Raw genomic sequence first — 567,505 nt, forward strand, 5'->3', positions numbered from 1 at the left:
AAGATAGTCAAAGTAGCCGAGGAGTTCTATACACATCTCTACAGTCGCCAAAGTAGTCAGGACCGTAATGAGATTGCCGGTAGGGAAAAACAGTCAGACGTTCCATCAGTGACGAAGGACGAGGTCAAGAAAGCACTAGAAACTATGAAAAGGGGGAAATCAGCTGGAGAGGATCAGATAACTACAGATTTGCTGAAGGACGGGGGGGATATCGTGCTAGAAAAACTATACGCAGTGCCTGGTGTCATCGACGGTATCGGAACCATGGAAGAATGCAAAAAATATCCTCATTCATAAGAAAGGGGATGCTAAGAACCTTAAAAATTACAGACCAATCAGCTTACTGTCTGTAACGTATAAGGTGTTTACTAAGGTAATCGCTAATAGAATCAGGGCAACCTTAGACTGCAATCAAGCAAAGGATCAAGCAGGGTTTCGGAAACTGTACTCTACTATCGATCATATCCATACCATTAATCAGGTGATAGAAAAATGCTCGGAATATAACCAGCCCTTATACATAGCATTCATTGATTACGAAAAAGTATTTGACTCAGTTGAAACCTCGGCGGTGATGCAGGCATTGCGAAATCAGGGGGTAGAGGAGCCGTACGCGAAAGTGATGGAAGATATATATAGTGGCTGCACAGCAACCATAGTTCTGCATAAAGAAAGTAACAAAATTCCGATAAAGAAAGGTGTTAGGCAAGGAGACACAATCTCCCCAGTACTATTCACAGCTTGCTTAGAGGAAGTATTCAGAGACTTGAATGGGAGCAGTTATGGATAAGGGTAGATGGAGAATACCTCAGTAATCTGCGATTTGCTGATGATATTGCCTTGCTAAGCAACTCGGGGATGAACTGCAAATAATGATTGATGACATAGACAGGAAAAGTAGAAAGGTAAGCTTGAAAATCAATATGCACCCAGATAACCATGAATATTCAGAGGATGTCCACAAATGGTCCTAAAGTCCAATGTCACTTGTCGATATTGTGTGGATATTGAGAGGATTATTCGATGAAAATAATCATTCAGTGGATATTCTGAAGATATTATTTCGTGGATGTTCTTTCAGTGTATAGAAATCTGGGTAAAGTGCCTAAATGTTTTGAGCGGATGTATATTTAACTTGAAGTTATAGCACAAACATATTGCGCATGTGTCGTCTCATACAGGGGAGAGATGTTTACTTAATGTTTGGTCCTCTTTTTTTTTTCTGAAGGAATTATTTAGGCTATCGACTGGCACATTTTTTTTTTCATGCATGCCAACACGTGCGGAAGACCAAACTTTACAGCGACTCCTCACGTTGTGTTCACAGTCCCAAACGCCAGAGTTCCGAAACGAGCGCAGTCACAAACGCCAGAGTTCCGAAACGAGAACCAACAACAGAACTCTATCAGCTGGCAGCCTAGTAGCCACGGTCATCGCCACCGGCCGCGCCGCTAGCGCCACCGCCAGCATTGCTGTTACGTTGCTGCGGCAGCCGCCTCAGTTTGCTGCGTTGTTTTAGTGGTTCGTTCGCTTGTTTCTTTTTTTTTCTTTCGCGTGTTTGTGTTGTTCTCGCAACGGCGGCCTTTTTGTTGTGTGCTTCACGTAGTCCTGCGCCCAAATTCGGCCAAGCACCAGGCGACTGTGCGGGAGAACAGCTAAAATGGTGAGTGTTGATGTTACTGTTTGGCAAACAAAGTGTTAGGGTTCGTTTCTGGTATTGTGCAATTTTAGTGGCGGTGATTTTACCAGTCGGTTATCATTTCGGTTGGGGGTATACATCGCTAAAAATACACGACGTTTAGTTCGAGCTGGGATGATTGAACCGTCCATCTGGGCAAAATACTCAGTGCTGCTTCTTTGCCTCTAGAAAGTAACATGCATGTGGGACTTGTTAAATAGGGATGGCAGCCAAGCTAGAGGCAATCAGATGCGATTTTGAGTGTCTAGAACAGCGTGAACTTGAATAAAACACTTTGCAGGGCAGTCCCGCCTCCTACCATATATATTACCTCTTATTAGTAAAATGGACAGCTTCCTAGCGCAGCTCTAGAAGGCAGTTCCGGCCTTGTCTTGCGATGGTGAAAGACTGCCAAGAGCCGCTCATTCATTGCTACTCTAGAATATATAGCAGGCATTCAAGGGCTTGGGATTTGTTAGCTATTATTCTTATCTTTAAATTTACTATGTTTTTGCTCTTGTTTGGGAGTCAGCTGCAGTTTTCTGAATTTAATCATTTCTTAACATCGTCTAAATTTTTATCGTGTTCATTCCTTGAAATTTACTTTCATTTAAGTTGTCATGCTGAGATCCTGGTGGTCTTGTATGTTTTTTCTTACACATGTTGCTTTTTAATTTAAGCTGAATGTTGCCCCGGGAACGCTGGAAGATTGCATCAAAATTCTTACCACTGTTTGCGAGGCCCAGCATATGTTTACGTTATATGTATGTGCATATTGTTGGTGTAATTACACCAATGAACAATTTCCTTTCAGGATACCCACCATTTCACTTTTTTTTTCCTGTTTATATTAAAAGGGCTGTCTTTATCATTTCTTGTAGTGTGTTTACAATGAGTTTTTGCCATGGCTTTTCAAAATATTTTGTGAAGAATAGAGTGCTGTCTCCACAAGTGTGCTTGTTTAGGATACACTGCCAGTGCATTCCGACTGCTGCTGAGTTCATTTTTCCAGGCTCAGATTGCATCAATGAACATGCTTCATTTGCATCATACCCACCATTCAACTTTTTTCATGTTTGTGATAAATGTGCTGCCGTTACTATTGTCATGTATTTATATATGTGCATTTGTATATTTGCAGGTCATCAATGCGCACCCGGGACCTGATATCACAGAGGCAAAATAAAACATAAATGACCAAATAAACATGACTGTACAACAATACTTTTTCTTGGTGATTTTCAGTAGTCACTGCAAAGTATGAAATCAATTACTTAGTGCACTCTAAATGTATTTAGGGCATTTTTCCCGAAGAGAAGTATATTTGCAGGATGGTAGTAGCTGCACAGTAACGTCCACTCACCCTACTTTATAATAAGCGAGTAATTGCTCAATAATATTCACCCAGGTGGAGCCATATGGTGCTTGGGTGGACATTATTGAGCAATTACTCGCTTATTATAAAGTAGGGTACTCCTAATGCACAACTCACAGCACCAAAAAAAAAAAGAGTAATATCCACACAATATCATTTAATGTCTCATCAATATTGTGTGTGGACATGCTGTGGGCATTATATGGGGGTCCACAAGTGTCAAAATGAACATTCCATGGATGTTATGTCAACATAATATCAACTTCTGTAAACATCATATGGACATCAAATATCTATTGGTGGATGTTCTTTGAATGTCCATTGAATATGATATGGTTTTCTGGGCAGAAGACTCCCAAGTGCAGCTGCCGACTATAGCTGTTAACAATGCTGCGTCATACGCTTAAACGCAGAGCTTGTGTGCATCCCTGACATATATCGCACCAAGTATTGACACAAAAGCGATCACTATCTGAAGAATGGTGGCAGCCACCGACTTCCGCGAGAGGACGCGACGTGCAACAGGGATATACGTACGAAACGGGGCGTACGACAACGTAAGCAGGGAATTCCTGTGGAACATATTAAAAGAAGAAGGTATCGGTTATGAGATAATAAAGTTCCTACAGCAAATATACCGGGATAACAAAGTAGAAATTACGTGGGAAGGGATAAGAAGTACGGAGGATGTCAAAGTATGCAAAGGATTAAGACAAGGCTGCCCTCTATCACCGGTGCGGTTCATGCTTTATATGATAAACCTGGAACGGAGGATACAAGACAGTAACCTAGGTTTTAACCTGTCATATAGATAAGGTGGAAAGGCTGTAGAGCAGCGCCTCCCCAGTTTGATGTATGCAGACGATATTGTGCTGCTAGCTGAGAGTCTGGAAGAATTGCAAACTCTAGTTAAAGGTCCCCAGAAAGGGGTCACCAAGAAGGGTAAACAACGCCATAACACAGATAGTTATTGAACCACCCATCATTCTCCCGCAAAAAATTTCGATCTAGCTTCTGCAACACCAGAGATATCGGCGATTAAAAATGACCCTTCCTATTTTCCCTCTCAACTCGTACGCCGAAGGGAGCCATAAAAAAACAAAGAATACAAGCAAGTCCAAAGCTCCGCCCAGACATACGCCACTTCGACGAACTTCCGGTTGCCGCGCGCTCGCTCGCTGGCGTACTGGGCATGCTCCGCCAACCCGTCCTCGCTCGCACACGCCTGAGGAGTTCGCCAGTTCGCGCAGCGACGGTTAGTGTAACCGCGAACCCGTGGTTATCCTATGTTACACGGCGGACCAAACCATGGTTGCACCACTAACCGCGGTTACCGCAAACCGAGCTTGACGACCTCGGTTGGCGTCGTTAACCGAGGTTATGACGGCGTCTGTTGACGGAAGCTACTCGTCGGCGCCCGAGTGCGCGAAACGTACCAGCGGGTCTGCTTCACAAAGTTATTCATTTGCCCACTGTATCACGTTTGAAGATCGATGTATAGATTATGGTGCCGCCCGACGTCTTCGATTACGGCCGACAGCGCAGCGACTGCGTACTGAAGCCTTGTCGTGCCTACAGTATCGCTTGAACGGCTTGTTGCTGAGCAGAACGCCAAAAAATACGCGGCCTTAGCTATGAAAGTACACGAGTTTGCAACGCTTGCAGCACGGGATGCCGCGAGCAGGCTGAGGTACGTTACACAATTACCGCGGGGGTGGAACGTGCGAGCGCGGCGAACGCCGGCGCCGTGCGTGACCGTCTCTAGTCGTCGCTAAGCCTATTGTTTCGCTTCGAAGCCGCGGCGGTCGACGCTTTGGAACATGATCAACGCTGTCGTAAATCGTCTACTTATGAAACTGCCTTATAGTGATTCTTATCCTGCCATAGTAAAATAATTATAGGATTAACTCTGCCGACGCATTAATCGCAGATCTAGTACGAGCAGATGGGATCAGCCGAAATGCACCAGCGGCAGCTGGCTTGAGCATAAACTAGCTTGTATCACGGCTATCGCTCTTACCAGCAATTTGCTGCTGGTCAGCGATCCTCACGAGGGCTTCATACTTGATATTCGGCTCAATATTCCAGACGCCAACAAATTTTAGCACGCTTTATTTCGGACATCGGTGCTGACGATCCGCCGTGTGGTTCGCGAACGGTATGCGGGAGGAGGGGCCACAGCGGCGATGTTTACGGCGGTCAAGGAGGTGCTGCCATCGTGCGGTGCTTGACCGTGCTGTTGACGCTAGTGTTCCTGTATATGCTCCCGCAGGGAGCATATACAGGAACACTAGTTGACGCCTCGTCGGACGACACTCCGATACTCCTGAAACCACGTTATATTCTCCTGACACCCGGAATGCATTGGGTGCACAGATTTTTCTTTAACTTTCAGAATAAGTCAGTATGGTTATGAAGGTGAAAAGTGTTAAACGTTTTTTGAATAGCCCTGATAGTATCGGCTCAGTGCGATGTCCAATATATTGGACACTGGGATTCTACCCGTTCTTTTTTCACCAAACGCGTATGTATTTACATGCCGCAAATAATGCTCTCAAACCCGTGTGCAATTTTTTTTTATTAACTTCTAAGGTAAAATGGTGAAAAAGAACGTAAAAGCGAGCCTTCGTCTGCTCAAAAAAAAAAAAACTTTCGCTTGCTTCTTCACTTTCTGTGGGCAATTTCAAAACATCTTCTGTCCTTTGTAATGCAGAAGAAGAGCGGGCATTTGGTGCAAAAGAACATTGTTTTATATTACAAAATTATAAAATTTTGAAATTTATAATTTATGATGCTATAATTTATAAATTTTAATTTTTAATTAAAATTATAAATTATAAAATTATAAACTTGCGTCAGCTGTCTCATCAGACATGCGAGGCCGGTCTGCTACACAACAAATAGAGGCGATTTTGTCCGCAAGCCGCTAAATAGCAACAATACTCGTCTGCTATTCATAACAAGGCCGTGGCAAAAGCGCGGTCAAAATGACCGGGTTGAGTCCCAGCGTCCAACACAGTGGACACGCGAAATCAAAGGACGCATGAATAAAAGTAAGCGCTTGAACAGTTTAAATTTCTTATTCTGCACATTCGTTGTTGTATTACCTTTAATATAAAATCAAAGATATGCTTTGAAAGCAGGTAGAAATACGAGAAAAAGGACTTACTTCGCCGACAGGGGCCATCAAACGCCGCGCCGCTGATTGTCGCCCTTTTGAAAAGTTTTGGCGGGAATTTGAACAATGCGTTTTCATCTATGTTGCATAGATGGCGCTAGCAGGTGTCCAATATACTGGACTGCAGGGTTTTATGAGGATGAATGCCTTGGCATAGGAGTACTGTCTGATTACTTAATGTCCAATATATTGGACAAATCCCCATAGCCGGGTCTCAGGAGGATATAAATAAGATATTTGTAAATGCAGCTTCGTTCTGCCGATCCCTGCGTCGCTTCGGTTGTTGCACTTAATGGGCAATGGCCACTTAACCGATAAGGGCGGCGAGCTGTAACAGCCTGCACAGAGTTCGAGCAGCGCACGAGCAGACGACTTTCGCAGCTACCGGAAGTGTGTTCGTGACGTCATGGTTGCAGTGACCGCAGCGAATGGCAGCTTCTAGCAAGCCTTGCCAGTCAACCGACCCGTGACGTCACGGGATTAAGAAATAGTTCCATGCGACACCGCCAAGCGACATTCCCTCTGCCCGCGAATTTCAAGAAACGCTGTTTTTAAAAATTAATAATAAATCGCTGGCTTTGTTCCAAGGAGTTATACTTTGCGTTAATGCTCAAAAGGTTGTGTTCTACACACTGAACACGTTTATCAGTGGTTTCTTGGGGGCCGTTTCCGTGGACCTTTAAGTATTGCGGAGACGAAGGGGACGCTCTAGGCTTCAGTTTCAGCGCAGTTAAGTCGGGTCTGATGATTTTCAACGGCTCAACTGATCAGGGTCCTAAAATACAAGGCCTTGAAATACCTAGAGTAGCAGAATATAAATATCTGGGGGTATGGGTAAACGAAGGATTGGCATACATTGGAAAGCATGAGCAATCACTTAAGACCAAAGGGCGAAGGAATTCCAGGATAATGAAGCATAAGGCATTGAGGGGATACAATAGGTATGAGGTTTTGAGCGGTATTTGGAAAGGAATTATGGTGCCCGGACTTACTTTCGGAAATGCGGTATTGTGCCTAAAATCAGAGGTACTGTCGACATTAGAAGCAAATCAGAGATCCGTTGGAAGATTAGCACTAGGTGCCCATGGCAAAACTAAAAATGAGGCGGTACAGGGAGATATGGGCTGGGCATCTTTCGAAGTACGGGAAGCTCAGAGTAAAATATTATACGAGGAACACCTGAGGAAATTGGACAGTAACAGGTGGGCAGCTAAAGTATTTAAATACCTGTACCTAAAGAGCGTTGACTCACAATGGAGGAAAAGAACTATGAAACTAACCAGTAAGTATGCTAGTAACAAGGACGGAGAAATAAAGAGCATTAAGCAACAGGTGAAAAGCGCAGAAGGTAAAAACTGGATAAACTCGATGGAAAAGAAACAGAGTGTGGAATTATACCGAAAGTGGAAAATGCAGATCAGGAAGGAAGATTTCTTCGATAACTCAAGAGGCAGTGCCCTACTTTTTGAAGCTAGATCAGGGTGCCTTAGAACACGCAGCTACAAAAAGAAATTTAACAATGATGCATGTGCTGTATGTGGAAACTCCAGTGAAACAATTCAACATATTATTCTCGAATGTAATGGTATCCATCCGGAAGTTGGTGCAGGCGCAAGCACTGTTCCTGAAGCTCTGGGGTTTAGAGATAACAGTGGCCGGGTGAATAAACCGGCGGTGGAAACTAGCAAAAAATGACTGGAAGATTGGTGGCCTTAAAGCAGAGAAGTGAGATAATGTTAGTAATGTAGAAACAAAATTTACTAAATAGAATAATGGTTTAGTTAACCATTCTAAATCAATAATTAAGATATAGGGAGAAAATGAGCATGATGGCTACTGCTACCACCCCGTTTCAAAGGGGACGCTCCTATATTCCATCCATTCCATCCATCCATCCATGTACAGGTTAGCCATGCAGGCGGTGAAATTAAAGGTGCAAGCATGGGTAGAAAGTAACAAGATGCTCGGAGAACTTCAGAACGGCTTTAGAAATGGTAGGCGCTTACCTGTTCGTGCTTACCCAATGCATCGAAATATCTAGAGTGGAAAATAGATGCTTTGTATTTGGCCTTCCTGGACACAAACGGGGCGTAAGACAACGTAAGCAGGGAACTCCTGTGGAACATATTAAAAGAAAAAGGTATCGGTTATGAGATAATAGAGTTCCTACAGGAACTATACCGGGATAACAAAGTATAAATTACGTGGGAAGGGATAAGAAGTACGGATGATGTCAAAGTATGCAAAGGATTAAGACAAGGCTGTCCTCTATCACCGTTGCTGTTCATGCATTATATGATAAACCTGGAACGGAGGATAAAAGACAATAACCTAGGTTTTAACCTATCATATAGATTAGGTGGAAAGGCGGTCTATACCGCCTCCCCGGTTTGATGTATGCAGACGATATTGTGCTATTAGCTGAGAGTCTGGAAGAATTGCAAGAATTGTTAACTATTGCGGAGACGAAGGGGACGCTCTCGCTTCAGTTTCAGCGCAGTTAAGTCGGGTCTGATGATTTTCAACGGCTCAACTGATCAGGGTTTTAAAATACAAGGCCATGAAATACCTAGAGTAGCAGAATATAAATATCTGGGGGTATGGGTAAACGAAGGATTGGCATACATTGGAAAGCATGAGCAATCACTTAAAGGGGTCGTGAAACGTTTTCCGGAAATTTTGCACGGCTTGATTAAATGGAATCCTTGTCCTGCATCATATAATATACCTCGATTCGTTTCATCGCCCGCGTTGATTTAATAGCGACAAAAACAGAATTTCGGGTTCCTAGCGCGCGTCCTCCTCAACTCAACAGATACGTCATAGCGCTAAGCCAATGAGAAGCTCCCGTTGCCGGAGCCTGCTGAGCCAAAGTTGACCGAGCTCGGTGTATTTTAGAGGTTGTAATTGTGCCCTACTCTACGCTCACACAGGGTTTTTTAATATGGCCGACGCCTAGGCCGTCGGTCATAGAGTTAATACAAAGACTCTAGAGGGAAAGCTGCCCGTTCACCCAATGCATTCGAGTGGTGACCGCGTGATTGCCGCCATTATCACACTGTTTAGTGGTTGCCAGATGAATTTTACTTGCTAAATCTGGCACATGAAGATGGTTTGAAGCTGGCAACGTAGATCGTGGGAAGATGGTGGGGTGCAGTTAACCGACGGGTACTGTTGAGTAGGTGCTGTAAACAACGGCAGAATCGTCGCGTCTGGAGCATTTCTTGTGGTATGCTGCGTCGCGTACCTACTGTAACATCACATAGATGTCCTGCTTCTTCTGAGTTGTTATCGCAAGGCCGGCTATCCCTGAGATTGTTTCGCGCTTCGCATGCATTTCGTCCGTCGAGCGCACATGCATCTCCTCTGTGCCCGATCACCTGAAAACACATCAGAAATTTGCTTTGGTGCAAGACGACGACCACAGTATATTAAAAAAACAAAAAACAGTGACGAATTCCACAGCAACGGCCCTTGATCTATCCGGGATGGCTAGTGCTGCATACAGTAAATGTCAAAGGGTGCTCTTGTGTGTTTACTGTTGATCTGCTACGTCTGCTCGCAAACATGGTTTCCAATCGTTCTACGTCATTCCTTTACGACCAAGAAGGTGCCTGAAAGATCATATAATATGCTTGAAACTTGAAAACAATGTATAGAAATTTCCTACAGTTGTGTTATCGGCAGCGGTTTTTAAAATTTTGTTAAAACCTTTGTACATTTTTGACGCAGTGAGCAGAAACTGGGCTGGCCACGATGATAAATTTGATGATGGCGGCGATATAGTGCTCTACTATAGCGGCGAACCAGTGGGAAGCGCGTTGCCCTGCTCAGCTTTCCCTCTAGAGTTTGTGTATTAACTCTATGCCGTCGGTTCCAGCGTCGCTGTGCTGTTATAGTGAACTAGAATATAGTCGCTACTGTTAAAACATGGTTACATCGTTGGCTTTGAGCCTTACGCCGACGCAACTTTTCAGGTGCCAGGTCGGCGAAGATGGAGCCTGCGAGCGACCGGTACAGTAACACTTGTGTCGAGAGGCCGCGGTAACCGCGGCACAACTCCGGCTTGCAGAAGCCCCGACCGTCAGCCTCCCGATCCCAGCCGTTTCGGAACTACGCATTGGTATGTATATGTCCGAGTCTTGCAGCCTAGCCTACGTTTGACCGTTGCGAGAGTGCGCAATAGCTAACCGAAGCTTTCGAACAGGTGCAGCTGCGGGCGGTGCGTGCCGATGCCGACTGCTCTTGAGAGCATCTGGCGAGATCCCGGCGGCGACTACGTAGTTGAAGCAGCCGTCTGGGTGTTACAGATCATCCGCATTTACTCCAAATGCTTCTTGATCATGGACTGCTAGTCGAGAACACCTTGAGCGAAAGGCGACATAACTTGAGCAAGCGGCCACCTGTTTTTCATTTTCTCGAGCAAGAAATGCTGTAACGAAATCTATTGCAGAAGGCACTGCTAATAAAAGAAAGCTTCCCCTTTAACGTCACTTACTTGCGATCATCTACACTGTCTACAGTGTCGATATTGCGCCACGTTAGCGCGAACACAACATCGCTGGTTTTCATATTTTTCTTGTTTTCGTAGAAGGTGCGCATTACTGGTTTGCTTAATTTGGGAAAACACGCATCATCTGATAAGCGGGAAACGCATGTGAGCGAAAAAGTGAGCGAAGTGACAAGGCGGCGCGGCGTAAGCGATCATGGTTCGCTCCGTCGCCTACTGGGGAAGACGCATGCACGCGACAGCGCGAACCGAGCGAAACGGCGACAACCCTCTGTGTAGGTTGTGTGGCTGGCATTTGGCTGGCATAGTGGCTTAGTACACCGCAAAACTATTGCCAAATCCAACAACAGTCATAATGATTGCAAGAATTAACGTTATTTTGCGACAACATGGCAAAGTAAAATGTATTTACAGCAAACCGTATCGAATGTGTGTGAACTTGCACTGTAAACGGCACGAATAGTCACGTGACACCTTGTTTCTATTGTTGTTTCGGTTGCGATTAGACGTTCTTTGAATCCTTGGCTATCCATCACTGTTCGTACAAAGCGAAATGTTTACGCGGTAATGCACAATCACAATGCAACACATCAAAATAAAGAAAGCGTGCAAAATGAGCGGCAGTGACGTACGCTCACTTCCGGGCAACCGAGCGAAATTTTCTATTTCGGCAGATCCGAGCGACGAGCCAAGCGACACATGCATTTCTGTTCGCGCGAAGGCTTCGCGCGACGCGTGCCGCCGTCGCGTTCGCGTGAGTTTTCGCGTGCATGCGATTCAGCCTATAGTGTGAACTTGCTAAATGGAGAGGGTGTGCACAGTGGTGTGAAGTAACGGCAAAAAAAAAAGAAAAAAAAACGCTGTCCGGACACATTTGTTTGTTTTATTAGCCAGGTATGACCTTCAGCAAGTGCAGCACTTCAAAACATGAATACAAAAGGAATGCCACAAGAAATGCAGTAAATAAGTACAAAAGCAATCTCATTTCGGAGGACTCTGTGCTGTTGTGACGCTGGGACTAAGTCGACCCGGCCTTCACTTAGTAGCATGCAGAGACTCGGGGTTGATGAAGGATTGAATCTTCGAAGTTGGTAAAATATATACAAGCAGGTTTAATGGCACTCTGAGAAAACTTATTTACATGATTATTTACATGAAAAAGAAGGGTATATTAACAAAATGGCAAGCGTAAAGAGTTCATAGCGAGAAGCGTCTGGATGAGCCGTTTACCCAGGGCTCAGAGCGTCATTTCGTGCTCTGCAATGTCCTTAAAACCCCCTATATCCAGCCCCTCTCTGAAGATGCTGACCAACCAGTTCCAGGGCACGCCCCTCAGATATCGGCATCCAATCGAACACATCACTGCACTGATGGTGATCTGCGCTGATCATCGGAAGAAGCTTTTCGTCAGCAGGTGAGTTAGTAGCGGGGTTCCCAGGTGAAAATATTCTGCTGGTTTCCTGCTGGAATCCTGCTGGTTCCAGCAGTGGTGGTTTATTAGCATATTCCCAGCAGCTGCTGGGGCCAGTAGCTGCTGGGACCAGTAGCTGCTGGGACCAGTAGCTGCTGGGACCAGTAGCTGCTGGGACCAGCAGCTACTGGGACCAGCGGGTATTGGAACCATTGGCTGCTAGGTTTCAACCGAGGGCTGCATATAGTCAGAATTTGGTGGATTGGTTCTCCGGGGGCTTGTCAGCCTACGAGAATTTGGTGCAGTGACTGCCTTGGACTGCACAAAGAAAATAAAGGCAACAGCAAAGGTTTCAGTAATGACTCATAGTTTAATTTTATTTTCCATGCCCATATACATTCTGCAATCTGCATGGACACATTTTCCCTTCGAGACTGTGGTACTGCAGCAGGTGTGCTCCAGCTCCAACTCAGATGGTGCCATGAAGGTAGCTGCATGAAAAAAAAAAGCCCAGAAAAATATGCTACCAAAACCATGCACATAAAAGATGAATAATGGAAACTGAAAGCATCTACCCAAGAGCCACATATTTGGTGCAAATCCACAAGAGAACTGGTCAAGTGTGATGCAAACCACGTTTAGAGAAAATTTTCAATGAACATGCAGCGCTTCTACTAATGTGTGGGTGGCTAGCTTTTGCATGTGCCTGTGCAGACTGCACCAATGGCCGCACGCACCCATGGTGCTTCATTCATTCAACCATGAGAATGCCACTCCTAGGAAAGTGTCTGCATTGCTTTAGGCAGATGCCACGTAACAACTGGTGTGGTATTACCAGAAAGGTTAGATGAAATGAGGTGCTCGTTATGATACAATTTAAAGGAGCGAACAGTCTAGAAGTCCAAGGTAAATATTGGGGATAATTTTTCTTTTCAGGTTTGTTGTCGATGTTGACAAGAATGAGTGTTAAGATGATTTAGGGAGAAAGAATATTAAATGAAAAGTGGAAGGAAAAACAATGCCGGTTTTCATTTAATATTATTTCTCCCTAAATCATCATAAGACTCATTCTTGTCAATAGCAACAACAAACCTAAAAAAAATTATCCCCAAAGTTTACATTGGACTCGTAGACTGTTCGCTCCTGTAAATTAAATCAGAGAGGTTAGAAGTATACCCATTGCTAGCCAGACATGACTGTTTAGCGGTATATTCTTTTAATCTTGTTTGGTATGCCACTCAAGTCATACACCCATACCCTGCAAATGGATTGACATGGAAAGATAGTCTAGTTAGTCTATTTGCAACGAACCGTATCGAATATGTGTTAACTTGCACAGTGTGTTAACTTGCGATGAGACGTTCTTTGAATCCTTGGCTGTTCACCATTGTTCGTACAAAGCGAAAAACAATCGGGCGACAAAGATATTTTACTTGCCGAAAATAGCACCAATGATATTTCGGCAAAATCATATGGCCTATTTTAAACTAGGGACGACAAAATTACCAGCTCACTTTGATAGTCACTCGACTAGTAAGCGGCTCTCATCACTGCCGAACTGCGCTGGCAGTGGTGCGAGCATGAGTCACTGTTTTTTTCCTCCGTGCCTATAATAAGCTCTCGCAAATACACTAGACGTTACACAACGTGAGGACTACAAAAAAAAAAGAAAAACAAAAGAAATGAGATGCACTTTTTTACTTACCAAACACACGCAGGTCCTAGGCCTTGCAGATGTCGCATCACATTTCTCAGTCTTGACAGAAGTGTTCACACCACCTTGACCGGTTCAAACTTACGTATATGTTTCAGATAAAATGTCTTAAATATTCATACTGACGACGACGTTTAAATATTGTAAAAAGCACAAAATACTCCTGCATTCGCAAACACGAGCCAGCACAAAACAGCTCACTACGTAAATGTCTAAACTTCGGAACGGCTTCTTTTGGCTTGTTGAGCGTCAACCGGAGACTGGTTACGATAGTGTCGTATGCGCTGAAAATGCGCGTTTGTTAAACGTTACGAACAAATACGCCTGAAATATTTCAAATTGTGCTAATATTACTATTTGTATACCCTTACACGTAATTGCATTTGCTCTGCTCTGATCGTTGCACCAGATCGTTCGAAGGCGCGTCGTCTGCTACGCTAGCAGATGAAGGTGACAGCAGTAACAGCCTCGTGCATTACGCCGTGATAAACAAAATTGTAAAGATCAGATAACATTTTTTGCATCTTTGATGTTTGCAATAGCTCATAGCGGCATACCACTGCGGCTAACGGCCGAAAAAAAAAAGCTTAGCTTCTTTAAAAAGGTGTCTTTCGCAGCTACGGTGATATTTTGATATCACGGAGCAGAAACATGGTGTAAAAACGGGTATATACTTTCCGTGCTGCGTTTTTATAGAATGAATGAGCTCGCGATAGGGGAATGCAACAAGTTCTCACGTGCGTAAATGAACTTCATTACATGCGTTTGTAAACCTGGGTGGGTTACTTGCTGGTTCCAGTAGCATTCTAGGAGGGAACCAGCAAAGAAAACCAGCAAGCACCCTGCTGGAACCAGCAAAGCCAGCAGGTTGCCTGCTGAGACCAGCAGGCGCACACTGCTGGAACCAGCACAGCCAGCAGGTCGCCTGCTGGGACCAGTGGAAAACCAGCAGGTCGCCTGCTGGGACCAGTGGAAAACCAGCAAGCACCCTGCTGGAACCAGTACAACCAGCAAAAATCCAGCAGGCTACCTGCTGGTTCCAGCACAAACCAGCAGCTTCCAGCAAGAAACCAGCAGAAAATTTTCACCTGGGTTGTCTAGGGAAGGAGTAACGACAGCTACACAATTCGGGAGAGTTGCGCTACATGAAGCTAGTTTGAAGCCGGCTGGAAAAATAACTGGTTCCGCTGAACAATTTGTAGTCCACAGTCCGGTACGTCCCTCTTTCACGCGAACCAAGCAATGCGGCACTAGTACATTTTCTTTACGCGCTGTAACTTATTAGGCGCCACCGTAGCCTCAAATAAGTCGTTAATAGCACGGGAGCAGGACACCTGGACACACACTGCAGAATGTGGCGGTATGACGGCTCATCACACACACACAAAACGTCCTCATAATTTGACGTCTCCCAAAAGTTCAAGAGGAAGAGAACCACTAACATTTAGCTCTCCCGTTCGACAATCAACTGTGGCGCCGCACATGCGCCGGAAGTCAATCCCCAATATTACGTCGTGTGTAGATCGGGGCAGTACTGCAAACTCCGCCAGAAATACTGTGCCCCAAAGGAACTTTAACGCTGCATACCCAACCGGACACAATAACTCTCCACTTACTCCATAACAATTAGCCGTTTTGTCCCAAACAAACATAACTTTGTTCTTCAATATGTTCTTAAAATCTAAAGTCATTACTAAAACTGTATAGCGCTAGTGTCTACCAACGCCATCGTTGGCAAACCATCAGCAATCACATTGACCTTGTTCTTTAACATGTACACAGACGCAGGAATAATAGGTAGCAGCGCACATTGTTCAGCGACCTCACCTCCACTGGCCGCGCTGGCTAGTTTTCCGTCATTGGTAGCGGAGATCGGCGCCGTGGTGACGGGGAGCGGCGTACACGAAATGATGGAGGCGGTGTCACACTACGGTCAGACGCTGCTGGAGAATGGCTGCGGAGCCCTTCGTTTTGAAAACGGCCCCTCCGGGAGGGATGTTCTGGTCGATAGCTGTCGATGTAGGGCTGGATAGTGGGTCGGTTCGATGCCGTCGGGGGATTCCTGAACGATGCGCGCCGATTGCAGTAGCGGGAAATGTGACCCGCGACACCACACCGGTAGCACACCGGAAGAGGTCGGTCAAAAAGTGGCGGGTCAGCTGGTTCCTGGATGGTAGGCCGCGGCGAATACCTAAATGGTGGTTCTGGGACGATGTAGCTGTCTAGCGATCGGCGCTATGTACGACTGGAATAAGGGCGAGGATCTCTACGCTGATGGCAATATTGTTGGCAACTCTCTTCCGGTCTTGGTCGCGGAGTGTATACGTCTTCGCGGCAGGCGAAGTCGGTGGCATTCACGGACATCGGCGGGCACGCACCCCCATAGGTTGGAAGAGCATATACGTCACCTCCGAAGCCGTTGGGCCGGGCAAGCTGCTCACATCGTGACATCTCGTCTCGAACGATTTCACGGATGGCGCACAGGAGGCTTTGAGATGGCGATTCTTTAATACTAGCCACTGTAGTGACATTGCGAGCCGTCCAAATTTCGGTGTAATGCGGCGATTCTTTAGGGTCTCGAATGTTCGGCAGTGTCGGATAACGTCAGAGACCGAACTCAAGTTGTCCTTTGCAATGAGGCCTTGAGCAGATGGCCTACTTTATTGTCTTCAGTCATCCTGCTGTCGACGGTCTTGTACAATTTGAGTATGGCCTCGATGTAGGTGGTGCGAGTTTCTCCGGCTGCCTGGGCCCTCTGAGCAAGCGTCTGCTCGGCCTGTTTCTTCTTTGCAGTTAGATCACCAAAACATTCCTTGATCGCTTCGGCAAAACTTTCCCATGTTCTCAGGGTGTCCTCGTGCTTCTCATACAACATCAAGGAGGTTTGCGTCAGAAAAACGACAACATTGGCTAGTTTAGCCACCGAATCCCGACGGTTATAGCGGCTCACACGTTCATAATGAGTGAGCCAGTCATCGACATATTCCCTTGCTTGGCCGGCAACGGAACAAGGCTCGCGAAACGGTAGCGTCGTATTCGTGGTGGTCGGCGGCACATCGCGAGACGAAAGTAGAGGGTCCCGTGTTGATGTTCGGGGCTGCTCGGTAGTCTGCTGCATTCTTGTTGAAAAGGGTGGGAGACCAGCGAGGCGACGGCTCCGACGAAGCTCCAGCGGTTGAGGATGCGCCTTGAGGGTAGTCGTACCCAGCACTTGACCCCCAATTTGTTACGACGGGGTAAGACGTCGGAGCGCTGAACAACAAGACGTTAGTGCAGGGGGCTCAGCTTGTGAACGGCCGCGTCCAGCACGAGAGTCTTTTCCCAACGTCTGTTTCCTTCACTTGTGTTAAACTTCATCTTCTTCTTTACTGTTACAATATGGGCAATTGTTTCACTGGAGTTACCACATACAGCACATGCGTCATCTTCATTGTTAAATTTTATTTTCTGGCTGCGTGTTCTAAGGCACCCTGATCTAGCCTCAAAAAGTAGGCCACTGCCTCTTGAGGTATCAAAGAAAGCTTCCTTCCTGATCTGCATTTTCCACACAGTATAATTCCACACTCTGTTTCTTTTCCATCGAATTTATCCAATTTTTACCTTCTGTGTTTTTCAACTGTCGCTTAATGCTCTTTATTTCTCTGTCCTTGTGACTAGCGTACTTTTTAGTTCGTTTCCTAGTTATTTTCCTCTATTCTGAGTCGACGCTTTTTAAGTACAGGTATTTAAATACTTAAGCTGCCCATCTGTTAGTGTCCGATTTCCTCAGGCGTTCCCCATAATATTGCCGCGAAACCTTCAAAACTGTAATTGTTGTTTTTTAACAGCCGCCGGCATACAGGCTTATCACTCTGATTCTGGACCGCGTATCAGTTCCGTAATCTTTGTTTGTTAATGCTCGATGTCGCGATTCACACCTTTATCAGTTTTGTTGTAGCGCAAGATGCACCGAGATCTGTCTCGAAGGTTCCGGCCACTCGGGTGTCTTTCCACAATGTTCTAGCCCGTGCTGGTAGCTGTTTGCGACGTTATCTAGATTGTTCTGTGCAGCCTTTAAATTGAGCGTTGCCGAGTGTGACGGGCATTCTTTGTCCGACGACCGACGAGCACGTTTGTTGCTATCGCCGCCGCCGAGTTGCTCAGTTCTTTTGCGGGTGCAAGTCAGCCCAATAAAGAGTTTCTTCAGCGCAATCATCGACCCTTCATTTGTGTTGTCGACCTTGTCACCCCTACGTGACATCTGGTGGAGGTGCTGCCTTTGATCCTTCAAGCGAAGACCCAAGCCGTGTTCCTGTCGCCCTGGAAGATCAGCCTACAGGTCACCGAGCCAGCCGCCGACTTCAAGGCCTACAACCCGAACACGGTCTGCTGCCTGACCCCATTCGATCTCGGAAGGCATCAACTGACAATGGCCCAGCCTACTACAGCACCGGTTATTTTCGTCCAACCCCGTGAGCCCCCCTGCTTCCACGGACGGCCGGATGAAGATGCTGTAGACTGGATGGACATTTTCGACCGTGTGGCAGAATTCAACGGCTGGAATGACTCCGCGAAACTCGGGCAGGTCTACTTTGCTCTTCAAGGACATGCCCGAGTTTGGTTCGAAAATCATGAGGCAGCTATGAAGGATTGGGAGATTTTCAAGGAAGCGTTTTTGACTGCCTTTTCGAGCATCGTCCGAAAGGAAAGAGCCCAGGCCCTCCTTCAGTCAAGACTTCAACTTACTGACGAGCCTGTCCTGGCATACGTTGAGGAGATGAAGCGCCTCTTTCGCCGCGCCGACCCTAACATGGCCGAAGGTGAGAGAGTCAAATTTTTAATGCGAGGCATCAAAGGATCGCTTTTTGCAAGTCTTGTCCGAAATCCGCCAAAAACCGTGGCGGAATTTGAAACGGAGGCGTCTACTATCGAGAAGACGTTGGTCACCCGGATGCGCCTCTACGAGCGACCACTTCAGCCGGACTGCTCAACCCACTACCCCAACGCTTCTGCAAGCGGAGAGAACCTTCGCGACCTCATCCGGGAGATCGTGCGAGGAGCTCCGCCGAATGCTACCATCATCGCAACAACCCCAGGTGGCGACACTCGCGGACGTCGTCCGTGAAGAAGTTCAGCAGGCGCTGGGCTTTCCTAAAGCGACGACTCCGACGGCTCCAGAGCATGAATCAGCAGCGATGAACTATGCAGCTGCATTATGTCGTCCTGCACCCCGACGCGACCTCCCAAGCCGACGCGACCTCTTAAGCCCTCGTAGCTACCATCCTTCTTCCGAAAGCCGCCCCTTGGCTCCCGCCCGCCAAGCCTACCAACGACCCCCAAGCCCCAGAATATGCGACGCCTGGAGGACAGCAAACAACCGACCGCTCTGCTTCCATTGTGGTGAGGCAGGAAACATCCTCCGTCACTGCCCGTACAGGCGGATCGGCCTCCGTGGTTTCGCTGTCGACGCTCCACGACCCCGTCCTGGCGAGCGACCACAGGAAATCAACGACTTCCTGCTCAGCGGAGAGCACTCGTCGCCAAGGCGTCTATCACGCTCACCATCGCCGTACAATGCCCGATTTGCGTCGCCGGGCCGCGGTTACGTGCAAAGACGGTCTCCGAGCCCCCGTAGGGGAAACTAAAGGAGGTGAGGTTGCTCAACGGCGAAAAGACGAAGATCCTCCGCCGCCGACGACCACTAACGACGACACAGCCATTTCACCGCCGCCCCACGACGACGCTCGACGCAATACTGCCGCACGTAACCAGCGAGGACAACCTTGACGTCGCCGCCAACCTGCAGCGTGCAGAGGAAGCCCGACGACTCGCACGGCTGCGTATTAAAGACCAACAGAGCAACGACAGCCGACGATACAATTTACGACGACGCCACGCAGAGTACAATCCAGGAGACCAAGTGTGGGTTTGGACACCAATTCGCCGTCGCGGATTAAGTGAAAAGTTGTTGCGTCGATACTTTGGGCCATACAAAATCCTTCGCCGCGTCGGACCACTGGACTATGAAGTCATTCCCGACGGAACGTCAGCATCACAACGGCGACGCGCACGCCCAGAAATTGTACATGTTGTACGACTGAAGCCATATTACGCGCGTTAAAGAATCTGTGGTGTTTAAACTCTGCAGTGTTTATGTTTAAGTTTCTTTGTTTTGGAACATCGAGGCAATGTTTTTTAAGGAGGGAGTAATGCCGCGAAACCTTCAAAACTGTATTTGTTGTTTTTTAACAGCCGCCGGCATACAGGCTTATCACTCTGATTCTGGACCGCGTATCAGTTCCGTAATCTTTGTTTGTTAATGCTCGATGTCGCGAATCACACCTTTATCAGTTTTGTGGCAGCGCAAGATGCACCGAGATCTGTCTCGAAGGTTCCCGCCACTCGGGTGTCTTTCCACAATGTTCCAGCCCGTGCTGGTAGCTGTTTGCGACGTTATCTAGATTGTTCTGTGCAGCCTTTAAATTGAGCGTTGCCGAGTGTGACGGGCATTCTTTGTCCGACGACCGACGAGCACGTTTGTTGCTATCGCCGCCGCCGAGTTGCTTAGTTCTTTTGCGGGCGCAAGTCAGCCCAATAAAAAGTTTCTTCAGTGCAATCATCGACCCTTCATTGGTGTGGTCGACCTTGTCACCCCTAGGTGACAATATTTTACTCTAAGCTTCCCGTACTTCGAAAGATGCCCAGCCCATATCTCCCTGTACCGCCTTTGAGGTTTTGCCGTGGGCACCTAGTGCTAATCGTCCAACGGCTCTCTGATTTATTTATAATTTCGTCTGTACCTCTGATTTTAGGCACGAAACCGCATTTCCGAAAGTAAGTCCAGGCACCATAATTCTTTTCTAAATACCTCTCAATACCTCATACCTGTTGTACCCCACAATGCCCTATGCTTCATTATCCCGGCATTCCTTCGTCATTTGGCCTTAAGTGATTCCTCATGCTTTCCAATGTATGCCAATGCTTCGTTTACCCATACCCCCAGATATTTATATTCTGCTACTGTGGGTATTTTATGGCCTTGCATTTTAAGACCCTGATCAGTTGGGCCGTTGAAAATCATCAGACCCGTCTTAACCGCGCTAAAACTGAAGCCTAGAGCGTCCCCCTCGTCTCCGCAATAGCTAACTAGAGTTTGCAATTCTTCCAGACTCTCAGCAAGCAGCACAATATCGTTTGCATACATCAAACCAGGGAGGCGCTGTTCTACCGCCTTTCCACCTAATCTATATGACAGGTTAAAACCTAGGTTACTGTCTTGTATCCTCCGTTCCAGGTTTATCATATAAAGCATGAACAGCAGCGGTGATAGAGGACAGCCTTGTCTTAATCCTTTGCATACTTTGACATCCTCCGTACTTCTTATCCCTTCCCACGTAATTTCTACTTTGTTATCCCGGTATATTTCCTGTAGGAACTCTATTATCTCATAACCGGTACCTTCTTCTTTTAATATGTTCCACAGTAGTTCCCTGCTTACGTTTTCGTACACCCCGTTTATGTCCAGGAAGGCCAAATACAAAGGTCTATTTTCCACTCTAGATATTTCGATGCATTGGGTAAGCACGAACAGGCTATCATCTAAGCGCCTACCATTTCTAAAGCCGTTCTGAAGTTCTCCGAGTATCTTGTTTCTTTCTACCCATGCTTGCGCCTTTAATTTCACCGCCTGCATGGCCAACCTCTACATAGCAGATGTTATGGTTATCGGCCTGTAGCATTTTATGTGCATCCTTTCTCCTTTCCCTTTATAAATCAAATTCATTTTAATCTGCCGCCAGCTGTCCGGAATTTGCTTATTCGTTATGACTGTTTGCAGAGCTTTTAACGACATTTCCTTACTTTTTGGACCAAGTTCATGAACCAGCTCGATCGGAACTCCATCCATTCCTGTAGATGTGTTTTTAGGAATACTTTTTTCTGCGTTTTTCCAGTTTAGATTGGTCAGTTCTAAGCTGCTTTGTACTCTGCTACCTTGTGTTGCTTCCTAATTTGCGGAGATTACCCTATCGTCGCTCTTAAATGACTCGGCTATAACTGATGTAATGTAGTTCACTGCGTTGTCTCCCTTTAAACAATTTCCCTCGTTATCTTGAATCCGATCCTTCTTTCTTTGATTCTTTTTCCCTAGCCAGCTTATATGGTTCCAGAATTGTCTTGCTCCGCCTCTAGAGGCATCGTGTATGTCAGCCATCTAGCGATCGGTGGACTGCTTTCTTTTACTTTGGACAAGGGCCTGTACCTCAGGTTTCTTTTGTCGATATGAATCCCAATTTTGGTCGATTTCCTCCTGAGAAACCTGTGCTTTCTTTGCCATTCGGTGTTCCCTTGAAGCAGCCCGTCGTTGTTCAATAGCTTCCCTGATTTCCTTATTCCACCAGCTCCGTGGCTTCCTCTTTCCATTCCAGCGGTTTGCTACTTTAACCTCCTTGATTTTCCTCCTTATGAGTAGTTCTACCTGTTCCTAATCCCAGTCTTCCATGGGGGGTTCTCTATTGGTTCCTCTATGTCTGCTGCTATGTGCGCTATTTGATCTTCGTTTAATTTTGAGTTTACTTTTTGTCTATATTCCGTTTCTTTTTTCATCAAGGGCCCCATCTGCAGACTAATACGTTTATGATCACTTCCCAGACTACACTACCCTTCCTCTTCTATTTCCATTTTTAGGACCTTGCTATAAATTTCCTGCGACATTAGACAATAGTCAATGGTCGTCTGCCTGTTGCGGAATTCCCACGTGATTTGGCCTTCACATTTTGTTTCTTTATTTACTATAACTAGATCGTGTCGCTCACAGAAATCTAGCGTTAGCTTGCCGTTACAATCCGTGTATCCATCCAGATCGTCGATGTGGCCGTTCATGTCCCACAGCAGAATAATATTGAGCCCGTTTCCAAACTGGCTTATATCGTCACTGAGACATTCAACAAGATCCTTGTTTTCTTGCCTGCATTGATGTCCTGTTCCTAAATACTCTACCCCTAGCCATGTCCTTATGCCGGCAATTGTTCCTCATACCCAGATATATTCTTTACAAGATGATTTAATTCTTTGCCAATTTGTTCCCTGGTGTATCAACATACCTACCCCTCCACCCTTTTTTCCCGTTTTCGTTCTGTTGCACCCTTCCCAGACGTAGCCTTCTATAAACGGCGGATCTTCTAGATCCCCGAGATGAGTCTCGCAAAGAGCGTACACACCTATTTTGTCATTCTTCAACTGCTGTTCTATCTCTAGCCATTTCGCTCTTTTTCTACCTCCTGGCATGTTTATGTAGCTGATCCTGGTGTTAAATTTCGTTTTGTACTTTTCTTTCTCGACCTCCTCCGTGCCATTTTTTGGGGCTCAGCCTCCGTTATTGCACTTTCTTCTGCTTCACTTCTAACTACCTCTGTGCACGGAGTCCTCGCGGACCCCCTAAAAAAGGAACAGCCCTGCCTGCCAGGCGCCAGCCGATCTCTGCTCCTACTCTTCTGTTAAAATGAATGCCATCTCGCTGAAAAGCCCTACCAAAACCTGCTTTATGCACCTCCCTGTTTACCTCAACCACTTCGAAACGCTTCTCCAGGCTTAAATTTCTTATGTCCTGATTAACTGTCACCACGTCCTTTTCCAGCTTTCCGTTCAATCCTAGCACCTCCGGTACTGTGCATACATTTATCTGCGCTTGCTGTGCTATCTCCCTGATATCGTCAACTCCCTTAGCTAAACTTTCCACCACTCCTGCAGCGTCACCACTTAGGACATCGTTTAGCCCCGCGGCTTCTATCCCCACACTGCGCTCTGCGGAATTTTTCAACAGCCTCTTTCAGCACTGCCCTCATTGTTCTCCCTGGGAAGGCTGCAACTAACACTCGCTTATCACCTTTTACACGTTCCAAGATATCTCGCTTGCACCTGCTCTGTTGGAATCTCTGGCGATAAGCACCTGGGCCTTCTCCTTCCCTCTCCTTAGTCGAGTAGTCGAGCGCAGTGGTTACGGCGCTCGACGACTGTTCCCAAGGACGCGGGATCGAATCCCAGCCTCGGCGGCCGCTCTTCGATGGAGGCGGAAAGCAAGGCGCCCGTGTGCTGTGCGATGTCAGCGCACGTTAAAGAACCCCAGGTGGTCGAAATTTCCGGAGTCCTCCACTACGGCGTCTCTCATAGTCTGAGTTGCTTTGGGACGTTAAACCAACCAACCAATCCTTCCCTCTCCCAACTGTGGGCTCCTGCTTTCGGTTATCTGTGTCCTTCTCTCTGGGATTTCCATTCTTCCTTACTTCTTACTTTTTTCCGGCTTCTTAATAGCTGCTTCTAAGTAACTCTGTCGGTTCGGATCCGCATGACCTACATTGCTTTTGCCTTCCATGCCAGTGCTGGTGCCAGCCACGTGCCCCCGCACTGGAGTGTTCGTCCTCGTTGGCTCCAAGGATAAAGTCGGCCATTTGTTTTTTCATTTGAGGAAGCTGTCCAAGCAGTTTCTGATTTTCTGCCTTTAACAAACGTACTTCATCTCCTAAATCATCCAGACAAGACACTAAACTGCCTCTTTCTTGATCAAATCTATCTAGGCGCGCACTCAGCACACAACACCGACACAAAAAGTTGCTGCCTTCCGCTTCAACTACAGAGTCAAAACGTGTTTCCTTGAGATTAACCTGCGCATCACACTGAGTACACTTTACCTACTTTTGATTGCACATCTTAAGCATGTATCGACTGAAGTAAACCTATTACAAATTCTCAGAATATACAAACTGCCAAAAGAAGACACAAGAAACGACTAGCAAACGCGCGTTAAAATCAATTCTGCGAATGCCAATAGCTAGAAAAAAGTATTTAACTAAACAAAATAGTTAAAGAATGAACGCCGAGAATACCTAGCTGCCGGCAGGAAAAGCCATGCCGCTAAGACAAAGAGCTAAAATCTATTCTTTAGGCTGCACCTAACCTAACTAGCTGAAAATGAAATAAAGTTAATAAACGAAAGAACTCATCTATTTGACGCTTCGGAAGCTCCCGCTGTCGCCAGTACGTCCGTTTCCGGTAGCCACGTGCAATCAGAGGAGCGATGGAACACGCGTCCGCACCACACGGTTGTCAACACGTTCCATTTGACTCTAGCGCACCAAGCGCCTGATGCTTGACGCACATCCGCTTTCGTTAAAGGCGAATAGTTTGAATGCTGAAACGCGCTGCTTCACGGCGCGCAGCTTGAATGCTATCAAGCGCTTGCCGTACTGCCGCGCTCTGTTGGCACCTTAAAAGATGCCAGGAGCTCTGTGAAATGAAGATTTATTTTGCTTCATACAATAACAAAACAGATACGCTTCTGTCAGTTTGGTGCACGAAAGCAACCAGGAAGACAGACAAAACGTAGGATACATCAGCCCACGTGTACATTACAAAAATAAAAAAAAAGGTAGACAAATGTAGCATTACATGCAGATATACGTAGTAGGGAAAATGATAAACAAGAAAATAGACATACACAATGCTCAAAATATATTCGCGGCTCCCTCACAATACTGTGTGTACTATTTTAAACACCGATTTCAAACAAATATACCTGAAGTAGTCTTGGGAATTATGCCACAGACACATTGCTTTTAGCTTAAATCCGTACCCTTCTCCATACAATCATGTGTTTTTGGATACGATTTGGCAGTAAATTCCAGCAGATGGTTACGTCTTTCATCCCCAGCATCACCTTTTTCAGAAAGTTTGAAGGGTTCCTGATCACAAATATTCTGTAAGCCCGAATTAAGTTGGAAAACATTGACTAATGTTACAAAGTGCCTTGTATTCATTTTACAATGACAGTGCAACTAGCACTCGTTCAAATACATAGTCAGAATGCTCAACAGTGTAAATGTAAGAATGGTTCCTCTATTATAGCCTGGGTCGCTCTGGGGCGGTAAATAGAAAACCAATCAAGCCTAGCTTGCAATATTCAGTTTGTAGGAATAGTGAAAACATTGTTACGTGGTGGCATGACAAGCGATGGAACACGGCGACACGACAGAAACAGAACGACCTGATGACATGACGATGAAATATGCTTTAATGGCCAGCGGGCCTGGCGCGAGCGCTCCGCCCGTGCCACTGCCCGCTTCATCTTCGTAGCAATATGTACTGATATCAATATTTGAGGAAACAATTGGGACATTTATTTCATGCCTATTAACCCATTTTTCATGTTAAATAACAATTATATCGTTTTAAAAATATCTGATGTCCACATTACATCACGTGAAATGGCTAGCCGAAAGTGAAAGCTCAAACCTATCGACTCCTGGAATGCGGTATGTTGGACCGGACCTCTTGCAAGTATGCTGCAATTGTCTCACCAGAACACACAGCAGAGACTGCCGAATTCTGGCAGCAGCTGGAAAATTTACTGTAGAAATATACGTCATCGTGATACACCTTTTACTGATACTGTGTAAACAGATTAAACACGAGAAATCTGTAAAGGAATAAAGTTACGAATATTGGTCAATGATTTATCGAACCTCGCGTACATACCCACTTAAAATACACAAATCATGCTACACGACGACGATTCCTACCAGCAACTTTTAAGCATTGCTCCATTTCCCGATGTTAGTCTGGATTTAAAAGCTGCATTGACAGCCGACTACGCATTTCATTCCATAAAAATATTTGGTACCTGGCGGCAACAACACAGGAGTTACCATAGTGCGTGTTAGGTGCACTGTAAATAAATGCGCGGGTGGAATGCATGTTTTCAGAAACGGAGAGGACGGAATTATCGGCATGCCGCTTCTTTCGTATCACGCAGTTTAGAAGCACCTCTGCGTTTCCTTTTCTACTTCCTTTTCTTTAAGCACATTCCCCGCGGGTTTTTCGGTACAGATGATGATCCTCTGGTTCTCCAGATTTTGTGCGGTACCCTTTTTTTTTCTACCGTTAGCAATAACGGTCCCGTATGTAGTACATACAACGCGAAAGCGCTCGTCTTTAACACATTAGCCTACTCTCGATGTTCAGATTTCCCCCAGCCAACAGATCACCTAAAAAAGATTGTGCACTAGTGATAAAAAACAGCCCAACACGTAAACTCAACGAGAAACCAGGCAGAAGTAACCACTGGGCAAAGAACGTGGTTTCGCTCTTATCTAAGTGCGCAGTAACCGGCGAGCCCTTGTTGCGCCATTACATATAGGCCTTCTCTTCACAACCGCCAGTGCTCAGCTAAACTGCTTGAAATGCAGCGTTGTTTGCATCTCACCTTACCTTTGCTGCCAGGGTGTCACGAACTGGCCGACCCATGACGTGCGCAATTCAAGAAACCGGCCGGCGCAGTCAGCATAAACTGCTCGAAATGCAACGTTTTAAACTAAAATAACGTTCCTCACCTTGCCGTCCTGACAAACTGCAGTAGTTCCGCTTCGAAGGCAAGGAAGCCGCAGTCAGACCTCACGAACACGCAGCCCGCGTAGACGGCCCTGCCCTTCCGCAGTCTGCTTCGGTCTGCGCCGGCAGCACCCCCCATGGCAGCACCAAGGTATATATACTACGTTGTCGTGCGTGAAGTTGTTACTAGCGTTATCATTCATGCGTCATTTCCTGGGGCCAGATTTCGCCGAGTGTCCGCTTCTTACCCAATCCCTTTCTATATGCTGTGACGCTTACTGGCCGCCCTTCGCTGGCCGACCGCCCGGCGAAAAGGCTTGCTTCCGACGACCCTCGGTTTCGTGCCAATAACATGCCGCTCAAGGCAGCTTGCTCATACGTACTCGTGCTGCCCGGGCAAACACAAACCGGAAAAAGCGCGCGCGGGTTGCAACACTAAAAGGGGACTCCACAAACTATAGTTAAGCAGTTCACCAGCCGTACAACCAGCACAGGAGGTTATTGCTACAAAATGAAAAATGTAGACAATGAGTGGCTGAAAACATGGTTTACCAAGATACTTTGTTGGGCGAGTTGGTACTTATTCATTATTAATATAAACAGCACGAACACATGCGAACTAAGCGCATGTACTGTGGCTTTCGTGTTTCTTGTCCCTTGTTTTCCTGTTCGCGCTGTTTATATTAATAATGAAAACATGGTGTTGGGAGGTTACACATTAGACAAGCTGCGCTTCTTTGCAAAATGGAAAGCCCTCAAATACATCTCCTCGGCAGTAACTTGGCCTCCTGGCCTTGAAGGTAAGCTTTCTTGGACTTGTTACACAGAAAATGGACATTTCGTTGCATAACAGGCCAGTCAGGTGGCCCAGGACGTGCCTGGCTTGCACTTAAAGATACATGCAAACTTTCGCATGCCGGCCATAACACAAGAGGATCAGGTCGATCTGGAAGCTTAAAGGTGGGACGAAGAGATTGATCACTCACTTTAGTGCCACAATACACCAGCAAAGAAAAATAGTCAGGTTTCAGACAAAGGCTGCAGAGCTAGTCTTAAAAGAAAATATTGTTACGTTGGGCGATGCATGCGCTGATATGCGCATAAGAAGGAAAGAAGAAGAATCTCGATAGTTTTTGGCGAAGACGGCGACGACGTTCGAGCAGTGTCGGCTGGTGCCTGCAGGAAAGGCCTGTTGTGTGAAAGCCTTGTCTCCCGCCTCCGCTCTCTGCAACCTCAAGCTGAACTACCCCCGTAACATCTTGGTGGAGGTGCTTTCGATCCCCTTGCCACAGCTCCTCGTATTTCCGCGCCAGAAACCTGGATTTGCACAGTGGACGCCGTTTCCCCGGGATCACCCCACCCACTGCCACAGTAAACATGGCATCCCAGGACGCATCACCCGCTACGCAAACTCCACCGGCCCCCATGGTCTTAACCAAAATCCGCCATCCGCCTATTTTTAATGGCGAAGACAAGACGGATGTTGAAGATTGGCTCGATGAATATACGAAAGGTGCAGCAAGAACAACCGGTGGGATGCTAGCATAATGCTTGCCAACATCATCTTCTACCTAGCGAGAACGGCGAAGACCTGGGTTACGAACCACAAACAGGAGATGCCTACTTGGGACAGCTCTAGCAGCCAAAAAAGACCTGGCTACTCGTGCTCAATCGTCAACCGAACCATACCTCGCCTATATACAGGACGTCCTCGCCCTGTGTCGAAAGGTGAACACCTCCATGACCGAAAATGATAAAAGTGGGCCATATACTAAAGGGTATCGCTGATGACGCATTCAACATACTGCTCTGCAAAGACTGCTTACTCTACGGTGGACTCAGTCCTGCAAGTCTGTCGCCGTTTCGAACAGGCGAAGCAGCGCCGCATCGTCCATCGGTTTGAGCGCCTTCCCAACACGGCGACTACATCCTCATTTGACGATCTGCCTACTTTGCAGCAGCCTTCAAGTCAGAACAACCTCACTAGCATCGCCCGCAGGGACATCGAGGTCTTGGTTCCTGTTACACTTACATCACCTCCTCCAGAGCCAACAATAGCTATGATACAGGCTGTCGTCCGCCAAGAATTTGCGAATGTGGACCTCGACTTCAATCCTACCACGCCATCCCCTGCATCACAGCCAATACCAGTGGTTGCTGCTGCTGCCACAAGACAGCCCTACACACCGCGCTACTCTACCCGCAATCCTGCAGACGAAGCAATCCTGCTGTCGGGCTGGCCATACGTCCCGCTACTGCCGCAGCCGCCCGGTTTCCCCCTCTCGCCCCTATTACAGTCCTGTCCGCCATGACTACTATGCCCCACGGCGCGCTTCTGTCACTCCAGCACAGCTTCGTACCGAGAACATTAAGCAAGCCCGTCGTCCTAGCCATTCGCCATCGCCTCAAGCCCACCGTTCCCGATCACCTACTCCTCGCCGCAGCTTGTCCCCAACGTACCAAGGCCCCTACTCGGGAAACTAGGCAACGCAGCGCCCGAACGTGACGCTGCGTTACAAACCCTGACAGCCAACTGTGGTTCGACCATAGCACCACGCCGCAACGTGATCAATGTCCTCGTAGATAGAGTCCCTGTTCCCGCTCTCATTGACACTGGAGCCCATATTTCAGTCCTTAGTTCTTCGTTCCGCCAACGCCCCAAGAAAGTTCTTACGCCCGCTAACACCTCTACAGTTCGTGTTGCTGATGGCAATACTGCTATCATCCTCGGAATGTGCACTGCGTGCGTTAGCATCGCCGACCACCACGTCCCTGTGCTCTTCGCCGTCCTTACTACTTGTCCTCAAGACGTCATTTTAGGCCCAGACTTTATAACAGCCCATTCCGCTCTTATTGCCTGTTTCTCCGGACTTCTGTGCCTAGCCCTGCCCCCTTGTGTTCACGACCCTAGTGCTGACCATTCCCAGCCTCGCCTCCGCTCCAGTACATTTACTCGCTTACCTCCCGAGGCGGCAGTATACGTGCCCATGTCACCTATGCCTTCCCTTCCTGACGGCGACTACGTTGTCAACCCCCATCACGGACGTCACTCTACAGCGCAACATCGTCCTACCTCATAACATTGTACACGTCGCAAATAACCTCACCTACATTCTCGTACTCAACTTCAGCATGTTTTCGCAAGTTCTCCAGCAAGGAAGTTTTCTTACCGAGCTGTCACCTTTGTCCAGCTAATGCTGTCCGACCATCACACCGAGGTACCTGCCCAACCAGTCCCGTCACATAGTCCGGAGGACCACATCTCAGCCATGGTTGCCTCTGACCTGCGTCCCGAATATGCCAGTGCCTTTGCCGGCCTTTTGCGGTCATACAGTGACATTTTTTATTTTGGTCACGGATCCCTGGGCCAAACGTCCGTCGTCACACATCGCATCGATGCTGGAGATGCCCGCCCTATTCACCTACGGCCTTACAGAGTTGCTCTTTCCGAATGCCGGATCATTCAGGAGGAAGTGGAGAAAATGTTGGGCAGCACCATTATTGAGCCGTCGAGCAGCCCCTGGGCGTCTGCGGTAGTACTCGTCAAAAAGAAAGACAACAGATGGAGGTTTTGCGTATATTATCGACACCTAAACAAGATAACAAAGAAAGACGTGTACCCTCTTCCAAGGATCGATGATGCCCTCGACTGCCTGCATGGTGCCAAATACTTCTCCATTGACCTCCGTTCTGGATATTGGCAGATCTCTTTTGACGAAAGAGATCATGAAAAGACGGCTTTTGTCATAACGGATGGCCTCTATCAATTCAAGGTGATGCCTTTCGGCTTATGTAATGCCCCTGCGCCCTTCGAGCGCATGATGGACTCCTTACTACGCGGGTTCAAATGGACCACATTTCTGTGCTACCTCGATGATGTCATCGTATTTTCATCAACCTTTGAGGGCCACTTCCATCGTGTTTCGGCTATTCTTGGCGTCTTCCGAAGAGCTGGCCTTCAGTTGAACTCCAAGAAGTGTAGCTTTGGTCGCCGGAACTCAAGGTCCTAGGACATTTGGCCAACACCCATGGCATCCAGCCGAACCCCGACAAAATTCGCGCTGTAAGTGGTTTTCCTATACCGAAATCTCGCAGCGACGTGCGTAGCTTCTTCGGACTTTGCTCATATTTCTGGCGATTTGTACCAAAATTTGCGGAAATCGCCCGTCCACTTACGCAGCTTCTGAAAAAAAGAGGTCTCCTTTTCCTTGGGCCACGAGCAATCGGCCGCCTTCGCCGCTTTTATTGGCCACCTCACCGGTCCGCCTGTGTTGGCTCACTTCAATCCGTTAGCGCCCACAGCAGTACGCACCGATGCAAGTGGCTATGGAATTGGTGCCGTTCTCGCACAACGTCAGCTCGGTTCCCCTCGCGTTATCGCCTATGCGAGCCGACTCCTCTCTGCGGCCGAAAAGAATTATTCCATAACTGAACGTGAGTGCTTAGCCCTAGTTTGGGCCATTACGAAGTTCCGCCCTTACTTGTCTGGGCGGCCATTCACAGTAGTCGCTGACCACCACGCATTGTCCTGGCTTTCTACACCCAAAGACCCTACTGGCTGCCTTGGACGTTGGGCCTTGCGCCTTCAGGAGTACAATTTTTCAGTGGTCTATAGGTCTGGCCAGTTGCATCGAGATGCGGATTGCCTGTCCCGTCATCCTGTCGACCCACCAAGCCAACCTGAATGTGACAATGACGCTTGCGTGCGCTCTCTATTTCTGACTTTTCCAACATTCGCCGTGAGCAACGCCAGGACCCTCAACTTCGTGAAATTATAAATCGCCTCAGCGCCAATCGCCATGACCCTTCCCTTCGTTTGTTTGTGCTCCACGACGGCACCTTATACCGGCACAATATGCGACCTGATGGCCCCGACCTTCTACTAGTAGTCCCTCAGCACCTACGCACAGCCGTCCTTGAACAGCTTCACGAAGTTTTCACTGCGGGTCATCTAGGCGTCTCTCGCACATACGACAGTGTGCGCCGTCGGTTCTTTTGGCCAGGCCTATATCGCGCAGTCCGCCGCTACGTGGCTGCTTGTGACCGCTGTCAACGCCGGAAAAAGCCATCAGTTTTACCGGCTGACCTTCTGCAACCGATCGATATCCCCATAGACCCATTTTCTCGAGTGGGTCTGGATCTTTTAGGGCCATTTCCACTATCCGCATCGGGCAACAAATGGATTGCTGTTGCCACTGATTACACCTCACGTTACGCGGTCACACGAGCAATACCAACCAGTTGTGAAACTGATGTCGCTGCTTTCCTCCTCAATGACATTTTACTCGTCCGTGGAGCTCCCTGCCAACTGCTCACCGACTGTGGCCGTTCCTTTCTTGCGCGTATAGCCGACAAGATCCTACGGTTGTGCAACGTTCGTCATTCTTTCACAACTGCGTACCATCCACAGGTGAACGGGCTTACCGAACGCCTTAACCGCACATCGACTGACATGCTGTCAATGTACGTTTCTAATTATCACCGCGACTGGGACATAACGCGTCCATTTGTGACATTTGAGTACAATTCGTCGCGTCACGACACTACCGGATACTGCCCCTTCTATCTTCTATACGGCCGTGAACCTCTGCTTCCTTTTGACAGCCTGCTTCCTTCTGTCGCCACTGCCAGCTCATATGCTCGTGACGCCATAGCCCGAGCTGATGCTGCCCGCGTTGTTGCTCGCAACCACCTCGCAACCTCCCAGCACTCTCAGAAACATCGCTATGATTTCTGTCATCGCACCACCCATTATTCTTGCGGGTCTCTAGTGCTGCTTTGGACCCCAGCTCGCCGCGTTGGTCTCTCGGAAAAACTTTTGCCCCGTTATACAGGACCCTACCGTATTTTACGACAAGTAACTCCATTTACGTACGAAATTGCGCCCTTGCATCCCGCACGCCATACCTCTACACCGTGCACCGAAACGGTCCATGTTGCACGCCTAAAGCCGTACTACACGGACCCTAGTTTGGACGCTAGTACGCACCGGGACGGTGCTTTTCAGCCGGCGGGGTAGTGTTACGTTGTGCGATGCATGCGCTGATATGCGCATAACAAGGAAAAAGAAGAATCTCGGTAGTTTTTGGCGAAGACGACGACGACGTTCTAGCAGTGCCGGCTGGTGCCTGCAGGAAAGGCCTGTTGCGTGAAAGCCTTGTCTCCCGCCTCCGCTCTCTGCAACCTCAAGCTGAACTACCCCCCGTAACAATAATTTGAGTTTAAAGAAACTCGTTATTCCAGCTCTAATATATCACTGGATATATCACCACCATTGATGAATGAAGCTGCGCCTGGATATACGCTACCGACACCACCATTCACAACGGTCAGCAAAACACATCCCCACTGCTAGCATGACACATGTCCAACTAGCTAGGTCTCCTGCACATCATATGAAACCAGGCAAAACATGGAAAAGCAATCTCTAAAATACATGAGGCATTCTCCAAAACTGTGATGAACGCTTCATTTGGTGGCGAAACTGTAGGACTTCTGAAGGAAACTGCGCATCAATAATATGCAACCAATGGCACAAGCCCTAGCATGGATACTGCCACACCTACGAAACAAAGGGGAAGCGGAAACTGATGTCACAGAACCAGTTCGAAGACCAAAATCTTGAGTGTAGGCCATTATAGCCATTCCCCAGCAGAATTAACGGCATCCGGCTCAGCATGAACTTGAGGCAAGCCAACAAAGCCAACCCAAGAATGACATCCAACGCCAATGGTTCAAGCAACAACAGGACCCAGGTCAGTGGTATCATCAGCAGGAACTTTAAAGCTTCCTGAGGCATAACCTTTAGCAGATAACGAAGACAACAAATGCTGAAATGTTTGTGAGAGTACTTCAAGCAACACAAAAGCAGGCAAGCGCTCAAGTACTGAGGAGAAACAAGCAAAGTATCAGAAAATGTCACGGCATATAGCAAGGATATCGAACAGGTCAAAACTGCAGGAAAGGTATTACATATGCTAAACCATGACAAACTAAGAATGAACTAAAAGTAGTGTGCATTTGCTGCCAACAAATTACACATGCAGATGAAAATGTCAGAACCAATAGGGATGAGAAAGCCCCAAAAAAGGTCAATGAGCTGCAAGGATTTATGGCATTTGCCAACTTTGAAAAAAACTTGAGATACAGCTTGCATCCTAGTAAGTCCACTGCAAAATCTGCACCAACCCCCCCCCCCTTTATGCAAATTCTCAAGCACACTCACTTCTGTTTAGGTGCAGTAATGTGAAAGCCCTGCGAATTATGTCATGTTGTATTGGGCCGACATTTACCAAGGTTAAATGAAGGAGTGGCGCTGATGGAACTTCGTGAGGATGATGTTCGTCGCACAGCTAAACACTGTGTTGCAGTTGGAACTTGATGAAGAGAATGACGTTTACTGCACAGCACGAGAGTGTGTTGAGTGTGTTGCTCGTACCGTAGATGGGGAATGCATCAGCCCACGGAACCGAAACAGAAGCCAGTGGGCACCACGCCTTGGCATGTGGGCCGCTGGAACAGTCGAAGCCGACAGCCTACACACCCACACAGCTGTTCGAAACGCTCTGCCCCGGAGCACGTGACCTCTTTCCCTTCTATAAATGCTCCCTTCTTTCTCCTCTCCTAGCAAAATTCATCATGGGCATCTCGTAATGCTGTAAATTCACATTTCTTTTCCATTCTTTTTCCTGGTGCTCTGTTCTATACTGCCTCTTTTTTCCCGTGACAATCCCGCAGGAAGAAGCAACCATGAAAAGAAGTAAAAAAGGAGTACACATGCGGACAAAAAAGTGACTGAAAAAACTACAAATATATTCGTCATTATTAGCTTGACTATACCCACTGCAGGGCGAAGGTCTATCCCATATTTCTCCACTTAACCCGGTTCTGTGCTAGCTGCATCCACTTGACCCCTGCGAACTTCTTAATCTCATCCGCCCACCTAACTTTCTGCCGCCTCCTGCTACGCTTTCCTTCCCTTGGAATCCAGTTTATTACCCTAAGCGACCATCGGTTATCCTCTCTTCGAACTACATGTCCTGCCCATGTCCATTTCTTCTTAATTTCCACTAGAATGTCGGTAACTTAAGTTATCTTTCTGACCCACTCTGCATGCTTCCTATCTCTTAATGTTACCCTACCATTTCTCGTTCCATAGTCCTCTGGGTTGTCCTCAACTTAAGTAGAACTCTCTTGGTTAGCCTCCACGTTTCAGCGCCATAGGTGAGTACAGGTAAGATGCAACTGTTATATACTTTCCTCTTTAGCGATACCGGTAAGTTGCTAGTCATAATCTGCGAGTGCTTGCCAAATGCACTCCATCCCAATCTTATTCTTGTTATTTCCTTTTCATGGTCCGGATCTGCGGTTACTACCTGTCCTAAGTAGACATATTCGCCTACTACTTCCAGTACTTTGCTACCTAAAGTAAACTGCTGTTCCTTCCCGAGGCTGTTGAACATTACCTTAGTATTCTGCATATTGATTTTCAAGCCTACCTTTCTACTTTTCCTGCCTAGGTCATCAATCGGTATTTGCAGTTCATCTCCAGAGTTGCTTAGCCAGGCAATGTCATCAGCAAATCGCAGATTACCTTATCTCTAACTGCTCCCATTCCAAGTCTCTGAATACTTCCTCTAAGCAAGCTGTGAATAGTACTGGAGAGATTGTGTCTCCTTGCCTAACACCTTTCTTTATGGAAATTTTGTTACTTTCTTTATGCAGAACTATGGTTGCTGTGCAGCTACTATATATATCTTCCAGCACTTTCACGTACGGCTCGTCTACCCCCTGATTTCGCAATGCCTGCATCACCGCCGAGGTTTCAACTGAGTTTCAACTGAGGTTTCACTCAATATATATTGACTAATCTCAAATATATTGAGTGATCTCAAAGAACCAGCAAAACAAGCGAAGCTATCGACAATGTCCAGGCCTCTAGAAAGTATAAAGAACAAGTCAAAAGGATCGTCATCTACAGTACCAAATGAATGAGTTATGAAGGAAGCTCCTTGTTCTATAAAACGCGAGAGGGATAAATACTAGACGAGGCAATGACAAGGTCCCCTGTCCGACCAAGTGATTCCTTTGGGACAGGCACTAAAGAGAGAAGCAATGACTGCCGTAGCAGGCAGAATTCGCGTATATTCACTGCTGAAAGGAACGCAGGAAAGTGCACAGTAGATATAGCTGATAACCAAAGAATAGGGGATTATATATAGGCATAACAGCCGAGACAGCTAAAGTAAGGCTAGCAGTAGCGCTACTCCACAAAGCTCAAAGTGAAGGTTGACTGAACTTTCATTCTGTGCAGCAAACATTGCCGTAGCTCAAGAACGAGAGCACTATGCTATTGACACAGCCTATTAAACTTTGTTGTAAAACTGCAACAAACTCTTGCACTGTACAGTAAGCATCATTGTATCCATCAATTTCTAACTGCGAGATATTTTCGTGCTCTACAATGAACATCATCATCTTCAAGTTTCATCTGCGGCGCTCCTTCATTAAAGTTAGGGAAATAAGCCATGCACATACGCCCACGTGTTAAATACAGCTGCAACCGTACCAGACAGGCCGTCAACACCATCGAACAATGAGAAGCCAAACTAGCCCGTTGCCAAAAAGCGCTTAGCAAAAGCGCTAGAGAGCCAAGATCGAAGCGGCAGCAGAGGCTGCGGCCGATGGCTAACGCTCATGAAATTTGGTTCAAGGATGGTTGAACATCCACAACTTTCTAAACATTGCAGTATTGCCCCTACTCTATAGAAAACACAGCCAAAAGGGACCAGTTTAAAAGAACTTTTAGACGGGCTAGATGGTTTTCAGCTTCAGACGACATCCTTAGCGCAAAAAAACACACGCACACGAGAGAAAAGGCGGGACAAGGGACAAGCGCTACGACATCTGGTTTATTGCACTGAAAAGACCTGCAATATATAGGAAAGACCACACATGCGTAGAACAACCAACACACCCCCCTTCACCGAAACCGCTCAAGGAATCGCATTTCTGCCCCCAACAGAGCGACAGACGTGTCACTAACACACCCTTCCCCCCTCTTTCTTATATGAAAAGCTTCAAGGAGTTCACGCGCCTTCTTATCTACGCTTCTGCCCAGAATCCGTATCTCGTTCAGCCGCGGTTCACACCCACTGCATCGAGCACAGTGCTCAGGGAGCCTAGCGCCCTTGTCAGAGCTCAAGGAGCGAATATGTTGCGCCGCGCGGTCATTAACACATTTACCTGTCTGGCCTATGTAAACCTTCCCGCAAGCCAACGGGATCTCATACACGACCCCCTTGCGGCACTCCACAAAACGTTTCTCATGCCTAACAGCGCAGGCGGGCCTTCTGTCTTCACGCGTGACACGTGAGCATAGTTTTGAAAGCTTCTGGGGAGCGGAGAACACGACAGGTACACCATGTCTATTCGCCACCTTTTTGATGTTGTGGGATAACTTATGGACATACGGCACCACTTCAGGTTTAACCGCAGCCTTCTGCGCTCTTCCAGCTTTCCTGACATGGCTTTTTTTTGTCTTTTTGACCAGACCTTCTATTACCGACGTGACCACCGCGCAGGGGTAGCTTGCTGTATGCAACCGCTCGACCTGTCTCCTTAAACTCGATGCCATGGCATGCGGGCACGACTTCACGAGTGCGGACTCTAGGCAAAGGCTAGCAATGGCCCTCTTAACTGTTTTCGAATGGGCTGACTCATACGGAAGCAGAGCCTTTTGGGCCCGCGGTGCGTACTCCCAACATACATGATTACCGCCGAAGTTAATCTTAATATCTAAAAACTGCAACGAATCTTGTAAAGGAAGTTCGTGCGTAAAAACCAACCCCTTACCATTATCATGAAAACAAGATAAAACACTGCGCACAGCACTTGTGTAGGCGATGCGAGGCTGTTGCCTTAAAATCACTAAAAAATCATCTACATATCTGAAAGCTTTTAAAACCCCTTGCCCATTAAAATCCCGTTCCAGATCGCGATCAATAAAAGCCAAAAATATATTACATAACACAGGGGCAACGCACGACCCTATACATATGCCTTGACGTTGACGATAAAATCGGTTGTCAAATGAAATGAAAGTGACCCCAAGATAAAACTCAAGCAGGCTTAAAAAACTGTCTACAGATAAACCCGAGGAATTCTGAAAACGCACAGCACAGCTTTCCTCAATTGCATTTCTCACACAGCTGAACAGTTCTGCATGTGGCACCGAATAAAACAAATCTTCCACATCCACTGAAAACAAGTAACCAACATCTGCCTCATTATTAAGAAAACTAACCACATCGATCGAACTCTTTGTCAAGAAGGGGTCATGTACACTAAGGGTGTGTAGGTGCTTTTTAAGAAACAAACTCAGGACATGCTGCCAGGTACCATTCTCACTGACCACAGACCGAAAAGGTACGCCCGGTTTGTGTGTTTTGGCTGTGATAAGGTGTAACTCCTTATCGGTTTTTTTCACAGCCAAAACACACAAACCGGGCGTACCTTTTCGGTCTGTGGTCAGTGAGAATGGTACCTGGCAGCATGTCCTGAGTTTGTTTCTTAAAAAGCACCTACACACCCTTAGTGTACATGACCCCTTCTTGACAAAGAGTTCGATCGATGTGGTTAGTTTTCTTAAGAATGAGGCAGATGTTGGTTACTTGTTTTCAGTGGATGTGGAAGATTTGTTTTATTCGGTGCCACATGCAGAACTGTTCAGCTGTGTGAGAAATGCAATTGAGGAAAGCTGTGCTGTGCGTTTTCAGAATTCCTCGGGTTTATCTGTAGACAGTTTTTTAAGCCTGCTTGAGTTTTATCTTGGGGTCACTTTCATTTCATTTGACAACCGATTTTATCGTCAACGTCAAGGCATATGTATAGGGTCGTGCGTTGCCCCTGTGTTATGTAATATATTTTTGGCTTTTATTGATCGCGATCTGGAACGGGATTTTAATGGGCAAGGGGTTTTAAAAGCTTTCAGATATGTAGATGATTTTTTAGTGATTTTAAGGCAACAGCCTCGCATCGCCTACACAAGTGCTGTGCGCAGTGTTTTATCTTGTTTTCATGATAATGGTAAGGGGTTGGTTTTTACGCACGAACTTCCTTTACAAGATTCGTTGCAGTTTTTAGATATTAAGATTAACTTCGGCGGTAATCATGTATGTTGGGAGTACGCACCGCGGGCCCAAAAGGCTCTGCTTCCGTATGAGTCAGCCCATTCGAAAACAGTTAAGAGGGCCATTGCTAGCCTTTGCCTAGAGTCCGCACTCGTGAAGTCGTGCCCGCATGCCATGGCATCGAGTTTAAGGAGACAGGTCGAGCGGTTGCATACAGCAAGCTACCCCTGCGCGGTGGTCACGTCGGTAATAGAAGGTCTGGTCAAAAAGACAAAAAAAGCCATGTCAGGAAAGCTGGAAGAGCGGAGTAAGGCTGCGGTTAAACCTGAAGTGGTGCCGTATGTCCATAAGTTATCCCACAACATCAAAAAGGTGGCGAATAGACATGGTGTACCTGTCGTGTTCTCCGCTCCCCAGAAGCTTTCAAAACTATGCTCACGTGTCACGCGTGAAGACAGAAGGCCCGCCTGCGCTGTTAGGCATGAGAAACGTTTTGTGGAGTGCCGCAAGGGGGTCGTGTATGAGATCCCGTTGGCTTGCGGGAAGGTTTACATAGGCCAGACAGGTAAATGTGTTAATGACCGCGCGGCGCAACATATTCGCTCCTTGAGCTCTGACAAGGGCGCTAGGCTCCCTGAGCACTGTGCTCGATGCAGTGGGTGTGAACCGCGGCTGAACGAGATACGGATTCTGGGCAGAAGCGTAGATAAGAAGGCGCGTGAACTCCTTGAAGCTTTTCATATAAGAAAGAGGGGGGAAGGGTGTGTTAGTGACACGTCTGTCGCTCTGTTGGGGGCAGAAATGCGATTCCTTGAGCGGTTTCGGTGAAGGGGGGTGTGTTGGTTGTTCTACGCATGTGTGGTCTTTCCTATATATTGCAGGTCTTTTCAGTGCAATAAACCAGATGTAGTAGCGCTTGTCCCTTGTCCCGCCTTTTCTCTCGTGTGCGTGTGTTTTTTTGCGCTAAGGATGTCGTCTGAAGCAAAAAAGGGACCAGCTACTACTGTGGCTTGGAGATAAGAAATGTGACATTCTGCAAGTGTATTTGGCTGTAAATAAATTCAAACTAATATTTCAGCTCAGCAAATACAGGAACAGCAGTTGTGGCTTTATCTGTGCTTCACGTACTGCCCTGCTGGAATGGATGCATTCTGCGATTTGTTGCCATGCATTCACGGCTAGGGGTATCAAAAAAAAAACCTTTAAGCACTCATTTCCGTGTGTCAATACTGCGCACTCACATGGTAACAATAGTAACATTACATATAGGTTATGTCTGCTTAGTCCAGGCTGCCTCGGCACAAGCCTGTGTTTAAATATTTTTCTGCAAAACCAGGGGCTGAGGAGTGCGGACGCGTTTTGCGTCGGCTCCACACTTTTTGTCTCGATGTGCCAGAAATTTTCACCGGAATTTGGTTTCAGTGGTGCCATTGTGCGTCGGAAGGCGTCGTGAGCTTGTGGACACCGAATTTGTGACTGTGAGTGCAGCAGTTTGGTTTTTATTGTCGGTCTTGTGCGGACCACCTGCGAAACGCTAGCGCCCGTTTGGCCTAGCGCGGCTTCGGCCGAGGAGACCGGCCCGGAGGCCCCTTCACCGCTGGTCTACCGCCGCGTTTGTGGACCAAAAATGACGATGCACGTGACCGTAGAAGGTACTGACCTCGATCCAGAAGACTACGACAGCACCTGGGTACAAACGCTCAAGAAAAAGGTTGAATCGAAAACCAAGCGGACGCTTCTGAATGATTCCAAGGAGGACAAGGTGGTGCAACACCGCGTTCCAAACGGGGAAGCCGCTCATGGCGCTGCTAAAGCAACTGGAAGAAAATTGGCTGAACGGTCAATAGCTATGAATCTTCCGAGGTTCCCGGAAGAAGGTATCAAGGTGATTATTAGGCCTCGTGAAGGTCTAGCCGTCATTAAACGCACGTTGGGCCCGCTGCTTAGTCAGGCCCTCGCCATGGCTGCCGGAATCAGCTGGTCGGAGCTGGACTCATGGTGTGTCAACGGAAAGCAAGGTACGGTGCTCTTTCATTCCTTGGACTTTAGTCGAGGCGCGAAGGTAGCCGCAATCCGTTGCTTTAAACTCGATGACAAGGAGCATGAAGTGGTGGCCAATCTGATCGCACCGGAGGATTGCGGCCGAGGAGTCGTCCATGGGATTTGTGATACATTCACGAAGAACAGTTGTTCAGAGCATTGAGGAAGGATCCGCAGAACCCAACGGTCGCAGGTGTGCGGCGGATGGGGAAGACTTCCACTATTATTATCACCTTTTTGGAACCTGAAGTCCCAAGATTTGTCAGGATTGAAGGCATGCTTATGCCATGTCGATTGTTCAAAAAAAGATATGAAGTTTGCTTCAGATGTGGGGAACTTGGTCATCGCTCAGATGTGTGCGATAGTGAAAAACCTAAGTGCCGTGGCTGTGGGGTGGTATCGCCGCCCGAAGATCACCAGCGCACTCCCCAATGTCGCCTATGTGGAAAGGGCCACCTAACGGGAGACAGACGCTGCAAAGAACTCTTCCGTACACCCTACGTTATCAAGAAGAGAAAGTGGGAAGCAAAATTAGCCGCCGAGGAGGCAGCCAAACAGAAGCTAGCCGCCGAGGAGGAGGCCAAGAAGCTGCAACAGGTCCGCTTTAGTCGTCGCGATGGGCGTAGTGAGTCCCACAACCGGTCCCAGAGCCGTACAAGAACCCGTTCCTCTTCGTTCCCGCGACTGCAGCCGCCGTCGTCCAAGACGATAATGGAGGGCTCTCGACCAAAGCAACAGCCGCAGCAGCAGCAGAAACCGCCGCAGACACCATCAAAAGGAGTGAGTAGTGACTCTCAGGACTCAGCTCAGGTTCAGGCTCTAAAAAAAAACAGAATCAGTTGTTACAGGCGCAAGTTAAGGCACTGCAGGAACAAATCATTGCGATAGGCAAAATTTCACAACCAATGGAGACCGAAATGCCGGTAGCGGAGGCACCGCAGAAGGAACAGGAAAAGACCCCTAGGGACAGTCCTCCTGCAGCAAAAAAGAAAAGAGGTCCCGAGCCGGATCTCGAAACCCGCGTCCAAGGATTGGAAAAACGATTCGCTAAAAAAGAAGACGACGACAAAATTTTCCAACAACAAGTTATGACCGCGTTAGAACGCCTGAACAGTGCTATGGCAGAGATGCGGGTCGAAATGGTTAGGAGAGACGAGATAATTCAGTTGGTTTACCAAGAGATTCATAGCATTAAAAATGGCTCTGCATCACCGTAGAAATACCATTTGGCAGTGGAACTGTAGGGGCTTCAGTCGCAAACGCGCGGTACTGGAAACTTTTTTGACGAACATTGACAAACCCGAAGTAATCGCATTGCAGGAGTGCAGTAAGCACGCTAAGCTAGCGAGTTACAAATCATACGCGGGACGAGATGACAACACGCGAGTGGTCACCCTTGTCAAAAGGAGTATAACGGTGCTGCAGCATAATACCGGGACAACAAATGTTGACCATATACTAATCGAGATAATCCCACAAAAAAGAAAATTCAAAAGTCTATTCATCCTCAATGTATATAGCCCGCCTCGACAAAAACGTCAATGCAACTTCAATGAGCTATTCGCCAAAGCGCGAGTGATCGCGAAAGGAGGACCCCTGTTGATAGTAGGGGACTTTAACGCGCATCACACGGCATGGGGGTATAGATACACGCAGGTAAAAGGACGCGAACTATGGAACAGCATTCAGCAGAATGGCTTATTGCTTCTGACGGATCCCCTGAAACCAACCCGCCAGGGTAACAGCGTTTCGATAGACACATCTCCGGACTTAACTCTAACCGGAGGCTGCATTTACGCCACGTGGTGCAACACAGGTGAAAACTTAGGCAGCGACCATAAAATTATAGAAATCGTAGTAGATAACGGCCCACCGGTCGTCCGCACCAAAAAGGCAACGTTGGTGAACTGGGAGGCTTTCCGAAATGGCCGCACAGGTGACGAGGAAGGCATAAGTAACATTGACGATTGGAATAAAAAGGTCATTCAGTCGGTCAACGAAGCAACGGAGGAGGTGGAGGTTGACGAGGACATTGAAGGAGTAGACCGTCACATGGTCAGGCTCTGGCGTAAGAAGAAGGATCTAGAAACGAGACTCACACAGAAAAGAGGGAATAGGAACTTGCGCAGAGAATTGGCAGTGCTTAACAAAGAAATTGAAGAATATGCGCTTGTTTTAACGAGGCAAAACTGGGGCAGCATTTGTGAAAAACTGGACAGGAATATCGGGAACGCAAGTACGTGGCACTTACTTCGGCATCTTCTAGATCCCGACAAATCTAAACTGGAGGCCAGGCAGCAAATTCACAGGCTAATACATACCTTTGATGGGACCGCGGCTTCTCTCATAGCCCAAGTCCGAGACCGGTATTTGAACTGTGCAGAGGGTATAGGCCAACAAATGCCTGATTATAAGGGCCAGGAAAACCCGGAGCTAGATAGCCCGATAACGGTTGCCGAAGTCCGGGCAGAAATAAATAGACTGAGAACAAAGACTGCTGCAGGTCCGGACAGAGTCAACAATCGAATGCTAAGAAACTTGGACGACGCGTCGATCCGACACCTCGCAGCATTCATGCAGGAGTGTTGGGAGGCCGGTCGGCTACCGGCGACATGGAAGGCCGCAAACCTCGTATTCCTCCCGAAGCCGGGGAAGCGGCCGGGTTTCGAACACTTGCGTCCGATCTCGCTCATGTCATGCGTGGGGAAACTAATGGAACATGTTGTTCAGGCCCGGCTGAACCGGTTTTTGGAGGACAACGATATCTATCCGAACACCATGATAGGATTTAGACCGCATTTGGCCGCATGCGATGTCATGCTGCAGCTAAAAGAACAGATCATACACAATTCAACAGTAGACACCAGGGTGATCGTTGGTCTAGACGTGTCAAAAGCTTTTGACAACGTGAAGCACTCGGCTATTCTGCAGAATCTCAGTGCATTAGATTTTGGAGTTCGCACGTACAACTACATACGCGTCTTCCTCAGCGACAGAACGGCAACTATCAGTATGGGGGGACACACAGTAGAAGGTATTCGACTGGGAAATAAAGCCACACCACAGGGATCGGTGTTGTCCCCGACGCTGTTTAATATCGCCATGATTGGTCTCCCCCCAAAACTAGACGAAATCCAAGGGCTACACCATACATTATATGCAGATGACCTGACTCTGTGGATGTGCAGGGGCAGTGACGGTGAAATTGAACACACTCTCCAGCGGGCAATCGAAGTTATAGAAAGATACTTAGAACCGATCGGGCTCAGATGTTCGGCCGAGAAATCGGAAGCGCTCGTTCTCACGTCAATGCGATCGCCCCATCGTCGGCGTATGAAGCAGGATAACCCGAAAATAACACTCAGGGTCAACGGTAACGTTATACCAACGGTGGAAACCATTAGAGTTCTGGGATTACGAATTCAGGCCAACGGCAGGAACTCGGAAACGATACAGAGGCTAGACGCTAGCACCAGTCAAACCTGTAGACTCCTCAAGCGGATCGCAAACAAACATGCGGGAATGAAAGAAGCTAACCTCCTTAGGCTAGTCCAGTCTTTTATAATCAGTAGGATAGTCTACGTGGCGCCGTATTTACGGCTTCACAAGGCAGAAAAGGAGAAACTTGACGTTCTCATTCGTAAAGGGATAAAAACGGCACTAGGTTTACCACCCAATACATCGACAAACAAGATTATGAGACTAGGGGTCTCCAATACCCTCGAAGAGCTCATTGAAGCTGCAAGGACTTCACAATACCAGAGACTGCTGCGCAGTCGTACTGGTCGGAGCATTTTGGAAAAACTGGGGTATGAGCCGCAAGCATGCTCCAGACGTACAGAAAAGGTACCTAGACAGGTTAGAGACAAATTAAAAATACCTCCGCTCCCCAAAAACATGCACCCCGTTTACCATGAGAGCCGGAGGAGTGATAGAGCAACAGCGGTGCAAGCCCGTTTTGAGGGAAGACAGGACGTCTTATATACAGATGCCGCACAATGCGCGAACGGTAGGGGACGTGTTTCAGTAGCAACTAGAGAAGACGGGGGCTCGGTAGTATGCTGCAGCACCAGAAATTCGACCACAACGGAGGCGGAAGAGGTGGCCATCGCGCTAGCTCTAACACAACAACAGGTCAAAATTATAGTTACAGACTCGAAATCAGCGATTAGAAACTTTGACGCGGGCCGCATTTCGGCCATAGCAGCAAGAGTGTTGGCCAGTGGTTCACCACCGGCAGAGCAGGTCGCGCTCATTTGGACACCGGCGCACCAGGGGTTGAGGGGGAACGAGAAAGCGCACGTACTGGCCCGAGGATTAGCTACATTCCGGGATCCCAGTGACGACTTATGCGCAACCCCGTACCCCTTGCGCGATGAGGAGCCCCTGCAGTTCGATGATGACCTTAACACCTACCAAGATATCCTAAGTCATTACAAATTAGGCAGATCAGTACTACCAAAAGCGTGTAAGCAACTCTCCAAAAGCGAGGAGGTTATGTGGCGTAAGCTACAGACTGGAGTATTCCCGAACCCCCAGCTTTACAGCAAGTGGCACCCGGAAATTTTTAGCCCCAGGTGCAAACGTTGCGATGGCATAGCGAACATGATCCATATGATATGGACGTGTCCTAGATTTGGAGAACCTGACCGAACAGATGAGTCCTGGGAGGCACTACTTCTCAAGCAGGACGAAAAAGGGCAACGAGAAGTCATCCGTCTTGCCCTGGCCGCTGCTAAGATCCAAGGGATCCAGGTCGACGGCTGAGGGGGAGGACATGGTTGGGACAGAGCTTCGCCTCGGATCCTCACCAACCTTTTGACGGGTGCAATAAACGTTATTTTTCTCTCTCTCTCTCTTCTGCAAAATTCTAATCCAAATGAATTAATGTTTATAAGTAGATGCTTGGAAGCATGATTGATTGAATGTCCTTTATTGAATGGGAAGGCTCATGGCCACGGATGGGGATAAAGGGGAGTAGACAGACTCTTCATTGTTTAGGTCGTCACTCGAATCAGATTGCGCTAACCAGGCCACTAATCTAGTCATACTTAGCAAATATCATCTGTGTGTTAGCATCAGTTTCTAGAAGGGAACGGTAGTTCAGGCGGTAGGGTTTGATCTCGGAGCGTCCAGTAGAAAAAGCATGGCAATTCCAGAGTAGATGAGATATGCCGCCGCGAGTTAGTCATACAGTGGGGGCACGTAATCATTTTCTGCGTATACTGACGTCAGCGGGCCATAATACGTGGCGTGTAAGCCGCATGGGCGATGAGCGTATTCAAAATGACTTCTTGACTTCGGGTGAGGTGGGTTTTTCTCGTAAAAGGTGGGTCTGGTGTGGCCACCTGCATGCGATGCTGACTGAGGCTACGAAGACTGGTCCGAGTATAGTGCATAAGGGCAAGAGAAGGGATGAGTTGCCCGCCCAAGGTCGAGTAAGGATGAAGCAAGGGGGATGGGGAAGTAAATGTGGACATCCCACCTGCCAAGGCAGCCGCGGCGTGTGCTGCCGCATTGCCCCCTGATTCGTCCGAGTGACCTGTGAATAGCTGTGAATAGCGACAGTTCTGGTCGCAAGTTGGTGGCGTTTAAGGAGGCGCTGCATGGTCGTAGCTGTTGCATCTTGTGAACCCGGAGTAGCGATTTCCTTGCAAGCTTCATAGGAATCAGTGAGAATACGTATTGAACCAGTTCCGGTGCAAAGCACTTCTGACAAGGCTCCCCAAATCGCGAGGAGTTCAGCATGAAGAGGGGTACCTTTAGGTAGGTGGCAGGCATAAGCGCCTGAAATGGAAGGGTTGTCATCGCATACCCAGCCCATAGATGCAAATTCGCTTGTAATCAATGCGCCAGTGTATATGTCAGTCGTATCAAGGATTCGCTCTTGTCGGTGATGGGCAGCGAGGAGCTCCCGGGGAATGACAAAATCGCGGTTTATAGGTCGGCGATGGAGGCGTGTGCATCTCCCAAGGGGGAAGAGATGCATATAGGGCTGATGTTTTGTTGTTACGCTGCTCATCCCAGGCCAGCAGGCGACGCCCTTGGACAGTGTTCTCTAGACGTATTCGATGACGCATCTGTGACTCGGTAACGATGGTAGTGAGCGGTAGACGAGCGACCAAACGCTGAAGTTTGGCTATAGGAGTGGGCTTAGGTAGACCGGTAATAGTGCGTAGTGTTGAGCGATGAAGGCGTTCGACCTTAGCGAAGTCAGTCTTCGACAGTTTGAGGACAGGTGTGCCATAGAGGATTTTTCCGACCGCCGCTACTTGGGCTATCGCACGGCAGGCATGTTGCCGCGCACCGCCGTGCCGGTTGGACAGGCGACGAATAGTGAGTAGCAGTGCTGGCCAAAGGCGTTGCAGCTGATGAACCCATTTCTGGGGACTGTTGCAGCTTGAGATGGGCAGGCCAAGAATGCGGATTTGCCCATTTGAGGAGGTGATGGTGTTGCCTCCGATGTGAAGATGGATCTGCATACTAGGGTTGGTTTTATGTTTTCCGTCGATACCAATCAATTCTGTTTTATCTGGTGCGAGTTCGAGGCCAGTTTTGGCTAGTGTATCTTCAAGACAAAGAAGGGCCGCCTGAATTTCAGTCTGCATAGAATATTTGTCTACGTAATCCGCTGCCTCAGTCCAGACGGTAATATCATCGGCATATATAGCGAATCTTGCGCTTGTGCTGATTTCCAGATTCTCAGCGACGCGTGCCATGGCCAAGTTGAACAGTATGGGTCCGAGAATGGTGCCCTGAGGTACACCCCTATCCAAGTAATAGGTTTTGGGCACCCATCCCGGAGCTTTGCCATATAGCTGAATGGGTCTAGATGTCAAAAAATCGCACATCCTGATTTGGGCACGAGTACTAGGAAAGCTTGGCGAGTTCCTCCAGGATAACCTCACTGCGAACATTGTCAAAGGCTTTGTGTATATCGACAGCCAGGAGATAGTCAGGTAGCGCTTTACTATCAGCTCTATTCGGAACTCTTCGCAAAAGCCAAAGGCAGTCATGCGTTCCGAGGTTAGGGTGGAAGCCAGCTTGAGCTGGATGAAATCCAGGACTGACTTATTCAATGTAGTGACTAATTCGGGTATGTAGCAGGCGCTCGATGAGTTTACAGAGATGTGATGTCAGGGCGATTGGACGTATATTACTAGGAAGTCGAGGGGTTTTGCCAGGTTTAGGGATAGGAAGAATAAGAGGAAGCTTGAGATTATCCGGTACCGTTCCGGTCTCCCAGTAAGAATTAATGGTGTTGAGAAGGGCATCCTGGGCTGCTGTGCAGAGATTGCGAAGCTCCTGTCAACTCACTCGGTCATGCTCGGGTGTGGCGCGAGCTCGGCCTCTTCCGAGGGCTGCTTGCAGTTCTCCCTTTGAGAATGGGCGATCCAGGTCTGGATCAGGGTTTCGACCGCGAAAATGGAAACTGCTGGTGGATGAGTTAGGCTGGCATGCGGAAACAATTTGGCTGAAGGCTTAGCTTGGTTAAGCCTGGTGATTGCGAAAGCAATATCGTAGCTACGCTTAATTCAGCTGGTAGTGTTGCTGGTGGTGGTGCTTGGCATTGGACTTGTGGTTATACAGTGATATAACCTGGTTATTCTGTGTACAATTAGTAGCGATGCGAGAATTGCTGTGGCTGCAATGATATACTTGGTTGTAGGCGAGGGTAATGCAGAGTGCATAACTGCTGCTCAGGCACCGGCTGCAATGGCTTTCTTTACACCAGTAGAGAGTACATTATAAATACCCTTAGTAGCTGTACTGCCCCTGGTGGGTTCACCTCCTATAGACTGCAAGGCTACACCGCCTACAGAAGTAGCAACCGAAGTGCCGACAATCTTGTTGAACCCACCTCTACTACGTGCATGAGGATGTGTCAAACCTCCAGTTCCAAGTGCACTCGGTTGAACACTAAGCGAGGCCGGCCTTACTCTAGGTGTGTAAGGCTGAACTCGAACCGGTGCTTTAAATGTATTTTTAAGGGGCAATTTGAAAATTCGGCCATTTTGTTTTGCAAATTAAAGACACATTGTATTTACTTTGACTCAACTTTATTCAATCCGATAAAGACACTCTGGTAATCGGCAAAGAAATGGCTCCTTGTTTGCACATCAGTTATCACATATTGGTCCGTGTTTCTATACATGACCATGTCCAAACTGTTCCCCCATTGAGTTGTTGACGCTGGTTGTCGTTGGAATAGTGTCACGGCACATTTTTATTGATCCGGCGCGGCGCGAGGCCCACGCGGCGCCGCATGGAAAGTTGAGAAAAACCTCCTTCTCCGCGCGAGAGAGCGCGTAGCTTTGTACGCGTCGCCGTCGCCCTCTTTCTCATCACCCGGCGATGAAGGTGACTCATCAGTCTGGAATACGCCACTAGCCAATGACGACGCGCGGCTCGACTGGAGGAACAGGGAGTGCTCTAACCGGCGAAGCTAAGTGTGCGTGCGCGCTAGCCTTAGCGCGCCTTAACAGACAGACGTGGTGGCGCGCCCTATTTATTGAGGCCGCGCCGCTTGTGGAGTCAGTCAGTCAGTCAGTCAGCGATTGCGGCGTGTTCGCAAGTGCCTCGGCTGGACTCCCGGGGATCACCTACTGCTGGCAAGCATACGGACCTGCGAGGGAGCGGCACTCGTCTTTTATGGCGGCCACATCGTGACTCTCGAGGCGTCAGACTGCGACAGTGCCCGGTGAACAATTTGGTGTTTGTTTGTGTGACTCTCTCGTGTTTGATCTGTGTTGTAAAGCCTTTGTGTTATTGAATACCTCTGTTGTTGCATGCTTAGCGTTTGTTATTCTGTGAACCTCTCGTTTGTGCAATTTTAGCGTTTGCGCGTTTTTCTGTATCGTCTCTTGCTGTGCATAAAGTTTGTTTTGTTTGTTACTTCTGACTCCGAACCTTACTCTGGCTTGAACCGGCGACCGCTGGGCACCAAACGGCCACCCCCTTCTGTCACTACAAGGTAGTTGAAGTTCGGCTGAGCTTGCCACGCAGGTCGAGGACATCTCCTTTGCGACCGGAACAGCTACCCCCACTCACTCTAAGGGTGTCTGGGAGTGTGCGCACCGTTAAGGGCGCATCGTTAATAATAATCCTTATAATTATTAACGGGTGAGAAATAGTTGAAGGCAATACGTAGTGTCAAGGGCCTCTATAAACTGATGGTCTCTCCTGTGGTCTTTGCTGAAGTCTCCCGTACAGACAAGCATTCTTTTGTCGGTTCGCTTGGGCAAGCCGTTGGCGAGGATATTGGTAGCAGCGTCGTCTCCTGTTTGAAGTGAAATGTAAACACCAGCCACAGTTAGGTCCAGTGCGGTAAGTTCAACAGACACTGCTTCTCCATTTTCCGTAGGTACCGGCGGAGTTAGTACGGTAGCTTGCAGGGGTTGTTTAACGTATATGGAAACCCCTGCATTTCTGGTCTGGTTAACCCATCTAGCTCCACCGACAAAGTTTAACCCGGGTATACATATAGGTGTGTCTTGAGAGCAACCCGTTTCGGTAAAGACTAGAACATGGGCTGACATCAGAAGTGTACCCATGGCGATGACATGTTGATGGGCAACGAGTGATCTGACATTTAATGTGACCACCGTAACTTCACTGTTCGACAGCAGTTGTTCACATCGATTGAACGCAGTAGTTTAGCAGTTTGTTCTGCAGGTCGTTTTCTTCGGCTTTCATTTTCCCTGTCCCGAAACGCACGTTCCTGATCGAGTCGCTCCTGTCGCTGTTCCGGAGTTTCTTGGGCACGTCTCTGCCGTTTAGTCGCGTTCCGGCGTTCGGTCCTCGAGAGAGATACGCTACTCACTGCAGTATCGCTATCCCTGGCGTTTAGCATAATCATAAAGTCAGGACGCTCGTCCATAGATTCTTCCGTAGATACTGCTGTCGAGGCTGCACGTTGAACGCTGCTCCCTTCTGTATCGTCATCCATGGTGTTGAGCATACTCATAAGAGTGCCTTCCGTATAGAGATACGCTGCTCGCTTCTGTATCGTCATCCATGGCGTTAACGTAACTCTCGTAGAGGCTGCACGTTGTCGCCGAGCTGCATATTGGGCAGGCCTCTTAGAAAGTCTCTGTTCACGCTCTTCGGTCTCCGTAACTCGCCGTTCTTTTCTCTTCGCATTCTGCCGAGCGGCTTTCGTGGTAGGCGGCATCGCACCGTCTGGTCGGCGGCGTTGTTGTTGTGGCTGTAGGAAGAAGGAAAGGCGGCATCGCACCATCTGGTCGCGGCGTTGTTGTTGTGGCTGTAGGAAGAAGGAAAAGAAAATGCACGGGCCTGCTACTGGCTCTGTAGCTGAGCCCTCTCCGCTGCCTCGTCCAGACAGAAGACTGACTACTGAGGCTGATAAAACTTTATTCACAATAAATGGGAGGAATAGAGGAAATCAGCTAGCTGGAAGAAAAGGGAGACGGAAAGAAGACGCGCGCCGCAACATTAGCCGTCGTCCACCACCGAAGCGGTGGCGAGTGCAATGACGGCCTACAACAAATAAAAATTCGGCGGCAGGCAGGCCCCCGCCGCAAGCGGCGGCGGCTTGCCTGCCGCCGAATGCGCCCGGTTTTACAGCAGATGGCATGACGTCACACCTCTAGGCGCGCCGCGTGCGGCGGGCGCAGGTGCACCACGCGCGGCCTCCCGCCTTTTGCGCGAGGATGTGGCGCCATCATGCGGGAGCGGGCGGGAAACACATTGAGCGGCAGTGTAGCAGACGACGCGAAAGCACACCATACGAAATGGCCACGCCAACGCTGGTAGAAAGCGAAAGCTTCCCCCCTTTTTTGGCCTCGGAGCGGAAAGTAGTGACAGTGATTGCAGCATATCATGTTCACGCAGTATGGGGGAAGGTAGAGCGTTTTCACAATCCACTCATAACGCACGTACGCATATACTATCTTCGTATTGTAAGAGCGTGTAGCGCGGGCCGTGTTCGACGTGACAGAATGAGACGCTCTTAGCATGCAGGTTTTCGGCAGACAGGAGAGCGTGGGGGCAGAGAGAGAGAGAGAGAGGGGGATCTCAAAGGGCAAAGCAGCCAGGGGTTTTTTGATGCTGCAGAGCTAGGTGGAATCGTCTCCTGTGACTTTGAGCGGCGCATATGCGCGGGGTGTCTTGAGTTACCGAGCACAATGCGGTCACCGCGGCGCCGGCATGGTGCAATGGGCGTCGCTGACTTTGAGCGGCGCATATGCGCGGGGTGTCTTGAGTTACCGAGCACAATGCGGTCACCGCGGCGCCGTCATGGTGCAATGGGCGTCGCTGACTTTGAGCGGCGCATATGCGCGGGGTGTCTTGAGTTACCGAGCACAATGCGGTCACCGCGGCGCCGGCATGGTGCAATGGGCGTCGCTTCCTCCTCGCGTCATCTACGACCGTGCAGCTATAGGATTTCATCCACGAAGATCGGCAGAGAATCACATATACACACCCCGTGAAAAGGGCATTGTCCCGGCCGGAATGCACACCTGCAGGAAACGCACTGCATTTTTCTGGCAATGGATGATCCAGAGCTGTAGCCGGTTTCTGGCCTCAGGAGTCAGAACGGATGTAGTCGCAGTGGTGAAAAGGTTCTCGGTGCGCAGAGAATGGTCATTCTGTTGTGAAAGGATCCCCAACGTTCATTTCTGCGGAATCAACAACTTGGTGACACATGTGAATCTCCTACATATCGGATGCGCATCTCGGTCAGGAACCAACCCTGTTCTACGTCCAGAGCGATCCACTCTGCAAGTGAACGAGCATGAACCCTCCAGGAGACTCATTTATTGTGCCGGGCGGTTTCCTTGCCGTTGCAAACGGTTGGACGAAGACGACGATTATCAAGCTCCCTAACGAAGTGCATCTGATTGCGTACGTTAAAGGAACAAAGTCCGGTTGCTTTGGCGTGCACGAAGGCGAGCCTTTAATTAAAAAAAATACTGTGCGTCGTGGAAGTGTCAAGTGCGTCATATGCTCCGAGCGGCAAAAACGCAGATACTACAGGTATGTATGCATCTAAGCGAAATAGGCATGATGAAAAGTACCGACTGGAGTTTTCACCCAGGCTGTAGCGCACCAGTGATAGCTGCGATGAGGATTTCTTCGGTGCGTGATTGCTGCAGTTGCACCGGGGCCTGAAGGCGATGTATTTTGTCCCTTCTTATCTTTATGTGCGAAAGGGCTAGGTAGCTTAGATATCACAGGCGGCTGTGTGCGCTAGGCCGTAATATTTAGCATGTTTTATAGTGACTGCCTAAGAAGAAAAAAATACGGCGTTTTAATGCACTGCCGTTCGCGAGCCTCATGACCAGCTCAACCACTCGGCTCTCTAACGGCGGTGCATCACAACAAACACCCTTTTTTTTCTTTTTAGTCAGGCGGCAGTCGAGATAAAACATGCTAAATACTACGGTCTAGCGCATACAGCCACCTGTGATATCTGCGCTACCCGGCCCCTTCGCACATAAATAAAACAAACGACAAAATACATCGCCATCAGACGCCCCCGAACAAATGCTCATTGCGGCTATCACTGGTGGGTTACAGGCTTGGTGCAAACTCCGGTAGATACTTTTCATCATGCAAATTTCCTTTAGATGCATACATACCTGTAACGAAGTGTTTTTCGCAGAGTCGAGAGCACGCAGTCGGCCGCCAAGGTCGCCCATTCACGTCTTGACGCTTGGTTGCCCTAATCCAAGCTTCACGCCGTTGCAGGTCGCGGCTCGCCGAAGGAAACCTAACAAAACGCGTCTTGCATCCCGGCACGCCTCGAGAGTGGCAGCCGTAAGCGGCACAGGTGGTTGGCATCGTTTTACCGAGTCTGTAACGTGACCGCGCCTCCAGCCCCCGTGTGTTGGCTATGAGTGCGGCGACGAGAAGCGCCGTCGACGCCGCTCAGTGTGTTTTCATCAGTCGCCGCTGGGGCTTCGCGCATGCGCAGAAAACTCGCGCAAAAGGCGGATTTGGAGCCCTGGGGCCGAATCCACGAAAGAGTTCGCTTTGGAACGCGTTCGCTTTGCCGTGACGTCAATTTGACGTAGGCTTCGGGAGGAGAAGGGTGGGATGAACGCTGGGGGCAGAGAACAGCCAATCGGCTTTGCTGGGCGGTCCCATCTCGGTTGCTCTGCCTTGGCGCGGGTCTTCTCGGGAGTCGGAGGAAACGACACCCAGTTTTTCTCCGTGCCGACACGCACGATTGCCTCAGCGACGGCCAAATTTGTCCGGCTCACCGACGACTGCGGGAGCCGTATAGTTGCCTCGCTGCCGACTGCCGCCTGGAAGCCTCCGGTAGCGAAGAACCGCAGCGCGCCGAGTACTTTCCGCTCTGTTGTGAGCGCGCTTTTCCTCGTTGGACCAAGGTGGGGTTTTATCTCTTCGCATAGCCGGCGTACAAGCCCCTTCGACAGTCTGAAGTGCCTTCGGAAGGCATCGTCAGGCATGCCGAAAGGATCGTCATGTGCGCGCGACCGCCGAAGCCACCGATCACAATCGCTGAGCAATGCGAACAACAGCGCGGCGACGGGGGCTTGTACGGCATGATTCTCGCGCTGAAGCGAACGCCACTTACCGCGTTCCACACACACAGCGACCGAATGCGTTCGCTTTCATTTGATTGACATGCCTCGTGACGTCAACGAAATCCGTGGTCCCGCCTTCGTGAAATGGCGTCACCGCCAGCGGTGGCGGCAAGCGACCAATGGAGCGAGGAGGCGAGAGAGAAAGCGAACGCGTTCCAAAGCGAACTCTTTCGTGGATTCGGCCCCTGCTCTGGCAGCTGTGACGTCACACCGCCAGGCGCACGGCGGGCGCAGGAGTTCCGCAGCAGCCACCACGCGCGGCCTCGCCTCGCGACGGCACAAGTTGGAGCCCTACTCTGGCAGCTGTGACGTCAAACCGCTAGCCGCGCCGCGCGGCGGGCGCTGGAGTTGGCCAGTAGCCACCACGCGCGGCCTCGTCTCGCGACGGCACAAGTTGTGCCCCTGGTATTTGCGGCAGATGGTATTACGTCATAGCAGAGGTCAAGCTAAATGTCAATGGTAGCTACCGCGGCCTCGCCACGCGAGGAGCTGAAAATATTATTGCTTTCGCAATAAAAGGTGCGTATAACTTCATCTTCCCTGATTTCTTTATAGGAAGGGAAAGGCGCGGTAACTGTCTCACCTCTTTGCTGTGGACACCGCAACCGCGCTGTAAGGGAAGGGAGGAAGGTGGGAGTGAAAGAGAGAAAGAGGAGCCATAGTGGAGGGCTACGGAGTAATTTCGACCACCTGGGGATCGTTAACGTGCGCTGACCGCACAGCACACGGACGCCTCTTCGTTTCGCCTCCATCGAAACGCAGCCGCCGAGGTCGGGTTCGAACCCGGGTACTCCGGCACAGTAGTCGGGCGTCTTACCACTGCATCACCCCGGCGGGGCTAACTTCATCTTCAACATCAGCCGGGTTGCCATTGAGAAGGAGATCGGCGAGAGGTGGGGCCCCGCGTGCCTTGCCATTTAGGCCACGAAAGATGCGCCAAAGTTGTGATAGGCCCGGTACTTGTCCAAGACGGTCGCGTGTAGAGTGCCAAGCCTCACTTTGCAGGTGAAGCTGGTATGTCCGGATAAGCTTGAATTGCCGTCGAAGAAGCACGAGATCTTTGTGACGTTTTCCACGTGTCCGAAAACGTTGCGTGAGGTGATCTGCGCGACGCCAAAGGTGAGCATCCATGCCAACTGTGCAATCGTCACAGGGGATATATTCGAGAGCTTGAGTGCGGGCATCTCGGAGTACAGAAAGGAAGGAGTCAATATTCGATAAGGGGGTCGTAGTATTAGCACGAAACTGGTCCCAGTTGAAGAACGAACGAGTTGTCCGAACGCGAAGACATTTACGATTGAGAGTGAGCAAGATGGGCAAATGATCACTACCCGAAGAATTAGAAAGGACTTCCCAGCGCCGAAGAAGACGCGGTGATGAGACTGTAATGTACAGTGTAGTGTCCTTTTGAGAGGAATGGAGACCGATACGGGTCGGCACGTTAGGTTCGTTGCACAGGGTAAGAAGAGTTTGATCAAGGGTGTGATATAGGTCTTTACCACGTTGATTAGGCTGAGATGAGCTCCAGGCTGCGTGATGTGCGTTGAAATCTCCGCCCATAAGAATATGATAAGGGTGTGCTGCGTTTTCAAGGTCAGGGAGCCAAGTACAGGGTTCTGCCATGACGTTACCTGGCCGGAAATAGGCCGAGGCCACGACGAAAGGTTTTTGGCCAGGGGGGAAGATTTTTACTGCAACAATCACACGAGTGGGAAAGCAAAGGGACTGAAGCGAGAGCTGAGTGGAAGGACAACCGCATGTGCCAAGACAGAATTGGTGATATGTTCAGCGTTGTCCTCTATTTATAGTGAACTAGAATAATCAGTATTCTAGTTCACTATACCTCCATTCTAGCACCTTGTTGTTTGGATTTGTATTTTTTACCGGGATTTGAACTTCCTTCCGGGCTTCGTTCATTGTTCGCTAGCTACACCTTTCTCGCCTGTACACCTACAAGTTCTGCGATAGACATTCATTTGTTTTTGTAATTTAGAGGAATTAGATGTCTGTTCTTAAACAGTGTAACAAAGCAGACAAGTGACAAAGTGCATAACTTGGCATTCATAAAATAGCATCGTCTATTTTTCCTCCAGAAAAATAAACTGCTCTACCATGCACCCCTAAAAGCAGTGCGCCTGGCACGCGTGGTAAAGTTTAGAAGTCAGCATGCAGTGAAACGACAATCATCTGAAATTAAAAAGGAGGGTGCCTGAATCCTACGTAGGTCGCCGACAGAAATCCGCGCCGAACGCGGCTAACGACGCATTCTGGCAGCACCCCTCTTTTGCCTTCGCGCAGTCTGGTTGGTTGGTTGGTTCACAGGAAGGGAAAGGCGCAGTATCTGTCACACTTGCTCTGTGGACACCTGAACCGCGCCGTAAGAGAAGGGAGAAAGGTGGGAGTGAAAGTGGAAAGAAAGAAAGAAAGAAAGGGGAGTCGTAGTGGAGGGCTACGGAGTAATTTCGACCACCTGGGGATCTTTAACGTGCGATGACATCGCACAGCACACGGACGCCTCTTCGTTTCGCCTCCATCGAAACGCAGCCGCCGAGGTCGGGTTCGAACCCGGGTACTCTGGCACAGTAGTCGGGCGTCTTACCAGTGCACTGCAGACAGAAGAGAAAATAGAGAAAAAAGAAAAGGAAGAGGGAGAGAAAGACGCGCGCCGCAACAACAGCCATCGTCCACCACCCAAGCGGTGGCGGGGGCAAAGACGGCCTACAACAGATAAAAATTCGGTAACAGGCTAGCCCCCGCCGCAAGCGGCGGTGAACTACCTGTCCCAGCCCCATCATACTTCTGTCCGCACAAGGCAGTGGAGGCGGCTCAGCTACAGAGCCAGTAGCAGACCCGTACATTTTCTTTTCCTTCTTCCTACAGCCACAACAACTTCGGGCGTCAGACACGCTTCGGAACGCTGGGGGGCCAGTAATGCAGCCGCTGTCCTGTTTGCACACCACCACTTCCGGAGCGCTGCGTTAGCACACATCTCCAGGTGTGGTCATGCTTTCGGCATCTGCGGATACGTAAACTGTGAGAAGGCGCCGAAGCAAACATGAAACCGCCTTTCGCGAAATAATAAGGTTGCGACCGCTAGCGCCACGAACCGTTTCACCGTTTGCGAGCTGCTGGATATCCTCCGCATATCATTTCGAGCGTTTGCGAGAAACAGCTACAGAAAATGAAGTCTGGCAGCAAAAGTAATGAAGAAGAGCAGTCAGTGAAGATCCACGTAATCCCGTATTTTCATAAATTTTCGCACAATGTCAAGAGAATTGCGAAGAAAGGCGGCGTCAACATCGTTTTCTCCGCACCTTACAAACTCTCGAAGGTGTGTGCGATGATGAAAGAGAATCGGAAGCCTCCCTGCATTATCAAACATCAAAGGAAATTCACAGAATGTGCTTCTGGAGTAGTTTACCGCATTCCTCTAAGTTGTGGAAAAGTTTACATAGGCCAAACCGGCAGATGCTTTAAGGAAAGAGCAAAAGAGCACAAGTTGAATGTGGAGAAAAATGAAAGAGGGGTTTTGGCCGAGCACTGTGCTGACTGCAAGAAAGAAAACAAACGGGAATGCGTGCCTTACTTTGAGAGGACGAAGTTTCTGGCCAGGTCGAAAGACAGATGGAAGCGCCTATAATTGAGACCTTCTTCATCAGCACCACAGGCGTTTGCGTCAGCAAGCCCTCTATTTCTTTGTCGGATAAAGAAGTTAAGTTTTTAGACGGTCATGTATAGGCTCTGCTTTGGCCTTTTCATGTGTCTGCGTTGTGGGCTGCGTGTTGGTAGGATGTCATAGCTTTGCGATATTTGTTTTGTTGTTAGTGTTGTTGTTGTTGTGGTTGGTATTAATGTTAGACAATTGGTTTTAGCCTGACTTGGTGCCTTTTTTCACTGCATTTCTTGTGTCTGACGAGGCTTGTTTAAGCTGCTTGTGTGACCTGGTTTTATACCATGTTTCGTTGTCCAGCCTGAAGATGGTGGTATGATGTACTATGGGTTTTGACTTGCACCACTGTGCATTACCATTTGATGGTTGTACTGATAATCCATTAGACTGGAAGATTTTTGGTTTACTTAGTGGGCCGGGCCTAGTTAAGTTTATCATCTCTGCAGCAGAATTTGATATGTTGTGTTTTAGTGCACGTCACTTCTTCGCTTGCTGTTTTTTGTGATTAGATAGTAGCGGAGATCGCGTATATATACCTTGGTTTTCTTCACGAAATAAAGTTGTCAGTCTGCGTTTGTGTGCGTCCTACCTTTCCTTCGTCCGTGTCTTATTAGCGCAGCTTTTTATTGCATTGATCAAGTTACTAACATTCTAGTGGAAATTAAGAAGAAATTGGCATGGGCAGGACATGTAGTGCGAAGAGAGGATAACCGATGGTCGCTTAGGGCAACAAACTGGATTCCAAGGGAAGGAAAGCGTAGCAGGGGGTGGCAGAAAGTTACTTGGGCGGATGAGGTTAAGAAGTTTGGAGGGGCCAAGTGGATGCAGCTAGCACAGGACCGGGTTGAATGGATAAATATGGGAGACGCCTTCGCCAATTAATTGAAGCACAGCGGGTAGGACAAGTAACTAGACTACGAAACACACGCACCGGACGTGCCCTACTCGCGAGACTCGGATATCCAGCCCCCAGCTCCGCCTTACCACCAGATCCGGAGCCCATGGACCCCTTAATGAGTGCAAAGATCTAAGTGGCCCCAATCCCGAAAAACATGCATCCAGACCTTAACGCGGGCCGACGGCAGGCCCGAGTACGGGCACTTCAACGTACATTAAGAAATAATAAATTCGTATTACACACCGACGCAACAAGCTATCCCGGCAAACCTGCCACGAGCCTGGCCGTAACGAACGATGACGTTCAGGTACAAGTAACAGGCTCCATCCTCACGACCTCGATCAGAACGGCGGAAGAGAGCCATAGCCCTCGCCATCCGATACATCTCATCCAAAACCCTGGACAAACACTTGAAAACCTACACTATTGTCACAGACTCACAGGCAGCATGCCGAGCCTTCTCAAGCGGTCTGCTGTCTCCCAAAACCCACCAAATCCTTCGTCAGCGCAAAGAAAAGACGCACACACCGCTTATTCGAATACTTTGGGCACCAGGGGCCCGATCCTCGATATTCGCCTTCCCCTGGCGGCGCCATATTGTCTTTCTGATTGGCTCTGAAAAGAGTCACCTGCTTCAAACTTGTGGCGCGAAACCATCAGTTGAGGCAAGCACTTTTAGCGTTTACGTCAAAATGACGTAGCCGTGAAAATTGATTTCAACCGGAGCTATCCTTGTTGCCTAGATGACAAATACGAATGATTTTGGAGTGGAAACAAAGTTACTGATGGTGGCTTGCAGAACACTTACGCTCGATTAACCAATGTGATGAAAATAATGGCATACTGGGAAGGAGCGGATGTTCAAATTTGATTGGCTGGAGCTATGTCACGTGAAACACGTGATATGCAAGCATATTTAAATTACGTCAAATTGACGCGTCATGACGTAACTGATGTGCCGCCATTATCGAAAATGCTGACGTTTGGCCGCCATAATTTCGCCGAGTGGCGAGGTACCCGAATTATGCTAATGAGACTATGGCGACAGGCAAGCTGATTTATGCAACCGTTAGCCTACCGTAGTTTCTTAGCTTGTTAATAAAAGTAAAAGGATAACTTTATATACACCTTGTGTGGCTTTTTAGACGCAATAGAAAGGCAAATTATGAGCGCGTATGAAATAAAGGACGCTTGAGACAATCTCTAATGGGGGCAGAAGCGTGCGGCCGCGTGACGGCGCTAACTGCTTTCTTATTTCAAACCCTTTCTTCCCATGGTAAGAAATCATTGGTCTGCGCGGTTATGATAACCCAGCTACTAGAACACTGTAACCAAGCAATGGCGGCGGCCATGGAGGGAGGCATGGAGGGAGGTACGCTTACATGGAGGAAGGAAAGAACTTGTACGCTTGCGAGTGGTCTTCGTGCCGTTCGTCGTCTGCAAGTAGTGACCGAGGATTTGCTGCAGCACAGCAATGCTGTCAAATTGTCTTGAAAGATAGCTCGTCAGTACAGTCGGATCCGAGGAGTGTAGTGTGGCGGCTTTGCAAGCTCCGAGGCGAGAATTTCTCTGCGCTTTTAGTGTTGAACTGTTGAGCTACTGGTGTTTCGGGTGTGATCGGCAGTGGTGAACGCCTCTGATGTTGGATGGCACGAAATGTATTCGTTCGGCCGAGCGACGAGCTCCCGGAATGTGTCGGGCTTCTCGATGGGTGTCGACCACCAAGGCAACGCAGTCAATCTGCTGGAAATGGTGCAGCACGTCGAGCATCAGAGAGGTAAGTGCAATAGGAAAACCTGTAAAGGTGACTGTTCATACAGCATCATTCGCATTCAAGTTGTACGCAGGCGGAAAATGACTGAAGAATAAAGGAATACTTACAGGACGCATGCGGCGAATCCGATATTTTTAATCAGCATTTTGCGTTGCTTTTAGCTGCCTATTTCTACGACGCATTATAATTTTCTTCAACTTCTCTACACTGCACGAACTTAGAAAAAAACAAAAACTTAGTGTGCTCGTAGTTGTCAAGATTTCTTGGTTAATGGTTTCGACAACCGAGAAAGCAAAAACATGTGAAATCGCCTGATATAAGTCGTTCCTTTAGTTGCAAAAAAAAGAAAAAGTTAACCGTCGCACTACAATTTCCGCCACCAAGCCGTCTTTACCTGTTACGGAAATGGTTCACTTAGGTATAGGTTTTGCACTGACCATTTCTTGCATTCATAGATTACACTTTACCGCAGCTTAGCTTGCAGCATTGATGATTTTGAATGTTCCTGTGCCATGCGTGTTTGATATTTTATTTGCATATTATTTAGGCACTAAACATTTGCAGGTGATCGTGTGGACCTTGTGCAGCCGTTGCAGCACTTCCGATCTTAGTCATCATGTGGTGAGAAGTCCTAGGGCCATATTCAACATCATTAACCTCTCTGCTAGGCTTGTATAACCTGGGAGGCCACGCCTTGTCCCTGGACGGCCACAGCAGATGTGAAGTGCTATGCAGATGAACAGCTCTTTTTGAAGATCGTTACAGCTTGTAGTGTGTGCAGATCACATGACATTGACGCCACCTGCAAATGATAATCGCAGCAGGAACATCAACAAGTACAAGGAAGAGGACATGCAACATTTATATTAACTCGGACAGGAACAACTTGATCACCTGCACTTGAGATTTTCACTCGCTGTCATGATTTTGACATATGCCACAAGTGACCAATGTGCACATTCTTACTGCTTCATGTTCGATAGCATACTGCTGAAAAGCCGTCCAAGTCTTAATTTTTTCTGTGGTTTTGGGAGATAACCATCTCTTTGGTGTACATTTTGTTGATAGGATGTGCAAGAACCAAGTTCAGCTTTGGGTTGGCGCAGTGGTTACCGCCTCGACTACTATTCCCAAAAACGCGGGATCGAATCCCGGCCTCGGCGGCTGCTTTTCGATGGAGGCGAGAAGCAAGGCACCCGTGTGCTGTGCGATGTCAGTGCACGTTAAAGAACCCCAGGTGGTCGAAATTTCCGGAGCCCTCCACTACGGCGTCTCTCATAGCCTGAATCGCTTTGGGACGTTAAACCCCACAAACCAAACCAAACCTTTCTTTGGTGCTATAATTTTTTGTCTACCATCTGTAGACATACTGAGTGTATTCTTCTACAAGTGCTGTGGCCCTTGCTGAGAGCTGTCATTCTTTGTTGTATACTTTGCTTTTTTGTGTTCTGCTTGAACTCAGTGCTCATTTTATTAAGTGCTTCATGTCAATGAAACGCAGGAAGGTACAAAAACGTTCTCCTTCTACCTCCAGAAGTGCCATTCTGAGTAGGACGTGCGTGCATCAATAGTTCACAACTCACTTTGGTGTTTGTGGCAAGCAGGCAGTCTGCGACGTACTACTTCAGTGAGAATATTTGACATACGTGTACCCTGGTGAATGTGTCTGCAGTCGTTTACCATAGCACAGTCCATTTCGTTACACCTATCTTGTGTGCTACTAGGGTGAAACGTGAGGTGCTCACTGTGTTTTTCCACAAACTGCAGAGTGAAGCAAGCTGTGGTTCTTTGTATTTGGTTGCCTTTATGCTTGTTTTCTATTGCTTCCTTCATACGCTGAATGTAGATGAACAGCAATCAACTAGTTTTCCCAAGGATAATTTGTGCATCTATTTGGTGGTCATTGTCTTTCATTGTTGTATGCACGAAAAATGAGGCCCCCGCCAACTTGTCAACCCATTTTGGCAATTTTAGATTCCACTTTTGCAAAATTTGCCATTTTCACTTTGCACTGCAATTACTGATGCGTTTTAGTCATGTTAATCAAGATCCCAGATAACCTGTTTAACCTCTGCATCATTTGTTTGGCTCGGCTATCAATGAACATTTTTGTATTCATTTTTTTTACAAAGGCAACTATTGACTTCTCTGTTTTGTAACTAGGTGATATTGATGTGCATGTGCACCCACTGGCAAAAGTTCTTGAGGGTGGCTTCGCAGGGGAAAGAATGCACTCATTTGTGTACGAGATTAATTGCTTGACATTTCATGTTACACTCACATGAAATGATGCAGGAATAATAATGATGCACAAGTGCAGGAATGAAATAAAAACTTTTTGATAAGATTGTCCTTCATAAATTTTTGACTGCAGCTCTACAAAATGCTTTGCTCCTTTTGTGCATTGCTACATATCTTGCTCCATAAAATATCTCCCTCCACGATAGCATTGTGTGTAGACCTTCCATACCCCTATTATGAGGCTGCTATCTGGGCCAGTTGCTTCTTGACACATTCTTGCTGCTGCCACATGCCCTCCGGCGCTCACATATGTTAAAAGAGGGTTGGTAAAGCTCACATATTCATGCTCTAAGTCACTGGAGCATGGCTTCATCACTCGAGATGTTTATCGAATGATTGCAGCTGTGTATAACTGCTTCATTATTTTTTTTCTTTTAGTTGCTTTTGTAGCCTTATCTTCATTGTTCTTTGTGAGCTTTAAATTGAGAATTTTAAGGAAGGGGCATACATTTTGTGCCAATCACTTTCATTTCATTTATGTAGAAGCACTTTCAAGGACACTTTTGTTTCATCATCACTTTTCAACATTTTGTACCATTGTGCTAGTACTGAGTTGCATAACTTTTTGCTCTCGTAAGTGACAGCGCACTAGCTTCACTTACACCTGTCCTATTGTCACAATTGTTTTCTACGTTATCTAGTATCCCTATGCTTTCCTATTATATCAGCTTCAGCAATCCTCTCTGCATTTAACCCTCAGAATGTGTTCCATATTTTGCACGTATGCTATCCCACGAAACACAAAAAGAGCTAATTGACATCTAGAATATGTCTAGGCCAAGAAATGGGCAATTCTAAAAGAAGACTCATTTGAGACGTTCTGTAGACCCAAGAGCTACAAGCCCTCCTGTAGCTCCGATTTAGCTCTGCTAACGCTACGCCAGTAGAAGTCTTGAAAACTTCTCGCCTAGAAAATTTTTATACTTGTTCTAGACATTGCTTCTTCTAGCTGTAGCTCTGCTATAGCTGTGCTAGTAGAAATCTTTAAACCCTCTTGGCTAGAACGTTTCTATTCTTGTTTTAGATGTGTAACGATTTGCAGTTTGTGCTCATTGTCCTCAATTCTGCATGTGAGGTCACAGTGCTCTGCTTTGAGAGCATTTTTTTTCTAAATTTAATGAAATGACACAGTTAACTGGGGAGAAGGCGAATTGATGAAGGCTTGCACTTTGTACAACACAATAAACACACCTAGATATGGCGCAAAATCAGTTGGACTGAAGAGAATGAAAATTTTATTTTTTTTTTATAGAATTTTCAATTTTACTCCTTTACCACCCCACCGATTATGTGCCATCTCTAGCTGTTTCTTATAGTGCTGTAGAAAATGCAAGCCTTCAACAATTCACCCTCTCCCCAGTTAACTGTAATTTAAAATTTAGAAAAAAAAATGCTCTCAAAGCAGACTATTGTGTGATCTCACATGCAGAATTGAGAACAATGAGCACAAAGTACAAGTCGCTACACTCAATAGTAAATGCACATGCTGAATGTATGAAGAACACATGCTTCTCCAGTCCGAATTTTTATTGCACTCCATCTACAAAAGTAAAAGCAATCAGCAAATAAACTTGTTGACAATATGGATTTAAGAAGCCTTTTGTGAAGGTTCTTCTGCAAAAGTAAATTCCTAACAACCTGCACTGGAAAAAAATAGTTAAGTTACAGGCATGTATGCAAATGCACTGGTGTAAACTCACTGGAACCATCCGTCCAGAAGGTTCTGCATAAAAATATTTTTTTATAACTTGCATAGATATATAAAATCATAATGCACACTGAAGGCATTGGCTGATGAGCTAAATTCAATGACATATCGTAAGCTCCAGGTTCTGCCTTTTCCAGGGGTCTTTAAGACAAACAAGATTCCAGCAACCTGCAAAGACACAAAAAAAGCTCGAAATAATCAAACGAGCCAAAGGCAGTGGCAGTTGAGCTACGTGCCTGAGTTTTGTGAGCTTTTTAAGAAAAGAAAAATATGCACGGAGAAAGGAAACACCAAAATACGGTGATACCACTAGCATCTATTCAAAATACCTTGACCTACCATGAACGCCATTGAAATCATTCACCTAGTAGGCCATGCATGAAAAAAAAAAATCCCTTATAGCTCGCACCACAAAACGAGGTCGAGGCAGTGGCCTTATGCTTCGGGCATTGACCTACCGTGAACTTAAAGAATAATCTTTTCTGGTGTGTTTTAGGGAAGAAAGTTTTATTCACCCTGTAAGTACATACACAGAAAAACTTAGTGAGCTGAGGTTACTGATTTGAAAACGCTACGGTGCAAAGATGACAACAAAAACGAATAAGACACCATATGCGCACAACTTCCAACTATTTATTGGAAGAAAACACGAATATTCTACACCTGATGCCAGTGAAGTGCCGGAATGTTTTCAAAAATACTCGTATAATTCCACATCTTCAACACGGCCATTAGCAACAAAATAACTCCTCAAGATATATTACTTCAGTTCTACATTTGCTACCGCACATACTTAGCACGCATCAGTGAAGTTAACAAAGCCAATACAATACAGCTAAGTTGCTTGTTGGGCGAGTTGGTTGGACAGTACGTTAAAACAGCGCTAGAAACATGGACAGATAGAAAGACAAACGCGCATTGCTATCTACCCGTGTTTCTAGCGCGCTAGTCAGACGCATCTGCGGTTCAACTTCGGCGCGCTGCATTCACCATACAAGAGAGGTGGAAAGTTACTTACTGTTGAGAAATATGAGCTCCATATCACAGCGCATCAGTGGTTGTAAAATACAGTGCGGGAAAGCTGCAAAATCAGCGTAAATGTCCAAGTGCGGGAAACAAAGACAGCACACCGAACACACACCATCGAGAGCACGTTAAGCAACCGTTGAACATGTCGAAAGACGAGGAAAGATGAGTTGAACGATTGGTGCGCGCGGGTAGCAAAGCAGTCGCTAGCGACTGCAATGCCAAGATGCTAATAAAGCAATGTCTGCCTACAAAACCCAACTATTGCAAAAACAATTATGAGTTTATTTTATTTTGTTTTTCAATTTAACCTTATGCTTTGCAAATAAACAAGGAAAAAAAACCTGAAATAATAAAGCAATGTTGACAAATCGTAAATTGCATCGGCATCGAGCAGAGCGCCACCACGCAGCAGGCTTCAGCGCGCGGAACGATGTTTGAGCGTACGATCGGCTCTCCTGCTGACTGTTCTCTTGCCCAAGCAACAAACATTCTTTGCTATGCATTTTCCGGCAGCGCGGTGATTTTCTCGTGCTCCCAAGCAAGCCGGAGTAGAAGCATGTCATTCGCGTGCCTCCCGTCTTCTTTCAGGACCCGTATGCGGCCGTACGAGCGGCAATACGGTGGTTTTCTGGTGTTGGCCAGGCAAGCTGGAATGAAGAGGCATTCGCAGCATAAAAAAGTGTTGTCATTCGCGTGCCTCCCCTCGTCTTTCAGGACCGGTGTGCAACCCAGTGCAGCCTTACGAGCGGTAGGTTAGCTGGACCGTAAATGACGGGGCTTTGATTCCCGCTAGAACGAACCGCAGTTTCAAAGTTCGAGGTTATTTTAAAGCGGTCTCTTACCTTCTGTTTCCGAATATCAAATAATCAAGTTGAGACATTGGAGTAATGCAAAGCTGTCTAACAATTTATGTGGCGTAATTATTGCTTAATTCCGTGGCTGCAATAAACCAAGCGTAGAAAATGTTCGCCGTGATTCGTGAACATTCTTTGAATAGGGATTCAACATTCTGAACAGGAGAAACATGGAGTATTTTTTTGTGGACCTTTAGAAGTTAGTAAACCCTTTCTACAATAGTATTTGTGAAACGTTTCTGAATAAGCATCGCTGAGATCTCGGACAACATGAGTCACCTGACTGTCCAAGCGCGGTCTTTGGCGAGCGAGCGACGTCTCTTTTTGTGTTTTAAACAAATCCGATGGATAGGAAGCTGAACCTCCTCCTGTTGAAAAAGAAGCTACTGCTTCTTATTATACTAAAAAGAAAGCAACGGCAGTGCAGACGCTGGTGGGTGCGACCGGTGTTTTAGCACCGCAAGCGCGAAGGACTGTACCATACGGCGGTGAGTGTCTGATTTCATCGCTTTTACTTCTTGTGTTCTTGGTGTTGTTGTTTTACACGTAAAACGGGGTAGAAATGCCGTGTTGTTCCGTATTGACGACTGGCTTTATAACTTAGCCAGTCGTGATGCAAAGTATACTTTGTAGCTTAGCTGTTTTGTGGACCCACAGGAGTGGCGTAGCTGACGTTCGGCGACCGATGCGATATCGAATCCACGCTTTGTTTGCTGCGTTTCCAAGGAGGCGAAATTAAAAACGCTCAGGAATGAGACAATTAGAGAACTTTTTGTTTCTCAGTTTGTAAATATGTCAACTAGCAGTTACTTTCTACATTTCACATTTGCTGCTACGTTGTTATTGCAGATGCTACGAATGAGAGAAGGGAACCATGACTTTTTCTATAAGTATTATAGAATGTCGCCTGGAGTGTTTGATCACCTCCTATCATTCGTTGCTGAGGACCTCACTCGACAGTATGTCGTGAGGGAGCCCCTTAAGCCAGGTGAACGGCTTGCTATAGCCTTGAGGTTAGTAAGGTTCAAGACATTCCTGTTTACATTTTTACAACTTGCATACACTGTAAGATGAATTTAATAACTATATTTAATCTCAGTTCGGTTCAAATGGTGTCAATAGAGATTTCGCTTTGTTGTATGTAAATATGAGGCTAAAACAAGCAACGCAGATATTTATGCAGGCTTCTTTCAGATATGCCTTACTGTGAGGATCAAAACCTGTCATGTAACCTGCAAATGTTGCGTTTTCAATGTGCAACATGCATACGGTGATTTATCTTTATCGACTAGCTACTTCATGAATATGCCAAGCCAGACTACCTGCAAGAACATGTTTATACAGAGGCACTATTCCCTAAGTATTTATAGCAAAACAAGTTGGCTGCAGCCTTTGCAAAGAAACTATATGGCACATACAGAGCACCATAAAAATAAATTGAACAAGAGGGCAGCATTCTGACATATCTTAATAGACTGCTGTAGTAACATCACAAACTTTATATAAATGTGCCGGAGGAAAGCTCATTGTGGCTTTTAACTAGCACTTCACAAGGGCACTGCAAAGAGAGCATGAGAATTTATATTCTGAAACATGTCCTTTGTCCATGTCCATATTGCCCTGGCTTACAGGGTGGGGACTGAGACGGCACGTGTCCCCATCCACCTCTGTTGCAGAGTGATCTGGGCAAGGCTGAAGGATCACTTCATGAAGGTGACAGTAATTTTAGCATCATCAAGCCTCTTTATTAAATTAAAGATGCTGTTATAAAGTCTTATTAGTGACAGCTGTCCAGCAGCATCAAACCTGTTTAGTAGACCTGTTATTATCACAGGTTATTAGCAAGATATCATAATATCATTATACATACTAGCAGTACAAGCACTCTTGTGCTCATGGTTAGCTCAAGTACAAGCTTAGTGTCTTATTAGCATTGCAATTGTAATACTGCAAGGTATATCTGTGATGCCCTGCCAAGAAAACGGTCATGTAAACTAATTATTTCTACTGTGATTTACAACTGTCGCTAACAAGGACTACATTGTTGTTTGCAATTTCACAGGTGCCATCAGAGGCTGAGTGGATGGTGATTGCCGAAGATTACCAGAAAAGGTGGCAATTTCCAAACTGCTTAGGTGCCGTCGATGCCAAGCATGTTGCCATCACGGCCCCCTCAAACTCTGGGAGCTTCTACTTCAACTATAAGGTAAAAATTTTTAAAGGATGGTTTAGGTTCTTGCACTTCCTTATCATATTTCCCATACTTAATTTTATCAAATATTCATTTGCTATTGCTTGTTAGATGCCACATCGTTTATATAGGTAGTATAGGTCATTCCCTAACTTGCAAAAGTAATTAAAATAGATGTGTGGTGTCAGCAGGCCAAATAGTTTCTTTTGGTATGAACATTATTATTGCATTACCATATTTAGAGCATTTTATAAGGCAATAGATGTCAAGGCTATAACTTGTAAGAAAGCTGCACTACAGTAAATATTCTTGCCTTGCTGGAAACACCACATGTAGCTTGCCGGTTTGAACTGTTGATCACAAGACTACTTTTCAAGACCGTCATGCTCAGTGCCATAGAGCTCTCGCTACTCAGCCACCACTTTGTGGCAGCCCTTGTTACAGTCATGTGTCCCAAGTGTTTTCACATTTTGGATTTTTCTAATTGTGCTTACAGTATTTACAATATTATTGTTACAAATTTTGTTTGCAAATTATTGTGCACTTGTCATGTGCATGCATGATCTAGTATGACTTCATTAAAGCCTAAGTTTGTGTATTAATGCAGTGCAACTAATTAAAGAATTAGATCACCAATGTGCAGCTCATGAGTTTGTGCTAACTCTATTTTTCTGAATTTCAGCACACATTCTCTATTGTACTGATGGCCATTGTAGCCAGTGACTACAAGTACATATTGATTGATGTCGGTGCTGAGGGCCGGAAGAGCGATGGAGGTGTCCTGAAGCAAGCAGATTTTGGAAAAGCCCTTGTCGCTGGGCAACTTGGCATTCCACTGGCTGCCCAGCTATCCGGAACACGGACGACTGCTCCATATGCCTTTGTTGGAGACGAGGCCTTTCAACTACGGAAAGACTTTATGCGGCCATTTCCCTCTAAACACCTTCAAGACGAGAGGAGGGTGTTCAACTATAGATTGAGTAGAGCACGGTATGCTATGGCTCCTTTATTTTGAATTGTGTCAGTTGAATATGCTCTACATAGATTTAATTGCACATGTCGAGAAAAAGCATAAATAGTTTGTTTCTTTCTGAACCAGTCTGAAAGGCAGCGTTGTGAGAGTATGAGTCTGTTGCTGTAATATATATATATATATATATATATATATATATATGCAGCTGAGCAAATTGCTTGCAAGAATGGAAAACAAAAAAGAGGCTTTATGTATAGTCCCACAATTTTATACTTTGGGTCCTTAATCATCTACAATGTGTGTACAAAACTTTTGCTTACTTATGGGTGTGCAACTGGAAGCTTGCATGATGTAGGGTATGCAATTACAGGGAAACAAAGCATACAAGGACAAGGCAAAATACATGTAAAAACAGTGAGTGCATACAGATAAGGTGTGCAAACCAATGCTTTCACCAAACAAACACTTGCTGTGTGCATGCACTTGTGTGATATAAGCCTCATTTGGTGATGCGTCTCATTCTCTGCATGCACTGCTAGCATTAAGTGATCTGACATTGTATACATGTGTGTTAGTACATCCGGTATATACATCAAACTCTCCAGTCTCACTGAGCATAAGTCTATGATAATGTCAAATATACATTCTTACATGCTGCTGTGCTCTTTTTGGCGTTTTGCAGGAGGTGTGTAGAAAATGCCTTTGGCATAACAGCAGCTAGGTGGAGAATTCTGCTTAGGACTATTAATCTTCATCCAAAAAATGTGGATTATGTTGTCAAGGCTGCATGTGTGCTGCACAACTACTTGCTGACCCTGAACTCCCAACATGGGTATGTTGACAGAGAGGACAGTTTTGGAAATGTGTTGCAAGGCCAATGGCGCCAAAGTATTGAAGCTGCTACAGTGGATGGGCCAGAGCCCAGATACTTCCCACTAGAACCAACGCATGCCCGGAACTATCCGTGCGAAGCTGCTGATGCCAGGAATGTGTTCCTAGCCTACTTCTGCAGCAATGCTGGTGAGCTGCCCTGGCAGTGGAGCCAGCCTGGTGTCTCCAAGGCAGCTTGCCTGAAGCGCCTTAAAGACCAGCAGCTTCTACCCCTACAGTGATAGTAAGTGATAGGAATATAACATATGCACTAGTGTTTAGTAGTGTCTTAAGAGTCCACATTAATAGCTATATTCATTTTAATCGAGACCCATACAATTTGGTGCTGTGGGGTGTACAACTAGCATTAACGGGGCGTTAAAAAAAAATTGGTTTGTACGGACATGTAATGTCCAAAAGCAGCTCAGGCTATGCAAGATATTGCAGAGGAAGAATCTGGAAAGGCGTATAAAGTGGTCTCTCTTAAATATTCCCAGAGGTTCCCGATAAACTGAAGAGCTAATGAGGCCACCTGCTTGTCTATAGCGTCCATCCACAATAGTCATTCAAGGTATCAAGTGAATTTTTTTTAATGGATAACTTATTCTACACAATTTGAGTACACTTGAGTCATGCATACCTAAAAAAATGCATAATCATAAATACCTTTAGATACACTATATGCATCACTGATGCAGTTCAGCATTTACTGATGGCAAAAATAAGTTTTCCAACTTGCAGAGGGTAGATCTATCTTTTCCATTAGAGGATGATGTAGTTGGCAGTAATTGAAATGTAATCTCCGCATGACCCTGCCTGGCATTACAAATAGGCATATTGTGCTGTAATGTGCAATTTGTGAAAGATGGAATTAGAAATGATTTCATGGGATTTCGAAACATGACAATTTATTCAGCAAATTCCTTCATGACTTGAAGAACTTTCAATTGCATGTCTATTTTTCTTTCCGGTTTCACTGACCTCATGTAGTTTATCAAAGACAGGGCAAAATGTTCGTCCGTGTGTAGCGGTTTCTGGTTGTTAATTTGCTGAGAAACATGTCCCAGCTGTTGAATAAAAGGATCATGGTTTCTTTCTTTTTTTTTTGTTGTGGCCTTGCTTCAGGTGTCGGTGCTAGTGGCAGCGGCTCGTCATCCAGGAAGTTGACATCATGAGGGAGGACGATCGTCTCAGAGTGCCCATGAGTGTCCTGGCTACTGTCGCTTGGTGTCACTGATACAGGCTCCACATCAGAGTAACCATTGGCAATGTTTTGGAGTAGAAGCTGTGCTGTCATGTTGCCAGACGTTCTGCACATATGCATGAATACAATAAAACTGTTGAAAATATATATTCCATATTATTCCAATGTGATATACTCTGCCTGCTATATTTGTTATTTAACAGTATATAAAGTCACCCAACTATTTAGGCTGCTTTTACAAACAAGGATGAACTTTTAGATACGCTTAGTTGTCAAGAATGTTCTGCACATTTGTCTTGCATATAATCCTGCCATGATGTGCACAATTTTAAAGAAATTCTGGTACTAGCAAACACTATATCTTGCATTGGCACAACAACACTAGCTTATGTAATGGCATGAAAAGAACTGCAAAAGAGGTATTTCAGCAGGCGAACACTAAAAATGTGACAATGTGACTTTTTTTTTAACATATACTGGCATTTCCAAATTCTACAATGCCATTGGCTCTACATCTGATAATAAAAGTTTCTCGTCATTTCAAAAGGTTGTAAGAAGGATCGACTGAATCTTTTATTTTTTGGAAGTTCTCCAGTGGCAATGGTACAGAGGTTTGAGAGAAAACTGCGGAAACACAACCCTTGCTTTTCTGACTATGACGCGATTAATTTGCGGCTTTATAAAAGGATCTGGCTACTCTCACACTTGTGCCGCATGCACACACATTAACTCGCACTCGTAAGCTACTCTGTCATGTGAAAGACCAGCCGACGTAGATATAAAACCCGGCTACGACAGGCTGTTCAAATGTGCCTGCGATCTTTCCACTTCAATCGGAGCCGCTCTGCCGCGAAGTTCTCTCGACACGGAGTCTCAAACCGAGCAACAAGAAGGTACCATCCCGGTGAGATTTTTTTTTTTTTACGCGCAGGCAGTTTATAATATAGATCCAATACTTACGGCCTTCCTTCTACGCTATCCTTCAAGAACAGCATCTGTTCATAGTAGGGCCATGAAACATCGTCAAGCACATCTTCTACTTCCTCGGTCCCTGCGCCGCTCTTCTGTGCATCCTTCCTCGACATTAAGATTCGGCGAAACTTATCCCGCAAGGACTTCCACCTCTTCTGCAGCAGTACTTCTGAAAGAAACCCATTTCTGAGCCTCATCAAGGCCTCACAGCACTCGGTCCACTGAAGGCGATGCAGCACGATAGGCTTACCTGCATTAGATACATTCGGCAACACGGCAGCCGCAATCTCTGCCCACAGCGCGGTCTTCTTTGGCCGGTTTTTGTGCTCCTTGTGTTTGACATCCCAAAGAAGGGGCCTACACTCAAGATTCCTAATCAAACATTCATTATCTATGCGTGAAAACGACATGTTGAGCTAGAAGCGATATCCACAGCACGTGGGAGCGGATTACAAACAAACACTGCACGCGGGCATATTTCCGGATGTCGTCGTACAGACCAAGACCGACTGAAATACAGACCTGCACAGATAGCACTGCTCCAGCGCGCAACTTCTAGTTCATAGCCTTCGCCGCTAGGGAACGAACACTACGGTTAACCTGGCGCTACTGTAAACCTGTTAATAAGAAGGGTCTATTAGGTCTGTCATTTTTCTTCGTCGTTATAGTTTATTTATCTGTCCACGCTGTAATGCACAAGCACCTGTTCTGCGCATGTGCAGTGAGTAACTGCAGTGCCGTCGCACAAAGCGGAATCGCGGTATGTCTTCTAGCGAGAGAAAAACATAGTAAAAATAAACACTGTCCGCTAAAATACAAAAAGGCAAAATTTTAGAAGTATAACCTGGGCAAAGATCTTTTTTTTTTAATTTGGGTACAGTTTGTTTATATTCATTTGTGATTTGATGATGATGAAAATGACAGACGAACAGGTCAACCGAGCGCCCTCAACGACGAGAAAGGTAACGAAAGTTGGCGCACGAGGTCCCATAGGACCCTGTTTTTTGTGCAGGTCTGTATTTCAGTCGGTCTTGGTACAGACAGCCGGCAGTTGCGTGTGCAAGGAGTTCCGGAATTATCTCCGCGTCAACGGATACACGGATCCTCATTGGTTCCCACCCGCGAGATGCTTCCGGCGCTGACGCCGAGATCTGGGGCCGTATTACGCACCGCTCTCAAACGGATCGCTCTCAAAATCGCTCTCAAAGGCCTATGTCCTATTGGTCAGTTCTGACCGGTCAGTTCTGCGTCACCGGTGGACGTCATCAGACGTCATGAACACGAAAGAAATGATGACGTTGAGCACCTAAATATGGCCGCCAATTGAGAGCGTTTTTTTGAGAGCGACAGAAGCAGTCTCAAACGTTTGAGAGTGAAAATGGCGGCCGCGTAAATTGCGATGCGCTGCTTTGATGCATTGTATCGGCGATCCACAGCGAAGAATGAAGCACGAGCACGCGTTTGACTTGACGGACAAGTTGCTCCGGCTCTGTTCAACTCGGGAACAAGCAGAAAGTGTAGTGACTGCGCGACGATTGCCGACGAACATCGATGAACGGCGGCTTGCGGGCGAGTGCGTCGTCACCGCGGCGGCAAGCGCACCGCATTTTTTTGCTACCGGAGGCTTCCAACCACGATTATACCGTGCTTCCAACGTACGTAGGGAATGTAAGATCGTTTGCATCACGCAGTGCGTCGGTAGCGGAAGCCATCGGGCGGAACGATGATTGCCGTCAAGGATACGGAAACAAGTCGCTAGGCAAGGGGTACTACGCACGTTGTGAACATCACAATAGTGAGTAGATTTTGTTATTGACTGCGTGTGTTTGCCGAAGAGTTCTGAAGATCATAGTAAACTTGTATTGTGCCTGCTTTATCTCAGATCTGCGAAGCGAACACGCGCATTTCGTGACCCTGGCTGCCCCGCCGGACCAAAGCCTCCTCCACGGCGCGTTCGTCTAGCGTTTGTGAATGCGCCGTAAAAACGCCTGCTTCTTTTCATTTCACCCTTCTGTCAATTATATATGCGCGAATCAAAAGCGTCCAAAATAAAGTTGTAAGTTCAGTGCAGTTGTGTGTGTCCCTAGTCTTATCCTTGTCTGCCAGCGCTGCGACACCATAATGTTTGATAGCGGTACTCCTGTGCACCGAAAGGTGATCGAAGGTCTGCTGAACACCTGCGTCTTTTTCCTGATTAAGATCTAAAAACTCGTGTTGGTCATCGAACGATCTTGATTATATGCATTGATGTGTGCAATACCACTTGTAAGTCGGCTTCTCTGCAAGGCTTTTTTTCCAACCAAAAGGTCTCGTTCCCACTCGTGCATTGTTTTTTAACAGTTGTCTTCAAAATGACCTAGCGAGAGCTGTCGAAATAAATGTAAAGCACAGAATGAAGGGACTATTGATTGTCCAGCGCGCCTTGCTCCTCGATGACTGGTTTCGGGCCATTTGTCACGCTCCCTGCCTGCGACACATTCGCGGCTTGAAAGTGAATGCGCCGTAAAAACGCCTGCTTCTTTTCATTTCTGCAAAGACCGGGAGTCATTTCTGAGGACAAGACCTTTTTTTTTTTTTTTTTTTTTTTTTTTAAAAACAAGCCTTGCAGGGAGAGACTGACTTAGATTTCGGCTTCGGCAAGAGATACATTTCCTGAATATGCTGAGACGGGCTATATGCCAAAGAATGCATGTTGCAGTGAAATTTTGTTCATGGCAAAAGCAATAGGAAACAAATATTTATAGTGTTTAAATTTATTTGCTGCCTAAGAAATCGGGGTGCTTCTGTTATGCAGGTAATCATCACTACCAAGTTACAAGGCTGTCCTTACAATATGCTTGCCTAAACAGCATTGGCACACGTTGTAAGCATTCCTGCGAATGTTTACGATTCTGGCTGTGGGCTACTTAGTATGGATCTTCAATTGAGTGCTAAAGCATGCTCAAAAGCTGTTGAGATTAGCAAAAGGTGGGCCTAAGTGGATGTCATATTTTGGTCACCCATGAGACGGCAACTATCCACTGAAGTCATGGCTGATTACACCAGCGCCAAGCCATCCCAGTTCCAGCTCGCTGTCTCTTCTTTGCTACCGTCTTGCAGCGTGGTACAGTTGGCTGTGGTCACTGTGGTGTAAACATGCTTAAACTGAAAAGTGCAATATTACAGCAAGGCAGTAAATGTTCATGATGTTGACTGTAATCAGAAAATACTACCAACAAAGATCTTTTTTTTTTTACTGCCACTTATATTCAGCAGTAGAAACACTTATTTCTTGGCAGCAGCATTTCATTCGAGTGTTTTTACTGCAAAAGAGGCAGCATATAGAGAAGCACCTTGATATACATTGACCATACAACATTGACATGTACATTCGAGAATAAATTACTAGGCCCAAAAAAGCCATTCCATTGCATATTGAAGCTACCTATACAAATAGGTACTGTATGCATGGTGCAGTATACAAAATGCTTATATATCAGATATAACAAAGCTGTAGCTGCTGCTCTGCTGTAGCAGCTGCTAGGAGAATAGTGCATTTTACTTGGCTTCAGTGCCCAGAATGACTGCTGAATGACGAAAATCTTAGTGACAATAAAATAACTGCAATCATAACAAATGCATTGCTGGGGCTATGTGTGAATAAAGGTTTACACTAATAAAACGTGCAACACTGTCAAGAAGAATGCTAAACAGCTTGAAGACAGTAGAGGAAGCTAAACTGTAAGCATCCAATAAATGACTACGCCATAAATGTGTGATATACACATTTTGCACAGCTACTTTTGTCATTGGCATTTATTTTCTAAGTCTTTTCAACAAATAACCAAAAAAATTCTTCTGTTCAAACTGATATTTTAATAGAAAAGGCTTGTACATAATTCACACAATATTGAAAGAGATTGCATAATGTGTGTAAAATGAACATATTTTGAAACACTAAAGACTCTTTGATGGATATAAAGGCACTTGAAAGCTAATTGTCATAGTGCGATCGCAGAAATTGAGCCGATTTCGAGCTCGCTCGCGGCATCACATGCATGATACGCTTGCTTTTCCTGCCGACAGAGTGGACACCGTCTAGCACGAACAGAAACTATGACACCGTCAGAGAGGCCTTGCAACAATGTGCGACCAACACCATCACTCTTACCGCTGCGCGAAATGCAACATACTAGACATCCCTGCTCAGGCCTACCTTTATCGCCTCTAAACTGAGGTCTGGTAGAACAAACTCGTTCTCGCCTCGGTGACAATTTAAAAAAAAAAGTGCTTTTTTTCTATTGAACAAACCAAAACGGAGCGTAAACGTCGGTTTCTGTACCTCACACAGAACATCAGCTACTGAACATGAACGAAATGGAGCAGCAGTAGCATCAATCGCAATATGAAGAACCGGGCCCAATGTGTCTGAAGTCAACTGGTTGCGAAGCACAGCAGCGAGTCACTGTGGCTTGCACGACAAGTCAGTGGTGAAGGGTCGTGCGTCGGATCTCGTTTCCCGCACTGCAGTCGCGAACTCTTGCATAACGGCTGACACCTACTTTACTGATACTGTCGGCTTCCATCTATCGGCAGAAGTAATAGTGTAGCCTTCATTTTCCTCTTGTATTTTCCAAAGAAACAACACTAGATCACATGGCTACCGCTCGTCGCTCTTTTCATCGCTGGTAAGCACTGATGAAAAACACTCTTCAGCAAGCTATTTTCGTGACAAACACTTTCACCAAGCTGTTCACTGCAGGTTCGTAGCCTGCTTTCGGTCAGATTTTTCCGGCAACTAACAACATCCGCAGAGGCCCTCGATTTTAAACTATGCGTAAAAAGCAGCAACTAGACGGGAAAATCAGCTGTTTCTTTGCAGGCCGCCATGTTCACGCCTCGCTGTCGTCAGCTGACCCTCGCGGCGAAAATCGTTACCTAGGCGCACATTTAATTGTAATACTGAAAATGCTTCTATTTTTAGTTGCCGTATTATAGCTTCGAACAATGTTTCTTGGGTAAATAGAACATTTATACTTTTATTCACTGCGTTTTCACGAAAAATGTTTGCACACGGCCCCTTTATCGTGCAAATAAAAGTTTCCGGGGTGGGGCTTTGCTATTAAGCACCCTAGCCTGCTTGTAATTGGCTAAAGCCGTGATGTCGTCACACTTCACATGTCTGTGCCTCGTCATTTTGACGTCACGCTCTCAAACTTGAGGGCGATTTTGAGAGCGGTGCGTAATACGGCCCCTGGCTTCGCCAGATATCTGCGTCGCCCGGCGTCGTCTCGCTCCGAGCGCTGAAATTCCGCTCCGGCCGACGCCGACAGACGCGACGCCGACGCGGCGCCGGAAAAACGCTGCCGTGTGGTTGGGCCTTTACGGCCTCTCCAATGGGGTCTGTTTCAACCGCCCGCCGCGCCTCGGTGGGGTCGCCACCGCCCCACTGCTGCTCCTCCGCTGCAGCCGTTCACGCGCAAGGGAAACGCGCGCTCGCTTTTAGCTTCGCCCGCGTCAGTTGCAACCGGCAGGTCCTGACATTTCGCCCCTTATGGTTTATACAAAGTCCGTAATCAGCATCGAACATTTATCGCGTACGAGGATAAAATACAGTCAACAATCCGCTCACGCGAGCTCCTTCGTCAGTGCGGCCGTGCACGGTCGAATGAAGCTTCGGGTACACTTCAACAGTTTTTACCTCTAAGTTTTGTACAAAAATAAATTTACCAGGCTATGCAATCTGCCTTTGAATGTTTTAAGCAGGTGTAGCGCAACCTGACGTGAGTGCATGGTGAACTGTTGGGTGAGATTCTGTCAACCGCTACCGTTTTCGTTTAGATCAGAAGGCACCGGCAAAAATTCATGGCGCGTCTCAGATTCAGAGTAAATAACAAAAATTTACCCATATAGTAAAAATTTCACTTGTCTAGTGGACTGGGCTGTTCTAGCTTCGTTCAAAACGTATCAGTCGGTTGAAAGACCGAAGATGTATATGTAGTCTCGCGACTACTTTAATCAATGAAATGGGCATAAACACTTATAAGCAGAATCGAAAAGAGCAGCAAACAATAAAAAAATTTTCCTTCAAAGTTACACATTGCACTATATATTCATCAATTCATTAAAATGCGACCTGTGTCTAGAAAATTCAGGCTCAAAATCTTCTTGCACGGCTTGTGCACATAAGGAGTTGGCCTTTCGGTCTTCTCTATCACTTTCCTGGTATAATTAATTGAGAAGAATTCTGAGAAAATTTTCAAATATATCAAAGAAACGGACCTAATAACATAGCTGTTGTCAATTCCTTTCTGGCAACTCAGTGTTGAATACAGATCTTAACTACTTCGAGAACATTTGTGTGTAGTAGGTGCACGCAGCTTTTTCGAAAAAAAAAAGGTTTGTCCAATAGGGCAACAAGCTCTGGTTTCGGATAATGCAGTCTACTAGAACATTGTCCTCGTAGAAGAGCGTACTACATGGGGCTGCTTCTTTCGCTAGTTTCAAGAATAGCGCAAGCGTCAGACCCGAAGTTGATTAACTAAACGATATATCCAGCGACGTAAGGTGAACTGGAATATATGTGACAGTGGAAAATGGGATGGTAGGAGATGCCATCACTTCCTTCCGTGCCTTGATTTTGCTCTCAGATGAAACGTCCGTCTTGACAATGTAGTCATGTATAGTCATATGTGCCACTAGCTGTTACGGCCCTCGCTTCTGGCATATGCAATTCCCTTCCGCACATTAACCTTACTTTCCCGAAGAGAGCCTCAATGGGTCGCTATATAAGGCTTGATATGAGTCTTCAGTGAGAGTGCCCTTCTTTAACGCTTTAGAAGTTTCTTGCATACTTTCGATATAGCAGGGGAACTCATTTGTAAGTCACTGCATCGAGTATCACCTTCATCATTTATTGGCCTTTTTTTACCACTTCGAGCACAAGTGGTGTCATGAATATCAACCATTTTTTGTTTTCATATTAGGCATAATATCATGCAAAAAGTTCATTAAAACAATGTTTATTTGCAAAATTAAAATAATGTTTATAATACCACACATTGCCAAGTATATGAATTGTAATAACACTTAAAACTCAACCCTACAGCGTTACTTTGACTGTTATACTAATACTTTATATCATGCAAGCATTTTGCAATTTACATTACATTTTTATGAAATTATTTTCATCTTCGGTGCTACCTAAATGGTTTCGCATCTAGCGCTGAAAGACGGTTTTGCTGTTGCAGACGAGTTGCTGCCATGTTAGCCTTGAAGAAGCTTCGATGTGATCGCTGCTCATTCAGTTTTCTTTTTGTTCCCATTCGTGTACAGGCTTGGGAAAAATTCGGATTAAAATGAACAAAAGTAGCTACCATGCCGCAATGTATGCCATGCTTGTCGAACGTTTGCTGAACGACAATGTTTTTTATATCCGTTCACGTGTGGTACGTTGACGACATGCCGCTGCAGCACTACCTTCTGTGTTCTTTCATTTCGGGGCTGCACTCACCACGAAACTCGCGAGCGACAACGACGGCAGGCAAAAACCACCCGCCGCCGCTGAAGCAGACGCGGAGCGATGGATGGATGGATGGAATATAGGAGCCTCCCCTTTGAAACGGGGTGTTAGCAGTCGCTATCATGCTCATTTTTCTCCCTATATCTTAATTATTGATTTAGAATGGCTAACTAAACCATCATTCTATTTATTAAATTTTGTTCCTACATTACTAACATTATGTCACTTCTCTGCTTTTAAGCCACCAATCTTCCAGTCGTTTTTTGCTAGTTTCCACCGCAGGAACAGTGATTGCGCCTGCACAAACTTCCGGATGGATACCATTACATTCGAGTTTCACTGGAGTTTCCACAAACAGCACATGCGTCATCTCCATTGTTAAATTTCTTTTTGTAGCTGCGTGTTCTAAGGCACCCTGATCTAGCTTCAAAAAGTAGGGCACTGCCTCTTGAGTTATCAAAGAAATCTTCCTTACTGATCTGCATTTTCCACTTTCGGTATAATTCCACACTCTGTTTCTTTTCCATCGAATTTATCCAATTTTTACCTTCTGTGTTTTTCACCTGTTGCTTAATGCTCTTTATTTCTCCGTCCTTGTTACTAGCATACTTACTAGTTAGTTTCCTCGTTCTTTTCCTCCATTGTGAGTCAACGCTTTTTAGGTACAGGTATATAAATACTTTAGCTGCCCATCTGCTACTGTCCAATTTCCTCAGGCGTTCCTCATATAATATTTTACTCTGAGCTTCCCGCACATCGAAAGATTCCCAGCCCATATCTCCCTGTACCGCCTCATTTGTAGTTTTGCCGTGGGCACCTAGTGCTAATCGTCCGACGGATCTCTGATTTGTTTCTAATGTCGACTGTACCTCTGATTTTAGGCACAAAACCGCATTTCCGAAAGTAAGTCCGGGCACCATAATTCCTTTCCAAATACCCCTCAAAACCTCATACCTATTGTATCCCCACAAATTATGCTTCCCGGCATTCCTTCGCCCTTTGGCCTTAAGTGATTGCTCATGCTTTCCAATGTATGCCAATCCTTCGTTTACTCATACCCCCAGATATTTATATTCTGCTACGCTAGGTATTTCAAGGCCTTGTATTTTAAGACCCTGATCAGTTGAGCTGTTGAAAATCGTCAGACCCCACTTAACTGCGCTGAAACTGAAGCCTAGAGCGTCCCCTTCGTCTCCGCAATACTTAACTGCAGTTTGCAATTCTTCCAGACTCTCAGCTAGCAGCACAATATCGTCTGCATACATCAAACCGGGGAGGCGCTGCTCTACCGTCTTTCCACCTAATCTATATGACAGGTTAAAACCTAGGTTACTGTCTTGTATCCTCCGTTCCAGGTTTATCATATAAAGCATGAGCAGCACCGGTGATAGAGGACAGCCTTGTCTTAATCCTTTGCATACTTTGACATCCTCCGTACTTCTTATCCCTTCCCACGTAATTTCTACTTTGTTATCCCGGTGTATTTCCTGTACGAACTCTATTATCTCATAACCGATATCTTCTTTTAATATGTTCCACAGGAGTTCCCTGCTTACGTTGTCGTACGCCCCGTTTATGTCCAGGAAGGCCAAATACAAAGGTCTTTTTTCCACTCTAGATATTTCGATGCATTGGGTAAGCACGAACAGGCTATCATCTAAGCGTCTACCATTTCTAAAGCCGTTATGAAGTTCTCCGAGTATCTTGTTACTTTTAACCCATGCTTGCACCTTTAATTTCACCGCCTACATGGCTAACACATAACAGATGTTATGGTAATCGGCCTGTTGGATTTTATTTGCATCCTGTCTCATTTCCCTTTATAAATCAAATTCATTTTACTCTTCTGCCAGCTGTCCGGAATTTGCTTATTCGTTATGACTGTTTCCAGAGCTTTTAACAACGTTTCCTTACTTTTTGGACCGAGTTCATTAATCAGCTTGATCGGAATTCCATCTATTCCTGAATGTGTTTTTAGGAATATTTTTTTCTGCCTTTTTCCAGTTTAGATTGGTCAGTTCTAAGCTGCTTTGTATTCTGCTACCTTGTGTTGCTTCCTGATTTGCGGAGATTGCCCTATCGTCGCTCTTAAATGACACTGTTATAACTGATGTAATGTAGTTCCCTGCGTTATCTCCCTTTAAACAATTTCCCTCGTTATCTTGAATCCGATCCTGCTTTCTTTGATTCTTCTTCCCTAGTCAGCTTATATGGTTCCAGAATTTTCTTGCTCCGCTTCTAGAGGCATCGTGTATATCAGCCATCCAGCGATCGGTGGACTGTCTTATTTTACTTTGGACGAGGGCTTGCACCTGAAGTTTCTTTTGTCGATATGATTCCCATTTTTAGTCGATTCCTCCTGAGATTTCCTATGCTAATTCTTTGCCATTCGGTGTTCCCTTGAAGCAGCCCGTCGTTGTTCAATAGCTTCCCTGATTTCCTTATTCCACCAGCTCCGTGGCTTCATCTTTCCATTCCAGCGGTTTGCTACTTTATCCTCCTGAATTTTACTCCTTATGAGTAGTTCTACCTGTTCATAATCCCAGTCTTCCATGGGGCTTTTCTCTATTGCTTCCTCTATGTCTGCTGAGCGAACAGTAAGCAGGTCGCGCCCCTTGCGGTGGCGGAGAGCGTAGCTCAAGGAGAAAAGTTCCCGTTGTTTCCACAGCGATTGAGGAGGCCGTAAGAAAGAGCGCGAGCCCTCTCCCTTGAGACCGGCCGTGGTCACGCATTCCTTTCTGGCAACGAGCGCGCCCACGCGCTCGCCCGCAAACTAACTTGCCGGGCAGCGTATTGCCATACCATATCCCGTAGGCGCACTGGAGCAGACGACGCTTTCAGCGAGTTAAACGGCGATTGTTGCTGAAAAATCTCTCTGAACGCAACCTAAAGGTAACATACACTCACTGTAAAGGGCGATTATTACTGAAAGATGTCTGTGAACGCAACCTAAAGGTAACATACACTCACTGAGGCAGGAAATGATTGTGGGAAAGGTAATTGGTTAGTGTAAGTGTTGTTATACCGATCGTTACTTAAAAGTGTCTGTAAACGCAACCTAAAGGTAACATACACGCACTGAAGGCAGGATATAATTACAGTGAAGACAATTGAAAAAAAAAATTCAGAAAAAAAATAGGACACAGGAGTCGAACGCATGTTTAAGCGGCATCAGTGAAGACATGCGTGGTGTTAATCCATTCCGCCACCAAAACTGAGGGCGCCACCCAGGACTGCCGTCATATCTACTCCCCCTTTTGAATAAATAAATGTTGAACGAACGAACGAACGAACGAACGACGGGAACGGTGGGCTTTAAATGTGTTCTTATTCGTTTAGACAATATATCCACTATTTGTCGCCTGGTGGCGCTGCTCAGAGGAATCACGCGCCAGAGAGTCGTGTGCTCGAGTGCTCCTACGGGATATGGTTTGCTAATAAGCCCCCTCAGGGGGCTTATTATGCGTCAAGATCTGCCTCTGGAAGCGTTCCAACTATCTGGCGTTCCAAACATTCCTGTCGAGCTGGTGCCCAAGGAAAGCGGATTTATCAAAATGAATAACCCTGAGACTGTTAGAGCTGCTCTCCAGGCAGCCTCTTCCCTGTATGACTCGATCACAGAAGTGAGGTAGTTTGGGCATGGCGGGATACTGTGACGATCTCCAGACCTCAATTGCGATAAGGACCTGGTTAAAGGCAATTCATTTGGATCGTGTCAGGTGCGCAGCTTTATCCCTACTCATCTTGCATGCACAAAAGGATTGGTCCGAGGAGTAGATTCTTCTTTAACTCCAGCTGAGACTCTCGACCTTCTTTCGGCGGCTGGTGTGGTAGCGGTGTATCGTTGCAGCCGGGAGGTTAATAATACGCGGGTACCAAGAGCGTCTGTGATTGCCACATTTGCAGGAACTTCATGCCCGTCAGAGATAAAAGCATGGTCATTGATCTTTCGTGTGGATCCTCTTGAATATAAGCCACTGCAGTGATATTGTCACAGTGCTCGTGGTTGTAAGTACTCCGTGCGGTGTTGCAAATGTGGCGATGATCATCATTCGTCATCATGTTTACAACAAAACGACAAATGCTGCCTTTGCGGCGGAGCCCACGCTGCAAACTTCTTGGAGTGTCCATCTCGAAAACAGAAGCTTCAAATTCTAGAAGTAATAGATAGAAAACGCTGTTCGCGTCGTGACGCTGTAACAGAAGTTAAAGGGCGATTGCACGGTTATGCAGGTGTGTAAGCCCGATCAGGTGTGCCTCTGGATGCATCAGACTCAAAGGCGATAATGACTGCAGTGGAAGCCTCAATGACTAAAATGGTCGACCGAATAGTTGCTACTGTCACAGAGTGTTTTTCTAACGTTATGGCAGTTCAGCTAACACAAGCCCTGCAATCAGGAACAGCATCTTTCATAGCAAAGATGCCCTCTTAAAGGTCTCAACTGCTTGAAAACACTACTGTTGCTTCGCCTCACAGGACTACTCCTCCAGATGAGGATGGAGACATTAATGACGCAGAGATGGTGGAATCAGATGTAAGAATTCTAAAACGGTGTGGGTCTCCCATGTCCAACCATTCTTCTCCGCGGTACCAACCAGCATGTATCAAAGCCGAAGGATAATATTGTTAAGGGGGTAGTTCAGTTTGACGGTTCAGAGAGCGGAGATGGGAGACAAGGCTTTCACAGAACAGGCCTTTCCTGCAGGCACCAGCCGACACTGCTCGAACGTCGTCGTCTTCGCCCAACCTACTCAGATTCGTCTTTTTCCTTCTTATGCGCATATCAGTGCATGCATTGCCTAACATAACACTACCCGTCGGCTGAAAAGCCCCGTCCCGGTGCGTGCTAGCGTCCAAACCAGGGTCCGTGTAGTACGGCTTTAGGCGTGCAACATGCACCGTCTCGGTGCGTAGTGTAGAGGTATGGCGTGCTGGATCATCATCATTCATCATTATCAGCCTGACTATTACCATTGCAAGGCGAAGGCCTCTCCCATATTTCTCCTCTTAACCGGGTTCTGTGCTAGCTGCATCCACTTGACCCCCGCGAACTTCTTAACCTCATCCGCCCACCTAACTTTCTGCCGCCCCTGCTACGCTTTCCTTCCCTTGGAGTCCAGTTTGTTATCCTGTCTTCGCACTACATGTCCTGCCCATGTCCATTTCCTCTTCTTAATTTCCGCTAGAATGTCGGTAACTTGAGTTATTTCTCTGACCTGCTCTGCACGCTTCCTATCTCTTAATGTTACCTCTGCCATTTTTTGTTCCATAGCCTTCTGGGTTGTCCTCAACTTAAGTAGAACAATCTTGGTTAACCTCCACGTTTCAGCCCCGTTGGTGAGTACAGGTAAGATGCAACTGTTGTATACTTTCCTCTTGAGCGATACCGGTAAGCTGCTAGTCATAATCTCCGAGTGCTTTCCAAATGGGCGTGCTGGATGCAAGGGCGCAATTTGGTATGTCACTGGTGTCACTTGTCGTAAAATACGGTAGGGTCCTGCATAACGGGGCAAAAGTTTTTCCGTGGCCGACGCGGCGAGCTGGGGTCAAAAGCAGCACGAGAGACCCGGAAGAATACTGGGTGTTGCGATGACGTAAATCATAGCGACGTTTCTGGGAGCGCTGGGAGGCTGCGGGTCGGTTGCGAGCAACAACGCGGGCAGCATGAGTTCGTGCTATAGCGTCACGAGCATATGAGCTGGCAGTGGCAACAGAAGGAAGCAGGCTGTCAAAAGAAAGCAGAGGTTCACGGCCGTATAGAAGACAGAAGGGGGAGTAGCCGATAGTGTCGTGACGCGACGAATTGTATGCCAATGTGACAAACGGGAGTGTTATATTATATTTGCGGTGGTCATCAGAAACGTACATTGACAGCATGTCAGTTAGTGTCCGGTTAAGGCGTTCGGTAAGCCCGTTCGTCTGTGCACGGTAGGCAGTCGTGAAAGAATGGCCAACGTTGCACAACCGTAGGATCTCGTCGACTATACGGGCAAGAAAGCAGCGGCCACGGTCGGTGAGCAGTTGGCGAGTAGTTCCATGGACAAGTATAACGTCGTTGAGGAGGAAAGCAGCGACATCAGTTGCACAACTAGTTGGTATTGCTCGTGTGACCGCCGTGTGGTGTAATCAGTGGCCACCGCAATCCATTTGTTCCCCGATGCGGCCAGTGAAAAAGGCCCTAAAAGATCCAGACCCACTCGAGAAAATGGGTCTATAGGGATGTCGATCGGCTGCAGAAGTCCAGCTGGTAAAACTGATGGATTTTTTTGGCGTTGAAAGCCATCACAAGCAACCACGTAGCGGCGGACTGCGCGGTATAGCCCTGGCCAAAAGAACCGACGGCGCACACTGTCTTCTAACAAGACTGCGATGCCGTATCCTACCTTTAAATTTCTATCTTTACAGGTCTGGTTTGGCACTTTCTCCAATCTGCGCATTTTGCGGTGAACAGGAATCATTAGATCACTTTTTATTGTTTTGCCGCCGCTTCACTACGTTGAGAAGACAGTTGATGGAAAGGCCATTTCAACAGCTTGGCTTCAGTTTAAGTAGTCCGATATTGTCATCATTTGGCGCCACCATCCTTGGGCACAGTCACAGGTCTGTTTCCACCGCCATGCAAAATTTTTTACTGGAATCAAATCGTTTGCCTTGTTAAATATTTAAACATCATTTGTTCTACAATTGCAGTGTCAATGTCAATCTCCCGTGTGTGTTACTACTTTTCATTTTATATTTCACTTATTTCCCGTTTTGTTTCCTTTCCTCTACCCCTCAAATCACTTTTTTTTATGCAAGTATATTTCAAAAATTTTCTTTGCTACCCAATTCTTGGCCGATCCCCCTCTGTGGGTATGTGCCATAAGTTATTTGGTCAACAACAACGTTCCGTTGGACCTTGTCTTGTGGTGCGTGAGCTGCTGCCCGCTGGCTGTGTGAACCTGCCTTGTCAAATATGCTTTTGTGTCTCGTCCTGTTACAGGCATGACAGGCACTTTCGAGACATTGAAGACTCGTAGCATAACGCCAAAATTTGGATGGCTATCCAACGTTATAACTGTGGCTAGCATTGGAAATTGCTTCACGGACTTGTCATTCACGGTCCAGCAAGCAGTTTTCAAGGAACTACTGCGGTTCGAGCTGTCTGCATGGTGTCCACCATATGTGCCTGCTGACGTTACGTTTCCTCGAGAGGCTCCCGCCGCCATGCCCCCTTTGATGTCCAGGAAGAACTCCGTCAATGCAGCACCCACTGACGCCTACATACAGCCTAATCGCTCGTTTCTGCTGCAGTCGTCCACTGACCCACTATGATCGTCCCATCAATCGAGCTAAGCCACGTAACGTTTTCTACGGTTCTTAACAATGGCCCCTATCTTCATTCGATTTTCCGCAGAAAGATGGACCATACAGTCACTCTACCGTTTCTGAGACTGCAACTTCTCTCCACCGCCTGCCTCTTCTGCACGCTGCCTTTTGTCGCCACGGCGGCGGTCTGCATCGCCTGTGAACAGTAAACTCACTGCGGCATAGGTGGCAGCAGGTACGACATGTGCCCACCAGCTCCCGCAAGCACCTCTCGAAAACAGTGAACTTCCATTCTCTTTCGAGGGAAATTTCTGCATGGTCACTGAAATTAAATAGTATTCTACTCCACTCCAACTCTTACGCACTCATCTGAAATTATTGTCTTGCAAAATGTAAACGTGGCTCTGTTACTACATTGCTCTGTTTTGAGTTCACAGTTAATGCACTCTAATAATCTTCGAAATACAAACACTCATGGTTACTTGCATATTTTTGCAAATCTAGCAAAACATTGAAAAGTGAAGGATGCAGCAGAGGTCATAAATAACCTCAAATCATAAGATATACTCAGGTAGTGGTAGTAGTTTCTTAAAGCTGCATGCAGTATACAACTGCGATCATTAAAAAATTGACACACTTAGTTACGAGGAAGGGAAAGGCATACTAGTCTCATAGTAGTAGTCGATGGCTCAATTGTGGGAGTGAAGGGAGCGGCAAAAGAACAAAGAAAGAAAGGTGCCATAGTGCAAGGCTCAAGATTACTTTGGGTGACCTGGGGTTCCTTAACTTGCACCGACATCATATAGCACACAAATGTCTTCAGCGCTATGCCTTCACTGAAATGCAGCCACTGAGGATTCAGTTCAATGTCCTCGGGTGCAGTGCCAAACCATGTAACCACACAGTTACCTTAAAGACCACATTCAGATACATGCACTAATGGTACATTTCACAAACCTGCCAAGAGGCAATTGTGTCAAATGATGGCATGTACGTGGTGTCACATTCTGCAGCTGGCTCCTCTTCAGTTGCCTCCCAATCAGAGCTGTTCTCTGCTGTGTCCAGCGTAGGAGACAATGGCTGTGGTGTTAAGGAACCCTGTGCCCTAAAGCTGGGTGGTATTGGAGACAGTGGTGCAGGCAGGGGTGCAGGTAGGTCGGTCTGGGTCCTCACCTCAACCAAAATCTTGATGTTTAAATTCACCTACGTGGCTGCCAAAATTTTCAGCACTCGTTACCACATCCAGATAGCAATTCTAAATTTTATTAACTCCTCGCGTCTTTTGCATCGCCCATACTTACCAGAAAACTGATACTGATGTGTGCAGTTGGGTGCTTCAGGACGTTTTAACGAAGTTCTGGAAACTGTTCTGGAGGTTGCGTTGACACAGTGCATCTTGCAGCAGAGCATGTGCATCGTCGAACTGGCTCCCAGAGAAAAGCAGATGCACTCATCCAAAAGCTGTGAGCTTATGGCCTGCTGAATTGTTTTGCGTTACTGTGGAAGAGCAACCTATGTTAATCCTGCTACCCTTACATTTTATGTGCATGCTCATGAATTCCTCTTAAAGAAAGGGCAAAGAAAAGCTATTATAGAGAGAACTTATACCTGACATAAATAGCTAAGAACAAGTAATGCCATAATTTCCTGCAAATGCTATAGCAAACTGTGGAATATGTTCTGATCATTGCATCCCATGTGTGGGAAAGCAGGGGAATATCAGTACATATTGCCGCGTGCTTAGTGCCGCGCGGCCGCTGTGCTTGGTGCCGACGACGACGAAGCGGTTGCCAAGTGTTGGGCCTTGCATTATTTTCCTCGTGCCATGAAGCAACTATCAGTGTACAGAAACAATAAAAAGGTGAATGTGAAGCAACTATCAGCAGTACAGAACGAACAAAAAGATGATTGTTTTGTGTGAAGCATAATATTTTGTTATAATGCTCACAAAAACTGTGATACCTGAATTATTGATTAAAATATTTCTGTACTAATTACCTAAGACATAACATGCATGGCAGGGCAACCATAGTGTGCTGCAACTTATTGCTGTTGAGGCCTCACTACTTCTACTGCAGCCCGCGTGGTTGGGAGTGGGGCTGTAAGAAGATACTTTCCACATGTATAGCGTATTTAACAAGCTATAGGCTGCCTAATTTCTATAACGTAGAAATTAAAATTGCCAGATAACCAAACTGAAAACATGGGAGACCAAACGCGCTTGAGAAGGCAAGGTGGTCAAAACACACGCGACGATAAAAATGGTTAGTTTCTTCATACAATATTGGTATTACAAAACAATTTATTTATTCCTCAAGCAGCGATGCAGGAAGTGACTAAAAACCAACCTTGTACAGATACAACCGGCAGTGTTCATCTGTACACCACAGGCATGTGCCGAGGTAGAAAAAAAATCTTAATTTTCCAGTGCGCGGTTTTGTCGCCAGAGGCGTACTGCATTACCATGCAGGCATCATCATGTAGTCACGTTATCTGACCGAGAAACCTGCACCGTTCGCGGCCACGAAGCACATATTGCGTTTTGCGTACAGCAACACTTACTTCAGTAGTTGGCAGAAACAATTAACATAGGCAGGGCTGTCGGCTTCAACCTCAGCTTCATCAATCCCACATCTGACCTCCGCACGAACTCGGGGTTGTAGTTGTAGTGAGGCGAGAAATGGCGGCTACAGACGCGGAGGTTCCGGCGCTTGTCTGACTGGGGCAGTCCGATGCGCTGGAGCCAGGCAACAGCGAGTGGCGAAGGACCTTACCGGTCCCTGGCATTGCAGCCGACGACACAACATGGTCTATCTATTCCGATCGTGTATACGATGGACGTCGCGACAGAAATCACTGTAAAAGTAGCTCCGCTACTTCCGAATTTCACCGCGGGAAGTTCCGGATTCAACGGCGGCGCCCACGTGAGGTACAAGCAGTACAAGCAGACGAAAAAACAAAAAAACCGGAAGTGCTGCACTCATTTTGCCAGAGGAAGATGTTTGAATCCAGACTGGAAGATATTTTAATGAGCGTTCCAGAGAGCACGAGCAATCACTTGAGAAAGGCGCTGGATCCAATCTGCCGATTCATTGCAAGAAGTGCAAATGCATGCCTATCCTAAAAGGAACTTCCATACTGGATAAAATTCGATACTATGTAGCTCGTGAGCTAAAAGGAGCCTTCTTCATAAAAAGAAAATATCTAGATTGTGTTAGCAAACCATCCAAAGTGCTCTATCAGAGTGAGTTCTCTTTTTTGGAAGGGCGCAGTTGAAGTTTTGCGCATGAATTTAGAATCGCAATAAGATGCGCATGCCTGATGAGTTGTTCAGACATCTTATAGTAGCGCGAAAAAACACACACAATGTGTGTGTTTTTTCGCGCTACTATAAGATGTCTGAAGTTCTGCACCAACTAGGCCGACAACACATCTTACTGATGAGTTGAATAACTGATATCTTTATTACTAGGACGCTTGAAGTATTTTCCTTTTAGTCGTTTGTCTGAAAAGTGTTTTTGTGATTGTCAGTTTTTTTTTTTCGATCAATTTTTGTGATTGGCTTGTTCCATCTGGCCCTATACCCCACGTGTCACAGATCAGTTTGTTGATTCCGAACCATCGTTTTTTTAGCCTATCCATCTGATCATAACGGTTTTTTATCAGTTTTATGATCATTTCACCTTTTGAAGTTTGCTGCCTCTGATTACCGCGCCACGGTGTGCCTATATAATTTGTGTTTCCCTTCAATAAAAGGTCGGTTGTCAGTGAGCGCTTGTGCGTGTCTTCTTTCATGTGAATGGGTTGTTAGCGCTTCGTCCATTTTTGAAAATATTTTGATACTGCACGCCGCACGCACAATAAACCTACACGAAAAGGACTTAACGTCTTTCTGAAATGAGGAATTATTCTGCAAAAGTAAAAATGTATAGTATCTAGCGCTTTTATTTTTGTAAATGCAGAGTGTGACATTGGCATGGAGAACCAATGATAGCCCTCGAGCTGGTGACGCAATAAGCCAGATGTGACGCAATAGGCCAGATTTCATGCGAAAGACCGGCGCTGCTGGTCGCCACGAAGCGCAGAGGTAGAATGTTTTAAAAATGTATTTTCAATTATCGGCTCGCTTTTGAGGTTTTGTACGCGGCATGAATGCCCTGTGGCCTGTACTCTACATAACGCAAGCATTATCTAACCAACCTCAGAGCCCCCTTTCTGGGACTCAGTTTCTTGGAGCTGTTATCCTTTTACCTTAGTCCCACTTTCGTTTGTTGGCAAGGCAGCATGTACATCCAGACGTCAGGGGTATGAATTGGGTCGCAGGTCGCTCCTGTGCTCAGCGAAATTTTTCTGCCTAAATTTGACACCACATTGAAGCCAGGTTTGGATGCTTCGGTATAGTAGCGTTTCGCTACGTTGATGACTACCTAATTTTCTTCGATAAGGATGGTTTTGATAGGTTGGCGCAAAATGTGTTACGAATGTTCAAAGAGCAAGGTCAGGGCCTGTCGTTTACGCATGAGTTTCCTAAAGATCAACATATTGTTACGCTGCGTAGCGGCGCACTGAGAAGCAGCAGAAGAAGCGGAGGAAGCGAGGCGCGCACAGACTGTTCCGGGTTTTTCTGAGCAGTGTGCGTCCGTTCACCTGTATTAAAACCATTTCATCCGTTACATTTGGTGCTAGGCACTGGGTAAAAACGTTCTGGATCCGCCAGTATCTCGTCGCAGCCGTCGTGTAGCAGGTTTGCCACCTTTATCTTCTCAACTCTACATTTCAATGGCTACCACCCGCACGACGCAGACTCATGAACGGCGACCTGAAGAGACGACGGCCTTTCCCCACCAGCGAGAGCCGCGTACGTTCCACGGTGAGCCCGAAGATGACGTTGAGGAATGGCTCCGACATTACGAAAGATGCAGCAAGTAGAACCGCTGGAACTTGATCGCACGTCTGTACAATGTTGTCTTCTTCCTCGCTGGCACGGCCCTGACGTGGTTTGATAACCACGAAGAAATCCTGACGACCTGGGACCGATTTGTTGAAGAAATTATGAAGTCCTTTGGGGATACCGCTGCGAAGAAGGAACGCGCTGAGCATCAGCTTTCCCAGAAAGCCCATCAGCTGCCCGGTGAGACATGCACACGTTATATCGAAGAAATATTGAAACTTTGTCACATTGTAAACCGGCAGATGTCAGAAAAAAAAACAAGGTAGGGCACCTTCTCAAGGGGATTGCTGAGGATGTGTACAACTTCCTTATTGCGCGGGACACCCTTGCCACAGTTGCAGATGTCATCAAGCAGTGCCGGGCATTTCAAGCGGTAAAGGCACGTCGCATAGCGCCCAAATTTGGCCGTCTTTCAAATGTGACAACTGTTGCCGGTATCGACATTCCGGAGGCTGAAGACATCGCTTCTATGGTCAGGAGGATTATACGCGAGGAGCTGGATATTCAGCGGCAACGTACAAAATTCGATGTACCTTACCACCCGACATCGAGGTCCGTATGGGAACAACGAACGCCATGAGCTTCACAAAATAACAGCCAACCCTCTTACAACAACGGCGTGGAGCGGACTCTGCAACCAACATCGCACCCTTATTTCCAGCAGCGTCCAGCCCATCCGGATGAAGTGCCTCGTGGTGCTCCTCGTCGCGCTTCAGTCGCCCCATCTCGGCCTCCAAGGGATCCTGAGGTGAACTACCAGAGCCGCCAGCCACCCGTATGTTACGACTGGGGGGGAAGCGGACATATCTTCCGCTTTTGCCCGCGTCGTCAGTTTACCCGACCCCCTGTCCAACGAGCACCGCGCTTCACGAATGGTGCCCAGTGGGAGCAGCAGCCACCCGCTACCTTCTATCGGCCCTCTTCCCCTCAACGCCACGCACGGAATGACTCCCCTGTGTCCGATCGCAGCATCACTCCCCCACCGCAGCGACCACCCCGTTCGCCATCCCCACGTCGCCGCTTTGTTTCTCCACCGCTGAGAAACTAGGTGGTGCGACCGACGGAGGTAAGGTCGCCGGACGGTCAATCCGCCTTTGGATGGATGGATGGATGGATAAGGCTGAACCCTTTGAATCGGGCGGCGGCGCCACAGGCCGCCTAGCCGTGGCGTCACATCCTTTTGCGCGAGAATGTGGCGCCATCATGCGGGAGCGGGCGGGAACACATTGAGCGGCAGTGTAGCAGACGACGCGAAAGCGCACCATACGAAATGGCCACGCCAACGCTGGTAGAAAGCGAAAGCTTCCCCCCTTTTTTTTTGGCCTCGGAACGGAAAGTAGTGACAGTGATTGCAGCATATCATGTTCACGCAGTATGGGGGAAGGTAGAGCGTTTTCACAATCCACTCATAACGCACGTACGCATATACTATCTTCGTATTGTAATAGCGTTTAGCGCAGACTGTGTTCGACGTGACAGAATGAGACGCTCTCGGCGTGCAGGTTTTCGGCAGACAGGAGAGCGTGGGGGCAGAGAGAGAGAGGGATCTCAAAGGGCAAAGCAGTCAGGGGTTTGTTGATGCTGCAGAGCTAGGTGGAATCGTCTCCTGTGACTTTGAGCGGCGCATATGCGCGGGGTGTCTTGAGTTACCGAGCACAATGCGGTCACCGCGGCGCCGGCATGGTGCAATGGGCATCGCTTCCTCCTCGCGTCATCTACAACCGTGCAGCTATAGGATTTCATCCACGAAGATCGGCAGAGAGGCACATATACACACCCCGTGAAAAGGGCATTGTCCCGGCCGGAATGCACACCTGCAGGAAACGCGCTGCATTTTTGTGGCAATGGATGATTCAGAGCTGTAGCCGGTTTCTGGCCTCAGGAGTCAGAACGGATGTGGTCGCAGTGGTGAAAAGGTTCTCGGTGCGCAGAGAATGGTCATTCTGTTGTGAAAGGATCTCCAACGTTCATTTCTGCGGAATCAACAACTTGGTGACACATGTGAATCTCCTACATATCGGATGCGCATCTCGGTCAGGAACCAACCCTGTTCTACGTCCAGAGCGATCCACTCTGCAAGTGAACGAGCATGAACCCTCCAGGAGACTCATTTATTGTACCGGGCGGTTTCCTTGCCGTTGCAAATGGTTGGACGTAGACGACGATTATCAAGCTCCCTAACGAAGTGCATCTGATTGCGTGCACCAAAGGAACAAAATCCGGATGCTTTGGCGTGCACGAAGGCGAGCCTTTAATTAAAAAAAAATACTGTGCGTTGTGCAAGAGTGTCAAGTGCGTCAGATGCTCCGAGCGGCAAAAACACAGACGCTACAGGTATGTATGCATCTAAACGAAATATGCGTGATGAAAAGTACCTACTGGAGTTTTCCCCCAGGCTGTAGCGCACCAGGGATAGCTGCAATGAGGATTTTTTCGGTGCGTGATTGCTTTAGTAGCGCCGGGGCCTGAAGGCGATGTATTTTGTCCTTTCTTTTCTTTATGTGCGAAAGGGCTAGGTAGCCTAGTTATCACAGGCGGCTCTGTGCGCTAGGCCGTAATATTTAGCATGTTTTATCGTGACTGCCTAACAAGAAAAAAATACGGCGTTTTAATGCACTGCCGTTCGCGAGCCTCATGACCAGCTCAACCACTCGGCTCGCGAACGGCGGTGCATCACAACAAACGCTCAATTTTTCTTTTCTTTTTAGACAGGCGGCAGTCGCGATAAAACATGCTAAATATTACGGTCTAGCGCACACAGCCACCTGTGATATCTGCGCTACCCGGCCCCTTCGCACATAAAGAAAACAAACGACAAAATACATCGCCATCAGACGCACCGAACAAATGCTCATTGCGGCTAACACTGGTGGGTTACAGGCTTGGTGCAAACTCCGGTAGATACTTTTCATTATGCACATTTCCTTTAGATGCATACATACCTGTAACGAAGTGTTTTTCGCACAGTCGAGAGTACGCAGTAGGTAGCTAAGGTCGGCCATTCACATCTTGACGCTTGGTGGCCCTAATTGTAGCTTCACGTCGTTGTTGGCCGGGGCTCGGCGAAGGAAAGCTGAAAAACCGCGTCTTGCATCTTGGCGCGCTTAGAGAGTGGCAACCGTACGCGGAAGATGTGGTTGGCATCGCTTTGCCAAGCCTGTGACGGCCACCGTGCCGCCCGGTGCCACCAGCCCCCGTGCACTGCCGGCGCCTAGAAACGCCGTCGACGCCGCTCAATGTGTTTCCATCGGTCGCCGCTACGACTTCGCGCATGCGCAGAAAACTCGCGCAAAAGGCGGATTTCACGCATACCTCTACCTATCGTCATGCCAAAGAACAAAGTGTCAGTGTGTGTAGACAATGTTAAAACTGATGCTTTGGTTGACACTGGTGCCGCTGTGTCAGTTATGAACCTTTCATTTAAGAACCGCCTTCGACAGAAAGTTATGTTTGTGGGGGATAAAAACACTACGTTTTGTGGAGTTGGGGATGAAACTTTAGTTCCGGTTGACCTGTGCTCAGTTTCAGTTGTAATTGGTGACGAGTGCTATAGGACAGAATTCGTTATATTGAGATGTGCCACGCATGACGTTATCTTGGGTGTTGACTTTTGCGCGAGTGTGGTTCGACTTTAGACTTTAGTGCCGGTGAAATTTGTTTGCAGCCGAACATTATCCCCGCATTAGTAGATAACATGTCTCAGTGTCATCAAGGAGTTCTTGCCTTGGAGGAAGATGTGCTGCTGCCTGCGATGACGGCGACGTTTCTCCCAGTGAAGTCATCTGAATCCTTCATGGGTAAACATTCAATAGTCGTCGAACCAGATGTCTCGAATGGAGCGAAAAAAAAATATTTTTCTGCCACGCTCCGGGGGGTCGTGGAGGCGGAGGATGGTCGCGCATAGCTCTGGGCTATGAACGTGTCAAAAGAGCCTGTTCGTCTTCCTTCTGGTTTGACACTCGCGAGATTTGAGGATTATGTGACTCATACCGTCGGAATTATTTCTGATTGCAGAGGAGCCGCGAAAGACAAGTCTGAATATTGTGCTGAGTTTGAGGGCATGGTCAACAAATCGCTCCCATCTAGTGAACGTCGTATTCTGCAAGACATTTTGACAACTCATGCTCAAGTGTTCGACTTTGCCTCAAATGGATCGCGTAGCCATTTCCCAGATTCTCGGCTACAGCACAAAATTAACACAGGAAGCGCACCTTCTATTCGCCAAAACGCTTAAGCCGGAACCGCATGGAGCGTTTTTCGCGAGCGAAAAACGTGACGCGCGGCATACGGCCGCGTTGCCGCCGACGCGCGAGCACCCGCACGAGGAAAATTGAGCGCCGGTGTCGCCATGGTGTCGCGCCGCGTTTTCCGGGTTGCCAGACCACATAACTCCTAACGAGATGAGTTATCTCTGTTACCGCATATATAATATGCCCTTTAAATTACAGGACACTACAATGAAAACAATCATCATGTAATTATACAATGACATTTCCTTCAAAATGTATTTATCAAACTTAATTTCGAACAGCAACATTGCGTGCGAAACACTACACGCGAACGAACACGATACGTGAAGCACGTGACTCCTTGGACGCGCGCACCAGCTTTCCCGAGGAAACAAAGTTCCGCCGAAAAGGTTACGCCGAGATGCGTAAAGCCCCTCTATCTGGGGCTTTACGCCAAGATAGAGGGGCTTTAGAGATGTGCGGAGAGCAGAGCCATCTGTTGGCAAACCAAAAAACCAAAATGACACGTGACTGCACGCTGATCGGTGGACGCCGGCCGTGACGTCAGTGGACGCGCCCCGCGAGGCGTTTTTTTCTACGAAGCGTAGAACCACGCGGCGGCGCGATTTCGTAGTGGGAACTAGTGGGAACGCGTCAGAATGACGCGCGCGTCCCACCATCCGCACGGCAATCGCGCCCTAAATCGCGCCGTGCGGTTCCGGCATCTCTCCGGCAGAGCGCAAGAGGAGGTGGACGAAATGCTGCACAAAGGAATTATCCGAGAAGCTTCCAGTCCGTGGGCCGCACTTGTAATCCTGGTGCGAAAAAAAGACAATTCTTGGCGATTTTGTGTAGACTACCGTCGTTTGAATGCGGTAACAAAGAAAGACGTATACCCGTTACCTCGCATTGATGACGCTGTCGACTGTCTGCATTCGGCGTCATTATTCTCCTCTGTTGATTTGCGATCTGGCCATTGGCAAATTCCTCTACATCCATCCGACCGCGAGAAGACTGCATTTGTAACACCATATGGTTTATACGAATTTAATGTAATGCCCTTTCGATTATGCAACGCTCCCGCGACGTTCGAGCAATTTTTGGACACTATCCTTCGTGGACTCAAATGGGAAATATGCATGTGTTACCTTCCCAAGCATCCTTGGCCGACCATTTACGTGTGGCCGACGTTCGGAAAATGGTCGGCAGCCTACTTAGTCGGCTAGTAAACCACGGCAAGCGGTCGGCCCGGAGGTAGCCGCCAGCCATTTCGGCAAGTAGTTCGCAGCGGGCTTTGGCCCGGCTTTTTGGGTGGTCTAAATGCCGGGCACGGCGCCAGGTTAATGGCAAGAGTGCGGCAATGCGTCGGCCTGACTGTTGAGGCGGTACATTGAAAAAAAGTTATGAAGAGCACGACTGCTACTTTTTTTTTTTTAAATTTGCCTGTTACTTGGCTTTGGTTTTTCGCGATGTTATGTAATTTGCGCTTAGCATGGAACAAAATGATACATAATATTTAGTGTAAATGTTTTGTTACATTATTTAATGCTATTGTTTGTTTAACTTGTCGCTCACATTTTTAGTGAACCTTATAGCTGTTAGTAAAATTATTTACCGAGTTCTGATAAACAGCAAGCCACAAGGTGACCGCGATTTCATGTGTAGATCATGTCATTATACTGTTTGCTTATTACGAAGCGCAGCTGTAGGTGATGTAACATCAGTTATATTTTGGCGCACAAGCATCCCGTACACCCCATTTAGCCCGTATCACTCACTGAATTTCGTCCGCTATATGGCAGGGCACTTAAGTAGACGCAACTTCGCATTGTAAGGGAGGAGAAGGCTATTGTGTAAAATAAAAGAAGCGGACAGAAGAGAAAAAGCACACGAGGGCAGAAATTATGCGTAGGGCACTGGCAAGCCTTGGCCGCGGCGAACGCTCCGGCAGGCAATCAAAGAGAAAAATTCTAAAAACACTACTTCGCAGCTGGAGAAGAGAAATGCGTACACGGAGGGAGACCCGGACGCGTATTTACTTCTCAACGTACATAGCCGCACTGGCCGCTAGTCGCGCTGGTTGTCTTGAACGTCACATCCGGCGTTGTCATGACAACATTGGAACTAATTGGGAAGCCCGTTCGCTCGTTCCTTGCATATGGCCGCCCTCATCGGCCGCCTCCATGAGGTATACGCCCGTGCAATATTCTGCGGTTAAGTACGCGAAGCGACTAATTTCAAAGCTGTTGTTCGGCAAGTAAGTGACAGTGGTTTGTTGCGAAAGGTTTGTTGTCTCTTCATATTTTGTCCCATGCTGTGCATCGGGAAAATCTTGATCCGATGCCAGGAGGAGAGCAGTGATGTGTGTGAAAGATCTTCCACCGTGATCGCAATGAGACTGCATGGGGTATACGCCCGTGTAATATTCTGCGGTTAAGTACGCGAAGCGACTAATTTCAAAGCTGTTGTTCGGCAAGTGAGTGACAGTGGTTTGTTGCGAAAGGTTTGTTGTCTCTTCATATTTTGTGCCATGCTGTGCATCGGGAAAGTCTTGATCCGATGCCAGGAGGAGAGCAGTGATGTGTGTGAAAGATCTTCCACCGTGATCGCGATGAGACTAATTTCAAAGCTGTTATTCGGCAAGTGAGTGACTGTGATTTGTTGCGAAAGGTTTGTTGCCTCTTCATATTTTGTACCATGCTGTGCATCGAGAAAGTCTTTATCCGATGCCAGGAGGAGAGCAGTGAAGTGTGTGAAAGATCGTTTGCCAAAAATAAAACTGGCCCTGGGTAACGACGCTAACGTATCGTTTTTCCTAGAAGCAAGATGTTTCAGTTTAGTGAGCTATGCTTATGGTGAGAGATGCTTATCACAGGAGGTTGCAAGATCGTAGCTATCTTTTTCAGCTGGCTCGGGAACTGAAATGTTAATTTTGTACATTACTTACGAATAAGTACACGCCAGTGGAGATTTGTTGCACGACATGCTAACTGCAACAATTTATTTTGCAATTCATCATCATCATCATCAGCCTGATTATACCCACTGCAGGGCGAAGGCCTCTCCCATATTTCTCCACTTAACCCGGTTCTGTGCTAGCTGCATCCACTTGACCCCTGCGAACTTCTTAATCTCATCCGCCCACCTAACTTTCTGCAGCCCCCTGTTACGCTTTCCTTCCCTTGGAATCCAGTTTGTTACCCTCAGCGACCATCGGTTATCCTCTCTTCGCACTACATGTCCTGCCCATGTCCATTTCTTCTTCTTAATTTCTACTAGAATGTCGGTAACTTGAGTTATTTCTCTGACCCACTCTGCACGCTTTCTATCTCTTAATGTTACCCCTACCATTTTTCGTTCCATAGCCCTCTGGGTTGTCCTCAACTTAAGTAGAACTCTCTTGGTTAGCCTCCACGTTTCAGCCCCATAGGTGAGTACAGGCAAGATGCAACTGTTGTATACTTTCCTTTTGAGCGATACCGGTTAGCTGCTAGTCATAATCTGCGAGTGCTTGCCAAATGCACTCCATCCCAATCGTATTCTTCTTGTTATTTCCTTTTCGTGGTCCCGGTCTGCGGTTACTACCTGTCCTAAGTAGACATATTCGCCTACTACTTCCAGTATTTCACTACCTAATGTAAACTGCTGTTCCTTCCCGAGGCTGTTGAACATTACCTTAGTCTTCTGCATATTGATTTTCAAGCCTACCTTTCTACTTTTCCTGTCTAGGTCATCAATCATTATTTGCAGTTCATCCCCCGAGTTGCTTAGCAAGGCAATGCCATCAGCAAATCGCAGATTACTGAGGTATTCTCCATCTACCCTTATCCCTAACTGCTCCCATTCCAAGTCTCTGAATACTTCCTCTAAACAAGCTGTGAATAGTACTGGGGAGATTGTGTCTCCTTACCTCTCTTTATGGGAATTTTGTTACTTTCTTTATGCAGAACTATGGTTGCTGTGCAGCCGCTATATATATCTTCCAGGACTTTCACGTATGGCTCGTCTACCCCCTGATTTCGCAATGCCTGCATCACCGCCGAGGTTTCAACTGAGTCAAATGCTTTTTCGTAATCAATGAATGCTATGTATAAGGGCTGGTTATATTCCGAGCATTTTTCTATCACCTGATTGATGGTATGGATATGATCGATAGTAGAGTACCGTTTCCGAAACCCTGCTTGATCCTTTGCTTGATTGCAGTCTAAGGTTGTCCTGATTCTATTAGCGATTACCTTAGTAAATACCTTATACGTAACAGACAGTAAGCTGATTGGTCTGTAATTTTTAAGGTCCTTAGAGTCCCCTTTCTTGTGAATGAGGATAATGTTTGCATTCTTCCATGGTTCCGGTACCGTCGATGACACCAGGCACTGCGTATACAGGGTGGCCAGGTTTTCTAGCACGATATCCCCCCCGTCCTTCAGCAAATCTGTAGTTATCTGATCCTCTCCAGCTGATTTCCCCCTTTTCATAGTTTCTAGTGCTTTCTTGACCTCGTCCTTCGTCACTGGTGGAACGTCTGACTGTTTTTCCCTACCGCCAATCTCATTACGGTCCTGACTACTTTGGCTACTGTAGAGATCTGTATAGAACTCCTCGGCTACTTTGACTGTCTTTTCCATATTAGTGATGACGTTGCCCGCCTTGTCCCTTATCGCATACATCTGGTTTTTGCTTATGCCCAATTTCTTCTTTACCGCTTTAAGGCTTCCCCCGTTCTTTACAGCATGCTCAATTTTCTCCATATTATACTTCCTAATATCGGCCACCTTGCGCTTATTGATTAGCTTTGATATCTCGGCCAATTCGATCTGGTCTGTTGGATTGGAAGCTTTCATACTCTGGCGTTTCTTAATCAAATATTTCGTCTCCTTAGACAGCTTACCGGTATCCTCTCTAACTATCCTACCGCCTACTTCTACCGCGCACTCAGTAATGATATCTCTGAAATTATTGTTCCTTGCCTCTAGGGTAATGTCGCCATCCTCAGTTAGAGCTGAAAACCTATTCTGTAGCGAGATCCTGAACTCTTCTGCCCTCCCCCTCACCGCTAATTCGTTGATGGGTTTCTTACATACTAATCTGTTGCGTTCCTTCTTCAGATTTAGGCTAATTCGGGACCTCACCATCCTGTGGTCACTCCATAGCACTTTCCCGATTACCTCTACATCTTGCATAATGGCGGGGGTTGAACACATTATGAAGTCGATTTCATTTTTAGTCTCTCCGTTAGGACTTTTCCATGTCCATTTCCGGTTCTTCCGTTTGCTGAAGAAGGTATTCATGATTCGTAAGTTATTGCGCTCTGCAAACTCAACTGGTAACTCCCCCCTGCTATTCCTAGAACCAATGCCATAGTCACCTACTACCTTGTCTCCTGCCTGTTTTTTCCCTACCTTGGCATTGAAATCGCCCATTAGTACAGTATACTGCGTTTTTACTTTTCGCATTGCCGATTCAACATCTTCGTAGAAGCTTTCAACTGCCTGGTCATCATAACTACATGTAGGTGCATAGGCCTGTACAACCTTCAGTTTATACCGCTTATTAAGCCGAATTACGATGCCTGCAACCCTCTCATTAATACTATAGAATTCATCTATATTACCGGCTATATACTTATTGACAAGGAAACCTACTCCTAGTTGTCGCCTCTCCGGTAAGCCTCGATAACACAGTACATGCCCATCTTTCAGTACAGTATATGCCTCATTCGGCCTCCTAGCCTCACTAAGCCCTATGACATCCCATTTCTTGCCCTCTAGTTCCTCTAACAGCACTGCTAAGCTAGCTTCACTAGCTAGGGTTCTAGCATTAAACGTTGCCAGGGTCAGTTTCCAATGGCGGCCTGTCCAGCGGAGCCAGACTTTCTTAGCACCCCCTGCTGCGTCACAGGTCTGACCGCCGCCGTGGTCAGTTGTTCCGCAGCCGCTGGTGACTGAGGCCCGGGTTTTATGGAGCTTATCATAGGAGGTTGCGGCCAATTACTGCACCAGGGTGGCCAACTCCTGTTCTGGTGAGGGAGTGCGTTGCCGGAGGTGTTCACCGGCATCAGGTCGCACCCCAAACCTGTTTATGCAATTCCATCAACACGCGGATTTATTTATTTTTTTTATTTTTCTTTCATCCGGTGGAGAATTGCGCGGCACCGGGATTTGAACCCCGATCCTCTTGCATGCGAGGCGGATGTTCTACCGCTACGCCACCGCTGCGGCCTACGCCACCGCTGCGGACATTGACATTGCGCATATATAAATAATGTCTATAAGTTCAATCAAGCTATAGAGTGAAGCCCGAGGCCATCCAAATGCATATCAGCGCTGCCGTCACATGATTGCTTCCAAATACTTCACCTCACAATCTGAACAAAACCGAAGGATCGGTTTTGTTCACTGTATATATGTCACCTTTCAGCCATTAAAATTAAGTTTTGAGTCTGCGCACGTCCTGTCCACCACTTCATTTGTCCGTGTGTTTTTAGCGCAGTATCCCCCTTCGTGGAAAAGATAAAACTTGGTAAATATGTTTGTCATCATCTGGATGATCAGGAGTCTTAGGTGTAGTCTTTCTGAAACATCCTTTTTGGTTGTTGTTACATGGTTCTTGCTAACCTCACTGAAAGGCCACATTATTTCTGGTATTGCTGAAGGCCAGCTGTTGCACAGAATTGTGTAAACAAGACTGGGAAATTTGATGTGTCAAATCTTTCACTTTGACCAATTTGGTCAAGCCTTCCTTTTCATATTTATAAGTGTCGTATGAGGTGTTCATACAAGTGTGTCATGCTGTCCAGAAAGTCAGAACAATATTGCCAACTTTTGTCAATTAGAAAAATGGAACATATTTCTGTGTTTTGTCTTTGGTTTCCTTCGTGCTTGCATCATTCACTTTGTTGTGTCATCATGCTGAAAACAGTTCTTGGTAGCCACTTCATTCAAGATCTCTCTTCACCACTTTCAATTAATTACCAAAGCTTCCCAGATTGCAGTAGCTATTTCTTGCAAAGTGGCCAAATTACATGTGCCACGGGTTCACTGTGAACTACTGAGAGAACAGATAAAGATTCTCTTCCAGTGTGCATTTGTTTCAGAAGACAAAAAAATAAGCAGTGAGAACCACATTCTAAGAGAACGCCTAATTGCCATCCACCTTCTCTATTCCTTGTCTGCACAGGATGCAGAAAGGCCCTATATACTTGCAGTTGTTCTTCAGGAGAAATCAGATGTTTCAAAACCTTGCTATGCTTTTGTGTAGAATGCAGAAGCAATTGTCGGCATATCTCAAGAGCGCTATTAGTTGTGGCATAAACAAGCCCAAAGGTTTGATTTTAGTAGTCTCCATTATCAAGGTGACAGCTCTGACTAAATTTGATAGTCGCATTGCAATTCCAATAATTTTCTTGTGTACAGCACTTTATGCAGTATATTTTGGCCCTGCAGAAGCAAAGGAGCTCATTCGTCATACTGATAGGTATCATACTGATCTTTGCAGGTGTCCACAGCAAGGTGTTTGAAAAGAATCACGAACAAATATATTGCCTTGATAGCTCAGTGGTTATGGCGCTCGACTGCTGTACCCAAGAATTGAATCTGGCTGAGGAGGCTGCTTTTCAACGAAGGCAAAAGGCAAGGCACCCGTGTGCTGTGCTATGTCGGTGCGCATTAAAGAACCCCAGGTGGTCAAAATTTCCGGAGTCCTCCACTACGGCGTCCCTCATAGCCTGAGTTGCTCTGGGACGTTAAACCCCACTAACCAAATCATCATCTAGATCGCAGAGAAGCTCGGGCCGCGTCACTCCAACAGCGATATGATGGCCGACTTGGCATACTTTACACAGACGCAGCAGACCATCCTACTCGGACTGCTGCAACAGTGGTTGCCACAGATGAGAACATGGGCCTTCATGCCTCCTGTTCCGTACGCACTTCACATATCTCTACAGCGCAGGAAGTAGCTATTGCTTTCCACTCCTAAAGCTAAAGTAGTCATAAGTGACTCACAGTGCGCCATTCTTATTTTTACTCATGGCTGTATTTCAGCCGTATCATTTTGCGTACTCATATCAAATCCTCCTAAACACCTGACCCTCCTGCTGTGGGCTCCAGCCCACATGGGTCTCAAGCGTGAGCACATGAGCGAGCTCGAGGGCTCACTTTCCGAGCAGCTTATCATCCTGCCCACAACATGCCCGCCTGTCAGGAAGGACACCATAATCACTTCACGCGACCTGCTCCAACACTGTTGTCTTTCTCGGCAACTCTATCCAGGTCCACACCAAGAACTTACAAAGACAAAGGCCGTCATATAGCGCCAACTCCAGACGGACACTTTCCCCAATCCTAAAAGGTTCATTATATTGCTACAAAGATGACGAAGCGGGCAGTGGCGCGGGGCGGAGCGCTCGCGCCAGGCCCGCTGGCCATAAAAGCATATTTCATAGTCACGTCATCACGTCGTTCTGTGTCGCCGTGTTCCATCGCTTGTCATGCCACCACGTAACAATATATTTCCTGAACGGTATATGCCAATGTGTAAACACTGCAGTATCCCAGCAGACCTTCATATGGTCTGGACTTGTCCATGACAACACACGCTAACACCTGTGGCGATCGTGGAGAACCACGCATCCCTCCGAAACGCCGCGCGCCGCGGAGGATGAAGGGGACAAAAGTATTCCTTCTCTTCCGGGGTGGTTGAGTAACCCAAACGGGTTTCTCGATAGCGCCGCGTTTCCCTCTTCCCTCGCCGGGCGCAGGAGCGCACCGCTAGGCGTCGCAGACGCGACGCTCATTGGCCGAAAAAGGACAAAGGGCAAAATGTGCCGAGATCGGCGGGAACCGGCTACGGCCGAGGAGAGACGACAGCGAGCCGCGACAACGGAAGGACGCAAGGTAAATACCTCCCCGCTATACTTCTTTGTTGTCGTCATCTTGCCCTTCGAAGTGTCAGGCCCCATCCAAAAGGATAGGGTCGCCAGCAAGACCTTCACCAGCGTTCCTTTTGGGAAAACCCAATAAACATCTGGTTCCGGGCAAAGTCCTGTTTCTGTGTTGTGTCGTACTTCGCATTACCACATTGCGGCCGTGAGAACGGCTGCCCGTGGTGTGTGATCGCGGGAGCTCTGTGTTTGCGGCCTAGACCTCAGAAGAGGCTCGACGGCTTAATAAGAACCCCCACAACTGGCGCCCCAACGTGGTTCTCTCGTGCAGAAGCACTTGAGCTACTCGCTCCCGCCGGTCACAATGCCAGACCAGCAGAGTAATCTGCCTGATCTGATGTGGCTCGCAGAGCTCAGCCCCGGGTACAGGGAAAGCCCGGCCCACGGCTCGCTCGCCGCCAGTGCGACTCTACAGACGGGACAATTCGCCGCTGCAGGAGCAGCCAGCGAAACACGACGCCCGCAGGCAGATTCCGCCAGACGCCGCGAAATGCCACCCTCAAAAGTTGGCGCGCCCCTGCACTACGCGCGAACGGATTGGGGAGAAGCGCCAGGCACGCCATGTCCGCCCTCGCAGCTACCAAACGGCAGCACAGGGGCCGCGCCAACCCCGCCGACGATCTCGCCACTCGTCGCGGCACCCGAGAGCGAGGCAGCGGCATACGCCGAGAACCTCGCAGGAGTCCTCGCCAGCGCATTCCAGCAAGCGCTGCAGTCCTTGCAACCCAGCCCGCGGATCGGAACACCGATCCCAACGTACAGCGGCTACGGCGATCAAATGAGCGCCAACAGCTTTCTCCTGGCGCTAGACCAGTACGGCCAAATCAACGGCTGCAGCGAGACCCACACGCTACGAAGAGTGACACCAGTGGCACTGGTTGACCAAGCCGCTCGGTGATACCGTTTGGTAGGTCACACAGCGAGCACTATGGCTGAATTCCGCAGTATGTTTAGGGAGGAATTCCTTCCTCACGACTACCAGCAGCGAATGCGGCGAGAATTGGAACTCCGAACCCAAGCTCCCGACGAGTCGCTCGTCGAATACGTCAGGGCGATGCAGGAGCTTTACGATTACGCCGATTCCAACGCTTCGAACACGGAGCAAGTGGAACGAGTAATCCGACAGAGCTACCCCACCTTTGCTCTTTACCTGCGGGGAAGTCGCTGCAGGAACCTGAATGAGCTTGCCGTGGAAGCGCGTCGGGTGCAAGCCGAAATTTCAGCTGCCCGTGCGTACCGGCCCCCGCCAACCCCATCGGATTGTCTGGAGCCCAGCTGCGCCTGGAATGGCAGTGCGCGTTCAAGGAGGGAAAACGCTCGAACGTCACGTGTTTCAGGTGAGGGCGCTTTCCCGGAAATCTCGGATCGCGCTCTTGATCCCTACTCAAACGGGCCGAGGATCATCGAAGCTGTGCGAGAGGTAAAGTGGTCAACCTGACGCCGACCGCCCGACAGAGATTACCAAACATGGTCAAACGATCGAGCGCTGGTGACGCGTGCGGACGGGCAGCGTAGCATGGTGGTGGCACCGGCTCAACAAGCTCTCACGGACGGCCGTAAGCGAGAGCACCCTCGTCTGCCTAGAGCCCGGAATCCCGGGCCATGCTTCTCTTGTGGCCAAGTTGGTCACTTGGCTCGTGCCTGCCCTGCGAGTCAGGGAAACGAGGTAGGCCGCCGGTAGCAGCGCCGGCGGCCGAAGCTGATCCGAGCGACGGAGCTGCAATGGTGGCACCCTCACTTCTCAGGATCGGAACACCTACCACTACCAGGGCTCCGTTCATAGACCTTGCGATAGCAGGGACTTCGTTCCGAGCACTGCTTGACACTGGTGCTAGCACTTCTCTAATCGGAGACGAAGTCGTTTCCCGCCTTCGACAAAGAGGCATTCGGGTGCGAAAACGCAGCCTGCCCCTCCAGTTGGCGAGCGGAGAAGTATGCTCCGGCGGTGATGTGCGCCTCGTCGCGCGTTGGAATCAGCGCACCCGGCGACAGCGTTTCATTCATCTGCCTGGACTCACGGTACCAGTTATTCTCGGCCGAGATTTCTTGTCCTGTACGGGAATCGTGGTTGATATCGGCAATGGTGGCTATCGGGAAAGCCCGTTCGCGCCACTCAAGCCGTTCGTCACAGCACCGACCACGACGGCCGAAAGGACAGCTTCCGAGGTGGAAAGGAGGAAAACCTCCCGAGGAAGCGGCGCTCCCCCTCAGCCGCTGAATACAGCAGCTGCGGCCCGTCCCCATGCCTTGCGCGTGGGCGCGGAAGAGCGTTTACGGGGTCTGTTGGCAAACGCCGACAACCTGACAGACCATGAGCGCGGCCGCGTCTTTTCGTTGTTAGGAAACTTCGAAGAGATGTTCACGGACCGCCCCGGCTGTACCAAGCTTGTACAGCACCGCATCGAGACAGGAGACGCGCAGCCTTGGAAATCAAACCCGAGACCGGTCAGCCCCGCCAAAAGGCAGGCGATTGACGCGGCGCTGCAAGAACTGATCGATGCGGGCATTGTTCGCCGCTCATCAAGCACCTGGGGATTCCCAGTGGTGCTGGTCCCCAAAAAGGACGGTAGCTCACGGCTGTGCGTGGACTACAGGCGACTGAATGCGGTCACACAAAAGGATGCATACCCCTTCCCGAGCGTGGACGACATTGTTTCGAACCTCGGCGGAGCGCGGTATTTTTCTACTCTGGACGCTAGCAAAGGCTATCTCCAAGTAGAGATGCGACCAGGCGACGAGTGTAAAACGGCGTTCACCTGCCACAGGGGTCTCTACGAATTTGTTAGGATGCCCTTCGGTCTGTCCGGAAGTCCGAGCACCTTTCAGCGGCTGATCGACCGTGTACTGGGAGACGCCAAATGGCATCACGCTCTCGCCTACCTGGACGACATCGTCATCTACTCCCGCACATTCGAGGAACACCTCGAACACCTCCGAGACGTTCTGGGAAAACTCAGAACAGCAGGTCTCACGCTGAACCCCGCTAAAGCACAGCTGTGCAGGGCTGAAGTCAGTTTGCTCGGCTACCGCGTTCAGCGAGGAAAAGTAGCCCCGGACCCTGACAAACTTCGCGCTATCCTGGAATTCCCGGTGCCGAATGATGTAAAGGCCGTGCGCCGTTTTCTCGGCATGGTGGGCTACTATCGCCAATTCATTCCCAACTGCATCCGCCTGCAAACCCCTCTAACAAAATTGTTAAGGAAGGCAGCCCCGTGGGAATGGGGAGAGGAACAGCAGGCGAGTTTTCGTCAGCTCTCGCAAGCCATCGCCGATACTGCGTCACTGAAACTCCCCGACCTAAATAGGCCCTTTTTGATCCAGACAGATGCCTGCGATTTCGGAGTGGGCGCAGTGCTTCTCCAAAAGGAGGACGAGAAACTGCGCCCCGTGGCGTTCGCCAGCCGCGCGCTGACGCCGGCGGAGCGCAACTACTCAGTGACGGAGAAGGAATGCCTCGCTATCATCTTCGCGCTCCGAAAATTCGAGATGGACGTGGAAGGTACAAGGTTCACGGTCGAAACCGATCACATGGCCTTGACATGGCTGACCCGCTTACGCGAGCCGAGCGGGAGGCTCGCGCGCTGGGCACTGACGCTACAGCGCTTCGATTTCGAGGTGCGCTACCGGAAAGGTGCCACAAACGTGGTTGCGGACGCGCTGTCGCGCGCGCCGGTGAATGACCCGTCCCCAGCCGCGGGAGAGGAGGCGCGGCAACTTCCCCGCTCGTCGGGAAAGGAGGGCCGAAAGGAGAAATTCCTGCCTCCGGAGCACGCGCATCTCGTGACAGCGAAAACGCCGATCGAGATTGCATTCAGCAGGGAAGAGCTTATTAAAGCCCAACAGGAAGACTCGTATTGTCGTGAGATGGTCGCCAGTCTGCGTGACGAGACGGACCAATCGACACCGCTGGTCGAAGAGCGCCCAGAATCCGCGGAGAACGTGGTAGGCGCGAGCTCTAGTGCAGCTGGTATTGCTGCGAGTGAGCTGGAGAGCTTCCTGTTGGACGCTGATGGAGTTTTGCTGAAATACGTGCCTGGCAAAGAAGACTCAAACGAGTGCTTCAAAGCAGTCATCCCCGGCCAACTGAGGCATGCTGCTTTGCAGCACTATCACGACGCAGACGGTCACGGAAGCGCACCAAAGACATGAAAGAAACTATGTCGGCTCGCTACCTGGCCAGGAATGAAGGCTGATGTATGTAAATACGTACGGACCTGCCACGTCTGCCAAGAAAGGAAGCCGCGAGGTGGAAAACCGCCTGGCCTGCTCCAACCGATTGTGAGCACAAAGCCATGGGAAACTGTGGCGTGCGATCTGATCGGACCGCTGCCGCGCAGCAAAAGAGGGCACAAATTTGTGTTAGTGGTGACATGTCACTTCAGCGGAATCGCTGAACTCTATCCGCTGCGAAACGCCACAACGAAGGAGATCCTGACGAAGCTCTCGGGATTGTTCTGTCGCTACGGGTTTCCGGAGAGGCTGATCACTGACAACGCCTCGTATTTCACGGCGAAAGTTTTTCGTGATACGTGTGCCGCCATGGGCGTACGGCAGCAGCGAACGACGTGTTATCATCCGCACTCAAATGTGACCGAACGCCGCAATCGCGATGTGAAGCCACTACTCGGGGCATACGCCCGGACGCACAACGACTGGGATGAGCACCTCGACGCGATCACCTTTGCACTGCGAACAAGCGAGAATCGCTCCACAGGTTTCACGCCTGCCTTCCTGATGTTCGGGAGGGAATTAAATACGCCAACTGACACCATTTTGACCAAAAGGCAGGATGCTTCGTCCGGCGAAACGGCAATAGCCGACTGCGCGCGGCGCATGCGTGATCGCTTGCAAAAAGCAATGAGCGAGGCCAGCCAAAATCGCGCTAAAGCAAGGGCTAGCCAGAAGGCTGCGTATGATCGCGCGCATCGGAACGTGGAATTTCAAGTGGGAGACTTCGTTCTAAAGCGTAGCCATGTGCAGAGCGATGCGAGCACGGGGTTCGCAGCTGGCCTTGCGCCTAAATGGATTGGGCCGTTCATAGTTGCGGAGAAGCTCTCGCAGTTGAACTACAGGCTGAAAGATCCGAACACGGGTCGACTCGGCAAGCCGATCCACGTCGGGGAGCTAAAACAGTACTTCCAACGGGAAGTGGCTGGCAGGGCGGCAGCGCCGATTTCGCGAAGACGCGGGAAAAGGTCAGTGCCCCCACCTACCCCCAAAGCTCGCCCATACAATACCCGCTCTAGGCGAAAACGACCTTGACGGGTTGAGTGGCCTAACAACAACACCTCGACCGCTCAGACGAGTGGTCAAGGAAGCAACCGGTTGTGAGGAAGCGAGCTGGCTACGGGAGGGTCGTATCTAGCAGTATTGTCGGTATGTCCCCTCGTGCCAAACAAAGGGGGGGAAGGAAAGGAAAAGCGGGCGGTGGCGAAGACGCTACCAAGCTGTCCTCCCTCTCCACTCGCTGCCGTAGGGACCTGGCCAAATGGCAGGCAACTATTGGCTAGGAGCGCCAAAGGAAAACTAGTCGGAAATCCGAAAGGGGTCTCCCAGAAGGCGCTGCGAAGACAGGCGTCGTCTCCCAGCGACCTCGCTGACGCAGTCGACATCACAAGCATCGGATAGTCAGCAGCAACAACGCCTTGGGTGCCAGCGACGATCGCAGCTCTAGCCGCCACAACAGAAGCGCGCACTCCCTCGAGACCGGCCGTGCCACAACCCAAGTCGCCGCCGCCCAGCCGTCAGGAAGCAGCGCCCGGCGACGGTTATGGACGGCTGTAGGAGCGGCAGCTGCCGGCTGCAGTGCTGCCTCTCGAGCGCCGGATCGCCATGGAGGGACACTTCTCGAGATAAGCGCTTCGGATATCGCCGCCGTGTTTCCGGCAAGTGGCGTGTGTGCGTGCGTGTGGGTGTGACTGCGGTCGTCGCAGCTGTGTGACAGCATCTCCGTGCGGTCGGCGTACCGACGAGCGGTGCCATGTGATCATCGCGAACTTCGAGACAAGGGACTTAATTCGTGCTTCACGGCAGACAGAGTAGCTGTGGAGCAGCGAACGGAAAGATTACGGCGCAACCAACCCTCCAGCACTGGACGTCGCGAAACCGCCGTGGCGGCGCTTACACCTGCGCAGTGAAGAAGTGTACGGAAGCCCGGACTACCCGACCATACCAACTAGCCACCCGGACAGCGGCGTTGGAGCGTTGGATGCAAGACAAGGCGGCAAGGAAGTCGTTGCCGGCCTACCGTCGCCTGAATTCAGGTGACGTTCGGTCTTTAGGGAGGAGGAGTGTGGCGATCGTGGAGAACCACGCATCCCTCCGAAACGCCGCGCGCCGCGGAGAATGAAGGGGACAAAAGTATTCCTTCTCTTCCGGGGTTGAGTAACCCAAACGGGTTGCTCGATAGCGCCGCGTTTCCCTCTTCCCTCGCCGGGCGCAGGAGCGCACCGCTAGGCGTCGCAGACGCGACGCTCATTGGCCGAAAAAGGACAAAGGGCAAGATGCGCCGAGATCGGCGGGAACCGGCTACGGCCGAGGAGAGACGATAGCGAGCCGCGACAACGGAAGGACGCAAGGTAAATACCTCCCCGCTATACTTCTTTGTTGTCGCCATCTTGCCCTTCGAAGTGTCAGGCCCCATCCAAAAGGATAGGGTCGCCAGCAAGACCTTCACCAGCGTTCCTTTTGGGAAAACCCAATAAACATCTGGTTCCGGGCAAAGTCCTGTTTCTGTGTTGTGTCGTACTTCGCATTACCACTTTGCGGCCGTGAGAACGGCTGCCCGTGGTGTGTGATCGCGGGAGCTCTGTGTTGGCGGCCTAGACCTCAGAAGAGGCTCGACGGCTTAATAAGAACCCCCACACACCCACACAGCATACCTGGGAGGCTCGTCTACTCAGCTCTACCCTGGACGAACAACAAGCGCTCATCGGTCTTGCTCTAGTGGCTGCCAGATTCCAAGGAGTCTTGGCCGACCCCTAGATCTTGGCCTTTGGCCCCTTGACTATTTTAATAAATGTTTACCAACCAACCAACCCAGCTGTTGGCAATTGACGTGCATGTAGTTTTGCACACACAAAGCTGAAGGCCGAAGCCTAATGAGAGAAAGTATCCAAGATTGATAGGAGGACACCCTCTTGAGTGAGCAGATCTTGGTGAGGGCTCCACACCGTGATGTCAATAGCATATAGCAAAACAATTGCAGCGATGTTTTGTACACACTATGCTGGGGGGTTGAAAGCAGTATTAAATAAAGTCGGTGACAATACTGACACCTGGGGCACTACTGAATGTCACTATGTATTTCAGTGTGTGTAATGAGTAAGTGAGATATTTCAGAGGCCTTACCAGTATTTGCAAAAAGGCATACCTCTTACCTAAGTTTCACATGCAGCCTTTTAAACAAGAGGGCAATATATATGAATAGAGGAGAAGCAGTTAATGAATTGTGTTAGTCACCATTGAGAAAATTCTTGTCGAACTCGCTGCAGTTTTGAAGCTGTCACATTATCACCTTCGAGCGAACTAGAGGTTAATCTGGCCTAGCCAGAACATGTTACCTTAAATAAGTCCTCGCGTGCAATCAAAAGTGAGTATTGACACTTTCAGACTTGCTGAGCGACTTAGGGAAATAGCAGCTCTACTATTATGTTAACAGTTCAAAAGACATGCCACAAAGCCTGTTTTGACACATTATGCTTGCTTATACAATGCATAATTGCTGTAGGGATGCCAAAAAAACTTATTTACAAATCTAGAAATATACACTTAACAAGATCACACATTGCTCAGACATCTGAACATTCTCGCACCGCACGCACACTTCCATCGCTCGTCGACTGCTTGTCCACACACTCTGTCCTCAGTCTCTCCCAGCACTCTGCATGGCTGCGCATCAAATGAAGGCACCAGAAATGAATTAAACGCACGCAAGAAAATCGCAACCACGGACACAGAGTTGCACATATGTGTCGTAGACTGTGTGCAGGTGTGTGCGCCCAGCATAAGAAAACGATCAGCATGTTAGGGGATATGGGATACTCCCCAGAAGACCAGTTGCCAAAGCGTCTCTCTGACAGAACCCGACACAAAAGAAAAGGCACACAACAGCTGGAAGGAGTCGGTTGACATAGAAAGAAAGGTGCAAACAAAAAAGGTGCTCGCTTGCAATAGGTATCACATTGTTGTGCTGATACACTGTCTTGTACATGCATTTGGCAAGCAGCACGTGGGAGAATTTTCTTCTTTCCAAAGGCCACGCAGTGCTGGAATCTGTTGAGCTAAAAATTTTAGCACATGGTTAGAAGTTGAAATGAACTAGCCGATGCTTTCAGTAGTTGCTTTGTATCCCAGTTAGGAGTATTTATTTTTCTGATTTTCTTTGTAGTCTCGCATTACAAAATTGGTGCAAAGCTTTCTTGTCTCTACTGAGCCATACTGAAATTAAAAGTGTTTCTTTTAGCATGAGTCTATAATTACATCACATTACTTAGTGTCCCTAATTTCTGGTAAAAAAGAACATTCAAAGTAGAAGTACTTTAAGATAGCTGAAACCAGGAAACAAACCGAAAGTAGGTTTCAACCAACCTGTGACATTCTGGATACGGCCACAAGACCAGTTGTGTGTGTGCATCCTGATTAAGTTGGCAACTGGAAGTTACAGCTGAAGTCGCTCTATGTCTAAAATTAAAATTTTGTCCTGCAGCAAACACAGAATGAATATAATGGCCTTGCATTCTGTAATGTCAAGCAGTTATCCGTAGAAACGTCACCAATTTAGGGCATGGAATGGGAATAAAAATAAATTTGTCCTCCTGCAACAAGACATCGGACCATGAAATTTGGTACAAATGAGCAGCAAGCTGAGAACATACAGTTACAGGAAGTCTAAAAAATACCACAGTTACACTTGAAAAGAGCACCACATGGGACATTGTTTTCAAAATTCAGCCTATCACATTTTTGTACATCTCATTTGCCCCATTTTGGAACACATTTTTTTCTTTCTGAACGGATGTACTTTTCTGAAAGACTATGCAAACTGCTGGAGCATTAGCAGGTTTTAAAAGCGATAAAAAAATCAATGCGCTAGCTGCCAGTCTATATCAATTTCATATTATTTTTTCAAAACTCCTGCATAAACTGCTGCAAAAACATTCTTACCTTTTGTATTAAAAACATATTGTTACGTACTCAGTACGTAACGGGGGTGTTTATTAGCAGTCTAAAACGCTGCGAGTCACGCAAGGAACACCAGCACACACTACTGTGTCTTCCGTTTCTTCGTCTTCTCTCTAGCTTCTTCTTCCTTTCCTGGCGCCCCGAAGCACGTGACACTCCCCCCTCGCAGACGAGGCCCCAGGACAAGCAGTTTAAGAAAGGTGCCGGGGATGGAACCTTTTTAGTCGAGCGACATGCACCACCTGGGTCCGGCGTGAGCATCGGCCACTTTCGGTGCGGCGTGAAATTACATAATTCACGTCACTCAGGCGCTCCAAAACGACAAAAGGGCCGCTATAACGAAACAGCAGCTTCTGGGCTAAACCACGCTTGCGCAGCGGCGTCCACAGCAACCCTAAATCACCGGGCACATAAGAGACATGTGGGCGTCGGTTGTCATAACGCTCCTTCGAACGTTCCTGTGAGTCCAGGATGCGGAGGCGGGCAACGCGGCGAGCTTCTTCGGCTCGACATAAAGTAGTGGCGATAGAAGGCTCGTTGTGGAGGGAGAAAGGAAGGATGGTATCAAGACAACTGCGGGGAACTCGAGCATACAGGAGGTAAAACGGACTGTAGCCAGTCGTCTCATGCTGTGCAGTGTTATAAGCGAATGTAATAAAAAGGAGGATTTCATCCCAGTTCTTGTGATGAGAGTCCACGTACATCGCCAACATAGTGGTCAGAGTGCGGTTGGTCCGTTGAACAAGTCCATTCGATTGCGGGTGATATGGCGTTGTATGACGGTAATCGCAGGTGCATAGACGAAGGAGTTCTTCAATAACTTCAGCAGTAAATTGGCGCCCACGGTCACTGATCAGAACTCGAGGAGGGCCATGGCGCAGGACGAGAAATCGCAGAAGAAATAGGGATACTTCGTAAGCAGTGGCTGAGGGTATTGCGGCTGTTTCTGAATATCGAGTGAGATGGTCAACACATACCACTATCCACCGGTTACCGTTAGAAGATCGCGGAAAAGGACCCAAGAGGTCGATGCCCACCTGCTCAAAGGGTGTGGTCGGAGGCGCAATAGGGTGCAGCGGTCCAGGTGGACGGGAAGTAGGGAGCTTGTACTGCTGGCACTTGACACAACTGGCTACATAGCGCTGAATGACTTGACGCATTTTCGGCCAGTAAAAGCGTTCCTGTGTGCGATGAAGGGTCCGGGCGACACCCAAGTGGCCCGACGTGGTATCGTCGTGCATCATTTCAAGAACCGAAATGCGGAGCTTTTCCGGCACGACGAAGAGAAAACGTGCACCTCCGGGGTTGAAATTCTTCTTGTAAAGTAGGCCGGCACGAACGCAGAAACGCGTATCTCTTGAATCATGAGCGGCAGAGAAGAGCGGTGCCAAAGTCTGATCGTTGCGTTGTTCTGTCTGGAACAGTTGAGGGTCAGGAAACGTTGCCGAGATAGGCGCCAGGTAGTCATCAAAGTTGTCATCATCACTACCAGTTGATGAAAGCGGCAAGCGTGACAGACAGTCCGCGTCAGCATGTTGGCGGCCGCTTTTGTATGCCACAGTGAAGTTAAACTCTTGCAACCGCAATGCCCATCGAGCGAGCCGGCCGCAAGGGTCACGAAGATTTACGAGCCAACATAGCGAATGGTGGTCAGTGACGATGGTAAAAACATTGCCATATAGGTAGGAACGGAATCGTTGCACCGCAAAAACCACTGCGAGGCAGTCTTGTTCAGTAACGGTGTAGTTGCGCTCCGCCTTGCTCAACGAACGACTAGCATAAGCTATCACGTGCTGATCGGTGCCATGACGCTGGATGAGCACAGCACCAACGCCTACGCCACTAGCGTCGGTGTGAACCTCGATGGGGGCAGAAGGACAGAAGTGACGTAGGATAGGTCCTGATGTCAGAAGGAATTTGAGGTGGCGGAAGGCAGAGTCGCAGTCAGTAGTCCAATTGAACGGTGCATCTTTGTGCAAAAGGCACGTGAGCGGGTATGCGATGTCAGCGAATCTGGGCACAAAACGACGAAAATAGGAGCACAGTCTTAAAAAGCTCCGAAGCTGCTTCACTGATTTCGGTGCTGTAAAGCTGGTTACAGCCGCAATCTTCTGAGGATCCGGCCGAACACCATCCTTATCGACCAAGTAACCAAGAACAATTGTTTGGCGTTCGCCAAAGTGGCACTTCTTAGAGTTGAGGACGAGGCCTGCTCTCTCAATGCAATCGAGAACGATGGCGAGGCGGCTATTGTGTTCCTGAAAGGTCTTGCCGAAAATCACAACGTCGTCCAAATAGCACAAACAAATTTTCCACTTGAGTCCGCGCAGAATGGTGTCCATGAATCGTTCGAACGTGGCAGGCGCATTGCACAATCGAAAGGGCATTACGTTGAACTCATACAGACCATTGGGGGTCACAAATGCCGTCTTTTCTTTGTCACTTGGGTTCATCGGTATCTGCCAGTACCCCGATCTCAAGTCTACCGAGGAGAAGTATGACGCCGAATGAAGACAGTCGATTGCATCGTCAATACGTGGAAGTGGATATACATCTTTTTTGGTGACGGCGTTAAGGCGACGATAGTCCACACAGAAACGCCATGTGTTGTCTTTCTTTTTAACGAGAATAACTGGAGACGCCCAAGGACTTGAAGATTCCTGGATAACGCCACGATGGAGCATGTCATGAACTTGATCGTCAATAAGCTGACGTTCGGCCGGAGACACACGATAGGGCTTCTGTCTGATCGGGCGAGAAATTCCAGTATCAATCGAATGATGGATGCGAGAATTTGGAATCGGTGGCTGATGATCTCTGGCGAAGTCGAAAACCGAAACATGCTTCGAGAGCAGGTCTGTCAAAATTCGGCGCTCCTGTGCTCCCAACGCTGTGTTTATCATTGCCTGGATTCGAGACTCTGAAAAATGAGATGTTTTCTCTTCAGGAGCATGGTTACTTAGTGCCGCCACGTAATTCGACACACCTTCCTCGTAATGAGCGAGCCTCATGCCACGAGGCAAGACGGCTGGCTCGTCTGAATAGTTTACAGTCCACAGCAAGGTGTGGCCTCTGGTGACTGAAACTATGCAACGAGGCACCAAGACACTCTTCTTTGCGCAGGCCAGCGTTGTAGGTTCCACTACGGCGTCGAAATTCTCGCTCAAATTCGTAGATGAAATAACTTGAATGAATTCTCCGGACATCGCAGGTACAACTGTATCTTCAGACACAGAAAACGCTCCTAAATCGAGCGACGAGGTTTCTACAAGGGCCGACATCAACGCAGCATTAAGCGAGATCTGTCCACTACGGCAGTCTAACGTTGCACCACACTTTTGCAAAAAGTCTATATCTAGAATTACTTCATGCGTGGAACGAGGCAACACTGTGAATTCGGTTCGAAACGCTTGGCCACCAATCACAACTTTCGCATAGCACACACCCAAAGGCACCAATGATTCACCACCAACACCACGGAATACCACAGCTTGATTCACGCTAAACATCACTTTATGTCCTAATCGATTCTTGAATGCTAAACTCATAACAGAGACTGTTGCGCCAGTGTCAATTAGTGCCATGGTGGGAATGCCGTCAATGGATACTTCGAGTTTGTTCTTTAACATAAACACAGGCAGAGGTATCGGGAACGTTGATTTTCCGGCGACCTCACCCCCATCGGCCGCGTCTTCTAGTTTCCCGAAGGGGAAGAACGGCGCCGAGGAGACGGAGATTGTCGCTGTCTTTGGGTTGGCGGCGTCAAGCTGCGGTTCGAAGCAGGCGATCCGTTTCGCATCTGTGCCGTGCGGTTTGTATCCAGAGTCTGTGTCGGATGAAATTCAGTGTCGAAATGATTAGAAACGTTGGGCAGCGGTCGATGATCTTGTGGTAGTAGGCCCCGCCGACGGCAATACCGGGAGATGTGTCCGGTCATGCCACAGCTATAACACACGGGTTGCTGGCGCCACCGGTCCGAGTAAATGCGGGCGGAAACTGGTTCTGGTTGGCGGTAGTAATCGGGACGGTATTGCTGACGAACCACCTGGCGTGTGTAGGTGGTTCTTCGGCCCATCCGTGGCTGAGAAGTGCTTAAATCGTTCTGTTGTCTGCCCCCGCCAAAGCGTGATGCATTTAAAGCCGGAATCCAGGAAGTTGATGGGGTCGCGGGTTCTGCTTGCAGCGCGCAACCGTCATACTGGTGTTCGTCCCGGCACGCAGAGTCTTTGTCACGCAACAATTCTTCCCGCACAATCCGGCGTATCAGATCAGCCATGGACTCCGGAGCACTGACATCAACGCTCGCAACAGATGTGACGTTGGCCAGTCGCCCAAATTTAGGAGTGATACGGCGCAACTTCAAGGTTTCGAAAGTGCGGCAGTGCCTGATGAAGTCAGCTGTAGAGTTCATATTGTCTTTGCTGATAAGAAAATTATAGACATCTACAGCGATACCTTTAAGCAAGTGCCCCACTTTATCTTCCTCGGACATCCGAGGGTTTACCACCTTGCATAATTTCGCAATATCCTCGATATATGCGGTGCATGTGTCGCCAGGTACCTGGGCCCGCTGCATCAACGTTTGTTCTGCGCGTTTCTTCTTCGCGGATCCGTCGCCAAAGCAGTCCTTTATCTCTTCTGTGAAACAATCCCAGCTGGTAAGCGAGTCTTCATGATTATCAAACCAAACTAGGGCAGTGCCTTCCAAGAAGAACACTACGTTCGCTAGTTTAACGGTCGCGTCCCAACGATTGTACCGGCTCACCCGCTCGTAGTTGGTTAGCCACTCGTCGACGTCCTCGTCAGGTTTTCCACCAAATGTGCGCGGCTCGCGGTAGTGCTGCCAGTTGCTCACCGCAGGTGTTGTTCGGTCAGCGTCGCCGTCTTGAGCCATGTTAGATGGTAGGGGTGGCAAACCAGCGAGCCGGCGGCTTCGTCGAAGACAACGGGGATCCGTGTTGATCTACACCGCAAACTCCACCACAACTGTTGCGTACTCAGTACGTAACGGGGGTGTTTATTAGTAGTCTAAAACGCTGCGAGTCACGCAAGGAACACCAGCACACACTACTGTGTCTTCCGTTTCTTCGTCTTCTCTCTAGCTTCTTCCTTTCCTGACGCTCCGAAGCACGTGACAATATTATTGTCTCGCCTTCAGCATGGTATTAGAAAAAAAAACGGATATTAACGCTCCACTAGAAACACCGTAAATGCTCTCAATAGGTTAAATACCAGTCATGGGCAGTATTGAAGATACATGTATCTTTGATACTATCTTTAGATGCATTTTGTGTATCGGTATCGGGTGTCGAGTGCTGAAAATGAAAGTATCGGTGTCACGGCTCCGGAAGGGGTGCGAGACGCCTTCTCGAACCGAGGCAAAGGTAGTTGGAACTTTGACGCCCAGCGTTAGCCGGTTACGTTCAGCATTGTGAATGAGAACAGAGCCACGAAGTCAATGATGGAAAAACAACTATATATTCTTAGTATTATACACAGGATGATACGACGCAAGCATTTACAGGCATTTAAAACAACACAGTTAAGGTAGCGTACATGAGAAAACTAGCAATTAGAAATACATCAGTCAAAATTCTCACTATCAGGATGCATGCAAATTGAACACAGATGTTTAAAACAAGATAAGACGAGCGTAGAGAAAGTTCAGAAGAAACTAGGAAACGGGCATATTGTCCGACGAGCGCGGCGGCATTCCGCTCACAAAGACGACGCAGATGGGGAGCTCTCGAAGGCGATGGTCCTTCCGGAGCCCTGGGGCGAAGTCTTCGTGGTGCGATGCGGCGGCGGTTCGGGGAGCCCGGAGTGCTTGGAGGCGAGAGGCGCACTGCCGTTGGGTCCGAGTCGGCTTCTTTTCTAGCCTTCGGTTGACAATGCGTAAGACACGCCCACGCAATAGTTCCCTCCCCAAGTCAGGGTCCGTAGAAACAAACACGCACAAGTGCACACGCAGGAAGGGGCACGTAGGCCCCGCAACTTCCACACTGCATGGCCGCCATGTTGCGGATGAAAAAACGTAAGGAACAACCAAAACAACCAAAAGCGGATGCACGTACGCCAACAACTTCGGCACTGCTGGAGGACGCCCCCGCTCGCGCACTGCGAGGGGGTTTCTCGGAAACTACCCCGCGAGGAGAACGCGCACGTACGCGTGCTCTTGACATTACCGACAAGGCAGAGACACACAGAATACACTAAAATATATCAATAAACTCTTTTAGAACACCGCACATGGTGGATTGTCATATTATGAAGATAGAAATGCTGCCACTTTTGTGACAATCGGAGTATTGGTATTGAAAATACATTTTTGGTGTATCGTGTATATTAATGATACTCGATACTCCACAAAATAGTGAAACCACTGTGTGCCAGACATTTGGTTGACGGCGCTCACTCAGGTGCTAGTACAAGCCGGGAGGCATCTTTGCTTGCAGAAGTTTATTTCAAACGACCAGTCTCCTTAGCCTCCATCTATCCATATTTCCTTTCTTTAAAACTGAAGGAGCCAATTGCAAGTAGGCGCTCATGAGGTTGTTTACTTGTGAGCACCGAGTGCGTACCACGAAGCCCCTAAGCCGTTAACAGATGCGCAGAAACAAAGAACAAAATAAACAGCTAAGAAGACAAACAGGGAGTAGGGACCATGCGCACTTCATCCCTAGCTGCTCTCCCACCCTTTAAAATCTGCCTCCTTGTCCGTCTCTGAGGCATGTGATTCTTGTCAAGCAGCATTCTCAGTGCGCTGATGAACGCAGTAACTTATGCACTATCATAGCTCTTCAGACCCTTGAGGTTCCCATGTCGGCTTTGTTTGGCGGCAAGAACATGAGCGTCTAAGGCCTCAGTTGGGCACGATGCAGTTGCCAATCTTGTCGTTTACAGCGTTTGATTTGAAACAAACATCTTTCTTCCACTAGGCTTTTTCTGTAAAAAACTATTACGTCTAAAATATTAAGAAATACACAACGTAAAAGCTATGTAACTGCACTTTTCCAGCACATAAATTTGAATAACAAATAAATGGTGAAATAATTTTTTTTGCCAAAAACATTTCAGCGAAATGTGAATAAATCTTGTGAAAATGCCCTTGTTTCATAAAGCAATAAACTGTTAAAATGTTTTTGAAATATGCGAATTGATTGACGTCATATTATCCACTCTCTCTTAAAAACAACAACTTTTTCTTTTATATAACCAAGACGCTCACTTAGTGAATCTTGACTTTGTTAACTACCTTCAAGATACTTGAGTCGACGCGGCTATACTTCACTATTATCTTCTGGTAAAGGGCCCCTTCATCAAATGTAACAGTGCGGCGTGCTCGATTAATTATATAGAGATGCTTATCTCGTTCACCTCGTTTACAGAACGCCCACATGGCGCAGCTATTTCGGAAAACGTTCAGCCATTTTATTTTTGTTATCCTCTAGCTTTTAGCACAGAATGCGAGCTTCAAAAGTCTGCTATTGCACTAATATCAAAATGCCTGCTCAGTTCCCCAAACGCACGCAGCATTGAGCGTTATAGTAAAGAGGAAACGGAGGGGGCCATCGGGTAATTAACGTGTAGTATATGAAATGAAAAGCCACTAAAGAAGTTCCAGATCATTACTCATAAATATTTAGTTATGACTAATTGCTAATTAGAACTAGTTAGTGACTAGTGCTCACAGGGTGGTTCGTATGAAGTGCACTACCTTAAAGAAATTGTTCGCTAGGCTGCTTGTGGAAGTTTTGTAGCCATGGCTTCAATTCAATATGTGACGTTCTGAAAAGGCCAGCTGCCCGGACAGCGGAGCTTTATGAATTTGAGCTATCAAATTTGTTTAAGCCTTTCAGAGAAACAAAAACTGCGATATATGTACCACTGAAAGTTCTTGAAAGCATGGTAAAATTTTCCAGCTTCGCTAATAATATTACCGCCTTTATCACATTGGAATTTCAGAGATGTATCGAAGTATCAAAGTCACAGTATCGAGTATATGTATCGGAAATCGATTTCGGTTTGTTATCTTGTATCGGTATCGGAAATACAATTTTTCAAGGTCTTGAGTATCAGTATCGAAGATACTTTTTTGAAGTATCTTGCCCAGCCCTGTTAAATACAAAATCTAGAAAACGCACGCGAGTAATAGTATGCTATCAATCCTCTCCTCAATGCAAAAATTTTTAACCTAGCGTCACTAACACCGAAAATATTGGCAATAAAAAACGACGCTCCTCCTTTCTCCCCTTAACCCGACACACGCCAGCGCGGGAGAAAAAAATGAAGAAAACAAGCCGTGAATTTACCCCACCACTCTCCATTCTGCCCGTGTCACTTCGGAGCCAGCAATGAATGGGCGCACCCAGCTAGCCTCGATGATTTCACATGGAAGGTTTGCGCAGAGGGAACGTGTTGCAATAATCGGTTGTGAGCGGTCACCAGGAGCACTTTTTGAAAATTATTTGTACATTATTGGCTTCATACAAAGCTTCCGAATTTGGCTTTAATAAAAACCCACGTCTATGAAGTTCATCCACTAGAATATTAGGGGAAAGTACCGTTTCAGGGGCCCTTTAACTGGTAGTTAGGGTAATGAAAATATTTTTAAGCAAAATACAGTCGAGTCCGCTTAGAACTAATTACAGGGAATTCAGCGCAACAGTCACACAAGAAAGAGGACACCATGGGTGCCTAAGTTAACCTGCTTAGAACAGCTGCAGCTATAACAAAACACCTGCTTATCACAAAAAGGGCAGGACTACCAAAACAATTTGTCTGTATTAGGGCTATGGCATTGCATTTTGAAGAAAAAAAGGGAACTGTGGCTGCACCACTATGTTAACGAATGAGGAGGCCCCATAAATTCGCCCCCAAAATCAAAGAGCACACTTCTATTCCAGAGAGTGCGGAGATCATAAATAGTCTCCAAGCCCCAATGATGCCACCCCCCCCCCCTGCAATAATAAAAACAGTAAAAATGTGTTTTGAATTGGCAGTTTACCATTGGCTGTTTGCTACTGGTCAAAGTGTGCCCCGACAAGCTAGAAGGGCTGCTAGTGCATGCACATATGCTAGTTGGGAAAAGTGTCTATGGTGGAACGAGAAATGTAAGTGCCCAATAGGGGCTGTGTTGAAAACTAAATTACTGCACACTGCCAGTCATCCACTAATGAGAGCAATCTGATAAGTTTGAAACTGGTTGCATGGTACGACTTGATGGCCTACCCAGTCATGTTAGAGTTGCATTGTCTGCAATCATCTCTGCCTGCTGCACTGCTGCCAATGTAGACAGTATGCAGACCACAGATAGATGCATCACTCCGGTGTCTAGCGGGCAGTGCACACGAATTAACGAAGACTGAAATCTGACATGATCTGACGGTTTTCAGATAAAGTGCAAGTTTCCACCTTGTTTTTAGGTCTAAGTGGCTCTACTTCCACGCAGATGTTACATCGAAGTCCATGTATTTACAGGAAGGTGTATCCTAATTTGGAGGCAAATTTGTCACTGGAGCAGTTAAAACAAAAGTAACTCGCACTGAGCATTCTGCATAGACATGGCTTGTAATAGCTTTGTCACTGGATCCGTATAACTTAGTTGAGGTTTGAAGCCAACCTTCTACACCATCTGCCACTGATGCTCCAATTGCTTCTCACATCCCTGAAGCGGATAATCCTTACAGCTTGAGAGCTTAGAAAGCAGCTTGATAGTATGAAATTTGAAAGGATAAACGTGTGCAATACACTTTTCAAAGAATTAATGCCACTTTTTTCTGATCTTTGCTTTTTGACTGTAAAAAAGCAAGTCCACTTACTACAAACTTCGGATACAAGCAAAATCCACGTGACCGTCAGGTTTATTATAAGTGAGCTTAACTGCATTCAAAGCCTCATTTGGCTGCTAGCTCTTATGATAATGTACAAGTTATCAGATTGTGCAAGGAATTTGCCTCAAGAGCCACCAGTTAGCTGTGGTAGCTGAGACCAGCTGAGCCCAGTTTAATCTTCGTCACATGAAGCATAGAAAAATTTGCTGCCTATTCATTTGTTGCCCTACCAACTTTTGGGATAGGCAGGCCTACAAGTTGGAGCAAAAGACGCCAAAAAGTAGCACTTGATTACAAGTTTCCAACATTATCTTGACTCCTGCAGCTGTTGAAACAGTGCAGGATGAGATTACCAGTTTAACTATAATTCTTGTATTTAAACATATGAACAGATGGGACACAATTTTCTGTTCCTACTCATTTAAATATGCCATCTTGCTGCTAGTCTGCTTCAAGCTTAAAGAAAAGCAGTTGGTTCAGACTGCATGTAAATAAATGTTAACATTTTGCACTGACAGGATTTCTGTAGGCAGTTGCAAGCCTGCCGAGTACTATATATCTTGCATGAAAGAGTGCTAAGACTTGAGAAATGTTTTAATAGAACTATAGCTCAAACACTTCCTTGTTGGTTGATATGGTACTGTACTTGGCACAAAAGAAGTGATTGTGTTGTACCGGTAAGGGGCACTGCCATTGTTGTTGTAATAAAAGGGGCCGAATGGCACCTTTTAAGGATGCAAATGTATTGATGCCTAGACAGTGCAGATAATCACTTTGTGTAGGCATGTGTTTTTGCTCCACAGTGGATGTGCGTTATCACCGAAATATTGTCCTTAGACAAACATGATTAATGCTTTCATGGTGAAGGCTTGTTGACTGTGGCTCACAGTGCTGTTTATTTTCTTTTATAGCCAAAGTTGTATTTCAAGCAGCCTTTCAGGGACAATTTCATCACCACTAGATGTGTCTGCAGTAGTAAATCTGTCCAGATACAGTGCTGCTGGGTGATCTTTTATTGTTTTGTTTGTGCATAACTCATGCTGTCAGTGCGTGTCTTACAATGCTCAGTCCTTGTCCCTTGGAGAACCACAAAAGCTTTCTTGAAGTGCCGAGAAATGCCACGCACCTTAGTTTCTATCCCTTCATGCAGGACACGTGTAGGCAGAAAATAGTGAGGCACGACAGCCTCTGAAAAGAAAATTGTCATTTATGATTAGCCATATGGTCAACACCTCTATCACAATTATTGCGAGTAGTCCGAAAGTAAGGTGAGTAAAGGAAAGCTCCAGGTTCATGCATTCTTGGGTATAACCACTTATGGGATCCTAGTAAGAACTTGGTGGTTCTGTAGAACAAGAATAGAATATACTGAGAATCCTTGAAAGAATGAATGCACATACCAGCAGTAACTGGCTTACTGTGCATATGTAAAAATTAGCAGTCTTTCTGATGTCCCACCCCACAGCAAGTGCTGTGGGCCAAGGCAATTATATATTTATAAACCTCAAAATAGTGCCTCTTCCAAACATTCCTAGCTTTTCTAATTATTTTTGGCCACCCCTACCGGCATGAAGTATGCTTAAAGCAGCATACGTGAGCAAAGGCAAATGCTGCTGACGAATCACTCATGCGAGAGGACAGAAAAAGCTAATTTAGAAGTATTTCGTTCAAGCAGAAAAGCAGTTGAACCAAAGGAATGTGAAATTTGACAATGCCATAACAAATGTAAAGTTCTGTGCACAATGTTCATCTAACAAGAGCACTCAATGAGTGCCTTACGTGAACTCCAAGGTATTAGCAAGGTTAAGGAAAGTTTGGTTTGGTTAATAAGATTTAACATCCCAAAGCAACTCAGGCTATGAGGGATGCCATAGTAGAGGGTTATGGAAATTTCGACCACCTGGGGTTCTTTAACGTGCACTGACATCGAACAGCACACAGGCGCCTTGCTTTTTGCCTCCATCAAAAAGCGGCTGTCGTGGCCGAGATTCGATCGCGCATCCTTGAGCACAGTAGTCGAGTGCCTTAGCGTGCACTATTGCAGAACTGTTCTCCACTTTTGCGTTTGTTAGTGTCAAACATATTTTCTTTTATGATGTCATGTAGACTTCACAGTGTTTGTATGGATCACTCTTATTGCTCCCCCAATCTCTGCAGCACTCTCTCCTTTGGTTGCATGAAGCATGCAAACTGCAAACCCCCCATAATTATCACCAAGGCAGCTCTTCATCAACCTCGGCTTGTTACTAACGTTGTACGCGAAATGTGTCTTTGGCAATCGTGCACTCCTCATCGCCTGAGCGGGTTTCTAATGTACTTGCCCACATATAAGGGGTACATTCGATGGTCAGTCCCTGCACAGGACACCAGAAAAAAAAGACAAAAAAACTGAAAGATGAATACAGAAGCGATCCATAAATATCCCTACTGACGGAAAAAGATAGCTGTCCTAAAATATAGCAGCATAATGTTAAGTTGCGCGATATGTGGTGATGTGCTTCGTGATAGCATACTGGATCATGTTCACATTGAGTACAAAATTAATGCAAACTATGTGCCATTGGCATGTACTTATTCGCAACTAATGTACAAAATCAATACTTTAGCTTGCAAACATGTTAATGCCAGGGTGCTTACATCCTTTCCTCCGTAATTGAGCCAGCTGGAAAAGATAGCTATTATCCTGCACCCTCCTATAATAAGCATCTCTCCACATAAGGCATAGCTCAGCACGGTACAAAATATCAAGAGGCAACAAACCTTTCACAGCAAACCATTGTCACTCATTTGCTGAATAATAGCTTGAAATCCCAGAAATAATGTGGCCTTTCAATGAGGTTAGTAAGAACTATGTAACAACTACCAAAAAGGATGCTTCAGCAAGACTACACCTAAGACTCCTGATCATCCAGATGATGCCAAACATATTTACCAAGTTTCATCTTTTCCATGAAGGGGGGTACTGCGCCAAAAGACACACGGACAAATGAAGTGGTGGACAGGACGTGCGCAGACTCAAAACTTAATTTTAATGGCTGAAAGGTGACATATATATATATATATATATATATATATATATATATATATATATATATATATATACAATGAACAAAAGTGATCCTTCTGTTGCACTTGCAGATTGCGAGATGAAGTATTTGGAAGCAAGCATGTGACGGCAGCGCTGATGTGCATTTGGATGGCCTCGGGCTTCACTGTATAGCTTGATTGAACTTAAAGACATTATTTAAATATGCACAATGTCAAAATAAATAGTTGCAATTAGCATGTCATGCAACAAATCTCCATTGGCGTGTACTTACTCGTAAGTAATGTACAAAATCAATATTTCAGTTCCCGAGCCAACTGAAAAAGATAGCTACGATCCTGCAACCTCCTGTGATAAGCATCTCTCCACATAAGCATAACTCACCAAACAAACATCTTGCTTCTAGGAAAAACGATACTCCAGCGTCGTTACCCAGAGCCAGTTTTATTTTTGGCAAGCGATCTTTTACACACATCACTGCTCTCCTCCTGGCATCGGATCAAGACTTTCTCGATGCACAGCATGGTACAAAATATGAAGAGGCAACAAACCTTTCGCAACAAATCACAGTCACTCACTTGCCGAATAACAGCTTTGAAATTAGTCTCATCGCGATCACGGTGGAAGATCTTTCACACACATCACTGCTCTCCTCCTGGCATCGGATCAAGACTTTCACGATGCACAGCGTGGTACAAAATATGAAGAGGCAACAAACCTTTCGCAACAAATCACAGCCACTCACTTGCCGAATAACAGCTCTGAAATTAGTCTCATCGCGATCACGGTGGAATATCTTTCACACACATCACTGCTCTCCTCCTGGCATCAGATCAAGACTTTCACGATGCACAGCGTGGTACAAAATATGAAGAGGCAACAAACCTTTCGCAACAAATCACAGCCACTCACTTGCCGAATAACAGCTTTGAAATTAGTCTCATCGCGATCACGGTGGAATATCTTTTACACACATCACTGCTCTCCTCCTGGCATCGGATCAAGACTTTCACGATGCACAGCGTGGTACAAAATATGAAGAGGCAACAAACCTTTCGCAACAAATCACAGCCACTCACTTGCCGAATAACAGCTTTGAAATTAGTCTCATCGCGATCACGGTGGAATATCTTTCACACACATCACTGCTCTCCTCCTGGCATCGGATCAAGACTTTCACGATCCACAGCGTGGTGCAAAATATGAAGAGGCAACAAACCTTTCGCAACAAATCACAGCCACTCACTTGCCGAATAACAGCTTTGAAATTAGTCTCATCGCGATCACGGTGGAATATCTTTTACACACATCACTGCTCTCCTCCTGGCATCGGATCAAGACTTTCACGATGCACAGCGTGGTACAAAATATGAAGAGGCAACAAACCTTTCGCAACAAATCACAGCCACTCACTTGCCGAATAACAGCTTTGAAATTAGTCTCATCGCGATCACGGTGGAATATCTTTCACACACATCACTGCTCTCCTCCTGGCATCGGATCAAGACTTTCACGATGCACAGCGTGGTACAAAATATGAAGAGGCAACAAACCTTTCGCAACAAATCACAGCCACTCACTTGCCGAATAACAGCTTTGAAATTAGTCTCATCGCGATCACGGTGGAAGATCTTTCACACACATCACTGCTCTCCTCCTGGCATCGGATCAAGACTTTCACGATGCACAGCGTGGTACAAAATATGAAGAATCAACAAACCTTTCGCAACAAATCACAGCCACTCACTTGCCGAATAACAGCTTTGAAATTAGTCTCATCGCGATCACGGTGGAATATCTTTCACACACATCACTGCTCTCCTCCTGGCATCGGATCAAGACTTTCACGATGCACAGCGTGGTACAAAATATGAAGAGGCATCAAACCTTTCGCAACAAATCACAGCCACTCACTTGCCGAATAACAGCTTTGAAATTAGTCTCATCGCGATCACGGTGGAATATCTTTTACACACATCACTGCTCTCCTCCTGGCATCGGATCAAGACTTTCACGATGCACAGCGTGGTACAAAATATGAAGAGGCAACAAACCTTTCGCAACAAATCACAGCCACTCACTTGCCGAATAACAGCTTTGAAATTAGTCTCATCGCGATCACGGTGGAATATCTTTCACACACATCACTGCTCTCCTCCTGGCATCGGATCAAGACTTTCACGATGCACAGCGTGGTACAAAATATGAAGAGGCAACAAACCTTTCGCAACAAATCACAGCCACTCACTTGCCGAATAACAGCTTTGAAATTAGTCTCATCGCGATCACGGTGGAATATCTTTTACACACATCACTGCTCTCCTCCTGGCATCGGATCGACTTTCCCGATGCACAGCATGGCACAAAATAGGAAGAGACAACAAACCTTTCGCAACAAACCACTGTCACTTACTTGCCGAAAAACAGCTTTGAAATTAGTCGCTTCGCGTACTTAACCGCATAATATTACACGGGCGTATACCCCATGGAGGCGGCCGATGAGGGCGGCCATATGCAAGCAACGAGCGAACTGGCGTTCCAATCAGTTCCAATGTTGTCATGACAACGCCGGATGTCACGTTCAAGACAACCAGCGCGACTAGCGGCCAGTGCGGCTATGTACGCTGAGAAGTAAATACGCGACCCGGACGAGTGATAGGGAGAAAGAAAAGAGTAGGTAAAAATAAAAGAAATATATACACTATGGTACAGTATACAGTAGTTTGCTTGAGGCCCACCCGCAAATGTCTTAGGTCACTGAGCACTCGGCACATCGGGCGGGCCTCCGCAATAGCTCCACGTCCAGACTGTTCACTACGCACGCACTTGCACACTGTACAAAACACTGACGGCTGTCGTGGGCGATCGGCCGTTATTGTGGAAAATAGCGCGCGTGGAGCGTTCAGTCCCAGCGCGCACTATCTGGCGAGGTGAAATAGGCGGGTCATCAAGCCCGCCTGTTCGATGTACTCACACAAGCTCACGTGAGCTCGCTCGCGGGCGCGCGCACAGCCCGGCGGCCACAGGAGCACAGCTACGCTGTCCGGGATTACCCCCTGCGCTCTGTAAGCCGCCAGCAACTCACGTCGTGGTTCGGCTAGCGCGGTGCAGCGCAGTAGAAGATGTTCGAGTGTTTCTACCTCTCCACAGCCGTCACACACGTCACTATTGGCAAGTCCGCGGCGCATCCGTCGTTCCCCAGGCCACACACATCCAATGCGTGCACGGAGGATCATTGCGCGTTGCAGCCGAGTCAGCGAGCGGCCGCTGACACTGTGAATGCGCTCACCTCTTGCGATGCGGGGGTTAACCTCTTTGATTTCCTCTACCTTCTCCTCGCTATCCCTTTATTTCCGCCGCCCCAGTTCAGGTGCTTCAGATATAAGATAGCAGATACCGGGGCTGGCAAACATCTTTTCTTTCCTTTTGTACATACAATAAATAACCACTACAACAACAACAACAACGACCCGGACGAAACAAACCGACCTCGCGCACGGACGTTTCGAAGGAAGGGCGGAAAAGAGGGGGGAAATGGTGGGAAGGGCGGGGCAACTGTCTCACCCCCGCAGCTCGAAAGTTGGTGGCGAGTGTTCCTGATTGGGCGAGAGAAGAGATGTGTACACGCCGACTTTGAAGAGGGCATGCAGTTTTGTGGTATTTATATACTATTTTTGAAGGAGCTCTTTTCGAACAAAGTTGTCTTACGATCAAATACATGAAGAAAAAAAAACGAAGGAAAATGATTATTGTCCAGGTTATTAATCGCATACTTTTTTTCTCAAAACAGTCTGGTAAAGCTAAGAGCCGCGAGAAAACGGGTCAGCGTCCTTGTCATTTGGTTTTGTTTCTTTGCGTGTGGCCCATTCATCCTCTTTTACGACCTGCCGGAGTGGGACGGGCGGCTCTTTTCATTTTTTTTTTTTTTCGGAAGTCGGAGGGCGCATTTTCGCAGCGAGCGGTCCGATTCTACAATAGACCGGAAACTACCCCCCCTCTCCTCCCCCGCTTCTTGTCAACAGTTCTTGGAAGACTCGGCAGCTTGTGCTCGTGGGTGCGTGCGTGCTTTCAAGTTCATTGCAGAAGTGTAGAGCGCGACCAAGAGACGATCTCGAGCGCGCGTAGACGCTGTACATGCGAACGAAATGTTGGAAATGTAAGCGCGTTTTCCAAAGTTGCGCGTTATTAGTTAAAATTACAAGACAGTCAACTTTGTTACCTTCAATCAGACCTCTTTTTCATTCGCATTTATATATTGTCAGGACAAGTAACTGTAGTAGTTTTCAACCGCTGTATCCTTTCAGTAACTCCGCCAAGCCATCCTGAAGTAACGCGCTCCTCCGGCGCGTTTGGACGACACAAAAAATCGAAGATGCTCCGCTTTTTCTGTTTTTTTTCTTTTTTCTTTTTGCTCAAATAATGGGAGTGTGGTTTCATAGGAACGAAACAGTTGATTTTTATTTATTTTATTAGTATTTCGCTTTTGTTTTACAGATTGTTTTGAATTATGGCTTCTATATTTTCTTGCTTGTTACTGTCCACTCCTGGTCCGCGAGAGACATATTTTCTCAACGCATCCTGCATATCAATATGAGTTTGAAACCCCTATGTTAGACAGAGTGATTGAAAATTAAGAATATTTATTGAGAGCTAGACGAGGTACGCGCAATAAAAGAAGCTAATTGAAAAGAATTCTTTCCTGAAGCAGCTGCCGCAATTTCGGGTTTTTGTTGTGGCTTGCAGACTAATAATATGGAGAACTTTTAGTTTTAAGGCGTGAACATGTATCGGAAGTGATTAAAGCGAATTATCTGTCGTACGTACTAAGCCGAGAGATCGCTTGTAGAATAGCCCTGCATGTGGAAGGAATGCTGCATAGGTCCAGAAACTTGACTTCTGCTTGAAAAGTACCGGGATAAGAGAGTAGAAACGATCATGACGTCATAGGCGTGAACTTCAACCATTTACATAGCAGGGAACCAAAGAAATCTTATTGATAAACATGGAAATAGCAAAGCACACTGGGACAATAAATAATGTTTCAGTAAAACAGCAAACAGTAACGAACATATAAGGTAGCGGCAAGAAATATATAATGCAGTGAGTTTCTGGTCACACGTTGTATATCAATAATGCGCAGCTGCAACAGGACTCCCTCGGGAGCTCTGACCACCTAACAAATTTCCAGACAGTCGATTGCTCGATCCTTTGTGCTCACACATATACGCGTGAGCCGCAGGCTTGAGTCTTTCAAGACAAGAACCGAGTTCAAATCACTTCGATGTGATTTGACCTCGGTTCTTCCTGACCTTCCTGAGGTGGATGTGCCGCGTCAACAACCTCCGGATAAAGCTTTGCTCTCCAAGAACTAACAGCTGGCTATATCTAGGTGAGACGCACTAGCATGGGGAACAGTAGACAACGGGGTCACCGAAAGAATACGATCGACCGCGTTCCTATTCTGCCAAATGATCAATCCCACGGACTTCACTACACGTTGTTCGAACGCTTCGCGCGGCCTTCCACTGTGCGACGAAAAAGCTCACGGCGCTAGGCAGCGGAATGTCCAAGCTGCGACGCAGTCCTTAAGGACACGTGTGTGAGACTCGACCTGACCAAAGTTGATACTGTGCGGATCAATATGCCAGCTGTCTTAATTTGGTGGGGATCGAATACGCCACACTCAGTGCGCCACCGAAAGTCTCTTACAGCATGCGGGAGATTGGGTGCAACAGGCGTCTCCCACTTCGCATACCTTTGGCACATATGTATAGGGGCGCAGAATAGCAGAGCGCTTCGCAGAGATTAGATAGTGCTATGGCTATCCATGCTCCGTCTACGAACATCTCCTCTAACTATGCGAACACGTGCGCCTGTTTCCCCTAACCATGCACAAACATCTGCCTTCTACTTCCAAGCCAGTATAAAAGTTAAGGCCGCCCAACGTAACCTATGTGATCCGCTAACTCGGATACCCAATAGCGCACAACAAAGGGCATAATGAAGACAAGGCGGAACCCAAATAGGCGCCACCACCTAGCTATAGTGAAAATATAATCAAAGCAGACTTTGCAAGAGCAATCCACAAGAAAACACGTGCTAAGCCATGCAGGGTCGTATCATTGGGAGGCTGGATCAATAAACAATCAAGGAACACAGATGTGGGAAAGTTGGCACCTGTGTGCACTAGGCTTTATCAGAAGTCTCGCGCATACGTTAATTAGCTATAACTTTAGGATGAACAAGATGTCCGAGATTATTGAGTTAATAGTCGATCCCGACATCGGCACGAAGCCGTGTGTGACGCATGCACGTACGCACGCACGCACTTACGCACGTCTGCAGTCGCACAGAGTAAATTGTTCCACGACCTTACACAGTGGTACGATGGAATAGTTAATAATAATTGAAAGAAGGAAATAAAAATTAGGGGGACGCTCAAGCTTCCCCTTAAAATTCGACGGGATACAACGCCTTCTCATTCTTCTCTCTATCACTCTATTTCGGTGGACAACCGCAGTTAATTGTAAATTGGTTATAGGAAATATTTACTACCACATTTCGAACATTTCAGACAAAACTCGACGATACTCAAGCGAAAACCGGGTTAGCGAGGTGGCTTTTGGACCAAATGAGCTGTAACGCTTCGCATATTACATATATGCTGCACTCTCGATAGACGAAACTCGGGTATATTGCCGACATGAGGGTAAATGGAACAGCTTGGGACAAATATTTGCCCGCCTCAGTTAAAACACGGGGATTAGGAAAGCTTTATTCCTGATATATCAATATGCCGAGGCCGACTGTCTTTATCCAGAACACAAATGTGGTCCTTATAGTTTTCAAATAAAAATGAAAGGCACGCAAAGAGCCGATCGCCCGGACGATTCGCCTGTCGAACGTAACTTACTGCGAACACAAGCATTGTGCAAGAAGTAACCTTTGGTTCTTTTGAGAAAATTCAAAGGGATTGCGTTTTCAGAATCCCGCGCAACATGAAGAGGATCGATCGGCTCCTGCACCAGTAGCGGTCTACAATGTGTTAAATTCTTCAACGTCAGCCTCCCACGCAGAAATATGGTATGAAATGCCAGAATATATATAAAGTTCCTCGAATCCCCTTTTCCCCAGCCGCGTATTCACTGCTGCTATAATATATCACTAAATAACATTGTGCATATCAAAGTAAAGTCTCCTGCAATACAGCAGGTTTCCCCTCTACGTTCCATGAGGCAGTCGGCTTAGCAGGAGAAAAGTGGAAAATTCGTATCATTGAAACAGCTATTTTTATGCAACATTGAGTTATACCGCGTGCATGATATATATTGACACTATATCATTTGAGCCTGCTGATAGAATTATATATTGCGCAACAGAAGGTGAAATTAACTGTTATTTATACATATTTTGAAATAAAGCTTTAACCGCGCGCTAATTGAGCCGCGGCGGGTATGGTACACTCTGTAGTTGATCGCGAGTTATGAACTTATGCTTGAATTTGTGAACTGGTAGGCGCTGATTGTTTGAAGCATACTTAGTATTAAGTGCCTCAGATTTGCGCGGTAACTGCTATGAACCTACAAATGTAATTGTCGATTTTTTTTTTATGGTTAAATGGTAACCTCTGAATTTAAACAACCTCATCATAAAGTTAACCTATAACATAACCCTAAGCAAACCCACGGTAAACCGAAGAGATCACGTGCCTTTAAGGTTTATATGTTAACCGTCAATTACTTTTGCCAGTGCCCTCGAAACCTGTCAATCCTAAACGCCCTTAAATTCGTTTCGCAGCCTCTGTGAGTTTACATTTCGTACGGGGCGTCAAGAAAAGAGGCGGTGAGCTTTTATGAGATTTCATCCGGATCCGGTGCACTTTGCCCTGCGACCTTCTACTGATTTTCATGCATCCCTAGAACAAATGGACAAAATATATTTTTGTCAGAAACTTGCAGCAGTTACTATGTGGTTCAATCGGTATTTACTAGCTTGAGCTCGAGGTCACGGGCTTTAGTCGAGCTGCAGAAGCCGCATTATGATGGAAACCAAACGCGAAAACGGAAATGTGGTTTGCGATTAATATGACAGCCCGAGGGGCTCTAAATAACCCACGTACTGCTTTGGGAAGTATAAATCCGCATGGAGGAGGAGGAGGAAGAACATTTATTTCCGCCGAATATGGTGCAGCAGCCACCTACGGGTCCACACGCAGGCGTCCGGGGAGGCAGTCTGTCGCACCGCGGCCAGAGAACACCCGGCCTCGTCTAGGAGAAGAGGCCTTCAGCCTCGGCCGCCAGGCGGACGGCGAATCGCTGCGTTTTTTCGTCGGAGCTTCTTAGCGTGGTCTCCCATTCATCGCTAGTTTTAAACGTGTTGCGCCCTGGGGCACGAACGCATCTCCATATTATATGATCTAATGTTGCCATATGGCCGCAAAATTTACAAATTTCGGTTTCTGCACCGTGCCTCTTCCGCCCTCTGGCACCCAGGGATCTAACAGGTGGCGGATATATCCTCCGGTCTTTCTTCAGGTTGTCGGTTACATCCCTAAAGGTACCAATACATTCTTTGGTTTTAGATGTTGTGGAGGCGTCCGCAGCACCCCGAGGTAGCGAGGAGCGGGCGAGCATGTGGGCAGCCTCGTTACCGGCGAGACCGGCGTGTGCTGGGGTCCAGATTACGGTCACGCTTTCGGCGAGAGACGACTCGTTCAGAAGTTTTGCAGCACGATTGCTGACTCTACCCTTGCTAAAATTCCTAACCGCCGCTTCGCTATCGCTGATGACGTGTTTCACGCCTGGTCGTGCAATGGCAATGGCTATTGCAATCTCCTCCGCCTCTACCGGCGGTAGATCTCGGTTTCTTTCTATTCCTATGGCGATCCCAGTGTCTAATAGGGCGACCGAGGTTACGTCGCCTTCTTTCCCGATCGCTGCATCGGTGTAGGCGACCGATCCCGGCGGGAGTTTGTCCAGTTTGTTAGCGAGGTGCTTAGCTCTGCTTTTCCTCCTCCCCTCGTCGTGTACGGGGTGCATGTTCTTCGGTATGGGCGAGACGTATAGATGCTTTCTGATTTCTCGATCTATGCTTTCTCTGACACTTTCGCCTTCCCCGGGCGCTAGTAGGTTTACCCAGTCGAGGATTTGCCTACCCGCCGCCGTTCCTGCGAGTCGCTCTCTCTGGGACAGCCAGACCGCCGCAGCCAGCTCTTTCCACTCATTATGCAACCCCATTTTCTCTAGAATGTCGTTAGAAGTAGTTATGGGGAGTCCTAGATCTTTTAATTTCTTAATCAGGCTTTTGTTACTACCCCTGCGGTTGATAATCATACCTAATATTCTAATGTCATCTACTTTCGGGACTTCGTTTCCGTTGACTTTAATTTTGATATCTGGAGTTATCTTCCCACTACTGCTGGTCATTACCAGGAGCTCCGATTTTTCTGGCGAACAGCATAGACCTACGTCCTCTGCGTGATTGCTGATTATATCTGCTGCCTCTTGGAGCCTGGATGTAATGTACGAGTCGTTCCCTTCGCACATCCAGACGGTCACATCGTCCGCGTAGATGCTTAGTTTTAAGTCATCGAGATGGCCAAGCTTACTGGGGAGCTTCAAAGGAAAGGTGAGAGCACAGCCCCCTGCGGAGTGCCTCTGTTACCCAGCGGGAACTCCTCCGAACATGAGCCCTGAAAGCTGATGATCGCCGTCCTGTCTCGCAGGAATGATCTAATGTAGTTGTAGGTTCTTTCGCCTACTCTAAACTCAGCGAGCCCGTCGAGAATGGCGTCGTGGCTGACGTTGCCAAAAGCTTTTTTAAGGTCTAAGCCTAGAATAGCTTTCGTATTTTTTTTTCCTGAAGTCTCTGACAACATCGTTATGTAGTCTGAGCATGGTATCTTGCGTACAAAGGCCGGGCCTGAATCCGACCAATTCAGCCGGCCACACATCATTCTCTTCGGTGTATTTGGTTAGCCTCCTCTGAATAACTTTCTGAAGTAGTTTGCCTACGCGGGATGTTAGTGATATTGGGCGGAGATTCTCCAAGCCCGGTGGTTTTCCCTGCTTGTGGATTAGGGTGATCTTAGCCCTCTTCCACTCTTGGGGTACTTGACCACTCTCCCACACCTGATTTAAATATTTGGTTAGGGCATTGATCGATTCGTCGTCCAGATTTGCGAGCATCTTGTTATTAACGAGGTCCGGCCCGGGGGCTGCGTGTCTTTTTAGGCCGTGCAGCTCCGCTCTGACCTCTGCCACTGTTATGGACGCGTCAAGCTCGCTGTTCGCCGGTCCGTTGTAATCTCTGTAATGCGCTGTGGCGGGGGGAGCTACGTACGTGGACTCGAGCTTGTCAATAAGCTGTTTGTCCGTACCCTTAAAGTTATACCTCGCCTTGACCTGTTCTATGTTGGCGGCCGTTTTGGACTTACTGGGTTCTATCAGGAACCTGAGCAGTTGCCAGGTCTTGGCCCCATTTATGGTGCCCTCCATCTCGTCGCATTTGTTGTCCCAACGTTGCGACTCGAGTTTCCGGGCGTATTTTTCTATTTCGACGTTGTGTCTGGCTATCTCTCTCCTGAGATTGCGATTCCACTTGCTTTTTGAGCTGTTAGCTCTTCTTTCTTTTTGAACATGCCGAATAGCCTGCTATCCATCGCCTCAGGCAGAGCTTCGCCTTTAATTTCTTCGGTGGCCTCGTTGACATGGGTAATTAATTGGGCGGCCCAATTTTGAATGCACTCTATATCTCCAATTTCTTCCCGTTCTCTGATCTGTCTGAATTTATCCCAATCCACTTGGGTTTCCGTCCGATACACAGCGGGCTTAATGCTCACTTTCCTACTTAGTTCTACCTCTAGCACGTAGTGGTCGCTACCTAGATCCTGATGCTTGTTCGTCCACTCGACTATGCCAGTTCTATGGCAGAGAGTCAAGTCCGGCTTTGTGTCCGCTGACACACTGTTGCCCACCCTCGTCGGGCATCTAATGTCGTTAGCGATGTAGAGGTTTGACTCAGTGATATCTTCCAACAGCGTTTGACCCTTCGGGCGGCTGGTCGTGTAACCCCATTCTCGATGTCTGGCATTAAAATCGCCGGCTATTATTAGTGGGTTCTTACCTGCCAGGCTAATCGCTCTCTTAAATATCGGGCCAAACCTCGCCTTCGTGCACTTCGGGGAGCTGTACACATTGAGCAGAAATATGCTGCCTCTGTTCTTTTTACCGGTCAGGATTTCCACAAAGACCGTTTCGGTCTCCCTGTCCCTCGCCTCGAGTTTCTTATTCAGGTTCAATTCGAAGTCTATGATTTCATCCTTGACTAATTTTCTAAATGCCACGTGCTTTCTGGCTTGTCCAATTACACTAGTGTCGTCTGATTTACGTTTCGCGGGTCTAGCCTGATCGATATTCATTTCATCTGAGTCGTCACTGTCCCTGCCACAATTGCTCTCGCTTGCCCCACCGGGGCCCCGTATGACGGGCGGCCTGAGCATCGGAGGTGCCGGTGCAGGTATAGCTTTTACCTCTTTTAACTCTTTAATTACCTCGACTAGGGATTTGAGGGTTTCTTTAATCTCTTTGATGTCTTCTTTAATGATTCTGATTTCTTTGCTATGCTCGGCTTGAGTCTGTTGTAATTCCGAAAGTTCCAAGTTTTTTTCTTTGGAGACCCCGCTAGCGAAGCTGACAGACTTACCGCCTGCGTTAACTTCTTCATTCGTCTTTGCTTGTCCGGCCGGCGTCTCCCCGGGCTTCGGCCAGTGGTTCTTGTCATCCTTGGGTGGCGGTGGTTGTGGCGGCCCCCTGTTCTTGCTCTTGCATCTGGGCTCATCTCTGGTGACGGATGCGCTGGAGTCTCTCGCACGGCCCGTTGTGCTCGCGGCGTCGCCTCTTCCTCTCGATCTGCCCCGGGTTTGCGTTGGCTCTTGCTGCTTGTTTTGAGCCTGGATAGCTTCTTTCTCTGCTTGTCGGACTTTGAGAATGTGCGGGGTCCGGTACATGCTTCTGCAGCGGTTGTGCCCCAGGGGGTGGCAGCCGCCGCACAGTAGGCATTGCGGCTCGCAATCTTGTTCGTGCCCCTCCGGTGGATTAAGCATTCTGCACCCTCGGCATCGAGGGCTAGTGGGTTCCGGGCAGACGTCCGACCGATGTCCTAGGTTGCCGCATGCGTAGCACACATCGAATTTCTTTTTGTAGAGGTTGCACCGGTATAGAAATCCGTTGAACCACACCTCTCGCGGGACTTCTTGGTCTTCGAAAATGATGAGCACGGTTTTGGACTTTTTCCCGAGCCTCATCGCTCCAACGTAGCCAGGGTTATCTCTGAGTCCCTGCTGAATTTCCTCCTCCGTGACGTCCAGCGGAACGTCGTATATGACGCCCTTGCCGCCCTCCGGCATGGCCGCGTGAGCAGTTGCGTCTATCTCAACTGGCCCGATTTTTATGGTCATAATTTGCTCGTACCGGTTCGCCCTGCCGAGCTCCGGGGTCATAATTAGTAGGGACTGATTCTTCGGGTTGGCGATGAATCTGTCTTCCCCGTTCAGGTTGAGGCCTGCAGCCATAACCAGGACCTGGCGTAGCTTTGGTCCCGCTTTCCTTGTCAGCTGATCGGCGCCGCCGTGCGGTCGCAGCACTACGCGGAACATCTCCTTCGGTATTTTCGATCTGACCGCGCCTACGGATCTCTCGGCGAGTGACCTTCCTATCGCTTTTTGCCGCGATTTGGCGGCCTCGGTCCCTTCGCTCCCCTTCACGGGTGCCTCCTTCTTCGCTTGGGACGCTGCGTCGCATTCCTTCACATATCTGCCTCCTTGCCGGCAGAACCATGAATTTTCTTCTAAGGCCTCAACCGCCTCCATATTTCCGTCTTTACGAGTGTCAGGGTTCGGCTGGTAGCTCTGATTTTCCTCGCCCTGCCAGTCCATGCCGTCCACGCTCCGAGGGTGCATGGACTATGTAATCTCTGCAAAAGCACTCATAATATACAGTGTTCTGCAACTTAACGTTCTTGGAAAATTTTCCAAGACGGTTCCGATAAAGTTGCTGAACACTATATACGTATAGCTAGGCCTTGCTATTTTGGCTAAATGAAGCTGCAGGTGTTCTACTGCCCCACACTTGGTTTATGTGGAAGATATTCGGTTAAAAGAACATTACATACATTCACTCCAAGCCATATTTTTTCATGCAAAGAACTACAGCCGCTGGTATCAAGACGAGGGCTCTACAGAAGCCGTAAAAAAAAAGAAAAGAAAAGAAAAGAAACTACCTCGACTCTTCTTGAACGACGAGGGAGGGGGGGGGAGGCGTGAAGAAGAAAGAAAACTGCGAGAGAGGGGGGGGGGGCGTGAAGAAGAAAGAAAACTGCTTCTCGCTGCGCGGGACCCGCTGCCCCCCATCGGTCCATCTCTTCTTCCTGCGGCAAAGCGGAAAGAACCGCGGGGAGGCGAAAGGCATCGAGGCACAAGGGTTTAGGGGTAGCTCGGCTGGAAACGCTGATTGGCCCAAAATTTGTGACGTAATATATGACGTCACAAACAACGTCAAGGGTCACGTGATATTTTATGATGTCATGTCCGGATGTAGGGCGCACGTGTTTTCCCTAGGCTGTCCCTGGATTCCCCATGCTTTTCAGAGCGCCCGTGCGCGACCCGGCGGCATGGCCGGCGGTGTCGGCGGCGCGCCGCAAGCAAACGGCAGCTGCCCAGCCGATGGCCGTCGGCGGAGAGGCACGAGGCCTAGCTTGCATGCAGTGCGGACACCGTGGAAACGGCGGCGATGTCAAATAACATATGCACGCTTCGAGCCGCGAAGAGGTTTCCGAACCAGCTTGTCACACCACACGAATTGCCGGAGAAATCACAGTTTAATTGCTTTTCCTTTATCTAGATCTGTGCGAGACCTTTCGGCGACAAAAACAATCGAGGTTCGCCAACGCAGTGTGACCTGTTCGTAGGCCGGCCGGGCGAATTTTCCAGTGACAACTGCACACCATGTCTGCGGTGATTCCGCTCTTCTGCACATTTCGTATATTAGCAAAACGTTTCCTTGCAAAATAGCTTTCTCGGTGCGACGTCTTTCAGGCGCGCAGGCTGTCGGCAACGGTCGTCCGTCCCGTTGCCACGCGTCCCGATATAATTCGGTCTTTTTCTAAGCGAAATAGTTCATTATGAATTGTTTTAACCAGAAATGCGCTCGGTGACCGCTCTTATTGGCTAAAAAGGGCCTAATTTCCTCACTCCAAACTAATGCGCCGGCGAATGCATATGATGCCGGCCGGCAACACCGCGGCGCCGGCGCTATTATAAGCACATCCTAGCTGCAATAGCTAGCTAGTCGATGACTGTAGAGGGCAAAAAAAAAGGTTTGAGGACAAAGGGAATAGAGATACGTACTAGGTCATTCGACTCTACAAATTTTTTAGGTCAGAATTGTGATTCTGGGAGTGATATGTTGATTAGGAAAAAACAACTAAATAAGCTGTAGTATTAAAGGATGACCTCTCACTGTTTTGGTTACCCTGTTGTTAAAAACAATTAGGTGCCTAATGAATATCCTATTCTTATTTGGGCTATGATTATTATAAAACTATGTAAGTCATTTCACATTGATCAGGGCTTGCTTTAGATTAAGTTTAATAAAGCAAATCCCCATCTTGCACTTAGAGCATAATGCCTTCATACCTCAAATAAAGTTGATGGAGCAATCAAAAAGTCGCAATTAATACAACCGGATTTCAGAACATTCAGCCTCAGGATTTCAGGCTAACAAGAAGAAATGTACATTGTTACTAAGGAGGTCATGCTATATATGGGTAACTATAGGAGCATTATAGGATGTGTACTGTTTAAGTAGTACAGAACTGTGCGTAGCCTTTAGAAAACATGAAAATATTGCTGCGTATATCACATGAAGAGTAATGGCATTGTATGTTTTGTAAGTGTCAGCATATGTTTGCTGTCAAATTGAGATCTATGTGATGCATGCATCTTTTAATGAATAGTGCTTGTTCTAATGCAACACATGGACCATTTCAGCTTGTCATGCCTTCGCATGTCTAATATGTAATAAACAGCGTCTTACGTCTTCTGCATTTCTTTCACGGCAACAAGTTTTGCATCCGTCATATGTGTCAATTGTGATTTTTAACTGGACCTGTAGCCTGAAACAGACTGCTGACTGCCATCACAAATTTGTTTGTTATATATTCAAACACTGCATTTATTTTTGTTCATAAAAACATTGAAATGCTTTAATAACTTTCATTGCCTTGAGTAAATGTTTGTCATTCGTTACATTGATTGCTTGCAGTCCAGAAATTCTTTACATTCTTATTTGGCTATACCTTACACTTACAAACACATATAAAGTTATATATGTGCTACACTCTTTTTCCTTCCATTTAGTATCTCTTTCACACAACCTCAGAGTTTAAAGACAATTATTTATCAAACAGCACTTGTGAATACATCTAAGTGGACACTTTTTTAATTGCATAATGATGGCATAATGCAATGAAGAATAAGCTAATGTGGTCCACCATTTCAGTTTGCAAAAGACTTATGAAAGAGAAAGGTAGCATGTACAATAGCCAATTTTTAACAAAATTTTCTGGGCATATGCCACCTTTTATGCAACTAATATGTCAACAGCAAAAAAAAAAAAAAAAAAAAAACCTTTCTTATACATTACTAAGGTGTAAAGATAAGTAAAACGAGTATTTGCTGAATTTCGGGCTGTCCAGACATTGTGGGATTGCTTTTCAGGATATAAAAAGGCATTTTTTTAGCATAAAGGAGGGGTTAGAAACCTTGCTGTCCCCATAGGGGTGTGAGGACTGCACTGGGTGCAGTGCTCAGTGCTCAGGAAAGTGTGGCTGGGAATGGGGGGGGGGGGGGGGGGAGAGTGTGGTAATGCAAAGAGTGCAGTTAGAGAAATATATGCAAGGCAATTCACATGCTGCAATACTGTGGGCCTTAAGTTCTTTTCCTCAGGAGAATGCTTTCTCTCTTTGTTGCTGTAAGAGAAGGTTATTGTTAAAATGAGAGATACAAGTCAGTCCATCATGAAATCAAACCTGACGACCCCCACTATCACTCCGCTGCTGAAGACCACTTTGAGACTAAATGTATTCTGTTAGCAAGGCATCACTGCTCATTGGTACCTTTTTTATTTGCAAGGAGGCTACAGTAGTCTGTGCCATTGCTTTTCTATGTTGCTTGCACCTATAGCATGCAGTACCTGAAGTAGTAAATGCTGCACAATTTCATTTGCAGACAAAGCACCTATGCCTTGACAAAGTGGTGGCAAAGATGGATGATTTAAAGCTTTTTCTCAAAGATGATGTGTGGCCACAGTGTGCAATGCTATTGAGCAGAAATTCATAAAATCAAATGAGCTCAGAATATCAGTAGACAGGCGCCAGAAGTTCAAAAAGAGTATGGTAGGGGAATGTGTCTGAGGTTCAGGGTTTTCATTGCAGGAAGAAAATAAAAGGGGCGATGCTTGAGTGCACTGGTAGATTTTATGCCGAGCTCTGCATTAAATCAAAAGCGATTTTAGAAGCCGTAGAACATATCTGGTCCTCTTGAAGTGAAGAGATTTCTTTATTCTACTGAGGGACCTCTCAAGCCTTAAATTATGTATTCCGAAGCTTACGTCCTTCTACGACAAGCTGTCTGATAGAACACATTTCATCGAAATGCCTTGGCTGAGGAGACACCTCGAATTAAAGTGGCAAGCATTGGACTAGAAGAGGCCAACAGTTGGGCAGCATTGGAGTTCCCCAGATTGAGATTTTCTAGAGCTTCTCCCCAGCCTGCAACTATATTCCTAATATATGAGTGTCTGTTGTATCCTGTGAGAGGAGGAGGTTGTGTCCTGTGAGGAAGAGGACCTATGATGGGTCAGTGCACGCTTTCAGATCTTGCATTATCATCTCTCGTAGGTGAGCTGGCAAAAAACATTGATTTTGACAAACCGAGTAGCAGCTTTGAAGCCTTAAAGACCGGAAAATGAAAATGTTTTTTTTTTTTTTGCTTTATGCTCTTTAGATCAATACCAGCTTTCAAAACAAGATTTATAATATCTGAAATTAGTTGTTCAAAGCAAGATGACTTCAGTGTTTCCCACTTTTTGTACACAAGCGATTTCTATAATTGATCGAGGGGTATGCTTACTTCATTTGTGCGGCAGGATTATTTACGCACTTGTCCCTCTGCAAAATTTGTCTTTTACAGCGTAGTTGTTGAAGGCATCAATTATGCACTGCTTGTTTGTTTTTGTAACTTCAGTTCTCTTTTGTGTGTTCGAGTTGTCCTTTCACTATTAGCATGCTTATTTCTCAAATGGCATTTCTACGCCCATATTTGCATGTGAACGCTCAGTCTAACATGCTAGCTGGTTCGTATTTACTTTATTCTTTGTCACTGTGGCCGATGTAATTGCAGTTGTCTTACGCATGTTCAAAGCTCTCAACAGTCCTCATAAAGAGTTTGTGGAAGCATAAGAAATATGAACTACAATACAGCACATTGGCCAGTTCTCAAGGCTTTTGCTGGCACTGCGCTATGCCTGATGTAAACGAAATTGTTCACAATGGCACCGTGTTATAATCCTGGTCGCATCTGCCAGTTTGTCACTTTTTAGTTACTGTGCGTGTTACCAAGTATTTCTACATGCTCAAAGTTTGCAATTCTTGTGGTTTTTATATGCCCTTTTATTTGAGTGGTCCCAATCTAGAAATTCATCTGTCAAAAACCTCTACTTAGTTCTTCACAAATGCACCTTTCTTAAGAAAAGAAAAAATATGACATATGCCCCTCGTAATATAGTTTATTATCAGTTGTGGGGTATGCTTGTTACGTTGAAGTCTTAAGAAATGAAGGGAAAATAATGCCTCGGCTTGCACCATGTTGTGCGATACGAAAAACGAACTTCCCCAATCGAAGAAAGCCTCGACAACAAAGTAGTTTAACTTATTGCGTTCAGGTGTGTTCATGAAGAAGGGGGGGGGGGGGGGGGGGGGGGGTTGCCCCACGTTATTGCACCGGATGTCGCAGACCTACGCCATTGGGGGTTAGAAATGGAGTGCTCTCATGGGATACAGAGAAACGAATACAACTGGTCATGGAGACTGCAAACATGCGCCTTATCTGCACTTGTGCCCTCGTTTTTGTGTTCTTTCTGAGTTGTAAACCATCAACAGGTAGCAAGGCTCGCATGCAACGGGTACCTTATACGCATGAACGTTGATCCCAGTTGAATTCCAGTTGGGGATCCATTGTTATCCAACTGGTATGAACTGGAAGTTTGTTCCTTAAACCATTTACATCAGTTAGGATTTTTGCCTGGGTTGTTTCAAAGTAATGTAGAAATGTCAGTGTTGTTCAAGTTACTGCCTATGAAGCAACACAATTTTACAAAAAAACAATGGTCGTGAGAGCCTCATGCATTTATTTTTTCGTTTTGAAAATGTTTCAAGCTACAATAATTGCCATGTCACTTTGCGTAAAACAAGCTCTAGCTTTTTACAGGAATGGTTTTAGAGTGTGCTAAAGAAAGAAAGTGTAAAGAAAGATGGAATAGTGACATGTGAACTCTTTTATGCATGATGTTTGTGTGCCGCACATGAAGTGAAAAGATATCTCTGTTGGTTAATGGCTTTGCACTCAGTGGATTAGTCATGCAGTGTTGCAAGACAGACCACCGAAGGCACAATACATCCTTAGTTCAGTTCAGTTCAGTCGTTCAGTCGTGTCCGACTCTTCGTGACCCTATGGACCATGTCACGCCACGCTTTCCGGTCTCTCACTATCTTCCTAACATCACATAACTTCATCTGCAGTGCCTCGAGGATGCCATCTAACCATCGCGTTCGCTGCCTACCCCTTCTCCGGTGACACTCAACCTTTCCCAGCATCAAATCTTTCTCCAGCGACTCCTCTCTTCTCATCAGATGACCAAAGTAGCTGAGCTTTAACTTTAGAATTTGACCCTCCAATGAGCAGTCAGGGTTTATGGTCGACAATATCGACTGATTTGATCTTCTGGCAGTCCAAGGAAGTCTCAAGAGTTTTCGCCAGCACCACAATTCAAACGCGTCAATTCTTCGGCGGTCAGCCTTTTTCACAGTCCAACTCTCGCATCCATACATCACAACTGGAAAGACCATAGCACGAGTTATACGGATCTTGGTTGGCAGACTAATGTCTCTACTCTTTACTAGGCGGTCAAGGCTAACCATTGCTCTCTTTCCCAGAAGCAGGCGTCTCCTAATTTCATGGCTGCAGTCTCCTTCCGAGGTAATCTTGGAGCCCAAGAAGAGAAAATCTGTCACAGCTTCCACTTCTTGTCCCTTGATGCTCCAGGACTTGATAGGGCAAGACGCCATGATCTTTGTCTTTTTAATGTTTAGTTTAAGCCCAAACTTCTCACTCTCTTCTTGTACGCGCATCAAAAGTCCCTTTAGTTCCACTTCACTTTCTGCCATTAAAGTGGTATCATCCGCATATCAAATACGTTTTCCAGCAATCTTCACTCCAGCTGAAGACTCGTCCAGACCGGCCTTCCTCATGATGCACTCTGCATATAGGTTAAATAGGCAGGGTGACAGTATGCAGCCTTGCCTCACTCCTTTCTCAATCGGAAACCAATCAGTAAGACCAAGTCCAGTTCTGACTGTGGCCTCTTGCCCTTCATACAGGTTCCTGAGGAGACAGATGAGGTGAATTGGAACTCCCATCTCTTGGAGAGCTTGCCACAGTCTGCTGTGATCTACGCAGTCAAACGTGTCAAACGCTTTCGCATAATCAATAAAGCAGAAGTAGATAGGTTTCTGGAACTCTCTTGCTTTTTCCACGATCCAGTGAAGGTTGGCAATTTGGTCTCTAGTTCCTCTGCCCTTGCGAAACCCAGCTTGCAAGCCCGGAAGCTCCCGATCCACATACTGCTGCAGCCTACCTTGGAGGATTTTCAACATTGCCTTGCTAGCATGCGAAATAAGCGCAATCGTGCGGTAGTTGGAACAATCTTTGGCACTGCCTTTCTTTGGAATGGGGATGTAAACTGACCTCCTCCAATCCTGTGGCCACTGCAGGGTTGTCCAAATCTTCTGACATAATGTATGCAGAATGTTAACAGCGTCATGGTTGAGGTTTCGAAGCAACTCAGCTGGAATGCCATCAATTCCGCTAGCTTTGTTCTTAGCAAGGCTGGCTAAGGCCCATTCAACTTCACTCTTCAGGATGCCCGGCTCGAGATCAGTGATCACAACCGTCTTATGTTGGGTTTGCACATTCGGGTCCTTCTTGTACAGTTCTTCTGTGTATTCCTGCCACCTCTTCTTTATCTCTGAGGCTTCAGTGAGGTCCTTGCCTCGTTTGTCCTTTATCACGCCCAGCTTAGCACAGAAGCTTCCCTTGATATCTTTGATTGTCTTATACAGAGCTCTTGTGTTTCTTAACTGGCTGTTGTCTTCAACTGCTTGGCACTGCATGTTCAGAAAGGCATTCTTATCTCTCCTTGCTATTTTCTGAAAATGAGAAAACATGACAATGAAGTTGAAGGCCCATGATCTGCCAGGAAACAATGGGGTGGCTATGAGAAGGACTTTTATATTGGCAGTAGTAAGGATGGCAGTCTTCTGCTTTGTGGCTCTTCACTTCGCAGTGACAACACTGGTGTATACTGCACTAACACCTACTGTAGTTTTGACTATGCTGTCAGTTATTCTGAGAGCTGCGGCGGTGAGCATCAGCCAGTGCTCTAAGTTTCAAGTGTTCATTTGTAAAAGATGTGTTCTAGATCCTGCTAAAGAGTCTTGTATTATCCAATTGAGTTTCCAGAATTTACACTTTCTCTAGAAGCCCTCATTCCATTTAGGCATCTTTTCATTCTTTCCAATTAGAATTTTCAGTCCTAATTGAATTTCCATAATCAAATGTCTTCCAGTTTCCAGATGACCTCCCAGCTGGAATAAGTACTTAGTCCCAACTGCATAGTTTTAACTCTCTGTAAAGAAGCAATTTATTTTTATTATGGGCTGCTAAGTTATGGTCATCTTACGGATTAGAATTGATATTCTTAATGAACATCCAAACTGAATGGACAATTGTTATGCATGGTGAAACTGGAATTCAAACTACATTTCAATGATGCATTGTGTGTGTGCTGGCTAAGATGTTAAAGGAAGCTGGTGCATTTCGCTCCCTAGTAAAAATACACCCAAACATATTAGATTTCAATAGGCTTTGCAGTTAAAAATTTTGCAACTAATTTCAAAGTCCAATCTGGAGTCAATGATTTCAATTCGAGCATATTAGATAGTCTCGAGAGCTAAATTAAATGTTTCAGAGAGCAACTCATGCACTTAAGCCCTGGACCCATTTACAAAGGAGCAGCAGACGTTAGCTGCAGAGTAGGATAAAAAAATTTACACATTATTTAAAAAAAAAGTGCAAGAATTAGAGACCGTATGTCTAGAAGATCTATTAATGCGAAAGTATTACTTCGCTATGTTTATTTATTTATTTATTTATTTATTGTAGGTACCTACAGCGCCAATGAGGCATAATTGTAATGGGGATACAACTACATACAATAACACATGCAAAGAAGATATAAGTGTAGTCGACACAGTCGTCAAAAACAAAACAACGGAACAGATTTATTGTCCCTTCGTATATAACACTCGCTCGCATGGCGTACAGAACACACACTGCCCGAAAAGGGTCCGTTTCGGTGGCGGCACGGTCCACTCGGTCCCTCTCCGCACACCCTCTCCCACCAGATGTCCGGGGTCGGAAAGGCCGAGTAACCTGAGAGTCACTTCGCAGCGCAGCAGAGCACCCCCCGTCGAGTCCGAGGCGGGACCACGGAGAGGGTCTGCGCGCATTCCGTCCGTTGGCCGAACATGCGTGGCGTCTCTGTCGACCACATTCGGCCATCCTTTTCTTTTCAACCGCCCTCGGTTGGAATGGGGTCTTGCGTTTTCTCTTTTTTTCTTTCTTACTCGTAGGCCGCTTGTCTCTCGTCGTTTTCGGTGTCTTCTGAAGAGGAATCGCCGCTAGCCGCGGTTCCCAATGTGAAGCGCTTCATCCGGTCCGCCGCCACGACGCCTTCGTAGAATCGCCGGGTACGCTGTACTTCGGGGAAGTCTTGCACTTTGTATCGGTCGTTGGGAAGCGTTTCCACGACCATGTACGGTCCCCTGTACTTTGGGCACAGCTTGCGCGACTCTCCCGTTGAAACTGGCTCCCTCTCGATCAACACCATGTCGCCTGGTTGGTAGCTGGGCGCTGTCTTTCGTCGCTTGTTGAAACTCTCTCTCTGTTTCTTCTGGTCCTGACGAATATTGTCAATTGCCGTCTCCCGTAGCTTAAGTAGGCTGGCGTCAAGCTCCAGTGCGATGGCGTCATCAACTGGGTCTGCTGTCACGTTTCGTGGGTGAAAGTTGAAAAGCAGACTGAATGGCGTCGCTTTCGTAGCTCGATTTACAGTGTTGTTGATTCCCCATTGCACCTGCGTTAGGGTTTCGTCCCAGTCCTTTCCGTCGCCTCGTTTTGATAGACTGGCAATGGCGGGCGTTATCATTCGGTTGTACCTCTCGACCTGCCCGTTGGCTCTAGGCGTGCACATTGCGTTCTTCAGGTGAATTATGTCGAGCGACTTGCAGTACTTCTCGAACTGTCGGCTGGTGTAAGCGGTTCCCTGGTCGGTGATCAGTCTTCGTGGAGCCCCGAAAGTGGCAACAAGGTCTCGGAGAAAACCCTTTGCATAGCTTGACGCGGTGCTTCTCACAGCGCGAATGGTCACAAACTTCGTGAAGCCATCCACTGCCACAATGGCGTGCGTATTGCCGCTAGTGCTGCGGATAAATGGGCCCAAGTGGTCCATATGGATCGTATCGAATGGCACGGCCACTTTTTCGATGCTGTGCAGCCTTCCCGGCTTTTTTCCGGAAGGAGCTTTTCGATACAAACATTCCAAGCAGCATGAGATGTGCCGTTTTACGTAACGTCGCATCCTTGGGAACCAATATTTGCTTTCTAGCAAGGCCATAGTTTTGTCAACTGCGAAGTGTCCCACATCGTCGTGACACCGTCTCACAATTTGCCAACGTGCCGTTCGTGGCACCACCCATAACAAGCGCTCCTCACCGTTGTTGGATGATCTCCTGAAAAGCACGCCTTCTACCAGGGCATACTCCTTTCTTATGCGGTGCGCTTCTTTCGTCTTCGAGGATCCCTTCAGGGTGTCTGCGATAGACTGTAACGTTAAGTCCGTTTTCTGTGCTAGTGTCAACCAGTCGTCGTCGGTGAGCTCCGTTACAAAGACATTAATGCCTCTTGCAACATCAGTCTCTTCAGCTTCTGAGGCAGGCGCTCTGCTGAGGGCATCAACATGGCTCATTGAAGCTCCCGGTCGGTGTTCTACATCAAACGTGTATTCTTGCAGCTTCAGGTACCACCTGCCCACACGTGGCACGAGATCCCGCTTTGACAAGGCAGTCCTGAGAGAGTTGCAGTCGGTAACAACGAGGAACTCGGTTCCGTACAGGTATGGCCTAAGCTTCTCAATAGTCCATACAACCGCTAACGCCTCAAGTTCGTACGAGTGGTACCGTTCCTCGTCTCTCGTAGTGCTACGGCTTACATACATAACGGGATGCATTTTACCGTCCGCTTGCTGCTGCAACAGCACTCCCCCTAGACCAACCGTGCACGCATCGGTGTGCACTTCCGTCTTCGCTCCATGTGCGTAAAGTGCCAGCGTTGGCTTACTCATTAGGTGTCTTTGTAGTTCCCTAAATGCAGCCTCTTGATCATCATTCCAGCACCAGCACTGTCCCTTGCAAGGCAGAGTCGTAAGTGGTTTTGCTATCTTAGCAAATCCGGCCACAAACCGTCTGAAATAGCTGCAAAGGCCCAGGAAACGTCGGAGATCTTGGACGTTTGCCGGTGTAGGAAAATTAGCGATGCCTTTCAGCTTGAGGCTGTCGGGGTTGATGCCCGAAGCCGAAATCTCGTAACCCAAGTAGCTGATTTTCTCTTGGAAGAACGAGCACTTTTTCAAGCGCAACGTCAGGCCGGCAGCTCGCAGGACTTCAAGTACCTGTGTCAAGTTGTCTAATCCCTCTTCAAATGAAGCCGACGGAATCAATAAGTCATCCATGTACGCCATGACTTTTGTGTGTCTGAGCGGTCCGAGCACCGTATTTATCATGCGCTGGAACACGCTCGGTGCGTTGACAAGTCCGAATGGCATGCGGGTAAATTCGTAATGACCGTCTGGAGTGACGAACGCCGTCTTCTCTCGGCTCTCTTCATTGATAGGCACCTGATAATAACCGCACGCAAGGTCTAGGCTCGTGAAAAGTCGTTTGTCGTGGAGCCTGTCAATTTGGTCGTCAATTAATATGAGCGGATACCTATCCTTCTTGGTTATTTTGTTGAGGGCTCGGAAGTCTACGCAAAGCCGTTTCTCACCGGTCTTTTTTGTTACAAGTAGGATAGGGCTCGCGCAGGCAGAGTTAGAGTCCGTAACCACTCCAGCCTCTTTCAGTTCGTCGATCATAGTTCGCACAGCCTGCCTTTCCGAGTGCGCTAGGCGGTAGGGGTGGTACGTTACTGGAGTGTCCGTGGTCACCCCAATTTTCATTTCAGTTGCGCGTGTGCAGCCGATTTCCGATAGGCACGTTGCGAAGCAGTCGCGGTACTCGTTAATCACCGTGACGAGTGACTCCTTTTGCGTGTTAGAAATTGATGAGCCGGCCGTTACATCATCTCCCGAGATTGCTTTTGTCGGCTTTCTTTCATTGCAGCTTACAAGAATGTAGGATTCAGAATATTCTTCCATGCACAAGATTCCCCTTGCGATTGTCTGGTTTTGCGCGATGATCAGCGGAGACTGAGACATTCGCTACAGGTAGGCATAGCTCGCACCCTTCGTTTTCCCTCAGTACACAGCTTCGTACGTATTGGCCGCGTGGCTCGTGCAGCTTTCCGTGGACGAAGATGTCACTGTGAGTAACGTTGTCACTGCCCAGTGCAACGAAGCCGACGTAATTCGGAGGTATGACAACAGCCTCCTTTGCCCACAAGTTCACTCGGCGCGGTGGTAGGGCTGGTACAGCTAAGTTGGCCAGAGTCCCGTCCTCATCCTCCAACTCGTCATGCTCCTCGAAAATGCGCACTGTATTTTTGCGGCGCACCACTGTTATGTGCGGCTGTTCGGTAAAGGGTTGCCCGACAAGCAGTGGGACAGCCTGTACATCGTCTCGGACAATGTGGATCTGGACGTCGGCTGTAGCCTGGTCCACCGTCAATTTCGCTTCAAAACTGCCCATTGGCGTCGTTTTTCCCGATCCGTACCCGCTGATCGTAAAGGGACGGCTTAGAGATTCGTATGAGAGTTTCAACTTTTCTGCTTCGCTCTCCCGCATCGTTATGCACTGGCTTCCCATGTCGACGTATGCCTTAATCGGCTTCCCGTTCACGTTGGCACTCATGAAATACTTCTGATTTGGCACCATGCTGCCCACTACATCGTTGCTCTCTTGCGCAAGGACAGCTGGATTCGCCCCGTTGCTAGTTGTCGAGCCTTTCTTCGAATAGCAATCTTTGGTCTCGTGGCCCGATTTTCCACAATTTGTGCATCGCGGTTTACGTTGAGGTTTTGGGCATGCTACCGAAAAATGTCCGTATGAAGAGCAATTAGAACAAAGTGGCTCGCCTTTTTCGTTATATTTCCGTCCGGATGCCTTTGCCGATTCGCCTCCGGTGCGAGGTGGACGTTGAGCAGTTGCCGCTACGCGCTCGTTGCCGTCTTGGACGCGGTGTGAACGTCGAGCATCCAACGGCTGATAGAGCGTCTTAGGTCTCGTCTGCTTCATGGTGTCGGTTCTGTCACAGAGCCGTTTCATGCACTGGAGCAACTCATCTGGGCTTGCGTAGTCTCGAACGCTGAGGGTCCGCACCAGATCTTCGTCGTTGAGTCCAGTGATGACGTACTCGATACAAGCCGCTTCACCGATGTTGCAGCGCCTTGCTTTGGCCAGCTTGTCGCAAAAGTACGCTTCAACACTTTCGTGGCGCTCCTTCTTTCTCGATTCCATGTCTCGGAATGTGCGTTGAAAACTGGATGCCGAAGGAAACGCCCTCTTCATTTCAGCTTTCCAGTCGGCCCAAGTTCGTTGAACATCTGTGAGCCCATCATACCACGCTTTTGCGACGCCCTGAAGCTTCTGAGGGCGAAGCAAGTGGTCTGCTGGTCGCTCCAACTGTAGGCTGCAGCCAGATTGTCAACTTTGTTGAGCCACGTCTCGACCGTTGGCTGATCGTGCAAAGATGGGTCGAATATTGGCACCAGTTTTGCGCGCTCGCTATCGCCAATCGTCCATCCGCGACGCCCGATGCACCTGCTGACGGGTTGTGTGGCGGCGATTGAGCCGATTGCATTAGCTGGGCTGCTCCCTGCAATGCCTCTCGTACCGCCGCCTGCATCAGCGCCTGGAAGTCGAAGGCACTGGGAACGGGCACTGCTTCGTTGGGGCTGTCCATGTCGTGGCTGCTTGCCGTTGCAGCGTTCATGGATCCCCCGTCGACGTTGGACTGCGTCTCGTCTTCGTTCTGTACGCTCTCGTTCGTCGAGTGAGCCGGTCGTGATACCTCGCCCTCGGGTCCTCCATTCGTTGTCTTCGAACGTAGCATCATCGTGGCTTTTCGTGGTCGAATAACTTTAGAGGCACTCGTTGAGGAAGGTAGTTGGTTGATATCCCACTTCTGAGAAAAAGTTCTGTAGTCGACACAGTCGTCAAAAACAAAACAACGGAACAGATTTATTGTCCCTTCGTATATAACACTCGCTCGCACGGCGTACAGAACACACACTGCCCGAAAAGGGTCCGTTTCGGTGGCGGCACGGTCCACTCGGTCCCGCTCCGCACACCCTCTCCCACCAGATGTCCGGGGTCGAAAAGGCCGAGTAACCTAAGAGTCACTTCGCAGCGCAGCAGAGCACCCCCCGTCGAGTCCGAGGCGGGACCCCGGAGAGGGTCTGCGCGCATTCCGTCCGTTGGCCGAACATGCGTGGCGTCTCTGTCGACAACATAAGGAAACTTGTTAGCAAGGTAACACAACACACTGATAGAACACTAAATGAATTCTCAAGTAGTATAAGTCATAACATAAAATACATTAACACAGCGCTGGCAAATGCACAGATTTCTGTCCGCAAACCGCATCCGCAGAACGTGTCTGCAAAATCATGTCCGCAGCAGTAGTGAGTAATTGAGAAGTGGTGGAGGTTAATGAGTGGTGTCAATCGATGGAGGGTGATGTAATGTTGCAGCAGCATCCGTTCTTTTGCATTGCTCCAATGCAGATTCTGCAGTGCTCTTTAACTTTGCAACATTTTTGATTTTACAACCCTAAAAAGTGTATTCATAGCTGTTTTCACAATTTCAGGAATGCCTGTTTAAGTTCATTCAGTGAGACCATTAGACTGTGTTTTATTGATTGCAGGTTGCACCAAGTGTGAAAGTGCGGGAGAAACCAGAGGTTGGAGTTTTGAGTTAAAAATGGAGTGGCTCTAAATTGCAGCAGTTGTGGGATTCGGGCTTGCTGCGGCTGCCATTTGCGCGGCCGCCGCCTGCTTCCCAGTAGTTCTACTTGTTCCCTTTCTCCCGCCTGAAGCGGCGGAGAGAGGCTCGGACGACTTGTCACTGTCGTTCGGGCCACAGCTCCGCCCTGGCGTCCCAGTGGCTGTTCCCATTGGCGCCTTTTGGCGGGAACACGGCACCGCTTCGACGGCCGCGCTCGCGCGACCCTCTGAGCGGGACCCGAGAGAGAGACCCCTCCGAGACATCGCAAGGTGCGTACGCAACTGTTCTTGTCTGCCGGCCTTTGTCCGCGCAGACCAGTGTGTACTCGAGTTCGTCTGCTCCGGGTCGTACCTGAGAGCGAAGCTCGAGCCTGTCGATCGTGATCCAACGATCCGCGACAGGCGCACATTGCGATGGTTGCCCCCCTCTCTCTCAAAGGAACCCTTTGGTTACTGCGAGAGAGAGATCACAGCACGCCCTTGCGTGCTCGCGGCGCGCACTCCGTGTCACTTCGTGCGCGCAGGGGAGCCTTGCTCCTCGAGCCTTGCTCCTTGACACGGTGACTGAGTATGTGTGTGTATGTGCGTTTTGTATATATGTGTATGTGTGTAAGTGTGTGTGTGTGTGTGTGTGTGTGCCGCTGGAGGATGGCGTTTCAATAAACGTCTCCTTTGTGAACTTGGAGGTTTGTGTCCTTGCAGCGCAGTGCTCTCCTCCCAGTGGAGGTTGAGTGCGCGCTGCGGTGTTTCAGTGTACGCGTGGTGACGGCTGATCGGGGCTACGGCTCGCGCGACGCTCGAACCCGCGGTGGTTGGTGGCCTATGTCCACGTAAAAACCACACAGTGCAATCGAGCAAAGAAAGCTTTTATTGTCCTGCCAAGAAAAATAGGAAACATGCAACAAGTGGCATTCATAGTTAAAGATAATTATACTGTATATTCTGCACGGAGGTGTCATGTTGTAAACCGGCAGTCAATATCGGTTGTGTAAGAAACACACATTTAATTTACTGAGAATTATCATTTTATTGATATTTGCTCTTGTGGTGCTTGCCCACATAAAACTGCAATACCTTATCTGTGGGGACTTGCATAATTAAAGGCAAGGACAGTACCACATCAAGGTAAAGCTCACTCATTGAAGAAATCTTTTTTTTTTATTTGCAGTGTTGTTTATATGAATTTCCTATCTCAAATGAAAAAAATTCACACTAAGACTTATGCGAGTTTCTACAAGGTCAATATTTTTATTATAGATCGGTAGCCATCTCTTACATCAGTTTCTTATTTCAGACTCAAAACAAAATAGTTTTTCTGTGTTTATTTCTTCATGAAATTGGACCAGGCAAACGATTTTTCAAGTAAATAATTTCAATGTAAAACAGTCTCATTGAGATCAAAGCCAGTAATAAACACACTATTATCAGTATACATGACGAGCTGAACACTGTTGTCAATATGAATTATGTCATTTATGTACAAATTCAGCAAAAGTGTGCCTAATACTCTTCATTGAGGTACTAAACAAAATATATAAAGGATGATTTGTTACGGTTCATCTGATTCCTTGAATGGGACTTGATTCAATTATTTCCAATACCTTTGCGAGTGCTGGTAATTTAAAAAAATATCTCTACGAACGTGTGCTCCATGCTCTAGCAGATTTCATAGACTTCCCCGATAGAATATTGAGCTTTTATATTAGCATTGCATGGCATGTTAATTGGATGTGAAGCATGTTTGATGTTCACAAATGCATGCCATTTCCATAATTTCGACTCCCTTAATTGTGCGAAATGTTGGCACAGAGCTGAAGTGTTGCCATTGAATTGGACTCCAAGTTGTTGACTGGGGGCCAATATCCAAGTTGAAAATGGTCATTTCCGATTTTGATTTGGCCTCAACTGTTTTGTTAAACTTGGAACAAAGCCATACTGCCGCAGTGCAATCCATCGCTACGTACGTGGTTCGGCTAGAGCAGCTCTTTAGACACAGAGACCAATGACAATTTTTATTTAAGAAACAGCCAACAAAAGTGAACTGAAAACATGGCAACCGCTCACCTCATACAAAGGCACACTGCACTTGAACCTTGTCTAGGACGCCTAGCGCGTAGGTTGCTTTCGTTAAAAAAAAAAAATGGCGTTGTACATGGCATCGAATCCAGGTGCGTACACTTCTGCCTTTTCCCGTGCTCTCGAGTTAAGTGATCCTTGGATGGCGATTATAACCTTCGAAATGTGATGTATTTATAAAAAAAAATACACAGCGGCACAAAGCCGCGGTGTATATTGTAGCCTATCGCAAGGCCTATAGTTTGTCGTCACTGCAGCACTGGAGAGAACGACGCTGGCCACGTGCTAGCTGCAGCAGCTGTGGAATGCACAAGGTAAGTGAGAATTAAGCAGTACAGTACTTTATGAAGCAATATTCAAGACGATTATGCAGTTGTTATATAAAATGTCGATACTTCCATTAACATCGCTGAACAAAGCCGCACCACACTGAGAATACTCTAGCTGTTAACCCTGTTGTATGGGCTTAGCGTTCGTCGCGGCAGCAGAGTGACGCTTGCCACGTGTTCTGCAGCTGCTGCACGAAGACTCGGAAGAATGCGTGAGGGAAGCAGGTAATAAGCACTGTAGCACTTTATTGAATCAAATTTGACACGATTATGCATGCGTGTATGTACGTATAGCCTGGTAAAGAGGCCTAGCGCGCAAGTTATTTTGGTGGCCGCGGCGATTGATACGAAGCCACGTGCAACGTAGAGAGGGAAGAGGAGTACGGGAGGTGCAGGTCTGCGGTCTGCCAGGAAACATTGGGGCGGCCCTGAAAAGGGCCGTTTGGATGCGCAGCGACGTGACGGCGTGGCGAACACAACGCCCTGCATGCACTCGTCGGCCCTTTGCCGTGCACCGTCAACAGTGGTGCACTACGTCGTACACAGTGTCTAGTTATATGCTGCCCTGGATGCTGTAGCGATGCTTCTACTGTAGACATTTACGAGGGTTGCGGCGATGATCTTGGAGAGCTGATCGATGCCGCGATCCCTGACATGGGGTGCTGCGTACAAAGAAAATCATTGGCCTCTTCGCAGCATACAGGAAACGGTGCTGTAAAAGAGTAGAAAAAAGTTGCATTATGAACATAGCGATTTGATGAATGCGCAACATATTACAAAACCTTCGACAAAGAAATCTGCGTTCTTGTACCTCAATCAGGGTTGAGAATGCGCACGGCAGACGTTTTCGTGGAGGTTTTCATAGCCGTGGCCGATCTTTTTTTCTTTTTTGAACTCGAGGAGCGTCCATATGCCACGAGCTGCTGCTGCACGAGGTCCTGGAAGCACGTGGGGAGAGACAAGCGACACAGCACTTATAAATAAGCAAAATGCGAGACAATTTTGCGCAATTTATACTTACCTTGACGGTGCTTGCGATCTCCCGCAGGTCGTCGCCATTATCAACGTCATTCCGCCCAACGTACAGCACGGATCGGCGTGCCGAAAGCGCATTCACGTAAACGCGCAGGCCCGCCATCGTCGAGCACCTCGGTGACCGAACGCGCCGGTGCCATGCAGCAGCGAGATCCACGAACCGAATGAATGCTGGAATCGCGCGCGTTGCCAGAGCGGGGGGCACCTAGCGATTCCCTAGAGCGTCTAGAGACGAAACAAACAAGCAAACCCAATTTTTGACTACGTCACGTCCGGTTAAGCATCGAGCCCGACGCAAAAAACGTCACGCCAGGCCGCGGCGTGTCCACCAATCAGCGTTTCCAGCCGAGCTACCCCTAAACGCTTCTATCGAGGCACCCTACCGCAGGGGGCGACAGGAATGCCGAAGCAGCGAGAAATAGCGGCGAAAAGAAAGAAAAAAAAAGAATTGCATGCACCGCACACAGGGAGATTCTCGCTGCATTTGCAGCTTCTCTCCCCCCCCCCCCCCTTCCTCCCTTCTTGAGGTCACGTGGCCAAATGGCGGGAAAACACATCCCGCGCGAGCTAAGTTGCGCGGCGCCACTCAGTCGACGGCCAGCTTCCGTGTGGGCGCGATGCCTACTGCCTAATTTTATCGTCCGCTTTTATTTCGCGCAAATTCAATCTGTCTCAACCCCCTGCAGCAGTCAGCGTTTGAAAAGAACAGCCCATATATGCAGCTGATGATTGCAGCCGCTCTGTACAGATTCTTCGTGCCGAAGTTCACCAAAACATGCGTAAGTACATGATCTTTCAATCTTGATCAGAGGAGCTTTTTGCTAGATTCGATATTATACTGAACATAATAATGTATTGTTTTGGAGCATATGTTCGTCTTGTTATATACTCCTTGCATATTTCTTCATATATATATATATATATATATATATATATATATATATATATATATATATATATATATATATATATATATATATATAATTGGTGTGGGCGCTGATCGCGCAGGAAGACTTGCTGAGCCGTTTGGAAACAAGGGTGCGGCTGGCTGCGGTGGCAGAATTGGCTCATTTTGCTGCAGTCTGGGTCCTTGGGTATCTCCTGCCCCAAAATGCTCGCCTTTTAATATAGAGGGACACTCACTATACCGATCAGATAAGTCCAATTAGCCCAGATTTTGTTCGATACGACAATATACTGCAACTGTTTCTGGAGCGCGTATATATATGCGCATCTTGTTACTACGTACATTTATATATATATATATATATATATATATATATATATATATATATATATATATATATATATATATATATAATCGATGTGCGCGTATTTCGCTCTGATTGCGCAGGAAGACGTGCTGAGCCGACTTGGAAACGATGCTGCGGCGGTGGAATTAGCTCTTTTCGCTGCAGTCCGAGGTCCGATCTCCTCTGCCCCAAAACGCCCGTCTTTCACTTCTTCATACTGCAACTGTACTTCATACTGTACTGCAACTAATTATGTATTGTTTTGAGACTTATGCGCATCTTGTTACTGTAAATGCATATTTTGTAATTGGTGTGCGCGCCTTGCGCTGATCGTGCAGGGAGGCGATATCAGCTGATCTGGAAACTGGCTTCGACAGTGGAAGCTCGTTTCGCCGAAGCCCGAAGTCCTTGCTCTCCTCTACACTAAAACGCTGGTCTTTCGCTTCTTCATGGCGGTGCACTTGCCGGACAGGTATTAGCGCTGATTTTGTTCGGAAAATTCGATTCTCCGACTCACATCGATGGGACGCATGCAACCCAGTTAAATGTCAAATGCTATCACTGATATAAATATTGCAGCACCCCTCGCCATAGGAGCGATCAGAAGCTGTACAAGCATCATCGCTGTTGCCAAGCAAGCTCGTGCCAGGACTGAGTACAAGATTTATGCCGTGTTTATTATTATTATTTTTTTTTGCTGCTGTAATGATGTCTATACGTGAAAATTGATGATTGAGTGATGCGGTATGCTGGCAAGGTAAGTGAGCCAGTGCGTTCATTTTGTGGATTTTGGAATTATATATGTGATGCACACATATCTGAGCCGTTTCACATTGATTTTGCTCTGTGCGCTTGCTTTCTGGGCAAGCAGTTGTATTTTCATCGTGCGGATTATTTCCTGGTGCTTAAATGCTCATGAGGTGTTCAGCTAACTTGTTTCAAGCTTTAAAAATTTACAACGGGTTCTATAAGCTTCTAAGAGTTGGGCTGTCTAAATAGCCGTCTTGGCTGATGAAACAATTTTTAAAATAATGCTCGGTTGTTAAATAACGAAAATAAATCAGATGACTTATCGTTAAATATCCGGTCGCTTTTGCTGTAAAAGTTCCATCTAGTTTGAGAAAATTAAGCTGTATTCTACGGAATTAACTTATTGTAGGTTTCATGTAAATATTGCGGAAACTGTTTGTTCTGCCGCGTTGGAATCCCTCATACGCGCTCTATGACAAGCGCGGACACTTGGTTTTGCTAGAATTATTAAATTGCAGCATTAGCATGCAAGAACGCGCTTCGGGAGGATAAGGTTTGAGTGCGCTACGGTTGCAAATTGCAACATCATGACTCCAGCAAAACGAAGTGATCGCGCCTTTTTCGCGGATTCACGGATCCTGATTACCTATTGCGGCTTTGCGCTAATACGTTTTCAGTATGGTCGCATGAAGTCAAGCGCATAAAATATATTGATGTGATAGTGCAGTTGGTGGCAGTGAGCAGACATTATTTTTTCTACCTTTCCACTCTATATTTGCCTGCAATATAAAAGTCTAGGTGAAAAGGAAATATTTAATTAAAACACTTGTCTTCGTACAGCTGACCAAGATGGAACCTGCCGCAGATCCGACCAGTCGCAGACATCAAGTGGTCGACAGGCTGGCAAAAGAAGGAGACCAAGCCTCAAGCCAATCTTCCATATGTGGCACACGCGCAGTCATATATCCACGCTTATTAAAAAGCAAATCGCGAGCTTTTTCTGAACGCTGTTGACAAATAAATTTTTCACCAAATACTGCAGCTTTTGTTTCTTCATGGCATCAGAAAAGCTACTGCTTTTTTTATGCATTTGTATTGCTACCCCGTTATATATGCATGGGCCACGATATATTAAATGCATGGCATGATACCTGCACGAGGGGCGATGCCGGCCACTAACCGGCATTGGGAAGCAACCGGCCGACGTACGGTCTTTCGTCAGCAAAATGCTAGGGCAGACGAGCGGCCGACCTCAGTAACGCTGGCAGACGGCAGGCCCACGTGCGACAGGTGGTCGGTCACGTCGGGCCAAAAGGTCGGGCCGTAGTCGATTGCTGAAAATCGGCCGACGTTAGGTCAGTGTCAATCCCCGACGCCGGCCCTCATTCGTGTGCCGAAGGTCGGCCGGCCACTTTTTGGTCGGCGAGAAAGGTCGGCCCTACCTTTTGCCACACACTTTTTTTTGCTTGGGTTGATGATGTTATCATTTTTGGAAAGACCTTCCAAGAGCACAATGAGAGGCTCCTTAAAGTTCTTGAATGCATTGGCAAAGCGGGCCTTATTTTGAATTCGAAGAAGTGCCATTTTGGAGAGCGACAAACTTTAGTTCTTGGGTTCCTCGTCAACGAGGATGGTATCAGGCCGGATCCGCAGAAGATTGCTGCAGTACGCGACTTCGAAACTCCACGCACCCTGAAAAGTCTTCGGAGCTTTCTTGGCCTCTCTTCTTATTTTCGTCGCTTCATTGCTGGTTTTGCGCAACTTGCCCACCCCCTTACTTCTCTACTTTCCTCTTTCAATCTGCTCAAGTGTTCTCTAATTTCAGCACCACTGCTGCGCCACTTCGACCCTTCTGCTGTGACTGAGGCCCACACTGACGCCAGTGGCGTCGGTCTTGGGGCGGTGCTTGTGCAGCTGCATAGTGGTGCTGAACAGGTTGTTGCATATGCCAGCCGCACGTTGACAAAATGTGAACGGAACTACACAGTTACCGAATTGGAGTGCCTCGCAGTTGTGTTCGCTGTGCACAAGTTCCGACCATACCTATATGGACGCTACTTCACCATAGTTACTACCACCATTCGCTATGCTGGCTCATCGGACTTCGCGATCCATCTGGTCGTCTGGCGCGCTGGGCATTACGCCTGCAAGAATACAACTTTGGTGTCGCGTACATGAGTGGACGACATCACAGTGATGCAGACTGCTTGTCACGGCACCCATTGCCGACTTCCGTTAACGATGAAGACGGCTTCGACGGGTGTTTAGCCTCAATCGCGTCGACCTTTCCTAGTATGGCGACCTTTAGGCGTGAACAACACAACGACCGGACACTACAGCCTCTTATACAAGAGGCAGAAGAAACAGCAGAGTCAACGCAGTTTACTATCGAAGATGGTGTTTTGTCAAGAACTACTCAGCTGACTGTGCTGCCATCTTTTTGGTCGTCCCAAAAAGTCTCCGTGTACAAGTTTTGCATGCCATGCACGATGATATTACCTCTGGACATCTAGGCTTCTGTTGTACCCTGCACCGAATTCGTCAGCGTTTTTATTGGCCACAAATTTATAAGACCACCAAGTGAAAAATAAGACCACATGTGAAAAATGCCAACGACTTAAGGCACGCACCACCACGCTGGCCGGACCTTTACAACCCATCAAGCCACCTACCTCACCTTTCGAAAAGATTGGAATTGACCTGCTCGGTTCTTTTCCAAGGACTGTGGAGGGCTGCCGCTGGGTTATCGTCTTCGTTGACTATTTTACCAGATACGCGGAGACCGCTGCTCTCGCTACCGCAAAAGCAGCTGATGTTTCATCATTTTTTTTTTCGAAGTGTCTAAAGTTACGTCCAACGTATCCATTCGATTCTCGTAAAGATACGGCGGACGTCAATATACAGGCTCATGGCTATATGCACGCCGAACGCGGCCACATTCCGCTTGCTACGCGTGAATGAATCTTATCCTCTATGATATCAGCTAGCCGCGACTCTCGATGAGGTGCTACGAAGAGTGCATCCGTTCTAACATAGACCACGGTCTTCACTTAGGGTTGTGTACGGCAAGCATCACTGTCACGCGTCTGCAGGCGATGCTACGTACTGCACCAGCTCCACCAGCTGGCATCGAGATACGCACATTCACGAGCAGCTTTCGCTTCGCACTAAAATATCACCTCGATCTGCCCGTAATGCGAGCGAGCTATTCCTAGCATTTACGCTGTCTTAGGTCCTGCATCGACCTCCGAAGATCTAACGCCGGCACAGCACACACACACACCCCGTCGTGCAGAACATTCGGCAGTACAAAGTATGTATGTGAAATGGCATTATGCTCGTTCCTCACTTGCAGACCGAGGAAACAGGATGTGTCTAGCTAAATTCTTCGTTTAAATTCTACCTCAGAGCCGTGCAAAAGACATGCCGAATCTACTAGACACCTGCGCTGCTACTGCGGCGAGCTGCCAATCGACACGTCGAGGCGAATACCTACTGCACCGCACCGCTAAGTGCACAACCGGAAAGCCGGAAGCGCGAATGATCCGAATTCCCTGTGAACAGCAATGTTCCTTGGTATTTAGGGGAAGACTAGACTAAAGTGCTTAGCCTGCATCTTTTTCTTGTCATTGAATTTTGCGTACATGTAGTTTAAACCCCCGCATACTCGAGGTTAGCGTGACCCGCCTGAACGGCCGCGCAGCTTTGAAACGATCGGGATCGATATGCATGCATCGCCGGACTTAGGTACGCGGTAGAAAATGTGCGCTGCACATTTCGTTGCAGAAGCTGACTCTTGCAATTTTGCAGAATGCGCCATGCAAGTGATCGTTGCTACAACCATGCATCCATGTTCCAACGGCTGGCCCACCCCGAGGCGCATAAATGTTCAACCGAGGACGTATCAATAATCGAAGATAGGACAGATTTTCACAATATTTGGCGCGAAATCAATAGCTACCAGTGCTCAGTGTTAGAGAAATTCGGCCTTGATCATGCGCAATTCAGTGTTTCAGGTGTGGTCAGTAGCTATAAGTTTGAACAGTTCGCCTGGCAAGTCAGCGGCGCCAGCGATGGACCGGCGGAGCGATTTTCCACGCTACACCGCTGTCTTGCTAGAAAGCCTACCTAGGCGGCGTTTGACATTCAGCTGCTTTTTGTGGGCCCCGTAATTTAAAGCAACGCCTTCAGAAATGCGTTAAATGTTCAAAAATGTATTCTCTTCAACAGTTTCACTCCAGGCTGTCAAAGCAGGCGGACGTTGATAAAACAGTTGAGCACTCCAGTCTTTAGAAATCTGTAGAATCGCCTTCAGTTTGGAAAATTATTGGAATAGGTGACTTTCCGATCGCTGGGACATAGACCCTCATGACAGCGCTTTCACGTGAATAAGGACTACACCAGACCGAAAGCTTGTCTCATATAACATAGCTAACCAAGGTATACCTTACAGCATTGTGTTGATTTTTATGGTGCATAAGCGACTAATGCTGCCATGCACCAAGAACAAGGTTTAATGTATTTATTTTGTGTGCAACGACTAAAATGTTCTTTAGGATGCAGCTTGTTTAGGAACATTTTAGGAAACCAAAAATGCAGGAAATTTGCACGCCTCTCCTAGGATCATGCTGGATGGAAAGGGATCCGGTGCAAAATTGTACAAAATGTTTTCTCTTATTTTCTCGACTCTGGCGCACGTGTAAGATATGGTTTATTGTTAGTTCATTCCTTGCATATTGGTTTGTCCTCTTTCATAAGTATGAAGCTGTGTGTGAGGTGTGGGTATGTGTTTTGTGAACATGACCTAAAATGGCCTCCATGTTGTGTTTTTGATTACTGCATGATTTCCATTCCTTAATGACAATTGTGACAAGTATAGTTTGTAGTTTATTTCAATGTTTCAAAAATCCTGCCATTTCACTCTCACTTTTCTTTGTACAAGCTTCTTGGTATCTTCATGCAGCATATTCACCCTCTGTAATTTAGCATTGCGTCAAGGTAACCTGGTTATTTCTTTTCATCACATTTCAAGACAACTGTCCCGATTTCATAAAGTGTAGGATTTCTGGCAGCAGGAACTCCTTGGAAGTCATAGAAATAAATGAGATCCACTACCATGAGCTATCTAGGGTATGCATATACATGTCCATCGCTCAGTGGAATGGTGTCAGTACACTGTTAGAACAGGACTTGTGGTAACAACAACCATTGTCTGAGGTGGTCCTTTAATGGGCATTGAAATGCTATGTACTTACAGGTACTGATAGAACTCTTGATCATGTTATGTGATGATGCGATCCTTGCATGCATATAGGTATAAATTTCAGAATCTGCAGTGCACCATTTGCCACCAGTTTGTGCGAAAATGTATTTTTCATGCATGTTAACCAGTATTTAACAGATGACCCCTGTGCACAAGCCAAAAGTGCCACGAGCCAAATGTCACGAGGCCACACGACATGGCAGGAGCTGTTAAGTCAAGCTTACAAAGTTATATTTTAAATATGTTCTGGGACGTTTCAGCTCCAATTAAGAAAGGTTGAGGCTTACAGAGGTCTATGCCAGGTTGTCTATCACCTAACAGGGCAGCCTACGACCATATGCTAATGAGTATATCTGAGATAACAGAGACAAATTAAGGAATTAGTAATTATGTTTGTAGCAAAGGGCATGTAAATTAACGGGAATCCACAGTGGGATCTGCTGACAAGAGCCATTAACGCTGGCACATCATACCCGTACAGGTGGAGATCAGGAGTACCCCAATTTTTTTGTCTGTTCAAGGCTTGTCATTTTCATTCTTCCAGGTGAGGAAGATGTGAAAATGATAGCATCGAGAATGCTAGAGACCATCGTTAACAAGGATGCTGATCCCAACAGCGTAAATAGGATTTTCAGAAAAGATGGGTGACTAGTAATGCTGGCAGCAGTTGAAGCTAAGTGGAAAGGCATGAAATTGAAATGCAACATATGCAGAGATATGTTGCGAGACGACCAGTCTGTGGTGTGCGACATCTGTCTCCGTTAGTTTCATCAAGTGATTGGCCAAAGCAGATGGGGCTTGTGGTTTTGTGATAAGTGCAGTGTAGTAGCATAGACGCAAACTAGCCCATTAATAATTGGAGTGGAGTAAGTGCATTGTTTTGTTTTTGTAAGATGTTCATGGTTTCCATGCAAACATTATGGGAATTTTTTTCCTAGAGAATGTTTGCTGAAATGTGAATATAATGTGCAATAAAACTAGTGTTTTCTTGCTATTTACTTTTCCTTGTATACATTAGTTCCGTGAAGAAAACCACAGGCTAGAAGGAAATGTAATGGCATGCATTTTGATAGTTGGCACCGTTGTGCTGGCTCAGTAGTTAGAGTGCTTGGCTGCTGAACCCAGAGATGCAGATTTGGTTCCAGCTAGAGCAGGAGCATTTCAATAGAGGCGAAACAATAGGCCGTCATGCACCATGCGGTGTCAGTGCATGTAAAAGAACCCCAGGTGGTCGAAATTATACCGGAGCCCTCAACTATCGTGTTCCTCATAGCCGTAGTTATTTTGGGATGCTAAACCAGATATATATCACATCATACTCTGAGTAAGATGCTATTCATGGTCAGTTAATCATACACTAAATGATCAATTTTTTTTCTGCATGGTACAGCAGCTGTTGTGCAATTTTACTTTAGCCTTCATGAAGAATATCACACTGGCTCCACATGGCCTTCTGTTGACCCTTAATATGCGTCACAATCACACACCTGAGTATATATTTGTCTAAGGGCACCTATGCATGCAAGGAGGGGACCGTTACTTTCCATTTGTCAGAACTGAAATGCACGATCCACATCATTTCTGTAATTCAACTGCCTGCTATTTGAACTGTCCAGCATTGATGCAAGTTTCAAAGAACTGCAATTAGCAAATTAATCCAAGCAGGAAACCATGCCAAGAACTTCTTTGGTTTCATTTTTAATAACTGTTCGAGAACTAAAATTAGCCAATTGTTGCAAAACATAGATGAGAGGTTACAAAATCTAAAGAACAATACAGCCTACCTGTGGCATGCAGGGTTTCACATCCTAAAGTGACATATGTAGCTATGAAAAATACTGTAGTGGAGAGCTCCAGACTAATTTGACTGCCCGGTCTTTGTACTTTGCATTGACACCTTGCCGGAAACAGAAGCATTTGCATTTCACCTGCACCAAAGTGCAACTGCCATCACTGGCATTAAACATCACGACCTTGGGGCAAGTAGCCGAACGTGCCACTAAGATGTCGCAGCGTCTATACATGCTATACACGTCAACCTTTCTAGCATTAAAGCAGTCACATGCATGGCAGACATTCATGTTCAGCTTTGGACTGACAAGTTTAAAAGTGTACTATTTGTATTTGTCTAGCATGAAAAACAAAGGAAACTAAGGAAAAACGAAAAAAAAAGAACATATGTTGAAAAAGCACTAGTCTTTAACACATAAAGCATAGTTGTTCCTTTATTAATGATAAAGTGGCCTTCAACAATAGTACAAAGCCTGAACATTTAGGAAGGTGCTGTGCCAGGCAGCTATTTTACAGAAACCTGAACCATTTCACCTGTAGTAATGCGCATCCCGGCGGTGTGGGCTGGGCACTTATTTTTCGGTCCACTCCAACATGCGAAAACTGCATCATGTGCATTCCCATTTTCCGAGTTTTGAGCTCTGTAGTGCAGGCTAACAAATTGTCGATTACTTATTTTCATCTGATTGTTGCACAGCGCGTGTAAATAAATTACCACTGCACCTAATAAACACAAACATGCACGTGCAACATCGCCGATCATAAACGTACACACTGATGTCCGTCCGGACATCGGCACACTCATCACAGCACTCTTCGTAGTCTCACACAGCACTTAGTAGGACGTAATCCGTACATCACAGCATTTCACGGTAAGCACAAACCACACCTCCAACAAACACGAATGACTCGATGCTAGGGTTAGAGACACGCCGGCGGCACCCAGCTTTTTCAGCGCCGCTACGTAGAACTTGCAGCACCAAACCTCAATGCGAGCAGAAAGCGATGCGTTACGTGACGCATCTCATCACAGATGGAAGTGAGGAAACTTTAAAGAATCAAAACTACATAACTACATAACGACCGTCGTAGACGTTAATCCGCATGATAACGAGGACCAAATGAGCGGGCGTGCGGGCCGCGGGCTGGCCGTCAACACCCCGATTACATGCGCTTGCGCTCTGGTCGTGCTTGCCACCCTGCCGCGGTCCAACTCACGTAAACCTATCATCATGCCATCACGTAGTATATCACGCATTCTAGGCACTATTCTTGCCACTGTACTATTCTTTGTAATTTCACATTTCACGCATGCAGTATGTAGTACATACTTCTAGCACCTCGCACGTACTCATACCAACTTCGATTTGGCTACATATGGCTACCATGTTGTTGCTACAACCACATCTGGGGATCTCGGATCCGTCCGGATTTCCCGACGGATCCCAAAGCCCATATCGGAGAAAAATGCGTTGGGTCCGTCGGAAGAACCCTACCGATCGGGTCCGTCCGACGTACCTTTAGCCACTGTTTGGCTGTGGCTAATTTCTAAAGGTACGTCGGACGGACCCGATCGATGGTCTTAAAGATACGTCCGACGGACCCGATCGATGGTCTTAAAGATAAGTCCGACGGACCCGGTGCGTTTTTCTTCGGGATACGACGGACGGATCCGGGAAATATTTTTCAGAGGTACGGCGGACGGACCCGATCGGTAGGGTTCTTCCGACGGATCCAACGCATTTTTCTCCGATATGGGCTTTGGGATCCGTCGGGAAATCCGGACGGATCCGAGATCCCCAGATGAGGTTGTAGCAACTAGTAACGTTGGTAGCAACAACATGGTAGCCATATGTAGCCAAATCGAAGTTGGTATGAGGTGTACGTGCGAGGTGCAAGAAGTATGTACTACATGCGTGCGTGAGATGTGAAATTACAACGAATAGTACAGTGGCAAGAATAGTGCCTAGAATGGGTGATATACTACGTGATGGCATGCTGATAGGTTTACGTGAGTTGGACCGCGGCAGGGTGGCAAGCACAACCAGAGCGCAAGCGCATGTAATCGCGGTGTTGATGGCCAGCCCGCGACCCGCATGCCCGCTCATTTAGTCCTCGTTATCATGTGGATTAACGTCTACGACGGTCGTTATGTAGTTATGTAGTTTTGATTCTTCAACGTTTCGTCACTTTCATCTGTGATGAGATGCGTCACGTAACGCATCGCTTTCTGCTCGCATTGAGGTTTGGTGCTGCAAGTTCTACGTAGTAGTACATGTATACAAGCGGCGCTGCTAAAGCTGGGTGCCGCCGGCGTGTCTCTAGCCCAAGCATCGCGTCATTCGTGTTTGTTGGAGGTATGGTTTGTGCTTACCGTGAGATGCTGTGATGTACGCATTACTGCCTACTAGAGTGCTGTGTGGGACTACGAAGAGTGCTAGTGATGAGTGCGCCGATGTCCGCGGACGGACATCAGTGTGTCCGTTTATGATCGGCGATGTTGCACATGCATGTCAGTGTTTATTAGGTGCAGTGGTAATATATTTACACGCGCTGTGCAACAATCAGACGAAAATAAGTCATCGACAATTGTTAGCCTGCACTACAGAGCTCAAAACTCGGAAAATGGGAATACACATGGTGCAGTTTTCGCAGGAGCTGTTGGCGGGCTAGTTGGTGAATGTCTACTGTAGTCATGGTGAAATGCGCAACAAACACGACACAAAAGTAAGAGGAACACGTATCACGGGACGAGCGCTCGTCCCGTGATACGTGTTCCTCTTACTTTTGTGTCGTGTTTGTTGCGCATTTCACCATGACTACAGTAGTGCAGTTTTCGCATGTTGGAGTGGACCGAAAAATAAGTGCCCAGCCCACACCGCCGGGATGCGCATTACTACAGGTAAAATGGTTCAGGTTTCTGTAAAACAGCTGCCTGGCACAGCGCTTTCCTAAATGTTCAGGCTTTGTACTATTGTTGAAGGCCACTTCATCATTAATAAAGGAACGAATATGCTTTATGTGTTAAAGACAAGTGCTTTTTCAACATATGTTCATTTTTGTTTTTCGTTTTTCCTTAGTTTCCTTTGTTTTTCATGCTAGACAAACACAAATAGTACACTTTTAAACTTGTCATCCAAAGCTGAACATGGATATCTGCCATGCATGTGACAGCTTTAATGCTAGAAAGGTTGACGTGTATAGCATGTATTGACGCTGCGACATCTTAGTAGCACGTTCGGCTACTTGCCCCAAGGTCGTGATGTTTAATGCCAGTGATGGCAGTTGCACTTTGGTGCAGGTGAAATGCAAATGCTTCTGTTTCCTGCAAGGTGTCAACGTAAAGTACAAAGCCCGGGCAGTCAAATTAGTCTGGAGCTCTCCACTATGGTATTTTTCATAGCTACATATATCACTTTAGGATGTGAAACCCTACATGTCACAGGTAGGCTGCATTGTTTTTTAGATTTTGTAACCTCTCATCTATGTTTTGCAACCTTTGGCTAATTTTAGTTCTCAAATAGTTGTTAAAGATGAAACCGAAGCAGTTCTTGGCATGGTTTCCTGCTTGGATTAATTTGCTAATTGCAGTTCTTTGAAACTTGCATCAATGCGGGACAGTTCAAATAGCAGGCAGTTGAATTACAGAAATGATGTGGATCGTGCATTTCAGTTCTGACAAGTGTAAAGTAACGGTCCCCTCCTTGCATGCATAGGTGCCCTTAGACAAATACATACTCGGGTGTGTGATTGTGACACATATCAAGGGTCAACAGAAGGCCATGTGGAGCCAGTGTGATATTCTTCATGAAGGCTAAAGTAAAATTGTACAACAGCTGCTGTACCATGCAGAAAAAAAATGGATCATTTTGTGTATGATTAACTGATCATGAATAGCATCTTACTCAGAGTATGATGTGATATATATCTGGTTTAGCATCCCAAAATAACTACGGCTATGAGGAACACAAAAGTTGAGGGCTCCAGTATAATTTCAACCACCTGGGGTTCTTTTACATGCACTGACACCGCACGATGCATGACGGCCTATTGTTTCGCCTCTATTGAAATGCCCCTGCTGTGGCTGGAACCAAATCTGCATCTTTCGGTTCAGCACCCAGCACTCTTAACTACTGAGCCAGCACAACGGGGCCAAGTATCAAAATGCATGCCATTACATTTCCTTCTAGATTTTCTGTTCTTGGGCGCCAAGATTACCTCGGAAGGAGACTGCAGCCATGAAATTACGAGACGCCTGCTTCTGGGAAAGAGAGCACTGGTTAGCCTTGACCGCCTAGTAAAGAGCAGAGACATTAGTCTGCCAACCAAGATCCGTATAACCCGTGCTATGGTCTTTCCAGTTGTGATGTATGGATGCGAGAGTTGGACTGTGAAAAAGGCTGACCGCCGAAGAATTGACGCGTTTGAATTGTGGTGCTGGCGAAGACTCTTAAGAGTTCCTTGGACTGCCAGAAGATCAAATCAGTCGATATTGTCGACCATAAACCCTGACAGCTCATTGGAGGGTCAAATTCTAAAGTTAAAGCTCAGCTACTTTGGTCATCTGATGAGAAGAGAGGAGTCGCTGGAGAAAGATTTGATGTTGGGAAAGGTTGAGGGTCGCCGGAGAAGGGGTAGGCAGCGAACGCGATGGTTAGATGGCATTCTCGAGGCATTGCAGATGAAGCTATGTGATGTTAAGAAGATAGTGAGAGACCGGAAAGCGTGGCGTGACATGGTCCATAGGGTCACGAAGAGTCGGACACGACTGAACGCCTGAACTGAACTGAACATTTCCTTCTAGCCAGTGGTTTTCTTCACAAAGGTAATGTTTACAAGGAAAAGTAAATAACAAGAAAACACTAGTTTTATTGCACATTATATTCACATTCAGCAAACATTCTTTAGCAAAACATTTCTCATAATGTTTGCATGGAAACCATGAACATCTTACAAAAACAAAACAATGTGTAAAGAGGAAGTTGCAATCAGGCGGACAGATCGCCGAGAAAGAGGAAGTGCCTTTTGCGGAGAAGCTGTCTACAAGCTGAGCCACCCCCGCTCCGGACTTACTCGCTACCAGTGCCCACTACCAGTGCCTGGATCCCCGCTTAACACTTGGTGGAGGTCGCGGGATTTCTCTTTTACTTTCTCGCCCTGGAGCTCCGCAGCCGCCGAATTCCAACCGCAATGACTGACTCCAGCACCAACACCACCGGCCCCGCTACCTCGGCCTCTTCGGCCTCTTCAATTCCATGCTCCGGGGTGCTTCGACAGCGGGACCCGCCGTTCTTCACCGGTACCGACGATCAGGACGTGGAGGACTGGCTTTCGTCGTATGAGCGTGTAAGCACCCACAATAAGTGGGACGACGTCTTGAAACTTAACAACGTTATCTTCTACCTTACGCAAGTCGCAAAGCTGTGGTTCACAAATCACGAGGCTGACATTCCAACTTGGGCCTCGTTCAAATCTCGCTTTGTGGATGTCTTCGGTCGCCCTGCGGTCCGCAAGCTTCGCGCTGAACACCGTTTGCGCGAGCGGGTGCAGCAGACAGGCGAAACCTTCACAAGTTATATCGAAGACGTTTTAGATTTGTGCCATCGTGTAAATGCATCGATGACTGAAGCTCAGAAGATTCGCCACATCATGATGGGCATCAATGAAGGCGTATTAAACATCCTCATGGCCAAAGAGCCCCGCACTGTAAGTGATGTTGTCACGATCTGTCAAAGCTACGACGAACTTCGTCGCCAACGCATCGTCCCTCGACAACCTGAAGGCACGATCGCGGCTATGTCTGATGGCACTGTCACCTCTGCACTTCTCCAGGAAATCAAAGACTTCGTACGGGAAGAAGTTGCCCGGCAATTATCATTAATTTCAAACGTTCCGCAATCCAGCTCACACCTCGCTTCGAACATACGCCAGGTTATTCAGGAACAAGTTGCCGAAGCACTTCCGCCCACTCTACAACCACCACTTCATGCCGCTCCACTGACAGCTCCGCTCATTCATGCCGACGCTGTCCCGACGCCCGGACCCAGACCACTGTCTTATGCTGAGGTTACCGCAAGACCACCCCCTCCTGCGCCTTTTCCATCGTACGGTTCGCCTCAGCGGGCATTTTTCACTCAGCGTCGTGCGCCACCTATTCTACGCCCTTGGCGCACAGCTGACAATCGGCCGATTTGCTTTGCATGTGGCCTCCCTGGCCATGTTGCACGCCTGTGCCGCCATCGCTCGGCACCGTCCGCTTTCGATCAGAGCCCGGTCAACTACGCGCAGCCGCCGTCCCCTCTCCGTGCGCCCCCTCAGCCCTCCTCTCACTTTGACCACTTCTCACATGACAACCGCTCAACCTATGGCAACCGCTCAACCTCTCCGCGCCGTCGCTCTCCGTCGCCGATGCGCCGCCGTTCTACCTCGCCAATGCCGGAAAACCACTAGACGCAGTTCCGCAGGCAAGAACTGCGCTTTCGTCGAACAGTGAAAGTCCTGCTTCGCCACCGAACAATTTAATAGAAGTTAGCATTGAAAATGTTTGTACTCTTGCGCTTGTAGATACTGGTGCTGCTGTGTCGGTTATTGACGTTAGACTGTGCCGCTTGTTACGAAAAGTTGTTCTGCCATATTCTGGGGTTTCATTGCACACCGCCACTGCTCAGCACATCGAACCGATCGGTACCTGCACGGCTCGAGTCACCATTCAGAACGTTCTCTACGTCATCAGTTTTATCGTTCTCCGTGACTGCTCTCATGACATTATTTTAGGATGGGACTTCTTGTGTCGCAATCGCGCCGTAATTCATTGCGCTCGTGCCGAAGTAGAGTTTTTTCCGCTGTGCACCGCACCGACTGCCGCTAACGTTCTTGGGGAAGCCAAATGCCACGTTGCGGATGCTACTGATATCCCGCCTTCATCTGCTGCGATTGTGCCTATAAACTGTCCCTCTCTTCAAGACTGTACAGTGCTCTTCACCCCATCTTCCCTCTTCGTCTCGCGACGCTGTCTTCCCCTGCCCTGCGCCGTCCTTAGTGTACGAAGTGGACGCACCGAACTAGCCGTTACTAACGATTCGTTCTATCCACTCACGTTGCAACGTGGCGAGTGCGTTGGGTATGCTGAGCCTGTTCGGTCAGAAAATTTTGTGACCGTCCCACCGGTTTTCTCCACCTGTGCCGACACGATATCCCACAACGTCAGTGCCCTTAGCCCACCTCCTTCCTCGTCTCCTTCACCGCCTCTGGCTACCTTCGACAAAGCCATCGACAGTGCTCTCGCTCCAGATCAACGCGCCAAGCTCCTCGACTTACTGAACCGATTCCAAGCTTCCTTTGACATCCAGCAGCTATCCTTGGGTCGTACGTCAACTGTTTCTCACCACATCTATACTGGTACGCACGCCCCATTACGCCAACGCCCTTATCGTGTATCAGCCTCAGAGCGCCGCATTATTGATGAGCAAGTCGACGAGATGCTCAGTAGGGGTGTAATTCAGCCTTCCAGTAGCCCTTGGGCGTCCCCGGTCGTTTTAGTCAAGAAGAAAGACGGGTCTATTCGGTTCTGTGTGGACTACCGACGCCTTAATGCGATCACACGAAAAGACGTCTATCCGCTACCACGCATAGACGACGCGCTGGACACTTTGCATGGAGCGGAATTTTTCTCTTCAATCGATTTACGTTCTGGCTACTGGCAAGTTCCGATGGCTGAGGACGATCGCCCTAAGACAGCTTTTGTCACCCCCGACGGGCTCTATGAGTTCAACGTCATGCCATTTGGCCTGTGTAATGCGCCCGCCACATTTGAACGCATGATGGACAATATTCTCCGCGGTTTGAAGTGGCACACATGTCTCTGCTACTTGGATGATATTGTTGTATTTTCATCCGACTTCGCGACCCACCTAACTCGCCTTGAAACTGTCTTGCAATGCCTTAGCAACGCCGGTCTACAGCTCAATCTGAAAAAGTGCCATTTCGCCGCTCGCCAACTCACTATTTTAGGGCATTTAGTGTCGAAAGATGGCATCCTTCCAGATCCATCTAAACTTCGCGCTGTCGCTGAGTTCCCGAAGCCAACATCTATCAAGCAATTACGCAGCTTTATAGGCTTATGCTCCTATTTTAGGCGTTTCGTTCGGAACTTTGCGACCATCATTGCCCCTCTGACGCGACTTCTCAGCGCTCACAAAGATCTTTCTGCCTGGTCGCCGGCTTGCGATGCTGCTTTTACGAAATTGCGCACGATACTTACCTCACCCCTCCTTATTGCGCCATTTTGACCCGGCTGCTCCTACTGAAGTGCACACCGATGCCAGCGACGTCGGCCTCGGCGCTGTTCTTGCCCAACGAAAACCCGGTGTTGATGAATACGTTGTGGCGTACGCAAGTCGAACTTTGACCAAAGCCGAGACCAACTACTCGGTGACAGAAAAGGAATGCTTGGCTATTGTTTGGGCACTTCAGAAATTTCGGTCATACTTGTATGGGCGCCCATTCGATGTTGTTACAGACCACCACGCTTTGTGTTGGTTGTCTTCACTAAAAGACCCCACCGGCCGTCTCGCCCGCTGGTCGCTTAGACTACAAGAGTATGATATCAGAGTCATCTATCGTACAGGGCGTAAGCACTCCGACGCAGACGCTTTATCGCGCTCGCCAGTGTCGCCTGACGCTCCGTTGTCCCTTGCCTCCAGCTCCGCCTTGTCTTCCTTGTCCATCGACGACATGCCATCAGAACAGCGCAAGGATCCGTGGCTTACATCACTAATCGATCTGCTTACAAACTCGTCACTTTCACCGGCTCCTCGCGCCCTTCGTCGTCAAGCGCAGCATTTCGCCCTTCGTGACCGTCTTCTCTATCGACGCAGTTATATGCCAGATGGCCGTAAGTGGCTGCTCGTCGTACCTCGCCACCTCCGTAGTGATATATGCGCATCTTGCCATAATGATCCGCAGTGTGGTCATTTGGGTGTATTTAAGACTTATGAACGGTTGCGACAGCGGTTTTACTGGCGCGGTATGTACACCTTCGTCAACAAGTATGTGCGTTCATGCATCGACTGCCAGCGTCGCAAGCCTTCTCCTCTCAATCAGCCGGCTCCGCTACAGCATCTTCCGTGCCCGCACCGACCATTCGATCGTGTTGGCATCGACCTGTATGGACCCCTGCCATATACACCTGCAGGGAATCGTTGGATCATCGTGGCCGTCGATCACCTTACTCGCTATGCGGAGACAGCAGCACTTCAGGATGCCACCGGACCCAACATCGCGTCCTTTCTTCTTCATCATTTTATTCTGCGACACGGGGCCCCTCGTGAACTTCTAAGTGATCGAGGAAAGTCTTTCCTATCCGAGGTTGTCGAAGCGCTCCTACGCGAATGTCAGACCGTCCACCGGACAGCCAGCGCGTACCACCCTCAAACCAATGGCCTTACAGAGCGCTTCAACCGCACGCTGGGTGACATGATGTCCAAGTACATCGCCTCCGACCACTCCGATTGGGACAAGATTCTCCCATTTGTAACCTATGCCTATAACACCGCCGTTCAAGCAACTACCGGATTCTCACCATTTTTTCTGCTGTACGGGCGTGAACCTTCGTCTCCACTCGACACCATCCTCCCCTACCGTCCTGATATGTCAGAGTACACATCACTTTCAGCAGCTGCCAGGCACGCTGAAGAATGTCGCAAGCTGGCTCGCTCGCTTACTTCGGACGAGCAAGCCCAGAAGAAAGCGCACAGCGACAGCAGCCATCCTGTGCATCAATTCTCTCCCGGTGCTCACGTATGGCTCTGGGTCCCATCGACACCACCAGGTCTTACCAGCAAATTTACTGCCAAATACCACGGACCATATCTAGTGCTCCAACAGACGTCTCCCGTCAATTACCTTGTTGAACCGCTAGCCGCTTCCACCGACCTTCGTCGCCGTGGGCGTGAGATTGTTCACGTGGACCGTTTGAAACCCTATTACGATCCCGCTATCCTTTCGTCTCCTTGAGTCGCCAGGATGGCTCCTCTTTTCTGCGGGGGCAAGATTGTAAAGAGGAAGTTGCAATCAGGCGGACAGATCGCCGAGAAAGAGGAAGTGCCTTTTGCGGAGAAGCTGTCTACAAGCTGAGCCACCCCCGCTCCGGACTTACTCGCTACCAGTGCCCACTACCAGTGCCTGGATCCCCGCTTAACAAATGCACTTATTCCGCTCCAATTATTAATGGGCAAGGTTGCATCTATGCTACTACACTGCACTTATCACAAAACCACAAGCCCCATCTGCTTTGTCCAATCACTTGATGAAACTAACAGAGACAGATGTCGCACACCACAGACTATCTCTGTATATGTTGCATTTCAATTTCATGCCTTTCCACTTAGCTTCAACTGTTGCCAGCATTACTAGTCACCCATCTTTTCTGAAGTTCCTTTCTACGCTGTTGGGATCAGCATCCTTGTTAACTATGGTCTCTGGAATTTTCGATGCTATCATTTTCACATCTTTCTCATCTGGAAGAACGAAGGAAATGACAAGCTTTGAGCAGAAAAAAAATTAGGGAGACTCCTAATCTCCACCTGTAAGGGTATGGTGTGCCAGCGTTAATGATTCTTGTCTGCAGATCCCACTGTGGATCCCCGTTAATTTACATGCCCTTTGCTACAAACATAATTACTAATTCCTTAATTCAGGTCTCTGTTATCTCAGATATACTCATTAGCATACGGTCGTAGACTGCCCTGTTAGGTGATAGACAACCTGGCATAGACCTCTGTAAGCCTCAACCTTTCTTAATTGGAACTGAAACGTCCCAGAACATATTTCAAATATAACTTTGTAAGCTTGACTTAACAGCTCCTGTCATGTTGTGTGGCCTCGTGACATTTGGCTCGTGGCACTTGTGGCTTGTGCACAGGGGTCATCTGTTAAATACTGGTTAACATGCATGAAAAATACATTTTCACACAAACTGGTGGCAAATGGTCAAATGGTGGACTGCAGATTCTGAAATGTATACCTATATGCATGCAAGGATCGCATCATCACATAACATGATCAAGAGTTCTATCAGTACCTGTAGTTACATAGCATTTCAATGCCTATTAAAGGGCCACCTCAGACAATGGTTGTTGTTACCACAAGACCTGTTCTAACAGCGTACTGACACCATTCCGCTGAGCGATGGACATGTATATGCATACCCTAGATAGCTCATGATTGTGGATCTCATTTATTTCTATGACTTCCAAGGAGTTCCTGTCGTCAGAAACACTACACTTTATGAAATCGGGACAGTTGTCTTGAAAGGTGATGAAAAGAAATAACCAGGTTACCTTGACACAATGCTAAATTACAGAGGGTGAATATTCTGCATGAAGATACCAAGAAGCTTGTACAAAGAAAAGTGAGAGTGAAATGGCAGGATTTTTGAAACATTGAAATAAACTACAAACTATACTTGTCAAACCTGCCATTAAGGAATGGAAATCATGCAGTAATCAAAAACACAACATGGAGGCAATTTTAGGTCATGTTCACAAAACACATACCCACACCTCACACACAGCTTCATACTTATGAAAGAGGACAAACCAATATGCAAGGAATGTGGAGATGAACTAACAATAAACCATATCTTACACGTGCGCCAGAGTCGAGAAAATAAGAGAAAACATTTTGTACAATTTTGCACCGGATCCCTTTCCATCCCAGCATGATCCTAGGAGAGGCGTGCAAATTTCCTGCATTTTTGGTTTCCTAAAATGTTCCTAAACAAGCTACATCCTAAAGAAAATTTTAGTCATTACACACAAAATAAATACATTAAACCTTGTTCTTGGTACATGGCAGCATTAGTCGCTTATGCACCATTAAAATCAACACAATGCTGTAAGGTATACCTTGGTTAGCTATGTTATATGATACAAGCTTTCGGTCTGGTGTGATCCTTATTCACGTGACAGCGCTGTCATAAGGGATCTATGTCCCAGCGACCGAAGCGGTGGCCTTGTGGTAGAGCATCCGCCTCGCATTCGGGAGGTACGGGGTTCGATCTCCAGTACCGCCGGGTACCCACCGGTTTCCAATGGGTACAAGATTTCCCCCGGCCTGGTGCTCGGCTCTTCTGGGGTGAAATGCTTGGGAAAAGGGGCCATGAACCAAACATGTTGGTTCAAGAAAAAAAAAGGGCCACATAATGGGCTGTTGCCGCGCAAGGCGGACTTATTGTTGTCCGATGGCGGAACGAATCACTGCCACATCGGCGCAACTATTTGGGAGAAGACTGGAGTGCTCAAATGCTTTATCAACGTCCGCCTGCTTTGACAGCCTGGAGTGAAACTGTTGAAGAGAATACATTTTTGTACATTTAACACGTTTCTGAAGGCGTTGCTTTCAATTACGGGGCCCACAAAAAGCAGCTGAATGTCAAACGCCGCCTTGGTAGGCTTTCTAGCAAGACAGCGGTGTAGCGTGGAAAATCGCTCCGCCGGTCCATCGCTGGCGCCGCTGACTTGACAGGCGAGCTGTTCAAACTTATGGCTACTGACCACACCTGAAACACTGAATTGCGCATGATTAGTGCAGAATTTCTCTAACACTGAGCACTGGTAGCTATCGATTTCGGGCCCAATATTGTGAAAATCTATCCTCTCTTCGATCATTGATACGTCCCATGGTTGAACATTTATGCGCCTCGGGGTAGGCCAGTCGTTGGAACATGGATGCGTGGTTGTAGCAACGATCACTTGCATGGCACACTCTGCAAAATTCCAAGTCAGCTTCTGCAACGAAATGTGCAGCGCACATTTTCTACCGCGTACCTAAGTCCGGCGATGCATGCATTTCGATCCCGATTGTTTCAAGGCTGTGGCTAAAGGTACGTCCGACGGACCCGATCAGTGGTCTTAAAGGTACGTCCGACGGACCCGGTGCGTTTTTCTTCGGGATCCGTCGGACGGATCCGGGAAATATTTTTCAGAGGTACGGCGGACGGACCCGATCGGTAGGGTTCTTCCGACGGACCCAACGCATTTTTCTCCGATATGGGCCTTGGGATCCGTCGGGAAAGCCGGACGGATCCGAGTCCGAGATCCCCAGATGTGGTTGTAGCAACAACATGGTAGCCATATGTAGCCAAATCGAAGTTGGTATGAGGTGTACGCATGGTGTACATACGTACGAGGTGCAAGAAGTATGTATACATACTGCATGCGTGAAATGTGAAATTACAAAGAATAGTACAGTGGCAAGAATAGTGCCTAGAATGGGTGATATACTACGTGATGGCATGATGATAGGTTTACGTGAGTTGGACCGCGGCAGGGTGGCAAGCACGACCAGAGCGCAAGCGCATGTAATCGCGGTGTTGACGGCCAGCCCGCGGCCCGCACGCCCGCTCATTTGGTCCTCGTTATCATGTGGATTAACGTCTACGACGGTCGTTATGTAATTATGTAGTTTTGATTCTTCAAAGTTTCCTCACTTCCATATGTGATGAGATGCGTCACGTAACGCATCGCTTTCTGCTCGCATTCAGGTTTGGTGCTGCAAGTTCTACGTAGTACAAGCGGCGCTGAAAAAGCTGGGCACCGCCGGCGTGTTTCTAGCCCAAGCATCGCGTCATTCGTGTTTGTTGTACAACTGGAGGTGTGGTTTGTGCTTACCGTGAGATGCTGTGATTACGGATTACGTCCTACTAGAGTGCTGTGTGAGACTACGAAGAGTGCTGTGATGAGTGCGCCGATGCCCGGACGGACATCAGTGTGTCCGTTTATGATCGGCGATGTTGCACGTGCATGTCAGTGTTTATTAGGTGCAGTAGTAATTTATTTACACGCGCTGTGCAACAATCAGACGAAAATAAGTCATCGACAATTTGTTAGCCTGTACTACAGAGCTCAAAACTCGGAAAATGGGAATGCACATGATGCAGTTTTCGCATGTTGGAGTGGACCGAAAAATAAGTGCCCAGCCCACACCGCCGGGATGCGCATTCCTACAGGTGAAATGGTTCAGGTTTCTGTAAAATAGCTGCCTGGCACAGCACCTTTCGAAATTTTCAGGCTTTGTACTATTGTTGAAGGCCACTTTATCATTAATAAAGGAACGAATATGCTTTATGTGTTAATGACTAGTGTTTTTTCAACATATTATGTTCATTTTTTTTCGCTTTTCCTTAATTTTCTTTGTTTTTCATGCTAGAAAAACACAAATAGCACACTTTTCAACTTGTCAGTCCAAAGCTGAACATGAATATCTGCCATGCATGTGACAGCTTTAATGCTAGAAAGGTTGACATGTATAGCATGTATGTACACGCTGCGACATCTTAGTGACACGTTCGGCTACTTGCCCCAAGGTCGTGATGTTTAATACCAGTGATGGCAGTTGCACTTTGGTGCAGGTGAAATGCAAATGCTTCTGTTTTCTGCAAGATGTCAATGCAAAGTACAAAGCCTGGGCAGTCAAATTAGTCTGGAGCTCTCCACTACGGTATTCTTCATAGCTACATATGTCACTTTAGGATGTGAAACCCTACATGCCACAGGTAGGCTGCATTGTTTTTTAAATTTTGTAACCTCTCATCTATGTTTTGCAACATTTGGCTAATTTTAGTTCCCAAACAGTTGCTAAAGATGAAACCGAAGCAGTTCATGGCATGGTTTGCTGCTTAGATTAATTTTCTAATTGCAGTTCTTTGAAACTTGCATCAATGCTGGACAGTTCAAATAGCAAGCAGTTGAATTACAGAAATGATGTGGATCATGCATTTCAGTTCTGACAAGTGGAAAGTAATGGTCCCCTCCTTGCATGCATAGGTGCCTTTAGACAAATACATACTCGGGTGTGTGATTGTGACGCATATCAAGGGTCAACAGAAAGCCATGTGGAGCCAGTGTGATATTCTTCATGAAGGCTAAAGTAAAATTGTACAACAGCTGCTGTACCATGCAGAAAAAAATTGATCATTTAGTGTATGATTAACTGACCATGAATAGCATCTTACTCAGAGTATGATGTGATATATATCTGGTTTAGCATCCCAAAATAACTACGGCTATGAGGAACACAATAGTTGAGGGCTCCGGTATAATTTCGACCACCTGGGGTTCTTTTACATGCACTGACACCGCATGGTGCATGACAGCCTATTGTTTCGCCTCTATTGAAATGCCTCTGCTGTGGCTGGAACCAAATCTGCATCTTTGGGTTCAGCAGCCAAGCACTCTAACTACTGAGCCAGCACAACGGGGCCAAGTATCAAAATGCATGCCATTACATTTCCTTCTAGCCTGTGGTTTTCTTCACAGAACTAATGTATACAAGGAAAAGTAAATAGCAAGAAAACACTAGTTTTATTGCACATTATATTCACATTTCAGCAAACATTCTCTAGGAAAAAAATCCTCATAATGTTTGCATGGAAACCATGAACATCTTACAAAAAAACAATGCACTTACTCCACTCCAATTATTAATGGGCAAGGTTGCATCTATGCTACTACACTGCACTTATCACAAAACCACAAGCCCCATCTTCTTTGGCCAATCACTTGATGAAACTAACGGAGACAGATGTCGCACACCACAGACTGGTCGTCTCGCAACATATCTCTGCATATGTTACATTTCAATTTCATGCCTTTCCACTTAGCTTCAACTGTTGCCAGCATTACTAGTTACCCATCTTTTCTGAAATTCCTTTTTTATGCTGTTGGGATCAGCATCCTTGTTAACGATGGTCTCTGGAATTTTCGATGCTATCATTTTCACATCTTCCTCATCTGGAAGAACGAAGGAAATGACAAGCGTTGAGCAGAAAAAAAATTAGGGAGACTCCTAATCTCCACCTTTAAGGGTATGGTGTGCCAGCATTAATGGTTCTTGTCTGCAGATCCCACTGTGGATTCCCGTTAATTTACATGCCCTTTGCTACAAACATAATTACTAATTCCTTAATTCATGTCTCTGTTATCTCAGATATACTCATTAGCATACGGTCGTAGGCTGCCCTGTTAGGTGATAGACAACCTGGCATAGACCTCTGTAAGCCTCAACCTTTCTTAATTGGAGCTGAAACGTCGCAGAACATATTTCAAATATAACTTTGTAAGCTTGACTTAACAGCTCCTGCCATGTCGTGTGGCCTCGTGACATTTGGTTCATGGCACTTTTGGCTTGTGCACAGGGGTCATCTGTTAAATACTGGTTAACATGCATGACAAATACATTTTCACACAAACTGGTGGCAAATGGTCAAGTGGTGCACTGCAGATTCTAAAATGTATACCTAATATGCATGCAAGGATCGCACCATCACATAACATGATCAAGAGTTCTATCAGTACCTGTAGTTACATAGCATTTCAATGCCCATTAAAGGACCACCTCAGACAATGGTTGTTGTTACCACAAGACCTGTTCTAACAGCGTACTGACACCATTCCACTGAGCGATGGACATGTATATGCACACCCTAGATAGCTCATGATTGTGGATCTCATTTATTTCTACGACTTCCAAGGAGTTCCTGTCGTCAGAAACCCTACACTTTATGAAATCGGGACAGTTGTCTTGAAAGGTGATGAAAAGAAATAACTAGGTTACCTTGACGCAATGCTAAATTACAGAGGGTGAATATGCTGCATGAAGATACCAAGAAGCTTGTACAAAGAAAAGTGAGAGTGAAATGGCAGGATTTTTGAAACAATGAAATAAACTACAAACTATACTTGTCAAACCTGTCATTAAGGAATGGAAATCATGCAGTAATCAAAAACACAACATGGAGGCCATTTTAGGTCATCTTCACAAAACACATATCCACACCTCACACACAGCTTCATACTTATGAAAGAGGACAAACCAATATGCAAGGAGTGTGGAGATGAACTAACAATAAACCATATCTTCGAGAAAATAAGAGGAAACATTTTGTACAATTTTGCAACAGATCCTTTTCCATACCAGCATGATTCTAGGAGAGACGTGCAAATTTCCTGCATTTTTGGTTTCCTAAAATGTTCCTAAACAAGCTACATCCTAAACAACATTTTAGTCATTAGACACAAAATAAATACATTACACCTTGTTCTTGGTGCATGGCAGAATTAGTTGCTTATGCACAATAAAAATCAATGCAAAAATCAAAATCAATACAATGCTGTAAGGTATACCTTGGTTAGCTATGTAATATGAGACAAGCTTTCGGTCTGGTGTTGTCCTTATTCACGTGACAGCGCTGTCATGCGGGTCTATGTCCCAGCGATCGGAAAGTGACCTATTCCAATAATTCTACAAACTGAAGGCGATTCTACAGATTTCTAAAGACTGGAGTGCTCAACTGTCTTATCAACGTCCGCCTGCTTTGACAGCCTGGAGTGAAACTGTTGAAGAGAATACATTTTTTAACATTTAACGCGTTTCTGAAGGCGTTGCTTTAAATTACGGGGCCCACAAAAAGCAGCTGAATGTCAAACGCCGCCTAGGTAGGCTTTCTAGCTAGACAGCGGTGTAACGTGGAAAATCGCTCCGCCGGTCCATCGCTGGCGCCGCTGACTTGACAGGCGAACTGTTCAAACTTATAGCTACAGACCACACCTGAAACACTGAACTGCGCATGATCAAGGCAGAATTTCTCTAACACTGAGCACTGGTAGCTATCGATTTCGCGCCCAATATTGTGAAAATCTGTCCTCTCTTCGATCATTGATACGTCCACGGTTGAACATTTATGCGCCTCGGGGTAGGCCAGCCGTTGGAACATGGATGCGTGGTTGTAGCAACGATCACTTGCATGGCACACTCTGCAAAATTCCAAGAGTCAGCTTCTGCAACGAAATGTGCAGCTCACATTTTCTACCGCATACCTAAGTCCGGCGATGCATGCATATCGATCCCGATCGTTTCAAAGCTGCGCGGCCGTTCAGTCGGGTCACGCTAACCTCGAGCATGCGGAGGTTTAAACTACATGTACGCAAAATTCAACGACAAGAAAAAGATGCAGGCTAAGCACAAAGAACATTGCTGTTCACATGGAAATCGGATCATTCGTGCTTCCGTCTTTCCGGTTGTGCACTCTTGCGGTGCGGTGCAGTAGGTCTTCGCCTCGACGAGTCGATGTGCTGCTCGCCGCAGTAGCAGCGCAGGCCTCTAGTAGATTCGGCATGTCTTCTGCCACGACTCTGAGGTAGAATTTAAACGAAGAATTTAGCTAGAAACATCCTGTTTCCTCGGTCTGCATGTGAGGAACAAGCATAATGCCATTTCACATACATACTTTGGACTGCTGAATGTTCTGCACGGCGAGGTGCGTGTGTTGTGCCAGCGCTAGATCTTCGGAGGTCGATGCACGACCTAAGACAGCGTAAATGCTAGGAATAGCTCGCTCGCATTACGGGCAGATCGAGGTGATAGTTTAGAGCGAAGCGAAAGCTGCTCGTGAATGTGCGTATCTCGATGCCAGCTGGTGGAGCTGGTGCAGTACGTAGCATCGCCTGCAGCTATGTGCGTGACAGCGATGCTTGCCGTACACAACCCTAAGTGAAGACCGTATTCTATGTTAGAACGGATGCACTCTTCGTAGCACCTCATCGAGAGTCCGGCTAGCTGATATCATAGAGGATAAGATCATTCACGCGTAGCAAGCGGAATGTGGCCGCGTTCGACGTGCATATAGCCATGAGCCTGTATATCGACGTCCGCCGTATCTTTACGAGAATCGAATGGATACGTCGGACGTACCTTTAGACACTTCGTTGTTTCAAAGCTGCGCGGCCGTTCAGTCGGGTCGCGCTAACCTCGAGCATGCGGGAGTTTGAAACTACATGTACGCAAAATTGCAGTCATCAGCAAACTGCGGTTTGCTGATGACATTGCCTTGCTAAGCAACTCGGGGGATGAACGCAAATAATGATTGATGACCTAGACAGTAAAAGTAGAAAGGTAGGCTTGAAAATCAATATGCAGAAGACTAAGGTAATGTTCAACAGCCTCGCGAAGGAACAGCAGTTTACATTAGGTAGCGAAATACTGGAAGTAGTAGGCGAATATGTCTACTTAGGACAGGTAGTAACCGCAGATCCGGACCATGAAAAGGAAATAACAAGAAGAATAAGATTGGGATGGAGCGCATTTGGCAAGCACTCGCAGATTATGACTAGCAGCTTACCGGTATCGCTCAAAAGGAAAGTATACAACAGTTGTACTCACCTATGGGGCTGAAACGTGGAGGCTAACCAAGAGAGTTCTACTTAAGTTGAGGACAACCCAGAGGGCTATGGAACGAAAAATGGTAGGGGTAACATTAAGAGATAGAAAGCGTGCAGAGTGGGTCAGAGAAATAACTCAAGTTACCGACATTCTAGTGGAAATTAAGAAGAAATGGACATGGGCAGGACATGTAGTGCGAAGAGAGGATAACCGATGGTCGCTGAGGGTAACAAACTGCATTTTAAGAGAAGGAAAGCGTAGCAGGGGGCGGCAGAAAGTTAGGTGGGCGGATGAGATTAAGAAGTTCGCAGGGGTCAAGTGGATGCAGCTAGCACAGAACCGGGTTAAGTGGAGAAATATGGGAGAGGCCTTCGCCCTGCAGTGGGTATAATCAGGCTGATGATGATAATGATGATGATGTACGCAAAATTCAACGACAAGAAAAAGATGCAGGCTAAGCACTTTAGTCTAGTCTTCCCCTAAATACCAAAGAACATTGCTGTTCACAGAGAATTCGGATCATTCGCGCTTCCGGCTTTCCGGTTGTGCACTCTTGAGGTGCGGTGCAGTAGGTCTTCGCCTCGACGAGTCGATGTGCAGCTCGCCGCAGTAGCAGCGCAGGCCTCTAGTAGATTCGGCATGTCTTCTGCCACGGCTCTGAGGTAGAATTTAAACGAATAAACTAGTTAGAAACATCCTGTTTCCTCGGTCTGCATGTGAGGAACGAGCATAATGCCATTTCACATACATACTTCGAAGTGTCTAAAGGTACGTCCGACGTATCCATTCGATTCTCGTAAAGATACGGCGGACGTCGATATACAGGCTCATGGCTATACGCACGTCGAACGCGGCCACATTCCGCTTGCTACGCGTGAATGAATCTTATCCTCTATGATATCAGCTAGCCGCGACTCTCGATGAGGTGCTACGAAGAGTGCATCCGTTCTAACATAGATCACGGTCTTCACTTAGGGTTGTGTACGGCAAGCATCGCTGTCACGCACATAGCTGCAGGCGATGCTACGTACTGCACCCGCTCCACCAGCTGGCATCGAGATACGCACATTCATGAGCAGCTTCGCTTCGCACTAAACTATTACCTCGATCTGCCCGTAATGTAAGCGAGCTACTCCTAGCATTTACGCTGTCTTAGGTCCTGCATCGACCTCCGAAGATTTAGCGCCGGCACAACACACACACACCTCGCCGTGCAGAACATTCGGCAGTCCAAAGTATGTATGTGAAATGGCATATGCTCGTTCCTCACATGCAGACCGAGGAAACAGGATGTTTCTAGCTAAATTCTTCGTTTAAATTCTACCCAGAGCCGTGGCAGAAGACATGCCGAATTTAATAGAGGCCTGCGCTGCTACTGCGGCGAGCTGCACATCGACTCGTCGAGGCGAAGACCTACTGCACCGCACCGCAAGAGTGCACAACCGGAAAGCCGGAAGCGCGAATGATCCGAATTCCCTGTGAACAGCAATGTTCTTTGGTATTTAGGGGAAGACTAGACTAAAGTGCTTAGCCTGCATCTTTTTCTTGTCGTTGAATTTTGCGTACATGTAGTTTAAACCCCCGCATGCTCGAGGTTAGCATGACCCGACTGAACGGCCGCGCAGCTTTGAAACGATCGGGATCGATATGCATGCATCGCCGGACTTGGGTACGCGGTAGAAAATGTGCGCTGCACATTTCGTTACAGAAGCTGACTCTTGGAATTTTGCAGAGTGCGCCATGCAAGTGATCGTTGCTACAACCACGCATCCATGTTCCAACGGCTGGCCTACCCCGAGGCGCATAAATGTTCAACCGTGGACGTATCAATGATCGAAGAGAGGACAGATTTTCACAATATTGGGCACGAAATCGATAGCTATCAGTGCTCAGTGTTAGAGAAATTCTGCCTTGATCATGCGCAATTCAGTGTTTCAGGTGTGGTCAGTAGCTGTAAGTTTGAACAGTTCGCCTGTCAAGTCAGCGGCGCCAGCGATGGACCGGCGGAGCGATTTTCCACGCTACACCGCTGTCTTGCTAGAAAACCTACCTAGGCGGCGTTTGACATTCAGCTGCTTTTTGTGGGCCCCGTAATTGAAAGCAACGCCTTCAGAAACGCGTTAAATGTTCAAAAAATGTATTCTCTTCAACAGTTTCACTCCAGGCTGTCAAAGCAGGCGGACGTTGATAAAACAGTTGAGCACTCCAGTCTTTAGAAATCTGTAGAATCGCCTTCAGTGTGTAAAATTATTGGAATAGGTCACTTTCCGATCGCTGGGACATATACCCTCATGACAGCGCTTTCACGTGAATAAGGACCACACCAGACCGAAAGCTTGTCTCATATAACACAGCTAACCAAGGTATACCTTACAGCATTGTGTTGATTTTTATGGTGCATAAGCGACTAATGCTGCCATGCACCAAGAACAAGGTTTAACGTATTTATTTGTGTGTAAAGACTAAAATGTTCTTTAGGATGTAGCTTGTTTAGGAACATTTTAAGAAACCAAAAGTGCAGGAAATTTGCACGTCTCTCCTAGGATTACAGTTGAGAAGAGTGTGTTGTCGGGCTAGTTGGTTCTGCATAGTATATAAGAGAAATGCGCAACAACTTAAACAGGACACTTATTCTCTTATTTATTTCCTAGGATCATGCTGGGATGGAAAGGGATCTGTTGCAAAATTGTACAAAATGTTTCCTCTTATTTTCTCGACTCTGGCGCACGTGTAAAATATGGTTTATTGTTAGTTCATCTCCACACTCCTTGCATATTGGTTTTTCCTCTTTCATAAGAATGAAGCTGTGTGTGAGGTGTGGGTATGTGTTATGTCAAGATGACCTAAAATGGCCTCCATGTTGTGTTTTTGATTACTGCATGATTTCCATTCCTTAATGACAGGTTTGACAAGTATAGTTTGTAGTTCATTTCAATGTTTCAAAAATCCTGCCATTTCACTCTCACCTTTCTTTGTACAAGCTTCTTGGTATCTTCATGCAGCATATTCACCCTCTGTAATTTAGCATTGCGTCAAGGTAACCTGGTTATTTCTTTTCATCACCTTTCAAGACAACTGTCCCGATTTCATAAAGTGTAGGGTTTCTGACGACAGGAATTCCTTGGAAGTCATAGAAATAAATGAGATCCACAATCATGAGCTGTCTAGGGTATGCATATACATGTCCATCGCTCAGTGGAATGGTGTCAGTACGCTGTTAGAACAGGTCTTGTGGTAACAACAACCGTTGTCTGAGGTGGTCCTTTAATGGGCATTGAAATGCTATGTAACTACAGGTACTGATAGAACTCTTGATCATGTTATGTGATGATGCGATCCTTGCATGCATATAGGTATACATTTCAGAATCTGCAGTGCACCACTTGACCATTTGCCACCAGTTTGTGTGAAAATGTATTTTTCATGCATGTTAACCAGTATTTAACAGATGACCCCTGTGCACAAGCCAAAAGTGCCACGAGCCAAATGTCACGAGGCCACACGACATGGCAGGAGGTGTTAAGTCAAGCTTACAAAGTTATATTTGAAATATGTTCTGGGACGTTTCAGCTCCAATTAAGAAAGGTTGAGGCTTACAGAGGTCTATGCCAGGTTGTCTATCACCTAACAGGGCAGCCTACGACCGTATGCTAATGAGTATACCTCAGATAACAGAGACATGAATTAAGGAATTAGTAATTATGTTTGTAGCAAAGGGCATGTAAATTAACGGGAATCCACAGTGGGATCTGCAGACAAGAACCATTAACGCTGGCACACCATACCCTTACAGGTGGAGATTAGGAGTCTCCCTAACTTTTTTTTCCGCTCAAAGCTTGTCATTTCCTTCATTCTTCCAGATGAGGAAGATGTGAAAATGATAGCATCGAAAATTCCAGAGACCATCGTTAACAAGCATGCTGATCCCAACAGCGTAAAAAGGAATTTCAGAAAAGATGGGTGACTAGTAATGCTGGCAACAGTTGAAGCTAAGTGGAAAGGCATGAAATTGAAATGCAACATATGCAGAGATATGTTGCGAGACGACCAGTCTGTGGTGTGCGACATCTGTCTCCGTTAGTTTCATCAAGTGATTGGCCAAAGCAGATGGGGCTTGTGGTTTTGTGATAAGTGCAGTGTAGTAGCATAGATGCAACCTTGCCCATTAATAATTGGAGTGGAGTAAGTGCATTGTTTTTTTGTAAGATGTTCATGGTTTCCATGCAAACATTATGAGAATTTTTTTCCTTGAGAATGTTTGCTGAAATGTGAATATAATGTGCAATAAAACTAGTGTTTTCTTGCTATTTACTTTTCCTTGTATACATTAGTTCTGTGAAGAAAACCACAGGCTAGAAGGAAATGTAATGGCATGCATTTTGATACTTGGCCCCATTGTGCTGGCTCAGTAGTTAGTGCTTGGCTGCTGAACCCAAAGATGCAGATTTGGTTCCAGCCAGAGCAGGAGCATTTCAATAGAGGTGAAACAATAGGCCGTCATGCACCGTGCGGTGTCAGTGCATGTAAAAGAACCCCAGGTGGTCGAAATTATACCGGAGCCCTCAACTATCGTGTTCCTCATAGCCGTAGTTATTTTGGGATGCTAAACCAGATATATATCACATCATACTCTGAGTAAGATGCTATTCATGGTCAGTTAATCATACACTAAACGATCAATTTTTTTCTGCATGGTACAGCAGCTGTTGTACAATTCTACTTTAGCCTTCATGAAGAATATCACACTGACTCCACATGGCCTTCTGTTGACCCTTGATATGCGTCACAATCACACACCCAAGTATGTATTTGTCTAAGGGCACCTATGCATGCAAGGAGGGGACCGTTACTTTCCATTTGTCCGAACTGATATGCACGATCCACATCATTTCTGTAATTCAACTGCCTGCTATTTGAACTGTCCAGCATTGATGCAAGTTTCAAAGAACTGCAATTAGCAAATTAATCCAAGCAGGAAACCATGCCAAGAACTGCTTTGGTTTCATCTTTAACAACTGTTTGAGAACTAAAATTAGCCAAATGTTGCAAAACAAAGATGAGAGGTTACAAAATCTAAAAAAACAATGCAGCCTACCTGTGGCATGTAAGGTTTCACATCCTAAAGTGACATATGTAGCTATGAAAAATACCGTAGTGGAGAGCCCCAGACTAATTTGACTGCCCGGGCTTTGTACTTTGCGTTGACATCTTGCAGGAAACAGAAGCATTTGCATTTCACCTGCACCAAAGTGCGACTGCCATCACTGGCATTAAACATCACGACCTTGGGGCAAGTAGCCGAACGTGCCACTAAGATGTCGCAGAGTCTACGTACATGCTATACACGTCAACCTTTCTAGCATTAAAGCTGTCACATGCATGGCAGATATTCATGTTCAGCTTTGGACTGACAAGTTTAAAAGTGTACTATTTGTGTTTTTCTAGCATGAAAAACAAAGAAAACTAAGGAAAAAAAAAAAAAAAAAATGAACATATGTTGAAAAAGCACTAGTCATTAACACATAAAGCATATTCGTTCCTTTATTAATGATAAAGTGGCCTTCAACAATAGTACAAAGCCTTAACATTTAGGAAGGTGCTGTGCCAGGCAGCTATTTTACAGAAACCTGAACCATTTCACCTGTAGTAATGCGCATCCCGGCGGTGTGGGCTGGGCACTTATCTTTCGGTCCACTAGCTCCAACATGCGAAAACTGCATCATGTGCATTCCCATTTTCCGAGTTTTGAGCTCTGTAGTGCAGGCTAACAAATTGTCGATGACTTATTTTCGTCTGATTGTTGCACAGCGCGTGTAAATAAATTACCACTGCACCTAATAAACACTGACATGCACGTGCAACATCGCCGATCATAAACGGACACACTGATGTCCGTCCGGACATCGGCGCACTCATCACAGCACTCTTCGTAGTCTCACACAGCACTCTAGTAGAACGTAATCCGTACATCACAGCATCTCAAGGTAAGCACAAACCACACCTCCAACAAACACGAATGACGCGATGCTTGGGCTAGAGACACGCCGGCGGCACCCAGCTTTTTCAACGACTACGTAGAACTTGCAGCACCAAACCTCAATGCGAGCAGAAAGCGATGCGTTACGTGACGCATCTCATCACAGATAGAAGTGAGGAAACTTTGAAGAATCAAAACTACATAACTACATAACGACCGTCGTAGACGTTAATGCACATGATAACGAGGACCAAATGAGCGGGCGTGCGGGCCGCGGGCTGGCCGTCAACACCGCGATTACATGCGCTTGCGATCCTGCCGCGGTCCAACTCACGTAAACCTATCATCATGCCATCACGTAGTATATCACCCATTCTAGGCACTATTCTTGCCACTGTACTATTCTTTGTAATTTCACATTTCACGCATGCAGTAGTACATACTTCCTGCACCTCGCACGTACACCTCATACCAACTTCGATTTGGCTACATATGGCTACCATGTTGTTGCTACAACCACATCTGGGGATCTCGGATCCGTCCGGCTTTCCCGACGGATCCCAAGGCCCATATAGGAGAAAAATGCGTTGGGTCCGTCGGAGAACCCTACCGATCGGGTCCGTCCGCCGTACCTCTGAAAAATATTTCCCGCTCGCATTACGGGCAGATCGAGGTGATATTTTAGTGCGAAGCGAAAGCTGCTCGTGAATGTGCGTATCTCGATGCCAGCTGGTGGAGCGGGTGCAGTACGTAGCATCGCCTGCAGCTATGTGCGTGACAGCGATGCTTGCCGTACACAACCCTAAGTGAAGACCGTGATCTATGTTAGAACGGATGCACTCTTCGTAGCACCTCATCGAGAGTCGCGGCTAGCTGATATCATAGAGGATAAGATTCATTCACGCGTAGCAAGCGGAATGTGGCCGCGTTCGACGTGCATATAGCCATGAGCCTGTATATCGACGTCCGCCGTATCTTTACGAGAATCGAATGGATACGTCGGACGTACCTTTAGACACTTCGTATCGCCAAAGTCACGACGGAAAACCGCCGATCCCGCAAGACACAAGTTCTTCACGTGGCGCGCATGAAGCGCTGCCATCTTAGATCTACCTAGTTTTCTCGAGGACGAGAATCGTTTGCCCGGGGGGAATTGTTACGCCGCGTAGCGGCGCACTGAGAAGCAGCAGAAGAAGAAGCGGAGGAAGCGAGGCGCGCACAGACTGTTCCAGGTTTTTCTGAGCCGTGTGCGTCCGTTCACCTGTATTAATAACCATTTCATCCGTTACAATATACATTTTCTGAATTTGGACCTGTGCTTTGGAGACAATCACGTACATTGGGGCTACAGCCCCAGGTCAGGGAAGCATCTGCTTAGCTTTGAATCGGACCGCTCGAGGTTGGTAAAGGATGGGTTGGCAGTCGCATGCATCAAGTCCGCATTAAGTAAATCTTACCATCATCGTGTTGAAGATGCATTGTCACAACATATTTCCAAGTTGTTGGCGGCAGGCTTTCCCACTGTCCATTTCGCTCGTCTTTCAGAACGTGCTTTGACACGTTCGAGGAAGAGCAAAACGGGGCTGGTTGATGTTGGTGTGGCGCCGCAGCGAAAGAAGGATGGCTGCCATACCTAACCTCCATGGCGTTTCGCACCTACTGAAGAAACTTGCGGCAAGATACGACGTTGACGTTTTATTTACAGCGAAAAACCGGATAAGAGGCTTGTGCGCCAGGGTTAGAAAGGGGCTCGACAATGTAGTTTTCGTTGCACAGTGTCACATACGAAAAGGTCCACCACATGCAGAATTATCGCGTTCCGCTCAAATGTGGCCGGTGCTACTACGGGCAGACAGGCAGATGCCTAAATGGGCGCCTGACGGAGCACTCTAATTCTGTAATAGAAGAGACATCTGGGCGAGTTGATATGGTGACATGATAGAAAAACAGCGCAACAGACGTGGACGGAGGTGAAGAACAGACAGGACGGCGCTGAACTCACAACTGAAGTTTATTGAAAAAAAAAAAACAGATATATAACCCAGCCAAGCAGCACCAAACCGCACATTAAACAAGAAAATCTTGATAACCCCCCACACACACCACGTTCAAGAAACTCAACCTCATTATCTGTTAAAGCGATCGACGGTTCACTAACGCATTTTGCACCCAATCGAATGTTATGCCTGGCCTCAATGATTTCCCGGTTAATCTGTGCCGGATGGGAATCCAAAATAACTGTCTGTGTTAGGGAAGGATGGCAGCCGTCACATCCCTTAGAGTGTACAACCAGGTTAGATCCTCTACCAATCTCTAATGATCTCTCGTGCTCTTGTAACCGGACATTGATACACCTGCCTGTTTGACCCACATACGCTTATCACATACACTTTATCACAGATAATGAGGTTGAGTTTCTTGAACGTGGTGTGTGTGGGGGGTTATCATGATTTTCTTGTTTAATGTGCGGGTTGGTGCTGCTTGGCTGGGTTATATATCTGTAGGGTAGATACTTGGGCTTGTTGGTACATGATCGAAGGGAACAAAATGTAGTGCACCAAGACAAGGACAGAGAAAGAAGACACACACAGCGCTGTGTGTGTCTTCTTTCTCTGTCCTTGTCTTGGTGCGCTACATTTTGTTCCCTTCGATTATATATCTGTGTTTTTTTTTTTTCAATAAAATTCAGTTGTGAGTTCAGCGCCCGTCCTGTCTAGCTGTTCTTCACCTCCGTTCATGTCTGTTGCGCTGTTTTTCTATCATGACTCTAATTCTCTGGGAGGGAAGGCGAATTCTAATCTGGCGCTACAAGTGCAATCCCGGGAGTGTAATTTCAATTTCATGCCTTTCCACTTACTTCAACTGTTGCCAGTCACTCATATTTCCTGAAATTCCTTTTCACGCTGTTGGGATCAGCATCCTTGTTAATGATGGTCTCTAGCATTCTCGATGCTATCATTTTCACATCTTCCTCACCTGGAAGAATGAAAATGACAAGCCTTGAACAGACAAAAAATTAGGGAGACTCCTGATCTCCACCTGTACGGGTATGATGTGCCAGCGTTAATGGCTCTTGTCTGCAGATCCCACTGTGGATTCCCGTTAATTTACATGCCCTTTGCTACAAACTTAATTACTTATTCCTTAATTCATGTCTCTGCTATCTCAGACATGCCCATTAGCATACGGTTGTAGGCTGCCCTGTTATGTGATAGACAACCTGGCATAGACCTCTGTAAGCCTCACGTTAACCAAACTGTACAAACATGCCTCCATGGCCTAGGAGTAACCTTTCTTAATTGGAGCTGAAACGTCCCAGAGCATATTTCAAGTATAACTTTGTAAGTTTGAGTTAACAGCTCCTGCCATGTCATATGGCCTCGTGACATTTGGCTCGTGGCACTTTTGGCTTGTGCACAGGGTCCATCTGTTAAATACTGGCTAACATGCATGAAAAATACATTTTCACACAAACTGGTGGCGAATGGTCAAGTGGTGCACTGCAGATTCTGAAATGTATACCTATAGGAATGTAAGGATGGCATCATCACATAACATGATCACTGTCAGTACCTGTAGTTACATAGCATTTCAATGCCCATTAAAGGACCACCTCAGACAATGATTGTTGTTACCACAAGACCTGTTCTAACAGCGTACTGACACCATTCCACTGAGCGACGGACATGTATATGCATACCCTAGATAGCTCATGATTGTGGATCTCATTTATTTCTAGACTTCCAAGGAGTTCCTGTTGTCAGAAACCTTGCACTATGAAATCGGGACAGCTGTCTTGAAAGGTGATGAAAAGAAATGACCAGGTTATCTTGCCGCAGTGCTAAATTACAGAGGGTGAATATGCTGCATGAAGATACCAAGACGCTTGTACAAAGAAAAGTTAGAGTGAAATGGCAGGATTTTTTAAACATTGAAATAAAATACAAACTATACTTTGTCAAACCTGTCATTGAGGAATGGAAATCATGCAGTCATCAAAAACACTACATGGAGGACATTTTAGGTCATCTTCACAAAACACATACCCACACCTGACACACAGCTTCATACTTATGAAAGAGGACAAACCAATATGCAAGGAGTGTTGAGATGAACTAACAATAAACCATATCTTACACGTGCGCCAGAGTCGAGAAAATAAGAGGAAAGAGAGAGAAAAATCTTTAGACACTTCGTTAATGTAAACTTTATCCGCTGTCTAGCATCCGCAAGCAAATAGGCAGATCAAATGGCTTAACCGTGTGCTTAAGGATTACATCCCGGTGTGTTTGCAGGAAAAGCGGCCCTTAAAGGTCCGCCGAGTATACTTGCAGTGCACCAGTGTATCCCACATGCCACTACAGGTGAAAAATTTCCTGCCCTGCTTCTGCATGGTCGTCACCCAGGAACTAAGCTGGATTTAGTCGGAGCTCCGGGTGTCTAGTTCTTCCAGAGGCCGGACATTGAGTTGCAAGTGTTGCGTAACAGAGTGGCCGAACAAGCAGGCAAGCAAACAGTACCACGGCCGGTCTCGAGGGAGAGAGCGCGCGCTCTTTCTTACGGCCTTCTCAATCGCCGCGTGAACAATGGGAACTTTTCTCCTTGAGTCACGCTCTCCGCTGCCGCAAGGGGCGCGACCTGCTCACCGTTCGCTCCGCATCTGCTTCAGTGGCGGCGGGTGGCTTTTGACTGGTTTCGCGCTGTCGCCCGCGGGTTTCGTGGTGAGTGCAGCCCCTAAATGAAAGATTACAGAAGGTAGACGCTGCAGCGGCATCCTGTCAGCGTACTACACACGTGAATGGAGTCTTTATATTAAAAACACTGTCGCTCAGCAAACGCTCGACAAGCATATGACATGTATTGCGGCATGGTATCTACTTTTGTTCATTTTAATCTGAATTTTTGCCCAAGCCTGTACAAGAAGATGAATAAAAAAAGTGAATGAGCATATGATCACATCGAAGCTTCTTCAAGGCAAACATAACAGAAACAATGGCAAAACCGTCTTTCAGCGCTAGATGAGAAACCATCGAGGTAACACCGAAGATGAAAATAATTTTATAAAAATGTAATGTAAATTGCACAATGCTTACATGACATGAAGTATTAGTAGTATAACGTCAGAGTAAACGCTTTTAAGTTTTGTTTTCAGTTTTGCTACAATTTATAGACCAGCAAATGTTTTATGTTGTATTATAAACATTAATTTAATTTTGCAAATAAACGTTGGTTTAATGAAATGTTTACATGATATCATGATTATTTCATGAAAAAACAGGAAATCTATTTCAAGCACTAATTCCTAGCAATATTTTCTTTCTTTTTCTAGTATGTTTTTGAACTAATAGTTCCTTGTAACTATCTCTGCAGTAATGCCTTCCTTAGAGAGCAATCGCTGCCCCATTATTTTAGTAGAATGCTTTGCTTGTTACACATTCGCCACTGTTACTCAAGTTACACTCCTCAATAATGGATATAAAAGCTTTTCTCTGGGCTATTTATTCAGAGGTGACTATAGGAGTTGTATGTCGCGCTGTATTGCGCGCCTAGGCACCTAGTGTCGACACCGACGAAATCATTTCAGCTCTGCCGCAATCAGTAACCGAGGAACTGAAAGAAGTGATGGTATCTCCTGTCTTTTTATTTTAATTTGACTGAAGATAAAGCGCACGGGAAGACACACACAAGAGAAGAAGACACAGGACACGCGCTATTTAGCGCTATTTAGCGCGTGTCCTGTGTCTTCTTCTCTTGTGTGTGTCTTCCCGTGCGCTTTATCTTCAGTCAAATTACAATGCACCATCTAGCCCAACTTCAAGTTTTGTTAAACTATCTCCTGTCATCCCATTTTAGCTTACGTCGCTGGATACATTGTGAAGTTAATCAGTGACTTCGGGTGTGACGCTTGTGCTATCCTTCCTGAAACCAGCGAAAGAAGTAGCCCCATGTACACTATTCTGCGAGGACAAGATTCTAGCGGACTGCATTATCCAAAACCAGAGTTTGTGGTTCCCTTGGACAAGGTTGTGTCTTTTTTTGAAAAAGCTGTCGTGCACCTACCACACACAAATGTCCTTGAAGTCCTTCAAATCTTAATCCAGGCAGCACTTGAGAACTCACCTTTGCTGAGTTGCCCGGAAGGCATTGACAATAGCCAAGGTCCGCTTCTTTAATATGTGAGAAATTTCTCAGACTTCTTCTTGTCAATTATGCTAAGAAGGGAAGGTGACAGACAGGAACGAAAGGCCAGCTCCTTATGTTCACAAACCGTCCAGAAAGATTTTGAGACTTTAATTTTCTAGCCGCATGTACCGTTTTGATGAATGAGTGCAATGTGTTAACTTTGAAGGACATTTTTTTTATTGCTTGCTGCTCTTCTCAATTATGCATATCTGTTTATGCCCATTTCCTTGATTAAATGTTTTTTATTATCACTGGTATTAAACTGACTACGACTGTCTACGTGTGCGTCAGTCGCGAGACTACGTATACGTCTACTGTCTTTCAACCTATTGATTTGTTTTAAACGAAGCTAGAACAGCCCACTTCACTAGAGAACTGAAATTTTAACTGTATACTTAAATTTTTGTTCCTTACTCTGAATCTGAGACGTGCTATGAATTTTCGTCAGTGCCTCTTTTGCTTTAAACGAAAACGGCAGCGGTTGACAGAATGCTTGGAATATCCACCGACCAGTTTGCCATGCACTAGCGTCAGGTCGCGCTATACCTGCTTGCAGCTTTCAAAGGCACACTGCATAAAATGGTACATATAGTTTTGTGAAAAATTTAGGGGCAAAAAGTGTTGATGTAAGTGCACCCGAAACTTCATTCGACCGTGCGCGACAGCACTGACGAAGGCGCGCGCACGCGCATTATTGACTATTTTATTGCTCATACACGATAAATCAGACGCTGATTACGGCTTCTTCCTATAAGCCATAAGGGGTGAAATATCAGGACCTGCCGGTTGCAACCGATGCGGGCAGAGCAAAGAGCGAGCGCGCGTTTCCCTTGCGCGTGAACGGCTGTAGCGGAGGAGCAGCAGTGGGGCGGTGGCGACCCCACCGAGGCGCGGCGGGCGGTGGAAACAGACCCCATTGGAGAGGCCGTAAGAGAAGAGAGAAACGCGCTCTCCCTCGAGACCGGCCGTGACAGTACACAGATAGGGGAGAAAACCTGGGCCAGGGGGCGCTGCGCCGCTCTGTGCGTCAGCGCCCTCCATGGAGACCCCGTCAAAACCTCCGCGCAGTGCGGCCGCGTCGTCTGCTCCTCGCCGCATAGAAAAGCATGCTGTCGTCTGCTCCGCGCTGCTTTCCAGCACGTGTTTGCGCGCGCGCGCTCGGTTGTTTCTCTCCTCCTCTGGCCGCATTCTGGTCGCCGTCGCGCTCCAACAAAGGGGGCAAGAAAAAAAAACTGGAATGAAAAAGTGACGGCGCGCTTTATAGCAAAACTCGTGAAAGTGTTTTTCTCTCTTCTCTCTTTCGTGTTGAAACGATGGTTGTCGGTTTTTTTTAGGTATCTCGTACCACTCGTATCTCGCGCCTCTGTTTGTAACTGGCGGTGCCGCAGCAGCCATCGCGGAACCAAGTCGGCCTCAAGAAACCGATATATGTCATTAATGCCAACACTCGGCGCTTATAAAGGGAAAACACATACGTTAATCGTTCTATCCTCATAAGCGATCCTGCTTCGGAAGCTCAAAACTGCGCATTCGCTAGAGGAGATAACTGAACTAGGGATTGCACTGAGTAGCTGTGGAATTAAGAAGACAAGGGTTTACTTGGAGAGATGTCCCCGCCTGCATGAAGAGTCGTCAGGCATTTGCTCGCTCTTCGTCTCGCGGAGAGAGGAAACTGCCGAAAAAATGGCATGCCTCGGCTTCTCGTCAGTGATCCAGGTCGTTAAGAAACCTGTCATCGTTAAAGGTATAGCTAAGTCATTGATTTCGGATGGCAGCGCCACAGCAGTGAACTCCTCCTGACCGCTGTCAGCAGGAACCAAAAGGTAAGGTGGCATGCTTTGTGCCTTTGTAGGGAACGCGTCCTAAACGCGCCGAAAGCAGGCACCACAGCGCCGGCAGCATCGCCTAAAACGTCTGTCCCCAAAGAGTTGAATAGGCCCCTTTCAAGTGAGCAGTCACAATGGAAATGAAGCGCCCCAACCAGCGCCCGGAGCACTCGTCGCTGTGTACACGCGTATCAATTCTCAACGAGAAGGCTGGACCCTTCATTCTCTAAACAACATGGAAGAGACATCAAGAGGTGCCGCCTCAAGTCCTTCAAAATACCTGTCGCTTGCCTCTGCCTTCGAGTACCGAATTCGCGTTAATGTTTTTTTGTTGTTTTTTTTTTGTCTGAGCCTGCCAACAAGCGCTCTTTGAAAACAATGTCCGCGGCGATCATGTTAATCATAATTTCTCACTTTCGAAAGCACCGATAAAAAGCGTGCAGAAAAAAGCAAAAGTAAGAAACACCACTGGCAAAGAGCGCCGGCTTTGCGCGCACAGACGCACGACCATCCCCCCTCGTCCTCACTCTCCTTCTCCCGGCAGCACGTGCGGCTGCCTGTAGCACGCGCTCCTGACTGCGCAGACTCCGCAGACAGCCGCGTGCAGCGCGGGCGCGGATGCGCGTAGGTTTTGTAGTTCCTCTCCGCTCCGCTGGAAAGCGAGCGCTGGCGTCGCGGAGCAAAAGAATAGATTTTAGCTCTTGGTCCTAGCGGCCTGGTTTTTCGTGCCGGCAGCTAGGTTTTCTTTGCGTTCATTATTTAGCTATCTTGTTTAGATAAATATTTTTTTTCTAGGCTATTGGCATCCGCAGAATTGGTTTTTAACGCGTGTTTGCTAGTCGTTTCTTGTGTCTTCTTTTGGCAATCTGTATATTCTGAGAATATTCGTAATAGATATAGTTCAGTCGATGAGCGCTTAAGATGTGCAATCAAAAGAAGGTACAGTGTACTAAGTGTGAGGCGCAGGTTAATCTCAAGGAAATGCGTTTTGACTCTGTAGGTGAAGCGGAAGGCAGCGACTTTTTGTGTCGGTGTTGCGTGCTGTGCTGAGTGTGCGTCTAGATAGATTTGATCAAGAAAGGGGCAGTTTAGTGTCTCGTGTGGATGATTTAAAAAATGAAGTAAGTTTGTTAAGAGCGGAAAATCAGAAATTGCTTGGACAGCTTACTCAAATTGAAAAAAAAAAGGGGGGGCCTACTTTATCCTTGGAACCAAAGAGGATGGACATTCCAATGCGGGCCACGTGGCAGGGGCCAGCACTGGCATGGAAGGCATAAGCAAAGTAGGTCAGGCGGATCCGAACCGTCGGAGTTATTTAGAAGCAGCTAAGACGCCGGAAAAAAAAGGAAGAAGTAAGGAAGAATGAAAATCCCAGAGATAAGGACACAGATAACCGAAATCAGGAGCCAACAGTTGGGAGAGAGAGAGAGAAGGCCCAGGTGCTTATCACCGGAGATTCTAACATGAACAGGTGCAAGCGAGATATCTTGGAACATGTAAGGGGTGATAAGAGAGTGTTGGTTGCAGCCTTCCCAGGGAGAACAAACGAGAGTAAAAATAGGCTGTTGAATTCCGCAGAGCGCAGTGTGGTAATAGTAGCCGCGGGGCTAAACGATGTCCTAAATGGTGACGCTGCAGGAGTGGTGGAAAGTTTAGCTAAGGGAGTTGACGAGATCAGGGAGATAGCACAGCAAGCGCAGATAAATGTATGCACAGTACCAGAGGTGCTAGGATTGAACGGAAAGATGGAAAAGGACGTGGTGACAGTTAACCAGGACATAAGAAAGTTAAGCCTGGAGAAGCGTTTCGAAGTGGTTGAGGTAAACAGGGAGGTACATAAAGCAGGTTTTGGTAGGGCTTTTCAGCGAGATGGCATTCATTTTAACAGAGGTCGGCTGGCGCCTGGCAGGCAGGGCTGTAGCTTTTTTAGGGGGTCCGCGAGGACTCCGTGCACAGAGGTAGTTAGAAGTGAAGCAGAAGAAAGAGTAATAATGGAGGCTGAGCCCCCCAAAATGGCAAAGAGTAGGTCGAGAAAGAAAAGTACAAAAAAGAAATTCAGCACTAGAATCAGCTACATAAACAAGCAAGGAGGTAGAAAAAGAGCGAAATGGGTAGAGATAGAACAGCAGTTGAAGGATGACAAAATAGGTGTGTACGCTCTTTGCGAGACTCATCTCAGGGATCTAGAAGATCCGCCGTTTATAGAAGGCTACGTCTGGGAAGGGTGCAACAGAACGAGATCGAAAAAAAAGGGTGCAGGGGTAGGTATGTTGATACACCAGGGAACAAATTGGAAAAGAATTAAATCATCTTGTAAAGAGCATATCTGGGTTCCAGGAACAATTGCCGGCATAAGGACATGGCTAGGGGTAGTTTATTTAGGAACAGGACATCAATGCAGGCAAGAAAACAGGGATCTTGTTGAATGTCTCAGTGACGATATAATCCAGTTTGGAAACGGGGCCAATATTATTCTACTGGGGGACAAGAACGGCCACATCGACGATCTGGATGGATACACGGATTGTAACGGCAAGCTAATGCTAGATTTCTGTGAGCGACACGATCTAGTTATAGTAAATAGAGAAACAAAATGTGAAGGCCAAATCACGTGGGAATTCCGCAACAGGCAGACGACCATTGACTATTGCCTAATGTCGCAGGAAATCTATAGCAAGGTCACAAAAATGGAAATAGACGAAGAAGGGGAGTGTAGTCTGGGAAGTGATCATAAACGCATTAGTCTGCAGATGGGGCCCTTGATGAAAGGAGAAATGGAACTTAGGCAAAACGTAATTAAACGCAAAATTAAACGACGATCAAATAGCGCAGATAGCAGCAGACATAGAGGAAGCAATGCAGAAAAGCCCCATGGAAGACTGGGATTATGAACAGGTAGAACTGCTCACAGGGAGGAAAATTCAGGAGGTTAAAGAAGCAAACCGCTGGAATGGAAAGAGGAAGCCACGGAGCTGGTGGAATAAGGAAATCAGGGAAGCTATTGAACAACGACAGGCTGCTTCAAGGGAACACCAAGCGGCAAAGAAAGCACAGGTATCTCAGGAGGAAATCGACCAAAAATGGGAATCATATCGACAAAAGAAACTTCAAGTGCAGGCCCTCGTCCAGAGTAAAAAAAGACAGTCCACCGATCGCTGGATGGCTGATATACACGATGCTTCTAGAGGCAGAGCAAGAAAATTCTGGAACCATATAAGCTGGCTAGGGAAGAAGAATCAAAGAAAGCAGGATCGGATTCAAGATAACTAGGGAAATTGTTTAAAGGGAGATAACGCAGTGAACTACATTACATCAGTTATAGCCGAGTCATTTAAGAGCGACGATAGGGTAATCTCCGCAAATCAGGAAGCAACACAAGGTAGCAGAATACAAAGCAGCTTAGAACTGACCAATCTAAACTGGAAAAAGGCAGAAAAAAAAATATTCCTAAAAACACATCTACAGGAATAGATGGAATTCCGATCAAGCTGATTAATGAACTCGGTCCAAAAAGTAAGGAAACGTTGTTAAAAGCTCTGGAAACAGTCATAACGAATAAGCAAATTCCGGACAGCTGGCGGCAGAGTAAAATGAATTTGATGTATGAAGAGAGAGGAGACAGGATGCACATAAAATCCTACAGGCCGATTACCATAACATCTGTTATGTACAGGTTAGCCATGCAGGCGGTGAAATTAAAGGTGCAAGCATGGGTTGAAAGTAACAAGATACTCGGAGAACTTCAGAACGGCTTTAGAAATGGTATACGCGCTTAGATGATAGCCTGTTCGTGCTTACCCAATGCATCGAAATATCTAGTGTGGAAAATAGACCTTTGTATTTGGCCTTCCTGGACATAAACGGGGCGTACGACAACGTAAGCAGGGAACTCCTGTGGAACATAATAAAAGAAGAAGGTATCGGTTATGAGATAATAGAGTTCCTACAGGAAATATACCGGGATAACAAAGTAGAAATTACGTGGGAAGGGATAAGAAGTACGGAGGATGTCAAAGTATGCAAAGGATTAAGACAAGGCTGTCCTCTATCACCGGTGTTGTTCTTGCTTTATATGATAAACCTGGAACGGATGATACAAGACAGTAACCTAGGTTTTAACCTGTCATATAGATTAGGTGGAAAGGCGGTAGAGCAGCGCCTCCCCGGTTTGATGTATGCAGACGATATTGTGCTACTATAGCTGAGAGTCTGGAAGAATTGCAAACTCTAGTTAAGTATTGCGGAGACGAAGTGGACGCTCTAGGCTTCAGTTTCAGCGCAGTTAAGTCGGGTCTGATGATTTTCAACAGCTCAACTGATCAGGGTCTTAAAATACAAGGATTTGAAATACCTAGAGTAGCAGAATACAAATATCTGGGGGTACGGGTAAACGAAGGATTGGCATACATTGGAAAGCATGAGCAATCACTTAAGGCCAAAGGGCGGAGGAATGCCGGGATAATGAAGCATAAGGCATTGTGGGGATACAATAGGTATGAGGTTTTGAGGGGTATTTGGAAAGGAATTATGGTGCCCGGACTTACTTTTGGAAATGCGGTTCTGTGCCTAAAATCAGAGGTACAGTCGACATTAGAAACAAATCAGAGATCCGTTAGACGATTAGCACTAGGTGCCCACGGCAAAACTACAAATGAGGCGGTACAGGGAGATATGGGCTGGGCATCTTTCGAAGTGCGGGAAGCTCAGAGTAAAATATTATATGAGGAACGCCTGAGGAAATTGGACAGTAACAGATGGGCAGCTAAAGCGTTGACTCACAATGAAGGAAAAGAACTAGGAAACTAACTAGTAAGTATGCTAGTAGCGTGGCGTGACATGGTCCATAGGGTCACGAAGAGTCGGACACGACTGAACGCCTGAACTGAACTGATGCTAGTAACAAGGACGGAGAAATAAAGAGCATTAAGCAACAGGTGAAAAACACAGCAGGTAAAAATTGGATAAATTCGATGGAAAAGAAACAGTGTGGAAATATACCAAAAGTGGAAAATGCAGATCAGGAAAGAAGATTTCTTTGATAACTCAAGAGGCAGTGCCCTACTTTTTGAAGCTAGATCAGGGTGCCTTAGAACACGTAGCTACAAAAACAAATTTGACAATGGAGATGACGCATGTGCTGTATGTGGAAACTCCAGTGAAACAATTGCCCATATTATACTCGAATGTAATGGTATCCATCCGGAAGTTGGTGCAGGCGCAATCACTGTTCCTGAAGCTCTGGGGTTTAGAGATAACAGTGGCCGGGTGAATAAACCGGCGGTGGAAACTAGCAATAAACGACTGGAAGATTGGTGGCTTAAAAGCAGAGAAGTGACATAATGTTAGTAATGTAGGAACAAAATTTAATAAATAGAATGATGGTTTAGTTAACCATTATAAATCAATAATTAAGATATAGGGAGAAAAATGAGCACGATAGCTACTGCTACCACCCCGTTTCAAAGGGGACGCTCCTATAATCCATCCATCCGTCCGTCCGTCCGCCCGCCCGCCCGCCCGCTCGTCCGTCCGTCCGTCCGTCCGTCCGTCCATCCATTCATCCATCCACCCAAACTCCAGCAAGGCACCGTGCAGAAACCCAGGGGGCAGCACTCGCGGTGAACAGGCAGCGCCACGAGTGAGCGCCGGAACAGTTTGATAGGGAGACGCGCGGCCGCCTGGGCAGGGCGCGCGCTTGAAAACGGCGGCCCGCGCAGCGAAATGGTAGCAGTTTCAGCCAGCTCGAGCGACGTAGCGAAGCACAAACAATGCGAGAGCCACACGACACAAGACGCAGAGACAAGGACGAGCCCTGGCCGCCCGCAGGGCGTTTATTTCTAGGCTAGAAACACGCGAAACGGAAGACGACAGAAGCGCGCGCAGTTGAAAAAGGCCGAACAAAAAACGAAGGGGGTGGGAGGGTGGTGGGCGTAAAAAACACGGTGAAAATGTAGAAAAATACAAAAAACATTTGTGGCGAATGCCCCTCCTCCCAAGTGTGGTACAGCTTCACAAAGGTCAGCTCGAATGTCCCAAGCTGGGGTGGGTGAGAAAAAAAAAAAGAAGAAAAAAAGAAAGCTGCGGGGAATCGAGCAGCCGAGAAGGACGGAACGAGTATGGGAGAATAGGAATAAATCAAGCTGTAGTCGAAGAAGAGAAAAAAGCCTTAAAAAAAGCGACAAGCCTGAAAACCTGAGAACGCGATTACCCGGGCCTGAAAATGCCGCAGACACTTATATTATGCAGACGGATTTTGAAGAGCTTTAGCTGTTTTCTGGTGAGGCGGTTGCCACTTTTCTCGACGATAAAGGTAAAGATGGCAGATGGCACGCGGTCGCTGATACAGCAATACAGCTATGTGAGAATGGAAACTCCCTTACAGCACTCCACAAGCGATCTACAGTTTCTAACACACATGCAGGTCTTCCTCTCTGTCAGATGTCAGAATTGTACCATGCTTGATTTTCTTTTTCGTTGAAAGAACGTCCTGCCTCATCCCGACTTGAATGCTAGTTTTCTTTCGTTTTTTTTTTTTTTTTAACGATCCTTAATGCCTCTTTAACGGTACTTTCAAGTCCTCTATCACAGAATTAGGTTTTGACAGGGGAAGGTAACAGGTGGCAGCCAGCCGCTCGACAACATGTTTGGAGAGAGATGACATGTAATGAATGCAAGATCTGTTCAGAGCGTCCACGAATAAGTAAAAAATAAAAATCAATAACATTTATTTTTTTTACTTAATTTTTACTACAGTCTCGATTGAGCAGTATCGCATGAGAAACAGCTTATCATTCGAGGTTCGACAGCTCAGTAGACATCGAAATGTCATTAACACAACTAAATGAATAAAGCGCATGGAATGGCATCTCCTGAGTCCCATCTACAGAGGAGGGCGAAGCAGACAGCGAAGGAAAAGAAAAAAAGGAACGAGCTGAGAGGGAGGAAAAAAATAATGAAAGCAAGCAAGCACTTGAACGCCTCCTCTTTACACACGATCCTGACGCTGCTGTTCTGACAGAAACATGGCTTCATGATGCAATTCCGAATTATGCAGTTATCACATCCGATCAGTACGAAATCGTTCGTCGCGACCGCACTTCAAGAGGGGGCGGTGTCGCTATTCTGATAAAGAAAGGCATTGACTATACGCCGATACCGCATATCACACCAACACTGAAATGGTTTGGGTTGTTCTCCGTCTTCTTCAGCTTAGTCTTTTAATAGGTGTTATTTATCGACCACCGAATGCTGTTACTTCTGTACTGGACAACTTGCACGACTTTTTAAATGAACATACAAAGCGATATAGCCATGTTATAGTTTGCGGCGATTTTAACTTGCCAAACATCAACTGGGATTCTCTGTGCGATCAAAATTTGTGTGCTAACTCGGATGCTTTGCTCACCATTGCTTTCAACTATAACTTAAACCAGGTTGTTCAGAAACCTACGCGCATTACAGAAAATACCAGTTCTCTTCTTGACCTAGTATTTATATCGGACCCTGTTAGTCAATTGGGTTTTTCGACAGATGCCTTTCCCGGAATATCAGACCATGAAGCGAATTGCTGCGACCAGTAATTGTTCATCGGGCAGGAAAAGTGTTTCGCGACTTTAACAATGCTCAGGATGAAAGCGTTCTAGACCAGCTTGAACTTGCGTATGAATCCTTTGCAAAAAAATACACTGATGGGCGTGCAAGTGTGAACGACTTGTGGTTAGAATTCAAAAGTACGGTTCATCAATGTATCAACAAGTACGTGCCGCTTAAACATAAGAAGCTGAAAATGGCATGTCCCTGGATAACACGCGAGATCATACAGTTAAAACGTCGCGTGAAGCGCTTATCAAGGTCAAGCAATAAAGTTGGTGGTGCTTTGCCGGTTCTTCGGGCTGAACTGCGTTCAAAAATAAAATCTTCACGGTACCACTTTTTTAATGTCAAGATGCACAATTTTCTAAAAACTGACCCCCAAAAGTTCTGGAGGCATCTGTCACAGAAAAAAGACCTGGTTAACAAACTTCTCCTTAACAACACAGTTGTTACCGACTCCCTCTGCTTAGCGACTGCCTTCAATGAGCACTTTTCTTCTGTATTCCTGAGTAACAGCAACTCAGTCTCCGAATCTCGAACTAGCCATTTCAATCTGCCAGACCTAATTATTAACGAGGAGGGTATTGTTTCGGCTCTATTGGAGTTGAACACAAAAAAATCCTCTGGACCAGACGATATCCCTACGCTTTTCTGTACAGATATGCTGAGTGGTGCGCTAAATGTACCTTTTCATTATTTTTACTGAAAGTCTCAGGACAGGAGAAATTCCAAACGATTGGAAAACAGCAAAGGTGATACCCATTCACAAATCAGGAGACAAGCTTTGCGTGAGGAATTACAGGCCAATTTCTTTGTTATGTACGTCCAGTAAGGTATTAGAACATTTTATATTCAAGCACATAAGTTCATTCCTAGAGGGAAGCGGTTTTTTTATTGAAAGCCAGCACGGGTTTCGGCAAGGCTTGTCGACAGTGACGCAGCTTATTCATATTACAAATGAAATTATGATGTCGCTAGACAATAATGGACAGGTAGATTTAATTTTCATTGACTTCGAAAAAGCGTTTGGCCGGGTTTCGCATGGCAATCTTTTGTTAAAAATAAGGTGGTGGTTAAATAATCGACAAGTAGTACAATGGTTAGATTCCTACCTTACACAGCGGCATCAGTTTGTTCAGATATCTGAATCTCATTCCACAAAAGCGCCAGTACTTTCAGGAGTTCCCCAGGGCTCAGTCCTTGGGCCGCTTCTCTTCCTTATTTATTTGAACGACCTGTCCTTCAACTCACGCATACGCTGTCGGTTCTTCGCCGACGACTGTGTTATATACCATAGTATCACATCAGTCGAAGACCAGGCACTCCTAGCCGACTACTTAACAGCAGTTTCTAGCTGGTGTTGTACTTGGCAAATGGGTATAAACAGTTCAAAATGCGGGAAAATGACAGTAACACGAAAGAAACAACCGCTCCAATGCACATACAAAATCAATGGCCTTCCGATCAACTCAGTGACTCAGGTGAAATATCTTGGGGTAACCAGAACATCCAACCTGAACTGGAGCGCACACATCCAGTCCATTGTCTCAGCAGCGTCCAAAAAACTTCGGTTTTAAAGCACCGCCTAAAGCATTGCACGAGCAAAACTAATCTGACAGCATACACATCACTTGTGCGTCCAGTGCTCGAATACGCCGACGCTGTATGGGATCCGCACACAAAAACGGATATAAAAATTCTTGAAGGCGTCGAAAGCACTCCGGTTTATTTACCACGCTTATGGTCGGCAGGTCTCGGTATCTGATTTGCTCAACAGATCTGGGCTTCCCACGCTTGAATCCCGTCGAAAGCAGCACCGACTAAAAATGTTGTTCAATATCATACATAATAAAACAAAACTGAATTTTCAGAGTTACATGCAATACAACACAACACGCCCCACCAGTAACAAACACGAACGGACTATCTTGATGCCACGATGCCGAACAAAAGCATATTCTTGTTCCTTCTTTCCACGCACCATTTCCGAATGGAACCGACTGCCAAGCGATATCACCAACCTGGTATCTTCAGAATCTTTCTTGTCTGCTGTTTCGGCTCATGTATCGCAGTAGCGCGTCTAGTACACAGTGTATTTCGATTTCCTTGTTTTTATTCTGTTCACTTAGTCTGTTTGACGTCGGATGATTTGCCTGTACTTTTTTGCTTCCCGTTGGTCTTATTGAATTTTGTTCTCGTACTGTAATCGCCCTGTGTTGCTGTTATTTGGTTGTTACTACTTTGTAATTTTTTTTTCTTTTTTTCTTTGTGCACTCCTGCCTTGACCGCCAAAGGGCAGTCGGCAGTATTTATGAAATAAATAAATAAATAAATAAATAAAAAAGTTGCCAAGGTAAATTCGCGAAACTAATGCGCAAGACATAGTAAATGCGCCATTAAAACGCTCCATTCCTGTTGATTACTCTCTGCATTGTACTGGTGCTTATACAAGCTATCGTAGACAGGGAAATATAGACCACAGGACAGCATAAATAAAAATTATGCAATCAACAACTGCATCCACGGGTGCGGCCGACTGGGCGCGCACGGCGGTCGCAGTAGTGCTGATGCCTATGAGTTGCCCAATTTCTTTGAATATTATTATTTTTTGCGGGTTGAGAAAGGATGCTAATGCAGGTGAAGGTATAGTGTGTCCTCTTTCGGGAAAAATGCTTCCCGGTAAATCTGGACGCGGCAATACCCGGGCATGATTGCCAGCTCACTGCTCGTTGGAAGGCAGCGATTCACACTTAGCGTCGCTTCGCTTCGTAAAGCTTATTCGGTGACGCGAAAAATATTTTATCAGGCCAGTGAAAATGTGTGCAACAGCAGCAATCCAAGGACTGCAACCTAGCAATTCATTTGTGACCATAGAATGCCGCGAATCGAAAGAACGAACGGCGAATGCGCCCCACGCACAGCAGATTGCCGCGTCTCCGCTGCACGGCCGGGCGCACGTCTCCCTACCAAACTGTTCTTCCCGCCGCGAGGGGCGCGCGCGTCGCATCGCGAGTTACTCCTTATGGGCCTGGTGCGCTGCAGCTTTGGCCGTACATGTAGCGCCATCTGGGAGGCGCCGTCGAGAAAGGCGGCTGTCTGGATCCGCAGCCGTGGGTAGCGCTTACGTGTTCCGATTTGTTCCTGGTTCCCCGTAAGAATAAAAAAATAAGCGCCGACTGAAACAAGAGCCTTGACTTACTGTTGTCTTTATGGTCATTTCCAACCTGATATTGCACCCATTGCTTTTCGTTTCGGCTGCGCATTTCCCACGGTTTTTTTTTTTTTTTTCAAGACTGCACGCTAGGTTTTTTGCAAGCATGCGCACGACCGATCGCTTGGTTGTATCGAGCGCGCGGCATGCGAAAAACAAAAAAAAAACGGGGTAGTGTTTTTTTTTTCTTCTGGACTCAGCCGAAGCCCTAAGAGTTGTACTATGCGTGCATGCTTGGAACCAGTGCTCGGCACGTCTTCGGACACGGCCTGTGTATTGTAGAGAGCGCGCAGTCTTCCTGCCCAGCGAGATGTTTTTTTTTTTTTTTGAATGACTTCGTAATGATAGTTTCCTGCTGTTCTCGGCGCTCGTTTTTGGGAAGACTAGCCTGAAGAAGTACGACATCGAAGCAGGAGTGCGCGCTCTTGCCACGCGTCCATGGCTCTCCGCAAAGAGAAAACCTCCTTTAAAACTTACAGCTTGATTTACTGCAGTGTTTGTGGTGCCTTAATAGTTATCGAAAAACCGCCGGGAAGCAACCGAAAATCAAAGTGTTTTCGGTTTCCTTGGAAATCATACGAGAGCAATGCGACTCATCGTTAACAGTGGTCCCCAACCTTGTAGATGCAACTGGCCTCGGTTATATTGCGTAGGTTAATTTGCCAAAAACTTCGTTAAAAAAAAGAAGAAAAAAAAACGAATTACATATGTGGTGAAGAGACGCCGTAAGGGCCGAATAAAACTGACCTCCAAGCTGATGTCGTCGAAGGCGCGCATTTTCCGAAGATATCCGAGGGCCCCTCTGCACTGTGAAGTTCCTCGCGCAGTCCATACACGTGCTGGCTCCGTACAGTTTCTGACCGCGCACCAAGCAGTTATGTTCTTAAATGAAGACTCAACATTCTAGGATCACCACCTCAGAACAACACGCGCTGCGGAGCTTGCTCAGCTATGCCTGTTTTTCTGCGCACTGCACTGTCACAAGTCACCTCTCGTTTCGACGCACTGAGTAGAAAATAAAAACTACGGCAGAACTGCCAAGTGGCGAAAAAGAAAAAGCACGTGCACACAGGGCCGGCGCCTTAGGGCACATCTCCAGATACAACCTGGGCTCGTCCTGTCCTGCGAAAGAGCTTGCTTTTTTTTTTTTCTTTTTTTGTTTAGAGCGATTCCATTGACCGACGGTGCCCAGCTGTACTCGGCTCTGGGTTCTGGGGGGTCTAACATATGCCGTCTACACATGCACTGCCACCGATCGAGGGAAAAGGCAGTGGTGCGCATTGCACACTGGCTTAGTTTTTGTTTTATTTATCTACTTACTTGCAAACTGCCAAATTGCGCGGATTCCAAATTCCTACTTAAAAAAAAAAAAGAAAACAAAAACGAAGAGCCGCCGGCGCCCCAAACACCGGCGGCTTTCTACCAGACGACATGAACGAGTAGCGGCTTTCTTTGCTTTGTTTTTGATTTATTTTTCAACGCAAACACATGGTACACATGTCTCTTATGTGCGCATGTGGCACGAGGCAGGAAATGGCCAAAGAAAGTTTCGTTCTAACAAATTGCCGCCGAGAAGCGTAGACTTCGCGTTCACTCCGCCGCCTGTCTCCGACGAGCAGACATACCACATACTGGTGCGCCGGCGGGAGGTGGCGCCACTTGTTCCGGAGCAGTAGTGTTCCTGTATATGCTCCTACAGGAACACTACGGAGCAGTGGCGCCTCCATACCAGCGCACTAGGCCCAAGCCACGGCCGGTCTCGAGGGAGAGAGCGCTTCTCTTCTCTTACGGCCTCTCCAATGGGGTTTGTTTCCATCGCCCGCCGCGCCTCGGTGGGGTCGCCACCGCCCCACTGCTGCTCCTCCGCTACAGCCGTTCACGCGCAAGGGAAACGCGCGCTCGCTTTTAGCTTCGCCCGCGTCAGTTGCAACCGGCAGGTCCTGACATTTCGCCCCTTATGGTTTATACAAAGTCCGTAATCAGCATCGAACATTTATCGCGTACGAGGATAAAATACAGTCAACAATCCGCTCACGCGAGCTCCTTCGTCAGTGCGGCCGTGCACGGTCGAATGAAGCTTCGGGTACACTTCAACATTTTTTACCCCTAAGTTTTGTACAAAAATAAATTTATCAGGCTATGCAATGTCCCTTTGAATGTTTTAAGCAGGTGTAGCGCGACCTGACGTAAGTGCATGGTGAACTGTTGGGTGGAGATTCCGTCAACCGCTACCGTTTTCGTATAGATCAGAAGAGGCACCGGCAAAAATCATGGCGCGTTTATCAGATTCAGAGTAAAGAACAAAAATTTACTCATATAGTAAAAATTTCGCTTGTCTGGTGGAGTGGGCTGTTCTAGCTTCGTTCAAAACATATCAGTCGGTTGAAAGACCGAGGATGTATATGTAGTCTCGCGACTACTTTTAATCAAGGAAATGGGCATACACAGTTAAGCAGAATCAAAAAGAGCGGCAAACAATAAAAGAATTGTCCTTCAAAGTTACACATTGCACTATATATTCACCAATTCATCAAAATGCGGCCTGCGTCTAGAAAATTCAGTCTCAAAATCTTCCTGCACGGCTTGTGCACATAAGGAGTTGGCCTCTCGGTCTTCTCTGTCACTTTCCTGGTATAATTAATTGAGAAGAGGAATCCTGAGAAATTTTTCAAATATCAAAGAAGCGGGCCTAATAACATAGCTGTTGTGAACTCATTTGTAAGTCATTGCATCGAGTATCACCTTCATCATTTATTGGCCTCTTTTTACCACTTCGATTCTAGATCTCTTTAACTTCGAGCCCAGTGGTGTCATGAATAACAAACCATTTTTATTGTTTTTATAATAACCTTAATATAATGTAAAAATTTCATTAAATCAATGTTTATTTGCAAAATTAAAATATTGTTTATAATACCACACATTGGCTAATATATGAATTGTAATAACATTTAAAACTCAACCCTACAACTTTTACTTTGACTGTTATACTAATACTTTATATCATGCAAGCATTTTGCAATTGGCATTTGCATTTTGCGATGTGATCACTGCTCATTGTTTTTTTTTTTTGTTCCTATTCTTGTACAGGCTTGGGAAAAATTCGGATTAAAATGAACAAAAGTAGCTACCGTGCCGCAATGTATGCCATACTTGTCGAACGTTTGTTGAACGACAGTGTTTTTTATATCCGTTCACGTGTGTAGTACGTTGACGACATGCCGCTGCAGCATCTACCTTCTGTGTTCTTTAATTTCGGGGCTGCACTCACCACGAAACTCGCGAGCGACAGCGCGAAACCAGGCAAAAGCCACCCGCCGCTGCTGAAGCAGATGCGGAGCGAACAGTGAGCAGGTCGCGCCCCTTTCGGCGGCGGAGAGCGCAACTCAAGGAGAAAAGTTCCTATTGTTCCCGCGGCGATTGAGAAGGCCGTAAGAAAGAGCGCGCGCTCTCCCTCGAGACCGTCCGTGCCCAAGCATGCGGTGCTTCACCCAGACTAATGAGTACAGGTTATGTTGCAAAGGTACATTCCCAAATGTGCTGTTAGGTATTTCCAGCCCTTGACTGTTATTAAGGGCCACTGTCCACCCTCCGGTCGAAAATATTTTCTTCCCTTGTGACTGTGAGGCTTCGTCCCCAGAACGAAAGGCCGAAAAAATGTTTTCAAAAAGTAACAATAACGCAATTACAGCCACCCCAATCAACCGATTCTGTCGAGTTTCTCTCCTTCCGTTCCCTCACAGATTTTTCACTCTCTTGTCCGACCGTCTAGCCTCCGCAAGCCAAATTCCCCTTCTTCCTCCGCGTTTGGTGGGAGGTAGGGCATGGCACTCAGCGTGTATGGAAACGGAACGGGCGAGGGAGTGCACGCCGCTGCATTCATTGCATTCAGTCCGGCCGTGGCGAGATAAAAGCGCGCAGCGTGTGGCGCACACAATAATTAGTCGTCTATGCCCATCCTTCCCCCGTCAGAGAGACGGACCAATGAATGTCGTCGCTAGTCTTCGCTACTCCGACATCAGCCTAGCGGCTCATAGAGACTGGGAAGCTGGTTTCCCGAAGGGGAGGATGAGAGAGCTTTGAATGGTATTTTTGCTGCTTTGCGGAGCGGGTATCGCTGTAGCGTTTTGCACCATCTCTGGTATCTGATCGAAGCATTGGGCTCCTTTGCTTAAAAAGTCATACTCTGGACAGTGGTCCTTTTAAGCAGTGGCACCAACACACCTAGTGGAACTGACAGCGTTTAGTGCCATACCCTAGAGAGCACCCGGCCGCTGCCGTCGCAAGTTTTCAGTTAGGCGCTACCCGGAACTCCTTCGCGCCACCTGAGACGACTGCAGAACCATCAACAAAACAAAGCAGTGCAGCTCAAGCATCACCAGCGAGAATGGAACCATCAGCAATTTTGCGATGATCAATGCATTTATATTGTATTGTGTTGGGTTTAATGGCGCATAAGCGGCTCAGGTTATCATGTGCCAGGCACAAGGTTGTGTCTTGAGTTTAGTGGAGTATTCATTCTACAGTTTCTTTAAAACATTTGCTTCCTTTAGAAAGCTAAAAACACATGACAGATCAACAAGACCATTTTCACCTAAAATCAATGTTGGATGGAACGGAATGTGCTCTAAAATCTAGTAAAATACTTTTTCCTTTGTGTTTCAAGTCCTGCGCATGAAAATAAAATGTGGTTTATGGTGAGTTCCTCTCCACATTCTTCACACAGTGGTTTGTTTTCTTTTCTCAACAAAAAATTATGCGTCAAGTGCGTGTGGCCAATGAGGAGGCGGTATAAAATCACTTCTATGAAACATTCTTGATGATATATGATTTCCATTCCCCCAAAATCGGCTCCACCTGCTGCAGTTTATTTACCTCGCTACACCATGAAGACTGCCATTTCTCCTTTAGTTTACAGTGCACTAGCGCCATGCAGATGTTTCTCTATGGTCTCTGTATGGAATATTTATGTTCTTGATCTGTTTGTCATGGGCTTGAGCAGTGCAAACGTCTGCTATCTCATTGCCTCCAATTCCGACATGACTTGGGATCCAACAAAATGTTATGTCCGAGGTTGCTGATATATTATGTATGATGTCTCCAAGTAGTGGAGCAACTGCTTTTTGGTGGTGAAGGGCTGTTAAGACAGAGAATCTGTGTAAATAATACTGTTTGTGATGTTCCCATTAGCTATTTTTCTTACTGCCATAGCAAGTGCATAACACTCAGCAGTAAAAATGTTCGTACACTGAGGTAGTCTTACTTTTTTTTCCCATTTTCCTTGCACTACTGCACTTCCAGCATGCTTGATTATCTTGGAGCCATCTGTATAAAAACTGTGCACAGTTTGAGTACTTTTCTTTAAGAGCTAAGATTTCTTGCAAAATATGTTTATGTTCATGTAGTGTTCTCTGTTTGCAAAACTGAGTCAATGTGAAATCACAATAATGGGGGGCCGTACCATGGTAGTAGTGGATCGTGCCTTGATTATATATCAGGGAGGGAATTTAGTATTCCCAGCTCTTGGCATTTATCCTCAAACTGGAGTAGCAAGGGTTTGATTAACTGGGGTCTATTGTTAACAACATTCTGGAGCCGCACTTTATCACAAGAGGGTAGTATAAATGTTTTGGTAATGAGTGTATTTTGAGGAGACATGAAAAAGTAAGTATGGTTCTTCTGTATTCGAGGGAGGGTTCATTTGTTTCAACGTAGAGACTGTTTATGGGAGAAGTTCTATACGCACCCGAGGAGAGCATGTTGTCGGGGTAGTTGGTGATCCATCAAGTAAAACATTTAGTGCAAAAATAGAACACATTGGATAGAGAAAGGAACACATAAGACGTTTGACGAGTGCTCACCAGATGCGCGACGTAATCCAGGTTGTGTACAGGGTCCAGTCGTTTTGAGTATGATGCTCTGAGAGTGAAGGCGATTTTCGGCAATGTGAAGTAGTCAAATGAGCTGCCATCTTGGCTTTTCTTTTACGAGGAGGGATGTTATGCTAACCTGTCCTGGAAGATGCTATGTGTGGCCCCTAGATGTGTATACAGTCCAACCCCTCAATAACGAAAGCTCTCAAGGACTAAATTCTCTTGTGGCCCCAGCGAACTTCCATAGAGTTCGATGCATTTCCCCCTCTCAACAGCGAAGAGTTTTTAAAAAGCAGTCCCACATTAACGAAAGTTTGAGGTAGTGGTCTGCAACACTTTTTCAGCATGCCAGCAAGTTGGGAACAGAGAAGTGGCAAAACTGCAGCAGCACACTCATCCGACAAGTCAGGCTCGTTCATTTCTGTCAACATATTATATGATATTTGGGGGATCAAGTCCTTCTGACTGACTGATTGATTGAAAACTTTATTGAGTGCATGGGAGTTCTCGGAGTTGTGGGTGGTCCGCCTATTCCGGCGGCCCAGTGGCCTGCGCCGCAGCGCAGGCCACTGGGCGACCAGTCCACTGCGAACCAGTCCTCGTTGTTGGTCGGGGTCCTCGCTGTGCAGAATGGCCTCCCACTGCTCCAAATTGAGATTAGGAAGTTTATCGATAAAGGGATTTAATTGGTATGCCCACACCATGTGAAAAGCTGTAGCTATTTCTCCACAGTGTGGGCACTCTGGTGTGTGCAGTGAGGGGTACCATTGGTGGAGTTTAAATGGTGTAACAAGAGTGTCTGTCTGTAGCCAGTGAAGGGTGTGTTCTTCTGCCTCCTTCTGACCCTCCTTCTGAAATGTCTCTTCGCTTTGTCAAGTAAACTTATCCGTAGTTGTTTGTTTTGTAACCAAAGTGTTTTTTTTTAATATATATTCATTGCAATATGAAATCCCTTGCTGTGTTCTTGTAATATTGGATGTTTTGTTTGTCACACCTTATATTGTGTCCAAACTCTGTCTGCATGAATACAAGCTGTCTAGGGGACAGTCAGGTGACCACACGTGTCACCTTTAGCGCTCTTCACCCAGACAATTTTGTCTAAATCCTAATAAACTCAAACAAACACCGGCGCGGCCAATACTGTTTATTTTGTCGGTTCAGTAATAATGATGACAGCAATGAGTTTTTTTTGTGCAGTGAAATCAGGTTTTGCTAGCCTGTCTGTTGGTAACTACGAGCGCACGTAACATTTTTTGACGACACCGTTGCCAGAGCAACGAACCCTTCTTTTTCTTTTCGCTGCCACACCGACCACGTTATCTTGCCGCCCACCTCATGCACGTCGATTTCGCCTGTGACTTGTGTGAGTCCAGTATTTTTTTTGGCCTACGAAAACGTGCCGCCTCCTGTAAAACGGGGGAAGTTTTCAACGCTGCAAGAAATGTCTGCAATCATCGCTGAAGCTGAAAAAGGCAGAAAGAAGTCGGACATTGCGGAGCAATTCAGCATCCCATGCAGCTCACTTTCTAAGATTCTGAAAGCCAAGAGCAGCATCGTGGCGGCACTTCGGAACGGCGCGCAGAACAAGACGGCAGTGCCGGTTTACAAAGACGTCGACAAAGCTGTAGTCATGCCTTGTTAATAAGGACACTTTGGTTTCCGCACATAACTGTCCAGAAAGCGAGTCGTCCATAATAACGAATTGCAGTTTTTTTTAACAAAAAACAAAAAAACGCTAAGGATAACGTCTGCTTTAGAGCATAATATAGGCCAGTGAAGTTGGCATTAGGTGCTACAACATTATCCGAGTCACCGTTATGCTTCAAATGCGATACAATCGAAAGTATTGTAATGCAGTTGCATAATGTTCCATGGCATTTCATTAAAAAATTCAAATTACTTGACTTCTACTTTTCATCTACGTATTGCAATGTGTTTTTAACAAAAAAAAAAAAAAAACGCTAAGGATAACTTCTGCTTTGGAGCATAATGTAGACCAGTGAAGTTGGCATTAGGTGCTGCGAGAACATTATCCGAGTCACCGTTATGCTTCAAATGCGATACAATCGAAAGTATTGTAATGCAGTTGCATAATGTTCTACGGCATTTCATTAATAAATTATTTGACTTCTACTTTTCATCTCCCATAAACCCCTGCTACGTATTGCAATGTGTTTTTAACAAAAAAAGAAAAACGCTAAGGAAGTCTGCTTTAGAGCATAATGTAGGCCAGTGAAGTTGGCATTAGGTGCTGCAAGAACATTATCCGAGTCACCGTTATGCTTCAAATGCGATACGAAAGTATTGTAATGCAGTTGCATAATGTTCTACGGCATTTAATTAATAAATTATCTGACTTCTACTTTTCATCTCCCATAAACCCCTGCTACGTATCAGCATTTAGTCAGCTGAAAGTTGCTGAATGCATTTTCTACAAGGTGCAAGCTGCTGTCTGAGTTTTCTTAAGAGTGAATTCATGCAATACAAAAAATCGTAATGTGCATCGACTACGTAACTTCAAAATATAAAAAAATTGAAGCCATAAGCGAAAAGGGCAATCAATCTGTCATTAGTACTACATTTACGTCGTGCCTGTCAACAAAGTCTAGAAGAGAAACTATCTGTGAAGCAACGTAATGATTTGATTTTCATGACTGTCCATAACGATGCGACGAAAATACATGAACCCTAATAATATTTGTGCATTTTCTCCTTGTCCAGTGTTTCGACAGTGAGTTTCCATATAACTGCATAGAAAAAGTTTGGTGCCTAGAAAAACTGTCCATAATTTGAGTCGTCCGTGTTAACAAGGGTCGTATTGTATATCAATGGTTCCTCGACAAGAGACCGAACAAAATGCCTTTGTCTGGAAGCCTTCTGGAGCAGATTAATTTCACGTCCATTTTGGGGCACGATAACTCTAAATCGGCTTAAACATCCGGTGCTCGCCTTAAAGTGCAACCCTGCATCGTTGCCAAGGTGTTCTTGGGGGAGTCTGCGAGCGTCGATACTGTAGCAACATCGTAATTTATAACGCGGATGAAACTTGCTTTTTGAAGCGAAAAGCTTCACTAGGCTAGTCAACACTGGGTCTGGCGTGCGTGTGCTCACTTTTAGCCACAGCTGCGCATGCGCGAACTCATCGAGTGACGTCACTAGGAGAGGCGCAGGTGGTCGGCGCAGCCGCCGCCAAGCGCGACTCTGCTGGTCGACCTTCGCCGCGCACTCTGCGCGTGCTTACCGAGTGAACACCGGCGTCCGCTCGGCTTCCTCGTATGACGCTACTGTGCATACCACGCCTTCTCGCCCTCGTTTCGCCCTTAGCTGCGGTGCATCTCATAATGCTGCGAGGTATATATATAGCAGCGCTCGTAGAAAAAATGCAGACCCCGCGTCATGAAAGAAGATCCCAAAGTGGTGGCTTGGAAGTTGGCCCAGAGGCAGCGATTATACAAGAAGCGCAAGGCCAAACGAGCTGCCGAAACGCCAGAAGAGTGGGATGCTGAACCGGCAGCTAGCGAAGACGCCGAACAGTTGCGCAGCAGAAAGGACGAGAGAAATGAAAAGGACAGGACAAAACGAGCGAATGAAATAACTCAGCAGAGAGAGGAACGCATTGCTAAACGGCGACGGCAAGAGGCTCAAAGGCGGATATTAGCCACGCCTATCACCAGTGCCAGCAGCCAACAGAGTGGCGCCGATGACGCCATGGAAGAAGAGATAGACTTCCCGGTGTGCAGACTACATGTTGAAACTTTGTGCATCGCTGAACCTTTTCGCTTCGGATAACCAGGCGTAACCTAAGCTAAGCCATAGCCAATTTTTTTACGAAATCTTGCCATGGACGCAAGCTGAGCAAAATGCGGATGAAAATACTTTTTTGCTCAAATGTGGACAGATCCGACAAGCGTCCCCTCATCGTGATCGGCTTGTGCAAGACGCCACGGTGCTTTAAAGGTAACCCAAAACTTCCGGTCGAGAACACTGCTAACCAGAAAGCTTGGATGACGCGCACAATATTCTCGAGCTGGCTGGAAGCGTTTGATGCGGATATGCAAAAGCAGGGCAGATCTGTCATTTTTTGGGAATACTGCAATTCCCACTACATCAAAGACGTTGTCCTAACGAGCGTCCGCTTGATTTTTTTCCTCCAAACTGCACGTCGATTATCCAACCTCTTGACCAAGGGGGTTATTAAGAGTGTCAATGCTGCGTACCCTGGGAGACTCATCCGGCGGATGTTGTTAAACATCGAAATGAAGCGACAGACGAAAATTGATCTTTTTATGGTGCTGGAGATGCTTGCAGCGGCGTCGACTGCTACTTCGGCCACCCTTGTCCAGAATTGCTTCAGACATGCCAGTTTCGCAGTTGGTCAGCACGCCTTGGCAGAACCGGAAGCAAAGTTTTCCTGCAAGTGGTGACGATCTGCAGCCACTAATTGAAGCATGAGACGCGCTTCACAGTGTCGATACAATGGTGCCGGACGCTGTTCAACTGGCTGACTTTTTGTGTGCGGACACAGGCCTGATCGTGCACGAAGAATTCAGTGACAGCGCTATTATCGCCAGTATGCGCAAATGAAATGAGGACAGCGATGACGAGGATGATGAAAACAAAGCACAAGGAAAGCAAGTAAGCTTGAGTGATGTGCTTGATGCTTTCCTCACACTTTCCTCAGCAACCACGATGATGACGAAGCTATGCATAGCTTATCTAGCTATGATTATCTAGCTGTGAAGCCCGAGTCGTGAAGCTCCTGCATAGCAGTGAGAAGCAGAGCAAAATAAGCGACTTTTTTCATTAAATTTTCGTTCTGGAAAGTAATATGCGTGCTTACTTGTCCATTTTTGTGACAGCAATATTCTTGCGAGAACGAAAAAGTTCTTCCCGGCGGTTTTGTTATTGTGGAGTTCGACTGTATATTGCCGCGACTAATCTATTCTTCGTTCGGCTACCAATGTCGTGCTTGCTTGGCTGACTACATGTTCTGCTATTCTGCGTGTACCAGCCAGCAATCTAACAATTTTTTTTTTCCAAAAAGTAAGTTCATTAGGCAAGTATGTAACTATCTCAAAAGTTAGGCTTTCAGCAGCATTGGAGGCTACATGGGTGAAGGTGTGGCCGGGTACGCTTGGACCAGCTCCTTGGCCCCCTTGGCCACCTCGTAGGCACCCTGGATGAGCTGGCCCCCTTCGAGGCCACCGGACGCCCAGCGCTGCAGCTGGCGTGCACTGGCCACCAGCCGAGAAAGGGCAACGCCCAGCGTGCCTGGTGGCTGGCCTCCAAACAGACAGCCCATGGAGAGCACTGCCTGCAAACACCACATCAGAGCTTGTATTGAAAGCACTGTTTCCCATCAGCAATAGATACTAGTCCCAAGGGGGGAATACTGTATGTACACAAGTTGCAGTCATTTGGAGACAAATGGCAGTGCCTGCAAATTGTTGGCATCACCACCATCAGCCAGACTATACCCACAGCAGAGCCTGTTCCATGTACTTCCGATCAATCCGATCTAATGCTAGCTGCATCCACTTGAACCCTGTGAACTTCTCAACCTCATCCGCCCACCTAATTGTCTGCCGCCCCATACATTTTCTTTCCCATGGAATCCAAATGGTTATCCTTAGTGACTATCGGTTATCCTCTCTTCTCACTACATGCCCTGCCCATTTTTTCTTCCTAATTCCCACTAGAATGTTAATATCGAGTTAATTCTCTGACCCCTTCTGCATGCTTCCTATTTCTTCATGTTACACCTACCATTACCTTTACATTACCATTACCAATGTTACCTACCATCCCAGGAAAATTAGAGGAATAGCCTACTACCAACTGAGTTTATTTCAGAAGACACCATCGTTTTATACACCAATATATACAAGACAAAAACCATTGCAAAAAAATATAGAAATATTGAATGTTGCGACAAAAATCCAGACATGGTATGTTAAAGCAAATGCACATTGCAGCCAAAACAAGGTGCAAAAAAACGAATCCAGATAATCAAAGAGCCAATAAAATGACATTCTCAGTATCTAAACGTGACCATCTAAAAAACCCAGTTCCTGGTCACTAAGCTTTACCGATAACACGCTTTCTGTATATGGTATGCCTCAAGTATCTCCCTTTCTACTCACTCTTTGCTGATAAACAATGCCTCTTCCAGCACAGGTTTGCAGTCTTTGGAATCTCTGAAGTGATCTGTGGTTACTCCTTTCATTATTTTTTTTATTGATCGTTTGTGCTCGTTAGCTCTCTCATTGAAGCATCGGCCAGTCTGGCCAATGTAGACATGCCCGCACTTGAGCGGTATCTGACAGATTACATCAGACTGGCACTCAGTAAAACGAAGCCCAAGCCTGATAGCGCATTTCAGGGGTGTTCGAGTCATAATGGAGTAAATTTTTGCCACCTTAGATGGTGCTGAAAACACCATGTTCACTCCATATCGTCCGCCCATCTTCTTGATGCTGTACGCAAATGTACAGAATTACCGCTACAGGAATCTTGTCATTCAGCTTACATGGCTGCTCACAGCTGGAAGTGCATTTGATTTTTTTGCAGCAAAGATTAGCACACAGCTGTTACCAATAGGCATGCGTAGCCAGCACTGTCCAGTCTTTGAAGCTGGTTGTCAAAGCCAGCTTGCAAACAGTGTCAGCAGGACTTCGAGAGAGCGGCGTGCAGGCAGGTCATGGCTATCCTTCTTTTCATCAGTTTGGAATGGGCACTGCTGAACGGCATGAGGCTTTTTCTGGACCTGGGTTTGTACATCCAGCACACATGATCTTTACCAGCAAAGTCGAACTGAATGTGCAGAAAATGGATTTTGCCCCCTTGAGGCAGTTTCCAAGTGAAGGTAAGGCCTTAAGAACTGACTCTAAAAATGCTAAGAACGTCGCCAATCGCTTCGTCAAGGTTAAAAGATGTAGTCCCATCCAACACAACAAAATAATCAACAAAAACAAAAAATCCATTTAGCAGATGTCCCATTTAGCTGTGCAAAGATGTGCTTGTCAATACAGGATAAAAAGATGTCAGTCAAGATAGGGGTGATAGATGAACCAATGCAGATTCCTGCTTTCGCAAATAGAACCTTTGGTTAAAATCAATGACTGTGGAATGATTGCTGGTTATTCCGAAGGCATTCTGTAGGTTCATTAAAATCAAATCAAATCACCTTTATTTTCAACATTTGACAATAATGTTGACGGTTTCAGAGGCAAAAAGCTGTAGGGACAGCTTGACGAGGCTAGGGAGCCGGTGGTAGGCAGCAGCGACAGCAGTTAAAAAAAAGAAAAAGAAAACATGGAATATCTACTGCTATTACAAAAAAAAGATGTCACACTTCGTCATAAATTAAAAAAAAAAATCAAATAGCACTGCAGAATCTGCATTGGAGTAATGCGAAGGCATAGATGCTGCTGTTGGTCGCTTTTGGTTGCTTCTAGTTGCTTAATTCACTTCTTGTTTACCCATTTTAGTCTTTGGTACTTTCAAATTGCGTGCCAATCCCTTTCCTATGCCCTTTTTCGGCTCTACTTCCAGCTGCGTGACGTCACATCCTCTAATTCACATGATTTCACTTCTTGTTTACCCATTTTAGTCTTCGGTACTTTAAACTTGCGCACCAATCCCTTCCTACGCATTTTTCCGGCTCTACTTCTGATTGCGTGACGTCACCCATTTTTCCTATGCTCATTTTCGGCCCTACTTCCGGTTGCGTGACGTCACTGCCTTGACGTCCTCCTAACTGACTGCCCTAACTACTTTAGCCTTTGGTACTTTCAACAATTTTGCCTCAAATTAATTACCTAATTAACTTAATGGCCGGATTATTTTTACGCACACATTGTGCCGCCCTCTATTGACTGACACCACTTATTAACCTCTATCGCTTCTCAATTACTCGCAACTGCTGCGAACACGATTATGCGATTTTTGCCTCTAATTAATTATCTAATTAACTTATTGGCCTAATTAGTTTTTCGAACACAACATTACCTCACCCTCTATCGATTTACACCACTCATTAACCTCTCGCACTTCTCAATTAATCACAACTGCTGTGGACAACTTATACATTTTTGCCTGTAATTGATTACCTAATCAACTTATTGGCGGTTATTTTATCTGCAACAACATTACGTTACCGTCTATCAATTGACACCACTCATTAACCTCTACCACCTCTCAATTACTCACAACTGCTGTGAAAACGATTTTGCCGACGCGGTCTGCGGACAGAAATCTGTGAACATAGCGAAGTAATGCTTTCGCATTAATAAAAGGTGAAGTCAAAGTATGAAAAATATAAATACGTTATACAAGGACTAGCGTTTTTATACACACAATACAACAACAAAACTGACAATTTCACACATAAAAGACACTATTAACTTTGCAATGTATTTTACACATTGTACCACTTTACGCCAGAAAACAGCAAACACAGGTCACTCTATGAACATTGAACGCAAAAATTTGCGTGTCATCATAGTGTTATAAAACTGGATAAATTTAACTTATTTAGTAACAATTACATGGCTTAATGACTGTAAATGGTAATTTGTGCGGTGGTGTGGAACCACCCAATTTTTAAGGGCACATGTTTTTGAATTATTGCAGCGTAACGTTGCACCTGAGAGTGTCATCAAGAATTTCTTATACTTTTTATTAGCGAAGTGAAAGTGGTAGAGGAGACGGTAGCTATAACGAGACTGGATATTGACTATATAATGCTGACGAAATAGCTCAGCTGAAGGATGTAAATAGGGTACATTGTTTTTTTATTAGTCTTCCCCTCATACTAATGTGCAGTAGTTAAGGTGTGAACGAAAGAGGACGTGGTAAATTAACAGTTTAACGGAGATCGGAAAGAGATCACGTATCTGAAATAAGGCACCTACAGCAGATGACAGTTTTTTAGCAACCTGTTCATAATACAACATTTTGGGCGAGTTGGTTACATACATTCATTATTACAGCGCAAAGACGGACGGGACAAGAGGAGGATACAACAGCGCTGACTGTCAACTAAATTTTATTCGAGACCAGTAGGAACACCACCATTAGGAACACCACAGGAACACCACGCGTACAAATTTCCGAATCAATCACTACGGTGTCTGCCAGATAACATGGAGAAAATTGAGCATGCTGTAAAGAACGGGGGAAGCCTTAAAGCAGTAAAAAAGAAATTGGGCATAGGCAAAAACCAGATGTATGCGATAAGGGACAAGGTGGGCAACGTCATCACGAATACGGACAAGATAGTCGAAGTAGCCGAGGAGTTCTACACAGATCTCTACAGTAGCCAAAGTAGTCAGGACCGTAATGCGATTGGCGGTAGGGAAAAACAGTCAGATGTTCCGTCAGTGACGAAGGACGAGGTCAAGAAAGCACTAGAAACTATGAAAAGGGGGAAATCAGCTGGAGAGGATCAGATAACTACAGATTTGTTAAAAGGACGGGGCCACACTCTATCGCCCGGTTTGAAAGTCACTACACGGTGGCGGTGATCGTAACGCTGGGCGTCTTGACCTTGCTGTTTCCGGATGCGTGCCCTCGCCAGCTGTCGCGCTTCTTCTGCGCGTTGAGTGAACTCCTCGGCGCCAACTTCGAGGTCACGGCCATCGTGGGGCAGCATGGCTTCGAGCATTGTCGAAACTTCCCGGCCATACAATAAGGAGAACGGCGTCATTTGTGTTGTTTCCTGCTGCGCCGTGTTGTACGCAAAGGTGACGTATGGCAGGACGTCATCCCAAGACCGATGTTCAACATCCACGTACATGGACATCATGTCGGCTAGAGTTTTGTTCAGATGTTCTGTCAAGCCATTAGTTTGTGGATGGTAGGTGGTTGACCTGCGATGGGTAGTGCCGCTTAGTTGCAAGACAGATTCTAGTAGCTTGGCAGTGAAAGCAGTGCCTCGGTCCGTTATTATAACTGTCGGGGCGCCGTGCCTCAGGACGATGTGTTCGATGAAAAATTTCGCTGCCTTGATTGCTGTACCGCGCTGGAGAGCCTTCGTTTCAGTGTAACGCGTGAGGTAATCTGTAGCGACAATTATCCACCTGTTGCCTGAATCAGAAATTAGAAAAGGACCCAACAAATCCATACCAACTTGTTCGAATGGGTATCTTGGCACTTGAACAGGATGCAGTAAACCGGCCGGTTTCACAGGCGGTGTTTTCCGTCGCTGGCAATCATGGCATGTCCTCACGTAATGTCGTACTGCGGCCGCAAGGTTTGGCCAGTAATAACTCTTCTTATTTGCATTTGACTCAGTTGAAACCTCGGCGGTGATGCAGGCATTGCGAAATCAGGGGGTAGACGAGCCGTACGTGAAAGTGCTGGAAGATATATATAGTGGCTGCACAGCAACCATAGTTCTGCATAAAGCAAGTAACAAGATTCCCATAAAGAAAGGTGTTAGGCAAGGAGACACAATCTCCCCAGTACTATTCACAGCTTGTTTAGAAGAAGTATTCAGAGACTTGGAATGGGAGCAGTTAGGGATAAGGGTAGATGGAGAATACCTCAGTAATCTGCAATTTGCCGATGACATTGCCTTGCTAAGCAATTCGGGGGATGAACTGCAAATAATGATTGATGACCTAGACAGGAAAAGTAGAAAGGTAGGCTTGAAAATCAATATGCAGAAGACTAAGGTAATGTTCAACAGCCTCGGGAAGGAACAGCAGTTTACATTAGGTAGCGAAATACTGGAAATAGTAGGCGAATATGTCTACTTAGGACAGGTAGTAACCGCAGATCCGGATCATGAAAAGGAAATAACAAGAAGAATAAGATTGGGATGGAGCGCATTTGGCAAGTACTCGCAGATTATGACTAGCAGCTTACCGGTATCGCTCAAGAGGAAAGTATACAACAGTTGCATCTTGCCTGTACTCACCTATGGGGCTGAAACATGGAGGCTAACCAAGAGAGTTCTACTTAAGTTGAGGACAACCCAGAGGGCTATGGAACGAAAAATGGTAGGGTTAACATTAAGAGATAGAAAGCGTGCAGAGTGGGTCAGAGAAATAACTCAAGTTACCGACATTCTAGTAGAAATTAAGAAGAAGAAATGGACATGGGCAGGACATGTAGTGCGAAGAGAGGATAACCGATGGTCGCTGAGGGTAACAAACTGGATTCCAAGGGAAGGAATGCGTAGCAGGGGGCGGCAGAAAGTTAGGTGGGCGGATGAGATTAAGAAGTTCGCAGGGGTCAAGTGGATGCAGCTAGCACAGAACCGGGTTAAGTGGAGAAATATGGGAGAGGCCTTCGCCCTGCAGTGGGTATAATCAGGCTGATGATGATGATGATGATGATGATGAACTCTTCTTAATTCCGGCCAGAGTTCGAGCATACCCCAGGTGACCCGCGGTGGGCTCGTCATGACATGCCTGTAAGATTTCTTTGTGAAGAGACTCTGGTACGACGAGGAGGTAATCTCTTCCCGTCGGAGCGAAGTTGATCTTGTATAAAACATTGTTTCGCATGCAAAACAATGAATGCGTTCTGGCAAAGAGAACGGGAGCTTCTGTAGAGCGCGCTTCCAGAAAATTGGTAAGTGTTGCGAGAGCCGGGTCGTCACGTTGCTGCTGCGAAACAGTGAGCGCGTCGACGGCTGCGATAAGGGGGAAGTCTGGTCTTCCCGCGCAGCCTCGACAGGTGAACAGGACAAGCAGTCGGTGTCGTGCTTACGTCCAGACTTATACACGATGGTCATGTCGAACTCCTGTAGCCGTAAACTCCATCGTGCAAGGCGTCCGGAGGGGTCTCGCAAGTTCGTTAACCAGCACAAGGAATGATGGTCACTCACAACCCGAAAGTGTCGGCCATAAAGATAGGGTCGAAATTTCATCACCGCCCATACAACAGCCAGAAATTCTTTTTCGGTGGTGGAATAGTTCGATTCGGCACGGGACAAAGTCCGGCTGGCGTATGCGATAACTCGCTCGGCACCGTCTTGCCACTGGACGAGTACAGCGTCTAGACCCACGTTTCTGGCATCTGTGTGGACCAGAGTCTCGGCATTCGCATCGAAATGGGCAAGCACAGGTGTTGTCTGCAAGCGGTGTCGTAACTCGTCGAATGCCTTTTGCTCTTCGTCCGTCCAGGTGACATCATCCCGGGTGAGACGTGTCAACGGAGCGGCAATGCGCGAAAAGTTTTCAATAAACCTGCGGTAATAGGCGCAGAGGCCCAAGAAACGGCGAACTGTCTTCTTGTTACTTGGAGTAGGGAATTTGGTGACGGCTGTTGTTTTAGCGGGATCGGGACGAACTCCTCGATGGCTGATGACGTGGCCTAAGAACAGGAGCTCTTCATAGCCAAAGTGACACTTTTGTGGTTTTAACGTGAGGCCGGCAGATCTGATAGCCCTTAGCACAGCGGAGAGACGTTGGAGGTGTTCCTCGAACGTTGATGAAAACACAACGTCGTCCAGGTAGACTAGACAAATCTGCCATTTAAGACCAGATAGAACTGCGTCCATCATTCGCTGGAATGTCGCTGGAGCGGAGCACAATCCGAAAGGTAGGACTTTGAATTCATAAAGTCCGTCGGGCGTGACAAGTGCTGTCTTCTCGCGATCACGTTCATCGACTTCAATCTGCCAGTAACCGCTCTTAAGATCAAGCGATGAAAAGTAGCGCACGTGGCGCAACCTGTCTAATGAGTCATCAATGCGTGGCAGTGGGTAGACGTCTTTTTTTGTGACCTGATTGAGCTTACGGTAGTCCACACAGAACCTTAAACTTCCGTCTTTCTTCTTAACAAGGACAACAGGCGAAGCCCAGGGACTCCTCGATGGTTGTATGACACCGTCATTTAACATCTCGTCTACCTGTTGAGCAATGACTTTGCGTTCCCGCGGTGACACTCAGTAGGGGTTCTGTCGGACTGGTCAGGTGCGGTCGTCGGTTATTATGCGGTGCTTGGTCTAGGGCGTCTGTTTGACCGCAGAGGCGGCTGAGAAGCAGTCTTGAAACTGAAAGAGTAGCCCGACGAGTCTGTCCTTCTCTGCCGGTGATAGAGCGGGATTCACATCAGGGTCGAAGTTGGGCGTTTGGCTGGCATACGTGTTGGTCTTCTGCGACACCTTCAAAGTAGGCTACCGTGGTGCCTTTAGCGATGCGTTGCCGTTCGTTCCCGAAGTTCGTAATCAGCACGTGCAGATGAACTGTACTGCGTGCAACACAGACTCCATGATGTAACAGAAGCTCTGTGTTCTGTTCGGCAACGCCGGCAGCACAGGACTGGTCGTCGCACCTGACTGTGACGAGAGCAGACGAACGTGGTGGCATGGATACATCCGCGTCAACGATGCGTAAAGGTGCGTGGCGTCGTTCGGAGTCAGTGGTTGTCGTTGCAGGCGTCGAAAACGTGACAGTACGGCGAGGAACATTAATAATGGCCCCATGCTCACGTAAAAAGTCCACGCCGAGTATGAGGTCCTTGCAGCAGTGCGGCAGGATAAGAAAAACGGCTACAAAGGCTGAATCAGCGATGGTTACTCGAGCAGTGCATCGTCCGATCGGCGTCATAAGGTGACCGCCAGCAGTACGAATTTGCGGCCCAAGCCATTCAGTTTTAACCTTAGAGAGCCGATTTGCGAAATTCTTGCTTATTATTGAAAAGTCTGCTCCGGTGTCTAACAAAGCGGTTACTGGGTGTCCGTCGACGAGAACGGAAAGGTAGGCACTGACAACGTAATCGGCTTGAGGTTGATTTGGAGTTTCGGGTTCATGCGGCGGCGGAGGCATCGTAGTTACAGCATCGGGCTGAGTCGTCACGGGAGGGTATTCGGGACATTGATTCCGTTCGTCAGCAACCTGCCCCCCTGAGGTCGCCACCTTCAGTTTGCCCGGTGTGGGCTTGGCGAATGGCGCCTCGGCACATGATTAAACTCATGGCGGCCGGGTGACGTGTAGCACAAGGGAGAAGACTGTGTACTGTCGCTCGAAGAGGTTGCCCGGGTTGCCAGATATTCTTCGATTTCTGGAGGGCATTCGCCGACCCGGGGACGCGGGGAATCACGGGCAAAACCCCGAAGACCGAGTTCACGGTATGGACAACGACGGTACAAGTGGCCAGGTTCTCCGCAGTGGTAGCACAGCGGCCGTTGGCGAGGAGTGCGCCAGACGTCTGCCTTTCGAACTGGTTGCTGCATGACAGGGCTCTGCTGGGATGGCGGCTGGTAGAACAGCGGCTGAGGAGCGGACGGCTGCATGACGAGGCTCTGCTGGGATGGCGGCTGGTAGAAAGGTTGGTAGAACGGTGGCTGCAAAGTGGGCGGCGGCTGTGCTTCGAAACGAAGCTGCTGCGCAGGAGGCACTGCTGGCCGATGAAAAGCCACTGCGTAGTTAATAGAACGTGGCTCCGACAGTGACTCAGGCGGTGACAATGTTTGACGTATTTCTTCCCGCACGGCTTCGGTGACAGCCGCGGCAGTCGGGTTAGGCGATCCAAGATTGAACTTGAGGAGCTCCTCGCGAACTACCTCGCGGATCAGCTCACGCAGAGAGTGATAGTCAGTGGGCCCGTTCAATGAGGCCACACTGCTGAAGAGCTGACCACAGGCAGACTCCGTGCGCCGGTATCTTTGCTGCAGGGCTTGCTCAATGAGGGTAGCTTCATTGATGAAGTCCGCGATGGTTTGAGGTGGACTGTGAACCAGACCAGCGAAGAGGGGTTCTTTTACGCCCTGAATCAGGTGGCGCAACTTCGCTGATTCCGTCATGTCGGGATCAGCCCGTCGGCAAAGACGCGTCACGTCCTCAGCGAACATGGCCACACTTTCGTTAAGTAGTTCACACGAGCTTCTAGGAGGCGGCGTGCACGATCACGGCGGTCGTGGCTGGCAAAGGTTTCCCGCAGCTGCTGGCGAAAGGAAGCCCAGTTTTGAAGACTGGCCTCCCTATTCTCATACCACGTTTTAGCACAGTCCTCAAGCGCGAAATATACATTGCGCAGCTTCTGAACCGGGTTCCACTGATTAAATTGAGCCACTTGCTCGAACTGGTCGATCCAGTCGTCGACATCTTCCCCAGTACCGCCATGGAAACTGGGGGGGGCGTACGAGACTGATGAAGCAGCAACTGATGCTGACTTGCCTGGGCTGTTCGTTATTCCATGACATTAGGGAGAACGTTTGAAACAACAACAACATGAATTTTAATTCTCCAAACTGCACTCACTATGGATATTGTTCGGCGAGCGTCTCCATGAACTATGCACCGCACTGCTCCGTAAACGCTGAGTGTCTCTTGAAGGGAACACGCGCACGAGCGTCTCTCTCTCGCGCCACCCACCGAGCACACCACAACACACGCGCACACAATTGTACCCCGCGGTGAAAAATGGATGGTTCCAGTCCGTGTACGTCCCTCCCCCGTTGTAAGTGGGATGGCCCAAAAGTCGTGCCGTGAACGCTACAGTAGCGGAGGTGGCACCCGGAATATTCAACATCCTCCCCGCCGAATGAGCGCTAGCTCATTAATTTCTGTCTTCCAACGGGTACAAAAGTACAACCTGATAAACCAATCATACAGGATCGCGTTCTTCCATCTCGCCCAGTAAACGCCTCCGTGATGCGGCCATTTCTGCGCCTGTTGGATTTCGAATGCGCAGAGCAGGCCCTCAAGTCGATCTTTTCTTCGATCACAGTTGCGAACAAAGCGTCACATCCAGGCTGTGACTCGCTGTAGGCGATTTAGTTTGCTGAAGCGCTTAAATTTTATCACCGGAAGAGGTGCTTGTGCTGCGATTGTTACTGGGCTCAGCAGACTGAGGGGATCGAAGATTCTCGCTATGGCCTGGATCACGAAGCGTTTAGTGTTCCTGTTGACAAGAAGAAGCTCCAGCTCTTTGTTTTCGCTGTCCCACTCGAGCCCCAACACTCTTGCCATGGCTGAAGTCGTTGTCGCAGTGTCAGCGCAAGTATTTCCAACGCCGTCAGCATTCAACCGTTGCTGTAGGAGTTCGTTGTTAGAACTCCACTTTCTTAGTTTCAGTCCTGTTGAGTTCATTATTTGCTGTGCCTCCTCATTAAATTTTGTCGCCTCTTCCGTGTAGCTGACTCCGGTTTGCAAATCGTCGACGTACAGGCAGCTGCCTAAGATTTGTGCGGAGTAAGAGAGGTCCTCGGAGACGTTAGCCAGGTGATGTCGTATGGTGGCAGCCAACATAAAGGGACTACTTGTGGTGCCAAAAGGCACTCTTGTCATGCGCCAGACCTCTATATCACCCTCTGATGAGCCCTCACATGACGCAGAATACCAGAGGAATCGCAGTGCATCGCGGTCCTCACTTTTGATGCCAATCTGAAGGAAGGCCTTTTCGATGTCGGCGGTCAATTCAATTTTGTGGCATCGAAAATTCAGAATAAGCTGCAGCCGGTCGGGGTTTAGGCTCGGGCCGGTGCTGAGGGCATCGTTAAGTGACAAGCAGCCTTGTGCTTTCGAAGATGCAACGAACACTATGCGAACTTTGGGGGTAGAGCTCTCTGAACGGAAAACAGCACGATGAGGCATACAATACACTCGAGACGAGGTGCTGTCGATTTCGTCGGCTGGAACCTTTTCAGTCACAAATGGCTGCATCATAGACCATTAGTCTGCTCTTGCTGAGTCTCAGACGCGCCTTCAACCAGGCCAGGCGTTCTCTTGCTACAACTTCGTTGCTGGCTAACCCTTGGTCAAGTGCCTTCCACGGGAGGCTCGCTCCGTATTGCCCATCGGTCAAAGTCAGAGAACGAGTGAAGTCTTCTCTCACCTGCGGCTCCTCGCTTCCAAGTAGGCAGCTGCTTGAGGAGATACCAAGGCTCTCCAGCTCCCGGAACGCTCGAAGTTCGTCTGGCAGGTTGGCGTCCATGTCACAGACGCTGGTGCGCAGAACGGCGATGGTGGAACACGACACACCTGAAGCAGGCAGTGGTATCGGTCCTTGCAAGGTCCAGCCGAAGTCAGTCTTGAGCGCAACCAATGCCCCTTGCACTCTCCTTACTTCTGCGTGCCTATTAGAATTTCGATGCCTTGTGTGAATAAGCGAGTTGGTGACATCCGCTAATTTCAAATCAGCCACCTGACTCATCTCAACAGCGTTTTCTGGAAGCAGCAGTTGGTCGGAGCAGATTTCGAGGGCTTCGACGCTGTGCTCCTTGTGGTCGTACTGGCTTCGTAGCCGGAGCTTCACTCGGCGTCGTTTTTTCTTTATAGCGTTGGTCGAGCCGCCGAAGGGTAAATGGTCACTTCCTCTTCACCGATCACCTCAAGATCCAGTATTCGCGAGAGCTTCTCTGTTATAAACGATCATTGACTGCCTCCGTCAAACCGGCAGCGTGCGAGGAGTTTTCTTTTCGGTCCGTTGACCCACACCTGCGCCGTCTGCAGCAGCACGGCGTTTTTATTGCTGTTGCTAAGAGATGCTGTTGAGTGCAACCCAGTAGCGGTCTCGCCCTCGGCGTTCGGTGCCGGTGGATTACAAAGCGAGGTGATGTGTCGTCGGCCACACTTCGCGCAACGTAGTGTCCAATTCTTACACTCTTTTGTCATGTGTCCCTTCTCTGCGCATTGGTAGCACCTCCCTTCCTTTCGCAGTTTTCTTTTCTTCTCATCAATTGATATCGGAGCATTGCAATCTGCAACCTCATGCCTCTCTGAAGCGCAGAAAGGGCATCTTTCCTTGCTCAATTTGGCACCCACCTGGAGGCTGGCCGCTGAGCCCTTGCCATAGACGCTGTTGGGACGCCGTTCACTGGCGCATTCAGGTCGCGTTTGCTGAGGAGCGTTCGTGCTTTCTCCGTGCGCCTTTTCCCTGCTCTCCACAGCCAGGCGAACTGATTGCAAAATGGTTTGGAGACACGAGCTGTCGAGCACGTCCTTGTCTGCACTGTGGGCCTTATGGTACTCCACAGCCCATTCGGCCGGCAATACCCGAAACAAAGCCGCGCACAGCATCGCACCATAGCTGTCCGATTTGACACCTAAAGTTTCAAGTCCTGCGATGTTTCGCTGAACATGATCGTGGAGGCGTCGCAGCGCGTTCACGTCACTGAGAGCTCTAACCTGGGGAAGGTTTAACAGCTGCGTAAGGTGATCTTGCACGAGCACGTCCTTACGCCCGAAACGCTCTTGGAGTGTCTTTACAGCGTAGTCGTAATTCTTCTCCGTCGCTTGGACGCCGGTCAAAGCGGCCGCCGCCTTTCCTGTCAACGCTGTCCGCAGGTACAAGAACTTTTCTATGCTGGTCAAGCCGTTATTCTCGTGGACTGCTTGCCGGAATTGTTGCCAGAACGGTTGCCAGTCGAGCTTGTTGCCGCTGAATTTCTGAAGCTCCAGCTTAGGCAACCTCAGTGGTCCCGAACGGGCAGTAGACGATCAAGACGCGGTTTCTTCGGCATTTAATGTGCTTGTTGCACCGTTAGAATTTGTTTCACTGAAACGCCGAAGCTTTGTCCGCATTCGTGTCATGAGAGCTTGGCACTGACGAACGCCTTTGTATTCTTCCGCGAGGCCTTCGTCACTCACATGCGGCTCAATCAAGGCATCTAACTGTTTCAAATCTCCTGAAACAATGTCCAACTCATCTGATATTTCCGCGAGGAGGTCTCGTTGCTGGGGGCCGAAGTCATCAGCCGTCGTTAGTTGCTCAAGCTCCTCGTTGAGTTGGTTCAGTTCGGCGCGCGTAACTTCTCTCTTTGTTTGGAGACGCTCCATCGCTGTCTTCCATTGCAGTTGGAACGCTGTTTTCAAGTTGCTGTTTTCTTCGCTTACTCCCGGGTTTCGGCACCAAAAAATATGTTCGTTATTCCATGACGTTAGGGAGAACTTTTGAAACAACAACATGAATTTGAATTCTCCAAACTGCACTCACTATGGACACTGTTCGGCGAGCGTCTCCATGAACTATGCACCGCACTGCTCCGTAAACGCTGAGTGTCTCTTGAAGGGAACACGCGCACGAGCGTCTCTCTCTCGCGCCACCCACCGAGCACACCACAACACACGCGCACACAGCTGTACCCCACGGTGAAGAATGGATGGTTCCAGTCCGTGTACATCCCTCCCCCGTTGTAAGTGGGATGGCCCAAATGTCGTGCCGTGAACGCTACAGTAGCGGAGGCGGCACCCGGCATATTCAACATGGGCCACATAGGCCATTGCAGAAGTCTCTAACTGCTGGTCAGCTGGCGTCGGTTCAGGTAGAGGAGCGAATTCCGGCGCCAGACCCCGGAGGCGACGGCTGCAGCGATGTACGGGTGTAGATACGAGCGGAAGCCGGTTGGGACTCGATGAGCGGCTGCGAGAGGCCCGAGACATGTAGTTCAAGGCCTCACCTCCACCAGTGTCACGTAGCCGTTTAGGCCCGTAACCAGAAGGTTGGGTTTTAATGAGGGGTTGAGCTAGCAGGCGCAGAAGAGTAGGTTGTGTGTGTGTAAAACCTTTATTCGGAGGAAGCTTGAGGTAGCCGGAGCAACCTCACGCAAACACTAGGTGGGCTCCTCATTACAGGAGCCCATTGGCGACCGCTGCGGCTCGGGCTCGGTGAACCAGGGCCTTCTGGCTTGCCAGATCAGAGCAGCCGAGCAGGGCTGCCTCCCAGTCCTCCCGGGTGGGGTTGGGTTTGGGGGTGAGGTTCGGGGTTGACTGACATGCCCACACCATATGGAAGATGTCCGAAGACTTCTCCGCACAGTGCGGGCACTTTCCTGCACAGGCAGGATCAAAGTGTTTTAAAACTGCCGGGCACAGCAGCGTTTTGGTGTAAAGGTGGAGGAGTGTGCGTTCCTCCACCTTTGTAAGACCCTTACAAGGCTTAGGATAAATTGCATGGCCGAATTGAAATAATTCAATAATTTCTCGAAAAGTGAGAGCCGGATTGGGTTCGAGATCCGTATCATTTGGGTCTGAAGGCATTGCCCGGAGAGTGAGCGTGCGGGCGGCGGCGGCGGCCGTTTCATTGCCTTCAAGGCCTATGTGAGCTGGAGCCCATACAATCGTTCGAGACGCGGGGGCCCCGAGGTAGTCACTGTTTTGAAGGATGCGGTGCGCAAAGAGAAGAATGTACCCCTGTTTAATATTTCTGCAGGCCCCTCTCGAGTCGGTGATGATGACTCGTGAGTCCTTGTCTGCGGCGGCTAACGCGATGGCAACTTCTTCCGCACGTGTTATGTCTTGAGCTCGGAACGTTAGGCCATTCACCGCGATTTTTTGATGGACGACTGCGGCTGTGTACCACCCCCCATGGTGAGGGCCGGAGGCGTCCACGTAGAAAATTCCGTGTTTGTTCCCATAGTGACGGGCCAGTGCCTCCGCCCGCGCAAGGCGCCTGCCACTGTGGTCGTCACGTGTCATGTTGGCCGGAAGAGGGCGTACGTGCAGGGCGTATCTCCAGATTTCAGGAATGCGTACGCGCTCTTCCGTAAATGTTGGGTGGTGGATGTGTAGTCGGGCTAATAGGCGGCGTCCCGACGACGTTTTTGAAAGTCTTGTGTATTGATTAGTCAAGTGCGCCTCTCGGAGCTCCACGAATGTGTTTATCATCCCCAGACCCATAAGACGCTGGTTGGATGTGTTGATTGGGAGATCGAGGGCACGCTTGTACATCTTTCTGAGAATCACTTCGAGAGCGTTCTCATCAAATCTGCGCAGGTGGAGGTAAGGAGTCGAGTAGAGTACTCGACTGGTCACGAATGCATGCGCCAGCCGCAAAGCGTCTGTGCACCGTAACCCCCCGCGTTTGTTGGAAACCCGGCGCACCATCCGGCCCACCTGGTCCCCCACCTTGCGCAGTTTTGCTAGTGTTGTACCAGCCCGTCAATGTTTGTGGATAAGGAGACCAAGTACTCTAATCTCATCGTGTTCGGGTATTGGACCGCTGGCCAGGGATAGTTCCATTTTTGTGGTGCACTTAGGCGACGGGCGAATGTGCACAAATTCGGATTTGGACGGTGAGCATTGAAGGCCGCAGCGGCGGGCGTAAGAGTCTACGATCTGCGCCGCTTGCTGCAGGTTAGCCTCAATGTCTCCAACCGATCCGTGTTTGGCCCAGATGGTTATGTCGTCGGCGTACAGCGCGTGCTGGATGCCTTCGACCGTCGCCAACTGAGCCGGGGGTTTCATCATGGCCAGATTGAAAAGTAATGGCGAGAGGACCGCGCCCTGTGGGGTGCCTCTCGTTCCCAGTTTATATGGGCCGTGTTCTTCGTCTTGTATTCGGATGAAAGATTGCCGATCTGAGAGAAATTGCTTGATGTACTGAAATGTGTTATGTCCACAGTTCGTCTGGGAGAGATGTTGCAGTATGATTTCGTGTGTGACATTGTCGAAAGCCCCCTTCAAGTCAAGGGCGAGTACTGCCTTATCGTTGAAGGGATAGGATGTTCTGCTTCAACTCGACCGAGAAATTCTCAACCCTGTCGAAGAGTAGGTTCGGAGCACCGAGAGACGGCAGCTAACATCAGCTTCTTCTCGAATGCCACGGGGCACTTCTTCGAGTCCGCGCACGAGGGGAGGGTATTTTTGCCGGTCGTGAACGCGCAATCACGTGACACAAAAGTGACGTAGAGCTACTACGTCAGTTCTGCGTGTCCTGTCGACGTTTTTTTTTTTTCTTTTTTTTTTTTTCTACTGGGGCAGTGAGAAAAGCTCTTGGCCGTGGGAGCGCGGCTTCGAGCTGGCGGAGGGAGAGCATCTAGCCGTCCGCAGGCTATCTTCTTTATTTTTTTTTCCTGTTAGTAGGGAGAGGTTGAAAGGAGGGGCGGGTAAAGCCCCTCAATAAAGGGGTGGGCAGGCTAGCCAACGTAGACAGAGTGGTTTCAAACGACTGACGGCTTGGAGCTGCCCTCGGTAAAGCAGTAGGCACGCTTGCTTCCTTTCTTCTTTTTCGCTAGCTGTGAGGTATGGGCTGGTTTGGCTTGAGAGGCAGCGGGGGCAGTGCTGAAGATTTGCTGTCGTTTGCTTGGCTCAATCAGCCGCTTTTGCACCTTAAAAGTTACGCCTCAATTATGTACATAAAACAACTATATATATATGTAGTGACGTATCCGCAAGCTAAGTAACATCTTGTATAACTTCACAGCTTAATTCCAAACATCAACGTTTACGTGCCGCAAGATGCTGTAAAGTTATTTGCTTTTTGCCACTAAAAAACTGCATGTGTGTGGGCCCCCGTGCGTGCCAATATTTCATGCGCAGGTACTCAATATATCTGAGGCCCTGCATAAGGTCAGTACTCTTGCACGTTTTCATTGTAGTGAGGAAGCAAACTCACAATCTCTGCAGCGCGCTGCGAAGAAGCAGACTTGCGACTCGAAGTCCCTGCGTCGCTTCGAATACCAGCTCTAACCCCGCCAGACCACCGGAAGAGAACGAAAGCAAAAGACTGCGAACGCACAAAATCTGCGCTCACTCATTCCCCCGGGGGAGGAAAATTCTGTTTACTGCTTGGAGCCATGGGGGAGGGAAGAAAACTGTGTTGGAGGAGGAGCCATGGCGTGGACAACAACTGCCGCGAGCGCTTCCTCTTACAAGCAAAAAAAAAAAAAAAAAGAAAGACTCCGCGAGATACGCGTACGTGACGTGTAGGCTACGTCACCTGTGTGTCACGTGATTGCGCATCGTCGACCTGCAAAAACATCCTCCCGCGCACGAGACTCTCGATGAGCAGCCGCCTAGCGGCTGCTGTTGCACACGCTATATTATATATATATACATATATAGCCCGAAGAAGGTGAACGCATGCACATGTCTTACATGGTAAAACAGAAAAAACAGACAGAAAACACAGACTCAGACGAAACCTTCTTATAATCACATATTTTTTAGTAAACTATGCTCACATCCACATATGATAGGAGTGGTGCTGACGCACATGCCCCCTCTCTCTCTGATAAAAATGGCTTCTGCCAGTTCGCGAGGTGACCTACCTTTACTCTTAGTTAGAATTCTAATTTTGCCAAGTCGTGATTCAGTGTTTTATTTATTTATTTATTTAGAGATACTATCAGTCCAAGTAGGGCCACGATAGGTGAAACCTCGGCAGAGATGCACGCATTGTGAAATGATGGAGTAGACTAGCCGTACATGAAAGTGCTGGAAGATATATATAGTGGCTGCACAGCAACCATAGTTCTGCATAAAGAAAGTAACAAAATTCCCATAAAGAAAGGAGTTAGGTAAGGAGGCACAATCTCCCCAGTACTATTCACAGCTTGCTTAGAGGAAGCATTCAGAGACTTGGAATGGGAGCAGTTAGGGATAAGGGTAGATGGAGTTATCTCAGTTATCTGCGATTTTCTGATCACATTGCCTTGCTAAGCAACTCGGGGGATGAACTACAAATCATGAATGATGACCTAGGCAGGAAAAACAGAAAGGTAGGCTTGAAAATCAATATGCAGAAGACTAAGATAATGTTCAACAGCCTCGGGAAGGAACAGCAGTTTACATTAGGTAGCGAAGTACTGGAAGTAGTAGGCGAACATGTCTACTTAGGACAGGTAGTAACCGCAGATCCGGACCATGAAAAGGAAATAACGAGAAGAATAAAATTGGGATGGAGCGCATTTGGCAAGCACTCGCAGATTATGACTAGCAGCTTACCGGTATCGCTCAAGAGGAAAGTATACAACAGTTGCATCTTACCTGTACTCACCAACGGGGCTGAAACGTGGAGGTTAACCAAGAGTGTTCTACTTAAGTTGAGGACAACCCAGAAGGCTATGGAACAAAAAATGGCAGAGGTAACATTAAGAGATAGGAAGCGTGCAGAGCAGGTCAGAGAAATAACTCAAGTTACCGACATTCTAGCGGAAATTAAGAAGAGGAAATGGACATGGGCAGGACATGTAGTGCGAAGACAGGATAACAAACTGGATTCCAAGGGAAGGAAAGCGTAGCAGGGGCGGCAGAATGTTAGGTGGGCGGATGAGATTAAGAAGTTCGCAGGGGTCAAGTGGATGCTGCTAGCACAGAACCGGGTTAATTGGAGAAATATGGGAGAGGCCTTCGCCCTGCAGTGGGTATAGTCAGGCTGATGATGATGATGAGTGGTTACATAAGACCTAATATGAGAAAAGGAAGGGTACAAAACATTGCAAAAATACTGCAAACAAAGCATCGCTAGGCGTGGTATCCAAAAATCTAATTAGAAACGGGATGGCAATACCCGTACAAAATGCATAATACTTAAACATGCCTGAGGAGATGTTTCTTAACCAAATATGAGAACACAACGAACAAGGAATGTAAAGCAGTGTAACAGTGTACTACAGTCGAACCCGGATATATCGAACTCGAAGGGGATCGCGAAATAGTTCGATATATTGATAATTCGATATACAGGAATCGGCTTGGAACGACACTCACGACTGCGAAAGAACGATACCGTATTTGTCACGTAATCAACTCACTCGCATAATGAACCCACCCTCCACTTTTGCGCTCGAGAATATGGAAAAAAATAAAAAATCGCACTCACAAGCAAGCGATTAAGCGATCTCAGCGACGAGCGGTAGCGACAGAGCAAAAAATTTCTAGCTTGTTGGAACTGCGTCCCTTCCCTCTGCTGTTCCAGCCACTGTGGGAGCTCAAAACAAGGTTTCTGTGTCGCCGCGGCAGAAATCGCCAGTGTTTTCAGCTTTCGCTTGCATGTCACACTCCGTTTCGGTTGTCTCATCCACAGCTCATTTCTTGGCAGCGTGCCAAGATGCTGCGCAGCGATAACGATCACTGCGGCGTGTTTATCTTTTGATAGCCCCTGCGGCCGCGGGGAGCGAACTTGGCAGACTGCCCATGATGGCTTGATTGCACAAGCCTGGTTCGATTTATCATGCCGCGCTTGAGGCGGGCGTAGTCTACTGCCACAAAATCATTGGAAAGCTTGATAAAGTAGCTGCAAATGCTGTTTGAAGGAGAAAATGCTTAAAGCCGGTGTCATGATCGCAGCTGACCGCGTGCTTTCGTTGATTCATACATGCAAGGATAAATGACTTCCGCAAAAAAAAAAAAAAGAAAAGCCGCTTCGTAACTCCATATCTTACGCTACGCCACGCTACAGCACAACGATAAAAATAGACGACTCTCGCAAAAAAAACAAAAAAAAAGACAAAGACAGATCTGTCGCTTCTTAACTTCCGCAGGCACCATAGCCACATCAGCCACCGCGCGCAGAGGGTTCGCCACACACGCTGGAGAAAGCGTCCGACGTTCTGTCTGAAAATGGGCTGAGCTGGCTTGGCGCATGCGTAGCGCGTGCTACTGCGAACGAAGGCCGGGAAAGAGGAAGGAGAGAGATAGCTCGGCAAAAGAATGGGCACACCCTTGCGCTTCGCTCTGTCGCATTTTTCCCCTCTCGTTCCCATCGGTTCTCTCTGGTTCATTCCCGCACACGGCTTACAAACGTCATACGCTAGCGCGCGGGAAACGATAACAGCAAATGCGCGCGCCTTTAGGGAATGGCCGCGGCGCTGTCCTAGCCGAACTGTCCCCTCTCATTATCACATCACATCACATCACATCACATCACTTTAATACCTTAAAGACCCTCATTAGAGGGTATTACATAAGGGGTGGGGCGCACAGAAATGAAAAACAGAATTGGTAACATATATGAGTAAGTAAGTTATAAAAATACAAGATTTTCACTGCTCAAGTACACGTGTGATTTGTTCAAGAAATAAAGATGGACATGTGATAGCAGCAAGTTCTCGGGGAAGGCCGTTCCAGTCGTTGGCAGTCCGGGGGAAGAATGATGAAGAAAATGTAGTGGTGCGGGCGCGATGTCGGGACACTTGCTGCTGATGACCGGTGCGGAGGGAGATACGTGGTGGGGGTGTGCAGATGTAAGGTTCCTGTCGTAGCTCGGAGTAAAAAAACTTGTGAAACAAACATAAACTAGCAATGTAGCGACGATGAGCAAGGGTAGATAGGTTGGACTGTGATTTTAAGGATGATATGCTGATATCAAAAGAATACGATGAATGAATGAATCTAGTTGCTCGGTTTTGAACTGCTTCAATTGAATTACGCAGATATGCTTGTTTCGGAGACCAGATGGGAGATGCATATTCTAATTTTGATCTAACTAGTGATTTGTATGCGAGGAGCTTGACATGCTGAGGTGCAGAGCGTAGGAGACACTTTAAAAATCCTAGTGTTCTGTTAGCGGATGATATGATGTTTGAGATATGCGTATTCCACGTAAGATCCTGACAAAGATGAACACCAAGGTATTTGTATGATAGGACAAGGTCGAGAGGAACGTTAGATATGCTGTAGCTGAACAGGAGGGGGTAATGGCGACGATGAAACGACATATATTTACATTTACTTGGGTTAAGTGTCATTAGCCATTCATTACACCAGTCTTTCACACGAGTTAAATTATTTTGAAGGGATTGTTGTTCGAAAGTGTTAGTGACTGTTCTGTAAATAACACAATCGTCAGCAAACATCCGAATATGGCAATCTAAGTTCTCAGGAAGGTCGTTAATATAAATTAGAAACAAAAGTGGCCCAAGGACGGATCCTTGGGGCACGCCCGAGGAGACTGGTAGGAGGTTAGACATTTGATTATTGACGATGACTGATTGGAAGCGGTGAGTTAAGAATTCTTTTATCCATGCTAGTATATCGGGATGCAAGTTTAGGCGAGAAAGTTTCAAAAATAAGTGGTTATGAGGTACCTTATCAAATGCCTTGGCGAAGTCGAGGAAAATAGCGTCAGTTTGGAGGTTAGCATCAAGGTTAGCATGTAAGTCATGAATGAAAAGTGCTAGTTGACTTTCACAGGAGTATCCATTGCGAAATCCGTGCTGCGAAGAATGAAAAAAATTACTTGAATCCAGAAAGTTCATCGTTAAAGAGTAAATAACGTGTTCCATAAGTTTACATGGTATGCTGGTGAGTGATATGGGCCGATAATTAAGTGGTGAATCTTTGTTACCCGACTTGTGGACCGGAACGACCTTCCCCACTTTCCAGTCATGGGGTATGGCACCTGTAGAGAGAGACTGCGAGAAAAGCAAGCATAAAATCTTAGCAGAAGTATGATTAACATTTTTTAGAACCTTTGTGTTAATTTCGTCAAAGCCGGCGGATGATGACAATTTTAGTTTATCAATAAGACATGATATGCCGGCTTCCGAGAAAGTAACGGCAGGCATTGAAGTTCTTTGGTCATTTGCTGTCGTGAGGGGAGGCGGTTCTTGTTCTTTAGTGAATACAGATGCGAAAGCAGAATTAAAGATGTTAGCACACTCATCATCGGAAACAGCGCGTCCGGAATCATCAGTGAGGGTAACAGTGCGTATAGATTGCGGGTTTAAAAGCTGCCAGAATTTAGTTGGATTATCTTTTAGTATGTTGGGCAGGTCAATATGATAAAATGAGCGTTTGGCGTTTTTTACTGCAACCAGGTATGTCCTTTCAGCGGTGTAATATTTTTCCCAAGCGCAGTCCTGTCCAGTCTGGTTGGCCCTGCGGAACAAACGTTTCTTTTTGTTTTCTAATCTCCCCAGAGCCTTGGTGAACCATGGTTTCTGTTTATTCGCGCTGAAGCTGCATTTGGGAACATATTTGTTAGTAAGTTCGTTCATTTTATCGGTAAACATCAACCAATTTTCGTGGATTGTTTGTTCTTGGAAAGAGCGCTGAAAAGTTGGGAAAAAAGCTTCCAGTTCCCTATTTATGGCTTCGTAGTTTCCTTTGTTATAAAGGGTGATTGTTTTTTTGGAAGTTTCTTTTGTTGTTAGAGTGAAGGAGAAGGACGCATGGATAACTTTGTGATCGCTAATTTCCCGAAGATAAGTAATGGAATTGAGGCTGTCAGGGTGGCTAGAAAGTATAAGGTCAAGAATGTTAGCGGTATCTCCTGCGATGCGTGTAGGCTGGATTACTAATTGAGTTAGATTAAAATTTAAGCACACATCCATGAATTCCCGTGATTCATCCTGTCTAAAAATAGGCTGATGAGGGTTATTCCAATCAATACCAGGATAGTTGAAATCTCCAAAAAGTAAAACGTGTGCATTAGGGTGTTTTGTTGTAAGTTTGTTCAGGATGTTGTGCAGCTTTCGAGGGAATTCGGGGTTACTGTGGGGGGGTCTATAGCAAACACCAATTAGTATAGATACTGGTGTGGCGCGACAAAGCAGCCATAATATTTCGAGGTCGGATTTTATGTGAATGTGGGAACACTGTAGTTGATTGCTGGTAGCGATAAGAACGCCTCCTCCTCGGGGGCCTTTGCGATCAGCTCGGAAAAGGTTGAAATTTGGTAAGCTGTACAGAACTTCAGTGTCGCTCAGGTTATCGGTCAGCCAAGTCTCTGTCAGTACAAGCAGGTTACTGCCCGTTGAAGAAACAAGGCTGGATACATTATCGCACTTAGAGAGCAGACTGCGTATGTTAGTATAGATAACCGAAAACGAAATATTCTGTCGAGGGAAGTTATGGCGAGGATTAGATAAGTGTTGACGGTGCTGCAAGCGCTATGCTATTTCTTTAACAGTTTCAGTAGCATCATCAAAAGTGTAGCGTTTCTTGCCGAGAAATAGTGTCTTGTACCGCAAAGAAAACGGTCCGGTTTCTGCTCTTGCAAATGCGACAAGATGTTTGCGGGCTTTTTGAACAGAGCGGGTAAAATCTTCTCCAATACTATAGTCCGTGTCTTTCAGCATACGGCCTTTGGAAAGAATGGTTTCTTTTGTTTTAAAAGAGGCTAATTTTGCTATAATAGGACGTTGACGGTCCTTGTTATGGCGTCCCAAGCGATGAGCACGCTCTATCTGACAGGGCTCCAAGGTAAATTCTAAGACATCTTGACAATGCTTAATTAGTATTTCTTCAGATTCTGTGAATGACTCGCGGGGATTGGTGTCTGGAAGGCCATAGAATATCAAGTTGTTGCGGCGTGACCTGTTCTCTGTATCGTCTATTCGAGCCTCAAGGTTGGTAACAAGAGCAGCAGTCTCAGCGGCAACGGCTTGGGCGGATTCTATGCCAAGTTTTAGAGTAGGAATGTCCTGAAAGAGGCATTCCAGGTCTACTAGGCACTTACTCAGATCGGAAATGGTTTGGTCGACAGAACGCATCTGATCTTTGAGTTCCTGTACATCAGCGAGTATTTGGCCTTGACCGGCTGACAATTTCTTAAGTTCAGCAAGAACACTATCAAGTTTGTCCGGACCAGGGTTCGTTTCAATATCACCGGACAAAAGAAGAAGAGATTTTACAACACAAAAGCATTCACCAGCCATAGAAATGCAGCACTGCAGGCTCAGCAGCTGTACCAGGCAACGGTCACTACATTTTTAGAAAAAAGGCAGTATGAAGAACTAACCTGCGTAGCGAAAATCAGTGGATGAGGAGGCTGCATCATGGCACAGCTACCGAGCCCATAGAGCGCGGGCGGAAGGCGGTGCTCTTTATACGTTGACAGGGTCGATGATGTCGCTGTCGCTTGCGCTTGCCATCCGGCGTCGATGGTCCAGGAAGGGAGCGCTGTTTTCACCGACGCATCAGCGCTGCTCAAAACGAAGGGTCCGTTGATCTCGACGTAGAACGGCTGTCCCGGGTCTCGTAGAACGAGCCACGAAGTGTCGAAGATGGCTGGTAAGATACAGGCAAAGGCAGGCGCGAGCACCTGCGTAGCGAGAATCAGTGGATGAGGAGGCTGCATCATGGCACAGCTACCGAGCCCACAGAGCGCGGGCGGAAGGCGGTGCTCTTTATACGTTGACAGGGTCGATGATGTCGCTGTCGCTTGCGCTTGCCATCCGGCGTCGATGGTCCAGGAAGGGAGCGCTGTTTTCACCGACGCATCAGCGTTGCTCAAAACGAAGGGTCCGTTGATCTCGACGTAGAACGGCTGTCCAGGCTTCCACGCGTGGCTTGAAAACGTCACGCGGCAAACGGCCGAATGTGATGCGATCGTCTTTGGGAAAGGCACACTTTCCAGTGCGTGGTGCGGAGTTCGATATATCGAATGACCGGTGAAATTGAGTTCGATATATAACGTGGCTTTCCTATACTTTTACATGAGATTTTCATGGGGATATTCCGTGAGTTCGATATAACCAAAATTCGATATATCTGGGTTCGACTGTATACCTAATTAACCAGCAATATTGTCACTTCTTTTTTTTATGAATGCAAGAGTGGCAATCGGCGGGTAGGTTTTCGGACGAATCTGATGCGTTCCCTAACGACGTTTTATGTTCCCCAGCCCGCTCGTTGACACAGCATCCAGTTTGACCGATGTACACCTAGCCACATGTAAGGGGGATCTCGTAGACCACTCCCGTGGCACATCTTATGTAGGGCTTCGAGCACTTCTTCCCACATCCCGATGTTGCCTTAGCACTGCTCCTAACCTAGGGGCACATCTTGGCCAATTTGCAGGGGGCGGAGAAGACCATGGGGACTCCGTACTTGTTGCTAACTCGTTTTAAATTGTGGGACACCTTGTGAATATACAGTATTACCACAGGTTTGGCTTTACCAAAAGTTTCTTTCCGGCCCTTGAATTTCTGCAGAAATGCCTCGGTCACGGCAGCCAATACGTGATCAGGGCACCCTGCTTTACGCAGTCTATTCACCTCACCCTGGAAGCTCGCCCGCATCATGTGAGACCCCGACTTGAGGAGTGCTGATTCCATAGAAAGGGTGGCAATAGCCCTCTTAAAGTTTTTGAGTGAGCCGAATGAAGTGGTAAAAAATATTTCTTGGCCCAAGGAAGGTAGCGCCACCAGCTAACACTTCTGTCCCCCAGCTTAATATTCAGGTCCAAAAACTGGAGGTAGTCCTGTTCAGGAAGCTCAAATGTGAAAGAGCTTCCATGTTGTGCAAACGTTTCTAATATTTTCACGGCAGTCGGCTCACAGCAACCAGTGTCATGTCTCTTTAAAATCACCAAAAAATCATCTACATATCAGAAAATGTTTAGGACAGTTTCCTCGTCAGACAGTGGTGCCAAAATGTTGTCAATGGATGCGAGAAAAATGTTACGTAAAACTGACACTACACATGAACTGATGCAAATGCCCTGGCATTGTAGGAGCCGCCAATTGTCAAACTGGATGAAGGTGCACCTAATATAAGATTCTAAAAGAGACATAAAACTGTCAACGCTCACCCCCGCCTTGCGTTGAAATGCAATAGTACCACTTCCTTCAATGCATTGTCGAACAGCAATGAACAGGTCGCTATGAGGCACAGAGTAAAAAAGACCTACAACATCAATGAACAAGGCGTAACCAACATCCTTTTCCCTCTCCAACATGTTGACTACATCGAAAGAACTTTTCGTAGAAAAAGGGTCAGAAACGTGCAAATCTTTCAAGTTCTTAAGCAAAGAGCGGCTAATGTGTTGCTGCCAAGAACCTTTTTCACTAACTATGGCCCTAAACAGTGCATCTGGTTTATGGGTCTTAACAGCAAAGAAGATTGACAAATTATTCACAGGAGAGTTAAAAACAGCTCCTGCCAGGCTCTGCAGCTCCAGAGATTTGCACAGGTCAACAGCTTTGCCTTTTATCCTGGTGGCGGACGGTTTTATTTTGCACGAAGTTCTTCGGAACTGCTTGACAGGCTTTCTCGTTGTAAAGGCCTTAAGGCATGAGAACAAAGTTCCCTTCTTTGTCCGCTTGTAGCAGAGACAGGCCGTTCTCCTTACAATAGGCGATCGCCTTGTCAGTCCCTCTTGTAGCGGGTTTCCTCTGAAATATGGTCCTTGCCAAACTGTCTATGCCATCGAGAATACACCTTTCTTCATTTTCTTTCTCCGCTTTTCTTGCGACGCGGCAGTTAAAAGCCAACAACTCATGTGCTGGTACAGAAAGCTCAAAGCTGTATTTTGATCCTTCTGCCGAGATGTCTGCGATGTCTTTTGGCACATTCACGTTGCCTAGAACCACATGCCTGCTCTTGTCCTTTCCTTTCTAGGATGCTATAAAACTGGTGTGTAGGGTCTTATTCAGAACGCACCTCCATAATGCCTCCCTCTGGGCCGCTTAGGGATTACAGCTTCTTCTTAGCTAACCACTCCACGACTTCACTTAAAGGGGTGATGACAGCTAACATAAACTGATTATAGCATTTCTCTCCTCACACGTTACATTATAAATCCTTGAAATTTGAGCTCATTCCTTGCAGTAGATAGTTTTAAAATTAAATTTTATTATTAATATCAGAATCAACTTTCTGGTCTGGCAGTCATTGGCCGCTGACGTCACAACGAGATATCATCCCCATGCTGTCTGCTATTCGAGGTGTTGGCTGCACTCTTGCATGCACGCCGTGGAAGTGGTCATCGAGTTTTTTTTGTTCTTCATCAAACTATCTTCAGAAGCCTTCACTATAATATGCGACCTTAGTGATCCTCAGACGTGTTTTGGGCTTCGTCTGGAGATTGCCGAGGAGGCCAAAATCGACGGGCGCATGCTGCATAATTTAGGCATACAATCAGAAGCATATTATTCTTATGTCATGAGAGTTAGCTTGTTTTAGCAACAAGTGCTCCAGCATATAAAAAGGCATTTGTCCAATGCTTCCTTCCGTCGTGTACATGCACCGCGAAAGTGGGAAGGGGTTAGCGTTATGTTCCTGTTTGTTGAGCTATTGCCGTCGTTCTTTTGGTCCAATAATTAAGAGTAAATCTCAAGCAAGCATACCTTGACGCAAGAGCATACCTTGCGTCATTAGAGGAGCAGACAAAACATTTGAATGAAGTGGTGCCGCTTGTTGTCATGTGTGCGTGTTAGACCCATAAAGCATTTTTGCAAAACAATGTACAGTCTGGCCACGGCCAGCGCACGAAAGCATGTGCCGCCGCCGCCGCTTCAGTCCCGTCATCACAAAACCCAACATGATTCGATTGCTCTTCACTGCATGCCCACACCGAATGAGCCTCCCTATCGCCGCTGTGTCCGTCTCGCCTCCCCTGCAGCTGCGCGCATGACTGCGACCGACACTTGAGCCCAACCTTGCGTTTTTCTAGTGCTTCTCCAGCAAATGACTTGAGTGCTTCAACGTGCTTACCATTTAGTATTTAGTGTGTGAACCCTAAACTCCCGCAGGATTGCACAGATACGTGGATTATGACTGCACCCCCAGAGTGTTTGTTCACATAGCTTTGGCAATGACTGGATGTATGCTGCTTGTTTGCATGGCATAAGATGCAAGCTGAGCTAGCATTACCAAAACTATCCGCTTCTTTTTGCACCGATTGCACCTTTATTTGTGCACAAACTACAACTGCGCTGCAAGAAGCACCGTGGATGCTACATCCCCTGCCTGCGCCGGGTATACACACAAGCAGTGCCGACAGCTGCCGGTTGCGCTCGCTAGACAGGTTCACATATCGACGCTTCCTACTCAATATGCACTCACTTTGTGATGTAAGCAGTCATCGATTTGGGGTTGCAACTGCCAGAACTACACTTGATGGCCACATGCAACCGTTAAGCTTGTGAATGCACGCTACGCAATTGCCGAAACTCTAGACCCGAACCCTGCATACTCCCGCTAGGTCTACTCGTCGCTGAATGAGCCAGCAGTTCGGCGTCGACTAACATTTCTGGCCAAGGTCATATATAATATATAAAAAGTAGCTTCTTGTTTTCCTTTTTCTAACACGGTTAAGCTACAGACAAGCAACGCTGTTCAGGCCATTCACTCATCGAGTGTCAAGTTCCCGCTCGATCTTCAATCCGACCAAAACAGATCTGACGACCACCCGCTGATCAGTTTCGTCGGTATCGTGGGGCCGAAAACCTCACACTACGGTGATAGGTAACCGTTGGCCATGCTGATGTCGTTGCCAGTGTAATGCGAAAGATCAGTGCGTTAATAAGCTAAGGAACCTATAACTGTGCAGCCCACTGACTGTGACCATGCCTTAATCTATATCGCTCTCGTGCATGAGGGACGACCACTGTGCCAATCGTCAAAAAAAAGAAAAGAGACGTGTCCTTTAATTTTGCAGCCTGTATTGAAGACAAGGCCCTGCCGTGTGTCCTCTGTGACGTCACACGAGCATTTCAAAATGGCGGTCGCTCTCGGTGGCAGGAGCTTCTCGATTGCAATTTTTATGGCGTTTTTTTTAATATACACCGTGCGCTTGGCACTAAAACATTACGAGTAGAATCACAGACCTCTATATTATTCATTGAAGTATAAAACGGCAATACATCGAACGACCCTGTCATTGCCCCCTTAAGGAAATCAAGTTTAACCAGTTATGCAACAATCGCACTGCATCAATACGACTTCTATCTCCTGTAGGGCCCGTGGCGCGCCGCGCATTCGAAGGCCGCGCCACTTCCTAATGCTCCCTGCGCGCGGCCTGTTTCCCTCTCCCCGCTCGTTTGGGGATAACTGGTCCCACGCGAGGGGGCTATAAAGGAAGCCTCGCGCCGCCGTCTCGCTCTCTCTTGGTCCCTGCCTCTTCATCCCTGCTTCGCTCCTGCTTCGCGCCTGGAGCTTCTGCACGGAAGACGACCCGCAAGCTGCAGCCCCCCGGACGATGACCTAGCACCGACTTCGACGATCCCTGTGAGATTAAAGATGTTTGTTACACGGCCCACTGTGTATTTGTCGTGCGCATCCCTCGGGCAGAGGAATCGCCCACACTCCTTATGAGGAAGTGAGCATAGATTACTAAAAATACGTGATTATAAGAAGGTTTCGTCGAGTGTGTGTTTTCTGTTACATTTTTTCTGTCTTACCATGTAAGCCATGCACATGCGTTCACTTTCTTCGGGCCATATATATGTAACATGTGGCTTTCAATAAACATATAGTTAGAGTCAGCGCCCATCCTGTTCGTCTTTCCGTGTGGTTTGTGTAAAATGTAGCGCTGTATTTACTTTTGTTAACACAATGTCACACCAGCTAGCCCAAAAAGAGGTACTATTGACCGAACTTTCTTCTACAGTGGGCCCTTTCTTTAGCGCACCATTTGTTAAGCCCGACTCTTCGATAATTATGAGTACTATCGCCTTTTCCACCTGCAGAGCAACATACGCTGCATTTAGTCTCAAGAAAGGACTTGTACCAGCAGAAGTGAGCGCCCTTTTTGGATGTGTTCAACCTTATTTAGGATACGCAATGCGAGTTAGCAAAGTTTTAAGGGTGAAAACATGAAGGCAGGTGCGATTTTTGCATGACTGGTTAAACGTGGTTTGCGTGAAGATGCGGAGTGGTTAGCTAAGAAGAAGCTGCAATTTCTAAGAAGACAAGCGGCCCAGACTAGGGAAGCATTATGGAGGTGCATTTTGAATAAGACCCTAGATACCAGTTTTATAGCATCCTAGGAAAGAACAGAACAAGGGCGGACCTGTGGTTCTAGGCAACGTGGAAGTGCCAAGACATCGCGGGTGTCTTGGCAAAAGAACCAAAATAAAGCTTTGAGCCTTCTGTACCGGCACACAAGTTGCTGGCTTTTAACCGCCGCGTCACAAGAAAAGCAGAGAAAGAAAATGAAGAAAGGTGTGTTCCCGATGGTATAGACAGTTTGGCAAGGACCAAATTTAAGAGGAAACTCACTCCAAGAGGGAAAGACCTGACTGACAAGGCGATCATGTATTGCAAGGATAATGGCCTGTCTCTGCTGCAAGTGGACAAAGAAGGGAACTTTCGTTTCATGCCTTTAGGCCTTTACAACGAGAAAGCCTGTCAAGCAGTTTCGAAGAACTTCGTGCAAAATACAACCGTCCGCCACCAGGATAAAAGGCAAAGCTGTTGACCTATGCAAATCCCTGGAGCTGACGTGCAATGCGTGTCTCGTGTTGTCGTGCTGAACATGCGTAAGCTACGGCGGCTACGAATCCTAAGTGGCAGATCTTTTTTTCTTTTTTTTTGCGAGAGTCGTGCATCCTTGCCATCTTGCTGAACGTGCGACGCAGTGTATGCTATGGCGGCTGCGGACGTCAAGAAGGGCCATAATACTGGCTAAAATTATGTCATGAGATTATGGAGGAGATGAAAAGACCTTGCCTCATATAGTACAGATCGAGCACTACAATATCAAACAAAAGAGGCTTTACAATTTTAATTTCCCATTGAAAATCGCATAAAAACAACTGAGGCGCTATCTAGCGAAGAAACCCTGTTACTTTCGGTGTAGTACCCCACGTGACTACACGTCAGCAAATTATAGTTGATTTTCGTAAATACACACTGTTCTTTTTCCTTGTAGGAGTGCTTGTCATAATGTATTATATTTTGCACTCTCTACGCTGTGTCCTTAAATAAAAACCACTCCTTTCGCACCGTGAGAGGCATGCTTTCAGGTTTTGCCCCTAGATGAAGCCACAGTGTTTGGAATTCTGTGAAAGAAGCGGTGATAGTGCCCACAAAAACTTTTGTCGACGAGCCGTGCGCTATTGTGCCTTAACAGCATCGAGTGTGAAACTGAAAGAGACGTTCTCAAGGCAAAACAAGTCTAATTAATGTCTGGCGAGTGAAATTTATATTTCTTTTCGGTACGTCTTTTTTGTTGACCACCAGTCGTTACTGCGGTAGCTGCTCATGGTCTCCAGCATTGGACTACATAGAAACGGATGCATGCACTGATGAAAAATTTCTCGGTAAACATTTTGTACAGCATTTGTAAAAAAACCACTATGGAATCGAACATTTTAGGCATCAGTCTTTCTATTCCAGGAAAAAAAAATTTGAGACTTATATTCCAGTGTTCTGTCCCTTTAAAAAGCAGCAATTTTTTTTTTTTGGTGAAAGTCATTCACTCTTGCATCTATGAATCAACAAAAGCAAGCGGTCAGCTGCGATCATGACACTGGCTTTTAGCACTGTTTTCTTCAAACGGCATTTGCAGCTATCAAGCTTGCCAATGATTTTGTAGCAGTGGACTATGCCTGCCCCAAGCGTGGCGCGAACCAGGCTTGTGCAATCAAGCCCTCACACGGGCACTCGGGCAAGTTCACTCCCTGCCACCGCAGGATCTATGAAAAGTATAGTGAAAAGGTAAACACACTGACGTTATCCCTGGGCAGCATCTGTGCGTGCTGCCAATAAATGAGATGACTGTCGAATGCGATCGTCGAAATCAAGCGATGCGCCACCGAACGCTTTTTTTTTTTTAATTCACGGGGAAAAGTGGGGAGTGGGTTTATTATGCGAGTGGGTTGACTACACGGCAAATACAGTATCATTTTTCACGATCACAAATGGCGTCTCAAGCCGATTTCTGTATATCGAATCATTGAAATATCGAAATATTTCGTAATCCCCTTCGAGTTCAATATATCCCGGTTTGACATTACTGCCTTTCAAAACAAGGCAGGGGTAAGCGTTGATAATTTATGTCTGTTTTAGACTCTTATATTAAGTCCACCTTCATCCAGTTTGAATCTCGGCGGCTCCTACAACACCAGGGCATTTGCATCGGTTCATGTGTAGTGCTAGTTTTACATAACATTTTTCTCGCATCCATTGATATTTTGGCATCACTAACTGATGACCAAACTGTCTTAAAGATTTTTAGATATAGATGAATGTTTAGTGATTTTAAAGAGACATGACACTGGCCGCTATGAGGAGACTGCCATGAAAATATTAGAAATGTTTGCACAACATGGGAAAGGGCTCTCTTTCACATTTGAGCTTCCTGAACAGGACTGCCTCCAGTATTTGGACCTGAATATTAAGCTGGGGGACAGAAGTGTTAGCTGGTGGCGCTACCTTCCTTGGGCCAAGGAAGGTAGCTAATGCTAGATTTCTGTGAGCGACACGACCTTGTTATAGTATATCGAGAAACAAAATGCGAAGGACAAATTACGCAGGCATTCCGCAACAGGCAGACGACCATTGTCTAATGTCGCAGGGAATTTATAGCAAGGTCACAAAAATGGAAACAGAAGAAGAAGAGGAGTTTAGTCTGGGAAGTGATCATAAACGGATTAGTCTGAAAATGGGACCCTTGATTAAAGAGAAATGGAACTTAGACAAAAAGTAAATGCAAATTTAAACAACGATCAAATAGCGCAGATAGCAGCAGACATAGAGGAAGCAATAGAGAAAAGCCCCATGGAAGAGTGGGATTATGAACAGGTAGAACTACTCATAAGGAGGAAAATTAAGGAGGTTAAAGTAGCAAACCGCTGGAATGGAAAGAGGAAGCCACGGAGCTGGTGGAATAAGGAAATCAGGGAAGCTATTGAACAACGGCGGGCTGCTTCAAGGATACACCGAGTGGCAAAGAAAGCACAGGTATCTCAGGAGGAAATCGACAAAAAATGGGAATCATATCGACAAAAGAAACTTCAAGTGCAGGCCCTCGTTCAAAGTCAAATAAGACAGTCCACCGATCGCTGCATGGCTGACATACACGATGCCTCTAGAGGCGGAGCAAGAAAATTCTGGAACCATATAAGCTGGCTAGGTAAAAAGAATGGGCTAGGTAAAAAGATAACGAGGGAAATTGTTTAAAGGGAGACAACGCAGTCAACTACATTACATCAGTTATAGCCGAGTCATTTAAGAACGACGATAGGGTAACCTCCGCAAATCAGGAAGCAACACAAGATAGCAGACTACAAACCAGCTTAGAACTGACCAACCTAAACCGGAAAAAGGCAGAAAAAATATTCCTAAAAACACATCTATAGGAATAGATGGAATTCCGATCAAGCTGATTAATGAACTTGGTCCAAAAAGTAAGGAAACGTAGGTTTAAAAGCTTTGGAAACAGTCATAACGAATAAGCAAATTCCGGACAGCTGGCGGCAGAGTAAAATGAATTTGATTTATAAAGGGAAAGGAGAAAGGATGCACATAAAATCCTACAGGCCGATAACCATAACATCTGTTATGTACAGGGTGGCCATGCAGGCGGTGGAATTAGAGAAGCAAGCATGGGTAGAAATTAACAAAATACTCGGAGAACTTCAGAACGGCTTTAGAAATGGTAGGTGTTTAAATGATAGCCTCTTCGTGCTTACCCAATGCATCAAAATATCTAGAGTGGAAAACAGACCTTTGTATTAGGCCTTCCTGGATATAAACGGGGCATACGGGTCTGGAAGTATTGCAAACTCTAGTTAAATATTGCACAGACACTCTAGGCTTCAGTTTAGCGCAGTTAAGTCGGGTCTGATGATTTTCAACGGCTCAACTGATCAGGGTCTTAAAATACAAGGCCATGAAATACCTAGAGTAGCAGAATACAAATATTTGGGGGTATGGGTAAACGAAGGATTGGCCTACATTGGAAAGCATGAGAAATCGGCCAAAGGGCGAAGAAATGCTGGGATAATGAAGCATAGGGCATTGTGGGGATACAACAGGTATGAGGTTTTGAGGGGTATTTGGAAGAAAATTATGATGCCCGGGCTTACTTTCGGAAATGCGGTTTTGTGCCTAAAATCAGAGGTACAGTCGACATTAGAAATAAATCAGAGATCCGTTGGACGATTAGCACTAGGTGCCCACGGCAAAACCACAAATGAGGCGGTACAGGGAGATATGGGCTGGGCATCTTTCGAAGTACGGGAAGCTCAGAGTAAAATATTATGTGAGAAATGCCTGAGGAAATTGGACAGTAACAGATGGGCAGCTAAAGTATTTAAATACCTATACCTAAAAGGCGTTGATTCACAATGGAGGAAAAGAACTAGGAAACTAACTAGTATGCTGGTAACAACGACGGAGAAATAAAGAGCATGAATCAACAGGTGAAAAACACAGAAGGTAAAAATTGGATAAATTCGATGGAAAAGAAACAGTGTGGAATTATACCGAAAGTGAAAAAGGCAGATCAGAAAGGAAGTTTTCTTTAGTAACTCAAGAGGCAGTGCCCTACTTTTTGAAGCTAGATTAGGGTGCCTTAGATGCCTTAGATTAGGTGTGTTTGTTGTGCCACATTTCTGGGTATTATACTCGAATGTAATGGTATCCATCCGAAAGTCGATGCTCTGGGGTTTAGAGATGCCAGTGGCCGGGTGAATAAACCGGCGGTGGAAGCTAGAAAAAAACGACTGGAAGATTGGTTGCTTAAAAGCAGAAAAGTGAAATAATGTTAGTAATGTAGAAACAAAAATTCAATAAATAAATGATGGTATAGTTAACCAATCTAAAACAATAATTAAGATACAGGGAGAAAAACGAGCATGATAGCTACTGCTACCACACCATTTCAAAGAGGACGCTCCTATATTCCATCCATCCATCCAAGAAATATTTTTACCATTTGATTCGGCTCACTCAAAAACTGTTAAGAGGGCTATTGCCCCCCTATATATGGAATCAGCACTCCTCAAGTCGCGCTCTCACATGATGCGAGTTAGCTTCCAGGGTGAGGTGAATAGACTGCGTAAAGCAGGGGTTCCCTGATCACGTATTGGCTGCCGTGACCGAGGCACTGCTGCAGAAACTCGAGGGCAAGCCAAAGGGGCAATGCCGAAAAGAAACTTACTGAAGCCAAAGAGGCAACGCCGAAAAGAAACTCTTGGTGAAACTGGTGATACTGTATATTCACAAGGTGTCCCACAATTTAAAACGAGTTGGCAACAAGTATGGAGTCCCCATGGTCTTCACGCCCCCTGCACAAGATGTGCCCCAAGGTTAGCAGCGGTGCTAAGGCAACATCGGGGTGTGGGAAGAAGCACTCGAAGCCCTACGTAAGGTGTGCCATGGGAATGGTATATGACATCCCCCTTACATGTGGCAAGATATATGTCGGTCACGCTGTGTCAACGAGTGGGCTTGTGAACACAAAATGTCGTTAGGGAATGCATCAGATTCGTCCGAAAACCTACCCGCCGATTGCCACACTTGCATTGAAAAAAATTAAAAAAAAACTGTGAACCATGACTTAGCAAGATTAAAGTTCTAACTAGGAGTAAAGATAGATTAGCTCGCGAACTGGCAGAAACCTTTTTTGTCAAAGAGGGAAAAGGCATCTGCATCAGCACCACTTCTATCTTCTTATGTGGAAGTGAGCATAGGATTACTAAAAAATACGATGTAATAAGAAGGTTTTTTTCTGAGTGTGTGTTTTCTGCTTGTTTTTTTGTCTTACCGTATAAGACGTGTGCATGCGTTCACAGTCTTCGGGCTACATATATATATATTGCTACGGTGCGCAATATCGAGATGACGACGATGCGCTGGTGTGGTGTTGTGAGGAAGACGCTGCTCAGGCTAAGCTGGGCTCGTTCTAGTGGTGTGTGCTTCTGACAGTTATCTAGCATTTACCGCATCTAGCATTTAACAATAAGTAATGATCGAGCAGGCTGCGTCGCATCCGGAGGCAAACATTTATTTCAACAAGCGTACAAGACACGGCACATATATAGTCACGTAGGAAAGGCGTCGAACATCACGTGATAACACTGGGTGATCTTATCGGCACTTGGCAGCAACACGGAACATCGGCCTCGGCATGTTATTACGTTATCACACCCCTTCCCCCTCAGTTAATGCCGTAGCGCTGCACAGGTCGCCGTTCACGAGTAGACCGTCTAAGAACCACTGGTACCTCAACCTTAGGTAGTTCGGGTTCTGTGCTTGGAGGCGGTAGGAATCTGAAGAAATCACCGGTTGCATTAGCTGGTGTTGCCGGTTCCGACACCCATGCCTTTCGCAGATGGTCCCGATGACGTCTATGCAAATTTCCTTCAGACGTCTGAACTTCGTACATGACGTGGCCCAGACGGCGTAGCACCCGAGCGGCTAGCCATGTAGGCCCTCGGCTGAAATTTCTCACGTACACAGCATCGCCACACTCGAAAACTTTTGACGGCACACGTTGACACAAGTCCGCGCTTTCCATGTCGGGGTGAAGTCTTGACAGGGCAGAGCGGAAATTCCGTCCCAACATGAGCTCTGCTGGTGCCTTTCCGGTCTCAGCATGAGGGGTAGAGTGCTGCTTGAACAAGAAGCGAGAAACTTTACAGGCAACTGTGCCTTGTCTCTGCTTCCTGAGTGCACACTTGAGCTCGCGAACCATCCTTTCTGCTCTTCCATTGCTCGAAGGATGATACGGCGCTGTGTACATAACCCGGATGCCGTTTAGCTTTAGGAATTCCCGAAATTCCTTGCTTGAGAAAGCAGTCCCATTATCAGACACGATAAGATCTGGTAGACCGTACGATGCGAACATTCTACGCAGCTTTTCTATCACTGAAGAGGATTGAAGAGACGGCATTATCTCGATCTCAGCTCAGTTCGAAAACGCATCCACTGCCACAAGAAAACAAACGCCTTCGACTGGGCCCGCAAAATCGATGTGAACCCTGGCCCGAGGTCTTTCGGGTTTCGTCCAGAAATGTGCAGGTGTCTTGGGATCACTTTGCCTGTTCTCTTGACAGGGTTTGCAGTGCCGAACGAAATCTTCGATTTGCGCGTCAATTCTGGGCCACCAAACATAGGACCTCGCGAGAGCTTTCATAGCCGTAATGCCTGGATGATTTGCATGTAGCATGCCAAGAATTCGCTTTCGCAGTCGTTCCGGCAGCACTACTCGGTTTCCCAAAAGGATACAGTCGCGATCGACCGATAGCTCATATCGCCTGTCATGGTAGGCAGAATATTCTGGTGGCACCTTGGGCTCAGGCCAGCCGTCGATAATCCAAGACTTTACTTGAAGTAGTTGAGGGTCATCCCTGGTAGAGGATGCTACTTGTTGTGCAGTCACTGGGGGATACTCCATTGCTTCTAACAGAAGAAAGTCACCCGGTGGCTCGGTTTCACCTCGCGCCTCCTTTGCTGGTAATCTGCTTAAACAGTCAGCATTGGCATGATCTTGCGTTTTCCGATAGTCAAGGTGGTATTCATAAGCAGACAGCATCAACGTCCAACAGAGCATGCGTGGTGACAATACAGCTGGAATTTGCTTCTCTTGTCGAAATATGCCGAGCAGCGGTTTGTGATCAGTGAGAATAAAGAATTTCCTTCCACAAAGATACAGATGGAAATGCCGGATGCCAAAAACGATGGCTAAAGCCTCTCGATCTATCTGGGCATAATTCCGCTCGGTCTTTGTTAACGTCCTTGACGCGTACGCGATGGGTCTCTCTCGTCCTTCAGGGTCTTGGTGCGCTAGGACTGCTCCTACTCCCACCGGTGAAGCATCGCATGACAGAACTAGATGTGCGCTGGGATCAAAATGCACCAGCAGCGAATCGGAAGTTAGTAGCTGCTTCAGGCTTTCGAACGCTTCCTGGTATTCTGCTCGCCACACCCACGCGACGTTAGTCTCCAGTAGACGATACAAAACTTCTGCGACCTCGGAGCGGTCTTTCAAGAAACGATTATAAAAGTTCACCATACCAAGAAATGCTTGCAGCTCCTTCTTGGTTTTCGGTACAGGCACCTGATGAATGGCTTCTACCTTAGCTTTCGATGGGTAGATACCACGCGAGTCTATCCGGTGGCCCAAGAATTCCAGGCTCTCTTTAAAAAACTCGCACTTTGCCGACTGGACCCGCAGTCCCGTTCTTGCAATTCGTTCGCAGACCTCGGCGAGCATTTGGCTGTGCTCTTCGGCTGTTTCGCTGGCCACCAGAATGTCGTCCAGGTATACAGCTACTTGCGGTAGACCCGTGAGTACTGTGTCCATTACGCGTTGGAACAAATCAGGAGCTACCGACACGCCGTACGGCAAACGTCGCACGTTGTACAATCCTTTTACGGTGTTTATCGTGAGAACCTGCGCTGTGGCGTCATCAACTACGAGTTGTTGGTACGCCTGCGTCAAGTCCAACTTCGAAAAAACACGGCCTTTGCCCAACTTTGCGAATAATTCTTTGCTGGTAGGCAAAGGATAACCGTTACTCCTCAACGCTTGGTTGACTGTGCTTCGGTAGTCACCGCAGATTCGGAGCAATCCATTCTTTTTTCGAACAACGACTACAGGGGTAGCCCATTCTGAATACTGTGTTGCTTGCAGAATTCCTTGTCTCTCCAATCTGTCTAACTCGGCTATCACATCGTCCTTAAACGCGAACGGAATGCTGCGACATTTCAGGAACTTTGGCTGGGCATCCTGTTTTAGCTCAATGTGAATCGGCGGCAGTGTAGCGCCTGCAAATGACTCGCTAAAAATCTCTGCATACCTCGACAGGATAGCTTCTTGCCTGCTGCTCACGGTGTGAAGGCCGGTTAGCTCCATGTTTAAAGCCTTGAACCAGTCATGACCTAGAAGTGTGCTGCCCTCATTTCTCACTACCAGTAGCGGCAGCTCGCAAATTAGCCCTTTGAATTCTACGGGAACCCTGGCTTTTCCGACAATGTCAAGGCCTTCTTTCGTCCAGGTGACGAGTTGAGCATCTGATACTTCCAGGTCGATATTTTTAGCGACTTGCAGTTTTTTGTATTCCTTGCTGCTCATGATTGACCTAGCTGCTCCGGAATCGACTTCCATCTGTACGTCCTGCCCACCAATGCTGACGGTGACAACAAATTTGGGACAGTTCGTTACCTGACTGATGCTCAGTAAAGCGTCGTACTCAGTATGCGCCAGCGTGGATGCAGCCTCCAGCTGATGCTGCACTTGCATTTTTTTTCCTCGACACGCCTTGGCTAGATGCCCTTTTTTAGAGCAGTTGAAGCACATAGCGTTCTTGAACTTGCAGCGATAAGCTTTGTGCTTCCCACCACATCGGAAACACCTTTCGTCCGGAACATGACTTGACGCTCCGACGCGGTTCTCTTCCTCCTGCTCATTTTTAGGGGGCGTGCTCACTTTTGCTGTCACGTCTACAGCTTCCTGCTTATGCTGGTTCATTACGCGTTGCTCTTTAGCGGCTATTTCCGCGGTCACTGCAAGATCGTAAGCACTCTTGAACGTCAAGTTTTTTTCTATCAACAGTCGCTGCTGCACAACGCTGTCCCTCAATCCGAATACCAGACGGTCACGCAGCATTACATCCAAGGGCAGCTGTTTGTCGCTGAAGCCGCAGTTCTCAGCTAGCTTGCGTAAGGATGTAACGTAGTCAGCTACAGATTCATCGTAGTGCTGGTCTCGCTTCGAAAAAACGTACCTTGAGTATAACTCTGAAGGCTTCGGGTTGACGTGGTCCTTCACAGCGTCGACGATGACTTGGTACTCGACATTTGGCGGTTGTTGAGGTTTCACGAGGGTTGCTATGAAGGAGTACGTTGCCTCCCCACAACAGCTGAGTAAAGCTGCCCTCTTGTCGGCGTCACTCGTCAGCTTGTTCGCTGCGCAGCACAACTCGATGCGCTCCACGTATTCTTCCCATGAAGAATTTCCGTTGAGATTAAACTCGCCCATGCGACTGCCGAAAGCCATCTCGCCAACCACGTCCGTCCTACCCCCGCAGGGTTAGACTGTGCCTCGTCGCCACTGTAATGATCGAGCAGGCTGCGTCGCATCCGCAGGCAAACATTTATTTCAACAAGCGTACAAGACACGGCACATATATAGTCACGTAGGAAAGGCGTCGAACATCACGTGATAACACTGGGTGATCTTATCGGCACTTGGCAGCAACACGGAACATCGGCCTCGGCATGTTATTACGTTATCACAGTTACGGAGCACAGTATTGAGACGACGACGACGTGCTGATGTGAAGTAGGGAAGAAGACGACGCTCAGGCTTAGCTGGCTTCATTCTGTGGTGTGCGGTGTGTGGTGTGCGTCTAACAGTGAATTACCGCTGTGTATTTTTCCTTAACATTTGGTGGAGGATTGCTGGATGTACGTGAGTCGCCAAACCTGGATCTCCGTAGTGGCCGCCAGATTGGTACTATCACTATGCCATCTGACGCGACACCTTCAGCGGCACCATCAGCTCCCACCATCGTCATGACGCAGCCTCGTGATCCAGGCACCTTTTGCGGCACCAACCATGTCGACGTAGAAGACTGGCTCGCTATGTACGAGCGGGTCAGCAAGCACAACCGTTGGGACGCGACCCTCTTGCTCGCCAACGTAAGCTTCTATATGGCAGGTATGGCGCGCGTCTGGTTAGAGACGTATAAAGACGATATCACATCGTGGGAGATGTGCAAGGGGAAGCTTCGAGACCTATTTGGCAAGCCGATCGGACACAAGCTTGGCGCACAAAAAGACCTCGCATCCCGTGCCCAGTCTTCGACGGAATCATGCTTGTCTTATATTCAAGACATTCTAGCCCTATGCCGAAAGGTGAACAGCGCCATTTCCGAATTAGACAAAGTAGGCCACATATTAAAGGGAATTGCAGACGATGTTTACAATCTGCTGCTTTGCAAAAACTGTCTGACGGTCGACTCAGTTATCCAAGTTTGCTGCCAGTTTGAGCAAGCAAAACACCGCCGTATTACTCACCGCTTCGAATGCTTGCCAAACACAGCTGCTACATCTTCGTGCAAAGACAGTCCAGCCTTACAGCAACCATCTCATCCCTCCAACTTGACCAGGATTGTTCGTTGAGAGATAGAAGCTATGACCCCCGTTGCGTTCGCTTCTCAGCCAGCCCTAATCCAATCTGTCGTTCGCCAGGTGTTCGCAAATGTGGGCCTCAACGCAAACGTGGGCTTCAACTCTGGCCAACCTTCCACATAGCCCTCGCTCCAACCTAACGTTCCAGTCGTAGCTGCTGCGGCTCCTATTACGCCCTTTCAGATGTGGTACTGCTACCGCTATTGCAACCCGGACAAATGGCGAACCTTGGATGACCAACCCATCTGCTTCAACTGCTCACATGTAGGCCACATTTCTCGTTATTGCCGCAGCCGTTGGATTCCGCCACCTCGACCCCGCTACTTTCTTGATCGCGGTGCCGAATATGGTCCACACCCAAACCATTTCAGTGATACGCGCTCTCGTGATTTTAACTCGCCAGCCCCGCGCATGTCCAGCCGCTCACCGTCTCCTCAGATCCGGCGGTCCCGCTCGCCCCAATCTTGCCGCGCCTCATCTCCACACTTATCTGGCTCTCATCCGGAAGACTAACCAATGCAGCTCTCGGAGGTGACACTGCATTGACGACCCGGCCCGAAAATCCTCTGCCGACTTTCGCTCATTGCCGCCCTCATTGACAGTGGTGCCCAAATTTCAGTCCTCAGCTCATCCTTTCACCACCGTCTCAAAAAGGTTGTCACACCCACCGCTTCATCTGCCATTCGTGTTGCCGATGGAAGCATTGCTGTCGTCGCGGGACTGTGCATTGCGCGCGTATTTCCGGTCGCACCACCCCTGTCCTCTTCACTGTTATCGACCGCTGCTCTCACGACGTGATCCTCGGCATCGACTTTTTAACAGCCCATTCTGCCCTGATTGATTGCTCAACTAGTCTTCTTCGCTTAGACTTGCCCTACTGCTCCGAAAACATCGATGTCAAGCCCCGCCTCCGATCCGCTGAATTTGTTCGTCTACCACCCGAAGCTGCTATTTATGTTCCGCTGGCCCCGATCCCCGCAGTTCCTGACGGCACATACGTCACTTGCCCAATTAGCGATGTTGTTCTTCGTCGCAACGTCATACTCCCTCATACCGTCGTGACTGACACTGCTAACCGCACCTATCTTCCTGTACTGAACTTCAGCCGTTCGACTCAAGTTTTACCCCATGGTATCGCACTCGCTGATCTGTTGTCTTTAGCGGACTGCGAAGTTGCTGCTCTAACCTTTCAGCCTCTGTCGCAGCATATATCGGCTTCTTCTCATTCGAACCTCTTTTCAGGCATGATAGTCGCGGATCTGCCAGATGACCAAGCCAGAGTTCTCTCTGACCTTTTGCTGTCGTACAGTGATATATTTGATTTCGGGGACCGACCATTGGGCCAAACATCCGTTGTGACCCATCGAATCAATACGAGTGATGCCAGCTCCATCCACAGATGGCCTTATCGTGTTTCCCTTACTGAGCAGCATGTTATACAAAAAGAAGTTGACAAGATGCTGGAGCAAAATATTATTGAGCCTTCCTGCAGTCCCTGGGCGTCTCCTGTCGTATTGGTCAAAAAGAAAGACCAAAGTTGGAGATTTCGTGTCGACTATCGCCACCTTAATCAAATAACAAAGAAGGATGTTTACCCTCTTCCGCGAATTGACGACGCGCTTGACTGCTCGCATGGTGCCAGCTATTTTTCTCCCATCGACATGCGTTCAGGCTACTGGCAAATTGCTGTCGACGAACAGGATCGCGAGAAAACCGCATTTGTCTCCCCCGACGGACTCTATCAATTCAAGGTGATGCCATTTGGACTCTGTAACGCTCCTGCGACATTCGAGCGCATGATGGACTCGCTCCTCCGTGGCTTCAAATGGACATGTTTATGCTACTTGGATGACGTCGTCGTTTTCTCTTCCACGTTCGCAACCCACCTTGATCGACTTTCTACGGTCCTGGACGTTTTCCGCCGCACGGGTCTTCAACTAAACGCCAAAAAATGCAGCTTCGACCGGCGCCAAATCAAAGTCCTGGGTCATTTGGTTGATGCAAATGGTGTGCAGCCTGACCTTGACAAAGCTCGAGCCGTGCGCAACTTCCCTACCCCACGTAGCTCAAGTGACGTGCGAAGCTTCCTTGGCCTTTGCTCCTACTTCCGCCGCTTCATTCGGAACTTTGCAGACATCGCTCGTCCGCTTACCTCTCTTCTGCAAAAAAACATACCTTTCACATGGGGTTGTGACCAAGCCTATGCCTTCATGACGCTTATTTCCGCCCTCACCACCCCACCTGTTCTGGCGCACTTCGATCCTTTTGCACCTACCAAACTGCGCACAGACGCTGGCAGACATGGTATTGGTGCTATCCTTGCCCAGTCCCAGCATGGTTCCTCCCGTGTCGTTGCTTATGCTAGCCACCTGCTTTCATCCTCTGAGCGCAATTATTCAATTACAGAGCGGGAATGCCTTGCACTTGTTTGGGCGCTCACCAAATTCCGCCCTTATTTGTGTGGGCGGTCCTTCTGTGTAGTGACCGATCATCGTGCTTTGTGTTGGCTGTCCTCACTAAAGGACCCCACTGGCCACTTAGGTCGCTGGGCCTTACGAATACAAGAGCATGAATTTACTGTGGTATACAAGTCTGGCCACTTACACCAAGATGCTGACTGCTTGTCCCGCCATCCCGTAGATCCTCCCGATTTGTCCGACCATACTGCTGACGACTACGTTTTGTCCATCTCAGACTTTATCAATATCAGCTCAGAACAGCGTCGTGATCCTGCCCTGCAACCAATTTTTGACCAGCTGCGCAACAACCCCGATCCTTCCACCAGCATGTTTGTGCTCCATAACGAGACATTATACAGACGCAATATGCGTCCAGATGGCCCGGACCTTTTACTAGTCGTTCTGGCTCATCTGCGCTCTAGTGTCCTCATCCAACTTCACGACGTTCCTACAGCAGGACACTTGGGAGTATCATGCACGTATGACAGTGTGCGAGGCAGATTTTTCTGGTCTGGTCTCTACCACTCTGTCCGTCGCTACGTTGCCGCTTGTGAGCTGTGTCAGCACCGTAAGACACCCTCGCTTCAACCTAGTGGGCCCATGAAACCAATTCCAGTGCCGACTGAGCCGTTTTCACGTGTGGGCCGCAATCTTCTTGGGCCTTTTCCGACATCAACTTTTGGAAACAAATGGATTGCTGTGGCGACTTATTATACCACCCGATATGCTGCAACCAGGGCTATCCCCACCAGCTGCACCTCCGACGTTGCCGACTTTCTTCTGCATGATGTCATCTTGGTTCATGGTGCTCCACGTCAACTGCTCACAGATCGTGGCTGCTGTTTCCTCTCTCAAGTGGTTCATGACTGTCTCCGCTCAAGCGCTACTCGTCACCAATTCACCACAACCTACCATCCGCAAACAAACGGTCTTACTGAGCACCTCAATCGCACACTGACCGACATGCTGTCTATGTATGTGTCCGATCACCATCGTGACTGGGACGTCTCCTTACCTTCCGTCACGTCTGCCTATAACTCCCCACGCCATGATACCGTCGGATACTATCCCTTTTATCTACTCTTCGGCCGTGACCCTTTACACCTTGCTGCTTGACACCTTGCTGCCTCTTGACGACTCTTCCTGCAGCTACGCTTCGGATGCAATCGCCCGCGCTGATGCCGCCCGCCACATTGCTCGAGAGTGTCTTGGAGCGTCTCATCTCTCTCAAAAGCGTCGTTATGACCTTCATCACCGTGATGTCCACTACCCTCCTGGTTCCCTTGTACTTCTTTGGCACCCGGCTCACCGTGTAGGTATGTGTGAGAAACTTTTGTCTCGTTACGTGGGCCCTTACTCCGTCTTGCGGCAAGTGACTGATGTGACCTATGAGATCGCCCCTCTACAGCCCAAGTATCCTTCCACAACCCCTCATCCAGAACTCATGCATGTCGCCGTCTCAAACCATATCATTCAAGTTCTCCTGTGTAGGACGCACTGGGACGGTGCTTCTTCGGCGCGAGGAATACTGTTACGGAGCACAGTATCGAGATAACGACGACGTGCTGATGTGAAGTAGGGAAGACGACGCTCAGGCTTTGCTGGCTTCATTCTGTGGTGTGCGGTGTGTGGTGTGCGTCTAACAGTGAACTAGCGTTTACCGCTGTGCACTTTGCCTTAACAATACAGTCGAACCCGGATATATCGAATCCGGATATATCGAATTTCGACTATATCGAACTCACGGAATATCCCCTTGAAAATTCCATGTAAAAGTATAGGAAAGCCGCGTCATATATCGAACTCAGTTTCACCGGTCGTTCGATATATCGAACTCCGCACCACGCACTGGAAAGTGTGCCTTTCCTAAAGACGATCGCATCACCCTCGGCCGTTTGCCGCGTGATGTTTTCAAGCCGCGCGCGGAAGTAATGAGAGGGGACAGTTCGGCTAGGCCAGCGCCGCGCCCATTCCCTAAAGGCACGCGCATTTGTGGTTATCGTTTCCCGCGCACCAGCACGTGACATTTGCAAGCCATGTGCGTGAATGAACCAGAGAGAACCGGTGGGAACGAGTGCGGGAAAACGCGACAGAGCGAAGCGCAAGGGTGTGCCCATTCTTTAACTCAGCTATCTCTCTCCTTTCTCTTTCCCGGCCTTCGTTCGCAGTAGCACTCGCTACGCATGCGCCAAGCCAGCTCAGCCCCTTTTCAGACAGAACGTCGGACGCTTTCCCCAGCGTGTTGCAAACCCTCTGCGCGCAGCGGCTGACGTGGCTATGGCGCCTGCGGAAGTTAACAAGCGGCAGATCTACCTTTTTTTTTTTTTCCCTGAGAGTCGTCTATTTTTATCGTTGTGCTGTACGCGCGGCGTAGCGTAAGATATGACGTTACGAAGTGGCTTTTTTTTTTTTTTTTTTTTTTTTTTGCGGGAGGCGTTCATTCTTGCATGTATGAATTAACGAAAGCACGCGGTCAGCTGCGATCATGACACCAGCTTTTAGCATTTTTCGCTTCAAACAGCATTTGCAGCTACTGTATCACGCTTTCCTATATTTTGTGGCAGTGGACTACGCTCGCCCCAAGCGCGGCGTGATAAATCTAACCAGGCTTGTGCAATCAAGCCATCACAGGCAGTCTGCCAAGTTCGCTCCCCGCCGCCGCAGGAGCTATAAAAAGAGAAACACGCCGCGACGTTATCGCTGCGCAACATCTTGGCCCGCTGCCAAGAAATGAGCTGTGGATGAGACGACCGAAACGGAGTGCGACATGCAAGCGAAAACGCTGGCGATTTCTGCCGTGGCGACGCAGAAACCTTGTTTCGAGCTGCTGCAGTGGGTGGAACGGCAGAGTGACGCAGTTCCAACAAGTTGGAAATTTTTTGCTCTGTCGCTGCGGCTTGTAGCTGAGATCGCTTACGCTTGCATGTGAGCGAGCTGGCCTTAACGCTTTTTTTTTTTTCTTCCAAATTCGCGAGTCCAAAAGTGAAGGGTGGGTTCACTATGCGAGTGAGTTGATTACCCGACAAATGCGGTATCGGTTTTTCGCATCGAAAGTGCTGTCCCAAGCCGATTTCTGTATATCGAATTATCGATATATCGAACTATTTCGCGATCCCCTTCGAGTTCGATATATCCGGGTTCGACTGTATATATATATACATAACAGTGGCTTTCAATATATATAGCTGGAGTCAGCACCCATCCTGTTTGTATCTTTGTGTGGTTTATGTAAAATGTAGCGCTATTTTTACCTCTGTTAACACAACGTCACACTAACTAGCCCAGCAGGAGGTATTGTTGGCCAATCACTATGCTCTGCAACAACTTTTCTTGGCAGTGGGAGCAAAGATACAGGGGGCAGAGCATTTGCAAATGCCTTTACGCCATGTGGCTCAGTCGGCCAGCCTCCATGAAGTCTACTTTTCAATTCAGTTTGGTTTCGGTTTCCGTGACCAGACAAAATTGCTTTTGACAGCTTACTTGCCAGTATCTAAGAAATGTTTTCCCACTAAGGCTCGTGCGGGCTTTGTAGCTGCCATTACTGACAAGAAGCTAAATAAAAAACAATGAGCCCAAAGTGGTTCTGACCCACCCTTCGATTTGCCACAGACAGAGGTTAAAAAAAACTCCCATCCAGGCATCTACGAGATGCATCAGGTGTTGAAGCAGCCCCGTCGCTCTGAATCAAAAGCGATCATACGTGGCTTGATGCACCTGGACGGTTTTCATCACATGGCACAACAAAGCCAGCAGCGCAAGACACTCAAATTATGGCGTTGTACACGTATGACCACATCACTTAGTCTATTACGCACCTGCCTCTGCTGATTCATTAAAACTCCTCATGATGCCACACTGCACTATTTCATTATACGTTTTACAACTCTGAAGTAGCACAATAATACTTTCCTGTTTCATCTTTGTGTTCTCATATTATACACGCAGTGACATCTCCTAAAATTTGTGATAAAATGTGTGGTTGCTTTTGCAATTCCTAAATGTTTCATAGGTACTGTGGTCACCACTCATCGGCGAGCAGGGTGAGTGAGCAGATCAGCAGATCAGCGCTGATCTGCTCACAAGGGGAGACACTGCACTATCCATGTATATCCATGCCGATGCATTTATTACGTCGCTCCGAAACTTTGCTACAGCTGGCACTTCGTAATGCATATAATATTGAACATTTTTTTTGCCTCATAGCAGCAAGAGTGAAGGTATCATACATTTGAAGCCACATCTTCATGTTTTTCCTTTTCTTTACCACAGTACCAGATGACGACTTCATCCTACCATGGTTTGGAAATTTCAGAGTACTACACGCGACATGGCACGCTCACCCACTCCAGTAAGCTGACTTTGTGTGTCACTTCCTTAAAGTTTATGCCCTACCGGGCCCATTCGAGCTTCAACCCCCTCCCTATATATATATCTTATAGACTCTACATATATTCAAGTACTTTCACACATAGCTAATTTATACCTCGATTTCACAATGCATACATAACTGCTGAGGCTTTGACTGAGTCAAATGCATTTTTGTAATCAATGAATGCTATGTATAGGGGCTGGTTATATTCCAAACATTTTTCTATCACTTGGTTGAGGACAACCCTGAGGGCTATGGAACAAAAAATGGTAGGGGTAACGTTAAGAGATAGGAAGCATGCAGAGTGGGTCAGAGAAATAACTCAAGTTACCAACATTCTAGTAGAAATTAAGAAGAAATGGACATGGGCAGGACATGTAGTGCGAAGAGAGGATAACCGATGGTCGCTTAGGGTAACAAACTGGATTCCAAGGAAAGGAAAGCGTAGCAGGGGGCGGCAGAAAGTTAGGTGGGCGGACGAGATTAAGAAGTTCGCAGGGGTCAAGTGGATGCAGCTAGCACAGAACCGGGTTAAGTGGAGAAATATGGGAGAGGCCTTCGCCCTGCAGTGGGTATAGTCAGGCTGATGACGATGATGATGGTTTTCTATCACTTCGTTGACAGTATGGATACAATCGATGGTAGAGTACCCTTTCTGAAAACCTACCTGATCCCTCAGTTAATTGAAGCCTAAGGTGGTCCTGATTCTATTAGCAATTACCTTGGTGAATACTTTTTAAGTGACGGATAACAAGCTCTTTGGTCTGAAATTTTTCGAGTCCTTAGTATCCCCGTTCTTATGAAATCAGATGTTCCAGTATCGTCGATGTCGAGCTGCCAGTGTTTCTATCATGATATCCCCACTGTAGTTACTTTCTCCGCTCCAGCTGCTCTTCTGCTCTTCATAACTTCTAAAGCTTTCTTAACCATGACTGGCAGAACAGCTGACTGCTCTTGACTACTGATCTGGTTTGGTTTATAAGGTTTAAGATCGTAAAGCGACTCGGGCTCTGAGAGATGCCGTAGTGGAGGGGCTCTGGAAATTTCGATCACCTGGGGTTCTTGCACTGGCATCACACAGCAAAAGTGGCAGTCGTGGACGACATTGAATCCTGCATCCTTGGGCACCGCAGAGTAGCACCCTATCCGCTGCACCACCTCAGCAGAGCTGCTCTTTTTTACTGCCTATCTCATTATTGTCCCAACTAATTTGGCTACTGTAAAGGTTAGTATAGAACTCCTCAGCTACTTTGGCTATCTTGTCAATATTAGTGATGATAGTGATGACATTGCCCACCTTGTCCCTTAGCGCATACATGTGATTTTTGCCTATGCCTAATTTCTTCACTGCTTTGAGGCTGCCACCAGTAGCGTCGCTAGGGTCACCCGCACCCGGTAAGGAAGCGCGGCCCCCTCTTCCCGTGCCCGCATTTTAAGCACCGAATCGTAACTTCCTTTCTGCCTTTTGCTTTGCTTTGAAGTCAAATTCGCTCCACACTCAACCATGCAGTGCGAGTGAAGAAGCATTTTTTTTTTCTTTTTAACACTATGACGCAGCGATCACGCCCAACGACTGGTAGCAAAATATCACATCAAAAGCACATACAGTCGAACCCGGATATATCGAACTCGAAGGGGATCTCGAAATAGTTCGATATACAAAAATTGGCTCGGGATGGCACTTATGATGTGAAAAAATGATACCGTGTTTGCCGCGCAATCAACTTACTCGCATAATGAACCCACCCTCCGCTTTTGCACTCGAGAATTTCAAAAAAAAAAAAAAGCGTTAAGGCCAGCTGGCTCACATGCAAACGACCTCAGCGACGAGCGGGAGTGACAGAGCAAAAAATTTCCAACTTGTTGGAACTGCATCCCTGACAGCTCAAAACAAGGTTTCTGTGTCGTCGCGGCGGAAATCGCCAGCGTTTTCGCTTGCTTGTCGCACTCAGTTTCGGTCGTCTCATCCACAGCTCATTTTTTGGCAGCATCCCAAGATGCTGCGCAGCGATAACGTCGCTGTGTGTTTATCTTTTGATAGCTCCTGTGGCGGCGGGAAGCGAACTTGGCAGACTGCCCATGATGGCTTGATTGCAAAAGCCTGGTTCGATTTATCATGCTGCGCCTGGGGCGGGCGTAGTCCACTGCCACAAAATCATTCGAAAGCGTGATACAGTTGCTGCAAATGCTGTTTGAAGCGAAAAATGCTAAAAGCCAGTGTCATGATCGCAGCTGACCGCGTGCGTTCGTTGATTTATAGATGCAAAAATGAATGACTCTCGCAAAATAAAAAAAATGCAGCTTCGTAACGCCATATCTTACGCTACGCCGCGCGTACAGCGCAACAATAAAAATAGACGACTCTTGCAAAAAAAAAGAAAAAAAAAGAAAGATGTGCCGTTTCTTAACTTCCGCAGGCACCATAGCCACGTCAGCCGCCGCGCGCAGGGGGTTCGCAACAAACGCTGGAGAAAGCGTCCGGCGTTCTGTCTGAAAACGGGCTGAGTTGGCTTGGCGCATGCGTAACGCATGCTACTGCGAACGAAGGCCGGGAAAGAGGAAGGAGAGAGATAGGCAGGCAAAAGAATGGGCACACCCTTGCGCTTCGCTCTATCGCGTTTTTCCGCTCTCGTTCCCACCAGTTCTCTCTGCTTCATTTGCACACATCTTGCAAACGTCACGTGCTGGCGCGCGGGAAACGATAACAACCGCAAATGCGTGCGCCTTTGGGGAATGGCGCGGCGCTGCCCTAGCCGAATTGTCCCCCTCATTCCTTCCACGTGTGACTTGAAAACGCCACAGTGATGCGATCATCTTTGGGAAAGGCACACTTTCCAGTGCGTGGTGCGGAGTTCGATATATCGAACAACCGGTGAAATTGACTTCGATATATGACGCGGCTTTCCTATACTTTTACATAGGATTTTCAAGGAGATATTCCGTGAGTTCGAGATATAGCCAAAATTCAATATATCCGGGTTTGACTATTTTCAAAAAATGCAGTGGGCATCTCCAGGCTCATCTTTTTAAAACTTTCTAATTTTAACAATGACTGCCTTTTCCGAGAAAAAAAAAAGGTAACAACCGCATAATGCACTACATCAGCACCCTTGGGTATATTCGCTTTCGATTCCCCTTTTAAAGCACCTGGCCTTGCTAAAGGCGTCTGTCTAATTATTAATATTTTTTTTCAAATCAGCGCGTGGTGTTCAGACAAATTGCCATTCCACTGAGCAACAGACGTCCTGTGTCTTTCGCCGTTTTGAAAGTGCGAAGCATGCATGACTAGGCTGAGGAGCGAGAGAGGCACAGGAGATAAATGAAAAAGACAAAAGACTGCCGGAGAGTTCTCGCTTGGGAAAGGAGAGTAAACTGCATATACACAGAAGTGATGCGGCAACGCGGCCACTGACGAGTGTCGTCTAACATGCTCCCGCGCAGGTGTTTGCGATGAGTATCGGGTTAATGCTGGTGTTTCCAGGGTACACACACGTACACAGGCCTGGTCCAATGCATAGGTCGGCGGACTCACTCATGAGTCGACTCACTCGGGCTCACTCAGGCTCACACTCAGGTCATGATCTGAGTCGTGAGTGAGCCCGGACTCACATTTAGATCATAATCCGAGTCGTGAGTGAGTCCGGACTCACACTCAAATCATGATTTGAGTTGTGAGTGAGTCCGGACTCACACTCAGATTGTGATCTGAGCCGTGAGTGAGTCCGGACTCGCATTCAGATTATGATCTCAGTCGTGCCGAGTCCGACCTAGAAAGTTCCTATGAAATCAGTTGAATTCTTGCTCAGAGGTTGAAGAATTGTGATCTGAAGTGATGAAGTGGTCGAGTGAGTAATGGGCGCAAGTCGCTATTTAGATCCCTATGTAATTCTAATAATGAATAATCTTCTCGATGAGCCAATGATGCAGAGCAATTTCGTTTTTGTTACGCAATTATTTTGACTATGGTGATTAATGCAGGCTAATCGAACATTTGTTCTCGGTTGGTTTGCGGGGTTTTACGTCCCAAAGCGACTCAGGCTATGAGAGACGCTGTAGTGGAGGACTCCGGAAATTGCGACCACCTGGGGTTCTTTAACGTGCACTGACATCGCACAGCACACAGACGCCACTTCGTTTTGCCTCCATCGAAACGCAACCGCCGAGGCCGAGATTTGATCCCGCTTCCTTGGGCACAACAGTTGAGTGGCGCCGTAACCCGGTGGGGCTCGAACATTTGTTCTCGTTGGCGTGTTTTATTGCGGTGGCTATATAGTTCTTCCTTTGCTGTTTATTTATTTCGGAATATCTCGCAAATGATTTCACGAGTTAGCCGCTCACTGGGGCACAGCGATGCGAACGAGCCAGGCTAGCCGTGCATAGCTAATATAAAATTCGAAGAGACCATTGTGTAACCACATTTTTTAACGTTCTTTCTTATTGCGAAAGAAGTGATAGGCTCACTACCACAGACCAAGAATCTTGTCCGATATTTCTTTTCGTGCGTCATTGCTGTATTTGGGTAGGCTGTTTGAGGAGGTCACAAATACATGGCTACATACATGGGTAATTTAAACGCATTCCGGTATAGCTGAAATTTTGTTCCGGCCGACTTGGTCCAAAACCTGTCCAACATAATTTGCCTATCGACCATGATGGTAACCTCCAGGGCCGCCTTAAATTGTGCCACCCACCGCCGAAATTTGACCTAGACTGATTTGGGCAAAAATCTGTCCAGTTCAATATGACTATGGCGAACAAGATGGTGACGTCCAAATTTGACCAGGCCTACCCTTAAATTTGGTCCATTCATCCCAGTAGGTTGACCTCAGCCTATTTCGGGCCAAAATGAACACACAACATAATTCGATTACAGCGAACACGATGGTGACCTCCAAATTTTGGTTCGGGTCACACACGGTTTACCAACTCTCGAATGTTGATTCTGGCCAATTTGCATCAAAAGCGATCACTTCCTAATTGCATTGACCATCCTCGACACTATGGTTACCAGTTACCTATAAAGTTGGACATGACCATTTCCAGAGTTCAGCCCAGGCCACCTTCGAAGTTTCACCTTTACAATTAGTATCCAACCATTATTGACTGTGCCCGACAAGACGACAACCACCAAATCGGCCATAGCCATTTCCAAAATTTGGCCTGTGCTATAACTAAAAAGACCGTGCTTTCATACATCAGCTTAAAAGAGATAATCCCTACCATATTTTTTCCTTTAACCTGTAACCTTTCAACTCGTTCATTACAGAAGAAAACAGTCTAATCATGTAATGTTACACGTTTTTTTTTTCTATTTATTTCCCGGGTTTTTCTTTGTACTGCCTTCCACCTACCTATGCAAACTTTAAGACCGTCACGCGTTGCTTGTTGAGAGTGGAAATAAGTGAGTCCATGATGAGTGAGTTCATGAAGAGTGAGTCCCGATGAGTCGAAATGAGTGAGCTCAATGGGTCATGAGTTGAAATGAGTGAGTCCAGATGAGTCTGAGTTAAGATCAGTCATGAGTCGAAGTGAGTGAGCGCAGAAGAGTCCCGAGTAAAAAATGAGTGAGTCGAGATGAGCGAGTTCAAATGAGTCATCATCATCATCATCATCAGCCTGATTATACCCACTGCAGGGCGAAGGCCTCTCCCATATTTCTCCACTTAACCCGGTTCTGTGCTAGCTGCATCCACTTGACCCCTGCGAACTTCTTAACCTCATCCGCCCACCTAACTTTCTGCCGCCCCCTGCTACGCTTTCCTTCCCTTGGAATACAGTTTGTTACCCTCAGCGACCATCGGTTATCCTCTCTTCACACTACATGTCCTGCCCATGTCCATTTCTTCTTCTTAATTTCCACTAGAATGTCGGTAACTTGAGTTATTTCTCTGACCCAATCTGCACGCTTCATACGTTCTATAGCCCTCTGCGTTGTCCTCAACTTAAGTAGAACTCTCTTGGTTAGCCTCCACGTTTCAGCCCCATAGGTGAGTACAGGCAAGATGCAACTGTTGTATACTTTCCTCTTGAGCGATACCGGTAAGCTGCTAGTCATAATCTGCGAGTGCTTGCCAAGATTAGTTATGAGTCTGAGTGAGCCCGAGTGAGTCACCAGCTTGCGTGAGTTTGAGTTCATGAGTGTGAGTCCGGGCCTTGTGAGTCTGAGTGAGAGTGAGACCGCAGATGGACCATTTTTTTCTGAGTGAGCCTGAGTGAGCAGATGTGATTTTGCCGACCTATGGTCCAATGTCAAAATTGTGTGGAGTCTCTGGCCTAAACTAAGGCATATGTTTTCAACCACTCACAACAAAATAATTCGTTCTACGAGAAGATCACACTTACCAGTCAGTGGCACCGATGCGCGCCTTTTCGCGTTTTACCACAACAATTCATTTCGGCCCCCGCCCCTTCCTCCCTCTCACTGCCAAGCTGCACCCCTCTGAGCGTTGCACCCGGTGTGGACTGCACCCCCCGCAACCCCCTTGCAGCGCTACTGGCTGCCACCATTCTTTAGAGCATGCTCAATTTTCTCCATGTTATATTTCCTTGTGTCAGACACTTTATGCCTATTGACTAGCTTTGGTAGCTCTGCTAGTTCTATCCTGTCTTGATATGAAAAAAATCAAGTGCCCATGAAGTAGCCCAAAGGTGAAAAGAAGTGACAGAGAATGTGTTCTTTCTTGCGACTTCTTGTTTTCACCTTTGGGCTACTTCATGGGCCCTTGATTTTTTTTTCATGTTATAATGGATAACATGGATATAACAAAAAGTTTTATTTCTACCCTGTCTATTGGGTTGGAGGCTTTCATACTTTGGTGTTTCTTAATCAAATCTTTTGTGTGCTTAGATAATTTACTGCTATCCTCTCAACTACCCTACCTCCTACTTCTACCCCGCACTCAGTAATGATACTTCTGAAACCAGTTTAATCCTTTTTATTAGCCTCTATGATGGAGCACTGTTGGTGAGTACTGGTAATATACACTTTTATATACATAGTAAACAGGCATTCATGGCCTGCCACACACAATTATTATCATTCTAGCCTGGGTGCATTACTTGTGTTAGCATGCATCATTAACTCCAGTGTCAACTAGAAAGGCTGAAACAGTTTCCATAGTGCACAGCAAAAGCAGCGTGCCAAGATAATGTCCAACAACCCCTGGTCAAACCATTTGAGTGGCAACAATGCGAGGGAGGGTGCCACTTCTTTGAAACAATGGGAATCACCTGGAGGATGTTGTGAGTGCAAGGCAGGAAGGCATCCCGATTGCCCTCCTGGGCGCATGCCAGCAGCTCCTGGATGCAGCGGGTGATGCGCTCAGTCTGTGCCAGCACCTCCTGGTAGGTGGGCAGGGTGCTGCCCACTGGCTCAGAGCTGCAGGAGGAAGCATGCTCAACAAGTTTGTTCCCCAACCGAGACAATCAGAATGGCTTGTGTTCTGAGCTGCAATTCTGATCACCCTGCTCTTTCGTGGTGATGCAAATAGCCTTTTGCTTATGCTACAAACGATAGGCTGCAAACAACCACAGGACTGAATGCATCACAAAGATGGCAGTAAAATGCAAGAAGTGCATATGGCTGGATGAGACTCCATTGTTTACATGGCAAGGGTAAAATCCCAGTATAAACCAAAAAATGTTTCTTGCATTTCGCCAGTTGCATGCATTGTGCTAAAATTTGTCTTTGGGGGGGATAAGGGAGTGCCTGGCTGTTTGCAGCACAAGGAAAGGCGACCGGAGTCAGTCAGGACGATGGTGTTCCCACACACTATAGTGTAGGAATGAGTGGCGAGAACCCAATCCCAGTTGGGCCAAGCAGCACTGTGCTAGTCTGAATGAAGCACTGCATTGCTGTTGTTTTTGTTGGCTCCTGCCAAGTGGGGTGTAAAGCTGTGCATTCTCACCACCACAGGGCCTGCCTGCATTTCCCTTCCCTTTTTTGCATCTTCAGAAGCTGTTAATTTAGCACTTTGCCACTTTCCACAAATGTTAGAAAGCAATCAAAATTAGTTTTTCTGTAAAAATTCTACTTTCACAGCCACAAGGGCAGCTAATGATTACAGCAGTTACTGGTTCCAGTAGTTGCATTATGAATTCCATCTCCTATACCAACTTGCCTGAACCACACCACAAGTGAGCCCCCCTTTAGCAAATGTGAGAGATATTTAACCAGGGGGGATCCGCCACCTTTTCTGGAGATCACTTTTTGTCTCACTCATACTTGGATGACACAAAAGTATTAGCATAATCCTTTCATTATGTGCTTAACAAGTGGTGTTCCCTATATTTTGAGACAAGCTTTCCTGCACTCATTTTTGCAGAAAAGCCCTCGTTAGTTATTCGCAATATTCAGGGTACATTCCAAATGGAGCTAAATTTTCAATGTAAACATTTCAGCATTTTTACATTCCTATCCTACAGTGCAAACTCTGCTGCAAGAACTAAGTATTTAAAATATGATAGAATGGGCACCATGTAGCAGCCTGATTTAAAACCCTATAGAGGGGGGGCCCTTTTAAAAGTTTTTAGGTATGTTGATTTTTTAGTGCTTTTAACAAACAACACCACCTTCTCCTACCTCTCTGCAGTAGGGGAAGTTTTAGCTGATTTTAACAAAAATGGTCTTGGGTTGGGTTTACCTGCAACCTACCAAATGCTTCTGTTTTACAGTTTTTAGATCTCAAAGTCACGTTCTGTGAGGGACACATCTGCTGGGACTATTACCCATGTGCAAAAAGGAGTTGTTGCCATACGATTCGGAGCATTCCGTGACAACAAAAAGAGGTACAGCATCGCTGTGCATAGAATCTGCTCTCCAAACATCCTGCCCGCATCAAATGAAGCAGAGCTTCAACAAGCAAATAAGCCGCCTTCCGGCTGCAGGGTTTCCCTATTCAGTCCTGACTGCCGTCTTTGAGACCCTCCTACAAAAATCCAAGCGTGAGACTAAAAAAAAATAATAAATAAAATTCGAAATTTGGTTATATCGAACTCACAAAACATCCCCTTGAAAATCTCATGTAAAAGAATAGAAAAGCTGCGTCCTATATGAAACTCAATTTCACCGGTCGTTCGATTTATCAAATTCCGTACCATGCATTGGGCGATGCGCCTTCTCCAAAGACAATCGCTACCCTCGGCCGTTTGCCGCACGATTGTTTTCAAGCCACGCGCGGAAAGAATGAGAGGGCACAGTTCGGCAACAGCTGGTATGGGCATCGCTGCGTCCTTTTCCCAAAGGCGCGCGCATCTGCAGTGATCGTTTGCTGCCATGTTTGCCTGAGGTTTCCTGGTTCGGTCATGGCACAGGTTGCCGAGAGCCTCCTACAGAAGCTGAAGAAGAAGGCGAAGGGAATAAGGGAGGAGGTCCCTCGAGAAGAGGTGAGACCGGTGGCCATGCCGCATGTGCACAAGTTGGCCCACAACATGAAGAAAGTTGCAAGTAGGCATAAGGTATCACTCATCGTTTCGGCTCACCTGAAGCTCGGAAGCCTTTGCCCTCAAATTGCGAAAGGAAGGAAAAAGAAAAGGAAAGAGGCTGTGGTACGAGGTGTGGGCGACAATTCATAAAATGTGCCGAAGGGATTGTGTATGAGGTTCCCCTCTCGTGTAGTTGCTCCTACATCGGACAAACCGGCCGATGTGTTAATGAGCGAATCCGGGAACATGAACATAACGTATACCAAATAAATATGGCCCCAATATTCCGAAGCATATCAGATCCTGCCCTTCAGGCACTTGTGAACCATGTTTTTCTGATGTGCGCATTCTTGCAAAGAGTGGCAATACGATTCCCAGAGAGCTAATTGAAGCATTTTATATTGGAAGAAAAGGTATCTTGTGGGTCAGTGACACATCGATCAATCTTTATAATGCAGAGAAAGCATTTCTTGAACATAGCCTATCTTATACTACATGATGCTGGATGTGTTCCTTGCGCATGGGCTGGCACTCAGATAAATATTTACTTTGTTTTGCACAATAAATCAGTTGTGAGTGGCGCTCTGTCCCGTTCTTTTCTTTTGTGTGTGTGTGTTATTTTGGCACCTTTAATTTATAATGAACATTATTACACAGCTGCAATGCCCTTAAACCATAGAAAATTTAATGTCTTTCCCATCGAATGGCATCTGTAACCAACCTGTTGATCATGACTATCCATTACGTTATACGGTAACCAGAGCCTTCGTTTTACTTTACCATGCATATTAAATCATTATAGCATACACAACCCAAACATCTTTACCGCGTCAATTAAGGACTTTAAGCTATATTTTATCAATTCCGCACTGTCTCTCTGTACTTTCCGTTCCTTGCCTTAAACATTATTACAAGAATAGTCACTTCATTTTCATTACGTTCTGCCATATTTCGTGCATACTGTTACACTATTGAGGATCGTTAATTTACTGTGCTGTTTTTTAACTTGCTGTTTCATTTGTATATATGTGCTCTTTCTGTGCTTCAAAATTTTCATGTTATATATGTATATCTTCGCCTTAACGTCACACGTCCTGTTGCTCTGCCATTACTGGGCCTTGGGCATCTCTCAAGCTATCGCTGTAGCTTTTCGCCCGAGGCCCATTTCCTGTATATTACTGGAAATAAATTTTTTTTCAATTTTTCAATTACAAAGTTCAGCGGCTGTGTCGGCATTTGTTTACAAAAGAGTATGGAGGGTGCACACCTGCGCTTGGGTGCGAAAAGTGGATGATCGCTGGCTAAGTTTCATACGTACACTTTGGATGCTAAAGCAAATTTCAAGGGCAACATAGACTGTCTGATGATGCTTTTATACAACCTTCGAGTATTGCTCAGTGGCGAAGCATACTACAGCCAAGCTCGTCCAGTCTTCGCAGGATCATTTGCTCGGTGTCATGTTAAGCAGTAAACTTAAAAATGTCTGACCCCAGCCGCATCAAAAGGTAGTCCAACAATGCGCAATGCTTTCCACACCTGATGCTGCGAGTTCACCAAAATCGTACTGCCTGCAAGGGCGGCGGATGATTACGATCTCGCCGCGCACTACAAGGAACCCAAGCTGAAGTTTGCTCCGCGACGCCAGTGCTCGGTTTCTAGCAGAGTGGCGAGGAACAAAACCTACACGCAGCCGCACCAGCGCAGTGCACAGCTGTCTGCGGAGTCTGCGTAGCCCGCTCGTGTGGGAGCGCTTGCCACACGCAGCCGCACGTGCACACGGAGCAGGAGAAGGAGAACAAGGAGGAGGGGGGTAGTAGCGTACAGACGTGCGCAAAGCTGGCGCTCTTCGCCAGTCTAACCCCTCAGGTCTAACCCCTCTAACACCAGGTCTAACCCCTCGTCGCTGTGTGCCATGTCTACGTCCGTGGTCCCTCATAAGAAAATCAGTCTGCCATGACATTTTAATTTACGTTACCTCTATGCCACGGGCAGTAGCTGCCAACTCGGGTTGCTCCTTTCATACGGGAGGGCGATATCAGAATCAGCTTGCCAGAACCGTTTCAATTCTCGTTACCCCTATGACATGCAAGCACATAGGGGAATAATGTAGCAGGCAAAAGAAGCTTTCGCCGTTGCTTTCGCAAGTTGCTTTCAACTACGGTTAACTAGGGCTAAACCACAACTAATAATTTTTGCTTTCTTCGGTTCTCCAGCTGTCAAAAAAGCTGGTTGGAAACATGTTTTTTATCGGTGCTTTCGAAAGTGAGAAATTAGGATTAATTAATCACCATGAACATTGTTTTCAAAGCACACTTGTTGGCAGGCTCAGACATTAAAAAGAACGTGAATGCGGATTCGTTAGTCGAAGGCGAGAGGCAACTGACAGGTATTTTGAGGGATCCGAGGCGGTACCTCATTTTGTTAAGGTATGGGAGAGTAAAGAATAATGCGGAAGCCCCGCTGTCTCTGTCCATGTTGTTCAGAGAATGAAGGGTCTAGCTTTCTCATGGAGAATCATTGATACACGTGTGCACAGCGATGAGTGCTCCAGCCACCGGTTGGGGAGCTTCCTTTCCCTTTGTGACTGATCACTTGAAAGGGGGCCATACAACTCTTTGGGGTCAGCTGTTCTAGGCAACCTCCACATAAGGTCAACGAAAGTAAACGTTGCCACCCATAATGACACATTCGCTTCAGCAACGTGACGACTACACAGGATACTACCGGCACCATAGTGCTCGTTTTCGACGCGTTTTGGACGTGTTCCCTACAAAACCAGAAATCATGCCGCCTTACCCTTTGGCTCACGCCAACAGCAGCCAGGGAAGTTTGCTGCTGCGGCGCTGCCATCAAAAATCAGTGACCTTTAACGATGAGGGGTTGCTAAAGACCTGGGTCACTGACGAGAAGCCGAAGGATGCCATCCATTTTTGCGGCAGTCTCCTCTCTATGGAATATAGGAGAGTCCCCTTTGAAACGGGGTGGTAGCAATAGCTGTCATGCTCATTTTTCTCCCTATATCTTCATTATTGATTTAGATTGGTTAACTAAACCATCATTCTATTTATTAAATTTTTTTTCTACATTACTAACATTATATCACTTCTCTGCTTTTAAGCCACCAATCTTCCAGTCTTTTTTGCTAGTTTCCACGCCAGTTTATTCACCCAGCCACTGGCATCTCTAAACCCCAGAGCTTCAGAAACAGTGACTGCGCCTGCATCAACTTCCGGACGGATACCATTACATTCGAGTATAATATGGTCGATTGTTTCACTGGAGTTTCCACATACAGCACATGCGTCATCTCCATTGTTAAATTTCTTTTTGTAGCTGCGTGTTCTAAGGCACCCTGATGTAGCTTCAAAAAGAAGGGCACTGCCTCTTGAGTTACCAAAGAAATCCTTTCTGATCTGCATTTTCCACTTTCGGTATAATTCCACACTCTGTTTCTTTTCCATCGATTTTATCCAATTTTTACCTTCTGTGTTTTTCACCTGTTGCTCAATGCTCTTTATTTCTCCGTCCTTGTGACTAGCATACTTACTAGTTAGTTTCCTAGTTCTTTTCCTCCATTGTGAGTCAACGCTTTTTAAGTACAGGTATTTAAATACTTTAGCTGCCCATCTGTTACTGTCCAATTTCCTCGGGCGTTCATGCACAAAGCGGCGCAGCACCCCCTGGCCGAGGTTTTCTCCCCTATGCACCAGCCGCGTATAGACCGTTTTATCATGGGCGCTGCCATTTTTTGTATGTGGCGCCATCTAGCGGCTGAGTTGTGAACAACCGCCATGCTGGTATGTGGGGTCCCATCCGCGGAACAGGCGACAAGTAGCGGAAATCGCATTTTGGAGCTTTCGCGGGCAAATTTTTGCTTTCTGAAAGTACTTAGCTGAGAGGAAAAAAAGTTTTCAGTAGCAGCGAAGCCATTCGGTCAGAAATGACAAAAAATTATGCTCCTGATCAGGTCGGCTGAAGGCTACAAGCCTGATTACAATTAGTGTGTAACTTTTATGTGGCACAGAGAGGCGGCGGCGCACCACTGGCAGTGATGGCAGCTTTCAATCTACTTTTTATTCTTAAATAACTTCTAGAGACGGCTTACCGTAACAATTTGAGGAAAGAAAGAAAGCGAATGTAGCCGTTTCATGTCACGTTTAGGAGCAATGCTAATCGCGCTAGATTTGTTGGGTCAACCGATCCTTCATATACTCTTTACTGCTTGAGCGGCTACTGCGGAAGTTCCCACACCTCCACTGGGGTTCTATTCTTAAGTATCCATTATCCACTTGGGATCCATTTACGGGTGACAATCAGGCGGGGTGTTCAAGCGTCCACTACCAGGCAATCGGATTTCAACACTACCTACATGACTCAAGCACCTGTTTGCCGGTATGTGCGGTGAGTGGCGATGGCTTGTCAACAGCGGAAGCTGCTATCCTGCAATTTCTCTGACTGGGCGTTAGTTGCGTTTGTATGATGCTGCCGTCATGCTGACATTAAAATACAAGATAAAATGGACAAATGATACTTATGAAATAGGGACCTTAAATTATGTCCCATAATGACCTCACCGAAACAATTAAATATAGTCCATTTTTCGTCGCAGGGTTTGCTTACTGCAACCAATCGCTGCTATTCCTATGATCATATTCCCATTTATTATCGGCAGCAGAACCTTACGAGATGCGTGTTTTCAAAAAAAAAAAAATATTTTAGCGCTGTTTCACTAAATAAGTTGACAACCAATTTATTAGTATATCGTTGTCTTCAAGTGGGACAGGTTCTTTCATACTTGCATTAACCTCAGGTGACTGAATCGAAATAGTTCTTCTTTACCTGGCGGCATCTCGTAAATATTTGCCGCAAGGAATATCATCCGCTTGTTGTCCAAAGTCTGCCGCTGTTGCACGGGTATTCAGTTTTTCCGGCCCCTACTCTACAAACACAGTGTTTGGAACTCGCACGAAAGGCTGCCAAAGCGACTTATTTTCGGTTGGGGCTTGAAATTCAGAAGCTGCTCGTCTTCGCCCAATTGAGTAAGTTGCAAGTGGAACAGTGTAGAGCAATACACGCGCATACCACCGCTGTTAATCTTTTATCTTCTGTTGATAATCTACTTTTGGTTGTTATTTTTTTTTTGTTAACGCAGACAACTGAGTAAAAAAAAAAGATTGCGTTAACCGCGGCAGCTCTTAGCAGCTAAACTGCGGCCGGCGGAAATGAAACGATCAGGGAAAGGAAGGAAAGAAAGGGGCGAAAGAAGAAAGAACAAGGAAAGAAAGCACATCGCTCACATCAGCTAATCGGCCTAGATACTTTGCGGCTATTCAAGACGCTCTGCGTGCAAAAGACTGCAACGTGTGCTCTTTCTCTGTAGAATGCCCTGCCGCCCCCGCTGCTATCCCCGCGTCCCCACATACCAGACAGGAGGAGCCTCGCAGCGCATTCCGGTTCGAGGCTATTTTCCTCCTCACCGCGAAAACGGTCTATATCTGATCCCAACAAACGGATGCGGCGCGAGGGGGAAAACGAAGATGAAGAGGGAGAAGAGGCCGTCGGCTGGCTGTTACGAGCTGCGGCCGGCACCCCCATTCCACGCTAGCGACCCGTGGGCCTCTGCGCCCGCGTTGTGGTGGCAGTGCGCGAGGCGCGTTGTTGCGTGGACGTGTGTGCGCGCTCTTGTGCTATACTTGTGCCACGAGTCTTCTCCAAAGACCACATGAGGCTAGTCGTCTTGTCTTGCTCCGGATGAACTAAATGCGATTTGTGCATTGATTCAATCGCTGGCGCATGGCCGCTCCACGAATCCCTTCGTGGCTCAGACGCAGGTTTGGTACATACCGCTTACGTGCAAACCGGCCCCGAATGCGATCTATTTTATGAGGGAACGCAAGCCTTGTATTTCCGCAAGATCCCTTGTGCTGACTGCTAGAGTTTGTTCTAGTAACGTTGCTGCTAGCCGTTGGATGTGCGTGCGTGATGTGCCGCGAGACTACCCCAAAGACTGCATGAGGCTAGTGCAGCGCTCTAGTGGCTAGTCTTGCCACTGCGGTTTATTTGTGCATGTATTCAATCGCTGGCGCACGGCTGCTCCACGAATCCCTTCGTGGCTCAGACGCAGGTTTGGTACATACCGCTTACGTGCAAATCGGCCCCGAATGCGATCTATTTTATGAGGGAACGCAAGCCTTGTATTTCCGCAAGATCCCTTGTGCTGACTGCTAGAGTTTGTTCTAGTAACGTTGCTGCTAGCCGTTGGATGTGCGTGCGTGATGTGCCGCGAGACTACCCCAAAGACTGCATGAGGCTAGTGCAGCGCTCTAGTGGCTAGTCTTGCCACTGCGGTTTATTTGTGCATGTATTCAATCGCTGGCGCACGGCTGCGCCATGAAACCCGTCGTGGCGCTCAGACGCAGGTTTGTGTTACATATCGTTAACATATGCAAATCGGCTCCGAAATGCTATCGCACGCCTTGTATTTAGGTGAGAACCCCACCTAAACCGTCCGGTGAAGCAAAGGCCTGCATCAAAAAAGAAAAAAAGGTGACCGTCCGTAGCTGTGCTTCAACCCCAAAAGCTGATACATTACTTTTCTGAGTGCCTCTACTGCGTGCAAACACCTTCCGCCGTGCATGTAGTGAAAATGGTTTGTGTATTTTGCAAGTGGCTTTAAACAGCTCTTGCAGCTGTTGCTTAGGTATTGCAGAAATGTGGCACTTTTCAAAGCTATCTTGTTTGCTTCTTAGTTTCGCAGGGTAGTAGATAAGAGTGAAAGGGTGCTCACAGTGTCATAAATGGCAATATAGCATCAACAAAACCTGCAGATGTCGCCCTTCATCAACAATTTTCCTTCTAGAGATTTACTTTCAGATTAAAACAAGCATTCATTGAATATCCATGCCCAGGTGGAAATTGCCACCACCAGCTGCTGCTTGCGTTAAACCAAAGGAAATACAGCGCTAAGTTTTAGACGAACCACACAGAAAGACGGACGGGACAGGCGCTGTCCCGTCCGTCTTTCTGTGTGGTTCGTCTAAAACTTAGCGCTGTATTTCCTTTGGTTTAACGCAATGTCACACCAACTAGCCCAGCAAGAGATACTGTTGACCAGCTGCTGCCTCTGAATACACTTTCTTTCCTTCAACATCAGGGTTAAAGGCCAGGGCAATCGCAAGTTTCGTTTCTTTTTCACCTATTTGGTCAGTAAAGAAAGTGTTGTTCCTCCTTCGGTGTGGTATATGGTGTTTAACTTCCATAAGTGATATAGAAAAACTGCCTATAAGAGACGTCATAGTGGACAGCTCTGCATTAATGCCATTGATTTGAGGTTCTTCGTGTGCACTGACATTGCAAGTGTGTCTTGCATTTCACCTTCATTGATATGTAACGACCACTATGGCTGGAACTGAACCCAGGTCCTCGGCCTAGCATGTCTTAATATGAGTACCATTTTCTTTTGCAAATGCAATCCTTAGAAATGTAGTTTGTTGATTGCAGACAGCAGCAGAAACAAAGCCTAGCACAAACACAGACTAGAAATCACTTTTTTCACTGGTACACACTATGTTACTTTATCTGTGTCAATGTGATGTGGGCATTAACAAAATCAGCCTTCCATGTTACACACATTTGCAAAAATGTTTTTTTTTTCTTGCGAACAAAGTGGTAAAAGTTTAATAATTTATTGGTACAATATATTAATCCATTTATTTCTGCTACCAGCCCGAAGTGCAATGTCTGGTGAAGGTATGTGTCTAATACTGATCAGTTAAGCGAGGCAAAATGCATGAAACAAAGTCTATTACTGTTTTCACATAGAGGAGATGTAATTCATTTGTAGTCAGTGTGCAAGAAGCAAGAAAGGTATTAACTTTGGCATGTTTTAACCTTGACAGTGTATTCCCTTGCAGCATACTTGCGCTCTTGCTGCCCATGCAGTCATGAGGGAGCTGCACTAGTTGCTACTGTTATCATATGGGCAAACTGTCCCGATGAACTAAAATGCTGGCAGGGGTATGTCGCTGTAGGTCGCTGTATGTGAGCAATCCTTCCATTTCAAGTTCCTCGGCATTAGGTCTCACCGCTCGGCCGACAAAACCTCGAGCGTGTTGATGAGCAGCCTCATTGCCTCGGTACCCCGAGTGGGCAGGCGTCCATACGAGTTCTATCTCTCTGTCGAGTCTGATATCCGTGAGGTTGTTTCTGGCAGTATTTGATATTCTGCTACGCGAGAAGTTACGTATAGCAGTTTTTGAATAAGTAACAATTATGTCCGCATCTGCTGTAGCGATGGCTCAAGCGATTGCGCCTTCTTCCTCCTGGTCCGAGTAGCGGACTTTGACCGAAGCGGCTGATACGCATTTACTTACTGTACTGCTTAATTACAAAGATAGCAACGGCACCGTCAGCCATATAGTAATCCAAAGCGTCGGTATACACCACCCCATCGTGATTTCGGTATTTTCTGTTTAGGGCCCTAGCTCTAGCTTTCCTCCTGCCTTCATGGAAGGAGGGATGCATGTTTTTGGGCACAGGTTTGGAGATAATTTTGTCGCCAGCTCCTCTTGGTAGTGGTCCTGGTGGTTGGCTAGTGGTTCGGCATGAATTCCCATGCGGTTGAGAATTTGTCTGCCTGCTTTAGAGTTTGTTAGTCTTTGTAGCTGCAATCAGCTCCTCTACATTGTTGTGTATCCCAAGTGAGAGAATTTTTTTGGTTGCAGTGTTTCTGGGTAGGCCTTGTAGGTGCTTCTAATGAGTGTCTAATTTCTCATTAGAAGTCATGCTTTTTAGCAAATAATTCCATGCTGTTCTTGTCATGTTTTTTCCAAAATGTTTAATTTGTTAGAAGAACTTGGGGAAAAAAAATTTCTTAAGCCATACAAAATTTCTGGATATTTAGCATTCCTAGTTCAGATCCCTTCAAAGGCATGTGATTGTCTTTTGTTCTAATTTTAGTCTTTCATTTCTCAGATTAACAATAATTGCATTGCGAAATTTTCAGTGAGCAACACAATAAAATCTATAAGAGCGAATTGGCGGGCTAGTTGGTTTTGCATGATGAAAGAACAGCGCAAGGCATGGGACACAGTGACACGAGGTGTACGAGTGTTTGCGCTTCCTCGTGTCACTGTGTCCCGTCCCTTGCACTGTTCCTTCACCATACAATAAAATTGACAAAAATTTTCTAGTGTTTATAATAAAACTATAGTGGAACTGAATAACTTAGACCTATGTTTTCCATTGTGTTCGGAAAGCTGCAAGAAATGTGCACATTCTGCAAAAGTATTGCTTTCACATTGGCTTTGTATGTGCATTGCAGACAAAAAATTTCCCCTTTCTGCAGGTCTCATAGGACATAAATTGATTGGATAACGCATCATATTAAAAAGTTCAGGTGGTTAGCACAAAGTGGAAGAGGGTATGTCCTATGATATGGCTATGAGTACTGCTTTTATAAAGTACAAAATTTCTATCACCCTACTAGGTTCTTAGTTTATGAGAACCGAATTTGCATTGTCAACAAAAAAGAAACAGCAGTCATGATCTTCTGTTTTTACCATGTCTTGTGGCGAGGTTTTTCAATTATGTAATTTGATTGCTTTGATAATTTGGTTTGTGTACTACTTTGGAGCCCAAGACTTTCCTTACCTTCACCATCACTCTTAAAGTCTGCAAGACTGGAGTACAAGTCCAGATCAGTAAAGGTTAAAACTCGGTTGTCGGCACCCTGGCTGATTAAAATAAAAGGTGATGCTGTGCAGACTCATACAGTTTGGATCTTTGAGAATATCATATATACTCAGGATAACTTTGCAGTGCATGATGAATCCTGCATCAAACATCAAGTGTGCATTTGTCAAGACCTAACTCACATGAGCTGTCATAGCCTCCTTAATGGAACTGTGAATAGAAGCAACTGTGCTGATACTTGCATGCCACAGATTATAAGGCGCCTGGCCAACAGGGCAGGTGTTCTGTTCATGAAAGGATGATTGCAGCCATGACTAAACCCATCAGAAACATGCCAAAAAGCCCCAGACTCTCCAGCAACATGGCAAGTACCATTCTTACCTTCGGTTCTCTTTAGAACAGTAGTCTGTGAGAATGGTACTTGGCAGCATGTTCTCAGCAAATACTGCAGAAGCAGCTCACTTTTCTTAATGTTCATTATCCATTTGATACAAAAAGTTCAAAAGATGTTAAGTTTCTCGAGGGGAATCCATCCATTGGATATGTGTTTTCAGTCGATGTCGAGAACTTGTTTTATTCTGTGCCCCATGATGCCTTCCTTGTTCACTTCTGTAAGGGATGCCATAGAGAGTAGCGGCACAGTTGATTTCAGAACTCCTCAGGTGTGTCAATTAGTAATTTTATGAAGCTGCTATAATTTCATCTCAGTGTGACGTTTGTATCTTTTGATAACCGCTTTTACCGACAAAGACAAAGGATTTGCATCAGATCCTGCGTAGCCCCTGTGCTAACATTTTTTTTAGCCTTTAATGACCGCACCCTAGAACTCAATTTGACTGAGAAGGAAGTACTAAACATTTTCAGGTATGTTGATGATTTTCTAATAGTTATTAAAGAACAGAAAGATTCGACCTACACAGATGCTGTAAGCCCAGTTTTAGCCAACTTTCAAGAAGAGGGGCAGAGATTGTGTTTTACCCGTGAACTCCCTTTGCGAGGATGTTTTCAGTTTAAGTATAGATTTAAGTATTACCTTGGGCGAGCATCATGTGTGTTGGCAATACTCGCCTCGAGCACGGAAGGAGCTGCTGCCTTATTCCTCGGCTCATTCAAAGACTGTGAATTGCGCTATTGCTAACCTCTGCCTTGGGTCTGCTCTTGTGAAGTCGTGTGAACATACCTACTATGCAGGCGAGCTTTGAAAAGCAAGTGGATTGATTTGCTATGGCGGGGTTCCCAAGCTCGGTAATCACTGGTGATGCTGAAGCCTTCCTAAGGAAAACCAAACGTGTAATGTTCAAAAAGTCGTGCGAGACAAGAAAGCCAAGCGTGAAACCAGAAGTGGTACCCTATGTTCACAGGGTTCCGCACAATGTGAAAAAGGTTCCACGAAAGCTTGCGCCAATTATGCGTGCGCATTGCGAGCAATGAAAAGGAGGGCGCTTGCAGCAAAAAACATGGCAAGCAGTACGTGCCATAGAGCTGCATAGGAGTAGTATATGAGACACCACTGGCCTGCGGAAAAGCCTATGTGGGCCAATCGAGGCGCCGTGTGAATGACCGTGCAGCTGAACATGCACTATCACAAAAAGAACCAGGAGGTGCACATCTTTCACAGCATTGTGCAAATTGCTTCGTGTGCAACCGAGCAGCAAAACATGCGCCGGGGGAAAAAATATGCGTGCACTGAAAGATATGTGAACCACGGCTTCATGAGATAAAGATTCTGGGCAGAAGTAGAGATTTGAAGGCACGCGAGGTCTTGGAGGCATTTCACATAAGAAAGAGAGGGAAAGCGTGTGAGTGGTACATCGGTTCACCTTTTCAAGACCGAGATGACATATATCTTGAACGGTTTGTTTAATGCGTCGTGTTGTTGTTCATGCGCATGCCTTAAAATTTCTATATATTTGCTGCCTTGGCAGTGAATAAAGGTCAGATGAATTTAGCGCTCGTCCTGCGTCATTCTCTCTTGTGTCACTTTTTAGCACTATTATTTTCAGTCTCGAACAGTATGCACTATTTAGCCCAAATTGACATTCTTTTAATCATGTTGGCTATAGGGGCCATATGTGACAGAAAATATAATTGGAAAGCTGTGTATTCATAAGTCACTGAGAACAAAATATATCAAAAAGGCTGTGTTAATCATATCTGGTTCACTTTTCATACCCTTCTACTTTAAGATGACAGACATGGAGTACGACTGAAATCGACAATATGCAGAGATTGTCTGCCAACTTGAGCATCACAAGAATTTTGTACCTTTTTTCCAGCTTTACAGGACACAATAACAGATTTTTTTGCAGATAGTGACAGTGTAGGGCAGTATTGTTTATGCATCCAGAAATTACGACACCAGAGCTTAATGGTTTTTGCTTGGTGCATGTGAAGAAATGAAGCAGGAATAAGTTCTTAACAGAGGTCCATATTTTAAAGCAATGAAATTGCTCATGGATCTTTTTCTCATTGTGAAAAATACAGGTTTATGTTAATGAAGCAATGAAACAGTTGAAAATGAAAAATAAGTTATGTATAAACAAAGACGGAGGGTAAAAAAAGTAGGAAAGGAAAAGCTCAGAAGCACTTCACATTTTCCACTGTGGCCATGGAAAAAGTCTGGCTATTCTGGACGATGACACCGGCTAGGCAGTTTCCATCAACCTTAGCCTCAGACCATTTGTGCCAAGTGAACAGCTTACTGCAACATTTCTAACTAAAGACCACTATTGATGATACGTCTATGGAAAAGTTTCGCTTCTCGTCTTGCAACTCATTGATGGAGCTGAAGTACGTTCCGCTTATAATAAAGCTGGCTATGAGCTTCTCACACTTTTTGACAGTTTTCACTGGTGCAGTATGCTACTGTGAATGGTACATCTGGGCACTCTATTGATGTGCACTCCACTGGTGTCTTATTTATCATGTGCAGTGTTTATTCCCTTCAAATTTAATTTATCCTAAGAGTGGCACAAGGTTGCTGCTGTAAGGTGCATGATGCAAACCAGCAACTTTCACTTGATGTACTAGTGGTGAAAGTGTGTTGCTATTGCTAGGGGGAAGGACTATACAACCAAGGCACAGCAGAAGCCAAATATTATAGTGATTGTGGATAATCCTGCCAGAATTCTAGTTCATCGGGACAGTTTGTCCATATCGTAACAGTAGCAACTAGTGGCTGCATGGGCAGCAAGAGCGCAGGTATGCTGCAAAGGTTAAAAAATGCCAATGATAGTACCTTTTTTGCTTCATGCACATTGGCTACAAATGAATTACTTCTTCTCTATTCCTCTATGTGAAAAGTCACTGACTTTGTTTCATGCATTCTGTCTCTCTTAACTGATCTGTATTAGACATATACCTTCACCAGACATGGCACTTTGGGCTGGTGGCGGAGAGAAATGGATTAATATATTGTAGCAACAAATTGTCATTAAACTTTTATCACTTACATTGCAAAAAAAAAAGAAACTTGCTTTTAGAAGTTGAACCCCTTATACCATGCCAAAAGAGCAACAAAAAGCTGTTTAGTAACCAAATTAACGAAACAAAACTCGCGAGTGCAGTCAGAGGCAGCAGATGGCGATGGGGCATAACGCAAACAAGATTGTTCTGAAAAGTGCCACATGGCTGTCATTTATCGAAAAAGTAGCATACAAAAACAATGTTTCATACTGTAAAGGTCACTTCCTCTGATGATAATGCGGGCGATCTCCAAATTTTGGAATTGGTTTCCAAGATCAAATAAAAAAGGGCGTGCATGTCATTCATGAAAGCGGACGAGTAACGAACTTCGTGCTTTACACATAACCAAACTTCAATCACAGCTGTAGAGTTCCAACAACAGAACTCACTTGAAAGCTCGCAGAAGCCGCACATTACTGTCAGTAGAACAAAACACGTCATCCCAAAAGCAGCCAAGTGCTTTTGACCTCCGCACTTTCATTTCATTGTCGCCTTGCGAAATGTAGAAATCATTCTCACTGCATGCACGGCGGAACGTGTCTGCACGCAGTAGAGGTGGTCAGAAAGCACAGCTGCGGACGGTTTGCTTTTTTTTAAATGCAGGTCTTTTCTTCACCGGACGGCGTAAGTAATACAGTCGTACCTTAGTGGGGATCTTGCCGAAATACAAGGCTTGGGTTACCTCATAAAATAGATCGCATTTTGAGGCTGATTTGCATGTAAGCGGTATGTACCAAACCTGCGTCTGAGCCACGAAGGGCTTCGTGGAGCGGCCGTGCGCCAGCGATTGAATCAATGCCCAAATCGCATTTAGTTCATCCGGAGCAAGACAAGACGACTAGCCTCATGTGGTCTTTGGAGAAGACTCGCGGCACAAGTATAGCACAAGAGCGCGCACACACGTCCACGCAACAACGCGCATCGCGCACTGCCACCACAACACGGGCGCAGAGGCCCACGGGTCGCTAGCGTGGATGATGTGGGGGGATGGGGTACTGGGCACGACGTATGCCAGCCTGAGATAGCGGCGGCACTCTTGGTGTCCAGGGGAATGGGGGTGCCGGCCGCAGCTCGTAACAGCCAGCCGACGGCCTCTTCTCCCTCTCCATCTTCGTTTTCCCCCTCGCGCCGCATCCGTTTGTTGGGATCAGATATACGCGCCCCAGCCATTGCTAAGCCTAAAGTGTTTCACATGGAAACCACAGCAGACTACACTTTGGGATTGAGAAGTGCTATAGTAAATGGTGTATTCGTGGAATTGCCTCACTTTGAACCCAACTGTCTCACAGTGAAAAAAGCATGCAATTTCGGCTATGTACTTTAGCAGCAGAACTAGAGTACAAGATCGGATGAGCTGCACCACACTTGCTATGGGGCTGCGTTGCTTGTATCGCAATTATCACTCATACCAGGATCTCGTTGCAGATCTGCGATCCTCAGTAAGGGTCAATTCTTGATACTCCTATATCCAAGAGCGTATTATTTAAGATTTCAAAAGATTTTAGCACACTTTTCTGACCGTGGTGCAAAGAATCCGCCATGTCAGCACAGGCGGGCAGGCTAAGGTTTAGCATGTGTCGTGGGTAGAAAGATAGGCAGAACATCTGATTTCTGCCACCGCCTGATACTCGCGAAGACAAACTTCTCCATCACATGTACCTTGTGTTGGCGTGTGGTATGTTCTAAGCACAGATGCGTTCAGAGACGCTGGATCCAGTTTGTCGCAATGCTTCTTGTCCAATGGGTGGCAAATCACTGTGCTGTTTTCTGTTGCATAATTTGTGCATCCAACAACACAACAGTAGCTACCATCCACTACTGCAAGGAATGTATTAAGCATGAGCTGAACTACAATTCAGTGATTCCACGATCGATGCTGCTTGCAAGCAAGCTGCTGACCGTGTTGCAGTATGCTGGGCTGTTTATGACTGGCGTTTACCTCCATGCCAGAGGATAAGCAGCCAACAAAAGGCTATAAAGGCGACCGAATAAGCAATGCCCATACTCATTGTCACTGCCATTTGCTAGACCAATGCCTCTTGAAGAAAATGCCTGCAGCATCAGGGGTCTTTCTGTCTGCCGTGTGGCCGCACTGTCAGATGATCTTCTAGCAGATGATATGCAGACGGCACAGAAAGTTCTTTTGATTGCCATTGCAGCAAAAAGTAAGCCTTGTGGTGAGCCGTTTCTTTTTGGTGGTGTTTGTGCAGTGTGTTCAGGGTAACTATTCAACTCGTGACGATTTGATCACTGTGTTGTCTTGTTGTCTGGAGCGAGTAGCGAGCAAAATGTGTTGCTTTCGCATTCCGTTTTGCACGTCCAATCAGTGCAGCAAGAAGCCCGGTGTTTCATTTCACAAGATTTCTGCCAACTTAGACTTCCGGGAAAAATGGCTTAAAGTAATTCAAAAAAAAAACTGGCAGCCAGACACAAACATCAAATTATTCTGTAGTTTTTAGCCAGCATTTCCAGCCAAGTGACTTTCAAAAAGGTACAAAGTTGCTTATGCTGAGAAAGGGTGTTGTGCCAAGTAGTTTTTAATCAGTACTTGTCATATTCAGGCTGGCACCACTGAAATCTCGCAATGGCAGCAGCATTAGGAAGAGAAAATACAAAGATTCGCCAGTAGGCACTGTCCACATCCCTCAACCTGCGCCCTGAGATGTGAGTACTGTATAGAGTCTTGAATATTTGAGGCCCGGGTTTTAAAAAAAATCCTATGCGAAATCTATCGCACTATTTGAGCTGAAATAACGTTCACAAAGTAGCAAAATATGGTCTACGTTATTTGATAAGTGATTCAACATCGGTACTTGCCTACATTTTCCAGAACTGATGAAACACTGCTCTAGGCAGAGTGCACAATTTTTGCAGAAGGGAGTCGAAAAGCTGCTTTGACATGGTGCGCCATCTGTCGAGCAGCGAGGCAAGCGCCATCCCGGCCGTTGGCACGCTTGCCTCGCAGCTGGATAGATGGCACACCATGTCAAAGCAGCTTTTCGACTCTCTTCTGCGAAAATTGTGCACGCTACCTAGAGCAGTTTTTCGTCGATTCCGGAAAATCTAGGCAAGTACCGATGTTGAATCACTTATCAAATAACGTAGACCATATTTTGATACTTTGTGAACGTTATTTCAGCTCAAATAGTGCAGTAGATTTTGCATAGGATATTTTTAAAACCCGGGCCTCAAAAATTCAATGTGAACCAGGTGAGAAAGCAAACACACAGTCAGACTGCGTCTCTCTTAGTTTCGTCCGGCACTGAGACAGAAAGCTCCTGCTGAGAGAAACGAGCTTGGAAATCACGAAAGGCTCAAGTGCACTGTTGATGTGTACCAAAAGGTCCTGGAATGCCTCAAAGAGGAATGCCATATCCTTCAGATAGTGACAGACACACAAAAGCCAGGCTACAGTGCCCTAGAAGAGGCAGTGCAACGAGCAGAGGCGGTGAACAAAGCGGCGGCGCTGCTGTCGATCAATCTTGAATGTGGTTGCACGGTCGCTTCTTTTCTCCCTCAAGACCGGCCGTCGTGGTTGCTGGAGCTTGCTAGACTGTTTCCCATTTTTTTCTGTGAATGTTGGTCGCTACAACGCGTGAAAAACTGCTTTGCCCCTGGTTGCAGCACAGGGTACTCCTGAAACAAGCAGGTGGCCAAACTCTCGTTATTCAAAGCGCCAGCTGACTCAAAGTGAAGAAGCGTGTGGGAACGTAACCTTCGCAGAGACGACAGGAGACTCACACCGGATGGCGCTGTTTGTGAGTTTCATTTTGAGCAGCATTTCATTGTCAGGGACTACCCCGACGCTCACACCGAACGCTGTTCCAACAATTCTACCTAACGTTGCTTCATATTTAAGCAAGCGCTTGCCTCCTAAAAGAAATGAAAGGAAGAGGAAACCTGCAGAAGATATCATGCCTAGGAAAAAGCCACGACTGAGTACAATCTTGGATGAGCCCATGATGAGCGACAGCACGGTAGTGACGCCTCTTTGAGAGATGAGTGTTTTACATCTTGCGCAATGAGCGGAAAAAGCAGTTTTTCACTGTAAACAGCGATGGTGTTTTCTACTTGAGAACATTTGTGCTAGGAAACCTCGTAGCAGAGGTGGTTACAATGCGGGATGCAGAAACCGTATTAAATCAAGCTCGTTCTTAGCAACCAAGTGCAGCTCAAAAAGTGCCTAGGAAGGGCACAGAAGGAGGGAACGCCTTGCATCAGCGGCAGAAAGGTCCTTGTCACGTGGCAGTCGTGGCTGAAAAAGCGTAAGGGAGCATCCCCAAACAGCCGTGGAAGTACCGGGCGAAAGCTGAAAGTATGCGCGCGCAAAAACAAGAGGCTTTGTTGAGGCTAGGAAGCCTTCAAGAAGATATTCAAAAACTGAAAAATGAATCAGCTGCATTAGCAGCAAAGATAAGCTCCAAAACAGCAGCTTGCCGTCAGGCAAAAAGGAAGACTTCACGTGGAATGCGATATGACAATGAATGGATGCTTTAGTGTATTTTGCTTAAAATAAGAAACCCCAAGTTGTACCAGTACATGAGGAAGCAGAACATCCCTGCACTTCCAAGCAAAACAACGATATGCAAATACACTGCTCGCTACAGGGCCGGCTATGGCTTCAATGAGAAGATGCTGAGTGCATTGAAATCAGAAGTAGCTCAACTTGAAAACATGCATCGGCATGAAGGTATCGTCACTGACAAAGTGAAGCTCTCTGAACACCTGACTGTGAGTACCGAAGGCAAGGTTGAAGGCTTTGTATATTTGGCACAGTACACGCCTCCGGACCAAGAAACACTTCCCTGCAATCATGGGCTTGTTGTCTTGTTTGTGCCAGTTGTGGGCAGCTGGACACAGGTGCTTGGAACATTCGCAAGCCATGAGAACGTTAAGGGTGGCCTCTTAGCCAAAATCATGCTGGAGGCAGCAGTTTTGGCAGAGAAGGCAGGTCTATTTGTCAACTACCTAACCTGTGATGCAGCCAGATGGAATAGAACGATGTGGCGCAAATTCAACACACATGCTTCGTCGCAGGAAGTGGTTTGCAAAACTGTGTACCCTGTTGACAGCAGCTGCTTTCTTTACTTCTTTTCAGATTTTCCTCATCTCGTGAAAAAATCTACAACTAACTTCTGACAACCTCTTTTAATACTCCCAAGGGACAAGTTTCATTGGACTTCGTAAAAGAAGCTTCCACACTGGACAGTGATTCAGTAACTTTGAAGGCGATGTCAGGTATCATCACTGTTCACTTAACTCCCAACAACTTAAAAAAAAATGCGAGTTATGCCTTTCAGCTATTCGGGCACTGTCCACTGCAGGCATTTTTTTTTGTATGGTACACAGCTTGATAGGCAGTGTGGCAACATTCAAGCTACAGAGAAATTCTTTATGAGAATGAAGTCTTTGATAGCTGTTATGACTGGCAGATATGCCGCAGAAGCCCTTCGGCCAGACTCTGCTAACGTCGAAGTCATAAAAGAAATGCTTGATTTCCTAAATAGATGGGAGGCTCATGCCAATAAGCAGCAGTTTCTAAGTGCATCCGCTGCAGAGGGGCTAAGGGTGACCCTTATTAGTTCACTTGAGCTGCTTGACTACCTGAATAAAATGGTTGGCTTTAGTTATGTGCTGACATCCCGGCTCAGCCACGACAAGATTGAGAATTTTTTCGGCCTAGTAAGAATGTCATCGGGCTGCAATGCCCACCCAATGTTTCTGCTCCCGGTTAACTGCTTATCATTTTACGACCTCGCCCGTAGTGTTACAGGTGGCAATGTCGGGGGGGGGGATACTATCAGTTTTCTGCTCGGCATTGAAGACAAAAATGAAAATGCAAAACAGAAAGTGATGGACATTGTAAAATCCTACACTGACAAGCCGGTACCTTCATCTGCTTCAAGAGAAGCTATGGAGCATCCATACCACGTCAAGAGGAGTGACTCGAGGCTTATATGCCACATTGCCGGTTACGTAGCAAGGAAGTGTGTATTGCCCAGCAACTGTGTATTGCCCAGCACTCAATATTTATTCTTTTGATATAACAAATAACTATGACTGAAACGGTTACAAATGGTAGTTTTGAAGGAAAGCATTTGCACGCGACAAAGTCATCCGAGCACCTCCGAGAAACGAGAGTGCTTCGCTCACCCGTTGCGCCCGCTTGGAAGATTGGTCGACAGCAGCGCTGCCGCTACGGGCGACGCTGCGAGGGTCGCGCGGGGAGTGGCGGCCGCTGCACTGCCCCTTCTAGGGCACTGTACTACTACTAGATCAGGTCATTAACCACAAGGCAAAGAAACCAGTATGGAGTGAGTCCAACACTATCATTTTGCACAACATTTCTACCAAGTGTTACAAGAATCTTAGGACCAAACAACTTTTTGCCCTGCCAAGTTGAACCGCACTAAATAAATATATGGGGACCTGCTCAGGCGAAGCTGGCTTCAGTAACCTTGTAAAGAGAAGGTTGAGTACTCGAGTGCTTAGCCGCCCACAGTCAAGTGTGTGCAGAACAGTCATAGGCGCTTTTCTGTGGGATATCGATATCAGCCTAGATCCTGATCATGTTGTGATGGTGTAAGGAAGGGGGAAGTCACAAATTCTTTGTTATGTTTCCTGCTCTGCGGGCTTCATGCCAGGTTCAAAATTCCAGTTGGGTATTTCTTCACCAAGGGATGCACAGGCGACATACTGGCAGAAGCTATCCGCATACGGTAAACAGAAGTTGGGTATAAGACTGTCATACTCGTCGCAGACAAGCAAAAGGTCAACGTGACTGCAATGGAGGTATTATCGCAAGGGAAGCCACAAATACAAGTGCCATATCCTGCTCACTCGTTCAGGCACCTCATGTTGGCTCTTGACCAAAACCACATAATCAACAACATGCGTTTGCAGTGCCTGTCACAGGAAATGGAAACAGAAAAGAAAACCTCCCCAGTTTATGTCAGATAATTGTACAACATGCAAAAGGGCTTAACAGTGAAGCCCGTGAGATTTCTCACCAGAAAGCATGTTTACCCATCCAACATTGAGAAAATGGCAATGAAGCCAGCAGTTCCACTTTTTTCACCGCCTGTGACCGCTGCCTTGGGAGGACAGTTACACCCTCGCTCAGCGTGCTCCTGTACTGCTCTGTACTGCTCGGCACCTCTGCTCTCGTCACCCCCAACCGAATGCGCCATAAGCCTGCCTTTCCTACCAACTCCGGAATGGCAGCCATCAGCCTTATTGATGACTATAAAGCTCGTGTGGTTTCCAAGAAGGTCGAATGTGACAGCTGTGTGGCTTTGGTACAAAAGCCCAAACAATTGCTCCTGTGGACAGTTTGACTGCTCACCATAACTGCAGTAAGATTCAATTTCTGCTGCCATACATATGTTCCATTTTTTTTTTCGCAAATGCACATGTGTCCATGCTTTGATTGCCCCTTTTAACATTCATCCCCTTGTTCGTTTTCATTTCATCTACAGACACATCCTTTTGTGCACTTTTTTGCTAATCCTTGAAGTTAGTACTTGCTGTATGCATGTACTCCTCACGTGAACCTCGTGAAGTGTGTTTCTCGTGAAAAGGCATGATCTGTCAACGCTATTCAATAAAGTACCATTCAGCGAATGCTCATGGGAAGAATGACCCTGAACACCTTCATTCTACACAAACATCTTGTCAGAGGGCTCCATGTCTACCCTGCAGGCGGATCACTCTCCAGGCAGCTCCCCAAGGCGTCCCCGGCTTCCATCCACTGCGTGCCATTCTTGAGAACTCAGACAATTATGACTTCCTCCTACCTATTTTCCCTCTTTGCTTGTCCAAAGTAGCTTATTTCTAGTCACTGGCAAAAGTATGATACAACCATGCATTGTTTATACTTTTTCTGCAGAATTTCATACCACTTGAGCCACTCGCTGCACTATGGGACGTTTCTAGAGTATTCCTTTTCTTGTAAACTGTTCAAAATTAAGTTATGTTTTAGGCCGTAGACAAATGAATGGCGCAAAATACACGCCTCTAGAATCTGAAACAGAAACTGATGGGCATCTTTTATTGCCATGTGGCAGCCAGCATACACATTTTAAGCACTTGCTGGATCCAGATACATCCAAAAACACGCTCACTGACATCAACGAGCTAAACGTTGCGACTCTTTGAGCGCCTTGCAGCAGCCAATTCGTGCAGCGTCGCAGGAATCGGTGAGCCCATTGAAATCGAGAAGGCACTTCAGGCATGTTATTCAGGAGGCATTGGCTCCTACACAGCTGTGACATCATCAAGCACAGTGTTGTCCATAAAAACTCCCTGTTTGGCAGCGCAAGCCGCAAGTTCTGGAAATTTCAATCACCTGGGGTTCTTTCATTGCATCATTTGGCATCACACCGCACATGGGCGCCTTGCTTTCCACCTCCATCGGCTGAGACACATCCTCGAGCACAGCAGTCTAGTGCACTAGCCCACTTACACAAGGGCACTTGCAGAAAAAGAAAAGGCCATTTGTAGTTTCTAATGACTTCAATAAAACTGTTAAGTTTTGTGTCACTCATCTGAACGTTTTGATAAAGTCCATTGCACTGGGATATCGGAACCAAGCAAGAAAGGCGGCAAAGGGTGAAAAGCCAGAAAAAACTGACCCAGCAAAAGTGCCTTGGGTTTACCTGGAAATCCCATCGCCTTCCTGGTCACCATGTGGATGGCCAGCTGTCAGGTGTCGACTCTGAAAAGAAATTAAAAAAGAAATGCACCTTTGGAGCAGCAGCCCCAAGCTCAATTTTTTCTAAATTAGAACTCAATGAGTTGCATGCTGCCATAAGAGATATGTTTCTGGGGTGATAATTGAGGTTAAGTTACTTCTTTCCCAGAAAACCAATTTTCTCAACTTGAGCATCGCAGCAGCAGACAGAGCAGAATACTGATCAATCCTTTTTGTTTTGCGCTACAGGTTAGTTGGCTCCAAATGTGGACACTGTTAAGAAAGTGATTATCGCTTTTTAGTGCTGCTGCTTTGCCCACTGGGTGTTCAGTTCTTTCTGTCTTGTGTTATTGTATTATCGAAATATCTGTTATCTTGTTGCGATATTGAAGCAAATCCTGGCATGAGAGACCACGAAATGCTGTAGGAATGACTAGCTGGCCAGAGCAGGATCAATTCAGCTATGGAGGGCTTGCAAGCTTCCCAGAACAAAATAGAATATAAACTTTCCTCTCTAACTGAGTGGATTGATGGTTCTGAGAGACAGTTATCTGGCCTGAATGTTTTAGCCAAGAAGTTTAAGATATGGAAACCACAATATCAGAACTTCAAGGGCAGTTCGCCTCAGTCAGGAACCAGATGGACGACCAGATTTACTGTATAGACGATTTTAGTTTCAATGCCTGGGCGCAGCCATTTAGTTTGATGGTGGCGCCCCGTATGAGCCAAACAGGGAAAGTCCGCTCCGGCTCCTCTAGACACCATCTTGGGCTGTACTGTGCGTGTTGATGCTGCGATGCGGCAGGGTAAAAGTGCTGTTTTGTGGTGCACGTGAAAGCTATCCGACACTTTCGTGCTATTTTGTGCTTTGTTTGAGCACACCAGCAAACCGTATACCATCTGTTTGGCATGGCAGCAGCTGTTGGAAACATAGCGGCCGGAGCGACTGCGGACTGCGCTCCGCCTCCGCAGGCCAAACTATTCAGAGTTAACTGTGAGGATGTATCTGCTGTATCTTTCAAGATACATATATTTTCAATTATATTTCATAATCGCGATGCTAACTGTAGACACAAACACACAGCGAATGAACCGTACGGTCAGCTACCGAACACGGAATACAGATACTACGAAAAATGATCTCCAGTCATCGCCGCATTGATTTAACGTGAAGTGAGACCCATTTCATGTCGTGCATTTCCTCTAGACAGTGCATATTTATATTCGATGTTGCGCTGCTTTCATTTCGCATTGAAAGCATGAGCAGCGTTCACCGTGGTTATGCTGCTAACCGCTGCTATCACGTACCGAGCTTGCCGAATGCATGCGTACGTGTCTGTGGTGCGCCGGCGACCTATAGTGCGAAAAGCATACGATCGAGCTGTCTGCTCCAACAATGTATACTTTCAAGTTAAACCACAGTTCAAGAACAGCACATAAAAGACATGTTTAAAGTACCACCCGTCTACGTTTTTTATGCAGCTTGGTGTATGTCCGGCTGCGAAGCAACATCGTATTCCTGTCCTGTCGTAGCAGCATCGTTTGCACGATGTAATGCTGACCAAAACGTCGAAAAATGTGCGATTTCAGCTGCACCATGTACAAAGATGCCAAATTAGCAGCACATACAGCAGCGCTTACGTAAGCGGCGCCGCCCGCTGGCGTGGCGGACAGTAGAACTTTCGCCGAGCGCTACTCCCTAGTCGTCGCTAGGCCTAAATTGTTTCACATCGAAGGCATATCCTAAGGCGCTTTGTAATTGCTCAGCACTACAGTAAATGATCTCTCGTGGAACTGCCGATCCCATCGTATCAGTAAAAAAAAGATGTACATTTCGGTGCTGCCTTAGCAACAGAGCGCCAGCGTGCATATGATGAGCTGCACCAGCGTCAGCTGGCTGTGTTGAGAAATTTGTTTGTATTGCAGTTATCAATAACATGGTACGGATCAGAGATCCGCAATATCTCTTTTTTTGCTGCCGGCTTATTGTTTAAGTGAAGAACACATTTTAGCACGCTCTTCTGGGACTGGCGGAAGAGATCCACCATATCATTGGCACGGAGGGTTTGTGGGAGGCACGGCCTGCCCGGCATGCGTGTTTACTACAGCGAGGAAGTAAAATGGGCATGATATTCGTGAGTCCGTCATTGGTACTAAGTCTGGCTTACACAAAACGTTCATAGGCAAGTTAAATCAGGATGGACTGGAAAGGAGGTGAAGCAGAAACATATCACAGCCGCAATCGAACTGTTGTTGCATTCTCCTCGCATACGCTTTTGGCAATCATCTTGCGATTTCTTTCATTGTTTGTGCAGTCCACAAACACGCATTCCTGTCTCGAAGACATTACCACTAAAAGGGGCGCTAATAAAGGTAAGTCTCTCAAATGGCACTATACCGAGGTGCAAGACCGCTCTGCTATGCATGAAGCGTGCGAATGCACAGCCCACTCGGTACTGGCAACAATGAGCCGGCGCAATGAATTAGGTTAGAGGGTATTTTCCTCCTCTCCTGATCGCTCTCGTTAAGACGGTCTATAGAGGAGGACAGCATGGAGTAGCCTGAAACTGCAAAAAAAAAAAAAAAGTAACCGATGGCGTTTTCCTGGAAAAGCTAAATTTAACGGTGAATGGCATCGAAAGATGCTAAAGACTAGACAAAATCAAGGAAACAGGGTGCACCCTGTATTTTGAAACTGCCTGACTTGCATGAAAATACGTCAATATTACAATCGTTTCATAAGCTCAAAGGCTCCGGAATATCAATAGCTGAGGACTGTTCAAAGCGGGTTTAGAAATACGTAAACAATTGTGGAAAAGCTGCAAAGAAGAAAGAGCAGACGGAGCCAAGGCAAAGCTAATCTTCGATCAACTAAGCATGGAAAGCATCCTATTTGGTTCGGTCAAAAGGATAGGGTTGCATTTCAAGCTTACAAAATCATCAAGAACAAACTAGCGTTGGACGAAGAGACCACAGGCCCTGAAAATATTAAATGCCAATTTTAGGAGTGTTCTTAACAAGACCACAAAGTTGGAGGCTCTTCTGCTACTGCACAACCCAAACATTTTGACAGAGACTTGGCTTAAAGACACAGTGAGTTTACTCCTCTGTGGTTTTCAGCAGAAAATGTCTTTTTAAATCACCCTTGCGAATTTTTCTAATGCCTGATGTACCTGATACAGAGTGCATTTTTTGAGCAGTGTACCATTCCAATATTAGACATGTTATTGCAGCAATTTATAGGCCTCCTGGTTCTACCATTGACGCATTAGACAATCTGGAGCATGCAGAAATGTAAAACCTGGTAACCTTGTTACATCATCAGAAGATTTATATTTGCCTAATATAGAATGGGCACCATTCTCGCTTTGAAAAACCCTTTTAGGGAAGTAATGTTGAACACTGTCTTTTCCTTTGACCTGTTTCAAATTGTGGAACAAAGCATCCGATTTCAAGGCAACTCTTCTTCAGTACTTGATCTTATTTTGTAAGCGGTTTTATTACTGACAAAACAAATTGCAAAATATGTACCTGGAACATTCGACGAACTACGAGCATATTTGCTGTTAATGCTGCCGAGTTGATTCTTTCAAGGGCGCAACTCAGCCCAATAAAGAGCTTAAGTGCAACATCAGTCTTCTCGTTTGGTGTCCTGACAATATTCAAATGCCTTGTCACGTCTAAGCTAAAAAAGGCACGCCCCATCATGGATCACTGCCTTGTCGTGGCGAAGAGGCTTGTGAAACTCGATGAAATCATGAGCTCTGCTGTGTAGGGCCACCCAAGATAGACAGGTCACGGCAGAGAGTTCTGACAAAATGTGATTCACTGGAGAAGGTAATGGCAACCCACTCCAGCATTTCCTGCCAAGAAAACCCTATGGCCAGTCACAATAGCATTAATGATATGGCGCCGGAAGATGGGCCCCCAACTTGGAAGGCGCCCCACATGTTACTGGAAATGAACAAAGGGCGATTCCTAGTAGCTCCGGGATGAATGAAGCGGCAGGGCTAAAGCCAAAAGGACGCTCAGTTGTGGATGTGTCGGGAAGCGACCGGAAAGTCCGATGTTGCAAGGATATATATCACATAGCAACATGGAATGTAAGATCTATGACACAAGGTAAACTGGATGTCGTCAAGGGAGAAATGGACAGACTGAACATTGATATCTTGGGTATCAGCGATTTCAAGTGGACAAGAACGGGAGAAGTTAATTCCGGCGACCCTTATGTCTTTTATTGTGCGCACGAATCCAGGAGAAGGAATGGGGTCGCTCTCATAGTAAACAGAAGAATGGGCAAAGCAGTGCTAGGGTACAACCCCAAAAACGACCGAATGATTACACTTCGGATCCAAGGTCACCCCTTCAACATAACAGTTATTCAAGTCTAAGCACCAACCACTACTGCTGAAGAAGCTGACGAAAGATTTTATGCTGCCCTGCAATGCCTTTTAGACCGCACTCCCTCATCAGACGTTCTTTTTCTCATTGGAGACTGGAATGCTAAGGTGGGGAGTGAAGAAATATCCGGAATTACAGGCAAGTTCGGTCTCGGTGAGGCAAATGAAGCTGGGCAGAGGCTAGTAGAGTTTTGTCAAGAAAATAACCTGACCATAGCGAATACTCATTTTCAACAGCACAAGAGAGGCGCCTGTACACATGGACTTCACCGGACGGTCTGTACAGGAATCAGATTGATTATATTCTTTGCCGGCAGAGATGGAGAAGCGCTATACAAGCAGTAAAACAAGGCCTGGGGCCAATTGTGGTACCGATCATCAGCTTCTTGTTGCCAAATTTAAGCTTCGATTGAGGAAAATGCAAAAAACTAGAAGGCCTTTCAGGTATGATCTGGATCAAATTCCATTAGAATATGCTGTGGAAGTGAGGAATCGATTTCAAGAATTAGATCTAGAAGACAGAGAGCCTGAAGAGATGTGAACTGATGTTCGTGATATAATACAAGAAGTTGCTACTAAAGTAGTTCCAAAGCAAAAGAAATGCAAGAAAGCAAACTGGTTATCTGAAGAGGCTTCGCAAATAGCTGAGGAAAGGAGGATGGCAAAAGTTACGGCGGATAGAGAAAGATACAAAGTTCTCAATGCGGATTTTCAGAAAATCACAAGGAGAGATAAGAATGCCTTCCTGAACACACAGTGCCAAGCAGTTGAGGACAACAGCCAATTGAGGAACAGAAGAGCTCTGTATTAGACAATCAAAGACATCAAAGGAAGCTTCTGTGCTAAGCTGGGCGTGATAAAGAACAAACGAGGCAAGGACCTCACTGAAGCCTCAGAGATAAAGAAGAGGTGGCAGGAATACACAGAAGAACTTGTACAAGAAGGACCCGGATGTGCAAACCCAACATAAGACGGTTGTGATCACTGATCTCGAGCCGGGCATCCTGAAGAGTGAAGTTGAATGGGCCTTAGCCAGCCTTGCTAAGAACAAAGCTAGCGGAATTGATGGCATTCCAGCTGAATTGCTTCAAAACCTCAACCATGACGACGCTGTTAACGTTCTGTATACATTCTGTAAGCAAATTTGGACAACCCTGCAGTGGCCACAGGATTGGAGGAGTTCAGTTTACATCCCCATTCCAAAGAAACGAGTTGCTAAAGATTGTTCCAACTACCGCACGATCGCGCTTATTTCGCATGCTAGCAAGGTGATGTTGAAAATCCTCCAAGGTAGGCTGCAGTAGTATGTGGATTGGGAGCTTCTGGATGTGAAAGCTGGGTTTCGCAAAGGAAGAGGAACTAGAGACCAGATTGCCAACCTTCGCTGGATCATGGAAAAAGCAAGAGAGTTCCAGAGCCCATCTACTTCTGCTTTATTGATTATGTGAAAGCGTTTGACTGCGTAGATCACAGCAGATTGTGTCAAGCTCGCCAAGAGATGGGAGTTCCAATTCCCCTCATCTGTCTCCTCAGGAACCTGTATGAAGGGCAAGAGGCCACAGTCAGAACTGGGCATGGTCTTACTGATTGGTTTCCGATTGAGAAAGGAGCGAGACAAGGCTGCATACTGTTGCCCTGCCTATTTAACCTATATGCTAAGTACATCATGAGGAAGGCCGGTCTGGACGAGTCTTCAGCTGGAGTGAAGATTGCTGTGAAACGCATCAACAACCTTAGATATGCGGATGATACCACTTTAATGGCAGAAAGTGAAGTGGAACTCAAGAGACTTCTGATGCGCATACAAGAAGAGAGTGAGAAGTTTGGGCTTAAACTGAACATTAAAAAGACAAAGATCATGGCGTCTTGCCCTATAAAGTCCTGGAGCATCAATGGACAAGAAGTGGAAGCCGTGACAGATTTTCTCTTCTTGGGCTCCAAGATTACCCCGGAAGGTGACTGCAGCTATGAAATTTGGAGACGCCTGCTTTTGGGAAAGAGAGCCATGGCTAGCACTGACCACCCAGTTAAGAGCAGAGACATCAGACTTCCAACCAAGATCCGTATAACTCGTGCTATCGTCTTTCCAGTTGTGATGTATGGATGCGAGAGTTGGACTGTGAAAAAGGGTGACCGCCGAAGAATTGATGCGTTTGAATTGTGCTGTTGGCGGAGATTCTTGAGAGTTCCTTGGACTGCCAGATCAAATCAGTCAATACTGTCGACTATAAACCCTGACTGCTCAATGGAGGGTCAAATTCTAAAGGTAAAGCTTAGCTACTTTGCTCATCTGATGAGAAGAGAGGAGTCACTGGAGAAAGCTTTGATGCTGAGAAAGGTTGAGGGTTACCGGAGAAGGGGTAGGCAACGAACGCGATGGTTAGATGGCATCCTAGAGGCGCTGCAGATGAAGTTGTGATGTTAAGAAGATAGTGACAGACCGTAAAGCGTTGTGTGATATGGTCCATAGGGTCAAGAAGAGTCGGACACGACTGAACGACTGAACTGAACTGAACAGGTTGATACAATACGCACAAAAGCACTCATAAAACTTCAGTAAAGTCTAGCCCGGTTATAGCAAAGCCACTTGTCCTGAAATAGAGGTTGTAATGAAGGGATTTAAAATTCCCACTCTCATTTTTCCATTTTCGATACAATTTGGGTATAATTTTAACAAAGTAAATAAAACCATCTCGGCAGATATAACAAAGCGATTTTGTAGCAAATAAAAAATAAACTACCAATTGAAGCATTTTTACACGTTTCAGACAAATTTCTGTGCAAAAATAAGAGCCAAACTGTGCTGACAGCTACACGTGTGAAGCAAAGGTTGATCCTTGACTGTGTCGCGAGCTGGTAACACCCACAGCAGCTGTGAATGTTCCTTGGATGTTCGGAGCAATACTTGGCTACGCAGTTGGATAACGGTTGGACAGCGCAGAGGTCGCGATCCTGAAGTTTGCACTCCCAAATTGTGTTCAGAGAACGCTGGGCCATTTCATCTAGTGGCAATAAGGAGTGCAAAAATGTTCAAAGAATCAAATTCTATTGAAAAAAGACTGATTTGGGGGAGGAAGGGGCCAGCACTTTTGCACCCATTTCGATGCTTGACTGACTTGCCATGCAGTGTTTACGCAGAGCATGGGCAGCAACCGGCATTCGATGGCTCTACTGCCATCGACATGCAGCAGGCACGGGCTTTTGCTGGACCACCGCGTTTTGAAAATGCTTCACCACACAGCAATCATAAATGGTGCGTTGAACAGGGCCGTCTGGAAAGAGGCATCACTGCTGCTGCACTGCACTCACAAAAGCCAAGCAGAGATAGTCACGATTCTGGAGCATTGTTTCAGCATTCTAGACAGTGTGCATAAGGTGCTGATGAAACTGCGAAAAATCTTCATTGTTGCGCAGTTTTCATCTCAAATATGTAGACACACTTATGCCAAGTGTTTATTCAGTAAAATTATGATGATGAAAATGGCTTTTGGCAGTTCTTAAGCTACATTCAATCATTCAAACATTTCCCTGGTCACTTCAAGGCATAAGGCACCAGTGAGTTCCGTAAACTTTGACGACGGTACGTTTTGGCAGCTGACGAATTCTCCAAGGTTACGAGCTCGCAAATGCGAGTGTGTGCAAAACGTACCCACGGAGAATATTAAGCCTGAATTTTGCTTTATTCGATCACATTTTTAACCCCTTTGAAGTCTGAATTAATGACATTCCACTATACGCATCACACAGAGTCTTGGCTATGGCGACGGTGCTGCAGCGAATGCGAATAAGTACAAAACATCGAGCTGTCAGTCATGATGCACATAATATTTCAGATTCTCTGATACAATAATCAGCTCTATGGAGCATATCACGATGCCACGAGTAAGTCTAAACAATCAAGCATGTCCAAAGAGCAAGGACGCCAAATTTTCGATTGACGACTATTTATTGCTTTTTTGAGTGATAGCTTCTACAGCTCACTTGGCTGAAAAGCCATTGGCATCGTAGTATTAACACTGTTCAACGCAGTTGCTTCCTGGATATAGGAAGGTGAAGTGAACACTTGTTATGTCCTCATATTCTCTCTGTGACAGTGTTTATGCACTAATAGTTAGCTAACTAGTAGTAGTAGTTGTAGTTGTTGTCGGCACCACGTCGGAAATACTTGGGAGCTACGTAAAAAATCTTATCATCATAATTTGTGGCTCGAGTGACTGATGACTAATAGTTGTGTGACAGGCGATGATGAGTTAATAAAATTGTTGTAATTAATTGATAAACTAATGATGTGAAAAACTGGGAAAAGGGGGTTCAATGGTGTCAAAATGCCCAGAATGAAAAGCCAATGCTTGATGATGCTTTGAGTAAATTTAGTGTTGACTAATTAGCAATTGCAATTCCTGAAAAATATTTAAAAATTAGAAAAAGGGGTTTCCAAGATGTCAAAATGCTCAGAATGAAAAGCTAATGCTTGATGATGATAATTAGGAAACTTTAGAGTGTGTAATTGACAAATTACCTGAATTAATTGAAAATGAAATATCTGAAAAAAGGTACAAAGGTATCAAAAATGCTCAGGATGGAAAGCTAATGTTTATTGTGTGGGTTTACAAAACAGAAAAAAGAAAAGATTAAAGCAAAAACGCGAAAAGGAAAAGAAAACTGTCTGCATGTGTGAAATGCTACTGAGTCATATCCTTTATGGTTGAGTCCTCTGGTGCTGCACTGAACGTGTTTCAAGAAGCAGTGTGGAAGCTTACTGATGACATCTTCATCCAGCAGTGAAAAAAATATTTAAAAAAAAAAGAAAAGCATCATTCATGAGCATTTTCCATCTTGCCGTACCCTTAACGGCACCTTTGAGTGTCCCCCTAACTTCTTTTTCTTAGTCCGAGTATAAGAAATTGCGGATGTAGTGAAGTCGTTTCCAATTTCTGTTAACTTCGTTATAACTGAGCTAGACTGTGTTTAAAAAGCAATTAAAAACACATTTGACGTGCACAAATTAACTTATATATTTAACTGTTGTGTAGCCCATTCTTGAAAATGCTTCAGTTGGTTTCCCACACTGCACGTGCGATACTGACAAAGTGGAATCCATTGATAATGAAGCAGCAAGGTTTATTTGCTGTCATTACAGCCGTAACTTTCACCTTTTTTATGGGCAAAGGAATTACTGCTCCAGATTTGAAACACAGGCATTTGCCCAACTGCACCGCCATGTTGCACAGGGCTGTCAATTAGCTGTCACCTACTGTAGCTCCCGTCACATTCAGAGAACATCCCTCGTACAGAACACGACACATTGACATCATACTTTTCGTGCTTATTAAAGTTCCAGGGTTTCTGTAACGTAATTTGAGTTCATTTTTTTGCTTGTTCATTACAATTGCTGGTTTACGGTAATGCCATTACCAATGGTCATAACGTGCACATTTTCATATATAAGAAGTATTTTAACCTGATCGACAATGAATATCATGGTACTGACAGTGTTGGCAAACAGCGGTGGTTCTTTGCAACAGATATGATGTCAACTAGGCGAGCATTCGACAATTGAAATAAATAGCAAATGCACTACAAATTGTGTCCATTAGGAAAAATATGTTATGTCACATTGTTGTAATTTATATTACGTCAATGAATCCAACACAAAGGCACTGCAAAGTAAGTGACACCAACAGCACCAGCAGAGATGCTGGTTACCACTTTGCATCAAACACTTTCACAACCTGCACACCTGTGGCTATGCAGCCAAAAGTTAGGTAGGAAACGATTCCTCGCTCCTTGCTCCTCACCGAGAAAGGGGTGGTCTCGGAGGGGGCTCACGAGAAAATCACAATAGTTGGGAATGCATAGGAATATCTCCTTCACCTGACTGCTCCCGGTCTTATCTGTTCCTCATTCTATTTCTAAAATGCTGTTCCGATTGGTCGTGCAGCTTGTCACTGGGAAAAGTGAAAGCAAAGTGACTGAAAAAATTGAGTCGAGGGCAATTTTGGTTTGCTTGTATATTGAATATTCATTCCTGTCCTAGTGCATTGATTCTTGTAATTCTTTTCGCTTCGATATTTGCACGACACAAAGAATTCACCTAAAGCGTAGCAGACAAGCGTTGCAGGGCCCGTTTAAAGTTTTTTTCCTACATTGACTGAAATTTGGAACAACCTTGATGGTTCCTTGTGTACCTAGGTCCCCAGAAGAGTTTTGTAGGTGCACTGCTTTTTCCTATAATGACGTAATAACCTGTTCTTTGTAACCATTCCTTCAATGTCTCTCACCAGAGACAGCAGTATCTATAAATACCTGTTGGAAACAAAAGGTCTACTACACTTTAATCCTAATACACAAACATCAATAACAAAATTGAGCCTTGGCTCAATTCCTATAGTACACCAATGCAAAAGAATGCGACTGACCGTGGAATCGTGGATGGCCGTCTTGGCCTTGGTCAGTTGGCGCCACTCACACATGGACTGTGGCCTGGGGCTGCGCTGGGGGGAGGATGATGATCCTGCAGGCAGCTCTCATTTGTTTCCAGCATCACAGCACAACTAGCCCCAACAGTCTTGCTTGCTTTTATAGCAAATGTTGCCTACCAGCACCATGCAGCTGCATAGCAATACACTGTCCGCAACAAATGTGTTTCCCATTCCAGCCAACTACAAAAACTAGGCAACACAAGGGTAAAAAAGAAATAAAATTTAACAGAATATACTGTGAGGCCAGCTGATCAGACATAGTTCAGCGAAAAACATAGTGATAAGTCAGGACTAGAGAGAGGACAGGACAGAGCTACATGTAGCTCTGTCCTGTCCTTGTCTCTCGAGTCTTGTCTTAACACTACATTTTTCGCTGAACTAAAAAAGAAACTTGTGCAAAACTGCTTTCACACATTGTCACTATTTTAGACACAACTCTCAGCACTTTTTAAGCTGATTTAACGGGCAGCTCAACTAAAGTTATTTTTCTCATGGTATTGGAATATGTGCAGAAAAATTGAGAGATGGCACACCAAATCCTCCAAGGCAGCCTCCAATTTGTGCCTTGCTTTGGCCTGCAACTAAAGCTGCCCAATTCAGACAATGCATTTTGTTTACAGGAATTGAGAAATATGTGCCCTGTGTATTTCTTGCTGTGTCATTTATGTAGCGGTGAATAACTTGTGGCGGTGGCGTAGCGACAAAACATCCACCTCGCATGCAAGAGTACCGGGTTCAAATCCCGGTGCCACGCGATTTTCCACCGGATAAGAAAAAAAAAAAATCTGCGTGTGGATGGAATTGAATATAAGGGTTTGGGGTGCGACCTGATGCCGGCGAAGACCTCCGGCAATGCCCCCCCTCACCACAACAGGAGTTGGCCACCCTAGTGCAGTAATTGGCCACAACCTCCCATGATTATACTGTAAGGAAGAAGATGATACAGCGCCGAAGCTAACGACGATGAAGACGCCGATCAGCTGGCACGCGCACTGAGAGCTCGGACCGTCTTGTTCGGACGATATTGTGCCTCGCTCTACGATTGCCTTGTGTCACCGGTCGCCGTCTCCAGTCCTCCGAATAACTCCCAATAAACCCCTCTTCATTTGGTGGAACGTGCCGAGGTACGACCCTTAAACGATCACCGTGGAGCTCCGCAATCGTACGATACCTATGGCGACAAACGAGGTAGGCCAACAGCCAGTGGCAGCCCCTTCGCAGTCCATCTCACGCTCCGGTACCATTCGGCAGCGAGATCCCGCAGTTTTCAGCAGGCAGGGCGACCAGGACGTTGAAGATTGGTTGGCCTCGCACGAGCGGTGAGTCGTCATAACAACTGGGATGACCACATGAAGCTCAACAACGTCATCTTCTACCTGAGTGACGTTGCTAACCTCTGGTATCGAAATCATGAGGCAGACATGCCAGCTTGGGCCAACTTCAAGGCAAAGTTCACGGACGTTTTCAGTCGACCCACAGTGCGGAAACTACGCGCTGAAGAAGCCTTGCGGGTACGAGTTTAGCATGAAGGGGAAACATTCACGAGCTACATTGAAGACATCGTGGATTTATGTAAGTGTGTCGGCCCGTCTATAGATGAGGCTACCAAGATAAAGTACATAATGAAGGGCACTGATGTAGATGCATATCACATGCTGTGGGCAAAGAGCCCAACCACAATGGCCTCAGTGTACAACCTTTGCCAGAGTTTCGATGAAATGCTCAAGCAATGCCTCTGCACTCGTTGCTCTCCCGCACCTGCTGCGTCCATCTCTGGCCTGGCTGTGAGCAGTGACCTTTTGGCTCACCTCAAAGATCTTGTTCGAGATGAAGTCTCCCGACAGCTTGGGCTTTTGTCTGGTCCACGCCCGTCGTCTACAGCCCAGCTACTTACCCCTGCGATCCGACACACCATCACGCAGGAGGTTGCCGATGCACTTCCCAGTTTTGGCCAGCCAGCGCCTGTCACACCAGATGTCGACCCTGTTCCACTGCAACCCACACCTCTTGCTGCACCATTAGGTTACAACCCCCCTGTGGTCGTGCCGCCTCTACCTGTACCAGTACAAATACCTCCCACATATTCAGAAGTGACCGCCCGCCCTCCGCCGCCACAGTCTTTTGCGTACGTGCCGACTATGGCGCCACCGACTGTCGCTCCAGGGTACCTACAGTAGAATCTCGATGATACGAATTGCAAGGGAGCACGCAAAATATTCGTATCATCCCGAATTCGTATGATTCAAAACAAGTCAACATCCACATGGGAATGAATTGAATATGAACCAAAGTTTATTATGGCGAACTACTTGCGGCCGAAAAAGTCCGTAATGCTTGTCTGCACTTTTTTGCTGTTGATGTCGCGGACAAGCTCCGCCTGAAAGGCATAAAACCGTGCCGCGGTTTCATCGCTCACGCTGCTGGCACTTAAGGTGCGGCGCAGAACGTCCAAAGCGTGAAGAGTATCTGCCTTTGACGGTGGCTGATCACACTCGTCATCAGCGTCACCATCGCTGTCAGGCTCACTTTCGCAATCATTCGCTTCATTGACCAAGTCTTCAATAGACCTCAGCCCACAGGTCGCGACATTGTCGTCCGCGGTAACGAAGTCCCGAACCGAAGCTTCAGTTTCCAGATTGTCCCAGCCATCAATCGTGAGGTCTTCGTCTGGCTCTTGACAATCTCCTGCCGAAGCCGCAGCAAGTCCGATGGAAAATCCGCACTTTCTAGAACAGTTCGAGATTGTGTCTGAAGTTACACTATCCCACGACATGGCTATAAAGTGCAAAGCATCTAAGAGACTGATCCGCAAGTTTGCTTCTTTACGGTCAATTTTTGCCAGCAGACGCCTCACTACAAGTCCTTTGAAATGATGTTTCACATTTCTAATTATCCCAGCGTCCAGTGGCTGAAGATGGCTGGTAGTGTTCGCCGGCAGGAACCTGACTTTCACGTTATTGAATGTCATTTCCTTTGGGTGGGCAGAGCACTGGTCCACGAAAAGCAAACTTTTCCGGTTTCTTGACGCCATTTTCCGATCAAGGCTTGTCAAGAACTCGCGGAAAAAATCTCCAGTCATCCACGTCTTTCGGTTGCCTTTGTAAAAGACAGGCAAACGCTCCACCGATCGGAAACACCTCGGTTTCTTCGACTTACCGATTGACGGTAAGCTGGAGTTTCTCTGATCCATCCGAGTTGCAGCAAAAGAGTACTGTTACTCTCTCCTTGCTTTTCTGGCCGCCCTGGCATGCCTGGCCTTTTACGCACAAACTTCTTTCTAGTTGAAGGTTGAAAAAGAGGCCCGCCTTGTCGGCATTAAATATGTCATGTGGCGCGTACTCCGAAATCAGCGCCGGCAGCGTGTTCAGCCACTCATCTACAGCTGACTGATCCACTTTCTTGCCTTCACCTGAGACGACCCGGCAGACAAGTCCGTGCCGCTCCTTAAACCGGTGCAGCCATCCCCCAGACGCTTGGAAATTTTCAATTCCAAGCGAAAGCGCGACGGTGTCGGCTTTTTCACGTAGCACCTTGCTGTCCACGTTGACGCCGGCCGCTGTCACTTCGCGGAACCAAGTCAGCAGAACCTCTTCCAGCTTGACATGGGTCGCTGTTTTAGCCTGCTTCACGTTCGCACCGAAGTGCTGCACATTCTTCAAGATGACATCTCGCTACCCAACAATGGTGCAGAGTGTTGACGGTGCCAACCCTAGCTCTTTTGCTAAGTCAACACTCTTCTTCTTAGGGTTTTCGTCGACCCTCTTCAGCACTTCAAGCTTTTCCTTAAAAGAAAGGGCTTTATGCTTCCGCGACATTTCGGCAGCAGCGAACACTTGCGTCTTTCTAACGTTTGGGCAGTTCACGTCACAGCGAACGACAGAAAGAAGCGGCGAACGGAGAACTACTGTAGCGGCAGCCAGCGTCACAGTCCTCCTGGGAACAGCCGGCGAGACAACTTTTCGATAGACCAATGAGCTGCCAGCGAATGAGTGACGTACACGACTGGGCACGTGCTTCGCCTTGGCCGTCCTTGTCTAGTGCTCGTCGGTTTGCTACGAAAGGGAGGAGGGAGTAGGGTGGCTAGTGGGGTGAGAGGTGTTGGAGAGGAGAGGCAGCGGCCGCGGTGGGTACCCTCTCCCCCTGTGAGCTCTTGCGCTGAGCTGCTCGGTGGCTTTGTGCGTTTGTACAACGTTCGTTCCTATCATTCGCGGCGGGGGGAAGGGGGGGGGGGGAGGGAGTTGGCGGCGGCCGTGTTATGTTACCCTCTTGAGGCCAGCCGCGCCGGCCCGCTCGCATGCACGACTGGTTTGCACGTTCGTATCAACCGCGGCAGGTTTAGAAACTCTTCGTATCACCCCGAATCTTAACGTATTCTATACAATGTAGTCCGTTCAAAGCATTCTTAAAATTCGTATCATCCCGAAATTCGTACCAGCCGTAATCGTATCATCGAGATTCTACTGTATCAACGACGCCTCCCTACAATCCTAGGCGCACAAATGACAACCGGCCTATCTGCTATGCCTGCGGTATTCCAGGCCACGTCGCCCGCCTGTGCCGTCGTACTCTGCGTTCTGCCCCTGCACGCACTATGGCTGACAGCAATTATCCGTACGACACTTTGCGCCCACCTTCGGGGAGATCTCCAGGGCAGCCGCACAGCTCATCGGGTCGCCAGAACATTCCATTGCACCGCTCGCCGTCCCCTCGCCGTCGGTTCTTGTCGCCAATGCGGCGTCGCAGCGTGACACAAGACTCAGAAAACCAGCAGCCGCAGTTCCTGGGGCCCAAACTGCGCACATTTCACCTACCACAAGTCCTCGTCTGTCTCCGCCGAACGTTCTTAAAGTTTTTGTCGACGGTATTCGTGCCCTTGCACTCGTCGATACCGGGGCCACTTTGTCAGTCATTAGCGAAAGTTTTTGCCGCACGCTTCATAAAGTCACCACCCCGCCGCCTTCTGGACTTTCTCTTCACACCGCCAGCGCCGATTCCGTTCGTCCGTCTGCTGCTTGCACAGCGCGTGTAGTTATCGCGGACGTCTTATACGTCATCGAATTTTTAGTGCTTGCATCATGCTCACATGACTTAATTCTTGGCTGGGATTTCCTTTCCCGCCACAATGCTGTTATTGACTGCGCCTGCGCCCACGTCGCATTCTCTGCGCTCTGTGATGCGGTTCTTGACCATTCGCCATATTTTTCTTGCGCCAAACTTGTTGTCGCCGACGACACCGACATTCTGCCCAACTGTGCTGTGATTGTCTCCGTGTGTGTAACATTTTCTTTCAATGCGACTGTTCTTTTTGCACCTTCTCCCATGTTCGCCTCTCGTCGTCACCTCCTTCTTCCCTTTGCTATCATTGATATTAACTGCGGTGCCGCTGACATAGTTGTTGCGAATGCCTCCACCGCTGTGGTCCCACTACTTCGTGAAGAATGCCTTGGTCGTATTGAAGTTGCTGACCTCATCTCGCCGTTTGAGGTTGACAGGTATCTACCACAGAGTGCTCACGTAGCCTCCGTAACACCGATTACTGGTTGATGGGCATCTACCACAGAGTGCCCACGTCGCGTCCGTAACGCCGATTACTGAGTCTTCCGATATACCAAGTTGGGACCTTTTTCAATCGTCTGTGGCCAGTGACCTTGACCCGACTCACCGTGAACAACTGTTCGCTCTCCTCAACCAGTTCCGTTCTTCGTTTGACGCTCAGACGACTTCCTTAGGCCGTGTGACTGAGGTTGTTCACCACATCGACACCGGCAGTCATGCCCCTCTTCGCCAGCGCCCTTACCGTGTTTCGCCTACGGAGCGCCGTGTTATTGCTGACCAAGTCAACGACATGCTACAACGTGGTGTAATTGAGCCTTCATTTAGTCCGTGGTCGTCTCCTGTGGTACTTGTGAAAAAGAGGGATGGCTCCATAAGATTTTGCGTTGACTACCGCCGTCTTAACAAAATTACTCGTAAAGACGTATACCCACTACCCCGCATTGACGACGCCATCGGTTGTTTACAGGGAACCGAATTCTTTTCGTCCCTGGACCTGCGTTCTGGCTATTGGCAAGTCCCTATGGCTGAGTCTGACCGACCCTAGACAGCCTTTGTTACCCCTGACGGACTATCTGAGTTCACTGTGAGGCCGTTTGGTCTTTGCAACGCTCCTGCTACGTTTGAGCGAATGATGGACAACATATTACGCGGCCTCAAGTGGAACATTTGTCTTTGCTATTTGGATAACATCGTCGTTTTCTCTCCCGATTTTCCGAAGCACCTCGTGCGCTTGCACCAAATCCTGAGCTGTCTCAATGGCGCCGGTCTCCAACTTAGCCTGAAGAAATGTTTTGGCACCCGCAAGCTGACAATACTGGGTCATGTCGTGTCCAAAGATGGCGTCCTGCCCGATCCGGACAAACTACGCGCTGTCACTGAATTCTCGAAACCGACGTCTGTTAAAGAGCTGCGCAGCTTCGTTGGCTATGCTCATATTTTCGCCGTTTTGTCCGCAATTTCCCTACCATCATTTCACCACTTACAAAATTGCTGAATGGCCCCGCCGACTTGCCTACATGGACCCCACTCTGCGGCGATGCTTTCACTACGCTCCGACGTCTACTAACTTCACCGCCCATTCTCCGCCATTACGACCCATCCGCTCCTACAGAGGTGCACACTGACGCCAGCGGCATCGGCCTTGGTGCTGTCCTCGCTTAACGCAAGCAAGGCTTTTCCGTATATGTGGTTGCTTACGCTAGCCCAGCGCTAACGAAAGCTGAATCTAACTACACTGCCACAGAAAAAGAGTGTCTTGCAATCGTGTGGGCCTTAACAAAGTTTTGCCCTTACTTATATGGCTGCCGCTTCAACGTCATCACCGACCACCATGCCCTCTGCTGGTTGGCTTCCCTGAAAGACCCTTTTGGGCACCTCGGCCGCTGGGCTTTTCGCCTTCAAGACTGACTTTGAAGTGATATATCGATCGGGACGCAAACACTCCGACGCTGACGCCTTGTCGCGCTCGCCGCTGCCTTCTCCTGCACCCTCGCACTCGATATCCGAACCCTCCGTTGCAGCCCTCACCTCCGACGACCTGCCTTTTCAACAACGCAGGGATCCCTGGATATCTTTGCTCCTAGACGTCCTCACCGCGTCCTCAACGTCTTCATTCCCGCGAGCCTTTCATCGCCAAGCTTCCCATTTTACGATCCGGGGTGGTCTGCTGTATCGCAAAAGCTATCGCCCGGATGGTCGCAAATGGCTCTTGGTCATTCCCCACCATCTTCGCACAGAAATTTGTGCCCATCACCATGCCGACCCGCAAAGCTCACATGCTGGCCTGTTGAAGACATACGAGCGTCTTCGCCAGCAATACTACTGGTGGGGGATGTACAACTTTGTCCGCCGCTATATTCGGTCCTGTACTGCTTGTCAGCAGCGGAAGTCGTCTCTGCGCCCCTCCGCCGGCCCATTACAGCCATTGCCTTGTCCAGGGCGAGTCGCCATGGATCACCTCACTCGCTAGGCGGAGACTGCAGCCCCGCCTACGGCTAGTGCTCGTGACATCGCCTCCTTCATCCTGCGTCACTTCGTTCTACGTCACAGGGCTTCTCGTGAACTTCTCAGTGACCGCGTCTTCCTATCTCAAGTGGTCAGCGAGCTGTTGGAAGCTTGCCAAACAATACATCGAACCACCACAGCTTACCATCCTCAAACCAATGGCCTCACAGAAAGGTTTAACCGAACGCTTGGTGACATGCTCGCCATGTACGTTTCTAATGACGCGTCTAATTGGGATCAGGTGCTTCCGTACATCACCTATGCCTGTAACACAGCGTCTCAGGCAACGACTGGATTTTCCCCATTCTTTATCCTTTACGGTCGTGAGCATTCCTGTCTACTGGACACCATACTTCCTTATCACCCCGACAGTTCAGAGTACACTTCTCTTTCTGCTGTTGCCCATAATGCTGAGCAGTGCCGTCAGCTTGCGCGCTCATTCACGTCGGACATTCAAGATCTTCGCCGACATGAGAGCAATCACGGAAAGCCCGCTGCTGACTTTCCTACCAACACCCTCGTTTGGCTGTGTGTTCCGGCTGATTCCAAATTATCTGCAAGGTATATTGGCGCTTATCGTGTATTAGAGCGTACATCACCAGTTACCTACGTCGTGGAGCCGGCAACGCCTTCGTCAGACCACCGTCGCCGCGGGCGAGAAGCTGTTCACGTCAGTCGACTTAAAGGCCCACTTTCCACCCTCCGGTCGAAAATATTTTCTTCCCCGGTGACTGTGAGACTTCGCCCCTAGAACGCATAGCCGCAAAATGTTTTTGAAAAGAGTAACTAATAACGTAGTTACAGCCACCGCAATCACCCGATTCTGTCATGCTTCTCTCCTTTCGTTCCCTCTGAAAGGTTTTTCACTCTCCTGCCCGAGGTCGTCTAGCCTCTGCAAGACAAATTCCCCTTCCTCCTCCGCGTTTGGTGGGAGGTGGGGCGTGGCACTCAGCGTGCGCGAAAAAAAAAAAAAAAAAACGGGGGAGGGAGCGCGCGCCGCTGGATTCAGTCTGGCCGTGGCGAAGGAAAAGCGCGCAGCGAGCGGTAGACACCCATTCTTCTCACATCAGTCAGCGAGATGGACCAATGGACGTCGTTCTCAGGAAGTACGTCATAACTGTGGCTCGACTGAAAAGCGCAGGAAACGGGGAAGCTGGCTTCCCGAAGGAAAGCATGAGAGAGCTTTGATTTGTATTTTCGTTGCTTTGCGGCGGGCGTGTCACTGTAGCATTTTGCACAGACTATCTCCGGTACCTGATCGAAACACTGGGCTCCTTTGCTTAAAAGGCCTTTCCCTCGACAGTGGCCCTTTAAGCCAAACTACGACCCCCTTGTCATACCCTTGCCCTAAGTCGCCAGGATGGCTCCCTCTTTCCGCCGGGCAATTGTAAGGAAGAAAATGATACAGCGCCGCAGCTAACGACGATGAAGACGCCGATCAGCTGGTGCGCGCACTGAGAACTCGAACCATCTTGTTTGGACGATATTGTGCCTCGCTCTACGATCGCCTTGTGTCACCGGTCGCCGTCTCCAGTACTCCGAATAACACCCAATAAACCCCTCTTCAGTACCTATAAAACCCCAGCCCTCAGTCACCAGAGGCTGCGGAACAACTGACCACGGCGGCGGTCAGACCTGTGACGCAGCAGGGGGTGCTAAGAATTCCTGGCTCCACTGGACAGGCCACCATTGGAAACTGACCCTGGCAACGTTTAATGCTAGAACCCTAGCTAGTGAACCTAGTATAGCAGTGCTGCTAGAGGAACTAGAGGGTTTAAAATGAAATGTCATAGGGCTTAGTGAGGTTAGGAGGCCGAATGAGGCATATACTGTACTGAAGGATGGGCATGTACTCTGTTATCGAGGTTTACTGGAGAGGCGAGAACTAGGAGTAGGTTTCCTTTTCAATAAGTATATAGCGGATAATATAGAAGAATTCTATAGTATTAATGAGAGGGTGGCAGGCATCGTAATTAGGCCTAATAAGCGGTATAAACTGAAGGCTGTACAGGCCTATGCACCTACATGTAGTTATGATGACCAGGCAGTTGAAAGCTTCTACGAAGATGTAGAAGAAAATTATAGGGTCACTGACCAAGCCAAAGTTTAATAAAACGTAATGAAATTTCGGCAGCCCTACGGCTTCCTTGTTCACGATGGGGCAAACCAGACATAAAGCATGCGTTTATAGCTTCTTCAAAATGTATCGTAATAATCTTACATAATCAGATGGTCAATTCCCTTGCGTCCGATTGAGTGTGCCATCATGAGTGGTCTGAATCATCAAAGACTAGATACAATCGTCTAGAAGCGATCCGTTCTCTGGCAAGCACACATGCCTCGTCCCAATTGATGGCGTGTCCAGTTTCTTGCACCTGTTCGGCCAGAGCGTTAGTAGCACTGTGTCCTTTTGCCACATCATTTTTGTGCTGCTGTATCCGTTTGCACCAGTTTCCTGATTCTCCGATATAACTGCGGTCGCAATCTGCGCACGGAATCTTGTACACGACCCCAGGATACTTCTTAAGGGGAAGGGGGTTATTTCATATTGACAAGCTCGTGCCTAAGTTTGTTCGTTGGAATGTGGACAACTTGCACGCCGTACTTTCAGAATACCCGACCAAGCGCTTCACTCATCTGTGGGATGTAAGGGATGCTTGCACGTTTTGCCTTAGAGGCATTCGAAACGTCAGAAGGTGGCGGTTGCGGTAGGAGTTTTGTTTTTGTGTTTGCCACAAAGCTTCTTGGGTAACCATTTCTCATCAAATCCTTTTCGACAGTCTTCAGCTCTTCCTTCAGGGGTTGCTCGTTAGAGCACGTGTTTATTGCTCTTTTGATTAAGGAGCAGACAACAGATCGCTTGTGTGCCATCGGGTGGACAGAATAAAAGTCAAGATGACGACCTGAGTGTGTAGGCTTTCTGTACAGGTGAAATCCAGGCTGGTGGGTTTTCGGATCACACGAGTGTCAAGAAACGATATACAGCCACTCACCTCCTCTTCTACGGTGAAATTGAATGAGGGCGCAAACATCGAAGGAAACCAACACTTCATCGCTTTCAAGTGCGACGTTCTTCACTTTGTTAATAAAGTCCAATGTGTTCCGTATATGTGTCTCGGTCTTGCCAACTGAAGGCGATAAAATAGTGTGCAAGTAGCGAGACAAACTTTGCAGTGGTGACCTTGTAAAATCACAATGGGACGCAAAGGAACCCCTTCCTCATGAACTTTCGGCAGCCCGTAGATAGCTGGAGCCGATCCCTTTGTGCAAAGTAGCTTGTAATATAGGCCTCTTTGTGACGGCAAGAGAAATTGAAAAATCGTTGATAGCATTTCACCTGGATTTCACTGTGTACAGAAAGCCTACACGCTCAAGCCGTTAGCCTGACTTTTATTCTGTCCATTCGATGGCACACAATCGATCTGTTGTCTGCTCCTTAATCCGTTAATCAAAAGAGAAATAAATACATGCTCTAATGGGCAATTTTTTAAGGAAGAGCTGAAGACTGTCGAAAAGGATTTGACGAGAAATGGTTACCCAAGAAGCTTTGTGGCAAACACAAAAACGAAACTCCTACCGCGACCTCCACCTTCTGATGTTTCCGATGCCTCTAAGCCAAAACGCGCAAGATCAGTGAAGCACTTGGTCGGGTATTCCGAAAGTATGGCGTGCAAGTTGCCCACGTTCCAACGAGCAAACTTAAGCATGAGCTTGTCATTGTCAACGACCCCCTTCCCCTTAAGAAGTACCCTGAGTCGTGTAGAAGATTCTGTGCACAGATTGCGACTGAAGTTATATCGGAGAATCAGGAAACTGGTGTAAATGGATACAGCAGCACAAAAACGATGTGGCGAAAGGACACAGTGCTACTAACGCTCTGGCCGAACACATGCAAAAAACTGGACACGCCATCAATTGGGACGAGGCACGTGTGCTTGCCAGAGAACGAATCACTTCTAGATGATTGTATCTAGTCTTTGATGATTCAGACCACTCATGATGGCACACTCAATTGAACGCAAGGGAATCTACCATCTGATTATGCAAGATCATTACGATGCATTTTGAAGAAGCTATAAACGCATGCTTTATGAACAAAGAAGCCGTAGGGCTGCCGAAACGACATTACGTTTTATTAAACTTTGACTTGTCAGTGACCCTATAATTTTCTTTATGTCACCACCTGACCAGACCATGTTTCGTCGAACTCTTGAAGATGTAGAATCAGCAATGCAAAAAGTAAAGACGCAGTATACTGTACTAATGGGCGACTTCAATGCGAAGGTAGGGAAAAAGCAGGCAGGAGACAAGGCAGTAGGTGACTATGGCATTGGTTTTAGGAATAGCAGTGGGGAGTTACTAGTTGAGTTTGCAGAGTGCAATAACTTAGGAATCATGAATACCTTCTTCAGCAAACAGAAGAACCGGAAATGGACATGGGAAAGTCCTAATGGGGAGACTAAAAATGAAATTGACTTCATACTTTGTTCAATCCCCACCATTATGCAAGAGGTAAAGGTAATTGGGAAAGTGCGATGCAGTGACCACAGGAGGGTGAGTTACCAAATTAGTCTAAATCTGAAGAAGGAACGCAACAGATTAGTAAGAAAGAAGTCCCTCAACGAACTAGCAGTGAGGGGGAAGGCAGAAGAGTTCAGGATCTCGCTACAGAAGAGATATTCAGCTTTAACCGAGGATGGCGACATTACCCTAGAAGCAATAAACAATAACTTCAGAGATATCATTACTGAGTGCACTGTAGAAGTAGGCGGTAGGACAGTTAGAGAGGATACCGGTCAGCTGTCTAAGGAGACGAAAGATTTGATTAAGAAACGCCAGACCATGAACACTTCCAATCCAATAGACCAGATAGAATTGGCAGAGATATCAAAGCTAATCAATAAGCGCAAAGTGGCTGATATAAGGAAGTATAACAAGGAGGAAATTGAGCGGGCTGTAAAGAACGGGGGAAGTCTTAAAGCGGTGAAGAAGAAATTGGGCATAGGCAAAATTCAGATGTATGTGCTAAGGGACAAGGTGGGCAATGTCATCACGAATATGGACAAGACAGTCAAAGTAGCTGAGGAGTTATATGCTGATCTCTACAGTAGCCAAACTAGTCAAGACAGTAATGAGACTAGCGGTAGGAAAAAGCAGTCAGACGTTCCGCCAGTGACCAAGGATGAAGTTAAGAAAGCATTAGAAGCTATGAAAAGAGAGAAAGCAGATTGAGAGAATCAGGGTCCGTATTCCGAGTTTGCGTCATTATCGAAGTGTCACTATCTCACGTGACATCTTGTCATCTGATTGGTGGAAGTGCCGGAACATGATGTTGCCACATCTTCCGGTTCTGTAGTGACAACACCGGTTCTGGCATTTCGACCAATCAGATGAATCGAGGTCATGTCAGATAGCGACACACCGATAATGGCGCAAACTCTAAATATGGGCCCAGGTAACTATAGATTTGCTGAAGGACGGGGGGGGGGGGGGTATTGTGCTAGAAAAACTGGCCACCCTGTTTACGCAACGTCTGGTGTCATCGACAGTACCGGAACCACGAATAAAAGAAAACATTATCTTAATTCATAAGGAAGAGGATGCTAAGGACCTGAAAAATTACAGACCAATCAACTTATTGCCTGTTACGTATAAGGTATTTACTAAGGTAATCGCTAATAGAATCAGAACAACCTTAGACTTCAATCAAGGAAGATATTGTCACGCTACTGACGACGAAGCAGGTTCTCTAAAAGGGTACTCTACTATCGATCATATCCATACCGTCAACCAGGTGATAGAAAAATGCTCGGAACATAACCAGCCCTTATACATAGCATTCATTGATGACGAAAAAGCACTTGACTCAGTAGAAACCTCGGTGTTCATGCAGGCATTGCAAAATCAGGGTGTAGATGAGCTGTACGTGAAAGTGCTGGAAGATATTGTTACAAGTGGAAATCATGCACTAGTGGGCAACACCACTCTGGAATCAATGGGCATGGCTTAACAGCACAACTGAACACTCAACGTTGTCTTCGTCCATATGCCCTGACACTTCGTTTTTCACTTGCTGAATGCCAGCATGGTACACCGGATAACATTATCCCTGCCACAGAAGCAATGTCCCGGTGCGTTCTAGGTAAACGAAGCAGGGCGTGAATAATACGGCTTGAGCCGTGCACAATGTCGGAAGCTCGTAGTGCAGAAGACTTTATGTTCAGAGGTTCGATTTCGTATGTGACGTCGGTGACTCGGCGCAAGATACGGTAGGGGCCTGTGTAACGCGGGAGAAGTTTTTCACACAAGCCCACCCGCCGGGATGAGAGCCAGAGTAGAACGAGAGAGCCTGGGGCGTAGTGCACATCGCGGTGGCGACTGTTATAACAGGATTGCTGGGAGCCTTGGGAGGCACAGAGCCTGTCGCGAGCAATGTTGCGAGCATTATTAGTGCGGGACATGGCATCACGAGTGTATGTACTAGTGGCAGCGTCAGTAGCAGGTAGCGATGCATCAAAGGGGAGTAATGGGTCTCGGCCAAAGAGCAGATAAAAGGGAGAGTAGCCAGTGGTATCATGACGAGAAGAGTTATAGGCGAATGTTACAAAGGGTAGATTAATGTCCCAATACTGGTGGTCGCCGGAGACATGCGTTGATAACATATCTGTGAGCGTAAGGTTGAGGCGTTCTGTGAGGCCGTTGGTCTGAGGATGATAGGCGGTGGTAAATTTGTGGCGGACGGTGCACACACGAAGTAGCTCATCAACCACTCTAGAGAGGAAGCAGCCACCACGATCCGTGAGTGGTTCAGGAGGGGCACCATGTTGTAGTATCATGTCGTGGAGGAGGAAATCAGCAACGTCTGTAACACAGCTAGTCAGGATCACGCGGGTAATGGCATAACGCGCTATGGCGATCCATTTGTTGCCCGTGGCAGAGACCGGGAAGGGTCTAAGCAAATCAACACCAACACAAAAAAACGGGTCAGTCGGGATGGAGATTCACTGCACATATCCAGATGGCAATACAAATGGTTTTTTTCGGCACTGGCACAGCTCACATGCGGTCACATAATGCTGAACTGAGCGATAAAGACCGGGCCAGTAAAAACGTCGGCGCACACTGTCATACGTGTGGGACACGCCAAGATGTCCAGCGGTGGGAGCATCATGAAATTATTCCAGGATGGTGGAGCGCAGATGTTTTGGAACAAAAAGCAAGAGCTGAGCACCATCCGGTCTCATATTGCCGCAGTATAGTGTGTCCCCTTGGAGTACGAACATGGCGAGGGCAGGATAAGACTGGCTGGTAGTCAGACAGTCGATGATAGACCGGAGCGCAGAGTCCAAGCGCTGCTCGTTGGCTATGTGGGGAAAGGCCGATAAAGACAGGACGAATGCATCAAAGTCACAGGCCGTAGAGCTGGGAGGATCGACAGAGTGGTTCTGCCCTAGATAGTAGGCGGCTGGCATATGCAATCACTCTGATGCGACCATGGTGCCACTGAGCGAGGACAGCTCCAATGCCGTGACCACTTGTCAGTGCGGAGTTTGGTAGGGGCCGAAGAGTTGCAATGGGCCAAGACGGGCATATTGGTGAGAGCAGCGATAAGTTCGGAGAAAGCTGCAGCTTGGTCAGGGCCCCAAGAGAAAGGTGCATCATTTTTCAGTAGGGCGGTGAGAGGGCAAGCAAGGACTGTGAAGTTCTGGACAAAACGACAAAAATACGAACGCACGCCAATGAAACTTTGAACATCACTAGGTGAACGTAGCGTGGGAAAAGTATGAACAGCACGGGATCAGGCTGAACACCAGCAGCATTCATTAAGTGGCCAAGAACTTTGATTTCCTGATGGCCGAAACTGCATTTCTTGTGACTGTGAAAAGTGGACGAGAAAACAATGACATCTTCTAAGTAACATAGACAAGTCGTCCACTTGAAGCTGCGCAGCAACGAGTCCATCATCCGTTGGAAAGTTGCAGAGGCGTTACATAGGCCAAAAGGCATGGCTTTAAATTAGGCACAAACTCTAAAATGCTCCTAACCTTACTAAGGGTGCCTCACATGCCGTAAGGCGATCTGATGTCAATTCTGAAACCTTCCCTACTGAGGGAACCTTAGTGAGGCCATCCTTCATGCTTCCTCACCCCGCTCCTCTACCTGAAAGCAAGCTTTTCTGCAAGGCTCTGCATGCAGCATGCTCATTTACAATTTATAACGACGGCATCTCATCGGAAATGAGTAAACGGCTTAGCGATGTGTGGTAATGACTCATCATGACTGCTATAGACTACAAAATGACCAATATGTTAAACAATGCCTTGTAATGACCACAGCTGATTAGAAAACGAGTAAAAAATACTTAGCTATGAGAGGTAATGAATACAATGACTAGACGTGACTCACCATGACTGCTAATGACTACGAAATGACCACTATGACAAATGATGACTTACAATGAGTGCAACTGATTGGAAATGAGTAAAAATGCTTAACTATGAGTGGCAATGACTCATTATGACTACGAAACGATCAATATGCAAAACGATGACTTGAAATGACCGCAACTGATTAGAAATTAGTAAGCCATGAGTGGTAATGACTACAATGACTAGGAATGACTCATCATGACTTCGAAATGACCAATACGTCAAATGATGACTTTAATGATGGAAACGAGTAACAATGCTTACCGATGAATGATAATGATTAATAATAATAATTTTGACTGTGTCAAAAGCATGAGTGAGCTTGCATCAAAGTGTGCGCGCGCATGTGCGACGACACAGTTTGCATCTGCATGGCCTTTGAGAATCAATCAATGTGATCATTTACGATGATAATCGAGGAAGGAAAGAAAGTTAGAGTTATCACAATAAAATGGAAATCACGACAGAATAACAAGGTGTCGAATTAATCGATAGAGCTCTCTGGCAGGACAGAAATGATCCGCATGCAGACCGACGCTCAGCCTTCCATACAAGCTTATCGTTCACAGTTTGCAAATTCTACTTTTCTAAAGAAGCTGTAATGCCCTTCAAGGCAATGCACAGGCAAATGCTCATGCTGTTTTAAAAATGTCCTCGGCATTTGACTTGAATATAGCCGCGCCGAAGGCACACCTCGAGCAGTTGGAAGCTTCATGGCCACACCGGTCATGGTTGCCAGCATGCGAGGGGACCTTCGCGGTACTCTGAAAATTATAGAGTGACTCTAATGCGCTTGCGTCTGAATGCCGCTTTTCTGCCCTCACAAGGACGGCGTTCGCAAGTGCATCAAATTACATCCCTGACCCTCAGCAAACAAGTAATGCTGCCTATGCCGTTTGTCGCCCGAGGACAGCAGCTTCAAAAGTTAGATGGTTTTTACTCCGCGCAAGTGAACTTTTCCGTGGCCATGTGTATAAGCCAATTTCAATTTTCTGTTTCAAATTGACCAGCAATTTCTTCAGCTGTTTTACCTCACATGGGCGCACGTTTGGCATGCTGTTGTAGTCAGTGCACTAGCGCTCCTACACTTTTCACTTCACGTTGAGTGACACGGCAACTGTCTTCTTGCTCTCGACAGCGTTTTTGTACTTGTGTACCAGTTTGACAGCTGGAGAGGATCAGATAACTACAGATTTGTTGAAGAACGGGGGGGATATCGTGCTAGGAAAACTGGCCACCCTGTATAGGGGAGAAAACCTGGGCCAGGGGGCGCTGCGCCGCTCTGTGCGTCAGCGCCCTCCATGGAGACCCCGTCAAAATCTACGCGCAGCCCGGCCGCGTCGTCTGCTAGCCGCCGCATAGAAAAGCATGTTGTCGTCTGCTCCGCGCTGCTCTCCAGCACGTGTTTGCGCGCGCGCGCTCGGTTGTTTCTCTCCTCCTCCGGCCGCATTGTGGCCACCGTCGCGCTCTAACAATGAGGGGGGAAGAAGAAAGAAAAGAACTAGAAGGAAAATAATGACGGCGCACTTTTTTCGCGAAGCTTGCGTGGAAACGGTAATGGGATGGTTGTGGGCCTTTCTTTTTTTTCTTTTTTTTTTTTTTTGGGGGGGGGGATATCTCGTACCGTTCGTGTGTCGTACTTCTCTAACTGGCGGTGCTGAAGCAGCCATCGTGGAACCGGATCGGCCTCAAGAAACAGATATTCATCATTAATGCGATCACTTTACGTCAATCATCCTATCCTCATACGCGATCCTGCTTCGGGAGCTCAAAACTGCGCGTTCGCTATAGGAGATAACTGATCTAGGAATTGCGCAGCGTAACAGTGGAATTAAGAAGACAAAGATTTCCGTGGAGAGATGTCCCCGTCTGCACGGAAAGTCGTCAGACATTTCCTCGCTGTTCGTCTCGTGGAGAGGAAACTGCCGCAAAAATGGCATGCCTCGGCTTCTGGGGAATGACCCAGGTCGTTAAGAAACCCCTCATCGTTAACGGTAGCTAGGTCATTGATTTCGGATGGCAGCGCCGCAGCAGTGAACTTCCCCTGGCCGGTGTCGGCAGGAACCAAAGGGTAAGGCGGCATGCTTTGTGCCTTTGTAGGGAACGCATCCTAAACGCGCCGAAAACAGGCCCCACGGCGCCGGCAGCACTGCCTAAAACGTTTGTCCCCAAAGAGCTGAATAGGCCCCTTTCAAGTGACCAGTTACAAAGGGAAAGGAAGGAGCACTCGAAGGCTGGACCCTTCATTCTGTGAACATGGACAGAGGCATCAAGAGGTGCCGGCTCAAGTCCTTCAAGATAGCTGTCGTTTGCCTCCCGCCTCCAAGCAGCGAATTCGCGTTCTTTTTTTTTTATGTATGTCTGAGCCTGCCAACAAGCGCTCTTTGAAAACAATGTCTGGCGATCAATTAATCATAATTTCTTGCTTTCAAAAGCACCGATAAAAAAACATGCCTCCAGCCAGCCTCTATGTCAGCCGGGGCACAGAAAAAAGCAAAATTAAGAAATCCCACTGGCAAAGAGCGCCGGCTTTGCGCGCGAGAACGCGCCACCAACCCCCCTCGTCCTCACTCTCCTTCTCCCGCTCCGCGTGCACGCGCGGCTGAACGTAGCACGCGCTCCCGAGCGAGCGGGCTGCGCAGACTCCGCAGACAGCCACGCGCAGCGCGGGCGCGGATGCGCGTAGGTTTTGTAGTTCCTCTCCGCTCCGCTGGAAACCGAGCGCTGGCGTCGCGGAGCAAACTCCAGCTTTGGTTCCCTATACGCAGTGCCTGGTGTCATTGACGGTACCGGAACCATGGAAGAAAGCAAACATTATCCTCATTCATAAGAAAGGGGACGCTAAGGACTTTAAAAATTACAGACCAATTAGCTTACTGTCTCTTACGTACAAGGTATTTACTAAGGTAATCGCTAATAGAATCAGGACAACCTTAGACTGCAATCAAGCAAAGGATCAAGCAGGTTTTCGGAAACGGTACTTTACTAGTAGTAGTAGAGTAGTAGAGTAGAGTAGTAGTAGTAGTAGGCAAATATGTCCACTTAGGACAGGCAGTAACCGCAGATCCGGACCATGAAAAGGAAATAACAAGAAGAATAAGATTGGGATAGAGCGCATTTGGCAAGCACTCGCAGATTATGACTAGCAGCTTACCGGTATCGCTCAAGAGGAAAGTATACAACAGTTGCATCTTGCCTGTACTCACCTATGGGGCTGAAACGTGGAGGCTAACCAAGAGAGTTCCACTTAAGTTGAGGACAACGCAGAGGGCTATAGAACGTATGAAGCGTGCAGATTGGGTCAGAGAAATAACTCAAGTTACCGACATTCTAGTGGAAATTAAGAAGAAGAAATGGACATGGGCAGGACATGTAGTGTGAAGAGAGGATAACCGATGGTCGCTGAGGGTAACAAACTGGATTCCAAGGGAAGGAAAGCGTAGCGGGGGCGGCAGAAAGTTAGGTAGGCGGATGAGGTTAAGAAGTTCGCAGGGGTCAAGTGGATGCGGCTAGCACAGAACCGGGTTAACTGGAGAAATATAGGAGAAGCCTTCGCCCTGCAGAGGGTATAGTCAGGCTGATGATGATGGCTCGACAAGGAAAAATAGCTTTTGCTTGGCATGACAGCACTTCTGTCACAAACGCGCGTGTGCAACAGGGCAGCAATGGTCGCGAGGTGCGCCTCGTTTAGGGAGCATGGAGGACTCCTCACGTGAGGCAAAGAAATGGTCAAAGATGAAATAATTGCGAATATTGAAGAGAGAAAATATACATTAAGTTTGTTTCTGAACCTACATTAGGCATTCGACTCGACTGATCACACAATTTTATTGAATAAGTTAGAAAGGTGCAGACTACGAGGAAAGGCTAATGAATTGAGAAGCTATCTGTCTCGCAGACAACATGCTTGAATGCAAGCGGCTTCCTCTGATACTCTAATGATGGAGCAAGGTGTACCACAAGAGTCTAAGTAAGGTCCACTGCTATTTGTCATCTATGTAAATGGTATAATAAACATCCCAGCATCCCCAGAACTCATCACATTCGCAGACAACACCAATGTATTCTATTCCTCATATAATATTGCTCAACTTCAAGATGATGCAAAAGCCTATTTAAAATCGTTGTCAGTATGGCTGAAAGCGAACAGACTGCAGCTAAATGTGGGAAAGACGAAATATATTGTTTTCTGCCCAATTAATAAACCAACAGACTCCGAGATGAGCTTCATGTACAATAATGACCCTATAAGCCAAGTAAAGGAACAACAATTCTTAGGGGTATGGTTCAATGAACACCTGAATTGGAACACTCATGTGAATTAGCTTACGGCGGAGCTGTCAAAAACTGTGGGAATTTTCTATAGAATAATGCATCTACTATCACTCTGGTTAAAGAAGCTCTATTAAGCACTTTTTTACAGTAAGCTTACTTTAGTATGGGGCTTATAGTATGCGGCATAATGACAAATAATAATTACAGGAAACTGGTCCTCTTACAGAAGAAAGTTCTCCGAATTTTCTCAAAATTTCATGGCCATAGTGTGAGCTTGCAAACAGCTCCACTTTTCAGTCAGTACGCCATACTAAGAGCGGACCAAGTATATTGTTTGAAACTGCTGCGTTCCTTACAAGGCAACAGGATGGTGGAAAAAATAAAACATTCCACTCTAAGCCACTGCCTCAGGCCAAAAGCAATTACATCTTTTAACATCTTTGGTGGTAACATCTTTGGTGGAGATCGCAGGTTTGAGACGACTCCAGGCTGGATCTCCGCAGTGGTCGTCACCTCGGAATTGTCACAATGACTACCGACGCAGCAGCAACTATCTCTGCAACGCCCACTGTCGTTGTGGCCCACCCCCGAGATCCAGGTCCATTCTGCAGCACAGATGAGGTGGATGTCGAGGACTGGCTGTCGTTTATGAGCGTCTTAGCCAGCACAACAGTTGGGACGCCATGCTGATGCTGGCCAATGTCATCTTCTACCTCACTGGCACGGCACACGTGTGGTTTGAAACACACGAAGCAGATATTCCCTCCTGGGATGTTTGCAAACAAAATCTCTGTGACCTGTTCGGAATGCCTGTTGGCCGTCAGCTTGTCGCCACGGAGACCTTGCCACTCGAGCCCAGACATCTACCGAGCCTTATATCACGTATCACATATATCAAAGCCGTTTTAGCCCAGTGCCGAAAGGTTGATAAAGACATGACAGAACCTGATAAGGTGGGGCACATCCTCAAAGGCATAGCCAACAATGCCTTTAATCTTCTACTCTGTCGGGACTGTTCTACGGTTGACTCCATTCTGCAGGTTTGTCGACGTTTCGAACAGGCTAAACAGCAACGCATTGCTCATCGCTTCAACCGGCTCTCCAACACCACCCCTAGCTCCACGTGCGAGGATCTGCCGACTCTAAGACAGCCTTCCAACACTGAAAACGTGACTCGCATCGTGCGTCGTGAACTGGAAGTGCTCGTTCCTGTTGCATCCAGCCCACCCCTAGCGATGGTATCTCTCATTTAAACCATCATCCGTCAAGAGGGTGCCAACTTGGGTGTCCCCTGTAGCCGAACCGTGGAACACCAGAGTTTGAGCCCCATCCCTCCCATGGTTGCCTCTGCTATGCCCCGCAACATCTACACGCCACGCTACCGATACCGCAATCCTGATGAGTGGCGCACTCCTGACGATAGGCCGATCTGTTTCACGTGCTGGTGCATTGGTCACATCTCTCGCCACTGCCGCAGCCGCTGGTCTTCCCCACCTCAACATTTCACTTACGTCGACCGCTACTCCTACTACAGCCACCACCGTTTCTCGCCTCGTTATGAGCCGCCCCGCACCGAGACTTCCTTCCTCCGGTGTCCAGTCGCTCTCCTTCCCCACCAGCCTGCCAATCCCGTTCACCTCTTCTTCGCCGCAGTTCCTCACCGCCCTCCACCGGCCGCTTCATGAGGAACTAGCTAATGCAGCTCCCGGAGGTGACTCTGCATTGGTACCCCGCACCTCCACCAAAGATGTTACGGGGATGTATTAGGTAGGACTTGCGCTGTGAGAGGCAGAACTCGGCGCATAGACTTCAAGAGCCGTTGAGCGTTCAGACTGTCTGCGTCGTCGTCTTCTGGAAAGCCTTTCATCTTTCACGCGCTCCTCGGTGGTCGTCATCGTCTGCGACCACACCACTTCGTCGTCCACGCATTTCCCGGTAACATTTGTACGCCTAAGATACGAACCAATTACATAAAACAAACATTTCTGTTCAAAGAAATACAAAGAATGAATAAAGTGGAAGAATTAGTATATTTCAGCTGCTCAAAATGCAAATTTAAAAAGCAGATCAAAGAAATGTTAATGCGACAAAATCTGTATTTCGGAACTGAAGAACTACTCAGATTTCCCAATATCTTAGGTTATCCACCTTATGTGTGCTTTCAGGCAATGCAGAATGGGGCTTTCAGAATACCATTCGCATATCTTGTCTTTAGCACTTATTTTTCTTAGTGTGTGCAGCCATTTCTGTAGGTTGTTTTTCACAATTTATAGGAACTGTTCATGTGTACTCATATCAGTTTTTATTTTAATTGTTCCAAATAGATGAAAATGTTTTCTGCGAAATGTATGATTTTGAGATGAAAATGTTCCTTGTGCAATTAGTGCAGTCGAACCTCGCTATAATGAACATGGATATAGCGAATTATCGGATAAAATGAACTAAAATCAAAGTTTGGTCGGTCTGTGGTTTATTTCTATGGGAGTTCTTTCTGTATAGCAAAAAAAAATTTTCAAAATTTGACACTATATCGGTTATCACGAAGCAGTTTTTTTGCATTATAACGGCAAAAAACGCGTAAAGGAGCTGAAAAAACTTCAAGAAACGCAATTTTTCAACCAATTGAATCACCCACCGCAGAAGTGTTAAATCGCCCGCGCGTTCCCGTGCCGCGTCATTTAGCGGCAGCAAAAAAAGAAGACTGCCACCAACGGCCTCCGAGATCAAACCCGCGCGCACGATGATCTTGGAGGTCATGAATGGCCGAAGGGCGTTTAAATCGTCCGCATGTTCGCGGCGGAGACAAAAACTAGCACCAACATCTCTGAGGTCATAAAAGGCCATAGTCGGAGTCGAGCGTCGTCGTCACCACAGCAGGTCGAGTCCGGCCATGCAACGGCTCACAGGCATCTGACTGTCATGTCATCACCATTGCCTCGTCATTGGCGTGAGCCCCTGCCGTGCCTCTGCCACAGCAGCCGACACGTGCGCCTGCGCTACGCTCCCCGAGAGACCGTTGGCTCCGTCGTGGAAATTGTGCACGGAGGCAACACACCTTCTTAGTATTCATTTTCGCTCTTCAACATGCAAGGAAAAGCGAGATTTCATGCTTATGCTAAGCTTTTATTTAAAAAATTGTACATTTTCGCACCTTTGTGTTGTTCATGTTGGCAGACATTTTGTTTCGTTTTATTAGCAAACTTATTTACAGAAATTTGGGCGTGCACTTTTATAACGAATATCAAATATAACGAACAAATTTTTGCGCTCCCTACTACTTCATTATAATGAGGTTTGACTATAAATGGTAGAAGTAATTGTAACCATATTCCACTGTCGGTATTGTGTGCATTTTTATCTAAACAGTGTGTGTAATGACAAACTGTTACTTATACAAGTTTGTAATTTTTGATGTCAAAATCTGTGCGGAGGGCAGCGACCTCTGTCAGGCTTTCACATAGCCTTTAGTCCCTGCCTCCTCTCGATTGTACGAAGAATCAATTAACCAATACAAATTCCAATTCCAAAGAGGTAAACCGGAAGGTGTATTAACATACAGCTTAAAAAACATGAAAACAGTATGGGCAATGTGGCAATTACCGGTAACCTCGCTAAGCACTCCAAGAAATGTAATCATTAGAGTGATAAACCTGTCAATAGTTGCAATCCTGACCTCAACCGGTGTGCCGTCATAGGCAGAGGACGAAACAGGCTGTCCAGAGAAATTACAGAAGCCCTCTAGATCCAACAACCAAAAGATGAATACGTAAGCACACTTTCTATCTCCTTGTCAAAGAAAGAACTTAATTTCCTGGATGACACAGTGGTTACATTGTCACTTCCATGTGTCCATTCAAGGCTTTCCTTTCACTGGCCCATGCATTCTGATCAGGTTTTAACGCCTTTTTTTTGTTTTTTCTGGTTTTATTTCTGCAACATTATTACGCTTTAACCAATCTTTTACAGTCATGTTCTCTTGTTTTTAATGTTTTATCGTTCTTACCTGTCATTCCATAACCTCGGCCCTTTACACCGCTTACTTTTATCGCTTTTAGCCTCACATCACGTCCTGTTTCCTCATCTCTCTTTTATTTTTTTACTTGACCACCTCGATCACCAGCGTTCGCGCAGCATTTCTAGTTGTTCCCCCTTCCCTGTTGCTTATTTAAATCTACTGCTTCGAAATAAAATTTTCAGTTGTCAGTCAGCGCCTGTGTGTCTGTCTCCTTCTCGAGTGTCTCGTTAAACTGCGCTGTTCGTATACTGTCTCAGTGATTTTCACCACTGCCAATCCCATTACTGTCCTGACTACTCCGGCTACTATATAGATCAGTGTAGAGCTCCTTGGCCACTTTGAATATCCTGTCCTTATTTGTGATGACATTGCCTGCCTTGTCCCTTAGCACACCTATTGGCCTATGCCCAATTTTGTCTTCACCACTTTACGGCTGCCCTCGTTGTTTAGCTCATGCTCAATTTTCCTTCCTTATGTCGGCCAGTTTACACTTATTGATTGGCTTTGATATCTCTGCCAGTTCTATCCTGTCTGTTGAGTTAGAAGCTTGCAAACGTAGGACTTCCTTAATTGAATCTTTCGTCTCCTTAGGTTTACCGGTATCCTAACTATCCTACCGCCTACTTTTATCGCACACTCAGTAATATATCTGAAATTATTTTTTGTTGTTTCTAGGCTAATGTCATTATCCTTGGTTAGAGCTAAATATCTGTAGCGAGATCCTGAATTCTTCTGCCTTCCCCTCACTACTAATTCGTGATGGACTTCTTTCTCAGTAATATGTTCTTTTACCTCTTCAAACAGACAAATAGAGACTAATTCTCGACCTTATCATCCAGTGCGTCACACCTTTCCGATTACCTCTACATCCTGTATAAGGGCGGGGTTAGAACGCAGAATGAAGTCAATTTCATTTCTAGTCTCCTCGTTAGGGTTTTTCTATGTCCACTTCCAGTTCTTCCATTTACTAAAGAAGGTATACATGACATTTAAGTTGTTGCGCTCTGCAACTCAAATAATTACTCCCACCTGCTATTTGTTACTCCAATGCCATAGTCACCCACTGCCTGGTCTCCAGCCTGCTTTTTCCCTACCTTGGCACTGAAGTTTTTGCTTTCCCCACTGCCTATTCTAAATCTTCGTAGAAGCTTTCGACAGCCTGATCATCATGACTACATGTAAGTGCGTAGTACAACCTTCAGTTTACACCACTTATAAAACCTAATTACAATGCCTGCCACCCTTTCATTAATGCCGCAGAATTCATCTATATATACCCGCTATATCATTATTGACAAGGAACTATACTCCTAATTCTCGTCTCTCCGCTAAACATTGATAACACAACACATGTTTGCCCTTCAGTAGAGCCTCATTTGGCCTCATAACCTCACTAAGCCCTGTCACATTCCATTTCACACCCTCTAGTTCCTCTAACAGCACTGCTGCACTAGCCTCACTAGCTAGGGTTCTAGCGTTAAACATTGCCAGAGTCAGTTTTTCAATGGCATTTTGGATGGGAAAACAGCGCAAAAGGACGAAGGACAAAGTAACAGGAGCACAAAGATGAGCGCTCGTCTGTGGGCTCCTGCTACTTTGTCCTTTTGCGCTGTTTTCCCATCCAAAATGAACTTGGACCAACTCGCCCAACTCAGCATCCTACTGCAGTACATTTTCAATGGCAGCCTGCCCGAAGCATATTCATAGGAGGTTGTGGCCAACTACTACACCAGGGTGGCCAAATCCTGTTCTGGTAAGGGAGTGCGTTTCAGCAGGTGTTCACCGGATAGGTCGCATCCCAAACCAGTTTATGCAATTTCATTGCCTCGTGGATTTCTTTTCTTTTTTTTTTCGACCTGGTAGGGAATTGCGCAGTATTGGGATTCAAACCCCAATCCTCTTGCACTCGAGGCAGATGCTCTTCCTCTACGTCACTACTGCATGTGGCGTACCGTATTCACTCGAATCTAAGACTTTTTTTTTTTTTCAAAAATGTGCATGGTTTAGGGGGGTCGTCCTAGCTTCGAGGCTAGGACGAAAACCGGGTTGAAGACAGAACATTAGTACGTGCGACGAAAGAAAAGAGCTTATGTGAGAAGCGCATGTGAGGCTATGATGGTAGCCTGGTGACAAAAAAAAAAGAAAATGGCCGTAGTCTTCCGAAACAGACTCAAGATTCCCCTAGCCAGCATGCCCCGCCTGGGTAGCATCCGCTGTTCTGTTGTTCTCTTTTCTCCTAGCCAGCATGCCCCGCCTGGGTAGCATCCGCTGTTCTGTTGTTCTCTTTTCTCCTCTCTGCGTGCTCCCTCCCCTCAGGGCGTGAAGAAAGAAGAGAGAACAAAGAGGCGGGGAAAGAAGCTGCTCCAAGTGATAGGTCCGAAATGATGTCATTCCCCACGAAATCAGCACTAGCGCGTAAGTCATCTCTTTCTCTATGCGGGAGACTCCGTGGCGAGTCCGTTGCTTCGTTTGCACCTTCTTTGTTTGTGCCTGCTTTGTGATGAGTGAAACCAGGTGGCACAGCACAGTTCGAGTGAAAAGTTACTGCTGTTGCAAACGAGACTGGGAACAACCTGGAAGCAGCCAGGTGCTTTGGTGTTTCAGAGGTGAACATGGCTGCGAAACCTCAACAGTTTGGCAGCGTGTTCAACTTTGTGGAGATGAATCACAATGTGGATGTCATGCAAAGCTCGAGGAATGTGAATGAGCTCAGGAACACATGTGCAACCATTGAGATGATACAGATGAAAGCCAGAGGACTGGGCTGTGAGCGTGGGATTAGTCACACAATTTTCAAAGCAGGCAAAGGCTGGGTGAAGCGTTTTATGAACCGCGTGGGATTCTCTCTCTGCCACAAGGCTTGAGTGCATCAAAAACTTTCGGAAGGAAGAAAAGTTAGTTTCATTTTAGTGTTACGTTACCGAGCTGCAACGCCAACACGGCTACAGCCTGGGACAAATAGGCAATGCTGATCAAACACTGATGCATTTTGACATGCCGGTCAACTACACTGTCCAAAACCTTTGCTCAAAGACATGAAAATTCGAACGACAGGAAATGAGAAGCAACGGGTGACCGTAATGATAGCTTGTACTGCAGTTGGTTATCTACATTATCTTCATCCGGAAGACATTGTGGAAAAAAGACCTTCCTGCTGGTGTGATCATCCACTGTAATAAAAAGGGGTAGAGTTCCGCCGTTCAGGAACGCTGATGAGGGCACGTTCAGTGCTGGTTGTGAATGAGGGGCACACCACTGATGCTGGCAAGGCTTTAATGGCACACAACCTCCCAGATGAAGGTTCGCAAATACTCAATGAAACAAAGGACAAAGAGGTTGAAGCGAACATTGCTGTCCCTGTGCGGTGAATCTTGGACGATCTACGCATTCAAGAAATGTGGAATTTCCAACAAGCACCACATGTTGTGGGAACAGAGAGGCCAGAAGCAGCAGTGATGGTTGTTGCACTCGTTTGTTGCAATAAAGGAGAAAAAAAAAGATATTTTTCCAATTTCATCTTGGATTCGCATGGATACAGTAGTGTGGCATGACTACAAAGAATGCACTGCAACAATGCCAAGGACGAGATCACTCAAGTTGCCAGAAAAAAGTTAGGTCTACAGAGACCAACTTGTCCAACAGTAGCAGAATTCCATAGCCTCTGGAGAAAAAGCTAGATCACATAAAAGTACCACTTCCCCTGCACTCTATCCGTCATAATGTGGAGTGGCATCGTACACAACGTGGATGCCTTGCATTTAGGTTCCTTATACAGTCGAACTCCTTATATATCGAACTCGAAGGGGATCGCGAAATAGTTCGACATACAGAAATCGGCTTGGGACAGCACTTACGATGCGAAAGAATGATACCGTATTTGTCGCATAATCAACTCACTCGCATAATGAACCCACCCTCCACTTTTGCACCCAAGAATTTTGAAAAAAACAAACAAAAAAAGAGCCTTAAGGCCAGCTCGCTCGCATGCAAGCGATTAAGCGATCTCAGCGACGAGTGGCAGCGACAGAGCACAAAATTTCCAACTTGTTGGAACTGCGTTCCTCTGCCGTTCGAGCCACCGCGGCAGCTCAAAACAAGGTTTCTGTGTCGCCGCGGCAGAAATCGCCAGCGTTTTCGCTTGCATGTCTCACTCCGTTTCGGTCGTCTCATCCACAGCCCATTTCTTGGCAGCATGCCAAGATACTGCGCAGCGATAACGTCGAGCTGTGGTTATCTTTTGATAGCTCCTGCGGCGGCGTGGTGGGAACTTGGCAGACTGCCCGTGATGGCTTGATTGCACAAGCCTGGTTCGATTTATCACGCCGCGCGTAGTCCACTGCCACAAAATCATTGGAAAGCGTGATACAGTAGCTGCAAAAGCGAAAAATTCTAAAAGCCGGTGTCATGATCGCAGCTGACTGCGTGCTTTCATTGATTCATACATGCAACGATAAACGACTCCCGCAAAAAAAAAAAAAAAATGCCGCTTCGTAACGCCATATCTTACGCTACGCCACGCGTACATCACAACGGTAAAAATAGACAACTCTCGCAAAAAAAAAAGAAAAAAAAAAAGATATGGATGGATGGATGGAATGGATGGAATATAGGAGCGTCCCCTTTGAAACGGGGTGGTAGAAGTAGCTATCATGCTCATTTTTCTCCATATATCTTAATTATTGATTTAGAATGGTTAACTAAACCATCATTCTATTTATTAAATTTTGCTCCTACATTACTAACATTATGTCACTTCTCTGCTTTTAAGCCACCAATCTTCCAGCCGTTTTTTGCTAGTTTCCACCGCCGGTTTATTCACCCGGCCACTGTTATCACTAAACCCCAGAGCTTCAGGAACAGTGATTGTGCCTGTACCAACTTCCGGATGGATACCATTGCATTCGAGTATAATATGGTCAATTGTTTCACTGGAGTTTCCACATACAGCACATGCGTCATCTCCATTGTTAAATTTCTTTTTGTAGCTGCGTGTTCTAAGGCACCCTGATCTAGCTTCAAAAAGTAGGGCACTGCCTCTTGACTTATCAAAGAAATATTCCTTCCTGATCTGCATTTTCCACTTTCGGTATAATTCCACACTCTGTTTTTTTTTTCATCGAATTTATCCAATTTTTACCTTCTGTGTTTTTCACCTGTTGCTTAATTCTCTTTATTTCTCCGTCCTTGTTACTAGCATACTTACTAGTTAGTTTCCTAGTTCTTTTCCTCCATTGTGAGTCAACGCTTTTTAGGTACAGGTATTTAAATACCTTAGCTGCCCATCTGTTACTGTCCAATTTCCTCAGGCGTTCCTCATATAATATTTTACTCTGAGCTTCCCGTACTTCGAAGGATGCCCAGCCCATATCTCCCTGTACCGCCTCATTTGTAGTTTTGCCGTGGGCACCTAGTGCTAATCGTCCAACGGATCTCTGATTTGTTTCTAATGTCAACTGTACCTCTGATTTTAGGCACAAAACCGCATTTCCGAAAGTAAGTCCGGGCACCATAATTCCTTTCCAAATACCCCTCAATACCTCATACCTATTGTATCCCCACAATGCCTTATGCTTCATTATCCCGGCATTCCTTCGCCCTTTGGCCTTAAGTGATTGCTCATGCTTTCCAATGTATGCCAATCCTTCATTTACCCATACCCCCAAATATTTATATTCTGCTACTCTAGGTATTTCAAGGCCTTGAATTTTAAGACCCTGATCAGTTGAGCCGTTGAAAATCATCAGACCCGACTTAACTGCGCTGAAACTGAAGCCTAGAGCGTCCCCTTCGTCCCCGCAATACTTAACTAGAGTTTGCAATTCTTCCAGACTCTCAGCTATAGTAGCACAATATCGTCTGCATACATCAAACCGGGGAGGCGCTGCTCTACCACCTTTCCACCTACTCTATATGACAGGTTAAAACCTAGGTTACTGTCTTGTATCCTCCGTTCCAGGTTTATCATATAAAGCATGAACAGCACCGGTGATAGAGGACAGCCTTGTCTTAATCCTTTGCATACTTTGACATCCTCCGTACTTCTTATCCCTTCCCACGTAATTTCTACTTTGTTATCCCGGTATATTTCCTGTAGGAACTCTATTATCTGATAACCGATACCTTCTTCTTTTAATATGTTCCACAGGAGTTCCCTGCTTACGTTGTCGTACGCCCCGTTTATGTCCAGGAAGGCCAAATACAAAGGTCTATTTTCCACTCTAGATATTTCGATGCATTCGGTAAGCACGAACAGGCTATCATCTAAGCGCCTACCATTTCTAAAACCGTTCTGAAGTTCTCCGAGTATCTTGTTACTTTCAACCCATGCTTGCACCTTTAATTTCACCGCCTGCATGGCTAACCTGTACATTACAGATGTTATGGTAATCGGCCTGTAGAATTTTATGTGCATCCTTTCTCCTTTCCCTTTATAAATCAAATTCATTTTACTCTGCCGCCAGCTGTCCGGAATTTGCTTATTCGCTATGACTATTTCCAAAGCTTTTAACAACGTTTCCTTACTTTTTGGACCGAGTTCATTAATCAGCTTGATCGGAATTCCATCTATTCATGTAGATGTGTTTTTAGGAATATTTTTTTCTGCCTTTTTCCAGTTTAGATTGGTCAGTTCTAAGGTGCTTTGTATTCTGCTACCTTGTGTTGCTTCCTGATTTGCGGAGATTACCCTATCGTCGTTCTTAAATGACTCGGCTATAACTGATGTAATGTAGTTCACTGCGTTGTCTCCCTTTAAACAATTTCCCTCGTTATCTTGAATCCGATCTTGCTTTCTTTGATTCTTCTTCCCTAGCCAGCTTATATGGTTCCAGAATTTTCTTGCTCCGCCTCTAGAGGCATCGTGTATATCAGCCATCCAGCGATCGGTGGACTGTCTTATTTTGCTTTGGACGAGGGCCTGCACTTGAAGTTTCTTTTGTCGATATGATTCCCATTTTTGGTCAATTTCCTCCTGAGAAGCCTGTGCTTTCTTTGCCATTCGGTGTTCCCTTGAAGCAGCCCGTCGTTGTTCAATAGCTTCCCTGATTTCCTTTTTCCACCAGCTCCGTGGCTTCCTCTTTCCATTCCAGCGGTTTGCTACTTTAACCTCCTGAATTTTACTCCTTATGAGTAGTTCTACCTGTTCATAATCCCAGTCTTCCATGGGGCTTTTCTCTATTGCTTCCTCTATGTCTGCTGCTATCTGCGCTATTTGATCGTCGTTTAATTTTGCGTTTACGTTTTGTCTAAGTTCCATTTCTCTTTTCATCAAGGGCCCCATCTGCAGACTAATACGTTTATGATCACTTCCCAGACTACACTCCCCTTCTTCGTCTATTTCCATTTTTGTGACCTTGCTATAAATTTCCTGCGACATTAGACAATAGTCAATGGTCGTCTGCCTGTTGCGGAATTCCCACGTGATTTGGCCTTCACATTTTGTTTCTCTATTTACTATAACTAGATCGTGTCGCTCGCAGAAATTTAGCATTAGCTTCCCGTTACAATCCGTGTATCCATCCAGATCGTCGATGTGGCCGTTCATGTCCCCCAGCAGAATAATATTGGCCCCGTTTCCAAACTGGCTTATATCGTCACTGAGACATTCAACAAGATCCCTGTTTTCTTGCCTGCATTGATGTCCTGTTCCTAAATAAACTACCCCTAGCCATGTCCTTATGCCGGCAATGGTTCCTGAAACCCAGATATGTTCTCTACAAGATGATTTAATTCTTTGCCAATTTGTTCCCTGGTGTATCAACATACCTACCCCTCCACCCTTTCTTTCCGTTCTCGTTCTGTTGCAACCTTCCGAGACGTAGCCTTCTATAAACGGCGGATCTTCTAGATCCCTGAGATGAGCCTCGCAAAGAGCGTACACACCTATTTTGTCATCCTTCAACTGCTGTTCTATCTCTAGCCATTTCGCTCTTTTTCTACCTCCTTGCATGTTTATGTAGCTGATCCTAGTGTTAAATTTATTTTTTGTACTTTTCTTTCTCGACCTACTCTTTGCCATTTTTGGGGGCTCAGCCTCCATTATTACACTTTCTTCTGCTTCACTTCTAACTACCTCTGTGCACGGAGTCCTCGCGGACCCCCTAAAAAAGCTACAGCCCTGCCTGCCAAGTGCCAGCCGATCTCTGCTCCGACCCTTCTGTTAAAATGAATGCCATCTCGCTGAAAAGCCCTACCAAAACCTGCTTTATGTACCTCCCTGTTTACCTCAACCACTTCGAAACGCTTCTCCAGGCTTAACTTTCTTATGTCCTGATTAACTGTCACCACGTCCTTTTCCATCTTTCCGTTCAATCCTAGCACCTCTGGTACTGTGCATACAACTATCTGCGTCTGCTGTGCTATCTCCCTGATCTCGTCAACTCCCTTAGCTAAACTTTCCACCACTCCTGCAGCATCACCATTTAGGACATCGTTTAGACCCGCGGCTACTATTACCATACTGCGCTCTGCGGAATCCTTCAACAGCCTATTTTTACTCTCTTTTAGTACAGCCCTCATTGTTCTCCTTGGAAAGGCTCCAACCAACACTCTCTTATCACCCCTTACACGTTCCAAGATATCTCGCTTGCACCTGTTCATGTTAGAATCTCCGGCGATAAGTACCTGGGCCTTCTCTCTCCCTCTCCCAACTGTTGGCTCCTGCTTTCGGTTATCTGTGTCCTTATCTCTGGGATTTTCATTCTTCCTTACTTCTTCCTTTTTTTCCGGCGTCTTAGCTGCTTCTAAATTACTCTGACGGTTCGGATCCGCCTCACCTACTTTGCTTATGCCTTCCATGCCAGTGCTGGCCCCAGCCACGTGGCCCGCATTGGAATGTTCGTCCTTGTTGGTTCCAAGGACAAAGTCGGCCCCTTTCTTTTCAATCTGAGTAAGCTGTCCAAGCAGTTTCTGATTTTCCGTCCTTAGGAAACGTACTTCATTTTCTAAATGCTCCACACGAGACACTAAACTGCCCCTTTCTTGATCAAATCTATCTAGACGTGCGTTCAGTACGCAACACCGACACAAAAAGTCGCTGCCTTCCGCTTCACCTACAGAATCAAAACGCGTTTCTTTGAGATTAACCTGCGCCTCACACTGAATACACTTTACCTTCATTTGATTGCACATCTTAAGCGCTCATCGACTGAACTATAACTGTTACGAATTCTTAGAATATACAAATTGCCAAAAGAAGACACAAGAAACGACTAGCAAACACGCGTTAAAAACCAAATCTGCAAATGCCAATAGCCTAGAAAGAAAAATATTTATCTAAACAAGATAGCTAAACAATGAACGCCAAGAAAACCTAGCTGCCGGCACGAAAAACCAGGCCGCTAGGACCAAGAGCTAAAATCTATTCGTTAGGCTGCACCTAACCTAACTAGCTGAAAAAGAAATAAAGTTAATAAAAGAAAGAACTCATCTATTTGACGCTTCGGAAGCTCCCGCTGTCGCCAGTCCGTCCGTTTCCGGTAGCCACGTGCAATCGGAGGAGCGATGGAACACGCGTCCGCACTACACGGCTGTCAACTGTCACGTTGACAGTTGACAGCAGCAGATTAAGATCTGCGGCTTCTTAATTTCCGCAGGTGCCATAGCCACGTCAGCCGCCGCGCGCAGAAGGTTCGCAACACGCGCTGCAGAAAGCGTCCAACGTTCTGTCTGAAAACGGGCTGAGCTGGCTTGGCGCATGCGTAGTGCGTGCTACTGCGAACGAAGGCCGGGAAAGAGGAAGAAGAGAGATAGCTGAGTTAAAGAATGGGCACACCCTTGCGCTTCGCTCTGTCGCGTTTTTCCCCTCTCGTTTCCACCGGTTCTCTCTGGTTCATTCACGCACAGGGCTTGCAAATGTCATGTACTGGCGCGCAGAAAACGATAACCGCAAATGCGCGCGCCTTTAGGGAATGGGCGCGGCGTTGTCCTAGCCGAACTATCCCCTCCCATTACTTCCGAGCGTGGCTTGAAAACGTCACGCGGCAAACGGCCCAGGGTGATGCGATCATCTTCAGGAAAGGCACACTTTCCAGTGCGTGGTGTGGAGTTCGATATATCGAACGACCGGTGAAATTGAGTTCGATATATGACGCGGCTTTCCTATACTTTTACATGGGATTTTCAAGAGGATATTCCGGGAGTTCGATATAACCAAAATTCGATATATCCGGGTTCGATATATCCGGGTTCGATATAACCGGGTTCGACTGTAAAGCATAGCCGCCGTGGTCACAACAGAACCCGCATTCTCGCAGTCCACGTTCATCGAGTTATCACTGCGAGGTAGGTGAAAGCCGTGGGAAGAGCCTCTACACATTTTCATGCAGCAATGTGTCTTCTATTAGAGTGATCAAAAATGTAATTCAGCAGTTCATTTACTCGCAAAACCAACGCAACACTGTAGTAGTGCTACAAACTACTAGTCTACAACAGGTTCAATGAAATCAGAAAGCGGTGGTGGGCATGCACTGCTTGTCAAATGGTTTTTTCATTCTGCTGTTAAGTGGGGATCCCGGCACTGGTAGCGGGCACTGGTAGTGAGCAGGACCGGAGCGGGGTGGCCTAGCTTGCAGTCAGCTGGTCCGCAAAAATCACTTCCTCTTTCTTGGCGATCTGGCCCCGCAGAAAAGAGGAGCCATCCTGGCGACTCAAGGAGACGAAAGGAATGCGGGATCGTAGTAAGGCTTCAAACGGTCGACGTGAACAATCTCACGCCCACGGCGGCGAAGGTCAGTGGAAGCGGCTAGCGGTTCAACTAGGTAATTGACGGGAGAAGTCTGTTTGAGCACTAGATAGGGTCCGTGGTACTTGGAAATAAACTTGCTGGTCAGACCGGGTGGTGTCGATGGGACCCAGAGCCACACGTGAGCACCGGGAGAAAATTGGTGGACAGAGTGGCTGCTGTCGCTGTGCGCTTATTTCTGGGCTTGCTCGTCCGAAGTCAGTGAGCGAGCCAGTTTGCGACATTCTTCAGCGTGCCTGGCAGCTGCTGAAAGCGATGTATACTCTAAGATACCAGGACGGTAGGGAAGGATGGTGTCAAGTGGAGACGAAGGTTCACGCCCGTACAGCAGAAAAAATGGCAAGAATCCGGTAGTTGGTTGAACGGCGGTGTTGTAGGCGTAGGTTATAAATGGAAGAATCTTGTCCCAATCAGAATGATCGGAGGCGATGTACTTGGACATCATGTCACCTAGTGTGCGATTGAAGCGCTCTGTCAGTCCGATGGTTTGAGGGTGGTACGCGCTGGCTGTCCGATGGATGGTTTGACATTCGCGTAGGAGCGCTTCGACAACCTTGGATAGGAAAGATTTGCCTCGATCACTTAGAAGTTCACGGGGGGCCCTGTGCCGCAGAATGAAATTATGAAGAAGAAAGGACGCGATAGTGGGTCCGATGGCATCCTGAAGTGCTGCTGTTTCCGCACAGCGAGTGAGGTGATCGACGGCCACGATTATCCAACGATTTCCTGCAGGTGTGTACGGCAGAGGTCCATACAAATCGATGCCAACATGATCGAATGGTCGGTACGGGCACGGAAGGTGCTGTAGTGGAGCCGGCTGATGGAGAGGAGGCGGCTTGCGACGTTGGTAATAGATGCACGAACACACATACTTACTGACGAAGGTATACATACCGCGCCAGTAAAAGCGCTGTCACAACCGTTCATAAGTCTTAAATACACCCACATGGCCACATTGCGGATCGTTATGGTGAGATGCGCAGATATCACTTCGGAGGTGGCGAGGTATGACGAGCAGCCACTTACGGCCATCTGGCATATAGTTGCGTCGATAGAGAAGACGGTCACGAAAGGCGAAATGCTGCGCTTGACGACGAAGGGCGTGAAGAGCCGGTGAAAGTGACAAGTTCGTAAGAAGATCGATTAGTGATGTAAGCCACGGATCCTTGCGCTGTTCTGATGGCATGTCGTCGATGGACAAGGAAGACAAGGCGGAGCTGGAGGCAGGGGACAACGAGCGTCAGGTGACACTGGCGAGCGAGATAAAGCGTCTGCGTCGGAGTGCTTACGCCCTGTACGATAGATGACTCAGATATCATACTCTTGTAGTCTAAGCGGCCAGCGGGCGAGACGGCCGGTGGGGTCTTTTAGTGAAGACAACCAACATAAAGCGTGGTGGTCCGTAACAACATAAAATGCGCGCCCATACAAGTATGACCGAAATTTCTGAAACGCCCAAACAATTGCCAAGCATTCCTTTTCTGTCACCGAGTAGTTGGTCTCGGCCTTGGTCAGCGTTCGACTTGCGTACGCCACAACGTATTCATCAACACCGGGTTTTCGTTGGGCAAGAACAGCACCGAGGCCAACGTCGCTGGCATTGGTGTACACTTCAGTAGGAGCAGCTGGGTCAAAATGGCGCAATACGGGGGTTGAGGTAAGTATCGTGCGCAATTTCTTAAAAGCAGTATCGCAAGCCGGCGACCAGGCAGAAAGATCTTTGTGGGCGCTAAGAAGTCGCGTCAGAGGAGCAATGATGGTCGCAAAGTTCCGAACGAAACGCCTAAAATAGGAGCATAAGCCTATAAAGCTGCGCAGTTGCTTGATAGATGCTGGCTTCGGGAACTCAGCGACAGCGCGGAGTTTAGATGGATCAGGAAGGATGCCATCCTTGGACACTGAATGCCCTAAAATAGTAAGCTGGCGAGCGGCGGAATGGCACTTTTTCAGATTGAGCTGCAGACTAGCGTCACTAAGACATTGCAAGACAGTTTCAAGGCGAGTTAGGTGGGTTGCGAAGTCGGGTGAAAATACGACGATGTCATCCAAGTAGCAGAGACATGTGTGCCACTTCAAACCGCGGAGAATATTATCCATCATGCGTTCAAAGGTGGCGGGCGCGTTACACAGGCCAAACGGCATGACGTTGAACTCAGAGAGCCCGTCGGGAGTGACAAAAGCTGTCTTGGGGCGATCGTCTTCAGCCATGGGAACTTGCCAGTAGTCAGATCGTAAATCGATTGAAGAGAAAAATTCCGCTCCATGCAAAGTGTCCAGCGCGTCGTCTATGCGTGGCAGCGGATAGACGTCCTTTCGCGTGATCGCATTAAGTCGGCGGTAGTCCACACAGAATCGAATAGACCAGTCTTTCTTCTTGACTAAAACGACCGGGGACGCCAAAGGGCTACTGGAAGGCTTAATAACACCTCTACAGAGCATCTCATCGACTTGCTCATCAATAATGCGGCGCTCTGAGGCTGATACACGATAAGGACGTTGGCGTAACGGGTTGTGCGTACCAGTATAGATGTGGTGGGCAACAGTTGATGTCCGATCCAAGGATGGCTGCTGGATGTCGAACGAAGTTCGGAATCGGTTCAGCAAGTCGAAGAGCTTGGTGCGTTGATCTGGAGCAAGAGCACTGTCAATGGCTTTGTCAAAGGCACCAAGAGGCGATGAAGGAGACGAGGAACGAGGTGGGCTAAGGGCACTTATGCTGTCGGAGATTTTGCCGGAACAGGCGGAGAGAAGCGGCAAGACGGTAACAAAATTTTCTAATCGAACAGGGTCGGCATGCCCAATGCACTCGCCACATTGCAACGTGAGTGGATAGAACGAATCATTAGTAATGGCTAGTTCTGTGCGGCCGCTTCGTACACTAAGCACGGCGCAGGGTAGGGGAAGACAGCGTCGCGGGATGAAAAGGGAAGATGGGGTGAAGAGCACTGTACAGTCATGAAGAGAGGCACAGTTTATAGGCACAATAGCGCCAGATAAAGGCGGGATATCAGTAGCATCCGCAACGTGGCATTTGGCTTCCCCAAGAACATTAACGGTGGTTGGTGCGGTGCACAGCGGAGAAAGCTCTACTTCGGCACGAGAGCAATAAATTAGGGCACGATTGCGACACAAGAAGTCCCACCCTAAAATAATGTCATGAGAGCAGTCACGAAAAATGATAAAACTGATGACGTAGAGAACGTCCTGAATGGTGACTCGCGCCGTGCAGGTACCGAGCGGTTTGATGTGCTCAGCAGTGGCAGTGCGCAAAGAAACCCCAGAATACGGCAGAACAACTTTTCGTAACAAGCGGCACAGTCTAACCTCAATACCCGACACAGCAGCACCAGTATCTACAAGCGCAAGAGTACAAACATTTTCAATGGTAACTTCTATTAAATTGTTTCGTGGCGAAGCAGGACTTTCATTGTTCGACGAAAGCGCAGTTCTTGCCTACGGAACTGCGTCTAGTGGTTTTCCGGCATTGGCGAGGTAGAACGGCGACGCATCGGCGACGGAGAGCGACGGCGCGGAGATGTTGAGCGGTTCTGGTGAGAAGTGGTCAAAGTGGGACGAAGGCTGAGGGGGCGCACGGAGAGGGGACGGCGGCTGCGCGTAGTTGACCGGGCTCTGATCGAAAGCGTACGGTGCTGGGCGACGGCGGCACAGGCGTGCAACATGGCCAGGGAGACCACATACAAAGCAAATCGGCCGATTGTCAGATGTGCGCCAAGGGCGTAGAATAGGTAGCGCACGACGCTGAGTGAAAAATGCCCGCTGAGGCGAACCGTACGATGGAAAAGGCGTAGGAGGGGGTGGTCTTGCGGCAACCTCAGCATAAGACAGTGGACTGGGTCCGGGCGTCGAGACAGCGTCGGCATGAATGAGCGGAGCTTTGAGTGAAGCGGCATGAAGAGGTGGTTGTCGAGGGGGCGGAAGTGCTTCGGCAACTTGTTCCTGAATAACCTGGCGTATGTTCGAAGCGAGGTGTGAGCTGGATTGCGGAACGTTTGAAATTTATGATAATTGCCGGGCAACTTCTTCCCGTACGAAGTCTTTGATTTCTTGGATAAGTGCAGAGCTGACAGTGCCATCAGACATAGCCGCGATCGTGCCTTCAGGTTGTCGAGGGACGATGCGTTGGCGACGAAGTTCGTCGTAGCTTTGACACATCGTGACATCACTTACACTGCGGGGCTCTTTGGCCATGAAAATGTTGAATACGCCTTCATGGATGCCCATCATGATGCGGCGAATCTTCTGAGCTTCAGTCATTGATGCGTTTACACGATGGCACAAATCTAAAACGTCTTCGATGTAGCTTGTGAAGGTTTCGCCTATCTGCTGCATCCGCTCGCGCAAACGTTGTTCGGCGCGAAGCTTGCGGATCGCAGGACGACCGAAGACATCCACAAAGCGAGATTTGAACGAGGCCCAAGTTGGAATGTCAGCCTCGTGATTTGTGAACCACAACTTTGCGACTTGTGTGAGGTAGAGTATCACGTTGTTAAGCTTCAAGATGTCATCCCACTTATTGTGGGTGCTCACACGTTCATACAACGAAAGCCAGTCCTCCACGTTCTGACCATCGGTACCGCTGAAGACCAGCGGGTCCCGCTGGCGAAGCACCCCGGAGCATAGAATAGAAGGGGCCGAGGTAGCGGGGCCGGTGGTGTTAGTGCTGGAGTAAGTCATTCAGGTAGGAATTCGGCGGCTGCGGAGCTCCAGGGCGAGGAAATGGAAGAGAAAACCCGCGGCCTCCACCAAGTGTTAAGCGGGGATCCGGGCCCTGGTAGTGGGCACTGGTAGTGAGCAGGACCGGAGCGGGGTGGCCTAGCTTGCAGTCAAGCTGGTCCGCAAAAATCACTTCCTCTTCCTCTTTCTCGGCGATCTGCCCACCTAATCTGAACTTCTTCTTTACACTGCAATTAGTTTGTGCTGTTTCTAAGCATCAACTGTGACAGCGCCATGCGGTGTGATGCTCCGAAAGCAAAAGCAACGGAGAATGCTGCTGTGCACAGGTGCTGAAGCTGTCTGGCCTGCATGTTGCTGCAGTTACAGACATTCCCCTCGAGGCAGTTGATGTCTTATAGTGAAATGCTAACTGAAAACTGCGAACTCTGTAGGCAATCAGTATGAAAGTTGAGTAAATCAAACTTAATTACTGCAACTGCTTCATTGTATGGTGTTTCAAATATATGTGCTTCAAAGAGACCAGCACAGGGGAAGTGAGAAATTTTGTAATATCGAGGTTATAGAGAAATTAGTTACAACCAGGCTTAACTGTAGAGCTGAAATGTGACGATGTATACAACAAGTGGCTAACCTGGGAGACTGTGGGCCACCAGTTGACAATGTAAAAAAGTGATGCCCACCTCGCTGCTGGTGGGTGGCCGAGGGTAGCCGAGTGGCCAGGGCAGCCCGCAGGGTCTCCACATCCAGGCGCAGGGCTGCATGCTCCTGCTGCAAGTCGCTCAGACGCTGCCACAGCTGCCGGCCCCCCTGTATGCACACACATCCTGGTGGTCATGCCTCTCCTTTTCACTCACCTTACCTCACAAAATGTTTACGCTCCCAGCTGAAATGTCATCATCTCATCCTCATCAAGAATTTGACGGAAACCTGTCTGGTGACGTGGCACCATAGTAAAAGAATGAACACTCACCAAAGTAATAAAAAGAAATGGAAAAAACACTGACGTCTCGAGACCCATACAGCTTCCTTGTTGACAATAAAAGCAGATGGAACTATATTATACATGGCTTAGGTGGCATAATCAGTGTGCGTAACAGCACTCTCATTACGTTACCTAAGCCGTACATAAGCCAATACCCGCTTTCATTATGAACAAGGAGACCATTTTTTTCATTTCTTTTTTACTACTTTGGCGAGAGTTCATTTTTCTACAAGTAGTAGGGACAATAAAAAGATTGGCAGTAGTGAAAAGCAGTCAGGCATTCCACCAGTCACGAAAGGTGAGGTTAAGAAAGCTTTAGAAACAATGAAAAGGGGGAAGGCAGCTGGACAGGATCAGGTAACTACAAACTTGTTGAAAAATGAAGGCGGTGGGGGCGATATCCTGCTAGGAAAACTGGCTACCCTGTACACGCAATGCCTGGTATCATCGATGGTACCCGAGCCATGGAAGAAAGTTAATATCTTAATCCATAAGAAAGGAGACACTAAGGACTTGCAAAATTACAGACCAATCAATCAACCTGTTGTATGTAAGGCGTTTACTAAGGTAATCGCTAATAGAATCAAAACAACCTTAGACTGCAATGAAGCAAAGGATCAAGCAGGTTTTCGGAAACGGTACTCTACTATCGATCGTATCCATACCATCAACCAAGTGATAAAAAATGCTCGGAATATAAACAGCCCTTATACATAGCATTCATTGATTACGAAAAAGTATTTGACTCAGTTGAACCCTCGGCGGTGATGCAGGCATTGCGAAATCAGGGGATAAACGAGCCGTACGTGAAAGTGCTGGAAGATATATAAAGTGGCTGCACTGCAACCATAGTTCTGCATAAAGAAAGTAACAAAATTCCCATAAAGAAAGGAGTTAGGCAAGAAAACACAATCTCCCCAGTCTTATCCACAGCTTGTTTAGAAGAAGTATTCAGAGAGTTGGAATGGGAGCAGTTAGGGATAAGGGTAGATCGAGAATACCTCAGTTATCTGCGATTTGCTGATGACATTGCCTTGCTAAGTAACTCAGGGGATGAACTGCAAATAATGATTCATGACCTAGACAGGAAAAGTAGAAAGGTAGGCTTAAAAATCAATATACAGAAGACTAAAGTAAGTTCAACAGCCTCGGGAAGGAACAGCAGTTTACATTAGGTAGCGAAGCATTGGAAGTAGTAGGCGAATATGTCTACTTAGGACAGGTAGTAACCGCAGATCCAGACCATTAAAAGGAAATAACGATAAGAATAAGATTGGGATGGAGTGCATTTGGCAAGCACTCGCAGATTATGACTAGCAGTTTACCGGTATCACTCAAGAGGGAAGTATACAACAACTGCATCTTACTTGTACTCACCTATGGGGCTGAAACGTGGAGGCTAACCAAGAGAGTTCTGCTTAAGTTGAGGACAACGCAAAGGGCTATGGAACGAAAAATGGTAGGGGTAACATTAAGAGATAGGAAGCGTGCAGAGTCTGTGAGAGAAATAACTCAAGTTACTGACATTCTAGTGGAAATCAAGAAGAAGAAATGTGCATAGGCAGGACATGTAGTGTGAAGAGAGGATAACTGATGGTCGCTTTGGGTAACAAACTGGATGCCAAGGGAAGGAAAGCGTAGCAGGGGGTGGCAGAAAATTAGTTTGGCATATGAGGCTAAGAAATTCGCAGTGGTCAAGTGGATGCAGCTAGCACAAGACCGAGTTAAGTGGAGGAATATGGAAGAGGCCTTCGCCCTGCAGTGGGTATAGTCAGGCTGATCATGATGATGACTCATCCTCAAAAAGTGCCCCACAAAAGACGACTTGGCCAATAAAAGAAAGCAGAGCGACAGCTCTCACCACATGGTTGTCCTCATCGGATGCCACGCTGTCATAGAGGGGCTCGTCATCACTCAGCCGTCGGTCTTCCAAGCCTGGCAACATAAATAGACCATGGATAAGCACAGTAAAGCATCACTGGAACATAACACATCGTTACAGGGCCAAGACAACTCTGGAGGATTTTTTTCACGTGTCCCCAAGCATCCGGGGCCCCATCAAATGGCTTGGCTGGTCGGCTTTATCTTCCTTGTGATAACCTAATGGTAACAGCATTCTGCTGTGGACATGATTGACACGTCTCAGCTATGCCCTGTGCTTGAGGGTTTCAGAAAAGAGCTTGCACAGAAAGAAACATTGGTCACTCCTTAACAGGGGGCACCGAGACTTTTTCTGGGTACACATATTTGTTTACCCAAAATTCCCCCCATTTGAAAACCTTTCGGCCACTCAACTCACGAGTGAAGAGGACTTCGTGATGATGAGTGAAATTGCAGGCGACCTCCTCCAAAATGACCCAGAGATGGTGACACCAAAATTATCGGCCCCTTTACAGCTCAGCTTTGAGCTAAAGCAGCATAGAAAGTGATTACCTATCAACTTCATTCTTATTTCTTCCTTGATTCACATTGCACTATTGAAACGAGACCAACAGACGGCAGTACGTGACATTCCCGACATTAAGAAGCGTCTTGAAGCTGTCGAAAATACAACAACTGGTATTGATAACTGGAAGCGGGATTTTTGTGATACACGTAAAGCATTCGAACATGTAGAAATGGAAACGCGCGTTGCGTGCTCAATTAGACGACAGCGAAGATCGTTCTTGGCGTGACAACCTTATCTTTTATGGGTTTCCTGACAGCGCTTCTGGCACTCATGAACAAATTGAAGAAAAAGTTGTTGGTCTTATCAACAAAAAACACGAACTCTCTTTAATGAGTGACTGCATTGCTCGCACATAGAGTCGGTATTTTCACAGAAAAAACCAGGCCAGTCGTGGTAAAATTTGAGACCCACAAAACAAAAACGCTAGTTTACTCCAAGCGATCTGTGCTCAAGAACAAGGACCCGTCTATAAGGGAAGATTTTTCCGCATCGACACATAAGGCGAGGAAGCGGTTAATTGAATACGCCAAACAGTATGATCTACCAGTCAATTTACGGCACTACAAATTAATTGCCAATGGAAAATGCTATAGCTATAATGTGGAAACTGATGTTGTATTTGAGGTTGGGCCTGCACTGTACAATGCCGAAAGTGAGCCCCCGTGCACCCTCCATTCTGGTCGTATTCTACTTGATGTGGGAAAGTAGGGATTCGCCAGGGGTGGCGGTACTACTATTCAGAGCACTGGCCCGAATGTTTTCTTCACTAATATACACAGATCTTGCCCAGAGACTACTTGTGTGGTCTGATAAATGATTGTAACGCTGATATTATTGCTCTTACAGAGACATGGCTGTCTGATAAGGTATTAGATAGTGAACTCTTTCTGTGCGAAAAAAATTACAACATATTCCAATGCAACAGATCTGAGAGGCACGGTGTATTACTTGCTATTAATCAACAAATCGAGACCTTTTGTGTTACCTTAACAACAAGTTTAGAAATTGTGTGGTGTTGTACAGTCGAACCCGGTTATATCGAATTTTGGTTATATAGAACTCACGGAATATCCCCTTGAAAATCCCATGTAAAAGTATAGGAAAGCCGCGTCATATATCGAACTCAATTTCGCCGGTCGTTCGATATATCGAACTCCGCACCACGCACTAGAAAGTGTGCCTTCCCCAAAGACGATCGCATCACCCTTGGCCGTTTGCCGCGTGACGTTTTCAAGCCACGCGCGGAAGGAATGAGAGGGGACAGCTCTGGACAGCGCCGCGCCCATTCCCCAAAGGCGCGCGCATCTGCAGTTATCGTTTCCCGCGCGCCAACACATGACATTTGCAAGCCATGTGCGTGGGTGTGCTCATTCTTTTGCCGAGCTCTCTCTCCTTCAGCACGCGCTACGCAAGCGCCAAGCCAGCTCAGCCCATTTTCAGACAGATGTGGAACGCTTTCTCCAGCGTGTGTTGCGAACCCTCTGTGCGCGGCAGCTGATGTGGCTATGGCGCCTGCGGACGTTAAGAAGCGGCAGCTCTCTCTTTTTATTTTTTTTTTGCGCGAGAGCTATTCTTTCTTATCGTTGTGCTGCATGTGCGACGTAGCGTAAGATATGGCGGCTGCGGACGTTAACAAGCGGCAGGCTTCTTTTTTTTTTTTTTTTTTGGCGGGAGCCGTTTATCTTTGCATGTATCAATCAACGGAAGCACACCGTCAGCTGCTGCGATCATGACGCCCGCCCCAAGCGCGGCGTGATAAATCGAACCAGGCTTGTGCAATCAAGCCATCACGGGCACTCTGCCAAGTTCGCTCCCCGCCACCGGAGGAGCTATAAAAAGATAAATGCGCCCTGACGTTATCGCTGCGCAACATCTTGGCACGCTGCCAAAAAATGAGCTATAGATGCGACAACCGAAACGGAGTGACCACATCGACATGCAAGCGAAAACGCTCGCGATTTTCTGCCGCAGCGACACAGAAACCTTGTTTTGAGCTGCCGCGGCGGTGGCTCGCTCGAGCGGCGAGTGGGACGCAGTTCCAACAAGTTGGAAATTTTTCGCTCTGTCGCTGCCGCTCGTCGCTGAGATCGCTCAATCGCTTTTGCATGTGAGCGAGCTGGCCTTAACGCATTTTTTTTTTTTCGAATTCTCGGGTGCAAAAGTGGAGAGTGGGTTCATTATGCGAGTGGGTTGATTACGCGGCAAATGCGGTATCGTTTTTTCGCATCGTAAGTGCCGTCACAAGCCAATTTCTGTATATCGAATTATCGATATATCGAACTTTTTCGCGATCCCCTTCGAGTTCGATATATCCGGGTTCGACTGTATAATGTTATGTTTCAGAAAAATTATTTTTGGTGTGTGCTATCGACCACCGTCTTGCCCAGCCAGTTTCTGTGATGATTTGCACAATTGCCTCAATGAAATCTCTGCTAGCTTTCTGGGTGTATCTGTCTTTCTGTTAGGGGATTTCAACTACCCAGACCTTCAATGAAATCAAGACAAATCAGTCTTGGTTTCGTCATGTTTGTATTCTGAAAATTTCCTTCGCATATGTTCTGACTTTGGGTTGTCGCAGCTTGTTGAATTACCAACACGTGTCACTCCCTCCACGTCATTCCTTCTTGATCTTGTCCTTATGTCGACGCCAGAAATCGTGTCCCCTACTATCATCTTACCAGGTCTAAGCGATCACAAGATAATCCACTTTACTCTTTCTCTGCCAGTAACGCATTTCAAACATATCAGAGATTACAGTAAGGCTGGTTTTCATGCTATTAACATCAATCTGGCCTCATTTTTAGATGCAGTGTTCCCCTCCATTGTAATTGGGAATTATTGAAAGACAGGGTTTCTGAGCTCGTAAAGAAGCATATACGGCACCTCTAAAGAGGGTATATACTAACTCTGCTGCTCCGTGGTACAACCGGTATCTTAACCATCTTTCCAATAAGAAAAAAAGACTAATCCGCGCAGCTCGCAAAACGCAGTCTGCTATTCGGTGGTGTGCGTATCACGTTTCTTCAACAGCTTATTCAAATGCATTAAAGTCAACCAAGTTTACCTTCTTCAATGAGACTCTCCCAGCTATGCTTAAAAATATTCCAAAGCAGTTCTGGAACCCAGTAAAAGGCAACCGAATCAGCATCATAGTACTGAGCAGGGTGACCCACTGTAACTGTTTTCATCAAGGTCCTTCACAACAAGCATATCACCAATGGACGCCATTGTCATTTCGTCAGAAGGAATTCGGAGTGTCATTAACCAACTGTGTCATCCTCATGCGGCGTCAGCATTAATTATTCTTCTATTATATGTCTCTTCTCGCAGAGCTTACATCCTTCCCTATGATTGGCTTACCGGAAAATTCATTCCAGTGCATAAATCTGGAGATACTCACGGTCCACATAATTATCGTCCCATTTCACTTACTTCCATCCCATGTAAAGTGCTTCAGCACATTATATTTAGTCAAGTTGTTAACTTTTTAGAATCTAACTGGTTCTTTACTCCAAAGCAGCATGGATTTCGCAAATTCTTTTCGTGTGAAACACAGTTATTAACCTTCACTAATGACCTTCATGCCTCTCTAGACTCGGGATTCAAAACAGATTGCCCATTCTTAGATTTCTCAAAAGCCCTTGATAAAGTTAGTCATTCTCTTTTGCTTTTAAAACTGAGCCACCTTAACCTTGATCCTAACATACTCAATTGGATTCGTGCCTTCCTTAGTAACCGCATTCAGTTTGTCAGTGTGAACAATCATGACTCACAATCAGCCCCTGTGCATTCAGGCGTGCCACAAGGATCGGTTCTTGGACCATTATTATTTTTGATCTACATAAATGACTTGCCTCTTAACAACTCATCTAATATCTGCTTGTTTGCCGACGACTGCATAATTTATACAATAATTAATAACACAAATGACATTGCATGCCTACAAACTGATTTAAACAAAATATATGACTAGTGCCAATCATTGAAGATGGAATTAAACACATCTAAATGAAAACTGACGCGCTTGAATTGTGGTGCTGGCGGAGACTCTTGAGAGTTCCTTGGACGGCCAGAAGATCAAATCAGTCGATGTTGTCGACCCTAAACCCTGACTGCTCATTGGAGGGTCAAATTCTAAAGTTAAAGCTCAGCTACTTTGGTCATTTGATGAGAAGAGAGGAGTCGCTGGAGAAAGATTTGATGTTGGGAAAGGTTGAGGGTCGCCGGAGAAGGGGTAGGCAGCGAACGCGATGGTTAGATGGCATCCTCGAGGCACTGCAGATGAAGTTATGTGATGTTAGGAAGATAGTGAAACCGAAAAGCATGGCGTGATATGGTCCATAGCGTCACGAAGAGTCGGACATGAGTGAACGACTGAACTGAACTGAAATGCAAATGCATGCGTGTCACTCATAACCAACAAGCAGATCCAGACTACATTCTTAATAGTACTCGTCTCGAATCGGTATCGTCCTACAGATTCCTTGGCATTAGCATATCGCATAATCTTTCTCTATGCAAATATAGATTATAATCTTATAATCTATGAAAAGGGAGAAATCAGCTGGAGAGGATCAGATAACTACAGATTTGCTGAAGAAGGGGGGGGGATATCGTGCTAGAAAAACTGGCCACCCTGTGTTCGCAGTGCCTGGTGTCATCGACGGTACCGGAACCATAGAAGAATGCAAACATTATCCTCATTCATAAGAAAAGGGACTCTAAGGACCTTAAACATTACAGACCAATCAGCTTACTGTCTGTTACATATAAGGCATTTACTAAGGTAATCGCTAATAGAATCAGGACAACCTTACACTGCAATCAAGCAAAGGATCAAGCAGGGTTTTGGAACCGGTACTCTACTATCGATCATATCCATACCATCAATCAGGTGATAGAAAAATGCTCGGAATATAACCAGCCCTTATACATAGCATTCATTGATTACGAAAAAGCATTTGACTCAGTTGAAACCTTGGCGGTGATGCAGGCATTGCGAAATCAGGGGGTAGACGAGCCGTACGTGAAAGTGCTGGAAGATATATATAGTGGCTGCACAGCAACCATAGTTCTGCATAAAGAAAGTAACAAAATTCCCATAAAGAAAGGTGTTAGGCAAGGAGACACAATCTCCCCAGTACTATTCACAGCTTGTTTAGAGGAAGTATTCAGAGACTTGGAATGGGAGCAGTTACGGATAAGGGTAGATGGAGAATACCTCTGTAATCTGCGATTTGCTGATGACATTGCCTTGCTAAGCAACTCGGGGCATGAACTGCATATTGTTACGAAGCGGTAAGCCGATGAAGACAGGAGACAGAACATGACCGATGGCGATGGTAGATGAAGTTTAATGAATGTTCGCGGGCCTAGCGCGAGCGCTCCTGCCCGCGCCACTGCCCGCTTCTTCCTTGTCGTCCGTAACGTGACCCGGGGCCACCGAGCAATCGTCCCCATCGTGGACGAGGAAGTTTAGCGATATTAATGATTTTATGGCATGATGATGGGCGGGTCTGGATGCTTGAAGAAGAAGAGGAAGAAGGAAGAATAGAACGGCTTGCCGGTACGATGCCTGATGCGTGGTTGATCCGCCTCCCTTTGAGCTGTCAACCATCCGTCACCAGAGTCCATGGGACCGATAGCTCGAGGTCACGTCGGGCAGTTTGGGCAGGGGTTGCGTGTTCGTGTCCATCGGTTCCTTCGGGTCATTCGGGTCTTTCGGGTCCTTCGTCTCGGTTCTGATTCGTATGTCTGTTCTCCTTGTCTTCAGGTCCGGGCTGGGGGCTGGGCAGTGGTAGTTGTTCAGGTCTGGGCTTGAAGGGCTGGGGCGAAGCTGCTCGGCGATGTCCCTGGGCCCTCGGTGATGGTCCCGGCTTGAAGATGGCCTCGATGCTCCAAGGCGAGGATGGGGATGTCGTACCCAGCACCTCCACCAAATGTTACGAAGCGGTAAGCCGAGGAGACAGAACATGACCGATGACGATGGTAGATGACGTTTAATGAATGTTCGCAGGCCTAGAGCGCTCCTGCCCGCGCCACTGCCCGCTTCTTCTTTGTCATCCGTAACAATATAATGATTGATGACCTAGACAGGAAAAGTAGAAAGGTAGGCTTGAAAATCAATATGCAGAAGACTAAGGTAATGTTCAACAGCCTCGGGAAGGAACAGCAGTTTACATTAGGTAGCGAAGTACAGTAGAATCTCGATAAACGAAACCTCGAGGGACCGGGAAAATATGTTCCGTTTATCAGGAGTTTCGTTTAAAGAGAGAATAGGTTCAGCATTGCGCAATCCGCTTCCGCGTGAACCCTACGCGGCTGGCGCGCGCGCACGCAGTTGGCAGTCTCAGCGGATCTCAATTTGCGAAATCTAGGTAATAAGGAGAACGGTACACTATGAGAACAAACTTTATTAGAGAAAAATAAGCAGTGAATTTTTGTTCCAGTAGTACTAGTACTGAAATTTTTAAAAAAATGTCAAAAGAGTGGGAATTACCACTTATTGGCTAGTGAAAAAGGATTCCTGAAGAATTCCTGAAGAATTCCTGAAGAATTCTTGTTAGGCTGCTTTTGGGGACGGCGTACTTCGTCGCTAGCGCCGTTTTCGTGAAGCCACCACTCTCGAAGTCGTTGATGATCTCCATCTTCCTTTCCAACGCAAGTGCATTGTGCGGTCGTTTTTGCGCTGCCATCGGACCGAACAAAAGCTCTAGGGCTCTAGGGCTTAGGCCTAACTGAACACAACCGCCGTGAACGCGAGCGAGCGATGCGGAGGGCAGTGTACGAGCAAACCGGAAACCGCCGGAGACGGAAACCGGAGTGGTGACACGGGGAGGAGGAGGGGAGCATTGATGCGTACCGCGATGGCACTGCGCTCGTCCAACTAGTTGCGGTTTCGAGTTTTTCGGTTCCGTTAACGCGGTGGTCGCAAAATTTGAGTTCCGATTAACGAGATTTTTTTTACATTGGCTTAATACAAAACCAACCAATCGCGAGGCGTTTGTTCCGTTTAAGCGGTAGTTCCGTTTAACCGATTTCCGTTTATCGAGATTCTACTGTAGTAGGCGAATATGTCTACTTAGGACAGGTAGTAACCGCAGATCCGGACCATGAAAAGGAAATAACAAGAAGAATAAGATTGGGATGGAGCGCATTTGGCAAGCACTCGCAGATTATGACTAGCAGCTTACCGGTATCGCTCAAGAGGAAAGTATACAACAGTTGCATCTTGCCTGTACTCACCTATGGGGCTGAAACGTGGAGGCTAACCAAGAGAGTTCTACTTAAGTTGAAACCCAGATGGCTATGGAACGAAAAATGGTAGGGGTAACATTAAGAGATAGAAAGCGTGCAGAGTGGGTCAGAGAAATAACTCAAGTTACCGACATTCTAGTGGAAATTAAGAAGAAGAAATGGACATGGGCAGGACATGTAGTGCGAAAAGAGGATAACCGATGGTCGCTGAGGGTAACAAACTGGATTCCAAGGAAAGGAAAGCGTAGCAGGGGGCGGCAGAAAGTTAGGTGGGCGGATGAGATTAAGAAGTTCGCAGGGGTCAAGTGGATGCAGCTAGCACAGAACCGGGTTAAGTGGAGAAATATGGGAGAGGCGTTCGCCCTACAGTGGGTATAATCAGGCTGATGATGATGATGATGATGATGATGATGACGACGACGACGATGATGATGATGATACAAGGTATCTACAGTGCTGGAAAGCGTGATGAAGTTAATTGCATGAACGTGAGGTATTTACGCGTATTAGCGTGCAACAAGAAAACAATGAGCAAAAATGCAATGTGGCCAACAACATTAATGTCATATGCAAATGAAATGAAGCAAACAACCAGAACTTGATTTCATCAACATAGACAAACATTGCAAGATTACAAGCAGTGCAGAGAACATATTATACTTCTTTTGGAAAATATTTGAGTGGGCAGCATAATCCTTTTTTGTGTCTAGTGGGAGATGAGCATTAGCGTTCCTAACTTCCCCTGACCACTTTTGTTGCATGTGATTTTGTATTGCTTCAACAGCAAAAACCACATTTGCAGCGAATGCACTTCAATGCGTGAATTGAGGAGTTTGTATGCTTATAGTTGATTTCATATCTTGAACTCATTCAGGAGCTTATACGCTTTTGTGCTTGCCCGCCTCACAAATATGCAGTTAAGAACCCATACCTCAGTCCAGGCAGGCGCTTGATGCGCCAGCCGTTGCAAGTCTGGAAGGCCTTGTAAACGCCGATCTAGAACCTCTTCTGAGCTTTTTTAGGTAGTTATGAACTGCGATATCTCTTTTTTTCTTTTTACTGTCAGCTGCCGCAACTCGCATCATGCGTTTCCTACGCCACGGCTCAATTATATTGAATGTGTTTAAATTTTTGTGAACATCTTGCTTGTCGAAGTTTTCAGCAGTTTGTATGATGTCTCCTCTCTTTGCATTAGCTCTGAGGTCCAAGCCCTGTGCACAGTTTCGTAGAACTGACCTTCAGAACAGCATCTATATAACCAACACTCAATTCATATGATATGAAAACTTTATGCGCAACTTTTAATCACTGCCATGATAACAGCTCACTAATATGACAAAAGTCTTCTCAACAAGGAAATTTCCTCACCCTCAAGACTCGTCTATTTCCTCGTCACGAAAATACTCAAATTTCCATCGATCTGCTGGTATTGCGACAAACTAAAAATGATCGACCAAAATCTGTTCGTGCAGCTCAGCTGTCCCATTTGCGCTATGTACACTGAAAGGCTCTTGGAATCTTGCAAGTTCTCTTCTGGCAAATAGCTGACGAAACACATGGGGCAGGCGATTATTAGGGTGCTTTCTCTTCAGTATGATTCCTTTTGCATTCGAGATATGTACCAGCAAGGAAAGAGCCTTGCTAAATGAACTACATCACGACAGTACTTCAATATAGTTCCTACTCTAAATGCAGATAATAATAAATTGTTCACTCTTTTGTGCAGAGCTTGCACCCACCTCTTAATGACAGGCTTTCAAGTAATCGTTTCAATAGGCGCCATTGCCCCGGTGCAAAGCATGCAGGTCGGCATGAAGAGGCCTGATGTTAAGAAAAAATACAGCAGAACACTTAAGCGTCATCTTAAAAGAGAATGCAATAGCGCCTTTACCACTGTCTCTTCATGCCGCCAATTTTAGGCACCAGACTGGCACATAGTTTGGCAAAGCGTTAAACGACTATTTGAGTTGGTTTTAGGGGAAAGACAGAGCATCTTCTCGGTGTACACTCTACGTTTACAGTTAACAGCAGAGAATTGGAGGCACACTTGTCGGCGATTCGAATCCCTATTAAAGACTGGACTCAAACTGGGCAAGAAGGAGGATGCTAAATAAGAAGCAAAATTGCATGACACCACACTGAACGCTGCGCAATTAACGGCTACGTCATAACTTATTACGAAATGACGTGCATATTTTTCCAATACGCTTTTTTCACTCCTAGGTTACGGCGACGGTGACACCTTTTCGCCTGGATGAGCTACATACGATATCGCATAATAAAAAGAAATGCAAACGAAGAGCAGACAACGTTACTAGAACGCTGGTGGTGTCGAGCAAGTTGACAGCACTGTCACACTCCTTTCACGGCATTAAATTTCGAATCCTCAAACGCGTTCTTCAAGGTAATGCATGCCTTAGAAGCCAAAACTGTCATAATGTAATTACAATTGTCCTGAAGCCATGGAGAGTGCAACGGCAGCACGTTAACGGCTACATGTACGTCGGCTGCACCACGCTTCCGCGCCGTGTGTAGCAGACGATGCACTCGGCAAAGAGCAAGAGTCGACTACAGCGCCGCTAGTTCTCGCGACGGCTACCGGGGACACCTCTCCGGGCGGAGTTGTGAAACCGAGTTTGTTCTAGTAACATTGGTTGTTGCTGCATAGCATCTTGGCACGCTGCCAATAAATGGGCGCCCCGCCAAGGTGGTGCAGTGGTAAGTCGCCCGACCACTGTGCTGGAGTACCCGGGTTCGAACCCGACCTCGACGGCTGCATTTCGATAGAGGCGAAACAAAGAGGCGTCCATGTGCTGTGCGATGTCAGCGCATGTTACAGATCCCCAGATGGTCGAAATTACTCCGTAGCCCTCCACTACCGCTCCTCTTTCTCTCTTTCCACTTTCACTCCCACCTTCCTCTCTTCCCTTATGGCACAGTTGAGGTGTCCACAGAAATCAAGTGAGACAGTTACTGCGCCTTTCCCTTCCTATAAATCAATCAATTAATAAATTGACTGTGGATGCAACGGTCAAAACAAAGGGATGCGCCTCTGAACGCTTTTTTCTTTTTTTTTTCAAATTGTCGGGGGCAAAAGTGGAAGGTGGGTTCATTATGCGACTGGGTTGATTACGCGACAAATACAGTATCATTTTTCATGATCACAAGTGGCGTCTCAAGTTGATTTCTGTATATCGAATTATCTATATATTGAACTATTTCGCGATCCCCTTCGAGTTGGATATATCCGGGTTTGGCTGTATATTTATTAGTTTGTCAATCCGGCTGTTTATTTGGGCCAACTCCAATTACTTGTCAGTGTCCTTTTAACAGAGTCATCTCAACCAATTGTCACAATTGCACACACAAGAAACAATCCTGCACACTGTGAGGTTGAAAATAGGGCCTCCATAATGCAGCTGAACAAAGCTGAAGCTGAACAGCTGAAGCTTATATCTTCAGGCGCCTCCAAGTAATTGCTTTGCATCCAAAATCTATTTATGGGACGCTTGGCATTGCTTTTGAGAATTTTAAAGCCAATTGAGACAACAAGGCAGAAGATGACAGAAAGCTGGCATATAAGCAGTACCAATTAAAGTAATGACTTACAAAATACTGCAGCTGGTTACAAGGAATCCATTACTTGTAAACACAACTCTGATGCTAGCTTACATCACAGCTGGAGTGTACACAAAGAACAGCTTGTAACACAGGCTACGCTACAAGAAACATTTCCCTGCTGCTTCTCGCATACTGCAATGGTTACCCTAGCAGCTGCTGACAAAACAGGGGAGAGAGAGCCCACCCTGGTCTATGTGCTGACCCAAAGGGAGGATCTTGGCTTGAGTGCCTTCGAGGCTGCCTCACCAGAAAACAAAAATTTCAGCAAAAGCACCTGCCTCCTTTCATGATCTCAAGCAATGTTATTTCACACGGAATTTCTGCCTCAAGTGCAAATCTCTGTTATGCATAGTTTTTCTGCACAATGAGATTTCACTACGCGCATGATAGCCACAGTTGCTTATGCGCCAAAAAAAACTCCATATAACTAACTATAACTAAAAAGTGTCTAACTGTGCCTTTTCCAGCACGTTGCCAAAGGAAAAAAAAAAGAACAACAAAGCACTCAGTGTTTCAACTAAATCGCCTCAGATTTCAAACCAAAAGCCACATTTGTGCAAATAACTGGTTTCCTTATTGACTGAGTGTTGCAGGCACGGGGCTCTTCTGATCTTTTGAACACATGGAGCACACAAAGTTGTCAATGGTACAGACAGCAACATTGGAAGCTAAGGGCCAATAAATACTGAATGAAATATCAGTATGGGGGGGGGGGGGGGGAAATGCCTTCGAAATATGCAATCAAACATCTGATCAGTGAAAACAAATATGCAAAATAAAAAGTAGCAAACGTTGTTCATCTTGTTTATTTCATATTCACATGACATTTCCAAATAAAATTAAATTAGAATTGCACAGAGTGTATACTCTATGAAACATCCAGTACAAATATTCTACGGGGTTCCATGGATCAGTATTTTTGTACAGGAATGAAATCTGGTAGAGCTATCCTATTCCTGTTGAATAAATAGTTTATAGGAAAGAAAAAGCGCAGCCAGTTTTTCCGTGGACACTCGGAAGGGAAGGAAGGAAAAGCAGAGAGAAAAAAACAACCCTGATGCATTTTTAGCATGCTTCACTGCACGGTCAAGCATTGCAGTGCAATTAAACAGCGGCCAATTCAAAAATTTCACATGTATTCTAGCTATGAATCAAAAAACAAACATATTCGAATATTCACACAGCCCTACTGTTCCTGGTAATATACAACTGCATAATAGTACTTGTAACAATGGCTTGCAATGAAATGTTGCAATAGATCCACCAGTGTGAGCATTCTTTTTCACTTCCTGTGCAAAATAATTTACTGTCTCGTCAAATGTTGACTGCTAAATGGCAAGAATGAAAGATGCTACTAAGTAGAGCAATGCATACCAGGCTGCTTGGCTCCTCCCAGGTGTCGCCGCTTGGCCTCCGAGAGAACGTCAATGAGCAAGGTCGCAAACTCTCGAGCTGTCAGGCGGGCAAGCTTCTGGCGAGCCTGCATCAGTTGGCACCAGAGGTCGTTTGCACACGAGAGGAAAAAAGACAACCACTTCTGTACATTGTACAGTTGCATGTCAACTTCTATTTGCTACGTTGAAAATTCAAGCGACACCCATTCTGTCAATGTGCAATCACTTATTTCAAACATGCGTTATTGGCCTCAGCGCCAATTAAGACTGGGCTTGCCTTCAAAATCGACTGCCTCCAACCTTGTGCTAACTGTGCCCATTCAAATGATTCAATGTGAACAATGGCATGAAATGCTTTATTTTGAGTGCACAGAGAGATGGACCCAAAAAGCACTCACTTTTTCTGACACCACATCCATAAAAAGCCAGAAAAAAGAAAGACGTCACAACATGTCACTCATGTCGCATAAAAATTAAAAAGACAAAAATAAGAAAGAATAAAAAGAAATCACAAAAACAGCATGCACGGTCCAAGCTAGCACCCACAAAGCAACAACACTCGTGTCCACACTTGCACAAAGCAGTGCTAGGTTAGCTGATGAGTTTTTGATGCATGTTCCTTGTGCAAGAGCTGGGTGTGGACACGAGTGTTATCGCATTGCGACACATGGGTGCTAGTTTGGAGTGTTTTTTTTTTTGCTTTTATGTGTTTTTATTTTTGTCTTTTTTCTGGTTTTTTAATGTTATTGTTCTCTTTCTGGTGTAAGAAGCTGACCTGAGCACTTGCTGTGTCCATTTGTCTCTCTGTGTCCGTGTTTTTTTTCCTGCGCTCTTTAAGTGATGCACTGATGGTGTAAGTGATGTAGAAAATTAGGTGGGTGGATGAGGTTAAGAAGTTCTCAGGGGTCAAGTGGATGCAGCTAGCACAGGACCGGGTTAATTGGAGGAATATGGGAGAGGTCCATCAGTTGGTATAGTCAGGCTGATGATGATGATAGTGATGTACTTGTACCAACTTGCCCAAATATCTTATTTGAACAGCGTAGTAACGCACAAAACGTAAATTTTAGATTTTTAACTCTCCTATTATGACTTGTATTAATTCGTGGGAGAATTTTGCGCGAGTGTCAAATTTTGCCAACAAAATATTTTTTCTTCATTAGCAATATATATTGTGCCCCTTCCCTTACATCACTAGAAAAAAATTCCCTTAGAGGAGAAAGAATAATTTTATGGATAAAAAAAATGTTCCATACATCACACAAAAAGAACCTGTTTTACGTGGCAGAAACTATATTCTTCACTAATTGTCATCTGATAATTTCGTTATATCACATACATAATATTTGGCTTGCTGTACAGTCCAACTGCGAAAACCAGATAGATGCAGGTCATACCATTCTTGAAAACAAGTAAAAATCACCCGGCATAAACCCAGTAGGATGACAGGTGACAATTGTGAAGAAAAATAACATCTCCCTACTGTCATTGCCTACTAACAAGCTACATTGAAGCTCACTGTCCTGTTTTCCTGTCTTTTTTCCGTTCTGTTTTGTGCTAACCTGTAATGATCAAGTATGCACCAACTGGCCTAGCAACAAGTACTGATGCATCATCCGGCAAAATGATGGCAGTTTTCTTGAAGCACCTGCCTCCTGATGCTGGGAAAAGATGCATGGTCAACACCCATCATCACTACTTCGTGTGTGAGTGCAGCGAATCAGGTACACGAAAGTCTCCCATTTGCTGCATGTCAAGAGAAGAGCAGCATTAAGGTATGCTGCAATGCGTCAGTGGTCAAACTTGAAATGAATAATTTTCCCAGTGGTCAAAAACAGCAAACACACAAGGGTATTTTTAAGCTGCTGCTAAAAAAATGCTCCCACAGCAATATACCTGCCAACCTGGCAAGATCAAAATGGCTGTAGATATGGAACATATGGAACATCGTCACCATCTCGCCCAACAACTGACCCAATGAAAAGTGGGAAGTTCTTAATTTGCACCCACTGGGAAAGGCATTCAGTTACTGAGTTCCAATGTTGAAGGGGCCAACTTCCAAGCAACGCCCAACCAGTTCTTCTGCACGGTTCTTGATAGCACCTCTCGCAAAAGTCCACACCAGCAGCAAATGATGAGCGGAGCAATGATGAGCAATATTGATGAGCGGAGTTGAGTTCACCTTTGGCCTCACATCCACAGGTTTTACCAAGTGCAAAATGTTGGCTTTTCCTCGATGTCATGAAGCAGGGAAATTAGGAGTCACAAAAACTTCTGCAAATAGCTCTCCTTGGGTTTTGATAGTGTCGAGACCACACTAAGGCAGCCTAGCTAGCTCTACACATACATACAACCAGCTGTAGCAGCAAACGTAAATGCAACCAGCCACAACTACTTTTGCTTGATTTGGCTTTGATTGGCTGCTTAACTTCTTGCATACGCTAGTGAAAGCGGTTGTGATGCAGCTGCAGACTCCGCAGTGTCGGTTCTTCAAAACCCTGTCTTAGACAGGCAGAGTCAACTTACCAGGAGGACAGTGGTCGTACAATTGGAAAGGTAAGTAAAGTAATCGCGAGGTGAATTGGGAGGGTTAGTAGGTATGCAACCAGCTGTTACCAACAAGTCCAGCTTGAAGTTTTAGCAAACGCACAGTTCAAAGAACTTGGATATTTCGAAGTCTTTAAAGCTGAATGATTCAAACAGCAAGGTCTCCTTCGTATAGTACGCCACAATTGAATGTGTAAAAGAAGCAGGCAAAGAAGTGCACAAAGTATTGCAGTTTAAACCTTTATGAATTGAGCATAACGGAAGAATCTCCCCTCCTCCTAGCGAGTTTTGTTTCCACAGACCAATTTTCCCAAAGTGATCCTCAGAAAAAGCATAGGCACTATTGGTAGGTAATCAGCTGAGCCCATCTTCCCTTGAGCATTGCCCAACATGCCTTCCATATTGTTACGGCGCGCGCCGAGGAGCAAAAGAAGAGGCGCGGGACGAGCAGTGATGAGCGCGCGAGGGTTAGAGAACAAAAGAAGAGCGCCGGGGCAAGTGGTGTTTGCCTGGTGTCCTCCATTCTTCTGTGTCTTTCTCTAGACGAGCACAGCGTCCCACAACATTTTGGTGGCAGCGGTGGGATCATGCCGCTCACCCACTCCCAAAGTCAATGACCCGACGTGCCAGACGACAGGACTCTGCCACCAGGCGATGGCGCCGACGATGCAGCAGCTGGCGCAGCTAGATCTAGACACTCGGAGGGGCTCGGTCCTTCGCAGCAGCTGGATGGCGGTATTGAGCGCCTCCTGGATATAGTTACTCAGCAGATGGACGCATGGGAGGCCCGTCTGTCTGCCCAGGCTCTGGAGATGGAAGCTCTCCAGCGCGACTTCCGTCGCCTTATGCCAGCCGAGCCGAACACAGGTCATGAGTCTTTAGGTGTCACCGTCACCGCTGCCTCCAGCCCTGTCGTCGCTGGGCCTGCTGTCGTAGCCGCCAATAACGTGCTCGGCGCGGGTACATCATTGGATGTAGTGGAATTACCCACGTTTGACGGCACTATCTTGTGGGATGCTTACCGCATCCAACTGGAAGGTATTGCGACGGCGAGAGGCTGGGACGAGCAAATGAAGGCATGGATGCTTGCCTCCAAACTGAGAGGCCGCGCAACTGAGCTGCTGCAGAATGTGCCGCCCGACCAGCTGGGCTCTTACACCGTCCTGGTGGGCCTCCTGTCCAACCACTACAGTGCTTCAGGTCAACCCCGTGCGCAGTACCACCGCCTGCGAGCCCGCCGTCAAGAACCCAGGGAGACATACCAGGACCTCGCCGCCGCCATTGAGCACCTGGTTCTGCAGTCGCTGCCGGGGGCACCTCAGAACGTTGTGGCCCTGGTCGGCACCGAGGAGTTTGTCGACGCCATCCGACTCCCTGAGGTGCAGCGCTTGGTCCGTTTTGGGCGTCCTGAGTCCGTCTGCGCCGCCATGGCGCTCGCCATCGAGGCGGAATAGACTTTGTTGGCCACGCGAGGGTCGCCACCGTCTGCTGCGCACACCGTCTCGGTGCAGACTCCTCGATTGGCAGTCCCTACAGTGGCCTCTAACCGACGCGGGCGTAACGACACCCGCACTACCTGCTTCCGCTGCGACCTGAGGGGGCACTACGCGAGGGACTGTGCTAGCCTTCCGACATCGAAAAATGATTTGGCGGAACTCAGGGGGCACCGTTCCGCTGAATAAAGTAAGTCCGTCCCCACACTCCTTCGTTCTCCTTGTCCCCTCCTTTCGTCGGCTTCGATAACAACTGAAGCTCCCTACGTACTCGTCGACGTCGCTCTGCTTGACCGGCACGTAGAGGCCTTGGTCGACACCAGAGCGGCTGTCAATGTGCTGGACAAATCGTTTATTGGTAACGAGCCCCACCGGTTTCTTCCAGCCGCCAAAACCCGGCTCTTAGCTTTTAACGACACCCCGGTGGAGCAAGCCAGACGTGTCATCGTCAATCTGACAGTGCTCGGAACGACCTTCTCCACCGAGTTTGTTGTAGCAGACAGCCCTATTTGGCCAGTGGTCCCTGGGTGCGGGTGGTGCCAGCAAGCCGGAGTCGTCCTTAATTTTACCACAACAGAACCCCGGGCGAGCTGAACTCCGCGTGGGCCGGGTTGGCTTAGCCGGATTTCCAGTCTCGGTGTCGCCCTGTGGCAGTCCCTGGTGTCGGCGACCAAGCGTGCCTCAGAATCTGTGCGTTACCTCGCAACGAGGTGGCCACATCGAGTCAAGCCGATCGACGTCACTACCGTGACTGTAGCGTCCGCCGTGACTCTGCCACCGGGTGCGGCAATGTGGGTGTATGCCAAACTTGACAGTCCGATCACAGCGGATGTGCTTTTTGAACCCATCCGGTGTTCAGCTCCAGCCCGTGAGATGACCTCCCCTCGAAGTCATGGCAGAACACCCTCCATCCCTCTCGACGCGCAGTTGGGCCTTCCCCATCAGACTGCGCCACCAACTGACTCCGCCCAACGACATCGTTACGCCTGCCTCGACGCTCAGCGCAACCTTCTCACGGCTTATGCGCGTGTGCAAGTGGCCAATGCGGCAGCACCACTACTTCCCTTCTTCCGGTCCGGTGACTTGGTCCTCATTTGCCGCACCATCCGCCACGAAGCTCTTGCCCCGATACTGTGGCCCTTACCGTGTCGTTGAACGGCTCAGCCCCGTGACATACCGCCTCGAAGACCTCCCCGAGCATCGACCATGCGGTGTGCACCACATTTTCCCGGGGCATGTGTCAAACATGAAGCGATATGTCAACGGCGCCAGCATTGACTCCGACTTAGATACCGGGTCATCACCACTACTGTCGTCGCCTGCTGCCTCATTGCCTTCCCCACGAAATGCCACCCCATAAGAGGAGCGCCTGCAGCAGCTCACCGACACTTTCTCTCTCCCCCCCCCCCCCCCCCCCCCCCTTCCTTCCCCTGTGGAAAGACATTACGACGCTCGCCGAGGAGCGCTGCGCCAGAAAAAGAAGAGGCGCGGGACGAGCGCAGGACGAGCGCGAGACGAGCGCGCGGCGCCAGTGCGAGGGTTAGAGAACAAAAGAAGAGCGCCGGGGCAAGTGGTGTTTGCCTGGTGTCCTCCATTCTTCTGTGTCTATCTCTAGGTGGGAACAGCGTCCCACAACAATATGAAGATTCGCAATAAATAAAGTTTGCATAAAAAGAGGGGTACCTGGTTTCGGGTGGAAGACAACTCGGGACTGACAGGCAGGAAGGGCACGGCCTGTCGGTCAGCACTGACCAAGGTAGCTCCACCTCCAAGCCACAGGGCCTCGCACTCCCGCCGATCCACTTCATCATACAGGTCCCGTGCCAGCTCCACAAACAGTGCTTCAGACAGCTGAGGATAGAGACAGCCTCTCCATTTCAGTTGCTTATGGCAAAGTCGCAGTTCAATCATCTTTCAGCACAAAAATGTTCAAACACAGTAATGGTTGCTTTTATAGCTAAAGTTATGAAATGTGCCTTCACCTTTCATTACAAATATGGCAAAAGGTCTCACCTATTTAGGGAATGCAAGAGAACAGCGTGCACTTCAATGCAAACTGTCCAGTACATTCCCTTTCTACCCATTGCACACAGGAGGCCCCTTTGCATTGATAGGAGTGGCTATTTTATTGTGCTTGAAATCTCCGAAAATGGGAAGCATGTGAAGCTGCACAGGCACAATGGACATCTCATATGGTATAGAACTGTGCATTGCAATGTACTTGAAAGAGAAAAATGGCAGCTTCATGTGCAATGCTGCACAAAGTGGGGGCCAGCCTCAGTTGCCACAAATAATGGTGGCATGGAAAACACCATCTAATGTGTGGGACACTGCACTTTTCTGCCTCCATTTCAGTACTTTCTGAAGGCCTTTTTTGTGCCGTTTTAGGTGCACTCAAGGAGAAGGTGGCAAGGGAATATACTGTCTGATCAGAATATCCTTCTGTTCAATTTGATCCTGAGTTTGCACTAACTTAGACAACCACACATTTCCATGACTTTCTTTAACGTAGAGCCCAAAAGGAGGAAAAGGCAACTAGACAGGCCCTCCTCTGAAGAGGCATCACAAGTGTCATGTTTTTTTTCAGTGCTGTACATAGCCAGGACCAAACATCGGTTTCTTTTCCTGTTACATTCTTTCGCAGCAATGCCACAGCAAGAAACAACAAACGTCCTTGCTACAGGACGTTTGCACACCAGGCTCACTCCAGATGAGTTCTCTTTGACATAATGTACGCTCTGCTGCGTGCTTGCAGTTTTTCTTGCCCACATAATATGAGGATAGCCTTTTAAAAACAGGCTTCTTGTGGATATAGTACTTTCTTTATTACCACCTAAACACAAAAGCAATGAAAGAACTTGGTAGAGCAAAGCTCAGCGGATCAATCAGCCTGTATCCTTTCCTCGCTTTGGAGAGACATGTGCAACACGTGAGCTCTCTTGCTCCGTAGTGAAAGGACATTAGAGCACAGCTGAACTGGCCTACGCACATTTTCAAAGCCTCCTTCCGGCCCACAAGGGAGATGGGCCCCACGGTTGTCAGGGTGTGCATACTGTAGGGGATGCATGATCGGCAGAGTAGAAGCAATGATTTGTAGGCCTCAAATGCTAGTGAGAGTTCTGGGTGGCAAGGAGCTTGTTTTAAGCTTCCCCAGATATCAAAAAGAGACGTGTTTTGTGGACTGTTCTGCTCCCACTCTCTTTCTGAAGTGGCTTCAGTGCCCTGTGGGCCTCGCTGGTTGTCCCGGGATCGTGATTCCCTTAAACATTAAACTCACGGTTCTAACAATATGAGCAGGGGTCTTTTCATCATACAAATATACAATAACTACTGCGAACCCCCCAAATAAGCACACCACAACAAAGGTTTGCCAGCAGGAATACCAGCATGCAGCCAAGCAGTTACTAGCACATGATGGTGAAGCAGAGGAGAAACTCACAGCCTGCAGCTTGTGTTTGGCAGCCCGTGCATGTGCCGACAAGTCCAGACTGCATGTAAAAGGGAAAAGTACAACATAAAACACATTGCTTGTTCAAGAGCTCATTGTTTCTTGCACCGAAGCATGAAATAGGAGCTGTGGAGTTTATATGCACCAAGCCACCTCCACAGGCCAGTGAGAGAACCGCAAACACCGTCAAGTCACACATCCAGGTCACTTGCATGCAAGAAAAAAGCGCGCTCCTATCTCTTAGTCTACTCTTTCACACTTACATTTCTAACACCAAGACCATTATTCCTACAGACTGTCTGAGGGAAGAATGAAAGACCACTACATAGAGAAGTATCCCCTGTCCATGTGCCATCTGGATTAAAACCAGTTCCTTGTCTAACCTGCAAACACTGTTGTAGTATCGCAACTGACAGCACTGCAAGTCTCCTTTTGTTTTTATTTGTTTCCCCTTGACAACTCATTGCACCTCCCAGAGTTGCACAGCTCCAGATGGCTCCCATGACCACGACTGGGAAGGAATGACACCTGCTTGACCAGTCCCTCTCTCCACTCCCAAGCTTGGAATGTGCCAACTTCGTTTTTTGCTCTACACAGTGCTATTACATTATCAATGAATCCATCCGCAATACCACTTCTTATGCAGTTGACAATGCACTGTAACGGTCAAAGGATTTTCATCTCAGCCACAAGGGCATCGAAAAGCTAGGAGAAAGCTCCTTATTGCAGGAACAATCCATCTGCAATTTCAGAGCACCTTGGCTGCCTCATTGCAGCTGACACAACCCTCTGTCTTCGACCCAGATGACGCCTGCAATGTCCAAACAATTTTGGAAAACTTTGAGAGCGCAAACACACACGACCACTAAAGACAAGAGACGAGATCAGCGCTTGTGTCTCGTCTCTTGTCTTTAGTGGTCGTGTGTGTTTGCGCTCTTTCAAAGTTTTCCAAAAATGTACCAACTCACCCAAAAAGAAGTGTTAATGAAGTGTCCAAACAAGAATGCGTAGAATGTTCACGCGAAATAGTCTAAACTGGAGCACTCTAACTGCCTGTATAGGACCCTTTCCTTAAAAATAGCATGCAACTGCAGTTGCCATATGCACAGACACGTATGCAAGAGGGGCCATGCACACGCAGGTGCATAAAACAGAAAAAAAACCATACCCTGTATATGGTGCGCACCTCGGTTCTCTTTTTTTTGTCGCAGCATACTTTTATTGACCAACTTCATCGTCATCATCAGCCTGACTATACCCACTGCAGGGCGAAGGCCTCTCCCATACTCCTCCACTTAACCGGTCCTGTGCTAGCTACGTCCACTTGACCCTTGCGAACAACCTCATTCGTTCAACTAACTTAACTTTCTGCCGCCCCCTGCTATGCTTTCCTTCTCTTGGAATTCCATTTGTTACCCTAAGTGGCCATCGGTTGTCTTCTCTATGTGCTACGTGACCTGCACATGCCCATATTTTCTTTATTTTCACTAGAATGTCATTAACCCGAGTAATATCTCAGACAAACTATGCATGCTTCATATCTCTTAAAGTAGCACCTACCATTTTCCATTCCACAATTCTATGCATTGTCCTCAGCTTAATTAGAACACTTTTTGTTAGCCTCCTCGTTTCAGCCCCCATAGGTAAAATACTGGTAAGCTGCAAGTCATAGTCTGTGAGTATTTTCCAAATGTGCTCCATCCTAATCTTAATCTCCTGGTTTATCCCTTTCATGGTCCAAATCTGCGGTTACTACCTTTACAAGTATGCATATTTGCCTACCACTGTCAGTGTTTTGCTACCTAACGTAAAGTGCTGTTCCTTCCCAAGGCTGTTGAACATTACTTTAGTCTTCTGCATATTGATTTTCAAGCCTACCTTTCTGCTATTCCTGTCTAGGCCATCAATCATTCTTTGCAGTTTATCCCCAGAGTTACTTAGCAAGGCAATGTTACCACTAAATCGGAGATTACTGAGGTATTCTCCATCAACACTTGTCCCTAACTGCTCCCATTCCATCGCTAAATACTTCCTTTAAGCAAGCTGTGAACAGTACTAAGGAGATCGTGCTTCTTTACCTAACACCTTTCTTTATGAAAATTTTGTTACTTTATGCAGAACTATAGCTGCAGTGCAGCCATTATAGGTATCTTCCAATACTTTCCCATATACCCTGTCTACACACCGATTTCGCAATGCCTGTATAACCGTTAAGGTTTCTACTGAGTCAAATGCTTTTTCGTGCTCAATGAATGCTAAGCATAAGGGCTGGTTATATTCCGAGCCTTTTTCTATCACCTGGTTGATGGTATGAATATGATTGATAGCACAGTACACTTTCCGAAAACCTGCTTGATTTTTGCTTGACTGAAGTCTAGGATTGTCCTGATTCTGTTAGTGATTGCCTTAGTAAACACCTTATAGCATAGAGTAAGGTGACCAACCTCACTCTAGGAAAATGTGTCCCACACGTCATTGGTAACATTGTTCAATGCCTCCAAGCTTCACGTTAGAGACACTTCTCAGGACAGGATGCATTGCACACTCACCAGTCAGCCATCTCAGGAAGAATGAAGTGCTGCCCCAGGTGGTGCTCTGCACACACACAACACCAGCACAACTTCACTCACTGTGTCTCCCAAGCAGCTAGGCACTGTATCCAGTGTGTACCAGCAGTGGCCTACCTTCTATGTGGGGCAATGAAAGTGAAAAAAGTTTAGCTAAAACACAGGGAGTACATTACAACTTCTTTCTGAGCGGATTGGTGCATACTGTACAATAAAAAGTTATAGCGCAAAGAAAGCAATCGCACAGAGACAGGGTGACGACACACAACTCAAGCGCTCATTGCGCTTGTGTTGTGTGTCATCACCCTGTCTGTGAGCGGTTTTCTTTTCTTGCTCTATAACTTATTAGTGTACTCTGAGCACACAATACAGAAACGTACATGCGCAGAGAGATAGGGCAACAAAAAGCTTGTAAAAAGAATGAAGCATGACACTCCAGAGACCCTAGAGGGCCCTTCATCATTATAGTCAAAGCTGTACTGAAAACAATCCTCCCTCCTAGTCCAGCCAATTATCTGAGTTGACAAAAGCACAGATATTGTCAACCTATATCTCTGCCACATCCTAATTATGCAAGTCTGCTTGACTGGTGAACCTCTGAATGAATTCAATGCGTCCTCATAATCGATCGGTTCCCAAATTGGGTTCTGTGGGCTGCTTTTGTGGATTCTCTTCCTTTCCCATACATTTCTTCTAGGTGCGTGCAGATCAGACACGGTACCAAATTTTTGTAAAAACTGATATTAGCACTCCCTCAGTTTCACATTACAGCCAAGAGGTTGGGAGGGCACACTCAGAGGACTTGGCCCAGCCACTGCACATGCACGTTTCCAACACCAGTGAGGTGCCCGCATTGGAGAAGATGTGCGCCCAGACCAAACCATCAAGATAAAACAAAAATGCACCAGCAACCGTACAACGTGGTGCCGAAATACGCACTAGCACTACTGGTTGCTTATTTCAGTCCTACAATAGCTCCATCAATTGCATTTTGGCTTCACTTTTTTGCAATCTCTTCTCCTGGGTGAAGGTGATGAATAGATGGTGGGTAGGTGGGTAGGATGTTCTCAGGGGTGGGGGCAGGGGGGTTGTAGGCAGATTCAGGATAATTAAGATGGGGTTTGCAGCAGTGGCACAGACGTAGAACATCTGCCTCACGTGCAAGAGGACTGTGGTTCGAATCTCGGTACCGCGCAATCCTCCACCGAATAATATTAATAAAACAAAATTCATATGTTGATGGAACTGCATAAACAGGTTTGTGGTGCAATCTGATCCTAGTAACACCTCCGGAAACGCGCTCCCTCACCAGAAAAGGATTTAGCCACCATGTAGTAGTAATTGGCCGCAACCTCCAATGAATACTCCAACAAATCCCTGGTCCTCAGTCACCAGCGGCTGCGCAGCAACTGATTATGGCAGCGGTCAGACCTGTAGCACCGCGGAGGGTGCCAAGAATGTCTGTCTCCGGACAGGTCGCCATTGGAAACTGGCCCTGGCAACATTTACCACTAGAACCCTACTAGTAAGGCTAGTTTAGCAGTGCTCTTCGAGGAACCAGTGGGTATGAAATGGGATATCATAGGGCTTAGTGAGGTTAGGAGGCCAAATTAGGCATTTAATACACTGAAGGGTGGGCATGTACTGTGTTATTAAGGCTTACCTTGGAGACAAGAACTAGGAGTAGGTTTTCTTGTCAAAACGAATATAGATTGTAATATAGATCTATAGCATCAATAAGTGGTATACATTGAAGGTTGTACAAGCATAAGCACCTACATATAGTCATGATGACCAGGCAGTTGAAAGCTTCCACGAAGATGTAGAATCGGCAATGGGGAAGGTAAAACCACATTATACTGCACTGATGGGTGACTTCAATGCCATAATAAGCAGAAAGCAAGCTGCAGACCAGGCAGTGGGCAACTATAGCAGTGGGTTAAGGAATAGCAGGGGGAGGTATTAGTCGAGTGGGCTGAACACAATATCTTAGGAATAATGAATACCTTTCTTAGCAAATGGAAGAACTGGAACCAGACATACAAAACAACTAATGGGGAGACTAAAAATGAAATTGACTTGATACTGTGTACTAACCCTGGCATTATGCAAGATGTAGAGGTAACCAGAAAGGTGTGACGCAGTGACCACAGAATGATAAGGTCCCAAATTAATCTAGACTTGAACAGGGAACGAAACAGATTACTAAGAAAGAAGTCCATCAACAAATTAGCAGTGAGAGGGAAGGTAGCAGAATTCAGGAACAACAAAAGAACTAACGGGGAGACTAATAAAGAAATTGACTTCATACTGTGTTCAAACTTTGGTATAATGCAAGATGTAGAGGTAATCAGAAAGGTGTGACGCAGTGACCACAGAATGATAAGGTCCCAAATTAATCTAGACTTGAACAGGGAACGAAACAGATTACTAAGAAAGAAGTCCATCAAAAAATTAGCAGTGAGAGGGAAGGTAGCAGAATTCAGGAACATACAAAGGAACTAACGGAGAGACAAAATAAGAAATTGACTTCATACTATGTTGTTAACCTTGGCATTATGCAAGATGTAGAGGTAATCAGAAAGGTGTGACGCAGTGACCACAGAATGATAAGGTCCCAAATAATTCTAGACTTGAACAGGGAATGAAACAGATTACTAAGAAAGAAGTCCATCAACAAATTAGCAGTGAGAGGGAAGGTAGCAGAATTCAGGAACAACAAAAGGACTAACGGGGAGACTAATAAAAAAATTGACTTCATACTGTGTTCAAACTTTGGTATAATGCAAGATGTAGAGGTAATCAGAAAGGTGTGACGCAGTGACCACAGAATGATAAGGTCCCAAATTAATCTAGACTTGAACAGGGAATGAAACAGATTACTAAGAAAAAAGTCCATCAGCAAATTAGTAGTGAGAGAGAAGGTAGCAGAATTCAGGAACATACAAAAGAACTAATGGGGAGTAAAAATGAAATTGACTTCATACTGTGTTCAAACTTTGGTATAATGCAAGATGTAGAGGTAATCAGAAAGGTGTGACGCAGTGACCACAGAATGATAAGGTCCCAAATTAATCTAGACTTGAACAGGGAATGAAACAGATTACTAAGAAAAAAGTCCATCAGCAAATTAGTAGTGAGAGAGAAGGTAGCAGAATTCAGGAACATACAAAAGAACTAATGGGGAGACTAAAAATGAAATTGACTTCATACTGTGTTCTAACCTTGGCATTATGCAAGATGTAGAGGTAATCAGAAAGGTGTGATGCAGTGACCACAGAATGATAAGGTTCCAAATTAATCTAGACTTGAACAGGGAACGAAACAGATTACTAAGAAAGAAGTCCATCAACAAATTAGCAGCGAGAGGGAAGGTAGCAGAATTCAGGAACAACAAAAGGACTAACGGGGAGACTAATAAAGAAATTGACTTCATACTGTGTTCAAACTTTGGTATAATGCAAGATGTAGAGGTAATCAGAAAGGTGTGACGCAGTGACCACAGAATGATAAGGTCCCAAATTAATCTAGACTTGAACAGGGAACGAAACAGATTACTAAGAAAAAAGTCCATCAGCAAATTAGTAGTGAGAGAGAAGGTAGCAGAATTCAGGAACATACAAAAGAACTAATGGGGAGACTAAAAATGAAATTGACTTCATACTGTGTTCTAACCTTGGCATTATGCAAGATGTAGAGGTAATCAGAAAGGTGTGATGCAGTGACCACAGAATGATAAGGTTCCAAATTAATCTAGACTTGAACAGGGAACGAAACAGATTACTAAGAAAGAAGTCCATCAACAAATTAGCAGCGAGAGGGAAGGTAGCAGAATTCAGGATCTCGCTACAGAACAGATATTCAGCGTTAACTAAGGAAGAAGACCTTAGTGTACCGTAACTGAATGCGTGGCAGAAATAGGTGGTAGGATAGTTAGAGAGGTAAATTAGCTAAGAAAATGAACGCCTCCAACCCAACAAACAGGGTGGAATGGGCAGAGCTATCAAAGCCAATTAATAGATGCAAAGCGTAAAACATAAGGAGCTGAAACATGGAGAAAATCGACCATGCTCTAAAGAACGGTGGGAGCTAAGCGGTGAAGAAATTAGGCATAGGAAAATTCAGATGTTTGCGCTAAGCGACAAGGAGGGCAATATCATCATTAATATTGTCACGCTACTGACGATGATGAAGGATTGTGATGGTGCGGCAGAAGAGGATAAAGAAGCATTGGTTTCTGGGGCTAGTAGGCTTCATCTTGTCATGCGGCTTCAGCACTGTAAATAAACACCCCCTTTTTTATTTTTACCGTAACAACTTGGTGGAAGGTGCTTCGTTCGATCCCTACCTGGGGCGCTGCAAGACCAATTGGAGTATCGACGTAGTCGCCGCCTTGCTGGACTACCACCACTTCCGACCATCATGGACCACACTGACTATAATCGTGGAAGCCGCGACGCTGCAAGCCAGGCTGGTGACAGGCCTGCCCCCTCCAGTCCTATTCCGTCCCAGCCTTATCGGGAACCATGACCGTTTGCAGGAGAAGAAGGTGAGGATGTTGAGAAGTGGCTACTTCATTATCAACGAGTTAGTCGGTACAACCGGTGGGACCCGTCACCATGCCAACCAATGTCGTTTTCTTTCTAACTCATACGGCGATGACCTGGTTTAAGAATAACAAGGACAACTTGATGACTTGGGAACGGTTTGCCTCTGAGATAAAACAGCGTTTTGGCGACTCTGTTCCGAGCAAAATGTGGGCTGAGCAGACCCTTGCTCAAAGAGCTCAACTGCCCGATGAAACTTGTACCACCTATACAGAAGAGATCCTCAGATTATGCAAATGTGTCAATTCTAACATGCCCAAGGAAGACAGAGTCGGCCACATTTTGAAGGGCATCACGGCTGATGTGTACTTTTTAATCGCCAAAGACATCCTTGGCACTGTCTCCGATGTCATTAGACACATCTGCGCTTTTCATGCTCTGAAAACACGTCGTATTGCGCCAAAATTTGGGCGGCTGGCCAATGCGCCTACTGTGGCCAGCCTTGATGACCATGCCCAACTACATCTTCCGTCGACTATCCGGCAAATCGTGCGGGAAGAACTTCTACGGCTCAACCCACTTCCCCTGCATGAATCTGCTGAGGTCTCTGTCCAGAGGGTACCGAGACGGCCGGCTTCACCATCACAAGCGATTGCAGTGCAGCCTTTCTGCCAAGCTCCTGAAGTTGCAGCTTCTATTGACTGCCCGCCTATGCATTTTGCCAACCCGATGAGGTATGACGTCGCCTCAAGTGCCCCTAGATCTTCAATTCGATCTGTCAGGATTCCTGAGCAGTATGAGCATTCAGCCAGACCTACAATATGCCCTGCTGTTCCTAGCTCTTATCCACAACAGCATTTTCTACCTTCCCCGCTGATATGCTACCACTGCGGCGTCGAAGGTCACATCGCCAGGTACTGCCGCGGTAGGTTCCCGCCACGCTATAACCGTCCGGTGCCTCCAACAGCACCCAACAGTTGTCAATACAGCCTCGTTTTTCAACAATCAAATACTCCGCGTGGGTATTACTGCAACATCCATAACGAGAATCTCCGCGACTATTCCCCTGCATCTGACAGAAGCGTTACTCCTCCACCCGCCTTCCGTGCACGTCGTTCTCCATCACCGCGGCGGTGTTACATGTCGCCTCGGCAGGAAAACTAACCAGCGCGACCAATGGGGGTGAGGCCACTGGAAATGTGCTGAGTGCCAACATCCCTCCAGCTATAATGCTCAAGAACAAGATTAGTGTGTTCATTGATGGTGTGTGTACATTAGCTTTGGTGGATACGGGTGCGACTGTGTCTGTGATGAGTAATCAGTTTAGGCACTTGTTGGGACGCAAAGTGATGTTTGAATATGCCCGTGCTTCAATGTTTTGTGGTGTGAGTGGAGAGGCGTTGCGGCCTCTGGGTGTGTGTAGTGCGCAAGTGTCTGTGGGTGGCGCAATGTTTCAAGCTGAATTCGTCGTCTTACCCTACGTTACGCATGACACCATTTTAGGAATGGACTTTTTGAAGTTTTGTGGCGCTACCGTGGACTGCCGAAGTCAAAACGTTCATTTTGTTATGCCATGTTATGCCATTCGGGCTGTGCAATGCGCCCGCCACGTTTCTTTATTCATTTCTTTATTCATAAAATACCCGCAGCGCCACTAGGGCATTACAGCGGGGGGCACAAAACATCATAAAACAAATCCACAATTTTGCGGCAAACTACATCCTCTGGCAATGCGTTCCAATCATTTATGGTACGCGGAAAAAATGAATACTTAAACAAATCAGTACGGCATTGGTATGCTCGAAGCTTCAATTTATGGTCATTTCGAGAAGAAACATAATGTGGTTGCTATAAATAATTTGAAACAGTGATTCCGGTTTGGTTGTGAAAAATGCTGAAGAACAATTTAGGCCGCAAATTTTTTCGCCATTCATTTAAAGGGTACCAGCACAGTTCACGTTTCATATTGGTAGCGCTGAGAAATCGATCATACTTCCCCATAACAAACCGAGCAGCAACAGATTGTATACGCTCAATGGCGTCAACATGCACACGATGGAACGGGTCCCACACAGGACAGGCATACTCTAATATCGGCCGCACATAAGTCTGATACGCAGCCTGCTTTACTTCGACAGACACATTCTTTAAATTTCGTTGCAAAAAGCTTAGAGCCCTTCCCGCCTTACTGGCTGTATTATGCATATGTGCAAAGCCCACGTCCCATCTTCAGAAAACATGACACCCAGATATTTGTAACTGCTTCATTTTTTATTATTTGATTATCCAAGAAATATGTATTAAAAAGCTTGTTCCGTTTCTTTGTGAAACTAACATGAACACACTTCTTGCTGTTCAAGAACAGACAATTTTCCCGACACCTTTGTTCTATTCGGAAAATATCGTCCTGGAGCTGTGTGGAACCCATTTCATTTGTCACAACAGAATACAAAACACAGGCATCCGCATACAGTCGCATGTTAGAGATTATTCCATTTGAGATATCATTTATAAAAACAAGAAAGAGCAGCGGACCCAGAACAGATCTGGGGGACACCAGATGTAACAGAGACCAAACTAGAACTGGTGCCATTTAACACTACCTTCTGTTTCCGTGGAGTTAAATAATTTGAGATCCATGCAGTAATAGTGTGATCAATGTTAAGATTTTCTAGTTTTTGTATTAGGACCGCGTGGGAGACTGTATCGAAGGCCTTCTGAAAATCTAAAAACAAACAGTCCAGCTGCCCCTTCCCATCAATCACTGATGCTATATCGTGGTAAAATTCTATCAATTGAGTAGTGCATGAAAAACCTTTTCTAAATCCATTCTGGCGAGGGTTTAAAAACTCAATGGAAGAGAGGTGCTGCATTAATGCCGAATATAATACGTGTTCAAGGATTTTGCAACATATCGGTGTGAGGGAAATTGGTCGATAGTTAGACATATCAGATTTTGTCCCACTTTTAAACACTGGTACTACATTAGCTACTTTCCATTCATCAGGAAGCTTGGCCTGCGCAAGAGATTTGTCATAAATTACATAATGATACTGAGACACTGCTAAGAAACAATGCTTTAGAACTCTTGGCAATATCCCGTCTGGACCTATAGCCTTGGACTCGTCTATATTATTCAGAAGCTGAAGTATTCCATCGTGTGAGAGGACAAAAGGAGGCATGGGTGGGTAATCATTTCTATGTGGTTGAGTCTGAACTGCTTTCGGAGAGCGGAAAACGAATTTGAAGAAATTATTAAATATCGTAGCTTTTCCACTGTCTTCTGTTACGATCAAACCATCATGAACTATGTGCGGAGGACTGTGCTTATCATTACTGCAGCGCTTCATAAATTTATAAAAAGCTTTTCTATTGTTGCACTGAAAGTCAGAAACCAACCGCTCAAAGTATTTCTTCCGCCTTTCTTTCATCTTTGGCTTAAAAAGTGTCGTTAGGTTCTTTAGTTTATGAAAAACATGCTGATTTGGTTCTAAAATATTGTGATCAAGGCCTCTGTCGTTTACGAATGAGCTTCATAAGATGTCCATTAATCCAAGGCTTCAGCCTTTTTTCAAGTTTACTACTTTCAATGCTCGGAATATATGTATCAGTAAGGCTGTTAATTCTGACTTTAAACAAGCTCCAAATATCGTCAACGCTTGCATCTTCTGCCATGCATTCAAAAGACAAAAAATGGTCTTGTAGTTTCTCTGATATTGTCGTATAGTCTGCTCTGTCGTAGAAGTAAACCTTCCTGGACTCACATATTTTTGTTTTTTTTAATAGCTATGGTCAGTTGTGCGGTATTTACATAATGGTCACTAATGCCCGGAGTAACACGTACATCAGATAGTACACCAGGATTGTTGCAAAACAAATGATTTATGGACACAGTTTTACGCGGCTTAAAACGGGACATTTGTCTTTGCTATCTGGACGATGTCGTCATATTTGGGAAGTCCTTAAAAGAACACAATGACCGTCTAGTACGCGTCTTGAATTGTCTGCACAACGCCGCCCTAATTCTAAACTCGAAAAAGTGCCGCTTTGGAGAGCGCCAAGCGCTGGTGCTAGGACACCTTGTCAATGGTGATGGTGTAATGCCGGATCCCCAGAAAACTGCCGCTGTTGAGTCTTTTAAACCCCCGCAGACAGTGAAGGAGTTGCGCAGTTCTCGAGGGTTGTGTTCGTATTTTAGACGCTTTATACATCGCTTTGCCAACGCTGCTTACCCACTGACGTGTCTTCTCAATAAAAACTCCACTTTTGACTGGACATCAGACTGTGACGCGTCATTTCGTCAACTGAAGTTTCTTTTGATATCGAAACCCATCCTACCTCACTTCGATCCTGCTGCAGTGACAGAAGTTCACACGGACGCTAGTGGAATCGGTCTCGGGGCAGTCCTTGTCCAACGGCACGATGAACGAGAGCATGTTATCGCATACGCAAGTCGTACCCTGAGCAAGCCGGAGCGAAACTACACAGTCACCGAACAGGAATGCCTGGCTGTAGTTTTCGCTGTGCAGCGTTTCCGTTCATATTTGTACAGACGGTCGTTTACTATCGTAACTGACCATCATTCACTCTGCTGGCTGCGAAACCTTCGAGACCCATGTGGTCGCCTCACACGCTGGGCCCTCAGGTTACAGGAATATGACTTTGCCGTGGTGTACAAAAGCGGGAGGCGTCATGCAGACGCAGATTGTCTTTCTAGGATGCCAATGGCCACAACCGGATCTGACAGCGACGATTTCGACAATTATATATCAACCCTCGAGCCAGCGTACCCCGACACACGTTTTCAGAAGGGAACAGCAAAGCGATAGCAGTCTGCAGCCTCTCTTTGCTGCCGCCCAAGCCAGCGCAGCTACAAGCCGTCTTTGTTTGCATGATGGCCTCCTATGAAAAAAGAGTTATTCGCCTGTCAGCCAGCGATACCTACTCGTAGCTCCCAAGACGCTTTGCACGGACGTATTGAGTGTCATGCATGATGATCCAACTTCTGGGCATTTGGGATCGGTTCGAGGACTCCACCGTGCTCAAGAAAGATTTTACTTGCCCAGAATGCTCTCAACAATTGAACAATATGTTGCCAATTGCAAGTAATGTTAACGCCACAAACGTCCCACTGCCACTCCATCTGGCTTGCTGCACCCTGTGAAGACCCCGACAATTCCGTTTGATCAAGTAGCCATTGACCTCGTAGGTCCGTTTCCGAAGTCCTTGAATGGAAATCGCTGGATTGTAATCTGCGTGGACTATCTCACACGTTACTGCGAAACCGCCGCTCTTCCATCTGCTACAGCACATCAGGTATCGCTTTTCCTGCTGCACTCAGTCATCTTACGACACGGGCCGCCACGAATTGTCATAACTGATCGGGGCCGACAATTCACTGCTGACGTTGTTGAAGAGCTTATGCATTTATGCGCCGTAACTTCCCGACACTCAACGCCATACCATCCCCAGATAAGTGGCTTGACTGAGCGCATCAACAGAACTCTTATAAACATGCTAGCCATGTATGTGGATGCAAGACATAAGAACTGGGACACCATACTACCCTTTATCACATATGCATTAAATACCACCACGCATGAGACGACTGGGCACAGTCCATTCTTCCTGCTATATGCAGACTGCCACGCTACTCCCTGGATACTATCCTGCCCGTCTCAAGCTGTGAAGATCCCTGCCTGGCTGAGACCCTCTGTCTCGCCGAAGAAGCTGAGAGAATCACCCGCTTATGGTCTGGTGCTTCACAAGGTGATTCATCGCGACACTGAGCCCATCCTGCCGCACAGCATCCCACCTACCACGCACGTCAACAGCACCGGCGCCCACTGCCTGCCGCCGCAGGAATATCATCATCATCATCATCATCATCAGCCTGATTATACCCACTGCAGGGCGAAGGCCTCTCCCATATTTCTCCACTTAACCCTGTTCTGTGCTAGCTGCATCCACTTGACCCCTGCGAACTTCTTAATCTCATCCGCCCACCTAACTTTCTGCCGCCCCCTGCTACGATTTCCTTCCCTTGGAATCCAGTTTGTTACCCTCAGCGACCATCGGTTATCCTCTCTTCGCACTACATGTCCTGCCCATGTCCATTTCTTCTTCTTAATTTCTACTAGAATGTCGGTAACTTGAGTTATTTCTCTGACCCACTCTGCACGCTTTCTATCTCTTAATGTTACCCCTACCATTTTTCGTTCCATAGCCCTCTGGGTTGTCCTCAACTTAAGTAGGACTCTCTTGGTTAGCCTCCACGTTTCAGCCCCATAGGTGAGTACAGGCAAGATGCAACTGTTGTATACTTTCCTCTTGAGCGATACCGGTAAGCTGCTAGTCATAATCTGCGAGTGCTTGCCAAATGCGCTCCATCCCAATCGTATTCTTCTTGTTATTTCCTTTTCGTGGTCCGGATCTGCGGTTACTACCTGTCCTAAGTAGACATATTCGCCTACAACTTCCAGTATTTCGCTACCTAATGTAAACTGCTGTTCCTTCCCGAGGCTGTTGAACATTACCTTAGTCTTCTGCATATTGATTTTCAAGCCTACCTTTTTACTTTTCCTGTCTAGGTCATCAATCATTATTTGCAGTTCATCCCCCGAGTTGCTTAGCAAGGCAATGTCATCAGCAAATCGCAGATTACTGAGGTATTCTCCATCTACCCTTATCCCTAACTGCTCCCATTCCAAGTCTCTGAATACTTCCTCTAAACAAGCTGTGAATAGTACTGGGGAGATTGTGTCTCCTTGCCTAACACCTTTCTTTATGGGAATTTTGTTACTTTCTTTATGCAGAACTATGGTTGCTGTGCAGCCACTATATATATCTTCTAGCAATTTCACGTACGGCTCGTCTACCCCCTGATTTCGCAATGCCTGCATCACCGCCGAGGTTTCAACTGAGTCAAATGCTTTTTCGTAATCAATGAATGCTATGTATAAGGGCTGGTTATATTCCGCGCATTTTTCTATCACCTGATTGATGGTATGGATATGATCGATAGTAGAGTACCGTTTCCGAAACCCTGCTTGATCCTTTGCTTGATTGCAGTCTAAGGTTGTCCTGATTCTATTAGCGATTACCTTAGTAAATACCTTATACGTAACAGACAGTAAGCTGATTGGTCTGTAATTTTTTAGGTCCTTAGAGTCCCCTTTCTTGTGAATGAGGATAATGTTTGCATTCTTCCATGGTTCCGGTACCGTCGATGATACCAGGCACTGCGTATACAGGGTGGCCAGTTTTTCTAGCACGATATCCCCCCCGTCCTTCAGCAAATCTGTAGTTATCTGATCCTCTCCAGCTGATTTCCCCCTTTTCATAGTTTCTAGTGCTTTCTTGACCTCGTCCTTCGTCACTGGGGGAACGTCTGACTGTTTTTCCCTACCGCCAATCTCATTACGGTCCTGACTACTTTGGCTACTGTAGAGATCTGTATAGAACTCCTCGGCTACTTTCACTTTTGTACATGGGCTACTTTCGCAGGAATATGCCCCACGATTATCGCCACATGCATTCTCATCAACGATAGTCAATCACCCTCCTTGCCACCTGACCGCTTTATAAACGAGACGCCACCGCCTTCATTGGGCTCGACAGCACCACAGCTATGGCCACTGCAACTCACCTGCGACGCTTGTTTGTCTTGTAGATAAATGCAAAACATACTTTATTCGCGCGACGCACGCGCTATGCTGGCTTACTGGTGCTGCCGAGGCCACTGTGCTGCATCCAGATTGCCTTTGATTGCTACTATGTTATCAAGCAGTTACTAATCCATGCAGGCGACGTTGAACTAAAACCTAGTCCCAACACTCGTTCCGGTGATACCCAATCTTCCACTGAAATACTTGAAGCACTAAACAAAATTCGATTCAGACAAGCTTTGCTTCTTACAGAAATGAAATCTATTCGCCTTTAACTTTCCCAGAATGACAAAACATTTCAAGAAATAAAAAACAGACTGGCCAAAATTGAAGCTGACTGTTCATCAATGACAGCAGTTAAAGAACAGGTGAACCACTTACAAGAACTATCCGAACAAAATGCTATGCAAATTGCCAGCATTGAAACCAGACTGGATGATTCCAACGACAGATCATGCACAAATTTATAAGATTATCTATGCAGCGTTTCTGACTGCCCAAGAGGTGTGGGTTCACATCGGTCCTAATGGCTGTAGACGTCACATTATCGAGGTCTGAGGTGTTGGATAAAGCGCACTGGCCTGTACATTCTCCAAGTTCTTAAAAATAAGCGACCATCATGTTTGCCATCAAATGTTGGGGTTCTCACGCTAAAATTGTCACCAGCACTTCGGCTTACCCATGGACAAGTTCGGCAAGGCCCCGAGCTACACTAACTTGTCGAGTAAGAAGCAGTGACATGTTCGCTTCAGCAATGCCATGCGTGCTGGTGCTGTGATCCCATTCGACTGTGAAGAACTTGCTCACACGTGGAGGGATAGTTTGTGGTCATCACAGACATGCAACATTGTTTTCCGGAAGTTTGTGTTGCTATTAATGGCTCGCTTGGTTAAAAACGATATCATGAGCTGCTCTCGAAGGTCTACAACAGCACCAAACTCTTGAAGAAAATCCATGCCAAGAATCAGATCTTTGCAGCACTCTTGTAATCAGCAGAGGTGCCAGTGAAAGTAAAACCGCAGAACTCTATGTGGCAAGTGCACATGCCAATCGGCGTCATCACATGGCCACCGGCAGTTTGCATTATTGGTCCAGACCACGGCATCAGAACCTTACAAAGTGCCGTGGCAAGCTGGCTGCTCATGACGGAAAAATCGGCACCGGTATCCACGAGTGCAGTCACATCACAACCGTCGGCGGATACAAAAATTTTCCCAGAAGCAATGTGTTCGCAGCACGTTGGGAAATTCATCGGATCGGGTCGTCGCCACTCAGGCCGTCACATCAAATGAGCAGGTGCAGGCTGTTTAATCTCAGCTACTGCGGTGGCCTCACTCCCGGAGGTCGCCGTGTTTAGTTTTCCCAGCGAGGGGACATGCCTCCGAATTGCCCAGAGCAGGAGTATCGACTGGGTGAAACAAAGCACCTTGGGGATGACAATCGCGACTGCCGTTGCGGTGACATCGGGTGCACCTCGTGAGCAGCCAGGTATTTCTCAATCTCCTGTGGTTTTTCGCCATAGCAGGATCGAGGTGCATTTAGTGGAAATCCTCTCAAACCTATTCTCCGGTGTTGGCAATTGCAAAGAATATGGCCAGGCTCCCCGCACTGATAACAGAGCAGCCGTCTGTTCGGTGTGTGCCATAAGTGCGCCTCGCTGATAGTGGGACGCAGGTCTTGCTGTGGCTCGACAGGGCACAGATCTTGATGCTGCTCGACAAAGCGTAGGTATCGCGAGGCTGTGGTCTGGCAACGGGGCGGAATGGATGTGGCTCGGTGGCATGTCGGTGTAGGACATCGCTATATGTCATAATGCATGACTTCGGTAGTGGTGCTGGTAGTGGCTGCACTGCTCGCCGGATTTCATCATGGATGATGTTCCCGGTAGAAGGGTTCATTGATTCAATGAAGGTGGAGCATCCAAGTGGAGGTTTTGCAGCTCTTCGCAGACAATGCCCCTCACAAGCTCCAGCAATGCCTCGTCCTTGGCTGCTGGCAGACGCGCAGTAGGGTTTGGCTGCTACACTTGCCTGACGGTCCTTCCTGCACTGAATGTTCCATGCTGGCAGCTTCTCTCACGAAATCTGCAACAGCTCTTGGAGGGTCGCGAATGAGGCCAACGAACAGCCGTTCCTTCACCCCACACATGAGGTGCCGTACCTTCGTTGCCTCAGGCTTGGTAGGCTCTGCTCGATTGAAAAGTCATGTCATGTCCTCGAAAAACATGGCCACGCCCTCCTTGGAGTGCTGAGACCTCGAATGAATGGCAATCTCTGTGTTTTCTTTGCGCGCACTCGAGCTGAATGTTGTTCACGGCAAAAGGCTGCCCAGTTGACAAAGGACACCTCGTGGTTCTCAAACCACATCTTGGCCGATTCTTGCAGTGCGAAGTACACATTCATTAGCTTCCGCTCATCGTCCCATTGGTTGAACACGGCTACAGGGTCAAAACTAGCCAACCAATCTTCCACATCCTCGAACCGGTCAACGTGAAATGATGGCGGTGATCAAGGTGCGAGGAGGAAGAACGGTGGGGCATTGCTGGAATACTGACTTGCCTGGCTGCCCGTAGTGGGTGTCATGGCTCACTCGGGTTGAAGGCCTTGAGGCGACGGCTCGCTTTATGGACGGGAGTGGCGTTCGCGCGTCGATGAGCAGCGTCACTGATGTCTTCAAGGGCAACGTACATGAGATTTTAACCCAGCACCTCCACCAAATGTCACCAATAAATGTAGCTAGCAGCAGAACAACCGAGCTGGCCCTTTTAAATAAGCGAAGCTCGAGACGAAGACGACGTTCAGCCACGGCCGCTTGGTGGCGCCAGAAGATGGACAGCGGTGTGGCAATATGTACTTGTGTTGTCGATAAGAATAAATAGTTGTAAGTTTGCGCTTGTGTTGCATGTTGTCCTTCACCTGTCCCTTGTCTAGCAAGTAGTGCATAAATCCCCATTATTCAACATTAGGCAGCCCGTATGTGTTCGCTATGCTTTCACAAAATTATTTCGTGATGAATGTCGCTAGTGTCGAATATTGCAAGAAAATGCAGTGCTATTAGTTGAAAATTGTCACAATCAAAGAAAGCCACTGAAACCTTGTTCGCCCCCCCCCCCCCCCGCCCCCTTCCCCCTCTCCTGAAATTTAGAAAAACAACACTTTTCTCAAATGTTAGAGACTGGTACAGACTCTGAATAGGCTTTGATAGTTGGTGCCTGTCTCACTACTGAGCTCATCCATGACATGAACAACGAAAAAGAAATTGAAATACTGCAAATCCGTAAAGAATTACGGAAAAAAAGCGGCATTGAAGAGGAGAATGACTTTGCTGCAAAAACTGCATATTGCTCAAAGCACTGCTCGAATACGCGTCCATGAAGGAGCTTGGTATTGCATCTGGGTATAGGGACCGGGCGCCCGTTGTATGACGCCACCGTCGCCTCGGGGGAACAGCGCCGCCCGCGGCGGATTGCCGAAACAGCGGAATGCCGAGGCAGCTGAGCGGCGCAGTCGTTGCCGTTCTGCGAGGCGTTTTTGAGCCTGTCCCTACCCGTCGTTTTGTGGTGTGGCTTTGAGAGCTTTGAGCTGCTTTGAGTAATCGCAAGGAGTATTTTTTCACTGGGAAATCTTGAAAAAGAAAAGGACCATTCTCGGCAGGGCGTGCGTTTTTTTTTTTTTTTAAACCGCCCAGCGCATGGTATTTCTGTTATATACTCGAAAATGACACGCGCGTGATTTCACCATGCGCTAGGAACATCTTCGTTAGGCACTTGTTAAGGCAACTTCGAAGATGGGAATTGCGCCTGCACTGCGCGTTCATCTTATATTAGGTCTAGTCGAAACCTGCCTGAAGATCAAATACCGCCGAGCCGTGTAGCCGTGGCGCCGTAGTAGTGGTAGTTGTAATGGTCAGCGTTCATGTAAAATGAAAAAGATGCTGCACCTGTCTTTTTTGGTAATAGCTAGGCTCAAATGATTCAGAGTAGAATAATAGCAAATGACATTCCAGTTTCAACCTTGCAACGAGCTGTAAAAGGAGAAAAATAAACAAGCAAGACAAAAGTAGGATCCTATTTATGGTTGCAATAGCAAACACACATATACTTCCAGGACTTCCTGCACAATTACGCTACAATAGCTCAATGCTCTTGTTGAATACGTCGGAGCTGCTACATATAATTGACTTGGAAAATATTATACTATACATGCCTTTCTCCCGACATGCTGCGGAAGTTGTGAAAAGAAAAAAAAATTAAATTTCCTGCTAGCGTTCTCTCAGCGCAGGAAGTTCAATGCGATTGACCGCACCTGCCTTGAACATCTGAAGGCAATTAGTCCAATACTGTCAAACTGTTAAATACAATCGAAAAAAAAAACACACACAGTGTGATGTGTTGTAAGATAAGCCACCGACAACTAAGAGAGTGTTGTATAGTTAAATGAATCCCTCTGATGGCTGGTTCGCTAAGGCTTTCTCAGTGTACCACGAACTTGCGGGGCCGATACCTAGCTGACCTCTATACCTTATGAGTGTGACGGGACACGACCATGTATATAGTTTTCTATTTGCCCGTAAAGGAATCCGGATAACTGAAAGCCATTCCTTTTACAACTTTGTCACTGCAGCTTGCCGGACTGCTGCTAAATCTGTTTACATTGGCCATAGAAGCAATTTCTGAGAGAGGTTAAACGGTCTTGTCATACTACGCCACAATCAGGAAATCTCACGTTCATTAAAACGCCGATGAGAAACACACATATTTAGGCGGGCCAGGAAATGGACGCTGCTGAGAAAAAAACGTAAATCCGTGTCAGGTGCAACGTGAATACGAAAAAAAAAACTGCTACACGGCCTTAAATAAAAAAACAAAATGCTATGTTTTTGCTCGTTTCCACAAATTAAATGGTATTTTTTTCTTGTTCGACTTTTATATGGAGCCGATAGCAGGTTTTGTGACCATGCGGTATTGATTGAGCTGTGAATGAGTGATTTTATTAGGCGAAATGGACATGCCACAAACAAATGTTAACAAATTCAAAGAGTATCAACGCAAGCTCTCAGCGCATTTTCATTGGTTGACAAACGAAAAGAGAAAAAATGACAAGATCATGGTAATAGGAATTGTTCATGCCTCCTATCTGCTCTTTCTGTTAGGAAAAAAAAGTAAATTATCTTTGACTATGTCAGCGAAAGTATTTGCACAAACATTGTCTCTGCCCATCACTGAAGATCGTAACGCAGCCCGAACGACGATGGTAGAGCTGCCTTTTCTTTTTCCGTGCTGGGGTTTTCTTGTGCACAGGCGGGGAAATGGTAGCGTTGTAACTTACACTGTTGGGTTACTTCGATTTCCAATTGTCAATAAAGTGGCTACAGATGAAGGAGTGCGGCTTCGACTCAGAGACTGTCGTGCCGTCACTCCTGGGGAACAAAAGGCACAGAGCATCCGGTAGCAAGTGGAATTTTAAAAATTCAACACTTTCAATGACCACACAGTAACCAAACATGTAGATTCGTAACTTCGCCTTTCAAAGAACCATGCTTAGGTCACCCGCCACTCGTGCTTCTGTGGAAACCCGTAGAAATAAATCGACTTAAAAACGTCCGATGAGTCTGCGTAGCTGTCAGTGGAGCCAACAACGCACCACATTTTGCCAGCCTTGTTTGGCCAGACTTCATTTCACTGGTATAAAGAAGACAAAGAACGGAAAACGCTGCGGCATCGCCATCAGCATCGCTTGTCTCTGGCGCTCATCTCTCGTGCTGAAGCTGTGCCCTGCGGCTGGCAATTCCACCTTGCTGTGCACGAATTACTGGCAGCGCTAGACATTCAAACCAACTATTAAATCCACATTTCACTTGGTGGAGGTCAATCTGAGGTTCCCTGTACCCATCTCGCCCTGGAACTTCGCAGCAGAACGTTGACTACCCCAATGACGGAGCCGACTTCATTGCACCTACTTTCGCCCGTCACCTGCACAGGTGCGCTTCGTCAACGGGACCCCGCTACCTTCAGTGGAAGCAGCGATGACGACGTCGACGATTGGCTGACCACTTACAAACGGGTCAGCCGTAACAATAACTGGGAAGACAATCGTAAACTCAATAATGTCATCTTTTACTTGAGCGACGTCACTAATCTGTGGTTTCGAAACCTACCACCTGGGCGAATTTTAAGACGAAATTTTCTGATGTCTTTGGCCGGCCCGCCGTCCGAAAACTCCGCTCAGAACAGCGTCTTCAGTCGCGACTGCAGCTGCCCGGTGAAACGTTCACCGGTGAAACATTGAGGACATTGTTGATATGTGTCGTCGCGTTGACCCGACCATGACCGAGGCCGTTAAAATATGTCATGTCCTCACAGGAATTGATGACGGCGCTTTCAACATGCTCATCACGAAAGGCCCCACTACGGTCAAGGAAATCTGCGACCTCTGTCAAAGCTACGACGAGCTCCGGAAGGAGCATGTTTTGATTCGCCAGCCTCATACATCAATCGCTGGACTAGCCGCGGAGAGGGCGTCATCTAGCCTCTCTGAAGACATCAAGGCTTTTGTACGCCAGGAGGTTGCGCGACAACTGTCCCTGCAGCCATATGTTAAGGAGTCGTCAACAACTGGCCTTGTTCCAGAGCTTCGCCGTGCAATCCAGCAGCATGTATTTGAAGTCCTCCCTAATCCTGTTCCTCAATCAGCACCGGTCGCACTCTCAATGCCGTTCCCCACGCCCACAGTTTCATCGTCCGGCGTTGCGCCACTGAGCTACGCTCCAGCATTCGCGCTGGCTCCTCCTCAAGTATTGCGTCGCACGTATGCCGAAGTCACTTCAAGTCCACCGCCTGAGCCAGCATATGCCTATGCTTCGCCCTCCATGCGGTCGGCACCAACAGCTTTTGCTCCCCCCTTGCTTCCGACACGATCTCCATCGCGCAGTTCAGACAACAGGCCTATTTGCTACCACTGTGGCATCCCTGAGCACACTACACGCTACTGCCAGCGCCGAATAAATATGGCCTTTGCTGCACGGCCTGCGCCATCTTATTTGGCCCCCCATTTCCCAGTCCCATCGGGTCCTCCAACAGCACCCCCTGATCCTCCAGACTTCCTCCCTCGTTGTTCGCCATCACCACGTCGCCGCTCCATTTCGCCAATGCGCCGACGACCCGCTACCCAGCCGGAAAACTAACCGCCGCAGTTCGCGAGGCACGAACTGCGTATTCGACAGAGTTTCAAAGTCCTCGTCTTAATCCTGCAAATGTTATTCCTGTCATCGTTGAAGGTGTTCATACTCTTGCGCTCGTCGACACCGGTGCCGCTGTATCAGTTATCAGCCCAAAACTCTGCCGCTCCATTCGAAAGGTGACTATGCCTCTCGAGGGACTATCGATTCGTACCGCATCCGCTCACAGTATACAGCCGACAGTTATCTGCACTGCTCGCGTCTTCATTGCTGCAGCCTTGCACATCATCGAATTCGTCGTTCTCCCCACATGTTCTCATGACGTCGTTCTCGGCTGGGATTTCCTGTCCCAGCATCATGCTATCATTGACTGCGCCAGTCCTCAAGTAGAGCCCTGCTCCACGAGCCGTGTCCTCGTTTTGATATCAAACTCCTCGTAGCTCATGACACAACCATCCCACCCGTTAGCGCTGTTCTGGTTCCCCTCACTGCCTCATTTACCACCGCCACGACAGTCCTATTTGTGCCCTCTAACGTTGTCTGCCGCCGCCGCCACTTACCACTGCCGTTTGCCGTCCTTGACATGAAAAACGGCGCTAGCACACTTCTGGTAGCCAATCCTCTTGCGTCTCTCGCTATCCTGCTGAGGCTGACGCAGCGTAATGACATCACAGGCATGTTTTACACCCAGAAGCAATAAGTAAAAGCTCGTTCATTCGAACTTCACGGGACCGGGAAAAAAGTTCGAATTATCCGATGTTCGAATTATCGAATGGCCTCGAAAAAACTGACAAGAACCATTTGTATTACTGTAAATGTACCGTATTTAGTCGCGTAACGAACCCGCTCGCATAGTGAACCCACCCAGCCCCGATTTGTGCCGACGAATCCGGAAAAAAAAAATAAAGGCGTCAGTCATTAGCGCGTCCTTCCGTTTCGCGCCGTCGCGGTCCACAACACATTTCTTGGCAGTGGGCCAAGATGCTGCGCAGCGATAACGGCGTGTTCCAGCAGGGTGGGGGGAAGCAAATTTGGCAAAGTGCCAGCGCTTGTCCGGTTGTGTAAGCCTCCTTTCAGTACGTTCGCTTTATCATGCTATGAGCGACTGGGGCGGGCGCATCTACCGCCACTCCAATGATCATGATCGGAACGCGCGATAGCAGCAAGCGGCTTTTGAAGCAGCATTATGATTGCGGCTGGCTTGCATGCTTTCATTGACAACTGATGGTTGGAAGGACGGATGGCTATCGCAAAAAAAAAAAAAAAATACCGACGATTACGTTACTTCCTAATGCGAAATTTGAGCGCAGCAAATAAGCTGTTTCACCTTTTCGATAGATTGAGGCAAAGAAATCGAGCAACACATGTATGCGCTATCACAGAATTTTTTCGTCTCGCTCATGGCTCAGAAAGAACTGGCAGATAATTTCGCAGTGGCGAACGGCAGCGGCAATTTCGGCTCGGGCGGTGCACATATACAGATCCGCCGCCACCGATCTGGCTCTCTGATTGCCACCGCACAGGGATTGCATTGGAGAAGGAGCGAAGAAAGGAATTAAGTTCGAGCCGGCGCTTTGACAACCGGAAACTCGCAGGAAGAGGGGGGGGAGGGGGCGGCGTGTACACTCAGCGGCAAACGATGGGAGCAGAAGCGCGCGCAGCAAGCGGACAACGCGATAAAGGGAGGAGGGAAGAGATAGCAGCGACTGACTGATGCTGCTGACGCCGATAGTGAGTCAACCCCAGCTGCGGAGTTAGTTTCAGGGACAACGCCGCCGATGCCGACGCAAACAATATGATACCCTCGCTTCCGCAGCGCCAAGAACCAGGTCTAGCCGTGGGAAGGTGGTCACGTATTCGTCGACGTGCCGGGGCCTACGTGAAATAACCGGCGCGTCGGCAACTGAAGAGCACCCTATCCGCCACACAAGAACGGGGGGGGGGGACCCTCCCTTCCTCTTTCTGCATGGCGGCGACGGTGTTCTATGCAGTCACGTTATCTTGACTCTCTAGCGGCGTCAGCGGCATCCAGCTGTATCAGTCGGTCGCTGCTAGCACTGGGGGGATGAAAGGGGGGCGGAGCTGGTTATGAGGCCGACGCCGACGCGAAACCCAGGAACGGACGCCAAAGAGCTGCGCTCTAAAAAATTTAACCCGTAGTGCCCGTCCGAGATCATAGCCATTTATGGGCGTTGGCTGGGACCGCGCCGACAGTACTTATCCATATTTCCTAATTAACAGGGTTGGAATTAACGAGTATTTAGTTCCGAGCTACGTTGCGCAGAAGAGGGGGCAGGCAGCCGCCGCCGTCGCGGCCATGCACTGACCATGCCGCCGCGGTCGCCGTCCCCTCCCTCCAACGCCGCCGCCCGCCGCGGCGCCGGTTATGGCGCCATTTAAGTTTTTACCCACTTTTCCTTGGTTTTACCTGGTTCCATCTTCTGTCCCCGTTTTGGACGTGCGCAGCCTTTAACTATGCCTTCCGATCGCGGAAGTGTTTCTTTACATATATATATATATATATATATATATATATATATATATATTTTTTTTTTTTTTGCCACGTAATGTGCGCCAAGCCGCCCAGACGCAGCGGTGCGTACTTCGAATTATCCAGCGGAACCGACTCGCGTTCGAATTAATGGGCTTTTTTTATACACAGATCTCTATGGAGCTTGGCCGGACCAAGTAGTCTAGTTCGAATTATCCGAAAATTCGAATTATCGAGGTTCGAATTAACGAGCTTTCACTATCTATGTTTTGCACTTTCATGGACGCATATTTGAGCAGTGTATTAAGGAATGTGCCGGAGGAGCAACGACAGCTATGTCCCTTGTAGCTACGCTGATGCTAACATTCGCAAGAAGTTTTGGCCACGCGGTATCGCTTCACAAAGTAAAATTGGAATGTAGGCAGCGTGGACAAGTCAATCGTCTATTATTTAGCCATTTTTTGCTCTGAATGCAAACAAATAGCACGGAAAGCACAGCACAATGCAGCTAGTGCGATGGCAGCAGCCGTAAGCACAGCCAACTCACTCAAGCCTTAAACATGGCATCGCATAGCATGGTTCGCTGAAGGCCAGATAGATGGCAGCAATTTTGCATAAGGTCTATACCCGTGTTACACAGGCAGTTTCAACTGCCATTCGGTTAAATGCCAGCTCAGCTTTTCAAGACGAGCTAAACAGCAGTCGACTGTAGTTACATGGAACATATCGCGAAACTCAGTTGTCCCTCAGAATCACGTGATCCCGCTGCATGCAAACAGTCTTTACTACAGAAGTGCTTTATTTTTCATTATAATTACTTCGTACATTTGCATGCTTTAAGGGACGACACTAAAACTATTTTCCTTATTTGCCAATCAAAATTGACTCAGCTTGGTGAGTTCGTGCAGTTTTTTGCGAAGATTCCAAAACTGAAATTATTTCATTTGTGATCCAATTATTTCATGAGTAAATTACACCAATTAATCTAACTCTTACAAGAACAAATAAAAAATGACCACTGAAGAAAAACTTCAGATGAACACATTGCTGGACACTAGAAAGAATAAGGAACACAATGTTGCTAGCAGTTTTTTGATTGAGCAATTATTTCTTGTTTTATTGAATAACAAAGTTCAAAGGTCAAAATATAACACTATAATGATCACAAAAAAATAGCCATTTTAAAAATTTTGAATAAGAAATTTAAAAATCTACTTGCAACATTGTGTGCTCCACGTATTTGGCTTCATGCTAAAGAAATTATTACTCTATCTGCAATAGGTGCCGAGATATTAAGGCCGCAAAACTGCATGTGGTCGACAATGCATCTTTTGAGAAAAGAGCAAAAAAGAAACGGGGGATTATTTAACAAACATGCACTGGTGCAATGCACACATTTACAATTTAAAATGGCTACAAACCTCCAGGAATGTAGTCTGCTTTCTAACGTCCATATGCCCCCTCTTTCATTTTTCGGCTGCGCAAGTCACAAGCAGGCGGCTTTTTTTTTTGTTGTTGTTGTTTTTTTGACGTACGTCATTTTGCCACGCCCTTGGATCAAGACCGCGGTGAGGAATGTTCATTGCGGAAAGGAAATGTTAGTTGGAGCTCTTTGCTGCTTTCCAGTGCTCTGCATTTTTTGGGAAGCAAGTGCATTCACTAAGGACTATGAACGAGGTCCGATCGGCGCAAACGCATGGCGAGCTCTACGAAGACGACATGTCCCACAGTTTACGCAAGTTTGACGGCAATTTCTTATCCATGCTCACCTTTTTCAACGCGAATTTCTCCGCCGTATGATTTACACTTCGCCAATCTCGGCAAACTGTTTAGATCTCCGCCTCGCCAAGCGGACTTTCGCCGCACTGCCGTCATCGTCACGAAAATAATTCAACTACCGCTTCGTTGCCGCGAGTTTTTTTTTTTTTGAGCTTCCCTTTCTGCCCATCTGCGATATCACGTGTCACGGCTGGTGCGACCGCGGGCAGTAGCAGTCTCCCGTCCACGGTGCTCCCGTGCTGGGGAACAGGCTAGGCCTACTTCAGGCTCATACGCCCGATCATTCGGTGCACTACTTTTGCTGGCCTGAGTGCACACAGCTGGTGCAGGGCATCACTTTAGATAATTAATCAACAAATTTATTTCTCTTTTTCCCAAATTCTTGCCGTGAATGCACCTCGCAGTTCAGAACCAAGCGCGGCCGGCAACATGTCTCCGCCGTCTCCCCGCGGCTCGGGCACGCAGAGCAGACGCCGCCAGCCAGCTCCACCAATGTGGTGACGCCCTGTCGTCACGTGCAACCCAAAAGCCAACTGGATTGCAAACGCCAAGTTTACGTTTTTTTTTTTCTATTTTTTATGCGACCAATGGCCGAATGTAAACAGCAGAGGCGGCAATTTGAAACGAAAGGCGGCTCTTTCTATACTCCGTTTCATACATCAGGTGCAACGCAGCGAAAGCTACGCAAGTAGTCCGCAAGAAGAAAACAGGAGGCATATCACTACGCGCTCGTTCTTTAGGCGAATGGTTCCTGCCGAAACGGGCTCTATTCCGAGCATACACGTTTGGAATCACATGCTTCGCATGCTTAGACATCTTCACAGAGCGGACCTTATAGAAAAAATGCGCACCAAAGAACCATTTTATCAAAAAGAGATGCGCAGCGGAGGGCACAGCCAGCGCCATCTGGTGGCACAGTTGGCAAGGTTGCGGGGCAGCAAAACGCGGCACGAACAAAAACGACATAAAAAAACATACAAATTAGCCGAATCCGACCTTTTCTCCCTAAAAAAGGTGCTTTTTATGAAGTTGATGGGAAATGTAAAATGTATTAAGCTTGCAGACAAAGCAACTATTATTTTCTCTCGTCAAGAGCAGGCACTATTTTTTATCGCGGATGCGGAAAGCGCAAACATGAGCTGTAGCTTTGGTAGTGTTGCACTTGATGTATGAAACGGAGTATAATGAGACCAAGGCGGCTATGGTGCCGCGCATAGAATGGGAGCTACGCCTCGTGAAAAATGGCTGTTTCGGGGGCTTCTCTCGGCCCAAATTCGGGCGACATCAATTATATAAATTGGCATTGTGACTAAAATACCGATCCTAGAGATGAAAAACTTAACAGATAGGTAGATAAACAGCTACGGATTTCGAAAATCACATTTTCTAAAGCTATTTTTTCCCGATTTTTTGGTCTGAAAGACCCATGTCCCCCCTTAAGTTATTTAATTGTGCATTTTCTCTTCTGAGTACGCGACAACTAAACTCGACACAGAGCCAAGAATCCATTTGGGGCACATTTGGCTTTGCTGCTTAAGTCATTTTTTTTTGGTGCCGCTTTGCGCGCTTGTGTTTTGACACTCGTTTGAGTAGTTGAAGTTGCAGGCTGAGACTTGCGCAAGCTAGGGCAACAACCTTCCATGTGACAGTGGTTGAAAATGCCGCTAGGCCGATGCGGCGCATTCACCGAGAGCATGGAGGAAGGAAGTTGTTTTCTTCCTCCATGGCTGAGAGCCATTTTGTCAGTTGACTGGTTCAACTACGACCGCCGACCTCAGCTGAACTGAACTGCAGTTGAGATTTCAACTGCAGTTGGCGCTGCCATGTAACATCCCTAACAGCCATTCAGTTCAACTGACTGCCCACTGCCCACCGTGTAACAAGGGTATTAAGAGCACTCGGCTCATCGGGCGAGCCTCGCAACAGCTCCAACTGCAGAGGCACCAAGGTCCAGGTACAGAGGCACGATCTGCGTGCGTGCTCTCTCCATACCACTGTTACAACACATGTACATGGGAAAATGTACAAAACTGATGGCTGACGTGGGGCGATCGGCAGTTATCGTCAGAGATAGCACACGCGGAGCGTTCGGTCACTGCGCGCACTATATGGCGAGGCAAAACAGGCGGGACATTGAAGCCCGCCTGTTCGATGTATTCACACAGGCTCACATGTGTTCGCTCGTGGACACTCGCACTGCCCAGCGGCCACAGGAGCACAACTACACTGTCTGGGATTACCCCGTGCGCCAGCAACTTGCGGTGTGGTTCAGATAGCGCAGCGCAGTGCAGTAAAAGATGTTTCCAGGGATCCATTGTGCCCGTATAGCGCAACCGTGCTTTGCCAAGAGCTCGCGTGAATCTGATACAGCAGCGGAGTTCCCCAGACAGTGGTTCGAAGGCGGCTGAGGGTGGAGTGAAGTCACATAGCACGGCACACCTGGGTGGCGGCGGAGTGAGTTCAAGCAGTAGATCCAGGCGTAGACCCAGCAACTGCACCGTTGTGGAAGAACTCAGGAATAGCACATGCAGCTGTCAGTGCAGTTGCAGGGCGGGGATGGTAGCCGCTGCTGCTAGTGAGCATCTCCGGCCACGGAGCCGTCGGTGTAAACGAAGAGGTGGTGTTGAAGTTCCTCGCATATGACGGCTCCAGTCAGCTGCTGCACTGCACTGAGTGGTGTGGTGCGTGTTTTGCCACGACGCCGGCGATCTCTCGCTGAACCTCCATAGCAGCGGGCCAGGGTGAGCAGAGGCCATAAGAGGGCATTACACTAGTGAGCCGCTCCCATGCGCGAGTGGCGATGTCGCAACCGCTGCAACAGTGGGCCGCCGTCCGCTGCGCGCTGGAGGCGATTGATGTGTCAGAGCACCCGCAGTGTGTCCTTAAGTTGTAATAGTCACGCGCCTGCCTTGGCCAAAGTAAATGTGCATTGAAGGAAGGAAAAAGCAAATGCAGAGCGCCCTGCGATGCTCAACCTCCAGCTTCCTCCAACATGGTTTGCACAGCATGATGAGCAAGTAGTGCGTAGAGAATTGCCCCCACGGCTGCGGAGTTGTACAGCCGCAGCGCAGCTTGCTGGGATATGTCCTGGCCTCGAGCAGTGAGCCTGTGCCCGGCGGCAGTGGTCTCTTCATCTGCAGACTGGCCTTAGTCGCCGCAGGTTGGAAGGAAAGGCCCTGGCAGATGTCCATTGAATGTAGACAGCGCAAAAAGAAAAAGTACACAAACGAGCGCTGGGACAAGCAATAAAGCTGCAGTTGAAAGTCTGCGTTTGTTTGTGTGCTTCATATGTCCCCGTCTCTTTTTTGCGCTGTCTACACTTAATGGATTACCAACTTGACCAAGTGTCTGTTTTAGTCTATGTCCAGCCCCAGGTACTGCACCGAACGTCGCCACGTCAGGAGGGTCCCGTCCAGTGTGAGCGACGGTGGTTGCCTGCACGAGCTTGAAACACAGGCCATTGCGACGAACTTGTCCACGCTGAGCAATAGACCTAGGCTGCACAAACAGTCACTCACCGCCGTCAGAGCTCCCTGCAGGCACGCGCGTGGTTTCGCCCGGCAGTCCCAGGCAACACAGAGCAATGTCATCAGCGCATATGAAGATGTACACATGGAGCCAGGTGCCTAAGAGCAGGCAGCCCACCCCCACCGACATCGCCACATTGAACAAAAAAGGTGACAAGACAGAGCCCTACGGCACGCCTAGCTGCATCGGGCCAGGCAACGAGAGAGCACCCCCCCATGAAAATGCGCATAGAGTGAACCTGCAAAAACCAGAATAAGATTAGGATAGAGCACATTTGGCAAGTACTCACAGATTATGACTTGCAGCTTACCAGTATTTTACCTACTGAGGCTGAAACGAGGAGGGTAACAAAAAGAATTCTACTTAAGCTTAGGACAACACAGAGAACTATGGAACGAAAATTGGTAGGAAGCGTGCATAGTGTGTCAGAGAAATAACTCGGGTTAATGACATTCTAGAGAAGATAAAGAAAAAAACAGCCATGGGAAGGACATGTAGCGTGAAGAGAGGACGAACGATGGCCACTTAGGATAAAAAGTTGGATTCCAATTGAAGAAAAGCGTAGCAGGAGGCGGCAGAAAGTTAGGCGGGCAGAGAAGTTTGCAAGGGTCAAGTGGATGCCCGCTAGCACAGGACCGGGTTGGAGTAATATGGTAGAGGCCCTGCAGTGGGCATAGTCCGGCCGATGATGATGACGAGGAGGACAAAAATGAGTGGATGGAAGTCTTCTAGACAGTAAAGATGTACAGGCTATCCTACAATGTGATGGGTGGAGGACGGCAGGTTAGCGAAAAAAAATAAAATATAGGTGGAGGAGGCATCCCCGATTGTGGTGGTGGTCTCATATTTGCCCAACATAGTAATTTCAAAACCAAAGCAGCCACTTTTTACTGTGAAAGCAGCGTTAGCATTCCTCTCCCAGCAATCTGACTTCTGTTAAAGTGAATTGGGGTGCCTCCCCTCCCAACCACCTGCCCATCCACTCACCACCTCCCACACTTCAGCCACCTACCTGCAATCCCGACTTCTAGCCTGCCCATCCACTCATAAAAATAAATAACCATCCAGAAAAATTATGCCATACATGTCAAGCTTCCACTTGGAGTAGAAGTATCCATCAAATCAATCCCTTAATGTAAATGGACATGTGACCTGGGTTGCGTCCACTGAGGTGGTAGGCCAGCCTATCTGTGACCTCGTACTGACTCTCGATGAGGCGGGCCTCCAAGTCTGCATGGCCAGCTTCCCTGGGGGAGCAACAAGAGCAATGTCCTTAGTAGGACAGCAACCTTTTTTTCAATCAACACAATGACATGAAAATGTGTCAGACATATCGGCCTGCTTCGCTTTGCTGGCATGGTTACCTAGCTCAAGTCCTTCCGAAAGAGTGCTTGCACATCCGGAAAGCCCCAGGCACTTCATTAAGGCCCATCCCAAAACTTGAAATCTGAGCTGTGTACTCAACAATTTCATTCACTGCTCTAGTCAGAAATCATATGCCAGTTTCTCAAACACTAAATAGAGCAGGAGTTGCTCATACATAAACTGTGCTGAAAAAAGTACCCCAACAAGCAGCTGGTAGTCCCCTCCCGGGGTAACAGCCTCATCGGAGAGCTTTCACGGGTAGGCTGAAGAAATATGATCAAGAAGCTTGAACGGTTGGGTGAGCTGGTCAGACACACTTGACATGAAAGGTGTGGCAGAAAGAGACTACAGAGAACACACAAGGACCAGCACCAACTTTCAACTTTATTAAGAGGTTGCCAAAATGCGAAATATGTACAAAGCAACACGCCCCCTAAACATGAAGAACACAATTCGCGGCAACAGGTGGAGGCTGAGCGCGATAAGAAACAGCATCTCACGCATGAGCAATAGATCTGCTATCAAGCAAGGAACGGATCACCACACCTGGAAAAACCTTTAGTGTAAAAAGCAACACCCGAAAAAAAAAATTAGCTGGGGTTTAGCTTTAGTTAAACCCGGTAGGTTGTGTAAGCAATACTGCATTAAATCCATTAAGCCATTGGCGTTCTTCATCCGTCTCTTGAGCCCATTGTTGCATCCTGGCTGCAGCAAGCAGACTTAGTTTCTCTTTCTGTTTATCAGACAGCATGTCGAATGGTCGGGTAAAGCGAGTGGACAAGCATTTTTTATACTCAGTTTCCACCTCCTCTCCACATTCCAAAACATCTGGCGCACGCACAGCGCCTACCCCTCAGTGACGCCAGCGCCTCCACTTGGCAGCGTCGCAGCTGTAGCTGCAGCGCACCCTAGGGATGTAAAATTTCCGGAAATTTTGAAGGTTGGAAAAGAAAAAAAAAAGTTTTTTTCCTGAAACATTGGGAAAATTTGAAAAATATCAATTCTTTGTAATAAAAGTGTAGCAGCATTAAAACACAGTCTTTTTTTAGCAGAGTGCTGCTTGTGAAATGTCCTGCCGCTTTTAGACGGTTATAAAATGACCAATGACGCCTTGGTTGGTGCTAGAAGATTGCTGCCATATGTGTTGCAGCCTCCACTACTGCGTCTCAGAAAGAGTTGTCAAATTTAGTCTGTCTGCACATCTAGTGCAGGCACAGGCCCACGGAACATAGATTACAAAAGCTGTGTTCATTCATTCCAACATACAGCCTAAAGTGCCTAGTTTGATGAGCGGCGCCGGACATGAGAGGAGCAGCAATTCGTAGTAGTGCGGGTAGACAAAGTTCTGTGTTTCGTGCCTTTTTTTCCTTAGCGCATTCTTTTTTTTTTCGTCTCATATACATTTTACTATTTGTTTTTTCTGGAAAAATCGTATGCGGGGTTCAATCTATATCTGACTTTTTCTCTGCAATCAATCGTATGGCAGTAAGGTCTGACCATGTTTCTGTGTTTTCTCCTACCTGGTACTAGTCTAGTCTTCCTACATTTACATCTGAATGTGCTTTTTATATTCTTGTGAGTTCTCTTCTACTGTTTGAGGTTTATCTCTTCTTTTCTTGCATCAAACATGGAACCATATCTGCACTCAACATTTCTGTATGTTCATCGTGTTTTTATAAATGCTTACTCTTGCTCGTGTTTTTATTTTTCTCATTCAAATGTTAACATGCAGTTCAAAGTTTGCCACATTTACTTCCAAATAAGCCATGCTTAAATAAATATGGACAATTCTGCATTTTAAGCTATACTCTATTTCTTTAAAATCAGCAGCTTCTTTAAATCTCGTTACTACAGTAACCCATCTGACAAAAAATGCTGTTTTGCATGTGGTCTCAGTTTGTTACATGTGAATACAATAAACGCATGTGAACTGCCAGTTCTCTTCATGTTCTCATAATGATTGGTACACAGGTCAAAGTTCATCGCATATTTAATTAGATCATTGACATACCAAAGCATTCTGCACTGGCAATGTGTTTGTGCTCGCTTCTTCATAGATTGTTCTAATATGTTCATGTTGATTTTCAGACCTTTTTTCTTACAGTTCAATTTGCATGTATTCAAATTTCATTATGTTGTTCTTAAAGGGGTTGGGACACAAAGTTTTGAGGATTTGTAAGCATGTTATGGGATTTCTCTGTATGTGAGGTCACCCACAGCCAAAATCTGGACACAACACACCTTTTACATATAATTTAACTCAGTTCCAAAAGCCGTTAAATACTCTTTGGCCTGATCGAGACGCATTGTTAGCACCATTTAATTTAATGACGTATGAAGCTCGTAAGTATGTCAGTGAATACTAGTGATGTCACATCACAGAAAAGTGACATACTATCAACAACATAAAGATGCGCGACAAGTGCCAGATGCCTCATTGGCGACGAATAGGTTGATCGGCAAGCGCCTCCGCTGGTGGATCGGCATCGGCGCCCGAACGAAACCTTCTCACCAATGTGACTACAAGCTAACTAGATTTTCTTTGTAATTTATTGAAAATACAAATCAAGACTACATTTCGAAACCCTCAGCAGAAGAGGAAAAAACAAAAAAATGCAGCATTTCAGCATCTGCAATGGTTTTAATAGACTAAGCATTTATCACGAACGTTCTGAAGCAAGTCTAATTTGTACAACCAAACCTAAATAACAGCAAATAAATTATAATCTGTATGCAGCAATTTCAGTGCTCTTTCCTACTTAGAAGCAGCCATCTATCAGACACGTTCTAACGCATATGAACAAGGACGAGATGTAGGCGTTTATGTCGGGTGACGTCATGATGCAGGCTGTATTTAATGTGCAATAAATAGCGCTCGTGTTGTCTACATCTCTCTCGTCCTTGTTCATATGCGCTAGAACGTGTCTGCAATGCACCAACTCGCCTAACAATCTGTGCTCTTGTGCCATCTATCAATTAGCACAAATGTTTGTTTCTTTAAGGAAAGCATACTTTATGGTTTTCTTCCAGTTTTCCATGCCTCAGGACAAAAACGAAAAAAAAAAAAAAACTTTTTCCAAAATTTCCTGTTTGTTTCCGGGCCCTCCCATCTCTAGGCGTGGCTACCGATCGGGTTTATCCAAAGGCTTGAAAAGGGGCCCCATCTGAGGTCGCTCGTTTCTATTGCAACGAGATGCAATCTGCGGTGCGGCGTGGCTACCGACCGGGTATACCCGACGGCTTAAAAAGAGGCCCCATCTGCGGTCGCTCTAAAGGTTAAACGTGTCTACCAGCCGGGTTTGCGCCACAGGTTGATACCTGGCATAGTATTGCTTATGCAATAAAAACAACTGGACCACAAAAATGAAAGCCAGCAAGTGAGGAAGGCAATATGAAGTATGGACAAACAGAACAGAAACAATATGACACTTTATTTTAAACCTAACATGAGCTAACCACCGAGAGAAAAAGAAATGAACAACTTAAAGAACATGAGCAAGAAAACTGGCATGCAAAGGAAGAAAGCACCACAATGAGGTTAACACATGAGAACGTGAAGTGAACCGCCAACAACAGCACAGCAAAGCACCAACAATGAATTAAAAAACCACTGCTTAACAGCATGTCGATAAAACCAAAAGTTAAACAGGAAACAAAGACAGGGCAGAGCACTGCGACAAGATTAACATATGAGAATGAGAAGTGAAAAGCCAACAATAACAGGGCAAAAAGTGAACAATTAATTTAAAAACCACCATCTAACAGCATGTTGAATAAAACCAAAAGCTAAACAGGCACAAAAACAAGGCAGAGACAAAAAAAGTTTAACCTATATGCAACGAGTCCTAGACCTTAATTGTACGAAAGGCAGCAAACAACCCCTAATGGCAACTACTGCCTCGGGACCGCTCACATGCAGCCAAGAAACTTAGTTCTTTCTTCGAAATGAATATCGATACAACACTGACACATTTTTTGTCTGCTCTTATTTCCTGTGCTTCTACTATTTCCAGGGTTAGCTGGTCACAGTGGCTGTAGATGAGAGAGAATTTCTTGACTAGTGCTCTGCATTTGCAGGACTTGCAGTACTTGGAAAGATTGCCATCAACTGCTAATTGCCTCAAGGTTATAAAAATAGATCTGCTCGATGAATACCTGCTTCTAGCGTCATTTAACCATGAAGCAAATTACTAACTTAAGTAACACTGCCAATTTGAAGGAGAGCACTTCGTCTCGCTCCACAAGGTTTCGTGACATCTGGCACGTACCTCTCCCCCGTACTAATTGTGGTTTACAGATGCTGCAGTCTAGCCTTCTGCGTGCACTTAATAAGTTTAACCTCATATTAGAACAACTTCATCTCTTATCGAAGAATGGTTTGCATGCAATGCATAGTGGAAAAAAAAGTCTGTTCCCTTTCATCCATCTTCATATTGGGTTTGTTTTGCCTATCTTTGTTTCTAGTTTTCCCCATGTCTTGAGCGTACATTCAACCTTTTATGTTCTTGAGCTGTTTTTGCTGTCCTGCTTTCCAACTTTAAGGGGAAGAGGGGCCAGTTAAGCTGCAATGCACGCAGCTTTTTTCCCACTTTCTTCGCCAAATGCAGTTTTTCAAAACTTCTGTACATGTGTGGTGAAAATAAACTGAAACTTCCTGCGGTGTTCCCTGTGCATGCACCACACATTAACGGAATACTGCAGATGCCTTCTGAGGCTACAAATCTGTTGACCCGTTTGATGGTGCATTGCGGCTTTTCCTTGCAAAGCTTTTAAGGCTTGACGGGAGCCAAGCATACCACTCTGATGTTCGTGCATGCTTTTTTAGGTTGCAAGAAACCACGTGTATATACAATATCACTGCAACCTTAGTTTTCTTGAACTCCTCGCGTTTTGCCTTGAGTTCATTCTTTGCTTCGGTGCTGAAATATGCCTCAATTTGCTGTTTCGTTTGTAGGTTTTTCAGCTACTGGAACTAACAGGTGATCCAGGTAGCCTGCGGAATTGAGACGCATGATTTGAAGGCCTAGGCTGCTTTTCATTCAATGATAGCAAGACTTATTAGGTGCACTGGTGAAGCAATGCTGCACAACAGCTCTCTTTACCAATTTCGAGCGAGAAGACTTGTATGGTAGCCCTTGGGTCAAAGCATCAACACGTGTGGTCTTCTGCGAATGTGAGACGGAGGTCCAGAAACCTAATAGAGCATTCTGAGGGAAGTTCATGGGTCAACTGCAGTGGTTCTAGGCCCACATTGAAGTTTTCTGGAGTGCTGTCATTTTGTAATCTACTAGGACTGGGTTAACATCTATGTATCTAAACACTTTCATGACACCAGTGCCAAGCTACTTGGCCAGGATGGAGTCTCGATTGGCCAAACAAAGCCACTAAGAACCGGGGATATGTTCGATCCGATGCGTATTCCCTGCTTTTGCAAGTAGATCGATTTGTCGTAGCAAACAAGCGTTGAGGCAAGATAGAAGCGTTCTAAAAAGGCTGACTAATTAATACCTCGTGCTTCCTTGGTGCGGGTGTCCTCTGTTTCGAGGGAAAATGGCATTTGCCTTCTCCCAGCTGATAAAGAAGGTAGGTTTGCTGTCTTGCCTTTAAATCTGTACAAAGAAAAAGCCTCTCCTGCCTTAGGGCTTGTTTTTATTCAATGTCCTGATGTATCACTAGCCAATATGAAATCTCAAGTCGGCACTTGTCCTTGTGTGTACTCTGTCCTCGTCTCTTTCTGCCACGCCTTTCATGTCAGGTATAAAATATACTGGAAAAAAAAACATTGCTGCTTTGCTTTTTTTCTTGCCCAAGAGATGGGGTTCAGTAAGTTAATCACATCCTGCACTATTGTACTTCAGGAAACTTGGGCGCAATATAACAGTCAGCACCAAACATGAATGTGCATACGCATTCCACACTGTTTCCTAGTAGGGTGCTAGAGCTTCCAAAGGCAAAATAACTCAGAACGCTGAAAGTGGCAGCTACAGAGCAATCAATTTTTTCCTTCAGGGCCTTCCACAGGCTGCCAGACTTTACAAAAAATTTAACAGGTCTGGCAAAATTTTTGATGAGGCCTGCACAAAATTCGGCACTGACATCGCTAGCATTGTCTCTGGCAGGTGGTGTACAAGATTGAGATGGCAGCTGAACCTACAGCTTGGCCAGTGTGGAAGTTAACATGTCTGCTGGTTGTTCCTATGCTAGTGAGTGTGAGAGGCAATTAGAAAGCAAGAGGATCACTCACAAGAGGTGCCACCTTGAATCTCTAGCATTCCTGCTGGTCCACACTGTCTACGCATGACATTGATGGATTCACAAAATATGGCTACAAGAGACGTGAAAAGCTGCAGTGGTATGTAGGGGCACTGACGGGCATGTGAAAGTGGCTCAGTGGCGAAGCTGTACAGCAAGTAGAGAAGCCATAAGTTGTGCACCTGTCAACTGTGTTCACCCAGTTGGAAATTATGCACACATTTTCTGCCAAGGCAGCACCAACTGTTGGCCGTTGAGCAACAAACCAGAGTTAGATTGAGCGTATGCTGATTCCCTTATGCATCTCCCAAATTCAACAATGTCCAAACCACCACACCAAAGCAGGCAAGCATTGATCAAAAGCCAGGTGACAACAGGAGAGCAGGGCACATGGTTTCAAAAGCAATGCACATGTGAGCATCTCTCGACCAAACTGCAAAATGCTAAGAAGGCTCCACATTTACAATCACGTTGCTGATGCATTGTATGCAAATGGAAGCAGCCCCAAAACATCCTTTTTCTAGCCCTTTCGGAAAGCAGGCTGTTGTGCTGGAAGCGTTTTCCAAATGTGGCATCCCAGACAGTGGGATGCAGCACTCTAGAAGTACTTCCCGAGGCTCTGTGCGACTCTTGTCAAGAGTCAAACTGCCATGGCTCTACTGGCTAGCTTGGATAATGGTATTTACGGGATCGCAGCGGAGCACTCGCTCAACTTCATTTTCTTCTTTCACCGGCTGTGAACGCCTCCGCTTTCACTGTGCGTTATAGTATGATGCCAGACCTGCCATGGCACAACCCAATTCTGACTGGCCAGCAGACAGCTTGATAGAGGCCATCACGATTAATTACCCATCTTCCTCGAATTGGGCCTACAGCATAATATCATTTGTAGTGCTGCTTGCTGATATTGCAGAGCTGGCAATCAGCCCATAAGGTGCCCTAGGAACAAGAACCTGTCTTCACTTTACAAGCGTCCTGGTTCAGAAAACACTGCTTCATTTAGCACATCATAGGGCTGGTGATGACTAAAACAAGCCTGTTTGGTGTTATTAATTCAGAGTAACTAGGCTAAAAACATGCGCTGTTATTGGTGTGTATGTTTCCCTTAATGCGCTTGGTGCTTCGTAACAATGCATGTTTTCGGTACAAAAGATGTTTGACTTTCTTCAGCCTGAATTAATTGTGATAACAAGCACAGCTGGACAACACCCTATGAGGAAAGTAAACAAACATTCAGTGTTATTCACCACTAACAAAAGGCCATTCAGGCTCAGAGTTCCAATGAAATGCACCCCTTTTTGGACTCCGAGCAGACAGAACACACAATTCCATTCACAGCAGTTGCTCCTGATCATCGCATGGAATTCCTTAAGAGAGTCACATTTATTTTCTGACAACTTTTTTAAATAAACGAAAACTCTTCTCCCCAAATCAGATCTGCCAAAATAAAATCAAAGAAGAAACTTTTCTTGAACAGAAACTTTGTTGTTAGTCTCAATTGCGAGCGTCTCCAAAGTGAACTGGTGAACTGGCCATGTGGCTGAGCTAAGGGAGACACTTATGCGTAATTACCGCTCCTTACTCACCAAATCATGTTCGACTAATCATTCAAATTACCAGCTCTTTAAGACTTCCCCCTCACCGCAGTCAATTGGAGTGGTTGAGCAGACGCCCTAATTAGTGGCGGTCACACACGAATGGACCTGAACAAATTTTCTTGAACCTGCATTGTTTCTGAGAGAGATGAGCAGTTTCTCTCCGAGTATTTGGCTGCAGAAATATAGATGCTAATGAAAAATTACACGGTTCCATTCAAAATGGAGGGAATTAAACAATGACAATAACTTGCACAAATCAGTCAAGTACCTTTCACCTATTGGGCTCAAGTGCTGCACCCCTATGTTTAGCTGCCATGTACGGCTCCTGAAGAAAGGTGGAATAAAGTTGACATCCCGTATGATGTCTTGTACTTCATGGTTCATGACTTGAAAACCATTACAGCGCAAAGATGACAACACAAGAAAGGATGCGCTCAAGAGCACATCATCTCCATCCAACAAGCAACGCTCCCGATCTTCCTTTGGTGCCTTTCCTGCCACTGTTCTGTTGAGAGACAAGAGCTCATGGGCGACTGTTGACTGAACTTTGGTCCTTTAGCCAAGACCAGGCTCACTTCTTCCAAAAGGGTGGCTTTTTGGGCTCTCGTGTGTCGCTACAGTCTCGCTATGTTCACTTCTTCCGAGTACCTTCACAGCTGCACTCTGCCTTTCTGGTGGCCTTGGTAGTTTGCCGGGAAGGTGATGCCACCAAAATTGTTTGTTCTGTGCCTCGAGCTTCCTGTACTCGCAGAATTTCTTTTCAGCTACCCATTCAGGGTACCGGCAAAAGCAGAATAGGCGCACTTGTCTCCACAGCTCTGACCGCAAAACTCTGCACAGACGTTTAACGTGACCATAGGAAGGACGGTGTTAAGTGCGTGTTTGAAGCGCCCTGATCACGGGCAGAACAAACGGACGGTTGGAAAGACTGCAATTTGTGTCTGTGTATTTTCGCTTGCATTCGTGTGTGTTTGTAAGCAAACGGATCGGCCGCGGCAGACGCCTCCTCCCTCTGAACTGTTCGAACTTTTGAGGAAGCCTGCGGGCTGGCGCCGCACGGACAGCCACCGAAAGAAAAGCGTCGCTCCCGAGGACACCCGATCCTCCCTCAACCACTCGCAGTCGTGCCAGAGAGTAGTTTTGCAGGAAGTCGATGGGAGCTTGTGACTGCTGCTATGGTGACGCCGGAAGACAGGGAAAGGAGAACCGGGAGAAGGGGAGAAGCTCTGAGGAGTCCAAGCGACACGGCAAACAAGAGACTCTTTTCGGGTGCCGTGATGAGAGGCTGCACCCTGACAGAAGAGAAAAAGTTGTGCCGCAATGTGTATATAACTGTAAATAAACTCTGTATTCTGCAATTAGATTGACTGGTCCATGTAATCAGGAGAGGAGTGAAATTAAAACAAGAAAAGAATCTAATATTTAACTGACGGATTGCGCCAAACAGAGCATTGATCTCCTCCGGAATCAGTCCCTTCTTGATGCAAAATGTGGTGCGTCTGGCGCTGCAGGAAGCCCATGAAATGTGGCTGACGCTGACCAACACTTGTGACGAATGCGAAGACACACAAAGAAAAGGGCCCACAGCGTGGGAAAGATACTTAAGTAAAACTTGTTGCTGGGCTAGTTGGTTCATGATCGTATGGGAGAAAAGTATGCGTAAAGAAGATGAACACAAGGGAGGAGATAGGACAACGTGCTACTGGCAACTGATACTTTTATTGAATCCACACACAATATATAGGAGCATCATCACACCACCTATCGGCTCTAAACACGTCAGAAGGCAATATAATTATCTAAGGATAAAATCCATGTTTAACATAGGGAGACCTAACCCGATAAAAAACGCCGATGACTCTTTAAAACAAAATGACACGTGGTGTAAAGGGCCAAAGTAACATAAAATAAAACAATAAACAATAAATCCATGTTTAACATAGGGTAAACTAAAACCGATAAAAGCACCGATGACTGTTTAAGAAGAAAATGGCAGGTGGCGTAAAGGGCCAAATTAACATGTTCGATTGAAAAAGAAGAAAGAGGAACTTAGATGCATAAAAACCAACCCCCAAAAGGGCTGACATGGGTGGCTATATCCTTGTTAGCCCTCCAGCTATACCTTTGTTAGCCTGGAAGATATAGCCATCCTACTGGCAGATAAAGGTAATGTTACTGTTATCCTTGTTCAGTTTTGATACAAGGAAAAAATGGAGGCCCTGCTTCAAGATGAGACCACTTACTGCCAGATCTCGTCGAAAGACCTTACGCCTAAAGTGCAGAAATCTCTTCAAAAAAGGCTCCCAGAAATCTTCAAGGGAACGGTTCAGCGGCTGCCATATATGGAATGCCAAAGTGCATAAACCAGGGACTCCCCTGCGCAAAATAGCGGATTTTAGGGAATCTCCGTTTTATTCGTTGTCACAGTGCCTTCATGGCGTTCTGGCTGTGCTGGTGGGCACGACAGGCACCAACATCAAGAATTCATCCGACTTCATCGACAACGTCAAAGCGGTCGCCCTAGAAGACACAGACGAGACTGTTTCTACGTCTACTCAATATTTACAAACGTACCAGGTGATCTCGCAGTTCAGACATGTAAGCATTTCGAGAATGATACCTGTGGCAACATCGGACACGTTTCGAAGCAGCAGAACTTTGCCAACATTTGAATTTCTGTCAACAGACCTTTGGCACATCAATTGGGGCAGCCATCTAGGTCACAGCAGCTAACATTGCTACGGAGTCCACCTTCCAACCACGACCAAAAGTATTTCTAAGGTATGTGGACGACTGCTTGTGCACCATAGACCAAAAGTAGCAGCAGCAGCAGCAGCAGCAGCCAGATTCCCCACTGCAGGGCGAAGGCCTCTCCCATACTTCTCCATTAACCCAGTCCTGTGCTAGCTGCATCCACTCTGAACATTACCTTAGTCTTCTGCATATTGATTTTCAAGCCTACCTTTCTGCTATTCCTGTATAGGCCATCAATCATTCTTTGCAGTTCATCGCCTAAGTTACTTAGCAAGGCAGCGAATTGCAGAGTACTGAGACATTCTCCATCTACCCTTATCCCTAACTGCTCCCATTCCAAGTCTCTGAATACATCCTCTAAGCAAGCTGTGAATAGTACTGGGAAGATCGAGCCTGCTTGCCTAACACCTTTCTTTATGGAAAGTTTGTTACTTTCCTTATGCAGAACTATGGTTGCTGTGCAGCTCCTATAATGATCTGCCAGTACTTTCATGTATGGCTCATCAAAACTCTGATTTCGTAATGCAGATTGTCTCGGGTTTCTACTGAGTCTAACGCTTTTACATAATCAATGAGTGCTGTGTAGAAGGGTGGGTTACATTCTGAGCGTTTCTCTATCACCTGGTTGATGGTATGGATACGATCGATAGTGGAATATCCTTTCCGAAAACCTGCTTGACCTTTTGCTTGATTGAGGTCCAAGATTGTCCTGATTCTGTTAGCGATTACCTTAGTAAACACCTTACATATAACAGGTAGTAAGCTGACTGGTTTGTAATTTTTCAAGTCTTTAGTGCCCCCTTTCTTATGAAGTAAGATGTTAACTTTCTTCCATGGCTCCAGTGCCGTCGATGACACCAGGCATTGCGTATACAGGGTGGCCAGTTTTCCTAGCATTATATCCCCCCCCCCCCCCCCCTTTCGTTTTTCAACAAATTTGTAGTTACCTGATCCTCTCCAGCTGCCTTCCCCCGTTTCATATTTTCTAATCATTTCTTAACCTCGCCTTTCATCACTGGTGGAATGCCTGACTGCTTTTCACTACTGCCAATCTCTTTATTATCCTGACTACTTTGTCTAGTGTATAGATCAGTATAGAACTCCAAGGCTACTTTGATTATACTGTGCATATTCGTGATGACATACTTCCCTTATCTCTTTGAGCATACATCTGATTTTTGCCTATGCCCTATTTCCTCTTCTCTGCTTTAAAGCTGCATCCGTTCTTAAGAACACGCTCAATTTTCCACATGTTATACTTCCTTATGTCAGCCACTTTACGGTTGTTAATCAGCTTTAAGATCTCCGCCAGTTCTATCCTGTCTGTAGGGTTTGAAGCTTTCATACTTTGCCATTTCTTAATCAAATCTTTTGTCTCCTTAGAGAATTTACTGGTATCCTCTCTAACTACCTTACCACCTATTTCTGCCGCGCACTCAGTAACGATATCTCTTAAATAATTTTTCATCGCATATTTGCTAAGGTCGTCATCCTCAGTTAAAGCTGAATATCTATTGTGTAGCGAGATCCTGAATTCTTCTGCCCTTTCCATCACCACTAATTCCTTGATAAATTTCTTCCTTTCTAATCTGTTTCGCTCCCACTTCTGATCTAGACTAATTCGAGACCTCACCCTCCTGTGGTCACTGCATCGCACTTTCCCAATTACCTCTACCTCTTGCATAACGGCAGGGGTTGAACAAAGTATGAAGTCAATTGCATTTTTAGTCTCCCCGTCAGGGCTCTTCCATGTCCACTTCCAGTTCTTCCAATTGCTGAAGGAAATATTCATGATTCTTAAGTTATTGCGATCTGCAAACTAGTAACTCCCCCCTGCTATTCCTAGAACCAATGCCATAGTCCCCCTCTGCCTAGTCTCCAGCCTGCTTTTTCCCTACCTTGGCTCTAAGTCGCCGATCAGTAAAGTACACTGAATCTTTATTTTCCCTGTAGAAGATTTCGACTGCCTGGTCATCTTGACTACATGACCCACGTAGGCCTGTACAACCGTCAGTTTATACCGCTTAAGCTTATTTACGATGCCTGCCACCCTCTCATTATTGCTATAAAATTCATCTATATTACCAGCTATATCCTTATCGACAACGAACATAACTCTTAGTTCTCGTCCGCCAAACCTCAATGACACAATACATGTCCACCCTTTGGTAGAGTATATGCCTCATTTGGCCTCCTAACCTCACTAAGCCCTATGACATCCCATTTTATACCCTCTAATTCCTCTAACAGTACTGTCACACTAGCCTCACTAGCTAGAGTTCTAGCATTAGACATTGCCAGGGTCAGTTTCCAATGGCAGCCTGTCCGGAGCCAGAGATTCTTAGCACCCTTTACTGCGTCACAGGTCTGACCGCCGCTGTGGTCAGTTGCTTTGCAGCCACTGGAGACTGAGGGCCAAGTATTCAAAGGAGTTTGTGGCCAATTACTACATCAGGGTTGCCAAATCCTGTTCTGGTGAGAGAATGTGTTTTCCGGAGGTGTTCACCGGATAGGTCACACTTCAAACCTACTCATGCAATTCCATTGCCACGCAGATATTCTTTTTTATCAATGCGGTGGGGAATTGTGCAGCACCGGGATTCAAACCACGGCCCTCTTGCACATGAGGTAGATGTTCTACCTCTACACCACTGCAGCGGGTTAGACCGAAAGTACACATGCATTTTCCTCGATCACCCCAACGTCATTAAGCCCTCAATCAACATTACTGTTGAGGAAGAGACTGACGGCTGCCTTCCATTTCTCGAAACCGTGGTAGCCCATACTCCGACTGGTCTAAGTTTTCACGTCTACCGATGCATTCTAGAAGGTAACTAGACTTTAATTCAGCACACCCAATCCGCCATAAGCAGTCAGTAGTTGCATCTGTAATCAACCATGCCAGGGAAGTATGCAGCGAAGACGCGGTCCTATACCAGGAAATGAAGACCATCGAAAATGACTAAAAGAAAGGTTATCCGCTTTCTTTCATCCGGAAAATGCCGAGATGATTGGCTCATTAAAGAAGCATAATGCCACGGAAGGCAAAAGTGATAATGCAACGAATGTGAAACGAGCCAGTCCTGTATGTAGCAGAAATCAGTGAGGCGGTGGCAAAAGGATGAGCTGAGGACCGAGACTTGGGCATCAGTGTCAATGAGGGCAGAGACAGGAACCCCATACACAAAGATGTCGACGAGATTACAGGGCAAAGCAATGGGAGGATTTGCAGGTCGGGGTACCAATACAGTCACCTCCAAGAGCTGCACTGGCTAGTTTCCCATGAAGTGGCCGGACAGTGAGGAACCGCAGCGAGGAAGAGGTGAACGGTGGGCTGGTAGGGAGAGAGAGTGACTGGACCCAGGAGTAGGTGGAGCAGTCTCAGTGCGAGGCAGCTCACAATGAGGCAAGAAACAGCAGGTGCCATAGTCAGAGTAACTGAGTAATGTTGGGTTGGTGAGGACCAGCGGCTGCAGCAGTGGCAAGTGATGTGGCCTACGCGCGAGCATGTGAAACAAATCGGCCGATCGTCAGAGGTACGGCACTCATCAGGATTGCGCTATCAGTAACGTTATGTGAAGGTATTGGGGGTGTAACAGGAGCGATCATGGGAGGGACGGGATTCAAAATGGTGTTCCATGGTGTGGCTATATGGGACACCCAAGCTGTCAACCTCCTGGTAGACGACGGCTTGAATAAAAGATGTAATGGCAAGGTTGTTGTCTGACAAGGGCAGATTGGATGCAGCAGGAGCAGGAGAGTTCATGGCGTACGATGCGAGTAGAGTTCTCAGGGTTTGAAGGCTGCCTTAGAGTCGGCAGAGTAGAAGGTTAAAGGCATCGTCGGCAACGCCTTAGAGGATGTGCCTCACCTTACCAGCTTTGGTCATGTCCATATCAACCTTAGAGCACAGCGCCAAAATGCCTTGGATATAGGTGATGTACGATTCGGTAGATGTCTGGGCATGAGCTGCAAGTTCCCTCTTGGCAGCGAACTGACAGACAACAGGCTTCTCGAACACGTCTAGGAGTTTTTATTTGCGAGCATCACATTGGTCAGCATCAGCGCAGCGTTTCACCTGTTGTGCTGGCTAATATGCTCATAAAGGCAAGGCCAGAGCTCGACATCCACCTTATCTAGGGTAACGGGGGTGAGCCACAACGACAGTTGGGGTTGCAGACATAGATGCAACTGCGGCAGCAGTCATCTCGACGGTTCCAACATGACGGTCGCTGCATAGGTCCACCATGTGGTTGGCTCGAACCCGCAACCTCCACCAAAGATATGCTGCAATGGGCAGAACTCAGTGCAGAGACTTCAAGGGCGGTCTAATCCCCACTGTCTACGTCGTCGTCTTCAATAGCAGACTACTATGTCATTCACACATCCCCCGGTAATATAAACCTAGCAGCATGCCGTTCAATGCGCTCCAGCTGTGCAATATTTTTGGCATATGCAAAACCTCAGAGGTTTACTCTAGGACTGCTCGAACCACAGTACTTCGAGTTTTACATCAGAAAAGGACTCTTAATTTTTTGTGCAAGCAGCATAAATTCCTGAAAATTCCTTCATATTGTCGTGAACTGTTTAAATCTTTATTTGTTCCTGTTCGACAGCCGCTGGCATGCGGCCTTATCATTGTTATTCTGGCACGCTTAACAATTCTGTATCCCGTATTTGTTCATGCTTGTTGTCGCGATACGACGCGTTAGCATTTTCTTTGTCGCGAACGATGCGCCGAGATCTGTCTCGAAGATTCCGATCACTCGCGTATGTTTCTACCACGTTCCAGGTTATGCTACTAGCAGTCTGCGACGTTATCTAGATTGTTCTGAGCAGCCTTTAAATTGAGCGTTGAGACTGCGACAGCTTACGAGCGACCACTTCAACCGGACTACTCAAGCCACTACCCCAGCGCATCTGCAAGTGGAGAGAATTTTCGGGACCTCATCCGGGAGATTGTGCGAGAGGAGCTCCGCCGATTGCTGCCATCATCACAACAACCCCAAGTGGCGACGCTCGCGGACGCCGTATGTCAAGAAGTCCAGCAGGCACTGGGCATTCCTCAAGCGACGACTCCGACAGCTCCTGTGCATGAATCAGCAGCGATGAACTATGCTGCTGCATTACGTCGTCCTGCACCCCGACACGACCTCCCAAGCCCTCGTCGCTACCATCCTGCCCCCGAAAGCCGCCCCTTGGCCCCCGCCCGCCAAGTCTACCAACGATCCAAGCCCCAGGAAATGCGACGCCTGGAGGACATCTAACAACTAACCGCTCTGCTTTCATTGTGGTGAGGCAGGACACATCCTCCGTCACTGCCCCAGTACAGGTGGATCGGCCTCCGTGGTTTCGCTGCTGACGCCCCCCGACCCCGTCCTGGCGAGCGACCACAGGAAATCAACGACCTCCTGCGCAGCGGAGAGCCCTCATCGCCAAAAAGTCTGTCACGCTCCCCATTGCCGTACAATGCCCGACTTGCGTCGCCGGGCCGTGGTTACTTGCAAGGACGGTCTCCTAGCCCCCGCAGGGGAACTAAAGGCAGCAACCTTTGTCGGTAAGGTTGCTCAACAGCGAAAAGACGAAGATCCTCCGCCGCCGCCGAACACTAATGACGACACAGACATTTCATTGCCGCTCCACACGAGATCCACAACACGACCAGAGTGCAAGCCGACACCACCACCCAGCGAAGTAACAACGGTATGCCCCGGCCATGACCTGAAGAAACGACGGAGCCGAGATCAGACACCAAGGCCCACATGCAATGCGAAGACGCGAATAAGCGACCTTGAAGTTGATGTCGACGGTCACAGAGTCACTGCCCTAGTAGACACCGGAACTGACTATTCAGTCATCAGTGGACCATTAGCCTCTCAGCTCAGGAAAGTTACCACCGCTTGGGATGGCCCGCTGATTCGCACCACAGGTGGCAACCTGATTAGTCCATCGGGATGATGCACTGCAAGAGTAACCGTACATGGGCGTACTTACCCCACCAGCTTTGTGGTCTTGCAGCAGTGCTCCCGAGACGTGATTTTAGGCATGGACTTCCTAAATGAACATAGGGCTATCATCGACCTCCGATCCAAGCTCGTCAAGCTCTCTGCAGACAAAGCCATACCCGCTACGACGACTTCGATGCAACACATCGCTCTAAACATCCTCGACGAAGAATTGACCGTGCCGCCCCAATCAAGTGTCGCAGTCTGCGTAGGTAGCGTAAACATCGAAACCGCTGAAGGCATCGTCGAAGGAAATATCCAATCGCTCTTGGAACGAGGTGTCGGCATTGCAAGAGGCATCACGAAACTCTGGAGAGGTCAAGCTCAGGTGCTGGTAACAAACTTCCCCGAAGAATACCGGCATCTCAACAAGGGCACGACGATCGCTTTTCTCAATGAATTAGCGGACCTCAAAGATGTATTTGCCCTCCACGACTAACCCCTGGAAGACGCACCGGACCAATTCCGTCAGACCACATTTGACATCAACCCGGCATTGACCCATAGCAGGAAAGACCAGCTTCTCAGTCTTCTTCGAAGCTACAGGGAATGCTTCTCGTCATCATCGAAGATACGACAAACACCACTGGCCAAGCACCGCATTATAACAGACAAACACGCCCGACCTCTGCACCAAAGCCCCTATCGTGTATCGCCGCGAGAACGCCAGGCCATACGCGATAAAGTTGAGGAAATGCTGCGTGATGACGTAATCCAGCCATCGAACAGCCCCTGGGCGACACCAGTCATTTTGGTGAAGAAGAAAGACGGCACGCTTCGCTTCTGCGTTGATTACCACCGCTTGAATAGCATAACTAAGAAGGATGTCTACCCACTTCCCTGTATCGACGACACTCTTGACCGGCTCTGCAATGCAAGGTACTTCTCATCGATGGACCTGAAGAGTGGATATTGACAAATTGAGGCCGACGAAAGAGATCGCAAGAAGACCGCATTCATCACACCGGACGGCCTTTTTGAGTTCAAGGTGATGCCATTTGGCCTCTGCTCTGCATCAGCCACGTTTCAACGAGTAATGGACACAGTCCTGGCAGGCTTGAAGTGGCAAATTTGTTTGGTATACAGTGAAAGCTCGTTAATTCGAACCTCGATAATTCGAATTTTCGGATAATTCGAACTAGACTACTTGGTACGGCCAAGCTCCATAGAGGAAAGACCAGCTTCGTATAAAGACCAAGAAAGACCAGCTGTGTATAAAAAAAGCCCTTTAATTCGAACGCGAGTCGGTTCCGCTACGGATAATTCGAACTACGCACCGCCGAGTCTGGGCGGCTTGGCGCACATCACGCGGCAAAAAAAAAAATAAAAATAAAGAAACACTTCCGCGATCGGAAGGCATAGTTAAAGGCTGCGCACGTCCAAAACGGGGACAGAAGATAGAACCAGGTAAAACCAAGGAAAAGGGGGTAAAACTTAAATGGCGCCATGACCGGCGCGGCGGGCGGCGGCGTTGGAGGGAGGGGACGGCGGTCGCGGCAAGGTCAGTGCATGCCCGCGACGGCGGCGGCTGCCTGCTTTCTCTTCTGCGCAACGTAGCTCGGAACTAAATACTCGTTAATTCCAACCCTGTTAATTTGGAAATAGGGATAAGTACTGTCGGCGCGGTCCCAGCCAACGCCCATGAAAGGCTATGATCTCGGACAGGCACTACGGGTTAAACTTTTTTTTTTTTGCGATAGCCATCCGTCCTTCCAACCATCAGTTGTAAACGGAAGCACGCAAGTCAGCCGCGATCATAACGCTGCTTCAAAAGCCGCTTGCTGCTATCGCACGTTCCGATTATTGGAGTGGCGGTAGATGCGCCCGCCCCAGTCGCTCATAGCATGATAAAGCGAACGTACTGAAAGGAGGCTTACACAACCGGACAAGCGCTGGCACTTTGCCAAGTTCACTTCCCCCCACCCTGCTGGAGCTAAAGTCAAAAGATAAACACGCCGTTATCGCTGCGCAGCATCTTGGCCCACTGCCAAGAAATGTGTTGTGGACCGCGACGGCACGAAACGGAAGGACGCGCTAACGACAGACGGCTTTTTTTTTTTTTTATTCGTTGGCACAAATTGGGGCTGGGTGGGTTCATTATGCGATCGGGTTCGTTACGCGACTATGTACGGTACATTTACAGTAATACAAATGGTTCTTGTCAGTTTTTTCGAGGCCATTCGATAATTCGAACATCGGATAATTAGAACTTTTTTCCGGGTCCCGTGAAGTTCGAATTAACAAGCTTTTACTGTATTTGGACGACGTTGTTGTCTTCTCATCAAACTTTGAAGACCACCTAAAGTGACTGCAGACAGTGCTGGAAGCCATCAAGTCATCGGGACTAACGCTAAAAGCAGAGAAGTGCCACTTCGCCTACGAAGAACTGCGGTTCTTAGGTCACATCGTTAGTAAGGATAGTGTTCGTCAAGACCCGGAGAAAATAGCTGCAAGCACACAATTCCCACCGTCTGTCGACAAGAAAGCTATGCGCCGATTCCTTGAGTTGTGCGCTTATTATCGACGATTTGTCAGAAACGTTTCCCGCATCGCCGAACCGTTGACACAGCTTACAAAGGCTGACTTACCTTTTAAATGGGAAGTGCCGCAAGGAGAAACCTTTGACGAACTGAAGCGCCGCCTGCAGTACCCTCGTGTACTCGGCTATTTTGATGAAAACGCCGAGACCGAAATTCACACTGACGCGAGCAGTGTGGGCCTAGGAGCCAATCTCGTCCAGAAGAGTTTGTGAGGGGCCTACGCTAGCAGGCCCCTCACAAAAGCCGAAGTCAATTACTCGACGACTGAGAAGAAGTGCCTCGCGATCATCTGGGCCACTTCTAAGTTTCGTCCACATCTATACGGCCGACCATTCAAGGTGGTAAGCGACCATAACGCGCTCTGCTGGCTAGCTAATTTGAAAGATCCCTCCGGCCGCCTTGCCAGATGGAGCCTACGACTTCAAGAATTTGACTTAAATGTAGTCTACAAGTCGGGCCGGAAGCATTCCGATGCAGACTGCTTATCATGCGCTCCTGTCGACGCTCCCCCGAAGGATGATGACGCCTTTTTCTGACCGGTAAGCGCCAGCAGTTTTGCAGAACAACAGCGATCAGACCCTGAGCTCAAAGCACTAGCCGTATACTTAGAAGGAAAGACCGCTTCCCCTCCTGCTGAGTTCAGGCGATATTTATCATTGCTCACGTTAGGCAATGACCTCCTCGTTAAGAACTTCGCACCCAACAAGACCGCGCAGCTTCTTGTTGTGCCTAAAAACCTTCGGCAGGAAATTCTGCAGGCGTTGCACGATGAGCCCACAGCAGGCCATCTCGGGTCTGCGCGCTAGTTGTGTCAAATCCAGGAGAAGTACTACTGGCCGCGACTGCCTGCCGAAGTTGCCCACTACATGAAGACATGTCGTGAGTGCCAAAGACGCAAGACGCCGCCGATCAGACAAGCAGGAATACTAAATCCGATTCCGCCCCCAGACCTGCCCTTTCAACAAATTGGGATGGATCTCCTCGGCCCCTTTCCATCTTCTTCTATGGGTAATAAGTGGATCATCGTGGCCACTGACTACCTTACCCAATACGCCGAAGCAAAAGCACTGCCCAATGGTACCGCGACAGAAGCCGCCAAATTTTTTTGTCAAACAAATTCTCTTGCGACACGGCGCCCCAGAAGTCCTCATCACCAACAGGGGAACGGCATTTACGGCAGAGCTGACGCAAGCCATCCTAGAATACAGTCATACAAGTCATTGACGAACTATACTGCGTACCATCCCCAAATGGACTTACGGAGCGTCTCAACAAAACTATTGCGGATATGATTGCAATGTACACTGGACGCCACCCTTGTGTAGAGCGCTCGATTGGCGCACTTCCCTGCATAAAAATCGATACCTCGTCGCCGTTCGGAAGTAGATCCACACAAACCTGTGAAGAAGATGAGCATGACCACTTTGTTGCAAATTGTGTGCGGATTTTTAATTTCAATTTTTATTGCGATATGAGCACTGCCCAAGCGCTCTACACAAGCGTGACGTCGACTGTACGTCGACGCCAAGCACTAGACACGGGACGCCCTTCTACCCTACGCCATCTTCGCTTATAATACCACCGTCCAGGAGACAACCAGGTCGACCCCGTTCAGCCTTGTGTACGGCAGGGAGCCCACGACGATGCTTGACGCAATGCTGCCACATGTAACCGGTGAGAATAACCTGGACGTCGCCACCTACTTTCAACGTGCAGAGGAAGCCCGAAGACTCGCCCAAATGCGCATTAAAGATCAGCAACGAACCGATGCCCGACGTTACAACTTAAGACGACGTGATGCTGAGTACAAGCCGGGAGATCAAGTCTTGGTTTGTACGCCGATTCGCCGCCGCGGACTGAGCGAAAACCTTTTGCGCTGATACTTCGGCCCCTACAAGGTGCTTCGCCGACTAGGACAATTGAACTACGAGGTCGTTCCCGATGGCGCGGCAGCATCGCAGCAGCGCCGAGTGCATCCAGAAATGGTGCATGTTGTATGCCTTAAGCCATATTATGCGCGCTAAAGGCTATTCATGTTTGCTTTGCAATGTTTATGTTAATTCATGTCTGTTTATATTGAAACATCGAGGCAATGCTTTTTAAGGGGGGAGTAATGCCGCGAACTGTTTAAATCTTTATTTGTTCCTGTTCGACAGCTGCTAGCATGCAGCCTTATCATTGTTATTCTGGCGCGCTTAATAATTCTGTATCCCGTATTTGTTCATGCTCGTCACGATACAATGCGTTAGCATTTTCTTTGTCGCGAACGATGCGCCGACATCTGTCTCGAAGATTCTGATCACTTGCGTATGTTTCTACAATGTTCCAAGTTGTGCTACTAGCAGTTTGCGAGGTTATATAAATTGTTCTGAGCAGCCTTTAAATTGAGCGCTGACGAGTGCGATGGGCATTCTTTGGTCGACGATCGACGAGCAGGTTTGTTGCTATCGCCGCTGCCGAGTTGCTTAGCTCTTTTGTGGGCGCAAGTCAGCCCAATAAAGAGTTAATTTCAGTACCATCAAGCCTGTGTCTTCTTTTGGTGTCAACGGCCTTGTCACCACTACATGACAATATGTAGTTAATATAAGTACACTGCAGTCCACTTATAATGATGCCAGGTATAACGATATATCGCTTATCATAATCAAATTCTTGCGATTTCTAAATTTTCCCCATTGGCCCCACCCCCCGGGGGCAATAAACCAGATATTATAATCGATCATCGGCGGTAAATTGGATACAACAGCTTTATCGCCGTCCAGTAAATTTGTCTGAACATTTATAAAAAAGTAATACAATCGAACCCGGATATATCAAACTCGAAGGGGATCGCGAAATAGTTCGATATATCGATAATTCGATATACAAAAATCGGCTTGTGACGGCACTTACGATGCCAAAAAACGATACCGCATGTGTCGCATAATCAATCCACTCGCATAATGAACCCACCCTCCACTTTTTCACCCGAGAATTTGAAAAAAAAAAAATGCGTTAAGACCAGCTCGCTCACATGCAAGCGATTGAGCGATCTCAGCGACGAGCGGCAGCGACAGAGCGAAAAATTTCCAACTTGTTGGAACTGCGTCCCCCTTGCCGCTCGAGCCACCGCGACAGCTCAATAAAAGGTTTCTGTGTTGCTGCGGCAGAAATCGCGAGCGTTTTCACTTGCATGTGGATGGTGCGCGTCACTCCCGTTTCGGTCGTCGCATCCACAGCTCATTTCTTGGCAGCGTGCCAAGATGCTGCGCAGCGATAAAGTCAGGGCGCGTTTATCTTTTTATAGCTCCTCCGGTGGTGGGGAGCGACTTGGCAGAGTGCCCGTGATGTCTTGATTGCACAAGCCTGGTTCGATTTACACGCCGCGCTTGGGGCGGGCGTCATGATCGCAGCAGCAGACCGCGTGCTTTCCTTGATTCATACATGGAAAGATAAACGGCTCCCGCCAAAAAAAGAAAAAAAAAACTGCCGCTTCTTAACGTCCACAGCCGCCATATCTTACGCTACGTCGCGCGTACAGCACAACGATAAGAAAGGATTACTCTCGCAAAAAAGAAAAAAAAAGCCGCTAGCTGAGAGAGCTGCCGCTTCTTAACGTCCGCAGGCGCCATAGCCATGTCAGCCGCCGCGCGCAGAGGGTTCGCAACACACGCTGGAGAAAGCGTCCGACGTCTGTCTGAAAACGGGCTGAGCTGGCTTGGCGCATGCGTAGCGCGTGCTGAAGGAGAGAGATGCTCGGCAAAAGAATGGGCACACCCAAGCACATGGCTCTGAAGGAATGCCTTCGCATGACCTTCGCTACGCGACGCCTGCACTAGAAACCTGAGGCGCGCGCTGCAAGCAGGCAATGAATGGAACTTTGGACTTTTAGAAGGGCTGATCCCGTGGGGGCTGCCGCCAACGCGCAGTGCGCCCCTGTATTTCGCGAAGTATGGCTGGCTCCCCTCAGCTGCATCATATGAAATGCTTGCGGGGCTCGGCGCACGAAGACGAAGCACACGAGAACAAGAAGGACGAGGAGACGAAGCGCTGATCATCGCTTTGTCCTGTCGTCCGCTGTGTTCTTGTGCACCGTCTTTGTGCGCTGAGTTCCGCAAGCATGGAATCAAACCAACTAGCCCAACAAAAAGTACTGCCATATGAAATGCTGCGTGCCGGGATGCAAGAACTACACGGATATACCTCTTGGGGCTGCCGCTCCAACGGTGAGTATCCTGTTATGCGCACTCCTCGAGAAACGAAACGTTTGTTTGTCAGGGCATGTGCATGTATTGTTCGAGACGAAAATCGTTTGATTTATTTAGGAAATGCAGACCTCAAATACACATTGTTACGCTGAAGCCAGTTCCCCAGGCATGCAATTTCGTTGTCTCCCTGACGAAACCACCACCCTGAAATGAAAAGGCCTGAGATGAAAAGGCCACCTGCAGTTTTCATTGGTGTGCCTATAAACGCGGAGTACAATGCAACAATTGCAAACAAAGTAACTTCTGTGTTACGACGAGACGCACAACTTTCGGCAGTCCACTCCGGTAGGCTTTCCGCGGGGACATCCAAAGTCACTAAAAAATACCATGTACAATGCTGCTTAGAGTCTGGCAACTATGTTGGCTAAATTCCCAAGAAGCCTTGCGCGCAAGAGAGAGAAGGGAGCGGCATCAGAGGAGGTTGGCTTGCGGAGGCTGAGCGCTCCCTCCTAGTTTTTTTCTTCCTCCATGCCCACTGCAGGACGAAGGCCTCTCCCATATTTCTCCACTTAACCCGGTTCTGTGCTAGCTGCATCCACTTGACCCCTGCGAACTTCTTAATCTCATCCGCCCATCTAACTTTCTGCCGCCCCCTGCTACGCTTTCCTTCCCTTGGCATCCAGTTTGTTACCAAAAGCGACCATCGGTTATCGTCTCTTCGCGCTACATGTCCTGCCCATGTCCATTTCTTCTTCTTAATTTTCACTAGAATGTCGGTAACTTGAGTTATTTCTCTGACCCACTCTGCAAGCTTCTTATCTCTTAATGTTACCCCTACCATTTTTCGTTCCATAGCCCCCTGGGTTGTCCTCAACTTAAGTAGAACTTTCTTGGTCAGCCTCCACATTTCAGCCCCATAGGTGAGTACAGGTAAGACGCAACTGCTGTATACTTTCCTCTTGAGCGATACCGGTAAGCTGCTAGTCATATCTGCGAGTGCTTGCCAAATGCGCTCCATCCCAATCTTATTCTTCTTGTTATTTCCTTTTCATGGTCCGGATCTGCGGTTACTACCTGTCCTAAGTAGACATATTCGCCTACTACTTCCAATACTTTGCTAATGTAAACTGCTGTTCCTTCCCGAGGCTGCTGAACATTACCTTAGCCTTCTGCATATTGATTTTCAAGCCTACCTTTCTACTTTTCCTGTCTAGGTCATCAATCATTATTTGCAGTTCATCCCCGGAGTTGCTTAACAAGGCAATGTCATCAGCAAATCGCAGATTACTGAGATATTCTCCATCTACCCTTATCCCTAACTGCTCCCATTCCAAGTCTCTGAATACTTCCTCTAAGCAAGCTGTGAATAGTGCTGGGGAGATTGTGTCTCCTTGCCTAACACCTTTCTTTATGGGAATTTTGTTACTTTCTTTATGCAGAACTATGGTTGCTGTGCAGCCACTATATATATCTTCCAGCACTTTCACGTACGGCTCGTCTACCCCCTGATTTCGCAATGCCTGCATCACCGCCGAGGTTTCAGCTGAGTCAAACGCTTTTTCGTAATCAATGAATGCTAAGTATAAGGGCTGGTTATATTCCGAGCATTTTTCTATCACCTGATTGATGGTATGGATATGATCGATAGTAGAGTACCGTTTCCGAAAACCTGCTTGATCCTTTGCTTGATTGCAGTCTAAAGTTGTCCTGATTCTATTAGTGATTACCTTAGTAAATACCTTATATGTAACAGACAGTAAGCTGATTGGTCTGTAATTTTTAAGGTCCTTAGAGTCCCCTTTCTTATGAATGAGGATAATGTTTGCATTCTTCCATGGTTCCGGTACCGTCGATGACACCAGGCACTGCATATACAGGGTGGCCAGTTTTTCTAGCACGATATCACCTCCGTCCTTCAGCAAATCTGTAGTTATCTGATCCTCTCCAGCTGATTTCCCCCTTTTCATACTTGCTAGTGCTTTCTGGACCTCGTCCTTAGTCACTGGTGGAACGTCTGACTGTTTTTCCCTACCGCCAATCTCATTACGGTCCTGACTGCTTTGGCTACTGTAAAGATCTGTATAGAACCCCTCGGCAACATTGACTATCTTATCTATATTCGTGATGACGTTGCCCGCCTTGCCCCTTATCGCATACATCTGGTTTTTGCCTATGCCCAATTTCTTCTTTACCGCTTTAAGGCTTCCCCCGTTCTTTACAGTATGCTAAATTTTCTCCATGTTATACTTCCTTATATCGGCCACCTTGCGCTTATTGATTAGCTTTGATATCTCGGCCAATTCGATCTGGTCTGTTGGATTAGAAGCTTTCATACTCTGGTGTTTCTTAATCAAATCTTTCATCTCCTTAGACAGCTTACCGGTATCCTCTCTAATTATCCTACCGCCTCAGTAATGATATCTCTGAAATTATTGTTCATTCCTTCTAGGGTAATGTCACCATCCTCGGTTAGAGCTGAATACCTATTCTGTAGCGAGATCCTGAACTCTTCTGCCCTCCCGCTCACCGCTAATTCGTTGATGGGTTTCTTTCTTACTAATCTGTTGCGTTCCTTCTTCAGATTTAGGCTAATTCGGGACCTCACCATCTTGTGGTCACTGCATCGCACTTTCCCGATTACCTCTACATCTTGCATAATGGCGGGGGTTGAACACATTATGAAGTCGATTTCATTTTTAGTCTCCCCGTTAGGACTTTTCCATGTCCATTTCCGGTTCTTCTGTTTGCGGAAAAAGGTATTCATGATTCTTAAGTTTTTGCACTCTGCAAACTCAACTAATAACTCCCCCCTGCTATTGCTAGAGCCAATGCCATAGTCACCTACTGCCTGGTCTCCTGCCTGCTTTTTCCCTACCTTGGCATTAGAGTCGCCCATTAGTACACTATACTGCGTCTTTACTTTTCGCATTGCCGATTCTACATCTTCGTAGAAGCTTTCAACTGCCTGGTCAACATAACTGCATGTAGGTGCATAGGCCTGTACAACCTTCAGTTTATACCACTTATTAAGCCTAATTACGATTCCTGCCACCCTCATTAATACTATAGAATTCATCTATATTACCCGCTATATACTTATTGATAAGGAAACCTACTGCTAGTTGTCGCCTCTCTGGTAAACATCGATAACACAGTACATGCCCATCCTTCAGTGCAGTATATGCCTCATTCGGCCTCCTAACCTCACTAAGCCCTATGACATCCCATTTCATACCCTCTAGTTCCTCTAGCAGCACTGCTAAACTAGCTTCACTAGCTTGGGTTCTAGCGTTAAACGTTGCCAGGGTCAGTTTCCAATGGCAGCCTGTCCAGCGGAGCCAGGAATTCTTAGCACCCCCTGCTGCGTCACAGGTCTGACCGCCGTCGTGGTCAGTTGTTCCGCAGCCGCTGGTGACTGAGGGCCGGGGTTTTGTGGAGCTTATCATGAGAGGTTGCGGCCAATTACTGCACCAGGGTGGCCAATTCCTGTTCTGGTGAAGGAGTGCGTTGCCAGAGGTGTTCACCGGAATCAAACCTGTTTATACGATTCCATCGACAAGCAGAAGATAACCTACTGATGCCCTGAGGCAATAAATATCGACTTAAAAAAAAAAAAAAGAAAAAGCAGATTTTTTTTTTTTTTATTCTGGTGGAGAATTGCGTGGCACCGGGACTTGAGCCCCGGTCCTCTTGCATGCAAGGCGGATGTTCTACCGCTACGCCACCGCTGCACCGCTGCAAAGGGTGCGGTCATATCGTCCTCGCCGGCTCTACATCCGTGGAAGGTGGCTCCGACCACATTGATAGCTCTCGAGATGAAACAGCAGATTCATCGGGATTTTAAGGCGAAAGCCTCATCGTTGTCGACAGAAGTTGAAGATGAAGTTAAAGTTGAAAGTTTATTTTCTAATAAAAAAAAAAAAAAACGTACAAGAATATACAGCGAGAGGTCCCATGGTACAAGACAGCAGGTGGGACCTCCCATGGTAATAGATTTCGATAGGCAACATAAATAATAATATTATTGTAAAAAAATTTATGAAGCAAAACTGAAAATAAATAACGAAATACATAGTAAAGAGTGCAATGCTGACAGATTTAGATACAAAAATAGAATACAGAAAAAGTACAAAAACACTTATGAATTCCGCGACAGAAAAGATAAAGAAATCACAAATTAAGAAGAAAAATTTTTTAATTTCAACTTGAACAAAGAAAGTGTATTAGTTTGCTTAATGTCGAAATTCAAAGAATTCCAAAGGTTGTCAGACGAAGGTTGTCGGCAGAGGTGTCACGCTTTCGAGAGCGAGAGTTAACAATAAATGAATAAACCTTCTATCCATCATCATCATCATCAGCCAGCCTATACCCACTGCAGGGCGAAGGCCTCTCCCATATTTCTCCAATTAACACGGTTCTGTGCTAGCTGCACCCACTTGACCCCTGCGAACTTCTTAACCTCATCCGCCTTGTCTCCACCGCAAATCAAACCTCCATCCCTTGGATTCCTAGCCCAGCGCTTTACCAACTGCACCATGCCCCGGATCATGAAACGCTGTTCATAATTCCCCTTGTCTACCGTGACAATGATAGCGGGGTTTCACGAGTGACAGATAAGTGCGCCTTTCCTTTCCTGTAAATGAATTAACTTTGATGCATTCAACGAAATACTGGTTGTGTTCAACAAGGGGAGCGCGATGTACCTTCACAACAGGTCCTGACGTCACGAGGTGATTCATGCATTGACAAAGTTGACCCCGCCAGGCGTCCAATCCAGGTGTCCGTGCGGTACCTTTCATTTGCCACTTCCTCGAATGCTGCACCACACAGCAACCAGAAGCAGACCCAGATGTCTAGGAGGCGTTAGTACAGCAGGCATCAGTGGCATTTGAAATTGATTTACAAGATAGAAAAGGACACATGCACCATGCACTAAAGGAAGGGAGAGAGGGAGATAGATGTGCTGTAGTGGAGGACTATAATCTCCTTCGCCTCATCACACTTTAGTGGTTCGAAATGCCCTCTGAATGTCTTTTCGGCAGGGTTTCAAGGTTGGAAGCCTCGTGAAAAAATGCAGGCATTCGCACTCTACGATTTTAATGATCCTCAAGGCTAGACATACCCTGCTGTTATCCAGTTGCTAATCGGTTTTGTGCATGCAAAAAGGACTGTCACCAGCGTAGTACACACTACTGGAAGCCATGTTCACAGCGATTGTCAAGCTTCAGCTGCTGCTCAAGCGAGCGCGAATTTCCGCCTTTTTTAAGTATGCTTAAGTTATTTTATGACTATTGATGTATCCTGCAATAAAGTTTTCAGTGCTCTTTATGATTATTAGCACTTGTCAACCTGATTTACTCATCGTTGGTAAACAGGCAAGCCTACATGTATGGAAAAAAATGTGTGCATGTGCACTTTTTTTGTTTTTCCTCTTTTTTTGCCAGTCCAGATATGACGCTAATGTGTTATAACCATCAAATTTTCCGGTTTTCTCAATATCGTTATAAGTGGACTGCACTGTATCCCACACAAGATTAGAGGTAATTGTTCAACCTCATTTATGCACTGATCACCAAACTCTGTCATTATAATTTAAGGAACATTTCTTTGTTGCAACAGTCATGCCAGTTAAACCTCGATATAACGAAGTCATAAAAATCGGCAGTTTACTTCTTGTAATGAAATTTTGTAGTATCAAAATTTTGTTCTTAGCATGCGGAAACATTACCAAAGCACTTGCCAATTGTAAAGATTTCATTTTTATTTCCTCTGAAAGTAATCCATGGCCTTCTTTTGCATCTGCTTAGCTATCAGAGATGGCCTCACGCTGCACTCATAGGCCCACAGGGATTGGATCGCTTTTTGCTGTTAAACTCGCGTAGCGCCGCAGCACGTCTATTTCGTCAAGCACTTCGCGGTTACTTGGGTCGGTCTTCGCAGTCTTCGGCATCAGTGTCGCTACCTGTGTCCTCCTGGGAAGGACCTCGGCAGTTACCCAGGCAGTGGCAAAGCGAAGGAGAGTCGGAATCGGCAAACCAAGCAGCGCACAAACAACACCTGCAGAAGCGGAGGCCACGCGAGAGCCGTGCGAGAAAGAGATAATGACAGGCGGGCGTGCATGCTGACGCATCAGCCTTCCCAGGCACGGGGAAGAGTTTCTTTGGATCGCAGCAAAGGAGTGAGCAGAAAGGGGGGGGGAATACGGAGCCGCCGCTATCCTCCATTTGTGACGAAGCAAAAAAACAGAGGGTGAGATAAGATAAAAAGCAGGAGGCGGGGGCGCGGATACTCTAGCTGCTTATATCGCTTAACTTGCTTGTAGGGAGCGAATGCCGCGCACCCTGGGAGGCCCGTCCGTGTGAGTTACCCAAGTCTCGTGCACTGGCAATGCTTTCCCTTCGGTCGTCGTCTCCACTGTGAGATTTTTGTCCTTCCGGATAAAATATATTTCTCTGAAGATTTCGTTGTAATGAAATTACAGAAACATTTACTTCGCTATATTGAAGTAAGATATACATGGTTTCCAATGGGCATTATGTGATGTATTCCTTGTAACCTCTTTATATCGAGGATTTCGTAATACTGAAGTTCATTATACCGAGGTTTAACTGTAACAGAGTAAACTACACAGTCATCGGCAATCTTGCGGAGAACCATTGATGAGCTATGAATACTCTGGACGTCAGCTAAGGAGCGCCTAAACTTTGAGAAGCTCACTTGGTGGGGGCCCACTCAAAACTCTTTAACATAAAAAAAAAAATAAAAGGTGTGATGCATTTCTTTTTGTTTATCTCTTTCCTGGCATGGTATGCGCCTACGCTAGTCTGGATGTATATAAATCTTGTGTGCGTCGCTAAATAAGCAATTATGAGTCAGCGCTGTGTTCGTCCCTAGTCTTCCTCCTCCTTCTTTTCTTTGGTCGCGTGCCTTTGCGCTGAGAAATATGTCCTTAAATCTTTAACAAGACCACCACCAACCAGGTGAATGGAACTAAAATTTTACACCCACGACTCTCTTCAGCAAGATGGCACTACACAGGATGCTGCGCCGCAGTGCCTTTTATCGGTGTTGTTTAGGACATATTCCCGACAATGGCACAAATGTACATTCATGCCGATAGCAGCCAGTTGAGGTTAGTTTGTTGCTGTCCAAAATCAATTACCTATCTGCCTTTAACGATGAGTGGTTCCTAACAACCTGTGTCATTGACCACAAGTCTGAGGCATGCCATTTTTCTCTCTCCACAAGACGAATCGTGAGGAAATGCCTGATGACTTCCGATGCAGGCGAGGACACTTCTCCATGAAAATCTGCTTCTTGGTTTTACATTTACTCGGTGCTATCCCTAGTTTTGTAGGGATGGGAAAATAATGAGACTGGCGGTAGGGAAATGCAGTCAGACGTTTCACCAGTGACGAAGGATGAAGTTAAGAAAGCATTAGAAACTATGGAAAGGGGAACAACAGCTGGAGAGGATCAGGTAACTATAGATTTCTTGAAGCACAGGGCACAATATACGCTTTTACAAATATCCTGCCATAGTAAAAGAATCATAGGATTAACTTATGGGGGTTATTCTCGCAATAATGCGCCACGAGGGGGCTAGACGCTACAGTCGCCTTCTAGCCCAGACGTGCCAGCCCTAGCAGACAAAGCTGTGACCCCCAACCCGCGGTGCGAGAAATCGCCACTGCAGCGGGTTCGGGCCAGAAGGGACAAACACGAGTTGCGCACTCGAACGAGCTTTAATCTGTCCAAGTAATTGTACACGGCAAATCAACAGCAGAAAAATACAAACGCTGTGTAGCGAGCGATTGCCGCGTACGGGGATGAAATAAAAACCACCTAATGGGGAAGCGCGCCAAGGAGGTGAGAGGAAGAGTCTTCTCACCTGACACAGCTTCGCGCTCACATCCCGTTGCGGTAAGTGCCTACGGTAAGTGGGCGATTCTCGGTGACGGCAGTGATCTCCTCGGCGGAAATCATGAACCGCGCGCGTGCGCGCCCAATCGCCCAAGAACCTAGAGTCCTGTGCAGCAGACGCGCTCCTCAACACGGAATGGGAGAGGAGGTCTCCTGGTTACGCCGGCAGGCAAGAGGGAAGCCCGCGACAGCGTCGCCGCAGGGCCCGGGAGGCGGCGGGGGGTGGCCAGCGTGCCCTCTCCCCTCCGCCAACCTCTCTACCAGCGCGCGTAACCACTCGTGTTAATTACACGCGGGTAGGAAGGGGATTGTGAATCCGCACAAACTCTGGCGATGCATTATTCGCAGAGCTAGTACGAGCAGATCAGATGAGCCAAAATGCACCAGTGGTAGCTAGCTTGAGCAGACACTTGTATCACGGCTATCACTCTTACCAGCAATTTGCTGCTGGTCAGCGATCCTCACGAGGGCTTCATACTTGATATTCGACTCAGTATTGCAGACGTCAACAAATTTTAGCAAGCTTTATTTCGGACATCGGCGCTAACGATCCGCCGTGTCGTTCATGTACAGTATGCGGGAAGAGGGGCCACAGCAGCGGTGTTTATGGCGATCGAGGAGTGCTGCCATCGTGAGGTACTTGACCGACTGAGGAGCTCGCACAGCCCACGAGCAGATGACTTTCGCAGCTACCGGAAGTGCGTCGATGACGTCATGGCTGCAGTGGCCGCAGCGAATGGCAGCTTCTAGCAAGCCTTGCCAGTCAACTCAATCGTGACGTCACGGTTTAAGGAAATAGTTTCATGCGACACCACCAAGCGACAATCTCTCTGCCCGCGAATTTCAAAAAACGCTGTTTTAAAAAATTAATAATAAATCGCTGGCTTTGTTCCAAGGCGTTATCCTTATCCTTCATCCTATTCCTAACCTTAACATTGTGAAGGTCAGGAGTTAAGTTAGCAATAAGTTAGCAAGGGAAATTTATGAAGCATATGCAATCTGTGACTCGGGAGACCAATGTGTCAGTATGCCTTCAGTGGTTTTGTAGAAGGAATAAGAATTTCTGCTCAAACCGGCAGGATGTTAAAGACAAGGAAGAAGTTGGCTGCAGACGTGAAGGGAGAAGATGTGCGGGTTCTTGTCAATATAGTTGTCAGTGCAGAGTTGTCCTTGTGTTTGTGTGTGCTTCTTATGTTTTGTGTTGTTATCTGCTCTACTGCCTTCTTCCAAGAGATGTGTAACCAACTAGCTCAACGTTGGACTTAATTAACATGAGGGGTATAGAGGAGGACAGGTTGACACAACATCATGTCGTCCTCTTCTCCTGTGTTTATGCTGTTAACATATAATGGATCACCAACATGCCAAATCTGCTGTTCAGGTTGTTGCTAAGTTAACTATAATAATTGTGACCACAGCGTGGTGCTACCATTTATGACTCTGTTGGCCAATCTGAGATATGAATTCCTGCCTAAACCACAAGTTCCACCGTTGTCATTGCCACGTATGTTGTGAGATCAGAATATGCCAACATTTCTATAGCCATTTCTGGTAGCAGGCTATCCCTTTAAAGTTCACACTGGCTTGGTTTGGTTTATGGGGTTTGACGTTACGACGCCACATACGCTCTGGATGCCACATACGCTCTGACCATATCATAAAAACCAGCCTCCCCTCCTATTGGTCGTGAGAAATGGCTTGCGACACTTTCTTGTGAGCGTAATGCAGCCCCTGGGGCTCTTTAACATGCACCGACATTGCAGCAGTTGTAGAGAGAAAAACAAGCAGACCTGGCGCAGTCAGCAGGTGTAAGCCCCCGGGAGGAGTCCCTGGCTGTGGGGTCAGCCCCGTACACGAGCAGCAGCTCCACCTGGCAGGCCTGGCCACTGCGGGCAGCAACGTGCAGGGCTGTGCTGCCCTTGTCCTGCACCAAGCACCTCCCGTTATCCAGCTCATGTGTAATCACTAGGAGTATTTAACAGAAAAAAAATTGAAAAGCACCGGCAACACACACGAGAAGCTTGCACGTCGAAAACAAGTTAATATCATTCCCTAGGAGGTCAAGTCAGCTGCACAGCTCTCAGCCATCACGTGAATAATAACTGCTGCTCCCCTTTTCCTCCAGAGAGTTACAGAAAGGCATAACCTGCAAAACTTTTAAGGTGCCTCTCTCCTTTCACTTGCTGCTCCAGTGACACACCTGTGCTGCTGTGAAAAACCTCCAGTTTCAGCTCAATGAGAACAGGAGCTCTTGTTGTCTACACAATGCCTCTCTGAACCTTCCCTGCCCTTTCCACCAGCACCTAATTACAGAGAGGCAATCAACAGAGAAAACAGCTGAAATGCTCTTAGATGTGGCGACCCTGTGAGGTTCAAAATAAGGCTACCCTCGAGGGACACCACCATGCTCTGGAAAGGGGCTCAATATCGAATTTGCTTTGCCTGCATAGGTGCACTTGATGTCCCATGTGGGGACCCTGAGGGAAAGAGGCAAACCGAGCAGTGTGGCCGGTGAACAAGCACCCTTCCTCTAGCGGCATCATTTTCTCTTCATCCATGTAATACGAGGGGGGCACCTCGCGTGACTGTTCCCTGACATCTTCAGCGACACCTGGGAATGAACCTAGCAGCTCTTTCCAGTAGCCTTTCTGCTTGCTTTGCCCAACTGCATACCTTTTCACTTCACTCAGAGAACTCTTCCCTCTGCTCAGCCCCATATGGCAGCACCCTTCGTGCACTGCGCTGTGTACAAACATTTGGTTTAAAAGAACTTTTAGACGGGCTAGATGGTTTTCAGCTTCAGACGGCATCCTTAGCGCAAAAAAAAAAAAAACACACGCACACGAGAGAAAAGCACACGCACACGAGAGTCCCTTGTCCCGCCTTTTCTCTCGTGTGCGTGTGTTTTTTTTTTGCGCTAAGGATGCCGTCTGAAGATGTACAAACATTACCCTCAACAACTGTCACCAACTCATATTTCACTGAAAACTGTGGGAATGAATGAAAAAAAGTTAGGATGGTGGGGGACACATCTGGACAGTGACAGAGTCTTTCTCACCTTTGTGGTGGAGAGACTCTGCTCAGCAGCCATAATGGAACCTCTGGATGGATCCTCAGTGGTTGCATTCAGTTTCTTAGAAGCTCATTTTGTGCTTGAATTATTCTGAATGTTTGGCAACCACCCTGCACTCTCCACGAAGTTACCATGCCAGCTTCAGTCTGGAAACAAAGACTGGTTTTCTGCTCATATCTTGTGCGAAAAAACAAATTTTATGCCTCCTTAATCGAGCCTATTTGGGGACCCCTTGTGTGTAGGGCTTCACACAGTTGGCAAATGGCCATCAATGCTGCCAGAACATCTTTCCTCTGTCCCCATCAAAACCACCGAGCAGAAAAAAAATTATATAAAATTATCTTGGATGCAGATTTGCAGAAAATAAACGCATTTCCTCTCTAGCCAATCAGCAGAGAAAAACAACATGCATGTCCCCTGCTGTTTCAATGCTTAGAGAAATTTTCTTTCTGAAAACGCACATCCTGCAATTTGTCACAGCAGTGCAAACAGGAAAAAAGATGCAGAAGAGCAGTGAACTTTATTTATATGCACAGGAGGCCACCATGGGAATAATCAGGGCGTTTTCTAGGGCATCAAAAGAGAGGCATCACTGCTAAAAACCCCACTAGAGAGTAAATTCCATGATGTACGGCACAAATTATAAGTGGAAAAAAGGATGGAAAAATAGCACTGAGGGCGCGATTATGGGAATTTCAATTTCAAGAATTTTCGCGCCAAGATATACACAGATATACAAGGTACATTAGCACAAAGAATGACAAAACTTATAGCCAATTAGACGAGTTAGGAAAAACGATCAAATCAAAGATAAAACACGCTAAGGATGCCTTCAATGCCTCTCTAAGTATCAAACTGAAACGTAATCCAAAAGAAATGTGGAAATATGTAAAATCGACTGGCAAAGAAGAAAGCTCCATTCCACCGATATCGACTCATGAAGGTCAAACCTCTGAAGATGCAGAAAAAGCTAATCACTTGAATAAATACTTTAGATCCATGTTTTCTGCACCTACTGATTATATCACAGCCGGGTCAATTCCCTATTGCCCGGATAGAATGCCAGGCGTAATTATTTCTTATGAAGGTGTCCCGAAACTACTGCAGGAATTAAAAGCTAACTCAGCCACTGGTCCCGACAACATTCCATGTCATGTGCTCAAAATGTGTGCCCCCATTATAGCCAAATTTCTTGTTGTCCTGTTTAGTGTGTCATTATCTTCAAGTGCTCTACCTGATGAATGGAAGATAGCGAACATTGTGCCAGTACACAAAAATGGTCCTCGATGCCAAGTTGAAAACTACAGGCCAATATCACTAACCAGTGTGTGTTGCAAGTCTTTAAAGCACATTCTTTACTCTTCTATATTTCATCATTTGGAGGACCAGCAATTTTTTGTCAATTTTCAACATAGCTTCAGAGCTGGATTGTCATGTGTGACCCAACTTGTGGAATTTTCACATGACATTTTTTCTCTTCTGATTGTGGTAAACAGGTTGACTACGTACTGCTGTACTTTCAGAAGGTTTTTGACAAGGTGTTCCACTTTTTGCTGCTGTTTAAGCTTTCTTGCCTAGGTTTGCCTTACAACATATTACACTGGGTAAAAGACTACCTTCACGACCGCAGTCAAAAAGTAGTCGTTAACGGCGCTGAGTCATGATATGTTTCGGTTACATCTGGCGTACCGCAGGGATCTGTGCTAGGACCGCTTCTTTTTAAAATTTTTATAAGTGATATCGGTCTGGGTATAACTTCTAAAATTAGACTATATGCAGATGATTGCGTATTGTATAGAAATATAGAAAATAGGGAAGATACAAACGATCTACAAACAGACCTCAACCGGATCATAGCATGGTGCTGTAAATGAAATATGACTCTAAATCCCAAAAAATGCTGCCATATTCGTTTTAGCCGAAAAAAGGTAAATATCTTGAGTAGTTACTTTTTAAATAGTCATCAAATAGCCACATATCAAGATGTTAAGTACCTGGGCGTTTATTTTTCTCATAATTTAACCTGGAACAAGCATGTTGATTACATAGCAATGAAGGCTGGTCGCGTCTCAACTTCATTAAAAGAAATTTTTGTAACGTACCAAGTGACGTGAAAGAAGTTCTATACAGTCGAACCCGGATATATCGAACCCGGATATATCGAATTTTGGTTATATCGAACTCACGGAATATCCCCTTGAAAATCCCATGTAAAAGTACAGGAAAGCCGCGTCATATATCGAACTCAATTTCACCGGTTGTTCGATATATCGAACTCCGCACCACGCACTGGAAAGAGTGCCTTCCCCAAAGGCGATCGCATCACCCTCGGCCGTTTGCCGCGTGACGTTTTCAAGCCACGCGCGGAAATAATGAGAGGGGACAGTTCGGCTAGGGCAGCGCCGCGCCCATATCGAACTATTTCGCGATCCCCTTCAAGTTCGATATATCCGGGTTCGACTGTATATCTCAAACGTGCGCTCAATTTTAGAACATGCAACGGTAGTGTGGGATCCAGCTACTAAAATCCTTATCAAGAAACTTGAAGCGATACAGAATCATGCAGCACATTTCATTTTACACATTTATCATCGTCACAGCAGTGCCAGTGCGTTAAAGAAGCATTTAGGATGGGATTTCCTTCAGCTCCGTCGCACCTCCTTCAGATTAGTCTTCTTAAACGACATCATGAACAAAAATTGGCATTGACCGTGATGCTTACCTTGCACCCCCCCCATACATTTCCCATAGACGAGACCATATCCGTAAAACACGCGAAATTGCCTGTCGGACATCTGTATTTAAATCAATTTTTTTTTCCCACGTACAATAAGTGAATAAGTACGTACAATAAGTACGTACAATGCAATAGTTTCATTAGATGACAACAGGTTTCTAGCCGCATTTAAAACATATTTATGGGGACTAACTGATGCATCACTGTGCCATGCACCATAAACTATTGACTGCTCTTCTTATCAACAAAGAGCTTTTGCATGCTACTTTTCCGCTATATATGTATTTTACCTCTTGTGTGACTTGCACAGCATTTCCCAAGTGTGTTTTACTGTTCTTGGCTGAATTGTTGCTGTTGGTTTTTTTGTTGTTTTCTTTATGAATGTACTGTACATCTATTTCCAGTGCTTTTGCCTCTCCCTTTGCGTACCCCCGTACTCTAATGCCCAGTGAGGCGATTTGTACGTACTGAAATAAATAAATAGTATCTGTGTATATCGTAGCGCGTAAATTCTTGAAATGGTAAACCAACTAGCCCCCATTGCTGCTTTGCTTAATTATGGGAAGTTAAGAAACAGTAAAACGATTAGTGGTACGAGAGAGGAGCGCCAACAATTAACACGACTGGAATGATAAAATCCAGGTGAAGTTGAATAATATCAGCGAGGAGGGTGATTTCTTTTTCAGATAGCGAGATGGAAGGAGTGCTGATGCAGCCTTCCTTAAGCCCTGAGAAGTGGGTGGCTTCAACATAGCTTGTGTTGCGGTGTCGCTCTAGGTCGTTAAGGTGCCACCATGCCGCATTTGCAGTCAGTATCTGGCTAGTCAGGCCTTGGTAATTGACAAACCTAACAACCTGGCACTGCCCGTAAAAAAATTGTAAACACGTTGTTTCAGGTTATGACGTACACTACCCAAGAAAGCAAAGAAGACAAAGCACGATGTGAGCTCGTGAGGCAGAAAAGAAGAATCGCTACCGCAGGCTGGGTTTTAAGCGATAGCTAGGAATTGAGGACTGAGGAGGTGACAGGTGATGATGAGTTAATCAAATCATTGTAATTATTGAATGATTAAAGAAATAAAAAATTAAAAAATTAAAAAAAGGAGGGTTCGAAGGTGTTAAAATACTCAGAATGAAAAGCCAATGCTTGATGATGCTAATTAAGAAAATTTGAACTGTGTAATTTATCAATTATATATTGAAAAAATAACAAGATACATTCAAAGGTGTCAAACTGCTTAGAATGGAAAGTCAATGTTTGCTAATGCTATGTTTGTAAAAAATAAATAAATAAATCAAAATAAAACATATTGTCCGTGTTTATGATATGTTATCATGTCACACCCTTAATGGCAGAGCCTGAGTGTCCTATAGCTAGTGATTTCAACTAGGCGGGCCCCCAAGATTAAAGAAATGATTAATATGCACTAATTGTTTATATTTTGTTCATTGTGCTGAATTCCTAAATACAGTCGCCGACTGATTTTCCGGACTCCACTCTGAAAATTCAGACATACTCGATTATTCGGACTGCTTCGCGCACCGTCACCCTTCCCATAGGCCGTAATGCATAACAAATACCGAAATTTCGGACACTTTGCAACCTCTCATTTGATTTTTTGGACCCTACTCGAGCCAACTCGATCGACAGCAGCTACCTACACCAACGCTAACTGAAGCATGAAGCGCCATTTCTGTTTTGTAATGAGCCTCCTTACCGCCCCACGAGGTGGCGGTAGGGGCGGAGTCCGCTCACCATCATCGTTTTTGTGTGTTCCGGCACAATGGCTAGCTTCGGTCTCGCCCATCCAAATCCAGGTCAAATCCAGTAGCCGCTGGCCGGTCGTCTCTTCTTTCTGTTTTGTGACGGTGTGCGGTGCAGTTATAGTGTGCAGTGTTCATTCTACTTGTGTTGCTTGTGTGTTGTGTATGCCTAGCAGTGAGACCAACGAAGCACACAGGAATGACGCCAACATCGGGGCAGTAAGTGTCAGGGAATTCAGCTAAGAAGCGCGGCAAATACAATGGCGAAGAAGATCGCCGTGATCCATCAATTGCAGAATGGCCGCTAGCAGAGCGAAGTTGCCCGGGAGTTCGGCATCTCGAAGCAGACTGTGTTGGACTATATGAAAAACAAAATGAAGATTTTGAAGGAATCATTGAAGTCTTCTTCCCCCCAGTGCTGGAAAGAAAAGATTTCAGAGAGGGCAGCCATCCGAAGCTCGAAGAAGCGCTCCACATGTGGCTGTGTGCGACAGTTGCAAAGAGGATCCCAGTGTCGGGCGATCTTCTGAAACAAAAGGCAGAGGCCCTCACACTGCGAATGAACATCAAAGGCTTTAAGTTTAGCGATGGATGGCTTCGTAACTTTAAGAAGAGGTACGACCTCCCTTTCAAGAAGATGTGCGGCAAGAGTGGTGCCGTGGACCAGACTCTTGTAACAAATTACCGCTCCGACAGACTGGAGTCGCTGCTGAACTGATTTTCGCTTGATGATGTCTTCAATTGTGATGAAACAGGCCTTTTTATAAGATGTTACCCGAGAAAACACTGTCCATGTCTGATGACCCCTGCCACAGTGGAAGGCATAGCAAAGACCGGGTCACAGTGATGGTTGCCAGCAACATGTCGGGAAACGAAAAGCTCCCGATTCTTGTGATTGGGAAATCAAAGAGCCCGAGATGCTTCAAGGGAGTAAAAACATTGCCAGTGTGGTATGAAGCCAACTCGAAGGCTTGCATTATGCAGCATCTTTTCACTGCCTATGTACGCAAGCTGGACCGGAAATTCAAGGCCCAAAATCGCAAGGTGTTCCTCTTTGTGGACAATTGTGGTGCACATGGCCACACTGATGACCTGGAATCCATTTAGTTGGAATTCCTGCCACCAAACACGAGCGTCCTTCAACCCATGGACCAGAGTGTGATTAAAAATTTGAAGGTGCTATACAGAGCACGTTTGCTGAGCCGCATGGTTCTGTGCATTGACGCCGGAAAGCAGTATGCTGTAACTCTGCTGTCGGCGATCAGCATGCTTGCTGATGCCTGGAAGGCAGTGACTGCTGCCACACTCTGAAACTGCTTTTGGCATGCTGGATTTGTTGGGAGTTGGTGAAGCGGATGCCGCGGCCCAGGATCTTCTGTCCGACATGCTTCCCACAGATGGCGAACATGTGCAGCAAGACTTGCGCAGTGGCGGCAGGGTGATCCCAGACGCAGTCACCTTTGAGAACTTTTCAAATGCTGACAGTGCAGCACTCACATGCACGAAGCTGGACGATGACGAGATAATTCGTCAGGTGTCTGCTGTCCCGCCTGACGACGAATCTGAGTCAGAGGATGACGCACCACTTGTTCTGCTGCTGTCGCACGCGGACCTTGTGAATGTGGTGACGATGCTTGCAGCTGCCTACAGTGACAGCACGACCCTTTCCGAGATTCAAGCCGATCTGATTGCTCGCAAACGGAGGAGCGTCCAGCAGCGTATTCACGATTTTTTCCAGCCAATTGCGGGGCCTGAATAAGTGCATAGAAATAAAGATCTTTTTTTTTTTTTTTTTTGATTTTGTTTTTTTCGGACTCCTGTTTATTCAGATTTTTCAGCGGCCCCCGCGAGGTCCGAATAATCGGTCGGTGACTTAGGTGGAAGCAGAAAAGACAATCTGAATGCCCAATGCCCAATGAAGACTACAACTTGGAGCAACTCTATGATTTACACGATGATTGCAAGTTATTTTAATTGAGCGATGTTATCAGATATGGATTCATTGCTACTACATGGAAACATTCAATTGCAATTTTACTCAATCTGCATCCAGTCAACTGTGATTTGCACATCGCAGCAGCAATCAGAGGTAAGGAACACGTGTGTGCCCAACCGGCTTCATCGAGGTTGCTAGGCCATGCAGAGGTCAAATCGTGATACAAAAAGATGGTGGTAGGAATGATGGCCATGCAACACCCTCCAGACATGTCCAGTGGTATTACATCAACTTCCGCTCGCTTTCTTATCAGCGCAGGCCCCACACTTTCGGATGTCTTCAGTTTAATCGTGCCTGCTGCAATACTGGCCTATAAGTAAGCCAATGTTTATACCATTGCAAATACGCAAAAAGAAAAAAATACAGGGGCACTTTTGATATTTCCATAAATTGCTTGTGATAAGCACCACAAGTACTCTGAATCGCATTCACTATCCATGGGTTTTATTTGGAAGTCATAGTTTGCTTAAACCATCCATAAATGATTTTAACCAGGTATCTAGGTGACCTTGAGATTTTTCGAGGAAAGAAAAGTCAAAAGCCGAAAGAAAATATTCATCTACATATAACAAAAAATGGACCACTTATCCATATATAGAACAACTACATGAAATGCTAAAGTAATATAAGAAGCAAACACTTTTGAAGCCACTGCTCACGGTTTATAACAAATAATCCCAGAACTGAACTAGTTCTTTATTAACTTTATTAACAATCTATTCGATGTTGGTAGCTCAATCGAACTAAGGAAAAATGTGCTAAACAATCACATACAAGTCTAACAATATGACAAGGAATGCCATAAAACCGTTTCAATGTCTGAAACCTAAGTCCTAAATAGCCTGGAATTCATGAAGTGTCCACATTCACTCTAACCTGATGACTCATTCTGAAGCCCCCTTTTAGCCTCTCCCAGAAATTGTAGAGGGTCCAACATCGAGCCAAACATAAAACTATACCTCGTCCGGGTTTGAAATGTAGCCGCTCTGACATCTACATTCTTTGATGCTTTACCTTTAGCATCGTCATAGTTGTGGACAGGCTACGCAAGACACCGGTTTCCTTCCTGTTCTCATGCAACGAACACAGAGCAGATTCACTACATAAAGCTCTATATTCGGTGCTATGAGCTCAAATGAAAGTGAAACAAAACAAAGAGCAAAATGATCCATCAGTGCAACAGTGGATATATTCTAGGCATAGATTTCCACACTGTTGGTACTCACGGGGTGCAGGTGAGACGGCAGTGCCCCCTGGGCAAGCAGGCGCAGGCTGGTCTCCAGGTTGGCCGTTCGTACGCTCGCATGCAGTTGCTGCACCAAACACGCATACACACGTCAACCTCCTCCCCACAATCATCAGTGTGTGCCCAAAAATACTCTGATTGCCTGGCATCATACAAGAGCGAGGCACAAAAATACCTCAACCCAAGAATCGGGCTATGCAGAAAACCCTCTTAACGAGTGCCAATAACAGGATCACCTTTGAAGAAGTGAACATGTCCCTTTAAGAGGCAAAGTAATGGAACATAAAGCTCAGTAAGGTGAACAGGTTCACTGCCCTCTGTATATGTGGACGGTCGTGCTCAGCTGACAACAAAGGGAAAGTGATGGCCGCTTCCTTCCCTGCTGCTGCTTGCTCATTTCTTAGTCAGCGCCACGAAAAACACTGAGTAGGTTTCAAAACGGGCTGATAAATTTCTCGGCTTTCGTACTACAACCTAACCATAAAATGCTTAACTTAAAAGAGTACAGACACCAATTTTTGAAACGTCATAATTATTGAGTGCTTCCTTGGCTATACAGAGATGCTCCCCAAGCAATCCGAACCTCTGATGTTGCCGCAGATATTTCACTCGCCCAGCGCTTGATTTGGACGAAACCTAACAGAAATGCAGCTTTCTGCTGATGTATCGGAAGTTATCCACCATGGTTGCCTGTCTAACTCAACATGTAATCGTGCTTTTTGGCAGCATCGCTACCATGATAATGACGCTGCGAAGCTGTGCTATAAGGACCGGCTTCTTCGTCTGCCCAAAGCTAGCCTAGCACACCAAATGTTGCTCCATACAATCTTTGCGGGGGTATCGACGAGGTGAACCCGACAGTCAGCAAATCTGTGTAACCGTTTTGGTGTTCCTCCAGCATCCATTGCTGGTGCTGCCGTGGATCCCTCGAGCGCTATTTGTGCGAAAATTCGAGAATGAGTGCGAAAGGCGGAGACGGCGGAATGGCGTACAGGAGCTAAGGCAAAGCCTACCCTGGACCTGTGCAGGGCCAGCAAGGAGGTCAGCTGCCGGGGACGACTATATGACAATGCCCTAGGCAGTGGCCTGCTGGCGAATGCCCTTTGCAGTGTGCTGCGAGCTAGGGTATGGCGAGCACGCTTTATGAGTGATCTTGACACAACTTGTGCCATCTGTGGAGCACTGATAATTTTGCCGACCTCCGAGATCCGAACAATGTCAGCTACCTTGGGATTAGAGAAGCCTGCGGGAATGGAGACCACAAAGCAGCGCCTTGAATTCTGGTGGCAACGAGGAACACTGCGACCTCGGCGGCAGTTGGCGACGGCTGTGTGACCTTCATGCTTGTGACCAGATCCTAGAAAGCGAAGTGGCGGACATTTTTTTATTATTTTTGGCTCAGCTGTGCCAGTAGGCAGCGGCGACCTGCTACAAAGGGGAAAGGCCGCAGTGGTCCATTTTCAAATGTTTCAGAGTGCACACCAAAAAAAGTGGTGCAGGTGGAAGGTCCGAGTGGCTTTCAGATGGCAGCGTGGCCAATTGTGCAATCCCCGTCACTGCCCTGCACCTCCTCACCAAAGGCACGCTGACTCCCGCATGCGTCCCACCACGCGGACCTGGCCCTCCTCACTTCGCATCATTGAGAAGGCCGCATGTGCCTCTAGTAAATTCCAGTTCTTTCTAGCAAGCTTAACGCTTTGGCAGTGTTAAGCTGTTTCCGCTCCTCCTCCGCGTCTCGAACAGTCAGCAGTGGTCATTTGAGAGCACGTTGCACGGCCATTGGTGATTCTGGCCCTCGACGAAGCTATGATAGTTGGTAGCAGGCAGGCCCCGGCTTAGAAGCCATGAAGAGAGCTAAGAGCTCACGTTGCAGTTAACGTGCCAGCTCGTAGAGTTGCGCTTAGTTTTCTTTCAGTCTTTTGTCAAATGTAGTCCCCTCTCTGTCTTTTGTAAATAAGCTTCGTGTACTCTGTGTTTTTATATAAAGTTAATCATCATCTGGTTACTTCAAGTGCGTCGTCCTTCGTTTCAATGTCTGTGTTAACTACATGTCGCCCGCCATATCAACGAGTACCTTGGAGAGGTGCTGAAGAACACAAGAAGAACACAACGAATCTGAATTTTACTGCCACCATCCCAGCAAGCACACACTCTACTGCGTTTATTGACAACACCGCATTTACCAGAGTTCACAGTCCATATATCTTTACAAGCACTTCAAGAACACACGCAGAACTAAAACACCTTTTATTTGTTTTCTGCATAGCAACTTGAAGAACATTCGATGGTAAAATTTAAATAGCTGCTGCCCGCATGCGGACGACCATTTAAATAGCTGCTGCCCGCATGCGGACGACCTCTCAAAAGCTGTCTGCACACGCTGTGCTGGACCTCACCGCGTCATATCTTGCAGTGTACGTGTGCGGGACTCCGCTGTTTGTTGTGCCGCATGCCGTGAAGCCGGGCAAATTTCGAACCATCCTGCTGGCCACGGAACGTGCTCAGTTTTAAAGGATAAGGTAGCCCGTGTTCGCGCCCGAACTAATTATGGCGGGACACCTTAAGCACAAACGCCAGTCAAAAAGTGCATCGCCGGCTTCTACCATGGTTGCATGGCAGTGGAATTCCAGAGGCTTTCGTCAGAAAAAGGCAGGTCTGCAGCAACTCGTAGAGTCTCGCAGACGCAAACCAGATGTTATCGCCCTCCAAGAAACGAACTGCACACCAACACTCACAGGATATTCAACATTCACGCAACAAATATTGGATCCCTACGAAACACCACGTGTAGCCATTTTGGTTAACAATGATATGACCGCGATTGAGTGCTCAATGACACAACACTCACACATTTCACACGTTTTGCTCGAGCTTCTGCCTAGAGAAAGAGGCCATGGCAGTGTATTTGTGTTGAATGTTTACAGTCCTCCCAAAAAGGGCAAGAGGGACGTATTTGAAGAGCTCTTTCATGACGCCCTCAAGATTGTGAAGCCACATGAGAACTCTTTACTAATTATGGGTGATTTCAACGCGTCCCATCCTTCGTGGGGCTACAAAACCGAAACTCCCAAGGGCCGTAAGTTGGCCCTAGCTATTGCCCGCACCCAACTGACTCTTTTAACTGAAACCGACCATCCCACCCGTATGGGCAACAGCGTAAACCGGGACACTAGCCCGGACCTGACACTAGTTCGCACGCAACATCCGTGCACGTGGACCAACCTAGAAGAGTCTCTGGGCAGTGACCATTTTATCCTTGAGACGGCGATGCAAGTGCGAGTGGGCCGCGTGTCTGGTCGTCAGCTGCGCCTCACGGACTGGGACGCCTTCCGAAAACAAAGACTTGCTTTGAAAGAAGGCGAGCGACTCCCTTTGGCTGAAAGGGTGAGACAGCTTCAGATGGATTTAAAGAACGCCACCTCCGTAGTGAAGGCCACAGAAAAGGCACCTGAGATCGACCCGCACCTCCTCCATCTGTGGGAAGCTCGAAGAGGACTTGTCCGAAGATGGCGGTAGCAGCAACACAATCGCAAGCTACGGAAACGTATAGCGGAAATTACAATTGCGGCAGAGCGCTATGCAGAAGAGCTCACGAGTTCCAACTGGCACAAGCTCTGCACAAGGCTGCAGGGAACACTCGGAACGGCCAAAACGTGGTCACTCCTCCAAGGCCTTCTCGACCCATCCAAAACCAGAGAAGAAACCTCTAAAGCGGTTGCCAAATCCTCCATAACGAAGCGAAAGATAGCACTGCACTGCTGCATGCCCTGGAGGCGCACTGTATACTGACGGGTCCCAGACCGCAATATAGAGACTACCCTCATCAAAATGAGTATTCACCCATGGACGAGGACATCACGGAATCAGAGGTTCGAGCAGTACTCGCGAGCCTGAGAAGGAGCACTGTCCCTGGGGCGGACGGTATTACATATAAGATGCTCCAGAACCTTGACGACGAATCAATAACTGCCTTGACCAGTTATTATAATGACGTATGGAAGACCGGTACACTCCCGCAAGAATGGCGTCATGCTGACATAAATTTAATTCCGAAACCAGGCAAGCAGCTCGCCCTTCAGAATCTTCGACCCATATCCTTGACGTCGTGTGTTGGGAAACTGATGGAGCATGTAGTGCTCCGGCGGCTGCACCCTCACTTGGAAGCCAACATCTTCTTCCCTGACACCATGTTCGGGTTCCGGCCGCATCTCTCTACTCAGGATGTTCACCTTCAGCTTAAAGAGGAAGTGATAGATCATCCCGGCAGGACCCAGGCCCGTGCTGTCCTGGCCTTAGACCTGAAGGGGGCCTTTGACAACGTGTTGCACGATGCCATCTTGGAGGGACTAGCGAGTTCACATTAAGGTCAACAAACTTATGATTACGTTAGGGCTTTCCTCATGGATCGAACTGCTACCCTGGGTATCGGAGACGTACGCTCTGAACCGATACGTCTCACTGGTCGAGGCACCCCACAGGGTTCGGTGTTGTCGCCCACATTGTTCAACGTGGCGATGGCAGGACTTCCTCTGCTGCTGTCAAGAATTCCTGATCTGCATCATGCGCTCTATGCTGACGACATCACGTTATGGATCACCAAAGGCTCTGACGGCCACATCCAAGACAGCCTTCAAGAAGCAATTGAGATGACACAGCAGTACGCAACTGAGCACGGGCTTACATGCGCGGCTGAGAAATCAGAACTGCTTGTGATTCGTGCACGAGCGAGGACCCAAGTAGTCGACCGGGAAATCGACTTGCATCTCGAAGGAATTCCCATCCCTAGAGTGGATCGACTAAGGGTACTGGGCCTGTATCTGCAGAGCAATGGCAGAGCGACCTACACTATACAGCTGCTGAAGAAGCAATTCGCGCAGGTGGCGCACTTGATCCGCCGTATTTCCAACAGACGTGGGGGGCTCAAGGAAAGGGATACCATGCGAATCGTGCAGGCGCTATTAATCAGCCGCATGACGTTTCACGCCCCTTATCACAAGTTCAATCGAACTGAACTCAATCATCTCAACATCTTTCTACGATCGGCAGTAAAGACAGCCCTCGAACTTCCCCCGTACACCTCGACGCATCGCCTGCTTCAGCTTGGCCTCCACAACACCGCAGAAGAGCTGATAGAAGCCCAAAGGAATGGCCAACTCACGCGCCTTCGAGACATTAGAGTGGGCCGGACTGTTCTCCGTAGACTAGGCTACCTGGAGCCGACAACACCGCTGCAACAGAGGTATCATACCATCTCGCCCAAACTGGCAGCTAAGATCAGGGTCGCGCCAGTCCCAAAGAATATGGACCCCGCACTCCACACTGGTCGTAGGACCGCTAGAGTCAAGGCACTCCTGCACCAGTACAGAGGTGTCCAAACTGTTTTATATGTCGACACGGCGAGATATCCATCGGGCACAGACGCTATGGCACTAGCTGTTACGGACGCCAACGGCTCAATTAAGATTACGGGCTTCGTTCGTGGCAGGAACTCGAGCACGACGGCTGAGGAGACTGCAATAGCGGTAGCACTCGCCTTCATACACCACATGGACATGTTACAAACATCCCACCAGTCCGACATACACAATAATTACAGATTCACAAGCTGCGTGTCGCGCCTTCGCGAAGAATACATTATCTTTCGAGGCTTCACGCGTGCTCTCACCTATAAACTATGATACCTTTCCCATTGTTAAAATTGTTTGGACTCCTGGTCACTCCTCCCTTCCTGGCAACGAGAGTGGGCACGCACTCGCCCGAGCAGCAACCTTCCAGGCGCTGTCGACGGAAGCGGAGGGGGAAGTAGACACAGAGGATGCCAGCACAGTTCTACAGTCTTACACCCACATTACACTATATTACCGTACACAAAAAAGAACTCTGCCACCGCTGCACCCAACACTCACCAAGGCCGAAGCTGTGGCATGGCGACAACTGCAGACTCACACGTATACAAATTTGTACCACAAACATTTGTTCTTCTCCACCCGCTACCCAGATAAATGCCCCACCTGCCAACAACACCGACCTACACTATATCATTCTGTTTGGGCCTGCCCAAAGCCACCCGGCGGCATTCCACCTGTACCTCACCCCACCTTCTCATCTTAGGAAGATGCCTTGTCCAGCACGGAGCTGGCCGAACAACGCCGGTTAATCGAGCGGGCCGGAGCATGGGGATGGGACTTGCTTCCCAGAACTAGAGGAGGGTGAGGGAGCCCGCAGTGGGGGGCGTCCCACCGGGCACAGACAGGCGGCGAGCTCTCCCGGCGAAGCGCGAAGAGGGGTGCGGGGCCTGTCCATTAACACGCACTGCTCCAGTCACAGCAAAATGGATGAGGACACAGCACTTCGAACACAACACATAGGTAAACAACTGTGACGTGAAGTCAGCAGAGCAAAGAGCAGTGATGACACAGGACAGCTCGTCCTGTCTGTATCGATTGGACACCCCTGGAAAAGCTGTGCGCTTCTGGTGGCTTGACTCGGTGGCCTTTCACACTGTCTTCGTTGCTTACCCACGCAATGAAAGTATACTTTGTGAGCGCATAACCACGGCTTTACATGCCCAGATTGCCTTGACACCGTCAGATGGCGCCACATGGTTGGATGCTGGCACTCAGGCCTGCCGTGTCAGAACCAATCAGCGCGCAAGCATGGGAGCCACGCAGTAGCATGTCACGGTGGCCGACGGTGAATGATCGTACCATGCTATAATTCTCTACTAAACGAATTTTTTTTGCGGACGCCAGCTTGGGGCTCACGGAGCTGGAAAGCCAGGCTGAGAGAGCTGCAATTTGCCCTGCATCTCCAGCACACCAACCGACCAAGCTTTCGTGGCTGCATGCTGCTGATTCCTACTTTTCCACTCGAGTCACTGGCGAGCGGGTCAAAGTGCCAATAACACCAGCTCCTTCGGGCAAAACAATGTCAGAGTACTAATTATGCTACGCTGAAGCGCTGCTCGACGACAATATTCTCTTGCACATGCGAATCGCAAGCAGACGAAAAGACAGTACCCGTATGCGTTACTAGACTTCATGTGTATGTGATCGCCAGTCTTGCTTTTAGGAGGCGCTCGTGTGGTGTGCTCGCATCTTTGACGTCATCACGTGCTCGTGCTCAGAGAGATCAAAATCGAAACTGGTCCTGATAAATGACCTGATAATTAATTGAGCTGTGCTGAGGTTTTTTGGGTCGCAGTCCCTCTTTTTAGACTATCGTGGATCGATTAAAGCAAAACTCCCAAAATAGAAAATGTTTTATTTATTTATTTATGAAACACTGCGGACATGTCGCGTGTCCAAGAAGGAGAGGGACGGTACATAAGTGACAATATATCAGAAATCAGCAAGCTTGAAAAGGCCAGCAAGAAAAGCCAGTTATACAACCTGTGCAATAATGTTGAATAATACAGCAAATACATGATGCAATAAAACAAAACAACAAAATGCGCAGCACCAAACAGCTACAGTACATCAACCAAGGAGGGTGAAAGAATTGGGAACTGAGGGGTAGGGCATTTCATTCAGAAACTGTTCGTGGTAAAAGAAGAGTATTTATTATGTCGGTGTGCACAAAAATGGGTGCAAGACAGAAGCTGTGCTCATTGGCGTGAGGGTCACGTGAGATTTTTGATGATATAGTTTTCGGGTCGGATACCTAATCGAGGGAAATATAGGGACTGCAAGAATATCAAACGTGCTTTCTTCTTTCTACAAGTGGTTCCAATTCTGCAACCTCCAACATAGCAGATGGAGAGTCAAGGCACCTATACCAATTGAAGATAAAGTGAGCTGGAAGGCGTTGGATTTTTTCAGGTTTTTGGACTTCATCTGTTGTGTTGGGGTCCCATGCGATGCAGGCATATTCAAGGCTCGGCCTTACTATGGATTTATATGCTTTCAGCCTTAATGCACTAGTACAGCTGGCCATACGAGACTTGAGAAAACAAAGCTTCCTACGGGCGGAGGAACATATATTGTCTATGTGATTTGCCCATTTCATGCAAGGGGATATTGTGACACCTAGGTACTTGCACTCATTTACCTCTTTAATCACATTCTTATTGATGAGGTATGCAACCTTTAATTGGCAAAATGTTTTACTGACATGGATAGCAACAGTTTCATTGAAGTTAATAACCATTTCCCATTTGTCACATCAATTTGCTAGCAGTTGTAGGTTAGCGTTCAAAACACACTGATAAACTGTTTTGATTGATTTAAAAAGAATACAATCATCAGCAAACAACAAAATGCACACAGACAATTTCAGATTTAAATAGATCATATACAGTCGAACCCGGTTATATCGAACCCGGATATATCGAATTTTGGTTATATCGAACTCACAGAATATCCCCTTGAAAATCCCATGTAAAAGTATAGGAAAGCCGCGTCATATATCGAACTCAATTTCACCAGTCGTTCGATATATCGAACTCCGCACCACGCACTGGAAAGTGTGCCTTCCCCAAAGACGATCGCATCACGCTTGGCCGTTTGCCGCGTAACGTTTTCAATGTGACGTTTTCAAGCCACGCGCGGAAGGAATGAGAGGGGACAGTTCTGGACAGCGTCGCGCCCATTCCCCAAAGGCGCGCGCATCTGCAGTTATTGTTTCCCGCGCGCCAACACATGAAGTTTGCAAGTCATTTCCCATTCTTTTGCCAAGCTATCTCTCTCCTTCAGCACGCGCAACGCATGCGCCAAGCCAGCTCAGCCCGTTTTCAGACACACGTCGGACGCTTTCTCCAGCGTGTGTTGCGAACCCTCTGCGCGCGGCGGCTGACATGGCTATGGCGCCTGCAGACGTTAAGAAGCGGCAGCTCTCTGTTTTTCTTTTTTTTTTTCTTTTTTGCGAGAGTCATCCTTTCTTATCGTTGTGCTGTACGCGCGACGTAGCATAAGATATGGCGGCTGCGGACGTTAAGAAGCAGCAGGCTTTTTCTTTTTTTTTTTTTTTTTTGGCGGGAGCCGTTTATCTTTGCATGTATGAATCAACGGAAGCACGCGGTCTGCTGCTGCGATCATGACGCCCGCCCCAAGCGCGGCGTGACCTGACGTTATCACTGCGCAGCATCTTGGCACGCTTCCAAGAAATTAGCTGTGGATGCGACGACCGAAACGGAGTGATGCACGCCATCCACATGCAAGCGAAAACGCTCGCGATTTCTGCCGCAGCGACACAGAAACCTTGTATTGAGCTGTCGCGGTGGCTCGAGCGGCAAGGGGGACGCAGTTCCAAGTTTGAAGTTTTTCGCTCTCTCGCTGCCGCTCGTCGCTGAGATCGCTCAATCGCTTGCATGTGAGCGAGCAGGTCCTAACGCATTTTTTTTTTTTCAAATTCTCAGGTGAAAAAGTGGAGGGTGGGTTTATTATACAAGTGGATTGATTACGCGACACATGCGGTATCGTTTTTTGGCATCGTAAGTGCCGTCACAAGCCGATTTTTGTATATCGAATTATCGATATATCGAACTATTTCGCAATCCCCTTCGAGTTAGATATATCCGAGTTCGACTGTATATAAATATCGAATAGTACTGGAACCAAACCCGGTCCCTAAGGCACATCTAAGTAGACCTCTAAGAAGCGAGAGTTGCCTCCATCGATGTCGACAAATTGTTTCCAGTTTGATAAGTATGATGTAATCCAGTTAATTATTTGGGGTAGGACGCCTATCATTTTCATTTTAGTTACAGTAAAAGCTTCTTAAAACTTCATGGGGCCAGGAAAAGTTCGAATTATCGAATGGCCTCGAAAAAAAGTGAAAAGAACCACTTGCACTGCGGTAAATTTGCCGTATTTACTCACGTAACGAACCCACCTACCCCCGCTTTTGGCCTAAAAATTTAAAAAAACAAAGGTGTCAGTCGTCATGGATGCTGCGCAGCAATAACACCACGACGAGTTTACCTTGCTCTAGCAAGGAGTAAAGTGAACTTGGCAGCGCTTGTCCGGTTAGGCAAGCCTCGTGTTCAGTACGTTTATCATGCCGTGGGCAATTGGGGCGGGTGCCGTTTACTGCCACTCAATTATTGGAATGCACGATAGCAGCAAACGCCTTTTGAAGCGAGCGATGCTAAAAGCCAGCGTCATGATCGCAGCTCACGCGCAGTCAGCCATCCGCAAGTAACCGCACGCACGGAGGGCGCAATTTCGGTGCTCTGCACAACGGAGATAAATGGCACAATGTGAAATCAAGATGACAGAGGGAGACGGAAAGAGGCTAAAACAACCTACTTTGATGCTGCTAGCCACAAGCAAGGGTGCAGCAAGAGAGAGCGAAAGCAACAATCGAGTCATGTCTCGACCTATTGGAGAGGCAATGGCGCGAACCCCTGAACGCAATTCATCGTAGCAGACACGCCAATAGAATAAAAATAAAAACCTGCGAACCTGAGGCAGATGGCAGAACAACCCATGAACCCGTAACCGCATGCACGCGCCGCTTTGAATGCTTTTTGCTTTGAATGCGAACAAATACACTGAAATCACAGCACAAAGCAGATGCAGCTAACGCGACGGCAGCAGCCGCAAATGCTGCCGACGCACTCAACCCTTTAACATAGCGTCGCGTAGCGCGGTTCCCTGAAGGTCCGATAGATGGCAGCAATTTTGCATAAAGTCTATTCTCCTCGCTGCTCCCTATCTCCTCTGCGACGGCGTCCTAATCTGGCTCAAGAGGAAAACTGAATGCTGCAGTTCCTGAGGAGAGAACTGCGCAACGAGCGAACTGTAAAAGGCCTCACTATTTCCCGCAAATCTGCTTGAAGTTTCTGTTGAGGGAGTTGCAGTACTGACTCTGGTCGACATCAGCGCTGCTGTTTCTGCCATGGCTGCAATTCTTTGCCGTTCATCGCGCAAGTGACAACACCTATGTCAGGATTCTGGCTATGCATGGCAAGTGCCCACCCTTTAGAGCCTATAGCGGTGTGCACAGCTCGAGTCATCGATCAAGAAGCTGTGTATGCAACAGAGTTCGTGGTTTTGCCTTCCTGCTCACATGATCTCATCTTGGGTTAGGAGTTTCTGTCGCATCATAATGCGGTGATCAACTGCGCTCATGCTAAACTGGAGTTTTTTGCGCTTGACAAACCGTTGCCGGACGTTCCTTTTCCCAAAGTTGCCGTTGCCAAAGATACTGATCTCCCTGCGTGTTCTTTCTTCTTGTGCCCACCGCTCGTGCTTTTTCCCGCAGTACCGACGTACTTTTCACCCCATCACCTATCTTTCTAAACCGCAAAAATCTTCCTCTGCCTCACGCCGTAGTTTCTATATCAGCTGGCCTCACTGCGCTCTGGATTTCTAATCCGTTCTCATTTCCCGTATCCCTGCGTTGCGATGAATGCCTCGGCACCATCCAGATCATTGATTCTATTCTCACCGGTGACGCAACGCCCGCTTCGCAGACCACTGACTTGACTGCATTCACACCGCCTGTTCTTGCGCTGGACCAGTCTTCTGCCGACGTTTTCCTCCACTCCATCGATGACAGTCTTCAAGGACCTCAACACGCTGAACTTCTCGCACTGCTTAATCAGTTCCGTTGCTCATTCGACTCTTACCAGTCTGCTTTGAGCCGCACATCAACTGTTGCCCACCACGTTGACACCGGTTCCCATACTCCTCTACTTCAGCACCCCTATCGAGTGCCTGCCACTGAGCGCCGCGCTATTGAAGCCCAAGTTCACAATATGCTTCAGAATGGAGTGATTGAGCCTTCTAACAGCCCCTGGTCCTCCTCTGTTGTCCTGGTGAAGAACAAAGACGCTTCTATTTGCTTCTGCATTGACTACCGTGGCCTAAACAAAATCACGAGGAAGGCCGTCTACACTCTTCCGCGTATAGATGATGCATTGGACTGTTCACAAGGTGATGAATTCTTTTCTTCACTCGATTCACGATCCGGTTACTGGCAAGTACCCATGGGTGCGGAAGATCACCCTAAAACCGCATTTGTCACCCGCGATGGCCTCTGATTTTACCGTCATGACTTTCGATCTCTGCAATGCCCCTGCTACATTCAAGCGTATGATGGATACGATTCTGTGTGGCCTAAAGTGGAAGACATGCCTCTGTTACCTTGACGGCATCGTGGTGTTCTCGCCGGACTTTGCAACCCACATCTCTCGCATGAAGCAGGTCTTGACATGTCTTGCAAACGCCGGTCTGCAGCTCAACTTGAAGACGTGTCATTTCGCTGCTCGAGAGCTGACCATTTTAGGCCATGTTGTGTCCAAGGAGGGTATACGTCCTGATCCCGCCAAACTTCGAGCTGTGACTGTGTTTTCGAAACCTACTACCAACAAGCAGTTAACTAAGGAGTTTTTTTGGCCTGTGCTCATACTTTCGGCGTTTTATACAGAACTTTGCTTCCATTGTCGCCCCGCTGACAGAGCTCCTCAGCAATAACTAAGATATTTCGCTGTGGTCACAAGCATGTGACGACGCCTACAACACCTTGCGCCGCCTCCTCACAGCCCCGTGCATCCTGCCCTGTTTTGACCTTGAGGCGCGCACCGAAGTGCATGCAGACGTCAGTGGTGTCAGCATCAGCGCTGTGCTTGCTCAGCGTCCCTCCGGCATCCGTGAATATGTAGTTGCGTGTGCCAGCCGTACTCTCCCAAAAGCCGAAGCGAACTACTCTGTAACGGAAAAGGAGTGCTTGGCCATCATCTGGGCCGTCCCAAAGTTTCGCCCTTTGGGACGGTCCTTTGGGACACTCGAATCCATCTTCGCTACCATTGGCGCGGTATGTACAACTCAGTTCTCAGGTACGTTTGATCGTGCCTGACTTGCCAACGCCGCAAACTTGCCTCTCACCATTTAGCTGGTGAGTTACAGCCTCTCACATGCCCGCTTAGACTCTTTGACCTCATTGGAATTGACCTCTATGGCCCTCTTCCGTACACAGCTGATGGCAATCGCTGGATCATTGTCACCGTCAACCACCTGACGTGATATGCCGAAACTGCCGCGCTCCCAGCTGCAACAGCCCGCGATGTGGCTGGTTTCTTATTGAAGAACTTCACTCTCCATCACAGTGCTCCTCGTGAATTGCTCAGCGACAGACTCCATGCTTTCTTATCTGATGTTGTTCAAGTCCTGCTCGCTCAGTGCAACATCATTCACTAGACTTGCACCGACTATACGATTTAATCCCACCCTAGGTGACATGCTCGGATCCAACCACACGAAGTCCTTCCTTATAGCACCTACACGTACAACACTGCTACGCAATCCAGCACGGGTTTCTCTCCATTCTTTTTGCTTTACGGTCGGCATCCACCTGTCCTCCCCTACAATCCTGATGCATCAGAATGTACTCAGTGACCAAAGTTGCACAGTAGGCCGAAGAATGCCACCAGAATGCCCGGATGTTCGTGACAGACTCTCAGTGGCACCAAAAATATCGCCATGACACCGATCACCACACTTAGAGCCCGGATCCCTCGTGTGGCTATGGGCTGCATCTGGCAGCCCCGGCCTAGCAACAAAACTCATATCATGGGCCCTACCGTGTCGTCAAGCGCACTTCACCAGTGAACTGCATTGTTGAGCCACTTACGCCATCTTCCAATTTGCAGCGCCGTGGCCGTGAGACTGTGCAGTGCCTTAAGGCATTCTACAATCCCATTGTGTCTTCGCACCCTTAAGTCGCTAGGATGGCTCCTTTTTCAAGAGGGTCCTCATCCCTGTGGTGCCACAACAAGATGGCTTCTTTTTCTCTGGGGGGCATTGTGAAGATGGACCCCTTCGCTGGACGCTGACGAAGAAAAAGCAGTCTGTACAGTTGTTATCGCGCAGATCATCGTGCTGGCCTGAATCGCCCCGCTTCCTCGCCGACCTCAACGTGTAAATTAAACCTTCTCCTACACTAGCAACAACAAAATTTTTTTAAATGCTCAAAAGGTGCATTTTCTCTTATCAGGCAAGGGCTGGTGTGATGGCCTACAAACGTGGCCACCAAGGGAGCCTCTGGAATCACACATAGAAGGTGACACACACAAGGTTGTTCATTGAGCTCCACGACTTGGTTTGACATCCTAGGCTTCATCACCGGCAAATGAGTTTCACGCACACCTATATAATGGCACTTGGGTACAGGTTAACAAAAGAGTCCCCCAAATGCCTGAGAACTCATATAATCTACAGGAATAAGGACCATCTAAACAGGGAGTTATCTGAAGCATATCACATTCATAGAAAAGGGGATAGTTGCACGCCATCGGTGCTTCTGCATGATAGTGGAATTGTATATCTGGATTCACATGATTAGACTGCTGCTTGTTTGGGCGCATCCTGGTCCTTGAGAAAAAGTGTATATACCTGTGTATTTTTCCAATAAACTTGAGTTGTTAGTCAGCGCTTGTCCGTTCTTCTCTTCCTCCGCTTGTCTCAAGTAGCGGCGCTGCTTTTTGATTTTGCAATGCACCAACTAGCTCAGATCTCCGTTCTTCTGGAGAACTCAGTCAGATGCCCCCGAGACATTTTTGTGGTCTTGACCATGGTGCTGTTTATGTCAAAGTGTCCTCTCAGCAGACAGCTCTCCAAAGACGTTTTGCAGGACCAAAAAAAATGACTCAAGCACACATTGCAGTATACGGCCATACCAGAGGGCTTTTGCAGTAGCTTTCACCTGACCTGCCTGCACGTGTGTGGGATCTCCACAAATATCCCCTTGAATAGAAAGCAAGAAGGAGAGAAACAACTTGCTGCGCAGGAAGCTGTTGAAAGGAATGCCCTTCTGGCACAGATTCCAAAACAGTGGCAGAATGGCGCCAGCAGACTGCTCTTAATAACAAGCTGAACTGGCGCTCACCTTGCTCAGGTCCTCCTGGGTGGGCTGTTCCCCTTCCTTGGCCGCCCGGTGCACAAAGGCCAGGTTTTGATGCTTGGCACGGATGAACTCTGATTTCACTGGGCTGCAATAAAAATGGCCATGCTGGAAACGTGGGATAGAACAATTGTGCAATTACCTGGATATCCACAGCATGATAAAGCTAAACCCCTGAAAACACACTTGTTGACACTACGCACAGACACCTGCCTGCCACGAGTCCTGTAGCTGCAATCTTTCACGACCTACTTCACGCATGGAAAATTTTTAGCATCACCAGCAATTTAACGCAGTTAACTCTGAGGAAAACAGGCAGCTATCAGGTGCTTCCTGTAAATAAGGATAAGCTAATTTCAGTTGAGCCGCACATGCCCTAGCCCGGTACGCGTTCCCACAGAGGCACTAACTGCTCACCCCACTCACGCTTGAATGGCAGTTTCATTTGCACAGGCAAGTGCTAGACAGCGTGAGAGCAAACCTCTGGTAATCTCAAGAGCGAGTGTGCTTTGCGCCAGTAGTAAGAAAACTGTTACAAGTTTGGTTCAGGCCGAACAGGATTGTGGACGACAGGAATGTGCACCGTTTCATCCCCTCTGAGCTCCATTTGCCTCTATTGAAATAAAACTGTTATATGTCTATTCCTCGCTTTGAACAGCATGCACACCAATACATGTGGGGAAATTACAAAAAAAAAATGCACTGTAAGCTCTTACCTTCAGCTTTTGTAAGCTTGAGAAGGGGTTGAGTTACAACATGTGCCTGTACTCCTGAAGATTCTCCCGGAAAAAGTCATTATCATCATCATCCTGACTACACCCACTGCAGGGCGAAGGCCTCTCCCATATTCCTCCAATTGCCCCGGTCCTGTGCTAGTTGCATCTAGTTGCACAACTGGCTCCACTATCATTATGCTTAACCAAGGATACTGAACTTAAAACGCGAATCGCGGCTCACTTGTTACAGAGCTCGCCGCTGTTCTCGACTACATCAACAATTACAGATTAGGTACAGCAAACGAAATGCATGATCGGTAGAATGAAGCTGCATTCGCAATAGTCACTTATAACGCAGTGTCTGCAATGCCGTAGCAACAGCGCGCTCAAGCATCGTCCAAAGGCAGCACTGCCTCCACATGCTGTGCCTTCCGCAAGCTGTCCGTGGATCCCTTGTGCTAGCGTCAAATAACTGTGCTCAAATTTATTGTTATCTTAAATAATGAGCCCAGGGATAACAGGATGTCAAAAATTAACCCCTATTGAGGATCGCTGACCCGTACTGAGATGCTAGTAGGAGCGATAACTGTGATACAAGCAAGGTTTTACAGCTGTGTAGCGGCATTCGTTGCGGTGCATCACAGTTCATAAGATCTTCTTGTATAAATTAGCTGCTCTGCTAAGGCGGTGCCATAATTATGATATCTTAAAGATAACGAAATCAAAGAAGCTTAATGATGTCTGGTCCATGACAAGTCTCGTCAAGGAATTTGTAGACGTTTTCTCGGAGTCATTTACTACGTTAAAAGGTGTACAGGCCAAGATTTCACTACAAGAAGGGAAAAAATCAAAGTTTTTTAAAGCGAGGCAGGTGCCATTTGCACTCCGAGACGATGTAATAGAACTGCAACGCATGCAAAGAAAAGGCATCGTGAGCCCTGTCAGGGTGTCGAGGTGGGCCGCACCTGTCGTGCCTGCAGTCAAACAAGACGGCAAAGTACGTATTTGTGGTGATTTTAAAGTCACCATTAACCCAGTAATGATCAGCGAAAGCTATTCAATTCCCAGAATTCAAGAAATATTTGCGATACTGAGCAGCGGTGTCAAGTTCGTCAAGCTTGACCTAAAGGATGCATACCAACAAGTACAGTTGGAACCAGAGTCATAGGAATCGGTCATAATCAATATGCTGAAAGGCCTTTTCCAATTCACCAGGCTTCCATTCGGTGTGGTGTCAGCACCAGCATTGTTTCAGCGCGAAATGGACAACTTGCTGGATGATCTGCCGCACGTTGTTGTTTACTTCAATGACATTTTGGAGACTGGCCGGACCGATGAGGATCACTGGAAGAATGTGTGCAGTGTCCTTGGACGCCTACAGAAAGCAGGGCTCTGCCTCAAACTGGCCAAGTGCAAGTTCACGAAGGAGCTGAGTACTTGGGCCCCGTCATTACGAGCAAAGGCTGAGCCCTAAGAACACTGAAGCGGTCCTTTTGGCTCCAAAACCTCGATTCTGCAGAAAGCTCCAAAGCTACATCGGCCTCTACAGGAAATTCATTTGCCAGCTTTCAGCAGTGCTTCACCCGCTCAATCACCTGCCGAGTCCAGGCACACCGTGGTCTTGGGAGCCAGCTCAGGAAGATGTGTTCTGCTGAAATAAGGCATTACTGGCATCAGCATCGACATTGGCACATTTCGATTCAAGGAAAGCTACAGTGTTGGTCATAAATGGAGCCACCGATAGCTTTTGCATCACGAAACCTGTCCTCAGCGGAAAGGAACTACAGTCAGCTCGACAAAGAGGCACTCGCTGTTGTATTCAGAATTATGTTGTTGTGGCTGATCATAAGCCGCTGTTGGGTATCTTGGTACCAGACATGCCTATACCCGAGTCATGCTCTCCACGTGTCCTTCGCTGGGCATTGTTCTTATCGGGATGTATTGAGGTGGACAGATTCCTCACGCAGATGGCCTCAGTCGGCTGCCTCTGCCAGTGAGGGAGACTAACACTGAATGCCCTCCAGAAGTTTTCATGCTCCAGGGTTGTTATCCAAGGGTGCTATCAGCATAAGTTGTGAGTGTCCAAAGTGTTTTACATTGTTCGAATAATCAATAACATTTCAAACTGAGCTGTCAAGTCACCTGAAGCAATGCACATGCAGCAACACTGCCGGCGCTGGCCTGGCATACCGCGAATGACATCATGATAGGCCTGGCGAATTAAGGTGAACAGCGGTGTTTGCTGTTTTTTAATGTTTCGGCGAGCGTGCTGGAGGAAGCGATGAAAATATCTCGGCTCAGGCATGCGCAATCCCGGCCCCCACGCTGCGCCTCCTCGTCAACATAGGCGAAAAGGCGCGTGCATTCCTATGTGGCCCTCCTCCTCACTTCGCGTCATTGAGAAGGCTGCGTGTGCTGGCAATGGCTTCTCGTAGATCCCAGGTCTTTCTAGCTAGCTAGCGAGCCGGAGAAGGGAAGCATAGCTTTGGCAGCGCTAAGCTGTTACCGCTCCTCCTCCACGTCTCAAAGTTTCGGCATTGGTTATTTGAAAGCGCGCCGCGTGGCCATCGGCGGTTTTGGTTCTGGTTGTCGACGAAGCAAACTAGCAGGCAGGCCCCGACTTAGAAGTCGTAAAAAGAGTCATGTTGCTGTTAGCGCGTCAGCTCATGGAGCTACGCGTAGTTTTCATTCAGTCAGAGTCGCCTCTTCTGTATCTTGTGTTTGTGTTACTTCTAGTTCGTCCTTCGCTCATTGTGTGTGTGTGTGTAAACTACACATCGCCTGCCGAATCGACAAGCTCCTTGAAGAGGTAAAAGAAGACAACGAGCCTGACCTCCGCTGGCACTCGTTTTCCTCTAAAAACTGCTGTTTGCATTCATTTGCATTCAACGTTTCCGCAGAAGTTGACGCATTGGAGAGCTCGTTTTTGGATGCAAACAGCAGCAGTGATGACATGGAAGACGAACTGAGCTTTTCAGACTTTGGCACTGACAGCAAAACTATGTCAAACCGACCTGGTACGTCGACAGCCATGCCTCGATACATTTCGCGTTCGCTCCCCAAAAATTTCTGCTTTTGATGCGTGCTGATCGGGAGAGATCACTGTTCTGAAGGTAACAACTGTTACCTACAGTCTTAGAATAAAAAGGTAGCACAAAAAGACGAGGACGGAGGCAGAGACACAAACACGAACGCTGTCCTTTCCTCCGTCCTCATCCTTTTGCGCTACCTTTTTATTCTAAGAATGTATCACTAACTAGCCCAGCAACAAGTTTTATTTATTTTTATTGTTACCTGCAGGACAACGTCTTTTGGGCAGTATTCCTTGCTGCCAGCAGCGCAGGGAGTTGTGTTTTCCGCTAGAGGGCAGCCAGGAGTCGACCTCAACTAGTGTTTCCTTTCCTAAGTCAGCGAATACTGTACACAGAAAGCTAGAATTTGCTGTAATGTTGCACTAGTCCCTGTTGTAAAAAACATATTTTAAAATTTTTTTGTTTTATTTGTATTAAGAAACTGATAGTTCTGTGTGTGTGTTTTTTAATACAATTTGGTGCTGATAGTTCTTTTTGCATCACTCATTCAATAAATATGTTGATTGTCACTAATACCGTTGTGAAAAAGAATTACTCCTCTACAATTTGATGCTAGGCACTCCTGTAACAAGCAAGTTCTGTTAAAAGAAATATATATATTAATGACACTTCCCAAAAGCCACACCTTTTCCCGCGAACAGGAAAGTATTGTCAGGTTTTGGGGAAAGGAAGGCACAGTATACATTTGGGTAAACACCACAAAATCATGGACACCCATGCTTAATTAGGTCAAGGTCACCTGAAGACGAAATTTAGTGACACACGAAGACCTGCATACCTAACGTAGTGAAACTTTTGCTTCCATTGCAAATAGATTTATGAGAAAGCACAGTGCGCAGTGCAGTGTTTTGCACTGCGCAGTGTTTTTTATCAAGGTCACTTGGTCACTTATTTATGCGCAGTGTTTATCAAGGTCACTTGGAGGTGAAAACTTCAAGGTCACCAAAGGCTGCCCGAGGTAGCATAATGAAGATTTTGCTTCAAAACAACTACAGGCCTCCAGTGAAACCTGAACCTATGTTCGGATCAATCATCATTCAGGCATAAAAAATATTAGGCTACCAATTTTTCCGTCACTGTAAGCTTCTTTCTTGTGCATTTCATAATGAGCCCCTCATTTCCTTTCGATTGTAGCCACATGGGTCAGTTGGTGCAGGTTCAAAAAGCAACACAAAAAAGTGTGATGGACGAGATAAAAAAAATGGTGCTGCATAGCAATTCAATCATTCTAGTAGCTACACTCAAGCACAAATACCGAGGATACCAGGTTTCCCAAGACGATTTTTAAAACTGCACTCTTTGTTTATAGTGCCATCATATGGTCATTTCATTTTGCGCCTACAACGCTTACCTCAAGCAGCCAGCCCTCTAGACACACAACAAGACAGGTAGTCAAGTCACACACATGTAATTCTACAATGCAGATGACACCTCTCTACCATGCCATGGCCCTTTGCATACAAAGATGGCCACTACCGCATCGCTAATGGCCCAGATTAACGCAATAAACAGCTGGTGAAGAGGTTAGCTGGAGAATACTCATGGAATTCAGTTACTTTGTGCTTCTGATTAGCATCCTTTTGTGTGGGCAACCTTTTTATGCCATGTGCATGGCCACAATTTTACATGCAAGTGAAGTGTCACTGCTTTATATTTGCTTTTTCATTAAATTTTCAGTTGCGGTATCTTCCTTTCTGTTTTTACACTCTTTCTCCCCCTCTACTTGCCTGCTGTCTTCGCAACCATCACACAGTGTCCAACAGTTCAATGCAGCGCCCACAAATGATGCATATCTGCCAACACTGCAATTTCAAACCTACCAGAAAGCAACATAGAGGGCAAAGTGATCTGCACCGACAGAGTTGCAGACACATAAAAGACACACACAGGAAGAGAATGATGGAGATGGAAAGAGCACCTAGGCTTACGAATGCAATAATTGATTATAAAATGCACTGCCAATTTTTTTTTACAGTAAAAACTCACAGGAACTCAGTGCCATTCAGAACGATTGTCAGAGGAGAGAAGGGCAGTTTTTAATTAGCCAATATCTACAGAAACACTTGACAGGTTCAAGGTCCTTTTGCCACAAAGAGCTCTAGTGATAATGCACGTTTTTTGGATAGCAATGCTCACATTGGATTTGCTTGTTTTGTTGATGTGGAAGATATGTTTTATTCTGTGCCTCACAGTGAACTGTTCATATTCATTAGGGAATGTATTGAAAGGAATGGCGCAATCAAGCTTCAAAACTCAGCTGGTGTGCCAGTAGACAGCTTCATTTCTTTGCTTGAATTTTATTTGCAAGCCACTTTTATTTCTTGTAGCGGTGACTTTTACATTCAACAAAAAGGCATTTGCATAAGCTCAAGTGTCGCCCCAATCCTGTGTGATATATTGTTAGCTGCTACTGACCACTCCCTGAACCATGAATTTACTAACCAGGGAGTACTTAAGGTTTTTAGATATCTCGATGATTTTTTAATTGTTCTAGCTGAATGAAAAACCTTGACCCGTACTGATTCTGTGAAAAGCATTTTAACCTTTCTTTAGACAACATGGCAAGGGCTTGGCTTTTACACACAAACTTCCAACTAACGGTTCATTGCAGTTTTTAGACATTAACCTGCAGTTTGGCCCACAAGATATCTGCTGGCACTATGCCCTACGAGCACAAGAAGAGCTACTCGCATATGATTCTGCACACTCGAAGATACTTCAGAGAGCTATAGCCAGTTCGTGTCTAGAATCTGCTCTGACAAGCCCACATGCAATGCAGACCAACTTGAATAATTAAGTTAACAGCCATCTTTAAGCCGGCTTCCCCCCTGCGTGGTTATCTCAGCTGTAGCGGAGAACCTTCTTAAGAAGGTAAAAGAAAGAAAACGCGGCAGGAACAACAAATGCATGCTTTGAAAGAAGGCTATGGTTACATCGCATTTGCACAAAGTGCCCCACAACAAGAAAGTGGCAAACAGGCATGGCATTCCTATGGTTCTTTCAGCACCACGAAAGCTTTCCGGGTTATGCCCGAGAATCAGCCGTGAAAGAGATAAGCGAAACGGCTGCGGTATAAAACAAAGTGTGGATGTGCATATGTTGACCAGACAGGCCGCTGCGTGAATGAATGAGCTGGGGAATATGCTAGGGCAATTCAGTCTCGAGAGGGAGCGAACTTGCCCGCTGACTGCATTGCATGCAAATATTGTGAGCCATACCTCAGGAACATTAAGATTCTGGGCAGGAGCAAAGACAAAGTAGCCCGTAAGTTGTTAGCAGCTTACCTCACTTCTGTAATGCTGTATAATGAGTTCTATAATGGCTTGTGTGCAGGTTTGATTTTGCCTCCTCCCCCTTTTTAAGGCACGTGTGCCCATATAAGCACCTACCAATATGAATTGACAGTTTTACACTCTTTCCATCGTTCTCTTCCTGTGCTTAGTCTTCTAAGTGTGCGCAACTGGTCATTAACAATAAAGCCATGCACCATCTAGCCCAACAAAATTCTAAACTACCTGCATTGATAGGCAGCCACATTACAGAAACTCTTTTCCATTTCAAGCTCCTTCATGCCTAGGGATAGGCTAGACCTTCATGCAGGTTTCTTCTCCTCTCTTAAGAAATTATTTCATTGCCAAATAAACATCCATATACCTCCAAAAATTATGCCAAAATCAACCCAGGCTATGGCGGGGGGCTATACTTTCAACCACCTGGGGCTGACATCACAGGCTTGGCTTTTGCCATAGAAGGTGCATGCAAACCCACTGGAGGCTGTCTCTGGCACAGGGCTTGCGTCGTCCAGCCGCCTTTCCGCTGCCTGGCTCCAGCAGCTGGTGCTCCCAGATGGCATTGGCACCACTGGCGTGCAGGGTGTGCACCATCTGCATGGCAGGATGAGCATTTTATCCATATAGCTGTACAATATGCCAACTGTACTCCCAACACCGGAAAATTTAGCTGCAGTTAATTTCAGAGCATGACTTGGGTTTTATATCAAAGTTAAAAATAAAGCACAAATTGAAACAAACTGCACACTTGGTTATTTAATCTTTTACGCATTTTTATTTTTCTGCCTAATACACTGAAGTGAAATAATTGGTGCTTTTGAGAAAATACTCAACACTTTCCACCTTCGCAATCGTGCCGACTTATTTTGAAATCCTAAGGAAAAATGGTGACCAAAAAGTCATCCCATGTCTCAGGAGAATACTGGCAATCCTCAGTATTTAAGGTATATTTTCCACATAACCGAAAATTTCCAACGTTGCAGAGTCCCAGCAAACGCAGTTTCAGAAATAGTAGAAATTTTATATGCATATCTGGTCACAAAAATCTTGCAGCATTGTGCCAGGCCCTCAACTTAAACAGGAGCTGTTGGCGGGCTAGTTGGTGAATGTCTACTGTAGTCATGGTGAAATTGCGCAAAAAACACGAGGGACACGTAGCTCGTCCCGTGCTACGTGTCCCTCTTACTTTTGTGTCGTGTTTTTTGCGCAATTTCACCATGACTACAGTAGACCCTCAACTTACTTGGTGGACTGCCACTTCTCACCAAGTATTGGCACTGTTCACACCACACTGAAGCAGCACCACAAGCTAACCTTTTGCTCTAGAACCACAATTTACGAAGAACACAGAAAGAGGTAGCACACCATTGCAGCACAGTCCAAGTTATCTTTTTAGGAAGGCTCTGACGCCAACCCAACCATAAAGGAAATAAAGAGCTAATGTGCACTCACATCGTACAGCACATGGATGCCTCTCCGTTTCAGATTCAAACCCTGACATTTCAGTCTTAACCAGTGGCCATTACCATGAATTTTTCTAAGTAGTTGATCTTCCCACTTTGGAATGGCTTATAGATATATGAGATGCAGCTCTGGTGGCATATGATCTAATTTAAGCTCACTCTGATTTCTTTTTGCCTTCTCAGTACCCCTGGAATCAGATGGGCGAACAGTAGGAATCGAACAAAACCTAACAAAAATCGCTATATTTATTTATTTGTACCTCAAAGGCCGACTAGGTGTGTTACATGAGGGTTGATAATGGCCTTGCATTCACTACATCCATTTCTGGAATAAAATGAGGTCACATGACCCGGTTAACTGCCCAAGAAAAAAGTTCACCTGCATGGGCACCCCCATAGATTCCGCAAAATGTCTCTTGAGTAAAATTGCACAGAAACCATCTTGCAGGAGCTTCCTGAGTAGTGATGGAAGCTCTCCTGCTGGTGCGGTAAAAACAATGGCAACTTAAGTGCTGCAAGTTTCAAGGCCCAGGGTGGCTTTATTTTTAGGTTTACATTTGCAGTAGGCTTCGATTACGTGCATGGGATAAGAACAACCTCACTGCAAAAAAAAAAAACTGTAAAAATATCTGCCGATTACTCAGCAAAGTTAGTCACAAAGTTTGTAGATTGGTCACCAAATTCGATGATGACTGAGATAGTAATGATGTCACAAGGTCACGTGATGTTATAGAATTCTCAGACTGGTTGAAATAGCGACGTCATATAACACCATCAGGTTACTCTCCCTTAATAAGAAACAAATGAATAAAATACATGAGGCTGCAAGCAGGGTTGAAGCCCGCAACAGCACTAACAGATCACTTTCATGGTGTCAACTGAAGGGACCAAGAGCCGTAACTGCTGACTGGGAGAGTGCTATAAATTTTTCCACAGCATCTTCAAAGGTGTGCGCCTGGCAGTCGGCAGAGGTGCTCTGCATCGCCCATCTGCCCGCTTCCATGTCTTTCCTCACTCTACACAAAAGTGGCTTTTTTCTTGTTCTTTGAAGCCTCACTAGACTTCTTAGCATCAACTGAGACCAAAGGCAAGTAAACAAAACCTGCTTGAGCAATATCCACTCCTGGCCTTTCTTTGAAAGGATATTCTTGCGATGCGCCATTCAGGTGAACACACATGGCAAAGCTAGCTGCACCAAGGTACTGCTAAGGCTGACATGGCCATATCACTAAATTTCGCATCAGGGCAAGAAAAAATACAAAGTAAAAACCAGAAGCATTATACAGATTGCTGGCTTACAGACACACACATTCAGTATGCAGCTAACAGTGTTACCCCTTTCTACAGGGGTACATAGCACCAGTATATTTTAGGCACTGTGTGCAGGATAGTACAAAAGCAAGAATTTGCTGTCGTATACCCTAACGTGACTGAGTTTCAACCACCTAGCAAAAAAGAAGTTTCTTCCAGTGTAGCTTGCATGCATAGCCACAAAATTTCCCAGTCATGCTGTGTCCCACTGAGCCTTAAGAATGAGGACCTCCGCAATTGTGCTTTAAATTGCGCATGCACTTCCTCTAAATCCCTTGAGGAGAAATTTGAGTCATCTATCAAATAACTTAGAAGCACATTTTATGGGACCCTTTCACAGGTGAGCTCATTATTGCAAAGATGATATGCAGTGAGTTTGTTCTCGGAAATCCCAAAGCTTAGCATGACAGAAAACTAAACTTAGGGGAAATGTTGAATTAAAATTTTTTCATAACATTTATTTTCTAGAACAGGCATAAACAATAAAAGGTATATCCAGGCACCTAACCGTGGTGGCAAACACTGAAACTGTGCAGACATGACGGTGAGCAGTCTGTCTGGCTTTTCCTAGCACCATGCTCTACTGCATGAAATCACTGCTGCTATCACCTATGTGCCTGACAAAGCCATCCAACGTATATAAATCACCTGGCGAAGCGGTCATTTGGCACCCTGCGAACATCACCACTAATACTGCTATCGTAACTGTGCAGATTAGTTTGTATTCTTCTACTTGATGGTGCTTGTGCTGCGGTCACAACTTATACTGTTATCGTAACTGTGCAGGTTAGTTTGTATTTTTCTACTTGATGGTGCTTGTGCTGCGGTCGCTGCCAAAGGCCTGTAGTGTACTTTCCTGTATTGGTGTGAAAACCATGTCTAACGTCTGCTGCACTTGTAATGCGGCCTTTCTTGAGAGTGAAGAACGTACGGGAGTACCATTTTGGAAATAGCGGAAACGTCTTTCAAGGAAAAATCTGATGCTGCCAAGAAAACATGGTGATTGCCGGAGCTCAACGTCACACGGTAGCTGCAGTGATGAAAGCAAGACTAATGAAGACATAAAGGCTATACTTGCATCTATTAATCTGAGGCTTGAAGGCCTACCAGCCCTCGTAACTCGTGCACATGTCCACCATTTTTTAAGATTTGAAGAACAATTGGTGTGCAAGAAAATGAGATTAAAGTGCTCAGAAAGAAGGTGCAAGAACGGGAGGTGAAAACAACCTATCACCTCAAGTTCAGCTTCGACAAGAAATAAATGAGCTTAATTTGGAAGTTCATGGTGTTCCTTTGCTGAAAGATGAAAACTTGTTCACAATATTGAATGAGGCTGCAGATAAGCTCGAAACACCTCATCTCGTCGAACAGGACGTGCCCGCTCAGAAAGATAAGATACCTGACATAATCGTGCGCTTCACAAGGCAGGCGATCAGGGTATAGTGGTTGAGTAAGAACAACAACCTAAAAGACAGTAAGCCAAACATCTTCATCCAAGAAAACCTAACCAGACACAATCGAGAACTGCTTCTAGCAACAAAAAATTGGGCAAAGGAAGCCAAGTTCAAATATGTATGGTAAGATCTTGTGCGGATGATGGATGGGGCAAACGATATTCATATTAAATGCCTCGAAGACCTTGATCGCCTTAAACCAAAATTAAGTATTAAGATGTATGCCCTCTTTTACTAGCCAGATGACCTGATCATTACGATATATAATTTTAGGTCTTCCATACTAAAATGTGTAAATGTGCAAAACTAAATGCAAGATTTTTCCACAACAAAACATTTTCTTTAGAAGAATTCTTCAGTAAATTTTCTTTTAGCTTTTCTGTTATAATATTCAGTGAAACATGAAGCAGAAACAAGAGTTCGTGCTTGGTTTCAGAACGAAAAGCTACAATACGTACTATGTCAACTGCCCTTGTGGTCGCGGAGGTGGCACTGCATGGACTGTGAACTGCTTGATTCATTTAGCATAGGGACTCTAGACATGAAGTGTTAACTTTAATTGCAGATAAAGCAATATATCCCGTCTTTTACCACCCGCCAAATAGGCATATTTCAACATTTTTAAAATTTTTATGAAGGCTTTCTTTCATTTGTTGCAGAGAACGAGTATAAGCTGATCGCCACAGGTGATTATAATATTGATATGGGTGTTAACACTGCTATTATGACAAATTTTAAACACCTTCTCTTGTCATTTGGACTTGACAACATTTTTAATGAACCAACCAGAATAACAAATGAATGTGAGTCAGTGCTAGAAATATTCGTAACAAGCCTTTCATCGCAAGATATAAAAGCTGGTGCACTATCACGTTCCATTAGCGAGCATCTTCCAGTGTTCTTTTGTTTACAAGTTGCCCACACTCTAAACTGTTTGTCTGCTGGCAGTCTTTCCCAGCCAGTAACCAATAAGGCTCTAAACATGTTTAGAAATGAGCTGTTTCAAATAGACTGGTGTGAACGTCTAGCCCTGTTGTCCATGACAATGTACATGATGCTAACAATGCCGACCATGTTTTTTAAATACCCTCAAAAGATTGTGCAATGCTCATTTTCCTGTTAAAAGACGCAAAACGAGTAAAAAAATTTGTAAGCCATGGGTCACACATGAACTGTACCAGCAAATGAGAGCAAAAGATAAGCTCTACAGACATTGTTAATTTAAACAGGAAGACACAGGACAAGATAAAAGGAAGCCACAGGACAAGCGCTTGTGCTGTGGCTTCTTTTTATCTTGTCCTGTGTCTTCCTGTTCGCGCTGTTTAAATTAACAATGGATGTTTACCGACTCGCCCAACAAAGTATCTTGGTAAGCTCTACAAACAGTTCTTAAACACCCACAATCCTGATGATTTGACAGTCTATAAACGGTATCAGAACCACTTAACGAAAAAACTGCATACTACACGTAAAGAGTACTTTTCAGGTTTTTTGGACGACAAAATTTGCCGTATGAGTTGCTCTGGGACAAATTCAATACACTATTGCGTCCCGATAACCAACATAGCTGCATTTTTAAGGTAACGATTAATGGCAAAGTTTTGCACAAGGCGATATTGGCTGATGCTTTCAATAATTTTTTTTACAAATATGAGTACGCCAGGCAGCTCCTCAAGTGAATGTTGGAATATCAGCACACGGAATAAAAAATCAATATTTCTACATCCAGTGAATGTACAGGAAGTAATTTCAACAATAAGAAATTTAAAGAACAGCAGCAATAGGGATATCGACAAAATTTTAAAAAAAACTGCAAAGCATGTCACAGATGTCATAGCACCAGTTCTAATGCATATTTTTAATAAATGTCTGACATCAACATTTCCGGTGAAAATGAAAACTGCAAAAGTAGCAGTACTTTTTAAAAAGGGAAGCCAAAATAAATTGATCAATTACCGTCTGGTGTCTATCTTACCTATATTTTCTAAGCCTCTTGAAAAAATAATACACTGCAGGCTTGTAAATTTTGCTGACCACTGCGAATTAATAACAAACACCAGTTTGGGTTTAGGAAGAATATATCCACTCCCCCCCCCCGCAGAATTAGCATTGCTTCACTAAAAATAGTATATTTTAGCGCAGTTTGAAGTAAGCTAAGAGTAGCCAATTCAGTAGCTTTATGTCTTCAGTACAATAGTAGTCGGCCTATTTGTCAATTTTTCCAAGCCATTCAGCCTTGTGAATCATGATGTTCTGCTGCAGAAGTTGGACTTTAAGGTATACAAGGGTGTGGATTACAGTTATTATAATTATATTTGTCTCACCGATGTCAAATTGTCCAAATAAACAACTCGCGATCATGAGTCCTGCCACTGCTCTGTGGTGCTCTACAAGGCAGCATATTGGGCCTCTTGCTATTTAACCTGTACATTAATGACATCGTTAACATTAATAAGAAAGCCAAATTTATTATATACGCAGATGATACCAGCATATTTTTTTTCGGTAATAACATCGATAAACTCATCACTGATTGTGTAATGACACCATAGTGCAACTGCAGCAAATGGTCCTCATTCAATTACATGAAGATTAACGAAAATAAAACTTGTCTTCCGGCTGGAAAATAAATATGTTCCTCCTCGTGCCGATATTGTTTTAAACTCTGACATTGTTGACCATTTCAAATTTATAGGTGTGATATTCACTGCCAATCTGTTCTAGGAATCTCAGGTGAATTTTCTATTAGCCAGACTTGCTCAAGTAACTGGTGTAGTCGGTCATCTCCGATACATGCTTTCTATAAAACAAAAAATACTGGTCTATAATTCTCTTTTCTATCTGGACGTCAACTACTGCCAACTTGTCTGAGGCACAACTAGGTTCTCTAACACGCACAAAACATTCCATATGCAAAAACAGTATCCACGCCACGTGTACACTGTTGGTTATATTGCAACCACTGCAGAATTTTTTCACAGTACTCATGTTTACAGCTCACAAGCTATACCGCTACCATTTAAGTGAACGATTTAAATATGAAGGTTTTAATGAACGATTTAATATGAAGGTGCAGCGGTGGCGTAGCGGTAGAACATCCGCCTCGCATGCAAGAGGACCGGGGTTCAAATCCCGGTGCCGCGCAATTCTCCACCAGATGAAAAAAAAAATCCGCGTGTCGATGGAATTGCATAAACAGGTTTGGGGTGCGACCTGATGCCGGTGAACACCTCCGGCAACGCACTCCCTCACCAGAACAGGAGTTGGCCACCCTGGTGCAGTAATTGGCCACAACCTCCTATGATAAGCTCCATAAGACCCCAGCCCTCAGTCACCAGCGGCTGCGGAACAACTGACCACGGCGGCGGTCAGACCTGTGACGCAGCAGGGGGTGCTAAGAAAGCCTGGCTCCGCTGGACAGGCCGCCAATGGAAACTGACCCTGGCAACGTTTAATGCTAGAACCCTAGCTAGTGAAGCCAGCTTAGCAGTGCTGTTAGAGGAACTAGAGGGCATGAAATGGGATGTCATAGGGCTTAGTGAGGTTAGGAGGCCGAATGAGGCATATACTGTACTGAAGGATGGGCATGTACTGTGTTATGGAGGCTTACCAGAGAGGCGACAACAAGGAGTAGGTTTCCTTGTCAATAAGTATATAGCGGGTAATATAGATGAATTCTATAGTATTAATGAGAGGGTTGCAGGCATCGTAATTAGGCTTAATAAGCGGTATAAACTGAAGGTTGTACAGGCCTATGCACCTACATGTAGTTATGATGACCAGGCAGTTGAAAGCTTCTATGAAGATGTAGAAACGGCAATGCGAAAAGTAAAGACGCAGTATACTGTACTAATGGGCGATTTCAATGCCAAGGTAGGGAAAAAACAGGCAGGAGACAAGGCAGTAGGTGACTATGGCATTGGTTCTAGGAATAGCAGGGGAGAGTTACTAGTTGAGTTTGCAGAGCGCAATAACTTACGAATCATGAATACCTTCTTCAGCAAACGGAAGAACCGGAAATGGACATGGAAAAGCCCTAACGGAGAGACTAAAAATGAAATCGACTTCATAATGTGTTCAACCCCCGCCATTATGCAAGATGTAGAGGTAATCGGGAAAGTGCGATGCAGTGACCACAGGATGGTGAGGTCCCGAATTAGCCTAAATCTGAAGAAGGAACGCTACAGATTAGTAAGAAAGAAACCCATTAACGAATTAGCGGTGAGGGGGAGGGCAGAAGAGTTCAGGATCTCGCTACAGAATAGGTTTTCAGCTCTAACTGAGGATGGCGACGCTACCCTAGAGGCAGGGAACAATAATTTCAGAGATATCATTACTGAATGCGCGGTAGAAGTAGGCGGCAGGATAGTTAGAGAGGATACCAGCAAGCTGTCTAAGGAGACGAAAGATTTGATTAAGAAACGCCAGAGTATGAAAGCTTCCAATCCAACCGACCAGATCGAATTGGACGAGATATCAAAGCTAATCAATAAGCGCAAGGTGGCCGATATAAGGAAGTATAACATGGAGAAAATTGAGCATGCTGTAGAACGGGGGAAGCCTTAAAGCGGTAAAGAAGAAATTGGGCATAGGGAAAAACCAGATGTATGCAATAAGGGACAAGGCGGGCAACGTCATCACTAATATGGAAAAGATAGTCAAAGTAGCCGAGGAGTTCTATACAGATCTCTACAGTAGCCAAAGTAGTCAGGACCGTAATGAGATTGGCGGTAGGAAAAAACGTTCAGACGGTCCACCAGTGACGAAGGACGAGGTCAAGAAAGCACTAGAAACTATGAAAAAGGGGAAATCAGCTGGAGAGGATCAGATAACTACAGATTTGCTGAAGGACGGGGGGGATATCGTGCTAGAAAAACTGGCCACCCTGTATACGCAGTGCCTGGTGTCATCGATGGTACCGGAACCATGGAAGAATGCAAACATTATCCTCATTCACAAGAAAGGGGACTCTAAGGACCTTAAAAATTACAGACCAATCAGCTTACTGTCTGTTACGTATAAGGTATTTACTAAGGTAATCGCTAATAGAATCAGGACAACCTTAGACTGCAATCAAGCAAAGGATCAAGCAGGGTTTCGGAAACGGTACTCTACTATCGATCATATCCATACCATCAATCAGGTGATAGAAAAATGCTCGGAATATAACCAGCCCTTATACATAGCATTCATTGATTACGAAAAAGCATTTGACTCAGTTGAAACCTCGGCGGTGATGCAGGCATTGCGAAATCAGGGGGTAGACGAGCCGAACGTGAAAGTGCTGGAAGATACATATATTGGCTGCACAGCTACCATAGTTCTGCATAAAGAAAGTAACAAAATTCCCATAAAGAAAGGTGTTAGGCAAGGAGACACAATCTCCCCAGTACTATTCACAGCTTGTTTAGAGGAAGTATTCAGAGACTTGGAATGGGAACAGTTAGGGATAAGGGTAGACGGAGAATACCTCAGTAATCTCAGTAATGTAATGACATTGCCTTGCTAAGCAACTCGGGGGATGAACTGCAAATAATGATTGATGACCTAGACAGGAAAAGTAGAAAGGTAGGCTTGAAAATCAATATGCAGAAGACTAAGGTAATGTTCAACAGCCTCGGGAAGGAACAGCAGTTTACATTAGGTAGCGAAATACTGGAAGTAGTAGGAGAATGTCTACTTAGGACAGGTAGTAACCGCAGATCCGGACCACGAAAAGGAAATAACAAGAAGAATACGATTGGGATGGGCCGCATTTGGCAAGCACTCGCAGATTATGGCTAGCAGCTTACCAGTATCGCTCAAGAGGAAAGTATACAACAGTTGCATCTTGCCTGTACTCACCTATGGGGCTGAAACGTGGAGGCTAACCAAGAGAGTTCTACTTAAGTTGAGGACAACCCAGAGGGCTATGGAACGAAAAATGGTAGGGGTAACATTAAGAGATAGAAAGCGTGCAGAGTGGGTCAGAGAAATAACTCAAGTTACCGACATTCTAGTAGAAATTAAGAAGAAGAAATGGACTTGGGCAGGACATGTAGTGCGAAGAGAGGATAACCGATGGTCGCTGAGGGTAACAAACTGGATTCCAAGGGAAGGAAAGCGTAGCAGGGGGCGGCAGAAAGTTAGGTGGGCGGATGAGATTAAGAAGTTCGCAGGGGTCAAGTGGATGCAGCTAGCACAGAACCGGGTTAAGTGGAGAAATATGGGAGAGGCCTTCGCCCTGCAGTGGGTATAATCAGGCTGGTGATGATGAAAAAAAAAAATTCATAGCCTGGATGCCTTGGCACGTTTAGGGAGAAAAGAGAAATTTTATAATACTAGATGTTGAGAAAACTGGAAGGTTGCTGTACCATCCTCTGGCATCTCTTTTGAACTATTATCAGTCACTGAATTTTAATTTATTTAGTTGTTCTTCTGTTAAACTTAGAGACCTGTTTGCTGATTGACTAACCAGATTTCATCTATTCTGGTGTTTGTTTTATCTAGCTCAGGACGTTTTCTTTTATTCTGTATTGATCAAGTGTCTTGATATGCTTATCGCTTGTTCACCCTTTGGTGCTGACGGCGTTTGTTTTATCTGGCTCAGGACTTTTTTCTTTTATTCTGCATTGATCAAGTGTTTTTATTTGTTTATCGCTTGCTCATCCTGTGGTGCTGTCTAGACGCTGCCTTATATATGGGGCTGCGGACTCGTCAAGCCGCCAATCCGTAGCCCTCTATCTGTAGCACCTGATGGAAATAAAGATTTGAACTATATGTTAAGTGACTGGACCAAGGCCAGAAGGCCGCAGAATTTTGACATCTTTCGCTACTCTTTTTTATTGTAGTTGTTGTTGGAACTGCCCTAGAATGGAACAGTGTGCCATATAGCGCTATGTATATAGGCAAGCATCATGTTTGTAAACAAAGGTGGCGCTGCGATCGGCAGCGACAATGGGTGTAGGCAAAAACACAGCGTGCCTACACTGCGCTAAGCGACGCCGCCTTCGAAACCGGTTCGCGCGTGCAAATATTCTGAAGCATAAGCTTTGCCTGTGCACAGAAATAGTTTGGTCTATGCCTCAGCACTTTATTATCCGATTACTGTTGGAATTACCAGGTGAAGAGCGCTGCATTGCCTTCCTTCTCCGTGGCCTCAACAGCGTGGGTGACTGTAGCAGTGTTGGACTGTAGTGACCGATTAAATTAAATAATAACAAGAAATAAGAATGAATAAGAAAATAGTGAACACTGTCCAACTTCGGGCCTAATGTTAGCGCATGCAAGGACGATGATATGGATCATTGGAAGTGCGTTTTTCATATGACGACTATTTTGATGGGTGCGTTTTTTGCTGCCCTAAGCACCTTCACTCTAAAGAACAATATTACCGGCAACTATATTGAGCTAGAAATCATATTTTTAGCTCACTGTACCAGCAACTTAAGTCATAGAATTTCACTGAATAAGAAGAACTCAATCTTCTAGTTCTTTGTAACATTTGCGCTTCCAACTTGTTTTATCCTGCTCGATAAAAAGACGTTCAACGTCTGTTTAATCGCACAAACGTAGTCGGGGTCATTCACAGGTTAATATATACATAAAGGCTCATAAGAATGCTGTATTTTTTTTGCTTTTTGTTTTTGTTTTTTTGCTATGAGCATAAATGCAATGTTCTCCACAATGTCCATGATCACTTATAACGCAATTCGCACGATCTGCTGAGCATTTTTTTTAATATATTGAGAACATTTTTATTCAAATGCAGGTCATCTTATTCTGCTTATATTTCATCCCACATAGCCAATTCCACTTTGGGACATTAAACATAATGTACCGTATATACCACAATTAAGTATCTTGCTCGATCAGAGCTGGTTGTACGTGGTTAATTCGTTCACTATGATCTTAATGACCTTCAAAATGATGTAATACTCTGAGAAATAGCGCTGCTCGACTTTGTCCGGATTCTAACGATGTTCGCTCAATTTCTAGGACCGTTGATGACTCACTGAAATTCAGGAAAGTGAAAACAGCGAAAAGCTGCTTCACAACTCTTGGCCTGTTTTGGCAATAGCGCACTGGAGTGACCGCTCAAGGTAACTGCAGTTGCCTTCGCAGCAGCCTTTGTGTCCTTTCTGTACAAAAATATGCACGGGTAGTATGCAGATGAATGAAACTCACAGCGCTGTTTCCTAGCTGCGTTCGATTAAGATCATATGCGCACGGAATACCACGTCTATACTTCGTATGACCTGGTAGTACATACACCAAAACGTGAACGAGCTGCAGGCGTTTGTTATTGTGCTATTCATCGTGTGGCCAAAAAGCAATTACGACAATTAAGAGTTGCAAACGAAGTTATCAAGTTTCAGTGCAGAAGTGTAATGCACGTTAGCTGCCAAGGCCATCTGTTGCCGAAGGGTCTACAATTGTCACGCTCAACGCCTCTGTCATTCGTTCTCATCTTTATTCGACCGCAAGAAACAAGTGAAAGTTCAGTTCAGTTCAGGCGTTCAGTCGTGTCCGACTCTTCGTGACCCTATGGACCATGTCACGCCACGCTTTCCGGTCTCTCACTATCTTCCTAACATCACATAACTTCATCTGCAGTGCCTCGAGGATGCCATCTAACCATCGCGAAACAAGTGAAAACAGGTACCATTTTCTTTTTGTGCCTTGTGGCACAACCAACCGCACCACACTTGACAGGAATATAGGGAATTATGCTCTAGAACGCAGCATCCAATGCCTACACCACGAAAGTCACTGCTGACGCTTGTGTATATTCCATGCACACAAAGTATGGGGCACGCATTGAAGGAAGGACGTACGTTCAGCTGTGCAGGGGCCCAGGCCGCCTTGTGCAGGTGGCGCACACGTGACACGTGAGGTCCCAGGCTTCGGTGCACACTGCAGCACTCATCGCATAGCAGCAGGCCTCGATTCAGGGAACCCCACTGGGGCTCTGAAATAGACTCCACTCAATATCCCATTTAAAGCAGACAGTTGGGCTAGTTGGTGATCCTCAGATTCAACACACATGGTAACTAAAAACATGGACAGAAGAGAAGTGGACTCCTCTTCTGTCCCTGTCTCCAGCCTATATTCCAGCCTATATCCCAACTCAGAGTCACAGCTTTCTGATGAAAAACAACCGTCGTTACATGTGTGTGCAAAACTTCGCATAGGGTGTTGCAACGATTAAAAATTGGTGTGTAGTCCAAATACAAGGTGCAGATTGTAGCATCACTTTGTTTTGATGGTTCTAGAAATTCAGAAAAAAGAATCGATATCCATGGTGGTTAGTAAATAGTACTAATTGCATTTGACAATTGGCACAAAGAAGCCCTTTGCTTGTGATATGAAGTATGCAAAATTCTCTTGAAAAACAGAAAAACTGCACTGAAGCACACTATCACACAAGGTGTACAAAATTTTCTACATAGGACACAGGGTAGACTTACAGTTTCGTTTCTTCACTAATGAAATTTCAGCTTCCTCCTGAACAAGATTAAATTTGGCATTTTGATGCACACAATATTATAGCTTAAAATCCGGGTGGTGGCTAAGCATGCCTCATGATGTGCAACGTGTAGCTGCCTTGTTTTGAAAAGGAAGTAACAAGGCACTGATTATCTTTTGTACGAAATGTTGTGGTGCATCTGGCAGCAAGAAATATTCTTTGCATTTAGAAAGATTTAGCTCCAAAGTCTGTGTGATTTGCCTGAAATGCATTGTCTTCTGTATTGCTTCAAGGCCGTTTACTCAAAATTCCAATTTTTCTCCAGATTTGGGGCTGACTAACATTGAGAATGTGGTACTGGAAGCATTAACTCCACGCTAATCCGTCTATGTTGGCCATCACATTCCACCTGACACAAAGTGCTGCTTCTACGTCTTATAAAAGCTCTTATTAGTCAAAATTCTCACTGCATGCACAGACAAGCAAAAGGTGACTTCCTGAACATGGCTATGGTGGGGGAGAAGAGGAAATACTACCATGAAAAAACTCAAACTGATCTAACTTGTAATACAGCGCGAACCACAAGAAGGGACGACGACAGACAGAGTGAAAAGAGCGCTGACTTCCAACTGTTTATTATTCTGATATGCCACGCATTTGAAGCTTCAGCAGGAAAGAGCAGGAAAAGCAATCAGCATGAAAGGCATAGGCGATAGGATAAGGCCCTAATCACCATCGATCCAGAAACTTCAGCTCTTTCTTGGTTAGTGCGACTGATGGCATGCTTACACACCTTTCCTCTGTACGAGCAATGTTCACCGCCTCAATTATCTTCCTGACACACTGATCATTGTGTCGACAACGATTGTGCTTTTTTGTACCATGAAATTAGTAATTACTCCCTTATTACAAATCTACTCCACCTTGGGGGATTCCCCTAAATATTTGATCACGAGTTTTAGTAGCGTCCCGGCCCACGCTATGCAAGCCTGTACAGTAAGATGATAGGAGTAATATCCAGTGCAGACGTCGCAAACCAGAGGTTACGATCAATCTAGAGGAGGAGCAGGCGTGAGATTTAGCTGAAGCATCAGCAATGCGCTAACTTCAGATAACCTGGTGTGGCAAGTGCAGAGCACCAGATACACAACAACGCGACAACCAAGAGCAGATAGGCGCACAAGGCGCACCCACCCAGAGCGCCGCAGTCTCCGCACACTTCCGCAACCATACGTAGCTTTCCTCGTGACATAGGAGCCACATGAGACACCGGCGCCAGACACCCACCACAACACACGCCACCACCAACAGCTCCTGACCAGACGACGGACGACGGCGGCGGTCAGTAGCTATGCCAGGAGTAGCCATAGTAGCGGCTGTACCGGCGGCTGCGGGCGGCTCGATTCCACTGCTACCATGTTGGCTAGCATTGAAATTAAAGATAAGGTAATCGTATGATCGTAACTGCACAGGAGCAAATAGAATAGTGTACTATAACGACCAACGTTTTAGATAGCTGTAGTCCTATTTTATGAACACCCAGCTCGCGGTACTCACGGTTTGGGTAACTTGACAGATGGATGCATGCAGGAAAAAAAAAATATTTTTTTCCTTCCTACCTGCTCTACCTCCATGGACGCGTACAGACCTACCATGAACAGACTATGTACTACTCGAATGATGAATATTAATAATGAAACATGCCATTGCTTTTCGTTAATTGGTTCAAGCATGTTTAAGCTACAGTGTACTAGAATGTTCAAGCATATATTTCTAGATCCATTGTTGTCTGAGCGTATTAGCAACTCTAATGAACGACAGGGGGCGCTGCGAAATCTGGCCACACTGGACAAGATGGCGGCAGTATGGAGGTCTGCGCACAACTCGTCCCTTTAAAATGTATTGCTGTTCCTAGCTTTTGACGAAATTTGTGGTGCTTTGGGAAGAGTGGTCGCGTTTGTGACGGTTCACGCTTCATTCTGAGATGCCCCAAGTGCCCCAGGGACTATCAGACCGAAGTTCAGGCGCCGCCCACTGAGCACAGAATATCTTGTAGCTGTCTTGATATGTCTATATTGGTCACATACATCTTGAGCTATCAAAGACATCTACAAGACGTCGCTTGGTGCTAGTCTAGAAGACATCATCGGCAAGATGTCTGGAATCTGTCTTGTGAAGAATTTTTATGTCTTCAGCTACGCAAGACATTAGATCTAGAAGACAAAGAGCCCGAAGAGATGTGGACTGATGTTCGTGATATAATACAAGAAGTTGCTACTAAAGGTAGTTCCAAAGCAAAAGAAATGCAAAAAAGCAAACTGGTTATCTGAAGAGGCTTTGCAAATAGCTGAGGAAAGGAGGTTGGCAAAAGTTATGGGGGAAAGAGAAAGATACAAGGTTCTCAATGCGGATTTTCAGAAAATAGCAAGGAGAGATAAGAATGCCTTCTTGAACATACAGTGCCAAGCAGTTGAGGACAACAGCCAATTAAGGAACACAAGAGCTCTGTATAAGACAATCAAAGATATCAAAGGAAGCTTCTGTGCTAAGCTGGGCGTGATAAAGGACAAACGAGGCAAGGACCTCACTGAAGCCGCAGAGATAAAGAAGAGGTGGCAGGAATACACAGAAGAACTGTACAAGAAGGACCCGAATGTGCAAACCCAACATAAGACGGTTGTGATCACTGATCTCGAGCCGGGCATCCTGAAGAGTGAAGTTGAATGGGCCTTAGCCAGCCTTGCTAAGAACAAAGCTAGCGGAATTGATGCCATTCCAGCTGAGTTGCTTCAAAACCTCAACCATGACGCTGTTAACAATATTCTGCATACATTATGTCAGAAGATTTGGACAACCCTGCAGTGGCCACAGGATTGGAGGAGGTCAGTTTACATCCCCATTCCAAAGAAAGGCAGTGCCAAAGATTGTTCCAACTACCGCACGATCGCGCTTATTTCGCATGCTAGCAAGGTGATGTTGAAAATCCTCCAAGGTAGGCTGCAGCAGTATGTGGATCGGGAGCTTCCGGACGTGCAAGCTAAGTTTCGCAAGGGCAGAGGAACTAGAGACCAAGTTGCCAACCTTCGCTGGATCATGGAAAAAGCAAGAGAGTTCCAGAAACCCATCTACTTCTGCTTTATTGATTATGCGAAAGCGTTTGACTGCGTAGATCACAGCAGATTGTGGCAAGCTCTCCAAAAGATGGGAGTTCCAATTCACCTCATTTGTCTCCTCAGGAACCTGTATGAAGGGCAAGAGGCCACAGTCAGAATTGGGCATGGTCTTACTGATTGGTTTCCGATTGAGAAAGGAGTGAGGCAAGGCTGCATACTGTCGCCCTGCCTATTTAACCTATATGCAGAGTGCATCATGAGGAAGGCCGGTCTGGACGAGTCGTCAGCTGGAGTGAAGATTGCTGGAAAACGTATCAACAACCTTAGAATGCGGATGATACCACTTTAATGGCAGAAAGTGAAGCGGAACTCAAGAGACTTCTGATGCGCGTACAAGAAGAGAGTGAGAAGTTTGGGCTTAAACTGAACATTAAAAAGACAAAGATCATGGCGTCTTGCCCTATCAAGTCCTGGAGCATCAAGGGACAAGAAGTGGAAGCTGTGACAGATTTTCTCTTCTTGGGCTCCAAGATTACTTCGGAAGGAGACTGCAGCCATGAAATTCGGAGACGCCTGCTTCTAGGAAAGAGAGCAATGGTTAGCCTTGACCGCCTAGTAAAGAGCAGGGACATTAGTCTGCCAACCAAGATCCGTATAACTCGTGCTATGGTCTTTCCAGTTGTGATGTATGGATGCGAGAGTTGGACTGTGAAAAAGGCTGACCGCCGAAGAATTGACGCGTTTGAATTGTGGTGCTGGCGAAGACTCCTGAGAGTTCCTTGGACTGCCAGAAGATCAAATCAGTCAATATTGTCGACCATAAACCCTGACTGCTCATTGGAGGGTCAAATTCTAAAGTTAAAGCTCAGCTACTTTGGTCATCTGATGAGAAGAGAGGAGTCGCTGGAGAAAGATTTGATGTTGGGAAAGGTTGAGGGTCGCCGGAGAAGGCGTAGGCAGCGAACGCGATGGTTAGATGGCATCCTCGAGGCACTGCAGATGAAGTTATGTGATGTTAGGAAGATAGTGAGAGACCGGAAAGCGTGGCGTGACATGGTCCATAATTGGTCACGAAGAGTCGGACACGACTGAACTGAACTGAACTGACGCAAGACAGTTGTTAGCCGGCAATTACGCCAGATGTCTTCTAGAGTTCTGCTTCAGAAGTCTACCATACTTCCTCACAAGACGTTTCAGGATCACATATGCGCCTATAGTGCAATATGTACACAATTTAACCTGACGACACTGTTCTGCATACTCTAAGTATAAATTGTCGAAGGTTTGTTCTAGCAATTTTTCAGCTTGCAAAATGCTGTATCCAAAGTGCCTGCACTTTTGAATTAAGCATGGTTTGGTTTGGTAAAACTTTATTTTCCACAGTAGGGGTCCTGGAGGACACTCGGCTAGGCGCCAGGTGTAGAGGGCAGCTCCCACGTCGGCACAGAGAGCCCGAAGCTCTCCGCCGCCGCGCGGGCCTCCTGGACAGCCCGAAGCTGATCATGTAGGGAAGCACTTTTTAAAACTTTGTCCCAACGTTCCTTGTTCTTGGCGTAGGCGTCGCTCGATGCACAACCACACAGCATATGGTTTAAGTCTACACGATCACTGCACCGTTCACACACATGTTGTCCGTCATAGTCTGGGTCGATGTGCTTCATGCGCCAGGGGTTGGGGTATGATTTCGTTTAGAGCAAGCGTAACGTGACTGATTGGCTGCGGGTTAATTTCTTATCCGGGAGGGGAAATGCTCGTCTGCCTAGATAAAAGTGCTTAGTGAACTCGTTGTATGTGAATAATTGATCTCTGTACTCGATATGTGGAGTAGCAGGGGATGCCGGAGGGACGCGGTCGATGAGTCATCGCGCCGCCTCGTGTGCGATCTCGTTGAGATTCCGCATGCCGCCCCCTAAGCTGCCCATGTGTGCCGGGAACCATACGATGGAGTGATGGGTGATGTTACTTCCGCCTAAGATCCGTAGCGTCGTCTTGTCTATCCCGCCCTTGGCGAAAGCTCGAGTGGCTGCTCTAGAGTCGCTGTATACAGTTGTGAAGTCCGAGTCTTTTAGAGCTAGTGCTATCGCCTGGGTCTCTAGATCAGGGCATTGCAGAGTGGCCTCCACCCACGCGCGAGAAAGCTTTGTCATCGCCAAGTTAAATAAGAATGGTGAAAGTACTGAGCCTTCCCTTATCGCCCAGATTAAAGCTCTCCGAGACGTGTTCGCCTATCCGGATAGTGGCCGTTCGATCCTGCAGAAACGCCTAGTGGTAGAAGCGTGTTCCGAGATTGTGGCCAGATATGGCTTTGAGAATGGCTTGATGTTGGATTTTGTCAAAAGCTTGCTGCACGTCGAGTCCCAGTAGCGCCTTGGTGTCTCGTGTGGGGCGATCCAACATACTTTTCTTGATGCGCCATAGCGCCTTGCGTTGAGAGACCCAATCATTATTTGTAAGGGAAGTACTCCTTTTCTTCTACGTATTCCGATAGTCTATTCAGGATGACGTGTTCGGCTAGCTTTCCTAGGCAGGACGTCAGTGAGATCGGCCTTAGGTTGGGTAGGCCCAGCGGCTTGCCCGGTTTTGGGATAAGGATCGCATTGGCATGCTTCCACTCTGCAGGTAGTTGGCCAGTTTTCCAGACTTCATTAATTTGTTGCGTTAGGAACGTGACCGAGTCGTCCTCTAAGTTTCGGAGAGCCCGATTTGTGATACCATCGGGGCCGGCTGCAGAGTTACTGTTGAGTTCGTGAATTGCGAAGCGTACTTCGCTTTCTTTGAAGTCCGTATATATCTAGCTCTGAGTTTGGGGCATCGTCATAGCTTTTCCTTTGTAAGCTACTGGGTAGCCCCGATTTAAGCGGTAAGTACCGTTTGGCAAGGTCATCCAGAAGGGCTTCGGCGGTACTGATTTGCGTCTCGCGATGTACTAATTTGCCGTTGCATAGTTTTGGACTTTGTTCCGTGTTCGTCGAGGAGGTGTTTTATGAGTCCCCACCCACTTCCTCTGCGTATTTGCCCATTGAGGGAGTTACAGACTTCATCCCATTGTTGTCGGGAGATAACCATGCAGTATTGTTCAATGGTCTTGTTGAGTTCGGCTAGTTTCCTTCGTAGTCTTCTGTTAAGACGGCAATCTGGGCTGTTTCCAGCATGCAGGACCAATATGGCACCAAGAAATGCTGTTTAGGCGATGGGTATCTGAACATAATGTACAAAAGCCGCTGACACCTTCATTTCTGCATCGTTTAGTAATTGGTGCAGCCCATAGCCACACGCGTATACTGTGTTCGACCTCGCTGGGCGCAGTCCAGTCCGCCGGAAGACTCCAAACACCGAGTGTTCACTACGACAAAGTAAGCTAGCGATGTATCCGTGTGTGATAAAAGCCAGTAGTTTGCACAGAGGAACGATTTGCTGCGCCGATGTTAATACGGAACGCCAGCTATGCACAATCCGCCATTCCCAAACTTCGCGCGCCGTGGCCTTTTTGCACCCCTCCTCTTTACAGCGGGATAGAAAATAGTGCGCCAAAGACCACACTGCAGCCGGCGTGCCGTCCTGGTTGTGTTCGCCGCCGGCGCTGTTTCTGTTTCCCGGCGACAGGTGGCGCTAGCCCAAAGGAGGATCCGAGCCTGGGTGGAAGGTCACGCGAGCGGCCTTAGACCGCGCTATATTACGCATTGGAGCGCACACCGCGCAGGGACTCGACGGCATCCCGGCAGGTGTGGTTAAGTGTTTCGGCGATGCTGCGCGGGATATCCTGGCATCCATATTCACCGGAATAATAGATGGCGACCCGATCCCGTCGGGCTGGCAGTGTGGCAGAGTTAGCCTCGTACCAAAGAAAGGAGGCGATGCGGGGCTCTTGCGAGACTACCGACCGCTCACCGTAACGAGCGTACTCTACCGGCTGTTCGCCCACATTTTGAAAGGGTGGATGAGTGGATGGGCAGAGAATGCGAGTGTGCTTACTGAACTTCAGAATGGATTCCGCCCAGGACGACGCCTAGAGGACAACCTCTTTGTGCTTAGCCAGACGATGGAAATTGCTCGAAAAGAAGCTCGGGGCCTGGTGGGCTGCTTCCTGGACGTCGCCAAGGCATACGATAGCGTCCCCCATGAGCCATTGTTCCATCGTCTGGGAGAGTTGGAAATGCCACCGGTGTGGATAAATCTACTGCGCCGGCTGTACTCCGAGAACACGGTTGTGGCCTGCTTTGGTGGCGCCCGCTCGGAGCCCGTGCCCGTTACGAGGGGCCTCAAACAGGGCTGCCCACTCTCACCGCTCCTATATGCGCTTTATGTTGCAAGCCTTGAGCAAACCCTGCTTGAGTCAGGGCTGGGCTTCCCGTTTCCCCATATGTACGAGGGAATGCCGGAAGTGTGGGTTCTGCCAGGCCTTGCATACGCCGACGACCTGGTGCTGCTGGCAGAGAATGTGGACACCCTCCAGCAACTGGTCACCCTGGCCGCCACCTGTGTGCACCGACTGGGCCTTCAATTCAACGCCAGGAAGTCCGCAGTGCTGCAATTCTCGAGCCCGCCCAGTGGGGCTGAGGTGACCCTGCCCAACGGTGACACCATACCCCGGGCTACCGAGTACCGGTACCTAGGTGTACTCATCGGATCGGCGCCTGTGCCTTTGGAGGCTCACGAAGACCACGTTCGGCAGTCCAGCCGCAGGGCGGGCAACATGTTACGCCGACGCTGCCTGTGGGGCTGCAATAGGTATATGCTGGTCCGCGAACTATGGAAAGCTGTTCATGTGCCTGCATTAACTTTTGCAAATGCGGTTCTCTGCTTATCGGCCAAAACCCGATCATGGTTGGAACGTGGCCAGCGTGAAGTGGGCAGAGTGGCACTGGGCTGCCATGGCCGGGTTGCAGTCGAGGCCATACAGGGCGAACTCGGCTGGTCTTCGTTTGAGGCACGCGAGGCGCGCAGTAAGCTTGCCTATGAGGGCCGCCTGAGGACTATGCCCGACTGCAGGTGGGCACGCCGAATATTCCGCTACCTGTATCTCAAAGGTATCCGCACAACCTGGACTGCGCGCCTACACACGCTGAGCCGCAAGTTTGGCCTCCTGAGGCAACCGGTGCAGGAGGCAAGCGAGCGGAAGTGGTCCAGGGAGGTACAGGAGCGCGTCCGAGAAGAGGAGACGGAGCAGTGGCGCGCAGCAATGTGCGCGAAGTCAACACTGCTTCTCTACCGCACACACAAGACCGCCCCGGCCCCGGAGAAGCTGTACGACAACGGCAGTGGGAGCGCCCTTTTCCTCGAGGCGCGTACTGGGGCGCTGCGCACTCTGTTGTACCGGCAGAGGTTCGACAAGTCTCCGGTGGTTCAGGCGGGACGCTGCCAAACGTGCGGTGGGGAGCAGGAGAACATAGAGCATCTGGTCCTCCACTGCCCGCAATTGGCACCGCGACACCCAGAGGGCACCACCCTACTGCAGGCGCTGGGTTTCGCCGCCTCTGACGGTGACACTCCGCACGCGGCGGTGGCGGCAACAAAAAGCCGACTTCGACAGTGGTGGGGGTCGACTCAGCAGCGCAAGCCGAAGGCGAACTCGGTGACTCCAGCGAACGCACCCCCCGACTGTGTTTAAGTGGTCTGTGTGTGGCTGTGTGTGTGTATATGCTAAGACTTATGTCATGTAAACGGCTAGGGTGCACATCGTGCGCCCCCCCGATGCAAAGGGATTGCCACATAATCATCATCATCATCATCTCGGATTCGCGCTGCGTAGGTTATCGATGCTAAGCGTTGCTCGTTTGTCGCGCTCGATATCGGGGTATATAGAAAAGTATGCACAGGCATGAATACACCGGGATTCTGCAGTAACAAGACTGATTACCTAATTGAATGTGCAACTGATTTCTCGACGGCGTTTTTGTAATAGCTCTGATAGCTAGTATACGTTGAAGACAGTATATCAATCGTATTTTCTAGTTGCGCCCGCCAATGTTAGCTAATTAAAGCCAAAATAAATACATTGTAGCAGGATTTTCAGGGAAATAGCCTAAGGACAGCTAGCCAAAATGCCGTTCCGAGCTTCGGTCGTCAACCCAGTGATCTCGCGCTGTGCGCTGGCGGTGCGGCTGCCGCCGCTGCTCATCTTCCCTTTTACAAAATAAACGTCCTCAAAGCACCTTGAACCGTTGCACCTCTAGCTTACACATGTACTTGGTTACAAACTTCTCTCGACACGCGACCCCTACGCAGACTTCTGCTCAGTCTTAAGGCGATGGCGGTTATACTTTGCGCCAGTACAGCAAGCCGTGTGCAGTACAGCTTGATGAAGGGCATGTCACACTGTTAAATCCATCGCAACTCTCAAAGCAGTATATCTTGTGCTAGTTGCCCATGAATGGGCATAATTTTTCTATCCTACTCTGTCATTTCAAGAGAGCAATGCGCGCTCTTATATCAGAAAAAAAAAATGTGCGACCTGAAGTAGGTCTGGTGGTGTGTACAGTACTCTTACATTTGTGTAGAATATTAGGAATGGTATGCTGAAAGGGGGGCTGAACATATACTTTATTCTGTCACAAAAGTATACATTACATGGCAAAAACTGTTTAAAACATACATTCACAAAAAATCTAACAAAAATTAGGACATTCTCTAAACAATTGGCAACAGGATTCAGGATGAACAAAGTTTTGCAAGCTTTTTTTTCTCTTGAGCTTGTTTTTTCAAGTTCATGGTTGCAGCTTTGCAGTGCTGCCTCATTCTCATGGTTAAGAAATAGTGCAGAATTTGTGCGATGACCTCTTCTTTATGCTGAGCACATGGAAAAGTCAAGGTCTTTGTGTCAAGCACATGCTCCACTGTTTCCCAGTATACAGACTGACTGTCGGCATTTTTTGCAAAGTGCTCCTCAGCTGCTCTTAACAGCTCAAAGAGATTCACGTTGGGGTGCAACAGTCCACCCCTGCTCTTTGTGTTGGTCAGGGATGCTTCAGCAGAGCTGTTTTCCGGAATGGTAAAAGCAGACCGGCAACAATCGCACGTTGTGGCTTTCATCAACTTTCGGCTCAAGAATCCAACCACATAGTAAAGAATGCAGTCAACGACTTGCGCTGTATCTTTTCCGTTTACTGTGATAACATCCTCACATTCCCAGTCCTCAACAAGAATCAGTTTATCAAGCTTTTCTTTTAGCTGATCAATGAAGCCAGGCGAAGAGTTGCTTGCACTGCCTAGTTCGATCAGGGCTCTGAAGTCTGATGCGTCTAGTAATGGCTTCTCATCGACCACGCAGCAATTCCCAAACTTGGGAGGCCTAGAAGGCTGTAAATGGACATTGGTATTGTACAGTTGCAAAAATGTTGGCATTGAAGGATGGTCATTCTGGCTTGCAGCAAGTCTTATCTTGCCAAAGAATCTTTCGATCGGATCTTGGTTCATTTTATTTGTAAGAACGTATCTGAACTCGTACTGATGCAAAAGAACCTCACAAAGCTCTTTAGTTGATCTCAAGGTAACTCGGAGCCCTTCAGAGGTGCTTTTTGTCAGGAACATATCTTTCGTGATATTTCCACTCTGCAGCTCTTTTTCCCAGTTATCCAACCATTCTACCCCACGTGACAGAATGCCTAGGTCAGAGCCCTGCTTTGTGACACCTTCATGAGGAAACCGTCGGTTCAAGGCATCGAAAAGATTATTAAGAAACAATGTGAATTCTTGCGTGGCTTCAGTGTCTCCCAGACTGCGCACACCACGGTTTTTGTAAAATTCAATACCTGCTGCCATCGAGCGACTGAACACTTGCGTGGCAAGCTTTACCCGCATCTTTTCACAGTTGCTTGGATAAATGTGGGAATGTGTTATTTTTGGACACACCTTCAGAGCTCCAACATTCGCTTGGTCTTCTTTATAAACTGCTGCATAGTCCTCCCACCTAATCCAACGTCCCTCCTTTTTCAGGTACCTTTGTTGCAAAAGACGGTTTCTGATGCATTTAAAGAGGTGTGGAGCATCAGAAAATGCAAAAACTTTTCGTGTGGGGTCGCTTGGATGTGTGAAGGAGTTCTGGCAGGCTTCTAGTGACCCACTTATACCCAGTGTTCGCCACATAGCCCTGTTTGTCGAAGCTCCATCACAAACCCATGAATTTTTGCTCCAGCTTCCTCCATAAGTAAAATTGCCTGAAGGAGCAACTGTGCAAGAATAGTACCCCTCGTGGCACCTTTTGCTGCAAAAACACCTATTGGCTGAGCATAACTTTCACCAAAAGGGCAGAACATAAAAACAAGTGCATGGTCTGCAAGCTCGCTACTGTTTTCCGTCTCTGATGCCAGACCGACGTAGGTCATTGTCTTTGAGTTGACAGCCTTGCTTTTACGGACTTGCATTTCATCAAAGATGATAATACCGTGCCGCTTGAAGTCATCTTTCTTTTCAAGTTTCCTTTTTAAGGCTATGAAGAACTTACTATCAAAGCCTGTTTTAAAGCCCACCAATGAGATGTAGCGGTGTATTGTTCGTACTGAAGGCAAGGCGAGAATTTCACTCTCCATCAAGAATCTGTATCCTGCAGGTGACCTAATATGGAGGAGAAGGCAGAGCAAGATCCAGTCATCTGAGTATCTTCTACCGTTTTTTGAGCGAGCTTTGCCTGCAGCTACACACTCTTTCAACACCAGCTTTTGCGCTTCAGGAAGGTTTGCTTCTCTGGAAAGGCGTTCGAGTGTTTCATTACTGATTTCTAGTAGTTTTGATTTGCAGTTAGCCAATTCTTGTTCAAGATTATGTTTTTGTTTTTGAAGCCGCACTTTTGACTTGTAGCAGGCAATCCTGGCGCGCCGCAACATTTCAATGCGCGTTTTTTTCGATGGACTGGCCGGAATGCGAATGTGTTTCAGTTGAGAATTCTTTTTCTTTCGTGCAGCATGAATACGAAGTACATCTTTTAACTTAGCACATGCATTGCAACTTGTACTCTCTGTCACTAGTAGGCAACTGTTGTGCCGCCAGGTTCCACATTTGTCAATATATGCACACTCGGGGCGTATATTATTGTACATTTCACCACTGGGACCACCTGCACACACATGCATTTCATGAAAGACCCGCACTGCACACTCTATATCAGCTAGAGAATTCATGGGCAAACCAGAACTTATGGTATGTACGTTAACAATACGGCCATAAACAAAACATTTCACTGACAAGGAGTCATTATGTGATGTGGTTACTTCTAGTACTTTTCTATGAAAAGGCGCCTGGTTACTCTCTTTCGGCAATTCTAGCTCACTGAAAACAACAGATTTAACTCCAAATCTGTCAGAAACTTGAACTGCCCCCGGGTGTCGTCCCGGAGCGGTGGCGCCGCAGCGGGGGCGATGAGAACTAGGCGCAATACGGCTCTTTTGGGCGACGCGACGGGCCGCACCCATGTGGCCGCACCCAAGTGCGCCTCCATTGAACGGCCGTGGCACCAGACCTTCTTTATTGGGGTGATGCTACATTCACACCAAATCGGTCTAGGGGCGGGGCCTCCGCTTTTCACGTGACCAGTGACGTCATGGCGTCGGCAAGAAATACATACCATAAAAAAGCGCGCTCCGCGCCTTCCTTCCGGCCGTCGATCCGCGCGCGCGCTTCTCGATCTTCTCTATCCATTCCACTGTTTCCTCGCGACCACGAGTGACGCTCCTGAACGTCAGGAACTCATTTTGCGACGCTACCTCAGAGACATACATGAGGAGGGAGGCTACTGACATTGATACCTGAAATGCGAAGAAGATTGTAAAACGTCGGAGAGATCTCGGCTGACAACGTAAAGTATAGCTGTGCGGACTTCACGAGAGTTCGATTCGTCACCCAAAGGTAAGTTCCTTTCACAGTGACGGCGCTTCTAGCCAGTAATATATGTATGTGTATACGCATGCAAGCATTACTCGATTTTTCTTGCGCCATTTCGCTGCAGCACGACAGCATTAAGGCGAACTGTGCAATGCTGTAATGCGAACTTTATAAGAGCAATAATTTCGCTTTTCGATTGTAGCAAGGATTGCGCAAAATTTATTTGCGTGCGCGCGAAAGAGAGAGAGAGAGTGTGCATGTGTGTGTATGTGTGTGTATGTGAGTCATTTATACGAATCTAATAAATGCGTATCTTTACATATGTTCTCGATGATTCATCATATGACGGAAAAATTCTTATGGACGCGTGCCTTTCCGGGTAGAGAAAGAAGTTGTAAAAATCTGCATCCTCGGCGAAGAATACTGGAAGAATGATAACTCGGTATGTGCAAGATTTGAAATTGATGATGGTTATACCTAGCTGATTTTCTTTTTTTTTTCATTCAACTAGCGTTAGTAACTTAGCCTTTCTGTAACCGCCTGTAACTACATATACAAATCTGCATGCACATGCATATAGATTCAAGAATGATATCAGGAGCCCTATATGTGTGTGTGTGTGTGTGTGTGTGTGTGTGTGTGTGTGTGTGTGTGTGTGTGTGTGTGTGTGTGTGTGTGTGTGTGTGTGTGTGTGTGTGTGTGTGTGTGTGTGTGTGTGTGTGTGTGTGTGTGTGTGTGTGTGTGTGTGTGTGTATGCGTGCGTGCGTGTGCGCGTATGCATATGCACTCGGTATTTCGCGGTATTTCGGAAGTACTCAGTATTTCTTTGTTGAAGCGCGCGGGAAGAAAATATTAAAAATGGTGTTGACGGCAGCTTAATGATGTTAATTGAATTTGCTGTTACAATATATATGTTGTAAAAGCAGTATTATGCATATATTCATCAGCGGCAAAAATTTGCAGGACATGAGAAAATGATTTTTTTTTTTTTTCTGTAAAGTGCCGCTTATATGTCACAGCATATATGTGGCTCCAACTTTTATCTGTTTGACACCAGCTACATTGGTCTTCGATTCCATGACGCGTCCTGAAAAGTTTCAACGAACAGAGCTTGATGCGAAGGCATCGACCGCGTCAACATTCCATGACCATAAAGACTCAACAGAAACCTCTGGGGCTGCAGTGTCTGAGCCAGCAATTCCTCCAGTGCCTTCAGAAATTCATAGAAAAATTGTGGAAGGTTGGGAAAAGTGCACTTCAATTTTTTATCATTGTCATAACGAGGAAGTTCTCTCCGAAACGAATTATTTTTTTACTGTGCTTTCAGAAGGCTGGCCAGTTCTGTGCCAGAGAGTTCTGGCTTGCATGTACAAAGTTCACCAGTAAAGGAATGTTCATCTCTGAAGCCTCTCCCTAAACGAAGGCAACTGCACGACAAATGACCCCATTACAATCATTGACTTAGAAAGGCAAAGTTTTGCCCTATCTCTCATTTCACCAAATAATTCAGTCGCTTTTTTTTTTTTTTTTTTTTTTTAACTGAAGGGTATAGGATGACGCCTCAGTAACCTGTGATTCATTGATACTGGTGCCTTGCAAAGTAACTCAGGGGACGAATTTAGACAGGCAAGGTAGAGCAATAGGGCTAAAATTTTATATGGAGAAAATGAAAGTAACACTTAATAGGCTAGGATAGCAAATAGGAGTTTACAATAGGTAGCACAGACCTGGAAGTGGTTAGGAAATATGTCTTATAAGTACAGGTATAACAATCGCCTGTCTCTTCGATGGCAGTCAAATAATCAGAAAAATAAAATTGACTTGGAGTACATTTGGCAGGTACTAGCTCTCAGATCATGAATGACAGCTGCCCAGTAGTATACCTCAAGAAGTAAATAGTATATGTGACAGCTGTATCTTTTCGGTACTGCCTATTGGGAAGCAATGAGAAGGCTAAAAAAAAGGTTTCAACAGAACTTTTAGATAATGCAGACAGTTTTGATATAGAAAACGATAGGTTTAACACTAAGAGACAGTAAGTGAGCACAGAGAGTGGTCAGGAATAAACGTGAGTTATTAATATTCTTGTTGAAACCAAGAAGAAATGGGCATGGCAGGGCATTTAATATTCGGGCAAGCTAGCCGATGGTTGCTATAAGGTAACTGACTGCATTTCAAGAGAAGGCAAACATCACAGAGGGAGGCAGAAAGGTGGGCGGATGGGATCAGGAAGTTTGTGAGGACTAGGCGGGTGCAGCTAGCACAAGAAACCGTTAATTAGCTGATGTATATGGCAGAGGTCTTTGCCCTGCACACGTGATGGCAATGGTGTGCATTGAAAAGCACTCATAATACTTCCAAAAAAAAAAAAAAAGAGTGTTTACCATGTTATGCCATTATTGCTATGCATACACCTGAGTCACACGCAATGTATGCCATATGCGAATTATCCTTTCTTTAGCTGGTTTTTATAGACAGTGCAGACTATATATCTGGAAATTAGAGTATGTTTCTGGCGCATTTTTTATTGCATGCATAGTTCATCTCTGTCTTTAATTCCTGCATATGGCTTCATTTTTTTTGTTCTCTGTAATGAAATTGTGTTCATTTCAATGTAAATAATGTACATAATAAATAAACTTGAATTTTTAATGACTTCGAAGTCTTCCCTGCATATCATGCCTTCTTCGAGAAAATCAATGCATCGATTGCTTTTACTTGCATAGAAAAGTTGATGCATGGTGTGAAAGCTACAGGTACTGTATGTTCTGCTAAATTTATGAAGGGCATGAGGTTATGCTTTCAATTCTGAGATTTTGTTTTTAATTATATCAAGCAGAAATCTTCACCATTTAGGGTATAGTTTATGGGAAAATCCTCAGTTGGTTCCAGCTAGAGCCAGTTAGGTCCAGAATAGCCCCACGAGCTTAACTAGCTGGTCAAGATTTTTGTCCTGTTAAAAAAAATTGAATTGTTTAAATTAGAACGGTATGATCGAATGAGAGCAGGCATAATAAAAATGCTGCTGTGAGAGACATGATAAACAGCTGTTATAATTAGCTTATTTTCTTTATTTCTTTTTCTTAACGGTTTAATTAATATTGGTAATGAGTGGAAGCAAACCATTTTTTTTTTGCTCCAGGATATGGTATTGAAGACTGCATGAAACACCTGAGCTGCAGCTAGAAGAAAATATGAGCACAGCATAAGAACGGACAAGGGGTATTAGGTATAGGACCATATACATATGTATAAAATGAAATAAATTAAGATCCCGAGAGTAAAATGGATATATATATATATATATGTGTGTGTGTGTGTGTGTGTGCCAGCTGGTGAATTCAATGACGACCTCATCATGAAGGTTCTGTGCATGATCGAGGTAAGTGCCGACGAAACGCCATGCCAGCTAAAAATGTGCCATTTTATTAGCTGCATAGAATTAAGTTGCGCAATATGCAGCTATAGATCGGTAAGTCTATAATTTTGATGATCGGCGTAGCTCCGCAAATGCGCGGTTCGAATGATCACAATTAAAGGTATCGTTCAAGAACAATATCTCTAAGCTCACATCGAGTGCACATAGTAAGTTTGTATAATCATCACTCACATTTCTATTGCAGCAGCTATATTATAGTGTGAAACTGAACGAGCTTCGCGCGATCTTTCGGCGAAGATTTGCACAAAAAAAAAGTGAATAAAAAGTGAAAGTCTGCTTATGCTAGCATAAGGAATTTTAAGTTCCCGCTGCTGGCTAGCTACAACGAGTGCAGGGTACACAAGCGGCCGTTATGGCTCTAAAGTTGAAGCAGGCGACTTACCTCGGCGACGCTTTTCGTGCAGCCGCCGCGCCGGAGCAAAGCTTTTTTTTTTTATGTGTTTTTTGCCGATGCCATGACGTCAACTGTCACGTGAAAAGCGGAAGCTCCGCCCCTAGACCGATTTGGTGTGAATGTAGCATCACCCTTCTTTATTGGAATGCTCCGTCGCTTCTGCGCATGCGCCAGCTGAAAGAAGTGAGGAGGAATAACTTGCCGGATGTGACGTAGCCTTGTTTTGTTTTGTTTGTAAAATGTCTGCTGCTTCTCGTCGCCGTTTCAAGCGATAGGTCGATAGCTCTGGGGCCGTATTACGCACCGCTCTCAAAATCGCTCTCAAGTTTGAGAGCGTGACGTCAAAATGACGAGGCTCAGACATGTGAAGTGTGACGACATCACGGCTTTAGCCAATTACAAGCAGGCTAGGGTGCTTAATAGCAAAGCCCCACCCCGGAAACTTTTATTTGCACGATAAAGGGGCCGTGTGCAAACATTTTTCGTGAAAACGCAGCGAATAAAAGTATAAATGTTCTATTTACCTAGGAAACATTGTTCGAAGCTATAATACGGCAACTAAAAATAGAAGCATTTTCAGTATTACAATTAAATGTGCGCCTAGGTAACGATTTTCGCCGCGAGGGTCAGCTGACGACAGCGAGGCGTGAACAGGTGAACATGGCGGCCTGCAAAGAAACAGCTGATTTTCCCGTCTAGTTGCTGCTTTTTACGCGTAGTTTAAAATCGAGGTCCTCTGCGGATGTTGTTAGTTGCCGGAAACATCTGACTGAAAGCAGTAAAGGCTACGAACTTGCAGTGAACAGCTTGGTGAAAGTGTTTGTCACGAAAATAGCTTACTGAAGTGTGTTTTCCCTCAGTGCTTACCAGCGATGACAAGAGCGACGAGCGGTAGCCATGTGATCTAGTGTTGTTTCTTTGGAAAATACAAGAGGAAAATGAAGGCTACACTATTACTTCTGCCGATAGATGGAAGCTGACAGTATCAGTAAAGTAGGTGTCAGCCGCTATGCAAGAGCTCGCGACTGCAGTGCGGGAAACGAGATCCCACGCACGACCCTTCACCACTGACTTGTCGTGCAAGCCACAGTGACTCGCTGCTGTGCTTCGCAACCAGTTGACTTCAGGCACATTGGGCTCGGTTCTTCATATTGCGATTGATGCTACTGCTGCTCCATTCCGTTCATGTTCAGTAGCTGATGTTCTGTGTGAGGTACAGAAACCGACGTTTAGGCTCCGTTTTGGTTTGTGCAAGAGAAAAAAAGCACTCCTTTTTTTTTTTTTTTTTAAATTGTCACCGAGGCGAGAACGAGTTTGCTCTACCAGACCTCAGTTTAGAGGCGATAAAGGTAGGGATGTCTAGTATGTTGCATTTCGCGCAGCGGTAAGAGTGGTGGTGTTGGTCGCACATTGTTGCAAGGCCTCTCTGACGGTGTCATATTTTATGTTCGTGCTAGACGGTGTCCACTCTGTCGGCAGGAAAAGCAAGCGTATCATGCATGTGATGCCGCGAGCGAGCTCGAAATCGGCTCAATTTCTGCGATCGCACTATGACAACTAGCTTTCAAGTGCCTTTATATCCATCAAAGAGTCTTTAGTGTTTCAAAATATGTTCATTTTACACACATTACGCATTCTCTTTCAATATTGCGTGAATTATGTACAAGACTTTTCTATTAAAATATCAGTTTGAACAGAAGATGAATTTTTTTGGTTATTGGTTGAAAAGACTTAGAAAATAAATGCCAATGACAAAAGTAGCTGTGCAAAATGTGTATATCACACATTTATGGCGTAGTCGTTTATTGGATGCTTATAGATTAGCTTCCTCTACTGCCTTCAAGCTGTTAGCATTCTTCTTGACAGTGTTGCACGTTTTATTAGTGTAAAATAACCTTTATTCACACATAGCCCCAGCAATGCATTTGTTATGATTGCAGTTATTTTATTGTCACTAAGATTTTTGTCATTCAGCAGTCATTCTGGGCACTGAAGCCAAGTAAAATGCACTATTCTCCTAGCAGCTGCTACAGCAGAGCAGCAGCTACAGCTTTGTTATATCTGATATATAAGCATTTTGTATACTGCACCATGCATACAGTACCTATTTGTATAGGTAGCTTCAATATGCAATGGAATGGCTTCTTTGGGCCTAGTAATTTATTCTCGAATGTACATGTCAATGTTGTATGGTCAATGTATATCAAGGTACATGTGCTTCTCTATATGCTGCCTCTTTTGCAGTAAAAACACTCGAGTGAAATGCTGCTGCCAAGAAGTAAGTGTTTCTACTGAATATAAGTGGCAGTAAAAAAAAAAAAGATCTTTGTTGGTAGTATTTTCTGATTACAGTCAACATCATGAACATTTACTGCCTTGCTGTAATACTGTACTTTTCAGTTTAAGCATGTTTACACCACAGTGACCACAGCCAACTGTACCAGGCTGCAAGACGGTAGCAGAGAAGAGACAGCGAGCTGGGACTGGGATGGCTTGGCGCTGGTGTAATCAGCCATGACTTCAGTGGGTAGTTGCCGTCTCATGGGTAACCAAAATATGACATCCACTTAGGCCCATCTTTTGCTAATCTCAACAGCTTTTGAGCATGCTTTAGCACTCAATTGAAGATCCATACTAAGTAGCCCACAGCCAGAATCGTAAGCATTCGCAGGAATGCTTACAGCGTGTGCCAATGCTGTTTAGGCAAGCATCATTGTAGGGACAGCCTTGTAACTTGGTAGTGATGATTACCTGCATAACAGAAGCACCCCGATTTCTTAGGCAGCAAATAAATTTAAACACTATAAATATTTGTCTCCTATTGCTTTTGCCATGAACAAAATTTCACTGCAACATGCATTCTTTGGCATATAGCCCGTCTCAGCATATTCTGGAAATGTATATCTTGCCGAAGCCGAAATCTAAGTCAGTCTCTCCCTGCAAGGCTTGCTTTCAAAAAAAAAAAAGTCTTGTCCTCAGAAAAGACTCCCGGTCTTTGCAGAAATGAAAAGAAGCAGGCGTTTTTACGGCGCATTCACTTTCAAGCCGCGAATGTGTCGCAGGCAGGGAGCGTGACAAATGGCCCGAAACCAGTCATCGAGGAGCAAGGCGCGCTGGACAATCAATAGTCCCTTCATTCTGTGCTTTACATATAAAAGGTAGGTATACAGAACCCTTCCGACAGCTCTCGCTCGGTCATTTTGAAGACAACTGTTAAAAAACAATGCACGAGTGGGAACGAGGCCTTTTGGTTGGAAAAAAAGCCTTGCAGAGAAGCCGACTTACAACAAGTGGTATTGCACACATCAATGCATATAATCAAGATCGTTCGATGACCAACACGGGTTTTTAGATCTTAATCAGGAAAAAGACGCAGGTGTTCAGCAGACCTTCGATCACCTTTCAGTGCACAGGAGTACCGCTATCAAACATTATGGTGTCGCAGCGCTGGCAGACAAGGACAAGACTAGGGGCACACACAACTGCACTGAACTTACAACTTTATTTTGGACGCTTTTGATTCGCGCATATATAATTGACAGAAGGATGAAATGAAAAGAAGCAGGCGTTTTTACGGCGCATTCACAAACGCTAGACGAACGCGCCGTGGAGGAGGCGTTGGTCCGGCGGGGCAGCCAGGGTCACGAAATGCGCGTGTTCGCTTCGCAGATCTGAGATAAAGCAGGCACAATACAAGTTTACTATGATCTTCAGAACTCTTCGGCAAACACACGCAGTCAATAACAAAATCTACTCACTATTGTGATGTTCACAACGTGCGTAGTATTTCCGTATCCTTGACGGCAATCATCGTTCCGTCCGATGGCTTCCGCTACCGACGCACTGCGTGATGCAAACGATCTTACATTCCCTACGTACGTTGGAAGCACGGTATAATCGTGGTTGGAAGCCTCCGGTAGCAAAAAAATGCGGTGCGCTTGCCGCCGCGGTGACGACGCACTCGCTCGCAAGCCGCCGTTCATCGATGTTCGTCGGCAATCGTCGCGCAGTCACTACACTTTCTGCTTGTTCCCGAGTTGAACAGAGCCGGAGCAACTTGTCCGGCAAGTCAAACGCGTCCTCGTGCTTCATTCTTCGCTGTGGATCGCCGATACAATGCCTCAAAGCGGCGCATCGCAATTTACGCGGCCGCCATTTTCACTCTCAAACGTTTGAGACTGCTTCTGTCGCTCTCAAAAAAACGCTCTCAATTGGCGGCCATATTTAGGTGCCTAACGTCATCATTTCTTTCGTGTTCATGACGTCTGATGACGTCCACCGGTGACGCAGAACTGACCGGTCAGAACTGACCAATAGGACATAGGCCTTTGAGAGCGATTTTGAGAGCGATCCGTTTGAGAGCGGTGCGTAATACGGCCCCTGGTCGCCAGTGTCGCCGGCTCCGTGATCGCTCGCAAGCCGGACATGGCTGTGGCGATGGTGGCGGACGGGTTTCTTGGCATTGTAGTTTGAATATCGTAGCCGTGTGGCCGTACGTGTTCCTTTCCACTTGTTATAATACTCCTTGCGCTTCGGCCTCGCGTACTGCTGTTCGTCAAGCAGCATGCTGTGATATTCCCATGCGTTCTCTTAGTTACAGATAGCACCATCTCCGACCTGTGGACTCTGCGACGCTAGTTCTGCAATGCGTGTCAGCCCGCTCTTGTCGATGGAACATGCCTGCAGTATGTCGCAAGTCAAGTACTTACTTGCATTTCCCGAAATTTACGAGAGTCACTGCCTTTGGATCATCCGGAAGTAAGGTGTACAGCGCAAGTAGCGCAACACATGGGATGCGAAAAACTCGTCTCCGATCGAGTACTTGAATGGAATCTCGCTGTCATTTTTATCGTTGTCCTCGACTTCGACACCACTATTCAGCAGCAGTGGTAAACTTTAATCACCTCGAAATACCAGTATAAAAAGGGGCGTCGTTCCGGTTGGTGTTCCTTCAGGAAGAACGTTAGTCACTACTTGACTAACGTTCTTCCTGAAGGAACGACTGTTCATGTCAGTTCTAAATCCCGGATCCTAAGACGTGTGTATCGTGGAAGCTGGCCACCTGCCGATAATGCTCAATGCATACATATGGCTGGACCTTGTTTGCAACATTTCTAAAATGTTTTGTTCCTTGTAAAGTTCTGCATGAAATATATGTGTATAACCTTTATTGTATTTAAAACAGCATTTCGTGCACCAAAATCATCTACTACAGGACATTGCTCCATAGATTCAAAATAACAATTCCCTCACCTTTTAGAACACTGCAGTGCCATACATTTATGACCTGATTTATCTGCAGCTATGAAAATAACTGCTTTGAAAGGGCTCGTGTTGTTATATACCATTCGCGTAGGCCTGTGTAACTTTGATGTCACAGTTCCTTATTGCACATTTTCTTGACTCCTCCTTCAGTTTAAAGCATCTGAGCAGTTAGTGGCGATGTATGTACCGAACCATCGCGACCCGCCAAAGCTTATTAAGACGAATAAATGACTGAACCTCATTTTCAGTGAGTAGGATTGTTTTATTTTCTCTCAAATAGTCTGTTAGGTAAAAAAAAAAAATGCAAACCTCATTCTCCATTTACCAGAACTACGAACTAAGAAGAGAAAACATTCTCCTCAACATTGTTTAGTCACAGTGGCTGTTGGCTACATAAAGAGCTGCTGATTTCCTTTCTGTTGTCTGGCCAGTAACTTAATGACAGCTTCTGTTCTGGTAGTCTTGATGCCATTGGCACTATAAGGAGGTTCTCACACTGCTTCACTGTTTCATCACATTCCACATGACAGATACGGTAATGCTGGTAATTCTGCATCCGTTGCTGTAGTCAAGGGTGGCACTGATGAATACGCTCAGTGTTAAGATAGATGTCTCCATAGCTCAGTTGGACGATCCATGTCGGCACTTTGGACTTGGATGTAGGACAAACTGTTTCTCGGGCACGAATGCAGTCGGTACTCAGGCATACTGCCTTTGGCAGCATTGCATGTTGTGTATGAAATGGCATAGTGTGCAGAAGTCCAAAGCATTTTCTGTACAATGTAGCAAATGCTTCACATCTGAAGGACAGTCTGCTGACTTTTTTCGACCATATTTTCTTTGTGGCAGTCGAACACTCCGCGTCCAGATAAAAAAAGTATACCTAGCTTTAGGGGTAAGAAACACGGCAGGACATTTTAAAATGTAAATTTTCGAAATAAGAATGTTGCTTTGAATATCTTTGAAACTTGACAGTAAAAGATGATGTAACTGCCCGCTGCCTAGATAGCGGGCAGTAACGAGCCCACCATTAAAATGAAGGTCAGTGATGCAGTGATGCCCAACACACAACCTAAGGGGTATGTACAGCCCCCTTGTTTTTCTAAGATATTTTGTTATTTTTTTTTTTGCACACTACTGAGAATTTTATTAATAGCGCTGGGAGACGAGCATGTATGCAAAGGGACACATTGTCTTTAGCTGGCTTATGGTGGAAGAAACTATGACTTCCTCATGAAAGAGAGTACGGCGAATACAATAACAATCCTAACTTCAAAGCGACAGAGCCACGGTGCAAGTATAACAATCACACCACAAGATGGAAGCGACGCTATGTGATCCCCAGTGGAAGCCTATGCCTTGGTGTTTCACGGCGGCATAAGGCAGTATGTTTGCAGTTGTAAGGATTTCGCAATGTCACGCATACAATACTGCATCATTGGATGCTCAATGCACCTGCGTGAAGTGCCCACCAGGGGTGAAATTCTACCGTTTATTCCAATAGCAGCAGGAGCACTGGGAATTTCTGTGTGCATTGCATAAAAGGCTGCACGTGTATAGCTTTATGTTGATCTGTTATATCATGGTGCAAAGGTGCACATGTTTTGCAGCATTCTTAGGTTTGCTAGTAACCTGAAATGCCATATAGTTTCTCAACACATTTTATGTAGTCCTTGTTCTTTAGTTTCTTTTCTTTTTTTCATAAGTACGACCTCTGCCCTTGTGTAAAGTGTTCATTTGCAATTTCTCATCAATGTCGGAGTCATAAATATTGCTTGTCCTATGCGACACATCAACAAAAATAAATATAACAACTGCTTCCCCTCTATAGTCTCGGATACAACTTAAGTCTGCAGTAACTGCCATGCACAATTTCTTCGTCACAGAAAATAGTCTGTTTAAGGTCTTTCTGGTTACCTAAATAAGAAGCTAACCATCAGACAAAATTACCAGCTGAAGAATACTCTCAATGCTTCTTGCTTGTTTGGTGTACTTGCACATCAAAAACTGATTGTTTGCCGTTCAGTGGAGTCACACACATGCCGGGAAACATTCATTGTTCATTGTTAGCAACTGCTGTTTTCTTTTAAGTTCTATCCTACTTATACCATCCATGTCATGCCCCCAAACATAGATATTTAAATGAAATCACAACAAAACAAAGTCTACCACCCATCACAAAAAAAAAAAAATAATAACAGGCGGCCGACACCGGAGCTCCGAGAACTTCTGCTCGTTAAAGAGGCGACATGCCCGCTCCAGGTGGAACCAGACCTCCGTCCATACTCTTGCAAGCACTTCGTGAATTCCCAGGTTTTGACACCTCTCCTCTCCTCTAATGTTAGTGCGTGGGGGAGCCCCTGAAGGTGATTTAAATAAGACGAATAATGTTTCATTACAGCTATAGTTTAAAGCACTCAATTGCTAATTTAAAAATAGCTATTAGTTAAATAAGGCTGGTCATATCTACCACAGCTAAGAAAAATATTTTGCCCATAGCAATGCCGCCACTGTCCCCAGCTTAGAGAAAATATAAATTCCTGCAAAACAGATATTCTGTTACTATTGTCATCACAGGGAAAGATCTACAGAAATATGCCAGTATTTTTACTCTTCTCCAGCAGCAAACTTCCCCTTGTTGTATGGCTAGGTACTATTAGAATTTTCATATGTTTAGTAAGAAAGCAGACAGAATTAGAGAAAACACACCCACAGTTGCATTTCTTGAGAAATTGTAATGAAAGGAATGCCTTCACTCAGTTCCTTGGCTGGGCTGTACACAGCTGAGAAATTTCGATGGGCAGTATGTAAAAAAAAAAAAAAAGAAAGAAAGAAAGTAGTAAACTTTGGAGGTTCACCGAAGTACAGATGCCTATGGGACTCATCATCATCATCATCAGCCTGATTATACCCACTGCAGGGCGAAGGCCTCTCCCATATCTCTCCACTTAACCCGGTTCTGTGCTAGCTGCATCCACTTGACCCCTGCGAACTTCTTAATCTCATCCGCCCACCTAACTTTCTGCCGCCCCTTGCTACGCTTTCCTTCCCTTGGAATCCAGTTTGTTACCCTCAACGACCATCGGTTATCCTCTCTTCGCACTACATGTCCTGCCCATGTCCATTTCTTCTTCTTAATTTCCACTAGAATGTTGTTAACTTGAGTTATTTCTCTGACCCACTCTGCACGCTTTCTATCTCTTAATGTTACCCCTACCATTTTTCGTTCCATAGCCCTCTGGGTTGTCCTCAACTTAAGTAGAACTCTCTTGGTTAGCCTCCACGTTTCAGCCCCATAGGTGAGTACAGGCAAGATGCAACTGTTGTATACTTTCCTCTTGAGCGATACCGGTAAGCTGCTAGTCATAATCTGCGAGTGCTTGCCAAATGCGGTCCATCCCAATCTTATTCTTCTTGTTATTTCCTTTTCATGGTCCGGATCTGCGGTTACTACCTGTCCTAAGTAGATATATTCGCCTACTACTTCCAGTATTTCGCTACCTAATGTAAACTCCTGTTCCTTCCCGAGGCTGTTGAACATTACCTTAGTCTTCTGCATATTGATTTTCAAGCCTACCTTTCTACTTTTCCTGTCTAGGTCATCAATCATTATTTGCAGTTCATCTCCCGAGTTGCTTAGCAAGGCAATGTCATCAGCAAATCGCAGATTACTGAGGTATTCTCCATCTACCCTTATCCCTAACTGCTCCCATTCCAAGTCTCTGAATACTTCCTCTAAACAAGCTGTGAATAGTACTGGGGAGATTGTGTCTCCTTGCCTAACCCCTTTCTTTATGGGAATTTTGTTACTTTCTTTATGCAGAACTATGGTTGCTGTGCAGCCACTATATATATCTTCCAGCACTTTCACGTACGGCTCGTCTACCCCCTGATTTCGCAATGCCTGCATCACCGCCGAGGTTTCAACTGAGTCAAATGCTTTTTCGTAATCAATGAATGCTATGTATAAGGGCTGGTTATATTCCGAGCATTTTTCTATCACCTGATTGATGGTATGGATATGATCGATAGTAGAGTACCGTTTCCGAAACCCTGCTTGATCCTTTGCTTGATTGCAGTCTAAGGTTGTCCTGATTCTATTAGCGATTACCTTAGTAAATACCTTGCAGCGACTAATGTGCAGCAACTCAATTTTTTTGTCTAATTTATCGATTAGATATAGAATAGCTTCTCAGCTTTTACATCCTTCCAGTTATTTAAGTTTTGCACTGCTGCTTCCCTAAAGGGACGCTGCAGTCAGCTTCATCCTACTCATCTAAAAAAAATCGTTATGTGGATTCTTCCAGGTAGGTTGATATTTTTTTGGCAGCAAGAGGTGCATTTATTACTCCGAAAACAATCAAAATGCAACATTTGATTTGCACCTGTGGTGTCATGACCAACAGAACTACTTGTAGAGTAAAACCCATTTGCAGCACGAATAAAACAACGACAAGAAGGCAGTAAGCTTTGCTCTCACAGAAATGGCGTAGAACAGTCTGGCGTAGAACAGTCTGAAAAAGAAGACAGAGTTACGGACTCGGCCGATGGAAGCCCCCAGCGTTATCAAACTACCCCCTTCCCCTCTGACCTACAAGACTAGTGGAATAAGGGAGTAATTACTCATAAGCATCCACCAAAGCACAGCGATAAGGCTGCAAACGAAAGCTATGCAGCTTTATCAAAACCTCTTTGGTTGAAAAAGCTGCATATCTTTTCTTGTAGCAATAGGGCTGTCGTTCGTGATCAGTCACATCGCCTACGTTGCGGCCTACCTCAACTGGCAGGCCGCGGACCGGACAAAGATAAACACGCTGATCAGACGGGTTTACAAGACGGCGCTGGGATTAATGGGGACCACGAGTACGGCTCGGTTCCTGCAGCTCGGCGTCCATAACACCTTAGAAGAAATAGCCGAGGCGCAGCTCACGGCGCAAATGGAGCGCCTATCTACCACCAAGACAGGCCGCAGTATACTGACGTCCCTGGGTTACAATCCCCGAGCTCCCAGTCGGCAATCGTGCGAGATCAGCGATGAGGCGCGGGCCCACATCCACGTGGACCCCATCCCGAAAAACATGCACCCCGAATACAACCAAGAACGGCGGCAGGCGCGGGCCAAAGTCCTCGTCGAGCAACACGCCCAGGACCCGCACGCCCGGTTCGTGGACGCTGCGGAATACAAGCGAGAAGGATTCGTGGCAGTGGCCGTTGCGGCGGCTACCGGCATCAAAACAACGGCAGCGAGCGTGCGGTGCACGGACGCCACAGACGCCGAGGAGGTTGCCATCGCTCTGGCGATCTCGGAGGCCGAGTGTCGCACCGTGCTCAGCGACTCGAGGAACGCTGTGCGCAACTTTGCCAAGGGGCGAGTGTGCGCGCAGGCGGCCGCCATCATCAGTAAGCTCCAGCTTCAAGACCGCGGCAACACTATCCGCATCAAGTGGTTCCCTGCGCACGCGGGAGATTGTGCATCCTCACCGAATCACAACGAGACGGCCCATTCGGCGGCGCGAGCGCTTACCTTCCGCGCCCCCGAGAAGGACCGTTCCGAATGGTGGTTCGAAACAAAAGACCGAATGACCAGTTACGATGAAGTGACAAAATTTTACCGCCTAGCTCGACGGACAATGCCGCCGCCTCACCCGGCACTTAGTCGGGAGGAGGCGGTCGTCCTAAGGCAAATGCAAACCGGGTCGCTCCTAGCCCCGGCAATGCTACACGTCCTCCACCCAGACATCTACACGAGTGATATGTGCAGTGTATGTCAAGTGGGTCCGGCGGACCAATGGCACATCATGTGGGACTGTGCCAGGTTCCCGACCGAAGCTGCATCCAGGACATACCCGCCGGAACTTCAGAGTGCTGTGCAGAATACAGACAAGGACATGCAACTATGGGCCGTCCAGCAGGCCCGGGGTGCGCTCGAAAAGCACAAGCCTCACAACCCACCACAAACGGGCCAAATGAGGTAGTGCAGAGTAGGGCTTAACCCCGGGTAGACGCTTGGCCAGCGTCACGACGCTTTAACCCGTCGTTTGCCGGCTCCCTAATAAAGTTATACATACATACATAGGGCTGCCATCGGTTGGATGGCAATGAGTAATCACTTTTTATTGCAAGTCTTCTTAACCTTGGAGGGTTTCCCTAAGGCATATGAAATGAGCATTAGACGATTTTTTTTTTTTTTCAGTAACCACATGTTGAAATGTTTTCTGTCTGCATGGTCTTGCTTTGTGACTAAACTGTGCACAAGTGGAAGTTGATGAAGACAGTGATGCGCAGCATGAGAAAGTGGCTGTATAATGCGTGCAATGTCAAGGTGAAGCTATAGGTGAAGCTAGGTGAAGTTGTTTAATGCAGCGCCCAGAGAATCTGACCTGTATAGCTTGCCATGGGTTCAAATCACATTCGTAGCCGTGTGCCATTTATATGCTTTTTATTATGCACCCATCACATGGTGCGTGGCGTCACACTCTAACGACAAGAGAGTGGCTTTAGTGCCTCAGGGCTTCAGACCAGAAATTTGCTTGCAGGCAATTTTTATTTCTGCGCATGCACCATACTGTTGTACATGCACAGACCACATGGTCACAATTCAGAAAATGTCATGTAGCCATCACAAATTTCTCCAGGAGAGTCCCCTTAATCCTTACGAGATGCAGCTCATGCTGCAAAACACACTTATCATCAATCAGTAGTGAACGGCTGTGTAGTCGTGCATTGGAGATCTGCCGGAGTAAACATTAAGTAACGTCACCGCGGTTTACTTACAGAAGTGGCCATTGGTGGCTTAGCTGTATTTTAGTTTCCATACTTTTGTAATCTATAAAACTTTTACCATAGAAAAAGCCTGTGTTTCATTATTAGAACACAGTAATTTATTGGTATAGACCAAGTTCATTTTGCCCTCACTATTCCCTTAAGTTCTCATTTGGATGTGGATAGGTCAAGAGAGCTGTGCATACAGTACAGACAGATGATAAGGGGGGAGGGGAAGAAACCGTAATGACATTCATGGTGAGCTTTATCATATTGATCATATTTATATGCTGTGAGCAAGAACGTTCTGATGCATTCTAGCAATGCGAGGAGGAGAAAGCTATCTTATTGAAAGGTCAGGACACTGATTGTGGGAAGGTGCTGCTGAGAGGTTTGTGATGAGCAGATCCTGTTTAATTCATCAGCAAGCCTCACTGCACCATAATTACAATATGACATAAACGGCCAACACTGTTAAGTTGCGCTGACATATTCATGCGTCGTATGTCATTTTTGGTTGCTGTGTGGGCTTACACATATTGTTGATGCGATACCCAAAATGTGAGCTCTTTTTTTTTTTTCCTTCTTTCGTGCAGATGTCCGTGCTTAGGCTACACATGACCACCTCTGTTGCATATGCTCTGGTCGACGGCTGGCAGAGATGCCCGTTTAGGTAACTTTTGGGTCGTCGAACATCGGACCTTCACATTTGGATGAATCCACCGTCAACTGGTTACAGGAGAATGATTCTCTCCTTGCTCCTCCAGGAGAAAAACCTAGCACATCTAATCTGACCCCTTTCCTGGCACCTACACGCCCTTTTTATGGTGACCAAAGGTGTTGCCGTATATATGAAATAAATAATTGAAGCAACATAAATCTCGACAATCTGCAAAATATGCTTGCACATTTAATGCTATTACATTTAACCTAGCGACCACATTTCGTGACATTCTGTGAATTGCAATGCATGTCTGCTAATTATTGCGATTCCTGTATGTGCTGTACCAGTGTACCTGGGCAGCTGTTTTCCCTCTTTGTGGTGAAGTTGCCAGTCTTCTGTTAGAGCAAAGATTGTGTTACCTCAGAATATTTTCTCACATGCATCAGTGCATACTTTGCTTGAATGCTTCAGTTCACCCTTTTAAAGTGACACTGAGGACAACTCCATTCAGTCATTGGTCTCAGTAAATATTTGATTATTTCTCTCATTATGGCTGTGTTGTCCGGCAGCAATTGTGGCATATAGTATTTATTGGTGAGAAAATTTAAATTGGAAGCCTTCCCATGAGTCGATTCATGATGACCTTGCTGAAAAGGACGTGTCACTGCCACATTAGAGTGGCTCACGACACAATATATCTTGCAGTAATCTGCACCAAAACTTCTGTGTGGAAGCATGCATTTTACTTGCAAAATTGGCCGGTAATGGCAGCATCTTTGTTCTGTTTCTTGGTCTTTCCATCCTTTTAAAACCTCTGCTTTCATTTTAAATGGTCTCTTTAATGGTTTGTGGGGTTTAACGTCCCAAAGCGACTAGTGTGGTCTCTAAGATTAGAACACTGTATCTTAGCGATACAGGAAAACTGCTTTCCATCCTCCTTAGTGTCCCTTCAAAGGAATCCGACAATAGAACATAATTCACAATAAGTATTTCAATATGTATTGCCATTTGCCTACTTTGTGCCTGTGGCTAATTTTAGCTTGTTTTACTCCACAAAAGGAGCTTTGTTTAACAAAATAAATACAGTGTAAATTTCACTGGTGACTAATTAACCATATTAACAACTCCCTCTTGTGTAAACTCACTGAACATCTGAAATATGTTTCGTCAGCACTTCATTACTTCTGGGCTGCCATGAATGGCAGCTATGGCATGTGGTTTTTATGGTAAGCAACCACCTTGGCAGGAATGTTGCTTTGTGAGCTGCGTCGATTAGTGTCTGCCCAAGACTTAGACATCACTTAGGAATATACACGGTCAGCAGTAGGACGGTGTACATTGGACCTGTGTTGGCAGTCACTTTCTCAGAATTGCAGCGTTGGAACCAAGGACGATATGGCATTACCTTGGCCTGCATGCATGACAACACAAAAAAAACAGGACATAACTCCACCTAACAGACAGGATTAAAATCTCCATGCAGGCCTTGTGCTCAACACATCACTAAAGGCAACAAGCACTGTTTGCCATGTCAGTCACAGCAATGGTTCTAGCAAAACTACTTTCGCTGTGTAGTGTTTAATATTTTTAACAGTGCAAATTTACGCTGTTTTGTTACTCTTGCAATGATTTATGTCCATATACCTTTTTTATCCCATAGCTGCAGTTGGCTATCATGACATATGGAGTATTCTGTGACCACCCGAGGGTATTGTATGACCTGAAATAGAGATGCATGTGTGCATTTTGACACTACACAACTAATATGCAGTCCGCAATAAATGTTCCGTCTTGCGCTGGCAAGCAGACTGCTTAGATCTTTGAAGATGCAACACATCATTAGCATGATTGTGTGAAACAATATGAAGGGATATCAGTCCATATTGTTGCAGCTTTCACAGCTGGCCTGTTTTCCCTAAGGCAGAGGAAATAATTACTTGGCAAGCTTTGTTTTTGGTGCATGCTGCAACTAGTCGCAAGGGCAATGACTGGACAAAGATGGAATCACGAACGCAGCACTGTTTATTTATTGTTTTAACACTAGTCTACATGCTTGTCTACAATGATAAGCACAACAGGGCAGGTAGAAATAACATCGATCGAATAGGACATCGTGGGATGTTTTCTGAGACAAAAAAATAAAAAAAAAATACAGGAATTAGATACAAGAACTGTCTAGAGCTAGAGCAGCTGGAAGATAAATACTGTGCAAAAATACCAGGACTTTCACAGCTTGCGCTTCGAGCCTTTAACTTTAGGAGCAAAACTAGAGGCAGGACTGCGTCGGGAGATGTCGAGAGCATTTTTTCTTTACGCGGGCGGTCTACCTCCTGGCACTCCTAAGTACAGAAGTTTACTTGAAAATATACCTGGATTCCACGGTTGCATGACTAGTCCAGTAGGCCGGCAGCAAGTCGCTTGAGAGCTGTGATGAATAGCTGGCCTTCCCGGTTGAGGTTCTATTTCCCGGTTAGTCCCGGGCTGGCTACCGCACCGGAGCTTCATAATAGATTAGCTGTGCCAAGCTGCCTGCATCAATTGGACACCGAGTTCCGTGTTTGTACATCCGATAAAGGCAACGAAAATGGCAAAACAATTGCCCTGCGGATACACTAACCGACCTCTTGAAATCCAGGATAGAGAGGCAATTTCGTACAAATTACAGGCTCCAACCGGCCTTTTTATACTGGTATTTCCAGGTGATTAAAGTTTACGACTGCTACTAAATAGTGGTGTCGAAGTCGAGGACAACGATAAAAATGACAGCAAGATTCCATGTTTTTTCGCATCCCATGTGTTGCGTAACTTGCGCTGTACACCTCAGTCCGATTGTATACGTACTTTCGGATGATCCAAAGGCAGTGACTCGTATAAATTTCGAGAAATGCAAGTAAGTATATGGAATGCTGAATACACCAGTTACTTGCAACATACTGCAGGCATGTATCATCGACAAGGGCGGGCTGCCACGCATTGCAGAACTAGCGTCGCAGAGTCCACAGGTCGGAGACGGTGCTATCTGTAACTAAGAGAACGCATGGGAATATCACAGCATGCTGCTTGACGAACAGCAGTACGCGAGGCCGAAGCTCAAGGAGTATTATAACAAGTGGAAAGGAACACGTACGGCCACACGGCTACGATATTCAAACTACAATGCCAAGAAACCCGTCCGCGTATTTACTTCTCAGCGTACATAGCCGCACTGGCCGCTAGTCGCGCTGGTTGTCTTAACGTCACATCCGGCGTTGTCATGACAACATTGGAACTGATTGGGACGCCAGTTCGCGGCTCGTTGCTTGCATATGGCCGCCCGCATTGGCCGCCTAATATTCTGCGGTTAAGTACGCGAAGCGACTAATTTCAAAGGTGTTGTTCGGCAAGTGAGTGACAGTGGTTTGTTACGAAAGGTTTGTTGTCTCTTCATATTTTGTGCCATGCTGTGCATCGGGAAAGTCTTGATCCGATGCCAGGAGGAGAGCAGTGATGTGTGTGAAAGATCTTCCACCGTGATCGCGATGAGACTAATTTCAAAGCTGTTATTCGGCAAGTGAGTGACTGTGATTTGTTGCGAAAGGTTTGTTGCCTCTTCATATTTTGTACCATGCTGTGCATCGAGAAAGTCTTTATCCGATGCCAGGAGGAGAGCAGTGAAGTGTGTGAAAGATCGCTTGCCAAAAATAAAACTGGCCCTGGGTAACGACGCTAAAGTATCGTTTTTCCTAGCAGCTAGATGTTTCAGTTTAGTGAGCTATGCTTATGGGGAGAGATGCTTATCACAGGAGGTTGCAAGATCGTAGCTATCTTTTTCAGCTGGCTCGGGAACTGAAATGTTGATTTTGTACATTACTTACGAATAAGTACACGCCAGTGGAGATTTGTTGCACGACATGCTAACTGCAACAATTTATTTTGACATTGCGCATATTTAAATAATGTCTATAAGTTCTATCAAGCTATAGGGTGAAGCCCGAGGCCATCCAAATGCATATCAGCGCTGCCGTCACATGTTTGCTTCCAAATACTTCACCTCACAATCTGCAAGTGCAACAGAAGGATCACTTTTGTTCACTGTATATATATATATATATATATATATATATATATATATATATATATATATATATATATATATATATATATATATATATATATATATATATGTCACCTTTCAGCCATTAAAATTAAGTTTTGAGTCTGCGCACGTCCTGTCCACCACTTCATTTGTCCGTGTGTTTTTTAGCGCAGTACCCCCTTTGTGGAAAAGATAAAACTTGGTAAATATGTTTGTCATCATCTGGATGATCAGGAGTCTTAGGTGTAGTCTTTCCTTTTTGGCTGTTGTTACATGGTTCTTGCTAACCTCATTGAAAGGCCACATTATTTCTGGTATTGCTGAAGGCCAGCTGTTGCACAGAATTGTGTAAACAAGACTGGGAAATTTGATGTGTCAAATCTTTCACTTTGACCAATTTGGTCAAGCCTTCCTTTTCATATTTATTAGTGTCGTATGAGGTGTTCATATAAGTGTGTCATGCTGTCCAGAAAGTCAGAACAATATTGCCAACATTTGTCAATTAGAAAAATGGAGCATATTTCTGTGTTTTGTCTTTGGTTTCCTTGGTGCTTGCATCATTCACTTTGTTGTGTCATCATGCTGAAAACAGTTCTTGGTAGCCACTTCATTCAAGATCTCTCTTCACCACTTTCAATTAATTACCAAAGCTTCCCAGATTGCAGTAGCTATTTCTTGCAAAGTGGCTAAATTACCTGTGCCACTCGTTCACTGTGAACTACTGAGAGAACAGATAAAGATTCTCTTCCAGTGTGCATTTGTTTCAGAAGACAAAAAAATAAGCAGTGAGAACCACATTCTAAGAGAACACCTAAAATAGATTATTGCCATCCACCTTCTCTATTCCTTGTCTGCACAGGATGCAGAAATGCCCTACTTGCAGTTGTTCTTCACGAGAAATCAGATGTTTGAAAACCTTGCGATGCTTTTGTGTAGAATGCAGAAGCAATTGTTGACATATCTCAAGAGCGCTATTAGTTGTGGCATAAACAAGCCCAAAGGTTTGATTTTAGTAGTCTCCATTATCAAGTAGACAGCTCTGACTAAATTTGATAGTTGCATTGCAATTCCAATAATTTTCTTGTGTACAGCACTTTAGTAAATGCAGTATATTTTGGCCATGCAGAAGCAAAGGAGCTCATTGGTCATACTGATAGGTATCATACTGATCTTTGCAGGTGTCCACAGCAAGGTGTTTGAAAAGAGTCATGAACAAATATATTGCCTTGATAGCTCAGTGGTTATGGCGCTCGACTGCTGTACCCAAGGATTGAATCTGGCTGAGGAGGCTGCTTTTCAACGAAGGCAAAAGGCAAGGCACCCGTGTGCTGTGCTATGTTGGTGCACATTAAAGAACCCCAGGTGGTCAAAATTTCTGGAGTCCTCCACTACGGCGTCCCTCATAGCCTGAGTTGCTTTGGGACGTTAAACCCCACAAACCAAATCATCATCTAGATCGCAGAGAAGCTCGGGCCGCGTCACTCCAACAGCGATATGCTGTCCGACTTGACATACTTTACACAGACGCGGCAGACCATCCTACTCGGACTGCTGCAACAGTGGTTGCCACAGATGAGAACATGGCTCTTCATGCCTCCTGTTCCGTACACACTTCACATATCTCTACAGCGCAGGAAGTAGCTATTGCTCTCCACTCCTAAAGCTAAAGTAGTCATAAGTGACTCACAGTGCGCCATTCTTATTTTTACTCATGGCTGTATTTCAGCCCACGGCCGGTCTCGAGGGAGAGCGCGCGCTCTTTCTTACGGCCTTCTCAATCGCCGCGTGAACAATGGGAACTTTTCTCCTCGAGTCACGCTTTCCGCCACCGCAAGGGGCGCAACCTGCTCACTGTTCTCAGCGGCGGCGGGTGGCTTTTGCATGGTTTCGCGTCGCTCGCTTGTTTCGTGGTGTGTGCAGCCCCGGAATAAAAGAACACGGAAGGTAGATACTCCAGCGGCATGTCAGCATACTTTACACGTGAACCGAGTCTTTATATATAAACACTGTCGCTCTGCAAACGTTCTTCAAGCTTATGACATGCATTGCGGCATGGTACCTACTTTTGTCCATTTTAATCCGAATTTTTCCCAAGCCCACGAATAGCAAAAAAAAAAAAAAAAAAAAAAAAAAAAAAAAAAAAAACTGATCACATCGAAGCTTCTTCAAGGCTGACATGACAGCAACTCATCTGCAACAGCAAAACCGTCTTTCAGCGCTAGATGCGAAACCATTCATGTAGCACCGAAGATGAAAATAATTTCATAAAAATGTAAATTGCAAAATGCTTGCATGATATAAAGTATTAGTATAACAGTCAAAGTAAACGTTGTAGGGTTGAGTTTTAAATGTTACTACAATTCATATATTAGCCAATGTGTACATTATAAGCATTATTTTAATTTTGCAAATAAACATTGTTTTATAAAATTTTTACATGATATTAATCTTATTATGAAAACAATAAAAAATGGTTTGATATTCATGACACCACTTGTGCTCGAAGTGGTAAAAAGAGGCCAATAAATGATGAAGGTGATACTCGATGCAGTGACTTACAAATGAGTTCACCTGCTATATCGGAAGTATGCAAGAAACTTCTAAAGCGTTAAAGAAGGACACTCTCACTGAAGACTCATTTCAAGCCTTATATAGCGACCCATTGAGGCTCTCTTCGGGAAAGTAAGGTTAATGTGCGGAAGGGAATGGCATGCTAGATGCGAGGACCGTAACAGCTAGTGCCACATGACTACATTGTCAAGACGGACGTTTCATCTGAGAGCAAAATCAAGGCATTGAAGGAAGTGATGGCATCTCCTACCATCCCATTTCCCACTGTCACATATTCCAGTTTTCCTTACGTCGCTGGATATATCGTTTAGTTAATCAACTTCGGGTGTGACGCTTGCGCTATTCTTCTTGAAACTAGCGAAAGAAGCAGCCCCATGTAGTACGCTCTTCTACGAGGACAATATTCTAGTGGATTGCATTATCCGAAACCAGAGCTTGTTGCCCTATTGGACAGGCTTTTTTTTTTTTCTCGATAAAGCTGCCGTGCACCTACTACACACAAATGTTCTCGAAGTACTTAAGATCCTGATTCAGTCAGCATTTCAGAATTCAACACTGAGTTGCCCGAAAGGAATTGACAACAGCAATGTTATTAGGTACGCTTCTTTGATATTTGAAAAATTTCTCAGAATTCTTCTTCTCAATTAATTATACCAGAAAAGTGACAGAAAAGACCGAGAGGCCAACTCCTTATGTGCACAAGCCGTGCAGGAAGATTTTGAGACTGAATTTTCTAGACGCAGGTCGCATTTTGCTGAATTGATGAATATATAGTGCAATGTGTAATTGAAGGACACATTTTTTATTTTTTTGCCGCTCTTTTTGATTCTGCTTAACTGTTTATGCCCATTTCCTTGATTAAAAGTAGTCGCGAGACTACATATACATCTTCGGTCTTTCAACCGACTGATATGTTTTGAACGAAGCTAGAACAGCCCACTCCACTAGACAAGTGAAATTTTTACTATATGAGTAAATTTTTGTTCTTTACTCTGAATCTAGCTGAGACGCGCCATGAATTTTTGCCGGTGCCTCTTCTGATGTAAACGAAAACGGTAGCGGTTGACATAATTTCCACCATGAACTCACGTCAGGTCACGCTACACCTGCTTAAAACATTCAGTCACATTGCATAACCTATTAAATTTATTTTTGTACAAAACTTAGGGGTAAAAAATGTTGAAGTGTACCCGAAGCTTCATTCGACCGTGCATGGCCGCACTGACGAAGGAGCGCGCGCTTGAGCGGATTGTTGACTGTATTTTATTCCTCGTACACGATAAATGTTCTATGTTGATTACGGACTTTGTATAAACCATAAGGGGCGAAATGTCAGGACCTGCCGGTTGCAACTGACGCGGACGAAGCTAAAAGTGAGCGCGCGTTTCCTTTGCGCGTGAACGGCTGTAGCGGAGGAGCAGCAGTGGGGCGGTGGCGACCCCACCGAATTGCGGCGGGCGGTGGAAACAGACCCCATTGAAGAGGCCGTAAGAGAAGAGAAGCGCTCTCTCCCTCGAGACCAGCCGTGTTCAGCCGTACCATTTTGCGTACTCATATCAAATCCTCCTAAACACCTGACCCTCCTGATATGGGCTCCGGCCCACATGGGTCTCAAGCGTAAGCACATGAGCTAGCTTGAGGGCTCACTTTCCGAGCAGCTTATCATCCTGCCCCCAACATGCTCGCCTTGGTCAGGAAGGACACCATAATCACTTCACGCGACCTGCTCCAACACTATTGTCTTTCTCAGCAACTCTGTCCAGGTCCACACCAAGAACTTACAAAGACAAAGGCCGTCATATAGCGCCAACTCCAGACGGACACTTTCCCGAATCCTAAAAGGTTCATAATATTGCTACGAAGTTGACGAAGCGGGCAGTGGTGCGGGGCGGAGCGCTCGCGCCAGGCCCGCTGGCCATAAAAGCATATTTCATCATCATGTCATCACGTCGGTCTGTGTCGCCGTGTTCCATCGCTTGTCATGCCACCACGTAACAATATATTTCCTGAACGGTATATGCCGATGTGTAAACACTGCAGTATTCCAGCAGACCTTCATATGGTCTGGACTTGTCCACGACAACACACGCCAACACCCACACAGCATACCTGGGAGGCTCGTCTACTCAGCTCTACCCTGGACGACCAACAAGCGCTCATCGGTCTTGCTCTAGTGGCTGCCAGATTCCAAGGAGTCTTGGCCGACCCCTAGATCTTGGCCTTTGGCCCCTTGACTGTTTTAATAAATGTTTACCAACCAACCAACCCAGCTGTTGGCAATTGACGTGCATGTAGTTTTGCACACACAAAGCTGAAGGCCGAAGCCTAATGAGAGAAAGTATCCAAGATTGATAGGAGGGCACCCTCTTGAGTGAGCAGATCTTGGTGAGGGCCCCACACCGTGATGTCAATAGCATATAGCAAAACAATTGCAGGGATGCTGTGTACACACTATGCTGGGGGGTTGAAAGCAGTATTAAATAAAGTCGGTGACAATACTGACACCTGGGGCACTACTGAATGTCACTATGTATTTCAGTGTGTGTAATGAGTAAGTGAGATATTTCAGAGGCCTTACCAGTATTTGCAAAAAGGCATACCTCTTACCTAAGTTTCACATGCAGCCTTTTAAACAAGAGGGCAATATATATGAATAGAGGAGAAGCAGTTAATGAGTTGTGTTAGTCACCATTGAGAAAATTCTTGTCGAACTCGGTGCAGTTTTGAAGCTGTCACATTATCACCTTCGAGCGAACTAGAGGTTAATCTGGCCTAGCTAGAACATGTTACCTTAAATAAGTCCTCACGTGCAATCAAAAGTGAGTATTGACACTTTCAGACTTGCTGAGCGACTTAGGGAAATAGTAGCTCTACTATTATGTTAACAGTTCAAAAGACATGCCACAAAGCCTGTTTTGACACATTATGCTTGCTTATACAATGCATAATTGCTGTAGGGATGCCAAAAAAACTTATTTACAAATCTAGAAATATACACTTAACAAGATCACACACATTGCTCGGACATCTGAACATTCGCGCACCGCGCGCACACTTCCATTGCTCGTCGACTGCTTGTCCACACACTCTGTCCTCAGTCTCTCCCAGCACTCTGCATGGCTGCGCATCAAATGAAGGCACCAGAAATGAATGAAACATACGCAAGAAAATCGCAACCACGCACACAGAGTTGCACATATGTGTCGTAGACTGTGTGCAGGTGTGTGCGCCCAGCATGAAAAAACGATCAGCATGTTAGGGGATATGGGATATTCACCAGAAGACCAGTTGCCAAAGCGTCTCTCTGACAGAACCCGACACAAAAGAAAAGGCACACAACAGTTGGAAGGAGTCGGTTGACATAGAAAGAAAGGTGCAAACAAAAAAGGTGCTCGCTTGCAATAGGTACCACATTGTTGTGCTGATACACTGTCTTGTATATGCATTTGGCAAGCAGCACGCGGGAGAATTTTCTTCTTTCCAAAGGCCATGCAGTGCTGGAATCTGTTGAGCTAAAAATTTTAGCACATGGTTAGAAGTTGAAATGAACTAGCCGATGCTTTCAGTAGTTGCTTTGTATCCCAGTTAAGAGTATTTATTTTTCTGATTTTCTTTGTAGTCTCACATTACAAAATTGGTGCAAAGCTTTCTTGTCTACTGAGCCATACTGAAATTAAAAGCTACTTCTCTGTTTTTAAAAGGCAACTCTGGTGTTTCTTTTAGCATTTTGAGTCTATAATTGCATCACATTACTTAGTGTCCCTAATTTCTGGTAAAAAAGAACATTCAAAGTAGAAGTACTTTAAGGTAGCTGGAACCAGGAAACAAACCGAAAGTAGGTTTCAACCAACCTGTGACATCCTGGATACGGCCACAAGACCAGTTGTGTGTGTGCATCCTGATTAAGTTGGCAACTGGAAGTTACAGCTGAAGTCACTCTATGTCTAAAATTAAAATTTTGTCCTGCAGCAAACACAGAATGAATAATATGGCCTTGCATTCTGTAATGTCAAGCAGTTATCCGTAGAAATGTCACCAATTTAGGGCATGGAATGGGAATAAAAATAAATTTGTCCTCCTGCAACAAGACATCGGACCATGAAATTTGGTACAAATGAGCAGCAAGCTGAGAACGTACAGTTACAGGAAGTTTAAAAAATACCACAGTTGCACTTGAAAAGAGCACCACATGGGACATTGTTTTCAAAATTCAGCCTATCGCATTTTTGTACATCTCATTTGCCCCATTTTGGAACATGTTTTTTGCTTTCTGAACGGATGTACTTTTCTGAAAGACTATGCAAACTGCTGGAGCATTAGCAGGTTTTAAAAGCGATAAAAAAATCAATGCGCTAGCTGCCAGTCTATATCAATTTCATATTATTTTTTCAAAACTCCTGCATAAACTGCTGCAAAAACATTCTTACCTTTTGTAATAAACACCTAATATTGTCTCGCCCTCAGCATGGTATTAGAAAAAAAAAATACGGATATTAACGCTCCACTAGAAACACCGTAAATGCTCTCAATAGGTTAAATACCAGTCATGGGCAGTATTGAAGATACATGTATCTTTGATACTATCTTTAGATACATTTTGTGTATCGGTATCAGGTATCGAGTGCTGAAAATGAAAGTATCGGAGTATTGGTATTGAAAATACGTTTTTGGTGTATCGTGTATATTAATGATACTCGATACTCCGCAAAATAGTGAAACCACTGTGTGCCAGACATTTGGTTGACGGCGCTCACTCAGGTGCTAGTACAAGCCGGGAGGCATCTTTGCTTGCAGAAGTTTATTTCAAACGACCAGTCTCCTTAGCCTCCATCTATCCATATTTCCTTTCTTTAAAACTGAAGGAGCCAATTGCAAGTAGGCGCTCATGAGGTTGTTTACTTGTGAGCACCGAGTGCGTACCACGAAGCCCCTAAGCCGTTAACAGACGCGCAGAAACAAAGAACAAAATAAACAGCTAAGAAGACAAACAGGGAGTAGGGACCATGCGCACTTCATCCCTAGCTGCTCTCCCACCCTTTAAAATCCGCCTCCTTGTCCGTCTCTGAGGCATGTGATTTTTGTCAAGCAGCATGCTCAGTGCGCTGATGAACGCAGTAACTTATGCACTACCATAGCTCTTCAGACCCTTGAGGTTCCCATGTCGGCTTTGTTTGGCGGCAAGAACATGAGCGTCTAAGGCCTCAGTTGGGCACGATGCAGTTGCCAATCTTGTCGTTTACAGCGTTTGATTTGAAACAAACATCTTTCTTCCACTAGGCTTTTTCTGTAAAAAACTATTACGTCTAAAATATTAAGAAATACACAACGTAAAAGCTATGTAACTGCACTTTTCCAGCACATAAAATTGAATAACAAATACATGGTGAAAGAATTTTTTTTGCCAAAAACATTTCAGCGAAATGTGAATAAATCTTGTGAAGATACCCTTGTTTCATAAAGCAATAAACTGTTAAAATGTTTTTGAAATATGCGAATTGATTGACGTCATATTATCCACTCTCTCTTAAAAACAACAACTTTTTCTTTTATATAACCCAGACGCTCACTTAGTGAATCTTGACTTTGTTAACTACCTTCAAGATACTTGAGTCGACGCGGCTATACTTCACTCTTATCTTCTGGTAAAGGGCTCCTTCATCAAATGTAACAGTGCGGCGTGCTCAATTAATTATATAGAGATGCTTATCTCGTTCACCTCGTTTACAGAACGCCCACATGGCGCAGCTATTTCGGAAAACGTTCAGCCATTTTATTTTTGTTATCCTCTAGCTTTTAATACAGAATGCAAGCTTCAAAAGTCTGCTATTGCACTAATATCAAAATGCCTGCTCAGTTTCCCAAATGCACGCAGCATTGAGCGTTATACTAAAGAGAAAATGGAGGGGGCCATCGGGTAATTAACGTGTAGTATATGAAATGAAAAGCCACGAAAGAAGTTCCAGATCATTACTCATAACTATTTAGTTATGACTAATTGCTAATTAGAACTAGTTAGTGACTAGTGCTCACAGGGTGGTTCGTATGAAGTGCACTATCTTAAAGAAATTGTTCGCTAGGCTGCTTGTGGAGGTTTTGTAGCCATGGCTTCAATTCAATATGTGACGTTCTGAAAAGGCCAGTTGCCCGGACAGCGGAGCTTCATGAATTTGAGCTATCAAATTTGTTTAAGCCCTTTCAGAGAAACAAAAACTGCGATATATGTACCACTGAAAGTTCCTGAAAGCATGGTAAAATTTCCCAGCTTCGCTAATAATATTACCGCCTTTATCACATTAGGATTTCAGAGATGTATCGAAGTATCAAAGTCACAGTATCGAGTATCTGTATCAGAAATCGATTTCGGTTCGTTATCCTGTATCGGTATTGGAAATACAATTTTTCAAGGTATCGAGTATCAGTATCGAAGATACTTTTTTGAAGTATCTTGCCCAGCTCTGTTAAATACAAAATCTAGAAAACACACACGAGTAATAGTATGCTATCAATCCTCTCCTTAACGCAAAAATTTTTAACCTAGCGTCACTAACATCGAAAATATTGGCAATAAAAAACGACGCTCCTCCTTTCTCCCCTTAACTCGACACACGCCAGCGCGGAAGAAAAAAATGAAGAAAACAAGCCGTGAATTCACCCCGCCACGCTCCATTCTGCCCGCGTCACTTCGGAGCCACCAATAAATGGGCGCACCCAGCTAGCCTCGATGATTTCACATGGAAGGTTTGCGCAGAGGGAACGTGTTGCAATAATCGGTTGTGAGCGGTCACCAGGAGCACTTTTTGAAAATTATTTGTACATTATTGGCTTCATACAAAGCTTCCGAATTTGGCTTTAATAAAAACCCACGTCTATGAACTTCATCCACTAGAATATTAGGGGAAAGTACCGTTTCAGGGGCCCTTTAACTGGTAGTTAGGGTAATGAAAATATTTTTAAGCAAAATACAGTCGAGTCCGCTTAGAACTAATTACAGGGAATTCAGCGCAACAGTCACACAAGAAAGAGGACACCATGGGTACCTATTTCTTGTGTGAGTGTTGTGCTGAATTCCCTGCAATTATGTCTGACAATCAATTAGCTCAGCAGTTAACCCGCTTAGAACAGCTGCAGCTATAACAAAACACCTGCTTATCACAAAAAGGGCAGGACTACCAAAACAATTTGTCTGTATTAGGGCTACGGCATTGCATTTTGAAGAAAAAAAGGGAACTGTGGCTGCACCACTATGTTAACGAATGAGGAGGCCCCATAAATTCGCCCCCAAAATCAAAGAGCACACTTCTATTCTAGAGAGTGCGGAGATCATAAATAGTCTCCAAGCCCCAATGATGCCACCCCCCCCCCCCCTTCCTGCAATAATAAAAACAGTAAAAATGTGTTTTGAATTGGCAGTTTACCACTGGCTGTTTGCCACTGGTCAAAGTGTGCCCCGACAAGCTAGAAGGGCTGGGAACGAGAAATGTAAGTGCCCAATAGGGGCTGTGTTGAAAACTAAATTACTGCACACTGCCAGTCATCCACTAATGAGAGCAATCTGATAAGTTTGAATACTGGTTGCATGGTACGACTTGATGGCCTACCCAGTCATGTTAGAGTTGCATTGTCTGCACAATCATATCTCTGCCCGCTGCACTGCTGCCATATGTAGACAGTATGCAGACCACAGATAGATGCATCACTCCGGTGTCTAGCGGGCAGTGCACACGAATTAACGAAGACTGAAATCTGACATGATCTGACGGTTTTCAGATAAAGTGCAAGTTTCCACCTTGTTTTTAGGTCTAAGTGGCTCTACTTCCACGCAGATGTTACATCAAAGTCCATGTATTTACAGGAAGGTGCATCCTAATTTGGAGGCAAATTTGCCACTGGAGCAGTTAAAACTAAAGTAACTTGCACTGAGCATTCTGCATAGACATGGCTTGTAATAGCTTTGTCACTGGATCCGTATAACTTGGTTGAGGTTTGAAGCCAACCTTCTACACCATCTGCCACTGATGCTCCAATTGCTTCTCACATCCCTGAAGCGGATAATCCGTACAGCTTGAGAGCTTAGAAAGCAGCTTGATAGTATGAAATTTGAAAGGATAAACGTGTGCAATACACTTTTCAAACAATTAATGCCACTTTTTTCTGATCTTTGCTTTTTGACTGTAAAAAAGCAAGTCCACTTACTACAAACTTCGGATACAAGCAAACTCCACGTGACCGTCAGGTTTATTATTAGTGAGCTTAACTGCATTCAAAGCCTCATTTGGCTGCTAGCTCTTATGATAATGTACAAGTTATCAGATTGTGCAAGGAATTTGCCTCAAGAGCCACCAGTTAGCTGTGGTAGCTGAGACCAGCTGAGCCCAGTTTAATCTTCATCACATGAAGCATAGAAAAATTTGCTGCCTATTCATTTGTTGCCCTACCAACTTTTGGGATAGGCAGGCCTACGAGTTGGAGCAAAAGACGCCAAAAAGTAGCACTTGATTACAAGTTCCCAACATTATCTTGACTCCTGCAGCTGTTGAAACAGAAGCAGGATGAGATTACCAGTTTAACTATGATTCTTGTATTTAAACATATGAACAGATGGGACAAAATTTTCTGTCCCTACTCATTTAAATATTCCATCTTGCTGCTAGTCTGCTTCAAGCTTAAAGAAAAGCAGTTGGTTCAGACTGCATGTAAATAAATGTTAACAGTTTGCACTGACAGGATTTCTGCAGGCAGTTGCAAGCCTGCCGAGTACTATATATCTTGCATGAAAGAGTGCTAAGACTTGAGAAATGTTTTAATAGAACTACAGCTCAAACACTTCCTTGTTGGTTGATATGGTACTGTACTTGGCACAAAAGAAGTGATTGTGTTGTACCGGTAAGGGGCACTGCCATTGTTGTTGTAATAAAAGGGGCCGAATGGCACCTTTTAAGGATGCAAATGTATTGATGCCTAGACAGTGCAGATAATCACTTTGTGTAAGCATGTGTTTTTGCTCCACAGTGAATGTGCGTTATCACCTAAATATTGTCCTTAGACAAACATGATTAATGCTTACATGGTAAAGGCTTGTTGACTGTGGCTCACAGTGCTGTTTATTTTCTTTTACAGCCAAAGTTGTATTTCATGCAGCAGACAGCTGCCTTTCAGGGACAATTTCATCACCACTAGATGTGTCTGCAGTAGTAAATCTGTCCAGAATAAATACCTTTTCAAAGATACAGTGCTGCTGGATGATCTTTTATTGTTTTGTTTTTGCATAACTCATGCTGTCAGTGCGTGTCTTACAATGCTCAGTCCTTGTCCCTTGGAGAACCACAAAAGCTTTCTTGAAGTGCCGAGAAATGCCCGCACTTTAGTTTCTATCCCTTCATGCAGGACACAGGTGTAGGCAGAAAATAGAGAGGCACGACAGCCTCTGAGAAGAAAATTGTCATTTATGATTAGCCATATGGTGAACACCTCTATCACAATTATTGCGAGTAATCCGAAAGTAAGGTGAGTAAAGGAAAGCTCCAGGTTCATGCATTCTTGGGTATAGCCACTTATGGGATCCTAGTAAGAACTTGGTGGTTCTATAGAACAAGAATAGAATATACTGAGAATCCTTGAAAGAATCAATGCACATACCAGCAGTAACTGGCTTACTGTGCATATGTAAAAATTAGCAGTCTTTCTGATGTCCCACCCCACAGCAAGTGCTCTGGGCCAAGGCAATTATATATTTATAAACCTCAAAATAGTGCCTCTTCCAAACATTCCTAGCTTTTCTAATTATTTTTGGCCACCCCTACAGGCATGAAGTATGCTTAAAGCAGCATACGTGAGCGAAGGCAAATGCTGCTGACGAATCACTCATGCGAGAGGACAGAAAAAGCTGATTTAGAAGTATTTCGTTCAAGCAAAAAAGCAGTTGAACCAAAGGAATGTGAAATTTGACAATGCCATAACAAATGTAAAGTTCTGTGCACAATGTTCATCTAACAAGAGCACTCAGTGAGTGCCTTACGTGAACTCCAAGGTATTAGCAAGGTTAAGGAAAGTTTGGTTTGGTTAATAAGATTTAACATCCCAAAGCAACTCAGGCTATGAGGGATGCCATAGTAGAGGGTTATGGAAATTTCGACCACCTGGGGTTCTTTAACGTGCACTGACATCGCACAGCACACAGGCGCCTTGCTTTTCGCCTCCATCAAAAAGCAGCTATCGTGGCCGAGATTCGATCGCGCATCCTTGAGCACAGTAGTCGAGCGCCTTAACGTGCACTATTGCAGAGCTGTTCTCCACTTTTGCGATTGTTAGTGTCAAACATATTTTTCTTTTATGATGTCATGTAGACTTCACAGTGTTTGTATGGATCACTCTTATTGCTCCCCCAATCTCTGCAGCACTCTCTCCTTTGGTTGCATGAAGCATGCAAACTGCAAACCCCCCATAATTATCACCAAGGCAGCTCCTCATCAACCTCGGCTTGTTACTAATGTTGTACGCGAAATGTGTCTTTGGCAATCGTGCACTCCTCATCGTCTGAACGGGTTTTAATGTACTTGCCCACATATAAGGGGTACATTCGATGGTCAGTCCCTGCACAGGACACCAGAAAAAAAACCAAAAAAAACTGAAAGATGAATACAGAAGCGATCCATAAATATACCTATCGACGGAAAAAGATAGCTGTCCTAAAATATAGCAGCATAATGTTAAGTTGCGCGATATGTGGTGATGTGCTTCGTGATAGCATACTGGATCATGTTCACCTTGAGTACAAAATTAATGCAAACTATGTGCCATTGGCATGTACTTATTTGCAACTAATGTACAAAATCAATACTTTAGTTTGCAAACATGTCAGTGCCAGGGTGCTTACATTCTTTCCACCGTAATTGAGCCAGCTGGAAAAGATAGCTATTATCCTGCACCCTCCTATAATAATCATCTCTCCACATAAGGCATAGCTCAGCACGGTACAAAATATCAAGAGGCAACAAACCTTTCACAGCAAACCATTGTCACTCATTTGCTGAATAATAGCTTGAAATCCCAGAAATAATGTGGCCTTTCAATGAGGTTAGTAAGAACTATGTAACAGCAACCAAAAAGGATGCTTCAGCAAGACTACACCTAAGACTCCTGATCATCCAGATGATGCCAAACATATTCACCAAGTTTCATCTTTTCCATGAAGGGGGGTACTGCGCTAAAAAACACACGGACAAATGAAGTGGTGGACAGGACGTGCGCAGACTCAAAACTTAATTTTAATGGCTGAAAGGTGACATATATATATATATATATATATATATATATATATATATATATATATATATATATATATATATATATATATATATATATATATATATATATATATATAACAAAAGAGATCCTTCTGTAGCACTTGCAGATTGCGAGATGAAGTATTTGGAAGCAAACATGTGACGGCAGCGCTATGTGCATTTGGATGGCCTCGGGCTTCACTGTATAGCTTGATTGAACTTAAAGACATTATTTAAATATGCACAATGTCAAAATAAATAGTTGCAATTAGCATGTCATGCAAGAAATCTCCATTGGCGTGTACTTATTCGTAAGTAATGTACAAAATCAATATTTCAGTTCCCGCAAGACTTTCTAGATGCACAGCATGGTACAAAATATGAAGAGGCAACAAACCTTTCGCAACAAATCACAGCCACTCACTTGCCGAATAACAGCTTTGAAATTAGTCTCATCGCGATCACGGTGGAATATCTTTCACACACACATCACTGCTCTCCTCCTGGCATCGGATCTACTTTCCCGATGCACAGCATGGCACAAAATATAAAGAGACAACAAACCTTTCGCAACAAACCACTGTCACTCACTTGCCGAATAACAGCTTTGAAATTAGTCGCTTCGCGTACTTAGCCGCAGAATATTACACGGGCGCATACTCCATGCAGGCGGCCAATGCGGGCGGCCATATGCAAGCAACGAGCGAACTGGCGTTCCAATGTTGTCATGACAACGCCGGATGTGACGTTCAAGACAACTAGCGCGACTAGCGGCCAGTGCGGCTATGTACGCTGAGAAGTAAATACGCAACCCGTCCGCCACCATCGCCACAGCCATGTCCGGCTTGCGAGCGATCACGGAGCCGGCGACACTGGCGACCAGCTATCGACCTATCGCTTGAAACGGCGACGAGAAGCAGCAGACATTTTACAAACAAACCATTAAACAAGTTTTACGTCACGTCCGGCAAGTTATTCCTCCTCACTTCTTTCAGCTGGCGCATGCGCAGAAGCGACGGAGCATTCCAATAAAGATGGTATAGTGCCTAGAATATACTGACTAGTGTGTCGAGCGCGCCGGCTGGGAGGGAGCGGCTAAAACTCGCCATGAATAATGCCAGTGTTGCCTGGATTTTTGCTGGACAGCCGCCCTGCAATCCCTAGGTCGGATTGTCCCTAGTTGGGGGCACGGCGTGCCGGCGGGCCACCGCAGCCACCGCTCATCTTCGCCCGCCACCCACCCTGCTTGGGGATGCCGCCGGTGCCGCGGCGGCGGTTTGGGTTTGGTGCCGTGGCTTTTGTTGTAGTAAACGAGACTGTGCCTGTTGCACGGACGGGTGCGATCGAACTGACTGGTGTGCGCGCCATGAACAACCCTGGCACATCTGCTGCGGCTTCGGTACAGAAAGGTTAGTGCCCGGTCTGTGAAAAGATTTTAGTTGTGGACAAAGCATGCCAATGAAGGTGCCGCCATGTTCAAATTTTAGCTGCCCGTTTTACGTGCAATGTTCGTGGTTATATGCTGTCCGCTTACCGTTCTTATTTGTCACATACTGCAGGGATTTGTGCCAAGGTATGCACTTGCAGCACGCGCCAATTTAGCACTGTCTTATGATGCTGCTAACTGGCGCTTGATGCTTTGTCTTCTATCAACCAGATACTCACGGCACTCGTCAGTGATTAGCTGCTTAGGGCGACGAAGCTCATTTTATGCTTTTTACGTTCTTGGCCCAGATTCTCCATACGCTGTTCGTTTTGATCACATCCGGGTGAAGTACTTGCCTATGATATCGCTCAAGCATCACTAGCTTGAAACTAGTGATACATATTGAGCACCAAAAGCTCGAAACTAGCACTGAACCTTTCACAGCTAAAAGCGGCAGCTATATGGATGATATTCTGCGTACCCTTGATGAAGTTTTGCCTAGTTTGCGTCGGATACGACAAAAGGATAAGCTCTGTTGAGACAACAGAAATGATAACGTAAATACCGTTTAGACAACTCCATTGTAGCACGGAGACCACGTAGCGGTGCTTCGAAGTAATGAACTCGCTACTGAACTCCCCTTATGTGTGTGTGATTTTTTTTTCCTGTACCTTTAGTTTCTTACACTCCTTACTAGAGCCCTGCACGGGTTGGATTTTCCAGCCCCTTCCCTGGCCCACTCTTGAAGACCATCCCGGATCCATGGTTCCAAGCCCATCGGCAATGATTACATGCCCGGACCCGGCCTGCGCTTCCACGACAGGGCCTGTGCCAAACCTGCAAAGTAAGTCTGAACAGACGCCTTAAAAATGTATTGCTTAACTAGCACATAACAATAAATCAAGATGAGAGACAAACCTTGCAAAATATTCTTGGTAGAGAAGGGCACAGTTAAAGCACCGACAGAAGCAAAGGCATGGTGAAGACTATTTTGACAAGACATTTTATGTAAAGCTATCTAGCACAATGTATATTTAAAAGGTATGAATTACGGGCATTTTAACTATGACTCCTTATAAGCAATTGGCTCTTGGTGCAAGTTCTTTGCTTAATCACCTACAAAAAGACTGCCCCTGGCAACTTTGCCCCAGGAACATGAGTGGGCAAGGGCAGAAAAAACCAAAATTTACATATTCATTGAAGAAATCACAGCCACGTTGTCACATCTCTGTGGAGACGAAAAGCGGTAGTGTCTGTTCATTTTGCATGTATATGTTATTGGATATGTAAAGATTCCTAAAGCAATAAGCTCTTACCCTACAGCATTTATTGTAGCGTAGAGACATTCTTTGGGGGGGGGGGGGGGGGCAAGCAGACAGTCAGAATTTTTATGAACAGGTGGCTGCCTGCCGAGCAGTCAATTGAAGGTCCTTGTTCAGGGGCTGTTATGAGGCTTCAAATGTCCAGCCGTTAGCGGTAACACAAAGGTTAGAAGCCACCCTCTTGCTCACTGATTGCTGAGAAATCCTAAGCTGATGGTGTTGAGTACTTCAGTAGGCACGTGCTTATGCAAACGGGCTGTGCCATGCATGACAGGTTACAGCACTTCATAACACCTCCATTGTAGTACAGTTCGCTATCGAGTTTTCAGCTTTCCTTTTTAACTTTTTTCACTTGTGTCATTGAATGCAGCCCGGCATGTTCATACTAAATTACTTGGACAAAACACCGAGTGGCACTGATTAAACTCTGTTTACAAATGAGCTTTCTCTCATTCTCTGTCAACATATGTACTAGTAGTGGTTTATTCATAAACCACCGGAATGATTTTAGTGCTGGAATTCCATCTCCAAAAGAGGCCATACACAGCTTTACCCAGCCTGGCCTCGTTCCGCCACTGCAAGCTGCAAGCCCAGGCCTGCATGTCAAGCCCGAACCAGGTCCAGACCCATAAAAACGGCAATTTTCCAGCCCGGCCCAGGTTTTCGGGCTGCCCGAATTCATGCTCTGCTCCATACACTGTTGAAATTATTTGCCGAGAATAAGTTCTCAGCAGGCAGTACTTTGGCAATCTTTGTTAGGAAGAAATTACATGCCATAATTTTTTTGCCCTGGAAACTTGCTTACACGACTACCTCAAAAATATCATCCAAACGTGTCCCTTGCCTGCAGTCGCTTGCTGTACAAACAGCATTGCAATTTATTTGCTGACACTATGGCGCATGTAGTACGAAACAAAAGGAGGTCATTATTTGCTAGAAGATGATTGTGAAAGTATGAAAAATTTCAGTCACTGCTATTTTCATGGGAAAATGTCGCATGGCCTTGTATAGCCAATTAGGGCCAATTGATGAGAAATTTTTGCTCAAGATTTCTGCCAGCAGAGTAGGTACTGCTGTCATTTCTAATAGCTATTTCATTGTTCATTCATTTGCAGCGGCACCAACATGTTCTGTTGTCTGTGTTTTGTGCGCCCATATTCTGTTCGTTGCTTTAAAACATTTCTGGGTAAGTGCAGTCGAGACCGCGAGCATAGTGTTGGGTGAATTCACCAGGCGGCATGACAAAAGGAGGCAGTGTGGTGTAGAGGAATCCACTTGCGCCAAAAACAGAGACTGCAACCATACCAGACAGGTTGCCAAGACATCGAACGAGAAGCCAGACTAGCCTATTGCCGAGAAGCTTACCAAATGCGGAATCAAGCCAAGACTGAAGCGGCAGCTACAAATGCGGCACCGGCCGATGGCTAATGCTTTTGACTTGGTTCAAAGAGAGCTGAACCTCTGCAATATTTAATATTTCATAACAAAGGCTTCAAGGATTTGCCTCAAGTGATTCCAGGTAGCCCTCCATGTACAAACCTTTGTCACTGATACACCTGCAAGAAACAAATAGTGGTGCGTAATTGCTCCAAGCGATGTTCTCTTTGTTTTCCTTTTTAACTTGATACCATAAAAAGCACCCTGTGTGGCAGCACCTGCTGACTTGGTCATGTCATGTAGCCTTGTGTTGTCACACAACCTGACGGACAGTGATTGCAGTGCTGCGTCACCTTCCTGCCACTTGCCAGATACATGCCCATAATTTTTCATGGATGCCAGATTTTCTGCAGTATGGGACCCATCACAATACAGATTCCAGTAGTGCAGTGTTTCGTGACTTTTTTGTCACTTGTCCGGCAGCAAGACACATTTATTGCCGAGATATTTCGATTTGAAGTTGAAGAGGTCTGTTTTCCTTCCAAGGGATTTAGACTTGGGAAAATGATGCAAACGATGGTGTAAACATAGACTCCGTGATTCTTGATGCATAGCGAGCAGTGCAATCTAGCAGCAGCTGAAATTAAAGCTACAGTTCGCCAAAGCCGTCTATTTGTTTGCACCAGGCATAGATCCCGAGCTTGACTGCAAAGTTCTCGCAGTGAATCTTGACCTTTGCACCCACAGAGCATGCGGTGCTTTTTAGAGTTGAGGTCACTTGACTAACAGCATAGAATGTACGAGTGCCGGTGTGGCGGCAAAGTTTGTAGCTAGCGAAGCTATGGATGTGGCCACTGACATTGCCGAGCTCATCACGAGTGACGAGTAAAGACTGCTACAGATGGTCTTTTTTGAATAGCAGCAAGGGGTGAACAATGCATTGTGGCAGAAAGTTAAAAGAAAAAAGGGGTACACAGGGCCTGTTTTGCTCAATTTATTTCGTTTCCTTCACTATTGTATTTCTTAATATGAACCAACTGAGCTCCCTTTCGCTCAATGCTTCCTTGGGTGTCTACACCTTATGTGGTGTACTCTAGCGTCGCTGCCCTGCAGATGGCAAACTGATGTGCCAGTAAGGTCTGTGCATGCACGCTGGGACAGCAGAAAATAGAGAAATAGAAATATTACGAGATGGTTTGGCAAACTCCTATGCTTATCATAGATATGAGACATCGGTGACACTATTAACAGCCAGCAAAAGCATTCAGCACACTTGGGATGCAATTGTTTAGCGGTGAGTGAAAAATGTATGTAAAAAATGCAATTGCACTACACAAGTAATGTAATGCGAGAGGTCTCAGCTGTTCGTGTGGCGCAATGGCTAAGACATTCAGTTAAAACTCCAAAGGACTTAGGATTAAATCCTGTTCGAGGCCGTTTTTTTTTTTTCTTTTTTTTTTTGTCGCTTTTTTTTTTTTCTTAAGCACCCATGCAATTTAAATCTTACTTTTTCCAGCCTTTCTTTTCTTTCCCAGCTCCACTCGGGTCTGTGCAGGTTTATTCTGCCCAGTAAGTTGTAACTTAATCCTGCGTGCATTTCATACCAGATTTTTCAATAGAGAAGCGCTTACTGAGGCATGAACTTCATCAGAGGAAAGCTCTGCTGCTCCACACTTGTAAACCAAAGCATGTATATCAAAAATGAAACCATGTGGTGATGCCAAATGCATAGCTGTGACTTCAAAGAACCAAAACATACCAAAACGAAACTGACTGCCTGTGGCACTGCCAAGTGCAAATTTATTTTTGGCTCCCATTATTTAGCCTGTCTTTTTGCCATTTTTGAAACAAAAGTTAACAATTCAAACATGCAACCATAATACATGTTAGGCAGCCTCCGGGATCCCTTACATGTCATTGTGCATGCATTTGCGATTTCTGCATTTCTGTTCTCTTTTTTCTACCTTATAAGAGTTTTGTTTTCAGTGAAAGTGGTGTTTTTGTGATTAGGAGCCAGTATACCATCGCTGCAAGCCTACTTTTTCTTTCAGTGTTCCTTTAGCACTACTTGCAGGTCTACTGCAGGTCTACTGCAGGTCTTTCGTATTGCACTCTGAACAATTTTTTACCCATGCTTTTCATTAAGATTTTCGAAGCATGATGGGTTGTAGCGAATGGATTTGATTGCACCTGAAAACTTCAAACACAAATTAAGAGCGCATAATTTCTTTTTTTTTTTTTGCTCACTGCGTGTTCTTTGCGAATGATGAATTTGACCACTTGCTTCACGAGGGAAGGCTTGAGGACGTTGAAGCTACTTTGATTGCCCGTCACTAGGCACAGTTATAGCAGTCTCGTAGCTCACTGGGTGCATGAGGTATTTGAGGTTACTACTCCTTATCGCCATAGACACCAGCAGGCTCAGCATATGTATCTAGGCATGCGGCTTCTTGTTGGTTGACCCCTTATCATTTATACTGCGCAGTTTGTTGAAAAATGGAAGCGTACAAGTTGACACAGGAAATGAAACGCCATGCAGTCCTCATCGCACTGGCCGTGCGCCACAGCGACTTGGAAATTGCCAACTTTCTGAATGTTGCGAAGCCTTTCGTTAACAAAGTGCGGACAGAACTGGTGTGCTGTGACGGTGACGTGGCATCTGTGGCGAAAAGGAAAAAGCACAGTCAGCGGTCAGACGTCGTCAGAACACCTGATTTTCTTCAGAGGCTGCAAGTCATCGTGAGTGACAACCCAGAGAAGTCAATGTGGGACATTGCAAAGGAGCTCTATGTCGCAGAGTCAGCTGCCAGGCTTGCTGTGCACGAGGACGTGAGGTACCATTTCTGTGTCATGAGCAGGCCGCAATTCTTTTCTGGTAAAGGTCGGGAGAATCGTCTGCTCTGGTCCAAGCGCTTGCTAGGCAAGCTGAAGAGCCTGGAATGCTTTTTTTTTCTTTCAGATGAAAAGAACTTCGATCAAGACCAAAAAGCTAATTGCCATAATGAAAGATGGCTTTACGGAAGCGCTAATGAGGTGCCGACAGCATTGCACACAAAAATTCTGTCTGTGATGGTGTCAGCAGCCGTCGGCAACAAGGGTGATGTCATGCTGCCACACTGTTTTGCAGAAGGACTCCGCGTTAATGCTGCCGAGTACGCAGAGGTGCTTGCCACCGTTGTGAAGCCCTGGACTGATACTGTTTCGAATGGAAAACCTTGTGTCTTTCAGCAACATTCGGCTCTCGCCCACACCGCCTGCGTCACCCACGAGTGGCTGGCCAACAACTTCCAATAACCACATCACTCCCAACTTGTGGCCTCCTAGTTGTCCAGATTTGAATCCACTCGGCGTCGTTGAGAGAGAAGCCGACAAAAGGCCACATAATACAAAAAACTCTGAAGGTCGCCACTGCGAACTCAATGGGCAGTACCTCTAAGAACCACCTGATCCGTGCATGCAGCCATTTCCGAAGCCGAATTGAATTGGTTATTGCTGCAAGTGGCGCATTCATTGAGTAATGTGAAAATAAACGATACGAGAAATATCTCCTAAAGTTTGGTGAAAATATATATATATTTGCTGGAGATATTCTCTGCCTGAAGCCAACATTGCATCCTCAAATGCCTCGTGCACCCGGTATATTGCAAGATATGTGGCTCGAAAGTTCAGGCACAAATCAAAATGTAGTACTTATTCTGTATCTAATTTTGAGCAAATTATGTGTGCAAAAAAAAAAAAAAAAAAAACGAATTCATCTCAAATTTTGACCACCGAGGTCTTCTTTATACGTCTGCAGAGCTTGCAAAGCTCGTAAACACGCTGGAAAATTCGATTTCTTTAAATTATTTATTTCATTTCAATAATTGAGATTAAGACAAGCAGCATTCATAATTTTGCGATGTTTTTGAAAAGCCCAGAGGTTCCCGAGCCTGGACAGAAAAATTGAAAATGACAGAAAAATTACTCTTCGCATAGAGAAGTTCTACGTCCTGATGAGGTTCTGTTTTTATGTGAAGTCACTAAACTAAGAGCAGAGCTCTAAACCAGAGCAGATAATGCACCTGAAGGTGAGGAGATGGAAAAAATTATATTCTAGGGCTCTGTTTAATGACTCTGCCCGCGTCTTGTGTATTATTTTCAAATTTAGCAGCTTAATTCATTCACGTGCTCGTAGTTCAGTGACATTTTCATATAATTCTGTAGTGTTTCTTATGTTGGTACCATATGCTTGAACTATTTATATTCACTTAAGGGGTCATGACAGCTAAAATTTGAGCATAAACTGATTATTGCATTTCAATTATAAATCCTCGAAATTTGAGATTTCAGTGCAGTAGATAGTTTATAATGATTTTTTATTATTAATAGCGAAAGCAGCTTTATGGTTTGGCAACCTTGGGCACTGACGTCACACGATATCATCCCCATGTTTTCTACTATTCATGGTGACTGCGGCACTCTTGCATGCATGCCGTGGATTGTGGTCACTGAGAGCCTTTTTCTTCAGCAAAAATATTTCATTCGCATATTTTTTTTTACTTTGGCAAGCCTTCACTATAGTGTGCAACCTTAGCGATCCTTGGACTTGTTTTGGGCTTCGTCTAGAGATTGTCGAGAAGGCCAAAGTAGATGTGCTCATGCTGTATTATTTAAGCATACAATCTGAAACACATTATTCTTACGTTTTGAGAGTTAGCTTGTTTAGCAACAAGCGCTCCCATATATAAAAAGGCACATGTCCAATGTTTCCTTCCTGGTCTTAAATCGGTAACCAATCAGCAACACAGTTGATATGAATTGAAGTTCGGTTTACATCTGGCTCCTGTTTTGGTGAGCAGTCAAGGTCGACAAGTCTCGTTCTGAATGAGGCCAATTTGGGAAAGCGACCCACGGTTTGCCTTTGCAAGTGTGAACATCGGTCAATCTGAGCGGTTCCTTAATCGCGCACCCTTTGCAATCCTCAATCGTGAATGGGCCTTTAAACTGCACGCTGGTCACATGTTGGTTACAGTCTGCAGTAAAACATCTTCAGAACACAGCGGGCCTGTTTGTAAGCAGCACAATTTCTGCTGCCAAGAAGGGTAGAAAGGCCTTTATGACTTATTGGAGATTGAATTGACCACATGCTCTGAAGTTTCTTCAAAAAGCCGATATTTCTGCTATAAAACATCAACATTTCTGCTCCATAGCTGTTTCAGAATGTCTGTCCTGCTTTCTGCTCCATTTAGCTGCTCCAAAAAGCATATTTGCTTGCTCCAAGAGCTGCTCTAAACACCTATTTTGGCCACGCACACATGGTACTGCTTTTCACGAGCCCCTGTCCAAAAGTGCTGGAAGAAGACAATAACGATGCTATTTTGGGGCCTATTTCATGCAAGTTCAGCACTCAGACTTCGACTACCTTGAAGGAAAGTCATCCTTGCTGCTTAGAGTGTTCAAACGTGGACTAGCCTCCCTTGCGCTTTATAATGGCGTTCGCACCCTGACCGCCTACTTACTTGTCCCTGTGGGCCTTCTCGATGAAATCCTACAGGCACCTCATGATGAGCCCACAGCTGGGCGTCTAAACTTTATTTTACTCTGAGTCGCATTCAGGTTAAATAATATTGGCCCATATTGGCCTCGTCTATCTGCTAATGTCACGCACTATGTCAGGAGTTGCTGCGACTGCTAACGCCACCGAACACTGCTAACAAGACTGCAGGATATACAACCAAACCAATCACTTGCGAGGCCATTCCAACAGATTGGCATGGACTTACTAAATCATTTCCCGACATTGACATCTAGCAACAAGTGGATAATAGTAGCAACTAACTACCTGACTCGCAACGCCGAAGCAAAGGGCCAAAGGCTTCTTCAGACTAATTATCGTTGTAGAAATCGAGAAGCACATCATAATATCTGTCGTGTAAAAAACCCACTTCTCGTCCGTGGCATTGTCCTCCTTGCATGCATTAACAGTCAGTCGGCCTGAAAGTTAAGCCGATGTAACTAGTTTCTCGCTTTAATGTCAGCACAGTAGCCTGCCGCGCTGTTGCTGCCGGCTAGGAGCGGAGAAGCAGGTCAACTCCATTCCACCTTGTGTATGGCAGGGAGCCCGAAAATTCCAAAAGCACTGTGGAATCTACACTGCAGAAGTGCGAAAGGCTGAGCGTTGCTGGTGCACACGGTGCATCCGTTTGCTCTCATTATCTTTATCAACTAAATGCACCGTTATCATTGCTAATGCCGTCATTGTCATTATCACTAATTGCAGCGTCATTGTCAGAGCTACTATCGTCGCATGTGAGACAACCGCAAGCTTGCCTTGCAGCGCCAGCTGAGCACTTCGCCATATATGGTCCAGCGAGGTATACAAGTACATCGTACTCAAGTGCTCCAACACCAGATGGATGCTTTGAACGCGAAGGTTGGCATAGGAGTACAGAATTCCACAAGCCGGCCTGTTGAAGATATTCCAGCTTGCGTGGAGAGAGCAGATCCATAACCAGGTTTGAGAAGCAGAAATGAAGAGATGGCACAGCGAAGCACGGGCGAAGTCATCCCTGGCGGTGGACTCCAGCACAAAACACACGATCGCTAATGAGAACATCTATGACAACACACGAGACAGCGGACGGCAGCGGGTTACTCTGCGAGGCACGGAGTGGTTTTCTGCGCACAAGTGCTCCGAGTGCGACGCAGCCGATAAAACCATACAGCATGTTGTGATTGAGTGCCCAAAACTGTGGCCCTCCCCCCTACAACTGCGACATCAGCACTGATGGAGACTCTTTCGACAGCACTTGGTCTGCAGTCGATGTCCACACCCTGGGTAGGGCAGTAGAGGTGACAAAGCACCGCCTTGAATGGTGGCGTAAACGAAAAGATTGTTGAAGGACTCCCCCCTTTTCCTTCCTCATTTCTTTTTTCTGGACTTTTGACCAATGCACAGCAGTTGGTATAGTTTTTGTTCTTTTTCTACTCCTTTATTTATTGGCCCAATGAAGAACTCTGTGATCCCTCGCTACAAAGGGGAGTGGCCGCATTAGCATCACGCAGACAAGGAGAATTATGATGTGTGTTTTAACTCATCCTCATGATAGACAAGGGCCCGCCGGGGTGGCGCAGTGGTTACGGCGCTCGACTACTGTTCCCAAGAATGCGGGATCGTAACCGGGCTTCGGCGGCCGCTTTTCAATGGAGACGAAAGCAAGGCCGCCTGTGTTCTATGCGATGTCAGTGCACGTTAAAGAACCCCAGGTGGTCGAAATTTCCGGAGTCCTGCACTACGGCATCTATCATAGCCTGAGTCGGTTTGGGATGTTAAACCCCGCAAACCAAACCAAATCACTGTAGACAAGATATATGTGCAGTTCACGATCCCGGGTGTGGCGCAGTTGGTTAAAGCTTAGGCTGGCGATGCGAGGGATGCAGGTTCGATTCCCGGTGGATGCAGGATTTTTACCTTTCCGATGACATTAGTTTCGGTTTCAGGTGATGTAATTTGATTGAAAGCTATATTTTGACCGAACAAATGCGGACAGTATGAGCCATTAAAGCGCAGCTGCATCACTTTTCGAGAATTCTGCGACATTCAAGAATTTGACTCTCCATAAGCTGTCGGTAATGCTTGCAAAGTGTTTGTGTGCTATCTTTAAAACTGATGAAGTAATCAACGATAATTCGAGCTTCTCCTCACAGCACTGAAGGACTGCGTAGAAGCTCGATGATGACATCACGGACGGTAATATTTTTTCTTTACGTTACCTTCGCCCACATCATGCGGTGCCTTTCTTGATGCCATCAAACAATGTTTCTGGGCCTTCAATTTTGGTAGCCTTGTTTTTACTTCTTCCAACCAAGCCATTCTGTGCGGGAAACATACTGGTGCCGTCAATGATGTCATTATGTGCCCCCCAAGCGTCGCTGTGTGGTGAGGAGAAGCTCGATAGCTGAAGCGGTTTAAATCGCTATTTGCGCCATTGTTTGAGCTAGCGCGAAGATATCTTGCATGCTTAACCTGGAAGCTGTAATCATTTGATTCCTTGAAACTCATCAAAATCTACAATCGGTGCAGTTTCCCTTTAAAGGCTTTCGCCTTAATACAGCACTCGATGTCATGCTGATGCCACATGTAACGGAAAAGGACAGCCTCAGTGTCACTGCCTACCTTCAGCGTGCAGAAGCAGCCCGACGACTCGCCCAGCTGCGCATAAAAAGCCAGCAAGGCACCAATGCCTAATGTAACCTACAATGACAATGAAAATTACAAGCCAGCAGACCGACTCTAGGTTTGGATGCTGAATCACCATCGTGGATTTAATGAAAACTATAAATTTTACGCTGCTGTTTCCGCAAATCAAGTTCACTCATCTAGATGAAATGGGCTATGGAATTGTCCCCAGATGTTACTGACAGTACCCCAGGGGTGATACATGTCCAGAAATTGTATGTTGTGTGCCTAAAGCCCTATTATAACTGATGGACACTGTGTTTATATTTTGCTTGATGTTTATTTTTGCCTACCTTTCTATTCAATGTAGAGCATTGGGCCGATGCTTCTTTAAGGAGGAAGTCGTACCGCAGTTTTTTTCTTTTTTTTTTTTTCTTTTTTTTTCCCCACGCTTTACGCCACCTGGACGCAGCTTTTACTCCTTTTGTTGTACAATGATGATGCACAGAGATTTACCTCGAATAATTGCCACAACACAACACTGCTTCTACATTGTTCTTGATCATTGTACTTGGCAGGTTTACCTCTGTTTCCTTGTTGCCTTTAAACTGAGCACTGGGCATTCTGTTGTTCGATGACCAGTGCCTTTGTCGTGATTGGCACCTTGTTGCAACGAAATAAACTCTGAAAGTGAATCCAATGTGCAGATAATGCTGTCAAACAGAGTACTGAGTTCTTTTTGGCTGATAGTAAATGATGGAATAAGAACACTTGGTTACAAAGAGCATATGTAGGCTCTTGAAGAAGTTACCTGTGCTCCTTCTGCCATTAGCTTGTTAATCGGTGTGATGAACCACTAGTTTAAGAAACACTATCACTGACCAAATTATTTATTAGAACCCAACATTTCACGACCAACTCGGTCCCTGCCTCAGGGGCGACAAGTTCGAGGCCTGCAGTAGCAGGCAGCGGCCTATGCTTAGCCGATCTGAAGAAGAATGGCTATACACGCGCCTTTATACCAATGTGCTTTCCGCCGTCGAGCTTGCAGGACAAGAGGGTCGGTCAACATTGAAACGACGAAGCGCCCTCGCATTGTGCTCCCATACGTGGCGGGCACCAGTGAGGCGCTTGCACGCATCCTGCGCAAACACGTCTGTGTGTCGCACAAACCTACCTCAACAGTCTGCCGTTTTCTGCCGCTACCAAAAGACCGTATTCCTAGAGAAAAATAACCAGGCGTTATTTATAAAATCTCGTGCTCAGAGTGCTCTGCCTCTTATATCGGCGAAACAAAAAATCTGTCTGCGCATATTGCAGCACAAAAATGACGCCCGGCAATTGAACTCGAAAAGCAACCCCCCTCGCCGAGCACTGCGAATGCGCCGACCACAAAATCGCCTTTGACGAGGTGAACCAATCCTTTCAAAAGACGTCACGTCTTTTTTCGGTTCATCCGGCTGACAGCTGCAGCAGTGAACAGGAATCCGGGGACGCTACCCTGGCTCTGCTACACAATTGGACTTCGCCACGTGTGCCTGCTACTGCGGGCCTCAAACTTTAGTCGCCCCTGAGGAAGGGACCGAGTTGGACCCGAAACGTCGGGTTCTAATAAAAAATTTGGTTGGTGATGGTGTTTCTTAAACTTTTGTTTCAAGTACCCAACCAGGCGGAGTTACACCGAAGATGTTCTCTTTTAAGTCAATGAACCAATAGGAAAAGCTTTAGGCCTTTCTAGTGACAGGCATCGTAAAGAACCAATGAGTGCGGAGGACAAGTCTATTTGCCATGTTTGAGCCTAGTCAGAGCCTCTATGAAGGCACACAAAGGACAACTTGATAAGAAGTTATCTAGCTCATTTTGGATATGTTGACATTCATCCAGCAGTAGTTATGGCTGACTGCATGGCAGTGTAGCCTAGCCTCTGAAATCTGCTTCCAAAAATTGATGTCAACATGCGCAGTTTACTTGTGCAATCCGTTGGTGTTGGCAATACCTGTACTTTTTTTTTGTGTGTATTTTCCAGTCTACAAGAGTTCTGTTTCTTGCTGTCTTTTTTTTTGAGACTCACTTTTGACAACTTGGAAAATCTCTCTTTTTGCAGAGTTCAAAGCCTGGAAGGACCATACGGAAATCTGTGAAGTGGCTCATTTTGTTAGTGGCAGGAATGGCTCATCTGCATACCATGCAGGTTTTTGCAAATGCACATCTGTTTGTTAGCAGACTTTGAAAAATATGAGGGCTAAGGAACCTGTTCCACATCATGTTCAAAATAGGCTGTGCTTATATGCCTAAGCTGCTTCTGACATTGCCATGGTGCTTTTGATTTTGTATACAAATGCTATCTGAATAAAAGGTGCCTACGTATTTTGTATGTTTAATGAACTCACGCATGTGATGGCTCACATGCATGACATTGTTAATGATGGTCCCCAAGATACACAGCATTTAATTGATGCTAATTATATGGAGTTAGCTGCACGTTAACCCTGTAACCGCCAAATTAACTCCCGAAAAACATACTAACATCGGCAGGTTTAGTTGTAATGTTTTTCATACCATTCTAATTCTAAAAAGTTTCCTTCATTAGTGAAGCATGCTGTCACTTCGCTATCTTTGTTTGTTTGTTTGTTTTTTTTACCAGTGTACGCACATCGCAAACGGGGTCAGAGTAACTGTCAGGTACAAATTCTAGATTGTCAGCGAAGCTGCTGTCTGAACTACTTTACGAAAGAGCTCTTTTTTGTTGAGGCATCACCGCCACCGGCACTCTTTGTGTGTGGCACTATCATAAAATGACTTTTGTCATGCCAAAAATGTGTGCTAAAGACTGAAATGCGCATTTTTTTTCCATGGATAACTATGGCTCTGTAGAGTTGAAAATGCAATCAATGTATTTACCAAATCTATTCCTTTTTCATTGGCAGTGCAAGCAATGTAAGAGCAGGTTGGACAAGTGCCACTTGTCACTGGCAATACTGGCACAATTGCCAATGACAAATGAAGCTGAGATAAAGGACTAAGCCAGCATATGGTTTTGTGGATGCGGAAAGTTATGTGTAGTTAGTCAAGTTTGTACACAGTCGTCTGAAAGATTCTCAACATTTTTACAATGATTATTGCAGACCTGCAATGAGACACTAGAATATTCACTTTTACATAGAAAAGTGATGCTGCTTCAATAGAGGCAATATGCGAAAACGCCCGTATGATATGCAGCAGTATTAGTAGTGCACAATAAAGGTTCCCAAGAGGCTAAAATTGTGGCCCTCCTACAGCCTGGAAATAAAACCCCATATACTTCGCTGATATGCACAGAAATACTGCCTTTTGGTAACGACATACGCTGCACCTACCTCCACCATCTGTGCTTGCCTTGGATTGCAATGCCTTATGTAACGTGCACAAAGGGATTGTACTTTATTTTGCAATTAATTTTGCATATACATCTTGGTGAACTGTCTGCAGCCACAGGGCCTGCTTTTGAGCTGCATAGATTTTCTCCTTATGAAAGTTTACGTTGACAAGTGTTCTGTTCGGTTTATGGGGTTTAATGTCTATAGGCTATGAGGGATGCTGTAATGACAGCTCCAGAAAATTCTGACCACCTGGGTTTTTTATGTGCACTGACATCGCTAAGTACAAAGCTGCCTTGCATTTCGCCTCCATCAGCTGCCACCGCAGCTGAGAGTAAACCTGTATCCTTGGGATCGGCAATCAAGCTCTCTTATCACTGAGCCACCACAGCAGGGTACAAGTGAACATAGCTGAAAACAGATCTACGGCATGAAAAGTTTTCCCAGCTGGTGTACCTGTAGGCAGGTGCAGAAACATTTTCTACAAGATTTTGCCTGGCAAACAAGCAACATTTGTGCACAACCTGCGCTGTGTGCAAGGAGGCTGCAGTGACAAAGCCGGCACCTGTTTCCAAAGCTAAGGTAAAGCTTGGCCACAAAGCTGCACATGCAAAAAATGAAATGATGCATTTTGTAAAGCCCAATGCTCAGCTTCATTCAAAGATGTGTACAAAGCCAAAATTCCTTTCGCCAAACATGAAATCCATGTTTCCTGCACAGCTGTTGTGCATAAGATGCCCATCTGAAAACCGATAATCAAAAGTTTCGCACCTTGCTTAACTGTGAGGAATCCATTTTTATTGCATGCTTCAAGCTTACTCAAGCTGTTGGGCTGTTCCTAATTCGTTAGCATTGTGCAAATTATTGCAGTGCAAGCTTACCAGCTGGCTAATGTGCATCATTTAAAATGATGCACTCTACCCCGCAACCAAGCTTGAACAAAATTAGCTAGGGTTCTTCAATAAATTTGCATTTCGGAAACACCCTGGAGCCTGAAAGTTGCAAGGAATGGCGATTGCTAAATGGCTTTTTTCAGCTGCACAGTGCCTTCAATAAGCTCAAGCTTATGACACTATTTGGGAGTAAAGTCTTCTACTGGCCTGATTGGTGCACTACCCACAAAAAAGCATTGGCACTCGTGCTGAGCAGGTCTAGAACAGCAGATGTTAAATGGTTCACAGGGCAGAGCACAAGCTGCTTTATTCTAGGTGTAGGGAATTACCAACATTACAAAATAGAGAGAGGGTACGTACACAGGACAGGAAAGGAAATGGCTGACTAAATATTCTCAGCCTGTGGAGTCATCTGTCTGACTGTTGGGTCAAACGCTATGCAACCACTAGATAATTCCATTCTTAAAAGCTTGGGCTCGCCTCATGACAATGGCATTAATATTTTTCTATTTTGCTCCATTAAATAGCCGTATTGCTGACACAAGCTGCAAGTCTGCGAAGTGTTCACTAGACAAACTGCTTTCAAGCAATGTAAACCGTGAACGCCACTACTTCTACCGTTCCACTAGCACAAGCAGCAAGCATCGGTGCCGGAGAGCTTCTAGCAAAGAACACTCAGAAGCATGAAAGTCGCACAAAAAAGTGCCTCGGTAGTAGTTAAACCGCTTGCGTTTTTCATTCCATAAGGTAAATGAACATGCGGTGCCGTTTCGAATGTCATCAACAGAGCGAGGGGTGCAGACAAGAGTAGTAGCCAAAGGAGAAATCTTGCCTACCGTGGTGGCATTCTATGCCATCAAGAGCAGTTCCCTCGAATACCGCACGATGGGCCCTACGTAGCCACAGTGCTCATCAATGTGCTGGGCGAGGAAAAAAGGTTAATAAATTATATTAAAAGCGATGGAATTCGAGCAAAAACAGCGGTAAGCAGATCAGAATAGAGTTTGGACAGCCAGAGAAAAGCCTACATTCTTTGTCCTGATTCAACCTCCTTAGTCCCGGCGTCACCCATTCCTTGGCACTTAGGTGCACACTTCTGAACCTAAGCACAAAGATGTAACTTTCATAAAGCACAAAACAACCGGCGCAACAAAACGCAACAATCGCGCCGTCGCGAGGACGTGCGGCGGCCCTTTGACGTCTTATGTCCTTACCTGCAAGAAAAAGCAGCACCTTGGATGCGGGACGTGTTATTTATTAGCGACGACCGTGAAACTTTGTTATGGGTAAACATTCAGGACAAGAAATCTTCAAAAAGACGGTCACTTATGCGTCTCAGCGCAAAACATGGAGGCAACCATCTTGAATGTTTTATTTTTTTTTCTCTTTTTGGTGTACATACACAACAGATGGCGCGAGACGCTACAAAAACGATAATGATGATAATGGCCGCGAATTTTGAAAATTTAGTTTGCGCAGGAGGGTGGCGTTTTTCGCTTAAATCAGGCGCAAATTCGACGAGTTTATAGGCAGACGCCAGGCATGAAAGAAAGATTCAGTTTGGCTACGAAAAAAAATTTACGCCATACATAGCATAAAAAGAAATCCCACTAATAGTCATTTTCGACTTCAATTACACTCGGAGACAACTTATGGCAGTGTGGCCAAGGCTAGGCAGAAAAGGTAAGATAGGCCACTGTTCCCTAGCCTTGGAAAATGAGCCAACTCACCCCTAGTGACCTGACACTTTCTTTTAAATTTATCCCTTAGTGGCCTGTCCTCTTTCCTTTCCTGTCTGGCCTTAGCCACAGTGAGAAAAAAAAAGGGGGCGGGGGGGGGGGGGGGGGGGGTATCCCTCAGTATATACATAAAATATGCTGACAATGAAACATGAACTGATCGGGCAGCGCCTAGCTTGTCCGTGCGACCCTCCATAGCAGTTGCGGATCCTGTATGGCCCGAGAACTTGTATTCCGTCCAAAAAGCAAGGAAAGGCACAAGCTTTCTAAACTGGTTTATTTTATTTCATACATACTGCTAGCCTCCTTTTGGAGGCTGTTGCAGGTTTGGGGCATAATATAGAAACAGCAAATGACAGGAATACTGGCAATCGACACTTGTCTAATTTATATATAATTCTATATGGCAGTGTGGAACAAGAAATGGAAAAGAAGGATATGATACAATACAATCACGCTGAAGACACATGTTTCACTATATTTGTACAGAGGCCAGGCTACACATATATAGGGTACTCAAGGAACAATTGCCAGCCGTGAACTGAACCCATCTAGTGATGAGCAATTAACCACTTCATCGGCTAAACCATTCCATTCGCGGACCGCCAGGGGAAAGAAGGAGAACATGAACGTATCACCAGTGTGCTCGATACTCGACTAAATGCTTGAAATGACGCATTCTTTCGTTTCTATGTGCTGACAGTTTAATAAATTTGGGAGCTGTATGTAATCAAGAACATCCACACTGTGCGTGCTGCATAGCAAACAGCCTTCGGATACTTGCCGTTGAATCAAACTATAATTGGAGTCTCTATAAAAGTCTTGAACATGAACTGCAGTACTTTATGTTGCTTTTCACCTCATCTTGGTTTGCAACTTCAGGTTTAGGTTCATTGCACAGGCAAGTTCTGAGTGTAACTATAGGCAGGGGTGTTGGAAGAGGAGGAAAGGCTGGGAGGTTAACCGAAGAAGAAACCGGTTTGCTACTCTGCACTAGGGGAAGGGGGTAAGTGGATATAAAAGTGATGTGTAAAAGAAAGTTACAGAAATATGAAGTCAGCACTGTCACATCACAGCCATATCACGTCGCATCACAGCAAAATCACAGTCTACCGATCAGGCCCGTGGTTTTCATGAAGCAGAGCAGTGCCTGGGAGGTCTTCACCGCAGACGATCGCCGTAGCCAATGGCATATATTCTTGATTTCTGTCAGCGGGTGTCCATATAGACACTCTAGTGCAGGGCAGAGAAACTGTCTTTTCGCATTGTATGTGGTCCACTCGCAAAGAATGTGGCCTATAGTCTCGTCAGACCCACAGGTTGCACATGCAGGGCTATTAGCCATACCTATCACAAACGAATGAGAATTTGTGAATGCTACACAAACCCACAGGCAGCACAGCAAAGTTGCTTCACGTCGGGGTAGGCCGTGTAGAATCCGGAGCTTCAGGTCAGGAGCAGGGGTGCCGAGAGGCCTGTTCTGCTTATGATATAATCACAGCACCACATTTAAGCTGCAGTGAATATGGTTTGTTAAGAATGTTGCAATAAGCGGGTACCGCACGGTTGCTGATTTATCTATACATGGGAGAGAGTCCCCCTTATATGATACAGGGAAAGAAATAACCACATAGCGATCAAAAGGATGGAGGAAGGAAAGACTGATGACAGCATGCTTTCTTGCCACTGAAAAACTGTGGAATAAAAGAAATCAGGCTAGTGCCAAGAGACGGTTGGTTGGTAACTGGTTTATGGGGTTTAATGCCCCAAGCATCTCGAGTCGTATGACATCAAGAGAAGTGGTTATGGAAAAACCAAGCACATATAAAGTAGGACAAAAAAAAAAAGACATAACAGAACTTGCCCAGACATAACAGATAAACAAATAAACAGACAAGTGTAGCAGTATAACACCAAAGCATTGTGCCTTACAACATATTTACAAATTTGCTTCCATGTGCATGCAGGAACTTGTTATAGCCTTTCAAGATCATGGAATCAAGCATGTTGCATGCAAGGGCAAAAGTTGCTGTATGTGTGGGAAGAAGGTGACACAAGCCGCTAACAAGGAGAAAGCTTTGAAACAGTTCACAGGAATAGGGAACGTAAGGCACAATGAGCAGGTACAGGTCTGGACAGTATCAAGGAAGTGACAGTGGCTGCGCACGATTGCGTCGCATGAATGTGAAATGTGTAGCCTCTCAAATGACGTCAATGTATCCATATGCATTTGCATTTTAGCGTGCAGTTGCTGTTTGTTTGCTTTTCTTTTTTTAGCGAAGTGGGGGCTTGACTATGGCAGGCCTGAACTGTTTGAGATCAAGTTAAATATTTATTTAAAGCTTTCCTGAGGCCTAAAACTCCATTTGTGTTGTATCTGTGGAAATACGATTTCCCATCATCATTCTGTTGTTCTGTATACTGATGTCCATTTAAAGCAAGAATAACATCAGGAGAATGTGGCTGCTAATATTTAATTTCGCAACAGATGCTTAAGCTAGGGCAGCGCAAAATGCTGAAGCCAGTCTAGTGCTCAATAATACTGGGTGAGGTTAGAGCATTGAAGGATACTGGTTTATATGTACGGCACTCACACGCCATGCACGACTATCCTACGAGGGTGGAAGGAGCAAGCAGTCGGAGGTTGCAAGCCCAAGCCATGGATGACAACAAGGACAAGTGAGCAGATGTCTATACCATGAGGTAATGCTAATTTAAGCATCTAGATCATCATCATCATCCTCAGCCTGACTATATCCACTGCAGGGCGAAGGCCTCTCCCATATTCCTCCAATTAACCCGGTCCTGTGCGAGCTGCATCCACTTGACCCCTGCAAACTTCTTAATCTCATCCACCCACCTAATTTTCTGCCGCCCCCTGCTACGCTTTCCTCCCCTTGGAATCCAGTTTGTTGCCCTAAGCGACCATCACTTATCCTTTCCTCGTGCTACATGTCCTGCCCATGCCCATTTCTTCTTCTTGATTTCCATTAGAATGTCAGTGACTTGAGTTACTTCTCTGACCCACTCTGCACGCTTCCTATCTCTTAATGTTATCTCTACCATTTTTCTTTCCATAGCCCTCTGCGTTGTCCTCAACTTTAGTAGAACCCTCTTTGTTAGCTTCCACGTTTCAGTCCCATAGGTAAGTACAGGTAAGATGCAACTGTTGTATGCTTTCCTCTTGAGCGATACCGATAAACTGCTAGTCATAATCTGGGAGTACTTGCCAAATGTGCTCCATCCCAGTCTTATTCTCCTCGTTATTTCCCTTTCATGGTCCGGATCTGCTGTTACTACCTGTCCTAAATAGATATATATTCGCCTACTACTTCCAGTGCTTCGCTACCTAACGTAAACTGTTTTTCCTTCCCTAGGCTATTAAACATTACCTTAGTCTTCTGCATATTGATTTTCAAGCCTACTTTTTTACTTTTCCTGTCTAGGTCATCATTATTTGCAATTCATCCCCTGAGTTACTTAGCAAGGAATGTCATCAGCAAATCACAGATTACTGAGGTATTCTCCATCAACTCTTATCCCTAACTGCTCCCATTCTAGATGTCTTCTTTCTTAGATTCTAGCATCTAGATGTCACTACATAAATTGTTCATGGTTTTTTGTGCACCTATTTCTGCTTACAGCTTTTTCTTTGCTTGTAATGTAAATTATTTGTGTTTATTTGATGAATCCCCCCCCCCCCCTATGTAATGCCCGCAAAGGCCCTTAGGGTATTTAAAATAAATAAATAAATAAATAAAAAATATATGGGTGTGTAGTGCTACTGGGGTATTATAGTGTATAAGTGTGTATTGCAACCCAGATTCAATTTCAGTTTGGTGGAATGACTATACAGGTAATTCATTGGGTATAGGGTGTGGCATGTCCAGACAATACCAACGACAATGGCAACAATGTGGCCTCACAGATTGACACTCGTATGTTTTATTTGTAGCTATAAATGTTTTTCAGTCACTTAACAAATTGCTATCCATAGCAGAAACAATACTCACGCACTGAAAAATAAAATGAAAATACTGACAGTACATGTACTGTACATGTAGGGAGCCAAGGATGCGAAAGTTGTCCAGAATAAACGAGCGGCTGCGTCTCCAAGACTGCTGACAGTAAAAACAAAAAATGGCATAGACACATGTAAATACTGAAATGAAGTGAGTGCTCTACCAAGCAGCATTGCATATGAGATATCAGCCAAAGTTTATAGTCTACTAACACGTATACAGTAACAAGGCAGCTGCAAGTGACCTGAAGGAAGTTAGCAACCTTCCTGGCCGCATTTTGGCAGCTCGCTGCATTCGTTACTCTGGGCCTCTAGCGAACTACTGTATATTGTGTCATAGTGTATATATATATATATTTTTTATTTTTACCTACCCTGTCCTTTCTCCCTCTCGTTCACCTCTTTGATTTCCTCTACCCCTTCCTCGCTATCCCTTCAATTCCACCGCCCCTGTTCAGGTGCTTCAGATATCAGATACCGGGGCTGGCAAACATCTTTTCTTTCCTTTTGTATATGTAATAAAATAACCACTAAAACAACAAATGCTGGTAATGCTAATCATCTTAAATTAGAATCAGATAAGCAGATAAGCAGCAAGCTGACACAGTATAGTGCCTACGTTGTCGTGTTGCGCTGTCGCAAGCTCCTGATAGAAAAAAAAAAAATGTATTTGCGCAAAGCTTCGTTGGAAACAATTTAATTCCTTCCAAAGTCATTTTTGCTATACTGTTTATATATCCATATACATGTTCTGATAAAACACACGAGTTTTGCACCGTCTTCAGATTGCTTTCCAAAGCTAGAAGGTGGCATCCATGCCACAGAGATATAAGTAATTGACAAATTGCACGCTAATTTCGATCTGTCATATCTGCAAGCTCAAAAACAATTAAGTACCAGGTTGCTGTTTAGCTTAATTCACTGCTAAATGACACCTCTCGCACTGATTTCGCGGACAAAAATGGACACGACACCCACCTACCGCTGCACTCAGCGCACTATGTCAAAAAACAACAGCAATGACAATGGCTTACGTGAGAAGCGACGGCCGATGTGAGATCGTTGACGCAGACATCGCAAATTTGCTCGGTACCCATGAATCGAACGTCCGACTTTTGCAGTTGAATGGTTTAATGTTAAGGGTGCGTTGCACTACCTCCGCTGCAGCAAAACCACGCCAATAAACTGAGAGACTTTACAAACACTGCCCGAATGCGCCGACGACGGCGTCGTCCAGAGCTCGTCAATCCAAAAGCTCTGGACGCCGTCGGCGACAACGAGGAAAGAGCCGAAAAGCCCGCCAGCCCGCCACGAATCTGGGGACAAATTCAGACTCAACTAGGCACATAATAGTCAGCATTTAGGTACTTTGTAAAAACATGGCGTTCAATGCGCTTGGGGAAATCTAGGGACAAAATTTTAGCCGAAAAAACCCTATTCATGGCGGGTTTTAGTCTCGCCCGGCTGGGATGGCTCGGAGAGCAATGAAAGCCGCCGGCGGCCGCATAGCGGCGCTGTGGTGTGAGAGGGTGCGAGCCGGTTTCTCGCGCACATTGCGCCGCGCTGCTGAGAGTTGGAAAGGGAGCTGCGCGTTGCTTTGGCTCACGTTTAATACTTTGTTTTAGAGCTCTTTCAGGAGCTTAGGATTGATATAACGTTTTAACATGCTAATGTTAATATCGAATTGCGTTGTGCAGATTGCTCGAACTTGAAAGCTCAATCGGTACGTGAGCCACACGCTAACCCGGTAAACGCACATGAGAGCTTTCGCGTTTGGAGGAATTCAAACTCAAAGAATACAAGTCACGAAACACAGATTCGGTTTAATAGAACGAAGGCAGCATGTTTAATCAAAGGTGACAATGCGAGTGGAAGGCAATGCTGGCATGTTCTTCCCACTTGTCCAGACCCAGACGGCCATAGACGTCCGACGGTCGACCGACGGACGTCCGTTTTCGGACATCCGACGGAAGTCCGGTTATGTTCGATATACGTACAGCGGACGTCCGTCGGACTATCGTTCGTGGATCCGGATCGCGTCCCACGGACGTCCGACGGGCAGCCGGAGGCGGACATTCGGACGTTTCCCGGAACATGCTTGCAGGGCCCGCTATTCGGGTAAAAACTTGCCAATAACATTCGTGTAAAGCTCAGCAAGCATGTGCCATGGAAATTTCAGTCACATACTAGTGCTCAATGCCTTTGTCGTGAGAGTAAAGCAATAGAATATGCAACAGGTTCAAGTTTCCTGTTGTCTGCTTTACTTTCACACACAAAGCACTGAACAGTAGTGTGCAATTAAAACTTCCATCAAAGAGGCACATATGCTAGCTGAGCTTTACACAAATGCACCATTCCTGAAAACATGCTAAGTGCATAGGCATACCAGCATGCGAGGTTGTAAAAAAAATCATTTTTTTGCCTTTATTGCAAAAACTGCATGCATAAATAGTCTACACTAAAAAAAATATTGATGTTAAGGAATGGCATGGTAAAATGCAGGCCAACTGGAGTATTAAGAATCTACTTGAATAATTTTTTTTAATTATCCTTGGCCGTGACAGCTCTTCCCTTGGGGAGGTGGTGGAGGAAAAGGTATTTATTGAAACCTAATATTTCGGAATTAGCGAGATGATCGAGTTCTGTGTGGGCGGCCTCCGCAGGCCGGGATTCCAGGAGCAGTTACTATCCTGTGCATTTGCTCGATCAGCTGTTGCTAGTCTTTCAGGCCTAAGATGGAAAGAGCAGGCTGGGCTCCTCCTGCAATAGAAGGGAAAATGAAATTCAAGTTATCTGTGCTGAACTTTGATTACACATCTCCAAGGGCAACTGCCAGTTTCTCTCAATTGCTTTTTCCAGATGGCACTGTATGCATGCATCTCCATTCAGAACTGTCACATACTATATAGAAAGGTCATATAACTGCAGCAAAACCCATGCAGAATAACAAAAGATACAAAAAACGTAGTTTGACCAGAACCTGGCATTCAGTATTTTAATGTTTTTATGTCGTCTCTTAGAACATACCACTCTGACCATGGCATGTTATGCTTGCTGCTATGCGCCCTCAGCAATGCCCAGACATGGAGTGCCCATGCAGAGAAACTAAGCATAAAGGATGCTGTATATGACATAAAGCACAGCCAGAGCATTGCAGTATTACACAGGTACGCATTGGCGGCAGAAACCTGCATTTTGAGCGGTTTTACAGGCAGATTTCTAAAGTCATTGTTCCTGCTCTGAAAAGAAGTGATCAATAATAACATCATTTAAAATTGTTACCTTTTTGTTCTGTAAACTGCACATTTCGCTGGTTTCCATGTACCCTCTACCGAAGACATTCCCTGGGCGTGTCAGGGGTATATCGACATCAACATCTAGGCTACAAGCGTCTAGAAAGCGTCTCCTTAGAGCAGCTGCGACGAAGTAACTTATCTGATAACATGCAAGCTGCTGCAGCAGAATAAAGATAGACATTTGACATGTGGCTAAAGCCCAATGTGGAAGCATAGCCCGCCGCAGTGATTGCGCAGTGTTCATGCTTCTACAAGAGTTAAAAGTAAAGTTATTTGTTTACCCACAGCGCTATATGTGACATTACAATAGCAAGGCTTATAGTTACACAAAACACAAAAAGCTGACAACCACAAGCTCCTGATGTATTACCGGCAGCATGGATGTTAGTTACTGAAATATGGTTGCATAATTCTGGCAACCAGCTGTGCATGTATGTCATGGATTTCTCAACTACGCACAACAAATTGCAAAAAAAATAATGGTATTTATAAATGCAGCCAGCTGTTCACAAGAAACACTGTAGCTTTTTTATGGGGAAGGTAGTGGGCGCCAAAGAAACTGCCCCTGTAAAGGCGCCTAATTTGCCCCTATGTAATATCGGGGACAAGTGTATGGACTACACAAACTGCAATCAAAGCACGTAACTTTCACATCGACCAGGAAACTCGGACCATACTTGTAGATGTGAAAGTTGAACGTTAGTTCTTTCATGTGTGCAAGAGAAATAAGGTCACAATTCGTTTACATCACGATTCTAGTCCAAAATCTACAGACATACTGTCCAGACTTTCGCCCCCGCAGTATAAGCCACCACTTGGGTAAGAGATTAGTAAAAGAAGTGTATAAAAGACATTAGTGCTGTTGGACAGCCATAGCTATAAAAATGGTATTGACATTGGAGTACTACCTTAAGGCGGGGCCTAGGGCATTACAAAAGCAAGAGTTAGTGTCCGCTGGTCCTCATTTGAACGAACAAAAAGAGGGGGGGGGGGAAGAAATCTACCTCAATTACATGTTTTGAGTGACACCAAGCCGTGGTTAGTATTAAAGATATCACACAGTTTTGTGGAAGATTTGGGAGTGCTTTGCAGCTTTCTTACAGGATTGGACAAAAGAGCTCACCATCTTCAGAAAGGCACGTTATATAGAAATGTAAATAGTGAATTTACTGCATCTGGCCACAACAACTTGCACACGGAGAGAAAGATGAACTGAAAATTTTATACATGAATGTACGTATTTACAACAGGTGAAACAATGACCATGATCTATGCCGAAGAGTAAAGAGATCAAAATCTAGCTCAGAACGAGTTCTCCAGGCCGCGGGACCGTTTCATTAACTTCGGGACTCCGCCCACATTTCTTCTCCCCAATGACAACGAACTCACACATGACTGGCTAACAAACATTTTGGCATGTCTTTCCACTTTCATAAGTTCTTCACCCTCTCCCTAATACAAGCAATGCAAAAGGGACAACAAATTCGTTTCACAACAAACGGAATTTAGAGAATGGACCTCGAAATGATTGGCTCACTAGGTCACATGCCAAACTCTCTCCCCTAGGGAAAAAAAAAAAGAAAAAAAAATCAGAACCCATCAAAACGGTGTCCCACGTGCGCAACCATTGCCCAAAGCTTGCATCCTTGGCGGCTCCTTTTACAGGGCAATTATTGGAATTATTGGCGTCCGAGTCAGCACCATTGCGGGCCACATCAGAAGAGTCAACCCACATCCTCCCGCTCCGCATCATACCGTCACTGTTACACACTTGCCCTTTTTCAACGCCGCTATCTCCCACCATTGTTGACATCCAGGGTTGGAATCCTCAACGAGACCCCACTCAGCGCGCCTGCACTGAATAATTGTCACTTTTATGGGCTCCCCAACAAGGAAAAGGGCCTTACACCCTTCAACCTGACAGTGTTTTTTCTTTGAACGATAAGCAGTTCTTCCAAAAGAGGTGCTCGTTTCAAAGCTGTGCTGCCTCCGGGTGATGGGTCCAGTCAGCGTACTAAGGACCCCTTAGTACGCTTAGTACTAAGGACCCCTTAGTTGTATACTGTTCGTAAAGCTCCTTAAATAAAAATGAGCCCCCTACATGACACAGCAACGAGAACAAACTGCCTGTCCCCGCGTCTTCGAGTGCGACAGCAAAGTCCTCGGAAGAGGGGACTTCTTTCCCTCTCTGCCTATGTTTCCGTTAAGCACTGTAGCTGCTGTAGCTGCCTCTCTGCGCGTCTCTCCGCCTCCTGTCCGAGGGCAAGTGGGAGACGGCCGCAGCTGGGCATTGAACAGGTGACCCAAAAAGAGCAGACTAATAATGGTGCCTAGCATACCCACCGATCCCTTACAGAAATCATTAAAGAAATGAAAGCAACACATCAGACAACGCTACAATGTTTCTAAGTGCAAAGTCGACAACTCCAAGTCATATAAATATATGTACATCTCCGCACATTAACTAGACAGAAACAGTGCAGAGTAAACTAATAATTCAGTGTCTAGCAACACTATTAAAAGGGGATAAAGGCCACGGGGGGCTACGATTATTAGTACCGTTTTGCCTTTAAACTACAATAACATACTTGTTGCAAGCTTAAAATCAAAGATTCACACCTGTCCCACCCACAGCAATGGAACACACATCTCACTCAAGTCTGCAGAGAAAGAGCAAGCTAGACTATTGCAGACGCACCCTTGGTTATTTTTCTGGCATTTCTGAGGGTGAAGAATCTGACTTGTCAGTAGCATGTATATGAATAAGATTCCTATGACAGTAAATGCATCAGATTTTCTGGAGCGGCTTTTCTTTGCTGACCACATATGAGGTGAGCTATAATTTATCCAACTTGGCCTAGGTTTATTCGATGAATAACAAAGCTATAACAGGTACACAGTCGTCCACTCAGGCTAAACATGAGAGTGCGTGGCATGCACTTTTTGAGATGCATCGCAGCTGCACACCGTAGCGAAGACAAGGTCAATGTACAACTGGTCGCGCAACTCGGAAGAAAACGCGTGCAGCTGCCTACTGCCAGCGGCATCAACTCGATGATGAGGGCTCCTGCGAACTGTGAGGCAAATTACTAAAGCACAAAAAATAAGATCTGCCAGAACTCCAAAGAACTAGAAAGTAAACATAATATTCGCGCTCAGGAATGAATGCAGTTTTTGTTTCTTGCGTAAGAAAAAACGTGTCACGTTTTTAATAATATTTTAACTTGTTTCTAACGGCCTCTCTCGGCCACTTATTATCCGCTGCGTAGTTGCCCAAAGCTCAGATATGGTTCAGACTGTTCAGAGTCCAGACCAAAGCTTTTTTCATCCGCGGAATGGGTGCGTCGTCGGCCCCGGTTCAACGTTCATCGTTGCGTGCTGCGTACAGAGTGGGTTATCTGTGACAAACAGTCAGTATTTCATTCTGCTGGTTTTGGTAGAGCTTTACTGCAAGGCGAAGACTGTCTGTGCTCGATGAGAAACTGATTGCCGCTGCATGTGCGCATTTCCGGACGATGGGACAATGCTGCGTCACAGCTCGGCGGCTCGGCTCGGCCTCCCAGGCACGTCGCAAAAGTGGTGGCTTGTTTTACGGATACACGTCTGCATGAGCGACGTATCGCTGCATGTTTTAATTGAGCGGTGAAGGTGAGATTTTATTGCCCCCAAGAAGCGTGTCGCATTGCTCAAAGCCTTCCGTTCCGCTCCCCTTGCTGCGTGTTTTGCTTACTGCGTCGTATTACCGCACCAACGTTCGCTGAACGTGCTTTAGCTGTTATTACAGTGATGTTCCTATTGTCAATGGGATCTTTCTCATGAACATGTTAAATGCTTAAGTTGTAAATTTGTAACCTCACATTGACTCCTTTCAGTGGCAAATGAAGCGCGAGTAAAATATGGGAATCATGAACAGGGCAAGATTTATTGGAGCGAAGCTATATCGTAGATAGTTTCACTTCTCAGACGCATTAACTTCTAAATACTAGCAATCCCAATTTGAATTGCTTACCTAAGCTCTTACAGGTTGGCGTTCTAGCGCTAGCGTTAGTTATTCCGTTCGTTTGTTTTTGTTGTTCTTTGACGCTGATATGTATACTTTGTTAGCAAGATCTTTTACCCTTTTATAATCTCACCGCGTCTCGTTTGGAGACCTACGCTCAGGTCATTTTGTTATCACGAGGATTTCATGAAGACCGTGACGAATGAGCGGTGGTCGCTCTCCTACACTTAGATTTCGTTGTCGTGAAGCGTCTATGTCAGTAATCGTGAATTAATAAAGCCTGGCTTTCTGTGCAGCGCAGCTTCACTCATTTATGCCCTAGTGAAATGCCTCAAGCCATGTGGTTCTATCCATGTGCTTGCCGAATTCACTTGAAGGCCCTTGTTCACAAACGTGCCCGAAGAAATAAGCCCCAGAATGCGTTTACATAACGCGCGACGAAAGACTAGGCTAACGACGACGGAGGCAGAACGATGCTATGATAAGGTGGTTAAAGATGCCGTAACATTTCACTTAACGTAAACCTTGACAGTGGAAATCCATGTCAAGTAAAGTTGGCTGAACAGTTACGGTGTCCATTTTTCTGCCTTATCCGAGCATCGTTCTGCCTCCGTCGTTGTTGGCCTTGTTTTTCGTTCACAAGTAAAAAGACAATCAAATTCCCCGCTAAAAGTACGTCACTGTGACGTCACAAGCAACGTCACGCGATGGTTGTGCCTCACAGTTCGCAGGGGGCGCTGGGAAACTAAAGCCTCGCTCAGAGTCGACACGCAGGCTTCTATGGGAGTTACGCTACCATTTGTTCTTCTACCATGGCGAAGAGGCAGACAGCGTGAAATACCAGCCTCTAGTCCCTCTACCACCACTGGGGTCCCAAACTAGGGACCCCTCGTTTTTGTCAGGACAGGCCCCCTCAGGGTCAGCTAGTGAGTAACCTCCTGTATTTGTATCTGATGGAAATGTTTTCCACCACCACCCACAATACGCAGCTGCGCATCATAGCAGATGTGAAGCAACAGCTCCTGGTCCTTCTATGCATAATTCACTTTGCCTTGATGCATGCCTGCGCACCATAGTAAAGAGGCAGACGACATGACGCTGCAGCTCATGGTACCTTTACACATGAGCCCCCCATTGTACTTCGATACGCACCATAGCAAATATACACACTACGCCACACAGCTGCTCCTGGTCCCTCTTTGCATAAGCCATTTAGCCTCAATACGCACCTGCGTACCTGAGCGAAGAGGCAGACGTGAAGCTGCAGCTCCTGGGCCCTCCATGCACAAGCCACTTAGCATCAATGCACGGCTGTGCATTGTAGTAAAGAGGCGAAGGACGTTAAGCAGCAGCTCCTGGTCCCTCTACACATCAGCCATTTTGCTTCGATGAGCATCTGCACACCGTAACAAACAGCCAGATGTGACAAAGAAGCTCCTGGTTTCTCTACACATAAACCACTTTGCCTCAATGCACGTCAGCACACCGGAGCAAAGAGGCAGATGACGTGAAGCTGGAGCGGCTGGTCCCTCAACGCACAAGCCACTTAGCCTTGATGCATGGCTGTGACAGATGCATTGCTATTTTGCAAACTGCATGCCACACATTCCCATTCAAGCTAAGAGTGGACGACTGGGTCCAATGACAAAAAGTAACATGGTGGACAATGTAAAAAGAATTTGCTGCATAAAGTTTGTTGAAACCAGTTCTACATCCTACATGTAAACAAGCTAAAACCTTAATGTCGAAGGGATGTCCTGTGTGTTTAAAATCATCACGCTCAAACAACTTCAACACTGACAATCATGATTCAATATTAATAATATAGATAATGATACAATACTCACATTTAGCCATACCAAAGAAATGAGAATGCAAAGAGATGTTGCTGTTTTTCCCCCGTGGATGACAGTTTTCATGTTCAAAGTGCTGCTTCCTGTTGGCCTACGAAATCGGCTACAGCAAATGGCATCTGAAATATTTTTGGAAGCCTCATGCTTGTCTTCAACGAGAAAAGCATTGCCATACAGAAGCAGAACACAAATACTTTTACAACACACTAAAAGCACCAACTGCGGTGCTGTTTTTAGGATGACTAGGTAGAGGTTTTGCTGTAGCAAGCCAAATGTTAGCCTTCAATAAGGAAAGCATTCCCATACAGAAACAGAACACAAAAACTTTTACAACACATTAAAAGCATCAATTGCACAAATGCTTGTAAGATGACCAGGTACAGGTTTCTGCTATAGCCCACATCATGTGACCAGGGCCTTGTATGTGAGCATGATGCCCTAGATTCAATTTATGGCTATCACTGTATTAACAAGCATGGGTTTAAAGCTACTTTAATATGATAATCTAAGAACATGGTAAGAGCTTTCAGTGCGAGACATAAGCTCAGTATCATGCACTATAAGGTGCTGCATGGCTCTAGTGTAGCTTTGGCATTATCTCGCTGTCAATAATGCAGTGAAGTTCTGAGGAGCCTTTGAATATCTGTAAGGACAAAGCAACAACAATTTTGTTTTCATCTCACTTTTGGTCAACTTTTTTTTTTTTTTTTTTTTTTTTGAGCCCGCGGCTTGCATGGCCTCCCAGTATGCCTGTTTTGCATAAAAGAAGGCGTTGCAGGCACCAGAGCTCACAGCCCAACTGTATCGCGGCGGCGGTATGTCAAATTCGTGCCAGAACAGCGCAGAACAACGGGTCAAGAAAAAGACAAGTGCTGACTTTTTTTTTTTTTTTTCTCTCATCTCCTTGTCCGGTTGTTCTGCGCGGTTCGGTCCCACATGCATAACCAACATGCGCAAGGTGCTGTCCTGGTTTGTCAAAGCTGAGAGTACTAAACCTTTAGTTATTTAGTAGCTACAGCCGTTCCTTCTAGAAACTGTAGTTGCCGTAAAGCTCGAGAGAGAAAGATCAGCGGCTGCCCATTAAAAGAAAAAAAAAGAAAAAAAAAAAAACTCGCGACGTTTACACAAGTGTAGGCATGTCGCACGATAGGCTGGAGGAGTGCAAAAGTTTTCTCGTATAGTTTTTACAACTCAGCACGTTGCGCATGGTTAACAAGTTAACTCCTTTAAAGCGCAGGCAGGCACTCCTTTATCAGAGACAGAGAAGTTGCGCGGCTTACTGGCGCAGCGTCCAGTAATGCCGAGAAAGATGGCCCTCAGACTTGAGGCTGCAATTTAGTTAGTCGGCGCGGAGCCATCCTGTCAGTCTCGCCTAAAACACTCGACCGTTCGGCTGCTGTACAGAGCTGTTTCCTTACCCAAAAGCTCACCACTATCGGTGCATCGAAAAGTTCCACTAAAGAAACAAAAGTTCGGTGAAATACTTACTTTGGAATCGGCGGGTGAACAAAGTGTGCCAGCCGCACCAAGCCACAGCAAAAACAATGCTAGCAGTGCATTACAGCCGTAGGTATTTGTAACTGCGCAGAAAATGCAGAACACGGAAACGTGAAGCCATCTTCGATGACTAAACTTCAACTTGTCAGGTGGATTGGATTGGCTCATTTCAGATTTTTTTTGAGGATAGGTTCGGTTTCGTTCTTTTTGAGCTTGCTGCTTGCTGCGTCTATTCAGCCACTGATTAAAATTTCACCGAAGCATCATGATAGAAACATGTTTAATGGTCATTTCACTTTTAATCAAAAATTTTTGATGGAAGAATTCAACGATGAAACATGCGGAAAATAAAAAAAACTGTTTAATGGAAACGCTTTCTATCGCATCGATTCGCTCTGGCATCATATAATGCAGACAATGCAGACTTGACGGCATTACTGATTTATACGCAGTTCAGACGAGCACGACGACTACAAACTATATCATAGCTGTGTAAAAGCAAATCCAGTGGCGGACGTATGGCGGCTGTCCGCTGGGCGAACGGATTCGACCATCCGCTTTCGTACGTACGCCGGAATTCCGGCGGACGTCCGAAATCGGCCGCCGAGTTGCGGCCGAGTTCGGTTGTCCGTCGGACGTCAGTGGCCGTCTGGGGATATCCTAAAAAGTCTTCCAAGAAACGCATGTCTGGGCTACCCGGCTTAAGTGCACGCTTGGTTATCCTGGAGGTCATTACTCGTATCAGGCGATTGATTAGCTTGACGAAGTCTTCTGTTGGTTGCACCCGAGTGTATATAGTCTCCACATGCCGCCATTGCAAAAAAAGTCCTTTAATAACCTCATCTCCAAAAAGTTGGAATGCAAGGTCAACCTTCATCTTTTCAAAGTTATTGGGTCTTAAGCATAAGCTAGGCTGTTATCCACGGAAGGTATCCGCATCCATGTAACCGGAATGAGAATTATGTCCTCAAACGAATGACGGCCTCCGTGGTGGTGTCTGCAGTGTAGCCTGGCTGCCTCTGTTCACCCACAATGCCCGCTTCACTGGAGCCGGAGGAGTCGTTGCAGTCTTGAAAGCCAGCTTCGAGAAAACAGGAGCCCTCGTTGATTTCCGAGCCCGTATCGCCGGGTCCAGTCCCTGCGTCCCGCTTATGGCGTTTACGAGGTGGTTGCTGCTCGCATATGTTTCTTTCCTTCCTTTTTGGTGCCGTCTTGGGCACAAGGTGTGGAGGGTATAATGTTAACGGTTTGAAAATAACGATGTTAAAATAACCATCTTCTACATGCTTCTGTTTCGCACCCCAGTTATGTAACCCCCCTCACATATTACTCCAATCGGAGCCCGTGAGGTATTTGAATAAAAAGAAAAAAAAAACAGCAGAACACAAACGAGGAATCTTTACTTACAGCGGCTAATTAAGGTACATCGCGGCCTGCGATTGCACAAGGTTTTGCCGTAGTCACCATCTTTTGAACGAAGAAGCTGACGAAGTTTTTTTTTTTTTTTTCTCAGATACGCAATATGCACGAGACGCGGCCGGTTAATCGCGATGAAGCTCGTTGGTAATTCCGCGCTTACGGTGAAACATGCGCCTAATATATAACTGCATCCATATGACATATGTGTAGCGCAAAATCCCACGAAACAC

The 567,505-nt window shown here is 46.5% G+C and overlaps 2 protein-coding genes and 4 long non-coding RNA genes across 10 annotated transcripts; 2 read left to right on the forward strand and 4 right to left on the reverse strand.

Annotated features, from left to right (window-relative positions):
• Positions 1 to 72,235: 72,235 nt before the first annotated feature.
• LOC146177954 (uncharacterized) lies at positions 72,236 to 73,779 on the reverse strand. Its single transcript, XM_084581661.1, has 3 exons — positions 73,668 to 73,779; positions 73,406 to 73,586; positions 72,236 to 72,551 (listed from the first exon to the last, which is right to left on the reverse strand). The coding sequence occupies exons 2-3, from the start codon at positions 73,528 to 73,530 to the stop codon at positions 72,236 to 72,238; spliced, it is 441 nt and encodes a 146-aa protein (XP_084437787.1). The 5' UTR covers positions 73,531 to 73,586; positions 73,668 to 73,779.
• Positions 73,780 to 219,527: 145,748 nt separating this feature from the next.
• Positions 219,528 to 486,922, reverse strand: Git (ARF GTPase-activating protein GIT1). 3 transcript variants are annotated; one of them, XM_084580677.1, is made up of 17 exons: positions 486,735 to 486,922; positions 484,909 to 485,042; positions 472,343 to 472,458; positions 464,752 to 464,854; positions 449,903 to 449,989; positions 440,897 to 441,030; positions 407,635 to 407,729; positions 379,277 to 379,322; positions 376,719 to 376,767; positions 374,963 to 375,130; positions 369,220 to 369,325; positions 356,380 to 356,453; positions 354,217 to 354,343; positions 313,759 to 313,853; positions 302,902 to 302,960; positions 278,894 to 279,041; positions 219,528 to 223,713 (listed from the first exon to the last, which is right to left on the reverse strand). In XM_084580677.1, the coding sequence occupies exons 1-17, from the start codon at positions 486,790 to 486,792 to the stop codon at positions 223,504 to 223,506; spliced, it is 1,809 nt and encodes a 602-aa protein (XP_084436803.1). In that variant the 5' UTR covers positions 486,793 to 486,922; the 3' UTR covers positions 219,528 to 223,503. The 3 variants fall into 3 exon arrangements, with proteins under 3 accessions (XP_084436803.1, XP_084436805.1, XP_084436804.1); XM_084580678.1 differs by lacking the exon at positions 219,528 to 223,713 and adding an exon at positions 225,025 to 225,165; XM_084580679.1 differs by lacking the exon at positions 278,894 to 279,041.
• Positions 486,923 to 506,682: 19,760 nt separating this feature from the next.
• Positions 506,683 to 515,152, forward strand: LOC146177956 (uncharacterized). Of its 2 annotated transcripts, none has more exons than XR_014701115.1 (3): positions 506,683 to 506,791; positions 506,894 to 507,811; positions 514,923 to 515,152. It is a non-coding gene; the product is annotated as an uncharacterized LOC146177956 (long non-coding RNA). The 2 variants fall into 2 exon arrangements; XR_014701114.1 differs by having other exon boundaries at positions 506,894 to 506,984.
• On the reverse strand, positions 509,694 to 516,920 carry LOC146177957 (uncharacterized). Its single transcript, XR_014701116.1, has 3 exons — positions 516,635 to 516,920; positions 512,045 to 512,078; positions 509,694 to 509,924 (listed from the first exon to the last, which is right to left on the reverse strand). It is a non-coding gene; the product is annotated as an uncharacterized LOC146177957 (long non-coding RNA).
• Positions 516,921 to 534,179: 17,259 nt separating this feature from the next.
• Positions 534,180 to 547,568, forward strand: LOC146177958 (uncharacterized). The gene is made up of 3 exons (XR_014701117.1): positions 534,180 to 534,327; positions 535,068 to 535,188; positions 547,306 to 547,568. It is a non-coding gene; the product is annotated as an uncharacterized LOC146177958 (long non-coding RNA).
• A 10,226-nt stretch (positions 547,569 to 557,794) lies between these two features.
• Positions 557,795 to 565,972, reverse strand: LOC146177959 (uncharacterized). 2 transcript variants are annotated; one of them, XR_014701118.1, is made up of 3 exons: positions 565,848 to 565,972; positions 564,354 to 564,478; positions 557,795 to 557,970 (listed from the first exon to the last, which is right to left on the reverse strand). It is a non-coding gene; the product is annotated as an uncharacterized LOC146177959 (long non-coding RNA). The 2 variants fall into 2 exon arrangements; XR_014701119.1 differs by lacking the exons at positions 564,354 to 564,478; positions 565,848 to 565,972 and adding an exon at positions 563,736 to 563,864.
• Between the last annotated feature and the right edge of the window lie 1,533 nt (positions 565,973 to 567,505).

This window comes from Amblyomma maculatum, chromosome 10 (assembly GCF_055883805.1).
Source record: "Amblyomma maculatum isolate TAMU_Amacu chromosome 10, ASM5588380v1, whole genome shotgun sequence".
Classification (NCBI taxonomy): Eukaryota; Metazoa; Arthropoda; class Arachnida; order Ixodida; family Ixodidae; genus Amblyomma; species Amblyomma maculatum.

Bases quoted from the DNA above. Each gene is read 5' to 3' on its own strand.
- Git (XM_084580677.1), bottom strand. From the start codon at position 486,792: ATGTCACGAGGAAAGCTACGTATGGTTGCGGAAGTGTGCGGAGACTGC. The intron at 449,990-464,751 runs GTGAGCGCCAGT...TGTTTGGTGCAG, and splicing joins CCCAGGAGGACCTGAGCAAG to CAACTGCATGCGAGCGTACG. The intron at 223,714-278,893 runs GTGATTCCCATT...TGGTGTTTGCAG, and splicing joins GCACTCACAACATCCTCCAG to GCAGTGCTCTCCATGGGCTG.
- LOC146177954 (XM_084581661.1), bottom strand. From the start codon at position 73,530: ATGTCGAGGAAGGATGCACAGAAGAGCGGCGCAGGGACCGAGGAAGTA. The intron at 72,552-73,405 runs GTAAGTATTGGA...GCATATGTGCAG, and splicing joins GATAGCGTAGAAGGAAGGCC to AACGTCTGGCAACATGACAG.